We start from the raw sequence: 532077 nt of genomic DNA on the forward strand, positions 1-532077 counted from the left end.
AGTAAAAACTCTAGCTTTTTGAAACCTCATCTTAGAACCTCTTTTCTTTCTGAAAGCTTTTGTATTTATTTGATTTCTGATTATTCATACAGTTTTTATTTGTTTCATTTTTTGTTGTATTTATTTTAATGCTTTATCTCCTGTGTGGCCAATGTCCTTTCAGTCAACTCCTTAGTCTGGTTTGTAGTTTTGTTGGGATTACTTCTTCTTGTTAAGCCCTTTGTAATATTGTGAAGAAAAGTACTGAGATAAAGTTTATCATTGATGTTATTGCTGTTTTAAGTTTATATTGGATATTTGCTGCAAAGAGGGGAAACATTACTGTGATAAGGAGCAAGCATTTTTAAATCTGAGTCCAGAGGGTCAGCTCTGCCTCATATTGGCTTAATAAGAGGCTATTTAAGTTGTGTCCAATGCTAATTGTCCAGCTGAGATAATGGCCATGCTAGATGTCCTTTAGTGAAATAAGACACACTAAATAATACAGAACAATGAGAGGGAGACCCAAGCAAATCGTGTATCTTAGATGGTGGCCAGGATCTCCAACATTAGCACAACCACATGTTGCGTGACACATTGAAAAAGGCAGCAAATAAAAGTCATGTGACAGATGTTACAGGACTTGTATTTCAAGTGTGTGACAGATGATCTGACTGGATTTTACAGTTATTAACCCAGATATTTTCGAGTGCAGGTCAGAGGCCGGCCTCTTTCTATTTCACCTCGGTACAAGAGGAACAGACTGGTTTAATGAGCCCTGGTCAGTGCTCGAGCTCTGAAACATAATCACAGGCTTCCAACATAATATTTAAACTAATTTGATACAAAGCTACTGATTAAAACAGAACCTGGACAACCCATCGCCAGCATCTAAGAGTATATTCTGGGCTGGTTGGCTCGGTCAAGGCCTCCGGTGGAAGTCTTTGCAGCCAACACGCTGGAGGGAAGCTCCATCTAAAATTACCTTTGTGCTGGGGGCTGACATGGTAAAAAATACTATGATCATTCACATGGGAGCCTTCTGTGCTCTCTTGTCAGGGACGTGCACATGCTTGGCTGCTTGTTCTTGGGCAACACTGCCACCTGGTGTGGAAGCTCGGCGTGTCTTCCCACAAAACAAGATCATAATAATAGAAAACAACGAAACATAAACACATCGAGTACGGTTAGACAAACACGTGCTTCCCAAAACAGAACACCAGAGCGTCGTACAAAAGGGAAACCACAGGATATGTTTTATTCACTGGTATTGATTAGTTACGACTGGAGGTGAAATCTGCCAGGCCTGAGTAGTCGAGTCAGGGAAGAGGATTGACACTCTGCAGGGCAGCGGAAGTTGCCTCCATCCTCATCGGTAAACTTCTGGGTAAGTTGCAGCTAAAACAATGGAGATGTATATGTTTCTGTGTGCAAGTGTTTGTGGTTGTCAGTGAGGTGGGGTTGTGGGTGAGGGTTGCCTGAGCTGTCGAGTTGTTTGCTGTCGTTTTACCGTGTTTTTTCTTGAATATATAAACCGCTCTGTTTGCTAGCATGCCCGGCTAGCGGCTGCTGGGGGTGTGTTTTTACAGATAATACAACAACAATATGAAGGACAGTAAGTTTTATTTCAATGCTCCGGTGTTTTCTACTATGAGGCAGTGGAGTCAAACCCCTCGTGAAGCTGTGATGTTCACTGCTTTCAGATAAATCCAGTTTTTCGTTGTTACACAACAGCTGTTTGTGACTGTGTTGTGTTTGTGCGGTCAGATCATGTGTCTTTCAGGGCTGCTGTGGCCTGAGGCTCTCTAGAGAGGAGGGTGTTGGGATCCTGGTCTCCATGGTAACACAGTCTTGGCCCCAGCTGCTATGTCCTCCGTCTTTTTGTCAACATCCCCTGGTGGCGGTGGTGTTGGTGATGCTGCAGCTGCCATGGCAACCCAAGGACTTGAGCAGGCTCTTCTGGCCTCAGACCGCTACGCCAGACTCATCCTGGCCCAGATGAACAAAATGCGGCTCCGCACCGACTTCTGTGACGTGGGGCTGAAGGTCGGGAGCCGGGTCTTCAGGGTCCATCGGCTGGTGCTCGCCGCCAGCAGCCCATACTTCTCTGCCTTGTTCTCCGGGGGGATGAGAGAGGCGGATAAAGAGGAGGTGCAGATCCTCGGTGTGGAGACTGTAGTCTTTGAGGTTTTGCTGGACTTCATATACACAGGTCTGACATGTTACAACTGTCTTCAATACAATCTATATTCGTTTTGCACCATTTTCTCAGTGGACATGTTTACTCTTTTTTGTCAGGTGTGATCAGCGTGACGGTGGAGAACGTTCAGGAGCTCATGGTTGCAGCCGACATGTTGCAGCTGAATGAGGTGGTGTCTGTCTGTGGAGAGTTTCTCAAGGGCCACATGGACCCGTCCAACTGTGTGGGCATCTTCCAGTTCTTGGAGCAGATAGCCTGCATGGACATGCTGGAGTTTACTGAGAACTACATTCATGTTCACTTCCTGGAGGTATGAATGCGAGAAGAGAGTCACTTAATTCAACTTTCTAAATGGTTTACTAGTACATTCAATTTAGATTAACAGTTAATTACTTATCAGAAATGTATTTGTAAAAGCGCTTCAGCTCAAATTGTAATCTTTTAGTTTAATGCTTACAGATTGCTTTGTTCCCTTTAGGTCTGTGTTACTGATGAGTTCAGGGGCCTGTCAAAGGATCAGTTGGTCAGGCTGCTGCGAAGTGAGGAGCTGAGGATTGAAGATGAGTACCAAGTATTCACCGCAGCCATGGACTGGGTTCTGCAAGATGTGGCAAAGAGGAAAAAACATGTCGTGGAGGTGCTGGAGCCAGTCCGCTTCCCTCTGCTCTCCCCACAGAGACTGTTCAAGTACATAGAGGGTAGGAAAAGAGTGATTATTGACATTTCTTGTTTATATTTCACACTTTATGTTTGTACAATATAATATAAAGGATATATTTAAACCAAACCCTCACAGTGAACCATGTTTGCCCTTTTGTCTCTCCACACAGGTATTACTGACTTTAGCCTGAGGGTGGCACTGCAGACTCTGTTAAAGGAATACACTGAAGTCACGAAGTCTCCAAAAGAGAATAAGATGTACAGTCAGCTTCAACCAGCCAAGATGAGGCCCAGAAGAAAAGCCAGGAAATACCTCTATGCCATAGGTTCCGTATTAAATAAAAAATTCCTTTCACGTTTTACAATAATAAATGTCAGAAATTGAATCTGTAACCTTGTTTTCTCAGGAGGTTACACTCGGTTGCAAGGCGGCCGCTGGAGTGACAGCCGGGCGTTGAGCTGTGTCGAGCGCTTTGACACCTTCAACCAGTACTGGACCACTGTATCATCCCTGCATCAGGCTCGCAGTGGGCTGGGGGTTGCAGTCCTGGAGGGTATGATCTACGTGGTGGGAGGTGAGCGAGCTGAGACTGTGCACTGTTTGTGTAACAAAACATTTAAATGTCCTGCATGATGATCATTCTAACGCTGTTTTTTTTCACCAGGGGAGAAAGACTCAATGATTTTTGACTGCACGGAGAGGTATGACCCTGTGACCAAGCATTGGGCTGCTGTTGCGTCTCTCAACTTTCCTCGATGTGGAGTTGGTGTATGCCCCTGCCATGGAGCTCTGTATGCACTCGGTAATTATCCCAGTAATACTGCTGCCTTCTTCAACCAGAACACATACAGCAAATGATGGAAGTTAAGTTTTATTAGCGGGGCTCCATTGATTTCACATATGAAGATCAGTTTAAACTCCTATGTTAGAACTGCTTGGCCTTGGGTATCTTATGTTGCTCAGGAGGAGCTTTGTAAAGTCTGACTTGAGACTTGGAGACTTAACTTTTAGGACAGAAACCTGTTTTGGAAACTGGGGACATAAATCATCTGAAAGACAAGTCAGGGAAGGTCTAATGAAAGAAGCTATTGAGTTTGGGAAATGTAGGATCCAATGTTTTTGGAGTTTGACCCATACCAGGGAATAACTTTCAGGATAACTTGGGAACAACTTTCAGGATAAATTGGGGTCTGTTGCTTAAATTTTGAACATTTTCTTTTTTTTTAATCTGCTTCGTGTAAATCCTCCATTTGTAATGTCAGTGCAGTATTAGATTGCTGGAGTGAGCAAAGGAAATAACATAGCAGTTCTATTAAATATGCAATTCACTTATACACTTAAAAAGGTTTAATTAGCTAATTAAGCACAACAATGGATTGAATTGGAAATTGTGTTCAGACAGACAATACATTTTTGTAATTAATCCGTCTACTCATCTAATAATCAAAAACTTGAAGGTGCAGACATGTATTGCTTGTTGAAAAAAATGAATCAAAAACACAAATTAAATCAGGATTACAACCAATGACTTGAGTAGGATGGTTGACAGATGCTAAATAATATAGCAACAAGATGAAAATGACAACGTTAGGAGGTTCAACATAATCTTTTTGTGAATTTTAATCAAACAACTCATCATGTGACATTATGGAAACCACTTATTACACTGCCCTGACTGTGCTGTAGGTGGTTGGATTGGCTCTGAGATCGGTAAGACAATGGAACGATACGATCCCGAGGAGAACAAGTGGGAGGTCATCGGCAGCATGGCGGTTCCTCGTTACTACTTTGGATGCTGTGAGCTACAAGGTGTGTTTCACTTTTATTACTGTAATCAGATTCAACTTGTAGGAACCGCACAGATTCTTCACGTGGCAGAGAGAACGTCCTGTAGCAATGAATAGTGTTCGAAATATAATTGTATATCCCTCTGTTCCTTTATTTCTCTCCTAACATCAACATTTGGACTCTCCAGCTCTGAACTAAATGCTGCTGTTTCTTTCCAGGGTTCATTTACGTGATCGGAGGGATAAGCGATGAAGGGATGGAGCTGCGATCAGCCGAGGTGTATGACCCCATCTCCCATCGATGGAGTGCCCTGCCCGTCATGGTCACACGTCGAGCCTATGTGGGCGTCGCCTGCCTCAGAAACTGTATCTACGCGGTGGGTGGCTGGAATGAGGCGCTGGGCGCACTGGAGACGGTGGAGAAGTACTGCCCCGAGGAGGTTAAGTGTCACTTCATATCTCAAATGTGTGAGAAGAGAGTTGTACTTTGATTGTAACATCCTCCACATCTCTTTGCTTTCAGGAAAAATGGGTGGAGGTGGCCCCGATGTCTACTGCACGCGCAGGCGTTTCCGTGTCAGCCGTGAACGGGCTGCTGTACGCAGTTGGGGGCAGGGCGGCCAGCGGAGACTTCTCTGCTCCAGTGACGGTGGACTCTGTGGAAATCTACGACCCTCACCTGGACACCTGGACTGAAGTCGGTAACATGATCACGAGCCGATGTGACGGAGGGCTGGCCGTGCTCTGACATACGTGAATGTTCGGATTGTGACTATGAAACATTCATGTCAGCCCCTGAATCATCCTGAAACTGCATTAACTGAAGAGAAGCTGCACCTTGAAAACACCAAAGTGTGTTTTTGTCTTATGTTGGATTTCATTTCATCATTTCATCTTTAATGTCATGTTATTTATAAATGGATCATGGGTTTCCTTTTTTATTAAAATAATATCGCAGATCTTCAACTGGAAAACGAATGAATCTGCTTCTATTAACACTGGTACATGGCTCATCTGTTTCTGGATTTTAAGGAATTTTTAAGTAGGAACACATTTTCTTCTATTCTGTGTTGAAAGACAAAGCTGTCCTGATTATTATAAGGATAATTTTCCACTGCAGCAGAATCCTTTTCTGATAAACCGGACAGAGAGTTTTTCTTGATAGTTGAAGAGACCTATAGAGAGAGACGTGTTGTAGACCAAGATTTGTAAGCACTGTTCTTTAGTTTTATTGTTATGATGCCTCAAAGGAAAGTTTGAGGTCTGTGCATTGCTACTTTGAAAATGTATGAAACCACTTTAAGCCTGTTTGATAATGGAACCAAATGAAAGTTAGGGGTGTTTTAAATTTCACTGTACATAATCTTAAACTTGAATGGCGCACCACTGTTGTCACACCAGTGCAGTGCTCACACATTTTTCACTGAACTATTTTTGTACATATGACACTGTAAATACTATTCCATCCCTGAAGTGATGAGATACATGGCAATGCACATGTTCAGAAGGGTTTTTACCTTGTGTACACCAAGTACACATTAGTGTCCACATCAGCACATATCACAGGAAGTGTTACAAAAAGAAAGTATTGCCTACCATTATCCCTTTGAAAGAAACAACACACTAATGATACAGAATAGAAATAACATTTTATTGTTTGCTTTATTAAAAGTCACAAAAACTGTTTTAAATGAACCTGTATCACTATTTTTATTCAAGATTATTACAATTTTAGAACTTGTTGAAGATGGTTCAAACAACACATGGGATGAGATTACTGTTTTTTGTGTATCACAATATGTCTCTGCTGTACTTCGTGATGTATGGAGGTATTTTAGATCTGTTCAAATCAAGACTTTGATTTTGTATATTAGAGGCAAACACGTTCTGAGGTCACTGTTCTTTTTTGCTGGGGTGATTTTCTGCATTGTGACTTATTACACAGCAGTGAGACTTGTGTGGGAGGATTAAATTAGACATCTCGCTGCACATGGAAAAGTAAAACCCCTCAACACAGTCAGCTTGTTGCCATCAACACTGTAGTGCCCTTGTTATTAGGATCCACATGCATCTGTCAGAATTCCTTTGTTTAAATTGAATATTTACATTTAATGTCAGTCTCCAGTGAAACCATGTGGATTTGACTGGTATTTGTGAATATTTAAATTTAAATTTAGAAGATTCCAAATCTGATTTTGGCAACTTGATCCAGTCATAAATATGTAAAAACATACTTGATTATCTCATTTATTGATCCTAAATGTTGTCTCAGACTGGAGAGAAAATGTATGAATTAGCATTAATAACACAAGACAACATTATCAATATTTTTTACAAACCTAAGACAAGATCTCCTTAATGCAATGCACTTCAACAGCTGAGGTTTAACGTCTGTCTGCCTGGCGTTGGATAACAAAAGAGAAGTAGGCAAATAGTCCAAAAAGTTGATTCACCATCTCAGATTTGCACATATCTGAATAGTCAAGTGCATTTAGTTTTTTACTTTTTCCAAAGAAAAGCAGGTAATTCTGCATATGCATATGAAACATGACCATCAAAATTATACCTGTTGTAGAGCAAGAACAAACAAGATTTTTTTCTCACGTCATTTTACATGTTTATTCAGTATATATGGCTTGAAGTACAAATTTGTCTCTCAGATCAGTCCTTAATCTCTTTAAACTTCTTCTCCGTACAGAATTTTTTAATTGTCAGGGTAGCCACCAGCGAGAAGGTGGCAACCAGACTAAGGACAGTTCGCATGGCTTTGAACCAGGTGGGGTAGCCTGGAAGCAGGGTCAGGTCGTAATGCAGTGACAGACCCAGTCCCATGATGACTACCAGGGCCCCCTCCGTAATATTGTCCCGGCAAAGCAGCGCCAGCCAGGCCAGGAGCGAAGGCACCACGCTGTTACCCAAGTTCATCCAGTCTGGCTGAGCGGGACTACCAGCCGGGATGGCAAACCCCCAGCGGGCACCTCCGAGGAAGGAAACAATAGAGGCTCCATAGACGACTTGAGCGTATGCCACTTCGGGGTAGAAGCACTGAGAGGCAGCCATCACGAGAGGGGCGGACAGGAAGGGGATGAGCCCGGAGAAACCAAGGTACAGGGCTGGTTTGGGAGCCTGAGCAAGAGCCCCCAAACTGAGGCCATCCTTGGGGCTTCCTCTTTGGGAATCCCCTTGGCAGAGACGAGAGGGCTGCCAGCTCACAGGCCTGACGCTCAGCAGCCTGCTGGTGGAGGTTGTGGATGGGACAAACACTGAGGAGGTCTGACAGGGAAACAGCAGCCTAGCTCTGGTTGAGTAGTTTGCTTGTGTGTTTATCTGCTGGACACATCTCCACACTGAAACCTGAGGGGACAATGAGCAGGTGGTGCAACAAACATCTTGTTATTGTTTGCTACTGCTTGCACGTGGGCTGTAGTATCTCTGTATTTATCAATGAAGGTGCTCACATTAAGTCTTACCTCAGAAAATATGCGTCTTCCAGATGCTAACCTCAACATCTTTAATCTAAAAGAGACAAGAAATCACTTGTTGATAACCCTCCCCCTGTAGCACATGTAGTTTAGTATGTTTAGCTATGATATAACCCTCCAGGCTAATGTTATCAACAGCTAGCATACAGGCACTTGCTAAACCTGATGCAATACGAAGCTAGATACTGTAACAACACGTAAACACAAACAGATGTTACATTTCCCTAAACCTGATGTTCTATCTGTCACCCAGCAGCTCACCAGTGCCACCGCAGTGTAACGAGAGTTAGTTAAAAGTCGCTAAATTCATGTTAAGTCGCTAAACTAGAGGTCGTTTGCTGGCTGCCATTCTATCGGCGCTCGATTATCCGCCCGTCTCCAACTACTCTGAAAGCGCTTGAGATGCGATCTGACATCGATTGGTTTGGCTGACGGCGGCGGGGGAGGCGTTAAGTTACATTCAAGACGTCAAAACTCCGTTAAACCCGCTGCAAACTCCGCGCTGCGCCGATCTCTGCTGAGCGGCTGGTGTTCCAACTCAAAGTATCGACGTGTTGTTTCATTCGAATAGAAAGTTAATTCACCTCTGGTTCGCCCGGGACAACTCTTTGGAACGCCGAGGAGTTGCATAATCGCGGCGGGTGTTGAACACAGCACAGTCAGCCTGTTCGAAACCCCTCAGTGGCAGCGCCAGTGGTAAGCGCTTCGAAACCCAAACAAACGCCAACAGCCGAGGGTTTCTAGCTGAAGAGAAAAGTTTCCTCTCGTTAGTGTTCCGTAGCGCTCACGCGTATTTGCACCGCTGTCCACCGGAGGCCAGGAGGCTGTGCGCGGTACCGCCATGGAACACAGCAAGTTAGCCCGCTAGCACTTAGCAAACTGATGAATGTGTGCTGCCGCTGTTGAGGTAGCCATTTTGAAACCGTGTTGTTCCAGCGAAGCCAGGTCTGTTTACCTCTATCGTACGTTTGTGACAGTTGCTCAAATACGTCGCTTTACCCACCGCGTGTACATTATATACATTTTTACTCAACTAAGCCCCCTAACTGGACTAAGTGGTCTTAACTACCTAGCAGGCATCGCGTGCTACTTAGCAGGCTAGGTAACGTCAGCTTTAGCTAACAGTTGCTACGCGAGCGTTAACACCAGTCAACTAAGCAGAGTTAGCCAGCAGCACAGTCTGGGCAGAGCAGATAATGTTATTAGCTTGCTATCAACGTTAACAGGTTGGCGCATTTGTGTTTGGAACATTTTTTAAAGGCACTTAAACCCGCACCGTCGCTCAGCTAGCTAGCTCGGAGACGCGTGCATGTTACGTTGCTGTGTGTGGAATCGGTGTGCTGCGTTGTTTGTGGACGCGTGTGCGTGTTTGCCCACGATGTGTACTAGCGTAAAGCTGTGTACTTTTACTGGCTCAGCGTTGTTTGTGTTGCCGTCGCCCATGTGGGACCAGTGTGGCTGCCTGCGCCGCACAGTGTAAACCCGTGTCCGCGCTAAACTCATTGATGCTGGGTTGTTATGTAATAGTTCAGCGGGGGAATACGCTAGCGACTCCACGCGAGCCCAGTTTGTGCACACGGGCTTTTATTTTTGTTTTGTTGTCAGGCTGCATCATAACGCGTGTCTGGACTGGGTGTGTGTGATCGGGATGTTAAGCTTAGTTTCTTCCAGCATCACAAACACACAGACACAGGCCCGTGCAGATGCGCAGCAACCCGAGGAGAAGCACCGATGTTGAAAGTGTCCAAGTTATTTTTAAACTGGCATAAATATTTCATTTTCCAAAGCCGACACAATTTTATGAAGGGGGAGCTTTCAGTGTGATATTGTGTTGAGATCACTGAGTCATGGTTTTTCCCCTCTTTGAATGTATTGGAAGTGTCTAAAGGAGCAATGAAGACAGATTGTCACTAAAGTTGGAAGCTGCTTCTGTAATGCTGGAGCTTTCATAATGTCATGACACATGCAGCTATTTACAGTTACATAGGTGTGAAGGGAAATGTTGGTTCAAGTTTAGGTTTCATGGTTTACTTTTACTGTCAATCCCAAAATGCTTTAAAACGATCAGAGCTTCTCATAATTAACACACAAAAAACACAACTAATAATGATATTGAACAATATAGAGTATAGAGGAAGTTGTATTTCTAAAACCATAAGCAAAGGCAGATAACATACTACATGCACCAAAAATGATAAATTTCTTTATAAAACAATTTAAGAACAAGAGGAATAAAAGAGATGTCACGTCTTTTGGTTCTGCTCATGGGCACTATAGTCAGTAGTTGGGTGGTGAGGCTACAGACAAGAACCTGTGCAAAGGGAAGGATCTGTCCTTGAGTGAACTGTCCTTGAGTATGTATTTGCTATGCAGGGTGGCTTCCTCACACCATAATAAGGTTAATTTCTCTATGTGGAATCCCCATATTCAGTTGACAGTTGATTAGATATTTTTAGATGTTATTAACACTGTTGCCCTAGTGTAAATCACTTTTTATGTGGTACCGATTCACCTTTATCGTGGTTTTGGAAGCTTTAGCTTGCTGTTCCATTGTTTTTGCCTTATACTGATGCATCTCCTAATATTGTAGGTAGCATTTTGTCCAACCTGTTTATACCATTGAGGGTAGACGAAGAATTAGTCATTTGTAACTGTGCAAAATCCCCATAGACTATAAAGTTGAATCATCACCTTATCAAAAGTGCGGCTTTTATAAATGGTTTATAGCATTTAATACTTATCAGTCAAACTAGGTGTAATACAGAATGTGTGTCTATGTGTATATTTTTAACTGGCTGGTTTGAAATGTTTTTCTTTCTGAATTAAGACTAACACTATCATGTTTACTGCAGGTCCAGTCTGTTCCTGTGCAGATACCCATGATTGACAAACAGGGAAACTACAAACTGCACTGAAACATCCGGTGTGAGAAAAATCAACACATTCAAGAAGAAAAAGCAAAGACCCACTTGCACACATGCTATTTTCCATTTTTCCCCTAGAGAAAAACAATTAGATTGACTGGATTAGACTCTTGTTTTTTCTTTCTCCTTCTTTTTTTGGACAAGTTTGATTGTTGATTATGGACAGTTGTTCATCACATGACACAAAGACCTTTTGACTTGTGGATGCTTTTCATTTCGCTTGCATATGAGCTTGCATATCTATGAAATCAAAGCAACACCCTATATCTGCTTCAATCAACAAATTGTGGCAATTTAAAAGGGCATCTTACAAATGTGATATTAAACCATATAAAGATAAAATCGGCATTAGAATGCATCATTCAGCAGCACCTCTATTTCATTAACCCAAACTGAAAATGAAGGCAATGTAACATAGGGTTTTGCTTTCTTCATTGTCATGTGACTTTGAACCTTTTGAGCATTATTTTCATCACACTCAGACAGTCTTTTCACCAGTTTAATGAGGTGAGCAGTGGTTTACAGTGACGCCCATTGCTAATAAGACTGTCTCTGAACACCATTTTCTTTTCTGCATGAGTTTAAGTAGACCTTAAAATGATTAGGTAAAAGGTGAGGCGGCAACATACTGGCACACAGTGTGGCAGGACAACGGCCATCTCTTCCCCCCCATCTGGTGTCCAAGTGGAACTGCTACACAGACTGCTGTCCATGTTTCAGGGCGGGCAACTCTCACAGACTGCTTCCTTATATTGAGAACAAGACAGACTGACTTTTTCCTCACCATTGGGACAAATAGCCCATTTCAGGATTTGAGTTTTACTCCTGACAATGAATAAGTGAAAAATTCAGTCTGCCTGTGGAAGAGACATTACCTGGACTGGGAGAAGTAACGCTCGAAAATTCATCAGACACGCGACTGGCACAGGAGCTGCCTGAGAATCTTATTCAACAAGGAGAATCGTTCCCTCAGAGACCTCTGCACTTCCGCTCTAGCACCTACTGCTCGGCCAGTTCTCTGGATCACCATTCCAGATCATTCCTGCAACCGTTCACCCATTTACCCAGTGTTTCACCCTGGACGAAGGGATCTGCCTCTGGGTAAAGGGGCTGTGCTGTCCTGGCGAAGGTGGAGAGGGGGTTGTTGCTGTGCTGCTCCCCATCTGTCAGTGCACACACGCTGTGATCAGTGCCAACAGGCCTGAGGAACCGAGCCCAATCGGACTGAGAGAGGAGGCAGAGGACTTCAGAGCCACAGACTCTGGGGTAATGATAATGCTTCACCCCACTGATTTGGCTGGGACAAACATGTATGAGTGCACTCAATGGGAAGGGAATTAATGGCTGTATTATGATCCATCACAAGTCATTTGTCAACATTTTGTGGGTAGCAGGTGTTAATTTTAAAAAGTTACATCCATCACGAGTTATACTCATTTATCACAAACTGCACACATTGCAAAATAATACTTGAATTATGCACATGATATATTCTTACCAGGCTGTCAAGCAGTTATCATTTGCACAGCTGCAGTAAGTCAACCTTCTTTGTTTTCTGCTAAGAATAGTACTTTTGTTGGCTTGTCTTGTGGAGACCTTAACACACTGAATTTCTAAATAACTGACACTTTGACAGAAAGAACATTAACATCAGAGAAAGATGGGCATGTTACTGCGCTTTCAATTTTCAAAGCTGATTATTGAAAATGTTTTTTCCTGTTGTTCATGTCATTAGATCCTGGCCATGAGGTTTGATGCCTCGATCCACTGACCGGAAACACTGGACCTAAATGGCGCAGCATGACTTTGTCCCTGCCTGGCTTAACTTCTCCACGCCCCAGCCTGCCAAGGTGTGTGTGTTTTATAGATTTGAGAGTGTTCTAGGTTATCATAGGAGATGAGCAGATATACAAGGCTTTTTAATATAACTGTGACAGTCACACATGTCTGTCTGTCTGTCTGTCTGTCTGTCTGTCTGTGTGTGTGAGAGAGAGTCTGTTTGTGTCTGTGTCACCCTCAGGGACTGACAGTGCAGTCAGTACATGGTTCAGTGGAGGGTCACGTAAACATTGTGTTCGGTTATGAAAAAGACCAAAGACAGAAGAAAAGAAACAGTTTTAAATAACATCAGTTGACAGCTCAAGGTTCTGATGGAGGCTTTAAACAAACTTTTCTGAGATTTTCTTGAATCTCTGCATTACTAAATTTGGATGGGCTTTTTACAAGGCCCTGAAACCCTTGCTGGCAAACACTGGATTGGTTGAAGTTGCTGGCATTAAATGAAGACAGGGGAATCAAACTCTAACATGAAGCTGTGTTAGCTGTTGAACAGTTTAAAAAAAGTTCAGTAAGTTTATGTAAAATACAGATCAGTATTAAATATTGCATTACATAATGTATGATGAGGTGTCTCCCACTTTTTAAAAGTTTTTTTTATATAAGGAACCAAAAAGTAATGCCACATATCCACCATTATTTGCATTTGCATCTATGCAGTACAATATGGTTGCCTGGGCAACCTTTGATACGATGCAGTTTGTTAAAGAGTGACATAGGAAAATATCAGACAGACAGCAGTGAATAAGAGTTTCCCCTGCCCCTTCCATTGAGTTTGGTTGAACAGGTCAGAGTTGTGTTATTTCCTCAAAACATGGACACTAGCTCACAAAATAAAGCGGAGGTTGTGTTTGATTGAAGACAAATATTTTAGCCACTTATGATTTATTGAAGGCTCATTGTAGCTTTTGTGTCATTTGTTTGGTTCTGTAGTTATATGCAGTTTAAACATCATGAGCTTCGATTAAACTTTGGACTCTGGGCTGATAACCTGTGTGTTAGACTGTCTGACATCACAGCTCGGTGATGTCGTCACCCAGAGATATTTCAGTTGATGGGGATAATTTTGGATGTAGCTTAAATTCAGAGGCCTGGAACAAAGTGTATATCCAATATCTTATAAAACGGCAATGATCATTCAATGTATAGCCTCTTGTAGGAAATGTGGAGTGGAAGTTACACGATTGATTAGGTGGATTTTTGTACTTTTTTAGAAGTGTATTAAGCCTTCTGTCTGTCATAGATTTCTTTTCAATAAAAGTATTCCCAGATTAGTGGTTTGTCAAGAAAAAGAAACAATGACACAAGCCTGTCTTGCTGACACATGGCTCAACTGAATTTCTTTTGTCTTCAGGGATTATTCTGCACTTCTCAGTTGAAGCTTCAGTGTGTTATCTTACTGACCTTTTCTATTTTATCTTGCTGTGTATTGTCTGTGGATCGTTATAAACATTCTTTGAGATTAAACTGATGGGGAAAGGCTGAACAAGACAATTTAATGTGATCTTTGAACCTCTGTAGATGACAAGGAAATGACTCAGATAGAACTCAGCATTTTAAAGTAAACATTGTCAAGCACACAGCTGTGTCAGTGCCGTCACTTCAGGATTTAACATTTTCAGGATTATGTACACTGTGTATTATTATTATTATTCATTTTCTGTGGGAAAGAGTAGAGATGATTTAAGTTAATTTAATCAGGTAAATACAAATGTCGTGAAAAATGGTGTGAGGGTAACTTCCATTTCTTTTTTCATTTTCTCTGATACGATGCATGTTTAACATTTCTGTGTAGACCCCCATGTTACTCACATTGTCCCCTCTCTGTCTTCCTGCAGTCCCCTGCTGCCAACCTTGACAAACAAGGTGAGCCCCACCACCACAGAGACGGCAGAGCTGCTGTGAGCCGCCGCCGCCACAATTCTTCTGATGGTTTCTTCAACAACGGCTCCCTGCGTGCTCCAGCAGGTAACAGTGTACACCATATTAGATACCATATTAACACAGGTGTTTATTTGGAGAAGGTGACATGACAGCGAGCCTCTCAAATGCCAATCCACTGCCAATTTGTCTTCGATTCTGTGGCTTTTGTTGGCGAGTTGAAAATTGGGCTAAAAATCCTGTAGTGTGAAGAAGTCATTAGTGTTAACCTGGTAAATTAAGGAAAGCAACGGGGAGAACTTCAGAAGAAATAATAAGCACAAAAGTACTGATTTAGCACTGTATGTGTTGTTTTAGTACTAATGTCATTAAAACATTGGCTCCAATGTTCTTGACTTCTGAAGGGCCCTTTTTATTGGACTTTCAGGTATAGAAAAATGTTGGCTGTGTTTCAGACATTATGTTATCAGTATTACCCAGTAAAATGATTGTGCTCGACATACAGCGTACAGTGCTGAAAGAACGGAAAAGAAAACTACCCTGAGTGTTCTCTCCTGCTCTGCAGAATCAGGATCTTGTATTGGCCCTGATGTATTTTCTTCTAAATATTGAAAAGTGGGGACTGTCTTTTATTTCAGGACAATATAATGTTCATTCATTACAACAGCTACTCTCTTTGAATAGAGAGAGAGAGAGCGCAAGAGAAATTATTTTATAGTTAATCATTAGCAGTTTCCATTGTATTAGAATTTGACGGAGGTGGCTTTCAATTCTCTATGCAGGAAAAATCCTTGACAGTCCCGTAAGCGATCTGAATATCTTTAAATCAGTATCCAGGGCAGTAGGGCTCCATCTGATTGGCCAAATATATTGACATGCAGAGCGTGAATGCATTGCACATGGAATACTATTTAATGCAATTCAAGCAGTCTTTTGCAATGCGTATATCATCGAATTTTGATATAGAGATGAATTATCGATATATCGTGCAGCCCTAGTTCAAATCCATTCACTGTATGGTCGAGTGGCCAGTGTGATTGTGTATGGCGGACAGAGCAGTACTCTGAAGAACGTGAAGGACTTCAGTACATAGTGCTCACTTCCTCAGCGAGCATTTATTTGTTTCACATTTGTTTTTACTAACGTCTGAGTGTACTGTGGAAACCTTTGTTGTGCTTAGATAGGTATTGTAATGGTAATGGAAAAACCGTTTCGAGTTATTGGAGTCAACCTCATCATCCGTTTTACTATCAGTTCACTCCGTGCTAAAACATCACAAAATACCTGAGGCACAACTCTTTTGAATGACTCTGAAGCCACTGGACAGTGTGCCCATAGAGACATGTGGAACCATGATATTTAAGCTTAACATTACTTACATTTATTGCAAAGCTACATTCGAAAGTTGAGGTGGTAATAAACTTATAAGAGCCAGTTGTCATTCTTAATTTCTTGCCCTTGAGCGTCTTTAGTGCAGCAATTGTCTTTGCTTAATTATGTCCATCCTGTTACAGATTCAACAACCACTCGCACATCCTGGTGTAACAGGATCTGATTATGGGAATGTTGGTTCCATAGGTTTCTCATGTGACCAAATCAGAATTAAACATTTTTTTTATTAATGTCTGTGGTGATGTGATCATTTGGGACCGAATTAGCCTATTTTAAAAATCGTATGCGTTTTTTGTTCTCTTTGGAGGTGATGGATGGCAGCAGCCCTCTCTGCTTCTGAGGCATGACTCAGTGGACTCGGGGGTGGCCAAAGGAGGACATGGTGGGCTGGCCGGGGGATCGTGTTGGAAGGAAACACCCAGCTGGCATGGAGCCCCACGGGGTGCCCAGGACAGCCACCTCCACCAGGGACGCCACCCCAAACGGGGGGCAGGCGACAGGGACAGGCAGGGGGGGCACCGGCAGCGCAATGGCAACTTCCATCCCCGCAAGGGCACCTCATACCCGGACAAGTTTCCCAACGAGGAACGCAAAGACAGCAAGGATGACAAGCTGAAGTTTGTGGAAGAGGACTTTGTGAGTCTACAACTTTTCCAGATTCTTTTTTTTATTTGAAAGAAATCTTTTAAGCCTGTGTCTGTCCTTGACATAGTTCTTCAATGATGATGCTATTTTTAAAGATAAGATACCTTGAGTCAATGGCAAAGCTATTTTAGCTGTTAAATAAAGAGTGCAGTTATAAATATAACCTTTATTTTTAGAAAAATAGTCACTGATTACACTGCACCTGATCCAAGATGATCAAAACTTAGATCAGAAATATTATAAAACAATAATAAAAATAGTACATTTCGTGAGTGTTCTTCATCACGAGAGTTTCCCTGGACTGACCCAGAAGACTTTATCATGTTTTTAACAACATGTTTATATATTAGTATGTCAACAAAGCTTTAAATACACAATTTGAATGCCAAGGTTTTAATGTTGACACTCAATGTTTGTCTTTTAGCCTTCCCTCAACCCTGAAACAACTGGAAAGCCTGGGACTCAGATGCGAGCAGTGGCTCCCCGTGCTGGAGTGTGGGGTAAGAGCACCCAGTGCCAGTTTGGATTTAAATACATAGATAAACAAGAAACTCTTAAAAGTTGCAGATCTGTTTCTCATCCTCACGTGATTATGTTTCAGAAAACCCCCCTAGTGGCAAACAGATGGTTTCCAAAATGCTGGTTATCAAGAAAGTTTCCAAGGAGGACCCCAGCACAGCCTTCTCTGCGGGGTTTGCCGCTGCCCTGCCAACCAACGGCAACAAAGCTCCCATTGCAGGCTCCAGTGTCTACAAGAACCTGGTCCCAAAACCTGCTGTGGCCCCCACCAAAGTAAGACTCACTGCCTCAATGTGTTAAATAATATATATATATATATATATCTTTTTCATTTAGCAGAGATGCAGTTTAGCTAATCACATGTATTTATGATAAATGCAAATCATGCTATGCATACTGCAGTTGTCTGTGTGTTTGGCTGTTTTTAGACATGAACTCTGTAAAATGTCCGGACAAAGGGCTGGACATTTCCGGAGTTTGCCTTTCACATATGAAGAACATAGCAGGAGATTGTTCTGGTCAAACTTGATCACAACCGCAGCTTGATGTATATGACATGATGTATAAATTCATTGTCTTTCCATGTTGACATCTTCACGTGTCTCTGAGTCAACGGAGGTGCCCCCTTTAGGGAAAGAGAGTTTCCTCTCCTGTAGCCACCTCAGTATCCTTGTGTGGTGCCAACTCTCCACTCATCTCTTTAAGCTTAAGTGGCTACTTTTGATGCTACCTCACCACGTTTTAATTGATCAGTTTGTTCATTTTTACCACCAGCTTCCATGAAGGCACCGGCTGTTGCGTTTATGTCTTACTCTTTAATTTGTCACAGGATATACTGCATAAGGAAAAGTTTTAGACCAAAACTGAAAATTTGAAGTCACTAAAATGCTATATTTGGTATTCTCTATTATCTATATTGCACAATCCATGTCGTGGTGCACTAAAACACAGGTGATGACGAGACACCAGTGTACTGCCCACCCCGAGGGTCTGGCAGGAAAAGTTCTGGAAAATGTCTGGAGCAACTGACTCGGGCATTTGTGTTCTCACTTAGCCCCACTGGAAAGTTTCACGATATGTCTTCAGTGCATGTCTGAAAGCAGCTAAAGAGTCATTATGTGTCTACTCTTCCAGAGCACCCAGTGGAAATCCGGTGGTAGAGAGATCACCAAGTCTGGCCTCCACATGCCAGGCCGAGATTCAGTCTTCACCAGCCCTGTCTCTGCAGCCAAGCCCAGCACCCCAGTCAGTGCACCGCAGCACAACGCCCCAAAAGAGGTGAGGATCACTAAACATAAAGAGCAGTAGACATTAAAGGTTTGTCTTGTCACATCAAAAACTATTTTTGATTTTTCACACCATTTACACAGTTTTCTTACTAACAGGCTGAACTTCACTGTTAGTAAAGGTGGAACATTCCAGTGTAGCTCTTGTGTGTTGAAATCTTTGTTCTTGTTCTGTAACTATGTTTGTGATATGTGTAGCTGGCCCCCGTGTAAGCAAATGACGGGGTTTATTTAAACATAGTTATTATGTGTTAGTGTGGTTGCTGACTGAGATGTTTACTCTCTCGCCCTTTAAGTTTTCTGCAGCAGTGTATGTGCACTGTCTTCTCTCCAGTCCATTAAAATGCCATAAACTTTAATGTTCCAGAAAGTATCAGTTATCACATGTGCCACTGCATTTGACAATCTTAAAAGATTTTTTTAGAACAATATTCAGTCAGTTAAAATGACCGATGGTTGTTGACCTACTTTGAATTTTTACCGTCCAAATGGATTTGATAGCTGACTGATTTGTGTCGCGTGGCTTCTCCTGCCTCTTTCTCCCGTCACACCTGCAGCACCCTTCCAGCACGACTCCTCCCATAGACATCGCCCCATCGAGGCTGAAGCTGATGCGCCGCGGTCCAGACCGTAAGAGCGAGTTCCTGCGAGCTCTGAAGGACGAGGGCACTGGAGAGCTGACGACAAGCAGCAGCCCGGGAACATCAGGAGAGGTAGGCAGCGCAAGAGAGTGTGATGTATATCACTTCTCTGCATGTGCTGTCCATTCTGGAGAGATATGGACATTTTTTTGCTCTTCCATGAAAAAAAAGGCTGTCCACATTCTTACAGTCTTTTCTGTAGAAGTCAGTTTATTTACTTAAAAAAGTAGAGTCACGGTTTTTGTTTTTCTCTACACAAAGGACAGAAAATCAATGTCTGAACCCTCAACGTCCCCAAAAGTGATTGTTGTAAAGGACTAGTCTTTTAAAATCAGTTTTGCAAAATCTTTCTTTGCAAAAACAATGAATCCATAACACCCAGGTCTCTTTGGAAAATTTGTCATTATCTGACTTTGGATGTAACAGACCGTGTTTGCTATTTTTTTTTGACATTTTTGTTCAAATAAAACCATAAATAGGAAGAAAGAGATACTAAATGGTACAAAGGTCCCCGCCCTAGGCCTCCAGGAGGTACAATTTGTAAAACCTGTTCTCTTGCTGTGTGAATTTTTTCAGGGCGAAAGCAACACACCAGAGCCCAAAGCCTACAGCGAAGAAGTCTGTCATGAGAACGGTCTGTCCTACTCCCTCAGCGACTCAGACACTGAACACCTGTCCAGCTCCCTGGAGGCAGAGCACAGGTAGAGTACTGCCAACAGCCGTACACACACATGCACAGACACACACACAGTCAACTAAGCAGAAAATGATTATGCTCATATAGGTTGCTGAAGGCCATGGGCTGGCAGGAGTACCCAGAAAACGATGACAACTTCCTGCCTCTGACAGAGGACGAGCTGAGAGAGTTCCAGACTAAAACTGAACAGGTGAGACTTCAGAGGAAAACTCTGATCAAATATACTTCATTCAGTATCATCCAATAATTTGATCTCTTTTTGTATTTAAGTGTTATATTTTTCACTTTCTAAACTGAAGTGGCATCTCACACTCCGATTGTCTGTGTCCTTTGACCAGCTGAAGAGGAACGGCGTGCAGAGGAACGGGGTTCTCCCAAGGCCGCGGGGTGTGACCCTCCACTTCACCCCCTGGAGGAGTGTGGCGGAGGCGCACGTCGAGGAGGGCTCGGAGTCCGAAACCAGTAGCAGCAGCCAGACCTCTGACGATGACGACTGCATCAAATCCTAACGTGGCTTTATGGAACAAAAAAGAAAAACAACACAACAGCCAACACCACATCCCAGCAAGCAATTCCCCCTCTTCCTCTCTCATCTTTGTTTTTAGAGCACCATTTTTGAATTTCTTTCGTTTTGATTTTTTTTTGTTGTTGTTCTTGCACAAGGGAAAAACCAATCATATCCCAGTGAAGGAGGAGATTCCTGCTTCGCCAGACGTCGTTTTCCCTGCGTTTCCTCCTTCACTGCAGTCCCTGCCCTCTTTGACCCACCACCCTCCCTTCTTCCTTTTTCTTCCTCGCTTTGTGGAACTGAAGTGTTCATCAAGAAAAAGAAGGGCAATGAATGCACACTTGATTCTGCTTCAAACAGACTAACTCATTTCATTGATGATGCTGATGACACATTATTAATGATATTAATAAAAATTGGTTCCTGACAAGCTGATATGTTTCAATATGAATCTGGCTACTGTTTTGTTTTGGGTCCACCCGTAGTTGACTTTGACTCCAGCCTCACAGCGAATCCTCGATTCTTATCAGCCTGAGTGACGCAATAATGAATTCGCATTGAAACGCTGCAGTATTGTATTGATCCAGGTTGTTAGTGTGCAGCTCGCTGTAGAGCAGCTGCTGTGTGCCAGGACGACGGACAGACTCCTGTGCCAAGAGCAACTGGAGAAGCTGTTCCCACTGAAAACATTCTCCATTATTTCTGGATATAATTATTATTTAACCAGTTTGAATTTACACTTAGGAGAAGGGTTGTAGCTTAAAAAAGGTTGTGGGACATTGTTAAAATTTTAATTTTAGCAAAGAGCCCTACTTTGTCCAAATCAAGTCATTCTAACAATCGCTTGTATTCAGACATTTAAACACACAGACTTTTAGATTAAGCTGTGAGGAAATGCTACTATCATTAAGTACCATTAAAACTTGAATGGCATACCTCTGCCATGACCGAACAGTCCTCTTATCAAACCACACTTATATTGACTTGAAAGTGAGAAGGAATTCCTGGATCTGGATCCCTGATCCGTCAGGGCTTCTTCCTTTGGTTACGTTCCACACCTCCACAAAATCTCATGGAAATCACACAGTCAGTTTTTGTGTAATTCTATACCTCACAAACAAACACTAATGAAAACACAACCTCCTTTGCTGATTTAATTTTTTTTCCATATATATATATATATATATATATATATAATGTTAGGACTTTTGATTAAAAATCTGATTTTCAGGTATCTTATAAACTAAAACTGTCAGGTTACTTCTAAATAAGGTTTAACAAAATATGGACTTGTCCAAAAATGTAGCTACAAATAAAGTTCAACAAGACATTTCTTTAAAATCAACTTAAAAATAATTGTCAAAAAATATACTAAGAATGTGTCATCATAATGTAATAAGAAAAAAATTTGAATCCAACTCCCCCATAATAAAATAAACCTGTGACAATACAGCTGCATCTACGACAAGTCAGCTTTTTAATAGAACTAATATGAGGCATTTGATAAACAGCAGCATGAGGTTGGTGCAATATTTGGTTTTATTCCTGTTAAATTGTTTTTTCAGTCAGTAGCAGCTCCATGTACCGAAAGTAACTTTGTAAAGGGAAGTAGCAGAATGAAGCATGTGAAAGATTATAGCTGGAGGTCATGTTTTGATCTGCATTTGTTTGAGTGAATTGGAATACACACAAAGTACAGGATGGATCATCATGGAACGTAGTGAAGGATGTGGTCATGAAAGAAGTCATTACATTTTTAAACATTTTCAGTTTTCCCAGGGAAAAATGTATTGATCTCATATAATCAGGCATGTTTAGGGGACTGATAATTATGCATGTGCAATTTGAGGGTGAGTTTAAGGGGACTGTTTGGCTTTGGGTGAGATACACGCTCCCAGAGGGTTATTCTAGTTTTAACCATATTTAGTTACAACTATAGCACCTGCAGGTATAGATGTGTTATATAATGGGTACAAGGCCCCTCACCCTCCACATGGAGGCTCTGAGCAATGACCACATCTCTGTCAGCGTGAAGGTCTTCAATGTCTCAACACTCAACTAAACAAATGTGGTCTGCCACAATAATCAGTGTTTACGACTGTGAAACTGACTCTTTAAGAACCTTTAAAAAGAAAAGAATTGACCTAGCTACATTTTGTCGTATTCCTTCTAAACGAATCAAAACTACAAAGCCACGTCACCAGGCGTTGCTATGTTAATGTAATTGATGAAGTTTTAGACACCAACGTTTTATCAAATTAGATTCTTTATTCAACTTTACAGTAACATATGTGAACCAACACGACCATAACAGACATAGATAAAGATACACATATTTACAACAGCAAACAAGTGTAGCAAGAAGGAGCTTGGCAGGATGGTAAATCTCTTGGGCGAGAGAGAGAAAAGTCAGGAGGGAATCCAGCTTCACTTACTGAAAGAGAGAGAGAGAGAGAGAGAGAGACTTCTATTAGATCCACAGCAACATTGAAAATCCATCTCAGCAGATGTTTCTGAGATGAAACCTGTGACTGAAAGACCGGTCTGTTTGTTCCAAGTGAAACTGTTCAAGGTGCATTCATGTGTTCCAATTACACAGTGGGTATCAGGGAGCCCTTAACTACTTATCTATAGACCATTTCAAAATACCAAATAAAATCACTTTATTTTCTAATATAATGATTTATCATGGCTGCACCAACTCAGAGAACAGACACATCAATTCAGATATGATTTCTGCAGGAATAGTTGTGTTACTCCATTCTGTTAAATAGTGGAAACGTGTGTGAAAAAGACTTCAGTGTCTCTCTCATACACAAAAATGAAAACTTGGTCTGAGAACTTCCTTCTGAAATTCCTCTGGTTCATGTTTTTCTGAGCTCTACGTATGACATCTCCATAATGAGCTTGCACCAAGTGTTACCAGATGAACTGTGCCTGGTGGCTCGCTGAACTTGTTCTCCTTACAGCAGAGCCAGAAGAGGTGAAATGTCCTGACCGAGCAAAATCTGTTGAGGAGGATCACTTTCCCCCTCTGATACGGCCACTTATGACACTGACAGCCACAAGTGGGCAAAGCTACGAGGGGTTCAAGAATCTTGGGGGACGGGTAGTGTAACACTGGAGTCTCACCTCTTGACTTCCATATTTTTTTCCTGCCCATTAGTGGCGCTGCTGGCTTTGTCATCCTGCTTCACCTTCTTCACCACACCCTCCTTCACTGGACTCTCCTCTGGTTTCCTCTGAAACACACAAAACACGTTCATTTACAGGAAACGTGTGCCATTTATTTTAAGGTTGCAATTTCAAAAAACAAATCCGGCTCCCTGACTCACCTTCTTCCTGACCAGGTGGGAGATGTCAGAGACTGGAGCTGAGGACGAGTGTCCGTTGGTGGAACTGACTTTTTTGGTTGATGTGCCGTTGACCTGGACGGAAAAATAAAATGATAAATTGGTCCTCAAGAAATTTGCCCAGTTATTTTATGTGGGTAATATCTAGAAATAATACAGCTTAAAAAAAACAAAACAACCACACCTGTATATTTGGATTTCGTATGTATACTTACTTTTGAACTGGAGGCAGCGTCACCGTTCTGTAGAGCAGACTCTGGGAATGCAGAGGAAGTAGAGCCTCCCCCCTGACAACGACATTTACTCAGAGTTAAAACAATCTTTATATGTTGTCATAGTCAGATACAGGAACTTTTAAGAAGTAACATCACTGCCACCAGCAGGACAGACAAAGAAACTCCAGTATCTATCTACTCTTTTCAGAAATCTGTCTGTATGCAGCTCACACACGATAACATACAGAACCCTCTATCTTATCGGCTTCACACTTGGCCTGTGGATTGTTCAGGGTCCAAGTAAGAGTAGTGTCACCACAGGCCAAACAAACAGCCCGTTTCCAACTGGCAGGCTTCAAACGGCCACTACACTAGTACTGTTAAATGAAAGAAACGATTTTGAATAATATGAATGAATATTTAAGACTGTGTGTATGGGTGGTCTGGAGATATGAAGTCCAGAGAATGAATTTAAACCTAAATCTCAATTTTTTAATAATCACCACTTCTACTCCAGGACACAGTCTTTAGCCTGCATCATCAAACACAAAGCTGCTTTTCACATTTAAAAGATGTGACACCGACTGTATCTGTCTATCACTGCATCTAGACAGGTGATGATGCAAAATCACCACTCGCGGGTGCCTGAACTATAAATGCCCCGTCACTATGGAGACAATGATTCAGCGTCTATCATGTGAGGTGAAGAGTGTGAAGCGGACTCACCAGTGCATCCTTCATCGCCTCTGAGGCTGTTTTCAGTCCCTCTGTGGCGTCCTCCACCTTCTCCTTGATCTCTGGGAGCAGAGCCTTCAGCTCCTCCATCTCCTTCCTCTCGTCGGGCAGAGCCTCGGGGCCCTCGGCCTTGTCCAGCAGCTCCTGCAGTTTATCTGAAGGACGAGGTGGACGTGTTAGCTAAGACCATTTGAAAAATATTTTTAAAAAAAGGAGCTGCTCGCTGTAGCAGCCGACCCTGCTTACCCAGCCTGCTCTTTATGACGGAGATGGAGCTGTTGAGCTCGTCGACAGCCTGGCGGTACTGGAGGTTCAGGCTGTAGGTCAGGCCCAGCTGGTAGTGAGTCTCAGCGAGGAGGCGGCTGTCTGAGTCCAGGTGTTTCACCTGCAGCTTCAGACACTCCTTGAAATCCTCCAACGCCTGGGAGTAATTTCCTGAGGAGAGAATAAAGGAACTCAACACCCCCTGCTCAAGGAGAACATAAAACATAATTCCAGTGTTTAGGTGGAACTGATTCCACTGTTTTCTGTTACAGCTTCATCTCAGGGAGTTGACTGTAGTTGAATACGTGGTGCCTGTTTATCATTCCAGTGACAAAACTTCTCTTCCAGATAATTTAATTTCTCCATGACTCAACTATCAAAACAGCCCTTTAATGTATTGAGGAACAATTAGTTTTAATCTTCATTATTTTTACATTTAAAACTGCAGAAAATGCCCATCACCACTTATTAAGAGCTCAGGTAATGTTTTCCTACGGTCCAGAAAGAATCAAAATGTTTTCCAGTGATATACTAGAAAATGCTCATATCAGATGGCTGGGATCATTTTAAGTTCCCATTTTTAAATGGATGAGGATTCAAATTCAGCATTCAGTTTAAGTACAACTGCCTATTTGTCTGTGTTTATGTATGTTTATGGTTTTTTGTTTTAAAAAAATCTATATAAATCTGTTAAGAATCATACAACATTTATCATATTGATTTGATTGGTGGGTGGACTTGTTTGTACCTGATTCAGTAGAAACTTCACCGAGTCTCAGATGGGTCTGAGCTGCCATCAGCTGATCATCCTTCGACTCTTTCCTAATTGAAAGAAATAAAAGACGTCACCATGAAGACTGTAGCTCAGAGACTAGAAAGTTCATATCCTAACCATCATGTCTTCAACACTTCTGTTACCTCTGGTAAATGACTTTAGCCACTTCCAGCATCTCCCAGGCGAGCTGCAGGTTCCCCACCTCCTCCTCCTCCTCATCACTGTCCTGAGAAAACACACCGACGCAAGATTTAAAATCCCACTTACAATCACATGCTCATCCCACTCATTTTGATGGAGCTGATTGGTCAAGTACCTTCTCAGCAGTGCCTTCGCCTTCCTCTTGTGCGTCACCCTCCATTTCTGCCTCCTCCTCCTCCTCCTCCCCCTCTTCTTCACCGTCTGGAAACATAAAAAGCGAGCGTTTAGATAAACTGAGAAACATGTCATAACAACCATCGTAGAGCCATTTAAAATGTGAAGGACTGTATTTAATAAATACGACCTTCTGCTTCCTCTGTGGATTCCTCGCCTTGTTTCTCCTTTTTCTTCTCGTCTTTATTTTCAGTCGATTTCTCCTCATTATTCTTGCCCTTCTTTTCCTCCTCTCCCTTTTTTGCTGCTTTCTGTTCTTCATCGCCAGCCTCAGCCTTTTCCACAGCACCGTTCTTCTCTGCCTTCTCACTCTGCTTCCCTTCAGCCTTTTGTGCATCTTCGTTTTTCTTCTCTGCCATGGCGTCGTACACCTGAACCCTCAGCTCGTCTCTGGTCTTCTCTGTTGGGAAAAGAGAGCAGAGTTCGGATGAGGCGCAAAAACATTCATCTTTGAAAAGTGGAGGCCCAAAAATGACAATTTCATGATCCTCAACCAATTCCTTTCCTCACCGTCGACGTTTTCTGTGCTCTCGACGTTAGAGTCTTTGGGTTTCTCTTCCTCCTCTTCTTCTTCAGGAACTCCTTCCAGAGCATTACCCAGGACTGAGTTCTCCATCCTGCAACAATACAGTCATTTAGTCTACACACTATCACTAGTTTATAAAAGAGTCATCAACACTATGTGGGGATAGTCGACAATGAAGTCGTAGATCATTGATTTTGTGAAACAATGAATCAGGAGCAACTGGGATGAAAACTGACGCCATTTTCAGACTGAATGGAAAATGTCCATAAAATTGGATACAGACATTTTCTGGAGTTTGTCCTTCTCATATGAAGAATGTAGCCGGAGATTGTACGAGTCAAATGCATTCATAACAACAGGTGCTTGTGCAGAGCATACAAGAGAGAAGATTGCACATTGCAGAAATCTGTGTTCTAGTTTTCTATACGGCACACTTGTGGTGCAGTTACAGTGAAACTAAAATGCAAAAGCTTCAGGAAGAAATGTATGTGTCGATTAAAGACCTTAACTGAGCCTCGACAGAGTGAAACATGATACTGTTATTGTTTCTGGAAACACTGGAACAAATGCCTGTACGAGTCCTAACAATGATTTAAATATTTTGGATTTGTGTGGTGCTTGCGTTCTCATAAGCAGCTCCTCAGGAAAATTCTGGAACTTGGTGCATGTTTGAAAGCAGCTTTAAAATCTCTTATCTTACCGTGCCAGGTCCAGGAGCGCTTTACCACACCAGAAGAACGCCTCTCCACACTCATCCGCTGTGTCACCATACTTTTTAGCCCTAAAACAAAACAACTTGTTAAACATTTATGCAAGTGGCAACGATAAGTAAAATAATTGATTCATTGCACAAAAACATGAATACTACATTAATATTTCAATGAAAACTAAATATTTGATGGTTCAAACTCCTCAAATGTGAAATTGTTCTGCTTTACTTTGTCCTACGTGACAATGATCTGGATATTGTTGGATACTGATGTTGGTCAGATGAGATTTAAGGAAATTGTGATGGGATTTCTTCCGGTTTGATGTTTTATAAACCGGATGAACATTCAGTTGATCAGAATAGTTAAGATCTAAAATTAAAATGATTGTAATATTATCAATGTGAATGCATAAGTGCCTCCCTTAGTCATTGCAGCCTTTATTACATTATGAAACAGACAATCACATTTTCCACAAAGACAATAAAAACTTTCAAAGTAAAAGTACTTCCTTTAGGACACATTCTGGAGACACATTTCAGGCTTGTTGCATTGAATCCAGATGTGTGTGAGATGCACTGACTTTCTGTTGTGATGTGTTTGAAGCGGCCTCAGTGTGAAGTCACAGTCAGAGGATTTGAACTCACAGCATGCCACAGGCCTCCTGCAGGGCGCTCACCGCCTCCACCACCTTCCCCATCACCAGGTGCTTCTTCCCGGTGCCGATCAGCTTGTTGGCCTCCTCCATGTTAGCGACACTGCACAGAGAAACACACTTTTCAGAAAAAGTGTGTGTGGGTGGGGGGGGGGGGCATCTCAGTCTTCGTGGTAAAGCGGGTTTATGTGGTGCGCAGCCCACAGTTAATACATACCTTGTGCTGAGCGGGACAAACAGACGGTGAAACTTCAGGAGATGTTCGGAGGTTCGAGTCTCGCTTCGTCTCTCCCGCCGCTCACTCTGTCAACTCTTCTGTTTCAATTTGGCGCGAAATATCCCTGCCCTTTCCGGTCGACTTCCGTGTTCGTCAACTAGCGCGGGAGATTTCTTAAAGGCGCAGAGCAACACAACATGTCATTTTACTCGATTACTGCTCCTGTATTACTACTAGTGCTGCTATTACTACTATAGCAATACTACTACTTCTACTACTACTACTACTATAAATAGAACAACTACAGCAAGTGACTGAATGAATGAACAGTGTATTTGCCCATTTAAGACAACAATAAAAACTATAACAACAGGTTAAGTGCACATTTTATATCTGAAAAAAATAGGAATGAAGTATAAACCTTAGCCGATGATATTCTTTTCTGTTTATACTACTACTACTACTTTTACTGCTACTATTAATTCTGCTATTTGCCCTTGGGTCAGATCTGTTATTGTATTGAAATGACTGTGAACACAAATTTCCCTCAGGGGACAATAAATTCTAAAGTCTGAAGTCTAAAGTCTATCTGTGTTACTGGTCGTATCGCAAATAGTAAGAGTACTATCACTGGTGTTTGATATATGTATCATTCCTAAGGTGCTGCACAAAAAACAAATTTGTACAATAACAATATTGCTTTCTAATTCTAACACTATCACAACTACAACCACTACTACTATAATAATATTATACAAATAATAATTTTATTACCCTTATTACAATACTACTCTTTTTGTCAACCCAAATGGGACTCTACTACTTCTTCTAATAGTCCTACTATTACAACCACTATACTAATTCTATTGTTATGACTACTACTGCAAATTCTACTTCGACAACTGTTGCTACTACAGTACAATGAATACTACCACTACTGCTACTACAACTACTATCATGGCCACTCCTTTTTACACATACTATACTAACACAGTTTATTCAACTTTTTTCTTTACTCATCTTCAGTATATCAAAGCCATTAATGTGTTTGGTTGATGACTTGAGTTAAAAATGATCTGCAGTTATCTCTGTTACTTTGAAAAGAAGACAGATTAAATCACATTTCTTTGTTATACCATGTATTCTGTTCGTATTTATGAAAAGAAATATTGTGTTGTATTTATTATTTGATCTATTTCATATTGAGGATTTCGGATGTGCACTACTACCTGTGCATCCCAGTGTTTAAAGCTGTTCTCTATAAGATTAGATAATAAGATCATTGATCAGAGAAATTAGGCAGTGGTGGTATATGTGTGTGTGTCTTTTTGTGTGTGTGTGTGTGTGTCCCTCAGTATGTGTGTGTTGTGTAAGTGCAATTCTAGGCTGCTGTCACGTCCTGCTGTGAGACACAGGGATTGTCCAGCTCCCCTCTGAGCTCCTCCTGCTGACTTCACTGCGTCGCTGCCTCATCAAGACGAGTCTGGACCTGGCAGCCAATCAACCTCACACTGAAACGGTCCTCCTCAGCCCTCCTCACACTGCCATCACCGCAGAGACCACTTTAACAGCTATAATTTCTCTGTTCAACACACCAAACACCACAACACCGCTTATTCAATCACACACTCCACTGTTATTCAGAGTGGAAAGTGAGTGAGTGAGTTCATCATGGATAAAGTCAATAATGTGGTGGATTAAACAACAATAACCAAGTAAATACACATTGATCACTTTGTACTCACCCTGCCTTTTAACACAGCATCTTCTCACCTAACGTTTGGCAAGAAACCAAATGATCATATTTCTCAAGCTGTTATTTATTTTATGATTGTGAATATCATTTGAGATCAATTAGAGCATAAGACAAAGGAAATAAGTAAATTAGAATACTTTGTTCACCGATTCAATTTTCCTTTTGTATCGGCTGCTTACATTTGGTGGGGGTATTAGGGGCTTCCAAGCAATACACATAAAAACCCCATAGAACAGCGAAGGAATATACATAATAACTATTAATCCATCATTGAATGCAGTATGTGATGCATTGAGACATAGGCCCCTGTAGCCCTTCATGTCAATGCTCTTTACGGAGAGAATTTCACAGAACTGCATTTATTTACTGAAATAGGATCAAATGATCCACCATCTTTCAGTCCAGCCTCGCATCATTTTGATCATTTGCATGGCTGATTGAGACCATTATGACGGACACACGAGTGCCCTTCAAATGTCCATTTGTTTTGGAATCAGCAGTGGAGCAGATGCACTATATTATTGGTACATTGTGAGACAGGAAATGAATGCGAGGCCTTGTTTGATCACTCACCCACCGCAGTTTTTCTAACAGGAGGTTATTGTATGCGCCCCCTCTCATCTGGCCCTTGATGCTGCGCCCATGGCAACAGCGTGCAAAGACGTCTATCTGTGACAGTGGGGAAGAGAGGGGGCAGGCTGAGGGGCTGTTAGAGCAGAACACTCAGGTGAAATAGTATTCTATATGAAAAACACTGCAGGTTTTCTCTTCAAACTATGGATGAAAACACATGGAACTTAACAAATATTTATTATTATTATTATAGAATAAGATTGGGATGTAAAATTGTACTTCGTAGCAAGGAAATCTACGTGTTTTTGGACTGTCAGCTGCAAATTTTGAGATACACTGTGACCAACAATATATGACTGAGTGAAACCATCTTCACCTCCCCCCTTGTCACACACAGGGGTTATTGTCACACGTGCAGTATTCGGTTCCCTCTGGTCGATGAACTGATAGATGCCATTAATCAGGAAAAAATGCTGTGATTCAGCATGTGACTTGGGATTCAGTGAAATAATAATAATAAACCAAGCTCTCAAGAGACTAACTCTCCTGTGGAACACTTCTCTCTCGGGATGACAACTGCACTACGTATTCATTCATTAAGGAGCTGACATGACTTAATCAAGAGTTTACTTCTTCCCAGGCCCAGCAAACCATTGTGTGTAGTATGTCAACAGGAGTTATGTAATATTTTATTAATTACACACAATAACAATCTGCACTTATATTGTTTGGGCTGAAGAAGAAATTTTTTAAAATGTATTTCCTCCTCACCCTGGCTTTATTTACACAATGGCTGAGCTAAGGAACAGCTACCTTTCTCTAATCATTTTCACTGCAGGAAACAGTTTTTATAGGCTAAACATCATTTGACTTGCTATTTTTACTCCCTGGTAAGAGAGAGACAGTTATTCTAGTTTGTCAGTTACAACAAACTACTTGTGAACATGCAAAGAGAATAGTTGCTGTTGCTCAGCTGAGTCATTGTGTAAACAGTGGTGAGGAGGAAACGAGAATAAAAAAATGTCTTCTGCAGCCCACAGGATTATTCCAAGATGATGCAACAGACCGTCCCATCCATTTGGAAATGCTACCCAGAGTGACAATGCAGGAAACATGGAGGAAATGGCAAGTGCAACCATCTCATAGAGGTTGATAAAACTAAACATATAATGGTCTCAATGCAGCCATTCAAACTCACATCAAATCAACTTAGAGTCAACCAGGAAGCAGGAGAAATCCCACACTGACACAGGGAGAACATCTTAACTCCACAGAAACAGACCTGAGTCTCTATCTGTTCCAAGAAATGATAAATGTGTGCTGTTTTTATTTGTTTCAAGGACTATAAGCCCAAGTTGGACTGTTTTGTCTTCATCAAATCTATTTACCGTGTTGGTCCTGGGTTTAACGTGTTCATTCCACAAAGCAGACTGAGCGAAAGACCAATGAAAAAATGTAGGTTGAATGGGGCGCTGGCTGCCGGAGCGGGATGGTTAATAAGTAAATCACTGGCTGATAAGAGGCAAAGGCAGGAGCTATGTGAAGATTAATGTCTGTCCTGACAACAGATTTCCTCCAAACCTGCTCCACACATGCTGAAAGAAAGTCATATGATAAAACCTCATGATTGTGTGACCCTTGCTTGGATTAGGGAGGTGAGCCACACTCTGGCTCTTCAGGCTCACATGAGCAAATCAGCTGCTGAGTTTACCAAGGGATTGAATGCAGTTAATAAACTGTCCCGGCCACAGATTTCTCTGAAGGGTGATGAAATATCCCAGAAAGCTTCCTGGAGGACGTTTTATTTGCGTCTTCATCCTCATTCCTTGCATGTGGTATCAGCAGAGCAGGAGGATTCACAGAGGAGCCATGTGGAAATGTGCAGAGTCATGCTGTGTAGAGGTTTCTGCACCTCAAGTCTGCTCTGTGGTCACGTTCTCAACCGAGTTATCGCGAGAACCAAGCGGGCCTATAAAGTCCCCGGTGGACACGTGAAGTCCCGCACTCCTGTCTCTTCCTGCCGGTGTCTCTGTGGATCAACCTGAGGTATGTTCATCCTAACACACCTCAACACATCTCAACACGTAGAAATACTTGTTTTTGTTTTTACTTTTGAAGCTTTTACTTTTTTTCCCCAAGTTGTTCGGTTCATGGTGCGTTCTTCACTTCTGTCTGTCGCCGAAGCGGAATTCAACAAGTGGTTTTTCACGCACATCTGTAAAAACCGAACATGTCTTTGAGAGTAAAGGTGGATTTGTGGATAGTTAACAGACACATTTCCACCGAAAGGAAACACACACATACACAAAAAAGTGTTTGTCAAATCGATGTGATGTCGATATTTTGCAGCTTCTGCAGTGTTCATGTCAATAGTCCAACTACACCTCCTGATAATGTGAGGATCTCAGCTGGTTCCACGAGATGTTTGGAATCGAGCTGGATGTTATTGTGCGGAGACACCTGCGAGTTTGAACTGAGAAGTGAATGGTTCTTATGTTTCAGAGACCATGTTCGGTGCATCAGTAATGACTGTGTGCTGAGGTTTACAGAAGGATCTTAAAGTCAATATTTGATGTCATATAGCTTACATCACAGACCAGTCTCTGGTGTTCCATTTTAAATTGATTTATAATTACTGTTATCATACACTTATCTCCCACATTTTCATATAAATTACATAATACACTAATATGCCCCAAATAATTGTGCGATGCTGTAAGAATTATGCTCTGTCTTTTGCCATTTTTGCAACTTAGTTAATTATTAATGACCATTAACTGAGTAAATGTTTGTCTTTAAAATGTCACATAAGAGTGAAAATACCAGTTTTACGTTGAAAGTGATATTAGGGCTAAGTAATAAAACAATATAAATTATTATCGCAATATAATTTTAATCGATATCAAAGTCCGATATGATATCCTTGATGCTTATGCATTGTGCAAGCAGAGCAAATTGGTATAGTACCCAAGTTTTGAACCACATCACTCCGGAGCAAAAATCTTTCTTTATTATAAGTAATATATCGTGATGATTATCGATTTGGACTTGGACAGGGTTTTGTTTAGTCTGACAAACACTATACTTGAGGCTGGAGCAGTTACTTTATTAATTAATCTATGATCACCGTTGTCCCATTCATTTTCTGTCATTAATGTTTAATCATTTCCTGTCTAAGCAATGCATTGACCTGTGTAATACCTTAATTCATCACGATATATCATCAGATTACAGATGATGAAAATAATTACTAATTCGACAACAGTTCTTTCATTAGACATGGATCAATTGGGTTAATATTTAATATAATATCCTTGTCCTGTAAATGAGGCAATTAAATGGTTTAGCCATGATTTCACATACACTCAAAAATCTTTTGTGATTTTGAGAAAAGAGTTTAATACATAATCTTTTTTCCTTTCTTTGTAGTCTACTCAACCTGAAGATGGCAGCAGGCAGTGCACAGATCGGAAAGCCGGCCCCGGACTTCACAGCCAAAGCGGTGATGCCAGATGGACAATTCAAGGATCTGACACTATCAAACTACAGAGGTACGACTTAACGTGTGTCTCATCTCCTGTTGGTCAGAGGACATGCTTTGATGCCACTCTCCTCCCCCTGTTTGAAATCCCAGCAATGTTTTGAAAAGACATTCATTTACACTACTAAAGACAGGCATTCATTAGACTGTTACCATAGTAGCACCATCACATGACAAACTCAGTGGGTTTATTTATTCCTTCCTTTGTTGCAGGGAAGTACGTTGTCTTTTTCTTCTATCCACTGGACTTCACCTTCGTATGTCCGACTGAAATCATCGCTTTCAGTGACGCTGCTGAACAGTTTAGGAAAATCGGCTGTGAAGTCATCGCTGCCTCTGTGGACTCACACTTCTCCCATTTTGCATGGTAGTTATTAGGCTTTATTTCTTAAACTCTCACAGGATGGGAGCGGGCATGCACTTGTAAATACCTGACTTTTTTTGTTTATATTCACAAAGGACCAACACACCACGTAAGCAGGGCGGTCTGGGTACCATGAAGATTCCCTTGGTATCTGACACACGGCGCACCATCTCCACAGACTATGGCGTCCTGAAGGAAGATGAGGGCATCGCCTACAGGTAAGTTTAACAATGTGAGTCTTGGAAAGTTCGAACCAAAGAAACCAGTCTGCTGGTCCTTCTGCTTCCAGAGGAGGATTGTACATTTTTTTTAAACATACTATTAAAGATACCACCCGATATTTCAGGCAGTGAAGGGGGGAATACAGACTGTAGTGCCAGCACTTCTTTTTTTTTGTAACACATTTGTTACGTGTGTGCTTATTTCACTGAAACATCACATTACCACCAGTGTAGCCTCTTGCATGATTTTAATGCAGGGAAAATGTCTGAATGGGGGTGTAGGGCTGGTTTACACTTCCTTAAATGTAGTTTCTCTTCTCTTACCTCAGCACAGCTGGCAAATCTGAAGTGGATGTAAATATCTGACAGTTGGTTTTGAAAAGTTCCAGAAATTGTCAACACCTTCCTATCTGAGGGCTATTCAACCTTCTGAACAGAGTATAAATCCAGCTCCAGGTCATTATGAGCTGTTCTTTCTCTCTATTAAAGGGGTCTGTTCATCATTGACGACAAGGGCATCCTGAGACAGATCACCATCAACGACCTCCCGGTTGGACGGTCCGTAGAGGAGACCTTGCGTTTGGTCCAAGCCTTTCAGTTCACCGACAAGCATGGAGAAGGTAAGTTCCTGCTACACTTCTGTAGTGCTCTAATGTTGTCCATTTTACCTTCTTACTCCATACAATACTTATTAATTGAAAAATTCTAGCAGTCTGCTTCTAAAAGATTTTAAGTGTGCTTGAAATGTATTAACTGCAAGTGATGTGATTAAAACTTTCTCCATGACACAAAGGCGCTCTTGTTAATAATTTATCCACATTTACATAATTTGACCTGCTGCTGACTGCTTAGAGAGGAGTTGCATCACATAACGCAGAAAGGGCAAAGACAATAAGGCCTCAAAGGTTGGTTCTCCAATCAGTGCCCAGGTTCACATGAACTTTACAATGGGTTGTAAAATGATTGTGGACAATAGATTGTGTAAAGTTCCCTTCCTTAAAGCCAAAGCAGTGACAGTCATGTTCTGTTAATGTGTTAAAATGTCACATCTTTAGTTTGATCTGCTGGGCCAGGACTCATTACAGGCTTATCTTTTTCAGTCTGCCCAGCCGGCTGGAAACCAGGAAGTGACACCATCAAACCTGATGTCCAGAAGAGCAAAGACTTCTTCTCCAAGCAGTAATAAGCCCAAAGCCACAGTGTGCTGTCTGCTGTAGGAGATTTCATTTCGAGATTACATTTCCCAAGAACAATATTTAAGTCAACCGTTTGTGCCTGTGGAAAAGGTGGCAGGTTTTTTTTTTAGTCAACGTGATGATGTGTGGGTTCTATTGTGTGTAGAGCAAATACTAGTAGTGCACTTATGACCAAAGTATATCATTTTGTAATAATACTGTGCTAATGTGTGCTATTTTTCCTGCCTGACTGTGGTCAATGTTTGTTCTTTCATATCTGTCCTTACTGTTGTGTGATACAAAGAACCACACAAACCAGTTTTTAAGTTGAACGACAAATGTTCTTTAATTGAAATAAAGAAAACAATGCATAACACTTTCCTCAAGAAAAATATTTACTTGAAAACAGGTGGGATGGGTCGTTACACTAGATTTCACCCGTTTTCTTTCTCCATCGCTCTGCTGTCAGTCTTGTTGTACCTGTTTTTTATACCCACAAACCAGATGCCTCTTCATTTTAACAGTTCTTTGACTATAGTTCCTCCAGATAACAATAATCATGAATTAGCATTAAGTTCCCTGTGACAAAGGAAGGAATAAATAAATCCAATGATTAACAGAGCTACAATTATCTAATTCATCCCTGTCTTTTATTGTGTTATAAACCAAACTAACTGAAAACACCTGAATAAATAGACTGGGCCTTGAATTTAGCATTTTGTTAAACCTAATACCTCATGGCAGATATTTTAATTACTCCCTGTTTTCATTTAATATTTAAACATGGCTGCAATCTAAATCAATCAAATCAGTCATTAATGTGAATTATTTAAAACATCCCTCTTTGTTTATTTGACTTGAATCAATACTTCTACTTTGGAAAGTAGATTAATGAATTGATTAATACAGAAGAAACTATTCTTCATGTCAATTGTTGCATTTATTTAGTTATTTAATACATAATTTGTTGTCCTTCCTATATTTCACTTTAAATGCTATTAACATTTGGACGAATGCACTTCTCATAACTTCTAAGATCAGGATTAATTATTATTATTATTATTATTATTATTATTGAGTTCATATCTGGGGCGGGAAACATTCATCATAATCTCTTCTGTTTGCTTCTGGCTGTGATATTAGCTTTAGCCACGTTTGACTTACTTTATTTTAACTAATCGGAATATAAAAACGCTTCTTTGAAGGCTTCCCGAGGAGGGGGATAACAATGGTTTTCACGAGACAGTGACATGAATATTGTTTTCTGTTTTCTGGAATCAGCGGAGGTTAAATATTAAATATTAGCTAGCTCGTTCATTAGCATTAGCGACACCTAGCTAGATAGCTAACACTCGGCAACAGGAGAGGAAAATGGCAGCAGGGAAGATGTGCGTCAGGGAGAACAAGGAGGAAACTGCAGAGGTGTGATAAAGATAACATTGATAACATGGTTATTTACTCAAACTCTTTACTTGTGTACTGAATAACCTATTTGAGATAGTGAATTAAGCTATCTGTGAAGTTTAGAGCCAATCATACTGTAATGTTAGCTAAAGTGTTTCCTCCTGTTAAACAACATCATGGTTGTTGTTGTTTAGTGGACAGGGTTGTTCCTGAACGACCTGAGAACCAGGCAGGAGTCCCTGGTCTTTGTCAAGAGGATGATGGCTGTGGCCGTCTCCTCCATCACTTATCTCAGAGGGATCTTTCCAGAGGAAGCCTACAGATCCAGATATCTGGAAGGTGAACACACAATAGGATGTTTATTGTACCAACACAGGATTTTGTCACAACCAGGTTTTAATTGCATTTACTACTGTCTATATTCTGTACAGAGTGAGACTGTGGGCCTCCCCTCAGACAAAACCCCATTCCATTTTGCTGTTTGACATAACTCCATACTACACCGAGTAGATAATAAAGGCCTGTTCGAAAGCATTTATTAGTTTCTGTCTCTGGGAAAGTTGGAAAAATAGTAAAAATCCCTCAAACTACTCAATCTCTATCTCTTTAACCAAATCATACACATTAAGTTTACTATATGTGATCTTTTTTGTTATCTAACATAATGTATTTTTCATTTCCATTCGCTGAGCCTCTCCTGAAACAGTTTGGAGCCTCCCTGAAGATGCTTGCCTCACACTTTGAAAACCTCTGTTCTATACAGAACCCTGCTAGCTCCAGAAAACTAACTGAAAATACACAGTATTGTACCACAGGCTACGAATGAGTGCTGCTATATGATAAATGCTGTTTATTTTCTCTTTTGTTGTTTGCCATTTTACCAGATTTGTGTGTCAAAGTTCTACGTGAAGACTGCAACAGGCCTGGTGCCAGCAAAGTTGTGAAATGGTAATAATAATAATATTCCTGCCATAACACGTCCAAAATTATTACAGCCTGCTGGCCGCAGCAGCTGATTCAATACGAGAAACCAGACCAGACACATTTTTAAAAAGGAAAATCATATTCGTTTCCCTCCATAATGTTTTTGGATTTTTAATATTTTTGTTCCAGGATGATGGGCTGCTTTGATGCCATAGAAAAGCAGTATGTAAGTTAATGCGTCTATGAATACTTTGACTTTATGTTTTATCTGGTCCTTTATCACTTTATTCACTAATGTTCACTGTTCACCTCAAAACAGCTCCAGATTGTGTTCATCGGGGTACGTAAGTCAGCAGCACTTATTTGTAACACATTGTTTACATAGAGAAAAATGATAACTGTGCATTATTACCATCTAGGTGTACACCAATCCAGATGAACCCAATGTAAGTTCTCTCTAAAATATACTGAGCAGTCAACACAAAATGCAAGTTTGATCAACACTGAGATTTATTTGTCTTGTGATGCAGTGCATTATTGAGTCTTACCAGTTCAAATTCAAATACACTGAGAAGGGACCAGAGATGGACATACTCAGGTTTGTTTGGACATTCTATGCTTGCGTTTGTCACAAAGATGCTGCCTCAACATGCGGGCCAATGGTGATATAATCTTCATAAAACTGCAGGAACAATGACATGAAGATGCAGGTGACGTTGGAGGACACCAAGAGAGCATCGGTTCTGCTCATCAGGAAGCTCTTCCTGCTCATGCAGAACCTAGACGCCCTTCCCGATAACGTCTACCTCACCATGAAGCTCTACTACTATGATGACAGTAAGATGTAGTATTCAACTATTACCTCAGGGAATCAATTAAAAATATGTGGATTGGGCAGTGAAACTTTTTATTTCTGCTCTCCGTTGTAAGTCACTCCTGCTGAATACCAGCCACCGGGCTTCAAGGAGGGTGAATGTGACAGTCTGTGGTTTGAAGGCATGGCTGTGCACTTCAAGGTGGGGGAGGTGCAGACGGCCTTCCACAACTTGAGAGTCCGAGTGTCGGCCGAACAAGGTCGCATGGAGAGAATTCAGGAAGGCAATCAGCTGAGGGAGACCAAGCAGGTTTCTCAGAGAAATCCCTCAGCGAGGCGAATGATCAAGGTGGGTCCAGAGGGAAGATTAAGAACTGAATATTTGTGTGATCTCAACTCTGGTTTACATGGTTTCCTCATCATTTTTTTACATTTGTTAAAACCTCATTGCAGACTCCTCCAACGAAAACATACAATGAAGAAGATCTACCCTCTGAAGATGGCAAGTAAATTAATGGTGCTGATATATAAGTGTGAAAATGTCTGAGGTGATTCATTAATGACTTTCCTTTAAACAGAGTCTGCACAGTTCAAGAAACCCACCAGACCTGTGGCAAAGGTAAACATGTTTGATTTTGAGACAGATTGGAGCTTCTCTTGAATTGTATCAGGGGTTAGTGAAAAGCAGAGAGGTGATAATCTTTTTCTCTATCTCAGAGACAAGCAGCTGCCAAAAATCCGACAAGGAAGAAAAAAAGAACTTAGTCAAGAAGACAAGAGCACAAGTCCAACACACGTTTGAAAACGTTTTATTTTATTGTTATTTACAGACGGTGTTTTATATGATTACCAATTGAGTTAAACGGGTCCTTTCTGTCATTTGTCCTCAAAAGCAAAATGTTCCTTTCACAGTTCTAATCCAAACAACACTGTAGCGTAACAAGTTTACAAGAAAAGTACAATCTCTATGATTTAAATTAACACATTGTTCAAAAGTTCTTCATTCTTCTAGTACTGTGAGTGTATAAAGATATATTGATATGTTGAATGTTGTTGCTAGAAATAAAACTTGGTTGTAAACTTTTGTTTGTGTAAAAAACTGTAAAATGTATTTCAAATTTAAGTCTACATATCTAAGAAAATACTGAGCGAGGTGGAACTGCTGTAGTGCAATTTATATAACACAAAACACATCTTATATATGCTGAAGTAGCTATACGCCTCTCTAATTAAATTAATTTGGCACAGACAATAATGCTTGCTTTTAATTCTTACATTTTTCCAGATCAAGTCACATTCGTATTGTACTTAGTTAGCACAGTTTTACTGTCTCACTTAAGCTGTGTCACATTTTCCTCCAATTCACAAAAAACTGACACACATGGCTCAACATTCATGACTGGATTGATCAAAACTTGCTTCTCATCACTTTTGATCACTGATGTTTTATTTTCCCTGAGTGATGGATGAGATGTCCTGGTCCAGACCATCTGCTCCAGTTCTTCATCGTCCTCCGTGTGTGTGTAACTAGAAGAGACTGTCCACGTCGCCCATTTCCACAAACACTGTCTTCAGCTGGGAGTAGTGCTCTATGGTCACCTGGCCATTCTCCCGCCCTATGCCTGGTGAATGTAAAAACTTAAAATGTAAACTTCAAATTACTGTGACTGGGTAGTAGTAAACAGGGTTTTTGAATAAGGAAGCCTTTTCCACAGAGGTCAGATTAGCTACTGATGACGTGTTACACTTTACAAGAGAGCACAATGTTTTATTTTAAGGCATATTCCAATTATTTATATTATCTATTCTTTAAAATTAGCCAAGTCTGTTGCAAGAACTTAATGGTTGCAGTCTTCAATGCAGACTGACATAATGTAAACAACAGTTAGAATTTGGCTCAGGGTCTACGAGCAAACAACCAGACTGTACCTGACATTTTGAAGCCTCCGAAGGGCACTTCGACAGGAGTGATGTTGTAGTTGTTAATGAAACAGGAACCAGCCTTGAGGTGTTCAACCACACGATGGGCTCGCCTCACATCCCTAAAGAGGTCCAATGAAAGGTTTAAAGAAGAAGTTTACACAACACTACCCTGTTTGAAAAACTGTGGGAGACACAGCCCTTTAAAAAACATTGTATCCAAAGTGCAAGAGTTCAAAAGTAATTAACAACAAGGGAATGAAATGTTTCCTGGGCAGCTGTGGTTACACCTAAAGCTCATACTACATCGTACCCAGTGTTGACTTGAATGTTTAGAGTTGCAGAGTTTTATTTCATATGTTTTAGATCTGTCTATACGGCCCTGTTTAAACCTGGTATTAATGCCACACCTGACATTAAAACATGTCCTGAATGTGTTGCCTGTGACCATTGGTGATTGGATCTCACTTCCCAGCTCAATATGCAAATATTCATTATGTCATTTGTGTTCCCCAGGGCCACATGATGTTGTTTGTTGTTTTGAAAATAACCAACCTAAATCCAGATTCTTCAAAAAGACATTCTTGTCATTTGAATTTTTTTCATTTTTTTTTTATTAACCATTTGTTGAATTTGCCTTAGATGCCTCGTCATGAACCAACCTGGTGAAAACTCCTGCAGCCAGACCCAAAGTAGTGTTGTTGGCTCTCTGCAGCACTTCCTCTTCTGTTTCAAAAGACAACACAGACATGACAGGACCAAAAATCTCCTCCTTCACACAGGTCATCTCATCTGTGCAGTCACCTGTGTGTGGGAAAAAAAAGACAGAATAAGTATCTGGAAATCCTGACACTTGGGCTGAATCCCACCAACTCAGATCATTGTGCCACTGCAGCCAGAAACAGAGTGAACAGGTTTCTGAAAGAGTAAAGACAGCCCTTTATATTTTCTGTATGTGCTGTATCTACTGAGGAATGTTTTCAATTCTTACCCAACACACATGGAGTCATGTAGTATCCACCTTTGAGTTTGGGGTCTGATGGGACAAAAACTTCACCTCCACACAAAACGGTGGCTCCCTGGAAACAGTACAATTCACAACCAAGTCTAAGTTTAGGCAGCTCTACACTAATCTGTTGACAAAGAAAAAACTGGACATCTTGTACCTCTTTCTTCGCCTGATCCACAAAGGATAGGACTCTTTCTAGATGTGGCTGGTTGACCAGTGCTCCCATTCTGGTGGTCTCCAATAGTGGGTCTCCTATCTCAATCGCCTGGGTCCTCTTCACCACCTCCTCCACAAACTCAGGCAGAATATCCTTCTGAACAAACACCCTTGTCCCGTTGCTGCACACCTGTCAGACATTTGGCCAAAAATCTTAAGCTGCTTTCAGACATGAACTGAACTCCGGGAATTTTCATACGTAAACTGAAAACTTGGGTCAGTACCTGGCCTTGGGACAGGAAATTGGCCATGAGAGCTCCCCTCACAGCGTTCTCCACATCACTGTCCTGGAATATGAGAAGAGGAGATTTCCCCCCAAGCTCCAGAGTCACTGGTTTCACTCCCTTAGATGCCATCTCCATGATCTGTGTCACAAAGTCACATAGAAGAACATATCAATCAAATGCTCTGGTCTCACTTCAGCCTCAAAATCCCCAACACCACATCTATAAATCTCAAAACTTGCACAAACAAATTTTTCAATCCTGAGAAGTATTTCCTGAGTTATACGATTTATTATTTAACTTCTCACACCAATAAAACAAGGAAAAGTTGACAGGGTTTGCAGAGTGTTTAGTACTACTGTATGAATCACACTGACCTTCTTGCCTGTGGGCACACTCCCAGTAAAGGACACCTTCGCCACATCAGGGTGGAGGCATAGGAAGCTCCCGGTCTCCTGGCCGCCCTGCACCACGTTGAACAGTCCCTCTGGAGCTCCAGCCTGAGCATAGATCTCTGCCAGCATGACGGCTGTCACAGGTGTCACTGGTGATGGCTTGAACACCATGGAGTTACCTGTTTTACAGAACAGAAACAAAAAGATATAAAATAGATTATCTAACTAGAAAGCAACGAGGTCTGCATGACTCTCCAAATTAAATACAAATACAATTGTATTGTTACATCAAGAAATAGGGAAGATTTTTGGAAGTGTCAGACTCATGACCATTGAGATATGACTTTTTAAATTCATCATGCTGCTGTAGTGCCATCTACTGGTGAAGAGCCACTATGTTTTTAAGGATTGTTCAGGGTAGACGTGTATAGCTGTCATTTTAATTTGGCTACGAATTGTAGCAGTTTACGTTAAAGAGCCAACGCTAAAATAATTTAAGAAAAGTTCAAATCAGGTTTCAGGTTTCTCAACATATTGTATGTCAAATTGGAGAGAAGCAACTTTATTTTGACATTTCTATTACTGTTCAGGAGTTATGAGCCCATTCAATTGTTAATGCTTCATCAATTGTTGCATTGTGAGTAATCCAAATCCCAAACCGTTAAAACCTTTTCCTGGACTCATAGAACTTTTTGACATTTATTGAAATATTTATAGTAGTTTTTTAGATATTCTGCAAAACACAGGTAAGCAAAGCATTGCCATCTTGAAATATTTAAAGTATAACAACAGTAATAATTGATGTATTAATGGGTTTATGAATCCCATACCACAGGCCAGGGCTGGAGCTGATTTCCAGGCAGCTATTTGAAAAGGATAATTCCAAGCACCAATGCCAGCACAGACTCCTAAAGGCTCCCTGCGGGTGTAGGCAAAGGATCCTCCAGGTAACTGCACATGTTGACCTTGTCAAGAGAACATAGAAGCATGGGCATCAAAAAGAAAGCTTAAATTTGATTTTTAATAAAGTTTTGCTTCTTAAAGGTATTGACTAGAAATTTTAAAAAACAAAGATCACAAAAAACAACCACACAAACAAACAGATATGAAAGTAGTACCTGTACCAATACCTATAAAATTAATTATTTAAATCAATTTGATCTGAACAACACAGTCCATCAAATTGGATTCTCACACATTCAATATTTAAAATTGGCCAATAAGCTCATTATATAATGGGCTTTCCCACTCAATCCTGTAATTAATAAAAATGATGAATCCTACTGTTAAGCTAAATGCTGCCATAAACTTATTTGCCATGTGTCATTGAAGTGTTTGGGAACACACTTACCTACGAAGTGAGGGATGTACTAACCTGCCAGAGAGCTGGCCAGCCCTGCGTAGTACTCTATACACAATCTGGCAGAGTCCACATCCAGACGGGCCTCTGTGATGGACTTCCCATTGTTGACCACCTCCATTTCAGCCAGCTCCTCTCTCCTGCTCTGTACATGAAAGTCATGACAAATGTAATAAATTATGTTAGTATAAAACATCATGAACTTGGTAGAATCTATTACCTACTGAGTTCCATTATAGATTTTATAATAATCATATCAACAACCACATCCTTTTAACCAGTTTAGGTACTATGCAGGGATAAAAATACTAATAAGTACACAGAATACACACCTCAATTATATGGGCTGCTTCTATCATGATCCTCGCCCTCTCCATCCCAGACATTTTGCTCCAATGGCCAAAAGCCAACATGGCAGATTTCACAGCCTGATCGACATCCACAGCACCACATGGCTCCAAATGGCACAGGACTTGCCCTTCAGTGTGAAACATGTGATCATTACATTACAGTGCATGGGTTAGATATAGAAAAAACAACAGGTTCCAACGTTTCTATTTCACTTGATCATTTAATTTGTTCTGATTCAAAGTTATGTGAGTGGGAATTAAATCTAGGTCACATGCTGGGATACACTGAATGTAGGGGGACATTTACATTGCAGAGTTTGAAGTTTCATATGCAGACATAGCAGTAATAAGATAAGGATGGGTTGAATGCAGGCTGTGCGAGTTTAAATGGGGTTAATATGACTGAATTACAGTGAGGAACCTGGCCACAGAGATCCTACATGATGGGTGAGACTGCAAATCGAATAGACAGAGAGCTAAGCAGGCTGTAATAGCAAAAGGTGCTGCTATATGTGTTTGTTCTAATTCATTGCAGCTCAGGGGCCATACAACTGGTTATATATGGATGAAGTAAGGTGTAAATATATGGATAAACAGGATATAAAGTAATCAAGATTAAAATGTTCATATTAATCTCGATATCGATCATTATCACGATAAATGTGAAACCATTATTTCTAAAGAAGCAGTGTTTCCTCCTGAAATATTGTTCAGGAGTTATGAGCCAATATTCAAACTCCAAACCCAAAATCCAAGTTTCCCTCAGATCACCTGACGGCATTTTTTAAGCTATTCTGTCGCTAATTTAAACATTTGCATCATGTCATGAAATAATTTAAGTGTCGTGCTCTTTATTTATGTCAGAGAATAATGAAAGCTTCCTAAACAGCAAAACACTTTACAAATCTGAGGTAGAACATTGAAGCCAATGACGTAATAAAAGCTCCTCACCATGCTTGCACAAGGCATAAGAAATACGTTTATATAATATTGTACCTTTGTAATATTACTATTGATGAAAATTATTTTAACAGTATGTTTTGTCATTGTTGTATTGATGAAACGCAGCATGCATGAATCACAAAGTGTAAAATATCAATATATTTATGATGCAGGAAGACAACTTGAAAGTTTGCATTCATTTTGACCTGATACTCTCTCTGAGCCCTGTCATCACCAGACACACTTATTTGCACAGCGGCGTCCAAAGTCCAGTTAGGAAACGGTGTCAGTAATGTGAAAAGACGCAGCGTTTTGTCTCATTGGATGTGTTTACCTGTTGCAGGTTCGTAAACACTGTCCTTGTTGTATTTCCCCTGGATGGCCCTCCTCTCCCCGGCCCAGAAGTTCAGCGGGACTTTGACGTCCACTGAGCCCGAGGAGACGCACCGTGCCGCCGCGAGAGAAGCGGCAGCGGACCGCCGCAGAGACACAGTCACCCTCCGGAGCAACATCCTCACACCGGCCCTGGAGCTCGAAGTTTAGCCGATAGCTGCAAAATACACCGTGTGTGTTAATGTCGAGTAAAACCTCATTAAATAACAACAATACTACAACTCGTCAACAAGAGGAGCATGTGTACACAAGTGTGAACGCTACTCTTCCTCCAGTCGAATACGTGTGACACTTCCATGATGTATGTAAGTGTTTGTAGTGAAGGCATCAACAGGGATCTTCACATTAAATGAGGTTTAAATGATAAATAACAGAAAAGTAAAGGTTCATTAAATGTTTCGTCAACTCACTTTATGTTGCTGGGGCTCCAAACAGGGGGGCGGGGCAAAGTGCGACGCTAGCTGACTGAGATCCGGCAGCTGCAAGAGCGTGACCGATGATTGGGTGGCTCCCCCGTCAATCACACGCAAAACAAATTAAAATGAATTTATAATTCAGAAACTAAACCTCTGATCGGACGTGAACCCGCTGAGGATCAAAAGCAGCGCGCGTGGAAACAAACGTGAAAAGATATTTAAAACTGCTTCAACGTCAAAGTGACGCTGGCGTTGTGGGAGGAGCCTCGGCGCACTGATATTCCGACCGGGCGGCTCGGCGCGGCACTCAGCAAGTATGGCCGGAGACAGCGAGAACCAGCTGAAGGACCGTGGCGACAACCCCAGCGTTATTCGACAGCCTTTCCTCATCGGTGTCTCCGGAGGCACCGCCAGTGGCAAGGTCGGACCCGCACCCAGCCGCCACGTCTGTTCTCGCGACCTGTCATGTTTAGATTTCGAGCGAAATGACGAAGGGAGCTCGGCCGTTGTCCGCGCGCGAGTTGACCGCGTGGCTCCGAGCGGGTGATTGACAGCTCTATCATCTGTCCCAGCAGCCAGCCGCCCGCCAGCACCGCGTTCATTTGACCTGCTTTTAACACGGCTCGTTATTCTGACCCAGTTTCTTCACCCGGGTTAATCCCCACCTCTTTGTACAAGATGGCAGTCATTGTCTGCTCCGGCCACCTTTTCTACTACGTGGATATCTGCGGGCTCAGCTCAGCTAGCCGCCTAGCATGAGATTCCATCACATGTTAGCTTAGCACCGCCGGCTGCGCTAGACAATAGCTGGCGCTAACACCCCCCACCCCCCCCGAGGGTAGCTGCTCCCTGTTTGTAAACACTGCCGACCACACTTGCTTCCTGTGAACAGTTTCCTCTCGATGATGAGGTATAAGTCGTTAAACGCGCCTCGCTATGTATCGTTGAATGTGTTTCCTTCAGTCGGAGTGACCCGGTGTGACCGCTCATGTTGAGTAGCCTAGATGTTGCTGTAATGAATATAACGGACTCGGGGGCCAGGGGGAAAAAAAACCCAAGCTCCGATGGTTTCTTTGCTCGCTCCCACGTCCCATCGATCTGTTTATAAGCAAGTTAAATGAGTGCAGTGTGATATCAACCTAGATTATATGAAAAACAAACAGATGGTGTGTTTCATATGTTTATTTAAGCGGTTGCGTGGGCGGGCTGCATCCCACCGGCCCTCCATCCACAGACGTGGACACACGTGGAGGACGTCACTGTGTTTCTTTGTCTGTCCTCTGTGTCTACCTCACTCACTGTGGCTGGGGGGGGGGGGGGGTCGTGTGAAGACTCTTTAGCTATAGTTTCATCCCAACTACTGTCAGTGGATCAAATCCACACACTGACGCCCAGTCTGTCTTGCGTCCTGGAAACTCGTCACAGGAGGCTGGAGTTGGCTTGTCTGTTGCTTTGTAACGACTAACTAGTTTAACTGGGAGGTTGGCGACGTCTTTCCTGGGTGGGAGATCATTCTCTTGAATTGGACGACGTCATTTAGTTTCCATTGGGACTGGTGCTTCACGATGATGGGCCGTTTTTTGTAAGATATGACAGCGTTTTCTTAGATCTCATTAAAAAATATAATATTAATAATAGGAAGTTTGCTGTCAAATGTATTCTTCAGTTATTTGCAAATTACCCACTTTGTATTAATTAACATGCTCCCCAGAATCAAAGAAAAACTGCAACTATTTTCCCCCCCAAACTATCTTAATATATTCTTGGATTAGTTTGGTAAAACTAATTATTATTGTGATTTGTCACACTACTGAATGCCATCCTGGGTTTGATCGGTGGTGAGTTAAAACTCAGGCCCGCTTTGCTCAAATTTTTTTGCATTCCAATGTGTTGACACAACCACCCAGTTCCCGTATGGGGGCGTCCAAATCCATCTGTAGCACAATTTCACGAACACAAAGGTGGCACAGCCTCGTGGAGCTGAGGAATGCCCAGTCAGCACCGGCTATCACCTAGTGTGGGAGGTCATTGAGTTCAAATATGGTGGGACACAGGGCATTGGGTTGGTGACATTTGTTGACCTCCTGTGCCCACACACCATAATTCCTAGATGTACATGACTGGGTTTTATGTAGCTGTTAATTTAGTTTTTATTTGGACTGAATGTAAAGTCATTATCATAACCATGCTTCCTCTCACTCTGGTGCTGGTGTTCCTGCAATTTTCACTTGGGCCACCCTCTCCAACTCTCTTCTCTTTTTTTCTTTTCTATCAATGCAGTCGTCAGTATGTGAGAAGATCATGGAGCTGCTGGGGCAGAACAAGATCGACCACCACCAGAGGCAGGTGGTGATCCTCAGCCAGGACAGCTTCTACAAGGTGCTGACTCCAGAGCAGAAGGCCAAGGCTTTAAAGGGACAGTTCAACTTTGATCATCCAGGTATGAAGTCACTGGTTTGGTGCCACACTGCTGGGTAGAGCAGTAAACTACCGAGGGAACATTTGTGGGATTAATGGTATAAGTGACTGATTCTCCTTCCATTCTACACATATTAAAATTAGTACTCAGGTGGTCATTTAAATTGCAGTTACAAATAACCACATTGAAAATATGATTTAACACAATGCTTACAGTAGCTGACTTGTGTTCTGCCATGTGCTTTGGTGCCATGTGGAGATTTTTCCCCCAAATGTTCTTGGCAGGAGCATAGACGCCTTTTTTGGCGTCTGACTTTGCCCCCCCCCCGTTACTCTTGCTTCCTTTCTTGGCTCATTTTAAAAGCCCACCGTCAGCAGGCTTTTCTCAGAGGCAGCTGCTCTGTGACTCAGGCTGAGCCCAACACGTGCTACACGGATGGGATTCCTGCATTACCAAAGGTGCAGTGTGAGGGTCCCACGTGTCCCCGTCTGCACACTAAAGCAGAGCCAAAATCTTTTGAACCTTCAGTTGTTGCCATGGTAACTGATGTCCAAATCAGTATTGTAATGATTATGTTAACGACCACATTCGTTCCAAAGTGCTCATGAAATAAGTAACAGTAATCCAACATTATTCTTTATATAGAAAAGGACATTTAATCTAGTTGATATCTTTGAGTGCAACATGACATGTTCATGTTACCGGCAGTGACAGAAGGCAAGTTAAAACAACATTTGCAAGATGTCAACAGCCTGGAATAAATTTTCAAATGTGCAAAGATGACCTCCCAAAAGTCATGTTAAATCTGAAACCACCTGAAAACTAAACCAACAGAGCCGTCTGACCTGAAAACGTCTGATCTTCCTAGTATCACTGATCTTAATCTGACCTGCAGGCTAATGCATAATTCTTACTCCAGCTCTGAAACCACAAACTGGTATTCAGGGCAACCGCTGCACACTAACCTGATGTTTCTCTCTCTCTCTCTCTCTCTCTCTCTCTCTCTCTCTCTCTCTCTCTCTCTCTCTCTCTCTCTCTCTCTCTCTCTCTCTCTCTCTCTCTCTCTCTCTCTCTCAGTTAAAATGCATGTAAAAAAAAAATGAGTGTAAAAAGAATTTCCCCTTGAGGGATTAATAAAGTATCTCTTCTTTTGGTGATATGTCATCCGATTAACATCACAGCTTTCTCTTTTCTTGTCCCAGATGCCTTTGACAGTGAGCTAATCATGCAGACACTCATGCAGATCCTGCAGGGCGAGACTGTCCAGATCCCAGTATATGACTTTGTTTCTCATTCCAGGTGAGCACCCTGTTTTTATTTCCTGCTCAGTGAGCTTGACCAGTGTCCCAACGTTTTGTCCCTGCAGATTGACACACTTTCTCTAGCCACAGACAGACAAGATACTTTTCTCTGTGTTGTTCTAGGAAAGAGGAAGTTATCACAGTGTATCCAGCTGATGTGGTCCTGTTCGAGGGGATCCTCATGTTCTACTCGCAGGAGATCAGAGATCTGTTCCAGATGAAGCTGTTTGTTGACACAGATCCAGACACGCGCCTCTCCCGCCGAGGTGTGTACTGAGGGACTGTAGAGCAGGTCACCTCCCAACATTTGTACTATTAACTATTGATAACATAACTACTCTGTTTAAAGACGAAAGTAGATTTGTTTGCTGCAGCAATAGGCTCTCACAGTTCACCACTTAACTCTTGCATTGAATACTACTGTGGGGTTTTATGTATTTTAGTTTTTTTTCTATGATTTGATTTTATATAGTTTTTTCTGTCTTTCAGTTTTGAGAGACATCAGTGAGCGTGGACGAGAGCTGGAGCAAGTGCTAGCTCAGTACATTACTTTTGTGAAACCGGCCTTTGAGGAGTTCTGTTTACCAGTAAGTGATTTTCTAACTTGCATCATATCTGTAGTTGTACATTTGGCTATATTTTGCAATACACATTAGATTAAAATCTCTTGTCTTGGAACTTGAGCTTTGTTTGACCTTCTTTTCTTCTCTTAGACAAAGAAGTATGCAGATGTGATTATTCCACGAGGAGCAGATAACCTTGGTAAGGGCAAAGTGTAAGATAATAAACCATGTCCCCCATGGTTATTACCTCTACTACAGTCAGCCACCAGGGGGAGATCGATGTGCTTTGGCTTCACTATATCATTTTCAGTCCTTGACTTTGAGGCTTGAATGTGAGGAATAAAGAAAATTGGATGATGTAAACACGCCATCTGTTTTACTAGTTTTTCTACTTTTTAAATGCCCACCATGAGACTGACTGTGTTACAGATATGTAAAACTAATTCAGTGTCGTGGTCTTCCGTCCTCTGAATAACCATCTCTCTCTGTTCTCTTCCTGCAGTGGCCATCAACTTGATAGTGCAGCACATCCAGGACATTCTGAACGGCGGGCTGAACAAGCGTCACAGCGGCTGCCTGAACGGCCACAGTACCCCACGTCAGCGGAGGACCTCCGAGTCCAGCAGCCGGCCTCATTGACCTCGCCACACCTCTCTTCACAGTGCGGAGAGGGGTGTGGGGGTTGTGCTGTAAATAATGCCTGTTGAAATCACTGTATTTAAGAAAAGTGGAGAGGGAAAAAAAATGTAAAAAGAATTGAAATGCCTTTTATTATACGATGACTACTCTCGTTCTTAGTTCCTTTTACCGTAATTGTTGGACGTGGAGTGCAGATTTTTGTCAGGAGGGTAAAAGAGAAGCTCTTAAGAAGAGACCATGGGTTTAAATTGACACTTTCATTTTTCTCCCAAATTGCATTATGTTTTTTTATGTATCCCCGCTGCTCCATGGAAAATTATGCTGATAATGAATAAAAGAGGGGAAACCTTTTTTATTTTGTAATCTCTGATAAAACTTGAACCCCTAATGGATGGGGGAGTTGGCTGAGTTCCAAACTAGAAGTATATGGAATAGAAGATGAGTGTAACAAACCAGGATTGCACTCTGTATTTGTACTGACAATCTTGGTGATGTTTCCTACACTTTTTTCTGTTTGGTGTCTCATTGTGTTGTTCCATGTAATTTGTCACACTAGAAGTCTGTTTACTACACAAAGTGTCCACCATGTTGATGCTGTTTAACATCTGCAGCAGCAGAAACACGCCACATGAATTTTCTCTACTGATCGTCACATGCAGAATAAGGTCGTGAGGGGCTCGACAGTTCATGACTATTGAATCCAGTGGCGTGGGTATTACAGTTGGGGGGACGCTTAGCCTATTGATGTATTGGCTGTCCCTATAAATACTTATAACTCACCTGCTCCTGATACCTTATAGAAGTATTTAAGTATATCTTTTGGCCTTTAAAAGACAGAATCAGCCCTGTTGAATAAGATTCAATTATGATGTATACTCAGGTTGATTACACCATTTGGTTTGAAATGTCAGAATTAAAAGAAAAGGATGTGACGAGGGTGTTCAATGCCACAGCAATATCAGCTATTCCAGGTGTTTGGCCGTTAATATCCAGGACCCACCGCAATGCCTCTGCAAAGTTGCCTCAGGTTTCGTTAACATGTGCAGCCAGTAGCAACCGGTTTCCATTATAACACAAGGTTACAATAAAACTGTCGAAACCATTTGTATTCTACGTGCTGTAATTGTTGTGTATCGTGCAGATGAATGAATGATTTCTACGATGAGATTTGTACTGTACGGCTGGTGAGTATTTCGATGATTTACTTGAATTTTGTCAAATTGCCTGATGGTCAATAAAGTGATACAGCCCAGAGCATCTGTCAGGAGGTTTGATTTCAGGAGCGTGTGAGTGTTTGCAAAACAAAGCTTCTCACAAATGTAGGTCAGACTGTTCCTCAATGTGGCCGCTAGAGGGCGCACTTGACTGCTGCATCTGCTTTGTTCACTTGCAGACGGATTTTGAAGATTTGCTTAAATCGTGCGGCTTTAATACGAAAGAATGAACGAGAAAACAAACCTTTGTCATTCACAAAGCATGCAACAACACGCCTCTATCACACAGACTCTTTCAATATGTCGTCGACGCCTCCAACTAAAGCAAAACGAATCCATAGCAACCGAGGTGTTAGAATATACGAGGGGTGCGTGAAAGCAGCGGGGGGGAGCTTCAAGATGGTGGTGCGTACCGACATGCTAACGTGGCTCTGTAAACTCTGCACAGCTGGAGACTTTGGCTGAACACTAACATCTCATTTTAACACGACAGAAATTCGGGCTCCAGTTTAAAGCCACTCTGGAGAATGTGACCAATGTTCGGCCGCTGGGCGACGACTTCCGCTGGTTTCTGAAGGTGGGGTAGCTGCTGTCAAGCTAGCATGCTAAGGCGTCTCTCCTCAGTGGGCTCATCGTGTTGGTGTGTTTGGAGAAACTTAGTGACATCACCCGTGTTGGGATTAGCTCACGTACACTGGGCTAATGTTACTGTTGCTGATGCTAATGCTGCTAGTGCGGTCATTATGTTGACACCCTTCAGTCTACACTTTGCACTGACAGATGCTCGAACTATTTATCACAAGCAACTTTAAATATAGTTCATAAAGTAATAGTCTGGCACTGTTTTAACTAGATCATTAATAAATCTCTTCTTGTGTCTTTACTCCGATCGTGACATAACTTGATGTTTTGGTTTTATTAAGAGAGATCTTAGTATCTCTCCTCTTTTCTGTCTCGCTCACACTAACTCTGTGATTTCCTCTTTCTTCAGCTGAAGTGTGGGAACTGTGGCGAGATCCCAGACAAATGGCAGTATATAACCCTCGTGGTAAGAACACACATAACGTGTGTCCATACATTTTTGTAATAATCGCACTCATGCACAATGCAACAAAATGTGGGTGTTTTTTTCCCTTTATTTCTCCCATAGGAGAGTGTGCCGCTGAAAGGAGGAAGAGGCAGTGCCAGCATGGTGCAGAAGTGCAAACTTTGTTCGAGGGAAAATTCAATCGGTACGAGCCGACGTAGTCATTTGAGTTTCATACTCTTGTCTTGCATGAGGTCAACACTCTGCAAGTCTCATATGTCATCTGTTTCCTCACAGATATCCTTGGAGACACAATCACACCATATAATGTAAGCCAAAGTCCTGTACCTCTGCACAAATGAGCAGACTGGGGTCATGAGATTTTCAAAGGGGGGCTTAAACAGTTTTACTGGAGGCTTGGGAAATGGGAGGGGAAAATATCACATTAGTTTTCAAAAGGAGATCATGTCGAATGACCAAATGTGTTTGATTTGATTAAAGAGTAGTTTTGAGGTGTTTACTATTGTCCTCACTTAGTCAGATTAATAAATGATCTCACAGACATCCAGAAATTGTATGAAACTAAGTAAGTTATGTAAGGTGGTTATAGGAAATGCCTTTTCTAAGCTTTTACCAAAGGAGATACACACAGTCTCAGCCTTAGAAATGATTTGTTAATCTACAGTGCAGCTTTATTGCACCCAACTAATCTGAGCATACTGTCAGTATGCCTTTTAATATAACATGTATTTGTCACAAACTCACCTTTTATGCAAATCCTGGAGATTTCAATGCATAAAACAGAATCCATAATACAATGGTTAGATGCTGAGTTTGAGATGGTTTTAATAAAGAGCAGCAACATTAAGAATAAAAGGCCTCCAGAACCTTTTAGAAAACCCTTTAAAGCAAATCTGACAGATGAAGTTTCTGACTGATAATAATATCACACCTGACATAATACGTTGAGTGTAACGTCTTATTTTTCGAGCCAATAACTATGCGTGCGTCCAGTGTTTGTTTGTCTTATGACATTTGTTTGCTGGGTTGAAGGTTGGTGACAGTGAAACCTTCAAAACAATGGTGCAGTTTGAGTGTCGAGGTCTGGAGCCCGTCGACTTCCATCCAAAAGTGAGAAGCTTTGTTTGAACCAGAGTTTTACTGTTACATTTCATTTTTACTGTGTGTGTGTGTCTGTGCATGTTTAATAGTTGACAGTTACGACTGCTGATCTCAAGTGAACTTAAATAACTTTAAGGTTAGGATATGTGAGTCTATTCTTCAGTTGTCAATGAAGTTTGCCCAAAATATATTTTTCTTATTCTAGGCTGGATTTGCTGCACAAGGAGCAGAGTCTGGGGCTCAGTTTCCTGAAATTAACCTAGAAGAAAATGTAAGAGCAGTGAGAACAACTTGTCACCCAGCCTTTAACGGTTTCTGTGTAGTTTTTGTTTGTCACACAAGTGTTAACATTTCAGGGAATGTTTGACTTGAAGCTGAATGTCAATCATTGCTGCTGCACTGCTGGCTGAGGCTAATGTTGTTTCATTCATCTGTGCGCTTCGCTTCAGTCATCAATTCCCTGAATGCTTAGAAAGTGATTTTCAATAAACTTATGTTGCGAACATTTCAGGACTGGACAGACTACGATGAGAAAGTCAAGGAGTCGGTGGGAATATACGAAGTCACCCATAAATTCATCAAGTGCTGATTTCATCATGTGACGAGCCTCAAAGATTGACGACTGAACACTGCGGCCAATCATATGCAGGCCTGGTTTCCTGGCAACATGGATGCGTCTGTGGCTCGGGTTGGTTGATGATGAACGTTAAAAGAAGTGGAATAACAACACAGGTTGAAACATACACACATCTTGGATTGATGAACGTGCCCCAAAGACAAGTTTTTTTTTCAATACCTCAATAAAATTGAAGGTTGGAAATTGTGTAAGGTTTTTCTTTGATGTATATCCCTTATTATCATTAGTAACATTTGTAAGTAAGTACTTTAAGTGTATCGGGGGCTTAACTGTTGGAAAGTAGTCGAGACAACATGAGGCCACATGAACATTTGAAAACTCAGGCAGCAAGTCAGCTTAGGAATCCTGAAAAGGGATCTTAATGTTGGACTGAGTAAAGATCTTCCTAATACTACCTGATCAATATTAAATGAGGAGCTACATTTGTGCAACCTTAGGTGAAGAGTTAGAAAGCAAGTGTTCTAGATGCTGTGTGTAATAGCACATCAACAAGATCATATTCACAAAATTCATAAGAAACATAAATGGAGAGGTGTATGATTCAGATGAAGTTAATATACTTCAATTCTTTAAAGTTTACACACATCTACAACTTAGTGATTTGGATCAACAGGTTTTAAGAAGAATATGTTTTTACCCAAATATACTCACTGACTGTGAGACACTTTCCTCACCGAGTCAGGCATCGTGTGAGACAGAGACGATCTTTGCCGTGTGGTGCGTTTAAAGACTGTAGTTCCCCTCGCTGCCTGTGTGTGTGTGTGTCTGTCAGTGTGTGTAGACCTGCAGCTGAACAGAAGCGACCATGGCACCTGGAAAGAAGAACCGAGTGTTTGTCATCGGTGTGGGTCTGACAAAGGTGAAGTACAAACACACACCATTTTACAAATGTACACAATTCAAAACACAAGAAGAGCTTATACATATATATATTACTGGACTTGAAGCTAGCGTAGCATGCTAACTTCACATAGCCTTGTTGCCCAAAACTTGAACGTGACAGTTTCTGCACAGCCTGGGGTGTGTGTGTGTGTGTGCGTGCGAATCATGGTGCTGTGTTTAATCATGCTAATGTTTCGACTGCTTCACTGTGTCCGCCCCAGCCTTCATGTTGGTAGCACAGTTAGCATGTTTTTAGCTTTTGAATGGAGGGTTTTCGTGAGTTATGCAGCTCGTCACACTTCGCTCCTCAGTCAGTCAAAGGTTCATGGCCACAGCCACAACACTAACTGTGCTAAGGGTCATGTCATGCATGTTGATTTCAAACCTTTCTCTCGATTGCATTTATTTATTTTAGTTGTTGACACACTGGGGCTTTGTCAGTTCAGTGCATTTCGTCATTATTCAAGTGCAACAACTTGTTCTGTGCAATGTCTCCTCTGTACAGACGGTCCAGATTAGTCACTTTACTTAAAGGTCCAGTGTATAAGATTTAGGTGAAAGGGAACTATTGGCAGAAATTTAACGTAAAATAATTCTCATGATGTTTTCACTAGTTTGTTTTAGGGTGGGCGATATGGACCAGATCTCATATCCTGGTATTTTAAGTCCGAATGGCGATATACGATATATATCGGTATTTTAAACAGAACGGTTTAAGTGTTTTAACTCAATGCCACAAGTAATCATCATAAACTTGTTTTATTTAGACTATCAAAGTCAAAATCTTCCAGGTTTTCATTTTCTGCTCAACAAAAAAACGTGCAAGTAACAGATCCAAACAACAGGTGTTACCTGTTTGACACATGAACAGTAATATGTAAAAAAAAAAAAAAAAAAGAAAGAAAGTAAACTATAGTTCAAAATCAAATAGCCTACATCCTACGCAATAGGTATAATTCTGGTGTTACAGAGCTGTGCAAATAACAAACATGGAAACAGTATTACAGGCCTGACCTGTTTGGAACAGTATTAGGTAAAAAAAGCTCTTAAAAAGTTTTGAAAATAATACAAATATAAACAAAAAATGGCTGACCCTGGAACAGGCCTGCAGCGTCACAGTATTAACATACATAGAAAACAGAGAAATAGAATAAAACATACATTAGCCCATATTCCTTTTTGAAGGGGTCCTCTCTACGGAGGCCTCCATGTTTTTTACATTAGTCCAGACTGGACAAACTAAACCCTTTTTGAGTTTCGATGACAACTGAAGCTACCACAGGTTCTTTTTCATGTTAGGAAGGAGAGGGTGAGGTGAGGGCTGTTCAGCTGCAACATGCAACTTCAACACTAGATATCACAACATTTTACACACTGTACCTTTAAGTGCTGCTCATACGGTCTCTATTGCGATTCTTTATTTTCATTCTGTGTTCGTCCTTCTCTGCTATCTGTAATCTGTAAAGCATTTTAGGGAACATTGAAAGGTGTTATATAAATCCAAGTTATTATAAAATTAGTTGCAGATCTACAATACATTAAAACAACACCTGTCAACTATTGAAACAAATGAGCAGGATTTACTCTAAAATATATGGTGTATATAAACCTTGTCCATCAAAAGTTTATGAAAAGATATTTTCAAATAATATTTGTTCTTGGTATGAATTTTGTGTTTAAGTGTATTGATCTATCAAGTTAAACGCTCCAGCATCTTTTAACGAAGCTCACTTAGAACCACCTGAAGATTACTTTGCATATGATTTACAGAAGAGTTTAATGTTTTCACATGTAAAATATTTAATTTGAACTCATTCATTGTTACATACGAAAGTTTATAAATACTATGGCACTAATCGGTCTGACTTTTCCTTAATGTTGCTGCAGTTTGACAAGCCTGGGGCCCGAGAAAACTATGACTACCCTGACATGGCCAAGGAAGCAGGTGCTTATCTTCACTGAATGTGGACTCTGTTCAGTCCTTCAAAAGATACCATATCTGATCATCTGTAGTGCATCTTGTTCTCTAACATGTTTTATAACTGCATGTTTAGGTCAAATGGCCTTAGCGGATGCAGGAATCCCATATTCTGCCATTGAGCAAGCCTGTGTAGGATACGTCTATGGTAAGACCTTGTTGTCAAGTCTCCAATGAAATGTGATTGAAATGTTATCCACTGAGAGCATAAATACTTCCAACTTGATATTTCCATGTAGCTTCATACATACTACACAAAGTACTCTGTAAACACTACATTTTGCAAAGTAAGAAACCGAGCATTTTTGCTAATGAGGAGAAAATGCTGCGTCTGTAAAGCTGATTTTAGACATGCACTGAACTCCAGATAATCGCAGTTGTCTGTGTCAGTTGCTCCACACATTCTGGTAAAGTCTGGAGAATTCACTGAGTTGGTGGGCGCGTTGATGATGTGTCCAACGCGTGACGGGCACAAAACTCAACAAAAGAAAGAAAGGAAGTAAGATCTCATCCCTTTTCTTACTCTGTCAGGGGACTCCACTTGTGGGCAGAGGGCCATTTATCACAGCCTGGGCCTGACGGGGATCCCCATCCTCAATGTCAACAATAACTGCTCCACAGGCTCCACTGCTCTCTTCATGGCACGACAGGTGATCCAGGGAGGTGAGTGAAGAAAGAAGAATTTTTATGTTGATAATAAAAAGGAAGCTGTCAAAAGTCTATAATTGGCTCTAAAACAGATTTGTCAATGGATTCACAGTGGTTTCAACCGGTTTTCACAGTAGAGAGAAGAATTAGAATTTCCATCGAGACTTGTTTTGTAGCATAGTCTATCACCTGTGTAACAGAAACTGTAAAACCCACTCTTCTTCTTTTGCAGGTCTCGCTGACTGTGTGCTGGCTCTGGGGTTTGAGAAGATGGAAAGAGGCTCTTTGTCCTCAAAGGTAATCAGAGGATGTAGAGATAGAGACAAAATGACTTGAGTGCTTCATATTATCTTGCAATTTACCAAATAGATGTTGTGAGTGTTTCCACCGCCCGCTACACACACACACACACACACACACACACACACACACACACACACACACACACACGCATGCACGCACGCACGCACGCACGCACGCACGCACGCACGCACGCACACACACGCAAACACACACGCGCGCGCAAACACACACACACACACAGAGCGCGCACACACACAGAGAGCGAGCGCGAGCGAGTGAAACCACTCAAGCTTGGGAAGATGGAACACTGGCAGCTTGCAGAATCGTTGTCAGTTGCTCATCATTTAAACGTTATTCTCGAAAAGCAAAAAACCACCTTCCTCTGATTCACAGTAGTTCGAATGTATTCTCAGCTTTTCAAGAACTTCCTTCTCTCATCTTTTCCCTCACGATTGGCCTTTTGTATGATGCACCTCATTGATGAATATTTTATGAGAATTTATTGGTGTGGCTGCACCAGAAGAAATAAGGAGCCTCTGCTGCTGTTTATTAGTTTTCATTTTCTGCTTTTCGCTTAAGCTGGGGAGCAATGGAAGTAAACAGCTGGGCAGAGTAAAGACTTCTTTTAAAAAAGAAAACTCGAACACTCTGAGCCGTCTGGCAACGTGAATTTTCTTCTTTTTTTTGACTGTAAAAAAAAAAAAAAAAAAGATAAAAATATAGGAACATAAAAACTTATGTGAGAAATACCTGTTTCTAGTTTATGGACAGGACCAATCCCGTTGACAAGCACCTGGAGATTATGATCAACCGTTATGGGATTGTGGCAGCACCAGTAGCACCACAGATGTTTGGCAACGCTGGCAGGGAGCACATGGAGAAATATGGTAAAACCCATGTTTGTGTTAAACATCATAATTGCTTAAATGAGCTGAAATATGAAAGTTGCGGTTGTGTCTTGCATTGTTTCACAGTTGTATTGTGATTAATATGTCAATAATTGTGTCAATGTTTTAAAGGCACAAAACCAGAACACTTTGCCAAAATTGCCTGGAAGAACCACAAGCATTCGACCATGAACCCGTAAGAAACTTTAGAAATTTGGAAAAACATAATTCTGCCAATAAATTCATATTTCAGAATCAGAATCGTCATCATGTTCACAGATACAAGGAATTTCTTACATTGCACTTGCATAGAAATAGAAATACACTGAGGGACAAGCACAAAAGAAAATGAATAATATAAAATACTTAAATTTTATATTGAATTACTCTATATATGTACTAATTTAAATTATAGTTGTGGATGATCTTAACTGTACTGTACAATAGCATGTGAAAAGAAGAAGTAGAATATGCAGTACTGTACAGTGTACACCATCAGAGTATGTGTACAAATCATCTGGTTCGGTGTGTTGTTAACATTACAAATTGCACAAAGAAGCAGTTAGAGAAATAGAAAATACTTCATAAATGGGATGATATATACAATGTAGGCATACATTTATGTTTATTATAATTATTATATAATTTGCAGCATTTAGGATTTGTTTTAACAATTATGTACAGTGAGCAGGATATTTATTGACAGTGATGATGAATGTTAGAAACATGTTGTCTTTTTTTTTTTTTTTTTTTTACAAGTGTGTATGTGTGCATATTCATGCAGGTATTCCCAGTTCCAGGAGGAGTACAGTTTGGAGCAGGTGATAAACTCCAGGAAGGTGTTTGACTTCCTCACTCTGCTTCAGTGTTGGTAAGAGTCCCACACAGTTGAATCAAGTGTTTGTAACCTTGCTTGGTTTCATTTGATCAAAATTCTGCTTCTCATCTCAAAAGTAGAATGATATTTATCTCTTTTCCTACATCAACCTCGTGCTCTCGTCAGCCCGACATCAGATGGTGCCGGAGCAGCAGTTTTAGCCAGCGAGGCCTTCGTCAGGAAACATCATCTGGAGAAGCAGGCAGTGGAGATCTTGGCCCAAGAGATGATGACTGACCTCTCCTCCACATTTGAGGAAAACAGCTGCATCAAGATGGTATGAAACTAGAGATGTGTTCACTCAGAGTTCATAGCACACATTGCTTTATTTGTAATACTCCTCACAGTTTTTAGTTTTACAATAGAAAAATGTTATTCTCTTCAAATTAAAATAATATCCTGCTCAATCATGGGACATAGAGGGTAACGTAATTATGTTTCCTTACATGAGTTCCTAAACATACTAATTTGTTGTTGGTTTATTTCCGTGCAGGTGGGATATGACATGTCTCGGATAGCAGCTGAAAAATGTTACAAGGCCACAGGTCTGAAGCCCAGTGACGTTAATGTGGTCGAGCTTCACGACTGCTTCTCCGCCAATGAGCTCATCACATACGAGGCCCTGGGTCTGTGTGCAGAAGGTACGACTGCAGCTTCCTCTGGAGTGTCTCCAGACGACGTGTATGTGTCCTGTTGTGGAAAATCTGCTGATCAATGGTCTCCTCATCAATGAAGAAAGCGTTCAGGATGTCTTATGCTGAAATATTTATTGAAGCTTGGCCAAGGAGAAAATCAGAATTCATCCATACAGCATCTGTGCATGATGCTCACTCATATCCTGAAGTCTGCTTTCCTGCAGTCACACTTTAAACCCCAACAGATCATTTAATCTATGGGTGTGCTTGTTCCTAAACAATCAAATGTATTTCTAGTTATGGAGACAGTAGTGCCTGCTTACGCAGTCTCATATCTGTGATGTCTAGGGAGGGAAGACTTAGGCCTTCGCCAAGCTCTCGCACTTCCCAAACACAACAGCCTGTTGCGCTCTGCCCCAGAGAGGACAAGAGACAGTGTCTATGAAAATTCATCATGTCCGAGTGACAGCCTCCGGAGTTTCTGCAGACTTTCTCCATCTGCCCCCCTAATAAAAAGTCTGCAGAGAGTCCGCAGACTTCGATGTGAGAACACAGCAGGGGATCCTCTCCTGGATTCACTGCGAGCCAGTGGGGGGGTTGATGATGCTTCTAACATGCGACAGATGCAAAAATTAAAAATGCAAAAATAAAATAAATATCTCAGGGTGAGAAAGCGGAGGCAGTAGAAGACACTGACGGAGATCCTCTGCAGGACATGTTGAAGAGCTTTATTAAAATATGCGTACTCTGATATGTTCACACTCAAAACCTCAAATGTTAAAGACGAAAAGTAGTTTTTTTTTTAAACCATACAGACACAGGACAGTTGTACATGTGAGATCCATTAAAATATCTATTAAAACGTATTCACCAAGTATCTGCATCGAGCCTGATCCCTACTTCGGGCTGTAGAAGCCTTTATTCCCAACACTGACATCCTTAGATCAGACTTATGAACACTGCGCATTAGAGATGTCAGAGAGAGCTGGAGGCAACAGAGAGTCAGCTTCTACAAATCGATAACACACAAACGTCTCTGACACATCTGGGATAAGTACAGAGACACCAGTGTTTTTGAACTGCTCAGTTAATCCATCACTCTCAATCGTGTTCTGTGTTTTAAATTCTCTCCAGGTAAAGCCGGAGAGCTGGTTGACAGAGGGGACAACACTTATGGTGGCAAGTTTGTGGTCAACCCCAGTGGTGGACTCATCTCTAAAGGACATCCTCTGGGTGCCACAGGTATGAGCAGCCTCTGACTGTCTGACTCTTGTTGTATACTGTGGGACAGAGGACAGGTCTGGTTTTGCAGAAAATGCCAGATCAGGGTTAAAAAGCATTTGCAACCGATGCTAATCTGTAACTTGTTTGGAGCTACACACAAGGGTTACTGTACTGTGCATGAGATACAGGCTGAGATTCCTCACTCACTCCTCCCTTCTCACTGTATTGGGTGTTCAATGTCGACGACTACACGTGTTCTCACACTACTCGATGTTGGTCAGTACATATTGCACTCAGCCTAATTTCCCACATTAATACATAGAAAATATTTGTTGTCTGTTACAACTTAAGGTTCTTTTCAATCAAGGATTTCGTGTTTGCTGCTGCATTTCTTTTTATTCTATTTCTTTTTATTTATACATTTTTTGTCACATCATGCAGTTCTCCCTCTTCTAAACTCTTGGCCCCTTTTCTTTCATACAATGTTAGAAATTCTACAATGGTAGATATTACTTGGTCAGTTGTACACTACTTTCCATAATGCATTGTGGGATAAAAAGAGTCCACCATAGTCTATAAATATTTTCACTAAACATTCCGACAGCAAAATGGTGACTTTATAACGAGTGGTGAGTGATTTCAGGCTCAACCACAGTGTTTTTATCAGGGTTTCCACAAGGTCTGAAAAAATCTTAAATGTAATAATAACTTTAAGCCTTAAAATGTCCAAAATACTTCAAGTATGGAGAAGTGAAATTAGTTCTGGGACTCAGATTTTCCTTCACATCTGTTGCACTTGACATAGCTCTTAAATTTCATTCATTATGGTCGTAAATTTCATTTGTTGAAAGCTGCAAAAACCCTGTTCTATCGTCGTGTTTATCGTGAGAGGTGTTTTCCACAGCGACCACCAGGTGGCATGTGTCTCTTAGCGATGGCCGGCGGGTTTGTAACTGGCTGAGTGCGACCCTGAGCCTGCATGTAAGAAGGCAGCCGGCTGTGGCTTTGGCAGGCCTCCCCTGTAATCTCTCGACATATTAAACCATGGTATGGTGAGACTGAGCAAACGGGAGCCTGCTAACCCTGCCTCGCACACACCCCTTGTGAGGGATAACTTGATGAAACAGGGCATACACCTCCTTTTGCCTCATTTTGATACAGATTCAGTTTTATTAATCGTTTATTGTTTGTTTCTCTCTCCTCTTCTCTGCCGTTCTCCATTCACTCCCAACAATCTGGACCATCAATCCCTCTACCTCAATATTTTTGCAAAGATCTTCCCTGAGCGTGTCATCAATACTCCCTCTGTCTCCTGGGTCACACCATGAGTGTGCAAGTGCCCTAGTCAGATAGCTCCGTCTGATCCTTGGTGTTGCTCGTAAAGCTCCTGCCTCTTCCCTCAGGAAGGCTAAGAGCAGCGCTATCGACACCTATTTGACCGACCAGTGCAGGGATCTCCTTCACCGGGGGGGGGGTAGACTGAGCATCATCAGTTGGATGTGAATTTTATGTTTTGACATGATATGCAGGGACCATGAGGCACAGCTGATGGGCAGCCTGAGGTATTTGGTGAATTACAACACGACTTTATCCTTGTGATCGTCCTCTGTCACCATGAAAGAGCATGTGCTCTCTGCAGAGGAATATACTAGTGGCCTTTTACTGAAAAACACGTGTCCTTCTTAATTGTGTATGAATTATGTCTTAGGTGGTTTGAAGAGGTTCTTTTTTATTGTTTGATAAATTGCCCGGTGAACTTGACGGTAAACCTTTCAGTTGGCATTTAGACTAATGCTCGTACACAAACAAGTCCCGGTGGAGAAGATTAGGAAGAGGGCCGCACAATGTGAAAGACCCACCATGATGAGGTCTTTACTGCTAAGTCCTTTAGCTTATTGGGATAATGGAGAAATACAAAAGCTCATTAAGCAGATGGGAAGAAATGCTTGGCTATAACGCTAATGCAGCAGCTGACCCTGGTGAGATTAGGGAGTGAGTTGTCAGATTAGGAGTCAACTTGTCACCCTCAAGGGTATTGTTTATTTTACACTTGCTCAATGCTACAGCGTCTCCCCCTTTTACAGCCGGGCATATTAAGGGATCAAAGCCGTACTCAACATTGACATATTCTCTAAAGATCATTCCTAGTTTTATTATACAGAAGATGTTTTATACCTGCAACTCAACGTGCTACATTTACTTGGTTACATGTGGTTGAGTAGTTTTTTTTGAATAAATTGGACTTCTGAGAGTTGTTTTGCAGAATACTTTTTACTCCTACTCAGTTACATTTATGAATTAAAAATGTGTTCTACTCCGTTACATTGAGCCGCACACTTCTCGCTACTTTTCCATGTCTATAATTTATACATTTTTATACTCAGATGAGCAGACACAGCGATTTCCTGATGCCCGGGCCACACTGGCTTTGAATGAGCGCAACAGCTGCTCCGCGGATCTGCTGCTTGTCACGTTTGTCTGTTGTTCACACAGGCAGCTTGTCTGCTGCGTGCCTGCAGTGGAGCTGAATGGAAAGTCTCTGGTATATTCACCGTATTTCCTGAATCCTGCATCGTCAGGTCCTGTGATAACACTAAAAATCTTGTTAAAACAAAACCTTGCTAAAACTTGGACTGCTTTTACTTTGAAAGGAGTAAAGGAAGTGTTGCAAATATGTTATGTTTGTGACATATTCAACAGATACACAGTAAAAGGGCCCATCACTGATAGGCTAGTGAATATTTCATACCTTAATTTATGTAACATATTTTAAATTGTTAAAGATTAACTTTATTTAATGGAATACATTGTTTTTGAGTGACTGCATCTGAGCCACTCCTGCAGGGAGAAATATGTAGATTGACTTTTATCTTGTTCTGTATGTGACACTGAAACAACATCATGTGCCTATACTGCTCTTCACCTGTTCATCTTCACCTAATTTAAAAGATGAATTTTATATAGCATAGCATTTCTTTGTTAAATTTTTGGAATATTATTTAAATTTTTTTAAATGTCCATCTTCCTGTCTTGCGTTAATAAGGTGAACGTTTTTGAGTGGTTTTTTTTGGAAACTGAATGCATGTGCACACACAATGCGGCCAAGGTTTTTTCTTGATGTTTGAAAGCAAACAGACATGTTGACACATCTTCCTTTTTCAGGGTCAACAGTGTTTCGCTTACATGTACATGTTTTAATCACAGCCACTTTAATCGAAGATCTAACACGATGTCACCGGAGGCTGTGGCTCAGGAGGTAGAGTAGGTCATGTACTAATTAGCTGGTTGGTGGTTTGATCACTGCCTCCTCCAAGAATGGTATGGTCGGTATGTTAGAGTAGAGAAGTGCTATATATATAGAAGCACTTTATTAATGTATGCATCCCTTTATACCACATCAGTAACTTGTGGTATAAAGGGATCTGATTGCGAGAAATGTGCCACACAAAGGCAGTACATTTACAATAATAGTGATTGTAAAAACCCACGTATGTACATAAATACGACACATAAATCTAAATGAACCATAAAAAAAACCACAAATAAAAAAACAAGAGAATTTAAGATAAATTAAATGAAACAAACAAAAACTAGAGTGGTTCTCAGAAGTGCGCATACCTCTGCCAAGTCCCAACAGCCCCCTTGTAAAACTACATTTTGTGAAAGGCTGTGGCACAGGAGGTTGAGCAGGTCATCCACAGATCCCCCAAATGTGTGTGAATGTATTGTATAGCATATAGTAGCACTGTATGAATGTGGCTTGTAATGATAAGGGCAATGGTTGATGATAAGACAAGAAAAATGCTACATGGATGCAGTCAATTTTGCATTCTATTGTACATTTAAATCCTCTACATCAAGGTATTTTAGGGATCCGCACCAAACTGGGCAGTCTCATTAATATGCATTTTATCTGGTCCATGCACCATCCTTCCACCAAGTTTTTTTTTTGCGTAACCCATTTGAACAATAGAGGTAATAAATAATAAAAATACATTTATTCATCAGTAGTATCTGGTTTGTTGTAGTGATCACTGTTGGATCCTTTTTGTTTTGTTTTATAGAAATCAAACATGGTGCATAACCCAAACCTTTAAAATGCTGTGTTTAAATTCTTGAAAACTCTGCTCTGTGAAAATATTGCAAATTCTAGTGTCTCTTAAAAACTTTTTCTCGAGATTTTGACTTTATTGCACATGTCATGTCGCCTGTCCCGTCCAGAGTTAGAAACAAGCTGGTTTACATTGCGGAGCCTGTAGCTTCTAAAAAGACAAATAGTCTCCAGGGATCTCATAACACGATTTGAAGAATAGGGAGGATTGGACTTACATCTATTAGGCTGTCAGAACCACAACACCACACGAATGCTGAAGTTGCTTCGGATGTGCTGCGTGTGCAAATGAGTTTTGTGCTGAGAGGATCTCCAAAGGGTTTAGGTTTAGTGCAATGCTGTAGAGATTGTAGGAGCAGTGTAATGTACGCTGAATTGCATGTGACAGTGATGAGGCAGTTTGCAGCTTCACCAGCATTACATTATGCTGTGGTTCCAGCTCCTCACACCACGTCCATCACGATGACTCGAGACACTCTCACCCTTTGTCCTTCACTCCCTCCTCGTGCTCCCTCAGGTCTGGCCCAGTGTGCTGAGCTCTGCTGGCAGCTCCGAGGGCAGGCTGACAAGAGGCAGGTCCCCGGGGCCAAAGTGGCCCTGCAACACAACATTGGCTTAGGAGGAGCTGTAGTTGTTGCTCTCTACGGGATGGGATTCCCACAGGAGGCTGGGTGAGCACGACGCTTGTTTCTTTGTTCAGTTTGTGTAGCATTATTTACTTATTAAGCGCTCAACTGTTCGCTAATACACCAGAAATATAAAGTGTGTATTTATGCTGAAGATAATTGAGTTTTGATGTTATTTTTTTTGTTCTTTGTTCATTAGATAATTTTTTTTTTATCATCAATAATTTAATATTTTTCAAACCTCTATTTAATAAATTCAATTCATTCAGTGATATATTTTTGCTTAGCAATACCGCGCCTTTTATGTTTTTAAACCAAGCTCCATTTTTCCAAGGTTTCTCACTCCAACACATCTAACAAACAGGACCTTCCGCAAATAAAATAGTATAGAGAAAATTATTATCTCAGGCATTCAACGAGCCACTGCTCACAATCCAGGCCTTGAGAAAGATTTGTGTTCTTTACTACAACCTATTTTGTCGTGTGTCCTGTAACCAGCCAACAGTTGCACAGTTATCTTTAACTATTACAGTTTCCAGTTCTTCTCAATATTTGGCCTTGTGTTGTACATTGCTTCATTCCTTCTTTTTTCGTTTCAGTTTTTTCTGAAAAAGCCTTCACAGCCTCACATGTAATTGAATGTGGATGAAACCTCAGTGAGCTGGATGTTCTTTCTATTTTTTCCCATAAGGACCCACATTGGTGCGATCCCCACCAGCTCAGGCAGCGGTCTGGAGGGTTTTAAAGCCTACCCCATCTTCAAAGAGATCGAGAAACATTTACATGAGGTACAGTATAACTGCATTCTGTCACAATACACGTCACCCTCACACTAATGTGTGAGCTACTCTATTTGATCTCAAATAAACCGCATCTTATTATTAAATGCCTCCATTCCTTAGATTTGGTTTGGCGGCCCTTTCTTCCTTTCAACGTACTTGGCAAATGTGACCATTTCATCAAAGACAAGTAAAAGCTACAAATTATAAATGAACCAGTGCAGTGGGCAGTATATGGTTGTCAGTTGCTTTTATCCATGAAAACATCACACAGCATCACACCCAGTGAACGTTTCATCATAATCACAGCAGGTTCAGGACCATACAACACAATCTATACATGTATGTATAGTAAAATGAATAGCTAGAACCCACTTTTGTGAACATGTACAGTAACAAAACAATATTTTTAGATTTTATTTGTTAAGCCCTTCTTCACCAAATATAACACAATATAATTTATATTATAAATGAATACTTTGGCAGTAGAGAAAGGAGTGACAGCTCTAAAATTGAAACGCAAGACAAACACGTTAGGTGTAATTTGATGTTTTTAGAGCCAAGTTAGTCAGTTTTCTATTTTCATATTAGGATGTATTTATTTTGTAATGTAATTATTTATGATAATGTTTGTTTTTATGTAATTTAGACCAGACTTTAAACAAAAACCATATTATAAATATCTATTAATAAAAAGAAAAGACAAATACAACCAAGTAGATCTTGAAAATAAACGTATCTGTCAGGCTTTAGTTGTTTTTATACTGCGATCAGTGGAAATCTGTGGATCTGTTACATGGTTGTTGTGTTCTGTGTTCAATCGAATAATTGTGCTTCCAGGTAAAAAAACTACTAGTGGTAGGAACCACTAGTAGTTTTTGTGCATTATTGTGCATGTATGCACAATAATTAATTCATGTGCATTATTGAGGCTGTTTCCTCTTTTAAATGTATGAAACAGTATGTTGTACATGTCAACACAGTCATTTATGTTTGAACCTCAGTTGAAGGCACTGTTGGATGCTGATGCCTAAAGTGTTGATTCCTCATCTCGTTCCCGAACCCTCGGAGCAGAGATGAGCAGCTGATGACACCGTGATGGTGTGTTGGAATGATCAGTTGTGAACTCAGTTGCCATAGGGCGAATGATTTCACTGCTGCACATGAATCTTCACTCTCCTGCATTTGTCAACATGACAACAAACACGGAATGTGGCGCTTACTGATGGATTGTTAGATTGTGTTGCCCTGAAACGCTGCAGGAATTTGCTGTTTGCTAGGTGGTTTTAAGTGTTGTTCACATTTCTCCAGAACAGATAAAACTGTGTAGCTCTCCTTAAGACGTTCCTTCCTGTATTTTTCCTCTGAAATGAGCTATAAAAAAAAAGTAATTTTTATTTTTACTATTTTTATGCAACTTGTCATGTTAGGAGGGATATCAGTGGGTCAATCTGTCGTCTGCGTTGAAATGAGGAATGTGCAGTTGTGCCAAAAAATGAAGTATTTTCTTTTTTGTGATACATAAACTAAAGCACCTCATTATCATTAGTATCAGGACTTTTTTTCTTTATTCTCATAACATTGTGAGTTTCTTCTTGTTAAACTACTATAGTAATCTCATAATATTTTGACTTTTTTCCCTCATTAATTACAACTTAATTCTCATAGTTTAATGACTTCTCATAAAATTAAGACTTAATTCTCATAATATTATGACATTTCATTTTCTTTAATATGACCCTAATACTATGTCATAAAAATATATGTGGTGTGTGTTTCCCTACACGGCCTCTGCACAAACATACCACAATTAGAATATAGATGGTGTTGAGATGTCACAAGGTCAGCACTGTCGCCTTTCAGTGGGCCGACCAACCTTTCTGTATGACATTTGTATGCTCTCGCTGTGTCTGCTTGGGTTTTCTCAGTGTACTCAGGCTTCCACCCACAGTCCATAGACATGCAATTTAGCTTAATTGGAACTGAAAATTGCCTGTAGCTGTGACTGTGAATAATTTTCTCTGTGTGTTGACCCTGTGATGCTTTTTTTTCCACCTGTCCTGGGTGTCCCCCGCCTCTTACCCACTGTCAGCTGGTTAGCTCCAGCCCCCCACCATCCTCAAAGGATAAGCGGTGTAGATAATGGATAGATGCCATTGGGTCAGCACTGTCAAGGCTCAATTTACTTGCACGCAGTGGTGAAATGTGGGTGGAAAAAATGTAAAGCTGCATGGTTAGTCAGTCCATACATTTGAAAGTATAAACATTCCAACGCTGAAGCTTGCGGTATTCACAAGGATTGAAAATATACAATCAAAATGTCATTGAATGAGATGTCACACCTTCTGCCTGAACCATGTAGAGATTAATGTCATTGTGGGTCAGTCAGTGTGAACTGTGATGTTAACATGATGTTTACACTTTCCCTGTTTCATTCACAGCAGCTCTCTTTATTTTGTTGTAGTTTACCCTGTATAATAGCAGCACAGAACATTTTCACTGAGGTGATTATTTTCAGAGACTGAAGCAGGTAACGTCAGACTTCTGATGACAATGGATGTCTTAATTACATCCAGCAATAACATCACAATAATGATTTAATGGAACGTCTCGATTCCTGCAGGAAGGGGAGCAGCTTGTCAAGAAGATCGGTGGAGTGTTTGCATTTAAAGTGAGGGATGGACCTGATGGGAAGGAGGCGACTTGGGTCGTGGATGTGAAAAGTGGCAAAGGTTCTGTCACCAATGACACAGGTAGGTGTTTGATTTCTGATCTGTTATTTTTGTGACAGCAGTGGGATTCAAAAAAATACATTTGAAAATGGGTCCTCATCCTCACTGAAAGAGCAAACGGAATTCTCAGAAATTCCGCTCTTTATACATGCTGTAAAATCAATGTCAGTCCGACCGAGAAAGCTGATAAAAGATCATGTTCAAGCAGACAGCCCATTTCCTGTCAGCATGGAGGATGAACAATTGCAAGGATCAGATTGAATTATTATGGATTCAAAGATTTGGTTTGTGTGTCTGGTTTTATATAAGACTGTCACAGTTCCAGTGAACTATGGGTGTGTCTAACACTGTGAAGTCAGGAAGTTTTAAAATGGTTTATTTGATGGATGTAATGAGTGATATTGCTGCTTTGCACATCAAAATATAGAACTAACTCAACTCACAATTAGAGGAATAGAGCAACAAACAAAAACACAGTTCCTAAAAGCACATATTTACTTATTTTTTAAATTTTTTGATCTGTCTGTTAGTTAGCAAGATTATACAAAAACTACTGGACAGATTACCATGAAACTTGGTGGACAGATGTGGTATGTCAGGAAAGAACCCATTACATTTTGGTTAAGTGAGTGTTTCCCACATGCAACAGATTCAGAGTGATGGATACACAGACACAAGAGTGAAGGACAAGTTCTTGCATGAGAGAGAGAACTGCCACTGGACTGTACAACTCCAGCTATGAAGTCTCTCTTCATGGTCTGTAAAAACCTTATGGACGGTAGCATGAGCAAGTGGCAAATAGCCTCGCTCGGACCTATGCAATGGAGCTAAGAAGCAAAACGGCGAGTTAGAGATCTCTTATGATATCATAAGTAAAATGTTTTTTGGGCCATTGTGAAACCGTGGCAGGACAAATTAGAATGTACCGGGCTGCCACAGTCTCGATAATTATTGGTAAACGGTGAAATAGAGCAGTAGACTTGGCGGAGATATGTGCTCACAGAGGCCATTTCAGTTCCCTGTGATGCGACAAACAAGATGCAGGATACTCGGAGGCTATCGCAAAAATGAATTCACGATCATAAAATTTGCTTTTATTTATCAATTGTTATTTTGAGAAGACAGCATTATGTTTAAATGTATAAAAAGATCAACGTGAAATAATGGATTTTAAGTAGTGATTGAAAAGAAGAATGCATCTCAGACGTATCCGTAGCAGAGTTGCTATGTTTTCAAACAGTAGCATGCATGTCGCCTAAAATCACTCTGTTCAGGGGGCGGCCTCTCAGTTTGGGACCCCAGGCTACTGCCTGCTTTGCTGTCCTTGTTGCGACGCTCTTGGTTCCCTCACTATACCTTAAGCTTATTAATGTTCAAAATATTGTACATGTGGTTAATGGACTGAATTTACAACCACTCAAAGTGCTTTACACAACAAGTCATTCTCCCATTCATACACTCTTCGGACACACATCATTCAGAATGTGAAGCAACAGCCATTGAGGGCAATGTAGGGCTCAGTGTCTTGCCCAAGGACACTTTGGCTTGCGGATTGGAGGAGGCAGTGAACCCCTGTCCTTCTGCATTCACTGCAGCTGACCTTTAGTCAGAATACATGGAAACATTAGTCATTAAGCTTTCTAAATAGTTGCTTCAGTCAAAGAGTGCATTTGACTTACAACATGTTTTTGCACTAATGGAAAGCTTTATCAAAATGCCAAGTGTACTCTGAAGTACTTTCTACATGGTTTTGTCTCTTTTGAGCAAGTTTTTCAGTGACACTGAATATGAATTGTAAATTGTGGTAATTATCCATAACAAATAAGTTCATGCTTCTTTTTTGTCTTAGATAAAAAGGCAGACTGCTCCTTGTCCATGTGTGACAAGGATCTTCCGGATTTGATGACAGGAAAGCTGAACCCACAAAGTGTATGTATCAGTATAATTAAGAAACTATACCTTTGTTTTTCAATCTATGATTTCTATCTACCTCTATCTATGACTTCCAGAAATACCTGAATGCGGAACGTATCTCAGGAACTGTTTCTCTCATCAGCTTCACACAAGTGTATTGTTAAGGACCCAAGGAAGTACAGTGTTAGGTTCAGTATTAATTAACTTTGAATAAAAAGGCGAGCAGCGCTCTGTAGCAGTGGCAACAACAGTTTCAGAAAGATTCCTGCCACCAGGATAACCACAGGCCAAGCAAACAAACCAGCAGGTGGTCTTAGAACGGCCACTGCTGTAGCATTGTTAAATGTATAAATTGATTTTGTTATATTTACTGTGAAAAATAATATATTTTTTGAGTGTCATCAGATTAAATACCGTTTAGGTCACTTTCACACCTGTAATTTGGTTCGTTTGGCTGGGAACATGAGAAATAAATCAAGAAATGCTGTTATTTAAAACAGTGAGGGGTCACTGATTGGGCAACATTGGCAAATGTCACGGCACATTTTCAGTTCTTCATGGATTTACATGGGAATATCAAACTCTCATTATTGTAAGTCATGCCTCACATTACTGCATATTATGTCTTGTTTATCTACTGGTGTTGTCAAGCATATGTGCATTATAAGTAAAGACTGCAGCGGGACACTTTAAATAATGATGACCAGATTCCTCCCTGCACCTTAGCCTGATGAGGCACAAAATGTACATCTTACCATGGTTACAAAATGATCTTGTATGATTTAGCTACACTGTATACAAACTACAGTTTGTGAGGCTGCTTTTAAAACAGTTCACGTCAGCAGACGCATTTTTTAATTTCTGCATTTCACCTTGCATTTCTCGAACTAAGTCTTTTAGGACAAAATCCTGTGATTGGTTTGTTCTGCTTCTCTTTACAAGTACATTTACATTCCGCCTGTTATAAGTCTTGTATGAGACTGAACAAATAGGACATGATGTTTATCTATTTTTCAATCAAATCTGTGTTTTCAATAGTTCAGTGACAATGAAGTCAAAGTAAAAATCTTTTTCCTTCCTGTGTCCTCAGGCGTTCTTTGAAGGGAAGCTGAAGATCACTGGAAACATGGGGATGGCTCTGAAGCTGCAGAGCCTGCAGATTACACCAGGCCAGGCCAAACTGTGAGATCCTCTGAGTAAAAGCTCAAATGCAAATTAGTTCTTGATTTCTCCTGCTGAAGCTGTAATGTGCTCTCTCATAATGTGCCTTAATTGGTTCAATTTTTCTTTTTGCCATTTAAGTTCCAACTCCAGCTTCTACTTTGACATCTTTACATAATGCGTTGAGAATGAATGAATGAATGAATAGCTAATATACTCATTGTTGTATTTAAGCCCATCACCTTTAAATCTGATATGAATGACAACATATTGAGTCTATAGGAGCTGCTTCTGTATATGCAACATCATTGACAATTTAGAAAATGGTTTTAGCTTCACTATGGTCGAAATGTGCCTCTGACTTCAGTGTATAAAATCAGTCCTGTGGTTTTAAGGCATTTTTGGCTTCAAAAATGTTCATAGATTTTCTATAGAATATATAAATCAATTTAATCCTTGAAAATAACATCTTCTGGTGTGTTTGTCCCTTTAAGCTCGGCCTTGTCAATAATATAAATAATTAAATAGATTTTTACCATCTTCGTGTTTCTTCATCATTTGTTAATTAACATATTGCAGATCACTTGAGTAGATAACTAAAGAGTTTAAACTTTACAAATGTTTGTAATGGTATGAAATTTAGATTTTTTTATTTGAGTAAAATACTAAAATGGTTGAGCCAATAATCTTTTTTTACTGTGCCATACTTTTTGTTGGTGTATAAGGTTTCTTAACTTGTGTGTAAGCACTTGTGATGGGGAAAAAAGAATCACTTGACCAGCATTGGCTCCCTAATGTCAACATGCACCACTATCATTTTTTACAGTGACCAGAGCACTGCAACAAAACACAATCACACAGTGCGTCAGTTAACATCATCACTCCCTGCTGTCTGATTTAGTTATTTATTATTTCCTTGTAGAGAATGATGAGGTCAGAGACTTGATTCTGAATGTCATGAAAAAGAAATCCTTTCTATTTAGGTCTTTGGGACTTTTCTTTTACAATTTTATCTATCAAGGCCCAAATATCTGTGAGAGAGATGTTTTAAATGCAAAGTCAAACCACCGACCTGCTGGTCCACTGATTTATAACCGCCCACAATTAACCTGTAAGGATCAACATGGTTGACCTGCTGATTGAACATTTTAAAGACATATTATTATTAATATTATTAATATTTACAAATGTAAGTCATCCATATTCAGTATCCGGCCTGTAGCTACAGCACAGTTTCCCCTGGTGAGAATTCAGACAAAGGGATTTCAGTTTTCTCTCTTGCTGTTTTTTTCATCCACTGTGTTCCACTTCCTTCTCTATTTCCCCTCCATTTGTCCTTTTATTTTTTGACTTGATCCCCAGACCTCCCTCTCTGTAGCCGCGCCCCACTGTCCACCTTCTGCCAGAACCAGCCTGCGTCGCTAATTGCATCTCTCTCAACCCGCTCAACCCCCACCTCTCCCATGCTGTCCCTCTGCCAGGTGGCTGGCTCGGGCCAAATGGCAAAATATCCAGTGGCTGCACAGGCCGCCTCTTCTCACTGACCATTTGCAGTGGGTTAATGGGTCTTTAGGAGATCTACAGTAGCAGGCGCGGTGTGAAGGGGTGGGATGAGGTCGAGTGGAGCGGCGGTGTTAGCTGAGGATTTTCTGGCTTCATTCGCCTCAAGTCGACTTAAGAAGCTCAGCCAGCACTCGAATAAGAAAGTATATATTTATACACATTAGAAACTGTTTGAATAAGACCCATCAGTTCTGCACAGGCCCGTCTTTGACACTGACTCAGTGTTCGGTCCTCTTCATAAATCTAAATTTATCATCTGGTTAGAAGACACTGACACTCTGAAGTGTGGCATCTTTCATACAGACACATGTTCAGTAAACAAGTCAACGTACACAGCTGTACAATTTAAATTGTCACGTTCTGTTTTTGACCTTGAGACCATAGCATTGGGATAGAGATAGCATACTAATCATACAAAGTGGTGACCTGGGATGCTGTTTCTATTCACAACTGTACTATTCGTGCGTGCGTGCGTGCGTGCGTGCATGCCCCCGTCTCTGACTATGCCTCTGGTGTTTGGAGCTCAGTAAACATACAGGTTGTAGGATTTGTACCTCATAAATACAATAAAAAAAATGTGGTGAGTCCATACATTTGGTATAGCGATGGGAACCTTTAAACAGACGTGAAATCTTTGGTTTTGGAGTCGACGTGTGAGGGTGTCTGACCAGAGACTATTTTTAACTCTGCACTTCGTGAATAAAAGATAAAGATGAATATACTAGAATAGATCCAGAAGCCAGAATATTTTGTTTGTTTGTTTTGCTCTGTAGTGGTTGATGAACAATCCAAAGGGCAAAGTGGACAACATAACCTCCATGGTGAAGGTAATCACCTATTCGCCTGGAGGTTTCTTCCTTTTTCTCTGTCATAGAGAGCTTGTTTGTTGGTGGAGCTCTTGGGATCTGTCTGTAACAACGGAATGTCTCGATCTTCCTCTGCAGAGTGCCTTGAAGTAATTAAAGCTGTGATTTGACGGAATACAAATAAAACTGAATCGATAGGGATAAAAAATACTTTACAGGGATCCAAACACTGTCTATTTTTTTCATTATATTTCCCATCATGGACAGACTGTATCATATGTGTCCATTATTGAATAAACACAATATTAAGGAATAAGACTTATATGTAGAGTTGACCTTCAAGTTAAATCTGTCAACCTTTCACTGATCTTTCATGTTCCCATGGAGACTTTTTCTCTTTTCTCTCTTATATAACCCCCTTCTACACTGGGGATCCTTGTGATATTTTGCTCATGATGATGATGATATTTTGCTCTCTGGGATGGCAATTGTGCTCCTTGTGATTTGTTCTTGAAGGTTGTCTTGGTGATGCTTTTTCTGTGATGCAACCTAATCTGGATCCAAGGTGGCACCTGCCTCTCCTCAGGGCTTTTTCCTTTAATACAGCTTTAGTATTAAATACTGTAGGCCTGTGTTTCTTACTCTGTGTGTCTACCATGAAACCTGTTGGAAGGTTGTAGTTTGGGTCAGGAAAGAAGTCGGGGTGGATCATTGATAATTGTGAGATAGGATGTTTTGCCATAATTCATAATAATAATTAGTGGATCTTGATTAAAAAAAAATCACAGCAATCTGGATCTAGTGGATTTAGATGTGGTTTCATTAGGGGACTGTTCTAGTCATTTTAGTTTTAATTTTATTACTATTTCTAATTGCTTTTAAATGCCATTTGGTTTCTGAAAATCATCCTGTACCCTCCTTTCAGTGTCTCGCAACCACCAGGGGCCCCAAGTTTGGATACCACAGATTTAGAGCATTGGTTTTGATGAAGGAGAGGGCATTGACAAGAGACAGTTCAGTAAAAGTTGTACACGGAAGACCAAGATGTCCAAGGACAAACTCCCCTAGAGTTCCATTAGTGCAATTATGTTTTAAGTGAGAATGCATTCAACCTATTCTAAGAACTGCAAGATAAATACAGGAAAAGGGTGAAAAATGAAAACAAAATGTCATACTGTTTTTTGTAATTTGAAAAAATGACTAGACAGTATCAAGAGCTGGTTCTCATTTTCTTTGTACTTTACTGTCTTCCCTTAGTGCAGTTGAGCACTTCAATTCCTACCTGAGCTGAACTTTAATAAGCAATCCTTGCTCCTGTGCATTTCACTTTGATGGAACGAGTCCTCAACAATCATCTCGTTAATTCTATTCTCCATCTTCTTCAGGTTCATAGTTAAACACATGTTTGTCTGCGTGCCTTTAAGACAGACAACTCAATTAGTCACATTTCTTAACAAACTCTTCAATACTTTTATGCACTTTTGAATCCTTCAAATTTCCAATCCCCGAACTTGCATTGCACTCAAAAAAAAAATACACCAAACAGTATACTACTCGTATATTTTGTATATATTTTTCCATCTCTCAGTGATTTCTTTTTTACAGAGCTGGTACACTTTTATAAATGTTCGACTACAGTGAAACGTTTCTTTATACAAATACAGAATGGCAGCTTTTGAAACATACTGACATGGTAGTAAAATCTACAGTACATCTTTTTTTAAACTTTTGAAATACACATAGCATTATATCACATGGACAGAGTTCAGAGTGCGAGCTGTTATTGTTGTGTTGTGTTTGTCCCACCTGCCCCTTGCGTGTGTCGGGTTAATGCCCTGGTCCCACGTGCTTCTCCTTTGGTCGTTTAAGGCAAAGAGGGAATACAACGGGGTGCAAAGACAACTTGACAGGACTTCAACACAAGGACAAACACTCGTCTTCATTTTCATTGGGACCTCGATCGTCGTTTCCGCCTCGCTGTGTGGCGATTGTCCTACAGTACTGCAGGTATGAGGTGGAGCACCCACTCAGACAGGCAGTGAAGACAAGTGTAAGGAAAGGTGTTGCCGAGAAAATTCCCATTTTTTTTTCTTCCCGAAAAAGTCGGAGAAATTTGTTCCTTAAAAGTAAAACTGTTGCATAGGTGCGTTCGCATGAATGGGTTCTTGTTACAGTTCAATTATCTTGCTTGGTCCCATTTTGTCTTTCTGTTGTGCGCTTTATTGAATTAGTGAATCAAAAACACACCAAGCATTTAGATTGTAGAGAACACAACGATAAAAAAACCCATTGAAATTCTAAAGGAGGGATAGACTCCTTTAATTGTATCTTTCATGAGCTATTGTGTTTTCTCCTTTTCACTTCACTGCCAGAGAGACACAGTTCTGGGAGTGAAGCGGCTTGTCAGTCGCAGCACACACTCACTGCTGCTGTCAAGTAATTCATCTGATAAATATGTACACTCACAAACATACACAATCAAATGTGGGTCATCATTTAGGTTATGTAGAAAAAAATGTCTTTTCTTGGCCGCTCTCCTTTCTTCTCAGAAGAGAAGCGTGTGAACTTCAGTCACCTCAGTTCTTCGATTTGTTCTTCCTCTCCTGCTGGTCCTGCAGCTGCGGATGTGCCGGTGGCTGTTGGGAGGGCGGCTGCTTTTTATACATTAGTCTCCAGGCCGTTCATGTCAATTGAACAGTGGTCCTTGTCCCTGTGCTCTCTCTTGTGATGAGAGGAGTGGCCGTGCTTCTTCTTCTCTATCGGCCGAACGCCCTCCTCTAGCTGCATCAGGCGAGCCACGTCCGGGGAGAGGTGGTCGTGCTTGCTGCCCGGCGGGGGCGGCTGGTAGCAGCCGTTCTTCTGGTTCTGGTAGGTCATCATCTGCTGGATGCTGATCATGGGTTTGGTCTCGCAGATCAGAGGCACCTGGTGAATGAGAAGAGGAAGAAGATGCTCTTAATTACCTACATCAAGGAGGTTCTGTTTTTTGTTTGTTTGTTTGCAAGATTACATAAAAACGAAGATTATACTATATTTTCAACTTCCAATCTTCATCCACACACCACTTCTCTACCTCTCTTTCAAATGAAAGCAAATAGTACAGCTTATTCTATGCACAGGTCATTTTATAATTCACTATTTCAATGATGAAATAGTGAATTATAAAATGATGTGCAGAGTCCTGCAGAATCCATTAATTTTGACCATGATGCTCTCACCTGCTCCCCCTCCTTGACAAAATCTTTTCTGCAGATATGAGCCATGATGCCTGTGGCCAGGGCGTCACCCATCACGTTGACCATGGTCCTGAATCGATCCCTACATGATAAAACCAAAACCATGTTATCAGGTTTATGCAACACAGAAGCTTACAATAAAAATAACATTCCAGATGCATGAAGTAATTTGTTTTTTCAATAATTCAACTTTACTGGAAAAGTGTTGTCTTCCAGTTAGTAGCATAAACATTAGGACACGTAGCATTTCATTTCCCAAACATGGTGACATTGATTGTGTGTTATTCTCTGTGAAAAGACAAACCCTTACTCACAAGGCCCAATCAACAGCAATGATGAGAGTGATGTCATCAGTGGGCAGACCAACGGAGGTCAGCACGATCACCATGGTTACGAGTCCCGCCTGTGGGATTCCTGCTGCACCGATACTGGCTGCAGTGGCAGTGATGCTGGGAGAACAGACGGAACAGCAGAGTGTCTTTATTTTTATAATATACAGAAAGTTTATTGTTGGTTCTCATGGAAGTTTTGAAGGAAAGTACAGAATAGGTTGTGAGCGGTAGAATTACATGGTTAAAATAGATAAGCTTGGTTTACTGCCCTGGGATTTTATGCCTCTGCCAACCAGTGCAGTTTCTACATACATTCGTTTCCAGATTCATGTGTGGTCACATTGGCCACTGAAATTCAAACTTGAGATATTATGTTCATGAGGCCAAGTTTTGTGAGGCCACAGTGACGACCTTTGTCAACCAAGATCTATAAATTCATCTTTGAGTCTAATTGAACGCTTGTGCCGAATTTAAAATATTTTCTGGAAGTCTTCCTGACATATTCAAAAATATTTGAATTAATTCCCTTGACATTTTGAGATATGTTCACCAGACATAAGGACATAGGATATACGTACAGAAATGACAACCCAAAAAGATAAGACCTCCGGCCACTAGGCTTAAAAAATAAAGTGAGTACACAGACACCTATAGAAAGTAATTATCCCCACTGAAGAAACTTGTAATGTAGACATATTAAGGGACCTAATCTGTGAGTGTGTGCAATTTAGTGAGGCTTTATTGAATTTATTGGAACTATTTGGCCTTTGAGCAGCTTTAACTTCCATTCTAGTTATTAAAGTGATAAAACTCACTCAAGTCCAGTTTGAGCTATACTTGGAAACTTCAATGGTATGCTACTATAAACTACTGTAGTTTTTACCTCACAAAATTCACAATTACATTTCACAATACATTTCTTTACACTGAATTCATGTATTTAACTGGAAGAATGTGAAGACAAAGTGCCTTGATGCTGTGATGGTGGTGATCAACTTGAGTTCAAAATCAGAATCAACCTTTCTACAACAGCACATGTCACACAGATCTTTGAATCCACACAGAATGTAAAGAAAAACAGACTCCACATTTTCTCCTAGAGAAATAAAAACTACACACTGACTGAAAACTCTCTCTCTCGATGAATCATGTTAAATGTAGAACATTAAGAAAAGGTGGTATTTTTTGAAAGAGAACTGCTACCAATGCCTGCCCTTTGAAACATTGAGCAGTTTCAAGCATTTTGTCTGAGAGGGGGAACAGGGACAGAGAGGGTCTTCTCCCCTGACAGGGCAGGAGTGGCCCATTGGAGCAAGCCAGAGACTGTTAAAAGCTTAACATTATACTCCCATCACACATTGTCACCACCATCCTAAGACCAGACCTGGTACACCCTGCACGTCTTCTACTTTAAAAGAATAACAGTATCCTGAGAGAAAGAGGCTGCAGTAGATGGAATTTGAGGCAAAACAACGTGGCTGGAAAGCAGTAGCCCACCGAGTGAAGCTCATAGCTGCAGGGGTTTTATTGCAACATCCACCATCAGGTTGCTCAGAGATCTAGAAATCCATGTACAAGCCCTGCGCCAGACCATAAAAGAAACATCATGGACTGCTCAACGCTGCAGCCAATGGCTATGGATCGGGAGGAAAGATCCCAACTGAGCCCAAAGATGTTTGGGACATGCACCCAAGTCTGATCAGCCTGTGATGGACCTGCCTTAGCAGAGGGCGTCTTATTGTGATTTAAAAGGCTGAAACACCTGTTGACGCTAACAATTGTAGATTATGTACCTAACATCCACTGGTGGTTGATCACATCTGCTACTGGCGGTTGGCATCTTAACTAGTGCAGAAGACCTGGATACCATCTTGTTAAAATACTGAGGTAGGGGGCCATATTCACGTTAATCACAACATGCATGATTTGCAGGAAAGATGTCATGCGAGAAGAGATGCATACACTGTCACAAAATTATCAAATTATCGTACAGCATGCATTATTCATCATACATCGTACGAATACAATTATTATCGTGCATGTGGAAACATTGTCATGGGATCCCATGTGTATGTTTTCTTGGTTCATCTTTTATTTTGACAGTCACTTTCCTTCCTGTTTGATACTGTGTCTTTGTCACTTTGTTTCTTTTGTTTCCTGCCCTTGTGATTGTTTGCAGCTGTCCACATATGTTCAACTATCTCCGCCTCCCGTTATGTGATCTGGCTCTCTCCGAAATCCCTCACTACCGTCCACTATACAGTGAGTTCACCATTTTGTAGTATTGTGTTTCCCTTTTGTTAGTCTGTCTGTTCTGCTTCTTGTGAAGTCTCCAGTTCTTGCTCATGTTCATATCATTAGTTTCTAAAATTTTTTCACCTGGCTTCCTGCTTGTTTTTGTCTTTTTTTGAGCATCCTTCTCAGATGTTGCCTGCCTTGTTTATTTGGTTATTAACTCGAAGCCCCGCTTCCCACCTACGTCTGCATTTGAGTCCAGCTCCAGCCAATCACAAACATAACGCAAAGCTCCATAGACACTATTTCAGCATGTGGACAAATCCAAAGATTGCCAGGCCTTCTGTGACTAGTGACACTAGCTTTGACAATCTGTTCAGGGATGGGTTGTTTGCAGCAAAAATTGCAGAAAAAATAGCTTAATATAAACTATGTTGTTGTTCTCTGCTGCTCCCATGAGGGGATGCTACAGCAGATCACCATCTGCACATTAGCTTTTTTAACTCTGGATGCCATTTCTGAATGACCTAGCATCAGGGGAACAGAGGACTGAACTGCCAACCCCCAGGGAATATAGCCAACTTGCCCAACACTTTCCCCCCACTGATGACAGTCTACAAAGTTATATCATTATCATTCAGTTTCAGTTTTTTTTTGCTAAAGTACATCGTTATCTTGGGGCATGCAACAAATATTTTCGAGGCCTCATAAAAGTCCACAGTCCTAAGGGTGCTGAGGCTGAGAATCTCTAGCTTGTAGGAACAGTAGATGAGAAGGGAAGTTGGGTTTGGGTTGAGCATGCAGATGGAGCAGCTTCATGGTCAGCAGCCAAACAGCACAGGAACAGGATCCAGAGAGGGAAAAATTATTATAATTCTGGCGTGACAAGGGAGATGAGTAATGCAGGTCATATGGGTCTTACAGCCAAGGGATTACGAGGGAATGGGCACAGACTGCAGCCATGAGAAGAGGTCTGCTTAATGTTATCACAGAAAAACGTCACTGAATGTCATTAAATTAGAGGAGGAACAGGACTTTTTTTCTGGGTGGACTTGTTTACCTGGGGCTGAAAGTTGTAGGGTAGTGATATTGGCCGGAGGGGGTCTGTTGGGTGTTTGTGTTTGTCTGTCTGTCTCCCTGGGGCTTCCAGACTGATTTAGCAGAAATCAGATCAGACTAAGAAGCTCATATGAGGCGTAATCTGTGTGACATTTACATATATGTGTATCGAGTAAATCCCATAATATTTTTTTTATTAATCAGAATTAAACCAAATGTGTGACGTTAGATTAATTCATATGTTGCAGTGAAATCAGCACAAGCATGCATGCACCATTTCTTGATCTTGTGTCGTCACACTTTAGGCAGGGTTGAAATTGACCAACTTTTACTCTCATGTCTGTCTGTTAACATCTAGCCTGTTAGCTTATCTTATGGTAGCATATCATAAATACTAGAAACTGGAGGAAACAAAGGAAGGCCTTGCTCTAACAAAAGGCAAATCCACACCTGCATCTCTAAAACTTTTTCAGTAACAAAGTTAAGATTCTCATATATCTCTCAACAGGTTATGAAAAAATATGTTTTCCAACAAGCCAAAATGACTCCAACCCCTAAAAAATGAAAGGTGCTAGAGACCCCCATTATCCTCAAGGTTTGTTGAAGCATACAAAGGATAGTTATCTGAGTTAGTTTGCAAAAAGACTGTTTCAGTATTTCCTGCGGTGCTACAAATTGCCATACATTACTTCTGTCCATTATTACCTCTGCCAAAGAGGTTCTGTGTTAACCCCTGTCCATTTGTTTGTGGGTTTGTTTGTTTGTCTGTAAGCAAGATTACACAAAAACTACTGAATAGATTACCACAAACCTTGGTGGAAATATGTTGTATGGGTCAGGGAAGCACCGATTGAAATATAGAGCAGATCAAGGGATCCAGGATTTTTTGGGGTAATTTTCTTTAACATTGTGTGACAGCGTTTTTCAATGATTGTACAGTTTCCCTGTTGAATAATTCATGGATCTTGATGAAGAAAATCAGGCACATTTAGGGAAAATCCAGTGACTTTATTTTTCATGTAAGGGCAAAAAAAATCAGAGGGCTGATGACATTTTTATTTTCAGTTTATCTACCGATTTTTTTTTTTACTATGGCTATGGCATGTTATTTCTAATCGTTTTATATTTTAATATGGTTGAATTAATCTTGTTGCCCTCCTCTCGGTATCTCCCCTAGTTGAGGAACTTTTAAAATTCAGTTTCAATGAAGGATGCGGCAGTGACAAGAGACAGTTGAATAAAAGCTGCTCAAAATCTGTACATGGAAAACCAAGATGCCTTATATTCTGACATTTAGTCTCTAGTAAAGGTCAAAACAGTCCAGACACAGGCTTGGGCATTTCCCAAATGACAACCCAGATGCATCTTTCAATTGCATATTTCCCTGCATGGTAAATGTCTTTCAGTTTAGTTTCTCTTGTTTATAATGTAGGCTGCCAGGCTTTAAAAATTCCTGTGTAACATTAGCTACATGCCCCTTTAATCCCTTTGCTTTTATTTCACTTCGTTTAATTAAGACATCCAATAAAATCAATAAAGTGGTAGAAACTTAGGTAGAAGCTTTTCATTTGACTGAAGAGCTCAGAGAATATCCTTAATCTTTTTCAACCTCCCTCACCTGCTGACATTTAAAACAAGTTATTAGTCCTAATTGTTTTGTGCCTGCTCCTGCCCTTACCTGATTGTGATGATCTGCCCAAAGTCAAGCTCATAATTATTCACTTGGGCGATGAAGATGGCTGCCACGGCCTCGTAGAGCGCCGTGCCGTCCATGTTGATGGTAGCACCGACGGGTAGCACAAAGCGGATGATGCGTCTGTCGATGTGGTTGTTCTCGAGGAGGCACTTGAAGGTGATAGGCAGAGTAGCAGAGCTGCGAGGGGAAAAGATAATGATGAAAACTCCTCTCAGACATTCAGAGCAATCCATGAAAAACCTCTTGTAAGGAGCTGCTGTGCTGTCAATCATGCAACAAAGAGCCAAATAAAAATCTTTTGTCACAAATAGCTCTATCCAAGTGCTCTGTATCTGCTTCTACTTGGTATTAATGATTTTCTCAGTGTATTTGTTCAGTAGATTAATCTCATTTCTATCAAAACTGTTGATATTTGAACTAAAAACCAAAGATATATGTCGAAAAATGTGTAATTCTGGGAAGTTAACTGAAAGTAAACTTTGTGCTTTGATGAAGGACAATTTCCAGTATTTGAGAATGTGAAGAACTATGAGTAATGCTGCTCATCCCTTTGAATGGCTACAATGTGTCCTGTTGTTGGAAAAGCCCAATTCTATATATATCCAATCCAAGCATAGAATACAACCTTGAGGTGGAAAACAGAATTGCTCAATTTACACAAGAAATGCAGTAGCTCTGACCTTGCCCCTCCCAAATCGTAGCTTTGTATTATACTTTCCTCTATTGCTACCATTTCTGATGAATATCATGGTGGGAACATTTATGTTTCTAGAGAGATCCTATATTGCAGTAGTCTTAGCGTGAGATGACTAGAGCCTGGACCAGAACCTGTGCCGCCTTCTGAGTGAGAAGCGCACGTATTCTCCTGATGTTGTGCAGCATGTATCTACACGAGTGGGTTGTTGCAGTAATGTTGGCAGTAAGGGAGAGGGTGGGGGTTACCATGGAGTTGTCAATTATTACTATTACCTCAGCCAAGGAAGTTATATTTTTGTTTTGTTTATTTGTGTGCAAAACATGGTGGAAGGATGTGGTATGGGTCAGGAAAGAACCCAGTACATTGTGGTGCGGCTCTTAATAGATGGGTGGATCCGTCATCCAGGAGTTATGTTTCACTTTCTCTGCAGCGAAAATATAAAACTATAGTCGTAAGGTGGATGCACATGCATGAACGGCACTCTCCTGCGACATCCTACTCTGAGTGATGGGTACACAGGCTAGATTGAAAGGCAAGTTCCCTTGTGTGTGTGTGTGGGTACAGATTCAGCTGCAGCTAAAACTATGAGGTCTGACCTTTTGCTTGGTGAGCAAGCGAATAACACTGCACACTGTACAATGCAGCAAAGGAGCACAACATCTATTATGGAAAGTGTTAAAAAAGGTTTTGGTTCACTATGAAACACTGGTGGGATGAATTTTGAATATGGTGGGTGGCCACTGTCAAGATAATTAGTGGTAAATTATTCTTAATATTATTATCATCATTAGCTTATACTGGGAAATATGTAGGGAACTTAATTAAGTGGGTTTATTCTTCTTTACTTGTTTATTCATTAATAAATTGAGCAAAACAGATTCCTTCTCCCTGAATTTGTAAATGAATATAAAGTTGAATTAAGTGTAGTTCTTAGTTGAGAAAAGACTTTTATACCTGGATGAGGTGGCTAAGGAGATGAGCAGGGCCTGCAGGATGCCTCTGATGTAAACAATGGGGCTCTTTTTAGTGATGAAGAAGTACATGGCTGGGAGGATGAAGAGCCCGTGCAGCACCAAGCCCATTACCACGGTGATGGCATAAAAGCCCAGCTTCTTCCCCATGGCTGAAGGGTCGTCCATCTCCAAGATCTTTCCAGCAACCAGGAACACAATACCGAAGGGGAAATACCTGGGAAGGAAAGAGGAGAGGAGGGTGGAAAGGTAGAGCACATGTTATCAGCCACAAGATAAGCTTTTCTCAAAATGCTATTTCTTTCTACTTCTCGCTGCGTCTAGTATTGAAACCCCACTGACAGCTCTATGAATAGCAGGTATAACATCTTGAGTGTTCAAATGTAAAAAAAACAACACTAAGTATTAATGTGGTTCCAGCTAAATTGTGGATCATCACAAAAACAGTTGTTTCTACACTAAATGACAAGATTGAGGCTTTATAGCCATGCGCACAGCATCGTATTTTATCATAAACTAAGGACAAAAACATCCAATAGTTGTCATTCCACTAGAAAATCCCAAACTAGATTTGTATAGATGGCACGTGAGAAATTCGCAGGATCATCAGAGTCGTAAAGACAAAGAATGACTAATCTCTGAGTAATTCAAGCTACACTATATTGACAAAAGTATTGGGACATACTTCTTAATCATCAAATACAGGTGTTTAATTCAGTCCAATTCCCATTTGTTGGACAGGACCCCTTAGTACCAGTGAAAGTAAATCTATGTTTGGTGTGGAGGAACTTGACTGGCCTGCACAGAGTCCTGACCTCAACCCCATCAAACACCTTTGGGATGAACTAGAACGGAGATTACGAGCCAGATCCTCTCGCCCAACATCAGTGTCTGATCTCACACATGATCTTCTGGATTAATGGGAAGAAATTCTGACGGACACACTCCAGAATCTTGTAGAGAGCCTTCCAAATAAGAGTGGAAGCTGTTACAGCTGAAAAAGCAGGGGGCAGCTCCATATTAATGCCTATGGATTTAGAATGGGATGACATAAAAGGACCTGTAGGTGTAAAGTATAGGTGTCCCAATACCTTTGTCCATATAGTGTATTACAGTCTGGGGGCCCAAAGAGGTGGACACCACTGCAGTTCATACAGACAAGCAGACAGCTGGGCTAAAAATTTGAGCTTCCTAATGGTGTTTCAGCTAAAAGTAATTGATCATCACTACAGCTTATAGTTATAAACATTTTTTACTTTATTTTGGTGCTGTTTTCTCTCATGACACAACTCTTACCAGATGACTATGGCAACAATCTTCAGCACTGCCTCATTTAAACTCTGGCAGAAGTTGACCAATGCGCTTCCATTGGGCCCCATTCTCCCCAACATTATTCCTGGATTGAAAAAAACAACATCAACATATGCTGCATGTAGGTACTGAATACAATCTGTAGTAGACAATGTTATTATATGTTAATATTCATTTATTCATATATTCAATTATATATCAACGAGAATGCATTCAGCAAATGTTAACAAAGGAGAATTATGTAATGTCTTTGTTCTCTGCCTCCCTCAGAGGAATACAAAATATTTTTAAATTAATTATGCAAAGGTGTGGGTGTGCCGAGACAATCATACAATTATACATGTTATGTGTATGAAGGTGTGTGTGTGTTTATGAGCTCCATGCCAACTACTTACCCATGGTTGCAGAGAAAATAACAATCCCCAGCACATTCATGCCTTCGCTGGTACCGGGTGATGTTTTCATGATGACGTCAGGTGGCGGTGTGAGGTCCAGGGAGAAGTTCTGCACATCAGTGCCATTGTCATCCTGGATGCCGTAGATGTAGACCCTGCGCGTGGTGGTCTCATCCAGGAGCTGAGCCAATGTTGGTTTGGGAATAAGTTCTGGGACTCTCTGTGTTCGATACTTTAAAACCAAAAACAGTAAGAAACCCATCAGAACATGACACAGAAGGTAGATGTGCAAAGCAGCACATTTTCTCATGATAACGACACAATTAAGTTCATAACAGGAGTGTGACATTTGAAGGTCCAGTGTGTAAGATTTAGGTAAAAGGGAACTATTGGCAGATGTTTAATGTAGAATAATCCTCAAGTTGTATGAATTGTAGTTTTCTTGCAATGCAAGGCGGGAAGCATCAAGGACAAGAAGAAGAAATGAAAATGACGCAGATGACGCGTTCAAGGCAGAGCAAGATGTTTGACCCTGTGCTGGTGTGTACATATTTCTGCTTACACAGAGGACGTCACTTGAGTAGGCGGTGCTTTAATGTGGCCAGGACCACATTTGCGTTCACACTGCTAAAAGAATGTGGACACGTGGCCTAGACTCCCCCCAATGTGGTCTGGCGTGATTGGATTGCTATCCGATCTGAGTGTGATCACACCTGCACATAGTGATCGGATCACATAAACCCAAATGTTAATAACAGGTGTGTACGGGGTCATTGTGTAGGTTAGTGTGAGGACATGGGAGTGATATACAATCAATATCACAATTAACTCTAAAGATCAACAAGCTAATTTCATAAAAAATGCTAAAGTCTTTAACCGCAATTTCAAAATATTGTTGCTGTGTATTGTGGGTTAAACAGTGAGTGTCTTTGCCTTCATCACTTCAGCTTACCTGTTGAAAAGTAGCTTGAACCAGGTTGGCTGGAAACATGTTGCTGTGGAGGAGAATTGTAGGAAACATGTAAGTCATTCAGTGTACGGCACACATCTGGGTTTTCAAAGTAGAGTATAAATATCCTTCAGTCACAGAAAGAGATGTAGTGCAAATTATAATAATAAGAAGAACCACTTCAGTTTATTGAGGGCCTTTCAAGAGACCCAAGGATGCTTAACATACAACAGTAGGGACAAAAAGGAAAAATAAAATAAAGTAATTCACACAAACAGGACAGAAATAGTATAGTATAGGTTCACAATAATGAATAAGAGCACACAACACAAAAGGACAACATGTTTTGGATGTAAAGCATCATTCAGTGTCAATACAGATTCCTTCCTGTATGTCTTTTGGTTTTAAATTGGCATTGAAAGAAAACTATTGCCATCATTGTGAAACCATGCACCATATGCAATATGTTCATGTTGACAAAGTCTATCAAATCCACCTCCTCTGTCTACCCCTGAAAATGAAGGTTTTGATTCTGAATCTGAATCTCTTCTTTTTGTCACTGTCATTGATTTAATTTGTGTAAATCAACCTGGTTTCACTTTTCCTGTCCCTCATGAAAAGGATATTTTGCATGGTAGAAGAGAAGGTCAGTGATATGAAATACAAGTTCAAATTGATGATACAGGAATTATCATTTCATAGATGTTATTCATGGAATTACCCAAATTTTCTAATGCTACTGCTAAAGCTGATAGGACAATGTGGCTCACGTCCACATCCGTAGGTGTCCTTGAAGCCCGAGAGACATATTTTAAATTATTGTGCAAATACATTTTTTTTAATTGAATGTATACAGCATGTCATCACATTATGTTATGAAGTGTTTCCAAAACAGAGTGAGACCACTTACAAAGAAAACAGCTGTAGATTGACCGTAGATAAATCTAATCCAAAAGGTAATAAAAACAATAATTGTGGAACATGATTATTTTTCAAACCTTGACAGGAAAATTGAGTAATCTATTTATTGTAATTGTAATCTCTTAGATTGTAGATTATTATTATGTAGTGTTTTTTTTATTAAATATAGCCCCCTCCATTTGTGGTGCAGAATATGGCTGAAGCAGGGCAATTAAACTATATACATTCTTAATTAATATTAATAATTATTTCCAATATAATTTTCATCGAAAGCAATATAACAAATGTTTTGTTGTTTATCAAGTGTTTGTCATTCTCTGCTCATAAAAGAGAGCTTAAAACAACCTTCACTCAGGAACAAAAATCAGTATCTAACCCTATAATAAACAATGATGTGACCTTTATGGTTTTAATAATAATTATTATTATCATCTACTGATATGAACATTTTATCTTGACATTACTTTAAGCCATATCATCCAGCCCTAAAGCGCAAACTGCTGCAGGCTGCTGAATAGTCGTGTGTCATTCCTCCAGAGAAGTGTCAGCTCTGCCTCAAGACTCACATAATACAGATGCAGAAGGATTAAAGGACATATTGCTTTTTACAGCTTGTGCATTAAACAGAGCGACATTAAAGACACATATGTCAGAGATCGTGTTTGCTGACATTATGGTGCAACTCAGAGGACTGCAGTGAGTATACAGCACGGATTTGACCACTTAGCCATTCAGCAGCCTGTTCTGTGTCTAAGACGGAAAAGCAGGCTAATGAACCACTCGGACCCCTTTGCCCCTAATAAATCCAAGTATGCACATATTCATACATACTGGGCTCATTATACATACTTATCACACACTCGCACACGTAAACACATGGCCGCAGACAGCACGGCCCATTTGTGAGAGGACCAACATAGTATGCCTGCATGATAGACGAAGGCTGTAAAGAAGCTTTGTGAGATAAATCCAAAGCACAGCTGTGCTCTTTGACACACACACACACACACACACACACACACACACACACACATAAAAACACACTTCACCATTGCCACGTGATGAGCACATCAGCAAGTTTATTATCTTTCTTGGTACATTTAGATTTTTCCACCATGATTTGACTCTGTTATTGGAACCCTGAAATGTTCAAAATTAAACTGGAATCAATAAAATATAAAAAACATTGCTTTTAAATTCCAAAGTCTTTTTGAAATGAAAAACACACAGTTGTGAGTTTTCTGCAGTTCGCATTGATTTCGATGCCTCAGTAGCGCTCTGCTGCCTTTAGCCCACTGACCGACTGTCACACTGACACAGTGGCTCTCAGGGCCTCGTTGTCATGTTTCCCACTGTGGGTCTGACCTAGACTCACCTCTAACCTATGCCTCGAATGCAGCACCGGTCCCTCAGCAGCGCTAATTAGCTTAGCACGATAACCCACTGGTACACGAGGCTCCAGGCTTTACGCTCTGACCTCGAGCACCCCCCCCTTGTCACATGAGAGCGCACGCAGAGCTAGAAATGTCCAATCCCAGGTATTAATAGACTAGAAGGTGTCGTCGTGCACGCAGCAGCATCTGTTTTTCAATTGTAATCCTCACAAAGTTTGCACGTCTCTCACTTGTTGCCAAGGTGTGAAGCAGACAATTATATTAAGTCTCAGGGCTTTTCCCACTCAGCCTGCTGCCACGAGTACTGCAGTCAATATTTGAGATTTCATTTGCAGAGACACCTCAAACACAAAGGAAATATTATCTTGCATCTCTCGATGATCCTTTTGGTTTCATTTTGGTTTTGATCTTTTTTTTAAACAAACTCTATTTTAAGGATCATCCATCATCCAATATGTACAATAATAAAAACATGAGATGAGCTTGGTTTCTTTCAGTGCTGAAGAGGTTCAACTCTCTAATAACATTTTTTTCCCTCTTCTTCTCTTTAGAAAATAACACATAAAACACCAAGGTTTTCACTCAACCAGTGATGTCCGGTGCTTTTTAGTCAGTCTTAGACAAACACTCCAGTACAATAGGTTCTCATGAATCTTCTGTATATTCATTCATGTCATGCACATGTTTGTCTGTGGCTGTTTGTATCTTCTGTGTGTGAAGACACAGTCGTGACACTGATCACGCACATCAAATTTGGGTCACGTATCCTCTGCCATGAGAATGATGAGTTTCCTCTGAGCTAACTGACACTGAGTGAGTAATGGAGGAGAAACGTGACAGCCTCTTACCGAATGAGATCCAGCAGAGCATCAGCAGAGCTAGTCATCGGCTTCTTGCTCTCATCTGAGTCCTCCTTCTGGGCAGCTCCACCCGGGTGGATGATGTACACCATGACGATGCCCACTACGACGGCAACAAAGGTGGTCCAGAGGTAGTAGGAGATGGTCATAATGCCCAGGCGGCTGGAGCACTTGGCGTCCAGGGCAGCGAGACCGGACATCAAACTGACCAATAGAAAATAGAGACATAGACAGGCAGAGAGAAAAACTCATGTTAGAAATTGAGAAATGGACAGTGAGCTTCAGTTTCCCTCCTAGAGGGAGAATGAGTGAAAATGTTCATTACTGACATGCTGCTGCAGATAGGTAGTATGTAAAGAATCTGTAGTGCATAGAGACAAGTGACAGCTGCAGGTTAATGGGTTATAGCCTCCCAGCATTACAGGCATTATGTAATCCTTGCTTCAGTCTATGCAGGATGTATTTATTTTTCCCTGTAAATTTATGAAAATAATGTTAGTATATCTTTTGAAATGTGATCTCTCTGCTACACGCTCCTGTCCTCATCTCGTCTGAGGGGCCATTTAAAACTTTGTAACCCTCCCCTTTCTATGAGGAAAACCTGAGTGACAGGAATAAATGTGGGCAATCATAAACATTATCATCATGAGTGTAATTTGCATTTAAATGAGAAAAACCTTGATTTTTCCCTGCGCTGACATGAAGACGTTCGCTGCAACGTTTCACAAAAAGAAAAGCTTTACACTGTTGCAGCTTGTGTGAAAGAAATGGGAAAAAAAAACATGCAGGCAGATGTGGTTTGTGGGAAGATGTTGAAATGATGGCAATGAAGGAGAGTTAGGAGGAGGAGGAGGAGAGAGAGTGTCAGCCTGTCAGTTTTGAAAAATGGAAAAAAAGAGGGGTCACAAGATTATGAGTGTGTGAGAGATGTTTGTGGCAGTAGACCCTATAACCTGTATGCACTACACATATGACAGTGTCAGGAAGTATGAAAGTGTCAGGAGCAACAGGAATTTGAAGATACGTGTGGATAATGTCTATTCATCCATTATCTAACTGCTTATCCTTTGAGGGGCCCAAGGGGGAGCTGGAACAATCCCAGCTGACACACCCTGGACAGGTCTCCAGCGTATTACAGGGACAAACAATCATTCACACTTACATTCACGCCTACAATCAATTTAGAGTCTCAGTAAACATAACCCCAATGTCTTTGGAGTGTGGGAGGAAGCCAGAGTACCATCGTGCTGCCCGGGTATATAATGTGTTTTCACCAAAATGACTTGGTACCAAGTCACTTGCACAAGAGTTTAAGCCACACTTGGTTTGGACTGTAGCCTGAGATCACAACAAAAACGTGGGGGGAATGTGCAGATAACAAAAGTGTAGAACTGCAGCTGCTTGACTGGAGCTGGAGACATTACGACAGCAAGGGCAGACACGAAGTTAAAGCATATCCAAGCAAATATTTATAGATGTATGTGTAACTGATATGTTACATTAATGGGTTTTATATTTCACCTAAAGTCCATCTATGTTATGTGTATATTTGTTTGGGGAGCTTTTAATGTGTCAAATATATTCTTGTCACGTGACCCGGATCCGCACTTCTTCAGACTGGTTCATCTCTGGAGTTGTGGATCAACTTCAGCTTGGTCACCAGAGGTGTGTGCAGGTGTGACACCTGGTTTTGTGAAGTAGCTGTACTGATATTATTCTGTAGCGGCAGGCTCTGCCATGCAGAAAGAGCTCTGGGGAATGCAAATTAACTAACACAATGCAGAGTTTGAAGTGAGGTTTCAGCCAGACCTGCTACATAGGCAGCTGGCTGAAAGATCTTTTGAAAGATGTTTGCTTGCAGTGGGAACTGTTGGGTGTCTCAATGATTTTGCAACCTCAAAATGAAAAGTGAACATTTCATTGAATTGGCTTCTGAGATCTTACAAAATTTTGTTGAAATGTCTTTAAAGGTCCAGTGTGTAAGATTTAGGTGAAAGGGAACTATTGGCAGAAATTTAATGTAGAATAATAATGATGTTTTCACTAGTTCGTTTCATCTAAATTGTATGAATTGTAGTTTACCCCAGAAAAAGCCCTTTATATTTAAATACTTACCCTATATTTACATCGAGGGGGTCCTCTGTATAGTCCAGACTGGACAAACCAAACACTGTCTGAGTTTTTATGACAACTGAAGCTTCCACAGGTTCTTTTTCATGTTTGGAAGGAGAGGGTGAGGTGAGGGGTGTTCAGCTGCAACATGCAATTTCAACACTAGATATCACAAAATTCTACACACTGTACCTTTAAATTAAGTTGAATCAAAATCAAAGCTGTGTAGTTGTGGCAGTTTTAGGATGATGACAATGCTTAAAAACGTACCGTAACAGAAGCATGAGTAGAGATGAATCATATGATCGGTGAATTGTCTCAGTAATGACATGTACTGACATTACAGGCATTGCAGTTAAACACCAGCAGTAACTTCAGCGGACAAAGCTAGAAAATAACGCTGCAGCATCAAAACTCAAGTTTTATTTCTTTTTTCAAAAGCTTTACAGTTTCACTTTTAAGGACCATTAGAGATGCGGTGTAATATAACCCACTTATATTGCCTCACTCTCTTCGATGACAAGCTCAGCACTGACTTCGCTGTGTCACAGTTGTTACATGCAGTCACTTCTATGACCATCTCCCGCTCAGATTTGTAGCAGATGACTTGCAGCTCAATGCTTGCAAGTGACCAGCTAAATGATAATCTACAGTTGACCCTATACTAACAGGCCATTTAGAAACATAATAAATGTCATCACTCCATATTGCTTTATAGCTTAACAATCTCTCTGATCATAGATTCCTATCACTTCTTACTCCAGTGTTGGCTTTTTCACTGCCCTCAAGCACCGTCCTTGATCTTTGTTTTCTTTGAGTCATCCAGGAAGATGCTGTTCTTCAACAACCCCAGATATCATTGCAGCTGGATTGTGCGCTTGGCTTTACTGACATGTTGAACTCACAAATCTCTAATTAATTATGCTCAATTTTTATTATGATATTATTATGATAAGTGATTTAACAAATGAGGGAAGTGAAGTGTTTTGAGGTGAATTTCTTCAACTCAAAGACTTGAACACTACACTCTAGACTCCCATGAATGACATGGTAGGTTTTGTCATTTGAATGCAAATTTTAAATTGCTATCTCTGGCATGTGGAGATTTTAGATAATATTTATTAGTGTGCATGAATGGGATCATGATGGAGCCACCGTAAACAGACTAACGTGAAAGTTATAATTACATTATCAACAATGTGGTTTTTCAAATTGACTGCCAATGATGAAGAGATGTGACCGGAGCTGCAATAACATAGAGATATGCAGCTTGTGTGAATACCCTCAAACCCCCCGTTCTCCTCCACTGGCTTATCAGACAACAAGTGCAAGTGCAGCTGAAGCGGCTACAACTAAGGGGCTTGGCCTACGTCGGTCAGGGATTAGACGACCTCCGGCAGGAAAATCAGAACGTTATAAGTACAAAGTCAAGCGGAGGTGGATTCATGCCCCAACAACAAAACATCAATCTTCTGGGAAATGGCAGGCAAACTGTTTCAAGTGGATTGTGCTGCGCTGTGTGTCCAGATGTTTGATGCCAGCCAGGTTGACATTAATATTTATTTTCCCTATTGCAGCTCTTTGGGAAAGTACGAACTGCGGCCAAGAGATCAAAGAGGGGGAAAATTTATAATTGTTATTTCAAGGATTTACCTCATGACCTTCTCCTCCCCCTCCCAACTCTGTACATTTATGATAATGTAACATGTATTTTAAAAGGAAACTAACCACAATAATATCTTCAGAGTTAAATGAAAAAAAAAGAATGGAAGTAAATAGTAATTATTGTTCACTTATCTATTACATTTAATTGGCAGCTTTATTAAACTGACAAACATTTCCTTTATCATTTAAACCACCTGCTAATTTGCTATCAAGATTTTGTTTAGATGTTTTAATATATAGAAATTTCACATTTGATAAGCACTGTTGGTAGTTTTATATTCTGTATTTTATTCCCTTTCCTAGGATAAATAAGGATAAAGGTAAAGAAAGAGATTCATATTAATATGCATGTTTTATTTTGAATCACACCTACTGACTGCATATGTATATGTACAATATGAACATGCATCTTATCTTAGCTATTGATCCTCCACCATGAAGTTGAATGACTGGACACTGTACTGAACACTGGTGTCTAAACTGAGATCTTTTCTCTTTGCTCTCTGATGTCTGAGTCAAGGTGGGATTAGAGTGTCACCTGTCATGTGTAGCTGCTTTAATTGTGAGGATTCGAGAACATGCACAGCAGATCTGGCACAAGGTTTTGGGCCATATGGGGCTTACGGTCCTCAGTGCTTCCCTTTGCAAAGGAAGCAAGAGCATTACAGTAATCCCACGATGTAAAAGAGAAGACAGAGGCTCCTTGGAGGAAGGGTTGTCCATGAAATCCAAAGACATCCAAACATACAAAGTAGTGACACTGTGGCTTTTGCTTTATCAAATCAATATAGGCACCGGCGATGCTCTGATTGATGGCACTTTCACAATATGATGTTGCACGAGTATCTGTGGTCTCCAATGCCACACTTTAACAACAGCTGTGTGATTCAACCAACAATATGTGTGAGGAACAATCTCAACCCAGAAGCTCACAACAGCTCTGACAACAAATAGGAGCCAAAAATGCAGCTGCCACAACATGGAGTAAACAATAAATCAAATTATCTTATTGAATATCGTATTCTATATTCAACCCCTCTTCCAGTCCATGAATAACCTGAGCTCAATTCATGTGCTGGATTTGTGTGTATGGCAAATGTCAGTTTGTGTCAAATGGAGCGATGCTTGTGAGCTCATTCAGACAGCCAACTGGAGCTGCGCTGCTCCAATCGTGTGACATGCCTCTCTCTCCATAAGCTTCTATAATACATAAATGGAGGTCTATTTAAGATGCAAAAATTTCCCATGACCCCCTTTGCTTGTTTACTGCTACAGTGCTACTGAGTATTGCTGCTGGTTGATTCAGCCCCTCCACCACTCAAGCAGCCTCCTGTAGGCTTGGACAGGGGGGTTATAGATATTTGCTCGCCATTATATCTATGCTATCATATCAGGGGAAGTGATGAAGTCACAGCTCAGACTGCAATCACTATGTTCTGCTGCAATATAAATTTCAAACCTGAGCTGTCTGACTTATTATTATAATTCTGTCTGCTCCATGGACACCATTACACACAGGTCTCAATGACACACTTGTCAGTCTGCTAACGAGAACATTGGACCTGTCACTGCCAGAAAGTCAATATGTCTTTGAGTGCAACCAGTTCAAATGAAGGTCAGGGCTGGTTGATGTTGTGACAGACTTATGAACTGTTTCACCAGTTTTGTAGAGAAGCAGGGAAACATGACACAGCAAGAAATCAATTAAGGATTTGATTGAAGAAATCTGTGATTTCTGAGATGAGTTTCAGCTCTTTCTTAACGTCACTGTCATTCAGGAAGGAAAGTCCTCACTGCCCTGCTGCACACCGCTGTGCATTTATCAGTCTCTTTGTATGATGAGATTATAAAAGCAATCGTCTCTAAACCTTTTGTTCATCTTACTCCACTGCCTGACCTGCTGAGCAGCCCAATAACATTACATGGGTCTGGGTAAAAAAATGTAAAATGTGTAAAATGTACAGTCTACAGGGAAACTAAGCCAGCTGTCATTTAATGAAGTACAAACCACCAGCATGACACAACACCCTGCATGTGTTATATCTGTCTCTCTCTAATTATCTCAACTGCTAATAGAGGACTGCAGCATGTATTTCAATCCGCACTGCAGAGTGCTAAAGATTTAAACTTAAATTAATTGAATACAAAAAATAATTTCTGTCAGGGACCATGCAGCTTAAAGTTGAGGTTTTAGCTCCACTCCAGTGGTCCTTGATAATCTCTGGACGGAAAATGTAGATACTATATACTATACTATAGGCCTGGTCACACCAGGAAGTGTATTTAGGATTTGTAAAATAACAAAAGTGGTGTTCATCTTTGTAGAATGTCTTTCTGATATGTACATTTAATAAAATTAATAAAACGAAGGTACCACTTCAGTCAAGTGGAACTTCTCACACATGACAACACACACTTCAGCAATACTGAAACTAAGTTGGAGACACTTAAGGAGCATGTGGCATTTGCCCAAACCCATTTGGTCATCATGGAAAAGGGTAGAATGGTTTCAGCTTGAATCTAACTTTGTCGAAAATGTCAGCAATTGTTGCTAATTTCCAGGCGATGTCTCAGGGAAATGACCAGGAAACCAGGTGATCGGCGATGTTGCTGTTGTGTAAGCACCGGAATCAAGCAGGGACACGAAAAGCCTGCCTATAAAGAATAAATATTACACGTCCTCCTTGTGCTGCTCCAATGAGTACAAATTAAAATAAAATGTTCATGATGCACAAAACATTATTTTTAATTCAAAGAGATCCTCTGCACCATAGGAAATAACACTTCCACCTGTTTGTAAAAATGTGAACAGTAGCCCTAAGGAAGCCTAGGGACGCCTACAGTCGCTTCGCATTTAAATAAAACCTGCCTTCAGGCTAAAGGTGATTTCTCTAAACCTTCGCAAACAATTGCCAGAGCAAACTATGACTGACTGAGATGTGGATGCAACCATCAGGACTCTGAATATGTATTGGATCGACCATATGTTTGTGCAGATGCTGGATATCATTAAAACTGAGCTTCACCTTTGACCTTCAGATCTCAGCCAAAGCATTGGCGAAGAGCTTCGAAGGGCTTTATCAAAAATGTTAACCATGTCTTAAACTAGATACAGCAAATAAACTAAATGAATTTTTTTCCCCCCTATCTACTTACCCCCTTTTAATTTCAATCTCAAAAATAAAAGGTACATGGAACATAGGGAGGCAGTAAGCGGAGAGGCCATTGATTCTGCATGACGCGTTCATGAGATAATCTGGTTTCCGCTTTGGCTGGTGCGCAGATGGCCCTAGGATGGAAGAAAAATGGGAACAGGCAGGCTATAGGGCTGGGGCGGATATTCCCCCCTAGATAAGCCCTACTGTACCATGCGCCATGGACCAGCCGGTCTGTGCATCCTGATCCAGATACACTCTGCTGTCATCAGCGGCCATGACAGAGAAAGAAAAAAGCAGAACCATCAGCCAAGAATGTAGTTGTGTCGTTGGCTTGCTTGTCAACAGGTTGCACAGATATGCAGATATTCTGCAAAACACCTCTGACTGGGTGGGAGCAGTCCAATCCTGGTGATTTGGAAATACCATCTGTTCCTTTCGTTTTCCATTATTGACTTCATTAATTCACAGGCAAGCACCTGGAATATTGAGTGCGCTGACTCAACAGCACCTTTGCCCTGATTGCTTTAACATTGCCGTGATCTGAAGCAGTTTGTTGAACTGCATTTGGCCCGCGCATGCATGCACTGTTTCAGATTAGATGTAATTAAGGTCTGTTTTCCTCACGTGCCTCACATTTGGCAGGGAACCTGGATTGAAGTGATCCTCTGCTCTGAATCTGTGGAACTGGGGGAATGGAGCATGGACGTGACTAAATACACAGATGCATGCTGTCGTTTGAAGAAGACTGAAGGAGAAATCACGAGAGAAAGCCTCAGGAAACACCGACAGATAGAGAGGTGTAGACAGAGAGGGAGACAGACAGAGACAGAGAGAGGCAGGGAGGATTAACTTCTCATCCAGTCTTTGCTGTTGCATAGATTGTAAGTAGCTTATTGCACAAAGCAGCCTGCATGGAACCGGTGCGTTTGCATGATTTGTTTTGGGAGTTCTTTTGTGCGTTGGACATCGTTGACCTCGTGCGGGCAACTGAGAGCTTTGGGCTTAAAATAGTCAAACTGGAGGAGAATCTGGCATCATTTGCGCATCAGAGAGTAAACATCCAAAGCTATAAAAGGGAAATGAGTTTACTTCTTTATAAACATTACTCTTTAATCCTTGATGTTTTAACTTTTTTTAATTGGGTGCCGTCTCATCTAGGTTTGACTTTTGATATACGCTAATCACCATGCAGACACACAGCCAGAGGAACAGATCCTGAAGGTTATGCATGAGAAAGACGTGTGACGCCGAAACTAGATTTGATTTTCAAATTAAACTTTCCATTAAAAGAAAAGTCTTTAGTCAGATACCTCTTGCTGGAACAGACTCTTTATGTATTATTTATTAAATACGATGCAAACCATTTCTGATTTCCACTTCAAAAAGAAATGAATGACATTACATTTGTGACGGTTAATCCTATTTTCATGTTAATTTTTTTTTATTTAAATGAAGGACTTATTTTATGGGACTCATTTTTCATTTATTTCTTGTATTTTTCTTATTTCTCTCCTTTTTGTGTATTCTTCAGAGACTTTTGGATTGCCTTCTTATTGTTGAAAGGCACAGTACAAATAAACTGTAATTTCCAACATTTCTCAGAGGTCTGTTCCAGCAAGAAGGGCCTGAGCCTGAGATACATTTTATTGAACATTAAAAGCAAACTTATGTGTTTAGTGTATGGATATTATAATGTTTCTATGAACAATTTGACTTGAGGCTGATGTTTGCTACATTTTGTGTTATACAAGCTGATGGTTTGGTAGGTCAGGCAGGGTTTAACAAGAAATAGATAGAAGCCATGTCTAAGCAAAAGGTGCGTGATACAGATGCAGCCATAGTAAAAACAGCTGAGAGGTGCATTGCCATGTTTATTGATATATTGCAGTATAGATATTCTGTATGTGAGGACAGACAATTAATTCTCTCTAAAGGCTTTACAAAGCAAATTTAAATATTCTGATATAGTCCCTGTTTCCTCAGAGCAACATTCACAAATTTCAGATTTCATCTGCTCAGAGTAAAGACTCTTATTTCTCAGACAGCACATTTTCAGTAGTAATATTAACCACTGTGATGCAAAACTCAAATTTTTCTCAGTGCCTTTCAGCAAGAACAATGTGTGTGTGTTGTGTGTGATGCTGTGTTTCTTACCTGGATACCACAAGGGGCAAAATCAACATTTTCAACATCCTCATAAGCAGCTCTCCAGGAAACTGGAAGTACTTCACCTCCTGCGAAGAGAAAACACATATTAGAGCACAGACATAAACTATTACATGATGCAAAGGCAGTGTATGAAGGGTCTTCCTGATTGCAAAATGACGATATCTGTGATTGTCTTCTCAGAATACAAACTCGTAACAGGAAAAGAGAATAGAGAACATATTGTAAAACGGATTTCCGCATGCAATTGATTTTTAAATTATTTTCCTCCTACATAAAAACTGAATAAACATTAGAAAAGCTGTGGGTCCCCCCGAGCACCTCAGTCTGTCACTGACTGTCTGCTGTTCTAGTGGTTGTTTACGTTCTTTGTTTCTTTGATTCTCCCAGAGGATATGAGAGGAGGAGGTATCTCTCTTTTTTACAGAATGAAAAGAAATCTTTTCAAACTTTTACTGCCTTCAGGCTAGCTGGACTCGTTTGGTGTGTGTGTGTGCAAGGCTGTGGATTTGGAACAGTGGTGCAGTGTTTGAACTTAATCCTAACTTCCATGTGCTAACAAGTTCAGGTGGCCTATCACCACGGTCATCATATTATTTTATGCATTTGCATGCTAATATTTGCTCAGTAGAACTCAAAACATGTATGTCCAAACAAATTTCTCAGTGGCCTGATCAGATTTTGTCAAACCTGTTACCTTTTTTTATTCGCCTGCAGTATAGGTCATCAATCTGTGTTGTCTGTGTTGGTAGATGGGACATGGACTAAAATAAAAAGTTCAAAGTACATTAAATAACTTTTTCTTGAAGATGGTTTCTGAATTTTAGGTTGTTGTTATCCAAGTGACGTATGGTCAGTGCATGAAATTAAATGGCCATGCAACAATAATAATAGCAGTGTTTAATCCAGTTGAAATTTAAAGACGAGGATTTTTGATAGTAATTTGAACGATACACAGAAGTGGAATGGCTGCTTTAAAAAAACACATGTATACATTCTCCTGGCAGCACCATCCCCCACAATGCAATTTAACATGATCTGCACACACACACACACACACACACACACACACACACACACAGTTTAATTATAGCTTTTCTCAATTGTCCATTCATGAAGCAGTCAGGGTCCATTTTGGGTCCAGTGTCTTGACCAAGAACACTTCCTCATATGATTTAGAGGAGCCAGGGATTGAATCATTTACGCTGTGATTAGTAAATGACCTGCTCTCCTCTCTCCTGAGCCACGGCCACCCACAACCTGACAACTAACAGATAGGAGAACGGACTGCAGGGGACTGGTAACTTCACTTCTTTCTGATTTTCCCTCTGACAGGGGAAAGGCCAGTGGAAAAACAAAGCAAAAATGAAGAGTTGCAAATGAAAAAAAAAAAAACTTTAAGTACAGCACATCTGTGCAGTCAGATGATAGAGCAATAAAAGCTTTTTGCTCCTGCAGTGATGATGCTTTTAGGCTAAATGGCTGAGTGTGTCTGAATGAGGTGGAGGTACATTTCTATGTTTTGTTGTATTTCCTTCCTTGAACATAGCATTGAGAGTGTGTTTGTGCATGTTTGTGTGTGTGTGTGTCTGTGTCCATGAAGGACAAACAGATCTCTCTGTGCGTCATGGGCCCTGGTTTAATTTGTCTCAACTAAGAGATGTTGCAAACTTTGTCTTCATCCTCAGCTCAAGCTCATAATAAGATGTAAACACAGTTTTTGATTATAGGCTGCATTTTATCTTAACCACTCTGCAGCACCTCAGTTGGTTTTTAAATTTACTGCATGGTGAATTATAATACATTATTGTGATTGCTGTTGTCCAAGAATTGAAAATACAAAATACACATCTGAAAATTTAAGACAAAATTTTGTTGCTATTTCAGCTGCAACACACCAACGTCATTAGGCCGGCACTGGGCCAGACACATATTAATCTTTCCAGCTCCACTGGATTAAATGGAAGCTCTGCTCTTCATTTCCCCTTTGACCTGGTCAATCACAGTTTCTGAGCTCCATTGATGATGACTTTTTTTGATTCAGCAGAAAGAGCATATGCTAGCAGGATCTATCAGAGATGGATTTCGTCATGGTAACAGTGGGTGGAAGTGTGTGGTGGAGATCAAAATGAAAGCTCAGTTGGAAGATGAATGAAATGTAGCAATAATGTGCGTGGGAATGTGTTTTCTCAAGAAAAACACATTTCACGAATGCTACATATAAATGTAAACACGGAAAACACCATAACAGCTACACCTGCATTCACCACACTTGCTTTCGCCTTGTATTCAGTATTGTCTGAGCTCAACTCTCTGCACCGCTGTCTTCATCTTCACTTAAACAGCTGCCATTCACTTGCAGTCTAATCCACCACCATCACTACACTAAACATTTAAAACCCTTTTCCATTGTGTCAAGATCGAGCAACAGAGTGCTTCTACATGCAATTGAATTATTTTGCGGCTTCCGAGGGATTTAAATCATCTTTATTTGTGACCTTTTCCTAATAAAATACAAACAACTAAAGGAGCCGCTCAGCGTTGTGGGCTTATTTACTTCACCTCAGGGTCAAGTTGTTCTGGAGTGTTGATGTCTTGTTCTCCTCCAGTCACTAATGGACTTTTTTTTCCTACTGAGGTTGTAAAGTCCACCTGGTTGACTCAGCCGGACCTAATCTCACACAGAAAGCAAAGCCTTTTCCTTCTTTAAAAACCACATTCTCCCAAAGCTACATTATCCCAGTATTTGTTTTCACTTATTTCAGACCTCAGTCACCAGCAGACATAAAAACTAGCGTGACTTAGTGTTTCCCCACCTTAAATACTAATCATTTAGCTTTGTCAAGTTATGTTCCATTCGAGTAAAAATTGTTTTAGCTTAAACGTGTGATGTTTAAAATACGATAAAATCAAGTGAAAGTTGAAGATACTTCTTCTTGGCCTTGGAAAATGCAGAACTGAGTAAACTCGAGGGGACTTTACTGCTCTGCGACGATGCATTAAGCTTGACGTCGACTAGTTGCTGATCATGTGATGCACACAACATGGATGTCTCAGAGGAGAGAACATGTAAGGAGCCTACAAATGAGAGTGGAAATGTTTCAGAACAGATGAAGCCTGTCCTAAGTCAAATATGCAAGTTAATCCTGAAATACAAAAAAAGTAGTGTGCAGACTCATCTGAAAAGGCATCTGCTATTGCTACTTAAGGGTATGATCCGAAACCTCTCAAGAGGCAGTCAATTAGTAACTTCACCAAACACCCTGCTACAACAGACTCAACTGCAAATCACCAATTTGCTGGTGAATATTGGATCTTTAGCTGTTCTACATTCAGGAGGCTTTAGAGCCAACCCAACAGATGGGTCTACGGAATGAACCTAGTCCATCTTTATATACAGTCTATGGTCCTGAGAATAAAGTCACACTCCCTGTTAGTGAACTGTGATCTGAGCCTCTCTGTCTTATCTATATAAAGCGAGATGACTCCAGCTCCAATCTGCACACTTTGTGGAAAGGCAAGAATGAGCACAACCCTGACGTAGGTTTTAAAAACAAACATTTATCAACTGAAGCATCTCATCCAGAGGCTCCCAAACTGACACAACCCACAGAGGAGAAGCAATTGATCATTTATCAGGTCTGCATGAAACCCTGTGCACTGCACCTAGCAGCAGAATTTGTATATTTGTTCACTGACTACTCACAGAGAAACTTTCTTCAGTTGTGCTGCCTGTCTGTTGAGGGGCCACGTTCACTGGGGAACAGCCACAGACTGTTGGCAACACCTCCCCCATGATGCTCTCAGCAAGGTGTTGCCAGCAAAGTATTTGTTTTGCTGCAAGATACCGTCGCATCAAATTCAAACACTTGTTAAGGACTTTCCAAACTTGATTCCCTAAAATTCTAAATTCCAACATGCCATCGTTTGAGACCATAGACTGTATCTAAAGATGGACAACTAGACAGCTCCCCAAAAGTGAAGCTAAAGCATCTCAATCGTCCCCTGGTGGCTGGCTTCAGTATGGGACTAACTCCATGTTAGTGTATAGCACATGAAACAAACTAAAAAGTCCAGGTACATATCAAATTATTTTTTCTCTTTTGTCCAGGTGCAAATATTTCCAGTAAGTTTGGTTTTAATGAGTTATTGGATGCTATAAATGGGGTAAAACTTACAGCTGAGACTGACGTGCAATTGGTTGAACGTGTGTATCAGTGCCACCACAGCTCCACCCCCCGATCGCTACTGCACAGAGACATGTGCTGTCTGTGATGGCAGACTATATGGCCTCCTAGCTTCTCTTGATACAACACAGTAAAACTGTATTTCATGTAAAGTGGGCATCAGAGACAGACACTTGAGTTGAAGAGCTTAGAGACATATAACGGCAGTGGCTAATCAAGTAAAGTAAAAAAAATAGAAAAAAATAGAACTTCAATTTCTTTTTTGCACAAAATATAATCATGAGAACCATGACTGCAGTCACTTGTTCAGAATCAATTCAATTTGATAGCTTGCATTCTGCTTCTGGTGTGTGTCTATATCAAGGTGTGTCTGGACAAGAAAATATGAAGTCAGACATTTTGCTTGTTCACTTGGATGAACTCAGTCTCCAGTGTGATCTTAAACCGAGGACAATTACAGAAAATATAGGGAATGAACATCCATTTTCAAGCACTTATCCAAGCACTTATTTCCACAGAGAACAAGCTTCTGAACATCTATTACCCATATTAACTATCTTCACCAGACCATTTGGGAGAGTTAGCCTTTTTTCAGCGACCAGGACATGGACACCAACTCCTTTTAACAAATAGTTCTCTCACGTCTTTTTAGAAATTAATTTAACAACAAATGTACAAACATTACTTGGAGATGGCTACACACATGTTCCATCTTACATGCAAAAGCACACATGCACTCTCTTTCTCCAAATGGAAGAAATCTCATCATCAAATCTAAAATCCATGACATTTTTCCAGCTTTTAGGTCAAATGTAGTTTGACACTCGCTCTCTTATCAGTCAAAGCATTTTTTAAATTAGTGTAACAATCAATACTACATCTTTTCTAATAATTGAAGCCTTTACTAACCCAAATGGTTACAGTGATAATAATGTAGCTGCCTGTAGAAATGTGTCCCAATATTCATCAACGGACTCTCGGCGTTTTTTCCTGAATTCCAACAATTTAATTCTGCTTCCCACTCAGTCATGTGTGAATTATATAAGTGAGGACCAATGGTATGTTGTTGACTCTGTGAGTGATTGACAACTAATCTCCCCACTGGCTGCACATTTCCATGGATACTCTGAGTCCAGCTGAGAGGCTACATGCAATCTGAGTGAATGATGAGACTTTAACATTTTGAATAAGCAGAAAAGAAAAAAGAAAACCTATTTCCTTGATTTTTTCTTGTTCAATCTCAATGGCTGTAGCAGATGGACACTGGAGACTTATTTATGTCGTATTTTTGATACTCTTTTACAATTCGAGCATGAACGCTGAAGGGTAAGAGCCTCGCTTCAGTCACTTAGGTGAAACTGAACATCTCTCTTTTCCTTTTTGCATTCATCTGAAGCACAATCAACTGTTCATGATGCAACTTGCCCATTTATAAAAAATCTTTTTTATTAAAAGGGAATTTGTGCATACTCCATTGTGGGGACTTTTTTCCTCCATCTGGGGACGAACAGCCCAACATGGTTAATTATTAAATCAGGGTCAGGGGATTGTGTGAGGTATTGCTTTAAGGTTAAATTAGAATCATGACAAGGTTATGGAGGTGTAGCATTCACCAGTCTCTAGGGATTGAATGCAAGTCAATACTTCCACAGAGATTGTGGTTAATAATTGTGTGTGCGTTATTGTGTGCAGCACATGAAGTGGAGGTAAAGGGGCAGATGCAGTGAACAGGGAATCGGTTAATCTCTTGTATAAGGAGTTGTGGCATCTGAATCCAGCTTGGCATTTGAGGAGAAGACAGGGGTCACACTCAAATACTAGCAGGGGAGAAATAAGACAGGAAAGGTGGGTAATGTGTTTTGGGGAAAGGTCTTTTTCAACCAACTGACCTGCTCGGAGAGCTGTTTGCCTCTGAGGAAGAAGCCCAGCAGGCAGCCAATGACCACGGCCAGCACAGACAGGATGAGAAGCCCGTTCTGCTTGCAGACATTCTTCACCCGCCCCCACACTTCGTCCAGAGCCACCGCCATCCTCCTCCACTACCTCCTCCTCCTGCTGCTTGTCCTGGTCCTGACTGCAATGTCGCAAACCCCCCACAGAGAAGACCAACCCTTTTACCACCTATTCAGCCATATAGAGTCAGCCACAGAGCCAACAGCTGCCGCACAGGAGGAAATGGCAGGACTGTGGATGCAGCAGGTGAAGCAGGATAGATAGATGTAGAGAAGTGATGTGAGAGAAGTAACAACCAAGAAAGAAAAGGAGTGAAGATATAAAAAGTTGGGATTTGGTTAATGGAGGAGATGAAAAGTCAAATCAAAGAGGTAGTCGTCCGAATATAAAGCACTTCAGGAGTTTCTGGGTTCCTCCTCTGTCCTGCTTCTTTGGTTATTCCACGAGACTAGAAGCATCAATCAGTCACTCTGTCAATGTCTCTCTGTCAGTCACCTCCCTCTTTGCCTCCCCTGCCTCCCCCACACATTCCTCCTGGTGGCCAACAGGGGGCTCTGCGACAGCTGGTGGTATTGTCATCAGGGTTAATACTAAGATCCTATTAGGCCGCACTGCACAACTCAGATCTAAGGCTGGATTAGAGAGCTCTCTGAACAATTGGACAGTGGATTGTTCCAGACCCAGAAAAAACAAAAAAAGAGACAATTGTAACAAATGTGACATGAGGTAAAAGAAGAGCAGCAAACAAACAACATGGCCGACAGTCCTGGTGTGTTGTTGTGTTTCACAGAGAAAAACTGTGCACAGGAAAAAGACACAGCTGAAGGTTAAATTGCAGAATCTCAGAGTGACATAATATTACATCTATCTTTCCTGAATTGATTATATAGGAAAGAAAGAGATGTGAATGTGAATGCGTGGAAATAATACAATGACACTAGAACAGCATTCAGTAGAGTGCATGCTACCACCCAAGGCCCAATAGTTTCCTTAAATCCAACCAAACTGCACCACATTTCACACACTCATAGATATCAGTCCCCTAAATGTGCCTTCCTCTAGATCCATGAATTTTTCTCTGGGAAATCAATGAAAATGTCAAGAAAACCGCCCTGTCTTGCAGTCTCTCTAAATTAGGTGGATTGGTCCTTGGGTCCCAATCCCTCTACAAAATGGGTTCAGTCATTTTTGTGTAACCCTGCTTACTAACAAACAAACAAATACAACATTCATTAGATCTGGATTTTTATTTGGATCTGAATTACACACAAATATTAGTCCCCTGAACAGATGAATGAATTCTGAGGTCATCCATTCAGTTGTTTTGCATAATCCAGCTAACAAACAAACAAATGCAGATGAAAACAGAACTTCCTTAGCAGACGTAAATAAAGACCCTTCTCTTTCAGGTGGAGGTCTGTCTAGAATGTTGTGTAACTCAGTCCTGTCTCTGAGGGAAATGCCAGAATGCCGATGAATTTCTATTCTGTGGTTTTAATGATACACATACAGTGTGGGCAGTGTACTGAGGTGATACAGGCATAAAGTTTAAGCTAGAAACACCATAGACTAAAGTGGTAACCATGATTGTACATTTTGTAATTACGGTAATGCTAAGCTGAATTTCAAATCACAATATCGTGTCTTTTTTTACCCCCTGTGACTTAAGGACTTTTCGTTGTTTGCGTCATAAATTCAATATTTCCTGTTTGACTTTAAAGCTTTTTTCCTTGTGTGTCTCTCTCACTTTACTTCCTATCTTTATGTGGTTTACCTCCTCTGTTGATGACATGCCCCGCCCCTTGTTAGTTTCACCTGTATTTAATCACGTGTCCCCCTCGTTGCTCGCTCGTCTCGTCAGTTCCTCTCTCAGCGGGCCTGCGATTCCTGTTTTTCAGTAAGTGTAAGACCAAACTTTTCGCTATATTCTGACTGACCACCTGTGTACCAAAGCTGAAAAGTTTGGTTAAAGACTTTTCTTGTGGAGTCTGCATTTCCTCACCTTTGTCTTAACATAACAGCTGCTGTGGAACTTTGTCATAAAAGAACCAAAACTGTCAAGTGTGAGTGGTTATCAGCACCATATCCATATATTTCCACTAGACTTTATATTTTGGTCAAGTTTTTAAACTATCATTTGTTAAAGTCTGAATCATTTCTTAAAATGAGTGTGCACTGTAGATTCAAATACATTTTCCCTGCAGGTTGGACTGCAAGAAGGAATATTGAGATCGTGACTTATTTCTTCAGCACCACTCAGAGGTACGTGCATCTCAAAATACTGCATGCTGTCGTGCGCTTTCAATTTTCAAATGTCACAGCAAACCACTTGATGAGCCTACAGCACATTTTATCTCTTGTTCAGAGAATGCATTATAGGCTAAGTGAGTTTTGAATCAGTGCCCGATTCTGACAACAGCATACTTGTGGGAGAACGTAAATGACCAATATCAGTATGCTATATTTGGTTTACGCTTATAACTGAAGTATTTTCTTTTAACCTGGTATCCTGCCATGTGTTTCCTAAGAAATGGTTTATTTTCTTAATTCTCCTTCCTGGTACTAAGCACAAAGTGTGCACATTATCTGGTAAATCACATTATCTAGATACATTAAATGTCAGACATGAAAAAAGCCCTTAGTTTCCATCTTTAACACTGATGGGAAGTGTCATTGTGAAGTGCTGCATTATTTATGCATCACCAACTTTCACATTTCCTGAATAATAGATTCCACAGTACAAAACCTAGGAGAGATCAGAAAGGTATTTAAGGAGAGGTATACAGGCAAGACGGATGGTCTGCACAGGCGGTTAACAATGGCCTTGTGTTCTGAAGGTGGAGCAAGGGGCAGAGCAAAAAACATGATCTACAGGTAGCCATCAGCACTAAAGTTTACAAAATGTGAGTAGTTGGTTCAGAATGAGCAGCGGATTTAATCCGGAGTGTCTCTTTGAGAAAGTAGTTCTTACTTCCTTTGACACATACTTAAGTACTAATTGAAGGATCTGTTAACATATGTATCTCCCAGTATGTTAGTATCTTTCATTATCTAAAGTCTTCTATTGTGAGTTGTTTGTGAATAAACAACAAACCCTTCGCTCATTGCTGCTTCATACATACCTCACATGAGGTGTGAAGAGCTCCGATGTGTTAAAGTATAATTAACTCTGCTGAGAACATTATGTTTTCATCTCAGTCTGTTTGGTATTTAGCAGGATTATAAAAAACTACTGAATGGATTACCATGAAACTTTATGGACGGATGCGATATGGATCAGAAGAACCCAATAATTTAGTTGCAGATCCAGGATTTCTTTTCTCTTTTCTTGTGAAATAAAGCGTTTTTCAACATTATTGTCAATTTCACAGAATAATTAATGGATCTTGCAAAAAAAAAAAATCAGACATGTTCAGGGGACTGATAAATAAAAATCTTGTTTTTGTGAATTTAAATGTGCTTTCACCAGTTTGTTTGTTGGTGAGCAGGATTGCACAAAAGCTTCTTTATTGATTTCCATTCAGTTTTGTGGAGGCATGAGACCAGGATTTAAAAAATGGTGAGATAGGGTGTTAGCCTTGACACTCATTGATATCAGTCCCTTAAACATGCCTGATTTTTTTTTTTTGTGTATTACCTGATCAAGATCCATGAATGATCCCAAAAATTCCTGCATCTGCTTCCTGATCCAGATCTGCACCAACGTTTTTAATTCTTTACTAAACCATACCACATTCTTCCACAGAGGTTTGTGGTGATCCATTCAGTTATTTTTGTGTAATCTTGCTTACATACAAATGGACAGGGGTGAAAACATAACCTCCTTGGCAGAGGTGATGGAGAATCAAACAGTGAATTAAACCACGCATTGGTACGTGTACACAGATTGTAGAGTAGACAGAAGCACTCTGCAGTTCATCAAGGAAAACCAACGAGTCCTCAGGGTTTCACAAAATCACATGAGCACATTGCAGCTAATTGGGAAACATTATTTAGCGGCCTTCTTGTTGTACTTTGTCCTGACAGACTGAATAGAATCCAGGCTGCACCCCAGATTACATCCTTTAATTAGCTTCATTCCTCAGACACGCTTGCCATAATTCCTCTAGTTTCCACTCACATCCATAGAAATCATCCCTCACTTAGACACATGGTCTGTTCATCTTCTGAGGAAATTCCATTGATGCGTTTGAATATGCTGTGGTGTCCTTAATGCAGAGAGACCTTCTCTCAATGAATGCAACTGAATATGTACTCGAGAACCTCAATTACACAGAGCTACTGAATGCAGTTAGGTCTATTGTAGAATTCAATGTCACTGCTGTGCAGCCACCTGTGGATCTACTGCAGTGATCGACTTTTCAGTGTCTTCTTCATTTGATGAATATGTCAGGTTGTTTCTGACTTTTCTCTTCACCTTTTTTGAGTTTCTCCCTCAATATTTTTTTTTTTTTAAAGCTTGTTTTGAAAACTAAAGTTATAGTGTATATATATATATATATATATTTTTTTTACAGAGATTACAATCTTGGGGGTGTACTTCAGCATAATGCTTGAGCACTAGGTGGGGGGGGGGGGGGCGCCTGATTGCCACTGGTTATTTCGCACGCTGGGCTACATTAGTCCAGTGTGTCTTCAAGCTCTCAGCTGGAATAAATCTTTACAATTTAACAGCCATGTAACTTCTGCACCAGAGTCCAATAACTGAGGCAGTGAATGTACCCTGAGGTATGGACAGTGGAACAAGTACAAAAAAATGGTTTGACATCAAAGTTGATGCCAAAAATTGAATCACAGACCAGAAAAAAATAATGAAACAGGAGAAGGACAAGGAACAGCAGATCTGACGGGATGAGAGGCTGCAGTTATCATTGGATGGTCATCATTAAGTGGAAGTTCAGGAATGAGGGAGACTGTGATGATGTCCACTAAGAACAGTGTCCTAGAGGTAATTATATTTCATAATTGTTAAGATATTTGCAATTTCTTGTCTTTTGTTGTTAACAAATGGAATTCAATTAGAACAAATTTTTATTCAAATGAAAATAGCATTGCTGCTTGCAACAGGTAATTCATTGAGCTAAACAATATAATTTATTGGCTCAAATGATGCAGGAGTGGAGGATGACCAGCAGACGACCTGTCACTCCCAGTTTCCAGCACCAGCCAAATAGTCCACTTCGCAGTCCCCTTTCCCAGAGTCTGGAGGATCCACAAAATCAGCTGGCTCTCCTGGATACAGTGAAGGAAATTGCGCCAGGTATAGAAAACATTAATGAAACAGTTGATGGATTTCCTCACAAATAAATAAGTGCATGACTGAATATGTGTGCATGTGTGTTATTTGCTTCAGAAACATTAGGATAAACCCATGAGGAAAGCTGAATTAATTCAAAACTTTATTCAGTATACATTCTGAAATAAGGCATTTTAACTGACCATCATTAAAGATACTGCATTAAGGCGTGGTGAGCCAGCACTGCAGTCAGGAAGCCCCACATTAGGCTGTATGTCTTTGTGCTTGTCTTGTTGTGGTTCTGCTCTGGTTGGTAAGGGGATGCCATGAGTCGTAGGTTGTGCAGGACACAACATGCCTGGATAATTCTGCACCGTCTCAGGTGTATAAACGAGCTTGCTGCCAGCTATGACCAAGCACATCCAACGACCCTTGAGCTTCTTGATTTTTTGCTCCCAATCAGTTAAAATCAACTGCAAAAATGCAGAATTTCATGGCACTATAACTATCTCAACTGGTATATTTGAAGATTTTAGTTATGACAATAAATGATGAGGATGAAAAGGCGTAAATTCATGGTAATTTAATACATTTTGTCTATACGCACAACTGCAGCTGAAACAAGCTATACAATGCAGCAACACAGTAAATCACCAAAATTAGAGATCTCTCATGATGTTCTGAGAGGTGTGGAAAAAAAATGTATTAAGAAAAGAGGTTCATTTTGAAACTGAAAGGACAAATTAGAATCTGGTGGAATGCAAAACTCTAGATAATTAATTGGAAACACTGATTTCATGACCCAAGTCCCAGATCTCACCTGCAGGTGTGAGGCGTGTGAACCCTGACTTCACGGTCCTACACAGTGCACCACATCTAATTTCATTTCCATTAACAACAATACCCCATATGTGGCACTGGGGGGGGGGGGGGGGGGGGACCAAATGCGCTCCTGTTATGGTAACATAACAAGCTTTCACATGATGGATGATATTACTCTAATTGTAATCCCAGATGCCACATCTGCTGCTAGGCTGCTGTGTAATCCCTGACTGCCTGCAGCTAAGGACGTGGACTCGGATGCAGACGGGCCGTGCATGCAGAATAAACTGCAGCATGAATTGTTAATTGCTGATACTGTTTTTTGGAGCAATAGAAATATGACCTTAAAAATGCCACATTAATAACACATTCAGGCATAGACCAGTGAAAGGATATTCAATATGTGATCATGCCTCTAAAGTTGACGTGCTGTAAAAAGTAAAAAGCCAGGGGACACGGGGACATGACTCAAAATTTCAAAAGATGTATAGAAAGCTTGAAAGGCACAAATAGGCTCAGAGGATAGAGGAGTGGAGGTTAATGGATGGATGTTGAATTCATATCTGAGCTCAGCAAGTGTTACAGGATGATGAAATGGAAATGATGCAGTATCTCATGCTCTGTCACACACTGTCAATCGGGTTATGCTGAGGTGCAAAATGAAAAAAAGCAGAGCTATTTTAAGTTGTTTTTTCACTTTCTCTCTAAGGGTGTTTCCATGGAAGACTGAAATGTTCACTTTAAAATTGCAGCCGTCGTCAGGGGAACATCTAAAAGTGTGAACCTTGTTTGACAGCTGCATTTTTCGTAAAGGTTTAAAAATCTTTAAGAGTGAAAGTTAGTGTGATGCAGCTGTCTCTGTTTTGACACCTGGATCTGCAAAGCTGTGACAAATCTGTCAGCAAAGCGGTGCACAAAACATCCAGACGGTGGCTTCTCATTTGGATCAAGTACCTTTTGTCAGATACACATTTAATTAACACAGATCAGACTCGGATCTGATCGCACTCAGGCCCATGAAAGATTGATTTTGCATAAGCACTCTATACTTAAATGAAATGTGTATCTAATATTATGTCTTATATCGGTCCATTAATTCCATAACTGTGTCTGTACAAGGAAAGCATATCTTTAGAACAATTTGTCTTATTGGCTTCACACTTGCCATATGCATTGTTAATGACCAAAAGGAAGTGCATACATCTCATTTGATATGAGAATTTTCACAGATTGCTCGAATTACAGCTCGTCTTCAACACATATGAGCAGTTGTATCATTGTCAAATGCAGAAATCAACTGCACAACAGTTTTAAGCAAAGTTGCGTTCTACACTGGTAGCTGAGGCTAATGCCGGTTGATTTCATCCAGAAGGGGGTCATGTGATAGGACCCTAACGGATTAACAAAGGCTACATCAAGACCGAAAAGGCCCAATCAGCAGCTGTTGTGAACGTCTATGTCATCATTTCCAAACATCTCCGACTAAAATGCTGCCCCAAAATTTCTCAAACCAAAACAGGGGGCCAGCTGCGTTTTCAAACTTCTCCGTTTTAGTGGCTCTCAAACTCCAGAGCAGTGTGGATGCCAGATGTGTATCTGGGCTAGAGTTGTTGCATTTTCAAATGAAAACTTAGCAGTGTGGATGTAAGTAGCATCACCACAGGCCAAGAAAACAACCCATTTTAAATAGGCACATTTATAATGGCCACTGCACTAGTGATACAAAATCATTTTGAAATATATTGAGTGGTCTCGCCCTGTGATGCTGTGAGATTAGTAAACCTCTCACAATGCCATGTGATTATCCATCACCCTTTGAGGCACCAGAATAAAAATGGAGGTAACTGAGAAATGATAGCTTGGACTCATTTTGGTTTTTACAAGCGATGACATTGAGATGCATGAAATCATGCTGCTTGAGGCAGTATACAGAGAATATGATATAAACTGTACAGCAGAGGTGCACATATATACATCAGGCAGCGCAGGGTGTTGTGATTATTGACGTTGCGTGTCAGTGGGCAGTGATGGAAGATGTTTATCAATTGTTGCCGACGTGTTGATAGCGGAGGAGGGGAGGAGTGGCTGGTGAGGTAGGGGGAGGGTGAAGTGATGGGGGCGGGGTGTCGATTGGCTGGGCTTGCATCGCAGCTGTGATCACTCGCCTCTCCTGAAACGTCCATTAGAGAGCAAGTGATGAAAGTTTGGATCTAAACGTGAAACATGCACAGCACATTTGAAGTGGCAGATGTGGAGATCCCTTTCTGTTCGTGTGAGCGACGTTCACGAGCAAGTAGGTGTGCGCTCTAGCCTCTGCGTTGCTCCACATTCCCCCACCCCTCCAACACTGGCAAATAATCTCCTTTCTTGCCAATTTTTCCCCCCTGTTTTCTGGATTGGACAGGCAGAGATAATCTGGGATTAGAGCGAGCAGTCAGGCCCGGTGTACCACTCATGCATTTTGATGGAGCGGACATGTTTAATATCCACAGGTCATCTGCTGGGCCTCAACATATTCCATTATATAGATCAACCCGGGGCAAAGTTTCAGCATATTTGGCAGCTTTGCATGCTAAACTGAGAAGAGGAATGAAATGTGGCCGCTGCCTGTTGCATCTGTGGTGGAGCAGGTGGTTCCATCTTCATCCTCATCACACTAAATCAATGTAGTGTGGAAATATCTGATGCTCAGATATCCAGGTTATTCCAGCATCACTGTTCCATATTGTATGAAGGGAAACAGTCTCCACAATGTGGCAAGAACTATTATTCTTCTTGACCAAGGCTGCTCTTATCTTTGCTCAGAAATCCAGCAAAACTCAATCTTCTTTTTTTTCCTGACAGCACCATTACTTTGCAAGGCCGGTTGCTTCACCGACCAAAGCCCAAAATCTTCTGTTTCCAGAGAGTCAATCAGTGGGATTACGTCTTCCTTATTACATTATATACCTTGTCCTGTGACTCTTCATTTGAAAAGGATTACATAATTTACTCAATAAATTATGTAATTTATTGAGTGCCGGAGAAGTCCCGCGTCAGAGCGCAGTGCCATTAGGCACGGCCATTCACTGTGTTTCACCTTCATTAAATCACCTGAAAACTATATCAAGCTAACCATACAGTGTCTTGCGCCCTTCCTTGTGTACGGGTGGAGATTGTACACGGGGTGTTGTTGGCTCTCCTGTGAGGTTGAAGACATGCTGAGGTTGGCCTGATAAACAGCTGCCTGTTGTAGTAGGTCTGCCACGATTAAAAAGGGAGCGAACTTCCTTGTCAGTTGAACGATATTGGGTGGGCTATCAGGGGGATTTTGGGCCGTACACGCATTCGCCAGTGTGTTACTGTTGTCCTCATAGTTTAATAATGCTGCAACGAGATTGTGAGCGGACTAACTCATTGTCATTCACTTTTAGCTATAGCATCCACACGTTACACAAGATGGCCGCAGACACTGCGGTGAAGTCTGACGTCAGTCAAGTTTCAATCCATATATTCAAGATTTCATTCCATATATTCAAGATTTCATTCAATATATTCAGACTTCATTCCATATATTCAGACTTCATTCCATATATTCAAGGTTTCATTCAATATATTCAGACTTCATTCAATATATTCAAGGTTTCATTCCATATATTCAAGGTTTCATTCAATATATTCAGACTTCATTCCATATATTCAAGGTTTCATTCAATATATTCAGACTTCATTCCATATATTCAAGGTGTCATTCCATATATTCAGACTTCATTCCATATATTCAGACTTCATTCCATATATTCAGACTTCATTCCATATATTCAAGGTTTCATTCCATATATTCAGACTTCATTCAATATATTCAAGGTTTCATTCCATATATTCAAGGTTTCATTCCATATATTCAAAGGTTTAATTTCCTGAACGGCATGCCATAATATGTATATGTATATATCTTTGTATTTATCTATCCATATGGATATATATGGAGACAGAGGGAGAGAGAGAGAGCTCCAGGCAGACTGAAAGTTTTCCTCCGTCTCTCTGCTCTGCAGCTCATTCACGCAGCGGATGTTGAAACACGCGGCTGATAGCGCACGTCTCTCTGAGGATGTAGTGATGCTGTGATCTGTTCTTCGCCTCAGTCCTCGGACCACAGTGTTGTGGTTGTTTCCCTCACTGTGTTGGAACCATGAGCGCTGACTGCAGCAGCTACTACAGCACTGACGGTGCGTTCGTGGACAGCTTCTCTTGCCCCAAACCTGGAAGCTCCGCCGCCGCTGTCTTCTGCTGCGGCTTCAATGATGTTAAATACTGCTGCGATGATCCCAACAGTTTCTTCCCTTATGAGTACGGATACATGTGGTGGCTGAGGTAAGTGACAAAAAGTTTCTTGTTTCCTCTTTCATAAATCTGATTATTAATCTTTTTAGTTTGACTCATTTTGTCATTTAATTGAACACGTTGCAGTGATGTTTCATTCTCCTCTGATCAGCCGATGAGGTGACAGAGTGGAACTCATTTCTTGAAATTGCAGCTGTTTCTTTACTTTTTGCATCTAGAAATTAAAAACCTTCCTCAAACCCTGACTCACAGATATTCCCCTGAGAACCAGCACTGGCCTGAAATCATTCAGAAACCTAATTACTTCCACTACTCCAGTCATCCCCTGACTGTGTGTGTGTATCTACAATTCTGAGAGCCAATTTTGGTTCAGTACCATCGTTGTGAGGACATTGCTGGTCGACTTTGTTGCAGGGTTAGAATTAGGTCTAGGTTATGGTTAAGGTTAGGCATTTAGTAGTGATGGTAAAGGATAGGGTAAGGGGCTAGGGAATGCATTATGTCATAAGTGTCCTCACAACTATAGAGAGATGTGTGTGTGTGTGTGAAGGGGTAAACACTGAATCTTACCACGTTTGATCTTTGGTTTTCTTTCTTTTATTGATATCTCCTCTCCTCTCCTCTCCTCTCAGTATCGGAGCTCTGGTTGGTCTGTCCATTGCAGCGGTGGTCCTCCTTGCCTTTCTCATTACCGTGTGTGTCCTCTGCTACCTCTTCATCGCCTCTAAACCCAGTCGTCTTGACAACGGCCTACCCCTCAGAGTTCCAGGTTAGTTAGTTTGTCTGTAGATTCTCTTAAGGTCAGAATGATATTTGAAATTACTTTCATTCTGATGAGGACTTTCAGAAAGACCTCAATACAGATACATCTTTGCAACTAGCAGCATTTTCAGGATTTAAATACCATTTTTTTTTTCGTTAAGGTCTAAAGTGATTTCACAACTTGAAATGTGAATTTTGTGCAATTGTCCATGTGCTTTCCATAAGGAGATGCCAGTGAAGGATCCAGCCATGCGCAAGCGACCCGTGCCTCTGGTCCGCAGGGATTCAGGAAACACTTCAGCAGGAAGCTGGACTGTGACAACCAGCCGCCAGACCCTGAGCGCCTGTTTCAGAGATGCTTCACAGCCACCGTCACCAGTGTGAAGGTGGAAAGTCCATCGTAGGTTCAGCGAGAGTCACTTGTTTTAAAATAATGGGACCAACAGTCCCAAGCTCAAGAGAGACAGTTAATGTGGAGGCACATTGTTCAACCGACAGTGAATCTGGGGAGTTGTGGTGCTTGAGTGGTGAAAATATTCTGTCTATAAAAATAACCACTACTGAATCCTGAGAACAACATAATCACACACTATGAAGGCTCTGACCACTCATGCCTTGGGGTCATTACTTTCACGCACTGAATTTCTATCCTTCTCGTGGCCAAGGTGTTTTAGCACTGTGCAGCAGCAGCACTTGTTAGCTTATAAACAGAAGATAATCATCTTGCATCTTCTTGGAGGAGAATGAATATAATTGGCTACTTTAAAGCCAAATATGGACTTGTTCAATGATTAAAGCACATGCAAGTGCAACACATGTTAAAGGGTGAGAGTTGTGGTCTGGCTTTCATTCAGGATGACCAGCTCCATGTGCGCCTGGGGAAGATGCTGGGGATGAAGAAAGAACCGAGCTGAGTCTGGACAACAACACACTCTTTTGTCACATACATTCTGCTCAGGGACCCAGGGGTTTGTGAAGAGGATCAACAGTGTGATGAGAACATCATCCCCACAATCATTTCTTGATTCACATGATTGAAATCATTCATCTGACGAATGATGACTTGTAAACCTCCATTTAATGAGTGCAGAGGCTGGGGTGAATGGTCGGGCATGTCTGACTTTGGATGATGATTGTACTGGAGAACTATTTCCCCTTTAAGTAGCACACACCCAAATTGAGAAGACCTTAGCTTAAATGCTTTGTTTAACCTCCTCTGTGGGTAATCACATGAATTAAGGCTCAAATCTAAATAGAGCACAACCTTAAATAATTTGATTTCATGTCAAAATGGCTGCAGTGAAAATGTTTATTTATTGCTGACATAAGTTACTGAGCTAACACGACTGATGTCTGAACCATGGAGTGTCGTGACACACTGTATATCAAGATGAACGATGTGTCCCCACGTCCGCCCACTATCCAGAAATGAAGCTTGAATATCCCTGAATGTAAGCGCTGCCATCTTGCACATTTGAAGCCAGAATCTGAGTCATCAGCTGTCAATTGTGAAATTTCACCTCATTTTTATAGCATTAAATAACTATTTAAAACTAAACTAACTGGAATAAATAGCATTCAAACTATTCAGTGCGATAAAAATTACCTAAAATGACAGAAACCATCTTTGAGATAAATGTATGTGACGCAATTTTGATGTTTGTTTGGTCAATCTGCCACCTGCTTGGAGGAGACAGGGTTTATCGCCTAAAGGTGGCTGGTGGCACTCAAGATGCTTTGACTTCACTTTTGGGGAGCTGTCATGTTTTACATCTTTTACAGTCTATGTTGTGACCATTAGTACGCTTGTTTGCTTGGAGGGCTTTATTTTCCTTTTTACCAAAGTTTTTGATCATAATCCTGTGAAATGTTGAACAAAATGTCAGAACTATATATATGTATATCGACACTGTGTCTCATGAACTTCAGTTCATCAAGGTTACAGAACAAGAAACCAAACTATTGTTGTAATAGTTAAATTTACAGTTTTGGAAGACACGGTTTGGTTAAAAGTTGAACAGCTAAGACGTGTTACGTTGTGGTCCAGTGAAGTGAAAACAGAATCGAACAGTGTTGAGAACAATGTCCACATCCTCATGTGCCTGTACTCCGTCTAAAAAAAACACACAAACCAGATTCTACATGGCCGCTGCTCCGTGATAGCACACTGCATAGTAACAATGCATTATACACTCTGATGGTTATGTTTCATCTTCATATCAAAACACTAAGGTACTCTAAGTTACAGTAACATGAGATGTAGCACAAGCTTTGAAGCTTCTGACCAACAGTTCAGATTACTCAGAATAGAAAACAAGACAGCTGCGTTTCCGTGTACCCACAAACGCTCTATGCTCTGTATCCACTGAAGACCTTGCAATTAAATTCCACTTGTGCATTTATTAAAAGGAAATTTACTAATTTAAATGTTGTATCCTCATTTCAGCAGTGTTAAACATGTTTTAAAGATGAACACTTTAAAGTTAAACATAAATGGCCTCATCTAAGAATATGTTCATAACTGTGTTACCTATTATTACTATTATTACAAAATCCTAACTGGTAATATCTGTCAAATGTTTGGAGGGATAAAGTTTGTTTTCAATGTTGATGTTTTCAATTTCTCATCTATAAATGTAAGGACAAAGGTGTCCAGAGTATTCAGCTGTATCACATTTCATAGTGGAAACCAAGACTGAGCGCTCAGTTTATTTTCCACATGATGTATCTACATGTTTGTTGATGTGTTTTTTAAACTCATTCCAGGAATATACAGACTGATTTATTTACTATTCTTGAAAGAGCATCAATACATTTTAAATCAAAAGATAAAATCAAATTATTATGCAGCAATGCTGCGGTTTCAGTGATTGATAAACCCGTCCAGATGTCGTGGTGATGGAAAAGCAACAAACAAGTTGCAACTCACATTGCGAGCTGCATTAAGGGTTTGGATTTTGATGCACATACTGTTCAAACAAATAATATCTGCAACTGAAATTGTGTTTGCTGACAGAAGAAGCATTGGGAGACCAAGATGTCTCAAACAGACGCATTTGATTGCCCCATTGAAGAGAAGAGAAACGAACCATATGCCTCCTCTTATCTGAAGCTGTTCTCTGAAAAGGTTGTATTTAAACCCAGGTTTCCTCACATGACAGACTACACAGACTGTGACCACTTCCATTTGATGTTCTGGCAATCCTACAACATCTGTTGTATGGTCAGTACTACCTAGGTTGCTACAGTTACTGCTGATGGAACAGATGTGCCTGAGCATTGATACTAAAGATAACTACTAAGATTAACACAATTATGACAAATGAAGAATATATAACCCCATCAAATCATAAATTTGTCTCAATGGGCTTTACAATCTGTACTTAAACCCTCAATTGCAGAAGGAAATATAAAATATAAAATACAGGTATTGTGTGGTGCACATCATAGATTTAAAATTGCAAAATCAGGATGATTAAATTATAGATTGAAAGCATAGCAATTTTAGGTGCCACCAAATATGTCTGAGGGAACAAACAAACAGAGGGTCGGAGAGATGCAGAGGGTTTCAGGAAGTGTTGTTCTTGTCAGGAAAACAGATTCCACTGTGCATATCAATGCACTGATCAATGCATTGATTGAAATTTGGACAACCCAGTAGGAGAATGGTAATAGACACAGGCCTTTAGCAGCTGGAGTGAAAAAGCCACAAAGTGAAGGTAGGAAGATGAGAATTGAAGTTTAATATGAAGGCCTCAGAGTCAGACACACAAGGTCCTGCAGCCAGCAAATGCATTTTATATTCTGAGGACAGAGCTCATATGGTGGTCTGCGATGGTGTCCTCTTTTAAGTCTCTCCTAAAAACACAGGATATGCCTGAATTTACTTGGGGTGCCACTTAATTTTGGTCTTTTATCTCTATTATTATTATTGGCATTATTATTTATATTTTATTTATATTTGACTATTTGTTTTCCTGTTTTGCTGCACTTTGCACTTTCTGTTGAAAAGTGCCTTATAAATAAAGTGATTATTATTATTATAAATTATTTACATGAATTATGATGAACTTTGGCAGTTGAGTTCTCCCTATTCATAGCTGTGACAGGGCTTGGCCGCTCAATGGGGTTTAATGGCTTTACTTTCGTGAACTGTTCTTTGAACATCTCCACTGTTGCAGATATGTTTGTGTGATCCGGCTGAGCAGCTCAGATCATGCAGGCTTTCTCAGTTCCTCCATTGCTTTAACGCCATGATGCCGGTTGAAGAGTTAAGGAGAAAAGGATTAGATGGTTCAGTGAGACTTAGAGTCAGTCAGTTCAGAACTGCAGCCACTACTGTGAATTCTTAATCTTTTTCTGCAGAGAAACAGTCAGCAGCATCGCTGGAAGCCAACAGCAAAAAAATGACAACAGTCTCGACAAACCTGCTTTGATCCTTGCACAGTTTTAAATGTTCATATATTTGTTTCCTTGTGTGACTCTCAGCTCCAGCTCTGACAATGAGCACAATGAGAACAAGGTATTGAAATTAAATGAAAATGAAAATGGAGTCTAACAGCACTAACCTGCACAGTGAGTGAGAAATGTTTTCCTATAGTAGAGACACACTTGACTGTGGAACATCCATTAAAATCTATTGTGCTTGAATGTGAGAGTGTTGTTAGCCACTGTGCTACTGTGTTGGATGGGTGACGAGAACAGTTTAATGGTTGTGAGCAGAACATGCACATTTTGTCTATGTCTTTTGTAAAGCTAAACACTGTGCAGGGGAATCAATGAACATGTCCTGGTAGGAGCTTTTCAAACCTACCCATTATGCAACAAATTTTAATGAATATCTGAGCTGAATGGTGCATGAGGATGTTGCCTGTGTGCACAGGAGTTGTTCTATCCTTCACTTAATTTGCTGCATCTTACCAAAACATTGAATAGAAATCTATTTTGTAACACTGGCCTGTATCTTATTTTAAGGTGAGCCACTTGGACCCTTATATTAGCCTTAAATTTGGAAAGGTATGATTCCACTACTGATTTGCTCACTGGTGGCTGCATTTTTCCTAGAGATAGAAAATGCAGTGTGTCCATGAAGTGCTGAGAGATGACAATCCATCTCTGAGTGTCAGAATTATTTTTATTCTTTAAAGGCACATAACTTCCAGACGTTGAGAGCTGCATGAAAGTTGAGAGCTGCTTGAAATTGCATTTATAATAAATGACACTGGGGCCACTTGGATTTCAAGCCTTTCAGCACCATCGTTGACCTGATGATTAAATGGAAAGAGCTTTAAAAAAAGGAATTTAGAAGTATGGAAAGCCAGAAATTGGGTTGAGTCATCATAGATGGCATCCAGACCAACAGGCCTCACTTTTCTTTTCTTTTTTTTAAAGCAAATGAACATACAACTAAACATCACAATATATGATGTGTGAAGTGGGCTCCTCATAAATTATCACCAGAAGAAATAGTCTTCACAGTATGAAGGGAGCGCTCAAGCTTCATGTCTGATGTGATTACACTGCCACTATCTGGTCCCAGAGCACAGATGCAACATCTCATCCATTTAATCGTGCGGGTGGTCTTGAGGGCTAACCCTAACCCTAACCTTACTTAGCAACAAAGTAAGAATGATGACAAACTTAATAAAGTTACTCATTAACATCTCTGTCTTAAGGGCATGAACGAGGAGTGTGACATTATGGCTTGTCTTGCAACCTTTGCCCAGCAGGTCGTTTATTTTTTTCAGCAGGAGCTGAAGAAAAAGACAAAACACCAGTTACAAGTGGAGGAGAGAAACACTTGCTCTGTCAGACATTCTACAGGTGAGCTGTTTTACACATTTTTTACTTGTTGTTGTGGATTGTGTGTGTCCACAACTAAAAGTTGCTTTGCAATGTTTGTGACACAGCTTGAGAAGTCAAATGACCTCAAGCTCAGTGATTATCACATTATCACCTACTTCCTGTGCTACCTATGTGTGGTCTTTAGAGTTAAGACCCACAGTGTGGATATACTGCCTTTGATATTCAGATTGATGATAGTCAACATAACGTGTGAGTCGATGTTTCAAGTTAACCAGTAAGCAGTTGAGGACTGTATGATCAGTTCATGAAGGCAACTCCTCAACATCATGTGACAGCTTAGATGTGAAACAGACCTGATCACAAAGTATTTTTGTTCATGTCAAAAGGTTTGTTAACATGTGCTTTTCTGTGGCAAAAGAGAGGTGTCTATTGGCTAGTGAGTGGTATATATATCATAGTTGTATTACTTTACTTAAGTGACTCTAAATATAAATACTCTACTTAATGCTGTTTAATATTTTCATTAATTATATTAATCAAAACCAAAACAAACATCTTGTTTCTTTTCTTAAATTAATTCAAGTCAAATCGCGCCAGGTCATTTCAAATGAATTCAGTTTAATTTGTGTAAAAATGAAACATACATGTCCTCAAAGCACTTTACAGAGAAGAGTTTATAGTCATGGAGAGAAACCCAAAAGTTCGATAAAGAAACACATGGCAACAGTAGAGAGCAAAAATACTCTTGTCTAAAAGGGGGAAAGTTCTGCTGAAGCAGAATCAAGGTGGGAGCGGCCATCTGCTTCGACTAGTGAGTTTGAAAGGAGAGAAACGTGGGAGTGAGCAGCACAAGGCTCTCTCTGTCCTACTTCAGCAGACAGAGAGGAAAAGCACTTACAACAGGAGACATACTGCAACCACTAGGTTTGTAATGAGGAATGTTTTAAGTCCAAACTTACATGCAGAGATGGTGTCTGCCTCCTTGACACAGACCCGTTCCGCAAGAGAAGAAGCTGGTAGCTGCCACTCTACTTCTAATTTTATATAATAATAATAATAATAATAATAATAATAACAATAATAACATACTCAATTGGTTAAATCATTTCTTTAGGTTTTGCCACAAGAAGGAGAGATGGGTGTGTGGAGCTGCAACATCTTTGTGGTGTTGTTTCTCTGTGGAGCTTCTATCACTGAGGCCCATCCTGCTTTTTTATCTGATGTGGAGCACAGAGGCCTTCAGAGACGTCTTCTAACAGAAGATCCCACTGACAGTAACATTAATGGAACTGACAGTAAGTAACAAAGGAAATGCTGATGCAATTTTTACCATCGGCTCTACCGTTGCAGTCAGGTGTGTCTGAGGAACTTTGAGCTCAATAACTCATTTACAAGAAGCATTTTGGTGTCAACCTCTCGCTCTCCTGTCTTTGATGCAGTACATTCTTCTTCCTGCTGTTTTTCCAGGGGCAGTCGATCCAGATGAGAGCTCAAAGACAGTGGAGTGGTCCTATCTGGCTGCAGGACTGGGCACGGTCCTCACCATCTCCCTCCTCATCGTGATGGCAGTCAAGCTTCGCCTCTTCCACCGCTTCCTGGCCAGCTACAGACACTCCCTGCTCCATGAGGCCGACGGGGTCAGCCATTACGGTCAAGATGATGAGTCTTACCCAAGCAGTGTGTCGGGCAGAATGGGAGTGGTCCGAGGGACTGTGAGTGGGCAGGACGAAGATGATGACGGCTTCATCGAGGACAATTATATCCAGACTAGTGAGAGACACAGGGCAGAGAGAGAAAGAGTAGAGGAGGAGGAGGAGGGGACAGAGGACAGCGACGATGATCTTCAGTTCACAATCGGGTGATTAGATAAAGAGAGACTAACTTCAGTCTTGAACTACTTACTAATTATTATTAAACACATCATAGACCCACATATCAAAAACACTGTACATAGAGGAATCTTGATTGTAGATTTAGAGCGATGGCACCCATATATAGTTTTGGCAGTAATTGAATATAAAATATTCTTAGTGATGTCCTAATCATCTAAATTGTACAAATCGTTGTTTTCTTTACATATCACAACAAAAAGGGAAAGGTTAAAGAAAAATTAGATGGAAAAAGAAAGAAAACATATATGTGTCTCTGAACTCTTTTATTTTCAATTCACGGCCGCCTTGAAAAATGTTACTGCTTGTCACTGAGTTCATTTGAGTTAAAATGATTCGCACACAGGATTTGCTGCCATCCTTTCTGCCTATATACTGACTAGTTTGAAGTTTGTTCTGTTTGCTTTTTTCTCACAGAACTGATAAGTCAAAATGTTGTCTGCTCTAATTAAAGCTAAAATCTGTAATGAGTAAGTTTCATATCCTTTTGTTTGGTGACACATTTGCACCCTGCAGTTGATAGTTGTTGTTCCTGCTCTGCTGATGATTAAACTTGATTCCACTTATTGATTCCACTTTTCGCAAGTAAAGATTTGACATGTTGATATTTTAGTTGTGAATCAGCAACAGAGGAGAGAACATCATTTTCAACTCAGTTCTGATTGAAATTCCACAATCACTCATTTTAAAATGTAAGTTTCCAGCCTGAAACTAACAAAACACATCCAACACAGTGATGTTTTGATTTAATGTGAACACTTACTGAGTTTATTTTCAACCTCTCAGAATCTCAGACAGTAAAATGTTTTTCTGAGTCATTGCTGGACATATAATGTGTAAGTATATGAGTCGATGATGATCCTCAGTCGCCAGTTTGTTTTTGATAATGGAAACACAAAGACTAGAACAAAGAAGGTCTGATGTCTTGAGTGTGGTGCTGATGATCCTGCACATCCTAAATTCCTCCCTTGTAATTTCTACTTTCCTTTAACACACATTACATTTCATGTTTTCTTCCTTTCACAGAAAATCTTTTTCTGAATGTTTCTGCCCATTAAGCTCATTCAGATCAGGCTTGTCCTGCTGGAAGACATGTCTCCCCTGACTTGGCTCGCCTGTCCCCCTGAGACACTGAACACCAGGACAGCTCGACTCCCCACCCTCCTCACTCTGCTCATCCTCATCATCCTCCTCCTCCTCTGCTCCCTTTGCTTCTTAAGGTAGATCATCACACCGTAGCCCACAACAGCCACTGCCATGACGATCCCAGCAGCCATCAGCGCCAACCCAGACACCAACATCTCCCTGCTGTCGTGACCTCGTTGGCCGATTGTGGCCATGCAGAGCAGCACTGTCCCACAGAGCATCACGGCCAACCCCACAGCAAGAATCAGCACCGGGTCAGCCCTCCCGCCGCTCTTCAGCTGGTTGATGCGATGCTGGCTGCGCACGCAGTTCATGTCCTGGATGGCAGAGCTGAGGAGCTGCTTGAGCAGGACAGCGAGGGCTAAGAGGCAGAGGGTGGTGCCCACCCCGAGTCTCCACTCTCCAGACAGGCTCTTGGTCGTGGAGAGGAGGCCTACGCCGCCAAGGCCCAGCCCCATAATGAGGGCCACTGAGGCACAGTAGCAGAGCAAGGAGAGGCGTGGCTCTCTGAACCACCACAGCTCCACCTGGTCTTCCAGGACGCGTCTCTGCATCAAGGTAGGCTCCAGGTAGAGGCCCGCAGGCCGACGCACGTTGTGGTAGAACGTCTGCATCTCAGTCATGGCGGGTCAGCCGGCCCGAAAACACAGTGACCTGGTAAGATGGTGCAGAATTTGTGTTCCTGATGAGAACACAACACAAAAACAAAATTCAAACTTTGGTGCTAAACAGAATAATAATAAAACAATCATTCTTATGGTTGCTTTTCACTTAACTGTAACTATAATGACTGATGAGCAGAAACTTCCTGTGTTCAGCTTCTGTGACAACAATTACTCACATTATTGTTGGCAAACGTTCATGGAATGGTCTTGTAGTAATAGTTTGTAAGATCCCACAGCTGTCGGGTATTGTATCATTCTGTAGAAGAGAGAGATTAGGTCCACATCACGTAAAGAAAATATATATCCAGCTTCAAAAAAATGTTTCAGGGATCAAATTCCTCTCAGTGAAGATGACATCCTGATGTCAAGCAATAAGGCAGAAGAGTGGCAAGGACCCGGCAGCACACAGGCAGGGGCTCCCACTGTGTGAAACCCACTGACATTGTCCCATGGCATTTGTGTTTGTAGCTTGTCCACATGTCTTCTCATCAAACCTCCATCACCACAGTGACAGATCAATAATCAGTACCCTCCTCACATTCTCTAACTCAGTGCCAGGCAGAACGGAGGACACCAAACAACCCCCCTCTGCTCTCATCACACAGGAACACCATGATGTAGCGTTGGATCATGGTTTGGACAGAGATTGGCGACATTGTCTACCATGCCCCCGCGCAGACAATGGGCTGAACGAAGAACACAATGACTGTGCTGCAGGGGGAGGCCGGTGGTGTGCTGTGGGACGTGGAGGGGTGCCGCGCTGCTGTTGTGGAGGGCTGAGTGATGTCAGTGTCCACTGATAATGGTGGTTCTGTGATCCAAGGGATAGCGTCATTCACACACTCAGCTGAGCCTCTTAGATTGGCCATGATGAGCGCTGCATCTCCTCAATGAAACGTTCACTGACCCAGGCCTTCTCATCTGGTGTCTTCCAGTGACACACTTTCTAATGCTGGAAATAGTAGTAGATAGCAGAAGAGAAAAGATAACAGAAGAGAGTAGATAGCAGTAGATAATGTCTTTTGGATATGTTCAATTTCAGAAAGCTGCAAACCCTGATGAGAGAGACTTGTCTTGTTCAAAAAACACATCTTTAAAGAGTGGGCGTTTATGACTCAGATGTCATTCAGTTCTGATCACCTCTGCAGCATCTCACCAGACGCTCAACTATTCAAATCTGTGACAGACACACAACCCTGAACCAAACAGACACTGACAGCTACAATGACAGAAAGTATTTACAAAAGAAAAGGAGAACAGAGTGAACACAGAGTGTAAGGACGAGCTGGGTACACACAATAGCCTTCTGAGTTTCTACTAACACATTCTCAGTAAGACACTAAACAAAAGAGAAAAAAGAAAAACACGAAAAACACGGTGCTTCCCAATCCAGCAGCTTATTACACCTCCAATCTCTTCATTGTTTTTTTTGTTACATATTTTAAAGGTATCTAAAAAAATTCCCCTCATGGCCTTAAAACGGTTTGAATATATCTCTACACCTTCCTTTCTCATTTCGTGACTGGGCTCTATGAATATCTAAATGTGGCCCCGACCTCACAGCGCCACCTGCAGTTGAGGAGCCTTTTCTAGCTAGTGAGCCCCACCCACAAGTGTACAGGATTGGTTTCTTAGGTTTGTGACATCATGTCTAACTTAGCATTTGGTTACTGCAGTGACAAGATAGAAATATTCAGTCATGGGGTTGACTGATTTATTCACTCACAATATGTCTTTTATCATAAAAAAATGAATTTAACAATCACAAAGGGGGAAATGTTTGAAAACTTCACTTTTACCTGAGGGGGACTGTCAAAGCTTCAGCTGTGGAGGAGATTTTCTTCTCTTGCCTCCAGCTTAAAATCAAAGCCCATGAGAGAAGAATCAGGTCTTTAAAAACAGCAGACTGACATTTAGAGATAAGCTGGATCCATAACAATATGATAATGTTTTCCATTATCACAAGAGATTCTTAAAAATGACTAACACTTTGAAGTTCTACCTCTTCATTATATTGTCAGCTTTAAATGGCATTTAAACTATTGAACCTGTATTCAATTTGGCTTCATTTTTGGGAGCTGTCATGCTGTTCGTTCTGTGGGATGCAGTGAATTATCTTGTCATCACTAAAACATCTTTCTTGACAGACTGAGGCCCACAGACGCTGACACAGGTAACCAGAGGATTTCATTTCATTGTAGTTCAGTGATTGTGGTTGCACTGCACGTTACAGGTTGGTTAGTTGATGCTGGTTAGTTAGATTCACTTGAGTGAAATAACCAGCTAATAGAAGCTAAACAGCTCGATAGCCTCAGATTCAAGCAGCAGACATGTTCATGTTGACTGATAGTAAATAGTTGCATTTATATTACTTTTTTAAGGTAAATTATATTACTATCCATATTTTAACGCTTTAGTCTTAAGTTAAAAAAATTACAATGAAGAAACATGTTTATACTGATGTTCAGTGCTGGTCCCAGTGTCTTCTGCTTGTTTTATTTTAGATTATATTCGTTCACCTAACTACATGATGAGTTGATGATCCATGGAAGACTCTCTTGGACCAGTCACTTCACTGAAAAGTTGCACAGAGACAACTGTACTACCCCCCCCTAGTGGACAGTGTTACTCAGTGCACAATCCAATTTGGATTCACAGGGTATAAACATTTGAGTATCAACTACATCAAAATAAATTTCAACAAGTCTTGAATATCTAAATGTATTAAAGCAACTCTCCCAGAAGTAAAAAAAAGAATGTGCTAATGTATTTTATTCTGAATCTTTTCAAATAGTTGATAGATGTTTATGTTTGTCTGTTTGTTAGTCTTATAGTAGAAAGGCCTGCCACTTACCTGTTGCACTCTGGGAAAGTGTCCAGAATACAACATAATCAAAGCAGGACAAATAGATAAACAGATGATTGAATAATAACATGTTATAACTTATATTATGTATGTAATTAATTTAATCAAACCATTCAGCCATTGAAAATAAGTTTGAAATCACAGTACTGATGATTCACAATGAACTATTTTAAAACAGCCAACATGTTGATTGATGACATTCTTACAGCATTACTTTAAACTTCTTTATAAATTCACCTATAGTCACCAGGTCATTTATATAATATATTGAATATAGACTCGGAACCTCATGTACAAAAATGAATTCTTAAAAAAACTTTGTATGATATTGTTTTGTTTCAAACCAGTATTATCTATTCCCTCTCGGTCTCTACACATATATGTATATTTTGTAAAAAAAATAAAAATTTGACCAGCCTCAATAATGAACAAGATTTATTCATGTGCAAAATTTGGTGTTGCTGCCATAGGTTGACCTGTAGAGGGCAGCAGCCTCCAGAGTTGGACAGCAGTCTGCAGGATGCACTGTGGGATGCCTATACAGAAGTAAGTTGTGTGCAAGATTTTAAGGTGCAGTGGTTCAAGTACTCCTTTAGTGAAGTAACAGTAAAAGATTCTCAACTCAACGTATTTACAGGGGTATTTACATCAAAAATGTTTATGCAGAAAAATGCCACATATGGGCAGTATTATATGTAATACTCATGGATGCTGATGTCTAAATGTGTAATTCAACTTCACTTTTGACTTCATGTGATGTACTGGTGAGTTTTTAATCATAACAATATATTGTTTTAAGGTGCCTTAAAGAGAAGTTTATTTAAAATCTTTGAAAACAGGTGAAAAAGAGGCACAATAATCTGCCTTGAGCCTTAAAAGATCATCTCTAATTTTTAGATTCACAGACTGTATATGTATAAGTGCAAATTTTTGGGTAAGTTTGGTTTTAAATATGCTACTTATTTCATATTTTAAAGATGGATGTCAGCTGAGATTGATTCGTGTATCAGTGTATCGGTGGGACCTGCTACTATGGCTTTAAACCTTGATCAAAACAGTATTCTGGCTCGAAACATGGGATATTTTGGCATCATTTCTGGATAGTGGCAGGAAGTGGAGATGTGTCGTCCGTCATTAAATACAGTCTATGGTTAGATTAGAGTAAAGAACCTGATACACTCTACCAAACCAGTGCCCAAGCATTTGCAACTGAGAGATCTGTGTGAACAGTTTGTGATTCTGGCTTCAACACTCCAGCGGCTTCACTGACAGGTGCAACACCAATGGAAGGGGATGAACTAATCTCCGAGCTGCAGATCGCTGGGTTAGACAAACAGGGCTTGTGACCAGAGCGTCGCTGTTCCAGCTTCCCCTGCAGCAGCTGGTGAGAGGTGGGAGGAAACAGTGAGCAAACGTGGCTTTCTCGTGTCTCAACAGCAGCTGTTGTGGTGGTCTTGAGCAAGGTACTCAAGCCTAATTGCTTCAGTGCTCAGGAGCCATTGGGGGATAGATACACTGTAACTGAACCGTGATGCCTTGTCGATGCCGGCAACTGCACTGTGTGAATGTGGAGCAGAGAAGAAAAAAAAGTAGGTTTGCTCAGCAAGTTTCCCTAAAGATTAATTAAAGAGGGAAATGTGGCCTAAGTAGAAGTCACACTATTTCCTAAACTGCTTTTCACTTGCAACTCCAGATTTCCATGATTGTGGCCACTACATGGGAGGATGATGGACGCCTCTCCCGTACAATACTGAGAAAATGTGGGATCTGCAGCCAGTTTTCCATCTCCTGACAACATGTGACACAAACCTCAATAATCCAGACTTTTTAGCGCGCCCTGCTACCTTTACCCTGAAATCGTGAAACTCCTGCACAGAAACTCCTGTCAGTCTGGTGGAAAAAGACAACTAAAGATGTGTCCTGAAGTGACTTTATCCCAGTAATAGCGCTTATAATTCGGTAGACACTCTGTCAAAAAGTGTGGGTGATGAAGGATGTGGCGTAAGTGATCATAAAAGTGTTTTACAGGACACATCTGCAGTGTATCCATTTGTGTCGAAATTATTAGGCAGCTATTTCAATGCATGACAACCATACAAATCACTCCCACAGCAGTTGCTATGAGGAAAATATTGAGTATGAGCTATAGTGGATGTGAAAACTCATATTTTCTGTTATGCTGGCAGTGTGGCTTTAGATGTGACAATATCTGCAACAGCTCTGTGATCAATGTCCTGTAGCATCAAAATAAAGTTGACATTTGTAGTGTAAATTGATGCTTCAACAACTGCTGGAGAGTTTTCATAAGATTGGTACAGACCATAAACTCTATGTTGTCATGGACCAAGCAATCAAGGCACAAAACCCAAATTTAGAGTGCAAAATGTTTTGGTTTATGTCCCCCCCAAAAGTTCTTACAATATACAATTAAACTAACTCAAACTGAAACAACTCTTTTAAGGGCCCTAACAGAGTTATAGGGCCCTTAAATGAGATCAACAAAACACAACTGTAGTGAAAATAAGGCAAACAAAACAGGGTTTCAACTCTATTGGACCTTCCAAAAGAGCCATTAAGGCAACATGTACTAACTGACCAAACCAATAAACACACAGGGGAGAACTACATAAACAGAAACTGAATCCCAAAGCAAAAATACTCTAATCCCCCTGTGATGTCAGAGCTCTTGGTTTGGTCCTTTGCTTGGGCCTTTGTATAAAACAAGGCTCCGCCCTCAGCTCAGGTCTTTAGCTGGTCCAGGAAGGAGAACTCTAGACAGGTAACTTGAAATAGATAAATAAAAGTAATTAATACACTTTAAACCAACTATCAAAGCTGCAAAGAATATTACTGAGTGAAATTATTAGTTCAATGACCGCAAATGAAAATAAACAACTGTGATAGTGATGTGGGTGAATGTGTGGAATTAAACCTTCACGTGTGGCTCCGTCCATCACATATAAAGATGGACGACATGAGTGCTCCCCTAAAGTGAAGCCATGTTTGTTGATAGTTTGTCATAAATCCTGCCTTCTCTATGTTAGTGGATGGGACCTCACTAATGCAAAAAGTACACATCAAATGCATTTTTCTCAAAGCTGATTTTGGAAATTTTAGATCGTTATCACTTTGATATGTGTTAAAGTGCAGGGGCAAAACAAAGCTGGTTTTTGAGCTTCCCACTGATCATGGACACTGGTGTTTGAGCACCTAGTTAACTGGGCACTGAGACCTGAGCAAGCCTGACCTACGTAAGGAATACAAAACCTGCTATCTACTATTTCTGTATCTCAGTTGCTTGAGTCTCTCCCTCCTTCAGATGTGCCCTGCCTCTGGCTTAATCCTCAGTGCGCTAAAAGCATTTTCATTTAGTCATGACTCATTCCTCACAGCAAATTGACTGTAAACTCAATTTAGGTGGTGTTATCGCTGATGTGTGAGAATAGGATGAAACCAGAAACAATTCTTGTGCTAAATCAATGTTAGTCACTTCAATTTTTTACTTGAGTAAGCTAGGAGGGCCCAAGTAACATGTGATATTTGCCTATGTAGTATAAAACCCACTGCTTTGTAAGCTATTTATATGAACAGATTGCTGCACATACTGTAAGCTTAGAAGGTGCATGTGTGAACATAAATGTCCAAGTGAGAGCCTTAGGATTATCTGTGACTTTCTCCACCTGGCCCCACAGTGTAAAGTCTGCAGAATCTAATGTGAGTGCACAGCAGGAGTTCCCCCACTGGATTCCCCTGCTTCTAACATGCGACAGATGTAAAAGTGAAAAAAACAAACAGAAAACATATATCTCTCTGGGTGAAAAATCAGTGATACACGTAGAAGACACTGACAAATATGTTAAGAGAGTTTGTGGTGACAAAATCCTACAAAATATTTCCTGCCTCTGTCTGGTGCACCCGGCTGCTCCAGCTCTTGTCTAAATGATGCAGAGGATTTGCTGTTGTGAACGTGTTTGTGCAGAAAACAAACTTCCCGCTGCGTTGTGCATGTGTGAAAGGCAAACTGCAGATAAAGTCCAGACCCAATTCTCTGGACTTTATCCGCAGGTCATGTCTGAAAATGGCTTAAGATGATAGAATTTAAAGCTAAAAGCTTATTGCTCTGTGATTCTTTAAAGAGGCATGTAGCTTTTTTACAAAATTAGAACTCAAATTGTTTTGTGTTTTCCTGTGTGACGAAACATCCTGGTCACAGCTCAGAATCAGAATTTATTACTAGTACTGGTGTTGCCAACTCATCGACAGTAATTCCTGTAAAAGATTTGAGCACCTGTTCAACAACCATTGTTTGTTTCCTCAGTCTGATGCTGCTGCTGCTTCCTTGTTGAACGGTTGCTGTGCAACCATGACAACAGCTTCCTACTACAGTCAGTTCTCACCTCACTACCATGATTTTAATGGCTGTGAATATGATTGTTTGTGCTACATATGTGTGTCAGACTCTTTGTGTGTTTGCTATATGTTGAGGTTATGAGTGGGGATTAAGTTATCCCTCAGCTTATCACCATTAAAATGATAAGCAGTGGTCGTGACCTAGTTTTGAAAGACAGCCTTGTTCTCTGTAGCTTAGAGTGACTAGACCCTGTGGCCATTGATGCACTTTTATCTGTTACCTCTTTGTGTTTAGTAAGAGCAACAGTGCTGCAGTTTGGTTAATAAAAGAGGTGCAGGGGCCTTTTCCTGTAGCTGCTGCTTCTGAGAAAGTACAGCCTGCAGTTCACCTTAGCACTTGCATAATTTGCATATAGATGAGAATCATATCCCATTATTGCTCAGGGGGTACATTAATAATGGGGTTGTTGAACAGGATACTGTTCTGTATTAGATACTTGTGCAGATGCTGAAACAGGTGGGGCTCACAGTTCTTGTTTCTGCTTCACTGAAGCCACGGTGTCCCGCATCTTTCTTTTCATCAACAACACTTTATTTATTTCTTTCTCTCTGTTGTTTGTACTTCGAAGGATTTGGAAAGATCCTCTGCAGCATCCCTGAGCAAACCTCAGACTGGCTACTGTATTTCTAAATGACTCCCGCTAAAATCAACACCACAGAGACACAAAATTGCTTGACCTTTCTGAACCCTTCTGCTCCTGTTAGTTCCCACCACTGTTCCACCAAAACCTGCATGTCATGCCTTTAAAAAACATCAACCATTTAGTTTCATGGGCTTGATCTTCAGAAAGGACAAAGGGGCTCTGTAATGCTCATTGTAAATTTCATACAACTCATGTATTGGTTGGTTATATTTAAGTTGTAATATTGAATTTAACTTGTGCTGGTCCATTAGAACAGATTCTCCACCCAGCGTTGGACCTACACAGTAATTTCCTGCATATCAGAAATATGTGAGGTTTATTATGTTTTAGAATAAAGATTCAATCTCATATATATTTCTAATTTGTTACTTTCTACTCTATTTTCAATATAGTAATAATTCAAAACTGTATTTATGCAACACTTAACAAAGTGACAATAAGATTAATAGAAAGTTAAAGAAAAATTAGTTACAGAGATATTCTATTATCATAAAAAGATGTACTTTACATAATAAAACATGGGAACTGCAGTCAAAACAAGAGACAGCCTATTCCCTTCTACATTTATTTTACAATAGTTATATTGTAAATACTATATACATTTCTATATACTATTTTTATTCTTTTCCCCCTTGTGTCATTTCTGAATTTCCTCTAAGGGTGATCCATAAAGTTACATCTATCTTATCTTAATGCAATCCTAATTAACTTTATTTATATAGCAAGTTTAAAGAAAGGACAAAGGAACAGGTATTAAAACAAGACATATTCTATCCTATTATATGATCAACATAATGATAGTCATAGTAATGTACATCATTTATATAACACTTTAATTAAACTTACATAGTTCTTAACAGAAAGAAATGCATACAAATGAAAAGTACACCAATTAAAACAAGAGCTTCTATTCAATTTTCTCCTATACTCTGTATCTCCACCCTGCGTGGTGACGTCACGCTCCGACCAGCCAGTGAGGCGCAGGGATGGAGGGAGGGGGAGGGGAGAGGGAGTTTCTCACATACACACGCGCCCGCGCACACACACACGCGCGCGCACACAGTCAGGCGGCAGCAGCAGCACTGGCGTCGCAGCAGCGCGTCAAGCAGAGCGGCTCTCGGGCTTTGTTCAGTGGATGTGAATGAGGCTGAGCTCCATCACCTGCTCCAGACATGTGGACGGATATAAGGACGCTGCTACTTTTACATCTGTTCATCCTCAGGCTGCAGCTAACGACAGGTCAGTGTGACAGGAGTCAATAGAATATAACGGTGTGTGTGTGTGGTGGGATGTGGAGGTGAGAGACTGGTAGCGCTCCTACTCTGTCCTTTTCCCCCCTCTCTTGTGGCAAATATCACACGCGCACAAACACTTAATTTCATCATTAACACTTAAAACTGTGACTTAGTTGGTGTAACATCCATCATGTCTCGATGTTGGAAGAAATGCTTGTGTGTGAGGAGGGAGGTGAAAAAGCCTGTGAGAGTGTGTCATGTGTTCCTGAGCATCCATACTGCATCAGGAGAGCTGGAGTAGCTGGAGTGGCCCGTGCACACTGAATCTTTGTCCTCATGACTGCTGACAGACTCTGGGCCTCCTCCTCCTCCTCTGCTGCTGCTGCTCATTATATTCTGCAATAAAACTGGATCAAAAACTGAAAAAACAACAAAAAACAGAGCATGACGCTGGAAGAGGCTCAGCCAATTGACCTGAATGAATGCTGAATATCAATTAGGCATTCATTTGCAAATGACAGTTGAACTAGTTGCGGTTACTACAAATGGGGTTTGTCTCTCATCCATCTGGACTGTGTGTGTGTGTGTGTGTGTGTGTGTGTGTGTGTGTGTGTGTGTGTGTGTGTGTGTGTGTGTGTGTGTGTGTCTTTTCTTGTTGCAGCCTCGGATGAGTGTGAGGATGGACAGTTCCAGTGCAACAACAAAAGGTGTATACCGACCATCTGGAGGTGCGACGACGATGACGACTGCTCAGACAACAGTGATGAAGAAAACTGTCGTAAGTGCTGAAATCAGTGGAGGAATACATGCAAACAATGGCTGTGAACTGTGTGTGTGTGGGGGCGGGGGGTAATACTTGGAATGCAATATCTCAATAAGGAGGAATTATCTGTTGGACCACAACCCCCCTCATGCTCTGAACAATGCTATACCCACTCAGAACAATTAGCTGTGAATTATGTTCTGAAAAACGTATCCATAATCTGATATCTCCTGGACCTGCTCCTGCCACTTTAAAGACATAATACAAAACACTTCTTCATTGAAATGTCCAAAAAGCGACTATATCTGTGTTGTATATTTTGTTGACTTGTGTACCTACGTTATCCAAAATTTGACGTTTCACTTTGGTCGCCGTCATATCTGCTTTATCTGCGGCTTTGCCCGTCTCTGCTGCAAGTTTCGTTGCATTTGCTGACGAAGGGGAAAACACACGCTCTCCACTGGTTGTACTGGAGAAGGTTTGTGGTTTGAATCCTGGTTTGGCCGGGGTCTTCCTGTGTGGAGTTTGCATGTGCCCTTCATGTTTGCGTAGATTTTCTCCAGGTAAACCGGCCCCCTTGTCACAACCCAATGACATACAGAGTTGGGGTTAGGTTAGTTGGAGATTCTAAACTGACTGACTGTTGTCTGCATGTTGACCCAGTGATACGCTGGCGACCTATCCTGCCTAATGTCAGCTGGCTCCAGCTTTCCCCTAGACCCTCCAAAGGATAAACGATGGATGTTTGTAAAGCTCACCTGTAATGGATCATGATTATTCTTCGTCATTTGCTGGTTACTTAGGATAAAACCTGAATTTGTTGCATCATGTAGATTTTCATTTGCAATTGTGGTGGAGAGAACAACTCCCTCGCTGCTTCATGGCCATCATCCAACTGTTTATTTTTTGTTATTGTTTGGATTGAGAGACCCTTAGTGGATGAAGTTACATATTGTGTGTTTAATGGTCTGTTCCTGACTGCAATGTTTTTATTATAAATTCTTCATCTTAATGTATTTTCTTCAAACAGTTATATGAAGCAGAAAATCCACCAGTGTCTCTCTCAGCTCTTTGTTCTCTCATCATTTCATATTATTTTTAATGGTGGATTTTATTAGCACTTTATCTGTGTTTTCTCCTGTTAGCTCACTGTGCATGACATTACCTTATATTCAGGGAGACATAAAGCTCATAGTGTCCAAAGAGGCACAAATAAAACCATGTACCTAGAAGGGATTAGGTGTGAGTGTGTGTGTGCCTCAGGCCGCATGCTCAGGTGATTTCATTCCTGAGACAGAAAATGTAATTTTTTTGAAAGAGGGTTGATTGGGTTGAATAGTTTTCATATCATCTTCAAAGAGCTTTGCCAGTTGAGAGACAGATCGCTAAAAAAAGCAAATAATCTGAAATGAAAGAGTCACCCACTTTAAATCATAGACATGTGTGTTTAATATCTAGGAAAAAATATTCACAACTTATGCTTTGCAGACAGACCTTTTTTTTGTCTCGGAACAATTCTGACCATCCAATTCTTTGTTTTGTGTTTTTCTAGATTATTCACTTTAGCTCCTTATGGTTTAACTGGCACATGTACAACAGCAGATGTTTTACGCTGTGGAATCAAGCACTCAAAACTTTCTGAGCTGAATTTCTCTCTGACATCTGTAACGCAGCCTTTTCACTGTTACATGAAAATTTTTTGGGGTTTTCTTCTCATAATTATGCCTTGAAGAAGAAAATATCACAGATCCTTCATTTTCATTAAACTTATCTTCAAAGCCTAACTTACTCCAAAATTTACTCTGACATCACATCTTTTTGTTGAACGTTTCATCGCCGGACCTGACGACTGGATATTGACTACTGAACAATTTTTTTATTTGGTTATGCTCAAGAACATCACTTTGACATTTGATAGGGAGGGGAAATCATGATGCTGGGCTGAACGATGTGATGAGTGTCAGCCATAGGCGATGCCCAACCCGGTCTTGGATGTGTCTGTGCAGAAATAAAAGAATTTCAGTTTTCTTCTCTGACTACGTGCCAGTGGCCTATATTTTTCGGAAGAAACCAGTGATGCTGTGCCAAATCTGAAGCCAAGCTCTGCATGTTTACCGTGCAGCGATGTTCTCATGTGTCTGGGTTAATTGTGGCTCGGGAGGAATTCCTGCACCTCCCAGCACACATGTATACATTCTCTCTCTCTCTCTCTCTCTCTCTCTCCCTCCCTCTCTCTCTTTCTCCCTCCTTCTTCACTGTCTTTGTTTGTTTCTGCTGCTTCTGTCTCCCACAAACTCACAACCTGCTCTATGCAAGCACCTTGGGATTCTTATACTTGTTACTCTGGAGATGTTTCCATTGTTTCTCTGAAAGCAGCAGAATGTTTCCTGGGGCGCGCCAAAAAAAAACAGGTCATTTGGAGCATTTTTGCTCCTAAAACATTCATGTGTCACTGACACACACACACATATCTACAGACACACATATACTGTTTAGAGAAAACGACTCTGCCAGCCTCTCTTCAGAATTCCTTTTATGAATGAAGGAGGAAATTGTCAGCGACGTTTTATTAGCTGTCGTGTCTTTTTTCTCAGTCAGTGCTCCTGACACGTTTATTGTTTGAGTGAAAACACTTCGCTCCTGAATGCTGAGACCACTGCCCACGATTTGATGATTGCGACACTCCGCCATTACATACCCTGTTACATACTGTACATTATATCAGAGAGTGGCCTTCACTTTCTGCATCCATCTCCTCTCCTTGTGAGGCTCGCTGTATCTGCGTGGGCAGGCGGATGAGGCTGTGTGTGTGTCTACGCAGAGTCAGATCCGTCTCTGCAAGTGCATCCTCACAGCGCTGGACCGATGATTGGCTAAAGGAGCATTTATTCGGCCTTTATGTAAGAGAACAGATAAATGTTTCAAATTTTGAACTATCTCTTATACCTCGATGCGTCACTTGCGTTGGCATGGTTGAATGCAATACCTCCAGTAGAGGGCAGAACAGAGGTGAGAGTTTCTGAAAACAAACATGGCGACGTTGGATAAGGTCGTGATAATGATCGTCTTGAGGAAGTCCTTGTGTCTGTACCCGGGCGGAGAAACCTCGTTTAGATCCCTGTCGTCTCTCCTCAAAAAGTTCCACCATCGTTGAAAGTTTTTCCTTGTGTCTTTTGATCAACTCTTTTTATTTGTTGATGTTGACTGAGAATGACAGACATAATCAAGGCAGCGTGAGTTTTTGCTTTCCATCTCAGATGATTTACAGTGTGAGGCGGACTGGAAATGGACAGAAGGCTCCCTCCGTTTCCAAATATGCATTTGATGTTGAGCATAAATGGGCCTTAAAGGGATTTTAGTTCAACTTGAACCATGTCTGATTTGGAGAACTGGTTCTCAGGCACATCGCGTAGTTCTGGTGATATTTAATTAATGCGTTACTATTAAAGTCATTCTCAGGGGTTGAGTCTGTAAGCGCTGTCTTCTATTTCCACATTCTAACAGGCTAAAAGACAGTGTAGCGCAGTGGAGGGAAACTTGTGCTGCACAGAGTAGTTTGCTGATGGTTTAGCTTCTACTCACAGCAGAAATTACGCGGTTGGCTCCTGGTTGACTGTGAAGTGGTTGCTTTTTAAAATTACGTTTCTGAAATGCTGAAGGGAGGGCATCACTTTCTGTCACTTCTTCTCACTTTTTCAATATATTATGTTACAGTACAATGCCAGGACCAAGCATCCAGTAACTGAACGTGTGCAACAGACCATGGTTTTGAAATATGCTGACAGCAGAGAACCTGTGCTGCAGCTCCTGATTTATGTGTCCCCTTGTTTTTAGCCTGGGTGGTGCAACTTCACAGAACACGTGTAAAGGCCCTAAAAATGTCGTCGCTGCTCATATTGGAATCATACCCTCTATATGCACAATTATCCTCCTCCATCCTCCACACAGTTTTTCCGTTAAAACCACCATCCCCCACCAGCCCACCCCCAGACGGCTCTCCCATCTCTTCATCTACCCCACCATCCCCCCTCATCAAACTCTTATTCCCTGCTGACCAGTCTCTTGCTGTGTGCACCCACACATTCATAGATGCATAATTCTAAACCAGGACACAAGTATGGACCTGATGAATGCTGGCATAAATGCATATGTACAGAAAAGTATTAAACAGCTATCGATACCTCGATATAAAGAAAAAAGGTCTTGGGCAGATAAGATTATTCTTTTCTTTTTTTATCACAGGCTGACTGCTTGTTCTTCAGCCTCCAGTCATTCATAGGTTTGCTCCTGAGGGAATGATGTAACAGCCACAGGTTCAAGATCAGATAAAGGTTTCATAGTGAATGTTTTTCATAAAATGAAACTGAATTTTCTCTTACTGTTTAAATGTGTATTTTATAAGTTTGAAGGATTTATTTAACTGCTGTTATTTTTTTCCATGCATTCCATGTCTGCTGTTTTAGAGGTCTGTTAAGGATTCTGCACAATATTCAGATGCAAGTTCACAACTTTTCAATATAAAAGCTCGGTAATTCAACTCACTAGACTAGAAAGCATTATGGCAACAAAATGAACATTAGCAATTTGCTTGCAAATTAAAAGCACAAAGAGGAAGTGATTCAGTACCTGTGACACCTGAAGATCTGTGTCAGTCCACTATGGTGAAAGAAGAATAATCAAAATACAAAATTGATCTGGCAGGGCAGATATTATTGGCCGCAGGCTGCCAGCTGCCGACCACAGCTGTAGTTTATCTGAGGATGTAGAAGAAGACGTGTTGGACTGTTAGCACACTACTGTCCCCACTTACTGCTACAGAGTGCTCGTTACCTGTTCACATTTTTATTAATATTAAGATAACATTTTTGTGACCTAAGCTTTTTGTTTGTTGAATTAGCAGTTAGATTCATTTTAAACACATAGTATCAAGAAGGTATTGAGGTATTGATACTTTTAACAATTCTAATACAGAATATTTACAGAGATGAATACACACCAATGAACTCTTATCTCCTACTTTTCTGGCAGACACTTGCAAAGTTGAATCCACATGAACCACATTAGAAACTTTGTTCACTGATGGGATCATGTTTTTGAGGTGAGGATGAGATGCAAAGCCGGCGCGCCCCTCGCTGCGTCCCGTAGTGGGAGACTGCAGCTGAAGCAACAAAAGAATTCTTCCTCGAATTCTCAAAGTCAGATCTGTGCCAACTCTGACACGGAGCTGCGTTTAATCCTCATCCTGATTATAGCGGCGTATCAGCCACTCTCCATCGCATCTGCGCTACCTTCAAAGTCCAGCGGGTGTCCGCTCCACTTTGTTCTCGTGCTTGGATGTGATAACGATCTGTTTCTTCTACGTCTGTGTTCATGAATCTAACATCTGCACCTGAAGTAGAGCTCAATGTGTGCCTTTGTTTTCCTCTGATGCAGTCAGCAAACTGCGTGCTTCCCGCTTTGTGCTTCTTTTTTTACTTTATAAATCCTCCTTCAGATGAAATTCACTTTTAAAACTGTGAGCGCTCTCCCACAGCTACTAGAGTCATTGTTTATTTCTTTATTCTAAAGCCTTTCAGTGGATGCAGCTTCCTCTGCATGCCATCACACAATGAACAATGTAAAACTGCTCCTTTTTTCATGCATATTCTAATACTGACGTCTCCAGTGTTAAAAGCTCAGCTTACAAGTGTTACACCTGACTACATGTTCACAGGTACACCAATATTCTGACTATTGACCTTGTGTAGAATAAGACATTACTCGGATTATGACGAGCTGCTAAAATAATTATATTCATTTTCCCATTTGCATGTTACAGAGCATAGCCTGGTTATGTCCACTCAGCATGCATCCAACATTATTGCACGAGTTTCAAAACCCCAACCATAAATAGTTAATTTGCAATGCCACCATATACCTTTTATGGATAAAAGCTGCAACTCCACATTATTCTTTCATCTTTTTTACATCCAGGGCATGTGTCAGGCACTTATTAACCATCATATGCTGCAAAATAACTCCAATGGGACATTATAATGTGATAGAAAATAGTCTTCATGTAGTGGGCTCAGGAATATATGTTTGGATGTTCTCTACTTTTTTGCAGTGTATGGAAATAGATGACATAATCTTACAGCACGTCTGGCTTCAGACCATGTTATTTGGTGGTTTTGTGCTTGACTTCATGCCGGGCTCCTGACAGGAGCGTCTACCATTCTGTGCTCTGAAATGATTCAGGCATTGGTTGGTAACTGAGAGCAAGTTGTGTTTTTGTGCTCATCTGTTATTCATCCCCTGCATTTAATTACCAACCACTTAGTTCTTGTTCTTGAGGAGGAGAAGAGGGTTTGCTCTTAGATTTTCCCCTCCTCTCCTCTTCTCAGCAGTATTGCGACTCTTTTTGTTGATGGGCAGCAGGAGCACAAACATTTCCAGTCAGCTCTACATTGTGAGAACTGTTGGCTTTATTTTTCTTGCTCTGGCAGGTTGTTGTTCTCTGAGCTTGGCAGAGCTTAACCTAGCAGCAGTTTTTCCTACCTCTACCAAGAAGGTAATGTTTATTGTTGGTGATTGTTAGTTAGCAGAATTACACAAAAACTACTGGACAGATGATCATGAAACTCACAAATCACAATTTGTCTCATAGAGCTTAACAAGGTGCAAGATCCTCTGTTTTAACCCTTAACAAGAGTAAGGAAGAACTACCCCAAAAAAAACCTATTAACCTGGGAAAAAACCTTGAAACCTCAGAGAGAGCCACATGTGAGGGATCCCTCTCCCAGGACAGACAGAAGTGCAACAGTGTAACTGAGAACATAGACAAAGTTACAATATTTACAACATTGACTAGAAGAAGTCATGAAATTTTGCTGCAGATCTGGGTCAGGGGCGTATTTTCTCCATTTTCTGTAACCTTGAGAGATATTTACTTTTTTCAACACTTTTGTTGATTTCTCAGATAGTAATTTATTAATCTTGATTCATTTTCATATTCAGGGGGTTGGTATCAATGAGTGTATCAATTTCATACAAATCCAAATAAAAATCTGAATCTAGTGGATTAAAATCTTTTATAAGTGTTGTAGAGCTATAGTAACTACCACCACTGTGGATCTGAGACACATAATGGGGCCCCAGCTTCAAGGCTTGTTTTCATTTAACGGCACAGTTGGGCCTTGGTGGAGATATGTGCACTACTGAGTGCTATTCTAGTTTTATATAAGTAATGTCCCCTGAAGTAAGATGCAGAAGCAGTTTGGCCACCAGCTGAGATCTACGTGTTTAAAGTGCCACTCGCTATGTCATCAGCAGCCAACCAACGTTACTGCAGTGAAAAACAATAACGTTATTATATGAACAACCACTATCAACCAACATTATAATGGATATACATCTGACAACTGCAGGACAGACGGGACAGATTGATCTATTGAATAATATACAGGCAGTCAGCATGTTCGCATTGGTTATTTCAATGTCACACCAGTCCAGTCCAAAGTTTCATATATCTGACACGGGAGTAATGAACGTCACTCTCACTCAGACTGTTTACGTTTGTTGCAATGGCTAACAGATTAACTAATTAATTAATTCACAGCCACGCACAAAACGATGGGTAGGTCCAAGTGGTAAGGCTAATGGGTGGATTAGGACAAGGCCTGCATGTAGGAGAATCACACAGTGACATGTTCTGCTGATTGTTAGAGAGAGGCTTCAGGAAAAGATGGAATCCAATGTGCTTTTCTCTTATCAGTGTTGAAAACATATTTGGTGGCTGCATGTTTTTCCCCATTTGTCTGCATTGATGTGTTTGACAGCAACACAGTGAGCAGTTGTTGATGATTAAGAAAAACAAACAAGTCAAGTCGAAATGATAGAAAATGGGAAAAGAAGTCATTCTGGTTTGCAGATTGAATTAAGGATGTTTGTGTTTCCGTCTAGTTGTCTCTGTAATCTTTTTTTAGTTTTGACACAGTGCAGAAAGGATTTTATTTTGTATCTCTTAAACACAATGATGCACTTTATGTGTCAGGTCTGGCGTCAATTTTGTATATTTTAATTCCCTCACTTGCTGCTCACATAATCACAACAGAGCCTTAATTATTGTAACGAATTGTAATGCCTGCATTAAACAAACGTTTTATGGCAAAAGCTGAAAATGTTATTTGTGAATTGAGAATGTAGAGCCAGCTATTGAGTCAGTGTTGGATTGAATCAAAACTCACTTAAATATCAAGTTGGAAGTAAAAAATACACGTCCCTTTAAAACAGTAATGTAGCAGAAAACTTACATTTCTTCCTTTTCAAAATTTGTACAAAATAAGCAAAACTACTCCTGACTTACACTTGTCACTGCTTACATAGACCAACCAATTAATTGAGAAAGCAACAGGCAGAGTAATCAATAATAATAATCACTAGTTGCAGGCCTGATGTTTTAGCAAAGATTAATGGTAATTCAAACAAAATACTCATATGATAGTAAAATTGCACGTCAGTAACAAATGAATAAAATGCACATATTTCACCTTTAGTTATTAAGCAGGAAATGTGGTTGACAGTGTGTTTCTTTGAAAATAAGGCAATTAAGTATAAATCAGGTTTTACATCAGCTACTTCTTGAAACAGCCAGACACAGACCAGACATTTTCTCCCAGGATGCTTTGCTCTTTGCATTTTCTGTCATCAAGTGCGTGCTTGTGTTTCCTCAGTGGTGGTTAGCCCTATCTGCCCTATGTTTGCATGTCTCAAAGCCACCTTCCCCGAGGTGATCATTAAGAAGTCTGCGGTTCCAATTGAGCTATTACCTCAGATGAGTGTGTGTGTCGCTATACACAGAGCTGCTGAAAGAGAGAGGATGAGAGAGAGAGGGATTAATGTGTGGGTATAAAACTTCACTCAGCCTCTTGCCCTCATAGTCCACGTATTTATCCCCCATTCCACATAACCTTTTAGTGTCCAGCACCTAAAACAAACCATTGTTTGCATCATTTTTAACTTCATCTCCCCTAAAAATCTTTATTTCTTTTTAAGTATAAAAAGCAGATATTTTTCAGGAGACACTCTTAGCTGTGTGCTTTGCCTCACAAAATATTCAGTTTCAGTTCAGTTGAATCATAGAAAAACTGCCATGGTGTTAAAACAACAGTATAAAATGTAGTTTGAACAGACCACAATTGTAATTGTGTGAAAGTGGATTCAGACTATTTTGTGACTGAAACATGTTTAAACACTGTCAGGGAATCTCTTTCAGCGCCAGATTAGGTAATGTGACTAGACCACTAATGTTTCAGATGCTAGATGTTGTGTCACAACAATAACAATAAACTTTTAAGAAATAGGCCGGTCTGTGTATGCATTTGGGGAAATTTTGTTGGTCGTGTAGGCTACAGTTTTAGTTTAGTTTTAAAATGCATCATTGTTGCTATGATTACTGCTGTTGTCCACACTACTGTGGTGTTTCTGACGTTTGAAAATGATGATGCAGTCACCAATATTCGCTTCCTGATTACTATCAGTCAGGACTCGACTACCAGCGGTGAGTACAAAGCATTCAAACACCGTAGCCTCACGGGGTGTATGTGCAGCACGTGACGGCTTCGTCATTGATCTGCTGCCTCTTGCGCACGTCTGTCATCCACACAGGGAGCGTGTCTGCTGCAGAGCTTCTATGTCAGGTCTCTTCTATATCTACTTTATTTGCCTTTTATAAAGTAGCCTGTGTTCTCAAATAAATGCCAGGACTGTAAAATATGAAGCCTCCTCCAGTTCTGCAAATATTTACAATATAAACAAATGAAGGGATTCAGTCAACAGACGTGCTAGAGTGCCTTTACTTTGAAACATTAACAGGAAGTGTGGCCAGTATATATGCTTGCGACATTGCACGCGTATAAACATTGAAACTGGTGAAAGATCATTCTCACTGTCTGTTTTGCTGTTAACCGCATGCAGAGAAATGGCAGGGTGGCTGCTCTGATAACATGGACGCCGAAATGAAAAGCAAGACGTTCCACGAGGCACGAGCCGCTCACGCATCACTCACTGTCATTAACAGTTCCACCTCATTATCACCTCAAGAGGAGAAGTCCCTGCTATACTTTTCACCATCGCTGTTCCTCGTGTGTGGTGTTTTCTGTAACTAAGCAACCAACTGCAGCAGATGTGTTTTGTGTTTTCTGGTGTTAATGTGGACGGTGATTACTTCTGATACAGAGCTTGACGCTGGTCTGGATGGAGATCATTTTTCTTTTAAAACAAAAATACATTAGTGTGGATGTAGCATTAATTGTTGAGAGTATTGAAACCGCACCCTTCAGTTTCCATGTAGTTTCCATGAAGACGTTAGTGATGGAGTGATGCAGCTCCACACGGCTCCTGGTCTTTTGTTGCAGTCATTCAGTAGTAGCTGTGAAATGAACCCAGGTTAGATTGAGAATCAATAGGACACATGCTGGATGTTTGAGAGCGGCTGCCTGCTCTGTGAACCCAGACCTCAGGGCCACAGTCATCCAGGCAGACATCGCCTTTCATCCACAATCACTGTCAGGAAAAAAAACAGACCCATGAGGTTGGCACACATTGCAAGAACTGTGGCAACTTCTGAGTCATTTTTTGTGAAAAATGTGACTTCATGTGACTCAACAGCCGCGCTCGGGATTCTTTGCCGACAGCTTTGGGACTGGAGTGAGGTTCTGACTCTCACTCTATTTTGATTTATCTGTTTATGGATGAGTACACATGCTCATCGTGGACCTACAGAGGACATTATTCCACTGTGAAGTCAGACCAGTTTAACGGAGAGCGTCAGCAGCTCGTGCACGTGGTGGGCGAAGTTAAGTGATGAGCAAACAGCTGAGACACAACAGCCAAAGCCCTCAAGTCTCTTTCTTTTTACTGATGATTCAGTGAAGCTGGATGAATTGAGTGTCAGCTCCGCTCAGAGAAGCAGCAACAGTCGCCTCTGCTTCACAGTGACTCATTACATCACCACCACCCCAATGTTAAAGCTTTGCATGCAGGCCAACCCTGCCATTAAATCATTCCACCTGCCGGCATGTCTACAACATAGTCATCACACCCAATGTGCTCGGTTACTAGTGAACTGGGACATTGTCTTTCTTTCCACAGAGGTGAGACAAAGGGGTCTCAACTCAACTTGTGACAAAAAGAAACAATGGTCAATAAGGAGCAGGTACCTTTAGGCCTGACATATTCCATTATTTATATTTCTTCTCTATAAATGTAGTTTTTTGTGAGTTAACTGTTGGTGATTTTCATCAGCAAATTATTAATCAACTGCGTATTTCCTTGAAAAATTGTTGATTTAGAATTTAAAAGTGTTATAACCAAAATTAATGAACCAAAATCTTGTTTCGACTTTGGACCAATTGCTGCAAACTTGCAAGTTGAGACAGCATTAAGGAATAAGAGAAGAGAAAGAGGCAAAAAGCAAACAAAAAGACTACTTGGACACTTGCTTGTCTACATTAAACCAATTAGTGTAATGGGTAAGTAGGTAGACTCAGCCCACATAGGTAATGACAACAGGATGTATTTATATCATACAGAAGTCTTTAGTCTGTTCCCTGTAAACAATTTAAAAAGAAGCACATGAACCTTCGTGTGGACTTACAGGTGTGAAAATGCCCTAAAACACAAAGATGTGATTTTCAGTCATCAGGGTTCCATCGAAAAAAAACACAAATTAAATTAAACGTCAAAATAAAATGGAATTAAAAACACATTCCATCCACAGTGGTGCTAATTCTGTGCTTTAGTACCATCAAAGTCTAATGGTGAATAAACTGTCAAGCCTAGCGTTAAAACCTTTTTGTATTATTTTTTCCCTTTAAAGTTGATTTCACCTGATTTCTAACCACATATTTATAATGCTTGTAAAAGCAAGTGGAAGGAAATGTTAGTGATAAAAAAGGCAAATCCTGCTCATCTTAGCAGATGGAACCTCAAAGGTTTTTTACCAAACAATAATTTTGGCACATTATAGGATATCCTCATATGAAGTTGTTTTGGTTTACAGTTCTGACAGCTCCATGAAAACAAGTGGAATTTAACCACAACCTGCGATGTAATGGTCCGAAATTTATAAAGACAAAAAAGGAAAACACATGATTCAGTGGGAGTGATAAATATACAGTAGCAGTAATCATTTCTGCTGTATCACCCTGTACCCATAGTCATCATCTGTTGGAGCAGGACAGAAAAAGTCTTTGTTTAACGTGACCTCTGTACAATTTTCATGAAAACCCCAATTAAATTATATTACATTCCTATATCTATGTGATTGTGCAGACGTGTGTATAATCATTATGCTCAGCAGTCATGAGCTGAATGAAGTTCTCAATGCTCCTTGGGCTTTTATCCATTGTAGTGGTCAAATGAAACTGGTTCCTCTTTCCCCTGAATGGTAGATACATTAGGTTTTCAGCACAAATGCAGAATTTAGGAGCTAAACCCAAGATACATAGGGATTTAATAGCGTCAGACACTGTGGTACCTGAACAGTGATACAGCAAATAAGGATCAGGCTGGGACTCATTTACTCAGAGTTTTTAGTGTGCAGATACCTCGCAGCCAGACAGGAACTTATAAATGATCACCAGTCTGGTGATTAGTGGAAGACTGGTTTACATGTGCTGATCAACAGACTCGAGATGTCTCACACTCTGCTCCGTACTGATCCGTACATAGAAAAATGTGACACTTCTTGACTTAAGAGGAATGTAACATAACAGACTCTGAGACAACTCATTAGCTCCGTGCAGAGCTTTCTGCAGAGCCGCTCCTCTGCAACAGAATGGATTTTTTTTTAACTTTCACTGGGAATTGGTGATGCATGAAAGGGAATAAAAATTATATTATTGCAAAACGCTGAGTTTTGTCATGATTCAGAATACGAATGTTGAAAAATCCAGATTTCCCAATCTTTTTAAATGCCTCTGGATTTCAAATCAAAGAACCTCTTAATTTTTATCCTCACACAATGTAATATGGAGCCTCCTCACCCCAAGGAGAAAGTCTTGTTTCAGCCACACCTGTTTTAACTCGAGCTAATATTTAAATTATAGACTGCATAAGAATTTAATGTGCATTTAAGAGTCACCCTGAATGTGTGTGTAACAGCAGAGTCCTACCTCGGTACTTCAGGAGAACTTTTCCTGAAAGTGTTTGTAAAAGAAAGTAGAGGAGTGGGAAACTGTTCCTGACCTTGTGAGCTTTGGAAAACCAGATTGTGATCAAAGCTCAAGAGCTAAGCTCTTCACAGAGATGGATATGTTTTAAATGCATAGCCACCGGCCGCTTACACGCACAAACATGCACGAGCACAGACACACACTGTCACACACATACTGTTGGCTGCACACTAATGGAATGACTTGTTTTACACAAACACGCAACAAATTATGACGCTGTCCTGTCTTGCTTGTGCGCACAAGCTGTGCACTGGGAATCTTGTAATCTCATGTAACACCGATCACCAGAGAGGGATGAACAGGAGCAACACACAGAGAGAGAGAGAGAGAGAGAGAGAGAGAGTAAGGTGAAAATGAAAGAAGAGAAGAAAAACAGTGAAGAGTTGAGGCGAGCCCAGGAGAGTGTTGTTATGGAATGGGGGGATTGAGGCAGGGATGACGAGTGCTGCAGGATCATTGATTTTGGAATGGCTGTTTTGTTATTGTTGTGATGCAGATCAGATAGAAGTGTACTGGATAAGACGGGCAGCCCATTAAGAATCACCTGTTGTGTCTCCTTCACGAAGGTCATAGTTGAGGATATTGTTTTCAGCGGCACAGCCTGCACGACGTAATGTGTGCGCCGCTCAGACAAGAGAGCGTCCACAGAGATAACGACAATGGCAGCCGTTTTGTTTGAATAAAGACAAACAGCAGCCTTTCAGGAGGCTTCAGCTTACTGCAGAACATCTGCTCAGCTGTACTGCTGGGAACACCTGGCACACGTACAGCACGCCTGCTCTACTTACAATACTGTTTGAAGTACATTTTCTCCATTTAGCTATAAAAAACAGAGGCAAAGCAGACTTCCTATATTTCCATTTTGACACAACATAGTTCATTTTTCCGCTGTATCTTTCAATTTGTAATGATCCCCAAAGATGTATCACTTCTTTGCATCCACCCAGCAGAAACCTCACTTTAGCATGCAGCACTACAACCTACTTAATCTCAATGGCACATACTGTATATTAGTATTATTGCAGGGTAGAAATGGCAGTAGACTTGCCCCAGAAAAGCCTTTATTAAATTGCCTCATGCAACAGGAAGCTGCTATTGCATTTGAAGGCTTGCAGCTCAATTTACACAGTGCATTGTAAAAAATAAAAAATAGCTTTGTGAATTAAGTTTTGTTCTTGTATTAGCACTAATGTTGTGTCCTACAGCAAAAGCTCATGTATTTGAGGTGTAGACGTACGATGTGATTCCAAATAAGTTTTCAAAATCATTGGCATTGTAACGCTCCCAAAGCCAACTCAACTATAGACTCTAAACTATTTTGAGATGGACAACATGACTGCTGAAAGCCAAAACCTCTTGATCTCAAACTTGTGCCTGGTCGGAACAGGTCGTAAATCCTGCCTCCTCCATGTAACTCGATTGGACATGGCCCAAACTAAAAGGTCAAAGTACAGGTCGCATTTTAGGTTGTTCTTATCACACTGATGTATCTGAGATATTTTGGCTTCATTTTTGTATAGTGGGAGGAAGTGGAGAGAAGTCATCCATCTTTATATCTATTCTATGATCTCACGTCTAGAGACAATTATCAGTGTACCCAGTAAATAACTTTTGTGTTGTGACATTTTGGTCATTTTGGAGGAATGTAGACGAATGTGGATTTGATATTCCTTAATAAGTTAAATATTATGAAAATAGCTTGCTAACCCCTTCACTCATCAGTTTAAGTGGGGCCAACCAAATGTGCTGCATCTCCAGCAAATGTACTGTGCTTTAATGGAGCCATCTGAGTGCTACATGCATGAAAGAAACTGCAGTTAAGAGCTTATTTTTCCAGAGACACTCTCCTGGAGATGCAGCGCTTTTGTTCGTACTGATACGACTGTATATGCAGCAGATGTAGATATATAGTTGTGCTCCTCAAAAAGAGAAAACAAAATCAGGGACGGGGGGCTCTGCGTGTTGTGACAGTGAAGTCAGTCAAGTGTGGGGGTGGATTATTAATAATTTACATATATATTACATACAGTATTTACAACTCCAAGTTGTTTTCTCTGCTTTTTTATAAAACATCTCAGACCCTTCCCACCCTCATTGCATCAAGGTGCATTCAATCCATTGATATACAACATTAATACATAGCAATAAACAGCTTCTGTCATGTGCCTACTCTAAATTGTATTGTGTTGCTGTGCATATGTTCATCTGCTCTGGTTGTGAGAGGGAAGCTCTAAGTCTGCTTATATGTGGGTGGCTGCTGGACTCTTTGATTGACTCCTTTTCACAGTGGGCATTTGGTGGACCCACACTAAAGGATTTCAACCCTCACAGAGTCCATCAATGCCTGTCTGCCATTGTGTTCCCCCTGTCTGACTCCAGTGGGAAGAAGAAGAAGAAACAGTGGGAAAAAAACTGAGAAAAAATTGAGTTTTAAGCTTGAAGCACATAGAAAGGGGGTCTACCTGAGCATGTGCAGGGGTGAGAGAGTGTGCGTGTGAGTGCATTTTGTTCAAATGCAAACAGCAGCTGCTGCAGAAATCTGAGGGTATCTTAATTACACTGTCTTTGCTACAGGCAGATTTTCTAGAACAAGAAATTTAACCTCGGGCAGTGTTACACTTATGCTAATTTACGTCTGCAGTGGGATATGTAAAACCCCCCTCTCAAGGCCTTGTCAGAGCAATTTGCTGTGCCTTAGTTTTCAGGCCAGTTGGGGTCTCTCTGTAAATTTGGTCCGCTGCATAGCATTGTGTCTCGTGTTATCAGAACTGCAAGGAAAGAAGGAGAGATGGGGTAAAGAGAGAGATGTGGCTCTTTCTCCTTGCAGGGTAAAAGGCTAATCCGCCAATTCCCATTGTAGGCCCTTGGTTAGTAGACACACACTGTAATCCAGTATGGCACACATTTCCATATACAGGAGTAGCTGTGCTGTAGGCTTTAATGCATTTGGCTGCCTGTGACTTCGATGGGCAAGGCACTTCTAGCATTTATTCTTAAATCCGGACAGATTATAAGCTAAAAATGAATAATAGACTACTGAGAAGTAATGAGACTAGTCATAAACCTTTCTGAGGGCTTTAACAACTATCTTATTTCTGTCTTGTATTCAGAAACAGGGATGTAATTACATACTTAGGGCTGCCTGCAAGCACTTTCATAGATTCATTTACATAGTCTGAATGCAGAGACATCTCAGAGACCTAAATATCCATGACAAATAGCTCTTGTTATGGATAATAGGCTTCATTTTAACTTATTTATGATTTATCTAAGTTATTCTCTTTTAACCTTAGTGGTATATGTCTTCATTAGCAAGATTGTAATCTTGGACGCTTTTGTCTTCCCAGTACTTTGCCATTGATTAGTTTTTCTCCTTAACGTAACCTGATTTTAGCCTTCACTCTAGAGATTTTCCGATACAATCGTTCCCTTCCTGATACCTGGACTTGTGGTATTGGCCAATACCGAGTACCGATCTGATACCGGTGCACAACAGCACCTTACTCCTTCTGTATGATTTTTACAGTATATATGGACATTTCTGGAAGGACTTTCTTCCTCTTGCTATATATGTGACAGGAGAAGAACGGATAATTAAGCAGCTGTTATCACAAGGGACAGACTCCATTAGTGGCTTATTCCATGGATCGTTCACTGACCTAGTTACACTTGGGAGAAGTAAGATATGAAAAACCTGGAAAGTTATGTACATTTACACCCTTTCATCATTTCAACATCTGGCTCGAGTATGACTCATCTGTACCTTAGATTTTTAGTTTGTGGCTCAGTCCATGTTGGTCCACCCTTGTTGTTAGGTGCAGACATTTGACCATACTTTTGGATCCTGCTGATTTTGGATTATTCCAATTTGTCATGACAGCTGTCGGATTGATGTTATGATTGCTGTTTTTTTGTTCGTCTGTCTGTTAGCAGGATTATCCAAAAAGTACTTAACCGATTTTGTTAAAATTAAAAAAAAAAATAATTTCTTGATTTGAATTTCTCAAGAAATAATGTAGAGATCCTAATAACAAAAACAGACAAATATCTGGTCTATATGTATTTTAGTGTGGATGCAGATTTTGTGGATCAAAAATATGTTTGGGGTGACCTTTATTTAGTTACTGTACAGGAACAAATACTTCTTTCAACTGTTCTACCTCCATTTAATGAGAACAATTTGTTCAACATGTGTACTTAATATATATCTGATTTCAATACATGGAATATGGGGATAAAGTGGCCAATCAGCCTTGGCAGACGTATGTGCTCTTCAAATGCCTGTTTAGTTATAAAGTGGTTAACATTTAAATCAATTAAAGCGCTACTAGTGCTGTCACTGTTTCAGACTTTTTGGACTGTTGTCAGTCAGACCTTAGGAGTGAGTGATGGCTTTTGGTCCTGGAGTCATAACTACTTTTGACAGTTGAATAATGATCAATAAAAGGAGTGTCTCCTGTGTGCCACTAGATTGAAACTGGGACGAGATTGTTCAAGTGGAGGGGAAATCGCTTTGGGATTCTCCTCATTAATTTTTGTTCATCTGTTTCACTCAGCAGGACAGACTCTAAATTCTGAGTCATACTTCATTCCGAAATTGCTGTAAAAGAAGGCTAATGGGTGATTTAGTCTTTTTAACAATGTCCTATGGTTGGATAAAATTGGATATAATGATTAATGTACGGTCACATAAGTATAACAGTACAGTTGTAAGTGCGTGATTGGGCGTAGGCGCATGTAGTTTTGTAGTCAGCTGTATATGCTCATTGTGGATTTTACAATAAACTCACAGCGCTGATTTTTCCTCTAGTGTAGGCTTTCATGTAATGTCTTTGATAACTTCAAAACTAATACTGGAATATGAGGCAAAACAGTTGACATGTTAGAGATCTGGTCTTCAGATATCAGACGGTTGAGCTCTACTTTCAAAATCAATGCTTTCTTTTTTCCAAATATTGTTGAGCGTCAGCCTTTAAGCAAACCTCTGAACCTGCTTGAGCTTTGCCAGTGGAGCTGCCGATGGTAAAATACTGTAATCTGGCTGGAATGTTGCAGGTTTATCATGGTGGAGGAAACAATTTAAACGTGAAGCAAATCATTTCTGAGAAAAGATTTTTCTCGCGCAGTCCAACTTCCCTGAATCGTTAAAGGTGAAAAACAGGGACTCAATACGTCTCCGGGGTAAAGGTCTGGGTGGGCCACTGTGATGACAGATGCAAGACCTCCATCCTCAATAACACACAACACAAAACAGAAGGGTGCAGCCTCTGCAGGATGTCTTTAGTTATGTTCACCAGGATCTTGGTTTGAATCCCAGACTGTGGTGTTTCAGCCCAAGAGGAGGAAGGAGCGTCTATGCTGTTGCATTGATTCATAGTCATTTCCACTGAAACGTCAGGAGAGAATCTGGAGGGAATAGCGATGGTGAATGTGTCAGCACCTTCTCTAAAATCAAGTGTTTCTCTGGTTTCTAGACCAGTGAGACTTTGTCACCAAAAACTCTGGGTCAGGTAACACACTGCAACTGCACACACACATACAACATTCCCATTAGCTTAGATGTTGGAGGCTTCTCGCCTCTGGAGTTTCCCAATGGCTAAGACCAGGCTGGTGTCGAGACAGCTGGGGCTAAGCCATGTCTGAAGAGCACGGTGGTCCTGAGACATTTGAACGGTTGGCACATGCTGCTCTCCCAGCCAGCAGTTCAAATGTGTGTGTGAGACAGCCAAGGGTCTGGAGACGATGGGGGACATATCCGAATGTGAGGCGATGCGGTGGTTTACAGGTTTAGTTCCAGGATAGATTTGAAATGAACGTGGATTTTCAGATTAGCACTAACAAGCGGTTGCTGGTGGCTTGACAAATAAATGTCATGACATAGAGACATCCTTAACGGTTGACTCTATGTAAGCATTGGCCCTGCAAGATCCAAGATGTTATGAAACATGAGGTATTGTTTTGAGTTATGCATAAACTTGAATATGATATTAAAAACCAGTAGTCATGGGTTTCATTATATAATTTAGATAACAGTTCAAAAACACATTTAAGTTTGTAGTATCTCTTTAAAGTCACTGTTTTTAATGGAAAATCTTATCTGTATTTTGCATTTGATTAAAAATCATTTGTTCATTAAAATCTATCAAAAACTTTGAGCTTTTTATCTATACCATGAGAAGCTTGTCCATCTGTTTAGCAGGATTAGTTTTGATAGGAAGTTTCCTGTTTTGATAAAAGTAGGATTTAGCATTAATAGATTCCTTCACCAGCTCCAGCTGTGGAAAAGTACACACTGTCTGACCCTTGCCAAAGATTTGGAAACAGCAGCAGAGGCTGGTTCCTGCAGACACTCGCTATTAAAACCATGCCTTGTTTCTGTCACTGCCTGCCATAATTAGATTCCTCTGCCAAACTGCTTTATTTCTTTCCAAGCATGAGTTTCTCAATGAAATGCTCAGTAATTACTTGGCTCTTCATCACGGCTGCTCATAATTTTCAAGGCACGACAGTCCTCGCGGAACAATCACACACACATTGCCCTACACATTCTCAGCAACTCATACAAACAAGCGTCACTTTCAAGGCTTGGAGCGAGGCAGGTGTATCCCTGCCGTCGCTACCTGCTGCTCCTCCACAGACTGGTTGTGCAGTCCCTCCACCACTGCACCATCCTCCTGTGTGGCTCCTGCTGTCTTGTTTTAAAGCCATTTCTCTTGAAGTCTTACCTTCCATTTCTCAGAGATAAATGTCCGCTGTGCTGTTGTGACACCCCTGCGGATTGACTTGGCTCCCTGAGGAATCATTAGCTCGCAACGCTGGCATTTTTACCAAGAACTCACCAAACAGCAGAACCTTTCTCTTCTAAATAAAACTGTGTAACTCCTCATACAACAATGACTTTCACAATGAGAAGTGAAAGTCCTGGCTGAATCTAGGTTAGATTTCCCAGCAGAAGAGGTTATTAAATAGGATTGGATGAAATTACAGTTAGGTTGCATCACTGGTTTAGAAATACCGTATGTGAGCTGTGTAAAGAAGGAACGGTATATTCTGAAATCCATTCATTCATCTACTAGCAATACCTTCTATTCAATTAGGGTCATAAAGCAAATCTCAAGCCACCTTTTCCACTGATCAAAAACCTACAAACACCCACTAGCACCTGTCTTGTCTGCAATGCGAATGGATGCAATAGTCTTTCCTCCTGTGTCTACAGTAGAACCAGGTTTTGATCGACTCCTGTTCTGATCGTCAGTGATGGAAACATGATGCCAAGATGAACGCGTTAATTTCTTCTTCATATCATTCTAATGCTTTGACAGTCTAGATGTAGACGCTGCATCTTTTCCGACGCAATGTTATGAAGCACATTAATATCTGGGCGTTGGTGCAGGTATTGTTTGTGTTTAGAATTAGAATTAAGAATTAGAAAGCTTAATTGTCATTGCACAAAATAGTACAGTGTAGTGCTGTGTAGCTCCGAAAAATGATACACACTAACACACATTCCGACACAAACATCTGTCCACTTTCATAATTGATAAATAATAAAAAATAAACTTACAGTGGGGAGACTCATTAAAAACTCATTACTCAACTAATTAATTGATTCGGTAATTCAATAACTTTTTTAGGGAGTTTACCCATGTTTAAATAAGCCTGCTTATAGACTACTTGCTCATTTTTGTGTAAAAGAAGAAATATTAGACGAGAGAAGGGGGGTGTACACCCTTTCAAACACGCCTGGCTGTCACAAGGCCAACAGAGACAAACCATTCACACTCACTTTCACACCCACGAGCAAACCTTCATGTAGTATTGTGCTTTATATCTCCTGAATCGTCCTGTTCTCATCTATATTCTCATACTCTGTTGTGAAATATTCATAAATGAGTTATGAATTGTTTATTTCTGTGTGGTCTTATTCTTTGATTCTCTTTGATGTGCCTGATGTCTGCTTGTTGATATGCATCACATTCTACATCAGGACAAAAATGGAAATATTCCATGTACAGCACCTCCATGCATGTCACGTGGCATTTAACCCAGGTGGCTGCACTGTATATGGTGGAATACAACTTGTAAGCTAACATGTAGGTCACTTCATTATCTGACTTCTATCATTCAGCAGCTCGAGCATGAGCCACTGCTGTCCAGAACATTTCTGCATCAACCAAACACGTCAGGGATTTATATCTCCCCCAAATGAGTGTGTCTGCTGCTGCTATTATCTATTTTAGTCCCACACAGTAATTCATAATGTACTTATTATTCATGTCCATGCATTTAAACAAAGGCCTTGCTGCATGTGAAAAGAGCATAATACTGCACAATTCCATTATCACCATACTGCATGTGTAGGGTACACATGGCGCTACATTAAGTTTTCTGTCTTTGTGTTCAGAAGCTTGATGGTAAGTCATCACAACTTGGACCTGAAAGACACTATATGAGGAAAAATGTCCCCACATGTCCAGAAAAGTCATTTCTCCCTCTTTCCACACTTGACCAGACTTAATTTAAAGAGTGTTCAGCATGTTTGACTCCACAGTATGCAGAGGCCTGTGAAGCTTTGGCTCACCTCCTCTCTGTACTTTTTGTAAATGTACATTGTGTCGCTGTGTCGATGCCAGGCTGTTTGGACAAAAATGTTGACATATGGCTGCAGATCCACTGTATTTGTGCTTCTCTAAAGCAGCAAGAACAGGAAAAAAGTGAGCGTAGCAGAAGGCCAGACACATGGAGAAGGAGTCATGCTGTGAACGGCAGGGAAGGTGTGTGTGTGTGTACGTGTTTTTACTGTAACTTTCTTTCGTGTAAAGAGTGCTGCACGATACAATTTGTTTTATTCCAGCAGTATTTGTCAGTTTGAGTTCAATGCGCTGTGATATGTGCATTGTAAGTCTGTGTTTGGGTCCACCTACATGCATGCTCCATATGAGCACGCTATGCAGAAGAAGGTGGGCCTTTACTTGAAGCATGAATTAAAAAAAACAATTGAAGAAAAACGCTTGATAAATCAAGAGTTGTTCTGAATGTCTATCTGGCTCAGCTGCATCTTGCTGCCTTCTCATAGACTTGCTGTATAACCACCAGTACCTGTCTGATATTGCTCCAACATACGTCAGACATAAAATGAATATCTATGTGTTTGAGCAAAGCTGAAGCAAAGTAAAAATCACTCTGAGGCTGCTGCCTTACAGGGACAGCTACCTGAAGCTGCCCAGACTCCTCGTTGCTCTGGAGATGTTTGTGCCAACGTGACCTGACAGGGGGAGAGAAAATCTGTCTTTTAGCAGTGTGAGGGCTATAATTAGCACAGTATGTGTCTTTTGATGAGGACACAAGGTCGGAAGAAATGCAGCAGCACGAAGTAGCCTCCTTTAACTAAGGCATTGTGAATGCATTATGGTGCTGATCTGATAGACAGCATTCATGTTGTTTGTTTAATCTTTCTAATATTGAGCAAAGTCATGGCAGGTAAATTGTTGTGCAGACAGGGTGCAGCAATCCAAAACAACTGGAAAGTTAAAAACAGCAAACAAAAGACAACACAACATAAGTTAAGTTAGAAAGAGGACATCACACCTTATCAATTCATAAAACATCAAAACAAACCTCTCAAACAGACCTCAATAACGTGCAGCAGACAGCAATGGAACCTCATACAGCCACGGCAATATGAAGTGCTCAAAGTGCTGCCGATGAAGTGCATCTCTTATCAGTCCCACTCTTTAATTAAATGCCATTTAAAATACTTGACTCGTCAACCTCATGGTTACTTGAAGTGAAGTGGATTTGTAAACATTAAAAAACTTGTTTCACACACATTTAGCAATGGTCGACAACTTGTTACTTTATGTGCAGACCTCGACCCCAAAGTGTCAGGACAAAATATCAGCATTCGTTTCTATCAGCTATGTGGAGACAGTGGATGTTAGCATCTGCTAGTTATGGCCAGTTTTGACTAACAGTTTTCCTACTGTTACAACCCCTATCTGCCCGCTGCTCCTTCCGCCATTTATTTAGAAGAACTTCTCTACTGTCTGCAGGAGAGTGTGTGTGTTTGTATGTAGTCTGTGTGAAAACCGATAATCGTTTCATCCCTAATCCTTACGTTTCAAAACAAAACCCAGATCAGATGTGGGCCACTTCATGCAAGGATGCAGCACTTCTGGCCTTCTTGTGGCCTGAACAAAATGAATGTGAACATAAAGTAGCCCATGTGGTAAAGAAAAAGTTATTTGGGCCACCATTGACAGACATGCAGTAATGTCTTACTTGTGGCCCAGATCTGGCAAACACAAGCAGAGTGACAGTGTGGGCCAAGAACTACCTACAACTACAGAAACCATCCTTATTTGTTAAAAATCTTTAGTTTTCCAAATCTGCTAACATGTAGAAGGTCAAGGTTTATGTATTGCAGTCAGCATCCTGGTGGCGATTGAGACTCTTTGGCTTCACTTTTGAGGAGCAGTCATATTGTCCATCATTATTACAGTTAATGTGGAAAAACTCCAGCTAAGAACAAGAATTAGCTATGGTATAAAACAGAATTACATGTGATTAAGTTTGCAGCCCAGTTAGTTTTTTTCCCATAGGAGGAGAAGCAGGCTGATGTAATACCTTTAGCTTTAACTGTAACATTTGATTTTCTCAATTTGTTCAAAAGGGCAAACCGGTACGACAGGAGGGAGAGAGAGAGAGTGAGAGCTATTGAATCTGTAGATGCCACTACTGTGGATCTATGTATCTTGATCAATACTCCATCAACAAGAGCTGAGTTAGAGCTCAGTCCCATGTGACTTTTTGTCTTCATGTTGGCTACAGTGGTTCATTGCTGTCCACCCAGGTCTGACTGACAGGGCACGAGTGACAGATCAAGGTACAGATAAAGGAATCAACATCAGAAATGATTAACTCACTCTCAGGACACTTCTTCATTCAGCTACATGGACCTTCGAGGTATAGAATAATAATGGATTCATATTATAAATATTAAGTATAATATTAATAAGTAAAAATGTATCAAAGTAGAAAAATTCTGCCTTTTAGCAAACTTCAACACTAATAGTAGGCTAATTAAAATCTATAATCATTTGCAAAAACAATTTCAGGAGCAGCTTGTTGGGGCCTTACTGATGCCATGCTGTATTTTGTATGCCACCATGATATCCCATTAATTTTGGACACTTTAGTCATTTGCATGCCGGCTTAAGCCAACAGGATACATTATGTTTCCTGCTTTGACAACACTCCCCTACTTCACTCTGAGCTAATGAGGCCATTTGTCTTGTGATGCCCAGGAGACTGTGCTTATCACTGCATTACCTATTAAGCTTCTTGTGGCCTCCAAATGGAAAGAGCTGTCATTAATATCCTTCATGGTAAAAAATGAAATATACATTTAGGTGTTTGTGTGTTAGTGTGTGTGTGTGTATGTGCGTGCATGTGTGTGTGCATGTGTACCAGATGACTGAAGGCTGTCTGCTCCTCTTGAATGTCTCTGAATGACTGAGCTCAGTTGTTTACGAGGTGCATCAAGATGTTTATCCAGTAGTCTTGACACTTAAATTATTGATATTCACGTCAAGCTTCCCAGTTAATATTTTTAACCAATAACTTAAATTAAATGTTTTCACCAATTGCTTAAAAAATGCTCTGTTGATGTGGTGCTGAAAATCAACCAACCTGTATTTAGACCATAGACTGTACGTAAAGATGGATGCCACTGCTCCACTTCCTCTCTCCATCAAGAAATGAAGCAGCATATGCGGGTAGACAAAAACCAAAGTTACTGGACAAATTAGCACTTGGACAATGACATACATCAGTACAATAGGAGCTTCCTAAAAGACAGATACCATATCTGAGTAAAATTTATGTTATGTGCTACGCTTCCAATAACATGGTGGTTATAATAACCTATTGTTGTCATGTTTATCTGTATTTGCAGTTGATGGTTGATGCTGAAAATCAATTGAACCTGTGAGTTTGTAAGGCTGCAATTTTACCGGAGGGCTTTTCACTAAATGCTCACATCAGCCTGCCAACATGCTGCTGTGTAGTATGTATAATCTTCACCATCTTCTCCATCTCATTCTGGTGTATTAGCATGCTAACATTTGCTAATTAGCATTAATTGATCAATTAGCAGATAAAGCGTTGTGAGGGTTAGAGGAGCTATTTTGGTTGCTGCATGGTTCCAGATGATACTCCCATCCATGATTCCCATAGACAGTGTCATGTGACTCAAAGCTTGGGCATGAAACTCAACTCATCAGTATTAAAGATTAAAAATGTATGTGGTTCTTTGATAAAGAATCATGGGATAAATTAACTGTGACTCCTTGGCTACATTTCAGAAATAAATATCCTATCGACAAGCTTGAAACTTCAGATTTATTTTAATTTTGAAAAAAAAACCAAAACAAATAAAATGATTCCTATGTTGAAATACAAAATGCTGAAAAAAATTCCAGACCAGAGTGGTGGACTAACTAACCAACCAACAAACCCAACCAACAACCCATACCAAACCAATATTACCAACCTAACCAACCAATCAAGCAACCTACAAAAACTAACCAACCATTGATCCACCGAAAGTCTGACATTACTGTCCTATGAGCCATGATGCTAACTTGGCTAATAATGTAAAAAGGTACTAAGCTGGAAGGTTTAAGTCAAACTTTACACTCTGACACACCTGAAGCTGCAGAGGAAAACACATCAGCCACATCAGCAGTGAGCCACACTGACATCTGTCTTTCACGTGAAGCTCATCACCTCAATTTAACACCAAACTCATAATGCATGTACAATGCCATGCTCATCCACATGACTGGAGTTTAAGAAAGATGAAAAGGAGTAGAAGCAGTGAAACGCTTATGCATCGGCCCCACAGGAGAAGGCTCCAGGTGGGGTTGTCGGAGCGTGGAGCTCCTTCCCACTGAACCTCCTCCAGGAGACATAACATGGCTCGGTGAGCTCCCCTGTGCAGGGCCCTCTATCTATCTGTGTCACATCCCGTTTGTAATGTTCACCATAGGCGACACTCACACAAAAATCAGAATTGCTATTGCTTTCGTTTTTCTTACATTTTTCCCAGACGTAGGCTGCTTGAGCTGTGTCTCTCTAAAAGCCTGCAATATAAGAGACTGTGTACTATGCTGTATGTGTGTGTGAGAGGGTTTACATGTGAGCCGTGCATGTCCTCCAGATTAATGTTCAGTAAGTGATATCCGCCTACAGAACAGTAATATTGCCTGTTTTTATTCAGTGTCACACTCACACACTCATAAAGCATTATTACTGTGTGTGTCATTCTCCATCTCTGCTGCTATTACTCACTTGCGTTATGTCTCGTCTTTCTGTCTGAAGGCTTGCCTTCTTCTCCTCGTTCTCCCGCCACATTCTCCTTCAATGTACCCTCACACTCGCTGACCCAACATTTTAAAACCCCTCCTAATTAAAACTGAAACGTTATTCCAAGCAGATGGCGCGAGATGGCCTGGGTAATTATTGCCAAGCGAACCATGGCCCCTGTAGACCTTGACTGAAACGAGTTGCAAGTTCAGTTGGATTGGGTAAGGAGCTCAGACTCTCAGAGAGACACAGCACAACATTTCCTGCATGACCTGCAGAGGCCACGTACTGGATAAGAGATTTTCAAGGTCTTTGTCAAGCGATCAAAGAATGTCTTACGTCTTCGTCAGCACATTCTGCACCTTAGCCTCTCAGCACTGCCCTCACCTCTCCTTTTGTCCATCTCCTGGGAAGCATATTAACACAATATTAACACTCATGCAGGGATTAACTGTATAGGAATTAAATATTTGTTTTAGGGGTTAAAATGCTCAACTTGAAAAAGAATATTAATGCAAAGATGCATCTTCTTCCAGGATTTATAGGGAAGATCTCATGAATGTAATTAATCTGTTGAAGAAGGTGAGCCTTTATGCCTCGGGGCCTCTCGGTTTGCTGCCCCACCCACCGACATAAGTGATAAAGAGGCTCTGAAAATACTCATGCAAAATACAAATACATATGCCAGAGTTAAATGTGAGCACGCCACTAATGAGTTTATACACTTGAGGGAGGTGCTGGTTAAAAGGATGTCACAATCCTCATTTTATCACCATCCTGCTTCACCTTTAACAAAGGCCCACATTCCAACTCTCTAATGAGGACACGAGTGGCACTTAAGATCCAGAAAAACAACAATCAGAAATGTGTTTTTTGCAGAGGGAGACTTAGACAAGAGGCTGGGTATTACAGAGAAGTAGAGAAACACAGCAAAAAGAAAAGGGTGGGGGGAGGAAGAGACCAACGATTGAAGGAACAAAAGGAGCAGAGGGAATGTTTGTCTCTGGAGTTTAATGGGGTCAGTTCATTATGTTTGGCTGGAAAAGGAGAGAAAGAATGTTCATTTACATTTTTGAACTGAAATCTAACAAGGGTTGGCGATTGTGACTAAAGTCTGAAAACACATTGACTGAAACACATGTCCTATTAGAGCAGCACTCTGAGACATTTCATTTTCTTTGATAGCGCCACGGTGAGCCATTATTGGTTTGACTTTGTTCCTCTGACTCACGGGATAATTGAGAATAGGGCAATTAAACAGGATTTAGAATTAGAAACAAGCAGTTTCTAATCTCGGTGACAGGCTGTCTGCCACCACTGGACTGTTCTAACAAGACTTACAACCACATCCCAGGTGGCTCTTGAGTTACCCATGCTGTAAATATGACGTTTAGATTTCAGTGTGCTTTTATGCATTTTGAATGAGAGCCAAATATCAAGAGGAAGGTTGGAACTGTCAATAAAAAGGTTTGTAGCTGGACACTCATCATAATGCCACTTATGTCCTCTCTTAATTTGAAGGTTTACAATTTGATTAAGCATGTCTGAACAGTCCTGTTTTAAAAAAAAAAAATTAATGAGATGATGTTCAATGAAATATGATAATGTCCATATAGCTATTAAAGATAATAGAAGTGCATGAATCAATTAGAAGGCAGTAATGGACAGGGCCATTGATACAAGAGTAAATAGATTTGTAAAGTCAAATTAAACAGTTTCACACTTAACTTGCAACACATGGTCAGCTGCAACCACAGGACTCTTTTTTACTAATGGATAATTAATCCACTGTCTTGTTCTTAATTAAATTGATGACTTGTTCTAAAAGAAATTGAGGCATCTGTTGACTACATGACCAAATCAGTGATTTCAACCACACTTTATTTATTAGGGGTGCAACAGATCACGGTTCAGATTGGATGGTGGATTTAAGTCATGCATGTAGTGTTTTGCTTCATTGAATCCTAGTCAAGCTGCCTGCGGCGCTATGTGCCTCGTGCTAACTCTGTCTCTCCCTCTCTCACGCTATGTCCATAAAGAATTTACTGCCCACACAGACAGCCAGACATCATAGTTTCAGCTACAGCTGCGTGCGTAGCTGCGAGTGGCATTCAGTGCAGTTCTCACACACACAGGAACTTCCCTTTTACTCTCTATGTCTGTGTAGCTGTCACTTGGGCTCTATTCCATGTGAGAGCGAACGCCATGCAGAATATCTGTGGGAAACACCAGTTGTATACGCCTGTCATTGGTATAGTTAAAGCCCAAATCCTCTCATGTGAAGAAAATGATGCAGAAAATTCTTCCTCTCCTTCAGTAGCCATGTCGTTCACTGTCAACTGCTTTCAGTATGTGCAGTTCACATGGACACACAACTGATTCAACTGCTTCTTTGACTGAGTTAGAACTTTAAAAGATGGAGCAACAGTAAAACTGTCTTTTACTCTAATATGTACACTTTGGCTCTAAGGACATTCTTATGTGTTGAGGAATTTTTGACCATCCTCACACATTACTCTATATGCCTATATATTGATCATATTGTATATTACACTATATCTGTTTAGGAGAATAGTTCCTGTCTAATTCCACTCCCTTCTCTCTCTAAGCAGTACCTAAGGTCAGGTTAGAGATAAAAGACCAACCAACAGTGCATTGTAGTGTCTACACTAAGGGACTTTCTTATCTAACACGGATGCCCCAGACAGAGAAGCACCAACTTCTGCTCCTCTGTGTATTAGACTTATTATTTAGACTTAACTATCCAACAGGATGCGAACACAACTACATGTTACATAGAGAGTGACAGCAATTCTAGCCATTTATGGATGTGCTGTTAGAATGGGTGACGCAAGTAGAGGAAGATATCTGGGGATGCTGTGGGAGACATCTTCAGACTTGGGGGTGACAATTGCTCATGTATCTCTGTTAGTGTTTGCATATTGTTCCACCTTCTGGTCTCCTTGATGCATCAAGTCTACATTAAATTCTTCTGTCATCAGAAGACATCAGCTGCTGCCTGAGTTCTGCTTTCACCAGCTTCCAGAAAACTTCCATAACAATATGGATCACGGATCAACCATGGTCTTATACACTAAAGACTACTAAATCTTTTTAAAGACATAATAAAATGACAGGCCAGTTTTTATTTTCATAATTAAATTATAATTTCCCAGATGTTAAAGTGATACAAGCCTCTGGAAAATGCCTTCCTCTTGGCACAGAGCAAACTCTATGTACTGTCAGCTTGACAACATGAAACCAAGGGAAATACATTAGTCTCTTACAGGAAATGTCCTCCTGATGAAAATATTGAAGAAATTCATCATCTGACTCTTTTATTAGTCCCGGCCATGATTGTAACCATTACTATTACCCTAACCCTTACCATGCCAACAGGTAGGAAGGAATGACTTACACGTGTCAGTGAAATAAATGTAATTTCAATTTTTTCTTAGTTGAATTACTTTTGAATTCGTATCCAACATGCCTGTGAGATGGAAAGTAGGACATCAGAAAAAACTGTATGTTATCCAACGGATGATGCCCCTGATCTATATTGCTTTTTCGAAATTGGTGTGAGCCGAGCACAGCAAAGAAAGACTCATGCTCCTCTTCCCTTCCAGACGTTCAGCTCGGCTTAAGCTCCCCGGACATCTCTAAATGCTATATCTAATTTGAAGCATCAGAGCCAAGATGTGGCCAGCTTAGCAACAGTTGTGGCTGTGTAACAACACCGGGGGGGCTCAGAGGAGGGCTGGCTTGCCAGTGATTTATTAGACCATATTGCCGGTCCTCCTGGAGTAACAGGCTGAGGGAAATGAAAAGCTTTGACCTCTGCTTGCTTTGAGCTCTCTGGCTGGGTTGCTACAGGTGGCGTGTGTGTGTGTGTGTGTGTGTGAACTCAGCTGTTACTTGAACATTTTGATCACTGTCAGGTTTCCTCTCATTGCTTAAACAGTTCTTTTGCTGAGATATCTTTCTACAGTGGTAAACAGGTTTGCGAGGTAAAGGGTTTAACCTCTCTGAGCTTGAGGTGCTCGACAACCAGCATCCATTTTCTCTGCTCTGTGACCGAGAACCTGAAGGAGAGATTAGACTGTTTTTTGGAGACCAGCAGATGGAGGGAGGGAGGAATGGGGAGGCAGACAGGGTGAAGGGGGGGAGGGCATACAGCACAGTAAGTAAGAGTCAAGGAAATATGGAGAGTTTAAATGATTAGCGAGGGATATCAGTGGAGGGGTCTGCAGAGGAATAATGTGAGGGACAAGCCTGATCTTTTTTGATCGTGTTGATTGCTGGGATTCACACATTGTGACCAGTTCACGACATAGCTTCAAGGCTTCTGACGATGTTCATATGCCGTCTTTAACTTCCTTTTCTCACTTCGTTATTCTGTGTGCTTCTCTCTCCCTCTCTGAGCAGCCAGGAAAACCTGTGCCCCTGCAGAGTTCGCCTGTTTAAACGGCCAGTGCGTCCCCGGACGCTGGCGCTGCGACGGGGAACCAGAATGTCCCGACGGCTCTGATGAGGCAGAGGAGACCTGCAGTAAGTGAAAGCATTCAGCTGCACGATTTGATGTTTCTCAATACAGTTTGAGCTTAAGGACAAAGTCTGATGAAGTGAGAAATGAAAAACACTGTAAACAAGCCATTGGTTGGTTTTTTGTTTGTCAGCATTTTGGCGTAGATACTCACTTTCTTTAACATTGAGATTCATGAATCTTGATGGAAATATTCAGGCATATTTTTTTCATCTTCACATTTGGCTAGTTTTCCCCATTTTGTTTTACTGGTATGTGATTTCTAATAGTTTTGTTTAGACTATCACCTACTTTGTCGAATCAAATCAAATCTAAATAAAGAATGCCGGGACAGGACAAAAATTGTCTTATGTAAAATTAAGGTTATTTTTCAATCTTTGCTTTTTTAAAATCTCTTCAGGCTTCAAAAATAATTGGAGGAACATTCGGGTAAATAAATATCACTGCATATGTGATGAAATGCTACTGGATAAGTGGTTCCTAGCAAATGTTGCTTTGCATCAAGTGGTTACGAGCAAGACAAACAAATAAAAGGCGATTTATTTGGTGGTAAAACTGACAGTGAGTACACTCAAACTACAGTTATACTCTAGTTTTGCACAGGGAAAAGTACTGTAGGTCAAAGTTGATTTATCAAGATCTTGCTGGCAGATACTTGAATATAGATTTTCATCTTTCTTCAATCTTAAACCTATGATTTAATGGCTGCAATCAGCTCAGGTTCAGAGCTTTATAGTGGTGTCACTGCATTAACAGATCTCAGCAGTGAAACTGCTGAATACAATGTTGTTTCTAATAGAAACCAGGAACAATCAGGAACTACAACAATCTCAACTGTAGCTCCTTAGAGGCACATTAGAATCTGCTGTTGTAGTCCATCAGTAGAAGTTATGGCTGAATAATTACGTTGGCATTTTGCTTGTAGCATCTGGATATGCAGCTGCACCTTCATGTCAGTTGTTCTAGACCAGATTTAATTTGACTCTCCCAGAAGAGTCAGGTTCAGGTTGCTAATTTCCCTTGTTATCTCTTCTCTGGCGGCAGTTCAGCCACCTCGCCTGCCTCCGCTAGCCCACACTTCAATACTCAATGATGTCTGATGGTGAGTGCAAGAAATACCTTGATTGCTTCTCTGCCAAGCTGTTAAAGCCGAGCGTCTCTGGCTGGCTCTCTTATTGCCAGTGCCAGTCGAGCACACCCACACACAGGCCCTGGTGGGGCTTAGGCAAGTTGATGTTTCCTCAACATGCAGGGACCAATGAGTGGGAGGATTGAACTACTTATTAATTGTTTTCTTTCTTTCTTTCTTTCTAAAATGCTCATATCTCTTCCTCCCCTGGCTGCCGTCTTCTCCCATGGGGTTATTCGTATATCAGACAGAGCTCAAAGCATCGCACAGAAATACAGTTGCTGAAAACTGTTTAGCTGAACATGTGTTTCAACCTTCGGTTTTCATCTGACAAACGCTGATAACACAATATCTGGTATCATACACCACTCTGGGAGTTTAAGATTTTAAATGTAGCGAGATGTTCTGCTCAAATGAACAGAGAAATGCAACAGATGGTTAGATTTCGACTCTGAGACCTGAGTTTGACTTTCAAAGTGAATTATGTTTCATATTTAAATGCTGCAGAGATGTATCTGCACCATCGCTCTTGCTGAGACTGTTCCACTCCAGGGAGAAGAGTCGCAGATAACAGGTCCTCATATCTCATCCCTACAAATGTCAGAGCAAATTTTTAAAGTCAGAAATAGATTTGATTTGGAATGGAAAGAATCTGGAAATGTTTTTCTTTGATGATGGTATTGAGGTCCTGCCGTGCTCGACCAATCACAAGTCACTCTCAGCTGTCAATAATGACAGTTTCACCTTCTTACAGCTAAAAACAAGTAATTAAAACCAAACTTGAAAAAAATAACAATTGAACAAACATTCTCATGACAAGAACTACCTTAAATGACAGGAACTGTCTTTTACAACAGGGTTTACGACCCCAGCCAGCCACCAGGGGGAATCAAGAGGGATGTAGGCCAACTTTTTATACAGTCCATGGTCTTGATGAGGGAGATGCTAAACTATTAAATACTGAATTTAAATTTACCAGAAAATATTTCCCCAAATAACCTCTCCAGCACCAAACATGACTTGCAGAGGGACTCACAACTTAGTTCACTAGGAAGATTCAACAATGTTGTGACGCTTGTCAGAGTTTGTAGATATACAGTAATAGAACTTGTTGAATGATAAACCCTGTTTAAGAGCTGTATCTTAGTTCCAGCCACACTGTCCTTTTTTAAACTTTAAACTCCTTTCAAAGTTATGGTGGGAGGGAATTAAAATGTGTCCAGCGCAGCAGGAAATGAATCTTTCAGAGGATATTCATCCCACTTTTGTCACATTTTATTGGCCGTGGATGTGTGGGTCGGTTCGATGAATAATGTAGCATCCCCACCACTGGGCAAAGCTTCTAATGTCACCCCCAGAAAGTTAAGGCTAAGGAGGGAGACATGAAGGGACCTCTGAAGGATAACAAGTTCATATTGGAAATCCAATTAAAGATAAATGAAGGAGGGACTCATCTCTTGGCAACAGACGAAAGAGTGAGAGATCTGGGCTGAGGAGAGATTCATTTATATGGAAATCCCTTATGCATTCACATGATGTAGTGAAAAAATTACACCTTAAACACCAACTCTGAAAAGTGTGGCTGGGGTTTCTGTTCTGCTCTGCAAACAGAAATTCCGCTCACTTCGATGCAGGTTGGGAGAAATATGGTAGCTGGTGTTGTAATGAATTATCATTTTCAGGTTTGATCATTTATTTTCTGCGCTGTTGGCAGGAAACAAACATTGATGTCCTCTTCGTCCTTAGAGGGATAGTTCACCCAAAAAGGAAAATGAACTCATTATCTGCTCACCACTGTGCATATGGAGGGGTGGGTGTCTCAGGGGCAAACAGTGCTTCAGCCATTGAAATAAATGGTGACCACTTCTTCAAAGTAAAAAAACCAGCAGAAAATACACTGTTTACCCCTGAAACCCCACCCTTCCATCGGATGGCTGATGTTGCGTTCAGAAGAGAAGAGTCAGACCGATGCCCAATCCTGAACAGAGGGAGCGTTAATGAGATCCACTTCATCACAGCTGTCTTTCTCTTTGAGTGGATGCAACTGTGCCCTGATCACACTGAGGAGAAAAGAGAAGGAGAGAAAAGACTCAAGGTTGGACATTGTGTGAATATACAGGCAACGGCAACCAACCTACTCTTATCATGTGTCTCATTAACCTCTTTTCACTGGAAAATTCCTTGTCTGTGGCGGCCGCTCGCTAAGATTACACAACCCTAAAGGGAACTGTACATCTGTCAGCGAACACCTCTTCATGTGCTGCATTTTTCACATTAGACTGAAGATGAAAAACACCTCTGACATGAAAATTTAGCATTAACATTTCGCTCAAAACCCCCCAATCCCATGCAACACTTCACTTTGAAATCAAAAGCTATCGAGCTTCACATTTATCAGTTAAACTTTGCTAAAGTGGAGCTTGTTTTGCCACGTTAACGACGAAGCAGAGGGAGGAATTTCACGCAGCCCGCGTCCAATCTTTGACGTGACGCTTTGGCGATGAGCTTGCCTTTATGTAAACGGCAGCAACCGGTGAGTGCACGGCTGTTTTCCACGGGGATAATTACATATAGTGCGGCATATACACCTTAATGCATCATGCTCCAGTTATGCTAAAGCCTGATAAGCTGCGCTGTTGTCTCTCACATGGAGAAAATGCATCTTGTATTCAATTTAATTTGGCCCCCTCCCTACAGCTCTCCTGTACTGTCTGTTAATTCCAGTCTCACATGCACAAAAGTAACAACACACACACACACACATAGTTGAGACACTCAGCTAAGGCACTTTGGACCCGGGTGCTGCAGACATCTGTGCCACAATCATTCTGGCTCACTGCGTGGATTCTCAATTACACGCTGGAGTAGCGTTACACCATCGCATTAAGAATTCAGATTTGGGCCACACTGAGCGAGTTACTTGCGTGCACTGAAAAATGAATGACTCTTCGGAGGAACATGTGAAATGCCAGGGCTCATAGTTTTTGTATCAGATTAATGCGTAATCAAGGAGGAAGTGGGCCACCGCATTCAGCCGTGCAGCAGCTTCTCCGCTCCCCGGCCAGTGCTGTGACATTTCCACGTTGCTCCTGTAGTTGCCCAAATCACGTTTAGTAAGGATGATATAGAGAGAGGTTGAATGTTCGCTACCTGACTCCTCCTGACAAATTTTGCTGAGTGCGGCTCAGTTCTGCTCGTCAGTCTGAGTCCCTGTGAAGTCTTCTCTCAGAGTTGACAAGCGTGAGGTAACTTCACAGTTATTCCTCGTTCATTATATGAGGACATAACCCCCGAAAAAATATGAATTATTCAAAGAGATATTCTTTTTAAATCCACCATATTGTGCCTTTGGTTTGCCCTTCTAAGTGTTGTGTAATTTGCAGTGGGTTATAGATATATCTGTAAAAGGGGTTTGATGAAAATGTTTATAAAGCTATTTGTAGATATTGAGCTTCAAACCCCTTTGAGCTTCTTTCTGGGAGTTATTAAAAGAGCCTCACTTTTTTATGGGAACATTTCCATTGTAAAGATGTTTATGTCACACACACAACACGGTGTGCTACACTGATGTGATGTGGATTGTTAAGTGCACATTTTACATTTTATGCGTACATTTCCTTTAGACTGTTTATGTCAACACTGGTAATTATGTCATTTGTCTGTTGCCGGCCGTCTCTGTCTCCATTATGATATTTGTTTACATGGTAAATTGTTGATGTGTCACAGAAGTAGGTTAAAGATGTTGTAAACTAAAGCTGATGAGAATTCCATCAGTGGTAGAGCCTGAAAGAGCTGCTGCATTGAGGTTAGAACTGTTATTGTTACACTTCACACAGCGTTCATAAGAGGAAACAGGTGCAATTCTCATGCATTGAAATCCATTTGGTTACGCTGCCTGCAAAGAAGTTATCGTTTTGGGATTGTTCTCCCAAAACAAAGTCAGGATGCCGACCTAGCTCAGATTTCAAGTTCAGATTTACCTCAGTAGGGCTATCATTGTTGTAAAAATGACAATGAACTGATAACACTTAAAACTGTCTTTTACAGTAAGTAGTAGTTAAAGCAATAAATCCCAAGAGGCTATGGTTTACAGTGATTTTAGAACAGTTAAGGGGCTGTCAGACCAGAGCTGTCCCTTTTATATCAAAGTATTTACTGAGGTGGAATATAGTTATGCAACAAGGACCATGACTCTCACAAGACGGCAGGACGGCATCTAACAAAATGATCTCGACTACCGTGTCAGGACTTTCTCTCAGATTAAATGGACTACAAATGGACTGTAATTACACAGAACTTCTCCAGTCTTATCGACCACTTAGAGCACTTTACCGTACATTCACACACACATTCAAACATGGCTTGCATAGCGGCTTTTCTCAGTACATTCATATAGTGTCAGGAGCAATTTGGTAGTTTTGATTTTGTTCTAATGCAGATTGAAGGAACCGAGGATTGAACCACCAACCTTCTGGTTAGTGGACGACTCTCTCTACCTTCCTCAGCCACCGCTGTAGATTAATCATTGAGACTTCACCAAAAAATATATATATGACAGGCTCCTTAAGCCAAATAAACTGGCCTGATGTTTTAAATTAGTTTTTGTCAGTGATTTAAACATATTTCGATTATGAGCACATGAAGCAAATTATTATTATTATTATTATTATTTAGGCCTCAAATTTGAGATGCTTGAACCTTTTTTTAATTTTCCCAAATATTTGTTAGTTTATTTTGTTAATTGACAAATCACTTAATTGAAACATTTGAGACGTTAAAGTCTGAACAAAAATTAGACAAATAGTAATGAATTATAATGAGGGGCCTCGTCGTGCCTCAGTGCTGAGTACTCTAGTCTAATAGCTAGAAAGTCATGTACTTAAGTCTACATATTTAGCTTCCATTAACTGGCCCTCGGCAGTTGACTGTGAACGGTTGTCTGTATGTGTTATCCCTGTGATGACTGCACCCATCATCGATGTGTTGCTCAAAATTTTAAACCAAATTCAGGAGGGTCAGCAGCATCAGTTAGTAATAAAGAGATGTTCATGCCACAGTACATTACCTGCTAATGCACTTAGCTTATAAACAACAATTTCCCATCATGCATTTTGCAAACAGCAAGCGTGTTCTTGGCCGCAGCACATGTATAATTCAGAGAGGAGGACACAGCCACGCTAACACGGTTTAATGAAGCAATGAATCAGACTGTGACTCATGTTACTGTGAGTGTTTTGTCCTTTTTTAGATCTGAGGCGGTTGTTACCATTCGGCGCCTGACATGGGCAGGTATAGTTTTTTTACTCACGCATCTGCTTCTCAGACATAAAAGTCTTGCTGTTTGAAAAGAGGGGGAAGGAATTCTAAGAAATAGGTTTTGAAGACTTGAGAATGTTTGTTTTTATACGTGTTTTGTTTAGTGAAAGCAGCGGTAGTGAGTAGTCGGGGCTGGTGGGGAACAAGAGCTGTCACGACCTGATTGTAGGATGAATCACCACTGCACATTATCTATAAGCATTTGAAAGCAGTGAAATGGGCATCAATTAATTAATAGGTCCCTCATCATTACTCCCACGCCATGCTTTAGTTTGTTGTTACATTTTTAATGAAGCTTCACTTCATTATATCTGATCAATTTAACATGTTTTTTTAACACCAAAGTGCTTATTCTGTATCCGTTTATCATCACATGCCTTGCCAACAATTGACAAACGGAAGAGCCTCTCCACTCCGTCACTGAGTGCCTGGTTTTTAGGGTAAAACACGGACGGCTATAACAATGTCGCCCGAAAGTGATAAGCAAAGCTATTACACCCCTGCGCTGAGGAAATTAAGACTGCCTTGGGTCTGGTAAAAAGGTGATGAATTCTGAACGGATATCCTGCCAAAACACCACAGAGGAGATTAATCCTCATTTCTCACTCCGATAGTAAACAACAGCCAGACTGTCAGTTAGTCGGTGAATAATTGTTTTTTTATTAAGTCGCCTCATCCTCATCACTTTTGTCTTTGTGAAATCTGAGATTTTGCTAAACAATAGCTGTCATTAGAGTCATGGAGCTACCACTACTTGTTGTAGTCAAGTTTGGCATCTTCACGTAAATTTGGGAGGAACTGCTCGTTTAAGAATCGTCAGTCAGTCAGAGATCATCCTCTGCTTTGTGGATTAAGATTCCTGTAAAGTCTGCTCTCCACCTGTCTTCCGTCCTTCATCTCTTTCTTCTCGTTTTGAGTGGCTTTGATTTGGCTTTAGGTATGAATCTGAAAGGTCATACGGCACTTTGCCTGATCATCTTTTCCTCTTTTATAGAGTTTCTTGCTCCTGGTGCACCTCCCCTCTTGTGGATTCCTTTTATTCTTCCCCCCTCCTTCTGCTCTGCTCTGTGTGTCACCCACCTCATTTCATTTTCTCCCCGTGTCTTGTTTTCTGTCAGTTCCTCTTTGGCCCTGCATTAGACTGAATTCACTCAGACAGCATCTTATTTCCACTTTAAAAGATCCCACCTACTCGCCTCTTTCATCTCAAGACATTTCTGAGAAACTCTATTTCCTCTCTGACCAGTCACAGCTGTAATTATTCACATTTCAGCTCATCATTCCTTCTCCTTATCGTTTTGTTTCTTCAGTAAGTCCCTTTTATTGAGCTCGTTTGCTCTCTTGACAGTTGTGTCTAGAAAGAAGTAACTTCGTTACACATGAATAAGAAGAAATAAAATGTTATTTCTGTAATATGTTCTGTCAAGGTCTGTTGGTTTCTGTCGTTGTGTAACAAAATATTTGTCATATTAAACTATTTTATAATATTAGACTTTGTTTTTCTGATAAATTCAACACAGATTGCAGATCCTGTGTTTGTGGACTGTAACCAGGGGCTGATTCAGGAGGCACTGGCCCCAACTAAAATCTGAATGGCCCCTGTTCTGTCAGTATTCTTAAAAAAGATTGTGCTTAGTGCTAAACATCCCAATTAGTTTGAACCTTTATTTTTAAAGCTTTTTTGAAGAACAAAGTGCTTAAACAAGGAACAATTTTCCAAACATATTCAATGGTGCATTGCTTCGTTCAAACCTACAGAGCTAACAGCAAACAAGCACTGAAATAAAGGTGCACCTTAAATAATTGTGCATGGATGTCGGACATATAATGAGCCCCTCTGTGTAAATTGTGGCCCCTCTCTGGCCTCTGATCTAAAAAAAAATCACTGGCTATAACATGATTGTAGGTAATTGGCACTTCACAGCCAGAATACAGGTTTACAGAGTCCGAGATGTTGTTTGCTGTACACCTCTGAACACTGCAGTTGCAAGTGCTTGTTTTCTTTTTTTTTCCTGTGGGGTCAGGGCCTGGCTGCCTCAGCCATTCTCAGATTGTGATCTCCCCAGGCACCAGCTGCCCCTCCGTCCTCGCTCCCCCACATCCCTTCTGTCACCCCTCCTCGCTGCATGGTCAGTAGAATACCCAATGAAGGTGGATGAAAAATACATCCTCTTCGAAAGATGGTGTTTAACGGTGGTTGCCTGTTGGTGCTTGGTTACCTCACTTATCTACCAGGCAGACACATTGGTTTGTCAATAGTCAGACGTGGACTTATTTCACCCTGCCAGCACGTTACACCTTAAATGATAATGTATTCTCTGCTGTGGTATAAACTTTATTATTCTGTATTTATACAATTTTACATATTTTAACTTTTTATTTATTGTATGATAATGGACACATTTCTTTTACACATTCTTAACATCATACTCTTTACTTTGTATTTCAATGTTATTGCATTGGTTTCTGTTTATTTCAATTCTTGGGACTGTAACAAATCTCTTTCAGATTTTGATACTGATTAGCATATGACAGTATGGCTGATGAGTAACATGAAAAAGCAGCAGAGACTGTGCTGTCACGCCACTTCCTCTCACTACACTGGTCACGGTCAAACTCGACTCCTCTGCCCAACCACTGCGCTCCATTGCCTCTCTGTGCTGCCACTTCCTGAAGTCTCTGATCTTTGACTGAGATGAGTGACAGGACTCGTCTCTGTTTTGACTCTGCAGTGGTGGAAATAATTCTCCAGTAAAGTCACTGCCCATATTCTGCTACAGACTGAACATCCATATTTTTCATGTTGCACCTTGATGCCCCTGGCTAGAGCTAGAGATTTCATTTCTTTTAAACAAAGAACACAAAAAACAAATAAATAGTAGGTTTAGCTGTTTATTTAGGAGAGATGAGCCTCAAATTCGGATCACTTCTCACTTTTGATGCTTCTGAGTCCAATGCATTTATCACAAATCACTTTGGATAAAAGGCTCAGCCATGCCATCAGTGTATGGTAAGACATCCCGAGTGATGGTCTAGCAGTTAAACATTTACCCTTACCCAGTTGCAGCTGGGGACCTTTATTATTTGTAAAAGTAAAGGTTCTTTAACATATAACCACAAATAACTGAACCTCAGGGTATTTTATACTATATACCACAGATGATACATTTAAACTGTATAAATTAAGAACAGTTAAACATAAAGACGCACATTAACGTGAAAACCTTTCGACTCATTATAAAAGCATGACAAATTAAGGCTAAAATAATCCCTGCAATTTAAAATGACTCTGTAATTGTCATAGAAATGTACAGTAGCATATTTAATAATTGAAGTCTATTGCATATTGTATTTACATTAGCAATGAAGGAATTCAATTTCAGCCTAAGTGCAGCTTTTTAATTAATCTGTTTCAATGTGAACAGATGTACTATGGCTTGGTAGATGTCTGGTCTAATTATCCACAACACAGTTCAAACTTACATCAGATATTCGGTTCTAACCTCCTTAGTGGTTTTCATTATGGAGGGTTGCTCCCATTGTTTGTCAACTGAGACGAAGCTGTGCAGTGAGTTCATGTAGAAAAGAAAACTCGACTGTCAGAAGATTTAAAAGTTTATATTAATAAGCAGCTGGAAAGTGTGTCCCCATGAAAACTTCTGCAGATGGCAGGTCGTTTGTGGAAAGATAGTGGAGTCGCTCAATTAACAAATATATGGTATATAAATTAAAAACAATACAGTGAATAAATATATCCATGTGGAGTCAGCTGTAATTTAAACACAGCATGTTGTAGCTTGCAATTGTTGAAATAAATAGTTCAAGGTATCTTAATGGAAAAATATAAATATAAAAAGTGTAGCTACAGGGAATGTAATCAATGGCAAAATGGGGTTGCTTGTGTTAAATCATTCCCAAAACTTAAAATATGCAAGACTTTGGAACATGGGTCATCGATGAAGGGGTGTTTGAGTTTATCTGACAATATGAACTTGAAATAATCAAAGAAAGAAATGTTTTGCCTTGTAGTCTGACCCTTTGGTTTCATTCTGCAAGGTTTAAAGCTGCACTGTAAGCAGAGATGTATAATTAACAACATGCCTCACATGAAACAAATCTGGATCAAACCCACTCTGTGCCAACTACAGCAGATTGGCAGGAGAGGGAGACGTGTATGTGTGTGTCTTTGTGTGTGTGTTTGTGTTGTGTGTGTGTTGTGTGTGGGCGTCTTTTGCTCTTCAGCCAACTGTGCATTTACTGTAGTTTATGATCTTTCTGCATGTCTCTTTAGAGGCAGCCCAGACAGTAAAATCAATTGGCCAGACTGGTGGAGATTTGGATGAGTTTTAACAGCATCATGGGGGCGACAGAAATCCAGTCCAGTGGTGTCTTGTAGTTGTTTTTGTTGCAGCCTTTATGGGACCATAAAACCACTGCAGTAATCTCCCTATCTCTTTTATCTCTACCCACAGGCAAACAGACGTGCCCTCCAGAGAAATTTGACTGTGGAGGATCCACCAACAAGTGTGTCTCGTTGTCATGGAGATGTGATGGGGAGAAGGACTGCGAGAACGGGGCGGACGAGGAGGACTGCGCTTCTGGTGAGTTTATTGTCTCGGAAATAGAGGAAATACATGAACCATTGTTTATTCTAGCTGTATGTTTTATTTCAAATGGTGGCAGTGATTGATAGTGAATGACTTGATGAAGCTTGAAGTCGGCAAGAGAAATCACAATGCTTCTTTTTTGTATTATAGAGGGTTTCAGAACTCACTTATCATCCAGGGGCTTAAGACTTTAAAGCACAGTAGGGAACACTCCATATAATTAGACGGATTTGAAGTAAGTTTTGATTTAAACCAGCTGCACTCAAAAAAAAAAAGGTCCACTTTGATGTGGAAGGATTTTTTTTGTAGGAGAATATCAGATTTCTGCAGCTTTGTGGTGATGTTTGGATTCTTCTGCCGTCACATTTTGAACCTTGACTCGTTCGACTTCCCGCTGCAGGGTCCCTCAGAACCATCAAAAAATTACATCACCTCCCACACAGCCAATCAGACAACTCAACCGTACAGCTGCCCCCACCCCTCCAACCCCTGCAGGGACTATTCCTGCCCTACTTCTGAAGCACCGTGAAAAATCATCTCCTTCTTTTTCTCTCTCTCCCTTGCCTCTTCACATCAAGAAAAAATGATTGAGGCAACAGAGCGGTAGGAAGTGTGGTGTTTAGACTTTGAAGATTGTGCATAATGGCACGTGGAGAGGGGAAAAAAAGCCATCTCCTTATTATCCTGTATAAATGATGTTCTTTTTTTTTAGGCATCTGCTCCTTTTCAGTTGTTGGTGTGTGGGCGGGTGTTGAGACTGTGACTGAGTGGAATCCATGCAATTCATGTTATTTTTTTAAGAATCTAGTCTATTTAAAATTTTTATTTAGAGAAGAAACTAATGAATTAGTCATGAAATTAGAACATCAATCAGAGAAATAATCGTCTTGAATAGATATTTACCTTCCTCTCATTGACAGACTAAGAGCTTTGTATTCATTGTGATGTAAAGATATTTTTGTCACATCAGCCTGCAAGTGGCCTGTCAGTGACTCCATGTCTCAATGTGGCCCCACACACTCATGCCCGGGCAAGTGGTAATGATTCCATCGACTTTAGATCTAATGCCTTCTTAGCTCTGATGGCTCTTCACTGCGCTGCCCATTGAGACTTAGTCTAGTCTGTGCTAATCCTTTTTTCATTCTAATGTCTGTATTGATGCGGCAGTCTTAAGCTTCTCAGTGGCGACACGAGGGCGGGCAGCAGGCAGATAGCCACCCAGGCAAAGGCCAAAATCCCTCCAGAGGTAGATGCTGCTCAGCGTGACCAACAGGAGGAGGCTGGATCGCAAATTCTGTTAAGTGCTGCACAGGCCAGTTTATGTGAGAACTGATTGGGCCCAATTCCAGGATGAAAGATCATGTCTATATCAAGGGCAAGAAACTTTTTTACCACAGACCAGTCTGATTTGCTGTTTGTGGTTCAGCCCAATAACATAAGGAATGAAAATATAAGGGACAACAAATCTATATACTATATTTGTCTTGCCACAGTTTCATAATGATACAAACATTTTTACTCAACACAAATTATATCTTACTTAGTGTCCCATTGCTTCATGTAGAGCTGTCTCACACAAAGACGTCTGTCACTGGAGACATCCCACCTGCATCAGTGGCTCGTCCATAATCTTTTTACTGTCCAAGGCAACAAGAAATTCAACATATCTTGATAGATACAGCTTTTGCTTCTTGCGTTATCCTACAATCATAGTTCCCTTGAGGATTAGCTCCAAAAGTGAATCATCTGGAGATACTCTCTCTAGTATAATTCCCCTTAAATTTGGTGAAAACCGTCCGTGTGTTGTTACATTTTCTACACACATACATAAACAAAAACAATGATATAGTCTTTTTGCAAAATTTGGAAACAAGCAAATAAAATTGAACACTAAGTGTCATGATAATGCAAAAGTACTGTGATATTTGTGAAATGTGCCAAAAGAGCACAAGACATTTACAATGGTTTACAATGATTTGCCCTTCTCCTGCCTTATTAGATAATGTTTTATATGCCTAAACCTAAGCAGGCTTCACCGTGTCAGCCAGACCAGAACAGTACAAATATATTGAACATTTAAATCATTGTCCCTGAGCATAATCAATGTTGTGCAGTTGTGTCAAATCAGCATTCTCAGCAGTGAGCCTGTTGATAATTTGTAAATTGCCTGTTTTTATAGCTTTTCTTATCCTGACGACTCCTCAAAGCATTTTACACTACAAGTCGTATTCACCCATTCACACATATACAATGCTTCTATGTGCAATGCTTTTCTATCACACATCCAAACATCCATGTCCTTTGACATGCAGACTGGAGAAGCCAGGGATCAAACCATTGACCTTCTGGTTAGAGGACGACCCTCTTTACCTCTTGACCCTCAGCCTTGGTTAAACCTGTTTTAAATGAGACAGAACCTGTGTGAATGTAAGTTTAAAATAAGTTACAGGCCCCAGATTTAGAGCTGAGCTCTTAGATTACTCTTTACAGTGTAGACTGGAGGCTTTAGATCTTTACAGTCACGATGTGAGGGGGGGGGAGTGATGGAAACTACCAATTGGTTTGAGTACGTCTCAGTGTGTCGGTTCATTGCAGGCTTAGCTGCTGGCACAGGGGCAGCTGGAGAATTGACTTCAAAGCAGAATTTACTCTATGTTTGAGGTTAGAAAGTGAAGATGAATGAATAGAAATGTGTGAAATAATGCAGCGGTGGTTGCATGAGAGTGAGAATGAAACGTTTTCATGTACAGATGATGTTCCTTATACATATAGTGTCTCTGTCATCCTTTTTTGGAACCAACTTTGCAAGTGATCGTCTTATTGTGTACCTCACTGCCTCTGTGTTGTGGCATTGTGCTATGGATGCTAATTGCCAGACTTGATTTATGCTGATTTATTACAGACAATCCACAATTTTCATAGGAACCGACATATTTCATTCATTAGACAGTTTTACTGACCTGGCATCCTGCACCCTTGTGTGGACCCAAATCAAAACAAAGTTTATTCTACAAACTTTCACACCTACCTTGTTTGGTCCGGTCCCTCACACTTTCTTTTTGGTTCGACCCAAAGAAACATGTGAAAGGTCCTAACAGAAGAGGTGGTCTCAGTTTGGATCAAACTGAATCAGGTTTGGTTTGTTTGCAATGTGAAAACATTTAATTTTAAGTATTAGTTGAAGTCTTAGCCTCAAACAACATAACATTTAAACGGACGTTACATTTGTTCGATTCCGACTAATGCTGAGTCCTGCAGTTGGTGATGGTGGTTGTTATACTTTAATGATATTACAGTGGCAATGTAATGAACAAAAGGAAGCAGTTCATTCATGAGCTTCTTTCAAAACGAAACTTTGAAACCAGAACTAAAATGATCAAATATAAACAACGTAGCTAAGACATGAACCTTGGACTTTCAGGTGTGAAAATGCCCTTCACTGCACCCTGGGGCATTGTGTATACACACAATAATGGCTAAACAGAATATATTAACATTTTCTTTTCAGTATCACACACTTTTATATTCACTCCTCTTTGCGTTTGCAGTGTGCACTGACTTTAATGTAGAGACCAACAGAGGGAAAACATCCAGATTTTAGTTTCACTGCTCCACTGAGCCAGTAAGTAGTGAAAGCATCAACACAAGTCTTCTGTAGCTGTCGTTCACAGCGCTCATAGTCTGGCTTACATCGAGCACAACATTCAAACGCGCTGTACGCTTTCACATGTGTTTAGTGAGAGCGGAGAGGAACACTGACTGAGCCGGATCGCACTCAGCCTCGCCGCGCTCTGCTATTAGTCGAGTGAATAGCCCGCCGCAGTCTCGGAAAAGCAAACCTTGCAGAGGCATCCTCCTAATTGAGTCACCCACATGTTGAATTATGTATATAGTAGAATTTAGCCCTCACCACAGAAAGCTTCCCCTGATCAACATTACATTAAGCAGCAGCTCCAGAGAGGCTCCGCAAGAAAGTTCAACTGTGTCCTCCTCAACCCTCAGCGATGTGGGTTTTTAATGTGCACTCACTCGCTGGGCATCTCTCCCGAGGATGCAGTCCGCTGGGACGCACTGCGAGGCACAGGGAGCCGGTCCAGACTTGTGTGTTTGCTCATGAAATTCATGTGTGGTTGTACTTTTGCTTGTTCATATTTAACACTGCTTGGATAGTATGAGGCGACAAATGAATTCTTGTCTCTGTAGTGAAACTGAGCTGGCAGATACTGCACGTCCCCAGCGATGCAGCTACACCACTGACAACACCTCCTCCTAATTTCAGTCTGGTAACAGAAATCTAGACAGGTTTTCAATTTATCAAAGTGGTGGGTGTTTTGTCTTGTCTCAATTCTCTGTCTCCTCTTCTGTCGCCCACCGACCCTCTGGTGGCCTACCTTCTCAGTCTGTAATGATATCTGAGAGGAGGTTAAAAAAACTCTGTTCACTTTTACACCCATCCTGTTGGCAGTTATCTTCTCCTGGTTGTTATTGTAGATGAGAGGGTTATCTTTGCTCTGCTGCAGCTGTGTTTGCCTTGTAAACGTGTGTGTGACAGGAAAGGTCAGCCGCTGAGCTGTTTCCCTGGAGAGAGGCACTGTGACCTGTCCTGAAGTGGCAAGCAGTGTGACTGTGTGTGACTCTGCCTCTTTGTGGTTTGTCGTTTGTGGATGTTGTGTGTCTTTGTGTGTGAGTGTGTGTGAATGGCCCATTGACCCTGCTGCAGTGGCTGTATAAACTGTCCCTTCAGTATAAATCTATGAAAGTTGGAGCTGTTTTTGAGTGTGCAGATAAAAATAAAATGTGTTTTGCGCTTACACACAGATGTTAAGATATTTCCATCTGGACCAAAGTGATGGACTAAAGGCTCAGTAGTGCTGCCAACCTGGATTCACACGTGTGCGTTGGAGGCGTCACCAGAAATGCTGCTCATTCACTTTGTATGGAGTGACGGCATGCATTGCCAAACTGCATTGTGGCTCCTTTGCGTCACGTTGCTCATGCTTCATACTGCAGAAGTTAAGCAGAGTTCAACTTTTAATGCAGCAATTTATGCAGCTTTATTATTTTGTAGATTTCATTTGTTTGCCAATCTACTCTCAGAAAAATGTATATGTTTTTTGTATTTATTGCAAAAATCTAAAATTTTAATCTCTCATAATTGTCTTCAGACCCCTAATTCAGTATTTTGCAGAAGCCTCTATGGCACCATTCTCTCTTCTTGAAAAGGTCTCTATCAGCTTGGCACACCTGGATTTGTGAAGTTTATCCCATTCTTCCGGGCAGATACTCTGAAGCTCTGTCAGACTGGATGAGAAGTGTCTGTGAACAGCCATCTTCTGGTCTGTTCACGTGTTCTTTGGGATTTAAATCTGGACTTTGACTAGACTTTCCTGACAGTCAGAGTCTTGTCCTACATATAGTATTTTGGTGCTGAAAGTTGAACTGTAAAACTCAATTTCAGTCTCAGTACTGGACTCTAAATGAGGTTTTCTTCAATGACCCCTCTGTATTTGGCTGCATCCATTCTTCCGTCAATCCTGACTAGCCTCATGCTTCACTATGATAATAGTAATCAGTCTAGACATTTTCAACTAAAAGGCCTGATTGATTGAGAACTCCTAAGTCTCTGTGGCAGACTTCTTGAGGTCTGATCTGAATCTTTATGAAGCCACTGTGCATGATTAATTTAGTTGCTTACGTTGTGTACCAGTTAGCCAGTCGGCTGTTTATTCCGGCCACTGTTTTTATTGGGTGTAATGGGTCATAATTATTTATTGCCATTTTCCGTGGGACAGGAATACAACTTTAATACATGACTTCATTGCTGAACATGATTTCTGCCTGAGATTTTAGATTTTCAGTGTTGAAGACAAAAACTCCTGTGATCCCACGCTGATCCTAATGATACATTTCATTTCCTGTTTTGTTTTTTTTTCATCCTGCTATACCACGAAATAATCAACTGAGTGAAATGCTGGGTCCCAGCTGCCATTTATTTATCATTTAGAACCCACTGACTTGTAAAACATTGTGCACTGTGGGCTCAAGGTTGTTCAAAAAGTCTTGACATTCATTTACACGGTTCCCAAACTGGAAAACAGCCTCTCAAGTGTAACCAGGTCACTCATGCACAGTGCTAATGCTCCTCTTCTTGTATAATAATGTACATGACTCTTGAATCACATTAAATATTTAGTCCCAAATTAAAACGGAGTGAGGGGCATTACAGGGACAGTAGTTATGAAACACATCAGAATCAGATGGAGCCTGTTTCATATAAATGAATAAAAACCCTTTCACTGATCTGAATCCACAACATGGGCTTTTCGTTTCAGTTGCCTTCCCGTGCAAACAAGGCTGTTGGAGTAAATTACTGTGAGACTAATGTTTTGCAAAGAAACAGTGACATATAGTTTAATTATATAGGATAGTAATTGTGATGCTATGTTTTCACTATAGCTGAGGACATGTTAACCCAGTTTAACTCAGCATGTTTGAGTGCTCAAGATTTTTCAGTCTATTTCATTTAATTTCTCACATTACTTTACAAGATATTTTGTTTGATTTTAGGGTTTTTAAACACCTTCCAGTGGAAAACCACTCACTTTATTTCTTTTAACTGATGGTGCAAACATTTGTTTGATATTTAGAAGGATAATGCAACAACTACTGCGTTATGGGTCAGGGAAGAACCTATTTAAATTTGGTTTGGATGCGGATGGGAGGGCAGATCCAGGAATTTATTTTCACTTTCTTTAACATTGCATGATCGGGTGTTTATCGTTGATTTCTCAGAGAATAATTCATTTATCTTGATGGAAAATAATCCGGCACCGTGAGGGTATAGACTGATATTTGAGTGCAATTTGATGTGGATCCAACTGAAAATCCAGATCTGGTGAATTTTAAATGTGGTTTCACAAAGCGAATGTTGGTTGTGGAGGTATGTGCCCTCTGAGTGCCCTTCACTCCTTTTCTGTCGCCATTTAAATATTGATCCCTGTTTGGACCAATGTAGAAGTATCTGTTGCAAAATTGCTGCATAGGCACTTACATTTTTGTTTTAGATGCCCTGTATGAATGGGTGGATGGCAATAAACTGTGCTGTATAGCGCTTTGTGTGATCATTTAGACTAGAAAAGCACACACAAACACCAGCCTTCCTTTTTTCAGATGATTTTATTTACTGATTGCTTTCGGGATGTGTGGAGGATTTCATCAAATATGTTACAAATAAATTGATGAACAATGTGTCAGAAAAAATTATCCCTTCCCCCATTCAAAGTCCACAGTGTGGATGCTGAAAGTGGTTTGTGTAGATACCTAAATGTGCTTCTCCCTCTGCTGGCACTCCTGTGCTGCTGTGCTTCGCAGTGGGAACCCTGCCTCTCTTCACAGCCTCAGTGTCTTTGGCCAGACAAGACTAAAGAACCAGAGAAAGCTGCTTAAGGTAGAGAGAGAGTGAGAGAGAAGTAGATTTCGAAAAGCCTGGAAGTTAACTTTGAAAAGACGAGATGCACAGAATAAACATTTCACTCCCGATTAGGAACATTTTCATGCAGGAGGGAGTGAGGCCAGTGCTTCTTACTGCTGTCAGGTGTTTTGGGGTAGAATAGCAATTAGCGGTAACTGTAACTTACAGGATGTGGTTGACCTTTGTGCTGATGATCCAGGTTAAAGACCTGCTGATGGCAGAGGACTCTGTTATATGAAGCTCCTCAGGAGACAAAGTGTCTCATCATCTTCTTGTGAAACCACCATAGGCTCCTCTCCTTCCTCTTCAGCTCTTCTTGTCTATTCCTTGGTTATGATGCCAATGTTGCCTCTGCCATCCTCTCACCATGTCTCTCTATTTGAAGCTTAAATTAAGCCAATACGTTTCTTACCTCTGGTTTTACATTCTATTTTTTACAACCTTTTATGTACAGAGTCAAAAGCCATTTTCCCTGCAACATCATAACGTTGTGCAAAAACACTAATAATTATAAAAAGAATCATATTTCACTCTTTATTGCATACTGAATTGTAGACGCACAGACATACTCAAAGATGAACTGATTAGGTGGATAAATGTCACTGACTTCACAGAATGAATGCACTGATTATGTCAAATAGGGTAAAATGTTAAAACGATGACATTTTACATCCCAAAGGTCAAAAGTCAACTTTGTCGTAACACCATAAAACACTTTTCTGGTCATTATTTATTTCAAAAGGGGAACTTGTTGGTGTTTTTCTAGAAACATTGTTAATGTGAATATTCAGAATCTGTAGGCGAGGGACAGGACTTTTAGGCTGGAAGGCTTGAGCAGGCTTCGGCTCTTGGGTTTTTAAGTTATCTGAGTTCATATGCAAATAGCTGTTAATAAGGATAAGCCAAAATATTGCTGTTTGTTATTTTTGTAGAGAAATAGTCGACTCATGTTAAAGAAACTAGTCAGATGATAAACAGTGTGCAGTGAATGGATGGCACAGTCTTGGCTCAGTTATCCGCTGTGTGCACCAAGAGGCGTATTTCTCATCAGATGATTTTGATGTTTGTGAAATGGTTTGTTACATTTCAGTTTTTATTTTGATTTGTTACAGGTTCTAAAGGTTTTGCTGGGTTACTACTCATTTTTAAAGCACAGGCCTTTCATCATATTTATTTGGGTCCACTTTCAGCTTTTAAGCGAGATAAGTCAAAGGCATATTGACTTAACTGTAAATTAAAGGTAAAGGCTTCACTTCCCCTGGTTCCGTATTGATAAGCCAGTAGATGCAGACTCACAATTACTCCTCAAACCTCTTTCTAAGGTTTTTGTTTTTTCTGTTCTCATCCTCCAGATGCCAAGGCCTGCCCCAGCGGCGAGTTCATGTGTGCCAACCGCAAGTGCTTGGCCACTGTCTATGTATGTGACAGTGACGACGACTGCGGAGACGGCAGCGATGAGCTCAAGTGCGCCTCCCCTCTCACCTGCGGGCCCAACCACCTCCGGTGTAACACCTCGGAGTGCGTGCCGCTCATGTGGAGCTGTGATGGAGACCCCGACTGCTCCGACAGCTCAGACGAGGGGCCAGAGCGCTGTGGCGGGGATGGGGCACCGTACCTGACCAACCGCAGGGCAAACTGCACTTCCGGAGAGTTTCGCTGTGCCAACGGCGAGTGTGTGCGACTGACGTGGAAATGCGATGGAGATCCAGACTGCAAGGACAAATCTGACGAGTCTGATTGTCGTGAGTTTGTCTTTGTGTCTGTTCCTCACAAATCTGTCCTTGTACTCGCTTCTTCTACGTAGCCCTTTGTCTCTCTCCTTTTTATTCTACAAGAGCTTATTCATGTTATGAAGGTATGTCATTGTAACATAACTATTTTTATCCAAAAGGCTGTCCACTCAGCTCACATTGATAGATGAAATTGCTGCTCTGTCAGATGGAGGTTGTACACATGGAATATGTGACCAGGCTGAGGGAGAGTTTAGGTACAAAAGAAAATGAAGTGCACATGTAACCATGGTTACATGAGGATACAGCAGAATTCATCCCACATACCATCTACATACAAACTAGATATTAATCCAATGCAGGTTGGAGGTGGCTGTTGATGCAGCGAGAGACAAAATGGAGGAACTATTTAGATTTGCAAAACATCAAATTGCAGGTGTTAGTAAAACAGCTTGAGAAAGGTCCTGGAAAACAGCAAAATAACACAAGATACATGGGAACGGTAAAACATTGGTGTTTCAGGGCAGAGTACGGCTGAGTGGCTGAGCTGCTTGAGGCAGAGCAGTGGTGGTGAGTGTGGCTGACAAATGGAGAGCTGTCAGTGATCCTGAACTAGAAAGACAAAAGCTAAATCAGGCAGGCAGGAAGGTAATGAAAGACACATCCAGAAAACTAACAAGACTTGTTTCAAAGTTAAGTGTGACCACTACAAGGTTGAATGACGTTGTGGCAGAGATGTGGTGGTTGAGGTGATTGAATGATTCAGACTGGGCCTGTGTTCACCTCAAATAAAACATCGTAGAACGATTGTTTTAATCTAAAAAGTGGCGCTTTGAACTCAATTGTGATACGTGACTTTGGAGGAGAAGCCATTTTTGGTGTTGTGGAAGAAATCTTGGAGGTAGATGACATGTTACAATTGATGTTACAATGTCTGCCGGTGCCCGTAAAATAAGTTAAGATCAAACTAGAAGCTTATTCTGTCAAATAACAGCTTCAATCGATGCAAACACCAAGCAGCTGCTGCCGCATTTACAGAGAACTTAGTTTGCTCTGCATTATTAATATTGTTGGATTTATATACACAGCTCAGCTGATAAGGCTACACCTCTGACACACCCATCAAACAAGAGAAGATTTATCTTGAAGCCCGTTGCACAACCCTACAACCGCACAACAGTAGCCAAGCGGTGCAGAACATTTTGAACGTGCCCCACGCCCAGCCAAACTAACACACTGTCAGGATCAGCACATGCAGACGTAACAACCAAAACCAGTCTAACCAGAATTATCCATAATCCTAACAAGTATAAATGTTTTCTCCTTGCGGTGTTCAGTTTACATTGACAGCAACTTCCTGTTTGTATGGAAAGAAATTCATTTAAATCTTTTGTATTTAATTCTTGCATGTTATACATTTAAATATTGTTCAGCCTACTTACTGAAATAATAAACCACAGTATTTGATGGTAATTAGTATAAAGAACATTCTGTTTACAATTAGCATGTAGGATGAAACTGGTACACAGCACATCTCTGCAGCTCCAGGCTGCTCATAGAAATAAACCGTCTGTTCTTGTTTGTTGTGTTCTTCAAATGTCACTGGGTCTTCTTTAATATAATGTAAATTATGTTATGTTTGGGTAAGTGTTTAAGATGTTGCTTTTTACTTGATTCTATAATGCATTACCCGGCAATGCACATTTTTCAACCAGTAGAACAGCGTTATTAGACTTAGGCAGCAGACCAATCAAATCCCCTCACATTCAGAAATAACTACAATGGAGGTCAGTTTTATTTTACATTATCTTTTTTGTGGACAGTTGTTAAGATATCCCTTTGCTTTCAGATAAGTTATCTGTTTGCTCTCAGACTGGAATGTGGTTAAAAAAAATCTTAACACAGTCTTTCCTTGGACCTCAGAGGTGTTACTTTATCATTTAGCACATTTCCACTCTGCTGGGAGTTGGGACATTTTTTTGTTTATTTCTCCTTCTAAATGTGTCAGGTAAAGAATGTGCTGGTTGATAAACACTGTGCAGAGATGAGGCTTTGTGATAAAGCAGGTTTTTCCTATTAGCTGGTCATGGATGGAGGAGCCCTGCAGCTCTTGTCTCACTAAGCCAGAGTGTGAATCCCAGATAGTCCCACTATTCATTATCAAGATGTGTGGTGCGCACATCAAACCCACGGCTCACACTCTGCCGTGTCAAATAAGAAGCCCTTACAAGAGATTGATGTTTTGCTAAGCTGCTGGATCCTTGCTTTAAGGGACAGGCCTGGAGACGGTTAGAGGCACAACCCTGTATTTGTCCAGAGGTTATTATTGAAGCCACTTACTTCCTTTTCTATGTGCACACACTTCCATGTCTATGCGCAAATTATCTTGCCACAACAATTCAGTTCACTGCCACCTGCTATTGCTGTGATTCATCAATACACTTTAGAAATTGCTGCTTAGTGATTCCATTCATAACTAGAATGGCACCCAGTAGAGGTCATATCGGCCAAGGCCCAACTGTACCCTTTGCTTAAAATGTTTTGTGGACTTAAATAAACTAAACTGAACTGAAATGTCATCCATCCATCCATTATCTATACCGCTTATCGTTTGAGGGTCACAGGGGGAGCTGGAGCCAATCTCAGTTGACATTGGACTTATAGATATCAGTTCCCTAAATATGCCTCATTTTTTATTTATCAAGATCCATGAATGATTCCGTGGTAAATTGGTGAACATTTCCAAAAATCTCACAATTTTAAAGAAAGTCTTAACAGATTCCTGGATCCATCCCCTGATCCAGATCTGCACCAAAATTGAATGGGTTCCTCCCTGACCCATACCATATCCTTCCTAGATTTTTGTGTAATCTTCTAACAATCCAACCAATAAACAGACAGAGGTGAAAACATAACAGAGGTAAATATACTGGGTGTGCATCTGTTTCATTCTGCAGCAGTAGGTTGCTGGTCAGAGACCAGCTCTAGACTGATATCCCACAAACAGAGAAACATTTCATAGAGAAGATACTTTTGTGTGTATGCATGTGCATGCATGTGTGCACGTGTATCCTGACTCCATTACATTCCCTATCTCATCCTGTGATAACACTAAATCACACCCCCACCGACCCCTCAGTCATATATATTGCCTTTAAGTGTGCTTTAGAGAGGAGTTATATGAGCTTACTGTGGCCTGTTGATGAAAAGCTTGTCTCTGCTTGAGATATTAATGACTTTTGGTGTGGCTGCATTACTATATTGAAAATCATTTGTCACACACTCTCACTCACACTCTGTCTGAGGCAGCTCCTAACGCAGGCTGTGAATGGAAAGAATAACACTATTTCATTTTCTGATTTTCTCGCCAAAGAGTTGATAAATACTGATGGGCTGAAATCCAACAAAGGCTCTTGACTTGGTTTCGAACCTCTGGATGTTGTGTTCCTCATGCAGGGATTAAAGAGGATTTAGATCTTGTGTGTGTGTTTGTGCGTCTCTTGCAGCCCTGTTGACGTGTCGTCCGGATGAGTTCCAGTGCGGCGACGGCTCCTGCATCCACGGCACCAAGCAGTGTAACAAGGTCCATGACTGCCCTGACCAAAGTGATGAATCTGGCTGTGTCAACGGTGGGTACACCTGTCATCACTGTCTGGAAATAGGTTATTGAAAGTAACACTTTTTAATTCGCCTTTTTAACATAGCCTGTATATAAAAACGGACGTAGATGCCTGGTCAGGAAAGTGACGCCAACGTGGAGGTACCTGAGACCTAATTTCTCCTTTGACTGACCAGTAGAGGGCGACTACACTTGTTGCAAAAAGTCAGTTCCCTCGAAGTCTGTGAGAAAATGACTCTTACTTGTTTTTGGGGCGGCTGTGCTGAAGAGGTAGAGCGGTCGTCCTCTAACCAGAAGGCCGGCGGTTCGATCGCGGTTTTTCCCATCTGCAAGCATTTTTTCCTATCTGCAAGTGTCTTCATGGCAGGATACTAAACCCCAAATTGCCCCTGACGGCTGTGCCATTCTAACAGAAACACTGCTGCCCATAGATGCATTGTGTGAATATGTGTGTGAATGGGTGAATGTCAAAAAGCAGGACTGTAAAGTGCTTTGAGTGGTCATCAAGACTAAAAGGCGCTATATATTTATACAGACCATTTGTTTTATAACATCAGTGAACATTTTCCTGAGATGTTTATGGTCTCAGTTGCTAGTTTCAAGTCTTCAATACGAGATGTATTGCATCATCTACATTATGTGAATTATGGTTTAGTGTAAATAGGATGGTAAAGCACTATGCATTACGTATCGATACCGTGTGATGGACAGCTGGTACCATCCAATGGGTGAAGGTTGCAGGTGTAGGTGGGCGTACAGTTGCCCGTGCATCATCGACCACCCCTCCATATATGGTTATTTCTGGTTTCATAAAACCAAGATGGCGATCGAGAAGATGCCAAACTCCAGGCTTTAAAACGGCCGCTCACAAACTAATGGATGACATCACGGTGCGTTGAAAATCCCTTTTTGCCCATCCAGCAGATAATGGGCAACATTAGCATTGAGTCGGGGTCAAGTCTTCAGCTACAGGATGGATTTAATCCAGAATTCCCTCGTCTTGTACTTGTGTTTCTGATACTGAATAACTCCCAAGGGAAATATCTTTATCTTTATTTGCTAACTCTCCACATTAACTAGCTTTTGTTTGATGCCGGGCCAGTTATATAGAGTAGACCTTTAGAGCTTTGAGAGGCAGTGCGGTGTCAAGTGATGATTCAAAAGTAATCATCGGATGTAATATTGGCATAAAAACAGTTTCATTGCTTGTGCACAAATAAGGAGAAACTAAATTTACTTGCTTTAAAGTGATCTACAAGAGGCTTTCTGGACACATTTTAATCTGGTATCCTTTGCTGTAATGTGCATTGATGTTATGATGTGTGGAATCAGCGCAAGTCTTTTTCTAATCCAATTTTATTCCTTCTCCTTCCTCTGATTGTGTTGCATAATTTATCAGCGCTGTACAAAATTATTTTGCAGGAAATAAAGCTGTAGCACCATGAAACTGGACCAAATTCATCTTCTATTACACCAAGCTTTTAATGTGCCATGATATGAATATCTGAGAGCAAAATATTTCATGCTGTCACTTGTTTCATGCAAGACTTCAATAGTTTGATAAACTACTGCACATATTCAGTTTGACTATACGCACTTTTTGATTCATAATTTTGACTGAGGAGCACATGCAATGATTATGACGCTGATCTTGCTTTTTGCGTTTTTTGACACAGCCACCAGGTGTGAGGGACCGCTGAAGTTCCTGTGTAAGAACGGAGAGTGCATTGACAGCGCCAAGGTGTGTGATTCTGTCAAGGACTGCAAGGACCGATCAGACGAGCCCAAGAAAGAGTGCGGTAAGAGGACTTTTTCTGCACGCAGCTCCTCGATCGTAATCTCCTGTCGGCTCTCACCGAAAAGTCTTCTACCCTCGATATAAACACAGTTTATTGCTTTTCGTCTGGGCTGCTTACAGGACAAAGCTTATACCTCATTTCCCAGTTGGGTGAAATGCTCAGCTGTGAAATTACAGGAACTCGTGTGCGTTAGCGGAGCTTTTCTTTCAGTGGTGAGGGAGCATGTGCTGGATATATCTATTGTAAATGGATTCAAGCACGTAGCAGCATAATCGTGTTTGCGGTAACAAAATGTGACTAACTCCCTCCTATTACCTTGCATTTCAAAGACTTCAGAGGTGTGCTCAAATTAGGAGCAGCTCCTGTTGATCAGAACGAGAAGCTTCATGTATTAATTACCATCAAACGGTAGAAAAAAGCTCCTTCTGCTCTCAGACAGTTTCTTCTTCATCTCTCCCCGTCTCCATACACCTTCGAACTCTCACAATGATTCACTTTTGTCTTGGAGCTTTACTAACGTCAGGGAAACAAAACAAGTTAGAACATCAGACCCCCTTGCCTTGATGTCCCAGCCGGGGTCCACAGGCATGACCTCTTTATCCAGAGCCACCTATGGGCTCTCTGCTGCTTCCTCTGCTGCTTCCTCTGCTGCTTCCTCTGCTGCAACTCCGGTTAAAAAGTTCTTGCCAGAGCTTTACTGATTGAGCACTGAGCAAACCCCCGGCAGCCCACTTCAACTGGCTCACAGAGAGACCCCCTCACTTGGTCTTTGCGCTGCTCCACCAGCTCCTGGTATTTGGCCAACCTCTTTTCATGAGCCTCCACCATTTTCTTCCCATTGCACGGTCAGCTCCCAAATGATCACCTGCTTGGAGGAGTCTGGGAAGAAGACCAAGTCCAGGCGGAGTTTCATGTGTGATGGGATCAGAAAAATCTTAACAGACTACAGCAGGGATATTCAATTCAAATGCAAAGGGATCCAGATAGGGAAAGGTTTCTCCAGCAGCAGCTAATAACAGTGTTATGTCTGACTAGCGTTGATTCAGTGCAATTTTAGATCTATCAACATCGGTGTGTAGTCAACAACTGACTGTAATATACAATATATAACAGAAAGCTTAACACCATAATGAGTGTGTGGTCTGTTTATCAGTGACATCTGGAACACAGGAAACATCCCATCCAGTCTGTTTGTCTTTGTAGCTGAATCAAAAGTTCTCTCTCAATGCATCAGTGGCAGCCATCTTGGTTGATACGGAAAATGCTTCAGCAGTGCTTGCTTCGCCTATGTCCCTCACTACATCAAACCCGCCTCATCTCAGATAAAGGGTTGTGATTGGCCCACGTGTTTTGGGATGGAAATTCATTCTGAATGGAAGGGGGAGGGTCAGACCCATCTACAAAAGTAAATATATTGATTGGTCCGGTTCCAGGCCGATGACAGCTGGCTCCGCTACTCTTCCTCACTCTCTCCTTCAACTCAGGTCTTGTGCTCAGCTCATTAAAAGCGTGTCCACACACACCTAGCTCATCGCTCTGCTCACTCAACCGTTCACTCACAATATGTTCCCCGACTCCAACACACACACACAAAAAACACTGCGAGACAACAATACTGACACACACTCACGTAGATGTTCGGTGTGATTGTTTTAGTCGCATCAGCCTCGTCAGAGAAAATAAACACAACACATTACTCTGTGTTCAAGCCATTTTTTTCTTTTTCCCATCTCATTAGAAATAATGGCATATTACCACAGTACTGTCTCATTACTTGCCACTACATTTATTCCTTGAAACTGCTCCGTTGTTTTCTTCATTCACTCAGAAATGGCTCAAAATAGGTACATAATGGGTTATCACGGTGAGAGAGATGGAGGTGGAGCGGTAAAGGGGAGACGTCATGTTTCATTTCCCCACGGGAAAGGAGAAGTGACCTCTAAATCATGGCTGTCCTTGGAAGCAGTCTGGAAAAAGCTGCTCATGTGTTCACACAGGAGATTCTCCTGGGGCATCTTTGTTACCCGCCCAGCTCCCCTCAAAGAGACAGGGAGGAGTGAGTCCTCAAACACGGCCACATCTCAGTCTTTTCTTCGGTCTGCTTTTAATTTTGAACCGACAGAATGAAAGTAGTGGGAGCGAGGCAGGTTGCTGTCACGGATCCAGCGAAAGTAGAGATGAGGTATCAGTGCCAGTGGTATTGTGCAGAGTCGGCTGACGTCCAACACAAAAAAGAAGATGAGGATTTTTCTACAAACAAAGCTTCAGTCAACCTGGAGAGAGTTAACTTTATCTTTATCAATGTTATAATTTAGAATGTTGATACGTAGCTGAGCAGCAAATGTGTTATTTTGTCTTTGACTCAATGCTGCATGTGATGGTTTCTGTCAAATTTACATTTTCTCTAGTTCTTATCACACTGATATCACATTTTCCAGTTATTTCGTTTTTTTTACTTGATGCCATTACAACGGAGTGAAACGTTTTGATTGACAGCTGAGATTGGTCGAGCCTGTGTATGGGCGGGACTTAATTACTGTGGCTCCACTTCTGCAGTATGGCAGTGTTTGTGTCCAGGATATTGTGGCTTCATATCTGGAAAGTGGGAGGAAGAGGAGCCATGTCGTCCATCTTTATATACAGACTATGGTCCAAACACAATCAATCAAAGAGGTTTTGCATGAAAATATTTTTGTTTTCATTTATTCTACTGCTGAAAGACACATTTACTTTACTTACTGTATTTCAGTGAGTCTGTGCCCTTTCAAAATAAAAGTCTAAATCCACATAGGATATATGCCCTGTCAAAAATCACACAACACACACACACCCAACACATACACTACTAAACTAGCTCAGACAACCATCCACAAAAGAAAATATTAAACATGCTGGAGGTGTGAAAATGTGATGTGAAAGCTTTACTATTTGTATATTCAACAGTTGAATAACACTGTGCTTTGCTTTAGGCCGACTCTCACTCACACATGTTCAGCATAGCCTTGCTTCCAATGACTGATGAAAACGCTGAATGCCTATTGGCTAATGTGTTGCACTAGATTGCGTAGGATACCTTCGACAGAAATAAGCGCTCTGTCATACTGAGGAGCTCTCACAGTTTAATCCATTTTTCCCTTTATCGCCCTTTTCCAGTTGTCAGTAGCTCATTGTGCAGCTTAATTGTTTGTGAAGAAAAAAAAACAAAGCCTGCAGCTGTTGAATGAAATGTTGGCGAGATTTGTTTTTTTCTGGTGATCTTAGTTTTCACCCGTTTGGTGTACCTTTTCTTTTCCAACCAAAGTGTGTTAAAGAGTTTAATAAATCCTGTCATTGTCACAGTGACATGATACATAACTATATGTAGCAGCTTCAGATGACATCATTGAATAAACTTGAGGAGGAGATGGAAGAACTGGTCCTAACGTTTCTTCTTGCTGTCATGTAAACCCATTGTGTGCAGCACAATCACATATGACTGCCTCTCCTTCCTCCATTGTGTGCCAACCTTGTACAGTCTGCTTTGACCTACTTTCAAATGAGAGTGGTTGTGTTTTTATCTTTCTTTTTTTCTTAGCTGTCATTTTCAGTGTCAGCTTACATCACTCTGCCTCAAATCAGCGTGCCAGTTTAATTTAGACGTCCTCACTTGCTCTCATGATCGTTCCTTATGGGACATTTCAGAATCCCTACACACAGATGGACCTGATTCTCAGTGTAAGAGATCACTCACTCAGTGTATGTGTGTGTGCAATGTTGTGCCTCTTTAATTCCCTCTCCACTTTTGAAAACATTAGATAAGGATTCAAAAAGGATGGAGATGAGCCTGGCGCAGGAGTTGAAATAAAAATTATGAGATAATGGAGATAATGTCCATTTCCCCAACGCTTTTACCAACGATCACAAGCCTGTATCCCACCGCTCATCCCCTCACCTTGAAATATTTTATAGAAAATGAAGCTGCATGGGGCCTTTTCTAAATCGGATATAAACCTTTTTAAATAACCTTCCGAATGACCTTAACATCCCTACATCCTCTGATTGTTGCATTTGACCACAGGCTCCTTCTCTTTGTCTCCCAGGCCTGAATGAGTGTATGATCAACAACGGCGGCTGCTCGCATGTCTGCATGGACCGACCAATCGGCTTTGAGTGCCAGTGCCCCACGGGTTATCAGCTGCTGGACAAAAAGACCTGTGGAGGTAAAGAAACGTTCAGATTGATGGATGGGTGGATGGATGAATAGAAGGATAGATAGAACGATGTGTGTCTGTCTGTGTGCATTTGTGTCTGTCTTTGTGTGTGTGTTGCTTTTGGCAGCTCTTAGCTCTCTAGTTGTTTGTGTGGTGTGCCCAGCCTGTCACTCCCACAGGGAACCTGGCACACTCTTACTACTCTCTCACTCTCTCACTCACTCTCTCTCTCACACACACACACACACACACACACTAGGTTATATCCTTCACACCTTCCTCATGCTTTTAACACAACCATTTCTACACCCAAGGAAAAAGCCTGAGAAGTTGTGGAAGGAACCAGATCAGAGAAGTCGACAGGGTCACACCCTGTCTCTCTCTCTCTCTCTCTGACTTCTGTCTTATTAAAGACAACATGTCTGTGCTTCTCCATCACTCAGAGCCAGACATTGCTGCTTTACCAAAAAGTAAAGCAGCAATATAGATTGTGATCAGCTCATGGGGGTGAATTAGTCTCTGTCTCTCTCTGTCTCATTGTTTCTGTCTCTTTGAGTCTTTCACTCTCTCTCTTCTCTCTGCAGACATCGATGAGTGTGAGTTCCCTGATGCCTGTAGCCAGATCTGCATTAACTACAAGGGGGATTTCAAGTGTGAATGCTACGAAGGTTATGAGATGGATCCCGTCACTAAGACCTGCAAGGCAGAGGGTGAGTTTCATTGACTGATCATCAACAATTGAAAGAGTATGTTTTGGCTGAAGTCTCTTTCCCTTGAGATTCAAAAAATGCCTTTAGATCACACACACACACACACACACACACACACACACACACACACACATCATACCAAATAGCTTAGCCTGGTTATCTACGATGTCTAGCTAATAGCGACAACTCCAGTAGCAGCAAACACCAATCTTATATGGAGTAGAGGCTTCCTACCACTGGAGTTTCCTTAAAGATGGTTGTTAATGCGTTCCATCTAAGAACAGTCATATAATTTAGTTCACAACTCAAAACACATTTAGGTTTTCCAGTATCACTTTAATCAAGTGCAGGGTGAAAAAGATTCTGCAAGAATAAAGTTCTTGTTTAGTTCTGAGCTTTAGTTGCTTTTTTAAAAAGAAATTGGGGATTTGATAAGCGTCTGTTGCCGTTTTCTGAAGTTTATAAATTAATGTTACCCACAAAAATGCTCGGCTTGTTTGGAGAAAAACTTTCATCTGTGCTGAAAGTTTAAAAGCTTTGTTGTGTAGTTGATAACAAGACATTCTCTCAGATATTACTCGGCCTCATTAGTGCAACCCTTCCTCTTTCAGCTTTTGTGCCTCGGTGTCAAACCCTCCTCGTCTCATAATCACCGACATCTTTCTGCTGTTAGCTTCTTATCACTGCTCGGCACTCGCTTGTTCACTCGACATAATTGCAGACGAGAAAAAAAACAAGCATCACCAAGGCAACCACTCACTTTCTCCCAGGCCAAATCTGATCTCCAGTGTCCCGTCCCATTGGACAGTTTCATGAGTGACAAGACCAATGTGTTTAGCCGTGCTGAACACTTATAATTAGGTGCGGCATCTCTTCAGGGGTACCTGGCTGAGTCACGGTGGAAGCTAATTACATCAGTTTAATGTGGTCTCCTGTTGGGCTTGTTGTCTAGAGGCCAGCGTCAAACTAGTGGAGAACGAAGTGAACTGCTATGAGCCAAATTGATTTTCCTTGAACTCCAGCGATGGCAAAAAAATAAGCTATTAAGAGGAATTTAGAGCGAGGCCAGTTGATATATTTATACTTCATTTCCCCACAAAATGTTCATTATTTAATTGGCAGGAAACAGTAAGTGCGAATGAAATGTGGTGATTTGGTCCCTGTGGCTGTCAAACGCTCAGATTTTATTTCCCTCAATTAAACTGAGCTGATATCAAAGCTCAGCACTTGTGTGTGTGTGTTTGCATTTGTACAAACTGTACTTGTGTGTGGATTTTATCTACCCTCCCCTGCCTCTGTCTGCACTTGTGTATTTATCTGTGCATGACTGCCCAGTGTGTTTTCTATCAGTTTATCATGAACGGGAGACAACTGTATGTGTCAGAAGCAGCCAAAAGCAGAATCGCTCCCTAAAATACAGCAATTCCACTGCCCGGTTTTCATCAATGAAAACCTCGGCTGCTGCCCTGAAAGCCCCATAAATCCAACAATTTTCGGCATTACAGTGGTTGAAAGTGTTGTTATTGTAATGGCCAGTTTTTTGGTAGAACATTTAGTGAGCGATGAGCTGCACCGTCAAGAGGGAGAGGAAGGGGAGGGAACGTGCGATAACACAATGAGGCTACGACACAGACTGTCAAAAGGGGACATGCTGGCAAGCGAGCCATTAATGAGAGATTTTCATAGCTGCCTCTCGAGAATACTGGCTGCATCTGGCGTCCTATTACCACACAGTGTCAGAAAGATATGGGCTCAATATAGATGTTACAGGACAAAGGTGGGTGCTCTCGCTGGACTGATTAAACTTTCCCTGCAGACTTTCACTGTCTGTTACCCTCTTGGCTTTTCCCTGCCAGCATTGTAACAGAATAGGCATAGAGAAATAATGCTGATATAAATGTGCATGATTCTAATTGAAATGCATCCTGGATGACCTCATCACAAGTGGACAGCTCTAAAAATAGGTGTGGATGCACAGAAACAATGAAAGAAGGACACAGTGGGATGGAGGCGCTGAGGTGCAGGGACTTGTGTCCATGCAGGGAAAAGTAAAGTCAAGCATGATTATATAATTTAATATAGAGATCATTCAGCTGATAGATTCATTATTAAGTCTGCTCATGTCTCTATGACGACGCCACTCTGTTTTGTCAAATCACTACTTTTTTGACAAATTTTCATTTGTGTTTTTCCGTGTAGTTTAAGAGCTCTGTGTGTAAATGTATGTTTCTTGGTAATGTTCACAGTTTCCCTTCTGTGGAAAGGACCATGGATACCTATTGTCTTTGCATGTAGTGTACCAGATAATGTAGTGTATTGAGGCTTATTCCTCAGGCTACTTCACCTATCTTCAAATTCTCTATGGACATAGATCTTAAATTTTATTTATTAAGGTCTAAAGTAAATGAAATTGTTGAAACCTGCAGAAACCTGTTGCCAGTGTGAACGTTGCCAGTGTGCTATTTAAAGCAGTACATTCAAATACTAAGGTATTACTTTATGTACAAAAACATAATAAGCAGCATATAAATTAATGATGTATACAGACACACTGATCAATACTTCAACCACTACTTCAACAAATACTTGAATGATTTTTTAAATAAAAGATTGCTTTCCCGTTGCTCTTGTTAGGAGGATATTCAGCTGTCATCACATGAACTTCTGTTGTGATTCATCTGTGTTAAAAGATCACATTCAGTTTATCGACTGCAGTGCTACAAATGTGCAGGAGCACATTAAGCTGCAATGCTTTTTGACAGTGGTGAAGCCTCTGTGTTATTACTGCAGAGGAAGGTCTACATCATTCCCTGACACGCAGTGTTTCCCATCAGGGTTAACAGTCTTCAGTCCAGCACACAAACGTATTGAGGCTGTGCTGGATAATAAAATCCCTCAGACTTATTGTCTTTTCCTGTTTGTTATGTCTGTCCTTTACCTCCGGATGGGGCTGTATGTTCTTGGTTTAATTATTGACACAAGAACAGGTAGAGCCATTACTTCTTACTCAATCTAAATCCACACCATGGTATAGGTCAGAATGTGTTTGGAATTTGATTTCACAAGATAAAGAATAGAATTGTTTTAATACACTGCACTGGCTGTTGAATTTAAATGATATATCACGAGTTCCTGGACGAGAGTCATTTCTAGTAGAGGTACCTGCTTGCAGCTCATTACCAAACTGTCAGAAGTGATTTGACTGGTCATCGGAGAAGCAACATCCCAACCCTCAATGTATTCACCCTCCTTCAGCTCCTTTTTATAAATCAACTTGCTGGGTGCACCTATTCACACTTTGACCCTAAATTTGTGTTTCCTTTTTGCCCATTGTAGCCAAAATAGAGTCCTAAATATTGTTTGACTTGCGTGCAGGGAAAAGCCCATACCTCCTGTTCACCAATCGGCATGAGATCCGACGCATTGACCTGGTGAAGAGGGACTACAGCCAGGTGGTGTCCACGCAGAAGAATGCAGTGGCTCTGGACCTGGACGTGGCCAATAACCGGGTTTTCTGGTGCGATCGCTTTTACCGAAGAATCTACAGGTAAATGAAAGACAAGAATCAAGTCACTTTTGTGTTTTCATGTCAGAAACACAACTTGTTCTTGTTTTGATTTTTAGATCTTATGGTTTAGATTAGCTTTGAATTAAACATTAAAGGTACTGGAATCAAACTAAGTAATAATTCTATTCACTGTTTCTCATCAAAATCATTGTGAGACCTGTTAAATGTGTTATTTCTTTAATTTTTGGAAGAATTTGTAACCTACAATTTGTTTATGTCCATGTTCACTTATTAGCAGCCCTTATCTCTGTTATTAACACGTTACTGTGTGTAATGTTTTCAGACTGGACTAATTTCACTTCACTTCTATGACCATTACATTTTGCAATCAACATTTTCTTAACGCTGATAAGTAAAACCAAAAAACATTTTTTTCCCCACTTTAATTAACAGAGTCAATGGCACAGACTTGCTTATTAATTCAGATTCCATCCACTCCTCCTATTGTTATCCCAACAACGTTTTTTCCCGCAGAGTTCATTCTAATTAGAGCACTGTGTTCTCTTCATGAAATGGATATTAAGGGAAAGACCTCTGGGGGAAGGAAAATTCACATTCCTGCTCGGGAGCACAGCTGCTTGGCCCTCACCTAACAACTCTGCCAGGGCCACTTCATTAATGTGTGGGCCAACCCCTGAGTGAGGCCTTGTCTATTCTGATAAAGGCTCCACCTAAGAAGGACGCTAACCCTCGATTGAACCTGTTCAGTGCACGTAGCCCAAGGCTACAGCTCACACACACTAGTCCCTCTCTGCACGCTGTAGTCACTTTACAGCACAGTATCCACCTGATTGTCCTGTGTATGCTCATACATCCACTTTGTAGCCACTCATGATTTATCAAATAATATATGATACATTTCTTTTGAAACTTGCACCAAACAGATTTTTGCATGTTTTCGTCTAACATAAAAGCTTTTTAATTGAATTGCCAGCTAAACCTCTGTGTAAATGGGTTCATCTGGTTTCTGTTGATGAACTAGTCAACAACTTCACCCAACATAAAACAAGCAGAACAGCACAAGACATAGCAAACAAGCAAAAGATATGACTCAAGTTACTTATCCAATGACGACAACGTCAGTTTGGCATCTGTCTTCCATTTTTTTACCCCTTTTAGCTTTCGCCAATGAGTGAAATATTCTCTCTATTCCCCTTTTCAGTTTCTTACTCAGACCCTTCCTTTTTTCCTCTTCTTCGTTTCCTCTGACAATGTCCTCTTAGGCTCTGCCTAATAATGTCCACACTGAGAATTGTGAGCCAGTTGTCTCTTCTAGCTGCTAACTCTGCTAGCTCAGACTCTGGTTGTTGGTGTGTACAGCAGCGTTGCATAGCACAATTCCAGGCCTTCACTGTTGATCTGGAGATAACAGACATGCCATATTCCCTATTACAAGTTTGTGTGCCATCAAAAAGATTTTGAATGTTGTTTTAAGGTATAAAAACTACCTATAGTTGTTTCATGGATGTTTTTGTAAAATGTTTTAGCTTGTAATTAAATCACTTAAGCTAAATTATAACAATGATTTACGTTTTTTTAAAGGCTGCCATGTAATAAGGAAGACTGTGAATACAGACTCAATATCACAAAACAGTGCCCACAAGGCTCTCAGCATCCCTCAACATTGATTTTGCAATAATGGCGGACTTACTGTAAATTGTGCCTTACATATTCTAAGCACGTCACAATACTCCTTGTTCCCTCGCTGCCTCCACTGTCCACGTCTTCTATTTCTTCCCTGTCCTCATATTTTGCCCTCTCCTCCACCTGCAGTGCCTTCATCCACGAGGCCAACGACCCCTCCCAGCAGGTACCGCTGGTGGATTCATCCCTGCAGACCCCTGTGGGCCTGGCTCTGGACTGGCTCCAACACAACCTGTACTGGGCCGACTCTGGAGACAAATCCATCTCTGTGGCCTCGGTGGACGGCACCAAGAGACGCGTCCTCATCAACACCGACCTCAGTGAGCCCCGAGCCATAGCCCTGGATCCCCACCACGGGTAAGAAGGATATATTGGGGGGTCACAACAACAGATGCCTTGAAACCGGACTTATGAATCAATCACTCACCCCATTTTATAACAGCCAGTATTAATGATGTGCATTCTCTCCATTTGCACAAAAGATTTAATTTCCAAATATATGCTAATTATTTAACTGTATGCTAGAAAAAGCACACTACCGTTTATAATGGTGTCTCACTATTTGGGTGGTCCTCCTCTATATCTCTTTATGCCGGCTGTACTGATCTTTTTTATTTATGTTTAATATCTAATTAGATCAAGATTTGTGAAGTGATTTCATCTTGAAAAAGAAAATTGAATAACTAGAATCCTCCTCTTGGACCATGTGTAATGACAAACAGAAGAGGACTTTTGTTGCTACACATTGGAATCCAGAGTTACAAGCTTGTGGCCCATTTAGAATCCTGACTCAGTCTTTTTTTTTTTCTGGATGATCGCTCCTAATCTGTAGAGCTTTGTGAATTTGTGCCAACTTGTCTTTCTGCAGCTTTTGTGTTCTGGTGATCCGAAACCAAGATGAAAACAAATGCACTTAAAAAACAGAGCAGAGGCATACACACAGTGAGACGTTCTGCATGTTACAGACCCAATCACAGTTGCCCACCAGAAATCCAGCACAGGCTGAATCCTTATTCTGAGGCCAAATCTCATCTGAGAAAAATTCACTAGATCAGTATTAATTATTTATATGGACATGACTGTGTTAAACAATCAATGTTGTCTCTGACTTACTGCCTAATAACATTCAACTATGGCTGGATTATCTGAGTATTTACCATCACTGGTGAACGAACACAGCCACAGAGTTGAATTCAGCTCCAGACTACCATGACACAAGGGCCTTTTTGTCTTGTACGCATGTGGAAAGCAAAAAAGTGCACCACAACATATGAGTTGCCTGCTAATAAGATGAAAATATAATATATATTTATTTAAGGAAGGAAGTCATAAACCACAGACAGTATGGACGATGCATTTCCTTCTATTCAGAAATGAAGCCAAAATATCACAGATATGACCTGACCATTTGGAGCCGGAGTCTGCACAGTAGCAATACACTCACTTGACGTATTCCTTTTTTTTGGTCCATGTCCATGTCAAATCCACATGAAGGTGGCTGGGTTTATGACCTATATTGTAGCCAGCCACCAGGGGGCAATTAAGATGATTTGGCTTCATTTTGAGGAGCCATCATGTCATCCAGCTTTATAACCAGTATATGTAATAAACATAGAAATGGTTAAATATTACTCTCAGTGGTCATATGGAAAAATAAAAAATCAATCTGAGAGATAAAAGAACTTCTTAAAGTTCTTCTTAATCCTTATAACAATGCATGGGGAAACTGTTAGTTCTATTATGTGAGGAGAAATAAATAAGTCTAAGCAGGAAGTGTCAGGAGATAACCTGAGGTGTGTTGTGGTTTGGTGGTGCTGAACGGACAGCTCCCATAAAGGGATCTTTCAGTTCGTTGCAGGAATTGAATCTTTCTGACGTCTGCAATCTCAAGTGATTTATAATATATCAGTGGCTATTAAAGGACGCTCTCTGTGTCCTGTGCAAAACAATGGTTCCACAAATTTTACAAGTAGTAATCCCAGACAGCGCTACCACTGCGTTAGTGTTCAGTCTGCAGTAATAAAAAAAGCTGCCTTCTCTAAAAATGCTCATTTCCTGTTCTATATTTTGTCGTCTTGTATAGAAATGTCCAACAATAGGCTGTAGCTTCCTCTTTCATCCTGGTAGAGCAAACACTGTGGTGTAGACAGTCCCAATAATAAATATAGAGATGGAAGCAGATCTTTACCTAAAAAAAGACAGTGACATAAAGTGAGGAAAGCAACCCTGTAGGCATCTGCTAGAACTGAAACAAAGAGCTCTACCTGCTGTACAGACACTCAAAAGTTCATCAAATGTTAAAGTTTATAAAATTCAGTATAAATAGTTTAATACTCACACTACAGCATTATTTTTTCCACATTTCATACTGAGCACAGCAGTACTGCATGAGCACTGAATGATAACACAATTAATGTGCTTTCTTTTCTTCAATCCAGCTTTATGTACTGGTCAGACTGGGGCACTCGAGCCAAGATAGAGAAGGCCGGGATGAATGGTGTGGACCGACAGGTGCTGGTGGCTGATAACATAGAATGGCCCAATGGCATCACACTGGGTGAGGAGAAAAAAATATTTTTATTTTACATTAGGTTTTACAGTCTGCTATGTGTTCCGCTTTTCAAGTAATTGTTGTGTGTTGCTAAATGTGCCTGTAGCAGAGTCCTGCAGAGAGCTAATGGACTCAGTCAACTCATTACAGGTAAAGGTCAAAAGTGAATGAAATTGTTTTTGCAAGTGTACTTGCAAGAAGTAGATTTACGGAGGTATCATATTTGCTCAGGAATATTTGAAGTGTTTCAGAAGGTATGGATCGACACAGTAAAACTTGCCGTGATGTAATTGTGGGAAACTGACATTTTAAAATGTAATCAATATTACCTAAAGGGATTTGTTGGTCGGAGTGCACGAGTGTTTACTGTGAAGGGAATCAATTTCTGCTCAGCTTGAAAAAGTAATTTATAATGAAGGAATCACTTTTTGTTTTTTACATCACGTTCATGTGTGTTGCTACCAGGGGAGGAAGACAAAGAAAAAAACAAGCAGGAGGAGACACTGTGATGCTTTCTGCAATGTTCTGCTTATATCCTAAACCTTAGCTCTTGACATTCATGTGGATGTTACTTTAGCCCCTTTTCCATCCGTCAAGAAACCCACTAACATCTGACTCTCACTCCCGGGTCAAATGACTCTGCAGCAGACATGGGCTTTGATTGGCTCTGGGTTCTGATCGGCAGTGATGGAAACGTGACACCTTGGTAAATGTATTAATTTGGCAAGACAGCAAGGCGAAAAAGCTCCTCAGCTTTTGGTGTGTTTGTGACGTCAAACTCCTCTACTGGCAATGGGAAAGGAGTATATCGACCATATATCCACCAATTCATGGCAATGTTACTATCTCTGAAATCAGTGCTCTGTTTTCTAGCAGGAGAATGTGTCCTGCCACACTGCAAAAGGTGTTGACATGACCTCGCAATTTCCTATATTTCATTCTGTTCAAGAATCTGGGCTGGAAAAACACGACCTCCAACTCACAACATTGTAGGGTCTTGGTGCCGTATACCACTCTCGACACGTTCGAGCTGTTTTGGCGTCGTCACCCACAGAATATTAGACATGTGGTTTTAGTGTTGTGGGTGATCTAAATGTGTGTGTGTGTGTGTGTGTGTGTGTATGTATATGTATGTGTGTGTCTCTCAGACATGGCCAACAGGCGTTTGTACTGGGTGGACTCAAAGCTGCACCTCATAGCCAGTGTGGACCTGAATGGAGCTCACCGCAGAACACACATGTCGTCTGCAGAGAGACTGGGACATCCCTACGCTCTGGCTGTTTTTGAGGTATGTGTGTGTGTGAGAGAGAGAGAGAGATGTTCCATTGATGAATCACGGCCTCTAATGCTGTAACACTAAACAATATACTACAGGGATTTGGGGCCGCTGTCCATGATATCATTCAGCCTCCCACTACTCATCATATCTTCATCTCTCTCATTAGCCTCTCAGAGCCCGCAGTCTGATGGGGAGAATTGAATGTAATGACTGTTGAGTTCGTGTGTGTGTGTGTGTGTGTGTGTGTGTGTGTCCCTTTAGGCTGAGCCAACTAGCACAGACTGAGCATACAAAACATAGGACAGCTACTGTATATGGAAAAGAGAGCAGCCTAAAGCAACACACACAAACACACACACTGTGGTCATCAGCCAACTTGTTTGTGTGATATGTCAGGGCTGTCCGTGAGCAGACATCTGGTTTGGTGCCAAACAGTCCAGTAAATCTGCTGCCTCGTGGTTTCTGTGCTGTTTGTGTGAAAACAGAGTTGTGTTGCTGACAAACTCCTCTGGGTTGACCCCGATGGTGCGACCACAGCAATCTTCCAGCCAGTTTCACATGGGTGGTACTAACATCCCCCTGGTGGTCTGTTCTCCCCTGGCATTCCTCTCTAGAGGGAGCTGGTCTCAATGGGAACCCAGATACAGGATTCATTCAGCAGCAGTGCAAATTTACAATAATGAATTTTTTAAAAGGATCCACTTTGGAATAAGCTTTGTGAGCCCAAGGGTCAAGAAACTTGTCCAGGGTGGTTAAAAAAACCCACTTGATTCATACTGTTTGTCCCTCTGGTGACAGTAGGAACAGAGCAAAGAAGATGTTACAGGTCTTATCAGAATATCAGATATTTGTTATCGAATCAATCAACAAATTAATTCAACTTTATTTATATAGCACCTTTCATGCAGGTTAGTGCAACTCGAAGGGCTTCACTTATGATTGACAGTGATAATAAGACAGACATAAGATATGTTTGGTCTCTTGGACATGATATCTCAAATCTTCTTTTAGGAAATGTATAAATATTTTGAGCAGTCGTCACTTGGACTCAACGATTAACTATTAGATTTAGGTGGACAGAGATCAAAGGTCGCAGTGACCTCATAAGAGTGTGGGGAAATTTTTTTAGCAAAATGAAAATATCTTTCCAAAGCATAACCTTGAGATTCTTACTGTGCACTGTTCATCCAGCCTGCAGACAGCACTGTAGTCTCTGCTCTCTGCCCTGATGTGACCACAAGGTGACCTTCTCCTTCAGTCTTATTGAATGGAGCTCATTGTGGTGTTCATCAAATCACCATCTCTCTACACATATACACTGTCTCGCCGCTCACTGGAGATTAGCCCGTCGTTTCTAAGGCAATCGTGAAAATATCTGCTGCTGTCAAAAATTGTCTTTTCAAACTGTTGAGGGAAACAAAGCAAACAAAATAGTAAAGAAACAACGAGGGTGGTTAAAGTCTGCCTTTAAGCGTCTGTACTTTGATCAAAATAGGAAATGTTTTAATCATTTAGCACCAAACACTGTAAAAAACACAGAGGAAACGCCAGATACTCAAAAACAAAGTGATAGATTAAATCTTATAGGACAGTCCCATTTATCACCTGCCGGTCGCTCACTGCTGCTGAATACAAACCTCTTGTTGCCTCTACACCTTCATTTACATTTCCTTCATGCATTCATCCCATCACATTTGCAGTAAAAGCCAAATTAATTTCTCTCTCTTTCTCTCTCTCTCCAACTAAAGAAAATGAATTAGATTCTGTGTGGCAACAAATATGCATCAGTGCATGATTCACTCGCCCTAATTCTCCTCTCTATTATTTTTCCTCCAATAAATTAGACTTGTGAACACTGAGCCAGGCTCTGTGAAACCTCCCTCTGCTCGCCTCCTCTCTCTCTCTGTTTAGGTCATTTGGCCCTGAGCTTCTTATCAGTCATATGCGCTTGTTTTAGTCATTCATTTTCTCTCCATTACAGTCCATCTGTCATATTGAAGATTTCTTAACATGCATGACTTCTAGAAACTGAACGTCAGTCATCTTTCTTTAAACTGCATCTTGTAAAAGCCGTAAAATGGCCATGCCCTTAAATTATGGACTGTAAATATAGAGCAGTATTTCTATTTGCCGCAATGTCCTGCTCGTTAAGTCCAATCCAACCCTGATGAACTTGTGGTGTGCTTTAAACATATTAAAGTATAGTTTCCCCTGTTTCTCAGGACCGGATCTACTGGACAGACAGAGACAGAGCGGCAGTCTTCATGGCCAACAGGCTGACTGGGCAAGATGTCCACACGCTGGCTGAAAACCTCAACGACCCCCACGACATTGTGGTCTTCCACCAACTGCGGCAGCCACAAGGTGTGTGTATGTGCTGTGTGTGTGTGCGAGGGGCCGCTGCTGGTGTGCCTTCACACCTCGTCGCTCTGTGATCTCTGTGACCACGTTTCCTCTGTGGGTCCATGTCGACCCAGGCGACATGAATAAATAATACTGAGGCTTGTAACTGTGGCTCACTGATCAAAGCTGTGGGAGCAGCAGTACATTCACATGTCTGTCAAATCCCTGCCTCAGACCAGCTTCTCTCTAACAGGACAGTCTGGATTTTAGTTAAACTGAACGCAGCAGTTAACATTTCCAGTTCGATCTTGAGGGGACAGCAGTGGCTCTAGAAATATATGCAGTTTTCAGCCATAAAACGTCAGAGAAAGTCCGCACAATTGGGTTTGGATTTTTACCAGAGGTTGCCTTTTGCCTATGAAGAATGCAGCAGAAGGTTCTCCGTTAAATGGGTTCACAGTAACAAAGACATCTCTTCAGCCAAGGGGTGGTGCAGTAGGCAGAGGCAGGATGTATAAAGTATTAATTCTACTGCTGAGATCATGTTTTTGTTTAGAGCACTCGGCATCCGCACCAAAAACGCTCTTGACATTTTTGTCAATATCTTCTACATGTATGGCACCACTTTTTCCATCCTGAGTCCCTCGTGTTTTCGAAACATCATCAACAAGCCCACTTGAGGCAAATCCCCTGCTGTTGTTCTCACATAACTCACTAGGACATTATCCAGAGTTTGTACTAGGGGCCTGGCAGGAGAAACTCAGAAGAAAGTCCAGAGCCTCTCACTTGGACTCACTCTACAGCCTTTACCTTAGGAGAATGTCAGGAGATAATCTGGAGTTCAGTGCAGGTCTGAAAGCATCTATAGAAGGTCATCTACTAATCAGAAGGTTAGCGGTTCTATCCCTGACACCTCAAGTCTGCATTCTTTTCCATTCATGTGCAAGATACTGAACCCAAAGTTGCTTCTGACGGCTCGTCGGTCTATGGAGTGTGTAATAGAAAAGGTGCATCATTTCAGAGAGTTGTATGAATATGTGCGAATGCGGCATATACTGTAAAGTGCTTTGTGTGGTCGATAAGACTGGAAAAGCTCTATATTAATACAATCCATTCACCATTTACCATTCATACACTGTTTGTTTCCTAGTTTGTATTTACTCACGAGTTGAGCACTGAGGACGACCACAGTGGAGTTGTCTCAGTCAAAGCTGCTCAAAAACTGGTTATTATTTACAGCAACAGTGCAGTTGCCAGATTTTATTCTTCGTATTCCCTGAGATTTTGTTTACGCAAAGTGATGGGCTTTGTTGAAAGGGAATTCAACAGTGTTCACAGCGGGGAACAATATGAGGAGAGCAACTTCCTCTGTCTCTCTCTGACTCTCTGCTCTCTCTAAGCTGAATAAGTGATAATCTTATTTGCGTAACCATAACTGTGTAATTCTTCATGTCGCTCATCTGTCTCTGTCACTCTCTCCAGGTCCTGACAGCTGTAATCTGGGCAGTGTCGCCAATGGGGGCTGTGAGTACTTGTGTCTTAAGGCTCCGCAGATAACGGAGCACTCGCCCAAATACACCTGCGCCTGCCCCGATGGACAGGACCTGGGGCCAGATATGAGGGGCTGCGTGCCAGGTGAGTGTGTTAATTCTTTGGTAATTGATAATGTGGTCATCTTTGGTGTTTACTCTCTGGTAATTGAGGGTATTTAGTAATCAATAGCACTTAAAGGGATTTGTTGGGCAGAGCGCCGCTGTTCTCACTGTGCAGATAATGTGATTTTGCTTCACTTTACAGAGCTTTTGCTTTTTGTGTGTCATCAGAGGGGACAGTAGTGGGATTCTGGCCAGTAGCTGCAACTGGATTAAAGAGGGTGTTGTTGCTTATGCAATATCTTATGGTGCTGACAAAGGTTTACTAAGCACATAGTCTAGTGTAACACTAAGAATAAGAATAATACACTTTTTAATGAATACCTCACAGTTAAAGTAACAACATACCGAAACAGAAAATCTGCTAAAATATTAAGTTAACAATGAGGAAAAGGTTATTAATAAAACATAATAATGAATGATATTCATATTCGGAATGTTTTATTACCAACATAATCTTTAATCACCAGGAGAACTGAAACATTTTCAAAAGTAATTTACTATTTTAAATGTTATTTGAGTAAAATTGCCTAAAACTCAAAAGGATGGATAACTGCCTTTACATAATTTGTCACAGAGGTAACACAGTAGAGCATGTGTAATTAATCAATTCATATTTCATTTTTATAGCTAATAGTTGATAATAATCACTAGATATGCTGTACTTGAAGAAAAAAGGATGGTTGCTAAGCAACACATACAGGTGGAGGTACAGTGGACCACTATGCAAACTAACATTATATATCTGGAATAAAATACTATAGTATTAGAAAATAATATAATATTATGAAATTGTGTTACATTGAATTATCACATAGTGACTGGTGTTGATGTTGTCATACCAGGGAGATGATTCTTAACGTGGATCTTTTGACTAAAAGAAGCATTATAGATGTTTAAGCACAAAGTCATATCAGTGGCGATTGTTGTTTTCTACAAAGCCGTTGTGCCATAATGTTTTTTTTTCATAAAGCAATTCTATTGGCCCATGATTGTGATTTTACAAATATTTAGCCACGATTACACAAATGTTATGTTCTTTTCATCCATTTCCTGAAAAGGACATGGAAGATTTCATTTTATACAGAAATACCACTGAATAAATCCATATAGAGTATGTGTAACACGTGGAATAATTCATTTTCTTGCACTATGCTCCTTCTTTCCTTGTCACAGCACCAAAAAACAACATGACACTGACGTCCACACCTCCCTCCGGTCTTAGACCTGGCACCGGTGCAACTGTTGCTGAAGACTCTCCTCCAGCATCAGGGGGAGTATCGCAGGCCGACGCCACCCCTCACTTGACCACTGCTCCGTCTGGCGCCCCTGACCCCCTCACACTCCTGTCCACGCTCAAGCCTGTGCCATCACAGGAGTCCAAGGCGCTGGGCTCCCACTCCACGGCCACCGCCATGGTCATCTCCACCACGCCTGCAGGGGACAGCAGCGTGTCACAGCACTGTAAGTGGACTGTGAATTTAAAAAAAAGATTTAGGACTTTAAAAGTCCACGCGATATGTGATTTAACATTACTAATGAGGCCCCTCAGGGTCCTCTGTTCGATTTGGAAAGGGCAGAGTGACCCATTCAGGATTTAACAAGAGATGGACCCCAGTCTTCTGCAAGCACAACTTTCACCTGAGAGCCCACGTCTCCTGCCAAGTATCACATCCTCTAGTCCTACTCACAGTTGTAATGTAGCCAACAGCCTCATCCTCACTGTAATGATGACATTAAAGTGAGATATCTGCAAGGCTCTAAGACCATGCTCGGCTGACTTTAATAGGAGTGATGGATGGTACCTTCCGCCAAGGAAACGTCACCTCTCCCTTCATAAATTGTGCAGAGTGGAGTGTTGCATGTCTGCGAGGGCCCGTGCGCTCTTGTGTAATTGTACACAGTGTAAATGTACATGTTCGTAAGTATGTAAATGAGCTCAAGCCGTGAGGTGACATTGGAACCAGACAGAGCAGAGATGGATGAAGCGTAGAAGGTCAGGGTGTATCGTCAAGGTCGCAGTCTGGCAAATGCCAACAGACTAATCATACCCCCCCCCCCCTCTTTCATTTTTATTCCACCCTCTTTTTTACACTATCTGTCGCTCTTTGTAAAACACTCACGGCCGCACACGCATGATCACCCGCCCCATTTTTATCTCCCTCCTCTTCCACCGGCTTTTCCTTCCCGCTTATCTTTAAGTCTACTTCTCATACATTTTTTTTTTCATCCTTTCCCACTCTTATCCTCTCTGGCTCCGCTGTGTTTCCATCCTCTTCCTCTAACTCCTCTTTGTCGTCTCATCTCTCCCCCGCAGCTGGAGGTGATCATTTCCTCCTGGGCGAGAACCTGACAGTAGCTGTTCTGGGAGTGGTCATCCCCATTGGTAAGTCACCTGAAGCGTCCTTTTCTGCATCTGTCCGTCCACACTGAAGGCCAGCTGCTTTCTACCTGACGCCTATGGCCTCTCTGTTTGTACTCAATTCACTGACCCTGCTGTGGCAGGTCGAGAGAAGCCTGCCCCACAGGTCTTTTTCTCTGAGGTTTATCTCATTAGTCATTTTCTGCGTCTGACATCTCTGCCACGCTGCATCATTCACCTCATGCTATGTTGTTGTGTACGGTCCTGCTACAGCCACAGGCCTCCTTGTCAGTAGATACTTTGTCTCTGTAGTTTAATAGAGCAATAAAATATACTGAAACATTTTCTCACTTACCTCTAATGGTTAGGTAGGTGTGTAGCTACTGCAGCTATACCTGTCCATATGTTGGTTACCCTCAAATAGGAAACAAGCGATATTCAACGTGAAACCAAAACTAACCGGATCAACCTTTATTCAGACGTTCAGGTGTGAAAAGGCCCTGAGTCTTCACTTGAGAGCCTGAAGCCAAAACTCAGCATGGTAATAAACAGCATTGTTTATTCATTTCAATGCTGAGCTAGTAAATCCTAATTTAACCATGATAGCAAAAAATCTAACTCTCTGACTTACATGTTTTTTGTACGGTCAAAAAGTTTGTTTTCACCTTTAATGGTACAGGATAAAAGGATGGAGAGTGAATTATCTAAGGTAACATTGCTGAGACAGTCACTGATGTTGGCTGAAAATCTTACAGCTGATATAACCAGCTTCAGTTTATTCAAGAAATATAAATGTATGTAATTGTTTTAAACAGGTTTATTTACCTTGTAACCCCAGTGTATTTAGTTAATGATGTGCCAGTTAGCCTTCATTGTTGTTTATGACTCAGAGGCCAGTGCGCTTTTAATGATTGCAGAATAAATCACCATGTATAAAATCACAGTTTAATTCATTCCTCACACTTTTGCTCTGGTTTTGGAAAGACTAGACAAACACCAACCTTTTAAAGAAGAATGCAGCTACATTAAAACAATAAGTTCCTGTGGGAATATTATCCCTTGAGTAAACTGGTTATCCTTTGACACCACTTAAAATATATAGAGGATAATAAACAAACTGTGTATGTGGAAGATACAAAATCTTCTGTTGACGCACAACATGTACATGAACAACATGAGTAAGCCAATGAGTTCAGATAGAGAGTTTCCTTAATTCACCTCATCAGATGAACAGTACAAGAGAAAGCTTGACGCTTTATTTGTGAAATTATTATAACTTGACTTATTAAAGGACAGATTTGCTGAAGATGAGGTGCCAACAGATAGTGATGTAATGTGATGGTTATTAGATGATATAGTTTTTAGTTTAGCTTTGCACAGTGATTAAAAAATCTGGTAGTCTGTGTTTGACCTGACTTTGACCCGACGATTGGCTGAGCTAGATACACACACAACCTGTGTCGCTGCCCCTCTCTGTCGCCCGCATGCCTGTGCTGCTCCTTCCTGTGCCTCTCATTTCATGCCATGGACTCGTTCTGCCTTGTTAACGCTGCCCCCTTCCCATTTCCCCGCCGCTGTGTGTTAAACGCATGCAGTTCCTATCGTTGCCACAGTGGTGTTCGGCCTGGTCTGTGCCGGAGTCTACCTGGTGTGGCGGAACTGGCGGCGCAACTCCACCAAGAGCATGAACTTCGACAACCCCGTCTACCGCAAAACCACCGGCGAGGGCGAGGAGGACGAGATCCACATCGGTCGGACCGACGGCATGGGACACCACGCGCACCATCACCCGTACCCACAGGGCGTCAGCATGGGAGTTGTGGGAGCAGGAGGTGGGACCTGCCCGCAGTTCATCGCACTGCCGCTTGGGGGCAGCATGCCCGATCCGGGGACTCACTGGTACACGGAGCAGCCGATGCTCTCCACCGCTAAGTGATCTGAGAAGGAGACTTCCGGAGAAGATGGCCGCTCAGGCACACGCACACACAGTGAGGTCAGGGGGGACTTGGACTGAGTCTGCTGAAGGGACAAACAACATATCATCAAGTCTTACACGCAGCCATTCACAGCCATGTACTATGCCAATTTCCATTTGAAAAACAATAAGTCGTGTCAAACCTTTTCTGTGCTGGAGCTGGGTCTATTTTTCTTCTGGTAAATCCTGAGAATTGATCACAGAATTATAAAAAGCGTGCCAAAATTGACCTAAGCTGGGATATGGAGTCAAACTGGTTCCTGTCATGAGTCGTCTTTTACATTGATAACTTAGTGAGGTGTGTGCTGTGTGTCTTATATTTTGTGACAGGGCTAGTGAGAGGTTATGTTTTGTCCTTGATGTACTAATTCTGGCTCTGTGATTTTCCCATTGGGCTGTGGAGCTCTGGGAAAACAGTTTAGGAAGGAGAAGGAGCTGTGAAAATGGGACAGTACCTGCGTTGATGGGACAATCTGTACAGATTCATGTCAGAATCAATCATAAATGTCATTACTGAAGCCGTGTTGTGTAGTTAACATTGTCCTTGTTGTGTTTTCTGTAAGAGTTTTTATTCTCAGATTGATTTTAAAGAAAGGTTAACACCCACATCTTGTTATTTCATTCAGGTTCAGAGACAAACCTGTAAAAGTGGGTTGTCCAGCGTGTTTCATAGTGCAGTTTTTTATTTTTATTTTACCTCTAATGTCCCAGAGTTTTGGGAAAGTACAGCAAGTGAGTGGAAAAGAGAAAATGGACATATACAATCTTTAGAGTGTGGTTTTCTGTGAGCAGAGAGATTTTGAGGTTCGAGAGAAGTGGATTACATGACAGGTGTTCCTTCCTCTTTACTCTGACTTTTTTAGATGCCGAATGGTTCGGGAGAAGCAATAGACTGCAGCTCTTAGTCAGGCCACAGAGTGAAGTGGTTGACAATAATTACTTCAGTGTTTTTATTTTCTTTGATCACCTGAATTTGACTGTGACAAACGTGCACATGAACACACACATGGGGCGCAGTGATAGCCGGCTCACGCTAATCTCCTGAGGACGGAGACAATGTGCACTTGGCCTCTGAAAACACAAACAGCATGCATAATTGCTCACCAACTGACAGCGCAGCCATTCATTGTTCCGGGCAACACACACTCACACACATATACACACATGCATGCACACTTTCACAGCGAGTGAGATTCCGCGCCCGCTCGCCTCCTCCTGAGGTGGCCGATATCCGAGCAGACAGTTTTGGATAGCGCCATGTGGGAGAGCCCAGCTGGTGGCTGCATGATGAGAGCGACCTGTCACGTGATGTAACCACACAAAAACTAAAATCCGACTGATGTAATGGGTATGAGGCCGACTTGTCCTGTCAGTGAGTATGTTTCGTGCTGGTTTATTCCCGTCATTGATGCTGTTACTCCATTCATACAACTTTAAAGGTTGTGCGTGTGTGCGTGCGTGTTCATTATTATGCATGTGAGTGCTAATGTTCATCCCACAGCCATATTTGAAACTGTTTTGTATGCTCTTTGTTGCACAACCCTCTTAGAATGCCCTCTGTGCTGTGCATTGCATGGAAGAAAACAGTGTATGAAGGTGTGTGTGTGTGTGTGCTCGTGTGTGTGTGTGCGTGTATGTGAGAGACTGGAGAAGCTCTGAGGGTGCTTTTTGATTCATTGATTTGTAAATATGTTTTCATAAGGTTTTTGATAATGTATTATAGGATTATGTAAAAGAAAAGCTGTACATAAGATTTTAGATAAAGTGTCGACAGGTATATTAATTTATTTGTATAAAGCTCTGCATTCCCTGATTGTACCAACTTTGAATTACCCACCAAAGTGATTTGTGTTGTTTTCTTGCCGTGCATTGTTTGCCATCCATCTTTATGTTAACACATGGTGTTCCCTCTCACATTCGTGCAACGCCTCCCGACCTCAGTGTTAAAGACATGATTGGTTTTTGGTAATTTGTGCCTTTGTTTACTTTTTAAATTTTCCCTCGTTGTGTTTTTTTTTTTTCATTAAAAGGACAGGGATCACTGTACAGGCAAGATATACTGTAATAAGACCAAACTGCTTTCACTTTTTCATTTTCTGTAATGGATTGCTTTTAAATATCTCTATATATTGATATATAAAATCCAGCTGAAAATGTCCTCAACGTGTGCTGTGTTGTCTTCTTCTACACATGATCAAATATTTCGCCTGTCACAAATATACCAATCAAAGTAATATTTTAATGGCACTGAAGAACTTTAAACTTTAAAGCCTATTATGCTTCGCTAATATGTCCGTACGGTTCAAATGGTCAGGTTGGCCTTCAAATTAACAGTTTGTTGTTATTAGAAAAACAAATCTGTGAAATGTATTTACCTTGATGAGAATCAAACAGTAAACAGACTTACAGACTGACTAATGAACATTGCTGAGCCATGGACTGTGTATGGATGACAACTCAACAAAAAAGAAACCAAAGCTCTCTGGTCACCAACTCGTAGCTGGCAGCAGTGTAGGTTATAACTCAGCCTCCTCCATGTTAGTGGATGGAGCATGAACAACATGCTGTATTGAAGAAGGCTTGAAACTAGAGATCAAGACCTTAAAGTCAGTATGAAAACGTTCATGTGAGAAGTAGGGTCATTTTCTCATAGACTTCAATAGATAGGGACTTCTTTATCACCAGTAGTATCGCCCTCCGGTGGTCAGTTGATAGAAGACTGGTTTTTGGCAACAATTTTTATATACAGTCTATGGTTTTAAGTAGTTGCTGCTGTTGTTCATACCAGACTTAAGTAAGGCTACCAAAGCAAAACGCCGACATGTTTTGATTCAAGCAATGTGTGTTTTATGGCTCACGAATTCCCATTTTATTTGACAGAAGGAGAATGTTTTATTCATGCATTCAAAATCTATTATGAGCCCATGCTGTTTTACATCCATCCTGACTGTGTGTGATCCATCAGCAGAGAGGAAAACCGTGGCAGATAAATCCAGTCCATTATCATTATTAAAGGGAAACCAGGCAAATGCCTTCAGACTCATCAGCCTCCTTGTTGTCCTCCCACCCCATTAGGATATTATGTAATGAGTATTTTAGTTTTTTATTAATCTCATGGTGCCTGCAGCAGAAATTCAGTCATTGGTCCCAGTATAACACGTCAACCTTTATTCATTGTGGTGTGAAGGTCTGTCAGGGTGGGGGATGGTATATGTCTATATATCTCTGTGGCCTTTGTACTGACATCAATACATACTGTTATGGTCTTTTATTCTATTGTTCTTTTATTTCAGGACATTGTTTTAAATATAGGTAACAGTACGAGCCTCACTTTATAAGAGAATTTGCTCAGATTTAATCTGCGACCCTAGAGAAGGAGCTGATTTAAGGGTTCATCACAGCGGGGCAGTTGGTCAGCGAGGCTGGAGAAAAAAAAATCCCCAGGGGAAATGAGGTGGCTTTGCTCGTTCAAACGGAAATCCAGCCTCCTCCTCCGTCTCTACGCTCAATCCTCTGTGTCACACAAAAATAATCTCAAGTCTTTGCAGCAAAAATAAAGCTCTGACACTTACTGTTCCCCAATGGGCTGAAGGGACAAAGGGCCACTCACACACACAGCTGCTTTCACGCCTGACTGGGCCTGTCCAGCTGCTGTGCAGTGGGACTGCAGGTGAATGTTATTGTGTCGTCTCTCAGAGAGGAATTAGTGCAATTCAGTGGGTGTCGTGTTTATAATTGTCTGCCACACTTGAAGGGGATTAGATCTAATCCCCTGGGTTTGGTCATTTTAAGAATTGAGAATATTGTTGCTCTATGTATGTGTGTTTTAGTTGACTTGGCAGGTAGTAGTGACGCTGACATGGGGGAACTGCGCCCCCTGCTGGATTTACAGTGCAGCCTGACAATTCAGCAATTGTATTTAAGGGCATGTTTGCTTATTTGAAAATACACATCATCATTATCAGTTTTCTCAGATTTTATTAAAAACAATGTTAACATCATTATTGAAATTGCAGTTGAGAGAAATCAACAGGTTGGTTTTACATTTGTCTTCTATATAACATGCAGCATTCAACAAGTACTTGATATATTTTATTTAATTCAAAAAGTGCTGACCTGCTGCAATAATAGAAATTGCAGCCTCTGCCTTTCCTCTATAAACAGAAGCAACTGTGATAGGTAACATTTTATCATGACAATAACAATTTACTTATAATAAATATATATTTTCCTTGAATAGTTTGCAGAAGGAAGCTGCTACTTGATTGTGCAAAGATCAGCTATGAAACTATGAAAACACATTTTCCTTCACTAGCAATCACAACAAACACTTGTTCAAAGCCCCTCCCTTCTCATTGATGATGTCATCCCTTACAAAACTTGAGTTAATTGCAGCACAACTCCATGATTCCAAAACAATATCATGAAAGAAGGAGCTCAATCCAGGCACATAGCATCAACCTTAAACTGCATTTTTAGGTGCATCAGACAGAAAAGAGCATTTGTGAGTGGTTCATTGTATCTGCAGATTCTGTTCTGCTTTCCAGCTCTACAGAAGTCGAGCCTTAGCGTGGGCCTGCAGGAGGGCGGCTGTGTCCGTATGAGAACCTTGCATGGCAAAAGAGATGGCAGTTTGACCATGCTGGAGGATAGAAAGAAAAAGCCAAATTAAGTTTGACACACAAGATAAAGACTTGTCCACCTAATTTTAGCCATGCTAGCAGTATTCAAAATCAACATTTACTGGATGGATTTCTTTGAACTTTTATAAAGAATTCCACAGTTGCCTGAGGATGAATCCCACTGGCTCTGTTGATCCCCTGAGATTTCCTCATGCACCACCTAGAGATTTACTCTTGATTTTAGAGAAACTACTGCATTTTTAGACAAATTACTGCAGTGGCTGTTCTAAACCTGCCTGTTTGGAATGGTGGCCTGTGGTAATGCTGGTTGCATCTTTTTTCCTCTGAAATTAAAAGTGACCTGCAGTAATTGAGCCTTGACCAGTAAAGACCTACTGCTTGACTCAGGCCACAGAACCCTGAAGCTGCACCTCCGCTGCTGCACAAAGAGCTGTTCACCTGTTTCTGTTCACCAGGTTTTAGCAGATGCCGTTGCCATTGACATGAACGTGGTGTTGTCGTGACAACGTCACTTATGTTGATGAGTCACAGCCACTGCTGCTTCAGAGAGTTGCATTCACAGTTTATAAATACTGAAAGTGTCTCAACACCAGATTAGACACTGCACTTCCTTGGGCCTTTAATAACACAATTGTCAAGCGTGAAGCCAATGGTTCCTCAGATATTCATTCCACATACAGACACACAGAGAATTCTTAAATGATTAGACATATTATATTATGTAACATGTTGAATAATATAAATATATTTTACATTCTAATGCTGACAGAAGTGTGTGGCTCAGGTACACAGCTTCTCTGCATGGCAGGAGACTCTTAGCATTGTGTTCATTGGAAGAGTTTCTTGGTGCAGAATTGAGGCTGCACCTTGAAATCAAAGACTAATCAGCAAGGTTTCAGTTCAATAGATAAATGGGTCATTATCAGAGTTTAATTGGTTGATTTAATGAGGGTTTGTGTCAGGGTGAAATATGTGAGTCAAAACTGGACACCTGTGGTTGAGGGTCTTTTCTTTCTCTGAAACTAAGGTAGACTGCATCAAAAGTAATAGATGCATATGGATGCTCTCTTCCCTGCCTCCTCTCGCTCCAGACTGGCAGATAAATTACTGTTGGCGTATTAGCTCATCTCAGCCCAAGGAGATTTGTCTTACTGTAGCCCTGATTAATCCTGGGAAAGCTCTATTCTGCTGCATGCACACGCTCAGTCCACCCACATGCACACACTGTGAGTCTAAACATTCACACTTTCATACACCCAAGCTCCTTTTGAGTTCAGATATGTGCGTAGTAAAGTTGTGCCTTTTTGTTATAAAAACAGGGTTTCACAAGAGAAATCGAGTTGGAGTTGTTATTTGAATTTCTGAAATTGAATTACCTGAGGCTGCTGCCTGTAGAATTTGAAAGAAAATGTCTTTTTCTTCTTTTGGAATAAAATACTGCGACAACTGCAACTTTGTATCTCACACTAGGCAGTTAGGGGATAATAATTGAAATAAGTGCTCTATGGGACTTGTGTGCTTCAGTGTCACCTTGTCAGTGAGGGTGAGGTCACACTGGCTCCTCTCCAGCAGCAGTCGTGCGATGTGTGTGTGGCCCCTCTCTGACGCGAACATCAGGGCTGTGGTGCCCTGGCTGTCCTGGCTGTTGGTGTCAGCTCCACAGCTCAGCAGCAGGCGGACCATCACGACTCGGCCGTGTCTCACTGCCAAGTGCAGAGCTGTTTGGCCCGTCTGTGGGGAAAGAGCAAGAGAGGATGGGACACAGACGGAGATCTGTTATTGATAAAGGACTCTTTAGGGGGATGCAAATGAAGTTTGTAACAAGCTTCAAAAACATAACAGTCTATATTTCCCATAATGCAAGATAGTGTCATTCATTTGACCCTCCATGGCTTTTATACATCTGTGGGCCCTAAGCAGGATAAGGTTTGGCAGCCATGTCATGAAGTGGACAGACCAGTTATAGCCCTTATTCATTTGAAGTGAAAAGCTTTGTCCCTGTCATTATAATCAAATCAAACATGATAGTCAGTTTGTATTCAAACAATTTAATATTTTAGTGTTGGAATATAGATTTCACTTTTTAAAGGTACCTTATTATGAAACAAATATTTGCATATGTGTCACTTACTGACGGAGGGGACCTGCATTTGTTGGACACATCGATTATTGCCAGTATTGGATCAAACATATGCGATGACTCGCGCTGTTGCCTTATCATATTCATCATATTATATTAGCAACCCTAATTCAGCCAAGTACGATGTATGACTTTGGGGGCCCCCTGGTGGCTGCGTGGCCCTAAGCAACCAGTTAATTGGTTTATGGGGAGGGGCCGATCTTTTGAACTGCTCCCCCAAGTCCTTCATAGGCTTTCTGGTAAAAAAATGTGAAGCTTCAAGCCACAAATATTTTCTAAGAGTTCAAATAGCTCCCGTCAGAAGAAGAAATTATACAACTGATCTGTATTTATCATGAAATACAAACTGATGTGAAAAACAATGGAGTGACCCTTTATATTGTGAGGGAGTAGATGCAATCTTCCATTTAGATCAGAACAAGCTCCCTCATTATGGAAATTGCTCCTCGTTGAACTCAGACAGACTAATTCCCTTGCTCGTTTTAAATCCCCTCTTAAAACTTTCCCTTTTATGATGGCTTTTTTTAGATGATTGACTTTGGCTCTTATTTACATGTACTAATCCTATTTATTTATAATTCAATTCTGTCTATTTTAATGTTCTTTTTTCTCTGCTCATGTTCCTTTGTCTTATTTTCGTTGATCCTTCCTTGTAAAGCACTTTGCCATGTAAATTGAGATTTTTATTATCTCACTAAACTCCACAGGATGTTACCATCTTAAGGGAATTGCTCATTTTCTGTCATTTTAATCACAGTGTTACCTGACTGGAGTGAATGTTGATGTTGCCCAGCTCCATTATCTTCCGGACGACCTCCATGCCACCGGGGCCGTCAGGGGCCGTCAGTGAGGCCAGCATCACTGCTGTGTAGCCAGCGTTGTTCTGCAGGTTCACATTACTTACACCTGAGGTACAGAGATAAAAACAACATAAACATTTACATTGCACCTATCACTACGTACATAACTGCATGGTAACACGTGGTATTACCTGTGTCCAGTAGCTGGCTGACGATGCCATAGTTGCAGTGGGACACGCTGTAATGCAGCACCGTGTTGCCGTTGTCGTCGGCCAGGTTGACGAGGAAGGCCAGTAGTGCCGGTGTGGATTTCTTCACCTCCTTCAGGTACACAGCCACCCTGCTGCCCACTGAGCCCTCTTCTGCCGCCGCACTGAACCAATACTGAAACAATACCACCAGGGCCTTCCTCTGGGAAAACAGACAGTACATAGGAAGGATAAAAAGTGTGGATGATGCTTTCTGACATGGCTTTGACCAGCACAGTGTACATGTTGGGAAAAGCATCTTTGATTCAATAGACACACTTTAAAGCTGTTTTAATTGGCTTACACTTACAAATTGTCACAGTATAATAAGTTATTAATGTGAACATTAACAACTGACCTGTTTTCACATCCAGCAAACATGTGGCAACATCACAATTTATTTTTGGTGCAGTGTTTATGTTCACCTGCCCAAAGTCCAATATCCACTTTATTGTGGTCTCCACCAACAAATTGCTTAAGTTTTGTTCAAAAAGCTTATTGTTAACTATGTGTATTGTTTGATGAGGAGGTTCCTTATGCTTCATTTCCCACTGAAAACAGCTGGGAACAAGGTTCATTAGAGAAGCAAGAGTGAGACAGTATAGCTACAGGCTACAAAATGAAAGCAATGCATTGAAAAAAAAAATTAAAAATGCCTTGAGCTAAGTGATAATTCTCTGTGGGTTTGTAAATAACTCAAAAATATCCACAATACAACATACTGATTAGGCAGCTTTAAGATACATTTAGTAAGTTGAGTAATGTATCCCGTTAACCGAAGACATTTGAGTTTCATTACTTTAAGCAGCTTCAGTATTAATGAATGACTTTCTTTAGTTTTAATCAAAAATCTCTTTAAGACAATCCAAGTAACGTACCATATCATTGTTGGGGTTATCCATGTTTTCCATGTGATCATTGAGGAACTGACATGCGACCATAAAATCTGCACTCACAGTCTCCCTGAAAGAGAAAAACATGCATGCTTGGTGAAATATAGAAAGAGGGGGATTTATCTCACATCTTCAGGAATGCCCCCCTGAGTTGTTTCTGAGCCAGAGTACCTCTCCATCTGTTCTTCTGGGGGCTTTGGTTTCGACTTGGCCATTTTCTCCAGAGCTTCAGCTTCCACAGACGCTACGCCTCCATCTGTCCGCCCTGATCCTGTTCCTACTGATATCATCTGTGCGTCTGGGCTCATGTGCCGCTCTCCCTCCATCCGTCTCATCTCTGGGTCTGCATCCACCTGGGCAGCAGCCATGTCTCCGGGGCTGGTGCTGCTCTCCTTCTGCTCCCAAATGCCATGGACACTGTTGTTCACACCTTCTCTCCCAAGTGGATTTCCACTCGTGGTTGTTCTTTATCAAAATGAATGAAAAGAAAATTAGATGGGGAAAATGACTGTGTCGTATCATTGTCAGCACTGAATTTGTGGATCTCTCAAATGTAAAAAAAAAGTTTGAATTTCCTGAAAAACCGCATTAAATCTTTTGCTTTGTTGAAATTTGCTTCAGTAATCAACATTAAAGCCAATCCATCCATCATGTCTCATTTGGCTCATTTTGGAGTAAGGTATTTGGAAGAGATTATTCATGTTTAGAATAATTTCGGATAATACAACAATTTTTTTAGTCCAGTCCTGTAAAATCTGTGGCTGGACATTAAAAAACAAAGTTAAAAAAATCTAAAATTAATCTGATTATTACAAACAAGTGCATTTTATAGCCTCCTCAAGGTTTTTGTAATTCTGAACAGGAAAGAAAAAAACGTTTTTCTGTCCTTCTGTCCTTGAACGATTTAATACATTTTCATATGAGGTATTGAAAAATGAAGAATGTTCATTGTGATGCTGTCGTCCTCAGACGTGGGAGTCTGTGTTTTAGAGGGAGTGGTATTCATCTTTCAGATTTAGATTATTATAATTTTCTCAGTGAGAGACAGCAACAGTAGCTTGAAGAACCTCAAGTTCAGTCCAGTTCCAATAAACATTACTTTTAAGCTCAGTAGAGGCAGTTAGAGCTGTTTACTAACCCTTCATTAACACCTCCAGAATGTTGGCTTGTTGACGTCTGGACGTGATCTGTCTTCATGATGGATTTAAAGGCTGCAGGGAAGACGAGACACAGACGATATTATGGAATATCAACTGTTCACACTATAACTTGTTTACATTAGTCTGAACACACTTAATTAATCTGTGTGTTACCAATTGTAAACATTTTTAAGTGTACAGTAAAGTGGCGAAATAAAATAAATTCAAACATAGCCTCTGGTTTTACAACAACCAAAGACTACGTATCAACTCGCTCTTGTTGATGCAGATTTAACCTTTGACAGCTGTTGATTCAGAGGATGCCACAGAGCATAGAGTCAGAGAGTTCTTCACTGTACAACTATGGTTAAAATGGTCTGTTGGAGGATTAGGCCTGTGTAAGTGCAAATCTGACTTTTCAGTGAACATTAGTTACTGTGATGTAATGTATAATCTCTGGATTACAGTACCTTCATGCTGAATCCTGTCTCCATCACCGTGTCCATGTAGGATGTAGTAGGAGGTGAGGATGTCAACAAGTCCCATCATCTCCTGCTGCAGGGAGTTGACTTTAGGGTCTGGATGTTTAAGTGGTTTACCCTCCTCTCCTGACTCCCTGTCGGCACACAAACACTCCCACTGCTGATCCAGGAGCCTCTTGATCTTCTTTATGTGGCGGAAGACTACTGCTGTGTCTACACATTCAGTTCTTGCACCACTCAGGGAGCTGATATTATCATAATCTGCCTCAACAGGTCTCACCACCGTCTCATCTCCGTCCTGGTCCACAACCACCCTCTCTGCCCGGACCCACACCGCAGGATTTGTGATAAGGTGCTCCACCTTCTTGTCTTTCCTCCTGCTTTCCTCCTGCTGCTCCCTCAGCAGTCCTAAGGCCCTCTGGAGCTCCAGGCCAGTTTCATGGAGCTTCTGCTCAAGCATAGCCACCTTCGCTTGCAGAGACGTCACCGTCAGCAGCTCGTCCAGATCTGTACTAGTCCTCCACTCATGTGTTGGATTAGAATCGTCTTGACTGACAATATGATTTTTAGGAAACATAACGTGACTTTCATGCCGAGGCCTTTTGATTTCCCTGGTGCCATAGTGGGACAAAGCATGAGGGTCTGTGCTTCCATTCATCGAAGGGGCTTGGATCTGTGGTTTCAGGCCCAGACGGAGCATTTCTCGTTCCTCTTGGAGGATGCAGATCTGAGCCCTGAGCTCTGGAATGACCCTCACCTCCATTTCCAGCTCCCCAACACGTTCAAGAGCCTCGGTCAGACGCCTCAACAGCCCTGAGCAGTCCCGAGGACGAGGGCTATCTTGGGAGTAGAAAATGTCTTCACAGGAGGTGTTTCTTCCTCCTAGGTGATCCCTAGAACCCTGAAGGCTGCCGGGGTCATCTGTGGACTCTGAGCTCTGTCTTAGTAGTACTGTGAGAGGCAGACTAGAGGCACGGAGGAGATGAGGTCTGATGTGTTCACCTAAAGGTTGCTCATCAAACTCCTTGATTCTGGCCTCCATCTCTGCCAAAGACTTGAGCCCTGTGGGAGAAAGGGGTCTTCTGTGATCACATGCCCACGAAGTATAGCTATGATGATGGGCATCAGACAATCGGGACCTTGGGCCAAGAGCTCCGGTAGATCCCCAGAGGCTCGAGCAGTGGCCAGATCCAGAAGGGTTGAGGTGCCTGGGAAGAGTGCTTGCACGGGTACCTTTGCTCCGCCGCTGAATCTGGACTCTTTTGATGGTGTTGCCTTTCTCTATGTCATCTACGTATTTCAGGAAATCCAGGTCAATTCGGAAGCCATAAGGGGTCTCCACTGAGTAAGGGGGCTTCCCTTTAATTCCATTCTCTTTAGTTTTATGAGGTGAGATATTTCCTGCACATGTCAAAACACTGATTTAGTATCCATCACAAAGGGGTTATTAAAGGGCTCATTTAGTCAAACTCTAAAAACTTTTTATTGACTTTCTTACCATTTTGTCTTTCCATCTTTAGCTCTGTTCAGTTGTCCAAACAATTTGTTGTCACATTATCTGGTGTGACCTTTGGGTATCTGACAAAGCAAACAAAATAATAACAAAGTAGAGGAATTAATTGAGGCAGTTACTTATGACACACATGTTAGGGACTTTTTTACAAGTGGTAGAAGTGATTATTGTGTGGTTATCTCATAAAATAATGAACAGATGAACACAGGCAGGATTTGTGGTGTCACAACTGATGAATTTTTAGCAAAGGTTGTGGTGACTCAGCCTTAATTTTATGAACAGCATTAGTCCCGTTCTGCTCTACATTTACAATGTTATTCATTCTCCCACAGATCACAAAACGCAAACATCCAATTACACTCAAGCACCATCTCGCTCCTCTTCCCTGTCATTCTCTCCTTCTCTAAAATATTTTTTTGTTTTTCTCCCACTGTCACTGCCTCATTTCTTCCACGCACCAGGCAGTTATTATTCAATGCTGGCAGACCTGATCTTCATTTGATTACAGCCCTGCCATCCAGGACTAGAGCTGAAAATAACTTGAGACGTTCAGCCTAGCAGCATTGGCCAGCGAGGCAAAATATACTCCTACAGACGTAAATACAGACAACCATTGTTCTGACTCACTACGTTCCTCCCTTCCTTCTCTCACTTTCTCTCCTACTAGGTCTACAGTCTTCTTACAGACCTTTGGTTTACTTTTACTGAACTGTCTCTGACTGTTAGTTCCTTTTACTCTCTTGTGTTTCATTACAGTTGTATTAGTACTCTGCAGATGGTTCTACTCCCATTTCAATTCCCTGATCTTACTACTCTATATATGATTATTCTCTGTGTATTCCAGTATTCACTCAGTGTCTCTCCCATCCAGCCTCACCTCCTCCCTCCCCCCAACCCCCCACCCACAAACGGCCCTCCCCTCTCCTGACCACCAGCCTCTGTGGCAGCTCGCTGTCCTCTTGAGACACCGCAGCCACTGAGCCGCAGCCCCAAACAATGTCAGCTATGCAGTAAACAGACAAACACCACCAAATGGGCCTGCTGGGAATTTTATCTTCCATCTTTCACACCCTCTCTGATGGCCAAGAACAAACAGCAACAAATCAGCAAATTATGCACAGCGATGCATATGTGTTCTTGAACTCAGTGGTACCAGTTGTAGCTGTATTTGCATGCAGAACAATAGGCACACCTTGTCTGGTAGTTTCCAGATGGGTGGAGCATGTCACATATAGGGTTCAAATATTAAACAACAGATGTTATTCTTTGAAAATATCTTAAATTCCAGTAAGCAAACTTTTCTTTCAGTGAGTGTGAACTTGCAATAGGGCAGGATGTTATTACTAACAGCAAATATGGTTTTGCTACTGATTTTAAATCAATGCATTTTGAAGACACAGTACATTGAAATTGCAGTTACACATTTTTGGGGGTTACCAGAACTATAAGTACAAGTATGTCAGTTGAAACTCCTGATTAATAATGAATTTAAGACCAATATTCACTCTGCTTTTAGTTCAACTAACTTTTTCTCTAACTTTGACTTTGTACTGTTCAGTCTACAGAAGGTTCACGGGAGCTGTAATTGTCAAAAACAGCTGCCTCTCTCAGCTGAAAAACAAAGCTACAAAGATCTGTGATGGTGATCAAAAACAGTTCAAGCCAAAAGTCAAAGTGAGCTGGAAGTTTCCAACAGTGCTGTGCAGAACTGAGGGGAACTACAGAGTCAGGTGACAGACTCTGACAGATATGTGGATTTATCATGATAAGTTGCCCCTTTTTCATTATAGACACTAGAGCCGTTGTCCATAAGTATTGACTACAGTAGCTTTAATACAAATACAAATCACATTTTTTCATTTAACAAAATCAGCCACTTTCTCAAAAATCAGATGTCACGAGGCAAAAAACATGAGCAGACATTAAAGTGGAATATGATTAATCTGATCACAGAATAAGCAGAGAACAGTATGAGCATTTAAAGTCAGCGCTCATATGACAGCTCTTACTATTCTAAATTATAGATTTCAGTCAGACTGAATGAAATGCAGTACTTTGTAACTCAGTAAAAGTGTAGTATTTGGCACTCTCTGTGTTTCATCCAGTGACTCTTTCCCACCAGGTAGCCTACTTAGAGAAACATTTAATAAACTCTTTTTACTGTAACTAAACAATGTTTTCCTAAATCTGGTAAAATTATTAATCAGAGTAGAGTTCCTTCTCCTCACAGTATGTTTGGTTCTGTTGTCCACACAGAAACCTATAGTACACGGGTTACACTGAATACACAACCTGATACAGCATGCATGTTGTTACACCAGTGGACTTCTGTGACGTTCTTTCAGCACTCAATCTGAAAAGTCTAATTTTAGCCCGTGCACGTGGGTGTAAAGCTAAAGTGCATTACATGAGAAGAGATGTGATTTTATCTGAAATGCTAATAGAACATAATTCAGTCGAACGTCCTACACATAGTGGGACAAACCAGGTGGACATGATTTCTATATAGCCAGGGAAGCATTAATATAAAAGAAAAAAGCTTTGGACTGCAAGTGGAGGCTGTATTTAAGCCTACGTCAACCAATGTTGTGCAGCAGAGCACCTGTTACTGCTGACATCTCAATCAGTCATCCCAGTTAGAAAGACGACTGCTAGATGCACTTCAGGAGCATTGCTTTGTGGCAAAAATGAAGTTTCATCTCCACAATGGATGTCTACTATGTATGACATAAAAATATAATATAGTTCATACTAAATGTAATGTTGCAGTTATGTGAAAATATTTACTTTAAATTTCACACTATTATGTCCATGAAATATGAAATTGCAAGAGATGGCTAATTTACCTTCCAATACACTGAAGGTGAAGGCGATCCACCTAGCCTAGCTCTGGTTCCCGCTTTGACCAACCTCATTATCCAGCCAAAATATGACACAAGTTACAGAAAATTAATAAATCTAATATCCAGCCCTTTCTCTATGGAAAATGCTGTCTACTAACCAACTTGCTATCTTACATACTTTGATGGGAAGATCACTTATATTCTGTCCATTAAATTTCAAATCGAAGGAGATCCCACAACCTGGAAACCGTGACACACTATTAGAGTTCACATCTAAAATCAATATTCCCCAAATGTCAAAACAGTCTTTTAAACTATCCTTAGAATAGTGGCTATGTCACATGCTACATTTAATCCAAATTTGAATGTGTAGCATTAAGAAGAAGAGCAGTATGTTCTCTTTTAGACATAGCTTCAAACAAACAAAGTGAAAAACAAACTGCAGTAGCCCACATGTTTCTTACACACAAATATAGACTCACTCATACATTTTATCCTGACCATGTTGCCACAGAGGAAACAATATAGCAGAGTAACGATCAGGCCACTGCCGTGAGTCATTGCCTAAATCTGTCCACATTTCCGTGGCACATGTTTTCATTTCGTATGCTGGGCCCACCTCACAGGAAACCCAACAAATGAAATGTAAAAACAGGACCAAGCCAAACAAGACCAAGCCAAGCAGCCTTGCACAACACTAAAGTACTGCTAAGCTAGGCACTGAAATTAGTTGATTTTTTAAATAAAGTTTCCTTGGTATCCCTCTAAAACTCTTGTCGTAGCTGCTAATTTTTTGGGGTGTGCATTTTGCATGATTCAAGTTCTTTTCGACTCTCAGGGTCTCAGTAAATGTGTTCCTTCTCACACAGACCTTTCGTCTCTCCCTGCATCAGCATAAACCTCATAATCACAACATCTCTGTCCACAGCATTCTTTACTTGAGCCACAAACTAAATTCATGACACAGCAAGAGGCGACCTCCCACTAAAGCAACAATAAATGCTTGAGCCTCAAATAAGCATAAATGGATAATTTATTGATTGTTTATCATTTGGTCGATGTTGGAACAACAGGAAGTTTAGTGAGATGCAGAGTTTTAGCCATGCTAATGTGGTCTATTAGTCCATTAGTGTTTGATAGAAGGCCACACAATTTTGTGCACACTTTTGTTGTCCCAGAGGATGAATCCTTATCCTTTCGTGCCACCATGGTTGACATTTGTTGTTTTGAGTTATGTCTTCAGCTATTGAATGGGCTGTCATGCAATTTGATGCAAACATTATACTGCCCCTGACACGGTGGTGTTTGATAGTAAAAATGTGCATGTAGAAAAGCTATATGAATGTGTGGGTGAATGCTACTTGCACTGTAAAGTGCTTTGGGGAGTTAATGAGGCTACACGGATACAGTCCATTTAACATTCATGTTCCTATAATGATTAAATGCAATCCCTTCAGTGACATTTTCATTTGTTTGTGTTTGGATAAAAAACACTTTTTGACACAGCAGAGCGAACGCCTCACTTCTAAAATTTGAGACAACTGACGTAATCTTGAACTTGGAAACCTAACAGTGAGGTTTAAACACCATGACACTCTTTTCATCTTTCACCCTGTCCATCTGTTTTCACAGTACATTGTACTCTGCATGTATAAATGTTTCCCTGTCTATGTTCTGTTCCTGGAAAAATGATTTCTCTCCTCCAACTTTTGGCTGTACAGACTGTGGTTTTTCCAGCGCATAACTCTAAACCCTGTCTTCTGTTTGGAGTTGATTTAGAAACCAAAGCCAACTGTTTGGACTTAAGCTCCCTTTCCCCTCCTGCTTCTTTATTTTTCTGTAAAACTCTATTTTTCACTCACTCTCTCCAAAATTACTTCCCTAGAAATATCTCAACTTCTATGAGTTCTTCTTCAGTTTGTATTTCATCTTGGGGATTTTTTTTGACTGCTGGAGTTGTCCTGATCTTGTTCCAATACCACCAGGGTCAGAGCTGCATTGAGGCATCTAAGCTTTATTGAGTGGTATGTGAACCCAAAGCTCAGGATGAAACAGCTGCCAGTGACTTCACGCATTGAGGAAAGCTATGCTATGTTAACATGGCAAGGTTAAAATAGAAAGTGTGCCGCTTGGGTGTGTGTGTTCACGTGGACATGTTTGTGTTGCTTCAAGTGCATTTCTGTTCAGCATGTGTCAATAGAAATGTAATAAAAATGTAAATATTTTAATAATACGTTTTATCTTTAAAAGGCAAATGTACTCCCCCTGAAAGTCTGATCATTATTCAGCACAGGCCCAGAGGTCCACTCAACACAATTTGTTAAACCACTTTATAGTCAAAAGCTTTTCTGACCCTGAGTTTAGAGCAGATTTTTATCGAAGACTTTCAAGGTCAACATTCAGCATCCAGAGTCTGTGAGATAGAGACATGAGATAAATATTAAATCAGAGCTTACCTTGTGACATATGTTCAGCAGTTTCCTCCACTTTGTCCTGCTGATGTGAGGGCGTGTTTGCCAGACAGTTCACTACAGTCTGTTTTCAGCTCAGCCTGTCTGTCTGTCTCCTGAGAAGGCAGGGGGAGCTGTCGGGGAGAGTGGCATGCAGCAGCAGTTTGGGAGATGCCAATGTGCAGCCCCTGCCATAACAGAAGCTGGGGTTGCTTGTGTGCAGAAGAGTGCAGGGAGCAGGGAGGGGCTTGTGAACATGCCTTTCTACAGTACCCACTGTCCAACAAGACTGACAACTGGGGGGCTGACATGTGAAACCACACCCACTCCTCGAGACAGCAGCCAATAGGCGTTAAGAGGCTTGTCGGCTGTGAATGACAGCAACTTTTCTGGAACCCTGCTGACAGCCGGTCAAAGTATGGAGCATATGGTATGAAGCAAGAGAAAGTACCAGAGTCACCTTACGGTTTACCGTCCATAATCATCTCAGATAACACCAGTGACTACGCAGTGCCTGAGAGACCTCCCTGTTGCTGAGTGTAACCCTGCCCAGTGCTATGTGGTCTCTGGCCTCTATAATCAACTGAACAGGAGGGGAGAACAGAGGGCCTGGTCCCACTGATAGGGGTACATGTCTCTCATTCTTCATGGATCCTTTTTCAGCCCATTACCATCATCGTCCTCTGAGGCACCACCATCCTGCCAGGAAAGACATATCATCTGCTCTTTGAAAGGGCAGTCAAAGTCAACAGTTGTTTTTGATTGCATGTTTGATTCCTGTTATTACTAAATATGTTGGGAAACATTAAAAGTTGGTTGCAGAGATTGCAGAATTGTTGGTCTGTCCACCACTTTCATGCAAGCTAACATATCTTAACAACTATCAGATGGATGTAGACATTCATTGTCCCCTAAGGATAAAGTTTCCAAAAATCTATTGATTTTCCATCATTTCCTCTGGCACTGTTCCTTTTTCAGTTTATCCAGTGATATGTTCCAACATTCAACAGTTAACTTGGAAAAAAAAGTATACAGACTTTCATGGTGCCCAAAGGATGAATCAAAATGGCATTGGCGAACTTACTTTTATTTAATGTTTTGTGCAGTCCACTGGCATGTCATAACCTGAAGTATAACAAATAGGCCTACATAAACATGTACTTGACGGATTGATACAAAACCTGGTGCCACCGTTCATGTTCTCCTGAGGTTGAATTGTTATGGTGTTGAAGGATCCCTAAATCTTTCCTCTAATATCACCATTTGTTGTGATGAACAAAATATCCTAACAAATATGGAATTTGTTACAGATATTAATGTTCCTCTGAGGATGACTTTGCTGATCCCTTGTTTTTTGTGTTTAGTACTGATTAGCAAATGTTAGCATGCAAATACCTTAATAGGATAAACTTGATAAACATTGCACATAAACATGCTGGCACAGTATGTTAGCATGATAACTTTAGCGATGGTATGACATCGAGGAGATGCCACCTTGGCTGAAGACTCTACATCAATTTTCTAATGCTCTTTCTTCTCGTTCTTTAGTCTGTGTTCATCCCTGTCTTTCTGTATCTCTCTCTCTTTTTTTGTGTCTATATTTGTGTCAGGGTGCAAGTGACTCAGTTTGTCTCCTCAGGCCATGAGAAATTGCCTTTTCCGCTGTACTGTACACCGCTGTACTGGCAGCACCCAACTTGAGTCTAACTTGAAAGCAAAATAAACTGGGGAATGCTTATGAAAAGTCCATGACATGATGAGGAGAGAGCCGCTCATGGGGTTGCAACCACCGTGTTGTGCCCCGCCAGGGATGGAAAAGGAATTAGCAAGAATTAGCAAGAAATACTCCTTTTCCATTACCCAAGCAGACAACTGACTCCGAGAGAGATTGTGGTTTGACTCGAGGGAGAGAGAGAAAAAACCCAAGCCGTTATTGGACCAAATGACTGCTGACGGACTGACCACATTCGGCACAGCACAAAAATGTTCTCAAAGGCAATTTCAGAGAAAGATTTAGAGTTGCATCATATTTGAGGAGGATGTGGGCTACAAATTCATTTTGTAATGTATTTAAAATATTAGCTGAAAAAAATAGCTTAATTATTAACTTATACAAATAGACGTTTTTAGCCCAAACACTGAAATGCATGAAGGAAGAGGCTGACTGCAAGCTGCAGGGTATTGCAGTTATTACTTGTAGAAACTGCCTTCTAGTGAAAATTTTAGTTGGAGGAAAGTTAAATATTACTAAGCAGCAGGTCTTCTTTTTAGAAAAATCATGTTTGTGAAGTTGTGTTTATGGATGAAATAAGCCTTAATGATAATTTAATAATTTAATTCTAATTAGTCAATTTCCATTTTCTACAACATGTAAGAGAGAACCACAAAAAATGGAAAAGTTTAAAGTAGTTAAGTCCACTAAGGTTTGTCATGGCCTACGTCCTCTCCATTTGACGTCCGTTATGTAACTGTGGCTTGTGGTCAGGGGAGTTACAGGTTGTGCTGTGGCTGCATTGGCCGACTGAAACTGGGTAGTTATGTATCAATGACCTATGAATCAAAACCAAGGCCAAAGACCCATGACCACTGACGTTATTTAGAATTAAAGACACATAAGCCTTAAGTCAAGCTTGGGTTTCATTTGAGGTCATAAAGTAAGAATTGTGTAGTTCTTTGATCTGTGTCATGTTAATCAATGAGAGAAAGACACAAATAACCATTGAGAGTATTTCAGCATACATTTTTTAAACATGTATAACCATCTATGTTATGTAATAGTCGTTTACATGACTATCTCTATGGTAATAATAATGTAAGTACATGGAAGGAGCTGTTTAGGATAGAGTTTTATGGCTTCCTCATCTCTAGCATCATGCTGCAGTATTATGTGCCATGTATTTTTTTTATTTCATTTTATTGTTATAATTACAGAAAATCATTGTACATAGTTAAATACTGGAATATATCCTCCATTGTCAATATTGAACGTTTGGTAAAGTCTTGTACCACTACATCTACTTTAGTTGGACCCCTCATTATAAGAGTTTTTGTATGTCAGCCTCTCTGTCATGTTTAAAGGTACAGTGTGTAGAATTTTGTGATATCTAGTGTTGAAGTTGAATGATGCAGCTGAACACCCCTCACCTCACCCTCTCCTTCCAAACATGAAAAAGAAACTGTGATAGCCTTTAGTTGTCATAAAAACTCAAAAGGCGGCGTCCATAGAGAGGATTCCCTTGATGTTGAATATAAAGGGTCTTTTCTGGGGTAAAGAAAACTACAATTTATACAATTTAGATGAAACGAACTAGTGAAAACATCATGAGAATTAAGTGACTTCTGATGTGTAATTTGTTTTGGGGATCCACATATGCAAAATTCACCGATGGATTAGTTTTTCGCTTGGTTTGTCAGAATTAATAATGACCACCTATAAAGACATTTATAGCCCAGCCCGCTCTATCAAATAAATTCCAACGCAGACACCGCTAGACTCCAGAGGTTACATAAGGAACAAGAAAAAATGCAACAAGAACAAAACTAGTGCAGGGGGTGACGCAAGGTAACACAAGGCAACACGAGTTAGGAGAAACTCAATTATACACAAAGGGAGTTGGAAGCGAGAAACAACCTTAACTAATTGGGACAGGGCTGGAAATCACTACTAGGACAGGAAATGGAATCAACAATAGACCCCCAAGGAAAATTGTTTTCAAAATAAAACAGGAAGTAATATTCCAGTCCAGAAAGTCACTCAGAGCAGCAGATTCTGCTCGTGGCAGCGACCATAAAAACTTAGACAGTTCAGGCCTGCACCATCCTGCAGCACATGGGGCAAACACACTGCTCTTTGAAAGCAGACTAACTGTTGCTTCTTGATGAGATAAGCCATAAAACACAGGGCATTGACCAGACGAAGGACACTGACCTCCTCTCTGAACAGGAGAGACTGGATGGCATTGACAGAGCTAATGAAGAAAAAGGTCACAGCAGGTGACAGTGATCTCTATCCCCAGTGATTTGAGATGACTAGAACCAGAATCTCATCCAGTAGCTCTCATTTGCATTGTGTATATGTGTGTATTTACATACATCTAATGAAGCGAAATCCACAATGATTAATATGTTAATCAAATTCAATATTCCATCTCATACATGTCAACAGTCACTGGCCTGCTCCCCCTTCATTGTTTATCACGCTCACACACACTTGCACTCTCCATGACCCCTTAACACTATACATTAGAAGTGGCTGTTGCTCCATTAGTTGTACATGTGTACCAATACATTTTCCCCTCAGAAAAAAGGGCCTCCATGGCTGAAGTCAGGATGGTGGTCTGTGTTTACTGAGCACACACTGTTGGGCTCATACACTCCTGCTCTCATATGTGTAGTTAACAATTAACAGATGAGATCCAGGGTCACCACCCAACATGATGCTGATAGTAGGTTATATTCTCACTCCTACTGAAAACAGCAGGGAGTGTGCAACACAAATATAAGTTTTGTTTCTTTCATTGTGTGGGGTAAGAGTAAACCATCTTTGCAGATTACTAACTGGTTATTGTCAAATAAAGCAGTTGTTCCTGTTTTAAGTACGAATACATCCACACTAGTCAATTTTTGATTGAAAAAGCATCCACTCTGCTACAGATACGCCTTCTCTGAAGCTTTACAGATGCAGAAGTTTGGTAAAGCTCCTGGCCTGTTCGAGTTTTAAAACTCTGCCATTGCGTTTAAGTCTGGACGGGCAGGAACCCACGACAATTACTGTGTTCAGTAGCATTTTTCCACCCCACATGGCACACCCATGCCCATTGTATGTGGGTGGTCACTTGATATGCATTCTCAGGTGTTTTAGAATGGATGCAATCCACAGCTTGTGACATTATGGGCTTATACAATTGAATAACATCTCTACTCACTCACCAATTGATCAAAACAAAAGGATTAAAACATTGCAAAACCACACATTCTTTTAACCTATATGTAAACTGGGTCACTTTCCTGTTCAAAAATAAACAGTCACAGTGAGCAGCCATGGTCATAAGGTGAAAACACAGTCATACCGTCCAGGCTCAGAGAAAGAGAGGATGAAGCTAAATTCTTTGCATTATTAATTGCGTTTGAGCATATTAAATTCAGGAGAAGTCCACTGCAAACATTTACCTAATGAAAATGTCAAAACTAAGCACTGATATTTGAATAAAGATGAATATGAATTTAATTTAATTGACCAATCAGCAGGAAGAATCCACCTCCTGTGTCCAGATATTGATCAGTTGGGGTTAATCATTAGCCTGATAGCAGACAGTGTGCGTATAAAACCCAAGATGTGCAGTCACAGAGGAGGGAGAAGGCTGCCAGACGTTCCCCTGACATCATCGACACACTGCTGGTGAAGCATCAACAACAACAACATGAGAATAATGATAATTCCAGTAGTGCTTGTCCTGTCTGCAGCCTGTGTCCCTGCCCTCTGCAGCAAAGGGGAGCCTCCCGTTGTCCAGCCCCGGGCTCCGACTGAGACACGCTCCCACTTCGCTGCCCTGGATGATGTGCGTCTCCTAGCCAACGGCCTCCTCCAGCTGGGCCAGAGCCTACGGGAGTTTGTGCAGAGGACGAAGGGACAGATAAATGACATCTTCCAGAAGCTCAACATCTTCGACCACTCCTTTTACCAACTGTCGGTGCTCGCCAGCGAAATCAAGGAGGAGGGCGAAGAGCTGAAGAAGACCGCTGTGGTGCTGAAGGCCAACAACGAGGAGATCAAAGGCCTGTCCTTTCAGATCAACTCCAAAGTGGAGAACATCCTGCAGGAGAAGAGTCAACTGCAGAACAAAGTGGAGGGCCTGGAGAAGAAGCTGAGCAGTCTGTCCCACGGATTGGTGACCAACGAGCAAGTGGCAGAGATCAACGGCCTCAGGGTTAGTGACCTGTGTGGATACCTGCACTTGTTTTTTTGTCGATTTGGTAAATTTTTGCTGAGGTGGAATCATTGACAACAGCAACACTACCAAGATGGAGACAAGCTTTTTTTAAGGTTGAAAAAACATAGTTAATGGCTGAAGTGACTTAGACTTACACACACAAAAAGACATCATAAACACGAAATACCAGCACAAGTGGCCATCTCAGCCAATGGAGCGGCTGACTCTTAATATGCAAGGTGACATTTTAAGCCATGTTAAACCCATCAATACATATTTTTTAGACCAGCAATCATCTATTTCATATAATAATAAATAATTAAACTTTATTTATATAGCACTTTTCAAAAACAAGTTGACAAATTGCTTCAGAAACATGGAAACAGAAGAATATACAGAAAGACATAAGAAATCTAGGTTAAAGCCATATTATAAAAATTAGTCTTTATACGAGATTTAAAAGAAGGATTCCTAGTTAAAGGTTATTCCATAGTCATGGAGCCATTACAAAAAGAGATCCACTATCCTCAACAACCCTCAACATCATAGAACAGTCGAAATTTTAAAGTTACAGCTCAGCTCAGATATTGCAGTATCTCCTCAATAAGAATAGTTTTAACATTAATTGTACTTTATTTTGCATTGTTTTCCTCATTTACTTTATGTCTGTAAGACTGTGTCAATGTACAAAGTACTATTAACTATCAACATGTCAACATATCAACACCTTTGTTTGACAGATCCATTAATACCTTTTCCCCTGCGCAGGCTGTGATCCACAGTCAGGAAATGAGCATCACTGAGCTGCTGAAGGCTGTGAGGGACCAGAGCGACCAGATCAACTACCAGAGGGGCAAGATCAAGAATCTGGAGGAAAAGGTAGGTGTTAGGGACTGTATGAAAATTAGTAGAAGGGTGGAAAAGAGCAGAGAGGACAATCTTTTTAAGTGTTCTCATCCAGATTCAGTTTTCTCTTATGATATTTAAAAAAATAAAGAAGAAAATCAGATAGTTATACCACAGTGATGACTTCCGGTAAACAAAAAAAATCATGTAAATGCCTTTTTGCTCTAATAACTTTATTAATTAATTTAGTATGACCTTTGGTATTTTTAAAGAAATTGTAATGTTGATGTTTTTCTGGATGCAAGAAACTGTTTACAAGGAGAGTTGCGAAATAAAGTATAATTATAATAATACATTATAAAACAAAATATTTGAATCATACCATCATGCCATTGCACCTGTTGAAAAAACCTTTTTATTCATAAGTCTTAAGAGCTGAAAATTCTTATCAATAAAATGGAGTAAAATCTGGAATAACAACCTACAGTTTGTTTGGAAGTGCTATTTCATCCAGAGTTTTTCTCTGGTCTGTCATGGGGATTATATCTGCAGGCTAAAGTCGTTCTCCGACATTTCTATTTCCAGCTAACAGTTGACACATTAGCCCAAGAGACCATTGAGAGGATGCCTGAGACCTTCAACACGGAAGCTCCAACACTCACCCCTTTTCTGAACTCAAACTACACAGGCACAATAAGTAAGATGGATAATAAAAGATGACGAAATGTTGAAAGTGACGTTTGGACTTGGTTTCTTTTTACACTGCATTCAGTATCTGCAAGGACTTTAACTTAAGTATTAAATACTTCTGTGTCAATACCCATGATATAAGAATTTGTCCTGTCAATTTCAAGCAATTTTCTGCTTCACATTTATCCAGTTTCATAAAGTCACAGCAGGGAACTGCCTGCTGCATCCACAGCCTCAGTACTGACTGACCTATCAATTATCCTGCACACATTTACTGCAGATGCTGCTGCTGGCGAGGACTGTTAACTCTCTGTTCACATTATCTGCACCAGATCACCAGTTTGCAGTTAAATTATATATTATGTAGTATGATATATTATACATAATATCCAGGATAGTTTTAGGTTTGACATTACCTGTGTGCTCATTTTTATTTAGATCTGTCATCAGACTGCAGCCAGCTGTTCAACAGAGGGGAGCGAGTCAGTGGCGTCTACGCCATCAGACCCAAGGGATCGGAGCCCTTCATAGCCTTTTGTGACATGAGCAGAGGTATTCCAAGTCTCATTCAAAATTACACTTTTCCACAGCACTCTGCTTTTATATCATGCGGCATGTTTTACTTTCTCATTTAGATTATGGCTTAACAGTCATCCAGCGACGGAGGGATGGTTTTGTGAATTTTGACCAAACCTGGGAGAAGTATGAAAACGGGTTTGGGGATTTTCAAGGTGAGAGACACACAACTAAACATCACATGCTGATCTAATTTTGTTTCATGATTAAGAGATTTGTAACTTTATGACCCCTGTAAGTACCTCCACATTTTCATCTGTGTTTGCTAGTCTGCTAGTTTGCAGGATAACACAAAGATAACTGGACAGATTTTCATGAAACTTGGTGGAAAGATGCAGTGTGGGTCAGGGATGAACCCGTTGAATTTTGGTCTAGACCGGGATCAGGAGGCAGAATATTTTTTCTCTTTCTTTCTTTATGAGGGTGTTTATCGTTGATTTCCCAGAAAATAATTAATGGATCTTGATAAAAACCAGCAGAGGACTGATAATAATGAGTGTGTGAAATCTGGTGCAGATCCAAATATAAATCTTGATCTGGAGAATTTTAATGTGGTTTCATAAGGGGACTGTTGGTCCTTGGCGAAGGGATGCAAGCTACTGAGTGCCATTCAAGAAATGCGTGTGTCCCTGTGCATGTAAATTTGTGTGTATCACGTCTGTATTTTTTGAACCAGCTCTAAGCTGCCCCCCCTCTCTTTCTGTCTCTCTCACAGGAGAGGTTTGGCTGGGTCTCAAGAAGATTCATGCTCTTGCCTCTCAGGGCGCCTCCATCCTTCACATCCAGCTGGAAGACTGGAAACAGAGCAAATACTTCATCAAATACAAATTTAACCTCGATGGTCCAGAGAGCAACTACACCATTCACCTCACGCACCTGTCTGGAGATTTGCCAGACCCCATGGGCAACCAAACCGGCATGATGTTTTCCACCAAGGACAGGGACAATGACAACCACCAGGACTTCAACTGCGCCCACAACTACACAGGTACAGCAGAAGTTCAATTGTTATGCAAATCAGTGGATAAATGAATACTTGTCTGTACAACGTATCATTTCTTCCAGGTGGATGGTGGTTCAATGCCTGTGGAGACACCAACCTAAATGGCAGATATTTTCCTATGAGACCAAAGGGGCGTTCAGAGCGTAGGAGGGGAATTCAATGGAAGACTGGTCGAAAAGCTTCCTACTCATTCAAGCTCACGGAGCTCTCAGTGCACACAGTGGCTCCACCATCCTCCACCTCATCTGCCTCTGAGTCAAGCGTCTCTCTCTGATCCAGCACCAAAAAATAACACTCAAAACAAACCAGCATCAAACAGTGGCCTCTGCAGGACAGACTTGTCAGTGCTTCTCGTGGGGCAGCTGTGGTTTTTAAAGGCTAAGGGCAGGGAGGAAACTGACGAGTCCTAAAAGATAAAAATCCGTCACATATGACAAGTTCTACAATTCTGAGTGCTCCTCTGTCCTAAAAAGATAAAAGTATGGGTTACTGCCATTTGCCAGGACACTGGGCATGTAGTCTCTAATATCATATCGTGGAAAATCCAAATGTCATGGGCAATCTAAAATACAATTTATCACATTTAGCTTATTGGTAAGAATAAATACATCTTCATTCACACTCATATCTCAGACATCAAAGGGGATGGAGAAGGAACTAGAACACAAAGCCATATATGAGCAGGTTTATATTGGGTCACATTGACTCACAGTGTACTGCAGTGGTTCCAATAGGGGAGGTGGGGCCAATTGAGGGAGTCACAAGATACATACAAGGAGTCGGGAGGGAATTAACACTGATAGCTCAGATCTTTTCTTTCATTGTCTCATTTATGGGAAATACCTAACAGATTTATCCCCTTTGTCTTTTAGAAATTATTAAAAAGTAGATATCTAAGTTTTTATTGATGGACCTGCTTACAATATAACAAGTGCAAGTGACAGTTGGGGTCCCACACAGACATTGTTTGATTTTGAGGGTCGATAATGAAACTTGGGAACCACTGCTATAAATAACACTTATCTTTACATTACGTTACATACATAGCATTTACTCTATTTATGATAAATTTGCTATATTTTTATTTAACTTAAAAAAAAAACTAATATTAATATTAATCATATGCTATATGCTAATATTAATTTGGGTGCAGATATTTTTATTATATCATGACATTTTTCTCTTTGATCAGACAAACACTGTCCAAGACTGATACAAAGTCCAGTTTGTTACTGTGGGTTGTTAATTGTCTGCAGCTCTGCCACAGGATGGTTTTTCTCTGTCAGCAGGATTTGACCTATAGAAAGACTCTAGTAAATGAATGACCAGAGCATGTTCATGTTATTACACTAAAACTTTCTGTATGTTGCACTGAGAGGTCGCTCTCTTTTGTACTGTGTTGCAAGATTCCCTGAATAAACTCTAGAGAGCAGTGTTGTTCCATCTCTCACAGATACTTTCCACTCTTTTGGTGGTGCCGCTTGTATAGTTTTGATATTTGATATTTGATAAATTATGTTTCCTAAAACCACATATCAGTGTCAGTATGTGCTTCTAATGACTCTCTAATCAGTGGTCTCACTCTCTGTTTTCACACTCAGCTTAGAGAGAAGGGTCAATGGTGAAGACGAGACCAACACTGTTCATAAAATGTGTTGAGTGCATCTTTGATGAGAGATGTCAACCTTCTTTTTGCATATCATTTCTCCCTGCACAGCTGCAGCCCTTAACAGATGGACAAATTGCTCCCATAACAGTCCAGTAGCTTCCAGTCAGACATACCCAAACACACACACAGCTTTGTGCCTCGGCCTGCAGCCTTGACAGTGATCCTCCTGCACATGTGTGAAGGAGCTTCTTCAGTTACTGCCTCTGCACATGCATTAGTCTGAAAGGTTATTTTGGGCTGCAGAAAGCACCACAGTAACCCTGTGCTTCTAGTGAAATAATAGGAGGAGTCAGGCTTTTACCCTCCTATTTTGCCCCTGTGTGCTGGTCCCCCCATGTCAACTGGCAGGGGATTTCCCTCCAAGCAAGAGTTTCCCCTGCTCTTTACGCCACAGCATTAGGTTGGATCTTCATTTTAAAACAATGGACAACAGTCCTGTGCAAGTGTTGACTGTCCCTACGGCCCCCTACCCTGACCAGAGGCCTGGGACCAGTGGTCTGAGAAAAAGAACGTTTGTATTTCAGTCCAGGAGGAACTACTTGCACAACTTCATCCAGAGTATCTTCTCCTCAATTGACCTGCGTGACCGCCAGGGATCCACAGTCGTGGTCGGGGGAGATGGACGCTTCTTTAATCGAACAGCTATTGAGGTCATTGTGCAGATGGCAGCTGCCAATGGGGTCAGTGTCATCGTGTGTGGACTTACTTGCCTTGTTTGTTTGTTTGTGTTTGTGTGTGTGTGCATGCTGGTAGGTGTGTGCATGTGTGAGGGAGTGTGCACAGAGGTAGACATGTTACTGTGTGGAGATTATGTATGTCAGTGTCACCTGCCCTCATCATCTGGTTGCTTTTTATTTCACCAGCTTCATGTGTTATTCACATGCAGTTGAGTTCTATCAGTTCAAAGTTATGTATCTCAGATCAAGTTAAAGGCACAAATTCTCATCTAACTGTACTGCAAACAAAACAATAAAAAAAATCCAAACAACTAAACTTAATGTTAGTTCTTTTTGTTTATTATTCTTATTATTATTATACAAAAATCATAATAATTTACATTTGAATTAATAAATTAAAAGTAAAATATTGTTTTAAAAAATATATTTTTCAATGAATTCATTGGACTCACTAAGATGAATTAAAAATACCTCACTGTTGTTTTATATTTGCTTTTAGTGAATGGGATTGACAATACAATCCTAACTCAAGGTCCACCTACTCCACATCTTCTACTGGAGCTATCAACCATATTACACAGTCCTCCTAAAGTAAAAGTGAATTCAATTTAACCATTAAAGCTAGAGATTGGTCACTTTTATCGTTTACCCAGGTGCATGAGCATGGAAAATATTACCAAGCTCTGTCATTGTAGCGTATCAGCATGTCTGCATTTGCACATTGGCAATGGCAGACACTGAGAGAAGAAAATATTATGCAATCAAGACCTGAGCAATCAATGAATGTTGCCTTTCAGCCATAGAACTCACTGGCTGCTGCAGCTCCTGGCTTCTCTGCTGTCTTCAAATAGAAACATTTAAAACCTGTTTTGTTTTCAACTCTCCTGTCAGCACCAGATCTCTGTGCTCCTCAGGTTTAAACTACATAAGCCTCAAGCTTCTGGTGCTTTCGCATATGGACGGTATTCTTAGTGGGACTCAAAATACACTCACACAAGACTGGACTGGCTATTAACGTGCCGCAACTGTTCATTAAGTGAAATTTTGATACCACCTAGTAGCATGACACATTCACACCCCTCCCCCAACTCAGATATATTAAAGATACTCACTCACACCTGTGTGTTTTTCTCAGGTGGGCCATCTGATCATCGGACACCATGGGATAATGTCGACCCCGGCCATCTCCTGTGCGATCAGGAAATACAAAGCCATCGGCGGCATCATCCTCACTGCCAGCCATAACCCCGGTGGACCTGATGGAGACTTTGGCATTAAGTTCAACACCGCCAATGGAGGTATGGTAACAGGAGAGGAGGGTGAATGCAGGAGCATCAGCCAAGTGTTGAATAGTGTTACGAGCCCATAAAGTCAGTCGTTTAACACAACTGTAGGAGCTTTCGTCCTGACACGTCCTGCAGACACAGGACCCGGAAATAAAGTTGAGACTAGGTGAAGACACAGTTCAAGGACCTCACAACTGTCAGCACAGTTTTAGCATTACAAATCACAGTTCAGACTGAACATTACCATATAACTTACCATGTTGTATACATAGATGATCAATGCGTCTCCTCTATTCAGAAATGAAGCCATAATATAATGGATACAAACGCCGCCATCTTGCACACTTGCAGTCGGAGTCTGCTCAGTAGCAATCGGCCACAGGTTCTCTTCCATGTTTGGAAGGGTGGTGTGTGGGTGAGGGGTATTCAGCTGCAACATAGACAGAAACAATTTTTGAGAAAAATTTGTTTGATGTGAATTTTGACTTTTTAGTTTGGTCCACCTCCCATTCATTAACATAGGGGAGGCAGGATGAAATGAGCTATGCTGCAGCCAGCCACCAGTTGCCATTCAAAACGATTTGGCTTTACTTTTTGGGAGCTGTTACGTCATCCATCTTTATATATAGTCTGTGTTTAAGAGTATGTAGTTTTTACAGCAGACTACATGTGAATATCAATGTAAAACCAAGGTTTTCCTTCTTCATCTAGGTCCAGCTAAGGAGGACCTCACAAACAAGATCTTTCAACTCAGCAAAACCATCGAGGAGTTCGCCATCTGCCCCGGCCTCCGACTGGATCTGACCACCCTGGGGAAACAGATGTTTGATCTGGAGAACAAGTTCAAACCATTTACTGGTGAAATGCAGCATGTGTCTGTCACCCATCACCTGATATTGATGGAAGTTTTGTTTTACTGTCGCATGTAAAGAAAATACTTGAAAACAGTAAGGTCAAATGTAAAATCTGCCAAAATCAGTGACAGCTAAAACATTTTAGTTCCTCATCTGTGTTTGTGTTCAGTGGAAATTGTGGACTCGGTGGAATCCTACGCCAACTTGTTGAGGAATATCTTTGACTTTGCGGCCCTGAAGGAGCTTCTGTCTGGAGAGAACCGCATCAAGATAAGACTGGATGCCATGCACGGAGGTGAGAGAGCAGCATGTCATCAAAATAGGATATTCTCCTTTACACTGTAAACTAATGACAGAAAGATGTTATTAATGATAGCAGCACCAGTTAATAATAGTAGTATTAGAAGTTGTAATAATAATGATAAAAATAAGAAGATGAAGAAGAAGAATTGCTCGGTAAAATATAAAATAAAATATAAATATAAAATAAAATATAAATATATATATATATATATATATGAAATATACTCGGTAATGTAGAAAGAAAGGGAGAGATGATAGAAGATTCTAGATTCTGTTGGATTAAATTACTGTATTAATCAATATTTTATATCTGTTACAGTTTGAAAGCAGACTGAGCCCTTGGCTTCATGTCAGCTTCAAATCCTCTATTCCCCTCATCCTCTCCTCTTTTGAATAAAATAAAGACACAACTGACAATATTGTAAGTGCACCCAGGCCAGTGGATGCAGATTCTTCGTACAATTTTGACTCAGTGTTGTGTCTCTTTCTAACAGTCATAGGTTTTAGGACAAACAATATGTTTATGATGCTCATGTTCCTCACTTTGTTTGCATGAGGTCAAATGTGGAGGAGGAGTCAGTACACAAGAATCTGGTTGGTCGCTCAGTTACCAAAACATCGGACTATTACGTGATGTTTTGCAATAGTTGAATAGGCATAAGTAAATAATGGCAGTGAGCAAAGTGTGTCAGACTGGTGGAGAAACAAAGAAACACTTATGGATTTCAATCTAGTTCTCGACTTTGTTCTTGCAGTGGAGCCATGGCGTGGTGACATGGCGTTTTAGGAACTTCCCAACAATTACTGATGATTATGTTACTAAAGCTATTTCCAGAGTCCCCAAACACTGAAACTCAAACTAAAGTTGAACAGTCCCAACAACCCTCCAAACTGCTTATGCATACACAAACAAACTATAACAATAACAACAGACAGATTTTTCTCACTTCTTTAACATTGTGACCACAGGTAAGCACATTTAAGAGACATTCTAGTTCTTCCTCTATTAATCCTGTTTCTTCCACCTCTGCCTGCTCTCCAGTGGTAGGACCATATGTCAGGAGAATACTGTGTGAGGAGCTGGGCTGCCCAGCCAATTCTGCCATTAACTGCGTCCCACTGGAGGATTTTGGGGGTCAACACCCAGACCCTAACCTCACCTATGCTGTGGATCTGGTTGAGAGCATGAGAGATGGACAGTATGATTTTGGTGCAGCTTTTGATGGAGACGGGGTGTGTGCAAATATTATTTTGTTCCATTTATAAAATCAAGTCGATTAAAAAAAATGATATTTCAAATTCACATCTAGAACCTTGGCCCAAAGACCATTGACTTCTAACCTCTGACCATCTGCCTGCGTTATAGGACCGTAACATGATCCTTGGTAAACACAGCTTTTTCGTCACCCCATCTGACTCTGTGGCTGTGATCGCTGACAACATCTTCTGCATCCCATACTTCCAGCATACAGGGGTGAGAGGCTTCGCTCGCAGCATGCCCACAAGTGCAGCCTTAGACAGGTAAAACTTTAGCCTGGCTTTCACCTATCACTCTCAAAACCAAACAGCCTTTCATTTTCCCAGTTGTGGCCAAGTCAAACTTAGTATACTTAAGATTATGAAATTTAAATACAATTTAATTGGTAGATGTAAAACAAAGATATACCTGGGCATGTATAAATCATTCATTTTATGTTATTTCAGTGTTGCCTTCTAATGTTGTTCCAAAGGTCTTCTGTGCTTTCTTAGAATATTATTTGGCTGTATTTCCCTTCAGAGTAGCCAGGGCAACAAAAATAGAGCTATATGAAACTCCCACTGGGTGGAAGTTCTTTGGGAACCTAATGGATGCAGGCAGACTGTCTCTCTGTGGAGAGGAAAGCTTTGGTACAGGTAATGTATTTTCTTCAGTGCTCCAATTTATCTGAAATACCAAAGGAGTGGAAGAGAAGCTCTCAACATATCAACTTCTAGGTGGAGACCATATTAGGGAGAAGGATGGGCTCTGGGCCGTGCTGGCATGGCTTTCCATCTTGGCCACCAGGAGGCAGAGTGTGGAGGATATTGTCAAGGACCATTGGCAGAAATATGGAAGAAATTACTTCACCAGGTGAGATGGTGACGGGAGACACACTCCTTCCTGCTACTTTGACATTTTGGGCCATATTTCTAACGAAAAATCTGTTAATGCAAAATGTCATGAAATCACAAGGATGTAATTCAAGAGGACAGCAAAAAAGAACAAGTGAAAAACAGAGGATTAATTATTTCAGAAAGGAAACATTTGACAGTATCTCATGTATGTGGAAATATTAGAAAAGATGGGCTGAACTACCTACACAAAAGGTTATGACTGACATCTAGTGGAGAATATATGTAATTGTACTTTCTCTCAAACCTTGCACTGTGCAGTTGATACAAGTTTGAATTATGATATCAGGGATTCTGCGGCCTCTTACATAATCTTTTAATTGGCATCATAAACATATATTTATACTTAAACAAATATATGTGTTTTATATATATTCCACCTAAAGCTTATGATAGCCGTGGATTACATAAAAACAACCGTTTAAGTGTTTAGACTTACAGTGTATTTGATTACAAATAATCTTAAAACACATAGAATGAAATGCACATTCAGTGGATATTGCATTTATAGCAGCAAAAAAACTTTATTTTTAATATTTTGGGGTTAGTTACAATTTTTTTATGGTTTTGATAAACTATTTTAGGATAATAAAACAACCTATACACTCTTTTACAGAAGGAATAATTCAAATCAATACATCATCAAGGGAGATTGAAGAATAGCACTTCCTTCTTTGTTATTAAAATCAGCTATTGTTGTTCCAGATATGACTATGAGAACGTAGACATAGATGCGGCCTGTGAGATGATGGAGGATTTGGAGATCATGATTTCCGACAAGTCCTTCTTGAAGCAGAGATTTGCTGTGGAGGACAAAATCTACCAAGTGGAAAAAGCTGACAACTTCGAGTACACAGATCCTGTAGACAGCACCATCTCCAGGAACCAGGTACATGTCACACACTCAGCTACATTGATAAGCTTTTCATGTGGATGAATCCCGTGGTTGCTGGGTGTTTGGGCTCTTATCAGCAACGGAGTCAGTTTGCTGTCTTAACATGATCTGTGCTGGGCTGTTTTCACTGCAGGGTCTGCGGATAATCTTCTCTGATGGTTCTCGTATCATCTTCAGACTCAGTGGGACAGGTAGTGAAGGGGCAACAGTTCGAATCTACATTGACAGCTATGAGAAGGAGCACATTTTTGAAGACACTCAGGTAGAGTATCTAGTTATGGACAGTTCAAGACTTATTGAGCCAAAATAACAAATCACAAAAGGTTAATTTGAACATTCCCAATCTCTCTATGTTGCAGAAAGAACAAGAATGACACCCAATATAGCGCATACCATCGCCAAGGCTCAATAGTTCCCTTAAAAAATAATCAGTAATTGCAAACTCATTGATATTAGTCCCCCAAATATGACTGTTGTTTTTTTTTTTTACCAAGATCCATGAATTATTCCCTGAGAAATTGACAAAATGTCAAAAAACATATTGTCATCTAATATTAAAAGATCCTTTGGTCGGATCCACAACAAAATTTGATAGATTCCTCCATGGCCATGTCCCATCCCTCCATCAAGATTATTGGAAATCAGTTAATAGTTTTTGCATAATCCTGCTGACAAACAACCAACAACAAAATGGTCTATCTTGCAATGTTAAAGAAAGTGAAAAAATAAATTGGATCCACCTCCAATCTGGATCCGCACTAAACTTTAATGAATTATTTTTGACCCATACCACATCCTTCCACTGAATTTGATGATAGTGTGGTTACATTTATCTCATATTAACAGATGAAAAAGCCATAGTAATATAGGAAATTGTGGATGTGACAAATTGAAATACATCGAGAAGCAGTGTTGTGCATTCCAATTGTTGACTGCTGAATCGTAATCAAATCTTGTGAGCACACAGTCACATCAGAGAGGCAGCACCTCCCAGCTCCTGTTCCAGGTGTGGTGGGTTTTTTTGCTTGTGTGGAGCTTGAAAAAAGAACTAAACTACATAATAAACTGTAGGCGAAGAGTGTGAGATAAAATCCCAGGAGTTATGGCACTAAGTCATAGACACTAGTAGATAAAGGTAATGTTAAATCTGCCATGTGACAGATCACCAATGGTCTTCTTGTCAGGTCACACATGGTATGGTCATCTTGTCACACACGGTATACATAAGCAGAGACAATAGTGTGGTTACATTTATCATGCATAAGTAGAGATAATACATAGTACAGTATGATAATATCATTTCCATTACACTACTTTAATACTGCTCTGTGCAAAACACTCCCTCTTGGCCACTTCAGTCTCCCAACATGGAAAAAGTAGTTGTTGGATGTCTATCTTCAGAATTCCCCTGAAGATTTGCCAAGTAATTCAGCAGAGTATCAAAGCTTGGGCTTCTTCTCCTCATTTATTTGGTTTATTGCTGGGTGGCAACCAATTTCAAGGTGCAGTACCGCCATCTACTGCGTTTGGTTCACCATTTTTGGAGGTACTGCAATACCAGGGGCATTCCGAAGATAGACATCATGATCCAACAACAAAAGTACTTCTTCCATCTTTGGAGAATGAAAGAGCCAAGGGGGAATGAAAAATAACCAGAAATAAGAAACTATATCCCTACAGTATCATTGTCAGTAACACCACCCTGGCTGTTCCCCTCAGTATCTACTGTTCTCTATATTCTGGCTTTCATAGAATAATACAGTAAAGAGAGGCCTTTTCCTTCAAATCAACGTATTACTTTGATATCTTTGATCTCTGAAAATAAGAAGATAATTTTACACCTGAAGGTAATGCCCCTTGATGCTTGCCACCGGCTAATAAACCAAATAAAGAAGAAGAATTGAGCAGGATTGCCTAACCTCACACTGTGGATTTAGACAGAGGGTTTGATGGTAATCTGTCCTGTAGATTTTGTGCACTTCAATCAAATAAACCAACTTTTAAACGAAGAGGGGTGATAACATAACCTCCTTGACAGAGATATAAAACAATATTTGTTTTAGTTAACTTAAAGGAGGAAATGCTTTATGGCAGCTGCAGGTTGTTAAGTCTCTAATACGATTGTCCTTGTTTGGGACAGGTGATGCTGTCGCCCCTGGCAACAATTGCTCTGAAGATTTCCCAACTCCATCACAGGACAGGTCGAAGTGGCCCATCAGTCATCACATGATTTTCTCCCAAATGTTACTCCCTAGTGATGATAGAGTGATGCCCTCTTGTTTTTCTTTCCAGATTTTTTATATAAACTGAGCTTAAATTCCAAGTTTAGCTGCACATCATGCTTTGCATTTTAGTTTGACCTATACTCAGTGACTGTCTCTGTGAAACAGCTTTTTATTTTTGGTTTATGTGTGACAGCTGGCACATGCACACATAGACATCGGCTGTGGCTGAGGGGGTAGCGCGGATGCCCTTTCAGCAGAAGGTTGTGGGTTAAATCCCAGTCTTCCCCACCTGCATGCAAGGCGGGGCCACCTTGATAAAGTTGAGGCTATTATCACAGTTTGTCCTTTTAAGCCTTAGGTGCAGCACACAAATCTAAACTGAATGAATGTCAAATCAGTGTGGAGAGCACTGAGCACTGTCATAGACTTACTGTTGTCTGATTTTTGAATTGAAAACCTTATTTTGCAAATTACAGCACACTTGTAATAACAGTAAAAGTCTGTAATACTTTTTAAAGCACTTTCTAAATAAAAGAAAGTTAATATTTGACTGATTTTATTAACTAATATTAATTGATGAAAAAGCAGCCATGTGCAAAAAAATAGGAAATTGTGAATGTGTTACATTGAAATGCATCGTTGTGCATTCCAGTCGTTGATTGCTGAATCGTAATCAAATCGTGAGGCTAGTGGAGGTGCACACCTCTAATGAGAACAAAGTCAACACAATCACGTTGGACAGGCAACAGCTCCTGTTCCAGTTATGGTGGTTTTTCTTTGCTTGTGTGGAGCTGAACAAAGGACTAAGCTACCAGTGCCTCCAGTTTACAGCTAATTAGCCAGAAGACAAAAACAAATATAGTTAACTTGTGTCTTGGTAATGTATACGCATAAACTGCAAGCTATGTCATAAGTCAGGGCATACAGGCTAATGTACTATCCATAAAGGGAGACACTACAGGTGAATACATTAAAAATTTGTATCTGATACTGTAATCACAATTGACACCTTGATATGCAAAATAGGCATTATCTAATAAAATGTGCCAATTGGCACTGCAGGTGAATAGGATAAAAAAACATATCACCACATAATTTCCCCAGTTAATGAATTATAAATAATATAGAAATCTACAGATGCAAACAGACAGAGGGAAGTAAAACAAACACCATGTAAATGTGTGTGTGTTTTTTTTAAAGCTTTTAATATGTTCTTGCCTGTAGTGCTTTGCCTTAAACAGTAACTACATCATTTTGACTATAGGCTCCTCATTTAATAACTATTTATTCTACTAGTTGTTTGCTGATAGATCTTTATCAATACGCGATACAGATAGCCCTCCCTAAAATATCAAAGGAGGAAATTGTAAGTACACTAAAACTAAGTCCTTGGCACCAGTTATTTTGTGCGTGTGTGTGTCTGTGCATGTGCACGTGTGTCTGTGTGTGTGTGTGTGTGTGAACAGAGTGTGAGATAAAATTCCAGGAGTTATGGCACTAAGTCATAGACAAAGGCAATGTTAAAACTGCCATGAAGCAGATCACCAATGGTCTTCTTGTCAGGTCACAAACGGTATGCATAAGCAGAGATAATAGTGTGGTTATATTTATCATGCATAAGCAGAGATAATACATAGTACAGTATGATCAGTCTGATCCACTGCATTTGGTTCACCATTTTTGGAGGTACTGCAATACAAGTGGCATTCCGAAGGTAGACATCATGATCCAACAACAAAAGTACTTTTTCCAACTTGGGAGAGTGAAAGGGCCAAGGGTAAATGAAAAGTAACCAGAGATAAGAAGCTATATCCCTACAGTATCATTGTCAGTAACACCACCCTGGCTGTTCCCCTCAGTATCTACTGTTCTCTATATTCTGGCTTTTATATAAGAATATAGTAAAGACAGGCCTTTCACTTCAAAGCCACATATTACTTTGATGTCTTTGATCTCTGAAAATAGATACTTTTACATCTGTGGGTAATGCTCTTGGATGCGTACCACCTGCTAATAAACCAAATTGTGCAGGATTGCCTAACCTCACACTGTGGATTGGACAGAGGGTTTTACTCTTTTTTAGTTGTTTTCAAGATGGATCCAACACTTTCTGAGCAGACCTTTTCTGTGTTTTCAAATCCAAAGAAATCCAACTTTTGCCAAAACATGAAGAGCTTTGAGTTGCAAGGTGAGTTTAATTAATAATGTACAAAAGAATTATTATCACAATTAATAGGCGAACTGCAAAATGCTAATTTATTATAATAGTTATATTGAACTAAAGTTAAAGGCAGCAAACATAATGAACAAAAATGTAGTCTATATTAAGGCTATTTGGAAGCAAATAATTATGTAATGGCAGCAGAAAAAACGTTTTTTTTACTTGCAGAGAAAACAGATAAAAGTGAACATGTTTCTTTATTGGAATATTAATCCCACTTTCTCTGTCCTTGTAACTCTTTACACCTTCATGATGCTAAAATATGCTGTTTTATCTGATGTAGACTGGAACAATCATGGTTACATACCCGCAGCTAATGCTGAAACCAAGGCTTTGATGGAGGAGGTGAGTGTGACAACGTTAGCACATCGCTTACAGAACATTCATGACAACAGTAAAGAAACAGTTTATGCTGAATGTTAGCCAAACTTCCTTTTGAATGTTGGCCATTCAAACATCCATTCTCCAATCGATCCAAACAATGGTGCAAATGATATGTCACACTTATAATCTTATACCTTTCTTGACAATAGATTGGTAAAAAAGAGGCAAAGCTGGTCCAACTGGAAAACAAACTCGAGAGCCATAAGGATCAAATGGAGGTAATGGATGAGTTCATCAAAAATGCAGAAGAAGAGCAGCAGAACACTGAGGTTGGTTTATCAGAATACAATACAAATTATTTTGTGTCAGGTGTGCATCTCTTCTGGTAATTGGGTTATTGTCACAGTCTCACAGTGTGGGGCTAAATTCTTAATTAGTTTTTTCTGCACTCAGGCTCTGCGTAAGGCCAATGAAAGAGAAGTAGATTCTGCGAAACACCTCACAGCCCTCACGAAGAGGAATGCAGATGGCCAATCACTGAACATGACAAAGATGGAGAAGGCGCTCCGATCTTTTGCAGAGACGAGAAATATGCTGGAGGTGTGTACCATTCACAACATAAGAAACAACTGCATAGCTGATATTTATTTATTTAAATGTCGTAACCTTCGTCCATATCCTCAGAATCGAAAGCACAGAACCTACCAGAAGCTAGGGAAGTTTAGGAAGCTGATGAACAGGGACCAGCAGACCATGGATGGCTTTTTGGAGGAGTCAACGCGTAAACATGAGGACTTAATGGCGATCATGAAGTACTCCGAGCAAGATGAGAAGACGATCAAGGTAAAGAGAAAGAACCCAAAAGTATCAACAGCCTGTCTATTATGTTTACAGGACTAGATTCACAGATCAGCCACAACATTAATACCAGTTACCTGTTTTAATGTTGCGGCCGATTTGATGTTGGAGCTAACCTGCCCTTTACAACTCCTGAGCTTTATTTTCTCTCCTGTTACAGTCTCTCACTCTGGAGACAGAGAAGAAGACCATGGAAGCCAATGAAAAGCGCAAATTACGTGACAAGGAGTTGACTGAGACTTTATCTGCACAGGTACAAGAAAAAGAAGACTGATATATATATATACAAATATACATATGTTGAGCAGAACTAAACTTTTCATGCACCAGCCAAACAAATACTCAAACAGAAGAATTAGCCAATCAAATCATGTTAATGAGAAAGAGGAGGCAGAGGCAGCTGGTGAACCTGGTGTATGTTCATCTGGTTGTGGATTTTATTTCCCTTTTTCTCTTTAGCATTGAATTGAAAGCTAGCATGGTCACAGATGTGAAACTGTGATTGTTTTCGTTATGACAATCACGCCAGCAAAATGTGTTGGGCACGCCCATCGTCGACTGTTAACGCACCACATATGAAAGAGTCCTGCATGATTCTTCCCTTCCATCAGTTACTTGTCACACTGTTTGTTTTTACAGTACAGCAACATTCTTACAAAAATCTTTCCCATTTTTCCTAATGAATTTTTAATTATATTTTATTATTATTGTATATTAATTACTATTTTTGGAATGAAATAAAAATAATTTATCACAAAAAATGCTTTGCTTTTCTAACAGTTTGCCTTGGATAAGGCCACAAAGAATTTTCAGCAGAACCACCTGGAGACACAGCGGCTCATCCACCAGTGGGAAAAGACTATCAAACTGATGAATCAACGTGATTCTGAGAATCACCAGTGTGCACTGGTAAAGCATGTTACTTTTCACTCCTCCCAATAATAACAATGAACAGTACGCTTGAGTGTTTATTCTCCTGTTTTGTTCCCTTCATCCCTCCAGTATTGTGCCGAAGTCAATCAGAAGGAGAGGGACAGGAATGCTATCATCACAGAGAAGAAGTACTTGCATGATATTCAGCAAAACAACATGGAAATTGAGAAGAAAATATCTGCAAAACAGCGACAGGCTGTAAAGCTGCAGCAGAATCTGAAGGAGGTGGAGAATAACTGCAGTGCACTGAAGGATGAGGTCAGCTACTCAAACAAAAGAACTTTAGCCAAAGATGAATATGTGCTTAAAGAATGTTACAACCAATCTAATCTTTAATTTGGCTTCATATTGTTAAAATTGATTCTAATGCACTCTAATGATGCTAATTGCAGCTGGATGGTATCAAGGGTGAACAAGACAAATCTTACTCCTGCGTAAAGTCTGAGATGTCTAACAGGTCCCGAAAGAACAAAATGATACAGGATAAAGATGAGAAGTGAGTGAAATCTTACAAAATGTCTCTGTCAATAAATAGTCACTTTAGTTCTTCATAAACAAGCTCTGTCTTTTTATGTGTTTGGTAGACTCAAGGAGGCCAGGGCGTACAATGCAGAACTGGAGGAGAAGCTGGAACAAGTAACTCAGACTGCCCTGAGTGAGGAGGAGAGAGCTGCTCAGATGGATCAGGTTCGCAGGGATAAGGAAAAGGCAACCACGGTGAGCAGCCTGATAGAACCTTGAACTGATAAACTGCTGTGGTGTCAGGTTGGACAGAGTAGTTATATATGTTAGAATATCTTTTCAGTTTGTCATTTCAGGTCTTTAATATATTTAGGTGGGTCTAATTTAAGTTAACGTCCATTTGACACTACTTCTGTTGTGCTTCAAAATCAGTAGGACAAAATAGAACTGATAACGACAAACACTCAGATGAAAAGGCTCTTCTTTCTTCTTTTATATTGTACTCGAAATGTCAGAGTTTTGTACTGTATTACTACTTTGTAACCCTTTGCTGGTCTGTACTTTGCTGTAGGAGCTGGATTTCCAGCTGCATGACTGCCAAGAGAAACTGTTCCGTCGTAAAGCTCATTTGCAGGCTCTTAAGACAAAGGAGAAGGATTTTGTTGCCCATGTTGCGAGGAGCAAATCCGACAAAAGCCAGAAAAGCCAGCTAAAGGAACAAGAGGATGAGATTATAAGACAGCAAATTGTTTTAACTGAACAGGCAAGTTTACAAAAACGATGCAAGATGGTGCTAGACTGCAACACTGAGACTGTGCATATCTTTATATTTTCCTCTCACATTCCTGCATCATAGGATTCCAAGCTCATCAACCTGGAGACAAAACTGGCACGGCTGCAAGGAGACGTTAAGCTAGATGAAACACAAGTACTTCAAATGAAGATCGTTGAGCTGACCAAAGTCCTCGAGGAGAAGAAGTCAGCCAACATACTAACCAACATGCTCAAGGAGTCTGAGGTTAGTCTCACTGGCCATTCTCTCTCTGTTCCACTAAATAAAGCCATTACATCTCACTCACATATCTATCTCTGCCCCTCTCTCTGACAGTATGATATTCCCAAATTGAAGAAAGAAATTGAAAAGTACGAAGCTCAAAAGAGGAACGTGACCGAGAAGGTGGAGGAGCTCAGTCTTTTCTGTAATATCACTGAGAAGGAGATGAAGGCATGCCGGCTCAAGAGACAGGTAACGTGCAAAAGTCACAGCAGATGTCATGAACTCACCTGAGTTGCTGACGTTTGGAGACCAATTCAGGAATCCTGTGTTCATGTTGTGTTTAGGAAATATCAATATTTATTTGATTGACACTACTTAATTGGAAAATGATAAATAGCTTTCCATATTTTGACTGTTCGCCAGACAAAATAAGGTATTTTAAGATCATATAATAAACTTAGGCTATTCTAAAATACAAAGTTCTTCAACTATTGATTCTCTTCTTTATTAATTAATCTGTCTTTTTTGTTAAAAGTTGTAAAGTTGCAAAATGTCAGTCACTGTCTGGAAGAGCCCAAGTGATGTTTTAAAAAGATATTGAACACGTTTGCTTAAAACATGCTATGAACGATCTATTATTATTTAAATTTCTATATTAATTACAAGAGATTAAATTTGATAATTATGCAATTATAATGATACTATGTTGACCTCATGTGTTCCTCTGTAGGACAACATGGTGGAGCATAACATCTTGAAGGTAGAGGTCAAGCGCATTCGAGATCTGCTGTTCAGCAAGACGGACACTGTGCTGTCTTTGGAGAAGAGGAAGCTGGGGCTACAGAGAGCCTTAAAGGAGAGGGAGGGTGAGATCAAGGTCTACAGAGAGATGCTCGGCCAGAAGCTCAAGATCAGTGAGAAGGAGAGACAGAAACTGAGGTGAAAACAATCATCTGGTTTTGAAGTAACAGTATGTTACTGAGCCACTTCAGCAACATACTGTTAGTTCAACACTTGTACAAAGAAAATCACTCACTTTAGTGACTGTTTCTGTTTCAGTGCTGAACTCAGTGAGAAACTGGCCAAGATCAAGGGGCTGAGGGATCATTTTGAAATACAAAAATTTTTGCTGGCAGCTCCTGATGAGGATGTGGAGAAGTGGCAGATTCACTGTATCACAAAGGTCAGATGTCTTCACACAATAACACAACCATATACACACACACACACACCACTGTGTCGCATGCCGAGTCTTCTGAAGCTTACCGTATTTATCGTGCACACCAGCTCTCTAAATGACTCCCGTTGTGTGCTTTTCAACAGGCTGCACTAGAGAAAGAGGAGCTTAAACGAGAGGGAGACGCTCTTTATGATAAAATGGACAGGGTCAAGCTGGAGAACAAAGCTCTGGTGAACACCAACTATTTGTTCATCAACAGTGTCTCAGCGTTTCAGGAATCCCTCAAAAGAAAAATTGAATCAGGTAGGTAGGATGTAGACAGAAGTATTCTGAACCAACAAATCAGTAACAATACTCTCTGTTTGTGCCTTTTCGCAGCTTTCATCCATCACAAAGTAATTCCAATTTTTCTTTATGTTTCAGGTCCGGAATACCAGGAAAAACTGCAGTTAGATAAACAGTTAAAGGCAGCTGAAGATGCGTTACAGTTCAAGAAGAAATACATGGGGGAGCTTCAACAGGACTTACAGGTAAGTCTCGTTTATAGCCGGTGTTGAGCAGATGACGCAGAAAGATAGACTAACTCAACCTGAATCGTAACATGTCCCATCAAGTCTCAGATAAATTAACTATTGGTCTTACATGTAGACTATATTCTTAGAAGATTGGCTCACATTTTTGACAATTTTACATAACATTTGTTATAATGTATGTTCATAGTAGTCTTATCTTTATCGCTCATATTTGTTTTAGATTAGGATGCACCAGCTATTTGTAAATCAATTTCTTAATTTGCGTGTGTGCCCTTCCTATTTTTTTTTAGAAATTATTAGTATCTTAAAGGTACATTGTGTAGAATTTAGTGATATCTAGTGTTGAAATTGCATGATGCAGCTGAATAGCCCTCACCTCACCCTCTCCTTCCAAACATGAAAAAGAACCTGTGGTAGCTTTAGTTGTCATAAAAACTCAAAAGGTGTTTAGTTTGTCCAGTCTTTAAAGTTTACTAATGGAAAAAACATGGCGGCCTCAATAGAGAGGACCCCCCTCGATGTAAATATAAAGTATTTAAATATAAAGGGCCTTTTCTGGGGTAAGGAAAACTACAATTCATACAATTTAGATGAAACAAACTAGTGAAAACATAATGAGAATTATTATTATTATTATTACATTTTTATTACTACATTAAATTTCTGACAATAGTACCTTTGCACCTAAATCTTACACACTGGACCTTTAACTAAACTTTGTTTTGATATCGTAATGTATTGTATCATGATACATATCATGTCGCCAGATTCTTGCCAATACACAGTCCTACTATATAAACAGAAAGTCATTGTAGCATCACAAGCTGTAACCAGCATGTTCAGTGCAACTAAACTTTTTATTTCTAGCAAAAGTCCAAATATTGTTTCCTCTGGAGTATAATGGGTGTTTTTTCTGGCATCAGTTTACAACTCAACCAGTTAACAGTATGAATTATATAGTTTCTTAGGGGCTATTTTAGTCCTCCCCATTTGTTGGACATCCAGCGTACCTCCATGGTTGCTTTGGTGTGATTTGTGTGTTTTTGTGTACCACTCTCTGTTTCCAGGACATGAATGATACCTTTGAGAGTCTGCTGCAACAGGAGCGGGTTGAGAAAGATAAGATGAAGAACAAACAATCTCTCATCAACTTAAGGAAGAAAGAAATCACTTCCGAGCAAGAGAAAATTGACAGGGCAAAAAAACAGGTTTGATGAACCACACTTTTTATGTTTCGATATTGACAAATATGAATATAAGTAAGAAATTAGCTAATTGAGCTGAAGTTCACTGAAGAAACAAAATAGTGAAGTTAACAAGTTACACTAACTCAGTTGAACAAAAAACATAACCAATTATGTGTAACCAACTGAAGTAATATTTTAAATTTGGATTTTTTATTCTAGTTTGGCTTCACCAAGTATAAATTGTGAACATTATGCACTTCCATATTATCAGTTATTGTTAATTATTATTAAATTTTGTATCGTCTTTGTGTTTTTTAGTGCTCCAAGCTGATCAAACAGATCCGCTCAGCTAAAAACACCACAGTTGAGACTTTTGAAGAAACGGAAATTAAACTGAAGGAATTAAAGGATTTCATCAAGAGCTTTGATAAAATGCTGAGTGAGACTGTGGTGGACAAGCCTGATCTCAGATCAGTGCTGGAGCAATACTCCCTTCAGGTATAAAACAAATGACACTGCATTGTTTTAATATTCAGAGGATTAATTAAGCATTAAGTCATGTTTGGCTTTGCTTTAGTGTCAATAATTGGATTTAAGTCTCATTTTGTAAAAGTTGCAAAAACAAAGTTCCATTATCTTGTTTGTTTCTGCTTATTCTCTCAGGCCAATAAGTCTTTTCTAGCTCCTTCATTCACTCACACTAGCCAATGCAGCTCCAAGACAAACTCTGCCAACAGATCTTTCAGGTCAGACTCTTCTTAAGTGATGAGAGTTTTTTTGTTACACAGTCATCCAGCTGAATTACTTAACTGAAAATCTGTACAAGAGGAAAATGATTGATTACTGCTCTATTGTTAATGGAGTATAACCAGCCTGCTGAGGAGGACTGGCTGAAAAAAAGTGCTGTATAAGTTATAGATTTGTATGAATCAAATGTTAAAATATATCTTAGTATTATTAAAGGTCTTGTTTTATTTTTTTCATACAAAGGATTGGAAATCTTCGTGTGTTGCTCCTCCTCTGTGTCTTAATTGTGCTGCTCTCTCTCTGTATTACAGGTGTCCTGCATCCTCAGTCAGCAGCAGCCACAGGGCCTCAACACTTGGTCCCTGCAAGTTCCAAATTGTGGAACTGCAGCTGACATGAAAGTGACCTCCCCTCGTCCCAGCTACAAGTAGCAGCAAGAAGTCCTAGTGCACAGAATAACTGCCACGTTACCCGGTTGACACAGATTGTGAAATGTCTTGCCTTTGTTAGTAACAAGGAAAGATTTATTTTTAATATGATGAAAATCCTATTATTCTTAAATGTGGGATTTGCAGTCAGTTTCTAGTTATTACATTTATCTATGGAAATGTAATGATCACAAAAGTGGTTGGATGATCTCTAAAAAATCTTTTAATTTAAAAAAAGAAACTTGATCCTTTTTTTCCCTTCCTGCTCTAATTGAAATACATCTCAATAACAAGTAATAAAACACACTAAGGCTAACCCATAAAGCTATTGTTTGAACACATCAGGACTGTTTGTTTTAAGTTAAACTAAAACTATTATTTAGTAGCAGGGTACTAAGTTTGTAATGCTAAAAAGAGTATTTCATATGCAATAAACAGAAACAAGTGTCTTCAAACTACTTGACCTACTCTATGTTGCTTCAATGATTAAAATATCAGATAGTGGATTGGATGAGCTGACTTAGGATTCTTTGCATGCCACATGGGATTGCATAACAACAAAACAATTCTGGCGGCACACCACAGACTGAAGTGAGTTTTTCTCATACAGCAGCATTTACGCTCAATGATTGTATTGTCTTTGATTTAAATCTTTATTAGTCATTTGCAGCAGCAGGGCCTCAGACATTAAAAAAAACAATCTCATCATCATTTCCTTTTAAACCCGACATGTGGTTTATAAACAGCGATGTTCATTTCCTGTCTGAAACTCTTTTCTTAAACATGTATTCTCTCACTGTTTTGTGAAATCTGGTTTAGCACAGTCAAGGTGCCAGCATTATGTTTTTTTAGAAGGAGTATTTAAGACTCCTAGAGAGGTGGATTTTGAGGGAAATAAGAAGGCAACACACAGTTTGTCACATGAATAACATTCCCTCATGCAGCCAGTGCTCATTTTCAAATGAATTTTTTCTTTTTCTTTTTTCTTTTACAACTTATAGGTCAATTTTCTGTCTGTATATGTTGTTTCCATTGTTGTTGTTTGTTTGCACTATTTGTTGTATGTTATATGTTGTGTGTTATATATTACTTGCACATTTGGATTATGGGGAAATGCAATTTCAATCCTCTACCTGTTGCATTGTTTGGTTGACAATAAAGTTCACTAAGACTAAAGAAGAGAACTGGTGTTTCCTGCTACCAACCTCAAACTATTGTTCAGGGAAACTGAATCTCATCAGCAGAAATAACAACCGTGAAAGTCGAGCATGTGGGTGCTGGAGGATGAATGACAACATGCCAGCTCCTGTGAATGTAAACACAAAAACATCCTTCAATTTTGCCATTATCTCTCCTGAAAATTATAAAGAACAGCAACAAAGCAATTTTTAGACATATATTTGATATAATTTCTACAATTTAGTTCCCATGACTTCAGTTTTGTATTAAGACTGCACATCTTCCTTATACACCAAGGTGATGCAGGAGACATTCATGCTCTAACAGGCAGGAAAATATCCAGCTCCTGTGGCAGCGTGATTTCCATTTGGTCAGCAGCATCATCAAGCTGCTAACATCTGGTCCTGGTCTCTGATCACACATGCTGTTTGAAGTACGTTATATTTCCCCTAGTTTCATCTCCACATTATAAACTAAATGCCAAACAGACACACCAAATATAGGCCTGGTTCATCTGAAGTCATTTTTACTGTGGGCATTAGGCAATTAGGCATGTGTAAGGAAGTGCTTTTTGTGAGTGTTTGAAATTTGATACAGATTGATTTAATTTAAGGGCGCTGTTGGGCCTTGGCTATGTTCTGCACTGAGTGCCATTCTAGTTTTTTATTGAAACATACAAAATACTTTCAAAGAGCCAACATAGAACAAAGACAATATAAATGTCATATGAAAGGGGGATACTAAGACAAATATAAGAAACCAAACACACGCACAGTTTACATCCTTATGCATTCATCTTGTGCCGCTGCACTTTACTCAGGCACTTCTTTGGATAAACAATATTTCCGAGTAAAGGGTGTATTTACATATTCTGTATTATTATTGTTTTCTTTTTACTATGCCTTTTTATTCTCTTGTCTACCTCATTCTAATCTGCTGCCATAACAAGTAATCTCCTCAGTCTGGGATCAATCAAATCATATATGTAATATGTATAATATAAGATAATTTAAGATAAGAAGTCCTTTATTAGTCCCACAATGGGGAAATTTGCAGTATTACAGCAGCAAGAGTCAAAAAGACATCAGCAAGTAATAAGTGACATCCAATAATTAAAGGTACAGTGTGTAGAATTTTCAATCTAGTGTTGAAATTGCATGTTGCAGCTGAACATACCTCACCTCACCTTCTCCTTCTAAAAATGAAAAAGAACCCGTGGTAGCCTTTAATTGTCATAAAAACTCAAAAGGTGTTTAGTTTGTCCAGTCTGGACTACTGTAAAAAACATGGCAGTCTCCGTAAAGAGGACCCCCCCCCCCCCTTCCATATAAATATAAAGTATTTGAATATAAAGGGCCTTTTCTAGGGTAAAGAAAACTACAATTCATACAATTTAGATGATAGGAACTAGTGAAAACATCATGAGGATTATTCTACATTCAATTTCTGCCAATAGTTCCCTTTCACCTAAATCTTACACACTGGACCTTTAAGTCTAGGTATAGGAATATATAAAACAATATGAATTAAACAGTGTAAAGACAGGAGGAAATATATGTAGTGTGGGGATATTTACAGGGAATGGGCCGATTATACTGCACAGACAGATGAATATAGCACAGTGAATATTGCACAGTTGAGACTTAAGTGAGTATATTTAATATATGTAATGTAATGTAATTTTATGTTATGTTAGGTAAAGTTAAGTGATGCTAGGCCATTTTATTTTATGTTATCTTATCTCAATAAGTAAGGAAAAAATGCCCATCACACTGGAGCTGCAAAAGGAGGAATATGAATCAAGATAACAAGGATGTAGATAAATACTGCAAAGTTAGTGATTCCAGGCCTGCTGCTGTGCACTGTCGCTTTAAGACGGTCACATGACAACAGAGCCGAAGGAGGAAGCAGGAAGAAGGTTGATCAGGAGGAAGAGACAGAGCACATAAACAACGAAAGAACAGAAACTATAATCAGCCCACACATTCATCGCCATGGCCGGCATCAAAGGTATTTTACTAACTGCGTTAGTGAATTAGTTGAAGAGTGGGGCGTTACGTTTATTACCTAGACGTTGTTTTTGTGCGTCAGTGCTTCAACAAGTGTGAAACTACTTTGAATTGTTTGAGAAGCTGCGCTCAATCCTGTCGACAGGAACAACTCTGCCCCGAGGACATCAAGACCCGTTAGAAGATTTCTCATGTCTTCGTAAAGTTAACAACCAGTTTGTCAGTGACTGTCCACAATCAGTGAACTTCACTGATACACAATCACTTCACGTGTTAACAACCGGCTTTGTTCCTTATTTGAGGTTTGGACAGGAAACATCTATCTGTGTGTATGTGATGTGACTAATGCTTGTCTTCTCTCAGCACTGGTTGGTTTGTCCTTTAGTGGTGCTATTGGACTCACGTTTCTCCTGCTGGGCTGTGCACTGGAACAGTACGGGTATGTTCCTCTGAATAATAACCACACATGCACTATATATCATTATTATTATTATATAGGCTCTAACTAGACTTTACACATGTATTATTACTCTATAAGAGATAGTGCAGTTGTTAAACAAGGTTTATTGTGTCTTAATTGCATAGAACATTTATTAAACATGGTTTATTGGGTCTTTATCATACAGTTCTGATATTAAATATGTTGAATTGTGTCTTGGAGGGAACTTAACATATATTGTTGTATCTTGAAGGGATAGTACAGATATTTAATATGTACTATTGTGTCTTTAGGGGATATTACAGACATCTTACAAGTATTATTGTGTCTTAAAGGAGTAATACAGTTATTCATTGTGTATAATTGGGCCATAATTAGTTAGTTCTGATATCTAACATGTAAAGTTATGTCTTGAAGGAATTGTACAGATATTTAATATGTATCTTAATGGGTCTTGAAGGAATAAAAGATATATTTAATATACATTACTATGCCTTAAAGGGATGGTACGGGTATCATTGTTTCCTAGGGGATAGTACAGATATTTAACATGTATCTTAATGGGATATTACAGATATCTAACATGTAAAATTGTGTCTTAAAGGAATAATACATATATTTAACATCATTATGTCTTAAAGGGATAGTACCATTGTTTAACAGGTATTATTGTGTCCTAATGGGATCGTAAAGCTATTTAACATGTATAATGTTTTTCTCAAAAGGATTGTACAGATATCTAACATGTATTATTGTGTCCTAAAAGGATAGTAGAGGTATTGAACATCTATGAGTGTGTCTAAGGGGATAGTACAGACATTTCTGCAAGTCAACTGACTTTGTATTAGAAATTAACAAAAACAGTTAGCAAAAATAGCCCAGTCCAAGTTTATCATTTTAGGGACTTTTAGGTGGCAGATTAAAAAATAGTTGTCAGAAATATACTAAATCCTATAATCCAACTCAATAGCATCATTACAGCCCCCCTGCCCACTTCATTCAGAGGCCACGCTCCCGGTTGGTAATGTAGGCTATCAGAAAAAGATTTTTTAACTTCAAGCTGAGATAACTCAAAGTCACAAAAGACATGATATTTACTTCCTAGTGATAGATAAACAGAGTTTCACTTGTAGAATCTGTAGAGTGCCCATTTAAAAAAGTGGTATCTCTTCATTTTTATTTGACAATCTGCAAATTCATTCCATCGTGTCATCAAATACAAACCAGCACCTTTAACTGTTCCACACCTGTTTTGGCAGGGTATACTGGCCGCTGTTTGTACTGATTTTCTACGTGTTGAGCCCCATCCCAACCTTCATATCCAGACGCCTCAGTGACGACTCCGACTCCTCCAGCAATGCATGCAGAGAGCTGGCCTACTTCTTAACAACTGGCATCGTTGTTTCCTCTTTCGGGCTCCCTGTTGTCTTAGCCCGCAATAGCACAGTGAGTTCTCTCTACCCATGTTGAAAGGCTCATGTTTTTCTGTTTGTGTACATCCATGCTGTGTGCACCACATCAGATATTATTAATTTGTATATCTAAAGAAACATTTAAAACCAGTATAGCAAAATTGTATTGCTCAAGTTAATAGATTATTCCTGACATATTATGGATGCCAAAATTAAGATATTTCTCTCTCACAGATCCAGTGGGGTGCCTGCGGTCTGGTGATGACAGGAAACGCTGTCATCTTCCTCACCATCCTCGGCTTTTTTGTCGTGTTTGGAGGCGGTGATGACTTCAGCTGGGAGCAGTGGTAGAGTGCTGTTGGACAGTGGAAAGAAAGAAGGAAGGATAGATGGATAGATCATTTGGTGGTTTAGGTGGATAGCTGAATGGATTAACTGCAGGCTAAGGAGCATATGAGTCCTGCACTCAGTGGAGATGATGATGATCAGGCTGCAAAATGTCAAATGTCAATGTTATCAGGCTGACTTTTATATTGGGGGATGTTAGAGACAACGATATGAACCCTATTAATGTGCCTTATGTCTGGAACCAGGGAAAGACCGATGCCTATACCCTGCCTATGCTTTAACACCATCACTGTCCACCTTAACCCGTGTATTTTAGCTTGTCTTGCCTTTGTTTCAACCTGCAAACCCCCCTGTTCATTGCAGCTGCCTGCTATTTTATTACTCTTCAGTTAATATCATAAAGGGATCCTCTACACTAAAAGATAACCCTATTTTAAAGCACACCATAAAGCTCACTGCATTGCCTGCCCTCACTATTCAAGAGGGATGTGGCTGTACTTAACTATGGTTTGCTTAGCATAAGCACTGTTTGCTGTTTAAGTGTAAAGGCACGGCAAGTTATCTTAACCAATGCTATCTGACAACTAGTTGTAGGACTCATAATCAGGTAAAAAAAATATATATTTGTATTTTGGAAATGTGACTTTAAAGACTTGCATTTTGGTTCGGTGCAATCGTTTACGTTCTCACCAAAGATCATTTTAGACTGCACAAATAGAGCATGTTCACAACTGAACTGTAGGTGCAGTAACATGTTCCTCAAAAGTCATCAGATGTCTTTGAGGAAGCATTAATTAGTGCACATCATACATTTTATGTTCAGTGAGTGTGTTGAACTGATGTTCATGTGATATTGCTGCAGGTTACAAAGAAATTCAAACATACAGCAGATCATGTTTTCAGTTTATAAATGATTTTTTTCCATGTTGAATGGTAAATATTGTATATGAATATGTTTTGTTAGTCCAAGAGTATGTGTTTCATCCTTGGAGAGGAGAGGGCTTAACCTGCAAACTCTGTCCGAATTGCATGTGCAAATTGTTCATAGCAAAAGTCGCTGTTTGAGATTTGACGCTTGTTGTTTTGTGTTTCATCTTCAGGGGCCATTGAAATCTTCAATTGTAAATCGATATAACATCCTCATGTTCTGTTTCATTGTCGTCTGTAGCCATAATCAGGAGGTTCCGATTTTTTCTGATTATCTCAATATCTGATATGCAATATAATACTGTCCTCTCATAACTGACATGTTCAATTGGAAGTTTGTTTTCTCGTTCCCACAATTTTAAAACACTAACAATTCCTGAAAAGCTCTCAAAGGTAATTTTATTAGCTCCCGACTGCATTTTGTTTTCTAACATTGATTAAACTCTCTGTATAGTAAAACAAACGAATAGGCTCTGTCTGTTTTACTGCTGACCATGTGACCAAGAAATGAATGCGGCCATGAAAAGTGAAACTTCCAGTGGTCAGTGGAGTGGAAGGACAACTGGTTTTGACCTCTGTAAAGCTCATCTCTGACCTGTGCTGACGGATGATGCTTCAAATAGACATCTGCACATTATTTCTACAGTGCAGGAGCAAACCTGGGGCTAACCTCAGTAACTGCTTCCCATGAGACTCAGACTAGAGAGGAGGGAGGTTGTCTGTGTTTTGGTACATTTTCGTTTGGCCTGACTTTGCTGGTGAATCTGTGGCCTGACTGACTGAATTTTAGGTGTGAACAGCTGCTAAATAATTAAAATATTTTGCAATATTCAACAAGCAGCATGTAAAACAGCTCAATGTTTTGCCTAGTAGCTGATAATTGTCACTGAAAGACGTTTCTTTTTCATCCCTGTTTGTTTTGCTCTTTGCAAGAACATTAATAATACCAATCTACAATATTGCCCATTACCAGACAGCTGGAAAACAAAAGAATGATTGAATAGCCAAAAATATCTAGTCAGGCTTAAATAGACAGGGATAGAAATAAACCTCACAGCTGCAGCAAACTTGAGTGATTTAATTTTACTCTCTGTTCATGTGTGTCAGGAATGCAGTGAAGCAGCCTTACTAATATGTGTGTATGGAATGGAGCCCACACTCCGGAAATGAATGGATTCTATGAAAAACATCTGTGCTCTATGCCCCCAGTGATCACATCTCACAAGGGGAAAGATACAGTATGTATGGATCCCACAGAGAGGTTAGTGACTGTACCAATGCTGCTGATGTATATTATCAATATATAACAAGGAGGTGTTTGCCCTTGTCAAGTCTTTTATTTTTGGTTTGTTCTTTCATCAGGAGGCCTATTCGATTTTGGCACTATCACCAATTTCCCAGGGAATAATCCATGGATCTTGATTTTTTTTAAACATTAAGAGAACTGATATCTCTGTGTGTAATTTAATGCAGCCTTGATTGAATTTAAGGGGACTTTGGAGCTTTGGTGGATGTATTTGATTTACTGAGTGTCATTCGCTTGTTGGTTTGTTGGCAGAATAATGCAAAACCCACCAAATTAATTTCCATGAGTTTTGCTGGACTGATGGGATGTGGCCCAAGAAAGAAGCCATTACATTTTGGCATGGATCTGGACAAATGAGCAGATCCAGGAATTCCTTTAATAGTTAATAGTTAACATAGCGAAAATGGGTGTTAGCCAGTTGGTGGAGGTATACACTCTCCAAGGCTTATCAAGGTTTATCTTTCTGGGTCTGAATACCAAATATTACCAGATTATATTATTATTTTAGGCTAATAACAGTCCAGATATGCTTTGCAGACGGACTCAAACTCCCGGGAGGTTGTCGGCAGACGTTACTCCGATGCTGGGATGTCAGCGAGATGAAAAGGGCCAAGTACAACTAATATGGTCAAATGTGCCAGAGGAAGGATTGACACCTTTGCCCACTGAGGTTCTCTGCAGAGGATTTCCCCGCCAACTTTCCACTCCTGGGCCAGTAGGTGTGAGATGAGGTCAGTCCAAAACAGTGAGAGTCCTAAAGGTGGCTGTGGATCAAGAGAAGCCATCTGTTTACTACACATTTCACTGTGGAAAGCTAGGGATTGATTAACCCTGACTCTGTTATTAAGGTATGTCTGATGTTGACACAAACACTCACTCCCCCTTAGTTCAGATTAGAAACACTGATTTCACCTGAATATGAGTTTTACCATATCACACAACATATCATTTGACACAATGAGGGGCTGTATTGGCTCAGAGAGAGAAATTGATAGAATGCGATGTGTGAGTGAGAGACTGAGAGTAAAAAAAAAAGATGAAGGTGAAGATGGCAATGGAGATGAGGAAAGACCTCAGGGACGCTCATTCAACTCTGTTCTCGGACAGCTGTTGCCTGGCAACAGCTAAAGCGTCAAAATTATTCCAAGACAATACTGAGTCTGGCCTTGGACACCACACAGTGTAACACAGTGTAGAGCGACATAACGCAGTTTATAATGTTTCAGTGTGATAATGTAAGGTTGCAGCTGTTGAAGGTTGTGGTATCAAATGCAGCACAATAAAGTGCAGCCACACGGCTCAGTGCAGTACAACACACTGCACGAGATAAAAAAAACAATGTGGATTCACATAGGGGCATAACTTGGGGTTGAATAAGGGGGGACGGGGGGTTGAGGTCAAGGCATAGTCAAATACATCAATAAATATAATATAATCAATATCATTTTTTACTTTTTATATGTCATACCTTCCACATGATACCAACGAGTAGCCACAGTAACTACAATAAAGTTGGGGTGAAAAAAGTCTTCGAATTGAATCGTATCAAAGGATCCAACCACTTTATTTCGTTTTTATACACAGTTAGTGAGTGTTTTTCATTCAGTGATGGAGGCACATGCAGGTCAGTCAATTACATAAATGGGATATTTACAGAGACAAGTGGATTGAACACATGAGGGGGGGGGTGATGGACAGAGAGGGGAGAGGGCTGGATCAGCGATTGGCGGACGGCAGAACGTGCGTCGTCGCAGCCGAAGCCAATGGAGGCGCTCGCGGGGTCTGGAGGGGGAACGAGCGCGAACTGGACAAATGGAGCCTGATAAAAAGGAGGCGCGTGCACGTGATGGCACAGGAACAGCTGAAGGCACATCGTGAGGCGGCGACGGTGCGAGCGCGCTGAAGAGGACACGGCACCGGTAAGAAACCAGACTTAAACCATCATGTCCGCCTCGCTCTTCACTTCACACGGGTTTTTAAACATGTGCTTCAACCTTACTATCCGATCAGAGGGGCTTCTTCCAGCTCCTGTCTACAACCTGAAACCACGCGACGTTTTAAAGTTTTTAATCCAGCAAGTTGAATGTAGTGACAGAGAAGGTTTGGAGGTTTGCAAAAATCTGATCGTTCCAGTGTCTTTCCGTCATCTGAGATTTGAGATGCGCAGGATTTATTTTCGAGGAAACATGAGCTGCAGTGAAAACACTGAAAGCTCGTAAGGTTCAGTTTCTCCGCTCACACACACACACACACACACACACACACACACACACACACACACACACACACACACACACACACACACACACACAGCAAACAGTGCTTATGCTGTGTGTGTGTGTGCGTGTGTGTGTGTGTGTGTGTGTGTGTGTGTGTGTGTGTCTCCTCTGACAGCTCTTTGTGTCTATGTGGGACTAACGACGTGCTGCTCCAGGTTCAACCCACACAAATGTCTCCCTATCAAGTGTGATGCTGAATACACACCAGGCGGATAGTGTTACTTCATGGGTGAGACATCAATGAGTTTGGGACAATTAAGATGAGGTTGGGGAATATTTGTACAAATGTATTTGTGCAAAGTCAAATGAGGTCAACCCTCATTATCCAGGATGCCTGTGATTCCTTAAAATGTCTTTAATTCGATTTGAGAAAATAAAAGGACTTAAAGGGATTGGTTTTTCTTAAATATAGCTAAGATGAGTGTTAATATTTTTAAGGTATGTCACTGCCAAAGGTCACAGTGAAAATGTCTCCTCTGCTCACAGACAAAGACAAATACAGTGGTTTCTAACAGAGTTTGTTCTTAAATCTAATATCTAGTATTATGAAGTTCTTGAAAAGTCTTGAATTGAACTTGTTTATAGCTGTAGACCCCGTTAATATTCTAGTGATGGTTTAATCATTAAACCATCACTAGAATATTAACGGGGTAATGTGTCTTAAATGAGTCAACACAGAGACTCAATAGAGACCTTATGTATTGACTATAACAGACTATGACAGTTTCAAATTCATGCGAAGTGAAATAAAAGCCACCACTGTTCATCAGGGAGTTATTTGACTTCTACCACAGTGCTGTACACTATGTGAGGTATTGCATGAAGAGACCCAAAGTGTGCTGCTGTTTTAACACTGGTCCAATGTCACACAAGTACTAATTGTTTGCCTCTTAAGAGAACACTGATAAAGTGAACACAACAACTTGTGTGTGCTAATCAATATTAGGCAGACTTAACTGGATCGGTTGTACTGCCTCTCACCAATAAATGCAGTTAATTACTTAAAATCATATATTTTTTACAAATGTGCTATTGAACCTAAATGTGTCCTTTGCTTCATGTCCAACAGTTTAAACATAAAGTCAGATTTCTTTTCTTTTCTGGTTGCATTGTTTCAAATACTTGCACGTCTCCCCTATTTGTGCAATCTTCAAGCTCTATTGGGATTTATAACTCCATTCCTCTGCAACTTAAAAGCTAACTTTGCTGCTGACTCAAACATCTGCGTGGACATCTGTTAGAACGTGCAGGTCTTTGTAGTGTGGAGGCTGGAGGTTTTGGGCTTCATCCTATTAATGTTACTTTGGCATTTTCCATCTTTTATAAATCCCTTTGAGAAGTGTCCATCAGTTTGACATGTATCCGACTTTATGTTGTACCTAGATGTGTTATGACCAAGTACACCTCCGTGGTGGAGATCTAATCTCTATACTTAGCACATTTTATAATAACAGAAATAATTATTAACTGAAATGTAAACATCATGATCATCATTAACAGCATTGATTGAGTTTAAATTGATCATTCGTGACTGGTGCTGTTGATCTCCATACTTGTGAATGCCCGAAGTTTAGAAGTACATTGCTTTTGCATACCTTCGCCAAATAGTAAATCTGGAAAAGAAAGAGTCAAATCAAACTTTTATCGAGCGATAAATATATATTAAGACACTCATGATCAAAGTAATTATAGGGTATCATATCGTTTCAAACGTCAGGATATTTCAGTACTTATTGAAATATATTCTCCAGCCCAGTTCACAGCATTTCTGCTGTGCAGCCGGTCGTGTGGTGTGAACTCAAGTGACCACCGTCTGTCTATTGTTAGTTGATGGCGAAACAACAGGACACAGACAGAACATCCATGGCTTCTTGTTGAAAAAGGACCCAGACTTCCAGACTGATGACTCACTTACTGGCTGCGTACTGGTGATGTGGTTGCTATACTGTTCTTTTCTGTTGCCGTACATTGATGACGCTATAGGCGTGTAGTGAATCAGACTGGGTCAAAGTTTGTCACTGGGAGCACTGGTGAAAAAACAGCTAATTGTGAATACAGGAAGAATGACAATAATAAGTCATGCATCTAGAGCTGGTTTCAGACATGCACAGGACCCTGGATAACCTCCTGAAATTATCTGGAGGGGCTTTTTGTGAAAACACAAATGCCTGTGTCATTTGCTGTAGACGTTCAGTGGAGGTTCTCCTGCAAGCCCCCTAGTAAAAACTCTGGAGAATGTCTGAGCGAGCCCATGTGAGAATACAAGGTATACAGAAGATTTAGAACAAGCAAGTGGGTGTGTTGATGACGTTTTTAACGCAAAATGGATACGAACCCGAAACAAACTAATGGTATACAAATGCTGTATGTCAGGGTGAAAAAGATGTGTCATACATGTGGAAGACCCTGATAAAATGTCAACTTAGAAAGACAACAATGTTTGAGATCTAAGGACAGAGACTGGCGTTGGTGTGCTGTAAACAAAAATGTGATCTCCGGAGCAGAATTTATGTCTTGTCCTGACCCTGCAGACTCCACCCTGGCCCCTCCCCTCATCTGAATGCTCCTGAGATTTCTCCTGAGACCCAATTGTGTTCTGGGGAGTTTATGTCCAAAAAAGGGTTTAGGACATATGAACTGGGCTATTCCTAGAAAAATGCCTGCAATTTTGACTAATCAAAACATGTTTATACAGTCTATGAGAAAAAAGATCTATGATCCTTTACATGCTTGTCAGAGATAAACTATTAGGCCCCTAAGAGACTGTAATCTTGGGTCTTTGTTGCCGATCTAAGATCCACCACGTATACTGTCATCCTTTTTTGTTTTTCATTTCAAATATTTTGCTGTGCTGTGTGATCTGTGGAATTTTAATCCAGTGTCTTTCTCTCAGACTGACAGTCTGCTGACGTGAATTCCCGCTCCTCCTCTCACACCACTGGCTCAGGGAGAACGGCTTCATCTGTGAGTATGTCTCTTCAGTATCTCAGGGTGAATTTTGTGGTCGGAATCAGTTTCTCACAAGCCTTATTGCTGAGTAAGTAGTGTATAACATTTCTTCATTGGATTGTGAGCAGAAGGGATCAGTTTTCCATGAATCATGGAGCTATTAGATGGCCATTTTTTAGTCTACAGTATAAAACACAGATCTGTATGTTCTTATTATCTTGAAATTATCATAATCTTTGGATTTTGGAATCTATCATCTTTTTCACTTGACCATGGCACAGTGTATATGTATATGTGTGTGTGTGTGTGTCATGCCTATCATGTCTATCTCAGATTTAGGATTTCTGTTGTCATCTGAAGGACATAGGGACATGTTTACATGGGGGTTACCAGCTGGTGACACTCACCAAAGGTGCTGTACCTCATATCTCGCAGACTCTGCCAAGCCTTCTGCTGCCTCCTCACTCCCCATGTCCTTGAATAGCTCCAAAAGCATGAATTCCATGTATCTGGCAGTGGAACGCTTTGTTTAGTAAATGTATAACTGATGAGGTGCTGACACACACACAATGAATTGATGTTTAATAGGGCGACTTGTAAACAATGGTGTGTGTGTGTGTGTGTGTGTATTGTTAGCTCTGCTACTTCCTCTTAATATCTGGGACTTTTCATTGAGTCAAACAATGACTCATCCAGAGTCACAATTGCCATGTGTCCTGGATCACCAACTATTTATTTTCTTTGTTTTTCATTCTCGGGAGGCTGTGCCTCAGTAGGTAGAGTAGGAATGCTTAATTAACAGATGTTAATTTCCATCCATTTCCAATGCCAAAGCGTCTGTAAATTACCCCTGACAGCTGTGCCGACAGTGTGTGTGAGATGTGTGATAGAGAAGGAGCTGCATATAGATGCACTGAATGATTGTGTGTGTGAATGGCCCAACTGCACTGTGAAGAGCTTTGAGAAGTCATCAAGACTAGAAAATGGTTATGTAGTGTAAATACAGACCATTTACTATTTAAAATATAGCACACAGCACAGTGGAATCACACTAGAAGCTCACATTGAATTAACATTTATTCATCTCTTTCACCAAATTATTAGAAATGAATTCAGTTTGCTTACAAAAGTTGTTGTTTGGAGATAGATTGTCTTCTAACATGACTAGTGATGATACTGACAACACGATAATAACATGATGTGATGACAGAACAACCCCAGAAAAGGTCTCGTGACCTGTGGTCCAGAGGAAACAGGCTCACAGGGTCTGGCCTGTCCAATCTTTCTCTATGTCTGTACTGTAGGATAGAGAGCTCCCTTCATGTGACCTCCACAATGACGTCATTTTCCAGCTGCCACAAATGTGTCCCTCCTCAACAAACTCCTCTGTCTTCAATCATCTGAAAAGCTTGTTTTGGCTGGAATCTGCTTGACCGTGCTGAATGCATGCAGCAGTTTCCACTCTGACTTCTAAGTAATCTCATTTGTCAAGTGTTGATTGGCTTTTTCCTTTTTCAGTCATAGAGCTAACATGTTTTTGGGGTAGTGATAAAAAAAAACAATGTAAAACTGTATATTATCAAACTGTATATTATCATATTACATAAGAGAAGAAATGCTGAAGTTTGAATTCTGAGAGTTAAAGGAACACTGACAGTTTTGAGCAGGGTAACATTATAATAATAATTACAATAGCAATCCTAAGGTGTTGATATCAAACCCTTATGGAAATGAAATGTAATTGAGGCTTGATATTTTACAGTTTTGCCATAAAAGTTATTATAAATTATGCATTACATTATGCATACATTTGAAATGTAAACAAAAATGCATCTACATCTTTTCTGCAATGTTTTTTATTTGATCAAATAATAGTTTTCATATCAGCAAACATACACAGGGTTTTCAATATGTTTGTGAAAGGCTCATATTGGCTGATATTATTGACGAGCGGAAATATGGATCAGGCTCTATAATGGTGTTATAAACCATTCAGTAATGTCCACATAGTGGTTATGAATGTCAATTAGAGGGGATAGTGTGTTACTTACTGTCGGGCATTGTAACGTCCCAACCCAATAATACATTCTTCTTTAGACCTGATGGAACAATTTCATATCAGATGCAATGTACACAACCCATTATATTCTATGTTTTATGTCGAAATCTGGTTTAGTTAGAAAGTGTAGACACCTGCATGAAGTACAGTGACTGCTTTGTGTGTGGGACATGCCCACACAAACAGAGTGGGAAGAAGGGATAAGATTAGAAGAGATGACAGTGTGTGCCTGAAAAAACAATTGCAACCATCCATTATTGAAATACATTATTAACCTTATATTCATCCAGAGTTAACCAACCAACCTACATTATAACCCTATATGTTATCCAGAGTTGTGTCTGTGAGTGAAAAACAGTGGTGTTTTGTTGTTGTGTATAACAGTCATTAAAGTCTTTGCTCATAGTACCCTCATAGATGAGCTTGTAAATAATATTTGTTTAAACTTTCTTTAAAATTTCCATCCAATTATTTCAAACATTAGAAATATGCAGTATTAATGTAAACCAGATAAGTCTGTGTAGGTTACATAGTTTTCATTTAAATCATATTCAGGTGGTAACCTGTCGCTACAATGCTCAGAACTTTAAGCCATAGCCAAAAGCAAGTGGTTTCAGGTGTGATTTGCATCATGAGCAGTAATAGATAAGTGTTGTTCCCTCTGGCCATTCGTCTTATATTTGTCTTCTTTAGTCAGCAGCTGCTACGTTTTAAATAACTGCCTTCATGGAGCACATTAAACAACAAGAATGGTGCTCAGTAAAGCACATACCTCCTTCAGGGCCAATGGTTAACATCATTTACAAGCTCAGAATTTAAAGGGCTCTTCCCTGGCCCATGCTGCATCCTCTCTCCAAGTTTAATGCAAATTGGTTCTATAGTTTTTGAGTAATTATGCAGACGAAGACACGGATACAGGTAAAATCATATCCTCCTTGGTGGAAGAGACAAACTAGTAAAAAGGTGGCACATCACAGTGTAATTTATTCGGTTAATTACAAAACACACATTTTTCATGCAACTTGTGGTGATATTTAAGTAACCTTGTCATTATGTAATCAAAACAAGTCAATGTGTTTGAAGTCTTTGTGCTACAGACGGATGGCTAATTCTATTACCTGAGAAAAGCTCCTCTTTGTCTGCTTATTCCTCTAGCCGCCTCTATTTCAACCTCAATTTGCTTGTTTTTCTTTTTAACATCGAGCTACGCTTTGAAAAGATTTAACATCATAAACGATAATGTATTGACATGCTTTCAAAATGTACCCGTGCAATAGGATACTCAAAATTTGAAATGGCTGATTCCTGACTGAGCTGTATTTCAATTTGTTGCAGTCTTTCCGGTAACAGCCACAGCTATTAGCTTCAAGGTCAGAAAGAGAATCTGCTTTATAATCTGAGGTGATAAAAGAAGATGCCTTTTCATGTGGCCATTTAACCCCGAGGCGGTTTTTCTCTGGACACTGAAGATCAGAGTGGGAGGCAGTTTTTAAATCTGTATAGATGTGAGACACAGTTTAGTGAATAGATAGTTGTTCCTAAGGTGTGAATAAATTGGGTGTGGTGGTGTTCAGATTGAGTAAATGTGGGTGGGCCCAGCAAGTCAAACAAGACCTGCCACTGTTCCGTCAACAGCTTTTGTGCCTTGTGACCAGAGCCTCTTACTTCTGCATTTACGCACATAGTTTGACGAGTGATTTGAAGCTTGACATATAGAATACGCACTGACACAAAGCTGGGTAAGTTAAGTCTTAATAACATGTTTTCTGTTTTTTGCTTGAAATGGTTCCTCATTTAACAGTAAATCTGGCGTGTGTGTGTGTGTGTGTGTGTCTGTTTGTGTGTTTGTGTGTGTGACCACTTTAAATGCAATCCATCACGCTTGTGGCACACAGATAGCTTTGAAAGCTCTCACTGTTGCACTACGGGGTAATTGAGCGTACTATGAATGCAATCCAAAACATTATTTCTTGAGGTTCCTTTGTTTTCATGCTACAAAAGCTAGCTTTGTGTGGGTGTCTGCTGATGTTTAACATATGACAGCTGCTCACTCACCCTCTAAAGCTCCCTGTTGTTAATGGACACTGTGTGACATAGACTGAACGGTCAGATGGTCAGCAGTGCAGCTTCACTGGCCTCGTGTAAAATATTGGCAGTTGTGATGGCATTGTGAGTTACCCAATTACATGTGGTCAGAGCAGTAAGAGTATGTCGGATAATGCAAAATGAGCGTTTAACAGACGCCTTCAATATCTATTCTACCGTCAGTTCTCTATACCAGTATATTCCTGCTCAAGGCCACTGGGGATGGTGCTGGGGGGCTGATATTTCTTTCAATAGAGACAGGACAAAAAGCTGAATGAGGACGTGAACAGAACATGCACAGGGGAATGATGTTTCGAACACTTGACAGATGCAAAATTGAAAATAAAAAGAATACTGAGAATTCAATATCAGGATGAAACATTTGTGTCATACAATTCAAGAGCGTTGATAAGGCCAGACGTCAAAATTGGAAATTCCGCTGCAGAATGAATCCGTCATGTCCTCCCTCCTTCATTCTTTACTCAAGCACCACCCCTCACCTCAATGCTCCCGACATTTTCCTATCTGACCTGGAAAATCACCTGCTGCGTACTGTTAATGTCTGCAAACAGATTCAGATTCATACCAAGTCAGAGCTTTCAGTTCATGTACATGTCTCACCACTGTAGTGGGAAGCCATAGCACCTAAGGGAAACCACTGACCACACTAACCACTTATTATTATTTTATGTTATTTAAATTATTTATGAATCTTATGATAATCTTTTACCGATTTTTTTTTACCGATCGATGAACGGGTAGGAAAAAAAGTGTTATTACACCTTTAACAATTTCCCAGAGCCCAAAGTTGTGTCTTTAGATAGTTTATCTTGTCATCCCAACCGTAAAAGCTTAAAATAAACAATTCACAATGATATAAAATGTCAAAAGCTTTCAGAAGCTGGAATGAGTAGATCTTTAGTAGATCACAATTACATTAACTTATAATGAACTTCAACAAGTTGATTTTCTCTCAAACAACACAATGCTGGGTATAAGATGTTCATGTTTAATGGAAGAAATAATACCCTAAAAGCAAATGCATGAGTTGTAAATCAAGCAGAAAACCAGAGTCTACTTTGGTTTGTTTTGTTTTGCTTTGATGATACACAATCCACTTCGCACAAAATTCCCTGGTGTTCTCTTCAGATCTTTTACAATCAGCATGTTGAGTGCAGCCTCATGACTGTGCATTCTGTCGCCAGCTTCACATCAACAACCAATTATTTGTAGAGCTCCCGGCAGCCTCCATGGGGATGATCTATTGCCGGGGTTACGAGAATGAGAGGTCACTTGAAGCTTGCCTCTCTAGAATGTGAAGACAGTGAGAGAGCAGGGCCAATCCAAGTCAAGCTTTAACAGTGAATACTGCTGTGTCTGTTGCTCAACACATAATGTTGATAGCATATTCCAGAATTATCCCTTAAAGAATAAATAAATAATATAGAGAAACCCAATAGTACCCATGAAGAGGAAATAATACGAGCATCACTACTACATTCTACACAGAGAATGAAAAAAGTAACATTATTTGCTGACAATTTGTTAACTGATTAGCCAGTCGACTGCAAAGTGTTTGACTTCTGATAATCAATTTAAACAAACAAATTAAAAACCTTTCTCGTAACAACCAAGTTAAACACAAGGATGCCCATTATTTAAGTTATTTTACCTCATCAGCCTCAGATTACCACATATCTCAGTTTTTTTAAGCAAAACATGCAGTACTACAAAATACCACACAGAAAACACATACACGTACACACATTTAAAAGTATTTGAGCACAAGTGACATGAATGGATTAATGCAGTGGAATGGTTAACAAACATTTTGTATGTATCACTGTTAGTAACCATTTTTATTATGGCAACTTTGGCTGTAAAAGTCAATGAATGGAGATTATTATATCTGGATGATTTGGAGATACGAACTCATTCATAGAATACTTTGGAATTTAAGTTGTACAGTAGATCTGTTTCATAAAGACTAAATTATTTAGAGTTTCATTGAACAGCGTAGTTAGCTGGGAGCGTGATGTTTTCCTTACACTAGTCAAGTCCGCCGAGATACCACAACCTTAAAAAACCAACTGAAAACAAACAAATAATGTATTACACCTGAATCCACAATAAATTGTCTCTCAGAGGCAGAGAACTCCCCCAGCTGCTTGTTACTCAACATAACACAGCTGCAGTCTCACAGTTTATCGAGCCTGTTGGGTTTGGTGGGCACAGAGCAAATGCTTCATGGTGTCTCTGGTGGCATGAAGACAAACTGACCTTTCAGGACCTTTTCTTTGCTAATTAGTATTTTTAGTCCTAAAGCTGTAAGTTGTGGTATCACATCTGTCATTGATTGACTTACATGTCATAGTTTAAACATTAAATGGTCTGAACAAGCTGTGATATATATTATTTTGTAAAAAGTAAGTAAACTACTCCTGCAACATGGTACTAGAGATACCAATATTGCTGGTCTTCGGTACAGCAAGTTTGTCAAGATTGATATATCTTTAAGACTAATTGGTGAAATGCTGTCTAATGGAAAAATGAAGATTATATAAGATAAGATCAGATAATCTTATCCCACGAAGGGGACATTCATGGTCCCCTAGAGGATAAATCCTACTAACTGTGAAGATCCCCATAGTGCCACATTAAGCTGATATTTTTGTTTCCAAGTAAAAATGACTCAGCTACCATGAGATGGGTGACTATAAATAAACCCTGGGTTTTCCTTTCCTTCAGTGCCACTATTACATTCTTTTGGGTTTTGGGTGAAATATCTTGACAACTATCGTTTCAGTTTTGGTAAATTCTCTATAGATAGTCAAGATCTGCTGAGGGAAAAACTCTTATATTTATATCTATTTATTTAGTGCCTTCATCAGATCAAATTGAATATATTTATCCATTGCTAGTGTCAGTGTTATGTGTAGTTTGTATTTACTGCTAAACAACAAATTCTAACAAGCTAATATAGTATACTAAAGTAATGATGACCATGATAAACATTTTACATGCTAAACTTCAGCATGTTTGCATTAGTATCTACATCACAGCTCAACTTAAGACTCTTTAGCCTGATAGAGGATGAGATGATCCATTAAACACAAATGTTGAATAGTTTACTGCTGGTTTGACTGATAAGAACACATGTATTATAAACCAGTCTACAGTCCACTAGCCATGCATTCAAAATAATTAATATAAGTAAAGCTGACAGCTGTTTTATTATTAAAGAATCAGAACATGTACCAGTATCATGGGGTATAAAAAATTTGAGTAGTGTTCTTCTGAACCCTGTTGTTGACACATCCATGCAACCTCATACATTATTAAGAACCTTTCCCTCCTGCCGAGATTTGAACCAGCAGTTGAAGAGTTATTTTAGAGATGCTCAAAACACAGAATATCTTTGTGATCTGCTGCCATTTCACCTCTCATGTCATTTTTTTTCATAATAACTCAAAACATCAGGAATCTGCACGTTTAGATGTTTGTTTTCAAAAGCTTCAAACAAGATTGGGTGCTGCTCAGAAATTCTCTTTCCATGGCACTTGACTTGGCAGCAGCTGAGAGCACCAACAACAGCCCCCCCCCCACCAGAAGTCCTACACTGACCTCAACACAGGGACACATTGTGTCTGCCAACGATGGAGAGGGGGTGTCCTTATTGACATGGATGATATCGATTCATTTCTGTCACACCGATTACTCACTCGTGTGCAGTCAGAGAGGGGTGACGGACGAGACTGGAACTTGAGGCACAGACAGCACTGCAACACATTACTCTGAATCATTCTGATTGTATGTTAGTGCCGTAATACAAACCAAGGTTTAAGAAGCAATGTCATTTGCATTGTCACTTTTTTGTCATCGTATATATAAAGTTCTGAGATTTCTACTTGTTCTTTTAAATTGCTTGAATTAAATCAAAATAAAGCAAATAGCAACTTTTCATGCTGGTGTTTCAACATTAAATATTGCAGAATTTCGGCTTAATTGTTTGCAAATGTTCTGTACAAACAGGAAATAATCTACAGCCAAGCTAAGACTTTATTTATTATACATGTTAATTAGGGTTTCTGCTGGGTCTCAAAAACTCTAATATTTAATAATCACAATTTTAGTCTTTAAAATGTCTCAAATATGTAAAAATATGGTGTAGTGAATCATGTGAAAGTTCATTTAAACCTACACCAGTCACGCTTTAAAATACATTATAGCGATAATTATGTATTTCGAGGGATATTCTCTTCTCACCTTATCTTCAATCAAGTAAATCTGGGACTCTGATATTCCTTTATATATATATATGTGTATATATATATATATATATATATATATATGTATATATATGTATGTATGTATGTATATATATATCTTATATTTTTTGACATTGGTCTTGAATTTCATTCATTATGGTTTAAAAATGTAACTTGTTGAAACCTGAAGAAACTCTGTTTACCATGAACACCATCTTGATTTAGTGTGTTAGCTTAAACACATACAACAGCCGAGGCTGGAATGGTGTTTGGTCATAGACCTAAGTAATGAAAGAATACAAACTCTGATCTAATGGTGGCACGAGAGGAAAAGTAAAGAAATGAAACAATGAAATGTTTCACTCTGAACCATTTGCCTTGTACGGCTATAATATTTTCAAAAGTAAGGTATTGAAAATATGTTTTTTGGCTATTGTATTTTTTTGCCCTCAGTGTTTGTTTCACTTCATTCCATATATGCATGTCAACTTGTGCAAACTTGTAACAGTTGAGCCAGGTAATCCCTCACAGTCTATGTAATGTCTGCTTTTTTGTGCAAATTAGAGCGTAATGCATCACAGTGTAGACTTGTCCAATTACTGCAGACAGAAGTGCATCACTTAGAACAATAACGTAAGTGAGACGAGAACGTCAGACATGATGTTCACTGTGTGGGAGGCACAGTAACTTTCGGAACTGGTTACTCTATCATTGTCCCCCCCTGCTCACCTTCTCCCTCTCTGTTTCACATGTGCAGGCGACTGGTGAGTCTGAGCGGTGCAGGAGAAGCAGGAAGGAGCTGTGAGAGAGAGAGAGAAGGAAAGAGGGGAAGAGAGCGTCTAGCTGAGCATCCTTCAGGATGAAGAAAAGCAGGAGTACACAGTGGGTTACACTGGCTGATGTAAGTATTGATTTTTCCAACCATCCATCTGTGCCACCATGAATCCGTCTATGCATACATTACACATTCACTTGTGATTTATTTGTATCTGAAATGAAAGTTTAGAGCCTCATGCTGCAGTTTATATGCTTACTCTAAATCTGGTTATGTTGTCATTCCCTCTGAATCTCCCCCAAAGAAAGATACAATGGGAAAACACTGAGGCAGCAAGGTGCTGTCTTTGCTGTGTTGGGTGACTCATAAACAGATCACTGTACTGTACACAACAGAGTGCTCACTGGCAGGACACGCTGCAGAGAGGGAGATGACGTGTCTGTTGGAGTAGAGACAGGGGTGAGGGACAGCAAGTTCTGTGTTTGCGTGAGAGAGGTGGGATGATGGAGACAGAGAGTTGAAGGATGGTGCAGGGTTGAGAAGAAAGAGGCAGAACAGGAAGAGCGGGATGATGAGGATGAGGAGGAGCGGTGTCAAAAGGCAGCTCACACCAGGAGACATACAGGCCGTAGACTGAGTGCAAACATGGAGGACGGACAGAGATCTGACAGAGAGGCCCATCTGTTTCTCCTCCACGCCACAGCGTGTTTATGACTGTACAGGAAGGCCACATCTTTACTATGACTGTCCAACTGGAGCTCAGAGGCCAAGATACTGATAATTATCTGAAAAGTTTTTCTGCTGTCACGACTCTGATTCACTCAGATAAATATTACAAAAGTTGCTTCATGTTTCTCTCTTTTTATTCTGAGTAAAGTCACAATGTAATCTAGTGTGATGGTTAGTCGGATTAACGTCAAGAGAAAAGAGACCAAGGTGGATTTATTGAAAATTACCTGTATTGATATAAAAAAAATTAAACAAAAATAAAAAACATAAATGCAGATATCAATATGTTGATGAAAGGCTGATATCTAATGATTTTTATCTGCCAAACCATACATAACTTATTTATTGATTATTGGTGCAAAACAACTGAGAACCTGTGACAATGGAATGTATAGTTATAGAAAATAGTTACACATGTGTATCAGTAGATTAGAAGATTAGGTTTAGGTTTGTGAACTTGTAAAATTGTTTTTACAACACAACAGTTACACCTCCTCAAATTCTTAATTACAGTTGCACAAATCATATGCTACAATCACAGAAAAACTCCTGCTCTCACATGGTGTGAAACATGTTCACGTTTGTAACAAAGAATGCAAATATATATGCACGTCTGCAAGTTGCAAACCTGTAGGATATTCTCTCACAAATACATTTTCCAGTCATCAACTACATCTGCTTGAATCTTGAAGCTTGAATCAGAGTCAGAAATGCAGTGTTCCACTCACAAACATCAGGTTTCGTGCTTTCTTACTTTGGCCCCCTACATCTCCAAAGCATTTTTCTCTGACTCCAAATTAACTGATACAGTGCTTTACATTGTGTTTTCATAAACATTTTCTACAACTAAAATTCCATGGTCACGGTTGTTTTGCACCAATAGTGCTTAATGTAAGAATCAGGTCCTAGAATTATTTCCATCATAAACCTGGCGTTTATTTTGTCATCCAAAGATGTTACACAGTCATGAAATATCAAAAGCATGCAAAAGCATTAGAAACTGCATCGCGTACGCAAACATTTTCAAGCATTTTGAAAATATAGAAGATACAAAAAGGATCAGCTGTGTGACACATTTCAATGTATATTAAATACATGTGTATTGTGTAAGACAAGATAAATGTGTTGTGTTCAGACATCTGAGTGCTCATCTCCCATCATTCATTCATTCTTTAGCACCTTTAATAATTAGGACCCTTTTTTTCTTTTCTCTTGGTTCAAAGATTCAATAATTCAGGCCCCACCTCATGTCCTGCTGTTAGAGCATTCCTTCTTAAGCCCTCATTTATATCACCTTCTTCAAAAAGGCTTTTTGGAGCTTTTCCAGAGAACATGGGAGCTGTTTAGGCTCTGCAGCCAGGAAAGGCCTTTTCATCTTTCTGCATAACACCCACTCCACCTCTGCTTGACACTGGATCTACTCTACCTCCGTTTGAGAATGATTGTTCTACCTTTCATCTCACTTCCTGTCCTTTTATGACCAGCACATGTGATGAATCCCAGGTTTCTAAATTTACCGATGTTTTCAAAGAACAGCATCCTATTCCTGACACAGGCAGAGTAACTCAACACTATTTCCTCTGCAACAGCAGATCAATGAAGAACTAGGATTACATGTCAGAGATGCAATCAATACACAGAACACAATGATAATGATGATTAGTTTGGCAGTGACACAGCAGGGCCACTGTGACATGATGAGAGAGTAGTCGTGAGTCACTGGAACAGTGCGTTTAGCCAGATTTGGTTTTCAGCCCTTTCTTCGTGACGCAGTCGATGTGTCTCTTAAAAGACAGGCACGGTAAATCACATAAATTGTATTTCTTAGAAAGAGCAGGGGAGTCAGCAGAGCTTCATTTACTGACTTTAACAGTTCCTATCTGTGGTTTTACTACATTGTCTCTCATTCAGACACTTTCCAAGTTTTCTTCTTTTGGTAGTTTGCTCTCTCGTTCATGTTTCCTCTCTGCTTTCTATCTGGCTCATCTCTGCCTTTTGTGTCTGTTGCTCTCACTCGGACAAGGAGGTGCAATGTCGCTTATTGTCTTTAACATCTGTCTGTGTCTAATGAGTGTTTTTATTATATATTTTTTTCGATTTTGAGCTTTCATCTCTCTTAGAAGGTGGAACACAGTCAATTTTAAAGAGAGAGGAACTCTATAACTATGACAAAGAGCTAATGGGACTTGGATCAGTGGACTTCTCTTAACTTTAATGGGAACCTGTTCAGGGTATACCACACCACTCATTGGCTCCAGTCCTCCCCTGTGACCTTTAGAGGATAAGTGGATAATGAATTGCCTTTTGTGAGATGTAACTCACAGTCAGAGTATTTTTTTAGATGCTTCCCCTTGACAAGATGCATGAACATGTGTAACAGGTAAAAGCTACAAGTCACAATTTTCCAACTAAACAATAATTCAATGCACAGAAAATTAATCTACAACAATTATGATAATTATTTGAAAATTCAATATCTACTTATTGCTAAATGCATTTAAATGGATTCTGTCACTGGAGATGGAGTTAGTATTTGAACGTGTGCAGCCTTGACCTTCTCACATTGTGGCGAGCGTCACTCTTTCTCCTTCTCACTCTCTCACTCACTGTCAGCCTCCTTCTTTTCACACTCATCTTCTCCGTCTGGTTTCTTGTTTTTTTTCCATAGCTTCGTTCAAAGAGATTCCTCAATTTCCCCTTGTGCCTTTATAAACCTGCCCTGCTTGACTGAAATCTTTCGGTGTGTTTCATTTGCACTTGTGTGCAGTGAACATAAAGTGGAGGGTGATGTATGTAGAATGAGTTCTGGCAGTCCTCCTCTGTCTCCTCAGTGCCTTGTCTTGTTTACAACCAGTCATCACAGTGAAGTAGTCAGGGCTCTTGACTGGAAGCTTCACACTCAGCCAGACACACAATAAACACACGATTCATATTCAGCTTGGCTTCATAGAAATGTGAGCTGGCAGATCAGGTGTCGAGGGGCCCGAAATGAGTTTTGATCACATATTTAATTTTTCACAGTTTGATGAAGAGCATGAAAACGTCAGGGGACATCTACAGGACGGGCAACTTGTTTAAACATTTGTACTTCTTTATGACAGGCTCTCAAACGTTGCTGTTGTTTTTTACAATATTGTATAAAATGTACATTTATTCATGGAGGCAGATGTGTAGCGAGAAATAGGCCTAGGTGGCAACGCCTCGCCCACCAGGCAACTTTGATCAAAATACATTTTGTTACTAACAAACTTTTTAAGAAAAGAAATGAAAACCAAAAGAAAGCCTTCCTGTGGCCCATTCAAAATCCATAACATTTTTTATGTCTTGGCTATGCCTTAGTGCAGGGTAAAACTGATTAATCGACAATGCCCTACATTTTTCGGCTAATGTGCAGCTGGTTCTGCCGAGCTGAAAAGGGTATAATGTCTATTACACTGCCCATACAAAACATTATTTGTGCCTACACCACTACATGGAAGCCTGTGATGAACCAGTGTGACCCAATTACTCTTTTTCTCTTTTATTTTGCCCCTCAGGAGAATAAGGAACCTCCCGCAGGACAATTTTCCACAGCCAACACACTTGGCGTAGACATGTGCAAAGTCCACAGGCGTTTCTCTGGCACCCTGCTGCTGCCTCCGTTGTCATGGCGACAAGCAGAAAAGGAGAGGGACAGGGGCAGGCCGCTCACACCCGAAGAGGATCCAGTGACCCAGACCAGACCCACAAGTCTGCCCATCTCCACCGTGCCACGCATCAACATCACACAGGCTGATCCCGACAGGTGAGGTGACAACAAAACAAAGGAGGATCATCACTCTTGTTTTTGTAGGGTATGTTTAATGTCTTGTGATATTTTTTACCTCTGCCAAGAAGATTATGTTATCACTTGGTCTTTCTGTCTTTGAGTTAGCAGCATGATGCAAAAATTACTTGGGAGATTATCATGAAACTTGGTGGAAGGTGGCAGTATGGGTCGGGAAACAACCCATTGAATTATGGTGCAGATCCAAATAAATGAGCAGATGCAGGAAAATATTGTTTCACTTTCTTTGCAATGTTTCCCACAGAATTCATTCAGCATATGTTAGTAGAGACTGCACGTGCACAGATTTCAAATGACAGCTACACAGACTAAAAAGTGAAAGACAATTTCTCCCCAGAGAGAGAACTGCATCGTGTGTGTATGTGCACAACTGCAGCAGAAACCATGGTGTGACTATCCGCATGGACTGTAACAACTTTATGGATGACGGCGTTAGCGATCATGCTGCAATAGCACTGCAAAAAGAGATGCAATGCAGCAATGCATTAAAACAAAGTTGGAGATTTTATTATGAGAAGTGTTAACATGTATTTTGATTCATAATGGCAGGGAGATTTAGTTGTTTTCTTTTATTTCAGATCACAGCAAAGTTTTCAACCCCAAGATGGTAAAAGAAATATGAAATAACAGTTTCTTTACTGTTTGTCTCTATTTGTGAACTCAGTAGGTGCGTGCTGATGTAGGGTTTATGTCTTTACTCATACAGAACCTAATTTAGCGGTAGGTTATTACCTAGTCCAGGAAGTGTGTTTTGTCAGAGATTCCTTGGCATTAAATAACACTGGAAACACACTCATACAATCAAAATATTGAGTCTGACAGCAGGGATTGGCCACAGCTTTCCGCATTTTATTGAGTTCAGTCCAGTTGAGATTATTTACAGAGCCCAAACAGGAGGCTCTGGTTCTTCTCATCCAGTCATACAGTTTGTTTTGCTTTCTGCCTGTTGCGATAATTTAAATGTAAATGAACTCTACTGATTTGGACGTAGAGTATATAAACACTGACAAAGTGTTAAATGAACTCTGATTTTGATGATAATAATACGCACGTTTCTGCCAAAGCTAAAACGTTATTTCAGGTCAAGGACAGCACTCTGACAAAGAAGGAAAGCTCTGTGCGTCCAAAATAGAAACCAATGTATAACACTGAAATCTGAAATGTGCTTTTCTACCCGTAAACTGGATGTTTTTGGCGATATATACGTTTGGTGTAGATAACACTTTCTTCCACACACCTCTACCCTATGAACCAGTTCCCCCTCCTCTGACCAGCTCACTCTTACTCTCCTACCAATAATATTCACATTTTATAGCAGGGTTGACATGTAACCGTACTGTACTCTGTGTCCCTGATCGTGTAATTCAGAAATAACCCTTTGTGGAGTGTCTTTAATCAAATATAGACTCACATAGGTAAAATACAAATTGTCTCAAATCATCTACTGTTGCAGTGACTGTGGTCTTATGAAGATGTGATGTGAGCCATAATAGGATCTCACATTACCTCCACCAAGGTATGCTTTAGTCTGCATTGTATGTTTGTTAGTTAGTTTTTAGGATTACGAATGAACTATTCAACCATTTTCCGTGGGATTATGTGGTCAGGTGGGGTATGACCCAAGGAAGCGCATAAAATTCAGATGAGGATAATCCAGAATTTTTTTCTCTGTCATTAACATTTCGGGATACAGCGTTTTTTTCCAACATTTTAGTTTTTCCCAAAGAATGGCTCATGGATCTTAATGAACATAATGTTTAAGGATATCTATGAGTGCATGGATGAGGTGCAGATCAAAATAAACATAGTGAATTTAAATGTGGTTTCATTGGCAGAGGTATTTGCCATTCAAGAAGAGGTATGATTTATTTTTTACTTTGTGGTTACACAAATACAAATTTTTTTCTCTGTTATCCATCTCCCCTACGTCATTTGCACATTAGTGAGACCTTTTAAGTTGATGAATAAGTGAACAGCTGGATTTTCTCCTTTAACACCCTCCTTTTTACCATAAACTCAAGTGCATATGGTTTCATATGGCGTCATAGGTGGCCCAGTGAAGGGCAGGAAGGGAGGATGAACGCCCAGACTAATCTGCAGTGGTTTAACATAGAGGGAACAGGGATAGGCGGTCAGATAAACAGGGTGACTGCTGCCTGTTCTCCAGCCCAGATCTGCCTGTTAGCATCTGCCAAGCCTGCATCACTTCAGCACGTGTTCTCTTACTGGACAGAAAGGTCTTTCAGTGTGTGTGTGAGTGAGTGAGCAGCCAGAGCATCAGTGTATGTTGTTGCTCAATGAGAAGGAAGGAAGAGACGGCAGAGAAGAATGTTTCGGAGGTCCCCCCGGTGCAGAGCTGGGCACTTTGACTTCAGCGAGGAAGTGGTCAGTAGACAACGTCTGTCGGCTCCCAGGTGACTTTTTAGTGATCTTCTTTTTCATTTTAAACATACACTGTTGTGCAACTATTTAAAGCAGAGGCTCTATATGGTATTTCCTTTCTTCTTCAAAATGACTGTTTATTGTATCTTTACAAAATATTTTACTTTGCATCCTTCCCCTTCTGTGAGTCTAAATCTACAGAAATGATTTGTCATTAACATACCACAGTTTTTTTGCCTGCGTCAGATTAAGGGATTAGATTACTGCTGTAGGTAAAGCATGTTGTTATAGTTGTGTGAAATTGTAGATGTCAATGACGCAAAACGTAATGCTGATGACGTTTATTACATGTGTGTAGACCGAGTTTGCACAGTTCCCACTAATCCGAGTTTCTGTGGCAGAGGTGTGGGGCGGAGAGTGTCTCAGTGGGATGTGTGCCTGGTTAATCCTACATGCAGCAGAAATTACCAAGGCGGGGGTGAATGTGGGGCAAATAGTGAAGTGGCCCGTCAGTCCATTTGTGCCGAATTGGGTGTATGCGTTTGTTCTTGCTTGTGAATAGGTCTATAACAAGACTACCACTACAGTATCATTTGTAATAAAAAATGCTAATTCGTTTTGTGCCATCTGTTGTTTTTGCCATGTATTCGCTGACCCTTTACCTCAAAACTCCATCAGTCCATCTGACGAGATCATCTGGCTACACAATAGCTTGTCCTTTCCTCCTGCACCCACTGCATGGTGACAAACAGATTATGTCTGACCAAGCATCTGTGGTGATTTCACTATATTGTCAGAAAACACGCTGGAGGGAAGACCTGTGGAGGTTTTCATCACATTTACACATAAAATTTACACAAGATGCGTCAAATCTGAGGCTTGTTGGTTCGCTTTGCCTATGTTGCATCTACTGTTAATTAGCTGCCTTTTCAGTATTCTTTCTTTGAATTGCTACCTATATTATTATAGGGATAAATTAATGGAGCTATCACAGTGGGGGATCTAGGATTTTTTTCTAAATCAGGGGCCAAAAGGGCCGATTCAGTAGGTGCACATTTAGGTCATTCCTTGTTTACTGTTGGCTTATATTTTGAAAATCTTTCCTTGTTCAAGTACATTGTGTTGTTCAAAAAAGCTTAGACAATAAAAAAAAACCTAACAAATTGTGATATTTATTGTTAGTTTTGTTCGGAGGTTACTATTCTTTTTTAAAGACTACTACAGGGCACTTTAGGGGCCAATCAGCCCCTGTCACAAACTAGACATGCGGTTTCCAATAAAGTCAAACCCCTCTCACTGACCAGCAGAGCATATGTATTTTAATATTTCCATTTGTTTTGTCAGGGATGGATGGATAAGTAATAATCATTTTAGGGTTTATGCAGCCATCTCTTTGCTGAGTGGAATCTGTGGACAAGTTGCACAAGTCAGTATCCTCTTAGGATGATATTTGATTGACATGGTATTAAAAATTACTGTATTTTTAGACTTTGCCTCTGCAGAGCAAGATGTCAGATCCTTGACGTGGATGCACACACACATTCACTGATTTGCTGTGCTGATAGTAGTTACTTTAAAAGCTTTTGTTCAGCCTCCTCTTCTTTCCTTTCTGTTCATCCCTATGGTTTATCTCTGTCCTTCTAGCTACGAAGGGGAGAATGGCCCTTTGATGTGCTGCAGTCCGTCAGACCTGCAGGCGTCCCCGGGTTCTGGTATGGTTCTACACCCAAACTACGGCGCCCACGGTCAGCGTAGGGAGTCTTTCCTGTACCGCTCTGACAGCGACTACGATCTGTCACCCAAGTCCCTGTCCCGCAACTCATCCATTGTTGGAGAACTGTGAGTTGTCTACATCAGCTTCACTATAATCATCTGTGCATTTGTTTGTGTATAACTCAGTCTTTGCTTTCATTCATTATCTCAGGCACGGAGAGGACTTGATTGTGACTCCGTTTGCTCAGGTAAGAGCTGATTACAAGTCAGTAAATCTGCCTACATCAGGCATCTTTAACATGTTGTGCTAAGTAGCATCGGCTTGTAGCTGTCAGGCACCTCTCAGACCAATTAATGAACTCACTCACTCAGTCATAATTAGCTTCCGTGCCCTCTGGTGGCCTGTAGTAGATATGGCATGGGCTGCTTTTCAATGGCAAGGTCATTTTAGACTCATCAAACCAAACTTACCATGTTCAATCTAATATTTTGTTCCAAACAGTCATTAATGATAGTTATTTATATTTGTATTTATTTGTTTTGTTGATTTGTTCTTAGATTGCTCTCTAATGATCACAGCAGCTTAGGGTTCCTACCTTCTTACAATTTAATGTATTTTAGGCAAAATAAGGTTTATTAATGTTCTGGATTTAGGTTTCAGTTTTTCCCAAGGGCTAAGTACGGTGGCCGAGACATCTCACAAGCGCATTCATGGAAATACAAATGCAAAAGCCACAACACAACTACAAATTCACACAACAGAATCATAACCACAACAGAAGTGACTGTGATTCTGTTTTCGTTGTGGGGCTTTTGCATTGGAGTTTTCTTTTAATGGCCTTTTTTTATTATTATTCTTGTTTTTGCTAATTTTGATGCGGAGTGGGAGTAACAAGCACCATTCAGCATTGAGAGTCAAAGATCACATTGAATTCAGCACAAATGAATTATTATTCATGACTCAGCTGTAGTATAGCACTCAGTACAGCATATACGTCCGGCAAGGCTCAAAAGTTCCCTATATGTGCCTGATGTTTTTCCACCAAGATCTATAATTTTTCCCTGGGAAATTGTGCAAATCATGCATCATGATGTAATGTGTGAAATGTTCCTGGATCTCCCCCCTGATCTGGATCCGCACCTAAGTTTAATAGGTTCTTCTCTGACCCATTGCACATCTATCCACCAAGTTTTGTGGTAATCCCTTCAGTATGTTTTTGTTTTGCTTACACACAAAACAAACCAAGCAACCAATAAACAAATGGACAGGGCTTTAAGCTCATAGTCAGTCTCTCTGCAGAATAATTTGCCTTAACATCTGAACATAACCTCCTTAAGATCCAAAAATACAGAAACACTTGTGTATCTTCTGAGCACCTATTACATTATCACAGTACTATCAATATTATCTTAGTGGCATTGTCAGTGTGTAGGTTCTCCTACAATAGTCTTATAATGATCTTCCTGTTAATATAGTCAAATATTCCTCATATTTCTACTCCACCATTGTCATTATTTTTCCTCTTCTTCTCATTCTTTTTATCATTTTCTTTTTGTAGGTTCTGGCAAGCCTTCGGACTGTCAGGAACAACTTCACCACTTTGACAAATGTACAATGTGCACCCAATAAGTAAGTCATCTCATTGTATTATTGTGTGTGCTTTGTGACTACAGTTTGTTTTCAGCTATGGAAAAAGGCTTTTATACAAGGAGCCATAATTTCATTTGTGTGATTTTATAAATCCTCTGCAAAAAATACTGATTTAAAAAAGAAAAGGTTTCAGAATATTTAGATGCCACAGCTCAAGATACCTACATCCCACACTTGGGGGCGCCAATTCATTAAAACCTTCTCTAGCACTTTGGTGTCATGAAGAGCAGATCCAAGCATGCAGAGTCTGGTTTGCTGCACAGTCACTAGAATCCCTAACTGGACACACAGTGACATTTCCTGTTTGCCTGACGAGGTTACTTCATCTCATTTTAGTGTCATGAAAGCTCCCACTGATCACTGAACTGGGTCAGTGCTGTGGCTGCACATGCATCAGGTCTGTGCCACAGGGGGACACAGTCAAAACGACCTCGGAAAGATGGGTCACCGTGAGCTGAGCGTTAATTAGACAAAACAATGTTACACAGTTGAAAATCTGACGTGTCCAGTTCAGAGAGACAGTGCATCTATTCAGTGTTTCCTACAGGAACCAAATCACATTAGTAGAAAAAAAATTGAGGCAAACATCTGTTACACATCTGGTTTTAATACTTTGTGACTTGTTTCTCTTTGGTTTCAGGAGGTCTCCTGCTGCAAATCAGCCGCCTGTCACCAAAGTCTGTCTGTCAGGTGAGTGCAGTCTCAAGCCCTCCACTATATGACATGGGCAGTATAAATACACCCACAATAGAGCTTGTGATTCTGGGAAATGTGCAAAACTGTAATATGCATGCACACAGTACAGTTGTGCAATGTTTTTACCATTGTAGTTGTTTTTTTAATTTCCTAGAACTCAAATGTCAAGAGGAGGACAATGAGATGAGCTTAAGAGTTGAGAGATAATGATGCAAAAATAAATACGCCCCAATCTGTTTTCCTGTTGTGGTAATCATAGTACGTGCAGTATTATGCAGAAAAAAAAACAAGAGATAGAAATTTCACTTGCACGTGACTGGTATCTCCACAGTAATCAACAACATTCACAGCAGCATACAGTGAGTTCCTGTTCTCACACTTGATGAGTATGTTTTCGCAATCAACATCCTCATTCAAAGTATGCACATATGCAGTATTAATAATAATTATAATAATACCAATAATGAAAACAATAATAATCCTTTTTTATTATTGTGTTATAATAATACTAGTTAATACAAATATTATTTTTGTATTTTTGAAGCAAATAAACACAATATGCTTTCCAAGGACAAAATTAAAAAGAGCCATAGATGATTAAACAAGTGCATTAAGAACATTCCTAAATACATATACAAACATTCACAGGTATGCATTTACTGTGCATTCAAGCAGAAAAAACAACAGCACACACAACAGGAGTAGTCTATCAGTTTTCTGGAGAAGTAAGTTTTAGGATGAGAAGTAGCATCAGGGTCAGCTGGTCTTATAGATTGTGAATGGCTGTAACAGGATGAGAGCCACAGCAAAAAATGTTATGGTCTGGACTCAGATCAGGTAGATTTCAAGGAGGTAGTGAACAAGTGAAAGAAGAAGAAGAGGAGGGAGGGTGGTGGGGATATTAGTTCCTGCTGCTCTGGTTCTTCAAGCCCCATTTACGTCAGCACAGCCTGCATGCGGTCACTCTCCACTTCCTATCAGCACAAATGGGCTGCTGGGAGCGTCCCGTGGCAGGAAAAAATACAAGACGAGTCAGTGTGAGTCCCTCATTGTCCTTCCTCCTCCACACTTCTCACAAACCTTGACCTTCCTCAAGTCATCGCTGACGAGCAAAACTTTGCTGCTATTGGATTCCATGGTGACGCATGGGGAAGATAAAACGAGGAAAACAAAAGTGATTAATTCTGTTTTTAATTTGTTTTAAACATCTGCAAGACGTGACGCACCGTTTAACTCCTGTCTCCCCACGGAGCATCGCTTTCACCAACTTTTCTCGAGCATACAAATAACGAACAGTACACCTGCCACTATATAATGGTGATTGTTCCCAATGTTCAGGAGTACAACAATTAACAATATGACAAGAAGCCCTCATATCCTTCTGCTCTCTGTCTCGTGTCTGGGCGGAAAAGGAGAACAGATTTTTCCTGTTTTGCATCTGTGTTTTCAGTGAGCCAATATTATTCCCAATAGTGGAAAAGACAGTACCTGCGTCTTTCTGGGCTCCAGCTCAGCATAGATGTGAAAGATCCCTTTGAATCTTTGACAACCACTGTAAAGGGATTTGAGCAGGACACAGCGAGTGAAACACGTCAGTAATCAGGGTTCTGTGAATCCTGCAGGAAGATGGGGGTGAGGATAGAATGGCTTCAAGAAAGAGTGAGAGATTTAGCAAACTGCAGCAGTGAGTGAGATAGGAGAGATAGAAAACATACCAAAGGTCAGAGACAGACGTCATAGTTTTTCTTTTTAATCAGATGCAATCCGGGTGAATCAGGAAAAATAAGAAGGACGAAATAAACAAAAAGAGCAGGAACATGACTGCAGTCATTGGGTGAAAGTGCGTGAGAATCAGAGAAGTGTGTATTTGTGTTGGGGGGTTATAATAGAAACCAGCTCATCTGCAAGTGCATCAGTTCAGTCGTGAGGGGATTGTAGTTTTCCTTATGTGACTTTGCAGTTTTTCGCTTCGCACACCGTCTCGGCCCCATCACACAGGCAGTGGTCCCGTGAGCCAGGCAGTTTAACAAAGGACGCACTATTCCCAGACTGATTCAGATTACAGACTTTGCTCTATTTTATGCCTGATAAATGGCCCTTTTGAAAAAAAATGCTGATTATGAAGTCCTTCGCTGTCGAGAATAGTAAATAATCTGTAACATTATTCCATTAGCTGTAAGTTTGTCACGGATGGCTGGGACTCCGGGGTACATGGTTAGTCATTGACCAAGAAAGGGATGCAGTACCTGATCCTGTTCTTTGAGTGAATGTTCCCTTTCTGGGATTTGACTCAGCAAAGAAAAATAGAGAAAAACAATCTTCATTCTAGTTGATTGTGAGAGGAGTTACATTTAGATAGATCCAGTTTAGCTTCAACTTTATCGAAAAAGCACTTTAAACACATAAAATTGTAGATCCAAAGTGCATTTCGACCCAATAATAACAAGAGAAAAATGTCATTATTATTATCACTACCATCTCTAGAAATAATAACATTAATAAAAACAATAATACACCAATATATGTAGAATATAAGTAGAATATATGACGTTTCCTGGGACATATTGTTGCATTTTAATAGTCTTTTCATTGCAATGTATTTCTGCTGCAGTGTCCTTGCATTGTGTGTGTAAGATGTCCCTGACAGAGACACTATTTGTTTCTGTTAGTTTAAAGTCTTAGTGTCTTTGCCCTTATTTGGATATGTGTCACTTTAAACTGTGTGAAATCAATTCTCTAAAACCGCATTCCTACATACGTGTTCTCTGCCTCAAGACTAAATAGACATGTGACTTTGTGCGTAGACTGCTCAGGGTGTGGGGCACTGCACAATAAGCATTACTCACTCATCTATTGTCTCATTTTGTAAACATGTCCTGAGAGAGATGTAATAAAGAGTAGTGAAGAATAACCCTGTTCAAAACAGGTTCCGGCAGCATAAAAGAAAAAGAAAAGCATGTGTCAGTTACAGTAATCTGCTTTTTGATGGCATTCAATCAAGTGAGTGAGTGAGTGAGTGAGTGAGTGAGTGAGTGAGTGAGTGAGTGAGTGAGTGAGTGAGTGAGTGTGTGTGTGTGTGTGTGTGTGTGTGTGTGTGTGTGTGTGTGTGTGTGTGTGCGCGCAGACATTTTGAAGGACCCCTGGTCTAACATGACCCTCCCGCCCCACATTTGTGCAACGTCTTGCAAACGTGACAAAGTGAGCATTGTTGAGATTCTCATTTACAGAGAATCACAACGATCACACAAAAGCCTCGCCCTGAACATCTGACACAACTTAGCCTCATCAGACTCCAGTCCCAATGTAAACACAACCGTCGTCCTCTGACGTAAAACTAGTGCCACATGACAAGGGGCAATGGACATCGCATTGCACCTTTTTTTTCTTTTTAACCTCGATATTGCCACTTTCATCTGGTGTTACTTTGGGCAACTGTTTGGCTCCTCGGCCAGCAATAATTAGAAACATTTATTTATTTATTTAATTTTTTACTGCAGAGGGGCAGCTCAGTCAAAGATGGCAATCAGGGAGTTTCCCGGGCAACTTAAGCCCTGCACTGTGCACGTCCACACTTTATAGTTGGATCAGTCCTGCATCCACAGCATGATACAATGTTTATTATTAATTAAACAAGTAACTGCTCTATGGTAACATTGTGGTGTCAAGGTACATAAACTTAAACTTATTAGTGTTTGTGTGTGAGACAGTTTTTTTAAATGCAATTACCTGCTGTCTTGATTCCCACACTTAAAATGAAACGCATCGGAGAGGAGTTGCGTGCATTTCATCATGACATGATCATGACATTGTGCATTCAGTTGAATGGCAAATGATTAGTTATTTTAAAACGACATTATTGGTAGAAAAAGTTAATGGATAACTATACTAAAGAAATATGCCCTGTTGAAGTATGCATGACACATTTAGCAGTTTATGCTGATTGTAGCCATTTCCAATGAAGAAAAAAGTCAGATGTTGGTGATTTTTTTTGGACCAGTGAAAAAGGGGCTTTAGTGACTTCTTCATGATGTTGTTTAATATCATTAGATGGGAATCTTTCTCGGATCAATATAAGTAGTAGCTTGTCTTTTCAGTCTTATTATCTCAGCAGATATGTTGGAAAATGTATTTTTTAGACCATATCTTTGTAGACATTGACCATGACCTTCGACCCATCACCTCAAAAAGTTGGAGATTCCCTCCCTAACAATATTCCCACCAATTGGAGAAAATCTTTCCATGCATCATTGAGTTGTTTTTGTAGACACACCTTGACAGGGGTGGGAAAAAAAGTTCCCTATATGCACGGCTGCTAATTAATTAACAGACGGATGGATGGACACAGACAGACAGCTGGCCACACACTGGCAGCCAGAACTAATTTGACCAGACATTCAGTCTGAGCAGTCCGCTCCGCTCCAGTCTAAGATAGTTACTCAGCTCCACAGCAGGGATCCATGTCAGGTTTTCCAGTCTGGCGGCCCAAGGAGAGGATCTGCAGGGCTGGAAGCGTGCAGCCTGGTTAAGTATTTGAATTATGTCATTGACGTCAGCACAGTCATAAATCTCGCTGCGGCCCATCCCTCAAGCTGGCCCATGCCAGCACAGCTCCATGGTGCATTGTGAAAGAGCTGCCACACAGGCCGTAATGAGGTGTGTGTCAGTATGTGTGTGTTTGTATAACTGTGGAAGCCTTTTGTTTTGATAGGTGAGGAGATTATGCCCAAATTATAAATTATGAAGAGTCATAATCAGGACTGAGTGCTGTTTGTGACAGCAGACAAAGGGTGATAGTGTGGTTTCGGGGGTTGGACTGTACAATACAGGTTCACTGAGTTTACTTCTGGTAAAGTGACATCTTACACTCATAGGAAAACAGTGGGCTAGATAAAGAATTGTCATCTTATCATTTAGCATTGTATTGAATTCTGTCTCATAAAGTAGCACATTACTTTTTATTGAATCATTCTAAATGAATAAAACTACAATATAATGTCATCTACATATCTATACATACTGTTAACAATTAAGAAAATTAATGCAAATTAATCTGTATAATTGTTAGATCTACTTTTGACATATGTCACTAATGTTTTCAAGAAATATTGATTGAAAGTACTGATTGCATTTTTTTTCCGATCACAGCTGGATCTCAGCTGTTATTTACTTTATGTACTGTTACATATGTTACATCATATATTTGGTATATACAAATAGTACAGTATTCAGCACCTTTTGTTAACCGGTTATTAAGAGCACCCTGTTACATTTGCTGTAAGCCAGTTACTGATTAATATCAAAATATCTACAGTCTTGCCGTATCTTTCCACCACGTGTGACTGTGTTGACTGTTTTCCTGAGATAACTTCATTCTCGTTTGTAAAACCTTCAGTTGAGTTTTAAAAAGGTTTCTTTCCTTCCCTCTTTGTCTCTAATCTCAAATTACTTTTCTGCGTCTCTACTCTGAAGAGGTCTGAATAAAATGACGTATATTAGGGGTTGATACACAGGTGATTCATTTAACCAAACCCCCCCACCCTGTGTGTCTTAGCTTGTGCGGCGCAAAGTCAAACAAACGCAGCCCTGAGCACAGGCACGTATCAGTGTCAGAGTGTGCACTCTTCTTCTTCATGATGTGGTGAGGTCAAGACGAGGAATGCGTTGTGTTTGCGCACATGCAGATAGCTCAGAGGTGTTTACACTCGAACTGACGCTGGTGACTGCAGTCAGTTTTCATCGACCCTTTGTTGTAAGCGGTTGCTTTACTCCCTGACGAGTCCAATTAGTGGGAATAAACATGGCTTCAGACATATTCGTCACTGAGTTACAGTCAACCTTGCCTTGAAAACTCAAACACTGCAGGAAAACCTCAGCTGTATGTACAGTCTGTAAAGCTGCTTACAAGTAGAAACTTGCGGTGGGAAGTATCATAGCACAGTACATATACTCAAGTATGAAAATACATTGTTTAGTCACTAGAACTTGGCTTTAGCTTTTCTATTTCATGCTTATTTTTGCTTATGCTCCATTATATTTCAGGGAGTAACTATCCAATCACATTTATTCAAAGTTAAGTTACATGTTTATTTACAGATTTGCATTTTACAAGTTGCCCATTAACCATTGAACCATTAACTCGAATGACATATTGTTTCATTTACCAGCTAGTTGATAAAAGTAAACACAGTGACCTCCACCAAGGGTGATGCGCCACTTAGTACACAAGCCTGATTTCATAAAAATCTCTAAATAATTTCTAACTAAAGAAATCCTGAATCCTGGTAAATGAATGGTTCTTCTTTGGCCCACATCCCACCCTTCCAATGTGTTTCAAGAAAATTGGTTCAGCTGTTATTGCAGAATGCTCCTTAACCAGACAGACAACAATGAAAGCATAACCACCCTGGTGGAGATAATTACAGTCCTCTTGACCTATTCCAGTTTTGCTTTTTACATATTAATGCATTAGTTATAAAACCTAGAGCTCAACCGATTATTGTTTGGCCAATAATATCAACCAATATGAGCCTCAGTGTTTAAGTTTGCTGTTATGTAAACATTCTACCAAGCTTATAAAATGCAGAAAAGATGTGAATTAGATTTAACAATTTACATAAAATATGTTTTGTTAAGCTTCTTATTTCAGGTTCTAAATATGCAGTTGTTTTTTTTGTTTATAGTTATTTTTAATTGTAAGATATCAATCCTCACTTACATTTGTCATAAGGGTTTCATCTTAGGAATCATTGCTAGATTATATTTTTTTTAACGGCCAAATATTTAGTTATCGGAAACTAATGTTGGTTAGCAGCTCCCAAAAGTCCATAGCAGTCAGGCTCTAATAAAAAAAAAACATACTTTTTTACACAAATATAACATCCCCAAAAGGGACCATTCTGGATGAATACTATTAATGCTGAAGGACATTTTACTATACTACTATAACTAACATTTTGAATTTCTGAATTTTTCTTATAATCAAATATTTTTTTGTTGTGGCACTATTACTTTACTTGAGTAAATACTTCATCCGTCACTGGCTGTGATTATCAGTAGGTGGTATAATAGATGAGACAGAAGAGTTCTTCACACCAAGCTTCCCCCAGACAGCGAGAGAATCAGGGTTTTTGGGGGTGGGGGGTTGAGAGCACAGAGAGCTGCAGTGTGAGCTGAATGTGAGTGGAAGGTGTCTTGGGCAGGAATGGAGGTGGTGAGGGGGTTGCGGGTGTTTGAGCTCGGCCCTGGTCGTTAGTGCAGTTGATGTCTCTCACAGAGGTCGGTTTGTGGCCCTATAGTGGGAGAGAGATGGAGCGAGAGGGGGGAGAGAGGGGAGGCAGACGGGGTCTGTCTGCACACTGAGGTCTGTTGTCCTCTGGGCAGCCTCCAGCATATGGCCAAAGCATTAGGAGTGACTGAGGGGGGAAAAAAAGTAGACTTCCACTGAAAAACAGGCTGGAAAAGTACCTCGCACTCTGTCTGAGAGCAGGTTTCTCAGACTGAAAGTTAGTCACGCCACCTTTGACTGGTGACATGGAGAAATGTCTGCCAGCCCATGTAGCACTGTATTCATGATGGATCAGATTCAGGTTCAGCAGTCTCATCTACTCCTATTGTGTGCACATGTCTTTGTTTTAGTCACAACTTTAACTCTCAAATCATGGCCCCAGGTCCAACTGAATCACAAGAGATGAATGAGGGAAATTCTGCCTCAGTAATCTTGAAGAACAAAGCCAGTAAACTTTTGTTCTGCAGTCTACATCTGAGTGGTTTACAGCCATCAAGAACTGTGCGTATGAATTCGCCTCTAGTTTCAAAAGGACCTGATTCCAGTTCATACAAAGAGCCAACACTTTGATGTTCACCGCCTGCACTGGTAAAATGTCTAATGTCTCTATAAGCCCTCATCGGAGGGAAACGAGGGCAGGATGTGGTCCCACCTTCTTGGCAACACCTCCCGCTCCTATGGCTCAAGACGGCCGCACATGGGTATATACCCAGTTTCAACAGCTCACCACCTTGTGCGTGAGCTGCTTTGATGTTGTACTTTTTTGCTCTGCGTCACTGATTTTTACATGGCTCAGATGCCAGTGGTTCCTGTGAATAGTTAGGACCGCGGAACTTGGCGTCCAGTCGTATATTAGAGCCAAGAGTTCTTTGAATCCTCCAACCTGGATCTCAAATAAAGGAAAACTGGTCTGACCTGAGGAATGTGGCTTGTGCTTGCAGTCTTCCTCTTGTAATTTGAGGAGCTAGCGGCATGATTCCTAAAAACCACAGTCAAAGTCAAACAGCAGAACCTAGACTTTCCTGTGTGATTCAGTAGAGTCGTCATGTTGTACTGATACCTTTTCAATGGAGGGAGGTTTCCTGAAGTGCACATATACTGTTTCATTTGAGATCTCATTGAAGTTCGTCAAAACACTGATGTGCGCCATCACTGGCCTTTGAAGTGCTTTGAACCACTATATTGACGTAAATTGGGGAGCAGCACGCTGGCTGTCCTGTTGTGCTAAGCATATGGGGTAAATTTCTTCCATGTGTGAAGCCCTATGAAGTCGAGATCAGTATTTCCATAGAGAAAGGGCGACGGGTAGATCCAGATGCACGAGTGTTTGCTCCCTCCAGGCAGAAATGTGTTGAATCAACATTCTGCTTATTGGAATATGATGTTTCTTAATTAGTTTGCTCGTATTTTATCATCTCATTGCATTTATATTTTTTTTCTCCAGAAACTTTGTCAGCCCACCACGTGGGAGACACGTCCGTTAACGAGAGCCCTGGTTCACTGAATGACAGCTATGATTGTCCTCAGAAGTCACTCCTGCCATTCAGTCATTCCACTCCATGTTTTGTGCGAGTTTAGGGCCAAAGAGGAAGTGCTTTGGTTTCTTTGGCACACAGGAGACCCCAGCCTGTCCTCCCCCCCAAATTCAGGGAGTCAAAGTTTGCCTCTCGTGTTGCTTGTGCAAACACAGGGCTTGGTGTTTGATATAAATTTTTTTTCTGCCTCAGAGAGGTTGAGAGAGGAGAGAGCCAGTTTGTGGAGCGTGGTGGTGTTGTGTGAGCTGCTGCTGCAGTTCAGCATAGTACAGCCTTGAAGTGGTCTGCATGTTTCAGAAAGGAAGTCATCAGGAGTGGAGTGAGTTGACAAAGTGCGTCAAATAAGCTAAAACAGGTTTTTGTCTCTGCCTCCTCTTCCTGTCTAAACTCTTCTTCTTGTTCCTGTAGTTTCATTGTATGAGTTATCATAGACTTAACGCTATAAATCTGGCGTGCTCTCACAAGCATGCACAGTATAAAAAAGCGAAACCAGATGGATCTTTTTCAACATCTTCTGCATTGGGTTTGTGTTACTGTACCTCAATGTACACACAGCTTGTATATGTTTAGATGAGAGGGAGGGGGGGGTCCCAAACACATCAACAGCAGGAGGCAGCAGACCATCTAGTTCATAAGCCACTTGTTCATGGTACTGAGAGGGGGTATAAGCGGACAAGAGAGAAACTGAGAAGAGGTGGGGGAACCAGACAGAGTGGGAGGGGGTTTGCAGAGTGCATGAGAGCGAGGGAATAAGGGGGTACAGAGAGAAAGAGCCTACAGAGAGAGGGCGAGTCAGCAACAGTAACTCTAGCCTCAGTTTGTCTGCAGAGTACAACTTCTGTGAATTTTCTGATGTGGTGGAGCGCAACAAGATGAAGGAGCTTCGTGTGCACACTTCCCCCTCTTCCTCTGCGACTACCGGATGTCCTGCGGGCCAGTCCTCCGTACGATCGAGCCACTCCGGGACCCTCGGACCTACATGCATGGTGTCAGGGGGTTCTGCCATGGACATGGATCCTCTTGGGCCTGATTACGTGTCCATGTGTCTGTTGGCAGATGAATCCTACCAGAAGCTGGCTATGGAGACAATGGAGGAGCTGGACTGGTGTCTGGACCAGTTGGAGACCATCCAGACCTACCGCTCTGTCAGTGACATGGCCTCCAACAAGGTAGGGAAATGCAACTTATATATTTTTATATGTATAGATGCAAGCAATGCATTTGCTGCAAAGTTTATGCATACATGTATACAATCCTTAGATTTTTTATCATTAATAAATGTTTTATTCTCTGATGATGGGACTGATGTTGGTTCCACATTCAAGCTTTTTGCTGCACAAGGAAATGTTTTATATTTTTCATATTTTGAACAATTATCTGCAGGGAATCACATATATCGACAAAACTTCATCTTCAACTTCGGAAAATACTTAAACATTGTTTTCGGCCTAATCGTAAATAACTCCTTTCGTGGAGGAACGTGCAACCTTTAACTTTGAAGTTAAAAAGTTGACACATAATCAGAACCATGCTCTTACAGTGCAGCTCAAACTCTTTACACACATCACACTGTGTCACAGCCTGATCTACCCTCTGATGTTGCTGGGAGATTTTTGCAGATCAACTATTTCATTGTACTATGTGACAGACTGGTTCCTGTTTATATGACAATAAACTCTGCATTTGAATAATAATCATCCTGACACTGCATAGAACATTCACTTCTGTTACACAATCATAAACCATGATTTAGATCAGAGAAGAGAAGTTCACAGGTTCAATCACCTAAAAGTTGTTCCTTATTACATATTACAACTATTATTCACATTTTGTCATTAGTTGTCAGAAGGCAAGATATTGAGATTGGATTTGACTGGCCTGTGATGACTTGTTTATAGCTATACAATGTTTTTTGTTGAAGTGTGGATGTCCATTTGCACAGGGTATGCAAAATGTAAATAGCTTTCTGCCACAGTGACGCACTTGCAAAGTAACAGCTGTTCTGTGGTCGTGTAAGAGAGCTGGCATAATCAATTCACTCTTGTTAAAAATTAATAGCAGCGTTTGTTTTGCATACTTAGCTCCTGGTATCTTTGATTGCAGAGGGCACAATATTGCATTTATTCAATGGGTAATGCTCTGCATCACTTTCCTGACCTTGTTCAAACTACATGAGACACATGGACAGTTATAGGCTGTCAGGATGCGTGATTAAAAACACATGTCACCTTCCCAACTGACATCATCTTATAAGGTCACATCCAACTGACTGACTTCAGTTTCAGACTAAAGTTCAAGATAAACATATAAAACATGTTAGAGGAAAGTGTATCCCACTTTCTTATTCACACATTATGCTGTAGCCGTATTGCTATCTGTGTTGATGAGGCTCCCAACTGAAAACCCCCAATTTCCTCTGCTTTACTATGGTATTATTCCACTTACTAAGAAGCAAAGAAGATAACTTCTTCTCTACGTTGAAGCAGTGCTGCATCAAAAGTGGATATTTTTCAATTCAGTTTGCGTCAGACATTTCCACCTTCTTTAAATCTCTTGTGCTAAAGTTGTGTTAGTCATTGTTTCTAATGTCCAATGTGAAGTTGAATATTTAATGTGATGTTGACATCGGCCTATTGTTACTGACACTGTGGAATTGAGCTTTACTCCCAACCATGCTGTTCAGACAGCACATTTGGACCACTGGTTGTGTGGTCATTAAAAATATTCTAATTTAAATTATTCTAATTTGTTAGAAAACACACATTGTTGCTTGGAACAATACATTTTACAACAATTTAATAGTGGGCACTCAACCAGTTTGTTCAGTCAACACACATTGAATGTTCCCACATTAATTTCAGCTTCTAGCACATCAGGAAATTATAAAAAAAGCACCATCCCTCAGATGTAGCACGACTTCCTTGTTGACAAGTGGCCAAAGTTGAAAATGCTCCCATTCACTAGCCCAGATTTGTGCTGTAGTTGATTCACATCCACTGCATTGGTGAACACTGCATATTAACAGAATGAGATCAAAAAGTTTCTTCTGAAAGGTCATTTTTAGTAGCAGAAAAAAAGGAAAGCAGGTTACAACTTGATAACATTTACTTCAGGATTTTTCTAGCTATATGAGCCTTTTAACCTTTTTTAAGTTTAAATCATGCTTTACCCTCATTTCTGAAACTCTTTCTTACCCTTACTAATAACAGCTACGTGAGCCTATAGACCTGACCGAAATGCAGGGTTATAATGGTGTTGTAAGTCAAAGTGAAATTTATTGTCATTCAGACCATACAACAAGTGCACAGCAGAACATAATTTTAACATAATTCTTCCTCCTCAAACATAAAAAGGCAACTACACTTAACAAAACAAAAAAAGACATAATAGACACAAAGACAAAACATATACATATAGACCTAAAGACAAACTAGAAAAAAAAATTGCACTTCATTTCACAGTGGTTGGATTATTTCACAGAGCAAATGTAAACTTGACACTGGTGAATATAATAAAGTGCTTGAGCAGTGAATTATTAAAACATTGAATTAATCGGGAGCAGGAGTAGCCGCTGCCATACAGGGTGCCACCTTAGTACGCTAAGGTTTAGCCTTGATACCAGTTTACCTTGTTAACAGTTTAACAAGGTACGTGGTGATAATATTTACCTTTTGCTGATGAGTACTAAACGATGAAGAAATATGTCATCAGAAGGTGATTGTGTTTACTTTTCTGACGTTTGCTAACTAGCAGCTGAGGCTGATGGGAATGTGAGTACTTTTGCCGATATCATCAAGGGACGTGACTGTCTTCACCATCTTAATGGCCGTTCAACCAACACTTAATTATTTTACAAAAAAACTGAAATGTCAACATGATGCTGGCACTAGACAAAAACAAGATCAACCATGTCGCTGGATTCATCCTCCAGGCACCATGATCATCTTAACCAATAGACCTTACCATTGCCTAGATAACCCTGCTATTGTGACTAAAAAGATATTGGCATGGGAAAGTGGATAAATCCAACGTGTTATTCTAAATTTAAAAGAAGTCGGCTTTCTGATCTGATTAATGTTAAGCTAAATAAACACATTGTGGTACTGCAAGACTACACAAAGCCCCTATTTAGAACTAATTACTTCCCTTTGCTTTGATACACATAAAACGTTTCATTTGTGTAGAGCTCAGCCAAATTACTGCACACTCAACCCCCAGGCAGACAGTGGCGACTGTACGGCGGCGTCAGTTTCTAAACACCCAGGGTGGCGTTGTCCATTTCCGCCCTGTCTTCTACACTGTGGTCTGAGGGAGGATTGGATTAGGGAGGGGTGCTGTCATACTGTGACGGGTGACTGTGACCATGACACCAGTTTCCTGTCTTTTTATTTCCCGTGCGTCCCCCCATTGCCCCCTCTCCTCTGCTCCGTGGTTGCCAGACGACAATAGCAGCGCTTCGACCCAGGCAGCTGGGTTGAGTCTTTATAGATACCCACGTCACTGGGACTCTTAAGACAATGAGCAAGAGGTCTTGCAGTCTATACTGCAGCGCAGGCACCCGGTCAGGCTGGCCGGGCACATGACTCAGAGTACTCTCAATATGACCCAATACCAACACAGAGCACTGTTGACTAATGATGATTTTGAAAGAGTGGAGGTCAGCAGTACATGATGTTTCAGCTCAGAATTGTCAGTGGTCTCAATTGTTGTGCCATTGTATAGTGATGGGGAGAAATTAGTTTTTTAGTACAGTCACAAATTTGGTGTCAAATGTGTTTATATTGATGCACAAAGAATGTAGAATCAGCAGACATTTACTCCTCACCAGCGTTTACATGACATGATGCTTGACAAAGAGCCCAATTCTTTTCGGAACCAGAGAGGATGTAAGTGAACCCACGATCAAACCCAGGGCGTCTCTGCTTACGGTGTCCAAGGGCGCAGGTGTATCCGGGGCGATGGGACCACACACCCTGCTGACCGCCTGTCTGGTCGCTGTGACCTCAGAGCGGGGGAGCTGCCTCCCTGCCCCTTCACTATCATTAGCCCCGCCACACTTCCATGCTGATGCTGGTGATGGCCTTGGACAAACACTGCCATCTGAATCCAGTTAGAGGAGTTTAGGGCTTTTGCGGGCTAGCGTGCGAGCAAGCCCCCGAGCCGAGAGGGAGCGCATAGGAAACTTCAGCTCACGTGTGGTCACTTACAACTTCGAAGCGCCGCCGTCTTCAGTGGGGGAAAAAATGACAAAATTATTGAAACAGATGTAGCGGTGGGTCTGTAGCTGTGGCAGGGGTAATGGACATTAAATTATAGTGCTGTGATTCCTTTTGACTGAATGGGTGGTGAGCAGATCAGACAAGCTACAGTAGTGATTACGGTGCCTAATTGTAATTAAAAAGTTATACCTCTGTAATCTGCTGTTATCATGGAAAATAAGACAAAATGAGGGTTGTAAATATGAAACCTGCTCTTACTCTAACCCTGTCCTTATTTCTTGTAAACACCTTCTAGGAAAAGGGTCATTCTCGTATTACTAAAGTCTGAAAACTCACTGGGCATAGTCCGCTGTGTGTTGACACTGTCAACTGCACACAGGACAGAGGCAGCATTGGCTCATGCTGGGCTTTTGTCAGATTGCACAGCCACAATATTGCAACAAGATGTCAAGCTGTTCCTTTGCAATCGTATTTCTCTTTTTAGTCAAGGTCAAAGTGTGATCTATGAGCCAAGCCGACTTTTAAAAACTTCTCCTTAACAAATACATACTTGTCATTTGTGTTTTCCCTCCTCAACACGTCAGCCTGGCAGTCTGCTCACCTTGCTATCTGGGACTTTTCAGTAATGAACTCAGGTATGCTAGTTGTTTGGTGCCTGAGGCCATGTTAGGAAGCAGAGCGTCTACCAGTAAATGATCTCAGTGAATTACTCTATCATGTAGAAGGGAAGTAGGTGGGAACACAACTCTCGGGCCTGTGTTTGCTGGGGGAGGAGCCATCGATCTCTTGTTAGACTCTTGTAGGCCAGTCAGTCAAGTCGGCTTTATCACTATATGTTTCCTGCCTGATGCCACTTCAGTAAAGAGAATAGAGAGAGGAAGCAGACAGTCTTGCAGACGCCGAACAGAGTTATTGCTAGTGGAACTTTTACAAGATTTCTTTTGTGTCGCATTTGAGTTTTTATTTTCTAAGTAACAATGGGACTATGTTGTTCTGAAAAGCAGAAGAAAAACTTTGGGATGCATACGAGTTGGAAAAAGGTGAGTTAGTTATGGAGCTGCTTACAATGTGCTGTGAGAGTGTGGTTTGCCACATGGGGAGTGTGATTTATTAAAGAATATAGCCAGTGATTTAATTTCAGTTGATTAATCTCTTCAGAAAGTATGATTAAATATACAATGTTTACCACTTTGGTTTGTTATTTTAGGACTTAGTGACATTTGAAACACTTTTTGTGTTATTATTGTTAGTTAAAGGGTTTAAATTAATAATTCAATGTTTTATTTTTTATTCTACATTTTATGGCTTCTGTATGCACCTTTGTTGAAAATCCTAACTTTATGAGGCAACAGCTCCTCATCATCTGCAAACGAGCGCAATCGTTATTCTGGATGAAGTTTGCGCAACTTCACTCTGTGTCCTAAGTGCAGGGTTTTTTCTGAATGTGTGCTCACGTCAAAGGATGTATGAGTTAATGCCATGCCTTGAGTAATCTATTCTCCCGGGCACAGTCATCTACTTTGTCACTGTGCCGTGTGAGCTGAACTGCATGACATGTGGTTGTGTGCCTAATTCATTTTCTAGAGGTCACACAAATCCACACTGTTCCGCCGCCTTTAAGGAATCAGTTACAAGTTGCCCTTTGAATGGAATAAAAGCCGCCTGAGTCCGAGCTCAGATTTTTTGTCATTACGAGCTCTCTTTGATTTTTTTATGGACCGCCTCTGGCAGTCTGGGGTTTTGGGCGCAGCCAACGCTTTGAAAGTGGCGTTTAAGTTTCACAGTCAAGTAGATGTTAGCCGCCTGCTTGACATCTATTAGACAGCTGCTGAGAGCAGAGACAGTCTGGTCCAGTGTGAGGAGAAAAGAGCCCATTGTGAGAAATAATGAAAGCCCCTGCTTAAGGCAAACTCACGGTTGATTTATTTTCTTACAATGTTTGAACACATCAGAGAAGAGGCAGCACTCAATGACATATTCAAGACATTGCCTCCACAATTATCTCATTGTTTTAATTATAAAGAGTTTGTTTTTCTCTCAGTGTTTTTCTTTATTTGAGGTTGTGTTTCCTTGTGCAGCGTAGTTATTGTGTCTGTTTAGAGCATCTCTGCTGTAGATTGTGTACTGAATGTGTGTGTGCTTGTGCATGCATGTGCGCGTGTGAATGTATGTGATGCGATGCAATGTGCTTAGAGTAGGGACCACTGTGAGAACAACGGAGAGGGCCACGTGACTCTGTTGCCACGGCGTTCAGGTTGCTGTGCAATTGGTGGGGCACCGGTGGGCTGCAGCTCCCTCATGTGTGTGTCTCCCATCGTCTCTGTTTGGATAACAGATACTGGATAATGTGCATGTATACTGAGAACTACACAGTGATTCAGGGTCGAATAGAAGCTTCCACTCCAAAAAATGCACATTAAAAAAAGACGCAAAACCAAATCTGTCAAATGAACCCAGGGTCTCCTCGCCCTTGTGATAAACAGTCTGGCGCTTTGAAACCTCACATTGCGCAGTATGCGTTGGATCTGTTCTGCATTACTGAGCAGGGGGAGCAAATCAGGAAGGGGGGAGATGGGGGTGGGAGGGTTTTGCAGAGAGCACAGGAGTTGGGGAGATTAAGAGAAATAGATAGAAAGTGAGAGGAAGATGTGGGGGGATTCTCCTGTTTTCTGCAGTGCTGTGCATGGCTCAGTGTTCTGCAGGGGTGGGAGGCAAAAAGAGAGAGAGGGAGAGACTCCACCAGCCTGTCTGCCACCGGGGACCCTTACAGCTTGAGCGCAACACCCTCCTCCTCCTCCTGTCTGCTTCTCTCCGTCCCTCCTTTCCTTCCCTCCCTCAGTCTTACAGCCTCTCATTCCTTCCTTGCTCAATCTGGGCTGGCTTGGGAAGACTGGATTTCCCCCCCATGCGCATCACTGGATAACATTTGGATGGTGGCAAGAAGAGGTTTACAGAGAGACGGACGAAGGAGAGAGAAAAGGAAGGGAAATTGATTGGATTCGGGGATTCCATCGCTGTTGCAATCCTGGAAAACAGTGGACGGAGCTATGAGGAGATGCATTTGGCTAAGGATGTAGGGGTCCACCACAGCCCCTCTCCAGAGAGTTCAGCAGGGGCATATTTACCGTAGTCGACAGTGATTTTGGGGGAGCCTTGAGCTTCAGGCGGGAGAGCTGAGCTCAGCCTTGGGGGTCCACTCAGAGAGGAGCGTACAGGGCTTCTGCTGGGGAGCGCCAGGGGCTCAGCACAGCTCAGCACCATGCCTGAGGCCAACTACCTGTTCTCTGTGTCCTGGGGATACATTAAGGTGTGTCCCATAGATGGGACTCTCTGTGTGTGTGTGTGTGTGTGTGTGTGTGTGTGTGTGTGTGTGTGTGTGTGTGTGCGTTCATGTGCGTGCGTGCGTGTGTTTGCATGCATGCATGTGTGTGTGACCACATGTTGTATGTTCTTGTCTCTTCACTACAGCTGGTGATATCAGTGACCCTTGCTGATTTTATTGTGCATAGATGATTAGCATGTGTTTGATTAGATGTGACTGATTCTGTCATCGTGCCTTTTCTCAGTGGTTGCATACACTGAAAAAAAATGGCGCATTTTCTTTCCCTGGAAACATTGTGCATAAACAATAGCATTTATTATATTATACATTGGTGTTTTTTTTGTTTGTTTGTTAGTAAATGCTTAACAGTCACGTGTTTCAGTGGCTAACACAAACCAGGACCAAGCAGACATAAACACAGACCTTTTTATGGCAGATAAAAATACAGAGGCCATGTTCTCATGGGGCAAATGCCAGGGGGAAATTCCAGGAAATGCTTTGTCCCATTTCTTGGAATCGGACGTGAATGATTGAATAAATATGTATTTCCTTTTATAGATTATTAACCCTCATGAACTTTTCAATCTCTCTTTGCCTGCAGTTCAAGAGAATGCTGAACCGGGAGCTAAGTCACCTTTCTGAGATGAGTCGCTCTGGCAACCAAGTGTCCGAGTACATCTCAAACACCTTCCTAGGTGAGCACTGCAACACACTCACACATATGCCAATTAACACTGATGGTATGTCGCGAAATGTGACTCCAACGATCCAGCACATGGTCTGAATGTTCACGGAGGTTGCAAGTTCACCTAAAGCAGGGGATAAGTTGTTGTAAGTCTGCATCACTGCTCGCAAACCAGTCTAATCTGGTCTTGGGGAAGAGAGACAGAGTCCCCTCGCTCTGACTACTGCAGAGAGATGAGGAGGAGGAGAGGAGGGGGGGATTCAGGGAAGACTTCCCTCTGGAGAGATCAAGGCAGTGAGCAGGGGGAGAGGAGAAATGTGCGTGTGCGTGCATGTGTCATCAGGTCCAAATAGACACTGCATTATTCATCAGGAGGACAGAAGTGTTTCCTTGTCTCATAACAAGCCCAGCTGCAGTTCGTGACTCGTAGTCAGCTCAGTTAAGCTCGTCCTGCATACAGCCAGACATTCTGCCCCTCAGCTCCTCCACCTTCACATCCAACCAGATGATAGCGGAGACCTTTCCCTAACAATAGAATAGGTGCAGTGGAAGTGATGTCTGCCTGACAGCGCCGCTCGGGGGAGGCACACACGAGCAAACACAGAGCTCATCTTTGAAGCTTGGCGTTTTTTGTTGTCATCTGCATTGTAGCTCACACCTGTCAGGTGCACAGAGATCCTTTTGTCCCTGTGCTTTGTGGAGATGGCAGCTGAGATATTCTTTGTCTCTCTCCAGCGTATGTGGTGTGCACACAAACACACAGCGAGACCAAGGGGGTTGTGCACTCGCACACACAAGTCGTGCACTTGTGGATTGTTATTACAACATGGGTCAGTTTCTCAGAATGTACGCACCACTGGAGCTGATTGCACAGCATCCCATGAGGACTGTATGTTGTAATAACATTTATCATAATCGTATTGAAACATTTTTGTATCTAATTTAAGAAAAAAATAGGTCCATGCCTCAAAAAACAGTAATATATAACATAACTGAAAGTCTGTTCAGCTGTAGTGTGTTGTCATGTAGGTGTGAGAGGTCAACTATCCCCTTGTGTTAACTTTTTTTTTCAGCATGGTGGCAACACAAGCCAGGATGCTTATCTAACGAAGGTAACTGAAAAACATTGTCTCAATCCTTTTTTCCCTTTTTCTTTTTCATTTTCTCCAGACAAACAAAATGAGTTGGAGCTTCCATGTCCAGTACCAAAGTCCAGGGAGAGGAAGCGGAGGCAGGGTCAGCAGCAGCAGCAGCAGCAGCAGCAGCAGCAGGGTGGGATGATGACTCACATCAGCGGGGTGAGGAAGGTCAGCCACACGCCCAGCATCTCGGGGAGCAGCTGCAATCGCTTCGGGGTCAAGACGGACCAGGAGGAGCTGCTGTCGAAGGTAGATGACTGATACAGCAAAAATAAAAAGACATGAAAATCATCTGATTCAGACACTTACAGTCGTCCTATGTGTTCTCTCTAACAGGACCTGGAAGACATCAACAGATGGGGGCTGAACATCTTCAAAGTGGCCGAGCACTCCCACAACCGACCCCTCACATGCATCATGTACACCATCTTTCAGGTCAGAGTCCTGCCTCTTCACCATCCTCATTTTCTACCCTTATGACAAAGAGAAATATTTTAAGAAATAGCAAAATCATTTACATCAGTGTCAGTATCAATGTTTTTCTCATCGCATGCAGGAGCGAGACCTGATGAGGACGTTCAAGATTCCAACGGACACCTTTGTGACGTTTATGCTGACCCTGGAGGGCCACTATCACTCCGACGTGGCGTACCACAACAGCCTGCACGCCGCCGACGTGGCCCAGTCCACGCACATCCTCTTGTCCACCCCTGCACTGGATGTAAGTGACTTTAATGCATTATCTAAAAGTCTTAGACGACACTCATGTCCTTTTACAATAATGCCCGTGGTGAGTTTCCCTACGTTCAGAAACAAAGCACATTTCAAAATAGTTGCATCCTCCTAATAGTTTAAAGATGAGGCAACATTTAACCCCCGCACCTTCTTGGTTTGATTCATTGATGGGACTGGTATTACTGTCACCAATACTGGCATGGCTACTTCAGAGGATGACACATTGCATAACACCTCACCTTGATTAGCCGGATAAGTAACTGTTAAATCTAACCTCTTTTTTTATTATTCTTCCTTCTCCTCAAACACAGGCCGTCTTCACTGATCTGGAGATCCTTGCAGCCATTTTCGCCGCAGCCATTCACGACGTGGACCACCCTGGAGTGTCCAACCAGTTCCTCATCAACACCAGTAAGTCCTCTTCACCGCCACTCATCAGAACGCTGATTTATTTAGTCTACACAGGCATAATAGAAGGATGTGTCTCCCTTTTCTCAGTATGGGTTTTTATAGGTTTTGATTGGTTACCATAGCTACCTGACCTAAGTTTAAAAACTTTGTGCTCAATTTAATTTCTTCCTTCCTGCCATTCCCCCCCCCCTCTCTCCCTCCCTCGTCTCCCCTCAGACTCTGAGCTGGCTCTCATGTACAACGATGAGTCAGTGCTGGAGAACCACCACTTGGCTGTGGGCTTCAAGCTGCTGCAGGAAGACAACTGTGACATCTTCCAAAACCTCACCAAGAAGCAGAGGCAGACACTGCGGAGAATGGTCATAGACATGGTGAGGAAATATCTGCACGCCCAGAAAGCGATGTCTTCTTGGCTCCTTGTACTGCTCCTTTCCTGAATTGTTTCTCACACCGTTGTCTGTGTGTTCCTGTCTTCTAGGTATTGGCGACCGACATGTCTAAACACATGAGCCTGCTGGCTGATCTGAAGACAATGGTTGAGACCAAGAAGGTGACGAGCTCCGGAGTCCTGCTGCTGGACAACTACACAGACAGGATGCAGGTAAGAGCCACGCATGTAAACACACAACACACAGTAATAACACTGTCGTACATACCAAAGAAATACAAGATGATTAAATTGTTGATTTTTTTTTTCTGCAGGTTCTGCGGAACATGGTTCACTGTGCGGACCTGAGCAACCCGACCAAACCTCTGGATCTGTACCGTCAGTGGACGGACAGGATCATGGACGAGTTCTTCCACCAGGGAGACAGAGAGAGGGAGCGTGGGATGGAAATCAGCCCGATGTGTGACAAACACACAGCCTCAGTGGAGAGAACACAGGTAGAGACACATCCACACACTTCCAATAGGAATTAAACGTGTTTATTTTCCTTCTTACTGACGTCATCTTTGTTTCTATCTCCCAGGTTGGCTTCATCGACTACATCGTCCACCCTCTGTGGGAGACGTGGGCTGACCTGGTCCACCCGGATGCCCAGGACATCCTCGATATGCTTGAGGACAACAGGAACTGGTACCAAAGCATGATCCCCCAAAGCCCCTCCCCTCCCTTCTACACAGAAGGGAGCCCACACGGGGAGGTGGAGGGCGGACCTGTGACGAGTAAATTTCAGTTTGAACTGACACTGGACGATGAGGACGAGCAGGTGGGAGACGTGGAGAGTGGGATGATGGAGACAACCGACGGATGTGATAATCTGACACTCCAAAGCCATCCCTCCAATAAAGACGGGGCGGAAACATACGGGGTTCTTTGAGCGCAGCGTGATTTGCTGCTTTTGGCTGAATTCATTTTATTGCAGTGGAGCAATCCTGCAATCCTGGCTCTTCAGGAGCTGCCTGGCTACGAGCGCCTGACTAAAAGTAGGGCACTCCTGCAAACAAGGCCTGGAAACCCTGTGGCAGTTTGATTTCGAGCCCTTGAAGGGAGCTGGGCGAGCGCAGCCTCCGGTCTTTAGAAGAAAGGACTAACTGTGGGGCTGCAGAGGCTGAGTCTCGGTCCTCACAGACAAATAAGACGACTTAAATGATATGAATCCGTGTACTGGGACAAGTGAGATTTCCAAAAACTTGCACTTCAGGACACTTTTTATGTTCATTACGATTTTGTTCGCATTGTGTCGAGACTGGATGCCACCTGGTGAAGTGTCCAAAAACAAAAGTTGTGTGCCTTTTTTTTTTCTTTTTACAGCCGTGTCTTTTACGTACATGTTTTTATAATTTATTGAACACAATCACGTAGCTGTAAAATGTGTCAACATTTTTTACAATAAGGACATCTTTGTCTCACAATCAGTCTTCCTAATGTTTTGGCAATATTATAAGCTTCTCACAAAAGCGTAGAGTGGGGGTGTTTCTAAAAAAAAATCAGTTGACTTCCCAGCACAATTTGCACTTTGTGGCAAGAGGAACAGAGGGTGGAAAGCATCAGTCATTTACATAATCTGTTTCTATCCAATAATACATTACATAAATAATGACTCATCTTTCAGTTTCATTGAAAGTGTATTGTTGAGTCTTAAAACATGGAAAAACTAAATTGCAAAGATCCTGTAAACAAAGTTTAAACAAAGCCCTTTAATGAATTCACTTCCGCGTCTGAACAGTGTGAACACATTCTTTCAACACCCAAATCAGAAGTCAAATTCATCCTTTTTATTTCCTGTTTTTCAATGAAAACAATCTGGCAAATAAAAGTTAATTACCAAAGGAAATTGAACCAAAAATATCTCATAGAAAATTCCATCACCGTATATTATGTCGTGCTGGGTATATTCCAGTGTGTTTCCTCATTTTATCAGCTCACTTACTCACACAGCTGTTGAGGTTTACTGAATCGCATCCTCGTGAATACACTTTACACCGTATCTGGTTCTGGACATTGAATGACTGTAAGACTGTGTGCACATTTAAACAGACACCTGTCAGTGACATTATAACTGTATCTTGTAGTTATTATTATTATTAATATTGTTATTCCAGCACCTTGAATATGACGACAGTTCTGCAGCTGGTTGCTGATCTGTCCAACACTACCTTAAAGGTACCACATTGTCAGAATGGGGGGAGCGAGTGTGTGTGTGTGTGTGTGTGTGTGTGTGTGTGTGTGTGTGTGTGTGTGTGTGTGTGTGTGTGTGTGTGTGTGTGTGTGTGTGTGTGTGGTTACACAGTTGCACAATCTTGTCGCACCCAGCTGTGCTGTGCTGACCCTTCAGCTGTTTGTAACAGTGTATTTATTACCTTTTTTCCTTGTACCTGATGATATTGATCGATAATATTCACTGTATATTTGTTATTATTTATACCACGCGTGTCAAATCCACAGTTTGACTGATACTCGTCTGGTGTTTCTGATTCGTTGTATTAAGCAAAGCTACTTTGCTATAAAGACCAAAAACATGGAGTCATACAGTCCAGTTTTATTTGAGGAGTTTGAAATGTTTAGTTTGAGATTCCAGCCGGAGACGTTTTGAAGCAACAACACCTCACGAGAGGTGCAGCGGAAGCTCTTTGTCTTGTGTTCCTGGCGGATCATAAAGGCTGGATCTATTTACTGCAGTATGTTGTGTACGGTGACGGGTCATTGTACAGCTTTAGGAATATTTGCTGAAATATATGACATTGTTTAAAATGTATTTTTTCAGTGTTTTCCTCACGATATATGGTAAAACGGTGTATGTTGTGCTCAACAAATGTTTTCTATCAGATTATTAAAATGGGCATGTATTACAGAACACTGTGGTCTTGAGTTTTTACTGGAGAACAAACAGGTCATAAGTTTGTTTGAATTTTGAAGTTAAAATGAGTCATAAAATACTACTGTAAATGTCATGACCTCAGGGCAGCCAGGTGTTTTTCCACAGCTGCCGTTGACAACACACTCAAAAATGATTCCTCTGAGCCACATTCAAAACCTTGATCGTGAGATTATAATATACACACTGATGTGGTTTAGTTCACGTCATAGATCTAGAAAACCAGGTGAAGATGACAGGAGGAAAACCTGATTCGGTCTTAAGTCACTTCCCTCATGGTGACACCAGTGACTTCTCTTCCCTCTGAATCGAGCCAAACGCTGCTGGACACAGTTTCTAGCAGAGTAAACAGGAAGGGGAGAGATAGTGCTGCTATGTGCTGGGCCCTCAAGGCATTCACTCTCCCATAACCGCGAGCACCTTGACCCGCTGATAAGCATCTGGGATACGTGATCAGCAGGAGGGCACGCTGTGCAGAATTAGAATGAAGGCAGAGATGAGTGCTGCAGATTTCAGTGACTTACTAAGTGCAACAAAAAAGAGGAGGGAGGACTGAAGACATTTACTAATGTAATCTCATCTTGGGGTTTCTGTGTAAGCTCAGTTAGCTTTGTGTGGGTCTCTATAGGGCTGGTCAACCCTGATAAACTCTCAATGATGAATACTAATACAACCATTAGTTCCCCGCTCACTTCCTGAAACACAGAGCTGCTTGGCAGGTAGTTCATTACGTCATCTGGTGAGCAGGTTTTAAGAGACACTCATCGCTTAGCTATGAAAATAACACGGCATGAAAACATAGGCAGGACTCCTGGGTCAGGGCTGAGAAAGTTTCCTCTAGATGTCCCTTCTTCCTTAAACAATACAAAGTATGCAAATGGTGAAGGTACCACTTCTGTGATATATAATTAACGAATCACCGGATGTAGAGTTTGAGACATTAGACTGTTTACTCTGCGGTTTATGGATCACTGAACCATCCTCCTCTTCTGTTAGATCCAGCAGAAATGAGGGAAGTGTTTATGGTAAACACGGGCACAGACAGGGACCAGTGTTTTCCATGGTGATGGTCCACGGTGCCAGAGCAATGGGCAGTTTGTTTTTGAAAGTCTAACACAAGTCTTGTGGTGTGTTGGATGACGTCAGCGGGGTGAGGGCGGACTTCCCCCAGCTCCGGGCAGCACCGTCTGTGAACCGCCTGAGTTCAGGCTGAGCCCGAGGCTCTCACTGCTGCCGTCCAGCTGACAGCCACTCAGCCACCTCTCTCCACTTTACCCAGCCAGGCCCTGAGAGGCCCCCGGCCCGGGGCCAAGGCATGAGAGGAAGAGAACCACTTCCAGCAAAACAAACCTTCTCTCTCCATATCCACTTTATAAAAACAAATGTGTTCCTGGAGTTTCTCCTGGCCAGCTGCTGTTTGTTGTTAGTCAGGTTGACAGTAAGGACTGAAGAGGAATACAGGCTAACATGGGGCATTCCAGGATAATTCAATAGAGGTGCGCGTGTGTGTGTGAGTGTGTGAGTGTGTCAGTATGTGTGTGGATGGCAGAGCTGAGTTCTGGGTAACTGAGGAAGTAAACTGAAAAATGATTTATCTGGAAAGGATCCGATGAGGCAGTCAGTTCCTTTAAGATAGGTGTGTGTGACTTTGTGTGTGTGTGACCTCAGTGCATGTGTGTGTGTGTGTATTCCTTTGTGTTTCATGGGTTCATGAATGCAGGATTCGAACAATAACAGGATGCATCCTTCCCAGAAAATATCACAAATCATTGAGTTATCGAACACGACGGCAGCCATCATAGATACGGCAGAGCTTCTCCCAGTGTGGCTTTGCCTTTTGCATGCAACTGCCTTAAATATCTTTGCATACACACAATATGTACAGCAGGAGTTGCATAATATGCAGACAGAAAGAGCAAACACACGAGAAATGCCCCAAAAATGAGGAGGAAACAGGGTTTTTGTGACTTTTCCATGAGGTAAAGGAGGATTATGCATTCAGGTTAATACCAACTTGGAATATCATTAATCATCCTGAAGACTGAATAATATTACACAGATATGTGGAGTGCAAACATTTGATGGTAATTTTGAGGGATATTTGCCTTCTTCTTGTGATCTGGAATTCTTCATTTAAAAAGAATACGCTTGTGTTGGGTGATTAAAAACAAGTGGCTCCTTGACATCAGCCTGTGTGTGGAGGACTTGCCTGTGTCAAATCACATTTAATCGCAATGTGTTTAAGGACATGGCAACAGCCTGACATTTGTGCTGATTCCTGCAGGCTCTTTACCCAGCATGCAGTCTGCTCAGGAATTATTTGGACATGGAAGAGAACACCCCCATGGGGATGCAGTGGCACACAAGAGCACACTGTCATCTTTGTAAAAAAGAGGAAGGAAAAAAAACCACACTCCTGGTATCTTAAAGACGACATGCTACTTGCACACACACACAGAAAGACACAGTGGATATTGTGCTGCAAAGCGGGCGAACATCTGACACCTGAAGACTGAGGGAAGACCTGTCAGGGATGGAGTGGTGGGGCGGGGCTGTAGATACTGTTTGTTTCATGCACAGACACACAACCGAAGGCCAAACATCAGGTTGTGTCTTGTACCATTTCAACAACACAGATAACCAGCTTCTCTGTGGAATTTGGTTCCACACAAGATGAAGGTCTACTGTAAACCAAACCATGTTTAGTCCACATGTCCTTCTCTTGATTTTGCCAGGATCAATAGTTGTCCCTGTTTGACACAAAGGCAGAGACAGAGTGAGAGGGAGAGAGTGAGAAAGGGGGGAGAGCATGCAGCTCTGAAGCTCTCTGCCATGTCAAAGTGCGTGGGAGGACATTCTCAACGTGCACTGCACTGGCACAGTCTGCAGTAGAGGAGGAGAAACTGAGAGAGCGAGAGTAAGAAATGTGAGACCTACACGATGTGAAAATATCAAATATGTCACATCTATAGGGGTGTGATAAACAAAGAGATATCATTGCCAGGAAATGTAAACTCCTGACATGCTTTCAAAGGTCGTGTTGATCTCCATCCAAGTTTGTGATCCAAATCTGTTTTTAGATCCAAAAACCTTCATTGTTTAACGTTGTGTCTCTAACAAAACAGGATTTTGTAGCTTGTGTAGTAAAAATACGTTACTAAATGCCAACCAAAGTATTAATAAATAATAAACCAGTTAATTGAATTGTGGCCCATATTCAAAAATCACAGTTTGGCTCATAGGGCTTAACAGGTGAGTGAGGAAAAATAAAAAGCAGAAACCTCAGGGAGAGTCACAAGTGGGAGATCCTTCTTCCAGGAAGGACACAAGTAAAATAGATTTCACATTTAACAGAGCCCATCAACAAAATAACAATATTTACAACATTCATGGGAAAAGACAGAGTCTAACATAAATGTAGATGTGTATTAATGTTTAAATAATATAGTTTTTGACTGTATACCTGCCCCAATTAACAACATGTGGCACTGCTGATATAATTTATAGATAAGGTTGTTTTTCTTACAGTAAAACTAGCGTTATCCTTACAATAACAAGTGTGTCTTTGATAATATGAATAATAAAGCTGCCATGAAATATGCTGAGCCTGCGTCCGACACCTGCACTTTCACAAAGACAACTTTTTCAAGTCATGCTTAAACTGTTATTTTATATTGTCATCACACAAGAGAAGAGATTAGTCAGAGTTCTATTCTCGTTGTGTTAGTGGATTCCAGTAAGGATCTGGGAGCGTCACAGTCTAGCGAGCTCTGACCCAGCTTCCTCTGTGCCCACTGAGCTGCACTGCATCACGGGAGCGATAAGGCCGCAGCGTCTCTCTCCCCCCCTCCACCCTGACCGAGGCAGACAGCAGCTCTGCACCCCCGCCCCCCATCCTTCCCAGACGCTGCCCTCCATGTCAGCATCAGACTTCTCAGAACACACAGGGCCCGGCTGCCTGCTGCTCATGTGTGGAACCCGATGGAGGATGCAGATAAGAGAGGCTGTTTTGACTGGGGCTGTCTCAAAGCAAAATAAGATCACGGTCAGATATGTCTTTGTGAGTGAGGCTGGTGTTTGTGCACCTGTGTGTCCACATGTGTGGAATGTGCACACAGTAAGAGCTGTAAACAGGCCTATAGTGAATAATACATAGTGGTGGAAAACTACTTACATCCCCAAGTAAAAGTACAAAAACAACAAAATAAAAACACTCTGTACTTTAGTTAAGTAAAGGTAGAGCATAGTAGAGTTATCAGCTGATTGTAACAGTAAAACTCTGTGACTGATTTAACAATATGTTTGGACAATAAAACAATATCTATAATTATTGCAATATAATTTTAATCAATTTTGATATCAGGTTCAATATGTATGAATGGATTGTGTAAACACAGTGAGGAGGTATAACATGTAAATGTAAATATTACTCCTGCTACTCTCAAAAATATATATTGTGACATTTATCATGATAATTATCGGTATCAAATGATATGAAAAAAATGTCTTGATATAATATTTGTCCATATTTCCCATCCCTAAAATTAACTTACATGAGTACACTCTCAGTGACTGATGCATATGTTGGATATCAAGGTGGTACTACAGTTTAAACTACTTCATGTACACATATAGTGGTTTTCAACCCAGAGGTCAGATCGTGAGGTGATTAACTGGGTTGGTCATAGATGTAACAAAAGATATTTTTGCCATTTTACTCTTCTCCAGTGATGGTCAACAGTATTACCCTGAGAAATACACTTTGCTTTTACACTTTCATCCTCACACTCTTACATAGTAGTGTATTTGATCTTTTTAATTGATTTATATTGAGGTCTATTTTCTTTAGATTTAGTGGATTTCTTTTCTTATGACATTGCTCATATTACTGGAGTCATTCTCATTTAACCCATGTCATGTCGACCCAAGTCCTCTGCTTTGGAACAACTTACCTGAGAAGATAATGCTCACAGTGACTTCTTTTAAATCACTTCCATTTTTCTATACTTGCTTGCATGTGATGTTGAGTTTTTTCTGTATTTTTATCATTTTCTTTTTACCTTTTATTTTACTTGCTCATTTATTTTTATTGTCATATTGCTGCTTTTATGTGTTCAAGTTTTCCCGTGACACAGCTCTGTATTTATTCCTTTAATTTGAACATTACCTTGTTTCCCACCACCTAAACCTGGTTGTCTGGCCTCCTTGTCACATTGCATCCTGCAAATTGTTATTTCTCTTATCTTTACTTTTCTTGCTTTGCTGTCAAAGTACATTGTAAACTCTGTTTTTATAAATAAATAAATAAAATACATTTGCTATATAAATAAAGTTAATTATTATAATTATTATATGACTAATACAACTTTATACTTGTAACCTGAAGATGTAGAATTATAAAGTGATGTCCACTTGTGTCCAAGTTGTGAACTTGCACTTGACTAATCTGTTATGTCCTGTATGAGCTTCATCTGTATCAAAATCAGACTATCGAGCTCAGAAAGGAGAGCAGTGTCTGTGTGATACACTTGATGTCGGCTGACATGTGAATGTAGGTGGAGGGTCTCGCTGTGAGCCAAAGGGCAGTGTAGTAGACGGGGCCTACGTGCAGATCAGCGTGCCACCACAGATGCCATGCCTTGTCTCCACTCTACCATGTCCGTCAGTCTCATTAAGAGCCTAGAAGCAGCAGCAGTGGGGGGGCACTCTTCCTGTCACTCCCTTGTCCTCCTCCACAGTTTCAGTGGTTTTGGAAAACAAAACCCTCTCATGAGAGAGTTCAAAGAGTGAACTTTTGCTCTGCTGTGCTATTAGCGGGTGTGTGGAAAGAGTATCAGTGTGGGCAAATGTGAGATCTCTATTTACTTTGAAGTCACGTTCACACAGAGGCCCCGAGGCCAGCGTGTTATCATTACTCTCTCCCTGCATGACGCTCAGATATCGATGACGGCACACGTGATACACCTGTACCATGTAGGTCAGAGGTTGGTTTTAATAGTTCATTCAGGTGTATTAACAGGAGAATCCTTCTCTTCACACCTCTTAAAGGTCCAGTGTGTAAGATTTAGGTGCAAAGGAACTATTGGCAGAAATTGAATGTAGAATAATCCTCATGATGTTTTCACTAGTTAGTTTCATCTAAATTGTATGAATTGTAGTTTTCTTTACCCCAGAAAAGATCCTTTATATTTAAATACTTTATATTTACATGGAGGGGTCCTCTCTACGGAGGCTGCCATGTTTTTTACATTAGTCCAGACTGGACAAACTAAATACCTTTTGAGTTTTTATGACAACTGAAACTACCACAGTTTCTTTTTCATGTTTGGAAGGAGAGGGTGAGGTGAAGGGTGTTCAGCTGCAACATGCAACTTCAACACTAGAAATCACAAAATTCTACACACTGTACCTTTAAGTGACAAATATGTATGATATAAGGAAATTTACCTCATTACCTTCACACTAAAAAATGAAAGCCTTTATTAGTGTGGTTAGTGTTTTATCTTTGATCTCTTATCTTATTGTTCATAAGTATTGAAGGGATTCTAATTGCACCGTCAAGTTATAATAATAATGATGTTAATATTAATTTCTCCGATTATGAATGATGAAGACACAATAAACCACATGAAATCAGACATGTCATTGGCAAAGGACAAAAAAAGCTGGAAAATGTACAGATAAAGCCTGTGATGACAACGACACAATTATCTGTTAGACTGCTATACTAAGGCTCCCAGCTGTATAAGTTCAGAGCAGGAGAACAAAAGGCATTAAACATAATGACTGAATTGATGTGGGTGTGTCTACACGTGCAACATGTGCTCCAGCTTATTATCATTGTATTGGATGAGTGGAATGTTTTTTTTAGGGTAATGGAAATACACTTTCCATCACTTTGTTGGTTTTATTCAAATTAAATATTCCTGTGTTGACTAAACACTGGGATAGTTTAAGTAGAACCAAAGGTTAAAATCAAATAAGTTAGACAGAATAGGATGAGGTAATGCTGGGGAAACTGATCTAAACAGATGTGTTTGGGCTCTCACTGTTGGGCTTTCGTAGGTGACACAATATGGAAGGACTATTCAGCTGTGTTATAGCACCAAATATGGAGATATGTAGTGGGTTTTTTGGGCTCTGTGTGAACAAATGTATATTCCTTTTGTTTAGAACTAAGATTCTGAAACACGCAGTCAGATGCAACAAAGTACATTAACTTTGTGACTGTATTTAAACGTATGTGCTCCACTACATTTTCGTAGTTTGCGGTGATGCACCTTGATGTTGGGTGTCAAATGCCAATAAACAACGAGGAGAAAGAAGAGGAATCTGAGAAAGCAATACGATAAAAATGTGTTTTGAGCATAAATTGGGGGAGGCAGTAGCTCAGTCCATAGCAACTTGGCTTGGGAACCGGAGGGTGGCCAGTACAAGTCCAGCATGGACGGAAGTTGGAGAGGTGCCAGTTCACCTCCTGGGCACTGACTAGGTGCCCTTGGCTGCCCACTGTTCCGTGTGTGTTCCGTGTGTTCTCCGTTCACACAGATGGGTTAAATACAGAGGTCAAATTTCCCCATGTTTGCATGTTGCATGCTGTGTGTGGGACCATAAAGAGGAATCTTAATCTTAATCTAAAATGTAAAAGAGGCCACTGACTCCGCCTGTCGCCAGGTGTTCAAAAGCCTCTGTCCCCCCTAGTCTTCAGCCGAGAGTTGGGGACGGACAGTAGACTCCTGCCCGAGGACCTCAAGGTGCGAACAAGGTCACACGAGGTCTGAAATATATTGAGCAGTAAACCAATGTAGTGCTTTGTAGGTTATTAAAAGTACCTTCAAATAAAAATAAAAATGTACTGTAAGTGTATTGAGTATATTCATCTCAATGGTTGAAGAATAAAAACCCAGATGAAAACATTTGGAAGCAGTGAAGCTCCATCTTTTTTATTTTTATTTTTAACAGTGCAGCAGCGACACCCTGTGGCCACGCGCGGGGGGGGGAACCATCAGAGTGCGGCTTTAACCGCAGTGAGCGCGTGTGACCAGCGGGGGTCGCTGTTGCGCGCACAGACAGCAGAGAGCGGCCGAGCAGACGGTTCCTGCTCCAGCTGACTCCGTCGCCATCTTTGTCGCGAACATAAACAACAGCAGTGACGCGTCGGACGTGTCGCTGTTCACCCGGAGGAGAGCGACCACAGCTCGCACCGCCGCAGCGCCTCACCCCGGACATGGAGGCCGCCACGGTCCCCTGAGCCGCCGGGTGAGTGGCTGACAAAGCGTCGCTGTCGTCGGCCTGACGGTAACAGCGCTGGTTAAAGGGGGGGGGGGAGCAGGATGCCATGACAACGGTGCGGCTGTCCGCACCGCAGCGTGAGGCTGTTTTGCGGGTTAACGTTGATATTTGGAGGATTTGAATAAACAGTAGAGTTGCTCTTTAAGTATCGAGAACGGTTTAACACAGCCAGGCCGTTTGTGGCGGTGCGTCCTCGCCGCCTCCAGCCGCAGCAGCTGCTCCTACATCCGGCATTTCCTCCTCTGACCCTCGTCCCCCTGTGTCCCACAGAGATGGAGACCCTCTGCGGGTTTCCTCACCGAGAGGGAGCGGAGGTTTAAACCGGGGGGGGGGGGGGCGGGGACGGGCCAGCGGAGGGTGGCTCCCCGGCTCGTCCGCCCTGAGGACATGGACCAGGAGTACGAGAGGAGGCTGCTCCGGCAGATCAACCACCAGAACCTGCCCACAGAGGCCCGCCTGTCAAAGGTCAGACACCCAGCAGCACAGCGTGTGTTTGTGAATACCGGTGCACGTGTGTGCGTGTGTGTGCGTGTGTGACCGCTGCGTGATGGTGCCACAGGCTGAGTACAGAAGATGGTTCAGTCTGATCATGTGATCCTGGAGCAGTGTGACAGGTGTTCTACTGTGGCCCTGACAACAAACATAAGATACAACAACAAACACACACTAGCATTAAATAGATACTGTTCATTTAAATGTGTTGTTGACCTGTAAACTAAATTGGATCACTCCTCTGTGATGAAACACATGAATGCAGGTTTGAATATCACATTTATTTAACAGAAATGAGGCGAATATGCTCTTAACATGGCTTCTAACACCAGCTAATATTTCAGTCCATGTTCCACTGAACAGGTGAATACCCTCCAATCAAAGCAGCCGCTCGTTTTCAATGTCTGCTGAAGCTAAACCCCTTAACTTCCACATCCTCGACCATTCGGAGACACCCCCATCCCCCCTCCCCCATGTCTTCACTCACACACATGAATGTGCAACAGAAATGTCTCACAAAGTGGAGGGCCTCTCACCTCTAGGTGTGTCTTAGTCTGCCTGTGTTCTCAAAGCATTTTTTAAATTTCCATGGAGCGACACTTCAGCCAAAACGTTACACATTAACCCTCTAACAGAAAAAGTAGGTCGCTGATTCCGACAAGGCTCATCGCATTGTCCGTCTTTTTAACATGAAGGAAATGCAACGTGTTGAGATTTGTGTTTTCTTATTTGTCATTGTGTGATGTGATGTTTTGTTGTGACTTGCACATCAGGGCCACCACAGTGCCGCTGTAAATGTCTGGACCCCTGAAGTATCTTCCTTTAGCCACATCATAACCATGATGGTTATAACTCTGCTTGGTTTTATTTACTGTCCCTCCCAGTGTGTAAGTGCCACCTGCAGTCCTGTCAGTGTGAAGTCAGGGGACCGCTTCATTCCCACCCGAGCTGGAAGCAACTGGAGCATCAACTTCCACTATGCTAATGTGAGCAGCTCATCGGTTTGATTACGCTGTCAGGTATGTAATGGGAGGTGCAGCTCAGTAATCAGTGTCCTGCTCCTCTCCACAGGAGAACTGTCGTTCTCCGAGTCAGAACCATAAAGCAAAGGACGCCAGCACAGACTCAAGCAAAGGTCAGAAACCCTCAGTGGACACTTTGATGTGAAGTTGCAGTTTTCTCTTAACAGTTGTAATGTTTTGATTCTGGATCATATCTCTACCCTCTGTGTTCCCACTGCCCCCCCGCAGACACTGTGGCGTACGCCGCCCTGTTGAGGAATGAGTTGCTGGGGGCAGGAATAGAGATGGTGCCAGACCCTCACACAGACGACCGGAGGCACACAGTCCACTCTCAAGACTCTCACAGCCTTTTTAGGGTAAAAACTAAATCTGACATTATATGAAGTTTTACATCCAGCAGTAATGACGGTAACACTGCATCTGATCAGGCTGACAAAGATCTACGGTGAAAAATATGCAATATGTGTATCTGTCCCTCTCAGACAATTTGATGGATTTTTTTATAAGTGGTCAGTCATCAGATACAAAAACAGATATTAGAAATATATACAGATTTAATGTGATTCATTTATGCTGCAATTGAATTTGGATTCAGTTCAAATTTGAAGTATTTTCTTAATCACAAATGGTGAGTGAGTAATAAGGACACAAATATATCTTCAACTTTACTTTCAAAATATTTGTTTTGATACTTTAATGTTTTATGTACAACTGAACTCATAAAGCTTTTAATTAGTGAGTAATAAAGCTCCAAAATCTTTAACTGTGTTTAAATCATGATAATAAACAATAATAGGAATTAGTAATAAAAATGTTGAAGAAAGCAAGTGCTCGACATTATGATCAAATATCAAACCATCTTCTGCATTTTATTGTTAAGTTGTTTACTGAGGAAGTAAATTGTTAAAAACAAAACTGTGACATGTGATCATCTTGGCAGTCAGCAGCTTTATAACGCTGCTGTGTTCTTTCTCTGCAGTACACTGTCCACACTAAGAGAGTGCCTTTCGATAGCGATAATGAAGTCTCACCATACTCCCTTTCAGCCCTTAGTAACAAGAGGTACAGTATAAACCTAATTTATCTCACTCACTGCTGCCTGAACAGAACTGATGCTGAAGCGTTTGTCTCTTTTGTCTCAGATCCTGGTGAGTAACCTGTTTCCTCTCGATTTGTCTTTAGTCACAAGCTGCTCCGTTCTCCTCGCAAACCGGCGCGAAAGATCTCCAAGATCCCCTTCAAAGTGCTGGACGCTCCGGAGCTGCAAGACGACTTCTACCTCAACCTGGTAGACTGGTCGGCGGGCAACCTGCTCAGTGTCGGCCTGGGGGCCTGCGTCTACCTGTGGAGTGCCTGCACCAGCCAGGTCAGAGGAGGACTTTAGACTTTTATTGTGACATTTCTCCTGTGTTTGGCATTAGGGGAGGAATTAAGTTTGTGTGAACTTTTACTGTCCTAACAGGTGACAAGGTTATGTGACCTTTCAGTGGATGGAGACTCGGTCACTTCAGTATGTTGGAATGAGAGGGTGAGCTGCCACAACTGAATCTAATGTGTTATAAGTACAATAAGTAATATAATACAATAAATGTAGAACAGAGAGTAGAGAAAAATTAAAAAACTTGCTTGCTCTCCTATCAGGGAAGTCTGGTCGCTGTTGGAACCCATAAAGGTTACGTCCAGATCTGGGACGCAGCTGGAGGGAGGAAGCTGACCAGTCTGGAGGGTCACTCAGCCCGTGTAGGTCAGTCATTGTAAAATACAATTACACATTGCTGGTGACAGTGTGATTGAGTCATTGATATGAAAAGAGGAAAATGTCCTAAGCTTTAAGGCTTTAAGGGCTTTAAGAATATTTATATTCAACTGTTGTTTTTTATTATTAAAGTCCACCCTGCACTGCATACATTGTTCCGATGAGCTTGTTCTATGTGGTGTACAAGCAATGCCAGATTGGTAGCTGCAGTGAAATGTGAGACCCTCCTACCCTTTGTGTCCGAAGGTGCCCTGGCATGGAACGGGGAGCAGCTGTCGTCAGGAAGTCGGGACAGAGTGATCCTCCAGCGGGACGTTAGGACCCCCCCTTCTGCTGAGAGGAGGCTGCAAGGTCACAGGCAAGAAGTTTGTGGCCTCAAGTGGTCTCCTGACCACCAGCACCTCGCGTCCGGAGGCAACGACAACAAGGTTAGAGAATTTAGAGCTTAACTTTCACCAAGGATTTTCTGAGGCAGCACCCTGTGATTAGCTTAAATGATCCATATGAGTAAAGGTGAACGCACTCAAAGCCTCTGTCTGTCTCTGGCCAGTTACTGGTGTGGAACAGCTCCAGCCTGCTCCCCGTGCAGCAGTACAGTGACCACCTGGCAGCAGTGAAGGCCATCGCCTGGTCCCCCCACCAGCACGGGCTGCTGGCGTCGGGGGGTGGCACCGCTGACCGCTGCCTGCGCTTCTGGAACACACTGACGGGTCAGGCGCTGCAGAGCACAGACACTGGATCCCAGGTCTGCAACTTGGCCTGGTCCAAACATGCCAATGAACTGGTGAGGAGGTGCACACACACACACACACACACACACACCTGTAATCGTTTCATATTTTATATTTAGGAGTTATGTCTTTGTTTTCAGGTGAGCACTCATGGCTACTCTCAGAACCAGATCCTGGTGTGGAAGTACCCATCACTAACACAGGTGGCCAAGCTGACAGGACACTCGTACAGAGTGCTGTATCTGGTGAGACAACAGGGTTAAATGATGTCCAGTGTTTTCATACTGTTCATCTAACAGTGGTAGAAGTATGTACATACAATGCATCAGTAAAAGTCCTGCATTTAAAATCTTATTCAGGAGTTATTAGAATTATGAGCCTACACTTCACCCCTTGATTTAGTTCTGTTTCCTGTAGCGTCAAGCCTTTTCTCAGTATTTTGAGTATCAATGTCCTAGTACAGACGTACACACCTGTTCACCTCTGTGTCCTCTCTTCTCAGGCTGTGTCGCCTGACGGGGAGGCTATCGTAACAGGAGCTGGAGATGAAACACTACGCTTCTGGAACGTCTTCAGTAAGACACGCTGCACAAAGGTACAGTCTAACTGTTATTAACAGTATGCACGAGTGTGGTTCTCTGAGAAAATTTAAAATAATGCTTGACAGGAAAAAAAATCGTCTGAATCAACCCCAGAATTTAATCCTTCCACCAAATTTCATGAAAACCTATGAAGTATTTAAATAACAAACAAACAAACATAATTTTAAGTTAAAACTCCTTGAAAATTACTTTTGCTTGAAAGATAAATGTGGATTCTGCGACAATGTCACAGAGTTTCGTGTTTCTGACACTTTTATGTTTTCCTCAGGAATCAAAGTCAGTGCTGAACCTCTTCACAAGAATACGATAGTCCTGTGTCAGGACTGGTTCAGGAGGAAAACACTGAGCTGTGGATGAACTGCACAGTCACACAGAGACGCTCACAGACCGGCCGTCACTTTCCACTCATCTCAGCAACATCCTCAACAGCCACCAATAAGACAGTCCACTTTTTCTACAGCCACAACTTCAACCGACAACTGCCATCCCTCACAGCGACGCCACTGATCTATAAGAATCATGAGCAGCGTAATGTCAGGACATGTTGTCTGCTTACAAATGTGGGTCTTGTTTTCTTTTCTGTCGTGTAAGTGATGAAATTGTTTTACTATATATTAGCAGAAATATACATCTACAAGAGTTCTAAGCTATATAATGTAACGTCAAGTTTTTAAACATCTCTGCTTCGGATCAGAGAAGAAGCAGAAGAAGAAGAAGTAGTCTGACTCGGGTGGGGAGGGTTTCTATATTTTGATAATGTGTGAGTATGATCTACAGCAGCATACAGAGGAAGAAAAACAATAAATGCGTGAACACACACACACACACAGTTGCTCACGCAGCTGGAAAGAAAGATTTGAGCATTCATTGGTGTTTTTGTCAGTCGTCAGTGGTTTGAATCCGTGTCTGGAGATAAGAAACACAATATGACAACTTCTCATTTCATTTAATTCTCCATAATTGTTTTTTTATTATAAACACTTTGCCCAGAGGCTCATTCATCCTCATAATCGTCCACTCACTCTCCGTTCAGTCCAAGTGATCTGGTCTTTGGTCGTCCAGTGTCACCTGCCCAAATCCTTTGTGGCATCATTTGTCATGGAAACAGATTCAGATCGTTTCTTTTTTCTTTGGAGCGTTCTCAGCAGCTCTGGCAGCTGTGACTAGTAATCAGAGTATCCAGAGCCCTGCAGGCCTCGACAGAGCAGAGAGAACTCCTTCACTACCTCCTTCACACGACGCTTGTTGGTTTGCTCCCTGGAAGAAAGAAACAGACGTGAAAAAAAACATTACTGATCACAAAAATATAAAACATTGAACAGCATCTGAAAACTGTAATGGGACTTATGGTTTTATTTTTTAGAATAATAAATTAATACACAAGTTAAGGCTCACCTTAACACCACATGGGTGTAAATAAACTGAGAGGTGTGTACCTGGCTACTCTCTTACTCCACACTTCCTCTATCAGAATAAAAGCACAGAAATGCGCCCAAAATTCTACTTAAAAACATTTATGATGATAAATCTCTCATGTCGACAGGAACAGCACGAGCTGGTATTGTTGAGCGATCATGAATATCAATATAAGAATTGTACATTTTGATAGATAGATAGACTTGGTCACTCCAAATGGAGGAAAGCGTAAGTATGAAAACATGAGACTGACACGTCGGTTGTTTATCTGACAGCATACAGAAACATTACAAAGAAACATGAGCATTCATTTAGGGTGGTCCTTCGAGACAATTTATAAATATCATAAATTCTTTTTTTTTTTTTTTATAGCTGCTGAACACAATGGTTTCTGTGCAGCTTATAACATTGTCTGTCATCCATGTGGTGTTGGGCAGATGCACAGTGAGGTCATTAGAGAGTTTTCACTTAAAAACAGCAGATGCAGCTGGAATGAGATTTATGAGAATGATTGAACCACAGCAGGAAGGTTATGGACCAGAAAACCAAAACACTGAGCTCAAAGATTCTAAAACAGTGGACTGACTGTGAAGACAGTTCATTAACAGACTAGTTTTACCTGAGAAGCTGCTGAGTGAAGGTGTGTTTCTGTTCAGTGGACACTTGAGCCGAGGGGAATCCTGGGCTTTGCAGTGTTTCTTTCAGCCACTGGGACAACAGAGCAGGACAATGTCTGTTCAGGCTCAGCAGCACCTCAGAGAAATGCTCTGTCAGACTGCGAGGAGAGTCTCCTCCGACCGCCTGAGACAGGAATAAAACACATAAAGAAACCCAAGAAGGAATGCTTAGAATTTTCTACTTCTCCATCTAGTTTTCATGTTATGTCGTCGGTTTAAAACCTGCTTCACCTGGAGTATGGTCTCTGTCAGGAGCTTCCCATCCCTCTGCAGCACTTCACTGAGACATGGCATGTCTTTACAGCGAGGCAGCAGCTCTGTCTGCCAGGGACAAAACAGAAATAACAGGTACTCAAGACCCGACCAACTGGATTCAGACAATAAGAATACTGAAACCATAAACATTACAGGCTCAACTTACAAAGAATAGACTGGCAGCTTTGACTGTGGGTGTCTCTGGAAACTTGAGTGATAGAATCCCTGCAGGAAACAAGATGGGATCATTTTTTCTTAATTGTTAGCTTCAGGTGATGAGACTGAATTTCAAGATCATGTAAAACAACAACAACAAAAAGCACCTTGGAGTGGTGAGAAAAAGTAAATTAACCCTTTGTCATTACTTGGTTTTCTGCATTCAATGGTCATAAAATGTGGTGTGATCTTCATCTGAGGACATGTTGGACTAAAATTCCTCAAAGACTGATGTCATTCCACAGTTCCTCTGTCAGGCTAAAGTCTGGGCTTTGATTGACAGATTCTCCTTGAATATTTTCTATAGTAAGATTAACTTTACGCTCATTGTGCGGCTGCATCACTCAACTTGTTCTGAGCTTCACCTGGTGGACACATATTGTTTTTCATATATTATTTTAATGTAACTGATGTATTCAATATGGATTAGACCCAAACTATGATTTGTGCTTTATCAGTTAAAAGAGATTTAGTACATGCTTTATCAGATCATATTCAGAGACATAATATTATTATTATTATTACGCTTCTTGTGATACTACTACTACTATTACTACTACTACTACTACTACTAATAATAACAATAATAATGTTGATAATAATAATAATAATATTAATAATAATAATGATAATAAATTAAAGAAAAGAATGCAGAAACATTTTTTAAATGGGATTTAAAAGCAGTGAGAGATGAAGCATTTCTGGGAACGACCAGAAGAAGAATATAAACTGATCTAAGATGGCGTCCATGCACATAGGGAGTTAGAAAATCCTTGAATCCTTTTTCTTACAATAAGAAATGTACTTTATTTTCCCATGTGTGTTAGACTGACAGGTGAACATTAAAGCAGGTAATGATACTTACCACAGTAGAAAACAGCTTTTTTATCCAGCTGATCTGACAGGTACAAATCAGGTTTTCTTTTAAGGATCTAATGGTCAAGAACACAAACACACTGTAGTTAGGAAAACAAGATTTCATCTAATGCACGAGTGAATAAATGGACAAGTGTATTTGACCAACCTGAGCATGAAGGTGCATAAATGATTCTGCTATATCAGGATGATCCCGTGGACCTGGACAATGAATGTGTAAAGGTGAGCAAGACAAAGGGATTTCTAAAAACAAATTGAAATGTCGTTGCAGTACCTTGTTGAAATATCAAGAGCGTAGCTGTAGTCAAGACTTCACTGAGGCCTTTGATGTTAGAGATGTGATGTTCTTCTCCTGCAAATATGTGAACCATCTAAACGCAAAGAGAGAGGAAATGTAAACTGATCCCAGAAGCATTATCGGAGCTGTAATTCCAGGTTCTGTTCGGGGCCCTGCTCTGTCGGGGCGTACCTGCCGCGCCAGGTCCAGTGCAGAGGCTTGTGGGTAGGCGCTGTAGATCTGCCCCAGCATCTCGCTCAGCTGAGACACCATGGGCCCAAAATCATGTAGGAGGGTTCGAACGGATTTATCAAAGACGCCACACACCGCCTGCAGGGGTGCGGATGTGAGTGAGTGAGAGTCAGATCCATCACACATGCACAGACACACATGACACCATGCATATTAATATAAGCAGTAATAACAACCCTCCTATACCTCTACTACCTCCGGGTCATCAAGCCACTTGCTGAGGATGGTCTGGATCAGTGTGAAAACTTGTTGTAGCACAACCACAACCTGAGAAAGTTTAAAATAAAGACAAAATAGATTCAAGTGTATTTAAGATAATGTATAAACATGACGTATGATTTAATTCATTTAAGCAAATTGTCAGAAATACTGATGGTAAAGATCCAGGAAACAGAGATAACTGAATCCTTGTTTTATATACAGCAGCTGGTATGATCTATGACAGTGGTGCTCATGTCTGCAGGTTTCGTTCGTCTGCTGTTATTTAAAGCTGAACTTACTGGGTTCTGTGAGGGTGTGAGTCTGGGACTGGATGTTCCTTCTAAGTCGTCTGCTTGTCTGTTGATGTCCAGAGTGGTGAAGAGACTGGACATCATCCCCAGGATGTGCACAATGGACTGTTTATTAGTGGGATCAGGCTGCAGAGGGACACAGAGTGGCTGGGTTTGATATAAAGCCTCCAACTGACAGCAACCAGGAATTGAATTTGAGCTGGTGTTCCGCATTCTCAGGGTTATCATCTAACTTGAGCTAAATACACAAGCTAATAGACAGTAGTGACATTTTCATGTACATGTATATAAGATTGTGAACATTTTTATTGCGGTTCCAGAATTATTACACCCATTTAAGATGTGGTCGTTTTTAGAGTTAAGCCACAATCCATTCAGTTCAATACAAACTTTAAATCTACTAACACAAACTATCTCTATTGAATTGTATTGTTGGAGATTGAGTGCACTTAACTATCTGGGTCATGTTTTTAGGGGGACTATTTGGAAATGCTATTAGCTAATCCAATAAAAGCAATTATTAATCAAATATTCACTTAAATATGATGCATGAAAATACCGCAGCAAGAATGCATGTAATTAGAGTTGAAGTGGTATTTGTTATCAGAAAATATTTGCAGAACAGGTGCACTCAAACCCTGGTTCTGTAATATTATATTTTAAATATACTGCAAATATATTTGGGTCAATATACTCCTCGATTGAGTATACTTACTAATAGTTCACAAAACTCCTTTTTAATTGTTCTCTTAATTAAGCTACTCAAAGCATGATTTAAAATAATCTATACATTCTCATTCATCTTATGGAGCATTAGCTGACGCTGCACACTTATATTCCAGATTGTAGTAACATGTATGAACCAAACTACTTTATTTATTCAAAAAATAAATGTTTACTTTTGAGATAAATGCAGAAAAACTGAAAGCATGTTGTTATGAGTTGCGTTGGGTTTTCTCTCTGCGCTCTCTCCTGCAGTGTGAGTGTGCAAGGCTGGGCACAATCACCAATCAAGGCCTCGGTGGTTAAGAGGCAGAGAGAAGCAGACACCCGCGTGTGAGCTGTGTGTTTGTGTGTGTGAACGTTGGTGATCTCTTTCGTGTGTGCTGTTGTTGCTAGCAGGACCATTTAGTTTCTGTCAGGTTGTGATGAGTTTAATTGTTACTGCTGCTGTTCAGTGCTGCTTTCCTTTTTAGAAAGTTCTTTTCAGTTTGTTATTTATAAATTACTCTTGTTCCATGATTCTCTTTCTCTGGGTGTTACTCCCCTCATCCCCTGGACTTAACTCAGGGAGCATAACACATGCTATTAGGGGGAAGTGTAAGACAATTTCTGAATGTTCTCATTCAAATTGAACATTATAACTAGGGCTTACAAAATGAGCATTCATTTTTTTAACGCAATGAGATCAGAGCTCATTCATGTGAGGTCGGTCAGTGAATTTGTTGAAGAACAGTTGAAAGACAGAATTCATCTGGTCACATCTGCTCAGCGATCAGAGCTGAAGCTGCAGTATCGAGCTGGAGTTTCTGTTTCCTCCTCCACTCTGACCTGCTCTCACTTTAACTAATAAACTCTCATCACTAGTTATCAGGACCTGATCAGAACATGAAGTAACTTAGTGTCAGTTTGATTCCAGTTTGAGGCTGCATTTAAACATCATGAAAAATGACTCGTCAACATGTTGTTCTCAGTACAAGACGTGACGTGATCAGAAGGACTCAGTGATAAAATGACCAGAGTGACAGAGATTCATGATCCGACACCATCGATAAATAATTAAACACACGATCGTAAGTTTGTCATCTAGATCATCCCAATAAAAAATGAACCATGAACTAGTTAATTTTCATCTGTGTGAACTGGCTCAACAATGCTGCTCATTCAGGAGCCAATGACAAGGTTTGGTTGTTTGTTTGATTTAAAAGTTTTATTCAACCATCCTATATTTAATTAAAAAAAAGAGCAAAGGCTAACATGCCCCAAATGTTTAGAATAAAGGTTATCTTTTAGTTTGATTAGAAAAAAAGTTCTGAATAACATCTTATATTTGCTCAGAGGCATGGCAAAGAGCCAAAATGAATTATGGTGTGGTATGTTTCAGTTTAATTTTATTTTTCAATTTTAATAACGCCATCATTTGGACTTGTCATCAATAAATATACAGAGAAAATTGAGATTTTTCAGGCATATTTACAAATGGTGATTAATCGTAATTAATCCACAGCTACCCTGTGTTTAATGTGATTAAAAATTGGAATCGTTTGACAGCCCTAATTATAACACAATTTACATTATATACACAGTATAATATAGCATGCTTTATTTCTTCTTTGGCACAAGAGCCTGCAGTACAGTTTATTATTTCAGTATAAAACCTGACGTGAGTTTCTGCTAAAAGTACCTCGTGTTGGGCCAGTGTGTCCAGTCGCTGGATGTGAGGGGTGATGAGAGAGTGAAGTCTGGCCAGGATCTCGTCTGCTGGCAGGGCCGACAGCAGGAAACCCAGAGCCTGCATCAGCCACATGCACTGGCTGCTCTGCACACACACACACACACACACATACACATACAGTGCACATTATACACAATGTCCTCAGAGAGGTGGTGGGTGTTTGCATGTTTGTAGAAGAAAATGGTGAAGGTGAAGGCAGTTTACTCACCTTATGGATTTCTTTAATCAGTGCATCCTACAGACAGAAAATCATCATGAGTGTGGATATGTAAACAAAGGCAGTAATCACACTCTGGTTAAAATACATTCAGCACCTTTAAGATAAGTGTGATCATATTTATAATCACGTGAGGCGGAGTGTCTCACCTGTGACACAGACAGGATGTCCTCAGCGTAGGGGCTGAGGTCTTGTCTGCACTCTCTGCAGATCCTCTTCAGAGTAGATATACTGGACACAGACAGCTCTGCCTTCCCAAGACCCTGGAGCACCATGGGTAATATGCCGCCCAGCATCACCGGGTGGTCAGCCAGCCACTCAGCCAGGGATCCTAAACAACAAGGGGAAAAAGCAGCCAAACACTATGATTCATTAATTGTAAGAAAAAGGTGTAAAGGTAAAAAGAACTGATGTTGTGTCTGCGTGTACCAATGGTGTACATGACAGTGTCGGCCAGCATGACGTTGCTGATGTTGATTCTGGGAATCAGACCGATAAGACCTGGGATAACATCAGAGTAGTTCACATCTATGGTCTCAGCTATGGACTGGAAGCCAAACAACAGGGCCTCCGTGTCCTGGAGAAACAGAGGATGATGTAAGATCAGAGGAGAAGGAAGAGGAGGAGGAAACACTAGATCCGAACAAAGTCAGAAAGGAGTTTAAGTTATTAAATGCTTTACCTGCCATATTGTAGACTGTTGTGGGTCCATCAGCTGCCTGCCCAGCCTGTCGTAGAGGTTACTGAGCAGCTCGGCCCCCAACATTTCATAGACGTACATCAGAGTGTCAGAGATATCCACCCTATACAGGAAAACAGTCAAGGACACAAGTCAATCTGTAACTTTAATCTTTAGTCTCCAAATGCTGAAATGTATTTAAGGACATACAGTAGTTTGAAAAGAAAAAAAAGTTCTTGATGTGTATCTATAACAGAAAGAGATAGAAAGATGTACTTTTGTCTGCGTAAATCCCAAATCTTATCTGTGATGAAGGATAAAAGTCCAGTTTTAGGCGCCCATAAAAGTTTCCTCTGTCTTCCTCACAAACCTGTAGATTCTGAACTGCTCCTTGTCATCAGACGACCAGGAGGTGAATTCCTCTTGCGAGGGATAGTGGGATTTTTGTAGCAGCACATCCACGAGCTGGAAGTAAACTGGTCTGTAAACCTGGAGATAAACTGCCTGCTTCTCCTCCTCGAACGACAAGATGTCATCCTGGACATGCAGGAAATAATAAGAGGAACCTTTAGTGCTCTCAAGTGACATACAAAATAAACATTTAATTTAGAAACTAAAAGTGGCGCACTGCCGCTGTATGTCTCCATCAACCAGAGCAGTTTCAGTCTACATGATATATGGTCACCATGACCTTTGACCTTTGTCCACTGCAATCTAATCAATCAATCGTTGAGTCAAATTGACTACTAGTCGAAATTTGAAGAAATTCCCCGAAGGCATACTTGTTCAAGAGGCCGAAAATATGTTTTGAGAGGCCAGCGTACCTTGAACTGTGACGATGGATCTAAGTGAACATTTGTGCCCAATTTTAAAGAATGCTCCAGAGGATTTCCTAAGATATGAGGCAAAAAAAAAAAGCTTTTGTGAGGTCCCAGGGACCTTAACCTTTGACCTCTAGCAACCAAATTCTAATCAGTTCATCTTTGAGTCCAAGTGAATGTTTGCACCAAATTTCCACCAGAAATTCCCTCAAGGTGTTTTTGAGATATCATGCTCACAGGAATGGGACAACAGACATATACATTTACATAACATGAGACCACAATGCCTCTGACCACTGGCTGTCACCGGCGTGGATGAAAACAAACGACAAAATGTCTCTGTTCTTACAGTCGGCCTCCGTACCTGCAGAGAGTACCAGAAGGTGAGAGTGAGGGAGCTGGTGGTCTCAGTGACGGGGTAATGACCAGGGATACCAGTGCAGTACAGAATCATGTTGACCAAAGCCAGATACTCCTGCCAGTGATCCACCTGTTCCAATAAAACCCTGTCACACACAAAAAAATGATTCAAATTAAGAAATAAAAACCACACTGACGAGTGCTAAGGTCGTGTGTGTGCTTATCTGTGTGTACCTGGAGTGTGTTTCTCCCATGGCAACAGCGATACGACAGATACCATGTGAGGTCTCCATGTCTCCGTCCTGAGCCGCAGTCTTCAGCTGGTCATGAAGACCAAGCACCAGAGGCATCAGGTTCACCAGAGCATCAGTATACCTGCACACACATGTTCTCATTCACACACCTGATGAATGGACGTGACCATACGAACCTGCATGTTTCTCACCTCTGGCAGTCAGGCTGTGACAGGGCATTAACTATCGTCTCCACAGCCGTGTCAAACAGCTCGGGATTGGACAGTGCGGCGAAACAGTCCTGAACCAGCTCGTGACTCTCCCCCAACGGCACGTCCAGCGCCACCCAGCTGGACAGGCAGCGTAGCACCTTCTCCTTCACCTGGTTGGAGGAGTCCTGGCTCTGAAGGAGCTGACGCAGCATGGGACACACCACCGCCCACTCCGCAGCCAGGGCCCCTCTCAGCTGCGTGCGGCGAGCCTGAGCCAGCCGGCTGCTCTGGAACTCCTCAGGAAGCACAGTGAGGAGCTCCAGCAAGGCCAGGCAGTGGGCGTGGGGGTCCTGAGAGGCCTCTGCGCCAGAGCCACCTTCAAAAGTGGGTTTCTGCGGCTGGAATGCCCTCACCATGTCGGCCACCGGATGAGCCCAAGCCTGGGGGATTAAGTTAAGAGCCATGGAAGCCAGCGAGACACACAGGCGAGTCAGCACCATTTTTGGCCCCAAGGAGAAGTGCAAGATGTGGGAGAGGAGCTGCATCCTGAGGGTTTCATGCTGGTCAGGGGGGAGGTCGCTCCAGTGGCGGGAGATCTTGGTGTGGAGGGTACTGGCTCCAAAAAACTGAACCTCTGGGAGCTGCAAGAAGACAATTTGACACTATGAGGACATTGTACCAGAGACACAACTGTTTTGAAAGCAACACAGAAAAAAGATTTGTGTTTTTCTGCTTGGAATGACTTTACAGGGAGTTTAAACACAAAACATTTACTAATGTTCTTAAAGGTTCAGTGTGTAGAATTTTTGGTGAAATTGCTAGTGCAGCTGAACCCCCTCACCTTACCCTCCCCTTCCAAACATGACAAAACCTAGGGTTCAACTTTTAGATGGACAACTGTAAAAAACATGGCAGCCTCCTTAGAGAGGACCCCCTCCCGGTGTAAATATAAAGTATTTAAATATAAAGGGGCAATTCTAGGGTAAAGTAAACAACAATTTGTACAATTTAGATGCAATGAGAACATTGCTAGGATTAATTTATATTCAATTTTTGCCAATAGATCCATTTCACCGAAATCTTACACACTGGACCTTTAAGCGATTTACAGTACTTGGATTTTTTAATTGCCCATTGTGTGCACAGCACAACAAGACATCATCATTTATTCAGACAAAATCCTCAGGGATCTTTTTAAATCGACCAACTAGGAGACCCAGAGGAAGGGTTCCTGTTCTCCGCTGTGATAATAAACACCTTTGACTCCTTAATAAGTTCACTGTAACATATGACCCAGAGCCATAAATGTGCTTGATTTGAATATGTGTACATCATTTTTGGTACCTTCTAACTGTGTGCTGCGTGATAAATTATTGTAATCCAGCTTCCCCATAAAGCTGCTTGATGCTCTGAGGGCCATGGAGAATTCAGTCTTATCATCTTCCATTTTTGTCTCATCGATTCAGGAATCCAACCTCATGTCACCCTGAGCAGCTGCAGCATATGAAACTTATGAACGAGTCTGCTGCATTATCCCGGAAGCATAATTCAATATGGGAGAAACTGTGCAGTTGTAGATGCTGTAGATAAAGCAACAACAACAACACACCTTGTCCGGGCTGAGCAGGGCCCAGCAGAACTGCCAGGCCTGTGTGGAGCCCTGGGCCTGGGTCAGCCACTTCTGGGCCACGTTCTTACGCTCCATGTCCGGATCAAAGTACAGCTGGCAGAGAGCCTGTGCAGGGAGAGAGAGAAGAGAAGAAAAAGAAATGAAGTAAGGACACTGGTCAGTACTGATTAAGGGCATCACATTCTTTTTGATTCATCCCCTATATGTCCAGTCTGTATTGACTGAGGAGGTTTTACCTTGAGAAACTGATACACGAACAAGAGTCCACTTTAAAGTTAATTGCGGAGCTGTAATTTTTTCATGCATTGATAATCATACTTGATGACTAATTGTTTGAATAGAAATAAAAAAAATGTGTTGTCCTGGCAACTAATCCAAAGCACATGGTGTTTAGTTATTATTAGGACAGCATATGCTTATAGCTGGTATCATGTTACAAAAGGTCCAGTCTGACTAATCTGCTTATGTTCGACCACAATTAACAAAACTGCACTTTTCTGCTTAACTGCTTCTATTGGAGGAAATCAAACCTGAACATATCATCTGCATCTGCAGGTTTAAACTCACTAAACAGTCATTCAGACAACTGGCTGGTTGCTGACAACTAACTCACCGCTTCCACATTCTCCACCGTTAACTCCACCGGGCTCTCTCCCGGGTTGTCCGGAGGCTCCATCTGGCGCAGCTCGCAGGTTTCTCTGGGTGTCCCTCAGAAAACTACAGCCTGCTGATCGGTAGACAGTAAATAAGTGATTGGATCGGGCTCTCGCTGTCCTCTGAAGTGTGTCACAGCACGCTGACAGAGGACGCAGCGGGTCATTCAGCTGTCTATACAGTACACATGTGGGCTGTGCGCTCAGGCGTGACGACACACTGACCTCTGCGGGGGCTGAAAAGTTTGTCTCTCTCACACACACACACAGACACACACAGACACACACCGCGTCAGCTGTCACTGCTCTCAACCAGTTCATGCACCAAACCTGCAATAACACAGAGCACGGGAAAAACTTGGAAGCAGCTTTGGCACTGTGCGCGTGTGTGTGTATGTGTGTGTGTGTGTGTGTGTGTGTGTGAGTTTGTGTGTTTATGATTGTGTGTGCGCGTGCGTGCACAACAGGCGCTCGAGTCCTGACGCACACAACTGCGCCTCTGACGCACTGGCGCCTGATTGGAGCGGCGGAGCGGCAGCGCCTGCAAACTGCTGCCTTTCAGAGAGGGATGGAAGCAGATGGATGAGTGACTGTGAGAGGAAAAGGAAACACAAAGATGGAAGGTGAAGCATGAATTTGCAGCCTGACACCCTTTCGCTCTCTCTGGAGTAAGGACCGCGCGTGCGTCTGTGCACCCGCGTGCCATGCGGCCCCACCCCTGCTCCTCTTCTGCCCGACTCCCTCAGGATATTTTTAGCGCTGCTGCTGATGAGCTCTGTCAAATCACGTAACGGAAACAAGCTCAGAGCTGAGCGGCGGAGCTGCTGTGGACAGTCCGGTTTTTACGGAGATCTGCAGGGGGAGGTGAGATGAGATTAGAAATAAACTTGGTGTTCGTCGTGTTGGTGCTGCTGCTTACCGGCTCATCGCAGACAAGAGGTAAGGTGCCATCCCCAGTGTGTGTGTGTGTGAGTGTGTGTGTGTCTGTTTGATGTGGACATCCTGCTGACGTGAGCTGGGCTCCTTATTAATTCAGCACATGATGCTCTCCGCTGTTTACTCGTCTTGTAGAAAGTTGTTGTACAGCTGGAGGCTGAATTTGATCATTATTCACTAATATTATAAAGGTTTAGTTCATTCATCAGATTCTTGGTGTCAAAAGGATGTGCACTGTTTATTTAGATGAGATCACCAAACTCTAATTTATTCATTTCAATATCAAATATTAATCTGTTTAACTTCAAATATATAACTTGATTTAGACTTTTATCTCAGTGTATGTCTTTTTTTCACATTATATACAAAACAGCAACCAGGCCACATAGATTAAGATTTAAATTTCAAATCATGGTTTATCAGAAGACTGCTATTTATTGATTAAGTGATTATTGTCACTTTATTGATTAAGTGATTATTGATCTTGATCATTGATTTGTCGTTTTTGTTATTTCTGAAAGGAAAATGCGAAAAGCAATTCTCTGGCTCAATGATATGAGAGTATGCTGCTCTTGAATTGAAATAGCATACTCAATATGTTGTTAACAAGAGCAAAAAAACAAACTCCTCTCATTTTGACTGTAGAGCTGCATTAAGTACTCAATTATTAATGATTAAATTAGAATTGGCAACTGTTTAGATAATCAGCTAATCATTTTTTGTTGTTTTAAGAAAAAAAACGTATTTTATACTCCTGTGCCACTAAACAAAAAGACAAATCACCTTTATGCACTGGTGAATTGACCATTTTTATAAGAACACAAGTCTATGGAAAAAAAACTATTTATATAATATATTGATTATATGTTATTTATATTATATTAAATGTACAATTTATTTCATTTCTATATCCACTTTATCTAGGTGAGGGCAGTGCTTTGCCCCCTGTCTTCCCCCGGAGTCATACTGACACATCAGCATCTCCTGACCGTGTGACAGGGGATCCTGGGAATGAGGCCCTGCAGTGGACACGTGATCCTGCAGGAAAGAATGAAACCTCTCCTGAAACCATCACCAGGATGGAAGGAACAGTCAGTTCAAACAATGTCACTGATGCAGCAATTACAACCCACTTGTTGAGCACCAGCTCTGCAGCTGCAACATCTGCACACACGGATGCAGCAGTGGTCATGAAGGCTCACACGGGTGCTGCCTCTTCTCCAGGTGAGACAAACCTTCATGCACAAACCTTCATTTGAAAAGCTTTGGAGGGAAACAATTATCTATGGTCATCTTTTCATCCATAAGTCTCTAACTCTAATCTTCCAGTCCTTTCTGTTTACTGTGTCCAGATAGAACTCTTAAAATAAAAACTACCCACGCTGCCTGAGAGCTGTGTGTTTGCAAACACTGTCTCTTTTCTCAGACTCAGCTCCACTCCCAGCAGCGTTCCAGGATCAGGGCCCTCGTTCACAATGTCGTAACTTTATTTAAGAGATTCTTTTTTATAGATCAGTTAAATATAACCCCCCCCCCCACCCCATGTTGAGGCCATGTTGACTCTGTGAGGAGCACGGAAATAACAGACAATGTGACATCGCACTTTAGCTCCCTTTAGTCACTGTCACCTCTCTCACCTCCGTATGTGTATATTTTTGGCTTTTTGTCAAACAAAATGCAGTATCATGCAGGCGGGCCTTCTATCCATCCATCCATTCATTATTTTGCTACTTCTGTTGGGAATGTTATGTGTTTGTTGGTTGGTTTAAAAGCAAGATTACACAAAAATAAGAAAAATGACTTGGTTGAAGGATGCAGTATGGGTCAGGAAAGAACCCAATACATTTTGGTGCAGATCCACATCAGCAGGCACTTCAAGAATTATTTTGTCACTTTCTTTAACATTGTAAGCTTGTGTGTTTTTCAACATTTTCATTGATTTCATGAAAAATTCAGACGTGTTTAGGGGACTGATATTTATGAGTGTGTGAAATTTGGATCTAGTGTATTTGAAATGTGGTTTCAGAAGGGACCCGGTGGGCCTTGGCGATGCCATTCTACTATAGTGATTTTTATTTGACCATTTAACTGAACCAAAAACACTGTTCACTATGGTGGGAAAGTGAATCTATTTTTTGTCTGACAAAGCTTTAATTTACAGCAGTGAATGTGAACGTATTATATCCACCACTACCACTGTTTCATGCCGTGGAGTCCATGCATGAAATTTCTGTAAAGCAGGATGCTGGTAGACGCAGGTGGACACTGACAACAATAACATTACAGCAGGAGTGTGTGCTGTAATGTCAGTGGGAGTTACCCTGCTGTAACGGGCAGGGTGGTGTGTATGTGTGTGCTCCATTTGCTTTGAAGAATTCTCTGCACTGTTTTGAATTGATACAGCACTACCCTCACATCCACACTTTCAGCTGGCGCCCACGGCCTTTCATCCACACCTACGCCGCAGAACACCACCCTTCTGCATCACATCTCAACCACTGAGGGCAGGACGCTCCCGGCCACAGATCCCACAGCCACCTTTTCATCTCAGCCAGCCCACACAGTGCAGAGTATGAGCTCCAGAGCCCACGCCGCCCGCACCCAATCACAGTCCACCCCAGCTCCAGTCCCTGTGGGGCCAAAACACCAGGAGGCCCCATCTGAACTTAATGTTGGAGATGAAGGTAAGGTGACGGACAGGTGAAAGTGCAATGTAATTCTCATTTTATCTAAAAAAGTGTGTTTTATTATGTTTGTCCATTCCTGCCTCACACAGACCTGAAGGGGCCCCGGTACCACCCAAGCTCCCCTTTAGACCCCCTGCTGGCTGGTCTGCTGTCAGTGTTCATCGTCACCACTGCCATTGTCTTTGTCGTCCTCTTCCTGAAGCTCCGCCAGCGGACAAACCACCCCGAGTTTCATCGGCTGCAGGATCTCCCCATGGTAAGACTTCTGAGCAGACTTTACAGTAAGGATGATACCCTCCCTGATCAGCCATTCATTTTAGCTTTTTTTTTTTTTTTACTTCACAAGAAACATATATATGGTCCAGAATGTGTATATTTAAAAAAATATATTTTCATTGACTTTGAGGGCTTTAATCTCATTCTTATAAGAGCACTCCTCTTATGGTCCAATTTATCAAGTTTTTGTTTTAATGATCTTCCCCAGGATGATTTGATGGAGGACACACCGCTCTCCAGATACACTTACTGATGGACGCGTCCTGTCTGTCAGAGGTAACAGAAGCTAAGCGGACACCAAAGGAAGAAAGTGTGGACACGAGCAAAGCCTTTACCTGATGCAGCTGCATCACTGCTGATGAGTGTGATGAAAATGTTTATCTGATGCTACGTAAGAACGATTGTTTTACTCATTTAAAGTTTGTGTATAACTTCAACTCTTTTTCCACATTCCCTCTAAAGTAAAGGAGATCTTAAGTCAGTGGGAAACTTATGTTTTCTATGTATCCCTGACTTGACTTTCCCAATGTAAGCACAGCACTTTAATGTGGCACCAATGGTCACACTGCCCTCTAGGGGACATATGAGGTTATGTGGATCAAGGTTGCATATGGTCCCTCATTGTAAATGAACTGACAACCTCAGGTTATGAAGGGAGACATTAGAGAGTGATGGGTGAAGACAGATTGACGATATAAAGTGCCCCCAAATGATTAAGGAACATGAATTATGATCTTTTAGGTGACCAAATATTAGTGAAGTGCACTTTCACACCATATTGCCAAGTCACACGTGTTGTCTTAAAGCCACAGTGTTGCTGCACAATAAATGAAAAAAAGCAAGTGATATACAATTAAAAAGCCATATAGCTGGAAAAACAGATAAGTTATAGACAAGTAATAGATTATTTAACTTTTTTCATGTACTAACCAAATGATGTGGCAAATATGTCTGGTTCTTATTGCAGCCTTTCATGTCTAGTTATGTGTTATTGAACTTGAATTCAGTTATTCTGCTTTTATTGATGAATATTTAATCCACCAGTGCTAATCCACCAGTGCTAATCCACCAGTGCACACTCAGAACACCCTGCTACACTAGATAACCACTTAAATATCAAATGTAAAAGACAAACTACTTTAATTAAATGTGTTCATATTTACAGAGGATCTATTAGGTCAAGCACGCATTTTTGCTTCAGTCAAGCTGCGTCAGGGACGTTTTATTTTGTTACCTGTATCTGTATTAGTTGGAATATTGTGCAGATGTGCTTGACCTTAAATGATGTATTAGAGATGTAAAACTAGTGTTACTATTAAGTGCCATTAGTGATGTATAAATATGGAAATGAAAGTTAGACTGAAGAGTTTATTGATATTTGTCCTGTTTGATAATAAAATAGAAACCACTGTACAGTTGCACATCTACAGAGTGGGGTGTTGTTTTCTAAAAGCAATGAGCTTTAAGCCTTACAGTATGCTGTGTCATTGTTGATGTATGTTTCTTTTGTCAGTGAATCTGCCTCAACAAGTCATGTTGAATTTGAACAAATTCTCAGCTTAAGTAAATAAAGTGACTCCCTTAAACAGGATTTCAACCATTACCCCATTCCACTCGCAAAAAAAGAGGAAACACAAACATATTTATAACCAATGTGTAATGTTTAATATAATCACTTTTCAGTATGAAACTGTCACAAAAAAATAACAAAGACAGCGGTTGTGATTGGAATTATGTTTGAGGTTTCCTACACGACACCTGCACTATTTTAAATAACCTTTTTTTTTCAGCTGAACAAAGGCAAACATAAGGTTTTATTCTGTCCATCAAACATGTCTGACATGTCCCTTTTTATAAAATTATCTTAATTTGTTTATTGCAAAGATACAGTCTTTGGCCAATTCATTCAACTTGTCAAACCAGAAAGCAGGTAATAAACTTACTTATGATCTCACATGGAGCAGGAGTGCCAGTCTGTGAAAACACCACATTCATCATCTTAAGAAAGGCGTTTTCCCTCAGTAAGAACCGGTCAGGTCACTTGTCAACGCTTCCCTGATGAGAGGTTATGGCAGGCATGCTTCAAGGTACATTACTTTATATTATTTATGTAGGAGTATTTATTGTGAATCATTTTAGTAAAACCCAGGCTGAAGTCGCTGTCCTCATTAACAACAGGACGCGTGACGGAAAGGCCCAATCTGTGGTCCCATCCAACCCAACAGGTGGCGGCCAAAGTTGGCTGTGGTCAGGATCATTCCAAGCAAAGCCACATTACCAAATGCTCCCCGCATTCTCTTTGAAGGATCTGATTGGGATAAAAAATAACAATAACATCCATTAGCTATACTGCTTTAGCTTAGAGGAAAAAGGGTCAGACACGAGGCACACCCTAGACAGATCCAACAGTCACCAATTACACTTAGCTTCATGTCTTTGGATTGTGGGAGGAAGCTGAGGAAAGCCCAAAGGGAGAACATGCAAACTCCACAGACATGCCACAGTGGGTCATCAGGTGTAAACGCAGAACCTTCTTACTGTGAGGTGGCAGTGCTAACCACTGCAACACCTGAATAATGACAGAAATGAAATGGACAACAAGTTCTTACCTCCTGTAGAGTACCCATGTGCGTACACCTCTCTGCTGACGATCCATACAGCTCCAAGTCCACTGGCTAGACGCTGTCACACACACAAACACACAGTTAAAACACTTACACATTCCTGCAGTCTGCATACAATTGCCGTATTTCTTCAAATCCCGTCAACCAGACTTTCACTTAAACTTTGTTTTATAATTGCTTAACAAATATTTGTAACACCTTAGTCTGCAAATCTTATTTCAGGGTTGTGTTAGTATGACACTACAAAAATAAACTCACTGGACAATGCAAACCACCAACAGCCAGGCAGAAGAGGAAGGCAGGATACAGCTCCAGGCTAATGAGAGGCGATAACAGATTTTTATAATATTACTATATCAGCTTTAACCTCCTTTTCAAATGCAAAAACTTCTGAGTCACAGTGTGCAAATATTGTAGGCTTGTCTTCTGGTCTGACTCTGGTCTTTACTCACGTGTTTTGGTGTGCACGCTGGATACAGTTGAAAATGTTTCCGTTTTCAGGATCATCGCTGTACATCTGAGGATACTGCAAGGCGAGGCATGTTTATTTGTACAGGCTGGAATCTTTCAACACAACAAATTCACTGCTGCACCACATTCCATGGGGCACAAAGAGGCCCCACCCACGTTTAAAGCCATTTCATCAAAGTAGAGGCCGATGCTTAGGGTGGGTGGTGAATGATAGATAGGGACATTTACAGGAATACTTGTGCTCACCTGCACGTTGTACTTCTTGCGAGCTTGGCAAGTTTTGACGGCTAGATGTCCAACCATGACCATGCTGGCAACACCCGTCAACACCACAAACCCATACTCTTTGGAGAGCACAACCATCCTGACAGAGCAGAGAGAGGAAAAACAACACACACACAAAATAATTCCCAGTTATATATAAAATCAGTCAAAAATATTACACAATAACACAAAAAATAACAGACACACACAAATGACAGCCGATCAAAAAAACATTAGGCAATTAAAAAAACAAAAAACCTGTAGTCACACAAAAAAATACCAAGTCACAAAGAAAAATCACACAAATACAGTTTCCATAGGAGGAGGATTTCGTTTGGCTGAATGACAAAGTGAAAACCCCTTTTTCTTCTCCTGCATGTGGATGACCAACATTCACTCGTCGTCTGTGTGTGACATGAATCTGTCACAGGAGAGAAAAGAAGTGAGGAGCAGGGATGTCTTCAAACGAAAGGTCATCTGAGGATTCACGCAGCGCCATTATTATTATTACAACATGTCTGAAAGCGGCAGCGATCAAATCCGCAGCTCTCTCTCACAATAACGCAACATTTACCTGACAGATGTTGAGACAGCTCTTGCACACCGGAGAAGAAACGATCAGCGATCACAAGACCCGAAGTTTTCGGGTTTAATGCTACTTCCGTGTGCGCACGGGATGACGTAACAGCACAGGCGACGAGGGGCGTGGTCACACACTGAGAATAAACGTTTCAGTTCGTTTCGATGATTAAACTCGACAGCTTTTATAGCTGATGTGTGCTCAATGTGAGGGTAACACACACTTTCACTTTATAATGCAGCTACTTATCTTTCCTCTGTTAATCAGTCCCATATATGAGCTCTGCACATTCTCTGATTCATTCTCCTTTCTGATGTTTTCTAATCATTAGAAGTAAGAAGTTGACACTTGTTGGATTAATGCGCCTCAGTGCAGTGGTGCTCCCAAAGGGGGCCAAATGGGGCCACCTTGATACAGTAAAGGCTATAATCAGAGTTTGTCTTTTTAAGCCTGCAGGTGCAGCAGTCTAAAGTGAATCAATGTCAAATCAGTGTGGAAAGCACTGACCTTGAATTTCATTTCAGCACACTTTTAATAACAGTAACAGTCTGTAATACTTTTTAAAGCACTATCTGACTGATTTTATTAACAGCCATGTGCAGTAAAATAGGAAATTGTGGATGTGATACTTTGAAATGCATCAAGATGCGTTGTTGTGCATTTGAATCACTGACTGCTTTAATTGTGAGGCTAGTGAAGGTGCACACCTTTAATGAGCACACAGTCACTGGCAGTCATGTCAGACAGGCGACATCTCCCAGCTACTGTTCCAGTTGTGGTGATTTTTCTTTGCTTGAGAGGAGCTGAGTGGTGATGAAGGAAGGACTAAACTAGTGCCTCAGGTTTCTAGTTAATTTGTCTAAAGACAAAAATAAATACAGTTAACAAACACCATTTAAATGTGTTTTTTTGGACGTTTTCTTTAATTCTCTAATTGAGAAGTGCTCTTTTTGTCACTTGAGCCCCTGCCCCCTTGAGCCCCAGCTGTTATTGATTGAAAATATGTACCAAAGAATCTTTGTGTTCTAAGCTCCATTATTCGCACAACATAAGTGTGACAAAGTACAAAATGCAAGGTGGCTACCAAACAACAAGACCTGCTATCAAACCAAAATGAGGGAGCAAGAGTCATGGGGAATCAAGTGCCAGTGCAGGAGATCCATGAACAGACCAAAGTGTTTGTCCAGGGAGGAGAATCCAGGAAGTGGCTGATGGAGCTGGATGACACGTCACTGACACAGCAGGTGATCTTGGATACGGATTCATGGCAAGCTCAAGAACAGGTCAAAGTTTGTTTGTTTTTTATGTCATAAAAGGATTTACTTTGGAACGAATAAAGTGTAACCTTCCCAATCCACAGCACATCTGTTTTACTCTTTCACAGTAAGACACAAATCAAGAGCTACACAATAAATGAAAAACATACAAGCACTGCTTTTCACACTTTCCTTTCTGCCAAACACTTACAGCACACATTAACAACCCCTGAGAATAATCAGCGAGCACAATGCTCACTTATCACTTCCAGGGATGACTCATACTTTGCTGTGTTTGCCATGTCCACAGCAGTTGCAATCACTGGTTGATATATTGATACACTCCCAAAATATTTCAGTGGTTAGTTAGAGTGTAATCAACCTCAGATGAGTCTGCAGTGAGAGAAAGGCATGAAAGTCCCGCCTGTTATGATCAAAAACCTTTAATGCATTTATTTTTACAGTGTTTAAAGTGCCACAGAGCTGATAATAAAGCATTTTATTAGTCAATGAATTGTACAATATCCATAAAAGTGATTTAAAAAATTGGTTTGCAATTGAAGTCATTATTCCATAAATAAAGTACATTGCAAAGTCATTAATTATTTGACATTGTAATGGTTGATGAGAAGAGGACTTGTAGAAAGAATGTAGGAATTGAACTTGTCAACAAAAATACTGTTTATGCATTTGGGTCAGTCCTAAGCCAGGGACTCTGTATATTCACTGTTCAGAACAATACCAAGTATTCATCACTAGATGTCCTCATGAGGTCACGTAACATCCCTGGCTTCAAACAGCTGTGTGGAACCACTCAGCCCCAGCATGTGTAAAAAAAGCACTAGGTTTATATATGCCTACAGCCCTCCTGCTCTTTTTTACACCAGGGAATAGCAGGAAAAAACGTCTTTATGTGGACGTACGCGTGTGTGAGACTTGAGAGTGGGGTCAGTGTGCAGCTGGTTGTCGACTCTCAGCTGAGGACTGTCAGCGGCACATCTGTCCTCCTCCTCCTCCTCCTCCATCATGCCGAGTCTGATTCAGCACTTCAACACCTACACACAGAACCGAGAATAGACTCGGGACTCTCACTTAGACTGGAGAGGGAAGGAGAGAACAACTGCTGCCTGAGACCACCCTGTCCCATCTCATCTCGTCCCACCGTCTGCTGGCTGGATACTGGGCAGAGTTCGGCTGGTTGCCAGTGGCAGATATGTCAGTCATTGTCATGAAAGTCTCACTGCACATATACGGGCCTGATAGGTGATGGGCTGATAGGGATCCCCCACACTCAGCACATTGTTATAATTGGTCCACTATCTTATTACTAGAGCTTAAAACCCCATGTTATGTTATCTCACACAATCTCAGGTGTCAGGTGCACCTGCTTCTTGTTCCACCTCCACACACACACACACACACAATGAAGGCAAAGGCTGATTGTTTATGCAACAACACCACACACACGACATGACAGCAGGAGTGCATATTCCCCATAAAATGGCCCTATCATTCTTGATGAGAACACTCATTGCCCTATGCACTCCTGGTGGCCCCATACACTAACATCATGACTGAACGCCTAACCAAACCCTAGAACTAAACTTAACCCCAAACCTTACCCTAACCTCAACCCAAAACAAGTGTTACCCTCAAACACCGATTGAAGGTGACTCAGAAAGTGAGGACCTGTCAAAATGTCCTCACTTTCTATAAATATCCACACTCACGTTTGTAAATCTGTCTTAGTAAAGACATTCATTGGCATAATGCATTCCCTATAGCCCCTTACCCTAACAGTACCATCAACTAAATGCCTAACCCTAACCTTATTCTAACCCTAACCCGAAAATCAAGTCTTAACCCTCAAATAGGACTGGCCAAAATGTCCTCACTTTCCCAAAATGTCCTCACTTTCCCAAAATGTCCTCACTCTGTATGTTGTATAGGCTTAAATGTATCCTCACACATGCACATACACGCACACATGTCTCATATGGCTGCACTCACATGCTCCCACACCTGAGGCATGGTGGTGATGCCTGCAGATGAAGCATTATAGGTCACCTTTATTCCAGCTGCTCTAGATGGCCTCAATATTTAATGCTAGTCTTCCATTACCTCTGCTCTGCTGCCTGGAGCTCCAGCTCTGTCCAAGGCGTCAGATCACCCCACAGCACGTAACCCCCCCACCCCCATCCGCCGCTGTGCACTTGAGCCCCCCCCCCCCCCCATGTTTTGGATTCAGTTTCGGAAAAGCGAGACATGCTGGAGGAGCAACTGACTGTGATCATCAGGAGCAGCGCAGCGTGAGAGGACGACGTGAGCTTGTGCCCGAGTATGTTCCGATGTCAGAAACTCGTTCAATCCGATGACACATGAAGCAGCATGAAAACATGTGATGGTCAAGTTCCAGACAGTGGATGCGCGCTCTGGACCCACGCGGGAGAAGACAGGATGAACTGAGACATTACGCGCAAGAGGGTGCCGCCACGGGCAGGCTCAAAGGTTTGACCTCTGTGGAGAGCATTTCTGTGATTAATCATTTGGCGAGGATATATCAATGAAGAATGTGACTGCGCCTGACTCTCTCCAAACGGGGTGGATGAAGCCCTCGGCGGTGACATGCGTCTTGCCCCGCAGCCAAGCGCGCAACCCCTGCGGCTCATAGTTGTGCTTCTCCTCGCCACGGGGGTGATCGCGTCCCCGGTGATCTCTGCCGGCTGCCCGGACAGGTGCGTGTGTGACGACCAGCTGGTGGTTCAGTGCGCCGGGCAACATCTGACCACGTTCCCGGTCAACTTGCCGCTGGGCACGCGGCAGCTCATCATCTCCAACAACCGCATCGTGGAGCTGCCGCCGCTGACGCTCAACTACCTCTCGGATCTGGTGTACCTGGACTGCAGCAACAACTCGTTGACCGAGATATCAGAGTCCACGTTTGGGAATCTACGCAAGCTGGCCTACCTGGACCTCTCCTTCAACACCCTGACCCGAATCGAGGACCGGACGTTCGGCCCCTTGGCGAGTCTGGTGATGCTGAGGATGACGGACAACCCGGGGCTGTCGGAGATCCACCCGGACACCTTTGTGGAGAACGCAGCGCTCCAGGTTCTGGATGTGAGCAGGAACAATCTGACGGTGCTCAACATCACCTCCCTGATCTCTCTGACCTCCCTGCGCTCCGTGGGACTCAGCGGGAATCCTTGGAGCTGCGAGTGCGACAACGAGGACCTGTGCCTGTGGGTCCACCTGGAGGGCTTCAAGTTCCAAGGTCCTATAAATGATTTATTGTATTTCATTCCTATATGATATAAGGTGCACAATATCACGAACCTCACGAGCCAGGAGCGGATTTGTCCAACATGAGGACCCCTGAGCTCTAGTTATTAATTATTAGATAATCTTTTATATAAACTACTGGTCTTTTCCTGCTCAATGACTGGTCTGTGTCCACGAAGAGATGGAAATGTTTCTATTTATTTTATATTAACAGACAACTTAAATTTTTTATGAAAGAGAAAGCAGACAGCTTAGATTGTAGAAATACTGTTTATTTCACTATTATTTTAACTTTTATAAAGAGAGAAACTAATAGTGTAGATTTGTTGTCAAAATTATAGATTATAAAATGCTGTTGCTTTATGTATCAGTTAATACATTCATACATGTTCCAGTGCTACTGGGCCGCTGGACAAAAATTAACCATAGATTTGAATTTTGATTGTATTTACATAAAATGTTGTAAAACTAAATTTTGCCAAAGAGGCATCAGGATTACAGTAGACCTTCTCAAGCTTACCATGTCAACTGATGGTTGACAACAGTGCTCTATACTGCCAAACACATTTTCAATAACGTCATCTACACGATCATCCCTTAGGAGATCTTGCAGGATTTCCATTAAGAAGGCCTCTCTTTATGCCACTTTTGCTTGTTTACATGGAAAGAAACTTGCCAGCATTTTGTAACCTCGTGTGTGATGTCACATTACATGGTGGCTTCCCGCAGTCAGAGGCATGACATGCAAAACATCAGCGTGGGCATCTCTCACGCCATTCCAGCTGCACACAGCCACTGAGTCTCTGTGGCCTCATCTGCTGCCAGCATCCATGTTTGCATCTTTTATACAAGACAGTGATGCAGAATAAAAGCAGAATAATTCCACCTTGAATCGGCTGTATGCAAAAAGATCCATTCGAACTGGAGCTTAGGGTCCCTGTTGCCCACTTTGCAGCAGGGTGATTTTTCAAAATTCTAACCTGGTAACCCTAACACTGTCATATTAAGCTTTATAAAATATGTATTGACTATTTATAAAACAAGTAATTAATAAAGGATGGATTATTAAATCTGCAGGAAAACAAAAGGGAGGGATTAAAATTAGCTGATTTAGTTGAAGTGATTTCTATCAAAGCAGCACTAATATTCCTCAGAACCCTTCAATGAAGGAGTGACTCCATGCTTACTTGTGTTGAACCATGTCACTTAAACATGTCACATCAAAACGCTCTGTCACGTCTGCACCCCTGAGCACACGCAATCATCACAACCATCATTATACGTCGTCACCCACAACTGCATCATTGCTAATGGTAAGACAGGGTGTATATCATATGCTAAATATACCGGCCGGCTTTATCCAAGTCTACAAAGTTCAACCCTCTCTCAGCTTTCAGTGGGATGAGGCGCAGGTGTCGACAGTGGAGCGTGACAGCATTCAGACTATCAAATAACAAAGTGGGTGAAATAAGATCAGAGACTGGGAGCCATTTGATTTCTTTTTTAGCAACCGTGTTCATTAATTTAGCCCTGAATGCTCGCTGCAGGGAGGAAAACAGTGAGTCGTTTATCCCAGAAATGGCTTATCGACCTCTGTTCTATTTAGCCAGCAGGATAGTTTCCTGCAGGTGTGATAAATAGATCACAGTGGCACCATCAAATATCGATTGCTCTTTCTTTTGTTTTATTTCGGTGTAGCTGATAGATGTGTTTGATATTCCAGATACTTTTTAGTGTGGATGTGTCAATATGCAAAAGGGCAGCAGCTATTTATAGTGCGTCTTAGTGAGCAAGAAGCCAGGCATAATTCTAACACTATAGCTGTTGAATGCACACCACTCATAGTAAAAAGGCATCCCCTGCTCCTCTCTCTTATGCACAAGCACACACAGCAGTTCACCATGGTCCCTGTGAAGCTTAGTTCAAGTCCAAATTGAATCCTGCAAGAGCTGTCCTATTTTCTTGCTGCTCGTTGCCTTTTGTTTTTCTTAATTTGGAGTGGAGCCTCTTCCAGTGACAGCTGCCAGCATGGGAGAAGGCGGACACGCAGATACACACACTCTCACACACATTCTCACACACTCTCACACACATTCTCCATCTCTGCTATGTACACACATAGTCTGGTCATCGTTTTGTCAAGCAGCCAGCAACACAGACAACACCTCAATCTCGCCTAAATTGAGCACCTTGTGTCTTTAATCCATGTAGACATGTGGGGACACATGCATAGAAAAACCACAAATACACATTCATGCATGTCAACACACACAGAACCGACTTCTAGTGCTTTAGGGGGAGGAGACAGAAGGTTAACATTCTTCAGACAACTGTTTCGGCTCCAAACTCTGTCTCCGCAGCCTTGGTATCTGTCATCTCGGTCTCACCTGGTTCATTCAACACGAGTCGCCTGTCTACTTGTTTTAGGAAACGCATCATAGTGAGCGCTCGAGCGAGTGAGAGGGAGAGAAAGCTTCAGGAAGGAACCAACAGATTCTCCTCTGTCTCGCCTTCCTGGCTGGATTAGCACTCGTTCAGCTGTTATATAAGGAGAGTGTCTAGAAATAGAGCAGAGAGAGTGGTTGGGGGAAGGAAAGAGGGAAAGCCCTCTTCTTTGATGCCAGTCCCATGAGGGTGGAGGAGGATGAGTGGTGGGGGTGAAGCCAGAAGGGTTTCCTTCCTGGCTGTCAGGCACAAACACTTGCATGGGTATCTGTGTACACACACACACACACACACACACACACACACACACACACACACACACACACACACACATGCTGCAAGGGCACAAATAGTAGATGGGAAAGTTGGTTCTTGTGGAGGGCGTTTGTGCATATGAGATTAGAGAGTGTGTGCATATGTGTGTTTTCTCCATGGGTGGACACATGTGTTTTAAGACATCTGCATTTTGTGTGAGCAGCGCACAGGATCAGAGCAGGCATTGACTTCTCTGTGGTAGATGGAGCTTAGAGAAGCCGTCTGTCCTCGTGTTCTTCAGATCTCTGAGCCACAGAGGAGCTTCACAGAAAAAAAGAACTGAGGGAATATAGCATTAGGAATTTCTGCCATCCTATAAATTTCCTAGTAAATGAACTCTTCACGTCATTGAAGGGGCATCTTTGCACAGCCTGCACCTTGGGTCTTGTCTGCAGTGGTAGACCCTAGCCTCTTTGGATCTTGTGCTTAAGGCCTGTTCTTGTGCTGCCATGATTAGTGCCTCTGGGTTGTCTGTCAGACCAGCCTTTTCCAGCCACTGGTAGGATCTCTTGATATCAGCCACTTCCCCTATTTCTCCGTGGTACATGCCGTGTAGGGGCTGGTATACAGACATACATCGATGGAATGCACATTGGAATAACTAGTACAAAAAGACAAGCATCATGTCAGGTCCATTCTTCATTTAATGTATTAGGTGGAGTGTTTTAAGGTAAAACATATATCTACATTAACATTGGAGTACAATTTGATTTATATTAACCCTAAGATGGTTGGGTCACATCATGCCAATGGTACAGATAACCAAATCTGCTGTAGAATGAGTGCTGTCTGCAAAGCGTCTAGCAACAGCTTATTGAGGTTCAGCCCGGTGGATGATACTTTTATGTTCGTTAATCATACATCTAAGTTGTCTCTGTTTTTTCGACATATTTGATGGCACATTTGGTGCATGGTAGGCAGCATTGCTGGAGCTACATGTCAGAGCAGAAGATAAACGATGGACAGTTTTTCAAGGCACAGCTCAATCTGTGCATACCAACTTCAGTTGAAACAGATTGCAAAAGTAATCGAGAAATTGACTTTAACAATAACATAGTATTAAATATATTTCAGAAGTTTTATTAACCGTACACTTCAAAAGTCAATTCACATCAGCATTTGGAACATGATGATGGTGTTGATGAAGGGGTACTCAGTTCATCTGATAGAGACGTGTAGGTACATAAGACAAACAAGTTCAGTAACTCCTGATGTAGAGGACAACATGTTCAGAGTGTCAGCTAACTGCATTGTACAGGAAGTTAAATTACTGAGTGTCGATCCATATTTTCCACAAATATCAGGCTGCAGAGAGGCAAAGCAGCAACTGTTTACATGCAGACTCTACAATATATAGCAGCAAAATGAGAGCGTGTATTTTAAAGCTGTTTAGAGACAGGGTTATATGGAAAACTGTTCCCTGTGCAGAAACTTCCAAGTCTTTTCATCTCTCCCTGTGGGAAATCCCCTCAGCACAAATGCTCTGAAAACACAGATGCCAATTAAAAACAGCGGCCGTGTGGAGATGGCGACATTCTGTTGTGTTGTTGCTCTCAGTAACAAAAGGCTTTAGGATTATTTCCTGAAAAATGCATCTCTTGTCAGCGGCTGCAGAGCTCAACATCCACAACGTTAATATTGACTGAAAGGCCTTTGAAACTGGATCCATACTGTAGTTTTGTGAGAGCTAGGAGACAGGGTTTTTTTTTACATTTTTGTTAGGATTTGTGGATTTCAGCAAGGTCTTAGTCGTAGTTGTACCCGCGCCTGATGATATGAAACCTTATTATCAGTGGTGTCAGGCAGACACAAAGGCCCAAGTCACTCTCTAATCCTGTGGGGGAGAAAAGGGTTTGAATAATTCATCTATGATTTTTTAAACTCAATGCTGCATCAACTCAAGACTGTCGTACATGGGAAGCTCCCCAGTTTTCTGATAAGGAGGGCAACATTGTTATGCAAGCGCAGTTGAACCCGAATGTATTATGGATATCTTCTGCTCAGTTTGCGTCAGATTTGCCATTTGCAAATGTTATGTAAAATAATATGTCGTAATGTGTTCATGAATGATTTAACAGGCTGCTGTGATTAATGCCATATGTAGAATAATTTTCCTGCTGAATTATTTGTGCATTTTGTCGTGGCTCTCACAACATCAAAGAATTCTTAAAAACGTATGCTAATTACCAAGGCAGTGAATATTTATACTATGAGAAATGTCACTTGGTATTTGCAGAGAAGGTCAGCAGTTTAATTCACTTTAAAGAGCCAGGAAATATGATGCTCTTTAAAAATTGTTCTTTAACATTTTGTGTTGCATTTTTGAATATTTTTCTCAGAGAATAACTCATGGACCTTGATGAAAAAAATCAGCAATGATTAGGGGACTGATGTTTATGATATATATGTGCGTATTTTGGTTCAGATCCAAATAATGGACGTATGCACTCTACTGAGTAACATTTGTGTACACGTGTATCCGTCTCTGACCAACTGTAATGCAGATTTACTAACTGTTAGTAAAGGAATAACCATGTGTGTTGAAAATCTTATTTTGAAATCATCCAGTTACTATAGTGGGGGCTTATTTTGAAAATCCAGGCTCCTTACAGGTTTCCATTAAAATCTCAAGACTTTGTCGACTTTAAAGTTAAAGAACTTGATAAAAAAGATCAGTGACAGAGGGGAAGAGGGATTTTATGAATCTATGTATCCACAGATTCTTTTACAAGCAGGTGACATAACAACATCCTGAACATGTAATACTCACTGGTAAACACATGTTCAGGAGACAATATACTTTGTGCTCTCCAGTTTATTGTTGGTAATCTTTTTAACTTCTGTGATCTTAGAGAAGATATTGAGAATATTGTTCAGGGCGATTTCTGAGATCTGTGGAAAAAAAAAAATTTATTCTGAGTGCTATGAATTTCACTTTAAATGTTGTAATTCTTTGATTAATGCTCTTCATTCTCTCTTGGTGTGTTTCTGCGTGACAGATGAGGGCCAGACCGTGTGCGGCTCACCTGCTGACATGCAGGGCCGTCGACTGGGTGAGGTGGGCATCCAGCTGCGGACGTTATGTCACCAGTCTCTGGGCTCCTGGGACTACCTTTTCTTTATCGCCATCGGCTTCGTCATCTTTGCTGCTGGCACCGTGTCGGCCTGGGTGATGGGCGCCATAATGGTGCTCTATGAGCGCTACATCAAGAAAAAAGATGAACAGCTGGAAGTGGACGAGGAGGAGGAAGAAACCAGCGAGATGGGCCGCACCTCACGAGCCAGGAGTGACCATGGCAACGGGAATTTAAAAACCTCACACAATGTTTAAAGGATGATGCCATGGATTCCCACAGTGCCTCCAGTCAACTTCCAGGACAATCTGCGAAGTCCAATTAAAGTCCAGAGTCTGTTTAACAGGCTCCGCTCTGAGAGAGAAGAGAGGACTCGTCAGATACAGGGAATGTCATTCTACTCATCTGTAGTGGGCTTTCAGGTGATGTAACACACTCTGGCTGCCATAGTGGAGGTCTGTGAAACATTTGAGTGGGAAATGTTCATCCCTACAGAACAAATCAGGAAAGGTGGTTATTATTGCTCTGAAATAACAGGCTGGTGTAGATATATGGAAAACGTGCTCATTTTGGTTTATTTAGACATTTGCGAAGATGAGTTTTTTTGTCAAGATTAAAGTAAGATGATCAAAACCACAAAGTCTAAACAAAAATCAAAAATAATCAATATATCAAATTTTATTTTTATAGCCCATATTCACAAATCACTATAGGGCCGAAGGCGCTCTGATCTTAACCCTCAACAAGAGTGAGGAAAAACTACCAAAGCAGGGAACATATGTAGAAGCCTCAGAGCGAGTCACATGTGAGGATCCCTCTCCCAGGACAGACCAAGTGCAATAGATGCCATGTGTAACAGAGCACAGAGGAGGAAAGAGAAACATGTGACATGTCCCTCTGACGATCTAGGCCTATAGCAACATAATTAAGATCAAGATCAAGAAACAGAAAACATGAAGCAACAACTGTCCCTCAGCTTACGCTGGAAAATTAAATTGTTTACCAACTTAAAAACAAAAATTAATCATGTTATTTTATTATTTGTTAATTAAAAATTGTACTGAATTGATTTGTGTGTCACCAATTGACGTCATTTCTTTTACATTGGTCCAACAATGTTCTGTTTTTCAGAGTAACATAACGTGTGGAAACAGGCAGGAACAAACCAGCCTGGCTCTGTGCTGAGGTAACAAAATCCTCCTGCCAGCTGTTTCTTCATATTTCCTGCTGCTGTGTGACACCAAGTAAAGTTCATTCGCTGTTGCAACAGACAAATATGAGACAGGCATCAATCTCCTCATCTGAGGCTTTGAAGGGAGAAAGAAACAGGAAGATTTTCCAAAATGTCAAACTTTTTCTTTAACCACCATGTGGGTCCAGCCAAGAGCAGCAAAGGAACAGCAGTGCCCAGACCGTCAACCCACATAAACTGGTGTGAACTGTTAGTTTTTCCAAAAGATTTTGCCAAAAGGAAAAAATCTCTATGTTCACATTGCTCTTCTGCACAAGAAGTCATTGTTACTTTTTGCAACCAAAGGGTCTTTTCTTATATTTAAAGATAGCGAATAGATTGGAGACTTATACCCATATATTTTAGGCCTATGTGGAATAATCAATTAATAATATGATATTTTTTGATCTTGAAATATTACAAATTGGATACTAATTAATCAAAATCTACTGTATTTCTAGACCCCACTCATATAGTAGTGGAGACCTCCATGATGGCACCCAACATAGTAAGAGAATTGTGACACAGCTTCACAACATCTTTGTTAGACTGAAAGTGTTGTTGTCACTACTCATTCGTATGAAATGTGCGGATTAAATGCATTTATATAATCCATTTATGTCCATGTACATGAGTCGAAGTGTGCACATACATGTTCAACTCAGCGTGTGTGAAGTAGCCGTGTGTGTGTGGCCGAGCTTTTGCCAACACTAATGTGACAATCTGTGCTCCAACATGTGTGCATGTGGACTATCATGAAAAAGCAGTCAAGATGCGTGTGCTGAGGATCCACAGTATTTACCAAGTGGAGAGCCAACATGTGACATCTGCTGAAGTCTGTTCTGGCAGCGGACCCCTGCTGGATGGCAAGTAAACGAAAGAGTGTGATAATTGATTAAGGCCTCTCTGTCTCTGTGTTGGGTTGCTAGTTTGAGTGCAGTGTCCTGTCTGTTTGTTTCTGCATGCACTGTTGATGCACCGCAAAGCCTTATGAGATGTGTATAAACTGTGAGACCGACCAGTTCATGTAAGTAATAAAGAAAAGGCAGGATACAAAAGATCTATAAATGTATAATTTTTGTATTTTGGGGGAAAATAAGATAATATGTGAATTAAGTGTTTAGTAAATCCCAGTTTTATTCATTCATTCATTTGATTTACAGAGATTTACAGCAATAAGACAGTTCAGGAAGGAATTTGTTCCATGAATAACTCAAATAACTCATTGATGTCAGTCCACTAAATTTATCAAATTTCTGTATTATACCTTGAGAATTTAACAATTTGTCAAGAAATGTCCCATCTCGCAATCATAAAAAAGTGGATCTTGGATCCATCTCCTTGAATGAATCCACTCCAAAAGTTTTGGCCCATACCTCACCCTTCGACCAAAAATCAATAAAATCAGTTTAGTGTTTTTGTCTAATCGTCCTAAAAGAAAGACAAATAGTGATGAAAACATAACCCTCTTGGCGGAGGTAAATATCATTCAGTTGTCTCTGCTGTGTTTGAAGTTTTGCCTCCAGTTTGCCAAACTTCTGTATTATTGCTTATTTGTATCTGGATGTACCACTCCACTGACCGTGACTGACTGTTATGAACTGAAAACGTTTCAGGACAGATCAAAACTCTTGTTGGATAAGGGAGATCCAAAGGTGGCTACACTAAAATGCTATCGCGTGTGTGTGTCTGTGCGCATGTGTGCAATCGGTTGTGTATCAGACTAATTTACATGATTTGACACAGAAGAACCTTTAAGGGACCTTACAATGAGGGAATTCTCTCAAAATTGTTTGTACCAGCAGTTATTCCCTTCATTTTGTGCAGTGCATATTTTACTTGACACGTTATACTCTGAAAATGTTTGCATTGTAAAGCTTGGATGTATTCATGTCCAAGTTACTGTTGAAACTGTGCTCGCAAGAAAAACAGACCCTTTTCACTGGGTACATTTTGACATATCGCAGTTAGACAAGCACAGGTGTAGATAATGGAGATGACTGTGTCTGAGATCCATGTAAAGGCTTCACTTTCAGAGTCCTGGTGTTGTGCATGCATGGGACACAAAAAGATTGGATGCATTATTAATTTCTTTTTGTAAAATCTGTGCTTTTCCAACTGTGTCCAGTAACAAAAAGCTCTTATACTGGTATTATGCGACTTTTACCTATTAAACTTTTGGACTGTGCATAACAGGTTGTGAGGCTTTAATTGTATCATTTGCATTTGTGAGGAATTGGATTAGTAGCATGTATAGTTATTTATTTGTGTAATGAGAAGGTGGTGAAGAGTCCACACCATGTGTTGTTTTTTTGCAATGTCATCAGAATACTACTGATAAACCTTTTATTTCACATGTTCACTGGAACTCACAAAATGAATTAAATGCATAAAGTTACTGGTTCAACAAATAGTACAAAACACAACTTTATAGAATTTTTAAAGCAGATATTTTGACTTTAATAACTTAAAAGCATAGGTGTAATTAATGACACATAATTTATTACATCTCATAAATACTGGCTCAGGGACATACTCACTTAATTTAAAATGAAGTTATAATTCATGTTGCTTTTCCTGCCAGTGTGATTGGTCTATTTCTATTTATTTGCTTTGGTGTAAGTATAATATTTCTTTATCACTCCACTGATATAAGATGCTTGTTTATGTGATTATGCATAGTTGCTTGCATTCCATTATTATATAAGGCAGTGATCCCAATTCAAAGCAGAGCTATGCCGACCTAAGCATACTCACCGGCATAGCACACATAGCTAAGTGTCAATCAAAAATAATGACCCGTACTGTACTTGTCAGTCGCTAGTCTGCTGTGCGCCTCAGCCAGGGGCTACTGGTTTGCTCTCGTGTCTCCGGGTGTCTTTTTTTTCCTGCAGTATATACAAAAATGTAAAACCTAATATGCCTGTCTATTGATGTCCGTGTGCTTAACCCTCATCTATATCTACATACAATGCATTTCTATTTCTATCTCAGCTATGAGGGTGTACTACAGTACATTCTGTTGGCACACTGATTAGGCCACGCCATGCCAAGGGCAATGGTGCAGCGTGTGGCCTGCATGGAAATAGGATAGCTGTAACGGGTGTGGTTTTGGAACCCAAATGCAGCACAACAAGCATGGACAGTTGGTAACAGTCTTTATTGTCGGCTCTTAGCAGATCAGGTGGCAGGCAATACAGACAGCAACAGGCCGACGACTTGGTCGGACAGCAACAGGCAGAAGACTTGGTCAGATACGGAAGGCAGAGGTGATTACCAGGTTTCGGACGAGGCAGGATAGTCAGGAACAGGCAGGGTCGGCAACAAAGAATCAGTCCGGGGATAAACGCTGGAAAGTCTGGCATGAAGGCGTAGAACAATCTGGCACTGACTGAGAGTGGAGCTGGTGAATATATACTGGGCTTGATTGCAGGTGATGAGGAGCAGCAGTGTCGGATTGTGAGAGGGTGTGGCTTGGCTGGCAGATGAGGCAGAGGCGGAGTCCATGGAAAAGTACTGAGAGGTGGAAGGATGGGAGACTGACTGAGAAGTGGGAGGATGGGTGACTGACTGTGACAGAGCCCCCCCATCAAGGGACGGCTCCTGACGTCCCAAAAAGCCGGAATGCAGGGAGGAAGGGAGGGAGGGAGGGCCTGAAGGTGCACTTAGAATTCCTCCGAGCCGGACCAGTCCATACCCCCAGCAGGGCGGGTGGGGGAGGCCTGCGGGGGGAACCCCTCATCGTCGGATGAGGAATCCCCTGAAGAGGAGAGGGAGTCTTCCATGTCTGGAGCAGAGGGCGTGGATTCAGTGGGAGCACTGTGACGAGGCACCCTGGACGAGACAGCCGCCTTAGCGGGCTGGTCAGGGTGTTGCCGATGAAAGTCCGCAATGAGATTGGGTCCCAGGATGTGACGAGCAGGAACCCATTGCCTCTCTTCTGGCCCATACCCCTCCCAGTCGACCAGATACTGGATGCCCCTCCCACGTCGTCGGGAACGGATCAGACGTCGCACAGTGTAGACAGGACCTCCATCAACCAAGCGAGGAGGCGGAGGAGGAGGAGTAGCGGGAACCAGTGGACTCTCTAGAACAGGCTTGACTCTGGAGATGTGGAATGTGGGATGGACCCTCATGGAGCGCGGGAGCTGGAGCCGAACCGCAGCTGGGTTGATGATCTTTAGGATTTTGAAGGGACCAATAAACTTGGGCGCCAGTTTTTTAGAGTCGACCCGAAGTGGAAGATCCCTGGTTGATAACCAAACCTTTTGGCCGACCTGGTAGGTGGGAGCCTTGGTGCGTCGACAATTGGCGGTCCTCGTGTAGCGACCCACAGACCGTAGGAGGGTGGTTCTGGCTCTGGCCCAGGTGCGGCGACACTGGCGAATGAAGCTCTGGACGGAGGGGCAGGACGTGTCCTTCTCCAGGGCAGGAAACAGTGGAGGCTGGTACCCATAAGCACACTGGAAGGGTGAAAGGCCGGTAGAGGAACTGGTCAGGGTGTTGTGGGCATACTCCACCCATAGCAGCTGCTGTGACCAGGACGAGGGGCGACTGGAGACCATGCAGCGGAGTGCCACCTCCATCTCCTGGTTCTTCCTCTCGGTTTGCCCATTCGACTGAGGGTGGAATCCGGAGGACAGGCTAGCCGAGGCCCCAATGAGGGTGCAGAATTCTCTCCAGAACACAGATGAGAACTGGGGTCCTCGATCAGACACCACGTCGACAGGAAGGCCGTGGAGGCGAAAGACATGCTGGAGAATCAGTTCAGCCGTTTCCTTGGCCGAGGGGAGCTTGGGCAGGGGAATGAAGTGAGCCATCTTGCTGAACCGGTCCACCACAGTCAGGATGGTGGTATGGCCCTGAGAAGGTGGTAGACCTGTGACAAAGTCTAGAGAGATGTGCGACCAGGGGCGATGGGGCACAGGAAGAGGTTGCAGGAGACCAGCAGGGGCCTGATGGGAGGGTTTGTGTTGGCTGCAGACTGGGCAAGCCTTGACAAATTCCTGTGTGTCCTTGTCCAGAGAGGCCCACCAGAACCTCCGCTGCAGTACCTCCTTGGTCCGACGGATCCCAGGGTGGCAGGTTAGGTGAGTGCTGTGGGCCCACTGCAGAACCTCGGAACGTAGAGCAGTCGGGACGAAGAGCCGGTCGGGAGGGCAGGTGCTGGGCTCCGGTTGATTCTCCAAGGCTGTCTTGACTCTCTCCTCGACCCCCCAGGTGAGGGCAGCAACCAGGCGATTGGACGGAAGGATGGTGTTATCACTAGAAGCTGATTCCTCTTCTTCCTTGAGGAATTGGCGAGACAGGGCATCAGGCTTAACATTGCGGGATCCTGGGCGGTATGAGAGAGTAAAGTTGAATCGTGTGAAGAACAAGGACCACCTAGCCTGTCTGGAATTTAGCCTCCTGGCCGACCGAATGTACTCCAGGTTCTTGTGGTCGGTCCAGACCAGGAATGGCTGTTTGGCCCCCTCCAACCAATGGCGCCATTCCTCCAGCGCCAGCTTAACCGCTAGTAGCTCGCGGTTGCCAATATCATAATTCATTTCGGCTGGAGAGAGTCGCCGAGAGAAGAAGGCGCAGGGATGGAGCTTCTGGTCGTAGGCTGTCCGCTGTGAGAGGACCCCCCCTACCCCAATGTCAGAGGCATCCACCTCCACCACAAATTGTCTGTCAGGGTCTGGCATGCAAAGGATGGGGGCAGAGGTGAAGCGGGCTTTGAGGGCTTTGAAGGCTGCAGCGGCAGGAGGAGACCAACTGAAGGGGATCTTGGAGGAGGTAAGGGCCGTGAGCGGGGCGGCCATCGTGCTGTACCCACGGATGAAGCGGCGGTAAAAATTAGCAAAGCCCAGGAACCTCTGTAACTGCTTCCTGGACTCAGGGATGGGCCAGGCGGCGACAGCAGAGACCTTGCTGGGATCCATCTGGATGCTCCCCTGGCTGATTACGGACCCCAAGAAGGTGACCGAGGAGGCATGGAACTCGCACTTCTCAGCCTTTACGAAGAGGGAGTTCTGCAAAAGTCGTTGGAGGACTGCCTGGACATGGTGGACGTGATCCTCCTTGGTTCTTGAGAAGATGAGAATGTCATCCAGGTAGACGAAGACATGTTTGTTGAGCATGTCACGGAGCACGTCATTGACTAGGGCCTGGAAGACGGCAGGGGCGTTGGTTAGGCCAAAGGGCATGACCAGATATTCATAATGCCCGGTAGGAGTGTTGAAGGCCGTCTTCCACTCGTCCCCCTCACGGATGCGGACCAGGTAGTAGGCATTGCGGAGGTCTAGTTTGGTGAAGATGGAGGCCCCCTCCAGGAGCTCGAAGGCTGATGCCATGAGAGGGAGAGGGTATCGGTTCTTCACCGTGATGTCGTTCAGGCCCCGATAGTCGATGCAGGGCCTCAAGGTCTTGTCCTTTTTCTCGATGAAGAAAAACCCTGCACCAGCAGGGGACGAGGACGGGCGAATGATGCCTGCTGCCAGGGAGTCATTAATGTAAGCCTCCATGGCCTTTCTTTCAGGTGCAGACAGGGAGAACAGACGACCTCGAGGTGGACTGGTACCAGGCTGTAGGTCAATGGCACAGTCATAGGGACGATGAGGGGGCAGAGAGGTGGCCTTGGCCTTACTGAAAACCTCTCGGAAGTCATGGTACTCTGGTGGAACCCTGGAGAGGTCAGGAGATGGGAAGGTACTGGACCGGGGCTGCGGAGCAGAGGCTTGTTTCAGGCAGACTTGATGGCACCCGGGACTCCACCCTAGGATGGACCCCGTCGTCCAGTTGATGTGGGGGTTATGGCGGCGGAGCCAGGGGTACCCCAGAATGAGAGGGATGTGAGGCGACTTCAGGATGTGGAAACTGATAGTCTCATAATGGTTCCCGGACAGGAGCATCCGCACGGGTCTAGTCTGGTGGGTGACGGTCCCCAGAACATGACCGTCCAGGGCACTGGCAGGGGCTGGCTGGGGCAGTGGAACCCTGTCGATGTTGAGTTGTTGAGCCAGATCGTCATCAATGAGGGAGACGTCTGACCCAGAGTCAATGAATAAAGACAGGGTGTGTGTGCCCCCTGCCAGCAGTAAGCGGGCATGGCAGAGAGGACGCCTTTTGGGGAATAGTTCAGAGGTTGGACTCACCAGTATTTTCCCCGCTACTGGTGAGTCCGGGCTTTTACTGGACAACAGGAGATGAAGTGACCGCCTTGGCCACAGTACAGGCAGAGGTTCCCCTGGCGGCGGCGCTGGCGTTCCTCCGATGAGAGGCTGGTTCTGCCGACCTGCATGGCTTCAGGCTCCCCGCTCTGTGGCCCAGTCATGGGAGTTGGCCTCTTTCGAAAAGAACAAGGCTGGTCTGGAAAGCATTGGTTGACTCGTCCTCGTTGTCTCTCCCCACGTCGGACCTGGATACGTCGATCCAGCCGTGTCGTCAGTTCGATGAGCCCATCCAGAGAAGTGGGGAGATCATAGGAGACCAGCTCATCCTTGATGTAACTCTCCAGACCCAGAAGGTAAGCATCACACTGGGCTTCATTATTCCAACTGCTCAGACGGGCCTGAGTGCGAAAGTCTATGGAGTAATCGGCCACGGTCTTAACCCCCTGGTGTAGACTCAGCAGGCCCCCAGTGGAATCCGGACCCCGGGAGACCTTCCCAAATACCTTGCGTAGCTCGGCGGCGAAGGCTTGGAAGGATATGCAGGCTGGAGTCCGACGCTCCCACTCGGCGGTTCCCCACAGACGAGCCCTCCCAGTGAGGTGGTTGATGGTGAAAGCCACCCTGGCCTCCTCAGAAGCAAAGGTGTGCGGCTGCAGGGCAAACAGGATCGAACAGTTTGTGAGGAAAGGATTACAGTTCTCAGGATCCCCCGCATAGCGTTCCGGGGCCCCCACCCGTGGCTCAGAGAATGGCCCAGGGGACGCTGGCGGAGGTGTAGCAGAGGAGGACGCTGCAGTGGGGGCTGGAGTTGTCATCTGTGAGAGGATAGCGGTGAGTTGCTGTACTTGTGAGGCTAACAAAGCTAGCGCCTGCTCCTGGCTAGCAGCTGCTTGCTTCTGGGTGGCAACAGCTTGATGTATTCCTGCTGCAGTGGAGTTGAGCAGAGCCTCATGCTGCTGAAGAATGTTTTCCACACTCTCCAGGCGTGACTGTGGTGACGCTGTGTGCGCTGGGTCCATTTTGTGGCCAGATTGTACTGTAACGGGTGTGGTTTTGGAACCCAAATGCAGCACAACAAGCATGGACAGTTGGTAACAGTCTTTATTGTCGGCTCTTAGCAGATCAGGTGGCAGGCAATACAGACAGCAACAGGCCGACGACTTGGTCGGACAGCAACAGGCAGAAGACTTGGTCAGATACGGAAGGCAGAGGTGATTACCAGGTTTCGGACGAGGCAGGATAGTCAGGAACAGGCAGGGTCGGCAACAAAGAATCAGTCCGGGGATAAACGCTGGAAAGTCTGGCATGAAGGCGTAGAACAATCTGGCACTGACTGAGAGTGGAGCTGGTGAATATATACTGGGCTTGATTGCAGGTGATGAGGAGCAGCAGTGTCGGATTGTGAGAGGGTGTGGCTTGGCTGGCAGATGAGGCAGAGGCGGAGTCCATGGAAAAGTACTGAGAGGTGGAAGGATGGGAGACTGACTGAGAAGTGGGAGGATGGGTGACTGACTGTGACAATAGCAGGCGGTTCTAATTCATGCTAACACAGTGACACAGATGGGATGACAAGGGATACCCACAAGTCTCTGTTTCATGATAAAAATTGGCATAGTCTCTCACAAACCATGCAGGTTCTGTATAACAGCTGAATATGCTGTTAACAGTATATACTGAGTAATATACTGAACTAACTGGATGAATTTCAATGTTCTGCGCTTTTTACACCCACACAAGTCAAAATCACCCTGTATGGAGGCACATGTATGAAATGTGCTCGGGTGCACAGAGACAAAAGCATCAGTTCTGCCTCCAAAGGCAACTCCAACACAAATCACCTCTCAGTACAATGTACTGTGTGAAAGCTTGGGGAGAAGTGCTCTGTGTGCACTACAATACAGACACCAACTGGAACAGCAGCTTCCCACATCTTCAAAAGAACAAAATCTACAATTCAAATGATGGAGACTTTTCGGGACATTTGCTTATTAGCTTTCTTACCAAGAGATGAGAAGGTTAATATTGTCCTCTCTTCTGTGTGTACGGTAAATATGAGACCACAGTTAACAGCCAATCAGCTTAGCTTATCATGGAGAATGCAAACAGGGGGTGACAGCAAACCTGGTTTGTCCCAAAGGAAGGAGAAATGCCCCCACTAGCGTATCTGAGGCTCAGCATTTACAGATCTATATCTTATGTGTTTATTCCATATAAAAATTAAATCAACTGACTGTGAGTATCTGAGGAGATAAGAAGAATGTTAGTACCACGAAGTATTAGGATCAAATTGATGAAGTTTTGAGAGATAATATAAGAAATAAGTTGTTATTGAAGAGAGTTATGATATTGTAAAAATAGATGTAATTTAACAAGAAAAAAGTCAATATTATGAGAATTAAGTTGTAGTTGAGCAGAAAGCCATGAAATAATTAGAAAAAATTAGTAAATTAACAAGACAAAATATTACAAGAATAAAATCATAAGGGGGTTATTTCGAAGTTTTAGAGCTGCTTGCATAGAGCTTTCTCCTCCTGCCTCCAGTCTTTATGCTAAGCTAAGCTAAACAACCGCTTGCTGGAGCTTCATATTAAGCACTAACGTTTATGAGTGGGGTATCACTCTTCTAATCTAACTCACCATATTTCTTAAAATGTTACAAACAAATTAACTCATAACTATAAATAAATGCTTTAAGATGACATATTGTATTCATACTAATGGGTTTTCTATTGTGCTTGATAATGGATGTTTGTTTTTTTATCAAGTATCCCATCATTCATCAGCTGGGCTGAGGTAGTGGTCAGGATGTGCTTCAGGTTAGGGACGCACTCAGCCAGCAATGGTAACATCAATTGCACAGCTGCGTCTGTGAGCCACTTCAGTGAATAGACAAGCTATTGAATGCAGAAGCTCCTACAGCCCTGTGTCCTGCCTCTGGTTGTTTAACTCATATACTTTTGCACCATTGTGCACATCGACTGAGCTGAAGGCAAAGTGGCAACTATAAAAACACCCGCAGATGAGAGATGTGACATTAAGTAAGAGCGGCTCTAACCGACCGTGTTAGCCCTCTGACACATCTACTTAAAAACACACTCACTCACACTCACATACACATATACACACATGCAAACAAAATGAAAGTCCTTTAGTCACGGAGCAGTTGAATGACTTACACCAAAGTTAAAGATGAGGAATTTATTTCCAGTGCTTTGGATATTGAGAGTCTATTTCTGTTATTTCATGAAAAGGTCATTGTTAATCACTGCCACATACGGATGCAGCACCAAATTACTGTCAGTCCAATCCAAACCAGCCAGAGCCAGAACAGCAAGGAACTACTGCAACTTATATTAAGTTAATCACATTTAACCAGTGTTCACACAAACCTGCAAAATGCCTTGTTTTCATTACAGGCCAAGAATAACTTTTCAAGAGCTTTCTCCAATTTCAATCGTACAACTTTTCAATCATTATTTCCTTTTACTATTATTTGTCAGCTGATTAATTTCAAATCCATGAACCTATGTTACATATTATGTGTGATTCGTAGTGGACTTGATATTGAAAATCCCTCCTTTGGGAAAATGACTATTGATTGACAGTGAAGAGTGCCCCTGCCTCCACTTAGCAGACAGGGGGATGGTCTTAGTGTTGTTACATATCTGCACACAGGCTCAGGGCCCTGCCAACTCTGTATCCTTCCCTAGCAATAAAAGGTCATTTAAGAGGAGATGGTACGTCCTTTTATGTGTCACAGTTCTGCCTGGAGAAGTGTTTTTTATTTTTTAGCTTTATCTTGTTATTCAACCTTCCTGCTCTTTAAATGTACTTTTCCCCCTCTTTCTGTCTCTGGGTGTTTAGAAGGTTAGCGGGTGTCTAATTAGCATCCAAGTCAAAAACCCTTTAAGTTGACCTCAGGCTCTGCACTGGGGCCTGGTTAGTCTGCAGACTGAGCTGCAGAAAGACACATGCACTGCAGAAACTGCCTCACACGTGCACACACTTCACAGCTGGAGATGCATTGCATTGGTGTATTCTTGGGCCCATACTGGTTCACAATTGTGTTATAATCCATTAGAGATGGCTGCATGAGTGAGATAACGGGATGCTTACTTACACTAAGCTCTAAGTCAAACCCAGCACAATCAAATTTCAAGCCAAGACAGCGAATCTGCAAATTGGTCTGTGTTATTTTTGCTCAAACAATCGTGGAGCATGAAAGGGTCTTAAATACCCTTTGACTCGCTCTATTCCCACATGACTCCCTTGCTTTTTTTAAAATCTCGTCTGAAGTTATTTTTGGTCATAAGTTTTTTTTTTGGTACCTGTCAGTTTCCATATAGGCATCTCTATTTCTGTATTTTTCCAGTGCTGAGCTTCTGTTTAGAACTTAACAGTAAAGTTGCACATTTTGATAAGTATGCTGATTATGTTTATGTCTATTTGTTTATGTACAGACAGTGCTCCCTCTGCTAAGGATCGATCGGCTTTTTTCACCTGAATCTGTTTGTTCAGTTTCAGACAACCCTGGAGTTGTTCTGCTGTGGTGTTGTGCTTTCCTATGTGTTTCAGGTTCCTGTAGGCGGAGTCAGACCATGGTAATCAGCAGGGATGTGGCACACCTGTGCTGACCAGTATTTAAGAGTGCTGCAGACTGGGCTCCGATCTCTCGGCCTTCACCTGGTCCACCCACACATGGACATGGCCGCTGCACAATCTTGATAATTGTTTGATTCGTATTTTTATATGCACACAGACACCACTGACCAGAACACTTCAACTGCTGCACTTTGTGAATTTCCTCCTTACTTGTTACACAATAGAGCTGATTTATATTTTTTATACCAAAAACGATCTCCATCAAACTTAGTGGAAGGGTGAGGATGGATCGTGTCTTGATTTTAAAAATCTGTCATATTTAGCAGGCTTATATTTATTGGTGTGTACATTTTGGTGCAGATCCACTTTTTTCAGATTTTATAAAATTATTTGGCCTTCCCATGAGAAATCATATACGAACACTGCAAATCTTGAAAAGTTTATTTTACGTGTATACTATAATCTTTTATTTTGGTCCATGTCCAATCCACTTACATGGAGAAGGGTTTATGAACTATACTGCAGACAGTAGTGAAAGAGATTCATTGGCTTTACTTTTGGGGAGCTGTCATGTCTTAAATCTTTATATACAGACTTATATACAGAGAAAAAACACCAAGATGTTGTTTTAAGGTGTGCCAGTCTATTTCTGCTAGTACTTGCTAGCGACCAGCATACAGAAAGTTGCTGTTTCAGCTAAAACAGTCTATTACCTAACTGTGGTTTTCAACACTTCAATTACAGATTAGAGAGGTGATGGTATAGTTGGATTTTGTTACAGAGCCAGGACTACAGTATCCATTCACAACTAACTGAGCTTCTTGTGTATCACCTGTAGGCCTGACAGTGGTATCAGTCTTCTGCTCTTACACCTGACATGAAAGCTAAGAAGCACATTCATCAAAATGTCCGAACTAGTACTTTCCTTTATTTCCTCTCTTGTCTATTTGATGCAGTCTTTCTGTTTCGTATGTCACTTGAATATTGATGAGCTCTTTGAGCCACAGACAGAAACTTTAGACCTGATTAATGTGATGCACTTTTACACCTTTGGCTCCTCTGTTCACTTTACCTCCTCATTTGCTTTTATATTTTTCCACGTAAACAACTGAAACCAGGCTCAATCACCCTACATGCTGTGGCATCAGCTGCAGTCTGTTGGAAGCATTGCAGTTTTCCCACACCTCTCACGACAATACCTGCTCACTGCAACATTAAACCACGTCCACTATGAGGCACTTGACCTTTGACCCTACAGGACTGCCACAGTGAATTTAATGTTAAGGGGTTGAAGAAGTTGTTAAATGCTGACACTGGATCAGTTTACGCAGCATTTTCCTTTATCATAGCCCACCACACTGCAAAGGCAATGACCTGACCTGGCTGAATCACGGACTTGCCATATTCTGTTAAACATATCCCTTTGAATTCCCTCAGGGGATTTGACACTTAAAAGTTGGAACAAGGTGATGCAACTCAAATATTCATGTGAGTTTGTCATCCACTTTTCAAAGGGAATTATTAATAGGCCAACTTAGAATAGACGCTGTAGATACCTGGGAGCAGTTCTGTCTTCCAGCTGTGTTACATAAACTATAGTTAATTCATCATTTCACCGGGAGAGAGTGAGGAACAGAGGGATTGGAGATAAAAACATATTCCCAAAAATGAGGTTTTATAGGGGGCCCTCGGTACAGACAAAAGAACAGGATAATGTTGTTTCAGTATTTTATAAATCATCATGTATGATCTTTAATTTATACATCTAATTACTTTTTTCTTAAGAGCAAAACAACCCTGAAGCTATGATACTAAAGCACCCTCTAGTGACAGGTTTAGTATCCACAGCACAAGATGGTGTCAGAATTCAGTTTATTTGGAACAATTAACAAAACGCAGGCATTTTTACCTGACAACAAATTCAACTCAAAATAGTGCAACTAATTTGCATCTCTCTGTAAGGTTTTGTTTTTTCTATAGCAAATATATACAGTATATATACTATTGTTTATTCAATTAAATATCCCTCATACATCAGTATCATCTGCTGTATATGCAATCTTATGTGTAGAACTGCTCAACACCTAAAATCAAATCAAATATTTTCTTTTACACTGTTGTCAATCACTTCAAGGCCCCTTCTGGTTGCTGAAGGCCCCTGAGTGACTCTGGTGTTGCTCTACCATCCGTAAGATGCTCTCTGATAGTCCTTTAATGTCGCCGTGTATGTCAGGATTGGCAGCCAAAGCCTTCAGAAGTTCCGTCACGCCATCTTTCTCCAACATGCTTCTGTAATGTGACGCTAGAGGATGGTGGAGGTACAAGAAGATGAGAGATGGATAGGACCTTACCCCAAAACCACCTAACTGTTATTAAACCAGATAGCTCCATTTGAATCAATGTTACATTAAATAAGATGGTATATTCAATGGAAAGTAACTAAAGATAATACGATAATATGCTCTGTTTTATATCTGTATGGGTCATAAACAGATATCCCCCTTTGTGTTCGCCATCTTCAAACCTCTACTGGGGTCTCCACAGTAGTGTTTGTGCATCTTACTGTTTTGACTGCAGACCAGATGTATGGCCCAGACTGCCCACAGCTGCACTCCCGAGGGCTGACACGTCTGAAGCAGAGGACAGAATGGATGGAATGACCTGAAATCAGGACGTTTGCTGAGATTAAAAGGCAGAAAAGAGTAATTCTTCACATTACATCATTATCATTTATTTTGTGCTTGAAGTACCAGACGGTCGATTTTCCATTTTGGCCTCAGTGAAAAATGGGTTAGCTGTACTGTCACTTGAGGAAACACATTTTTAGTTGGTTTCTTGTGATTGTCTGAGCTTCCTGTAACACTAATGCTAGTGTTCCCTGGGAACTCAGCAGATATTCAAATAAAATGATTCATACAAGGGCAGCTGTCCAGGATGTACAGCGTCTCTCAGCCAATGTCAGCTGGGATAGGCTCCAACCACCCCCCACAACCCTCAAAGGATAATCGGTATAGATATTAGATAACTCAAACAAATAATAACAATCGTATTTAAAGTAGTCAGTGTTTCATTCAGTGTTTATATATAAAATCAGCAACGACTGATGATATGTTAGAGTGCTACAGAAAGAATATAGGATGTATAATTGCTGAGAAAGTGAGCATTATGCAACCTACATTTGACGCTGAAGTGCAAATGTATTTACAGGTAAGGTGACTGCTCCTGAAAAGCTTTACTTCTGTTCTGTGCAGTTTGCTTTTTTCTTACCTGTATGAGACCATTTCTCTCTCCAGCTGGGTCCATGTCATTATGGAAATGTGCTACAAGGAAAGAGTGACAACAGTGAAAAGAGGTGAATTTTATTGTCCATTAAAAGAAAAAAACGGCAAACCTAAAACTCATACCAAGTGCTTCAGTATGGTGGCACGGAGCTCAGTGTCCAAGGTCCAGGCCTCCAGTCTGGAGGTGAGCTGCGCAAGAATCCCTCCGGCAAAGTAACGGACCCCGACCTCCACCTGGGGGTCCCGCAGGATGGTGAGGATGTGTTCCAGCAGATCCTCCACCAGCAGCTCCGACTGCAGCTCCTCCACCTCTGCTATGTTGTTCTGAAACAGAGACAAACCATAACAGCAATGACAGCAACAATAATGTTAGGGGTATGGAAGCTATTCAAGAAGTGTTTTATGTTAGATTGTCTACAGATTAACAGACTGTTAATCCTACCAGCAAATTAATTAAAACTATTTGGGGGTACTATAGCAAAAAAATGCTGCCTGTTAGTATTACATCCTAAAAATAATTTTATTTTGTTTAGTCCAAAGTTAGTTAGTCCAAATAAGCAATAAAATTAAGACCATGGAGTTCTTTGGCACATACAGCAAATCCAAAATCCAAAGAACACTTTCACAACTATTAACAGAACATTCACACACACAGAGAGAACCCACCAGTAGGCCAAGCACTTTTTGCTGAATGGAGGGTTCAGTGTAGGTCTGTATAAAAAAAAAGGCACAGCATACAAATAAAAATGTTTGTGTGTCTCTGATGCTCCATGAAGGCGCATTTTCATTATGCATATATCAGTTTATTTTTTTAGGGCTCCTCTACCTCCAGAACCTCCTCGTACAGCTCCAGGCCCTGGCACTGAATGAAGTTGTGGGCTGCAGTGGCCATCTCGTCCGTCAAGTTCCACAGAGCACTCAGGGCAAACTTCAGAGTGGAGTCCACGACTCCCACCATGGCCTTCTGCTGCACGATAGCCAGCAGCTGCTGTGGGACGGAGACGAGCAGAAGAGAAAACATGAGGCATGAGGGGATTATAGAGATGTGATGATAAACAAGAAACATCCTCTGGTAAGGAGGTGGGCCGCACTGAATACAACTTGCATTAGTTGAATAAAATGAGTTAGATATGAACATGTGGCACCAGACACACATAAATGAAAATCAGAATTACTGCCTGTGGTTGTATGCCTCCACCAACCAGTGCAGTTTCAGTCTACATATTTATTTTTCCAGACCTCATATGAGGTCACCGTAACCTTTGACCAACAAACTCTGATTATTTAATATGTGAGTCTGAGCTGTGTCCAAATTCGGGGGATTCCTCCTTCGGGTGCGACAGCAATATTCCAGAAGTCCCAACCGAAATGAACAGAGGCTTTCCACGATCAGCATCACTGTCTAACCTTTATTGCTATTGCCTAGCAACAGAGCTGAAGTTGAAGATGATGAGAAAGTTTTAATGCCCTTTGATTTTTTAACATGTGTACTGTTAGCTGTTCAGGTTAGGTTGAAGCGTGAGACTTAATTACCACTTTGAAAAAACAGTTTGTCACTGAAGCAGAATGAATCCTGGGATAGGTTGTGCGTGAAGGATCCACCTGTTGGAGCCTTTCTTTCTCAGGGATGTAAGGACACATTTGTCCTCCATTTGAATGAGCCTTCGGAAGGGGACAGTCTAGTTGAGACACGTTGACACAATCGGTCCTCAAATGCAGCCACTGAAGGATGTAGCCTCTGAATTGAAACAGAGCTAATGTTTTTTTAACTTTTGTGCCAGATTTGAAAGGATTATTAGGTCAAAGGGACATTGAACTTTGACGCAAGACCATGTGTCATCCTTGAATTCAAGTGAATGTTTGTGCCGGATTGGTGCCTCATATATAAAGTTCACAAGAACATGCGGCCACCATGACCTTGACCTCAAAAATCGAATAAATTCTTCTTTGAGTCAGACTGAATATTTGTATGACATATGAAGAAATTAGCTAAAGCCGTTTTTGGGATATCATGTTCACAAGCTTGGGACGGACGACCTGAAAACATTTTGCCTCCAACCACTGGCTGTCGCCAACATAGAGGCATGAAAAGTGAATCACAGATCAGCTTGATTACAAACACATTGAAAGAAATTGAGGTGTTTGAATAATTCATGGAAATGGAGTTGGAGCTCAGGGAGCAATGGGGTGACTGTGACAGTGAGTGTATAAGTATAGTCTGTACAGTAGGTAATGGAAAATATAGCAGGGGAGAATGACAGAGCGTGAGTGAGAGAGGGATCTAGAAATACACTCATGCATATCTATTGCTAAGATGGGAACGCTGAGTACGTATGAAACTAAATACCCTGAAAATGGAAATGTACCTTCATAATGAAGACGTCCTTGCTGAGCTGTGCAGTCTGCCCTGTGGACAACTGCAAACAAAACAAACAGATGACAACGCCGCTGAGCTTCAACCACCTTTTTAAATGTCACACAAGAACAAGTAGTACTTTTATCTTACAGGGGAAATTGACCCCGATTAAATAAGAGTAAATGAAAGTATAAAGTTGGCTGTTGTAAGTGGTGTCACAGAGGCACGGGAGAGCTCAACAGAAGGGACAGGTGCCACACTATTTCCCTGCAGCAGACTAACACACGGTAAGTGAGCAGAGTCTTGACCTTGGCCACCAGGACGGAGATGACAGCCACAGCCATCCTCTGCAGGGTGGGATCCTCGTGGCTGCTCAGCCAGTTAATCACCAGCGTGGCTGCTAAATACCTGAACCATGATAACAGCATGGGGTATAAGGAACACAGTATTACAAAAATATAGCAAAAATCTTCACACAAGCTTCAAGAAAAGGGTCTGGACTTTACATCTGGAAGCACTATTTCTTTTGGCACTTTGACTTCAAGACAAAACATATTTTAACTGGATCAAAATCGGCTGGAAAAACAAGTGTCACGCTTTTACTGCAGTGATTATCTTGGCTACCGCGTGACCGCAGGCTCACACGTAGCACATATAGCGAGTGAAAGTAAACTAACTTGTCAAAAGGGACATCCTGCAGGATGTAGTCACTGCAGAGAGCCAGCAGACAGTTTTTCTGCACCTGGAGAGAAGAAGTAATTCATGAATATTGAAGAATCGCATGGGTGAAAGAAAATATATGAGTTCATGTGTGCATATGTTTTTATAGTGGCTATAAATACTGTGTGAAAGTGGCAGAATGGGAGCTGTATTCAAGTGCAACATTTAAATCAGAAAATAAATCAAATTCAGTTTTATGAAAAGCAAACTGGTAGCAATTTCCTTTGTCACAGCTTGTTAAATTTTCCTGCTGTTGTGTAACTTCATGGTGTCATTATGGATGTGAAGCCCCCGACCTGCTGGTGGCTGGGGAAGGTCTTCATGGCGTTTAGCAGCTGGGTGATGGCAGCGGTGAGCAGGCTGACGGGCATGGCCTCGGCCAGGTCCTGGGTGGTCAGGTTGAATGCACATGCAGTGGCCACCAAGTGGACGTGCAGAGAGGTGGGGTGGGTCTGCATCGCGCTCAGCACCAGCTATGGGAAACAGACGGCCTGTGTCAACTGTGTCACAGTTTGTTTGAATACATGGGAATTCTCTTTGAGAAGCTGAACCCAAATAATTTATGCTTGAAAAATGACTGAAAGTGATGAGCAAAATAGCTTTACATTTTTTAACCTCTAGTCGAAATGTTCTCTGGTCATGGAACAAACTAAACCACAATACCTTCAGCATATCCGGCCGTGGTTTGTCGATGTCTGTGGTTAGATTGTAGAGATGGACGAGGGCCTCTCGTATGAAACACTCCCTGTCTCTGTACCTTCTCAGGGCCTCACAAACCTGGTTCTCATTAGCCTCTCCGGTTACCTGAACACACACAGCACATAAGCAGCGTCACAGACATGGAAAACACACTGTGCATATTCAGCAAATATAAAAGAAAGAGTTTCAACTCAAATGGGAAACATATGCAAGCTTCTGCATCTATTCATGACATTCAGAGTGTCGTGGCATGTCACAAACAACAGTAGGACATCAGCTCTGTGCCCAATGCTCATACTACATCCTTACTTTTAGGTTTTCCTGTGAAGAAAGGACGTCACAGGAGCTAACCCCGGTGGCTAGCAGGCCCAAGAAGACCAGCCCACCTCTGGCCTCCACAAATGCTCGGACTGCTGCTTCCATGACTCTCTTTCGCCCAGAGATATCAAGAGAAATGAGGGAAGGAAGAACCTGGGGACTCCCCTCCAGAAGCTGCTGCACCGTCTCCTCCCCATCTCTCCCATCATTGCTATCCATCGCAAAGTGGTCATCTGAGAAGTCCAGATGCCTGAGAGCGTGAAGCTGGCCGAGGACAAAGAGCATCCTGGCAGGTGACATATCCAGCTGACGCAGACAGTGGGCGATTAAAGACCTCAGGGTGTTCTTGCACTGAAGAAGTGCTGTGAGCTTTGAGACAGCACTACACGAGATATCCAGTGTCTCCAACTGAGGGAGAGTGCAGATATCCTCCAGGGCAGGATCAATCAGGTCCGTGTTGGCCACGATTAGTGTCCTCAGGCCCTGCAGAGAGCTGAAGCCAACTCGGACCCTTCCATCTTCCTGCAGAGACCCCCAGTCCAGATGCAGCCCGTTGAGGGACAACCTCTGCAGGCTGGACCTGCACTCCAGGTTGGCAGCAAGGCCTGAGATAATGTCAGCCCCAGTGATGCCCCCAGAGACCCAGGAGGCATCTAGTTCCTGGAGGCGGTGAGGGCAGAGAGCTAGGTGGAAAGCCTCTGTGGAAACGGGGCAGCAGCGGACGGAGGCTCGGCGCAGGCGGAGCTCTTTAGAGTTTCGGAAAATCCCAACAGTTGTGTCATTCAGTATCCCTTGTTGGGAGAAGCAAACAGAGTGATGTTGTAGGAAAAGGTAGCATCAGTTTATCCACATTTATGTTTGTGGAGAGAATTTTCCCATCAACTCAGCCTGGCATACAGTACACTGTGAACCAATACATGACATGATGACGGAGTGACAAATGTCGCTATTCTTCCATTTTATAGTAGAAAAAATTAATTTTATTTTATTATTATTATTATTTATGTAGATTATCTGCACATTAGCCACTGCTCAATCTATTTAGCACTATTCCTGTTTGCACTGCAATCATATATTGCAGTTCATATCCTATCTACACTATGCCTTTTTGACTGTGTTGTGTACTAATATGTCACTTGAGTTTTTGTTGTGTACTTATTTGTTGTATACTTCAATGTTTACGCCTGGTTCAGAGAAAAACTGCATTTCAGTCTTCAATCCTGTCTATGTCCTGTATGGCAGAATGGACAATAAAGTTGACTTTGACTATGCATAACATTTCATACATATACACAAATACAGTATACATCCTCTCTACATTTTTACTTATATTTTCAACTGTAGGGACAGGTGTATGTTCTGTACATATTATCTGTATTTTTTATCCAATTAAATTCTACTACTGTCCTGTAGCAGCTGCTGTTTCCCTCCTTTGTTGAGCCCAATGTTCCTGGGGCCTTTTCCGTCCTCCTCACCCACCTGTGGTTGCCATCTTACGAAGCAGCTGGTCGGCCATCTCCTGTGGGAAGAGCGGGGCCCAGGTGAGGCACATGGAGCCGTCTGCTCTCCTGCTGCACAGGGAGTCCAGGCTGCGACACACCTGAGCCAGGCAGAGGTCGCACAAGGCCTGGGGGCTCTCAGCATCCTGGAACACAGGTTATAAGAAGGGTCATTCCACTAATCACATATTGTAGAGCAGCAAGTACAAGTGTATCGATCTTAAAGGGATAGTTCACCCAAAACACTTTTGGAGTTTCAGGGGAAAACAGTGTTGCAGCAGAATCCAAAACAATTTAAGTAACTGGTGGTCACTTCCTTAAATGTAAAAAAACAACATAAAAAAGATAAAATGCCTCCATAATGCTCCTGTGGTGTCATCTCTGTAAGCCCTGACATTCAAATTTGACTCCAGCAGTATGGTGGCGTTTTATGTTTCTGTCTGTTGTTTTTATATGTTTGAAGAATTGATCCCCAGTTACCTCAATTGTTTTGGATTTGGCTGCAATGCTGTTTTGTGGAATCAAACACTTCACCCACCCCTCCATTGGCATAGTGATGAGTAGATAATGAGTGAATCTTCATTATCCCTTTAACAGGTTAATTTGCTCAAAAATGATGAAATTAGATTGAATTTCTAATTTCTACAGGGTGTATTGCAGGAGAGGTTCTTGCTCTTTGTTTGTTCTCAACACATTTGTAAAGCAGTGCAGACTTTCTGCTCAGGCCTCTGCAGATCCACAGTGACACAGGATCTCCCGCTGCAGGTTTCTAATTTTATCCACAACAGACGAAGCCCCGCACACGAGTAAAGCCCGTTTAAATCACCTAATCCTGCAGCTCTGTGCAGGACGAAGTGGACAAAAGCAGTTGGTCCTTTAACGCAGTGTGCGGGTTAAACTTTGGTTACTAACACAAAGGGCACGAGGAAAAAAAAAAACTACAGTTTATTTCAAAGGGAAGAGTCAAACTCACCATGTTTAAAAAGTAAACAGTCGACTGAGAAGAAGAAGAAGAAGAAGAACAGACCCACGTCCTCACGCAGCGTTTAAATCAAAAGATGCCATGATTAAAGTCATTTATTCCCCTTTAAATAAAATAAAAATTATAATTGATTCTGGTGTTTTCATTAGAGTCGTTGCTGCTGCTCGTCCAGCGTCAACTGTCACATTATGACCGCCTCCTATTGGTCAGTTCACGTGACGTCACCGCAGGCTTGTCTGAAGGTATCATTTTTTTCATTGTGCACATTAACTCTTTCCAAAAATATAAAACTGAGAGCCAGTATTAAAGAAGTATTTTCTGTGAATTAAAGTTATTCACTTATTATTGTTCATTATATTGTGATTTTCCCTTTATTTATTCCTTTTTTGTGTTAAGAATTAATTTAACTGTTTTTTATGCTATTTCATATTTTATTTGATTGATCTTGATTTGTGAAATTGGACTGTATTGTCTATAAATGACTGATTCTCTACACATTGTGTGTATGTTTTGTACAGAGGCAAATAATGTGACTGAAGAAAAGTCGAGGTTGTTTTTAGTATATTATGAAAATAAAAATCAGGGACTTCACTCTATATTATTCATTTAAAATGGGAAATTCCAGAACCAACCCAACCCAACTCATATGACTAGTATGATATAAGACCCTTTTATAGAAATGCAATTTTTGTTAAATTACGACATTTGTCTTTATTGTTATTTATAAGGTTCTATTTTGAGCATTTATAAACATTATGTTATATTATATAATTCAGTTATACTGATTTATTTCTTCACATCATATTTTATTAATATCTTGTAAGCACTGTAAGCATGTCAGTGTTGAAAAGGCCAATAAAAAAGATTATGGGAATCAAACATGCACCCAATATTTAATTCTTCTTCTTCTTCTTCATCTTCTTCTCATTATTATTATTATTATTATTATTATTAATAATAACATTATATCAATGAGCTTTTTAAAGGCTATCTGTCTGTCTGTCTATCTATCTATCTATCTATCTATCTATCTATCTATCCATCCATCCATCTATCTATCCATATATCAACCGTGTATTCTCAGTTTTAATTTACCTGTACCATTGTACCTGTAAAGGTGGATGGGGTAGTGAACTCTTTTAGCCACAAGGAGGGGCTCACACAGAGAGCTATAGGGGTTTGGGCTATTTTATAAGAGACAATTTCTAACTTCTTAAAATTTTAAAGAACATTATTAGTGTTGGTTGAACTAAATTTTCCAGCTGCACAAATAAGAATGGGGCAGCTCTTCCATTCCAGTTCATATTGCAACATGCAACCGTGCTCATCCGGTGTGACACTATAGCCACAATCAGCACGAATGAAGCATGGAAGTGGCCAATGACAAGGCTCCACAAGAGTTGGACTTTCTAAATGTAGAGCAGATACAGAAAATAAATTTCCTGACATGGCTTGAATTAGCACAAACTCAGCTCAGCACTTTAGCTAAACCTTTACAGCTTCTTTCCATGACATTTACATATGTTTATATTTATTTAAATTGTAAGACCCTAATTACTTACAACTGACCACCTATAGAAGACATACAATCCCAGCTACACAAAGTCAAACATATGTCCTAAACATGTATGGGTCACTGACGAGCATCCACATTCTTACACACACATTTTACTCGACATTATTATGTCCTGCCTCAATTTCTCATAAGCACATCCATCCTCCCACGAGCTGAAATATGTCTCCCCATGCAGAGAATCCCCCACGCATCAAAGCCTGTGCTTCCTCTTCCATCCAAAACATTTAGCTGAGAGCTGTTGATTTTTTTTTCTCCACAGAGCCCTCTGCTTATTGTCCTCATAACCAAATAAACACAGCTGCCAATAGTGCTTGTACTCTGCCACAAGAGACACACTCATCTCATATACAGAGGGAAAGAAACACACACATCCAAAAAACAGGCCTCCTGCCATCATGTTGAAACTACTGAAGTTTCCAAAACCGCTCAGTCATTAGATTGGAGCTAATTGGAAGATGCTTTGTGAGCAAGAGGAGGAAATATAGATATATGAGTGAGGCTGAGAGATGAATGTGTCTCTTTGTGTGACAGAAACGAAGAAAAAAATGTGTGTGTGTGTGTGTGTGTGTGTGTGTGTGTGTGTGTGTGTGTGTGTGTGTGTGTGTGTGTGTGTGTGTGAGTCATCACCTTCTACAAGCCTGACAGACAAATTGTGTGTGTGTGGGAGAAGGTTAACCAGCCAATCTCAGTCAGCACCTAGGTTTTTTCAGCTATGGTGAAACTTTTCAATGTGACATCAGAGGGGGAAGGCAGGGCCGAGCCAGAGAAAATTACACCATCAGCCTCCCTCTTTCTGGGTATGGACCACCCTCCTCTGTTCTCTCCCTCGGTGGACGGTGTTTGCCTGTACCATAGCTGTGTGCAGACCTTCATTCTCAATGAGAGCGACACACAGAGGGAGCCTGGGAGTGAGAGGAGGAGAATGGAGAGCATGAACTTACGTAGGAACCACAACTGAGACGCCTAGGCTGGGTCTTACCCGCACATCCTGGACCACTGACTGAACTCACTCACTGACACAGGTAAGATTATTATTTTTGCTCCTTTGTGATCAGGTAATTCATCAAACCCATGTGGCCTTGGTAAATATTCTTTATCCTCTTAAATCCCCAAATTTACAAGCAAAGGTCAATGTAATTTTGAACACTGTTAGAATAAAGTTGGATCTGCTTCACATCCAGGATGCTTAATAAAATAGCAATGGAACAATTATGAAATTAAAATTAATTTGAATTAAACATTTGAGCTCTCTAAGTCATTCATATTTATTCTGAAAACCTGTATCACATTCAAAACCATTACCATATGTGAAGCTAATGCATCATGTCAGCAGATGGATCTCATCAGTCGCACCATTGAATAAGTTGTGGGTTAATTGGCAAAGTCTTAAAAATCTGTTGGACAAGAACAAATGCCACAACAAAGTTGGGAAGTTGGAAAGAAAGTTAGGGGTGCAAATGTGGTGTAAGCCTTTTCTGGGCTTGAATATTAAATAAAACGTTTAATTGAGGAGTTTACCAGTAAGACAGAGCTGAGTGGTAGCAATTAGAGTCAATGGGCCGATTGGCTCTGTCCTCCAAGTTATTCTGGGCTGGGAAAAGCAGCCACCGCAAAGTTTGACCTGTGAGGACAGCATTAATATAGATGAGGTGGCTGCATCTGGTCAAATCTGGCTCGGAGTGAGGGAAAGTAGAGGAGAAAATACCCTTCCAATAAGTCAACAAAATAAAAAAATGTCTGCTGCGGCCGCCATGATGAAGACCAGCAGGGTGTGAACGACAGAGAGAGACCGGGTGGTGGCAGCTCCAGATGAGATTCACAGGCCTGGCTGCGGAGCCCTCTGAGTAAACACTGTCACTCCTGTCAGGTCAGGGGCTTGTGAGATTCATATTGTGGGGTTGGAGACGTGAAGACGGGCCAATAGCTGAGACGGAGCTATTGAAAGGGTGATGACCCGTGATTACGGAAAAACAGAGAAAAGTTCTCTCTGGGTATTAATAACTGAGTGACGGTGCCAAGGTGTCTCTGAGTGCTGACACATGGCCCGTTTTCCTCAAAGTGCACTTTCCCTCTGCTCTCAGATGCTTTATAATTTGTGACAAAACAAACTGCAGCTTGTTCCATATGTAAACACTAAAATACAGGCTTCAGGGCAGTTTCAAAAAGCTTGCTGCAACAACATATAAAATAATTGTTGGCTTAGGTACTTTCTGTACTTTCTGTAAAGAGGCCATTGTGCTTAAGAAAAACACAAAACTTTGTATTATATTTTCCCCGTGAGACACGCTTGTTTTTGCCTATGACAATGATAAAGTGTACTATTCTGCTACGGCAGCAGTTTGAGCTTAGGTAATGCTCTGGGATCTGTCCCATTAATTGTGGTCAGAACTCCTCAGTGCAACTAAACATCAATAGGCGGCCAAAGAAAAGATTCAAAGCTCCTGCTGTCTCTGTCTTGGGCTCATTTAATCCTGTCTCTTTGCCATCTGTTAAAATCCTCACTGGATTGGTTTTTGATGTGCTCAGATATGAAGTGGGTCATAGTGTCTGCCCGTCAGAAGTGTTGACGCAGGTTACTTAACCTCCTTGGCACGGCCGCCAAAATCAGCCTGCAGTTGGCTCGCCGGTAGCCCTGGCTCCCAGAGCAAAACCTCCCTATTGGATATAGAAGGTGGGATCTTTTACTTAACGTGCATTTTTGAACATCACCCACTCCTGCTCAATTCGTTGTGCTGTCAAAACCACTAAGATCAACACACAAGCTTTTCCATCCAAAAATAGACTCCAGAAAACATTACTCACAGGGATTCCTCCTCCCCCTCTCAACATATCAATTTGTTTTGTTCCGCATCAAATTCACATTTTTCTGTATGTGCCCTTCAGGCAGAGAAGGCAGAATTGACAAAGAGTCAGAAAGTCCCAGTGATAAGTACCGGCTGTTTTCTATCATGGCGCTCCCTACTGATAGTTCTACAAATCAAGAATCCATTAAAGACTGACAGTCCACAATTCCACAATTTATTTTCATGTTCAATTTCAATTTTTTCAAACTCAAATGTTGTTTTTCACGAGCGAGTGCAGGTAAGCTGAAAGGATATGGTGGAGGTTAATGGCGTGTGTGGAGAAACATACACACCCAGACACCTGATACACATGTGGTGAGGGCCTTAATGAAAGACAACACATGAGGGAATCTATTGAAAATATGTGTTACAATAATAGATTTGGTGGGTGGGTGGGTGACACTGTTCTTACCCCACCACAAGCAAACCAGATGGCACATCCTGCCTGGAACAGAAGGGTCTGCAACAACACACTGCTACTTTTGACTTTACATTTAAAGTTCACTAACTTCAGAATCAAGCAAGTCTTGTGCTTTGAATCATGACCACAAGCTTTTTGTCAACAGATGCTCTTGGTCTGTTTTAACTTTGCCAGCACTATGGTTATATTGGAATATATTGGGTAAGACAAGAAAAGAATAATCTGCATAAAAATGTGTTATTCTTACAGAGTGCCTGGTGGGAAATTGAACAGAAAGTAAAAGATGAGTGCAACCAAAAAATAAAATAAAACCCTCAGACCAAATTAAAGAATAAGATATACTATATTTCTCTCATGTCTACAAATCAAAAGGTAATACTAAAACCAATCAACTTAAAAGTAGTTTACTATCGGTGAAGCCAAAGAATTACATAGCAGTGTTATAGATGTCATAGTGCCACTGTGTCATAGATCTCCGCTGGTTTCCAAAAACTACTCTACCTTAGTGAACCACTCATTTTTGCACTGGGCGACATTACGATGAACTTCAGTATATTATAGTTTAGTTTGAGGCAATTCCTTTCCAATGCTGTTAATAGGCTCCTCCTGTCCCACAAACTGTTTATTGGTCCACATAGGAAAATAGTCCCCAACTATGCCAGTGCTGTTCATAAAAAATGCTAATTAGCAGTAACTCCAAATAAAGCTGAAGAACATTATTAGTTTTTCAGGTATTTTGTAAAAAAGTCATTGGTGGAGACCATGCATGTCGGTTCAACCATCAAATCGTTTTTGAAACATTCACTCTGATGGATCACTGACCCATTGGCTATCATCAGCTGTTTTAAAGCACAAATATTGACCTATTCTGTAGGAACCAATGGAGTTGGAGTTAAATCCTAGAGGAAGCGTAGGGGAGCTGTTAAGTATTGAGAGATTGACACTTATAAACTTTTTTGATGGAATTTATTGAAAATGAACAGCCTACAAAATAGAATAACACCAACTGTCCTGTTTTCAGATCTGTAGTTTGGTGATAAAGAGAGGAAGAACCATGGGCCCCGGAACATGGAGTCTATTTGTGCTGCTTGGTTTGGCCCTCTGGAGCAACAGCCATGCCCTCACCAAAAACCCCATTCTCTCTCGCATACGGAGGGCACCAGAGGCCAACGGAGAAAACAAGAAATGCTCTTACACCTTCCTGGTCCCTGAGCAGAAGATCACAGGCCCCATCTGTGCTGCTCGCGGTTACTCCACTGACAAGGACAGAGTGACGCGCTTGGACGTGGCTGCAGTGCGCGACCTTCTGTCAAAGCAGCGTCGGGAGATGGAGACTCTGAAGTTGGTGGTCGACGTGGATGGCAACTTGGTGAATGAGATGAAGCTATTGAGGAAAGAGAGCAGGAACATGAACTCAAGGGTGACCCAACTCTACATGCAGCTGCTGCATGAGATCATCAGGAAGAGGGACAACTCACTGGAGCTGGCACAGCTGGAGACACGCATCCTTAATGCAACCAGTGAGTCACTACGTCTGGCCTCCAGGTACAGGGAACTGGAGGCCAAATACTCAGCCCTGTCAGCAGTGGTGAACAACCAGTCAGTACTGATTGGAGCACTGGAGGAGCAGTGTATGCAAGTGTACAGCCGCAGGCATGAGCACCCACCCATGGGACCTCCACTAGTACAGGTGGTGCCTGAAAACATTCCTGTCAATGTGCCACGTTTCACCAATGAAATCCAGAGGGACAACACCCAAGGGTTTGTGCGGGAAAGGGGCTCTCGCTCTGGGCCATCACCCACAAGTGGTACCCTGGAAGTCCTGAAACCTCCCGAGAGGAACTTCAGTGCAGAAGGTAAGTGAGAGAATGTATTTATCTATCCATACATTTATGCATCCATCCATCCATGTACCCCTTTGTTATTTTTCATTCATTCAATCCTTAATTCACTCACGAAAATCTAAAACAGTCAGCATAAAAGTTGGAGCTGCTCTGACTTTGCAGGCCAACCATAACAAAATAATAATCTCTGACTTTGAATACAGCGGCAGGTGGGCCAGTGGCCTCATTTTGAAAGGTTAAAGATTTGCGAGTTCAGCTGGAACTGTGCTCCCAGCTCAACAGAAAGAACACAAACCAGAGTGGAAATAAAGATGTTGTAACGTCTGAATTTAGGCAGGAGACTTAAAGCAAAGCAAAGAAAGACCTAACAGGTGTGATTTTGTTCTCATCAACAGAATTTCCTGACACATTTAGATTGGCCTTGCCCAAGAATAATAAAGTGTGTAGGAATTCAGCACAGCTGTTTATGAAAATTATCCATCCATGAGATTGTTATATTGCATGTGAGATGTAGACAAAACCCAGGCTGGCATAACATAAGCTCCTGTTAAGTTTCATGTAGTGAATGGACTTGTTTACATTATTATATTAATAGCAGGGGCCCAGGTAGAGGGTTATGTGCCCCTTTCAGTAAACTCTGTGCTACATGTGCTTTTAATTAAAATTCTTGTAATGAGAATTATCTTGAAAAGGGGCACACTCTCACCACTTAATCACAGGGGTGACCGTTTTTTAACCTAAAATGTAGGCAAGTAGTAAGTTTCTTATTAAAAAAAGTATTTAAGTAGCCGCATTCTTCTTTGCTGTTCTGAGAAGACATGGTAAACAAGGGTATCTTTGTGAACCCAGATAAATGTGTTTTCTATTATTTTGTCTTTGTGGTTTTGTTCTTGTTTACTGGTCTTCTCATTTAACTTCTGTCAGACAGAGTGTTTTCTTCATCACCCATAGCACTGATGTGTTTGTTTCAGTGTTCTAGAACAAAAAATGTCTAAAACTGGCCCACAAAGGCACAATAAAGCCACTTTATATTTGTTCAAGCTTGAGTTGAGATCTTTAATACCCAATATTGAAGAGCTGGGTGAGTGTTATTGCTTGGTTCAGGAGCTTCAACTCTCACACAATTACTTTAGGATCTATTTCATAATGTGCATTGGAGAGTTTGAAGAGCTGCTGCAACAGTTCTTAGAGTTTTTAATTTGACAAAGGTCCTGTTTGTTGTTTGTTGTACACATGTTGATTCATTTCTTTGACAGGAGTTGGGTCTTGTTGCTTGATCCTTGCTCCATCATATCCTGAAGACAAAAATAACAGCTAAAAATAATAAGCTTTATAGAGCAGTTGACAGAGGAGGAAGTGATTTTTCTTCTATTGCCACTGCTTCAAGATGTGACATTGTCAACAACTCCCATAACATATTATTTAAAAATCTGCATGAAAAAAATGTGTGCAAATGCCGTCAGAGCAAAACAGCAGTCACTCTACTATCCAGTTAGCTAAGGCGGATTTATCTACTTTATCCCACCTGTTTCCTGAAATTACATTTTCATGCTTTTAGAAATGTATATTTGTAATACTATATATACACACAATATATATATTTAATTTTTTTTTAACCCATAATAGTGTAAAGGTAACACCACATAAATGAGTCCTGCTGACTATCTTAGTTTGGCTCCTCTTAGGTTTTTCGAACATGGAGTACAGTATCTGATTTTGTGCAATTGTGACCACCATCTTTCTTATGCACATTTCCACAGTTCAAAAAACCCACTATCACCCACTAACATCTGATATTTGTCTAAAATGGGAATGGATACAATTGACTTTCACTTTCGAATTCCATGCGGTGGTGATGGGGTTTTATGGGAAAAGGAGCTATTTGCCTTTTTAGCAGGTTTTTACCCACGTTTAAAAAGTAATTTTGCTGTAAAGGAAATATTATTGATGTGTCTTGCTTTTCAGGCCCATTCAGAGACTGTCTGGAGGCGCAGGAAGCCGGCCACAGCACCAGCGGCATGTACCTGATCAGACCAGATGAAGCAGAGAGGCCGGTGCAGGTCTGGTGTGAACAAGACATAGACAACGGGGGCTGGACTGTGATCCAGACCAGGAGGGATGGATCTGTTAACTTCTTCAGGAACTGGGAGAACTACAAGGTGATAATAATGTCACGTCTCCTCACATGTTCTGTCTTCTTTTTATCTCTTCTCTCTTGGGCCAATATTTCTGAATACTTGGCTCATTCAGAGACAACAGTTGTGTCAATGATCTCGGGTGTTAGGGGCTATATCTAGGGCAGTATCCTTGTGTTTTCACTTACTGCAAAATCGAACATCAGCATCACTGTTAGTCTGCTCGTTTGGTTTGTGATCCCCATTATGAAACATTAGATGGCCCGCTGAGGAAGGTATGTTCCACAGCTCAATCTGCAGGCGTTTCTTTCCAAAACCGCTGCTACTATGGTGCCTTCCTGGATGGATGGCTGCTTGGCTTACTGCACCACACCGTATAGAGCCGTCTCATCAAAGCTCTGAGTGAGATGGAGGATATCGCCGCTGGCAGCCGCAGAAATCCAGTGTTCCATTCACCCTGGCCAGGCTTGTGCATGTGTAACTGGAAGCTAAATGGTCTCTTCAACATTGATTTGCCTCTGCACTCTCCCACAAAGCCACCACATGTACACACAGACACACACAGACACACACACACACACACACACACTGCCTCGGAGAGGAGGCCCCAGACTGAAACCATACATCATTCATCATCTCCTGGCTCACTCGACTAATCCACAATCACAAACCTCAGCCTCCTTTACCAAGTGAAGTGTTCTGGAGGCTCACGGCCAGATGTAGATTGCTCGAGGTTATTCAACACAAGCACCCATTCCAATTTCGATCTGAGAGATCTGTGGGGTTTGAGCAATGAACCAGCATTTTGAAGATTGATGCTTATTTTCCAGCACAAACTTTTCCAGCATGTTTTTCTTAGGAATGTCAAAGAGAGGGTGGCATTGTTTTCCTTAGTCTGTCTTATCTTTTGAAGTTTTTCTTAACTACAGATGCATGAGCAAAATGTTATCAAAGGGAAAATTTTCATTTGTTCTGTTAACAATCCTACGCCGTCTTCCAAAGTTCCTAAACAATTCTCGTGTTTCTAAACACCCCAGTGCTGCCGCATAACAAACACTGTGTATTATTTTCTGTTATTTTTTCTGTAACCTTCCTTTTAATCTTCCTTTGACTCAGAGCGGCTTTGGCAACATAGACGGGGAGTACTGGCTCGGTCTGGAAGGTATCTACAATCTAGGGAGGCAGGGGGACTACAAGCTGCTGGTGGAGCTGGAGGACTGGATGGGCAAAAAGATATACGCTCAGTACAGCAGCTTCCACCTGGAGCCACAGAGCGAGGACTACCGCCTGCGGCTGGGCACCTACCAGGGCAACGCCGGGGACTCACTCAGCAGCCACAACGGCAAACAGTTCACTACACTGGATCGAGACAAGGATGCTTTCTCAGGTAGATGAACACAAGTTCCCTTTGTCTCTTTTTTAGTTTCGTGACCTTGGAATTATATGGTTTTATATCTGTGAAATGAGAGTGAATCATTTTACATGTTCACATCCTACAAAGAAGTAGTGACATTCAAGGAAGTTCTTTTTTCTTTATTGTCAAAATCAAATAAATATGGTTTCATATGTCTGGTCACAGATAGCAGTGGTGAAGGAAGTATGTTTTACTTTAGTAAAAACTAATGCACATACAAAAATGTATTTAGGTAAAGTAAAAGTACCACAACCACAACTTTTTGCTTGAGTAAAAGTAAGTACTGTATTTTAAATATAATTTATATGAATTTAAGTATTGAAAGTAAAAGTACTTGCTGAGTGTAGCCTATTTCCTAATGCAACATTCTACATTGTTGTGGCTGAGTCTCTGCCTCTCCTGTCTAATGTTACCTGCCTGCTCTGATTGGATCATTAAACTAATTCCCCTCACGTTATTGATTACCTTTGAATAAAAATAAAAACCGATGTCAACATGTAAGTAAAGTACAGATATTTGCTGATTTATGTAGTGGATTAAATGTGAAAAGTACCCAAAAATGAATAAATAAGTAAGTTAAGCACAGTAATGAGTATTTTTACTGTGTTACATTCCACCACTGTGAATGGTTGCAAAATTTGCCTGGTGATGTAACAAAAACAAACTGATATCAAAAACGTGGATGCAGTGGTGGGTCAGTTAATCACAGTGAGTGTAATCATATATCCAGGTCTCTTACAGTGAACAGTGGTACAGCAGACGGTTAGAGGGTCCTCCAGTTCAGTGACTAACGCTGACTCCACAGTGTTCTGAGGTCATACGTCTTAACAGAGGAGATTCAAAGTGGCAGAGGCAGTGACTCATAATTCACCATTAAGTAAAAGCATTGAATTGCATAAAATGTTATTCATCATTATATTCTGCAGACAACAACAAATGTGTTTCTTGAATCCCCTCACTGATCTAATTATCCCTCTTCCCTTTCCTCCCACCACAGGTAACTGTGCCCATTTCCATAAAGGAGGCTGGTGGTACAACGCCTGCGGCCAAGCCAACCTTAACGGAGTTTGGTACAATGGAGGCGTCTACCGTAGCAAGTTCCAGGACGGGATCTTCTGGGCCGACTATGGGGGAGGCTTCTACTCCATGAAAACTGTCCGCATGATGATCAGGCCCATAGACTGAGGAGACCATGTAAGCCGGGCCGGTCCACGGGCAGCTGTGGAGGCCAAGGCACACTTCTGACTCAAGTCTTGACTCTGTGTCATCGGCAACTGGTTGATCCAAGATAAAACTGCATCAATGGAGTTTGACCATTGGTAGTGACTTGAAAAGCCTCCTGTTATAGAAAAAGACTGTTTGAACATTGTCCATATATATATATTATATAAAATAGAAGCACACATAGAGGGATTTATGGGACATTACTATTTATAATAAGCCATAAAACTAATTTTCCCACCAAATACACATGATAGTGGGGGGGTAATAAAACATAATGGTCTACATTTTGTAGTTTAATAATCCAAGCTGCCTTTATGATAAAGAAACCATATTTTTTTTCCTCATTACCAGGTCACCCCGTGGAGAGGAGGCGCCACATCCTCACACAACTTCATCGGTGTTGATTTCATTCATAAGCTTTAGTGTCACAGGATCTACATGCATCTCTTCCTACCTCGCCAAGATAAACGTCAGGGGGAATCTTTCCCTCATCGTATTGAACTTGTGCTACTCTTGCTGGGAGCTGGAAAATACATTGTGTTAATATCTATTTAGATTTATTTAGACTCTGTATCCAGTTCCAGATTTATAAAGACCAACATCTTCAGAAGCTGGAAAAAGGAAAGAGGTTTAAACCCATGTTTTATTTCATTTTTACTCCTTACACATGATATATCCTTTATAATGTATGTTAAAGTACTTTGCCCAAGTACACATGACCTGAAACTATAATTTATGTGTGCAATGAACTAATCATAACAGTGAAAAAAGGTACAGGTATCCTGAGGGGGCAGTGAATGTTCCTGCAGAAAATAGAACTAATTTCCTCCTCGGTATATGTGACAATTATTCTCAAAGTGTGCTCGCAAATTGTTCTTAATGTTTTTCTCATTAGGGCCATTGATTCAATTTCAGTATGACTCTTGGAAAAACAAGCAACGTTGAAAGAAAGAGAGCAAGAGAAAGGAGATGGAATTATTTTTTGTTTTGAGTGGTTTTGGAGCATGAAAAATATGCCGACCAAGCGTGCTGAGTTATAGGCATTAGGACAGACAACGAGAAACACATTGCCTAGAGCCAGACAGGATGGAGGGAGAGAAGGAGAGTGGAGGGAGGGAGGAGATGAACTGGGATGGAAAGGGTCCAAATTTCCAAGTTACTTTTCCCCCCCTCTTCCTTTTAAATACAGAGAAATGTACATTCTTTCCGCACGAAAAGTGCTCGATCTGTATGTTTTCATAAAGAATATCTTTCATTGACAAAGTCACAGGCTCCTGCGTTCAGCGATCGCCAGTGTATGGAAGGAAACCAGTATCCTTTGGTGGAAGCCTCTCCATCCAGAGAGGAGGGGGAGCTGGAGGCTGGTGTTTGAACTGGTGGGTCTTCTTTGAACAACAGGGTTGGTTCACACACACGAAAAGACGAACAGCCTTTGTGCTGAAAATAGACCCTCGTATTCTGCTGGTATTTCCTCATTGACCACAATGGCCCTCACACCCATGTCTTTTACAAACTTCTGCTGGACTTGGCTGGACATGGAAACATGTTTATGGACATGTAAAAGAAAAAGCAGCATCCAATAAAAATGACATTACAACGTTAAAATAAAACAGCAATAAAACCAATGAGTCACAGTCCTTGGCAGAACAACATTACACAACTAAGAGTCAATATTTAGTGGGACTCTCATGTTCACAGAGAGCTCGTTTCATGGTCTGATTTATAAAGTTGTAATTGATACATGACATTGTTAGTTTTAAGTCTTTGTTGAGATTACGTGCACATTTGAGTCTTATCTTGTGGGGGTGAGTCAGGCAGATAACTTGTTTTTTTAAACAGAACCTATAATTCTTCCTGACAGAGGGAGGTGCTGTACAAGTTCCCCTTCTTAAACTCTGCAGCATTCGAGTTTTGCAGAAATAACAGATCTCTTAAAAAATGTTCCTGGTTCTGTGTTTTCATTTGGTATGAAACAGGGAGACGGATGAACACGACGCAAAGACATCTCTTCTCAAGTGGCTGCACATTTCTGTGGTTGGCTGGGCAAGGACGAGTCGCACCACTAATAAATCCAGATTTCCATCTTTTCTGTCTGTCCTTAGATTGTCTCCAGTACTCATGTGATGAACTTCAAACTTGGTGGGTTTTTCTGAAGTGCAGTGTCGACTGTGAAGTGTTTTGGATAAATGGATCTGAAACCCAACCCCCAATTTATTTTAAATTGCACTTGCAGTGTTGTCATTTTGAATGTGCAAAAACAACATGACTAGACGTCAGTTCAAATCTGGCTGACAACCTGAATGTGAATCTTTTTCACTACATTTTTTCCCACTGTCTGAACTGTATTTATTATTCACTGTCTGAAGTGCGGTGAATGTTTTTACACCTTGAATTTGTCACAGCTTCAAACCTCTGTTTCCTGAGTGCTGAGCTTTCAGAGATTGAAAGTTTGCAGTGGTGGAGCAGGTCTCTAGCGTTTTTCCAGGCTTGATGACCACTCAGCACTTTACACTATAGTTTTTAAATTTGCCCATTCACACAGTGCATCTATGTGCAGCACTTTCCTGTCATGTGTCATTTATAAGGTGTGTATGCAGAATGGGGAGACAGGGATCAAAGTGCCAACGTTCTGGTCAGTGGATGACCCGCTCTGCATCCACAACCCACCTCAGGAATGTTGATCCACCACCCTTTGTAAGATGCAAATAAAGCTACACTGGCGGAGGAGAAAGACGCCTCACAGCAAGTAGGTTTCTTTCTGTGTGGAGTGTCTGCAGGGGTTTTCTCAGGCTTCCTCCCACAGTTCAGAGACAATTGGATACTCTGTGGGTTGAGTGAGAATGGTTCTCTGTCTCTGTATGTATGCCTTGTGATACACTGGTGACCTGATCAGGCTGGACCCTGTCTCTTGACCAATGCCAGCTGTGATTGGCTCCAGCTCCCCCACAACCCTTAAAAACATAAGCAGTATAGATGATGGATGGATGGATGACATTGCAGGAAACAATGACAGCATTATCTATGCCATGACACCTAAACTAGGATTGGTTTTGTACTTAAAGGAATAGTCTGACAACTTAATTTCTTTCTTGCTGAGAGTAAAATGAGATGATTGATACCAGAGGCAGCAGGTGGTTGGTTTATATTAACATAAAGACTGGAAACAAAGCCAGTAAGTCTTGGTCTTCCAGTTTCAGAGAGACTCAGACCACAGTGAGCTTCAGAGGTCATTTTTGGTGGATTTCTGACAGAGAGAGCTGTGTCCCCTTCCTTGCAGTCTTCATATTTAGCATACAGACATCATCATCATAGCGTACAGTATCGATCTTACCTCACTCTTGGCAGGAAGGCATTTCTCAAAATTTACTTGCTGGAAGATCTTCAGTAAATTAAGTAAAAATGCAAATGTAAGTGAACATATGAGAGCAGAAAATCAACTCACGCCGGCCATTTAATCTGGGTGTGTACGGATGAAAAGGTCAAGGGCACACACTCACTTTTATGATATTTATTGCTCAACCAGCCAGCTGAGCACATCGGTTCTTTAAAGGGCCAGTGTGTAGGATTTACATATAATCTTGGCAGAATTTAAATATAATAACTATCTTGTCATTAGTTTGCAATCACCTGAAACTGTAGTGTATTACCATACAGCAACCTGTTTATATCCACATGGGGAGCAGGTCCTTTTGCACGGTTTTTAAATATGTTTTTTGCATTTCTATGCTATCTGAAGGACACAATTGTTTCTTCTATATGCTTGAAAATAGCAGGTGCGTGAGGTGTATTCAGCTAGTTCCAATATGCAACTTTATCACTAGATGCTAAACACTGTTCCTTCTTTTGTGGATTCAGGAATACTGGATAATGTGTCCATCCTGTCTTGCTATGTTCAGCTCTACTGTAAATTCAGGAATAAAATACATTTTCTTTTTATCCAACCATTCCAACAACTTTTGATGACAGTGATGAGAGAGTTGGTTCAACTTCAGCCCACATTATTCCAGGTGGGTCCAGGAATCAGACTATAACAGGCCACCGTCTTGTCACAAACCTGCCTCTCTCTCTCAGACACATGGTGCTAAGCCGCCCCTCAGACTGCCAGTGTGGGATAAATGTTCAGCTATACCTCAAGTCTTCCAATAACTCTGCCCTGCACACACTGAACCCTTCACATTTTCAGCAGCTTAATGGCAGCATGGGAATGCATGATTAGCCCACAAAAACCAGACCGCTGAGCAGTCATACATTAGAACAGCGAAGGTGACATCCACTGCTGAGGGGACCACACTCAGGCCTGTATACCACCTCGAAAACCGCGCCTGTAGAGTGAAGATGGCCGAGCGCTGCTGCTGTGTGGTCCTCCAGAGGTTTCAGATGTGAAAGCTCTCTTTGTCGCCGAGTGAAGCGTCGCTGTCTACGAATCCCACCACCAAAATGGCACCGGGCTCGGAGGATTCTTGGAAGAAGCTGGCTCTGTGCACACTGAGTTGTTAGTTGCTAAAAGACATGTGCTGTTGGGGGAAATGTCCGTGAGAGTGATTCATTATCCTGCAAAAAACCTCAAGTCAGTGTCAACCAGCAAGTCAACAGACAGGACGTGCAGCTGTTTTCTTTGAAAATAAGCACCGTGACTAATTCTTGCCCTAACTGGGACTGTCAAAGAAGTCCATAGCTAAGTCCGCTTCTAAGTGGCCTTTTGACTTGAAGCTCAACAGACACTTGTTTGAGATGGATGATCATTTGCTGGGGTCTGGGAGAGCTCAGTGAGCAGACAGCTTTAGGTTTCCACTCTCCTTCTCAAACAAACTGTGGAAAGATAATTTATTCAGCTGTGAAGCACGCCAGCGAGTGTTGGGGTTGGGAAAACTAGATTTATTTTAATGAGGGTTTTTTTTCACAGAAACAAGCTCATCTAAGCAGCAATCGCAGCCCAGCGATAACAAACAAAAAGCCATTTGAGCCACGAGAAGTGTGCTCCTCGAATTTCAGCTGCTTATTAACAGACATTTAAGTCTGTTAAAGCCATTAGTGACCAACATATTCAGATGGTTTTCATTGTTCTTGTGGTTGGCATGAAGCACATGTTTATTCTCAACTCAAGCCTTGAGAGCCATCACACGATCTAATGAGTCTCCTCTGTTAAGACGTATGACCTCAGAACACTGTGGAGTCAGCGTTAGTCACTGAACTGGAGGACCCTCTAACCGTCTGCTGTACCACTGTTCACTGTAAGAGTCCTGGATATATGATTACACTCACTGTGATGAATGGCATGAGTCATGGAGGTCTGTTGAAAAGGCTTCACGACTGCCTGGGGAGAGAGAGCCGGAGGAGCGATCGACCCCACTGTTTTTACACCATAACAGTGAGAAACAAAAGAGCCTCCTAGACTAAATCTGCTCAAGAGAGACGTGAGCTCAAAGAGCCGCAGAGGACAACAGATGGAACCACAGAAATGTTTTCTATCCAGGCCAGTGGAGGAGAAAACTAAAGAGCTTACAGCACTTTAAAAGGCTCTATTTCTGCTTTTGTCTTTTAGCTACTAACAACAAAGTCAACATAAAAGTAGCGTTATCTGGTTTATCATTTAAAGATAACAAGATAACCCTAACCCTAAAAAAAAAAACAGTAGGAGCAAGAATTAAAATAACAGCACTATTAGTAATAAATGCTGATGTTTACATATATTTAAACAATAGCTTATTGTTGTTCTTGTGAAGATATCCAGGACTTGCATTAGGTTAAATTGAGTCTAGACAGAGGGATGCTCCAACCTGAATTCTTTAATGTGATTAGCAACATTTTTTCCACCAACTCTAGCAACTCTACCACTTCGTTTTGATGACAGAACAGGAAATACAGTGTCTGGTCTCCTCAGTTAGCAGAAGTTTGTTGTAGCTGCTGTATTCATAAGTGGCTGCAGATGTGAGAGAGTCTAGAATTGGGCAGAGGCTTTAGCGGTTTAAATAGGATACATGATGTGATACAGGTTTTTTTAATGACAGTCGACTCAGATTCGGACTGCTGCCTCTGTGTTGGTATGACTTTAATCTATAACATTTCTAGAGTTTGTGGACCAGAAACAAATCGCATTTGATTAAATTTATTTAGCAGTAAAAATCTGAAATTTTCTAAATTAGTCTAATAATACATTCCCAGAGTTGGGAAAGATGTTTAATTAAATAGAATCCAAATTGTTGCAACTCAGCTTTATTCCAGACATAATTATTTTAAAGGGCTTCTTGGGTCACATTCTTGGCATGGATCAGAATCGTATATCAAGCCAAAATCTAAACACATTAGCTCAGGCTCCAGTAAAGCCATGGTGCAATAACAGGACAAAACTTACGTAGAACTCACTGCACTGAGCGTGTGGGGGTGAAATTTACAACAACAATGTATTTTAACTCTTAAATGAAGCAAACTGCAAATGCATTGGTTTATTTACTGAGCTCTAACACACTAAGATGGTAAATTGAAGTGGCTTTACAGGATTCAAAAGATACTGTTACACCATCTAGTGGTTGAAATGAATTACTGACAGACTACATAGGCATCTTCATCGATAACAGCCTTCAAAAACAGTTTATTCTGCAAAACCTCCAATTCTGTGCTCCAATTAACATATATATATATATATATATATATATATATATATATATATATATATATACAAATGTGAGAAACTGGCTATGTGAAAGAAAACACTCATAGTAATATAAATGTCATACGGCCTCCAACAATAAACATAGAAACAAAGTATAGATAATACTACATACATAATTTATATAATAATCATGTAGATGCATATATACTTTAAAAAATGTCTTTCTAACAATCTAATAATTACAACTGTTTGATGGTGCTGATACTGTTTTGTGAAGACGAAACAATCTATATGTTATAAATCGTGAAATAATATTTTACCATATATCCTCAATTTTTATTAACTTCACACTGACGGTGCAATAAAGTTTTCAGATACAAAAAAACGGTGGGACTCGGAGTCGCTGGGCGATGACGTCAGAGCAGGAGCGAATGAACGCCATGGCGGCTCATGCTAGCGAGCTGGAGATCGCAAAGAAGAATTTAACCGATGCGATAGGCGATAACGTCAAACAGTGAGTGAAGTGATGTCTGCGTGATTTGTGTCTTTCTCACGGTGAATTTCTGAACGCGTTCGTGGGTTTGCTGCGGAAACCCAAAGTAATTCCGACATTAGCCTGCTCGCTAGCACTGGTAGCATCACCGAGTTTAGTGTTTACTATTTGTTTTCAGGGTGAAATGATACAAACACGTACATTTGCGTGTTGGACATTGTGGTTGTTACTTCAGTGATGTTGTAGGTTTGTATGAAAAGAGAGGTTTATAAATGTACCTTCAATTAGCATGAGGAGAAACAAGAGGATTAAATAAAGGATGGACAATGATGACGGTGCTGCTGGTTAATTGTACACAGATGAATCAAACACGAGATAATGATATGTGACGGCTACTTTGTGTTTGGCATAGTTATTTCTAAAATGAATATTATGTATAAATCTTATTGATGTTTTCTATGTGTGGCCTCTGTACAGTTACTGGGCAAATCTGAAACTATGGTTCAAACAGAAGATCAGTAAGGAGGAGTTTGACATTGAGGCCCGTCGTCTGTTGGCACAGGAGAATGGTTAGTACTGCATTAATATTGTTTGTGTTGGAAAAGAGATCGTGCCATGTATAAACATGTTGCTTATTTTGTATTACCCCTTTTCTTCTTCCTCTGCAGTCCATGTTCACAATGATTTCCTCCTGGCCATTCTCACACGCTGCCAGATCATCGTCTCCACACCAGGTAGGAACGTCTCTAAACCTGCATGTGAGCTTGAGTTTGTTTTTAAGCTGTATTGTTATTAATCACAATAGCTTAACATACTGTAACTTTACTAGCTGCTGTTAAAAGGAGTATAAATGTATCCACATCTTTGATAAACACAACTAAAAGAGGACAAAGTAAGAAGTGTCCTGTGAGTAAAGAATTTCTATATTACATGCATGAACCTTAAGTGTGTTGAAATCAGTAAATAGAGGAAAAAAACTTTTGTGGTGATTCACTGCTTCAGAGAAAGGAATAAACAATATACATTGAAAATTATAAATATTTTAATAACAGGAAACACTGTTTTAACTGGTGTATTTTCATTAAGGTGTCTTAAAGCATATGCTGTTATGTTTTATTTTGTCCTCTAGAGGGCACTGGGCCATCACAGTGGCAAGGTGGCTCTGCCTCAAAGCCTGGCAAACCAAAAGGGAAGAAGAAATGTTCCTCGAGACAGAAATTCGATGTAAGTGGTTTCAAATCAGGGCTCTCGAAACGACTTGTCTCCAAAATAATGTTTAGCTGTATGATTTTTAAATGTTACTGATATTCAATTAATCTTGAATTGTCTGAACAATTGACATTTGGATGTTTATATGTCCTGTTTGCATTTTCAGCATCGGTTCCAGCCTCAGAACCCTCTGAGCGCCGCCCAGCCCTTCAGCCCAAGAGAGGCGGGAGGGGAGGAGGAGGATCTGCGTCTCAGCGCCCACACGCTGCTGCTGCCCACGCGGGGCCAGCTCGAGGCCCGTATGATGGTGACAGCGTTTGAGCTGGGCCTGGACAACATCACAGATGATGCTGTCAGCACTATGATCTATGCTGTGGAGGTTTGTAGAAACTGTTCACCAGGAGCATGGTTGTGTACAAATGGTTGTTGGTGTGTTGGGCAGATTGGATGATCAGTACCAGGAATATGTAATATTAGTTAGTAGTGCTAACTTTCTTCAGTTTGTGCAAAATTATGTAAGTGGTGTTATGAATATACACATCCTGATAAAGGTTCAATACCATGTGACCACATTTCGTCCTGCTGTCTTAAGAATGACTAACCAAATATTTAACTAGAGTTCAGACCTCCACCAAGGCTAAACAACCCTACACATGATTGTCTGGTACTTGTAGTAGAAATATAAAAGAAAAAAGGACTATACGATTTATTTGTCATAAAACATAGTTAAAGAAACTGAAAAAACATCCTGGATATGTCTGTTAATCCGCATCTGCAACTGCAAAAATGTTTTGAGTTTTTCCTGCACTGGTCTAATATATATATATATATAGTGCACCACTTCTTATGTGATTGGCTAAAGCTCAACTTTCTGCTCTGATTTATTTCAGCATCACCTGAAAGACGTCCTGACAGCTGTAATCACCCGGAGGAAGGCGTATCGGCTAAGGGATGGTCATTTCCCTTACGCCTTTGGCAGTGACGTCACGCCGCAGCCTTATCTGAAAAACAGTCTTGCTGCTTACAACAGTGTTACTGAATGGTAAGAACTACTGTGCTGGCTCTTACAAGATTATACGCTTTGTGCATGTTTGATATTAGAAAAAGATTTAGTGCGAACATAAAAACCCTTGAAGCTCTGAAAGTGAAAAACTTTGTAAATGTTGTTTAGCATGATTTCCATCTAGTAATCTGCATAGTTAATACTTGTTTCTGTAGCTGTCACTAAAGAGTTCCAACAATACTGATCACACTCAGTTTACAGTGATTTTTTTTTTTCTTTCATGCAGTCCTCCTTCAAGTGCTTCTCTCCCTGCTGGCCCACCCCCTCAAGTGTCACCTGATGAGGCTGAACAACAAGCTGTCCACTTATTGGCTTGTTCTGCCGACATTCTTCCTGTGCCACTCTCTCCAATCAGCTTGTTCGATCTCCTGGAGGCGTTACAGGTAAGAGAAATGTGCTCATAGATGTTGCCAGTTCAAGCATTTTCAGCCGTACCTTGTATGATTGGAACAACTCAAAAGGAACCTAATGATATATCATTATACCTAATGATAAGTATTTGGACAAACTTGTTTTCTAAATGAAATGAATGCAGTTGTCAGATTTAGGTCACGAATCAACTGTAAACCTGTACATTTTCTTGTATCCATGTTCCAAACCTTGATGTTGTTGATACAAGATGAGGGAACAGCTGACATGTTTAGTCAACTTCTCATTCTTAAGGAATTTCTGCTGTTTTTTTAGTCTTTAGTGACATAAAATGTATTATTTGGGGGTAACAAGCAACTTTCAAGACTTTTTTAACAACTAAAGATAAATAGAGAACATTATCATTAATTGCAACCCTAGTCTATACAAATATCTAAATCAAGAGACCTGATGGTAATAACACAGGCTTCATATGTAGAAGTAAATATAGAGGAGGGTAAGTAGAAGTGTGTAGCAGTCAGTGAGCTCAGTAACATTGTTTATAAGTCATGAACTTGAACTTAATACCTGGTCACACAGAAAATTATTGTTTTAAAAATAAACACAACTGGGTGACACAGATTCTGAGAATTAAACACTGTGTTTCAACAAGGTAAAGTCTGTATCTTCTTGTTATTAGACATTTCCACATGTTTGTGTCTGTGAATTGTTCTATATAAATGCTGCTTGTCACTGAATGTATTCACAATATTTATTTCTGGTATGTCACCATTTAACCATCAGACATTTATATGGTCTAATATCCTCTGTAACATTTGTGGGTGTAGGTTCACCATGGCGTGATGCCCTCCCACACCATGTATGCCCTAAACATGGAGCGCATCCTGTCGCGGCTCTGGCACCCCAGCCACGAAGAACTAGAACAAGACCACGTACACCGGCAGCGGCTTGCTGGGAAAGAGGGCGTGCACGTCAGCTGAGGAGCACCGACGCAGGAATGTGTATAAACGGTGGAACTCATCAGGAACCAAACGTGAAACTTATCCTCAAACACAAATGGACCAGCTATAGTGGGTTCAGAAAAAATATATTACGAAAACTGAAAATGGACATTAATGTTGCACAGAGAAGGGATGAGTACAGCAGGATGAAAGAAAATATTTGGATAGTGGACACAGAGTGGGCCGCCATCTCCTGCCAACAGCCAGTCGCTGACAAATAAGCACTGTAGCTGCTTTATTCTTGTGTGTCTAGTCAGCCAATTTGACAGTCGAGCAGCCATAACTTTAAATTCTGTCATATAGTGAGATTCTAAATGGGAGGATGTGATATTTGTGTTTCATTTTACTGCAGCTATGAGAGCGCTGGACAAGAAAATCTTATTTCCGGCCCAACTTGCACAGAGTTTTGTTTGTGTGGATTTGAAGCAGGAATCAAGTGAAGTGTGGCTGCGTTGCCTGCAGTTCATCTTGTTCACATTGTCAGATATGCACCACAGCCATTGATAACAATAGCCTGTAAGAAAACATTACAGCCTATATCTAATCACATAGCACTGTGTACATGACCAGGTCACAACATACTGCACGGAGAAAGAAAAAATCCATGCTGGTGTTTTTATGACATCTGGCTGATTTGACCTCATGTTAGGCTGAAGTTGGGGTCAATGCTATGGTGATGTCTGCTTTAATGGGCCAATCAGATTGATGAAGATGGGTACAGTCTCTCCTTTACAGATGTCATTCAGGCAGTTTGTATCCCAAGAGGAGGTCTAATGGAGGAGTAAGTGAAAACATCTCTGTCATTTTACTGTGGGTGCGTTGGGTCTTTAAAATCGTCATGAGTGAAACGAACTCCTCCTGCCTTTCTTAAACCTACAGCGAGGAATATTCCTACAACTTTCAGTTTCCTCAGTGTCGGTGGTCCACATTGTGTGTGTGTGTGTGTGTTCACCACCTGTGTCTGGTACAGGTTTAATGTGTATACATTTGTATCTTTTTCTACACAAATGTTTGTATTTGGTTAATTTTACAGACAGCACTTGTCTAAATAAATAACATCCATCTTTTATTTTTACGACGTATTTTTATCTAAATATGTTTTTTTCTGTACATCAATACACTTCCAACGTGTATAAGAAAGTCAGATTTTTTCTTTCTTGCTGTATTGGTTTCTTCTTCTGGGAGACACCAGCTGCAGTGGGAGGATGGTGATTCACTCACTCTCTCACACACACACACGGCTTGGCGCAGGACCTCTTGCCATATTTGGCCGCTTGCAGCCAACTTCCGACACCTCGCTGTCCAATAGGAGGCAGCGCAGCTTCAGCCATTACGCACACGTCGCTCTCTACTCTGGTGACTCAACATCCCGTCCGCCCAGTTCCTTCAATAACAAACACTTCACATACAGACTTGAATTATCCCATGTTATACACTTCAATCCCATCCACTGATTGTGCAGTACACACAAGTACTAACGCGTGTCCAACGTTTTATTTAATCATATTTACAGTCGAAGTGCTCGAAAATACAGCGTAGAAATATTATTACAAAGTGTTAATTCAGGTCTAACATTAGTTACACTTATATCACAAAGCTGTTTGAACACAGGGGTTAAGAAAGTAAGGCAGTATTTGTCAGTAAACGCTACACACACCTACAAGAGTCCGTGCGTAAAGGTGTGAAACTTTTTGTTTTTAAGTGTTAAATCTGTACATGTCGACTGCTCGCTGGTGGGATACTCAGTGCTAGACTCATGTCTGTATACATGTACTGGACATAGTGGGAGATTTGCAGGACAATGTCTGACTCACATTGTGTGTCTCTCCATGTGCCATCTGATCCCACACAAGCTCTGATACAGTCCAGCCAGGATGGAAGTCTGTGTGGGCCACAGTCAATTTGACATTTAGCTGTTGTGGACACCTGCCATGTTTCCTTGTACAAATTACAAATTAGATTTTCTAGTTTTGGATGGAATTTTTTCTTAAAGAAACCAATAAAACACAGAAATATGTAACAAAATTACATGGTGTGATATATGAAATGTTTCCTCTGAGCTGTGATCGTGCATTATGTCTGCTGGCCTCTGTTCCGTTTAATTCATTACACGGACCAATTATAAGTCTCTTGTCAGTCACCATCACCAGCCTGAGTAGGAAATTAGAGGAAACATGGCTGAGGCTCCTCTGTGAGGCCGGAAAGACCCGTTTAAGCTGCATTTGGTCCCCAAAAAGTGCCACTCGGTTGTTTTCCCTTATAGCAGTCTAGAAAGCCTGGAGCTGCTGCGTCAAGATGAGCTGGCAGCCGCTGTTAACGTGGTCCATGACCTTTTGTTTGAGCAGGGCCAGCTCGTCCCGCAGGACGTTGGCGGAGGAAACCAGCTCCGTGTTTTGACTCTTCAGGTTTTTCACCCTGTCCTCCAACCGGGACACCCTCTCCAGCTTCCTTTTCCGGCATTTCGACGCGGCCACCCTGTTCCGCATGCGCTTCCTCTCGGCTTTGATGCGCTCCTGGTTCTCCATGTTGATGGGGGAAAGCGGCGGGGTGTCCCCGGACATCTCGGGCACCGTCTGCGGCTCCTCCTTGAGGGCGTGCGGCCGCGTGTGGTGCTGGTGCGCCGCCGCCAGCTGGTGATCCATGTGGTTGTGGGAGGGTTGCGGGTAAGCGGCGGGTGGGTGCCTCTCGCTGGCAGGTGCAGACGCGGTGCTCGCAGCTCGGCCGAAGCTGCCCAGATTGGTGTACTCCGGCGGCTCGCTGCGCACCGTGCAGCTGTAGGGGATCCCGCCGCCCTCAGACGCAGCAGCTCCGGATGCCGCGCTGCTGGTGGCGCCGGTAAGCGCGTCAGGGTGGACCACCGGGATCTGCTGCTGGTAGTGGAGCTCAGCCAGAGCTCTGACGAAGCCTTCGGCGAAACCCTCCTGCTCATCGGTGATGTTTTTGGGACACACGAACTGGGTCGGGGTGGGGGTCGTGAGCCCATTGCAGGACTGGATGATCAGCCGCTCCAGCTCCGGCGAGGCCAGCTTCAGTAGCCCGACATCGGGGGACGTCAGGATGTCCAAGGCCTTGGCGCTCAGCTGGGGCTTGAAGTTTTTCGGGTCGTTGAGGTTCAGAGTCATGGTCTGTCTGAGGGTTTTGGGGTTGAAGCCGTACACCGCTGTGCCTTCATGCTGAGGGTTTGACGCGTTCACGGCTTCGTCGTAGAAGGTCGCTTCCATTTTCCTGGACATAAAGTTTGAATCACCTTGAGGGAAGACTCGTTTCTCCTTTGATTAACGTCCTTTAATCGAACTGAAATCCACTGTTTACATGTGTCCTGTGACTCCAGGTCTCTCTTCTGTCTTCTTTCCGCCTATTGTTGAAGTTCAACTCACTTGACAACTTGGTGTCCTGAGGAAACTTTTCTCTTGTGACCCGAGCGATCATCGATCAAAAAAAACAATCGTTCCTCCACCGCAGAGCGTCAAAGTTTTCACACTTCAAATTCCCCTTTTAGATCGATCCTCCTCCACTCGGTCTTGAAACTACACGCTGAATAGGGATAATTCTTTCTATCACTTCCAACGTGGAGACGAACTTTATCCACCTCTAAGCTGCAGCGCCACTGAAAATAACAATGATGTCATTTCTACGCCCTCTGATTGGCTCGAGATGATTTGCTGGGCGGGGTAGGTCTAATGACATGCAGGTTGCTCTGACAACAAGCCGTATCCACGCCCCCTTCGCGGTGGTTTCTGGGATTAGGTAATGCAGACAGTGGAGCAATGTACTCTGGGATTACGTAGTGTTTTTGAATATTTAGTTACCCGCTCAATTATTAGTTACCCATCCTAAAAGGAGGGCCGATGCTCTGTGGGGTTAAGCCCTGGTTAACACATAAGAGCCAATTCATAATTAATATAAGATTAATTAATTAATAATTAATAAAAACAATTTCATCAGATATATATTGAATCTTTGACGAATTAAAAGAAAATACGTTCTTTTAATGTCAAAATGCACTGATCTAAAACCATTAGAAGTGAATGGGAGGTGTAAATAAACCATCACAAACCTGCACCCAAAACTTCATAGTGGTAAAGAACAGATTTATTTTCTATATGCACATGCTTGGTTGTGTGTATTTTTTTTTGTTTGCTGTTAATTTGAATTAAAGTTAATAATAAAAACAACTGACAACAAACATGCAGGTTCTGTAGCTTTATTTGAGACTGACACTGTGAACTGTATATCAAGGATTTTGGTATGGTTGGCACAAGCACTGAAGTAATACAGACTAATAAACCACATATATCTTATTCAATAACAAACAAATATGTTTTAATACAATTTTCAAATATCATACATTTAGATTAATCAGGATGGTAAAGGGTTTGTATTTATATTGTGCTTGTCTAGTCTTGATGACCACTCAAAGCACTTTACATTAATGTTTTGCCATTCACACACACATTCATACAGTGCCAAGGACACTTCGGCATGCAGATGGGGAAGACTGGGATCAAACTGCCGACCTTCTGGTTGACCCCCCTACCCCTCAGCCACAGCTCATTACTTTCCTTGAAGAGAAAGGTTATACAAAATAATGATCTATTTTCTGTTTTGTTATGTTTTCCATCCTGTCCACTTGTCTGTTTATATTTTGAGATGATCTTATGCAAGAAAAACTGGATTTCCACAAAACTTGGTCAAAGGATGTGACATGGGCAAAAAAACAAACATTTGGCACAAATCTCTACAAAGAGGCAGATCAATTTTCCATCTCTCTCTTTATTATTGTGAAATAACAATAATACATTAATCTCGATGAAAGAAATCAGTCACATTAATGAGACTGGTAATTATACAATTTTGTTTGTATCCAAATTAATTGGATCCAGATCAAGCGTTTTTCAATGTGATTTAATACGAGGTTTACGCTTATTTCAGCCCCTGTACAGTTATACATCTGGTGCTGACCTGGACAAAGGGGTGGAACCAGGATTTTTTAAATCCCTTTCTTTAGTAATAGTGTCTGTAGTGCCAATCTAAAGTGCCATTCTAGCGAAAGTTAAATCAACCAATAACCTCACAGTATATAGTCCCAAATAACAGCTTGTTTACCAGTTCATATCTGTGTTCAGAAATAGATACAAACAGAGATACATTACAACCAATGGGACATTGGCATCTGACATATACCAGGAAAAAAACTCAAGTGAGCTACTCCAGATGAGGAAATACACATGGCTGAAAAAAGTATATTCTGACGATTCATTCTGAATTTTACTTAGTCAATAATTAGTTACCCCAAAGTAAGGCCTGTTCTGATTGATCTCAAACAGACAGGAGCATATTCAATACATGAGATGATTGATTGCATCATCAAAATGCAGTGACATGAAGTCACCGGTGTTTACATATTTGTAGTTACAGGGCGTTCACAGCTTGTAGAGAATTTAAAGGGAAGGGGAAGAAGCTTAGAGAAATAGGAAAAGGGGAAATTGATCAATTGAGTCTATAACAAGAGCACTTTTGTTTAAGAGAACGACACATTTAAAAAATGAAGTTCTACAGGTATAAAGTGTCTTATTGATTTAGTTACTTTGAAATGAGGATGTGTCTCACTGGATTTATGATTTAATTGAACAAGTGCAGAGAACAGGTTTGTAGATGGATATGTAGATGTGAAATAACAAAGTTAAAAATGAGTGAACACGGAAAAACTAAAAGCAGGTTATACACTGGTTAACGTGCAGCATCTAACTGTAAACTGGTGTTAAGTGCCAATCACTGATGAAATACTGTGGGGTGACATTTAACCAAATCTAATCTTATATAAATATGGGTGCCATTTATTTCCTGCTGATCAAGATTTGGTCACAATGCAAATTCAATTGAATTGTTCAAAGTAGGAAAAAAAACAATATAAGATTAGTGGATTAGATTTGTTTTCTTTTTTGTCATTTGTAATGTTTGCCTTTTCAATGGATTACCTTTGCCAAGGAGGTTATGTTAACATTGCCTTTTGTTTTTTATGCAAGAATACTCAAAAACTACTGAACTGATTTCCCTGAAATTGTGTGGGTGGCTAGAGTAGAACCAAGGAAATAATACATTACATTTTAAAAAGGATTTGGATAAACAGGTGGATCTGGAACCTTTAGCATGGAGAGATAGGATTTTTTTTTTGTAAACTGAGAGAAAAATGTTTTTCTGGATGAATGATTTCCCTTTTAACTTAGTCAGTAAGATATCAATAAAAGTTCATATTCTGTAACTGACTGTGTGTTTGACATCATCAGGAATATAAGGAAACTTAATGCACTGATGCATTAAAAAGAGGTTTTGAATTATAAGTGTCATTAATAAGGCAATTGTGTCATGATTAAAAATGTAGCTCTAGCTTACAGGCCATTCATGATCTGAAGTTTTTCATAATTTAAATATGATTATTGCTTGTGCATTTTAATGGGCATAGCGCTCCTCACTACATAAAAGATGTTCATTATATTCCTCACACACAGGTTTAACGGGTGAATGTGAAGCTGGACTAATGACTGACACAGCTGCAGTTCAGCCACTGAGGCCTCCTCGCCCCCATTGCATTATTCAACATGTTCTCCTCAAGCCAACTATAAATAAGTTAACAGTCTCAGACCAGACAGCCTGAGAGAATCAGAGCTGCTGAGGTCAACGCTCTGCAGACGACATGTCGTCCTCACAGCAACACTACGCAGCCACGCTGCACTCATTCTGAAGAATGTGACACCCTGAGGAGGGAAACCAGCAGAACAACACTTTAAAAACTGTTTGTGTCTAATTCCTAATCCTTTCTTTCTTTCTTTCTTTCTTTCTTTCTTTCTTTTTTCTTTCTTTCTACCTTACTTACTTCCTAACCAAAATCCGTCCTTCCTTCCTCACATATTTTCCTTCCTGATTTACTTTCCTCCTTCCCTACTTCACTTCCTTCCTTACTTCACTTACTTCTATTCTTACGTACTTACTTGCCTTCTTCTTTACTTACTTCCTACATTTCCTTTCTAAATTTCTTCCATACATACATACATCCCCTTTACCCAGTGTCTCTCTCTCTGTACACCTGTGTTAAACTCATTGGTTAAACCCCATTATTTTTTCCTATCAAACCTCTGCTGTGCTCCGACCGTGCTTCCTGTTTCTCTGTCAGTGTTTTCCCTCTGCTGGTCCGACGAGGTCGCCTTTAGATAACAGCTCTTCCCTCCTCTCTGCCCAGGCCAGCTGTTTCCACTGCATACCGTTTTCTAATCAGGAGCTGCTCCTGCCAGCCTCCCAACAGGCCTGCTTTTGTTGTGCAGAGGTGGGACTGGCCATCCTCAATGGAAACACTCCCCCCTCTGCATGTGGGCAAAACACAGAGAGGGAGACTATATGTGCATGTGTTGATGTATCAGCAGAGCAAAGTTTTGATTACCTTCAGGACACACACACACATACACACACTCTGGGACACACCGAGAGGCAGACGAGATTTCAAACACTGTCCGTGCTGTGTTTGTTGAAGACCATCTGTTTCTTCCTGTCCTGCTGCTCAGTTGTTTCTCTGTACTCCATCTCTGCTGATCATTCCTGCTCCAAACAATCTGATCACAGCCAGCGCCGCTTCCTTTAGACAGCTGTTTATCTCCTCCAAGAAAAGAGTCACACACACACACACACACACACACACACACACACAATGGAGGAAAGTGACGTGGCAGGATGTGGAATAGAAAGTGTTTGACATGTCATTTCTACATCAGAATCAGTGCTATTATTGTCTGTTTTGCAACCAAGGCCACTTTGCAGCTTATCACGACGCCAACGTAACACACAATCCACTGCAGTAAACGATCATCTCAAGTTACCCAGTTCACATTCATATACAATCAGTGCTCTCATAGTTCATTTTGGTGTTCCAGCTTTTTCATAGCAAATATTTTGACATGAAGGTATAAGCACAGAGTGACAAACATAAGTGATGTCTGCATACTATTTAATTTTGCCATCCGTGTGACCCATGGAGTGTGGGACCTTACAATGGAACCCAGCCATTATTAATTTAAATAGTTTCTAAATGGAACAAGGTTTTCTCTGTGCTTATTTGTCACAAGTTGCTTGTAAATCAAACTGTATATGAGCAGTTTTAATTAAGACTAAAATTCTTAAAACTAGATTTTGGGACAGGGCCATTGTACAAAGCACATCCGTGACATGAGGCAACAATTCAGGGCTGGACGATATGGCAAAAAAAAAAAAAAAAAAATCTCAGTCGATAGTGATAATCAACACAATAGATGTCAGAAGGATTGTTTCTTTTCAGTTTAAAGACTGACTTTTGCTCCCGAATGAAGGTTGTGGTTCCAAAATCTTCTTTATGAGCAGAACATGACAAATATTTTAGAACATTTTACAAATATGAGATCAATCAATGATGTGTTTGCATCAGGCATAATCATTATTCAGAATCTCAGAATCTCATTTTAATTGCGATTGATGAAAAGCCCTACATATGATAACAGACTTCAGTTGACAAAATGAGTGTTTCTCAGTGGGAAGCAAGTTTATTCTGACCTAAAATTGGGCCCATAGAGTATTTCCATGTCCCACATTCGACTTGAACATGGGATAATATCAGGATAATATACCATGTCACCACCAGCAGCATCTGGATCTGTTTTGTTTTTGAGTTGCAGTGATTTTTATGTTAGAAGTCCCCTAACAACGTGGACTATACAAACATATAAAAAGATCACTGCTGACCTACTCTTATCAGGGAAACATATTTATATACTGTCTATGGTTTTATTCGGCTCACCAGGAAAAGCGACTTTTACCTATTTTGGCTGCTTTCGCGATCCGTAGCCAGCACCGTCTTCAGCTCAAAGTCCAATGACCAGAAACTGTTCCACAGACACACACACACACACGGTGCATGGGAGCATGTGAGAAACTGTGGGTAAGATTATAATCTGTACGTAAGAGGAGTTCAGATACTTTCACTCTAACTCACTTCGTTTGATTGTTTTCTTACGTTGACGCGTTCACGACACTCCGGAGTTTTCGAGGAATCTGAAACAGAGACTGTCGGAATCAAACGCTGCTGGTTAGTCTGACTGTTGTTTTTCTAATCGAGTTCTATCGTAAAAGTGGGTTTCTCCTTGTCAGAGACAGAAGGTCAGATGGCTCATTATCAGTCATCCTGCACATTCTCACGGCTCGTGGATTAGTCTCATGTTAAGAATATGAGGTGGGAGAGTGAGGCATCTTTCGTAAAACCACTCCTCTCTCTCCAGACTGAGACCACAAGACAAAAAAAACCACATGACCAATCTGATCAGAACTAGCATATACATCAATAATCTATAATCAATAGTGTGACGTCTGTGCACGACTGCACTCCTAAGCATGAGGTGTAAATCTCTGCAGCTCTAAAATAAGCTTGGCTGAATAAACAATCCCTCCCTTGTACTTCAATGCAGATATATGATGATCGAATGGTTTACATATTAAATTCTGATGTAACTTAAACAACAGTGTGAATTCATGCATGTAACATTAGGGAGTGCAAAGATAGGGCAGCCCCCAAATCAAGTCTACTAAAAAGCTAGAACACATACTTCTGCCAAGGCCCAGCAGTCCCCTCATGAAACCACAGTTAAATTCCTCAGATTAGGATTTTGAATTGGATCTGCATCAAACAGCACACATTCATAAATATCATTACTCTGAACAGGCCTGATTTTGTTCATCAAGATCCATGAATTTTTCAATGAGAAATCAACAAAAATCCTGAAAAATACCCTTTATCATTCTGTTGCAGAAAGTGAAAAGAAAAAGTCTTGAATCCGTCCCCTGATCTGTAATGGGTTCTTCCCTGACCCATACTGCAATCTTCCACTAAGCTTCATGGTAATCAATCATTGCATAATCTTGCTAAAAGACTGACAGATACACAAACAAACAAATGCAGATGAAAACATATCCACCTGTGGTCATTTTAATTCTGGGACTCTAGTCTGAGAATGTGAATTTCAAACATTTACAATTGGTCACGTTTAGGAAAATCACCTGCAACCACATTGCAACATTATGAATGAAGTTGTTTAATATCTTTGGGCCGTTTTGCCAATTTGGCCATTTTAATTTAAGACATTTAATTAAGACTTAATTGCTAAAATATAACTCAGCAGCTGTCCACCCTCACATGGACACAACTAATAAAACTCAGGGAGGACTCAAAAGACACTATCAGCACACTTAATCAACTTTTTGTGAATTTGAGACCTTATCTGCTATTGTCCTAAAAGCTATGCCTAAAAACACATAGTACCAAAGATATTGCTCACATGAATCATATCAAGAATGATATTTCTCAGCATATAACAACGTTTAAAAAATGTTGTATTTTTATAAGAAATATAGATTTCTTATAACTTATCAATGAAATGCTATTTAGTATTTTTATTTAGGGTTTGGTTTGTCTAAGGTTAAATTGTCTTTTTTCTTTTCTTTCAATGTTTCTGTGCATGTTTACAGTGATAAGTCCTGAGAACGTGCCTCATGCATGATGTGGTGTTGGGAAGTATTTGGGTCCAGGTCACACATTGAGGGAGGAGCACCTCCATCTTTCCAGAATATTGTAACCTGGTGTATAATCAACCTCTGCATCTCCCCTGCTCTTTCTTCTTTACATTCAGCTCGTCTCCCCATGGCAGAGGTCTACTACATTGGAGTGGATGTGGGCACTGCCAGTGTGAGGGCTGCACTGGTGACCAGAGATGGTGTCCTGAAGAGTACTGCAAAGGAGCCCATCAGCATCTGGGAGCCCCAGTCTGACCACTATGTCCAGTCCTCCACTGAGATCTGGGAGAAATGCTGTGCAGTTGTCAAGGTGGGACGACCTCAAAGCAGTGTTTGGTTCCTAACCTAAGTTTTAGATTCCCTAAATTACCCAAACACGGAACCAGTCATGTCCCTGACACATTGCACACTATGCAGTGTGCAGTGTGCAATGTGTCCCAAAAAAACTACCTAAAAGGACAGAAACCATCTATGAGAAAATTTAATTTAACATGTAGTTTGTTTTTTAGTTTGGCTCATGTCCCCTCAAGCAACATGGAGGAGGCAGGGTTTGTGACCCATACTACAGCCTGACACAAGGTGGAGATTATCTATCATCCATCTGAAACAGTCTGCTGTTTATCTTTTACTGTAGCTAACTATACCAACTGTTTATTCCATACTTAAAGCTATGCCTGTTGTTAAGTCATTACTTGAAGCCAGCATTGCAATGTTTTATCTGTTATTTGTAAGCTAATGTTCATGCTTGCTCAAAGGCAACTTGTGGCTTTGAGCTGTCAAAAACATCTCATGTGGTTTGGGGGGGTTGAGACTTTACAGTCAGTGAAGTTACTTACTGGTATTCGTGACACCAGCATCACATCAGTTTTTACTCTTCATTTCTGAACAAAACACAAATATGTGAATATATTGTTTGCTTGAGCATGAACTTTTTGTCCTCTATTTTGGGCTGCATTTGTAAAAAGAAACCAAAAAAAACCCCAGGTCTTATTCCAATCAGTTTTATTTGTAATCTGTACACCATACAACAGAACAGCGAGGGTGTGTTCTATTATAAATGCACCAAACAGATATCTGTTCTATGTGTTCCAGAGAGTTACCCAGGGTGTGGACAGGAACCAAGTTTGTGGTATTGGCTTTGATGCCACCTGCTCCCTTGTGGTTTTGGATCAAAGCTTCCAGCCTGTACCAGTCAGTCAGGACGGTGAGTGAGTCAAATGACCGGAATACTTTGTAAAGTATGACATATGAGCACATTATGTGTTTTTAAGGGTGGAAGTAATTATGTCTTTAAAATATGGATACTAAACCTTTGCGGTAAAACTTTGCTGGGATGGATTTTTTTTGCGGCATTTTGAGATGGGATCTTTCAATCAGTTAGTTTTGCTTGGATTTGTTTTAGTCTAATGCAATGTGATACTTCATTGATCCCTGAAGGTGAACTCCCCTCCTTCACAGCGAGGTCAGAGGTCAGGGTCAGCTACAGAACAGAATCCCTGGAGCTGGAAGGGAGTTGTGTTTTTTTTCTTAAAAAACCACGGTAGACATGGGTCAGGACCCAGATATGCAGGTTAAACTACTGTGTTATCACCACATAGTCAGTCTATGCAGTATTAACTTCATGGTATATTTTGTTTGATTTTTAGCTCTCACCTTCTCCCTTTCTATCCTGCTTCCTCCAGGTGACAGACAAAGGAATGTGGTGATGTGGATGGACCATCGTGCTGCAGAACAGGCTGCTCGTATAACCAAAGCCGGCCACAGGGCTCTGAGCAGGGTAGGGGGGGTCATGTCACCTGAGATGCAGCCCCCGAAGCTGCTCTGGCTCAAAGAGGTGAGAGGTGAGAGAGGTTTCCAGAGGACTCTGATCTCTGATTTCTCTAGTTTGTACTGGGTGGTCAGCATGTGGCGAGTGTTCAGCCTACCTTTTTCCTGGTGGGACAGATTCTTCAAAACACGTTCCCCAGAAGTGATTCACAGCTCAGCTCTGACCAACCAGTACGTATATGTGTCCTTATTACTCACAAATCAGAGGCTCATGTTTCTTTTATCAGAATCTTAAAGAAAGCTGCTGGAACAAAGGGGCTCATTTCTTCGACCTGCCAGACTTCCTGTCGTGGAAAGCAACGGGCTCTTTGACGAGGTGAACTTTGCTGAGTTATCATTTCAGCATTTCACCCTTTTACAATCATTTAATTTGCCTATGTAACAGAAAGGTGTATGTGTATAATAGAAAAATCTCAGTTTCAAATAAAGAGCTTGTCCTAACTGGGGTTATTCTAGGAAATGTGTCTTTTATCATGTTTTTGATAGAGTGGCCTTCACAGGATACTGTTAATGTGACTCTGTGTCATTGAATAGATAGTAAAAGCATGTTTATTTTAAAGAACTATCTTTGGAGACATGTTGAAGTATTATTCTGCAATGTTTTACAGATCTCTGTGCACTGTGGTGTGTAAATGGATGTACTGCCCTCCAGAAGGTTGGGATGACAGCTTTTGGACTAGCATTGGATTGGAGGACCTCCTTGAAAATAACTATTCCAAAATAGGTCAGAAAATCAAAAACAAAACAAAAATCTTAATATATGTAGAGAATGTGATGAAAGTTCTCAGAAAAAAAATAATCTCTCCTAACAGACTGTCTTTGCAAGAGTTATTTCAGTGTATAAGCTGTGGCATTTCTGTCATCCAGGCAGTGTGACATGTTCTCCAGGGAGGCCATTGGGAGGAGGCCTGACCCCGGAGGCAGCAGCAGATTTTGGTCTGAATGCGGGAACTGCAGTTGGCGCTTCTCTCATTGATGCTCATGCTGGAGGCCTAGGTATCACACACTGAAATAAAAAAATGTCAGGGACTTAAAAATCAGCGATGAGCATAAGGTCTTATGTTGGTGATTCATGTTTTTGCAAATTTTACATTGTGGTGTGAGATTAAGCTCCTGAAAAGGTCAAAAATATAAAAAAGTACAGCTTCTAAGGGGTATAACACACCAAGTAAAAGTAAAAACTATTTGCCCAGTACATTTTATATTACCTCTTCTTGTATTTGTTGTGTACAACTGTAAATGTAGCTTTATTATGGTGTTGTAAGTGTTCTCTCTCTGGGGAACATGAATATCCACCACACATGAGTTTTCAGCATCATATTTCCAAAATTAAAAGCTTGAGGATGACAATAAAAGAAAGCCTATGCAGTGTGCAATGTGTATTTTACATTGCTGATCAACCAGAACTTAAATATTCTGGGATTATTTCTTGGCCCATGTCCCATCCACCAAGATTAGTGGAAATTCATGAAGTATTTTTTGTGTAATCCTGCTGACAAACAAAACAACCAACACACAAATCAACAGATGAGGGGAAACATAATCTCCTTTGCTCTCTGGTTGATGTACTTAAATAACAAGTATCTCAAGTAAAAGTCACCCAAGGCTTCAGTTTACTGTATCTTAGGCTTTGTCCTTGGTTTAGAAATCCTAACCATCTGGTTTTGTTTTGAGAGGTAAACTGCTCATGAACTCTGCCCTCTGAGCTCTGGCTTTGACCTCTGCCGATCACACATTGTTGTAACAGCCAGAGGTTAAAACACACTGAACTTTTAGTTGTTGTACATGTCACAGTGATGTACAGCCCTGGCCCTTGCACATAGATCAGCCTTCCACCTTAAACTCAAACCAGCTTGACAAACATTATTCCAGCAGTTAGTGTGACTGCTGAGTCCCACATGTAGGTTAGACGGTCGCTTCAAAAGCATTTAAAGCTTTTGATCTTGTAAATCACTTGCAAAAAGTTATCACCCAAAACAACCTTAAGACAATGGATTCTGATATCGCCCTGAATATAGTTCAAATTTAACATTACAACTCATTCCAGGTGTGATAGGTGCAGATGTTAAAGGCTTTAATTTGCCATGTGAGGACCAGTCTATTACCTCACGCATGGCGATGATCTGCGGGACGTCCAGCTGTCACATGGCGGTGAGTGGGTCGCAGATACACTTTACCTGCTGTGTGACGTTTTTAACAGATTTTAGTAACAGTGGATCCCGCTGTGGATTTCAGTCAATGTTTCATTTACCACACAGTTTATTGGTTACTGAAAACACGGGCACGCTTTGAACTACATGATAAACTGTATGATACTTTATCACTGCATGACTAATGTAACACCTCCTTAGATTAATCATGCAACTATTTTTAATCAAAACTGGTCAACTCTGAAGTCATTCACACACTTATACTAATAGTAATACTAATACCAATACCGATACAATGGTAACATTCATGCTAATACTATTACTAGTACTAATACCATTACTAACACAGGTACTGTTAATAATGCTAAGGCTTATACTTGCACTGATACTTGTACTAATACAATACAAGTACTCATGCAAATATTAATTTTAATGCTAACACTAATACAGTACTAATGCTAATGTTCATATTGTGACGGCCTCTGGCTTACTTTTGTGTAATACTTACTCAAATACTAATACTTACACTGATTCTTAGACCGATACTACTTTGAAATAGTTTTTGTATTTCAAAGTACTTTGATAAATCATGTCTTACACATGTCATTATATACTGTGTATTTTTCTTGTATGTAGACTTCATTGATCTGCTTAGGCCAGTGTAACCAGCTGTGAGCTTGCAGTTACTAACACTGTTACGATCTGTTTACATTCACATTTCAAACATACAAAGTCCTTCTGCTGCTTTTTTTTAAAGGTTTTCATGTCTCTGTATTTTTCACTGTGACGTTTGTCAGATCAGCGAGCAGCCTCGGTTTGTGCCTGGAGTGTGGGGACCCTACCTGTCGTCCATGGTGCCTGAGATGTGGCTCAACGAGGGAGGACAGAGTGCTACAGGAAGGCTGGTCAGTTCACTGCCCGGCTTAGTGTGCGTCATTCTACACACACCTCATGCTGCACATTAACAGAAAACTGTCTGCAAGCTGAAAAGAATTATAATTTTACTCAAAACACATGTGCATGTGATCACACATCTGGACACATAAACAGTTCTTAAAACGGTTTGTCTCTGGCCAATAAATAAACGGCTTTTGTGTGCTGTCACTTAAATATGAGTAAAAATGCAAATACAACTTGGAAACACTTGTAAAGATGCACATTAATGTAGAACATGTAAGGCAAGTTGTTTTGTGTCTTTTTATGTTTTACCATCATAGTACTTTATATGAGGGACATTATGCAGTCATGCTTGTGTCTGTGACTCTTTAGACTGATCATGTGAATGCAAGAGACTGTATCTGTCCACCTCAGGTACCCCATACTATATAATAGGATTTGTTGTGTCTTACTGCATGCATTTGTATTTAAGTGATTGTTTTTAATTCTGGTAGCATTCTTGTTAATATAAAATAACAAACTACAAATGCTGTGAGCACACACAGTCATAAAAGTGGACCAAGAATCTGGTGTTGATAAAATTATCAAATGACATAAAGGCCTATTTGTGGCTCTCTCCTCCTTCAGATTGACCACATGGTGAAGGGCCACGCTGCCTACACTCAGCTCCAGGAGCAGGCACAGCAGAGGTCAGCTGACGTGTTGCACGCCACACATACGTGTCAGCACAGGTGTCATCCCTGTTCAGTTTAGGAAACTTTAGGAAGATTTGAAGCTTGTATGTTCTCTATTATGTGGTAGTTCAAAATGAATAAATATAATTCCTGCATTATTTAATGGTTTGATTTTCTTGACATTTAACTAGAATTAAACAAAGATGCCGTGGTACTCGCTCAGTCACACGTGCTCATCCTCCTATGACAAGTTGTATTGTCTTCTGTGAAAAAACCTATAGCATTATGATTTTTAACATTTTGGATCTTGTTTCATCAGTTTCCTTACTTTCCTTTTTGTCAGATTTCCCTTCACGGGTGAGAACATCTACAGCTACCTGAACAGCCACCTGAGTTTAATGGCTGCCTCCAGTTCCTCTGTTGACCTGCTGGGATCCAGTCTTCATTTGTGGCCAGACTTCCATGGGAACAGATCTCCCCTGGCTGATCCCACGTTAAAGGGCATGGTGAGGGGACATGACTCCAGGCTTGAAATTACTTTATGATACAAAATGTTATTTAAAGCATTAAGTCTATGACTGACCTACAGAGGTGGAATGATATGACGCTCTTATAACCTTTAAATATACTCAAAGGGATTAGAAGTATATAAGATTATAAATCAAACACGGCAGAGGTGTGGTCTGTCTGAAACACCTCCAGAAAAACTTAACACAAAAAAGAAAGAGAAAAAAGAAAATCAGAAATTTAAGAATACATGTTTAATTATATTAAATGAAAAAAATTAAAAAAGAATATATGTTGAACTATGTTATAAAACTGACCAAAAAGAAAAATACTAATGATTGATTACAATATTAACAAAACAAATAATAAATAAAAACACATTATAAAAAAACAAAAAAAGGAAAAGGGGGATAAATAATCAATAAAAACAAATAACATATATTTGTAATTATATGCACTACACTGCACTACTGTTTACTTATCAGGTTAGAAGAACTGTTGCATTGAACCTCATTTATATACCAAGAGCTGCCTCCAGTGGTTGAAACCCACATCAATGTTTGCTCAGTTAAGATAATGATCAGCTTCTAGTTCTATCACTCATTTTCCATAAATGAAGTTAGCATGCTAACCAGCTAGCCCCACCTCATCACTTTCATCACCTTCAGATCAGTCTGCTCTGAGGTAGAGCCGCTCAGCGGGGCGGCAGACCCTCTGTCTCTAGTCACCAAGTTAATGGCTCAAAGTCTATACTTGCAGTACAGACATGAGTGGCGTCAATCTTTTCATCTAGCTCCTGGAGATAGTGATTAACCACATATCGAGAAATGTTTAACCACGTTATAACAAAAGTCTGTTTGCATTAATCACTGTTTTGCAGGTTATTGGACTGTGTTTCTCGCAAACATTGGATGACTTGGCTCTGCTCTATTTAGCCACTATGCAAGCCCTCGCTGTAAGTTTGACTTCCTCTGAGCCTCTGTTTAACATCATCGCACCTTACAGAGGGACGTTGTATTTGTTTACCTGTAACCTAAATAGTCTTGTGTTTCCTTCTTTGGTTTCAGCTCGGTACACTACATATTCTGGAGGCCATGAAGGGAGCAGGACATGACATCACAACCCTCTTCCTGTGTGGGGGACTCAGCAAAAACTCCCTGTTTGTACAGATTCACGCCAATGCAACAGGTAGGAACTGTCAAAAAGGGATAATAATAGTATGTTTTATGCATATTACTTTGCTCCACTGATATTATAATAAATTTACCTCAATAATTAATATTAGATTAAAACATTTAGTGAACTAACACTGGTTAAACAGAATCTACAATGACGGCTCTTTTACTCATTGCACTTTTCTTTAACATGATCACTGTCAGGACTGCCTGTGGTGTTACCAGACCAGGTGGAGGCTGTGTTAATAGGAGCAGCCATTTTGGGAGCGTGTGCATCACAGGACTTCAGCACTGTACAGGTAGAGCGGCACACACACACACACACGCGCACGTGCACACACGCACGCACACACACGTGCCCGACCAATAGGTATTCTCTTTTTACATGTAAGATTCCTTACATGTTGTTATCCTACTATGACTATAATTGAGGCTTGATATTTTTACAGTTTAACCTTTATTGTGAATAAAAAGAAATAAAAAAAAATATTAAACTTGCAATAAGAAAATAAACATGTTATAGAAATAAACATAATTGCACATCTTTTCTGAATAGTTTATTCTGTAAAAATAGAATTTGTCATATTGGGAAAACATAAATTCTGATGCTGATATGTCTGTGAAAGGTTCAGTTGGGTTCTAGTATGTGTGTATGTATGTCCGCCACTGCTGGTGATTCAGGATAATGAAAATGGGTAACAAGTTTGGAGAACCATATGTTTAGCTTTACTTATCCATTATCTGTGCCGCTTTGAGGGCTGTGGGGGAGCTGGAGCCAGTCCCAGCGTATCGCAAGGCCAGCACACAGACAAACCACAACTCACAAAAACAACATGCACACATTTTTTAACAGACTCAATGCCTCCATCTGCTGGGTGCTGACTAAGTTCTGTCACAGAGAAGAGCCAGATTCTTAAGATATAAGGGAGGATCAGTTCTCTGCTGGGTCAGCTTATCGTTCCTTGCCTTCTCAGTACCGGAGCTCAGAGAATGACAAGCCTTTAAGCCCCATATACTAAAAATAAGACGTTATTGTTTGGACTAGGCTGCACCTGTCAAACCGTTTTCAGCCCTAACTGCAGCAGCCAGTTGTTGTGTCTGATCCTCTGAGCTGCACGGAGTCAACCGGCTGGATTTGGTGGCTTTAGACGACAGAGAGGCCCCGCGCTGCATTAGTCATAAACTCGGCCGTGCTGTAACCACTGCAGCTGGCTTTTGTTCACACTGTAACTGGGTCAGGGCCGGCCTGAAACTGAATGAGTGTAACATGATTTATTGAGTCACATTTTCCTTTGAAATCTATGTTTTTAGGAGGCAATGGAGAAAATGGCAAAAGTGGGGCGAGTTGTTAAACCTGACGATAAACTCCAGAGGTGAGAGAGAAAAAAGTCAATGTTAGTGTGATTTTTATGTTATTACATACATTTATATAGAATATAGAGTAGAACCTCAACAATTTTCGGCTAGAGTCCCTCTTTTCGTAAACAGCTTCTATAGGAACCACTTTTGACTGAATTTCTATCTGTTCTTTTTCTTTTATGTCTTATTTCTAATCTGAGTTACAAAAAAACGTACAAAATAACGCCTGTAGCTATAGAGACTGATTTACTTTTCTATGAAACGATTCCACTCAATAAGAGTGAAGCCAAAGATTATTATAGAGCCCCTTTTTATCTTGTGTACATAAGATAATTTACTGAAAACCCATTTGCATCTCTAACAACTTCAGAAGCACACTGGGATGGAGAGAGCTCAGCTAATCAAGTTTTTTTCCCACCGTGTCATATAATATACAGTAACTCTCATTGAAAGCCATAAAAGCAACTTTTGGTGTTTTCAAAGCATTTGCCAATTATTCCTTTACCATGCAGGTATATTAACTTTTTCCAACAAGGTAACTATCTTGTGCAAGCAAGTTATTTATTCACAAAATAAAAAACACAGTTAGAACTTAAAGGGCTCCTAAAATATATATATTATTGCCTTCTCGAAGACTACATTTTCCAGGTTGAAATTAAAATGAAAAATTGAATATACATTAATATGTGTTTATATTTTGAAAATATTTTCTGCATATTATATTTTTCCAGCTTCTATCAGAGAAAGTACAAGGTGTTCTTGAGGCTTTATGCCCACCAGAGGGAGTACCAGGCCCTCATGAACGATGGGTGACTGGCCCAGCTGATGACTCTGTGACGTAAAACAGAAGATGGCACCACACACCGCAAACAGGAACAGACGTCTGAGCCCTGCTTCAGTATTATTCCGATTCTTTGTTTTTAATGAACTGAAGGAAAACAGATCCACTGCTGCAGCATGATGCAATTGTTGAAGCAATTGTGGCAGCATCAACAGTGTTTTGGGACTCACCAGGAGCCTCTGCCCCACCCAAGGTGACAGTGCCATGAAATACTGTCAGCTTCAAATATATAAATAAATAATTGAAATTACAGAACAGTGCTCGTGTCTTTCACTGCCACCACAATCTTTAGTAACTTCAACATCAACAGACCCTCGTTCATTTTTAAACACCTTGTCCTTTGTTCTCCCCTCGCTGCATTTCATCTTGTCCTTCCATTTCCTGCTAGTAACACCTCCGCCGTCCTTACATTCTCCTGTCGGCCGCTCAGAGACGAGCTCGCTGCCAGCAGCTCCCAGGATCAGAGTTGATAAGCTCTCCACTGATGTTGTCGACCAAGCAAAGGGGAGAACGGCAAATCCCACACAGCTGAGTTAACAGTCAGCCGCCTTAAAACAACTAACTTGTGAAGGAGAGGGCTAACTGAATCAGAGAGGTGTCAGTGCTGTGACAGAACAGGTTCTCCGTCGCTACACTTCAGTCATATACTGTAGGTGGTTTACTGAGAGATTCATAAAGCAACCACAATGTTTTTATTTATTCACACAGGTGAAATGCATACATCACACACTCTACCATTAAAATGCAAGTGCCATATTATTTTCAGTCAATTCATCTGCTTTACCTTACACTACAAATGCTCAAGTTATTCCAATAAGTTATTTGATAATAAGACAATTCTGCATTCTTTTCAAACTGTATAATATACACATGAAAATTGAGAGGGAACTGTGTTCAATGCAGCCATTATCTCGTTCTGTGTGTAAACAACCACAGGTTCCACTTCCTCTTGCACCGGTCTATAAAAAACAAAGTGAACATAATGCATATGACAATTATTTCAAATATTGGTTCAGGAAACATTTTCCCAGGAAATAACTGAAGGATCTTGATGGAACATTTTGAGAACTGGTATCTACTGTATGAGTGTGAAAGTTGGTGCAGAATTGATTGAACTAAGGGGCCTGTTGGGCCTTGTGCTCTACTGAGTGTTATTTTAGTTTCTTTGTCAGCAGGATTTACGCTAAAACTGCAAAATGAATTTCCTCAGAACTTGATTGAAGGATGTGGTATTGGTCAGGCAAGAATCCATTACATTTTGATGTGGATCCACACAAAGGATTTCTTAACATTGCAAGATAGGGCATGTCTCTTGAGATTTTCATTATTAATGAGTAATTCATGGATGTTGATGAAATAGAAATCAGGCACATGAAGCGGTCTGATATCTATATGTGTGTGTGTGTGTGTAGTTTGGTGCAGCATGATTCAATTTAAGAGGACTGTTGGGCCTTGGGAGAGGTATGCGCTCTACTGAGTACCATTCTAAATATAACATATTTTATTCTTCAGTGATACACACATATGTTCCCATCTCAACCATTTCATGACTGAAGCTCCAACTGTATTTTTATTCCTTCTACTTTATCAGGGCCTGACTCACAGCTGAGCTACCTGCTGACTTTTTGGGAGGATACCAGCAGCAGTTACGGCCCCAGAGTGGGGGCACTGAGACCTGCAGTTTGAGGGTAGAGTGTGTGGGACAGATGTCAGTGTTCATGGCTGTGGTGTGTAGCGCAGGTAGTTCTTGCCAGAGGGCAGGTCTTTGGTGTAGACGCCTTCTGGGAACAAAGCAGCAGCCTCCTCTTCAGACATGTTCGGAGGAACCATCACACAGTCTCCAAGCTGTGCGAAGAAATAAGGCTATTACATGCAGCGGGAGGCCAGTTACCCTTTCTTTTTATCTTTGCTGCTGGCCGTTGAAATATGTCACACTGTACTGTACCTTCCAGTCGGCAGGTGTGGCCACTCTTTTCCCTGCTGTGAGCTGGAGTGAATCCACCACCCTCAGGATCTCATCAAAGTTGCGTCCTGTGGTGGCGGGGTAGAGCAGCGACAGTTTCAGCCTTTTGTCGGGGCCAATGATAAACACCTGACCAGAACCAAGGAAAGAGATGGAGACTGAGAGAGATGATGACTTATAGCCGTGAGGGGAGATCAGACACAAGTTATTTAGGCAGCCTATAAAAGAAACAAATGTAATTCTGTGTTTGGCAGAAGAGACGCTTACACAGCGGGCAGTTAGTGGCATGCCATCGTTGTCCTTCTCATCTGGGTCCAGCATGCCCAGGGCCACTGCCAGCTCCCGTTTACTGTCCGCTATGATGGGAAAGGGCAGCGAGCAGCAGGCCGACTCCTCACAGTTGTACACCAGAATGTCCTAATTAGTACAGAGATGCATGGCATGGTCAGGCAGAGTTTTTACAGCTTTTTCTTTTATAAACAGTTGTATGACGACATATAAGTGAAAAAAATTGAGTTTTATAGTGAGAAATCTCAAATGGCAAAGATTGTGACGAGGTGGCAATTTTGAGATGATGACTGTACATATCTCTGCTAAAACTAGCTTTGCTCTGCTTCACTTTAAATCTCTCAAAAGTTTATATAGATTCATATAGACCCTGTAGTTACAGAGATAAATGCAATTCATTTTGTTGACATGTCATTTTCAAGCAGGGGCCTAGGAAAACACCAGATTTTAGATTAATCCAGTTTATTTCCATGCTGATAAAGCTCCAACATGTATAAACAGATATTTTGAGTAATATTTACATTAAAGACAAATAATATTTGAAGGACCGTGTGTAGCTCAGTTAGTAAATGCTAAACTGGAAACAACAAAAAGATTTTTATCAATACTGCGCCTGCAAAAGAAAATCCTGATGGTGATGTTTGATATTGGATCACTTGATTTTCCAGTAAGCATCTCATATGTGCAAATCAAGACAAGCCAAGGTGTCTCTGTTAGCAGGTTGGAAGGTGACATGTAACTATACTTTCAACAGTGTTATAGGAGCAAGGGCAGATATTTTAGCTCTCATTGGTCAAGGTCACCCTGGCTCTGACCTGGATACCAAAACTATTGCCTTATAAGTCAAAGAAAGAAAGGGCTCTTATATAATAACACAATGAGACTGAAGCTCTGTACTTTATGGACTAGTGTATTAGAAATACATAAGAAATATGTGTTTCAATGTGTAGATATTACCATGTATTTATCTGATCTAATCCTGTTAGGACGAGGGTCTTGTGTGACATTTGTATTATTTTCTAAATGAGAATAGTCTCAGTATAAGTGGGGGAGCACGTGCTGGAACCTTCACACCTTGCTCCAGCCGTGGTGATCCTCCAGGCAGTCGACAGACAGCGCGATCATTTTGACGCCGCGCTTGCTGAACTCCCCATGCAGCCTGGCAGCTCTGCCCAGCTCTGTGGTGCACACAGGGGTGTAGTCCCTGGGGTGGGAGAACAAGATTCCCCACCTGGGTTGAAAAGAGATGACGGTGAAGCTGTGTCGGTGGTGTACCTCAGGGCCGGTGCTTCAGCCCTGTCTGAGATTTCATCTTACTCAGTTTCCTCCCAGTGGGTTTCATAATATACCTTAAAGCTGTGGTGCGTTACTGACACCAAACTGTCAGGTTGTGACCTCTATATTAAAAAATGACTAAAGGATTTTTTTCTTCATGAAGTCAGCAAGTTCATGGTGCATCATGCTTGTGTGTGTGAGTGGGTCATAGCAGCTATGCATCACTTGATCATTAACAGGGTATAATATTCACTTTCTATCCCACATCATGTTTTTTATTGGCCAGACACCATTGGGTGTACTTTAGATCTACCAGTGGAAAAGTCTAAAGCAGAAGTCAGTAACAGGAAATGTCCTGGACCAAGTTCTCTCTTTAGCAACTGCATCCACAAGCCTATGGATCAATATTCGAAAAATAAACGACAAGCATGATCAACAATCCTACTTACGAATCACCGAGAAATTCATGGAGTTTAATTTTGCCAGTGGTGGTCTCTGCCTCGAAGTCAGGAAACACATCCCCGAGCAGCAGTCCCGGCATATTCGATGTGAGCGTGGAGTTGTGAGTGCGTTCAACAGCTGCTCTGATTATTGCAAGATGAGGAAGAGGCGGAAACTTCCTTCATGTGATAAGCGTATTCATTTTTACAGAAGCACCAGTTTAGTGGGGCCTATTACAAAAGCGCCTTTTACGCACAGGCTCACGTTTACGCACAAGCCTAATTTCCAGCCAGGAACTTTGCCTCCACTTGCATATGTTGCTTAGTATAAACTAAAGCATTTCTGTTTTCGGACATAAGCATCATCAACTTTTCTTTCATGTTAATAGGTAGGATAATGCAGCCACGTGACGTGACCACAGCAGTCCAGTTCTGACCTGGTCACATTAAACCTCCTGACTGTCCAGTTTGCCGGATGTTTTACATCTGAGCTGCAGGATTAAAGTATTTACTGGCCACAGGTGCTCCCTAAAGAAGGGCGGATACATTTGCGAGGACGCGCCATCAAACCAAAATGTCCTCAGCGACGTCCAGACGGAACAGTAGCCGTGGGACCCGCGCATCATTCGAGTGCCATGTCCGCCGCCGAGGCTCCAGCTGTTCTTACGTCTCCTCTGGAGCCCCAACCGAGGACTTTGCCGTCAGTTTAAGTCAGCCGATGTTCGCCATAGCGCTGCGTTTTTTGCTGGCGATAGATCTGTGGCTGTCCAAGCGGCTCGGCGTGTGCGCCTGTGAGGAGTCTCCGTGGGGCAGCATACGGCCCCTGGTGCGCCTGGTGGAGTTCTCCGGACATGTCATCCCGTGGCTCATCGGCACCCTGTACACTCTTCTCCGTGGGGAGACGGCGGCGGAGCAGGAGGTCATGCTGAATTTAGCCCTGGGTAACAAAGGCTCTCCTGTTTTTAATTGAAGGAATTGAAGTCAGATGTGAGACCTCCAGTAGATGGAGACCTCTTAAAACTGTCTTCCAGATAAATAACCCTTTGACTTATTCTGCAACAAAATATACAGTATCTTTTACTAACCACATTTTTACTTGAAAAATCATCCTGTACACAGCCGTCTCTGATGTTTACGCATCTTTATATTTACCACCACATTTGCTTCTGGTAAAGTCAGTGCATTATTACCCACATTTGTGCCATTTCCAAAGTGAAACCTTTGGCACTCACCAGTGGCTTTGTTGAGCTGCGTGATGATAATGGATATTGAAATAGCACAGCATTACAGGCAGCAGCCTCATGTGTCCACCCAAGTGTCAAAGCTTTTTTAGCCACTTTAATCTATAGGATGAGAGTGTTTTGGAAATATTATGGGGAATCTTATAACTCTTCTTATAGACGAATCAGAGCAGAACTGTAAGGTCTGGGCCTTAATGGCACAAGTTAACTGATGTAAAAAAGAACATTGATGTGAAGTGAGCAGTAATAACATTCCTTAAAAAATGACATTATAGACAGTTGCTTTTTAAATAGGTTTGATATTTGGTTTGATTTGAGTCAATGCAAACTGTATCTCTGTCTTCCTCACAGCTCTGTTGTTGGACCTGCTGCTGGTCAGAGTTGTGAAGACTCTGGTGAGACGTCGGAGGCCTGCACAGAACCGCTCTGACATCCTCTCCACCTTCTTCGTGGAGCGTTACTCATTCCCTTCAGGCCATGCCACACGGGCCGCAATGTGTGCTCGGTTCTTCCTGGCCCAGCTGGTGGACACAGCCTCCATGCGGGTGCTGGTTGTGGGCTGGGCCGTCCTAGTGAGCCTGTCCCGGCTGCTGCTCGCCAGACACTATGTGACAGATGTGGGCTTTGGCTTGGCCATGGGTTACTGTCAGTACAGCTTGGTAGAAAGGCTGTGGGTGACCTGGGACTGCCTCCAGGACGTACTGCTCATGCGACTGCGAGAGAGACTCAACAGGGCTTATGGTGGTCTCTGGATGGCAGCTTGGAAACATTAGGTTTGGTGGAGCTGTGTGGTGTGTCAACATGAGTCTGTGTAACTGAAACATTGAATTGAATTGTATCAAAGTGACTCCAGTATTTCTATGTTCTATGCAAGAATTAGGTGGCAATATTCAAATTAATGGTGTGGGCTGTCACTGGCAAGTTGTTCATGCAAATTGTTTGCACCACAAACCTGGTGACTAAGTCACAGCCTGAAACCAAAGCTAACGCTAACTAAACCTTTTTTTAAATATTAAAATCAAATTAAAATACTTTGTAGGTGTAGTTGTGTATCTTACTGAGACAGTGTATGAGGATGAGTGGTCTAACTGCTGTGTGAAAAGTGGCTCAGTGCTTCCTAACAGGGGCTTGTGCTTCCTGACAATGCCACAGTGCTTCCTGACAGTCACCATCTCATTTCCAGACAGTCGTATCACACTGTGTGGTTTTGTACTCTATGACAACACACTGTGGGTTCTTTCTATTTGTGTGATCGCTGGTGGGGGGAGCTCAACTCACACTCACCCAAGTTTCCATCAGCTGCTCCCCTGTCTCCTGACTGTCATTAATACTGTTATACATATCACATCTCATCTTACACAGTTGATAAACAAACCAATCACAATTTTGAAATTAAACAAAAATCAAATGTGCTGAGTTTATATTAAAGAAGGTACAGAGAGCGGACAAGTCCTCTTGTTTTACCAGTGCATAACTGCATTAGAATAAACTGCTCATCAGTAGAGCTGGAAGATGTGTGTAAAATGCAGATGCAGCTGGTTGTCCACAGAGGGCAGTGCATAATCATAAGAAAAATATGCAGCTGCAAAGAGCAACATGGGGTTTGTGCAGTGCACGTAACCACAAGAGCTGGGTCTGAACTTTGTCACCACTAGTGTTTATATCTAAGGCTTCAAGTACACAGGCATTTAATATTTATCTTTCCATGCAGGTGAGGAGTGGGTGTGTATGTGTCATCTCAGGACAGGGGTTCTTATTAAAACAATAAGAAATAAGTCCAAATACAAACTGTATCAATAACTGTGCTGTTAACAGTCAGATTTAACATGGTGATGAATTGGCTCCATCTTTTCCACATAGCCACAAAACACAGGCGCCTTACTTGTACTTGACAACAACAGAAGTGTTTATAGATGACACAGCAACAAACAAAAATAGCCTCACCAAAAGTGTTACACTTTTTACAACTTCCTACTCAGTTAACCTTGGGGATATTTAGGTGATAAAGTTTAATAGTTTAAATAAATTAAAATATGTGAATAGATTAGCGCTATGAGAAGCTGTTCATGCATAAAGGAATATTTCATTTGCAGATATGCATGCTGTTACACACACACATACATGCAATGTAAATACCATATATATATATATATATATATATATATATATGCATGGATGAATAAAGGTATGAGTATGAAGTCATATGACTGTGAAGGTATATACCTTATAAATGTATATTTATCTATATAAAACATTTAAATTAACTATATATAGAGAGAGAGAGAAATTGTATGTTTTTGTAAATTATCTCTTATGCCAGAGACAGATAACTGTTTTATGTTCCCTTGTGGATTATCGTTACCCTTTATAAACACTTTTTCAGGGAGTAGCATAAAGTTTCTGTAGATTGTTTGTCAAATTGAAAACAAAAATTAGAACACAGGCAGAAGTTTTTCCCTAAGTTTTTATTGAGAACTTAAATAACATTTATGAGCAGACAACAAAAATATTTAACTTTTTAAACTATCAGTTCTGTCACTGCTGCATGAATATTTCTGCATTGTCGTTATACATCTTATTTACAGTACTAATAGACAAAATAGATTTTAATGATGTAAAAACACATAGATGACAAGTCTTACAATAACCTCAATAACATTTTAATGAGTATATGTTTTGTCACATTCAATTGCACCAGCACAGTCCAGTAAACAGCAGCAGTTTCTCTGTCTGTTTCCTCTAGCCGCTGCCATGATTGGCTCTGCCCACTCTGATGTCATAGGTGACCATGTGGAAGTTGTCCCATGCATACAGCTTCCTCTGGGCGTGGTTATAGTCCAGCATGCTGTTGTAACGGTACTTGTTCTTGAACGGCACGGCGACCGCCCGCCGCGTGCCAGTGGCTGTGTCAAACACGTAGTTGATGGTGGTGTTAGGTGCAGTGTAGCTGGCCACCGTGTACAGACGGCCACACACCATGAAAGCGTTGGCCACTGTGTTCTTCCTGATGTTGGTCTCCCAGCTCTTCTTCACGGCCAGGCTCTCTGGGTCCAGCTTGGCGATCACAATGGCACCTTTTGCCTTGCTCGTGCTGTAGATGGCCCACAAGCCTTGTTCGTCCACCGCAAGGTCGATGTCTGTGAAGCCTCCCCAGGAGTAAGGGTACTGGCCATGGAAACCAGCGTGAGGTAGCTCCAGACGTGACGCCAGGCTCTCAGAGGTCAGGTCGTAGCGGATCAGGGTACGGCTTCGTTTGCGCTGGTAGTAGAGAGACCCGCGGTAGATGGTCGCCCCTGTGCTCTCCACAGGCTCTGGCAGGACCAAGACCTTCATGGGGAAGCCTCGAGAGAATTGATCCATGTCTTCAAATGCAAAGAGCTGGCGGACATCTTTGCCCACTGCGTCAATGCGCCACACAGTCTTGTTGGTGTAATAAGGGCCCTGAGACTCGGGGTCCTGCAGCCACACCCCATATTTGCCTGTGATACTGTCAGCCTTCCTGTGCAGCACAGGATCTCCTACTGACAGCAGCTCTCCACAGTCTATGCAGGAAAAAAAGAGAGCTCAAGTTCATGGTATATTCACCCAAATATTTACAAAGAAATTAAATTGCATCAACACCCTTCCAAACTTTGGGGAAATTTGAGCATCTACTACCTGTGATGGTTTGATTGCCATTTGGAAGAAGGTGGGATGCTGGAACCTCTGTCACCTCAGCCTTCATCTCCTGGTACGCCCCATTCTTAACATCATTTGCAGGGTCTGAAGAAAAGAGAGATGTATAAAAAAACCATTGTATTACCCAAAAGTCCAAATTTGGGAGGGCCTTTGAGAAGAATATTGCTGGAAATAGTCAACTTGTGTATTGGTAAACTACAGATTAGCCCAAACACACAGATTACATCAACCTGTCAGTTACTAATATATTTGCCTCAGGGCAATAGCAGGTTCAACTTTTAACCCTACTATTGTTCTCCTGAAGATGATGATCATGCCAAGTAAACAAGACAAGCACGAGTGACAAAGCCATAAAAGAGACTGTGTTGTAAATTCCTATCCCCTTACTCAACCTGGGATGGCTAACTGCAACCTGACCTGTTGCAATGGGAAACTTTTCATAGCCAAGGTCAGCCACAGCCATGAGAAACAGAAGCAGTCATCAGCAAAATATACAGAAAAATACAAAGAGTAAAAGGAAATGCTTGGGGATGTACATACCACTGGCAGGTCTGCTATCATGCTTAGCACCCCCTGATGTGTGTGTCTGCTTGCAGGGCTTCTGCCTGAGGCTCTCAGCCTCCTGGCTCAGCTCGCCCACCCTCTTCTGCAGCTCCTGGAGCTGCCTGTTCAGACGCTCCTTGTCCTGCTGTAGCTGGTTTCTTTCCCTGGTGACCTGGGCATAAGCTTCCTGGAGACCCTCTTCCATGTTAGACTCGACCTTTGTCCTCGTGCCTCCGTCCGCTCCGGCCAGGAGCCGGCTGACCAAAGCCTCCAGCAAGATGACCCGTGACATGACTCCGTCCATCTCTGGTTTCACGCTGCCTCCAGGGCAGCTGGCCTCCTCTGGGCTGGCCACAGTGAAGGTGTAGTGGCAGCGTCCAGCAGGGTCATTGGAGCGGCGGAGGGAGGCTCGATCTGTGGCCTGGCTCTGGCTTGATGGGATCAAGCAGGACAGACACAGGAGAGAGACTTGGAGCCACATTTTGAAAGAGGCAGACACAGTCAATGATCTTCAGGTTTAGGTGTGCCTGCAGTTGTTAACTTTCCTTCAGAGAATATAGATACTTTTTTCTTTGAGCTAGTCTCTTTCTACCCGAGTGTCACTGGTCCGTGCAGGTCAGTGTCTGAATCCCAGCAATGCTCAGAGAAGGATATTTATACAGTTTACAGTCAGGGAGTGGGAGGGGACAAGGAGTGTGGCAGGGAATGAAATAGCCAAGGGGGTGTGCAAAGGTCCACGTGTTTCTTATTTTTGCTGCTGGTTGGGTGAGGTGGGCTGAAAGGGACAAACATTGAGAAAATCACAGCATCAGAGGAAAACTTGACATTTCAATGTTTGTTTGTTTTTCCTCTATAGTCTCAGCCGTCGGTGTGTGTCTGCAGGTTGTTTTGACTGGACAGCATCTCTTTATGGCTGTCGCCTGAGGCGCTGCTGTGGACTTCCTCTTTAATAGTTTTGCAATTAAACCACTGTGCAATTAAAAGGAAACAGTTTATGCCGAGGACAAATTTGGGCAATAGACGGCAAGTGTTTCAGAATTCTTGAATCTGAAGCCATTTTCTAGCTCCAGGGTACGTCTTTCACAGCAGGACAGGATGTCTGGCACAGGCTGGCTACCTGAGCAATAGGAGAAGATTCTGATGTAGTTGCTCAACCTTTCTAAAACAAAACACCATATTTGTTTAATTCTAACCTACATGCCTATAAATCAGCATGACTAGTGACTTAGCATGCTAATATTTGCCCAAAAAAGTTATTAGAATCATCCTGAAAAGGACATGAACGTCTGCCAGATTTCATGACTATGCATTTCACAAAAAAACCCAAAAAAAACACAACCTCATGCTGATGAGGAAATGTCAAGTGAAATTAAAATTGACTGATGGGCAGCTGTGGATTAGGAAAAAGAGCAGGTTATCCACTAACCAGACTCTTGGTGGTTTGATCCCAGTCTCCTCACTTCTGTCAAGACACTGAACCCCAAATTGCCTCTGACTGCTGTGCCGAGTGTGCGATGGATGTGTGATAGAGAAAATGCTGCACATAGATGCTCTGTATGAATGTGTGTGCGAATGGCAAAGTTGCTCTGTAAAGCTATTGGTGGAGCCACAAGAAATGTGAGGTGCTCAGCAAAGTCATTAGGATTGATTCTACAGGCACCATGAATATCAGTACCAAATTGCATGAGCATTGATGGGATCATTGTTTAGAAATATCAGTAAAAACTAAAATGTTAACATCATTGGGGTGTTATTGTCAGTATGATTCAGTAATCTTCATGATCTGGTATCTCTCTATGTGTTGACTTTTTATATTCCATGGATTTGTCTTTGACTGGGCATGAAAATGGCAAAAATAAATATTTTTATGATGATAAACATCCATTAGAGTCTGTCTGCTGTTGTCCAACTGTCTCCATGTGATACGAATGGTCTGTTTTATTTAACATAGAGCAAATACCCAATATTTCACTGCTGGTGTCCAACACAAGTGTGCACATTGTTGGTGTGCAAAAACATTATTGAGGACAAAACGATCATTACTCATTGTTATACACTGGTAGCACGTCACCACTTCTTCCACTGTCCTTTTTTACAATTTGTCCTTTTTTATAATCACCATGCTGAGGTGGTCTAGCGTGGCTGTTACAAAATATTTCATAAAAATACCATCGTCAGTGAACCCTAAAGCAACTTGCAGAGCACATCTGTGTTTGGTTCCTCAAGATCCGTCTGCTGCCTAGTTAACCTGTCTGTTTTACAGCGCTATGGAGAGTCACCCATATTCCACAATGTTTTTGCCACTGAGGTGTGTTTTTCCTTATGTAACACAACGACTCAGGCAACCTGTAAAAGTTAGTCCCGGCTCCTCTGTCAGCCCCTGAGAGAACAGAAGATCACAACGTGTGCACCAAGACTTTTCCATTGGCAATAGCTCTCACAGCAGTCGCTGTACTGGGAACCAGCACCTTGATGTTTGTCTGCTGAAATGCTCAACATGTTCATCTGAGAGCGAGTTTTTATTTGATGATGATTTTTACAGTAATGGACTGTGGTCTCACTCTGACCAGCAGTTCCTCTCATTTATTTAGCCTTTTCTAAAAAACCTAACCATACTCTGTTTCAGACTCTTCATTGAGGCAATATGATTTTTTTAATGAATAAATTAAAAGTTGCAGTTGCTTATTTAAGCCATGGACCCATATGAAGCAACACAATTATGTGTTCAGAGTTATATTTGACACCTGATGAATCTAAGTCCAATGTTATTGGACATATTAAAAATGAGTGGAAACCTGGAATAAAACACAGTAAGGCCCCAGTCAAAGTATTCACTGTTTTATTTGGAAAAAAAAGGAAAAAATCAAAGAGGAATTAGAAAAACAGCAGTTGAATATTATGACCCTTTGGATTCAGAGAACCTTTTCATAGTCCTAATCCCCAATGTGGAAACCACTTTGTCAAAGGAACATTTCGGGAATTTGCACAATAGTTCTCTGGTGGAGAATCAGGTGAGAGGATCGATACCGCTTTCATATTTGTCCATAAAAAATAAGTCTGCAGCCAGTTGGTTAGGTTAGCTGAGCACAGAATGTGGAAACAGCTCACGTGGCAATGTCAAAGGTAAAAAACAAACAAACTAGGCTACCGCTTCCTATAAAGGTCAGTAATGGCTATAAATGGAACTGTAATAGCAGTTATGCATTTAGTTGTACAGAAAAATTACAAATGAGCTATATGATTAAATGGGGAAAGGGTAGAAAAATAGAAGATGTTGTGGTTATTTTAAATCCCCTTATAGTCCCAGAATTCCTGGCAATAAATTAATTCCACAGTTGAATTCAGAGGGAACATTTTATGCTGCATTTGTTTGAATGTGATTTATATAATATTATGCAACGGGATACAGGGGGGGGGGGGGGGGGGGGGGGGGGGGGGGGGGGGGGAGGATTTGTCAACACAGAGTAAAAACAACACAGATGAGCGACACAGCGTGAGTGCTGAATCAGGGCAGACACGTGGGACACATAAATCGCCCAACATCAGTTGTTTACACAGCAGCCACCATGCAGTTTTGTTATTGAGAAGAAGAGGGTGGGGGGGATGGGCCTGGATGCAAACTAAATGGCATGCCAGTTCTCCCACACTGGTTCTTTCACGCAGCTAAAACATTATTTTCCACAGGTGATGGATAGCAACTCCGCAGAAAAAAATAATTGGCTCACCATACCTGTATTTACAAGTGTGGCCTGTTGTATAACATAGGTGCCAGTCTGGCTTTTTGATTTACAATGTAATGCAGACATAAAGCACAGTCACCACAGCAGCAACTAAGCATCAAGTGCTTTAACACCTCAGCACAGGGGTGACATTTTAACAGGAAGCCTCAGTGCTCAGACTGAAAGAGCAGATTATGACCCTGAACGGTTTTCTCTGAAGGTCTCTGTGTATTCGCTCAGTCAGTCTGAGTCAGTCTGGACTATTTGTCCTGGTTGTGATGTAAGATGATGATGCTCAGATGAGTCATTGCAATTCATTCACAGAGAGTAGCTGATGTAGTTCGGTGAAATTAAGCATTTATTAATACTAGCACAGTGCCCATTCTAAACTTGCCTGTTTTGCAATGGGCTTTATGTTTGTCCTGTGCTAATACTATATATTATTCCTTGTCATTAGTGAGTCCTCGTCAAACAGTTCTATAATATAAAGTAACTTTTTATTGTTTGTGTGCTGGACATTGTGTGTAGAGCTTTTTTTATAAACAGTCTGTTACAGAGTGAAGTTTGTGTTCATCCTACCTGGTTTATCTGCAATGAAGATTTTTAAGTCAATGTTTTTCATAAAATGAAACTGAATTTGCTTTAAAACTGTTCATGTATGGTTAATGTGTATGTCTGAATGATTTACTAAACCGCTGTTATTTTATCGTACATGCATGTCAAGCAACCGACACAATCTTTAGACCTAAGTTCACAACTTTTGAAAATAAAAGCTTTGCTTATTAAATACTTATTGAATATATCGTATTTCCAAATTGCACTAAACACTGCACCTTGAGCAGTTTACAGCAGACATATCAAGTGTAAAGCAAATTAGATTAATGGTTTGCAAGATATGCATTCCACATAAAGACAGACAGACGGACAGATGGACGGACGTTTATGGAATTAGGAGGAAGATAGTTCCATAGCTAAGTGATTACTGAATGGGCCCTGGGTGGATTAGCCCAGAGTGTTTCTGAGTAAAGCATTAAAAATGTCTGCTGAGACAGTGAGGCTATAATCATAGGATAACACGCCCACACAGACACACAAAACCTCAGCCTTGAAGCAGCACTGTAGGTGTTGTTGGTATTCAACAGGTCAGTACAGGTGTTAAACATCAGAGGTTCTCATTACTGGTACAGACAGACTGACACGGTTCCACAATGTTCCTTTGTGAAAAACACAATAATTTGCCAACATAGAGATCAGATCTGAAAGACACACTGACACAACATACTTAACAGTCAGTGTCTGGTGCTGTACGTCTTTTCTGCCTCACAGGAAGTGATGTAAAGGTCTCATAACATGGGATCATTACAGAGAGGGAAAAGGTGTTGATGAAAAAGTTTTGAAATTATTCAAAGCTGAGCATTTTGAACATGTCTAGCTCAATATGTTGGGAAATATGCTTTTTCACTTTCTTGCTGAAAGAAACCCGCCTAATTTGGTGGTCTACTTAAGCTACAAAAATGTCCCATCTATCCCTTTGCTCGCTGCCTTTTTCCACTGAGTCAGTATTGCTGCCGGTTGATTCTATACGTTCTTCGGATATCTTCAGAATCAGTTTCCAGAGATTAAGGTGTTTGCAACAATGGCGTCGTTGCTGTCTCCTGTAAATAGCTGATCATAGATTTAAGGGGATTCTTAAAAATGTGTCGTTGTCGCTGTGGACTAACGTAATCATCATTCTCAGGGGGGCCCCTCTCAGCTCGGGTGCCCCAGGTGATGGCTGATATCCTGTTGCAATGCCCCTGTCCATGTCTCAGTCTGTTCTGACATTACATCATCTAAACACAACGCGTCCTCTCGGAGCATCACCCTGCAGGCACATTGTTTTTATAAGTATGGGTTGTGCAATTCCAGAGCTTAATATGTACATTTAACAGTCTCAGTAAATTCCTCTTTTCATACCTGAGAAACTGCCATTTGTTGTTAATGGTGTGTGCGTGTGTATGTGAGTGTTGTTGAGGCCCTGCCTATTGTGATCCCAAAGCTCTTTACCTCTCCTGGTGACCATGGTCTAAAATTATTGAATCAATTTTCATTCATTTGTTCATTATAATTTTTCACACAACACACATAATAATCATCCATTATGTAAAGTGGTCATGTCATGAATATTAATGTTAATGAGAAAAAACATTTCAAAACTACAGGATGAAGAAGATAGATTCACTATTTTTGTATTTATCTTTTTATCCATTTTAAATATTCTATTTGTTATTATCTACATGAAACTTGATAGAATTCTCCCATAAAATTCAAACTTGCTCCATCTCTGGGATCCATCCCTAGGCAGCCTTATAAGAGAGCCTCTCTTAACCCCACTTGATGCTATATGTAATAAGTTGATATGAATGGCATGTTGTGTTTCTGCTGTCTGTGGTTTTGCTAAAGGTTTCATGTATTGATGTGTGATTAGGGAGTAGTATAGGGTCCTAGGTTGTTAAGCTCACCCATTATAAGTCCAGTAAGTGTCCCCACCACAGAGTGGACCTCCCTTATCTGAGGTATCTGCTTTCTTATAAACTCGGATTAAGGTGCTGCCAACTCTCAAACACCTAAACTGTACACACACACTTTCCATTAATATCAAGAGGTCAATAAACAGGCCCTGAAAGAAGTGATGCAACGGCGGCTTCAAGTCATTAGGTTTCAATAAGCAGACAACAGCGGTCAAACAGCCGTCCGCTTCTTCTTACAATAAATGTAGAATTATAAATAACGATAATGATACAGACCCATTATCTTATTTCCTGTTAATATTGTTTCACATCTAACCACATCAAGAGAGAGTATAGGTCGTAACACCTTAGAGCCTCTTACAGTGCATGTTGTGCAGTATGTAATGTATGCATGTCATGTAATGGGGCCTCTGTTTTCCTTCCATTTTTGACAATTTAACGACAGGGCCTGTTGCTGTGGTGCAAACCAGCCAAAGATTTAACAACTACGCCATTAAAGCATGGCCTCCTCACATTCTTTTGGAACTGTTAGACAATCCATGTGGACATTTGGGTTTAGAATTAAAGTATGAATATGAGACAGCTTATTTTCCTGGTATTTACCTGTAGATGTCTTAAAGAAGTGACCAGAGCCATTGGAATGTCCTAAAAGAGGAAAGAAACTGTGGGCTGCAGAAGAAACTGAGCAGGTCGAGGACAGCAGGCTCTGTTGACGACAGACAACTTGTGAGAGCTGTGAAGAAAATGCCAAAGAAACCCACAGTCAGTGACATCATCACTAACCTCCACAGAGCAGGAGTGAAGGTATCACAGTCCAGAGACAGACACAAATGAAAGGACTTCTACTGCAACAAAACAAAGGAATTGACCTTGCAGTACAATAAGATTTCTGGGAGACTGTTGCTCAAATGGAGAAATACGCATCAATTCATTTTCTTTTTCATCTCAAACACTGGAGCCCTGAATAGTGTGTGCAACCTTGAAAATGTAAAAACACTGATCTGTTTTCATCTTTAAATGGCAGGAGCTCGTATGTTTCTCCCCGGCTCATCTCAGTGGCCTTGTAATCTTGTTTAGAGAGAAAGGAAAGGACAATAAGGTCAACTGAGCTCCTTCCCTGGAGACAGATTAACATCTGAAGCTGTATCAAATTCAGCAGCTGCACCTGTAGTTCAGTGTCTGTGATTTCTTGTTGTGCTATGCAGGAAAGAAAACAGTGAGTTCTGGTATCCCACTCAACCTGGACACTGTAGTGTTGTTGTGTGAGCTCATGGTGAGCATGTGGCACCATCCTGTCCAATCACAGTGCTGCAAGGGAGCATGGGTAATGGATGATTCAGGGGGATGATGGAGGGGTGCATGGAGACAAGCATGTTGATGACGACTCTCCCTGGTCTCCCTTTGACCTGAAGCCAATAATCTGTTCTCCACCAGCACTGCACCATCTGCCTCTAAATCAAAATACACTTACAATGACAAAGAAATGCACACTCAAATTGACACACAACAGCACAGCATCCTGTATTTCTTTTAAACAGGTCTCACATGCTTATTCACTGTTTATTTTTAGCCTTTATAATTTATTTGCAGTCAAACATATTAAAGCATTTGAACTTGTGTGCATGCTGTGTTGTGTTAACTAAATGGCAACATTTTTCTAATTGAATTAACTCCAAAAAGCTGTGAAAATTGTTACTAAGGTATTTTAATTTGTGCCACCTCATTCATTTTTACAGTGTAATTTTGACATAGTTGTATTGATACATCTAAGTTCAGATTTGAATATATCTACCAATGATGTTTGTGTTTATTATCTGGATTTGACAACAGAGGACCATAGATTATGTATCATTATAGCACAGTATATTTGTCATTTACTAAACTAAACTCTCCCAGAGTTATTCTTTACATAGATCAGGTTGTATTTCTTCTCCAAATCTGCCTGCTTGAAATCCAGATATGCTCAGGTACGAGACCCCAAGATGAGTTGGCCCATGCACCTTGAAAATATCTCGCCAGCATCTCTGACACATTAGTAAATAAAATCCTGGAATGACGCAGGGGCCTTGTCAAGTTCAGGCCTCGTTTTCATGGTGTCTTTCCTGTAGGTGGACAGGTCAGTGGTGAAGTGACTCGTCGTTCCTGGTCTAAAAACAGGCCCACCCATGTGTTTTGCAAACTTAAAGACTGACCTGGAGACCGACTCTCGTCCTGCCCCAGATACCTCAGGACACAGGATCTTTTTGGATCTTTGGCAGAAGATGAGAAGGGGAGTAGTGTGTTGCATTGATGTTGATGTTATTGGATACCCCTCGCTCACACATCCTCTCCTTGTCAGGTAAGGTCAAAGAGGTCAAGCTGCATGCAGAGCCACAGTCACACAGTTTTTATGTCAGCATTACTCTCGATAGAATCATGACAACTGATTTAATTACAGAGGAAATGTCAAGGCCGCCATGCCAAAACAGGATTTACATTGCAATATGCAGTCTTCTTGAGTTATTCCCTTTATCCCTTTATTATTATTTTTTTAAATTATACTTTCCCCCAGATATAATTGTACTTCTATCGCCTAACACTTTTAATTATTTCACATAAAACAATGCAGGTGGAATATTTGTTCTAAAATCTGACCCTAACCAGGAAATATCAACTTGACTCAGTGTCCATGTCGCTACTGCCACCTAGTGACGTTTGAGCGCACTACAATATTAGCTGTATCCTTGAAGGCCTGACCATAATGAAAAGGGCAAATACCGACTAAATCAATAATATTTGACTGTCTTTGGTAAGAGGAGGAGGGTGCAAGGAGCCTTGACTGTTACGTCCTCCTGTATGGCATGTATCAGATTTATTTTCAGTCTCGCTGCAAAAAAACTGAGGAAAAGTAAATTAGATCTGTCCTCATATTATATCATGATAGCAAATATATATATTGTAATATATATGTATCCAGTGGAAGAGAGAAACGTGTTACTACGTGGTACAGATGTTGTCCTACAGAGAGATTAAGACAGAATGACAGTGTCCTTTCCGCATGAAAGCGTCTACCAGCCTCGGCCTGCAAGGACCACACAGGACCAATACTTTAGTGTCCACACAAAGCAAACCCTTCTGGGCTTAATGTGTAAGGCTTAATGTGGTCAGTGTCGTAAAGGATGCGGCTATTTCTTTATATGCACGAAGCAAAGGCGACACATACTGACTTGTTATGTGCCATGTATGAAATGGCAGTGAAGGGGAAATTTACGACAGCTGGTTTCTTCTCCTCTACTGCGGGGATCTGAAGGAGCGCATCCACCTCCTCTGTTGCAGCGACGCGCAGCCGTGCCGCATGACTCACAGCGGCGCAAATGGCACGGATGTAAACAGGGGGCGGGCTCAGGTAGGCCTAACCTGCACCTGTTCGTCCAATGGGAGGCCGCGTTCCTCCGCATCCTCTCCCTCCCTCTCTCCAACCCCCAGCATCTCATTGGTCCTCCGCCGCGTCAATACAGCGCGAGGGGAGCCAGTAGGCGCAGAAGACGTAAAGAAGAAGCTGAGGGGGGTGTACGGGGGAGAAAAAAAATGATTAATCTGTCAAAGGCGAATTTGTTTTGGAGATGAGAGCGCGACGTTAGAAGCGAGCGTAACGTTAGAAGCCCCCTCCCCACCACCAGGCACAGCGTCAATTAATGCGCAGGTTTTTTTTGGGAGACTGGGGTCGAGCCGATGCGCCGCCATAGCAGGTGGTTCTTGTGTAATCGTCCGGGGTCTCGTCGCTCGTCTCCGCTGCCTGGTCTGTCGTTTCAGCACTGGACAGCGACCGGGACCGAGGGCCGCTGAGAACACCGAGGGAATCCTGAGGCGGGGTAAGACTGACGGCCACAGCACAATGACACGACCTGCATGGGATTATGGGCATTTACACCGGGCCACTGTAGCTCTGTGTGCTGTATGCGTGCGTGCAACGGAAGGTGCTTTTGTGGATCGTTTATTCTGCGTAATTCGTCATTGGCGCAGCCTGGAACGCACGGGTTTGTCCGCTGCGTCCGCGGAGCCGATGGATGGAGCTGCACTCACCAAATGCCCTTGAAACTCTACAGGCTTCGTGCTGCTCGTTGTGTGCGTGTGTGCGCGCGTGTGTGTTTGTGTTCGAGACGGAGAGAGAGAGATGGGTCACGGTGCTGGTGGCAAGTGCGCAATTGTGTATTCATAGCTCTCTTTTCTGCACCTCTTTCTCTCCATCCCTCTCCCTCTGTTGCTCCCTATTTCTCTCGACCTCTCCCTCTCCTCTGCTTCCACAGTCGGTGCGACCCTCGCTTGGCTCGGGGCAATGCGCGGCTAGATGACTTCACTACATCAACAAGCACCGTGGTATCCCGGACTAATATAGCAGCGGCGCACACCCCCACCATCCTCTCTCTCCTCTGTCCTCTCCTCTCTCTCGCCATTCGCTGATTCCGAGTCCCTCCGTCCCGAGGCACCATGGGAAACCGTGGCATGGAGGATCTGATCCCACTGGTCAACCGGCTGCAGGATGCCTTCAGCTCCATCGGCCAGGCCTGCAACCTGGACCTGCCGCAGATCGCGGTGGTCGGAGGCCAGAGCGCAGGGAAGAGCTCCGTGCTGGAGAACTTTGTCGGCAGGTAAAATTGACCACCAGAAATAGGATAATCCCTTCTCCTGTTAACCCCGAGCATGACATAAGAGGCCTATGAGTTGCCAATCTGTGCAGGGTTCAGACCATCTCCCCTCACTGCTGCTGTGCCCTGATATGAGTGCAGACCTCCAGTTTTGTGTAGATTTTTAAAGGCACAACACATTTTCTTGCGGCTACTAACAGGGGAGAGAAGAGGTATTTGGGTTGCATGCAGCACCTCAGGGATTTCAGCCCAATCCGTGCCACCCAGGCTCCTTCACAGTCCTAGAAATATCCATGGCTTTACAGCTTTCAAGCATCCTTTCTGCTGTATGTGTTTTAAATGCAAACTGCAAAGACTCATCTCTGCATGGAGCCATTTTAAAACCACATCATGCATGCAGCAGTGTTACCTCCCACTCCTGAAAACACAAATGAATATTCATCTCGCCCTGGATTTTGGACACTTAAGACAAATAAATCATTAGCAGCTACATTTAAGGTGATTTTTTTTCTTCCAAGATGACTCTGAAACAGGATTTCTTTTGGCTGCATCAATTCCAGTGTTTATAGATTTATCTATACCCAAGGGCTACAGTATGTTGTGCATTTTTTTGTGCAAATTAGTTACTTTCTGCTCAATAATACGCTACCAGATTTTCTCAATGCTGTTTAATAGCGTTTCAAAGATGACCTTTTAAATGAAGTATAAATATAATTATGGCCTTCATTTTTCTTACAGTAAGAGAATCACTAATCTAAAGGTTTACTGAAAAGCATATTACTCTCTTGTAGCATTTTGTTTGTGCTGAACAGAAAAAGGGTTATAGTGTTAAAAGGTAAATGGACTACATTTATATAGCACTTAAAAAGTTTTAATGACCACTCAAAGCACTTGACACTGCATACATGTCCACCCATTCACACACACTCATCCAGTGCTTCTATTTATAGCGCATCTCTGTCAGTTGTCCATTCACACACTGATGGGGCAGTTTGGGGTTCAGTGTCTTGGCCAGGGACACATTAACATGCAGACTGAGCCAGGGTTCAAACCACCGACCTTCTGATATAATCAAAATTAAAATAACATCTTACAAATTAAAGCGCCACTACATATAAATATTAACTTTCTCCTCTTGCAGAGTACTGCTCACCAAACAGCTGGACATTATTTCTATGGCACAGGAGGGAGACATCTAACACCTGTGATGTCATCAGGGTTGTCTTGATTTAGGCTTAAATGATTGACAGAATTGTTGTTGTAGTTTAAAAGATGAAGACATTTAATAGAAGATTTTCAAAAGATGCTTGTAAGCTGCTTTGTGAGGAGTGTAGGATGCAGTGTTTGAGTTTTTTAGTGACCAAATAGTGCATTTGCTGTTCACTTCTGACAAACACATGCATGGTTCCAGATGGATGCATTGATTTTGGCCTGTTCAGCCGTCACTGAGAGTCGTAATGCTGAGTAATGGTCCATCTGTCCAACACTGACTCTGCATACATGTGTGCTGAATGGACAAATGGAAGAATTTCTCCTAAACTCATCCCACTTGAGGGAGCTACAAGGGTCGATATGTCTCAATAAGGTTTCTTTAAATGGACCTGTAGCATAGGAGGCAATGGTGACGGCACACACACACACACACACACAAACACACACACACTGAGTCTGTGTGTGTGCAAGCCCCAGCAAAAACCGTGAGGTCATCGTTTTTTAAATGAGAGAGCTCCCTGTCAATGATGCCACTCTTCATTTTGACCTGTTGTTTATCAGGTCACATTGGGCTGAGCTGGGATGCAGCAGCAGCAGCAGCAGCAGCTGAAAGCTACAGGAGATGCTGTGTTTTAAAATGGCCCCTATTCCTCTCAGAGTGGATTGAACAGGTTTACAGCATAATAGATGAATGACACTGAAGGCGTTGGACGCCATTGAATAGAGTATAATCTTAAGACATTTGCTCTTCAAGAGTATCAGGATGTCATTATGATATCATTGTGCCACCTGTATTACATGCCCTTTGATAAATGTTTATATTGACTGTGGTTTGACGTAAAGCATTATGACGGGCTGTCTTTCCTCAGGGACTTTCTACCCCGTGGATCTGGTATTGTCACCCGTAGGCCACTGGTTCTACAGCTTATCAGTGCCACTGCAGGTGGGTGCACGCATATTTACACACCCACACATGCAGCCTCCCCCTTCTTCCTTTTATTTTTGAAATGGCACTGTTTTATTTCTCAGGCTCATTTTCCTTCTTGCAGTGGCAATATATTCCTCTAAGATTCATGGAGAACAGCCACTAATCTCAGTTATTCATTCTATGTTTTTATCCTCTCAGAATGGGCTGAATTCCTCCACTGCAAAGGAAAGAAGTTCACAGACTTCGATGAGGTTCGCCAGGAGATCGAGGCGGAGACAGATCGAGTCACTGGGGCCAACAAAGGCATATCTCCTGTCCCCATCAATCTGCGGGTTTACTCCCCACACGGTGCGAAAGCAATAACTTTGCTGTGTATGAATTTTCTAAAAACAGGGATGTTAGAAAGTAAGAATGTTCTTTTGCTAGTGAGATAAATTAATTAGCTTTTTATGTTGGTGGGGAATTAAATGGAGGCAGCTTAAGAGATATTTTAAAGGCTCTGTGTTAATGTAACTGATTATAGCACATTCTAATACACATTTCGCCACTGACTGATGGCTTTAGATTTTTTTGCTGTTGAAAATGAGGCTGCATATAGACTTTCTGGTTTATAACAACATTTTTGTATAGGAAAGGTAATTAAAATCCAACTTTAAATGCTGAGATACATTGATGATATTGATTCTTTAGTTGACAGTTAATAACAAGGCCTAAAATGCTTAGAGGGACATTTTCATATTTATTTGGTCAAGTCATGCAGAGCTGTGGTGCTGAAGTGGTATTTCTGCACCAGGATTTAGGTTCTAGGATTGAGTTAATTTTACAGTTAATTCACACACACTGTCTAATTCCCTCTGTTTCCTAGTTCCAGTCCCTGGAGCCAGCTGCACCAGCTACAGCTTGATATAGTGAAAATAGATATTAAGCCAAGATGTATCATTAAATTAAAGATAGTTTCATTACATCAATATTTTTACATGGAGGCTAGTTAGTTTTTGAAAGCTAACTTTCAATGTACCTGCTAGCAATGGAACAAGGTGACTCACAAGCATGCTTAACACTTGATTGAAATGTGATTAGATTAAAATGGTTTATATAAGGAAAACTTGACATTTTCTAACTAACTCTTAAACATTAATTAAACACAAGTAAAGTCATATTTGCAGATGGTTATTAATTAGCTATGTTTATTATGTTGCCAGTTTGTTTTATTAACAATGCTTATTAGAAAATCTTGTCAGTGACTTCCCGTTGACATGATTGATAGCTTTTGATTTTTGCAACTATTTGCATTAACATGACTTAAGTGACACTAACTAAGCTATCGGCTAATTTGCTTTACTTTAATCATGCAACCTGATAGTAAATGACCAGCTTGAATCTTGCTAGTATGTGAGTTGCCGAGGAGGGACAATGAACAGATTCTGTAAAGGAAATGATGGAGATCCCCCCTTTGACCAACAATAGGTCACAGACACGTCACAGAGGTACACTCAGTTCTTACATTACATTTCTTTGATTGTGCAGTACTGAACCTGACTCTCATCGATCTACCGGGGATCACGAAGGTGCCAGTGGGAGACCAGCCTGCAGACATCGAGCAGCAGATCAGGGACATGATCATGCAGTTCATTACCAGAGAGAGCTGCTTGATCCTGGCTGTCACTCCAGCCAACACTGACCTGGCCAACTCTGATGCCCTGAAACTGTCGAAAGACGTTGACCCCCAGGGTAAGGAGTGGGTGTGGGTGTAAGGAAGGATATAGGGAGTAATCGGCCCTGTGGGAGGGATGTCTAACGAGGAATCAAAGAAAAAAAGGCTAAATGAAGGGTGGTCTTATCATTATTGTGCTGCCCTCATGAAGACACCAAATCTCTATAAGCTACAGGGATGGTGCAAAGTGTTTGACCTTGTGCGCTGACCTTTCTGAATGTGGAAACAGAATTTCCCCTCAGGGACTGATCAAGTGTCGCATTATTATTAGATATGAGGGGCTGAGAGAAGGGGAAAATGGAGGACGAGGGCAACATGCATCAAAAGATAAAATGGAAGATAAGAGGGACATTTGGAAGAGGTGAAAGAAAAGAGACAGAGAGAGTGAGGTTAAGGAACAAGATATCTGGTAGTGGAATGATGAAGAGAGTGAAGGAGGAGGAAGGAAAACACTTAATTTAACGGCTAAGAGATGAGGCTGAAGAGAAGGACACCAGAGAGGATGACTCGGACAAAGTCACCTTGAGGAGGGATGAATTACATCAAGGAGAGGTTGAGGAATAGAGGAGGGAGAGAGAGGATGCTGAAGGCCTGAGATTCTTGGCAAGGATGATGCGGCAGAAGCAGAACAATGTAGCTTAGGGTGAGAGGGAAAGAATTAAAAGATGAGCTGGACACAAAGTTGGATAAGGACACGGGGGGGGGGGGGCTTCAACATGAAACTTCACCTCTAGATGTCACTGAATTCTACACACTGAACCTTTAAGGCAATGAAAATGAGATAAAAATTAAAATATAAGAGAATAGATAGAGAAATGTAAGTGCTTCAGTGAGACTGTTGGTTTGGTCCATATACTCTAACAGAAAATAAATACTTCATGTTTAATTTATTATGATATACAGTGTGGCTGTAAGTATTTTTCCACATGCAATTTTCAGGTCGCTAATATCCAAAACCCAAACATATTTAATTATCAATGATATATAAGTAACTTTTTGACCACTTTTCTAGGAATGAGAACCATTGGAGTTATCACCAAACTGGATTTGATGGATGAGGGCACAGATGCCCGAGATGTGCTGGAGAACAAGCTGCTGCCGCTGCGAAGAGGTGTGCGTTACACTATAGTGAGCCATGCCAGACACAATCTTATATTTTTCTTTCTCTTTCACAACATTTAATTCTCAGTTACATCACGGTATCCAGTAAGCATGCCCCCTTTTTACCATTAATAATTCATTATTTCTCTCACCGCGTGTTGTGGTTGATTCATTCCCAGGTTACATTGGAGTGGTGAATCGTAGTCAGAAGGACATTGATGGGAAGAAAGACATAAAGGCAGCGATGGAAGCTGAGAGGAAGTTCTTCTTCTCCCACCCAAGTTACAGGCACATGGCTGAAAAAATGGGCACCCCCCGCCTGCAGAGAGTGCTCAACGAGGTGACCATAGATTATCCTTGTTGCTTTCCCATGCACAGTGCACTCTACATAATTAATAGGAGGGCGGCCTACTTTTCTTTTTTGCTTCCATTTCACCATACATCAGTGTGGGTGATACAAGACCTTCAGTAGGTGGAAAATGCACTCGCTCTTTCTAGTTCAGCTGCAAATAATTTATAATTTCACTCAGTCAGGCCGCTCTGCATTGTTATTGTATGAATGAGGCTTCTTCTCAGATTACAGTGAAATTGGATTCATTATTAAATACCAGTTACGTTATCTATATATCAGTGGCTCTATATGTGGTTTAAACTTGTTTTACCTTGTGTCATTTGTGTCGCCATAGCAACTGACCAACCACATCCGGGACACCCTGCCAGCTTTCCGCAGCAAGCTGCAGTCCCAGCTGTTAGCTCTGGACAAGGAGGCCGAGGAATACCGTGGATACCGACCTGATGACCCGTCTCGTAAAACCAAGCAGCTGTTGCAGTCAGTACCCCATTTTTCCCACAGCAAGATCATTTACATTAGATTCAGTTCTACAGTTCTATTGGTATTCATTTGCTTCCTATTCAGTTTATATTTTAGATGTTTGTATCTGATTGTTTTCATGTGTTGTGTTTCAGGATGGTGCAGCAGTTCTCTGTGGACTTTGATAAGAGGATTGAGGGTTCAGGAGACCAGGTGGACACAGTGGAGCTGTCGGGTGGAGCTAAAATCAACCGCATCTTCCATGAGCGTTTCCCCTTTGAACTGGTCAAGGTGAAATATTGACCTTTAAATAAGATGGCACTGTAAAAAAAATGAAAAACTCTAATTAGGAGCAATTATTGGATCAGTTTCAAGTACAAATGGCTTTTTTACCCCCTAACTGTGTTCATAGGCTGGGTATTGAAACAAGGTCATGAATCCAATGCTGTAATGTAAATATACCAGTGATTTACTGCAATCCTACCATGTCTAATTTTATTTTTAAGATTTAAGTGTCCTCAATGGCAGCTACACTTCTGTGTCATAAGTCAAGATTGAGACAAAATCCTGATTCAGACTCAGACTCGAAGGGTAATGACACCTCCATTTAGAAGGTTTTGGTCTAGTTTATGAAAAATGCATCTTGAAAGCTGAACACTAGACTAAATGAGCTTCCAAGACGTGTTTTGAAAACTGTTTCCTCGATTGCTTTCTTTATTGTTCTAATCCCTTTCAAACTCCTCGCACATAAAATTGGTCAATATTTTTCTCTTTATTGTGATTTTCTCTTGAAGGATCCTAAAATAGCTTCACAATTATCAAATACAGCTTTTCACACCATTTTCTTATCTTTCCTTATTTTATAATCATCATATATGCCTGACTCATGCTTTCTGTCATACTATTGGTCATGTTTTAAGTACTTTGCCACTTAATTTTTTTCTGTATTCACCAATGAAAATGTTTCTGTCTGTTCCCCTCAGATGGAGTGTGATGATAAGGAGATGCGACGCGAGATCAGTTACGCCATCAAGAACATCCATGGTATCAGGTAGGAATTTGTTATTTGCCATTCGGCCACATTATCTTCTTGCCAAAAGTAGTACCTGTCTATTTGTTAAACCTTTTTTTATATGTTTTTCTATAATAGACTCACGTTCCTCAAATTATTTGAATCATCAGTGATCACCCCACATACATTTCTGCCTCTAGTCTCTAAACAAGTTTAAATTTAATTATTTATAAAACCTGACCAGAATAGATTTCCATATCCACTGGTGTGGTAAACATCATAACAGAAAAACAAAATAAAAATACAGATCCGTAACTTTGGTTCCCCAACAGCCCAAGAATACACAGTTTGGTTTGGAAGGGGATTTATGAATAAGGGAGGAGCATATCGTCTTTCCTTCTTTCTTTTTTTACACTCAGTTCAACCTCTCCGTGTGTTGCTATATTGATTCTGCAGCGGTTAGCCAGGGCAACCAAAGAAATTGCCACCCAAGCGAGAGAGGAGTAGACTTTTAAAGATACAGTACATTTTAGCTTTAATTCACTCTTAAAGCAATAACAGGTCTTTAACGGCCATTTTATCACATGAATAAACGACTTTAAAGCCGGGATAGTTTTGGAGCTAAAACCAGTACTGCAGAAACAGCTAATAAAAAGTTGATGCTTTTCATCAATGTTTTTACTTTTTTCTCACCTCTTGGTGTGTTTCAGGACTGGACTCTTCACCCCCGACATGGCGTTCGAGGCCATTGTGAAGAAGCAAGTCATAAAGCTGAAGGAGCCCTGCATAAAGTGTGTGGACATGGTCATCCAGGAGCTGATTAACACAGTGCGCCAGTGCTCCAACAAGGTGAGTCATGGGATATATATGGGAATGTGTAAGTTTGATCTGGAAGGTGAAGGGAAGGATGATGAAAAGAAGGAGATAATGGGTGATAATAGATGGATTCATGAAAAAAAGCTGCAATTAAAAAGAATTAAAAAAGGGTGTTGAGTATGATGTGTGATGTGTTTTCAGCTGGAATGTTTCCCAAGGCTGCGCGAGGAAACTGAGAGAATTGTGACGTCTCATATCCGAGACAGAGAGAGTCGCGCCAAGGACCAGGTGATGCTGCTTAGTTTGTAATCACAAACATATACATTTGTTTATAAGACGATCTAAGACGGAGCGGTTAAGCGCCATCTAAAGGTCACCAAATAAAAATAAGATTATAAATGCACTATATAAATAAAATGTATTTCTTATTTATTTTCAAAAAAATAAACGTCTTGGCCTGAGTTAGATGAAAAGATAGATAATATAATACAGTTTACATTATCAGTGCATCTAAAGGTCATCAATTAACATTTTATACCTTGTTTCTCTAACACATTAAAAATGCAGCTTTTATAGACTTTTATATACTGGACTGGGATAAGCTGTTTAACCTGCTTCTTTATACTAATAAGCTAATTGGCTGCTGGCTGTAGCTACATATTTACTGTACAGAGATGACAGTGGTGTCCCTCTTATCATCCAAGTCTCGTCATGAAAACTAAAAAGTGCACTTCCCCTGAATGTCAGACTATTCCTCACGATACATTTTGCGTGTTGTTGCAGGTTCTGCTGTTAATCGACATCCAGCTCTCTTACATCAACACTAACCACGAGGACTTCATTGGCTTTGCTAAGTAAAGACTCCTCTTTTTAGTTGTGCCCCACGATGATGAATGATTTATTATTGAACTTATCAGGCTAAAGGAGAGAAATGTTTAGTAGTTTCCTTTGTACCCCTGTCATGTCTCTGTCCTCCCCTCCTCCGTCTGTGTTAACCGTGTTCTCCCTATCGTCCTCTCTTACGTCTCGGCTTCGCTGCTCCTGCAGTGCGCAGCAGAGGAGCAGTCAGACCAATAAGAGCCAGAGTTCAGCAGGAAATCAGGTGAGCTGTTATTTTTTCATGTCTTATATGTCACACAAATAGCAGAGCAGGAGGTCAAAGGAGTAGTGCACGCGCGCACACACACACACACACACACACACACACACACACACACACACACACACACACACACACACACACACACAGGACGGCTGATGCAGACAGAACGCAAAAACGGAGATGCTGAGATGAAAGAAAGCTTATATACTCTCTTTCTTCTCAGTTTATCTTTTGCATTGCACAAACTGTGTTTATATATATTTCAGCCCCATTTTTTAAATGTGATTTCATTAATTTCAGTTGTAGTCATGCATGCCATATTATGTCCAGTGGGGCACCAGTTGTGTGCAGTTCCTTCCTTGGTTTTTATGATTTGTATTTCAGTAAAAGAATCACTTTGGGTTCTGTTACTTTATGCCACCATCATCATTGGTGTTATTGTTGAGACATTTCCCTTTGTTTGAACCCCCCCCCCTCCCCTGTGTCATCAAGGTTCCACTTTGCATTTCATCCCCCCATCCCTTAGTGAGAATCTCAGCTGCCCTCTTATGGGTGTCTGTTGGTGAGTATCTCTCATTGTGTGGGTTATGGTTTGCAGTATGTCATTTTGTGCCTGCAGTAACACTTCTGCCCATTGTGTGGTGCTCTCCGGCATCGCCACGCTAAAAAAAAGAAAAAAGAACTTGTAATTTCCTCACATTTCCACTCTGACAGGTCAAGAATGGCAAATTGGCTGCGTAGGCTGCATTTGGTCAGAGGCGTCATTTTCTTTAAAAGAAGTTATACTAGAAACGAATCAATTTTTAGTGCTGCAGGGTGTCTAAAACCACCACATTCCTTCCCGTTGCAGGCCTCCTCTCCTCCTGCATCAGGCCTGATTGTAAGAGTTTACTCTCTAACCATTTACTCTCTAACACCCCCTCCACCCACCAAGGCCTGCTGACTACAAGGGGTTGCCAACTAGACAAATAAAAATGGAAAATGTCCTTGTATTGGCAGCTTAAAATCTATCAAATCAAATGAGTTAAAATACGCTGTCAGGGATCCAGCTACACAGTTCTCTCATTTGTGTCCATGACAGAGAGGCTTTGTAACTATGTGGGTAACCTCCTGAGTGAGTCTTAGGCAGTGCAAGACTGACAGTAATCTAACCTAATAATCACCTGGCACTTTGCCCACAGGCCTGTTTATGTTGGGCTTGTAGGGTTAATACACCTAACACAGAAGACACACTCACACACACAGGCTTTATTGTGTGCTCGAAGCACTTAACACAATGGTCACTTAACAAGCTAACACGGCTTTTTGCATGTGGCATAGTGAACACAGCTCCTTGAATGCACTGACTCACACGCTATAGGCTGTGAGCGAGTCACGAAGACACAACGACACGCCTAACCTGACCTCCACACACATTTTACTGCAATCCCTGCATTGATGATTTGCACAGATTATCTGAAATGTGTTTGAAAGATGGGTGAGTCATCAAGAGCTTCTGTCAAGTCTTTTGTTTTCTTTGAAATTGTATGTTTTTTCTGACTGTCCGACCCTCCTGCACCTTTAGGTCATCCGTAAAGGCTGGTTGACCATCAACAACATCAGCATCATGAAGGGAGGAGCCAAGGAGTACTGGTTTGTGCTGACTGCAGAGAGCCTCTCCTGGTTCAAGGATGATGAGGTGAGTCTGAAGTAGCTATGATCAATATTTTTGATATGAACAATGGCTCAAATGATCATGTGTAATGTGTAATAAGGGATTTCTTTATAATGACAAAAACCTTTAACAAGTAGTTTGATTAATATTTGAGATTTCAAACACACACATTAACATAACAGTGTTGAGTAAACTACACAGTTCTTCACTGATGTTTTTTTTAATTGATTATAATTGCATCATTTTATTCCCAATATCATTGATACTTTCAAATACAGAGCAACAACAGTGGTTTTGTAGAAGAAATCACATCATCTGCGCCCACGACTCTGCAGTGACAGGATGCAGCATTTGGTTCCATCCTGCTGGCTGTTTTGGTGGGCTGATGTCTATCTGCCTGTCTGTGCCTGCTGTACAGGTTGGAGGATATTCTGCACAGCAAGTGTAGATAGGCAGACACACTGCAGCTCCTTCAGCCACATGGCGCTGCTCTGCTGTTTGTGTAGAGGAGGAGAATATTTTTTGCAAACGATAAAGACCAAAGCTTTCTCTCTTGATTATCAAATATATTTTTATATGTGACTGGACTGGCTGACAGTCTGCTGACAAATGCATCATGTCCATGATGGTGCAATTTACTGTGATTGCTTAGTGCAGCAACATTTCTTCTTTCCATTCATCCATCCTTTTGTCTCGCAGTTCCCTGTCTTCTCCACATTTTCTTCTCTACCCACCTCCCTCCACTGGGAGTTTGAGCATTTGCTTCTTCTTAGCAAATTTGGAACAGTCCCAGTCGCGACCAAATGTTCATTCACAGACACCCAAAATATATGAAAGCACACTCAGCCCCAGACGGCACATGGGCCGCACAGCTCTCGCTCTACACGTTGTCATTTGATACGTTAGTGTGGTTATGTAGGAAATTATAGACTCCGCTGGCTTCGCCTTGTATATTTCTGTTTTACACTCCGTGAACTTTTCTAGTCACACATGCGCGGGGACGCACACACACACACATCTGCGCGCCCTCCTCCCGCTCTTGGTGTGGTTGGCAGTTACTTTGGAACTGCTCGCATTCTTGGCAGGAAAATCACAAGTTTTTAATCCAAACATCAGCCTCCAATGTTTCGGTGGAGAGAAACCCCTCTATTAAATATCAATATACCCCCCAACCCCACCCACTCTCTTTTCCGACCTTCAACTACATAACCAGATTACACTCCATGACATGAAGTCACTGTTAGACCTGGAATATTCCACATGCAACAGAGAAAAGGTTGCATCTCCATTTTGTGTCTTTTCATACTTTCTCTACAAACCAACAGCACAATAACTTAACTATTCTTTGTTTCCCGAGGCTTTTTCTGAAACATTTCTTGCACCATCTGCAAAACACGTTTTCTGCCAGCTTTACGCCGTTATCTGACACCACAGAAATCTAGCAAAGATCAGTGTCCTGTTCCCTCCAAGTCCTTCTGGCCACCCACTGAAATAACTTACTAGAGGTGTCTGACTGTATTTTCAAACGGCACTTGATTGATTGGCCCTTCGTTCTTTTGGCCTGTGTTTGATGCTTTGCAGCCACATTTGCTCCTCCCCCTTCCCGTGGACCACATCTTCATCAGAGCACCAGGCTAGCAGCCTGCACACTCACTCATTCATGCTATAAATTATGTGAGCTCGCTATTTTGGTGAGTTTTGGCTTCAAATCTTTTACCGCTCTGGTTTAAAAGTCAGATTTTTTACACCTTGTTTTTCTCATTATTTTGTCAAATCTGCAGTTATTGTTGGACATTTGTGACATAAGTTTATTACAAATAGGAGTGAAAAGAAAGTAGTGAGTGTTAGAATGCACAATACAGATGAATACAGATAAAATACAGATTATAAATAGATTAAATAAAGCAGAGGGTGAAGAGGAAGCAACAGATGCAAAAAAAACCCACATCTTTGAGACCTGAAATGTCAACAGAGAGACAGATAGAGTGACAGACTGACAGAAGAGGGTCCATGCCCAGTCTAACCAATGTGCAGACTACTGTACACCAGTATGACAATGAACAGGTAGTCTGAACACTGGGTGGACGGAGCCGGAGTTAAGGGTCAGGCCTTGTGTGCTGTGTTCTGCCATTCCAGATGCTCGCGTCTCTGTCGTCTGTGCCCTCCCTTCGCGCCTCTCCATTTTGGCAGCAAGGATCCCGTCTATCGAAAAACCCCTGGAAATTTGCAAATCGCCTCATCCTCATGTTTGCTGCTCTCCCCCATCTTTTTTGGTACACGTCTCTTGGCTTGTTTGTTTGTTTTGGTAGATGCTTGAGATCGGGGTCCCCTCGCGGTCCGTTTTGGTCACGCCGGCCATGAAGAGTATCCAGCCTTGACGTGGCATATTCGCTCAGACGACTGGGACAGACTGGCTGCACGTTCAGGGAGGGGATATTACAAAAAAGAGGGAAAGAGGGAGACGGAGGGGGGAGTGAGTGAGTGAGTAAGGGAGAGAAAGAGAGAGGAAGAGGGAGGGGACCTGTGTGACCATATATGGGCTGTAGTGACCCCTTGGGGAATACAACACTCAAGGGTGTGCAGAGTTTTCCTGTCTTGTCTTCTTCTTCTATCCTCATCTGCTTTATTTCTTACCTGCGACCATCCACCACCGCTTTCCACACCGTCAAACCAGATGTGGTCTTGCTCCTGCAAATCTTTTGCAAATCCACTTTCGCATTTCTCCTCCGTGGTCTCGCCTCCTCCTTCGCCTGCCGTCTCTTTAACTTCTCCCTCCTTCCCTGCTTCTCTCTGTGCTGCTAAGCACTACCAGATGTTGGGTTTTAACGCCAGGCTGTCATTTAATCTCTCTCTCTCACTCTCTCTCCCCCCGTCTTCAAAAAAAAAAAGAAGAAAATCAGGCAGGAAGTGGGCCCCTCTGGAATGGAAAGAAAAAATATTGAAAAAATATAGAGGGGGAGGGATAAAAGAAAAAAGAAAGAGAGTTAAGAAAGATGGAGGCTAGGATGGACTGTAAAAACGAGTAGCAGAGTTTCTTGGGCCTAAGCATCCATTGCAGGCCGCTGTCTGTCCGAGTCTGAACCCAAGACGATAAACGTTTTATTATAGCAGTGCATTATCTTGACCCTCAATGCTTTTCATTAATCTGCATTTCCCCTGTCTTTACAACAGCCAGAGAGTTTCCTAAGCCTTTAGCTTCCAGCGCCGCAAAAACGCACCATCAGGAACGAGTGTGTCTTGACCCACACTGTAATGACTTCCACATGTGTTCTCCTTCTCCCTTTTTCCTTCTCTGTTTCTGCTTAACCCCCCTCTCCCCCCACTCCCCCCACCTCCCACTCTCATTTCTCCCCCATTCCTCCTCCCTCATGTCACCCCCCCCACCCCCCCCACACACCGCTTACCCCCTTTCTCCCTCTTTACAAACCTGATTTCACCTTTGTCTCGTCGATATCCTACGCTGCAGTTGTTTCCACGTCAAAACGATAAATGGAGAGAATTGTATGAGTCATAAAAAAGGGCGCATGATCTATGTCTTCTGTTTCCCTCATTCACAGGAGAAGGAGAAGAAGTACATGCTCCCCCTGGACAACCTGAAGGTCCGCGATGTGGAGAAGAGTTTCATGTCCAGCAAGCACATATTCTGCATTTTCAATACGGAGTCGAGGTCAGCTGCGAGGCCCGAACTTTTTTTTTAACCTGTGCAATAGCTTAAGGTGCAACTAATGTGGCTGCAAATGAAACTAGAGTAGTCACACAGTAGAGTGCATACCTCCGCCAAGACCCAATAGTAATTCACTAGATCCAGATTTTTATTTGGATCTGCACCAAATTGCATAAATATCAGTTCCCTAAAAAGATTTTAATCAGTGTCCATGAATTATTCTCTGACAAATTAATGAAAATGCTGAAAATCTCACAGTGTTAAAAAATGTCAAAACAATTCATGGATCTATTCCTTAATCTGAATCTGCACCAAACATTTATGAGTTCTTCCCTGACACCTACAGCTTCACATATCGTAGAAATAAACCAAACACAGATGAAAACGTATCCTAATTCACGCAGGTAATAAAACTTCTGATAGCGATGGAGTTAGAGAGTTCAAGACCAGCGTGCAAGCAATGGCTGAAATATTTTGCCACGTTTAGTCTGTAAGCACACGTGAACAAACCGGAACACTACAGCACAGTTCGTGGAGTTAACTGTGAAATATAATTTTGAAATACTAGAAATTTTAAAGGGAGATACTGCACGGAGGAATGGTTACTTCCAGGTCTCGATGTTGCAATAATGGGTTAATGATAATGGAATAGTGAAATCAAACAGACGATTTTCTCAACTGTACTGTAAGCGAGTTGGCGCAGAACGTCTTGTAAAAAGTTTTATTGTAATTCAGTTTCTTCATCCCATTAAGTAACTCCTGGCTGGAATCCTAAAATAGGTTAAATAACAAAATGTCTCACATGGAGGGAGGCACGTAACTCTATAGACTGTTAATACTTACAGATGACAGAGCTGATCTCTTCTGGTGAACACAACCATGTTTATTTGAATAAATAAATGCTTCTTGTCACATTCTTGTACAGATCAGGTTTCATGGCTTCCACCTACATATTCTCTCCTGTGTCATGTGTTTAGGAATGTGTACAAGGACAATCGCACCTTGGAGTTGGCCTGTGACTCTCAGGATGATGTGGACAGCTGGAAATCTTCTCTGCTTCGTGCTGGAGTTTATCCTGAGAAGACGATTACGGTGAGCAGACTCATTCTGCATTCACATTGCTCCCTCCAGTGCCTTTACGACAGTGTCTTATGTTTGATTCTCTTATTCTGTGTGATCCTGACATCACCACTTTTTATATCAAACTCAGACCTGTAAAAAGCAACATTTTAATTTAATCTTTTATGAGCTTTCTGGGAAATTTCACAGTATTTAACGAGGCAAGCATGGAAACATTTTTTCCTTAGTTTTCTGAAATGTTAAGATCATACTGTATTCAAATGTCCATATAAGTAAAATAATCAAACTCTTTGGGTTCCTGCACATTTTCTTTCTTCCTTTTCTCCTCTCTCCCTCTACAGGTTGAGAGTGAGACCACCACCACCTCAGATAACTTCTCTATGGACCCTCAACTGGAGCGTAAAGTGGAAACTATTCGTAACCTGGTGGACTCCTACATGGCTATTGTCAACAAGTGCATCAGGGACCTAATGCCCAAGGCCATTATGCATCTCATGATTGGCAATGTATGAAAAAAATCCCTTAAATGCTTATTTAAGTGTATTCAAGTAAAAATACTGCAACCAAATTGATGAAATAGTTATAATTTATTATATATTATATTATAATTATTATTTTCACATTTATGATTTATCATTCTGCACTTCCCCTCGATACCACTAGGTGAAGGACTTCATCAATGCAGAGCTATTGGCCCAGCTGTACTCTGCAGGTGACCAAAATGCCCTGATGGACGAGTCTCAGGAGCAGGCCCAGAGGAGGGACGAGGTGCTGAGGACCCACCAGGCCCTGAAGGAGGCGCTGGCCATCATTGGAGATATCTCCACCTCCACCATCACTGTTCCCGTGCCTCCGCCTGTTGACACATCCTGGATGGGAGACACCGTTGGTGGGCGCAGGTAACGTGAAATTAGAATAATGCACATGTATGCTGTGACCAATTTAAATAAAAACAAATGGTGCTTTTAAAATACCTGAACATTTTTAGCCTCCTCCCTCAACATTATTCTGAATAACATCCTTTCTCCTCCCCAGGTCTCCTCCATCCAGTCCCACTGCCCCCAGGAGGATGTCTTCAGGCCAGCGCCCAGCTCCCCGAGGGGCCCCGCCACCGCCAAATCGCCCAGGACCCCTAGGACCTTTCAATAACACTGCTGACAGCCCGCAGGCTCCCAGCCGCCCAAACAGGGCTCCTCCTAGCATCCCTAGGTAAAAGCAGCCCAACACACAGCATGCTCTTTTGATATTTTTATGAAAGTAGGGGTATTTTACCTGAAGAAGATTTTACTATAACAATGATATGATGTGAAAAATGCTGATTCAAGCAAGAGGAAAAGAAATGCTTCAATATTTTATCACCATTTTGTTACCACTTCCAGCAATCCAATTCCACCTAAGACTCAATCACAGGAGTAAAGTAGCAATAAAGGGTCATATGAAACACAGAGAAAACAACTGTCCTGGCCTGAAAACAACACCTTGCATGCACAGTCAAAGAGATCCAATGTGGGGGCTGACCTTGAGTGTTAGGGTTAGCGAGGCGTGGCGTAGACAGGAACAAGGTGAGAAGTTAGGGCAACACATCATTTGGGGGAAGGCTAACCACAAAGTCAATCAGCGTCCGCCATTGGGAATAGTATCAGATTGTGAGCTTTATTTTTTCCAATTTCCAGAGAAATAGTGCCATGTAGCCTTCTTTCTGAATCTTATTCATAATATGAAAACAAAAACCTTAAAATTAAAAACATGTTAACACTGACGATTAACCTTTTCTCTCCTCGTTCTCTTTTACTTCCATAGCCGGCGGCCCCCTCCGTCTCCTACACGACAAGTTCCACCATAATCATCCAAAGAGGGTTCCTCTCCTCTCTTCTCCCTCCGTCATCCTCATCCCTCCTCTCTTAGCCATGGCTCGGCTGGCTGTTCTCTCCTTAGTGCAGACACTGTCTTTGACCCCCTTTGACCCTCGATTTCCTGCCAGGTGACGGTGTCCATATATCTATGTACAGTATGGTACTTGTCTTGTGGTGTATGTAAATGTGCGCTTGTTGCTCGCCTGTGGTCCAGGTTTGCTTAGCAGATCCACTACCCACCAGTCCCTGGGACCTCTACACCCCCCTCACGTACCCCTCACCAAGTCAGCCATCAACCCCACTTGCTGCTTCTACATGAAAATACGCTCAGCAGTCGTACTGCCCTACTCATTCCAAAATGCAGCATGGCACATAAGCTGCTTTTATTGCATGGGAGTGTGTGTGTGTGTGTATGTAAACAGGGGAGGGACTAATTTGCCTATATGTAGGCTGAGTTTGATTTAGTATTGTATTAATTTATTGTATATTACTACCCTCTCCCCACAGTAAGTGTTAATTATCAGCTTAATGTTCTCATAGGAACAGAAGTTGTATCTTAGTATGTGTGTGCGTGTATGTGCGTGTTTGTGTGTGTAAGAGTGCGTGAGGACATGTGTGCATGTGCTGTCTGTCTGCACGTTTGTTGGCGTTTCAGTTGTATTTGTTTTCATGGTCAAAGCTGTTAATGATGAATCATAAAACCCCTGCAGTTAAATTTAATGTTGGACTTTTGTGAGTTGTTCCTGTGTTGTAGTAGCAGCCATACACACTTAGCAAGGTTGAGGAGCACCTTCAGTATTCTCTTATATGGAAACAGCCTCAATAATGCATTTAACCTTGTCATAGGTATCCACCTGTGCTGTACCAATGGTCAACTTGTGACCCATGCAGCCTTACGCTCTGATCCAGACACTGACTGCTGTGATCTAACTTGCCACTTGAAAAAATAAAGAAATTAATAAAAACAGTTGTGACTTAATGTGGCAAAACACAAGTTGAAAAAAGAACATGCATTGCGTGTTTCCATTTAGCCTATTTCTCAGGTCTGACACATGCAACTCCATGCACATCACACACTACCAATCTCTTCTCTCAACTCTTCTCATTTCCTCTATTCAAAAACCATCAAAGCCACGTCAGTCAGTCAGCAAGTGCATCAGAGCTTAAGGTGCTGTTGTCAATGTTCAAGTGCTTCTCTGTCAGGTTGTTCTTGTGTATGTGGGCCCAAACTGTGTTCTGATGTATATAGGTAATGATAAGGAGATACTGTACCTGTGGACTATAAAGACCTCATCCAGGATCCTAGCGCTTTAATCGTTCTCTGTCTCTATTCACTTAAATGCTCTCTTCTCTCTTTAGACTGCCTTACCGGCATGAATAACAATTCTGTATTGCCAAAGCTAAATGTAGAAAGAGAAATGTGAAGTGGGGGGGGGGAAATGAAGATGAAAAAATGATGCTAAGAAAGACAATGAAATGGTTTCAGGTGTAGTTGAGCTGGTGTTTAGCAGAAGGCATAATGTTAAACTGGGGAATTGCATCAGTTGTTATTTTCTGTGTCTCTGTATCGCTCCTCAATAAACTTCTTCCTCATAATGTGATTTTTGTCTGCAGAGTCTTTATTGGTTCAATTATTGGGTTTTAATAAGAGCGTAAGAAGTTATGTTGACCTCTCATGGAGTGCAGCTAAAATAATACTCTGTTATAATAATAAACTATAAATGATTTGCTTATTTGTTTATTTACACAAAAAACTGAATCCATGCTTGCTGGGTACATTGTCTGACATTGTCTATTCCCAATGGACGCAGCCCAAACACTCATGCATTAGGGTTAGCAGAAGCCAATACCAGCTGACACTGACCAAGAAGTGGTATACACCCAGGAGAGATCGCCCCCGTATCACAGGGTCAGCACATACAGAGGCAAACAACCATTCACACTTACATTCACACCGGACTGTACACTATAGAACACAAAGACCATAACCCCTCCTCTCTTAAATCTTAGATCACTGGGATGAAGAATCAAACACGTTTTCACTTCCAGCCACAAAAGTAATCTTAAAACATATCTCTATAGCCTGGCTTTTGATTAAGTGTAGTTTATAGACATTATTTTACTGCATATCATTTAAATCTAATTTACTATTATCAGTCCGTTAATATCATTAGTATAGTATGTGTTTTTATCCTGTTCTATTGACTTAATATTGATACTTTTTGTAGTGTTATTATAGCTTTCAAAATGTATTTTGTGAGAAATTACTGTCATCGTTTATATTTGTTTTTTGTATAATTCTTGGGTGATGGTCTTATGAGGAGTGTACATATTAAAGGTGTTATACAAATATAGTTGGCTTGATTGAAATGTTCTAGAATTGAGTAAAGGGCGCCCTCTAGTGACATTAATATAAACGTGCACAAACGTGTTTTAAAAACTTCACCATGACTCATTTGTTTCCCACTTTGTGCAATAGAGGACACAAACGTGTGGAACACAGACTTTGAGCTGAACAATTCTGATAATTTACAGATGAGTGCATTTAAGTTATAATCATCCCTTCTTCCTATGTTGTGATATTGTTATGGTATGATATGATGGGATTTTCCGTTTTTATTGTTTTTAACGATCAAGTATTAAAAACTAAAGGGGACAGGCCCCACAACTCTGGAACGACCTGTCTGAGGAAAACAGCTGATCCAATGATCTCCTTTAAGTCCCTTGTTAAAACCTACTTTTATCTGAGAGCCTTTCCTGATTTTACCTGCATTTTTATTGTAATTTATTGAATTTTATTTCTAAAAATGAATCCAAAAGAATTGAATTTTGAAGTTTTGAAGAGTTCTGTCAAATGAAAGCTGTCTTTTAATACGTGTGATTCTCTCATTTCTGCTGTGCTCTGTTTTATTTTGCTGACCTTGTAAAGCACTTTATAACTTAGATTTTCTTAAAACCTACTTTTAGCCTCTCCTGATTCTACCTACATTTTTAGTATATTTTATTGAATTTAATTTCTAAATTTTAATTTAAAGGAATGTTATGTCATTTAGAGTTCCTTCAAATGAATCCTGTCTGTTAATATGTGTGATTCCTTAAGTTTTATACTAATTAATGAATAAACATCTGAGCCATTTAATTCAGTTTTTTTCATTCTTATTCCTTCAATGTTTTATTATTTCAAATTAGCTTTCACCGCGGTTGACTCAAGTAGCACTCGAAATATTCATCCTTCGTCGTAATTCCGCTTCAGTGACGTCACATGAAAGCTGGTCGGTTTATTTTCACCATCGCCAGGAAGAAGCTCCGCCAAACTCGGGGAGACCAGACGTTACGAATCAAGCGCTCCCAACGCACACACGCTCGGTTTGAACTGCGCAACCTCTTCTCTGGGCTCTGATTGGTCAGCGGGGCGGTGACAGCCGCTCGTGTATGTGCGTGTGTGACAGCGGCAGCAGCAGCAGCTAGCATCACACCGACACACAACGTTAGCGAAGTTCACGAGAAGCAGCGGGCGGATTTTATATCCGACACACCAGCAGCGGAGGGAACCTCAGAGAGAAAGGCAGACATTACTCCATCAGTGAGCAGGGGGAGGATGACTGTCCCGGCGGGAGAGGGATGAAGATGACACCTCTGTTATGGCGAGTGGTGTCAGTGTGGCTCTGTGTCGCTGTGCTCTCCTGGTGAGTAACTTCGGCTCAGTGCGTCTCGGTTCGACCCGGCGCTGCTGTTTTCACTTTTGACCTGGAAGCTGCTGAGCTCTCCGAGTGACGCTGCTCCTGGTTCTAACATGTAGCCCGTTGGCTAGCTCACGTGAACATGTGATGTGGCACCTGGCGGACTCCTCACTTGTTGTCACTGAGTTAGCTTCAGTCGCTGACCACGAGCAAGGGGTTAGCATAGCTGAGTTAGCTAGTGAACAAGTTGTTCCAAAATGTTAGCTTAGTCCTCTGCCTCGTTATGTTTTACGGCCTGGCTATTTAGCTGAATTTGAGTAGAATTACATAAACGATACGTGTTTCACCTGTTTGTGAATTTCATCTGAGCAGTACATGTGGAAGTGGAAGTTTGAACAACCATAAGATGTCACCTCCTCACAGATCCGCTGTGCATCACTGTCACACCGGCCATGCTGCCACAGGGCTCACGTTACATAGATCTGGTTCTTCAGCTGTTGACAGGATTAGAGGCCTTTCACGTCGAGGTTGTCTGTGCAAATCTGACAAACAAACACACACACACACACACACGGAGAGATTATGCAGGGCGATTATGTGCTGTAGCCATGATGTTAGAGGACAAGTCACAAAACACAACACGCACTGACCACTGCTCTTCACACAGAGAGGACAGGGAGGGAGAATGATGTAATACTGTATTAAGATCTGTGTGGCCTACTTCCACCAGCTTTGCTGTGACTGTCATATTACACTGAAGCTCTGAGCGATAACATGTCAGTGTCCGTTGTCTGTGCTGTTGGCACAGAACTGTTGAGTTAAATCTAACGATGCTGTAGGAAATGGAAGTCAGTCAGTTAATTGACATTTGCTGACTTTGTCTCGGCGCTCATGTCAGAGCAGCTCAAGTGACAGTAATAAGATAAAGTAGCAGCCCAGGTGTCACGCACTCTGAGATTTCACCTCACTGTGAAATATATATATATGCTTTGAATGTTTCTCTTTGTCTCAGACCATTGTACCAGAGCTGCTCATTTTCTGGACTGTTTGATTTATAGTGTATTTGTATGATTTACCCATCAATCTGATGAAGTACCTTTGTTTGACATATTAATATTGCTGGATTAGCAACTAGCAGACATTCTGGCTTCCAGGCTTTCTACAGGACCTTTAAAAGTCTATCAAAAGAGTCATTACTCTGAATTTCGGGCAGTAAAGTCTTCAATAAATCAAAATATTATGTACTAGCTCCAAGTGTTTCCCCAACATGCAGTATACTGGTGCCTCAATATCACTTTGTTGAAAGGGATGTACTAATGATACAGTATGTTACAATGTTAATTTAGCAGTTTTATTGGATGAATCATAATTACCATGTTGGTGGTGCCATGTCGACATTGTCATATTGTTTATCTGATCATTACTCAGGTTCAGTGCCTGAGTAATCAATGATACGTCATCTTACATGGTATTCATGTGACTGTCATTAAACTTGTATGGCAGGAATGGGAAGTCTTTTTCCTGTTAAGGGACATTTCAGTGTTTTTTTTAACTTTCTCCATGGGTCATGCTAAATTATTGAACAGTATTAACACACACATATCACATTAACCTCCATTGTCCACCACAAATTATTTTTGGGCTTTTTGGCTATTAGCTCACTCACCACAAAACTTGCCTCAGTAACATTGTCTCTGTCAGAATGTGGTCTTGTGAGATATTTGTGTTGAGCACATATACTCTGTGAAGTTTACTTTATCCAGTAGCATTTGTCCTTATTTCTCATCCAGTTTAGCTGCATGTTTCCAGCTGTGACTTGCAAACAGTCAGAAGAGTCTACTATTTTATGTTATTTTCTTTTATTGCAGAAAAAAAGAAGATTGCTGTCAGGATAATTGTTTGCATTTTTGAGTTGTTTTGTTGTATTGTCTTGTGGGCTGAATACAGCTTAGAACCATACAAGCTTTGCTATCCCTGTTACATCCTTGTCTTATAATTTGCCAGATGCTTCATGAAATAGATTATCCAACACACAAAGAGAATGATTATTTCATCATGAGGAAGTACACTTAAAATATCCTGTACTATAAGTTGTTGTACAAACATATAATGTACCATCATACCACTCTTTATCTATGACCACATAGTTAATTATTTAGAAACTTATTATTTAGCAATGGCTCTTGCTCCTTTCGTACTTCAATTACAGCTGCTGCCTTTCAATTAGAAAACAGATTGCCACTGTGTTCACTGAAGTGTTTGTGGCCGGTCTCGCCTCTCGAGGCAGATCAGCAAAGCAGCTGAGTCAGCCAGGACTTAAAGAACTTGACCTGGAATCTTGAATAATGTTCAGATAATAGCCTGGATTATTGACAGTGTACAGTCACTGTTGGAGTTTGGCCTTTGAGACTGTTTGACCTTTCCCCCACAGGAATCAGACATTATTGCATTATTTAAAGTCTAATTACTGTTGATTATTGTTGGTTGCATGCCAGGAGTGACCCAGACCTCCTTTTCTTGGCAAAGTCACAACCAACAGAAGTGTGGGGTTTAATACAAAGGAGACAAAGACAAAAGAGAAATTTATCACACAAAAATCTCAAAAGGATTAAGATTAAGTGTGTCTTTTCACTCTAGAGGAAACAGATGTTGCATGTTTCAGACAAGAGACAAAAATAGGTTGAGCAATATATAACTTGCTTTTGGTGTGTGTCTATTTCCATGACTCTGCATACAGATAAGATAAATTGTCTACACTCGGGTACAGGCCACCTGGATTTTCTTAGTTCATCACTGTGTTTACACTGGGATGCTGCTTTTTCTGTGTGTGATTCACTTCACTCTATAAAATGTTTAGCCCGACTGATTCTACAGTATATAAATATTTCTATAATCTGAGCTTCTTTCCCAAATGTATAATGAAGTGACCCATATTCAGACAAATTGACTCAATGATTATTATTCCCTTCATCACTTAGGTACCCTAGTTGCTATGTTGGTTGCACAGAGTCGCACCAAGAGGCCCAGAGGACCATGGCCCCACAGGACATCAGTCCGGAGGAAGAGTCAGGGGAAAAGACTCCTCCTGAAAAGGTAACGTCAGTTGAACAATACTATTCTACAACAAAACTTTTTAGCCAGAAGTTTCACAGGCTGCTATTTGAGATCACTCATGTGACCGTACACTTTATAGACACATTTAAGATTGTGTGTGTCTGTGTGTTTGTGCGTGTTTTTCTCCAGGTTGAGGAAAGCTGGGTCTTGCCTGCCCAGGCCTTGTCTGACAATGAGCCGCTGTTAGAAGATAATCAGCTAAACGTGGAACAGACAACACAGCACATGGACAAAAAAGAACAATATTCAGAGGTATAGTTATAGTTATTAAAATAAGTTGTGTGTCATTCAAATCTCAACTTAACACAACCAATGATTTCCATGTAAGGGCATTTGTCTAATTATTTTAAGAATTTTAAAGACCTGTTTAATGTTGGAACAGATTTTTTCTTAGATTTACTTCTACTACTTTGCTTCCTGAGCATCACAACAGATTCATTCCATCCAGTTCTTTTTATTGATCCTTCCTGGAACATTTCATGACTGAAGTGTTTGTTAGATCAGTCCAGCTCTGGCTAATGGGCTAATCATTAAAAACATTTCACTGGACAGGTCAAGTATCTCTCTGTTTTTCCATCAGGTCTTGGATCAGGCCTTAGAAGTAAAAGCGCCCAATGTTGAGGCAGAAGTGGAGGCAGACAAGGACATTTTACAAGCAGAGCCAGAACCTGAGCCAAGCTCAGAAAATCCAAATCATGAAACCTCTGTCGTTGAAGAGCATGATTCACCTGCTCTGCTCCCATCATCTGACCCTGTCTCTGGTTTTTCCACTGAGCTTAAAGACAATCCAAACATCATCACCCTTCAAGACAGTGTCACAAAAAAGTAAGGTTTCATCTGTTTTACAATAAATTCATTTAAATCTGTCAGCTCTCTGTAAAAATATTAGTTTTTCCCATATATGATTTGGTTTCTTGCACCCAGTGAGAAGAACAAGGTACTTTTTAAGTGTTTACTTTGTCAAGGATGGTTTCCCTGTCAGTGAAATGATTTAAAATGTTTTTTTCCTTTCAGTGTTTTAGATGATGCATCTGATGAAGCTGCACCTGATGTTGAATCTGAACTGCCTCCTGCTGACTGTGAAGAAGAAAACAATCCATACAACAATGAAAGGTGGGTACTGTCGTCTAGAAAATTTTGTCATAATGTTTCTTTTGCGTATTTGTCAAGTTTGTTTGAGCGTTATTCCCAAGCCTAACCACCTCATAATCTAGTTGAAGTTCTATTTAAAAGATCAGAATAACACTTTGTAACAAGGCCACAATGTTTGTCTGTTTCCACAGCCCTCCTCCGATTGTTCTAGAGAACACTTCCAATGTTCACACTGCTGGTACCAAATCCCACGCTGACCCTCCTCTGACTTCATCAGTCGGAGACAGCCCACAGCATCTGGAGGTCAACACATCACATGTGGTGAGAGAGCAGGTAAGAAACACAGACACAGTGTGAGCTATTTCCAGAGGAAGATGTCCCAGCTCTCATTTTCTCATTATCTCATTATCTTTGACAGGACCTGAGCTCCCCTGTCACCACAGACACAGATTCCAGTGTGAGCAGCAAAGACCCTGAGGACATCCCCACTTTTGATGAGTGGAAGAGAAAGATGATGGAGGTGGAGAAAGAGAAGAGTAAGTTTACACATTCAAAATTTAAAATGTATGTATTTCAAACCAAAAAACAAATCCTATTTTCAACTAATTTAATCAAACTAATTGTAAAGATTTAATTTTATTTAAACTTTTATTAAAACTCTTGTGTTTTTTCTCCTTAGCGCTCTCTACTCACCCCTCTAACAATGGTGGTTCTCAGACACTGAAGAAGGTCCAGAAGAACTTTAATAACTATGCCTCAGTGGAATGTGGGGCCAAGATCCTTGGTGCTAACCCAGAAGCTAAGGTACTTTGTATGTATAAAACTATATCCTGCTAAAGAATATGCTTGCTCTGTTGGATTTTGACCGAATGACACATACAACCTAATATTGCTTTGTTTCATACAGAGTACTTCAGCGATATTGAAGGAGAACATGGACTTGTACATGTTAAACCCCTGTAGTAACAAGATCTGGTACGTAGAATGTTTGCATTGCCTGCTTACTATTCACATTTATAACCTGATACTATTTCTTTTTCCATCTGATTTGTCATTGTTTGCTCCATGTTCTTTTTCGCTCAGGTTCATCATTGAGCTCTGTGAGCCCATCCAGGTGAAGCAGCTTGACATCGCAAACTTTGAACTCTTTTCCTCAACTCCCAAAGACTTCCTGGTCTCCATAAGTGATAGGTAGGCTTACTTAATGTGACACAGTGTGGAAATATTTCTGTTATTCATATAGTAGTTTTTAAAGCTATTTTTAGTTACTTACCTCTTCAACTGACACATGTCAAATTTAACAGAAAAAAAACTTGTTTTTTGCAATCCAGATCACTCAATTGTTTATACTTGCTCCTCCAGATACCCAACAAATAAGTGGTTAAAACTGGGAACCTTTCACGCCAGGGATGAACGCACAGTCCAGAGCTTCCCATTAGATGAGCATCTCTATGCTAAATATGTGAAGGTGAACACAAATATTTTTGTCTTTAATCAGAGCTGTCTTTCTTCTGTGTTAATGCAGTGTAAAGGATTTGCTGTTATCTCTTAATCAATTGAATAATTAAGCAAGACTTTCTCTCTAAATCTCTTTCAGTTGAAGTTTTGCCTCCTTCACTTTTATTTTGTTCCTTTGCTCTTAAATGGCATGGCCATTTTATGTTGGATAGAGAAACTATTATGAGCTAGTATTGCAGAAGTTCTTGACATGTTATTAGCAGTTGTTTGTTGAAGTCAGTTAAATTGGTTAACTGAGTTAATTTTGGGATAGTTCATATTATATATCCTTTGCGATTAAGGCCAATTTTGAGAGTGATATATGTTGTACATTTCAGTCAGTGACTTAATACTCATCTGAAGTGACTCAAGTAAAACCAACACACACTATTTGTTCCTGTTCTGAATGGATTTATAAATGTCTTTAATTACTTCTCTCCTTTTCCCATGTGTCTTGCTTCAGATGTTCACCAAGTACATAAAGGTTAGCATGCATTTCTTGTGTGAGCTGAATAGTAAACATGGAGAGAATTGTGTTTGGCTCTCTTTTGTCTTAATGGTGTGGTTATCATTAAAACACTCTGATCTTTTGCTGTGCTCCTTACTAATCCAAAATACTCTCAAAACATTCTACATGTTATTTGATAACCCACGAATTGAATCAACCTGATGTAAATCAAGAATCAACAATATTCCATCAGGTGATCTAACATGTCATATACTGAGATGTTTCTTTTATTTCCTCATGCAGTAACTTGTTGCCATCGTTCCACTGGAATTTCTCTTTAACCCTTTGTATTGAATTCACAACAAAACAAAACAGCTTTGCTTTGCTTTGCTGTTTGTTCGTAACATGCCCATCCACTGCTGAGTGCTGAATTGTGGGGTTGTAATACAGCACACATTTCACATGATAATAATACCTGAATCATTTTTGCATTTTGTTTTAGGTGGAGTTGGTCTCTCACTTTGGGGCTGAACATTTCTGTCCTCTGAGTCTCATAAGGTATGTAACAAATAAGGAAATGGAAATTGAATATGACCTATTTGCCACTTTTACCTTAGAAAGCTGGCAAAAAAGGAAATGGGATTTTGAAAACAAACATGACAAAACAAAATAAGTTAAGTACTGTATGTTTTATACTGTTGTTGTCCTACCTTCCTTTTATGTCTGTGTCCATGTCTGTTCTTGATTGAGTTGTCTTATATTTTTAATTTAATTACCCTTTAATTTTATTGTCTGCATACATGTTAACTTTAGTTCACTTCTGCATAGTGCATAATAGATGTGGTTGAAGTTTGCGCACAAGGAAGTGAGAGTTAACACATATAACAACTGTTCATTTTAAGTATATCGATATTTAAAAAGAAGGTTGCCTGCTCTGGGGACATTTCTCATCAACAGAAATCAAACAGTAGTTTGCTGCTTGACATTAATACTTTCTTGTATGTTGAAACAATGACCCTCTTCTATTTAATGACCTGTGTGTGTTGGGTGCTTTTAGTATAACCCCCTGTCCCTTTGAGACTGGTGAAGATTTGAAATTTGACTCTATTTAGGTTGCTGCATAAAACAGATTAGATTTCACTGCTGCATGTGAATGGTTGTAGAATGATTACATAATAATTCTTATTTACTTTTGATGCCAGGGTGTTTGGGACGAGCATGGTGGAAGAATACGAGGAGATAGCTGATCCCCCAGAAAGACCAGACGATCAGGATGATGACCAGGGTAAGCACTGGAAATGGCATGTCGCTAATGCAGTTGGGAATGTTTTACACATGTGATCGCATCAATCATGAGAACAAGACAGGTTGTACTGCTGAACAAGATACACACTACAACCTGTCTGGTACAGTTTGTTTCAGTAGTGTTTGCACAGTCTAGTTTAAGAGATCAATGGGTTTTAATAAGGGAACTGCCTCCCACAGAGTATCCATCTGGATATGGACCCGGTGAAGTCAAGTTATCAAAGAATCTGATTGGCTCAGCAAAAGGTAAATCTGGCTGAAAAGGATTTCTTGCATACAGACAACCTGTATCACTCTATTAACTTCTTGCTCTGCTGTTAATTTGATCTTTTCAGATGTCATTCTGAACATGGTCAATAATATTGCCGTCAATGTTCTCGGTGGAGGCCCAGAGATGCAAGGTAAGATCACCACAGTCAGCTGGAAATCTCTGCTTACTGGCAGCTCAAATGTTTTAAAAAGGACATTCAGTCACTATTTAATATTTCCAAAAAAGAAAAACCTTCAGCTCATAGGTTCTAAACTATTTGTGAATAGTAATAATTGGTGCAGCGAGAGTTAATGTTTTATTTCTTATTTTCATTTTGTAGTCAATATATCATCCCAGGAAGTGAACATGACTGAGCTATCAGCACAGATTGAACCCATAATTCAAACGACCTCCACAGATCCTACTTCAGTGTGAGTACCTGTCAAGAGTTTCATAACATCACCTGAAGCTTCCACTATAACAGTTTTTCATGAATTGAACATGCAGCTGCATATCTTTAAAATACAAATGTCAATCTAGAGGTTTGTAGTGAGTGATTGTGGTTAATATGGCCTAGATTTACAATTGTTTTATGGCCTATATACTGTATAGTCACAGAACACTACAGTAAAATGGAGGACACCACTGTTCCATATAACTACATTTTAAATGATTTAAAACTGTATGATCAAACTTTTTTTTTAATTGAAGGGTACTTGATCATATGCATGATTTAAAAACAAACTGCTTAGATAGACTACAACATCAGAGCAACAATATTTCCAGTTACGGCTAAATGCACAAACACAAATTCATAACATAATCTGTGAACACAGTTTTTTCTGTTTGTGGCTCGGGTTATATATAATGCAGTGCTGGTTACCATGCAGTTAGAAAATGCCTGAGCAAGTATGAAACCAGACTGTGACACTCCATAGAGATGGCAGAGGGTACAAGAGCATCAGAAGGCTACTGAACATAAGCTGAAACACAAATCCCAGCAGTGGTGGGGAGATATTTAAAGAGCCTCACTACCAGTAACAGAAGGTGCAGTGGCTGTGCACAGTTTGCTATTTACACAGCCTTACACAGAAAAACAGATGGGTAAGTGCCTCTGTCTTGGCACTAGAGTTATCTGTTGAAATTGGTGTTACAGTGACTAAACAGAAAGTGTGAATGACATTGCCCGAAGTTGCCCTCTGTGGATGGCATCCAAGAAGAAAATCATTACTCTAGAAACAGCATAAAACTGTGAGATTAAACTTTGAAAGAACAACAAAAGAGGCCTGATAAATCTTGGCAACACATTTTTTGGGTCAGATGAAACTGAAATAAAGAAGTTTGGATCATTTGGACTCAGAACTGACAAACCTTGATATCCCTGATATCTTTGAAGTATTTTAAGGCAAAAGGTGAAGCAAAAAAACTCAGCAAAGAGCAGCAGAAGAGAATCTTCTGTGAAGAACTGCAGAACATCTCTGCCTTTGGGTGCAAGACGAATATACAACAAATAACAAAGCAGAAATACAAAATATGTAAAATATGTAATTTCACTAATAACGAGTGAACTGACTTTTGTTGCTGTTTTTTTAATATTTGTTGCGTTTTTGTAATATGGACCTTCCATCTATCCATTTACTTATTCCAGAAATGTCTGTCTGAATATTGCTTGCATATCTCGAAAACCGTTCATCTTATCGCTTCTCAATTGGCATGTGTATAGTTAAAAGCCAAAAGAACTGCAGTATTCATATCTTGTGATTTGGACACGTGATACGTTCAGTATGAGTTAACTTTGAATGAGGAGGTGACCAGTGCTCTGCAGCTGGGGTTGAGCAGGTGTTTTATTTAATTAATAGGCTTCATTTCCAATGTTCTGGTAAAAAAAACAAAAAAAAACACAAATTGCATCAAATCAACATAATTTGTAAACGCTTGATTGTTTTGACATGTTGTCAAGGAGCGTACTCGGCTTTTCTAGGTTAAATGGTCTCAAATGTGAGTTGTTGAGTGTAATTCCACTTCCATTTTTTCCTCTGCAATCCCATATTCAGCATTTACAAGTGCATGCATTTGAGGTTTGGATTTATTCATCGTTGACTTGTGACATGCTTCACATGCTTAACATTCTGTATTTTGTAGTGGAGCCTTAAGTGCAACATGTGTATTTAAATGTGTTGGTATAATATTGCACCCAAACTTTGATGTATACTACTTACTTTAGAATTTATACTATATTTTTATTCTTTCTCCCTAGTCCAGACTCTGAAGAGGCACTTATTTTACCAGACCCCGGTATCCTTGAAACTGGAGCCCCATTGTCAGAGAACCCTGAGCCAGAGATACCTGATACTGAAACTAGCCATCAAGAGCTCCCCCTAGTGGAGGAAAATATTATTAAACCTTTAGAGAAAGATAAAGAAGAACATATCAGCTCTACAATCACCCTTCTGGAAAAGGAGGAGGAGGAAGTGGATGAAGAAAAAGCGAACATGGACAATCACAAGCGACAGGATAATCAGCATTACTGCGCACTACTTCCTTCATTTTCTTCTTCGTGCTCTTGTACAGCTTCCTTCCAGGAATATCTCCTTCGGCAGTGTTCAGCCCTGCTGTCCAAAAAAAGGAAATGCCAAACAACGGATAGAAAGCAGAGGATTCCTTCTACAACACCCACCTGGCACCTACCCCTGTCCCCCTCCGCCTGCCCTGAGCCTCAGCTGCACCACACAGAGGTACATCAGCTCCCTGAAAAGGAACATGCTTCAGTGCAGGAGCCAGAGAGTGGAGCCAGCCCATCAGAAGCCCCACAGCCTCAGGGGAACACAATAGAATCTCATAAAGAGCCTGTTTCTGAACCTCCTTTGCTGGAGCCCAGTCAAACATCGAGCCTCCCCAAATCCAGTGCCACCGATTCATCTGCCACCAAACCTACTCCTATTGTGGATAAGCCACAGCCGACTCCTGAGGAAACGGCGATGGAGCAAAGGCCAGAAAAGAGCCTGGATGTGTTAGCTACAGAGAAGTACACTGAGCCATCAGTCTCTCTCAGTAGCTCCATCAATGTGAAACCCAGTGTCACTGCACCAGTTGACAATGTCTCAGTTGAGCCAACTGAGGAACAGCCTGATGTTGATGTTTCTCAGTTAGAATTAAATACCCCTGTCCAAATCCCAGACAAAACAGATCATTCTCAGCGGCTCCCTCCTACCACCTCTGTTCATTTAGAGCATCACCCTGACCCACCAGCTGTATCTAAAAGTAGTACCACTTCCCCAGAGCCGTCCCACCCTGCTCCAGACCCTGTCACAGAACTAGAGCCCTCTGGTGGCCCTGCACTCATCACTGAGACTAAAATGGAGGATCTCACAGAAGACATCTCTACATCATCAGGTGGTAACCTGCTTCATCCCTTACCTGTCTCACCATCCCTCTCGGACATCTATGCGGAGACCCCCAATGGCACAGAGCAGAACAGCAACCTGGTGCACGGCTCCAGCCAGAAGGAGTCTGTGTTCATGAGACTGAACAACCGCATCAAGGCCCTGGAGATGAATATGTCCCTCAGTGGACGCTACCTGGAGCAGCTTAGTCAGAGGTAAGGGATGAGGACACACTCTGCTGCTCTTCATGTATGAACTGCGTTGAGGGTGATATTGAAGATGTCTTCTTTCATGTTTTGATTAAAGGTATCGTAAGCAGATGGAGGAGATGCAGAAAGCTTTCAACAAAACCATCATAAAACTCCAGAACACCTCAAGAATAGCAGAGGAGCAGGTGAGCAATGAAAGGGCATGAATGAATGGCAGGCACCACATAAAGATACTTGGTTTCAGTCTGAGATCCAAATAGTCCCAAAATGATTTTGCTTCCAAGTTACAGAAGTTTTCTTCGGCTTTGGGATTAAAGCTTCTTTAATCAGTATTTTTTTATGATGGCAATGGATTAAATGTTACATGTGAAAAGGAGAACGCATGTTAAAAACCCAGAATTAATTGTCACTTGATTAGTTCAGGTGCCTGCTTTTTCTGAAACATTTACCAGCTTAACAGACAGATAATTCCCTTGGGAGTTTGTGGAGGGCTTAAAATTAGCTGGTGTATAGACACACGACTGCGAATGAGAGCCAACAGCTGCACGATGTGCAAATATGCAACTTTTCGCCAACATCGTGTGTGTGTGTGTGTGTGTGTGTGTGTGTGTGTGTGTGTGTGTGTGTGTGTGTGTGTGTGTGTGTGTGTGTGTGTGTGTGTGTGTGTGTGTGTGTGTGTGTGTGTGTGTGTGTGTGTTTTCATCATTACATTGTCATTTTCTTCCCATAGGACCTGCGTCAGACTGAGTCCATTCAGTTGCTCCAGGGCCAGCTGGAGAATGTGACTCAGCTGGTTCTCAACCTGTCAGACAGAGTGAGCCAGCTGCAGAATGAGGTAGATGCAACACTCAAGGCATAAAACCTTAATCTGTGATCAGGAGTACTTCATCCGGGGATTAAACAGAGTCAATTTAGTACATTTTTATGGGACCACATCATTTGGATGTACTAGGGCTTTATTTCCTTTATTTAACCAGGAAGGGTCTATTATGATACAATATCTGTTCTGCTAGCGAGTTGTGTTCAAGATGGGCAGCAAAATTAGATCACATGGATTCGAATTAATGGCGACCGATTATAACATAAAAACATCAAGAATCACTAGAATGGTGCTCAGTAGATCACCTACCTCCACCGAGGATCCAAAGGTCCCCTTAAATTCAATCAAGCCTTATAGGTTAGGTACGATATCTCATCTACACAATGGTGGTAGTTACAGGTTTCTAATCTTATTTATTACCGTACAGCAGCTAAAGAAGCCCACAAGAAAACTAGTTAAATCCTTTAGATCCCAATTTTTTATTTGGATCCTCACCAAGTTGCATGTGCTCATAAATATCAGTCCCCTACATATGCCTGATTTGATTTTAAGGGGGAAAAATATCCTCTGTCCGTATCTGTGCCAAAATTTCATGGGTTGAAATCTGTTCAGTAGTTCTTTCGAAATCCTGCTGAAAAAATAATCTCCTTGGTGGGGGTAAACATGTCAAAAGGGGGAAGGGATTCGAGGTTGAGATTGACTTGCAGTTCATTCCAAGCTTGTGGAGCGTTAAAGGAGAGGGCAGATTTATCCAGCTCTAATCGGGTGGATAGCAACTTCAGGAGAATTTTATCTGATGATTTAGTGCTAGAGTTACTGGAGCAGACTAGATACTGTGATCATTTACACGGTGAAGCTTTTACATGGAAAATTAATATATGGAATCCTCTCCCCAGAGTGAATTCCATTGAGCCCTTTCATATAAGTACAGTGATATGTACAAAAACATGAACCAAATCCATTTTGTTTGTCGATTCAACTTCCAACTTAACTGTTTGAATTTTTACTTTATGATTCTTTCACCTTTTTTGTGACAGCTCATATTTCCTCTGTTTTGGTAATGGTATAATCTGTGTCCTAGGTGTCTGACAGGCAGAACTACCTGGTGCTGTCTCTGGTGTTGTGTGTGTGTCTCGGCCTGTTACTGTGTGCAAACCACTGCCGCATCTCCACGATTCCTCCAGCCACAGAACCAGAGCCCCCCATACCCAAGAGCTACACCTACTGCTGCCCTGAAAGGTGGGTGAACAACTGGACAATTTAGGGGGGGGTGTTTTTGAACACAACATGGCAAAGACAGCGGACGTGAATAAACAGAGTGGCATCTCCAAATGGACTATTAAAGCAAATGGGAAGAGGTTACAGCGCCTTGAATGGCTTCAACCCATTAATCCACTTAATTGATACAAGTATTCATCACATACGTCGCAGCTAGATCACACAGCTGTGACTCACATCTTTAGAAAGGAGCTACATGCAGTTCTTTCTCTTTTCATAACAGGCAGTTCTCTCCCTGTGATGAGACGGGCTTGAAGAGGAGTGCGTCCTATCCATTGATACACTCTGAGTCATTCCAGTTAGCCACCAACGAAGGTAGAGTTGTACTTAAGTTCTTTTAGGGTAATAATACTTTAGTTTTTATCATATATCTTAAATAATAGATAATATCCAGAATTGAACTATTGTTAAAATTAAAATTCATTCTTTGGCTCACAGGCCCTGAGATGCTGCACGCTGGGGAGACACTGAGTCTTTGTCCAGCTAACAGAAAGGTGTGTAAAAACTGAATGTATCGCAGTGCAGAATAATAGTGTAAAATATACATTTGAAATACTGGTTGTAAGATATTAACATCCTTAACCCCCCCCCCACACACAGAGGAGACGTCGTAAGATGAAGCCCATTGACAAAGTGGAGACTCTGAAACCCTCCTTCCACGCTGCTTCAGAACTGAGTAATGGAGCTGTTTTGTGTAATGGTGTGCCCATCACCACCATCCCCACACCCTTTACAAAAAGATTGCTCCAGCCTCTCTTTAGAGACTCACTGTCAGAGGGAAGCTCCGAGGGATCCTCACATTCAGATGACCCCTCCTTCTGTGGCATCACCACAGCCTGCTCCCGAATCTGCGACGGCCTCCCTCAGCCCAAGACCCGGGCGGAGAAACGGGCTTTGAGACGCCGGCGTCCCAAGCCCGGCTGCGCGGTGGTGGACTTGCTTCAAGTTCCACAGAGGGACAGGAGGGAACCGTTGCCCATCTCTACCATAGAGGACATCATGAACAGGAAAACAGAGCAAAGCTCAGGGACGTTTGGAGTGAACGTTGCCCTCTCAGGTCCTGTCTGACAGAAGAGAGGAGGCGAACTTCAATAGGCTCCACTTCTCCTCACTCACTGCAAAACTCTTTCTAAAAGAGGATGAATGTTAATTTCTGTAGCCACAGGCAGCTTTAAGCTCCATGATGAGACTGTCCCTTCACTCTCACTGTTCACTTTTGTTTTCTGTTCATGTTCTCTGTTCCGCTCCTATCTGACCTTTTTGTATTTGTTATACTTCAAGTCAAAGAAATGTCTTCCCGGCTTAAGATTAAAGCTTTTCTGTTGTGTTTGAAAATGTTGTAACCATTGACCTACAATTTAACACAATGGATTCAGCAGAGGCTTATTTTCTAACACACATTCACTCACTTTGGTGAAGACATTTCTGTCTTTAAAGTATCTATCTCATTTTTCTGTCTGTTCTTTTTTGTCTCTCTTAAATCTCCTGCCAGGAAATTGCTTCTGACCTTCAAGCAAAAGCAGAAGACTTACTTTTGTCAGTTTCACCTTCAGAGTAAAAGCAGGGAAACATTGGGTAAACTATAGGGTGTTAGAGCATCAACTTCGCTGACATTCTTTTAGCAGGTCAATGATTCCCTCCTCTTAGCTTCAGGGGTGTTGTTCTGTTACTGACCCTGAGTCATGGGGGGAATAATGTTCTCCTCTCCAGTCTGAGAACACAGCATTAAGAAACTGCTTTTTATTGTTGACTTGTATTCATCTGCTTGTATTGTTATACCAGTGCAGTGCCCGTTCAAAACATAGCTGTTTGCTTGGCCTGTGGTGATGTTGGTTGGAACTTTCTCACTGAAACTGTAACAGTGACCTGCAGTAATTGGGCCATGGTGACTTAAAATCTGCTACAGGACTCGGTCCATAGAACTGTGAAGCTGCACAGATAGCTCATCACCTGCTTATTCAAATTTCGCAGAATCCAGTTGCCATTGTTTTGGATGCACTGTTGTCATGATCAACAACGTCAGAGCACTGGTCGCCTGTTTGTGTGAATGCATCATGGGTCCAAGTCGTGCCAAATTCAAAACTGCTCTTCCTTTGGCCATGAACAATACACATGTCAAGTGTGAAGCCGATTGACTGAATGGTGTTTGAGATATTTCTTGGATTATTGATGTAGTTCAGCAGCAGAAACAAGATATTTATTATGTAAGAGTTTGACAGTTGTAGTTACAGAATGGTACTAGAACTAGAATGGCACACAGTAGAGTGCAACATGGGGCGAACAAGTTGTCTGAACCCAAATTATTTATTTGATTTAAAACATAGTTGAAGAAAGTAATCTGCCTCGTAGTCTGCATCCCAATATCTCTTCCCAGGCCCCATCACTCCAAGTTTGGTGGAAAATCAATTCTGTAGTTTTACTTAAAACATGACCTCCAAGGCAGAGAGGTAAAAGATCTACAGACAGACACTACAAGATCAGAAATGACGGAAAGAGATTGCAACATGGCTGAAATCATGTCAGAGTTGGATGGGTCACAGAATATATGGTCACGTCTTAAGAAGCAATGGCATTCATGTGATTTCTCCTGATTGGCTGAGTGACATTTTGCATTGATTCATTTGAAAAGGGTTCATTTTGCAATTTCTTTCAACCTTTAAAAAGGTCAAACATGTTCCAGTTGCAGCTGCGCACACAGAAGTGGACCACACACACACACACACACACACACACACACCCACACACACACACACACACACACACACACACACACACACACACACACACACACACACACACATGCATGTAGACTTTCATGTTCAAAATAACCAAAAACACAGCCTTTTCTCCAGGTCTGCAGGAAATAGTTGTAACCTTACTAATGTAAGTGTTGCTTTGTGCAGCAGGGGGCAGTGTAATCTTTATACAGCCCCACAGTGGTTTGTGATCTAACATCTCCATCAGTTTCCATGCGATGAGTCATTACTCAGGATGGAGGTAAATTACTTCAAGGGCTAACGCTGCCTTTCCACCCTCGCCAGCTCATTTGCTTTTGTCTCAGTCTGCCAGCGCTGAGGCTGCTCGTCCTTATTATCCTTGTTATCCTCTGTTATTAAATGCACTTGTTAGACTGAAACAAGGAGGAGAGACACAGTTGAACCTACTTGCTGTTGTGTAGTGCACATTTGAAGTGTTTTTAATCGTTAAAAAAAACAGAACACTCACTGAAACAGCGTTTGAACAGTGGGATCTTTTGATGTGCTGCCTCCACTGAAAGCATTTATCGAATGGCTCCAGCTGTTTCTCAAAGAGAAACACTGGATGCATTTCTATTTACTTTCTCACATGCTGTCTCTCGCTGCGGTCAGGCACGGTCAGAGTGCTGGTGGATGTGAGAAATTGGGTTAAAACCTCTTTATTCATCTGACCCGGTTGGGTAGCGGGAGCCTTTCAGAGATAAGCGTGCCTGATGCTCCCCCCCCTTCCTTTCATTTTGTTAACAGAATTCCTGGGTTTCTCTTTGCCATGCCTCGTCCCAAAGATTATCTGTAAATGCAGGGCTGCAATCCTCTTTTCTCAGGCACTCTGCTTTTATCTGAGCTCTGTCATGGACTGAATATTCTCAGTGTGCTGTTGTATGTGTTTTTATGTCTGTTTACAGGTGTCTGCTTTATACTTCGTGTTGGCTTGTTCACTCTTTCACCTGACTCCTGAAAAAGGATGAAATTAAGTCCAGTCTCTTTGCAGAATTTACTTTCTAATTTGTTTTCCACTTCACCAGTTTACCAAAGGTCGAGGTCGCCTCACTCTTCACTGACCTCAAGCACCAATCAACCTGTGGTATAGCAACCGACCTTGTGAGCTATGTGTTTGTTTAGTTCATCCTCTTATTGATCTCATGACTCTTCTGAAATCTTTCAGTTACTTCTCTCGCTCATTTTTTTTCTCGCCTGTGTTGATGATTTTATTCTCGATTCAGTCAAGAAAAGAAAAAAAAAAAGAAGCCTTTTCTGTCTTTTCTTCCAGGTTGAAACATTATTAACTGGCACAGAAACACCATCGCCTGTGTTAGCACCACCCAGGGGCGTAGTAACAGGGTAGGCAAAGTAGAACTGCCTGGGGCCACTGAAGTGAGAGCACACCCCCCCATAAAAGGCTGATTACATTCATCTGATGCAACAGTAATATTGTGAGAACCCCCCAGAATTCGATGATGGGGTTTATACAGGTGACTGCAGTGACACACGTTTGGAAACCCCCAATGAGGCCTGATGCCACTATTAAGCTTATTAGTTTGAGAGGTTATGTTGAAGACTAGAAGGTTTAAATGCAAATGTATGACAGGCCTGGGATGGTTGGGTTGGTTGATATCGTGCCATTAGGTGTTTAATGGCACGATATCAGGCAAAACCTACTTGAGCCAATTCTTCTAGTCTTCTCTTTCCGTTCTGTCTGAACTCACCTTGACACATTGGTTTGGAGACAGAAAAGACAAAACTCAATCGGAGAACCAAACATTCAGGATTCAAGACTAAGATCAACTCATTCGATTTTGGGGGTCAAAGGTTATGGTGACTTTGCAAAACATGTTTTTTGCCTTGTGAATGCAATATCTCAGGGTCAAAGGTCAAAGTCACAGTTGCCTCACAAATCATGTTTAAGGCTGTTAAACATGATTTTGTGTGTGTGTGTGTGTTTACATGTGGCAGTTGTCATTGGCTGAATGCTCACCTGTCCATTTAAAGGGTACACACTCTGACCTTCACTTTATTCCTTCCATCATTGCATTACCTCGTTTCTACTTTAATTCACTTTTTCTCCACACTTGGATATTGATTGACTCACACATCCAGCTATATATATTTTTTTTTCCCACCGCTCTTACCCTCCTCCCCCGTCCTCCCTCTTCTTTTCTCTCACCATGCGTACTCCTCTCTGTCGGTGTGGGAGGGTGGAGTCAGCGAGGAGTGGAGGATCCCGCCGGTGTGAGCAGATGCGATTGGAGGAGAATAATCCTCTGAGTGCTTTGCTTTCTTAGATTTTTGTGAGAGGGGAGCAGGGGGGTTTCTTTGATGTTCTGCGGATACCATTCGAGGCCGCAGCATTAAACGCGGATTTACAATTTCTGTCATAGATTTCCCCCATCCCCTCCCTCCGCCTTCATCTTCACGAGTGTTATTGCTCATTTCCTTCCTCTTTTCTTCAAATTGCACCACTCATTTTTCTGTGACCCAATTTGCCGCACTTGCTTCCAGTTGTCGGACATCACTACGAACACACTGGTAGTTGTGATTTAGGAGCAGTTAAATCTCCTTCATGGTCGGGCTACAGTGGCGTTCTGACAGGGGCGTTTAGCAGGGTGCTTAGTGAGAGGCTGATAAGACGTTGGCAGCCACTTGAAATCAATTCGTCCATGCCTTACCCTCAGTAAAGCCACCATTCCCTCGTGCTTGTGATTAAGCTGGGTGCATAGGGCTGGAGTAGCCATTCAAAAAGCTACTGCAGACATGCCATATTTGATAAGCCTCTGGTTGGGGATGTGCGTATATGAATAACAGTCACCTCCAGGGAAGCTTCTGCTTAATGTTTCATGGACTTATTTCCTCGGCGCTTCTCTGTCATCCGAGATTTGCTGCTGTCTGAATGCGGCACACAGAAACATGAGGTGTTCCCTGTGATCACGGCTCGGCCGACACACGAGCCTGAGGTGCGTGAGGTGTAATGATGGATATGCTTTCACATACAAACTCACGCATGCTGCATCATTCACAGGGACGAAGTGCAGACGTGGACATACAATATTGAGTCCACGTTCACTGGGTCGCGCTGTGTTCTCATGCGAAGCACACACGGGCGAGACACAGCTGAGACACACACGTACACACAGATGAAATGTGACATGTTGACTAAATACAGGATGGGATGCACACCATTCAGCCTGGAGTAAAGAATGATCATGCATGACGTGCACTTTCACAGAAGCATGTAGCCTAACCTTTCCCTCGCTGATGAATGAGTCACAACCCAGATGCCAAAGGTGACCTTACACGGTTTGTGCCTCCGACTGGAGCCAAACTCTTCCTCTGTGTCACGTTTCCAGATTGTTAAAACCAAATCTCACCGTGATCGCTATAGTTTATTAATCCCACATGTCATCCTGAATCTTTTTATATCTGTGATTTCAACTGAATTATTTGTTCACTTTTCATTAAAGATTGAGCAGCATTGTAGTAGACACACATGATCCTGACACATCTTGACTATTTGACACGTGTCACTGTGTGAATTTAAAATGTACAGTATTAATATTGTGAATTGATGGTTAAATGTAAGACACTGCTCTGCTTACATGAGAGAACCACACAATGTGAGGAAAACCTGAGTAATCAGCAAAGATAAACCCAGACTGAGCCGCTCTGTGCCAGCTACATCTGAACATCTAAACAGCTTAAAGCATGAGCAAACATTTCAGTGTGACACTGTTTAATGCTGCTGACTTCACAATTTAGTATTTTCATGCAAAGTCTAACAAACTGAGCAAATGCTGCTCAATGACAACAAATATCTAGTGATTGTGAATATTTGATGGGATATATTGACACTGACAAATGACTGATCATGACAGAAAGTTGTCTCCTCATTTATACTGCAACACAGCCCCCGTGCAGATAGTGCCAACCATCGACTCCAGCTAGTTTATGTGATGTGATAGTAGAAATAGTTTATAGTTTTTATATTGATAACTGCTTAATTATTGGGGTAACAGTGTTCACACAAGTTAACATCATATCATATACTTACAGGTGTCATTTTACCTGGGAAGGATGAGCATACATCCTAACCCATTTTTGAAATGGCAGATTTGATCCCCGTCTCTTTTTTAAAAAACATGAGAAATATTTTCCACGTTGAAACAAATAAGTAACTCCTTGTGTCTCCGCTTCCTCCCTCTGTCCAGAAACTCAGACATTGAGGTCTTGTCATCACAAATCAGTCTCAGCTGTCAATCATGACTTCTTTATAGCATCAAATAACTATTGAAAACAAACCTATTATCAGAAAGATGAACACTTGATCATACATCAATGTGATAACAACTCAAACGACAAAAAACATTTCAGAAAAATGTTTACTGTTGACTTTTTTTTTTTTTGTTTGGTCCATTTAAAGTACCATTTGAATTTCTATATCATCCTTCGTCGGGCACACTAAATGCTGAAATACACATCAATCACACGAACCTCTAAGATGATGGTTGCAGCTGCTTCTCTCTGGCATCAGATGATGATGAACTAAATCAACTTGCTCCTGCAGATCCTCACCTGAGCAGTGCATGGCTTCCAAAGACACAGGCTCCTCCATCATGTCAAACATGATCTCACAGACTAATGAGTATATTTGGAATGTCTCCTTTTTTTTATATATCTCTCATGTAAATAATAATCTCTCCAACAGTTCTTTGACACAAACTGACACTTTACATTAATTTACTTTGGTCTGGTTCCCGCAGCTCCAAGGTGCAATAGGGCTTCACAAATTGTCTTTCTAAATGAGGTTGCAGCTTCTTGGCTTTAAACTCACTTACCACCAAACCAGAATGTGGTCAAGTGAAAGCTGTTTGTTGTGAAGCTGAAGAGCACCCAATTATTTTTCCCTCCAACTCATCCACTTTAGTTTGTTTCCAGCTGTAATAATGAAACTATTTATGTTTGGTCCTTTGACAATATCAATACAATTTATTACAAGACAGTGCCCTAAATAACATTTACTCCAACTGTCTTTTCTGTAAGTTTAGTTTATGTCACAACACTGTCTCAACCAAGACTTTGAGCCCCCACGTATTTCTACAGTGACGTTGAAACAAGATCACTACAGTTAATGATGAATCCTCTGACAGCAGCCATGAGGGAAATCAGACTGTAGAACTCCTCATAATGCAGACGACCAAAAATTCTGACAGGCCACAAATCCATACAGTCAGATTGTTAATCGCTCAAGCAATTACCCAGGAGTTATGACCCCAGCCCCCACCCTTAACCTGTACATCCAATGACAACACATAACCATAACCCCCATTTCCAGACTACTTCTGAAATTAGTCAGGGGCCACCAATTAAAAAACAGTAGCGAACATGTAAATAATAAAGACGCATGAATACATTTTAATTCTGGCATTGAATAGAAAAGATTCAAAATATTAGTGAGTGGTGGGTAAATATCAGAGATTTATTCTTAACTTACTGGTTAATAAAGATATAGTATATAAGATAGTTATTTGTACAATGGAGGGTAACTTTGAAGAGAAAACAAATGACGCATAGCCTTAAATTTCCCTCTTTGTTCTCATATTTATATATATATATATTCATATATTTTGACTCTATTCTTGTAATATAATAACTCTATTCTCGTAATATTACAACTTTATTCTTGTAATAATATAATTGGATTTCTGTGATATTATGATTTTGTTCTTGTGATATCATGACTCAGTTATTGCAATATTTTGACCTCACCCTCATAATATTATGACTTTATTCCAGTAATTTCATCAGATTACAAGTACACTTGAAGGTCAAAAACACCTTATTAAACAAGAGCCCTGCTGAAAAATGTGCTTTTATTGAATCTCAGATCTGTTCTGTTGAAGCGGATCCGTTTCATGATCCAATGATCATTTCTGTGGCTGCACTGTTGATAACCTCAAACATGCTCATTCAGCAGCAGAACAGGCAGCGACTGCTCGATCTCATGTGCCTCTGTAATGTGCTAATTATATTTAAATGAATATGACTCTCTCATGTACCTGCCTTTGTAATTGTGAATTATGGTGCTTGGAAGAAACAGTGCAAAATTATATAATGTGACAGGAAAACGCATTAGGAAAAATGACAAGCAGGAAAACTGTACTAACGGAGAATGATCGTTTGTTGTTTCTGGTATTTTGTTCAGCTCCATAGATCTGGATGGATTCATCAGTTTGTTCAAGGTTCTGGATGAGATGACATTGTCTTATGAAACCCTTGTTGTAAAGAAGTTCTTTTTGTACATGTAGAGAGGCAGTTTGAAGGCCACTGCACTGATGCTGACATTCTGCGCCCACATCGAGGGTGACTGTCCCCCTCTCACTCTGCCTGTTGCCATGGTTACATACAATCGGTGAGGGGGGGTTTGTAGATGAAGAGGTGATGATGATGATAATGATGATGGTGATGATGAAGGTGGTGTTAGTTGTCATAGTGTGTGCCCGGGGGGCCTCTGCTTTCCCATCAGGCCCCCCCATCCTCCGCCCGTGCCCTCTGTCACCTACCCTGGGGAGACACTCGCCAGGTGAGAAAAGCACGCAACAGGAATTAGAAGGACCAGGTCGACTGCATGTGCGCTCCCCCGAGCAAGGTTGTGTTTGGCGGATACGTCTGACCTTTTTGCTCATTTTATAAATACAGAGCGGCGTATTTTCCTTCCAACCAAACCGGGGAACACAGATGCACCTGCTGATATGTTACAAGAGGAATGAAGTTGCTCCTAAAGGGGACCTATTAGGGCTCTCTTCATTTTCTGTCATATATAATGTTACACTGTCAGATGATCATAGTAACTTGGCCAAAGATTGAGATAATGAGGTCATCGTATGTTCCAGTAATCCCTCTGAGACAGAAGCTCAGGCGTCCGACTGCTCTGAACACTATTCCAACAGTTCTTTCTTCTGTGTAACAGTTTCTTTATACAAGCTACAGTCTAACTTATAGGATTAGAGACATTTAACATACTGTAGTATACAAATCACAAATGGTCCAGGTTTAAGATACAATCACTTAATGACAGCTGAATAATGTTTTACTTTTTTTTTTTTTCTTGTTTTACATTTAAGTGCATTTCCAGCACAAACAGCCATTGACAGGAACATGCATAACTTTTTCACCATTTGCGACTGAAAGACTAGATTTTACTGTCTATCTTTAACACGTATATATTGGCATTCACAAAGTCACCTTCAAATTCTAATGCTTCACATTCACCCTGGCATTCTCCCATGTGCCATCGGTGGAACAATTTAAACTCTTTCTTGTAATGACCAATCACCCATTTTGACTCCTTATGTGCAAATCTTCTTTTACTAGTGAAATGGGAAAAAAAGGTTGCTGGATCACAAACGTTGTAGTTTTTATTTTATTGTCTTTTATTGTTTTTATTGACTGTTGCTTTCTTCTGCCTTAAGATACAGATGTGTCCGACCAACACATCATTTTAAGCTCTGATGCCCCTGGGTGCTCAGATTGGTTCCATTGCATTTGATGTTTCAATCAAACATGACAGCAATCTGAGTAAAAAAGATATAATACATAAGAATTTTTTATTAAAATGTCTAAACATGACTGGATCCGTGGTATATATTTTGTTGAATCCTAAACTGCTTCTCGATGTCATCAAACTATATCTACTTATTGTATGTTGAATTGATGTATAGAGTGACGAGCACCTGCTCTCTCACAGCATCTTAATTAAACTTCTTTCTCCTTCAGTTTTGGGGTATGTAGGAGGATGTTGTTACTCATGTTCACTTCCACTTTACTTGTACTGGACCCTGTTGATACCATGTCAGCCCTCGGCTCATACATAGTGTACTGAAGGATGATTATTTGGTTTGAGGCTACAACAAGAAACAGGAGAATACGTCCCTGCTGGTTTTTCTCATGGTTGGATTTGCTCTGACGCAGCAACTTTAATTTTACTTTTCTGATAAAAGACAAATGAAGATCTTGTCCTCAAGTCAATTTATTTTATTGTTTCTAGTATGGAGGATAGTTTTAGTCACATTAGCAGCATGGCTGGTTGCCAGTCGGTCCATCCACCACTTTGGTCCTGATGGAAAACACTCAACAACTACACTCTAAGAAATAATTCAGGGCATCGCCATTATATAACAAGAATGGTATTCAGTAGAGCACATAGCTCCACCAAGACCTGACAGTTCCCTTAAATGAAACCACTCATACTCACACTCATAGATATCATAGATATCATTATCCTGAATATGCCTGATTCTTTTAATCAAGAGCATTATTCCAGGATTCCGGATCTGCCCCTTTCTCTGGACTCACACCCAAATTTAATAGGTTCTTTCTGGACTCATTTTCATAGAAATCCAATGAAACAAAAAGGGATCAAAAAATAACCTCCCTTGGCAGAGAGTAATAAAAAACATTGTTTCTGCAAAAAAATCCCAGTTTGGTTATTTAGTTAATTTGAATTGTAAACACCTTCAGTGGCTTGTGTTAATTACCTCAACTTAAATTAAATGAATTTAAACTCAAATGTATCTCTACATTGAAAATTAAATTCAGGTTGTGGTAACTGAAATTGTTTTGATGAATTTTCTCAGGTTTTATTCCAGAAATCCAGACTTCACACCCGTTAAACCCACCAGCGAAAATGAAACCAACAGTCTGCACAGTGAAGGTAAGTGTCATTTCGTTTTCAATAACCTCTTACAAACAAAGGAGACGTCTATGTGCATGGCCTGCAAACGTTATATGTTGCACCTAACTTTCCTCTAAATTTCTGAATTTATTCTGCCTGACTTCAAATAGTTTTTCTATCTATTAAGGCTTTAATTACTTTTACAGGTTAATGAAGAGTGTGCAGGAGCCCTTGATGGGAATGTGACGTCAAAGCATCAACTGACACCAAGAATACAATCACTGAGGTTGAGAGAAAGTCCTGGAGGTAATCGATGTTCAATATGTTTGGCTGAAGGTCAGAACAGTGCATATGTTCTGAAACCTACCATATTACAAAGGTTTGATGAAAGCAAGTGTACAAATCTCAGGATCAAGCTCCCTCATATTTGTATGTAGCTCAATAATGTTAAATATGAATTTGTAAATTGAAGAAGTTGCAGGGTTTTAAAAGTCGGGACTTATGGACACTTGGATGACACCACAGGAGCAGTATGGAGGCATTTAATGTTTATTTTCTGTTATTTTTTTTTACCCTTGAAGACCCATTTACTTCATTTGTATTGGATTTGGCTGCAACGCTGTTTACCCCTGAAACTCCAAAAGTGTTTTGTGGACTCAAACACTTCACCCACCCCTCCATCGGCATAGTGGTGAGTAGATAATGGGTGAATTTTCATTTTTCGGTGAACTAGAATCTTTCTTATTTCTACCATCCATCCCATATGATGTTGATGTGGCATAAGCCTCTAGCATGTCTCTGCACTGTCAGCTCTACAGCCAATAAAAGCTCTCAGCTGAAGTCCAAATCCAGGCCTTTTGATCAACCTTTTAATTTTTTTTTATTTCGAACATCCAAATAAAAAAAGAGAAATGATCATACACACAAGTGAAAAAATTAACAGAAAAAAACCAATATATAAACTTAATTCTGTCTCTGGAGTCCCTTTTTTTCTCAAAACACACGGTCTCATATCTGAGCATGTAATTCTCTGTATATGTACAGTCCAGTTTGTGTGTAAGTGTGTTTTTTTCCTACAGAGACCTTAAGTCTTTTGGCCCACGCAGTCGGCCACTATTTTGTCCAACCCTTTGGTCTTACATAACAGAGTCTTTATGCTAAAGTTGACATATTAACTGTGTTTGCAGACAGTAGCTCTCCAGCAAACTTTTTCCTGCCAAAAGGATTAATTCAGACTTTATTTCCAAGTTCATTAAAATACTGTGTTAATCTTCCCATGTCGGGGGGCCAATCAGAAATAGGCCTAAGATTTATTTTGCATTTCAGCTCTACGGCTATGACTAATCACTGCTGACTGATCAGCGATGTCGTGGGTGTGGGTGTCCTAACATGATACTGTGTCCCTGAGTGGGCTTTTAGACAACAATGTGCTATGTTGTATTTGAAGAAGAGCTGACTCATACAACCATTCACAAACCCTACATGGGAGGGGAAACAAGGCAAGAGGAAAGAAAGACATACAACAATAACTCTGATGCATCATGGGTAGTTTACACTGCACATCCACAAGTCGGCCGACACTTTGGGCTTCCTGTCTGACATTCCCCTGAAGCAATTTAATTCCTCCAGAGTTACTTTGTACTACAGTCCTATCCACTTGAGAGCTTTGACATCATTAATCCATTAAACTTTAAATTCCAGAGGATTCTTTGCCCTCCTTCTCCCAGATTAGCTGTTCAGTGCGTTTCTGTGTCAGTTCACTGGGTTGAAATTAATTTTGCGACTAATTTAGTAATTGCACGCCAAAGCTTTTTATCTGCGTGGAGGATAAGCTGTATCACTCAGCCGCTGTACTGCAGGCAGGTTAGATGTGGCTATACTCAGTTTTTGCAGCACAGGATTGTTCTTACAGTCTATTGGCATACAGTCTTCTGCTAAAAACAAATAATCAACTAACCCAGTCAGAGCCTGGAGAGAACAGGCATTTTCTATTGTATATGAGATATCCAGATCGTAGACTGGTGCACACTGTGATCCGTCAGTGGCAGATAGCCTGCATCAGGATGTAGACACTGAAACATGACAATTTGCATAAGCTTTTAACCACTTTCTCTGAATTTCTGCTCGAACTGTGAGTACTGTATTATAGAGGACGGCTGCTCTGGATAAGTGCTTGATTCACTGCTTTCGCCCATTACGGACAAGCTCCTCTGACACGGTGTAGGGGCTACTCCTTTCATGTGCTGTCACGTGTGTGTGTGTGTGTGTGTGTGTGTGTGTGTGTGTGTGTGTGTGTGTGTGTGTGTGTGTGTGTGTGTGTGTGTGTGTGTGTGTGTGTGTGTGTGTGTGTGTGTGTGTGTGTGTGTGTTACGAACGTGTTCTTAGTAGTGTGGGTGTTGTTGATTGTAATGGAGGAGGGGGATGATGTGGGCTCATGTGTGATGATGAGTGACTCTCAATCCTCTTCCCATCTACTGGGTCTCCCTCAGCGGCCCCACCCCCTAACACTGTCCAGACGCACACCGATGACAGTGTTGTGCTGCCGTGGGACCGCTGATCACCCTGCCGCCCGCAGACCACATCTTACGTCTCTGCCTCTCAGCGTGGTTCGGGCTCCCAGGGGTCCAGCATATCATCCGAAATGCCTGGCGTCTGCATGGGCTCATCCACTCGCTCGATGCCTGTAAAAAACATAACAGCTTTTCAAATGCACATTGCCATTGTTGTGACACTGACTAGAATTACACTAAATTACCAGTTTGTAGTGAGGTGTAATAACAGCGGTGCCAGACGTCGTTCCCATGACGCCGGCTGTGCTGCTTCACTCATACAAGGCCCATCTGCCTGAAGAGATGTGCAGCTCTGTTGTACAAGACTGATGTTAATGTGAGGTGCACCCTGTTATCATGGCTCCCTCTCTCTCTCTCTCTCACACACACACACACACACACACACACACACACACACACACACACACACACACACACGTACATGCTTGCCGGAGGTGTGAGAACCATCATAATGGTGTGTCTTGCAAAACCCAGTCATCACGTGTCACTTCTGACAGTCGCTGCTTATACCTCCTCTGCTGGCGCACACAGGCGTACATGCACTCGCATTGTGTGCGATTGTTGTCACAAAGGAGTGAGGAGAAGCCTGACAGGTTGTGATGCCAAAACATTATGTGTTCTCACTCAAGCTGCAAAACACAGGAGAACGTGTGACTCAGATATGTAGAATACCTGGAACATGATACAGCCACACTGAGAAATGATTTATTATAATCTCCCTCGCCTTGTATTAGAACATGTTCTATATCTTTCTTAGAAACACATAATATTTTCATATCTGTGGATAACACTCAGCGTATCTCAGGTGTTTGGAGCAGCTTTCCATGCTGGCATCTGCAGAGCCTGTGTCTGGCATTGTGCGTTTGGTTAGAATGGCGTTTTCTTTGCCATCATCCCCAGTCATCCCTAATCCTGTGACTGCAGCTGTACACACAATGGATAATCCCATCATGACTCAATTGTGTGAGGAAATAAAGACACACGTTGGCTAAGTAGGGGGAAAGTTATTTGTTGGAGCTCAAAGGGGATGGGGTTCGTTGTTGTGTTCCCACTGGGGAGGAGTGAATGGCATTAAACGTTCACCTGCCAGTGCGTCCTCTACTTGGACGGGCTCCAGCATGGCTCCCGCTGCTGCTACAGGCGTAGGAAAGGTTTTTTTTTCTCGCCATGAATAAAAGGTGTTACTCTTTTCAAAGAATTCCAGTTGCTGGATAATACGGACTAATGCGCGTGGTGTAATGCTAACAATACGCCTCACATTGCAAACATTGGCTTTCCTCTGGGTGAAAGAGCTTTTTCATCTGAGCCTTTTGCAAAATGCATCATTTCAGGCGACAGACAAAAGTGAAACAGAACATTGTCGCTAGCAGGTTATGTACTCTGGATAGAAAACTCCAAACTGTAGCCAGTAATTGCAGCACTGCAGCCGACAGTTTCACAGAGGGACTTCTTGTTTACAGAGGGAAATAACGCACAGCTTGGAAGTTCGGTACAACCACAGGCTGTCTGCACTGATGCCTGTTTGTGGTTTACAGAGCCACTGACCATGCTTGTATGTGTCAGCCTGCTATGGCCTCTATTTCTGCTCCTGCTTCACTGAGTCCTGTGCACTGGCTCAGATAATGAACAGTCCAACCCAAGGGGGACAATTAGCGTCTTAATGTGTCTGATCTGATAGACGTTTGCTCTGGTGAGTGGAAATCCTGCAGAGGAGTGAGCGCTGCCACGCTAAGACTGATGCAGCCGGAGTCATGAGACAGAGAGGATCAAACTTAAAACACTAGCCCCTTGTCGGACCCTGCTGCGCCTCTCAGCTCGACATGGATCATGAACATCACTTTGCCTTTTGGGATTTGCTGTCTGAAGTTTTTTTTTTTTGCTCACTTCACCCCCTAAAAGATTTCTGCTGCACTGAACACTACACTCCAAGCTGGCATTTGCCTCAAGGAGCTCAATCCAGTGCGCTACCTTTTGTCTAAAAACACCCTCAACACACCAGTCGGGTGAAGAGGCCGGGCAGACGCTCAGAATTTTAATCAAAAAGAGAATATTGAATTTGTAGAATTTAAAAATGTGCCTCTCAAACAAAATGCTCCCAATCCTCTTTGATATGGAAAGCTACCACTCCTCCCAACCCTCATGAATTAAATTATTTTTCCTGTCTGTGCAGTGGAGTAGCCCAGGGCACTAATACCCTCATTACATGAGTTGCACATGTAAGAGAAAAGACGGCATCTCTTTATTTGCCCTTCATTTTGATTCTATTTATTTTCTCCTGAGTCTCGACTGCACAATGAGTCCCCAGCGGAGCAGTGATAGGGTGGTGCTCACTGCTGACAGTGTGTTAAATAGGTTGGGAGAAGGTCCTGACATATTATAAAAATATACACCTAAATATATGTATTAGAGCTGGAGCTACTTGAAAATCATACCAGCCACATTTCTTTAGATATTATTATTACAATCATTTAACACTTTTCTTCAAGACTCATCCTTGTAGGTACATTGGTGATTTTAATCTATTATTTTAAACTTTTAAAGTGTTTCTTTAATTTTTAATCTTTATTAATTAAATTAAGATTTAGGTAAAGGGATCTATTGGCATAAATTTAATATAAAATAATCATAGTTATGTTTTCACTAGTGCGTAATCATCTATATTGTTGTTTTCCTTACCCTTGAATGGGTCCTTTACATTTAATTATTTTATATTTGCATCAGAAGTGGGTCCTCTCGACAGAGGCAGCCATGTTTTTCACAGTAGTAAAGACTGGACAGGCTAAACACCTTAACACCTTTTGTAATTTTAGAACAACCGAAAGCTATCACAGGTTCTCCCAGATGTTTGGGGGGGGTATTCAGCTGCAACATGCGACTTCACCACTAGATGTTTCTAAATTTTACACACTAAACCTTTAAATGTTGATTTTTTTTAATGACAATGACACCATGTGTCTTTTAGATGGGTTCCCTGAAGCTACTTTCATTTTGTATTTCTCTCTGCCAACAGGTGAAGGTCCCTGCAAAAATTAAGATTTGATATCAAGGGAAGAAAAACAGAAAGTGGATGACGCTTGTTATTTTGTTGCTTTCTCCAGGTAGTGAAAATTTGGGACGGGGCAACACCAGCAAAAATACAGAATCTCAACTCGCCAAAAGAAGAACCCAGTCAGATTAAGATGGTGAAGACAGAGAGAGATGGAAGCTGAGGTAAGACTAACACTAACTTAAACAGTACCTAACTAACCCTTAACCTAACCTGAAAACAAAGGTCTCCATAATGTGACTGTGTAGAGAGCTCCCCCCAACATGCACAAAGAATAGAACACAATACATTCTAATGTATCTTCACAGATTGCATTCAGACATGGATGAGAGCATGATGAACCTCGAGAACAAACATAGAAAACAAGGGAGCGAGATATTTCTCTTGTGCTGTTTATGTAAAAAATAGACTTTGTCAAAGTCATCCAAGGGACATGAGTGAGGGGTCCCCAGAATATTTTCCATCTTGTAGGAGGTCCCTGGCAAAGGATAAAATTGAAAAACTCTGTATTATGTCAATTTTAGCTTTAAAAAAGGAAAACGAGACTGTTGTAAGCTAGTAACACAGTAATTAGTGGATAGATAATAACTGTTTTAACATAATGTGTAGGTCAACACATTCATGCCTTTAAATCTGGATTTCAAACCAGTAAGAAATCAGAAAATCAGAAACAAGAAAGACAATTTCTTTTTCACAGCTAAAACATATCACAGCTTTTGAACGTTTCTCATTCTATGCACCTTGACACTATTGGCCACATTTGAAAGATTCTGTCTGTTACTTTGGGGCTTGGCGTGACCTGGTTTCTATTGCTCAGGCTTTTTTTGGTCTCTTATGAGCCTGTGAGCTCTCTCCAAGTCTAGGCTCTACGTTTCCTTGCTCTTCCTTAATCAGGACTAAAAATTAAAGGTGACCGGTGCTGTTGCCGTCAGGGCCCCTGTGGGCTGCTTTGCCTGAGGAGGACAGTCTGCCAGAGTCAGGATCATGTTCTAAATCCCTTCTTGTACTGCAGGACGGCTTTTTGTAATCTTTAATTTCCTATTTCTCATATTTGCTTCCTTGCCTGTAAGACATATTTATATATTTTTTTTTTACATTTTAAACTCAAATTCTCGACTCAATATATTTTTTTTTGGTGCTATTCCATGAAATACATGCACTCGTAATTATTTTTGTTTTAAGTGGGATGCAGAGTAGTACAGCTATTTTTGCACTTCATAAAATCCCAATATGATGAACATTAAATAGTTATCGTTAGAGGAGATTGAAGGGGTTTAATGACATTGGACGAGGTGAGCAGAAGGCAGTTATGTTTTTTTAGTTCAGTATGTCTCATCCTCCAGGTTGTGACACTGGAGTTTCTGTTGGCGGGAGCATATGGCCGCTTATACTCTGGTTTGTGGACCCTTTAATTAACCCAGTGGTCCAAATGAGGTTACTGCTGTGAAGGAGAGAAAAATAAAATGAAAAGAGCAGCAGAGAGCGATATAGTGTGTGTGTGTGTGTGTGTGTGTGTGTGTGTGTGTGTGTGTGTGTGTGTGTGTGTGTGTGTGTGTGTGTGTGTGTGTGTGTGTGTGTGTGTGTGTGTGTGTGAATTGGATAAATGGGGCAGCAGCGGGGGTGGGGTATCCTGCATGAACACAATGTTATGTAATTCAGCAGTTTATTATGTAAGGGATCAATAGTGTAACAGTAAGAGGACTGAGGTCCCCCCCCATATCCGTGCACACATGCTTATCATTGTTCTCCTCTGAAGTTCACGGCTAATTGTTTCTCAGGAGAGGTGCCCAGCATCCTCCGCTGCTCCTGCTGTGGAAACAGACATGGTGTTGCAGGCTGTGTTGTCAGACAGGCACAGGAAGGACTGCACGGCTCCATGAGACAGGTTTCCCCCCTGTGCTTTTTAACATTAAACAGATGGGTCACAGTGAATGCTCTAATGTGACTGAAATGAAACGGCAATATTTTTTCTTTACCTCTGCTCATTGAAACATGACCTGTGCTCTACGTTTTATCAGCTTAATGGTTGCAGCCCTTAAACAGCTGGCAAGACAAACTCACGTGAGTGTGAGCAGATTTTGCAGCTCACAGACAGAAGCCGACATGTCGCAACATCGGATTTCATCATATGGCCGACTTTACTGTTCAGCGTTGGCTCTAAGTTGGCAGGACGATAGATGTTTTGCAATTGTGGATCATCCCTTTATCGGCATGACTCTCAGGATGCATCAACTTCCATCTGTCAGCTCACGATGCTTGTAATGCTAATACAAATGAACAGGTAATGGTTGACGCTATCATTGAGGTCACTCCATCAAAATAGCAGGGGTACTGCTAGCACAGGGATCAGGCAAGCAATCGATTCTCCATCTACGCAGATGACACATTTGTTTTTATACAGCCAATCAAACTGATATTGAGTGATTCAGCCTCAGGAGGCTGGTTGGAAACAAACACGAAAGCAAGTGTAAATGAACGTATCCGTTATGTTTGCCCATTTCTAGTTCTGAGAATTCCATCTTTACAAAGGAGGACACATGTTTTCTTGTGCCAAACCAACATTCAGCTAAATGAATATCAGTTTGCAGGCCAGCTGTCTGATTATTACAAAGCAAAAAAACTTTCCCGGAAATGTGATTTTCAATTAGATGTGGCTTTGGTCAAAGTGACATTTTGAAGCCTCAAGTTTGGCATTTTTGTAGAAACCCTACGCTCTGTATGAAAATGTTTACTGAGGTTATGAATCAAGTGAGAAGTCCTTTTCTCATAGACCACGGTCATAGAGATACAGTTTTGAAGCAATTCCACTTTGGCGTCACTCTGTGGACCTGGACTCGATGGCGAGTTCCTTTTGTATCACAACTTACAATACATTGTTCCTGTGCTCATACTTAGCTGGTTAGCTTCCACCAATTTTCCTAAAAGATGCATTGTCTCTATTTCAATGATAAAAACTAATTACACTAAGCATAAAAATCATCTTGACATTATTTCTGTCTGCAGGATGGGATGACTAATCATCACCTTCAGCTCAGACAGGATAAAAATATGCAGTCTTTACTATACAATGCCTATAATTACCCCACATACTGGGTACAATGCAGCGAAGCATTTGCATTTGACTGCAGCTGAACGTCTATATAAGTGTGTCAGAAAGCCGACATCATGCACTGTGGAACTCAACATGACACCTGTCAAGACAGGGAAATGGCTGTTCTATGTTTTCCAATTCCCCTGCTCCATCAGAACGGCCTTGTTCCTTTTCTCACTGTGGAGACACGATCACAGGCTTTCCCTCTTCTTACGTTGCTCTTTCATTCTCACCCTCTCTTGTCTTATTTTCACTCCTTTGCTCTCCTTTTTGCACTTTTACTTCTCTCTATCTTTCCCCTTCTCTCTCTTTTGATTTCCTGTCTTGCACTGTCTTGTTGCACTATTCCCCCCCCTCTCTCTTTCTGTCTCTCTCCCTCTCCTCTCTCCCTCTCTCTCTCTCTCTCTTTCTATCTCTTTCGCTCTGTCTCCCTCCCTCTCTCCCTTAATCTGTCTCTCTCTCTCTCTCTGTCTCTCCCTCTCTCTTTCTCCTCTCTTTCTCCCTCTCTCTCTCTTTCACTCTCTCTCTCTCTCTCTCTCTCTCTCTCTCTCTCTCTCTCTCTCTCTCTCTCTCTCTCCTCTCTCCCTCTCTCCCTCTCTCCCTCTCTCACTTCAGCCCACCCGGCTTCACCTCCTTCCTCTCTGCTCGGCTGCTCCGGGATCGTCCCTGATCATTCAACATCAAAATATCTTCTCCTCACTGTTGGCCTGGGTTCCCTCATCTCGACCATTCAATATTAAAGTCAATGGGGGATGGCTCTGTTGTTTTCAATGAGCGCCCGTTCACGGGAGAGGAAAAGAGACCGGGAGCAGGAGAGGGGAAAGCGATGTCACCCACAGCAGAGCCAGTGAGATGAATGCACTTTGACTAAATCTTCCCTTTAGCCACTTATTATTATTCACAAAGTCCAAATCCGGCTCTACCACAGAGCTGCACATAAACTGCATATAAAATGTGAGCGACGCATTTAGATGGTCGACACACACACTTTTTAAAGGAGGGTGAGAACAGGTCCCTTTCTGATTGATTATGCACATGATTAATACTGAACATCTGCCTTACATGCAACAGCTAAAATGTGAATGACAATTGTATTTTTATTCTCCTGTTTCAAATTTGGATCTCTCATTGAATTTCATGCTCCTGCTTGACGGGTGACCAACTGTTTTTGGGACTAAATGAACCACGTACATTCACCCGTTGTTGAGAAAACCATAGGGGACTGCCTGCTGGGAGAATAAACACAGACTTTTATTATGGCTCCCTCTGTAGTGCAACCCAGCAAGGCCACATAGCAGCACATGTGCAATTAACGCAGGACAGATGGTCCAAGCTCACATCAAATCAATGCTGAGGACGAAGTGATGGGGAGGGGAGCCTGGATTGCCCCATGGCACCACCACGGCTCCACTGTTACTGATGCATGGTTCAATTTGACATGTTTGATCAGGTGCTTCTATGCAAGTGTATCCACTTTGAAATTGAAATGCATGCTGGAGAGTATTTAGAGTTCCCCCTCTGTTTTATCACACAGGTGGATCTGCATTACAAAATCTATAATTTTATGCATTATACATGTGACATGCCATTAGTGAAGACAGGTAGGGGTACAGCCAGGGGGGGTTTAATGAAATTTTCAGATGATGTTGATAGGAGGATTTGCATTCGTGGGCGGTGACATTGTGTTTGTTCTAGAAAATTGGTTGAGATTAAGGTTCATGGTCATGGTGCGCCTGAACCGGCTAATACTGTTATAAAGAAGAAAAACATCGAGTTATACTCTGTGTGTTGTGATCCTTGTATGTAGTGGAATTAATTTGTCTCTGAAGTAATCCTGAGCTTGTTAATTTCCATGCCAAAGAAAAACATAATACTGATTAAATACAAATATGACAAGGTGAGTCCCACAACACGGCTTCACAGCAGTGAGGTTGTACTGTTGTTTTACTGTGATATAAGACCATACGTAAGTGAACGATACCATCGTAGGGAATTGACATACAATAAGAATCATTTCCTGGTAAACAAATGAAATAATTCCCCAAATTAAATGTATTTACAAAAATGTGACATACCAATTAAATCATCATATTGTTCATGTACCATAATAAAATACACACATCAGAGGGGAGGTGCAGCTTCAGGTCTTGTCTGTAGTCCGATCAGATGTAGTGATACTTCGAAAAATGCTCCTTTTGAATCTGACAACTTTATGACCTCTTTATATGACTCCAGCACTTATCATATAAAGTCATAGGGAATCATTTTCTGATTAATATAAGATGTAGAATATTTCTCTAACTCTAATTTCTCTTATTTTCAGATATAAACATGTTTTATTGATCATATTTTTCTTGTCCGTGACCTTGACCCTTGGCTGATCTGCTCCAAAATTTAAACACACGATTACACAGATAAACAAACAATACATAGATATATGTATCTTATACGAATATTAGATACATGAAGAGCTTTTCTGTAATAACTCACCTCTGCAATATCAACCATTTATATGTATGATATATGGCCTCTTCATGTACTCTCACAGTAAACAAAATTATCGATCTAACTCTGACCAGAAACACATATTTAGCATCCAGTGCATGTGAGGTTTTACCAGCTTACTATTATTCTCAGTACAGCCCTTGTCGGACATGGGATACGTAACGTTGTTGGCTTCATACATTTATTTAAGTGATGGCTTCTTGTCACTCAGACAAAGGTGACTTTTACAATGTTTCATCTTTCATTCAGACATGACTGCACCTTTTACAAAACAGGTCACGAACGGCACGGTAACTTGCAACTGCTGCACAGGATGCAGCAGAGATCTAAATATGAGGTGCCGTCAGGGACATTATTCCGAGTTTTTGTGCACACGACCAAAGTGAAAAGCTTTTACATGCACAACTGCAACATACATACAAACAAGTTAAAAGCTGTAGCAGTGAAACCTTTCACATGCTCGACTGAAAAGGTTTTACACATTCCAGACAAATGTCAATTTCCTCTCACACATATATGAGACCAAAGTCATTCACTTACTATACTGATAACCTCACATTAACAAGTGGAACATTTGTGAAACCTTTTACCAATACTATTGAGAAACTTTCACATTCTTGGTAGATCTAAAAATGTAATAAGCTCTTCTAGTTTTAATCTGAAGACAGCTTTATGTTTGGGGCGACTGACATTCAAGAAGACATGGAAAGCTTGTAGCTCTGGACGCTGGAAAAATCCTCCAGCGTGCTTCAGAAAATGTTTTCTCACAGAAGAGGGTATATAACTTGTGGGAACTGTTGGGTTTCTATATACTTATGTTATGATTTGGCTCTTAAAATTGGATTGAACACAGTACCTTTTATCAAAATCCATTCTTTATTATGCCTTGGACTTTTGTGTGAAGCACTAACCTTGTTTACATAAGTGCTAAACAAATACAGTTATTATAACAACCCCCTTTTGTTGGTTTCAATATTTTGTCCTGTAAAATAACAAATATTATTTGTCAAAGCCTATTCAGTCAATAACAATACATGATCGCTAAGTGTCATTGAAAATCCATCGTGACTTGAAATGTGTCTTCTATGTGCTTATGTTTTTCAGTTGACCTTGCTGAGCACAGCAGTGGCGTCCTGAACATAAACAAAAGGTAAGTTATCAATGCCAACTTTTACTCGAATAATATATATTCTTGCATGTCATGTTCACACCATATGATGACGAGTTCTTGGTTAATCTATACAAGCTGTAAATCAGCCCTCTTATGTCATTGGTGGCAAGAGTTAATGCATATTGTCGCTACACTATATGACGTAAAATTCTGTGGTTTGTTTACAATGATTTAACAATAGTAACAGGAAAAGTGTCCGATGTGATCAGCTGGATCTTGCTGACCACAGCAGTACACACACAGCAGCACACACACAGCAGCACACACACACAGCAGCACACACACAGCAGCACACACACAGCAGCACACACACAGCAGCACACACACAGCAGCACACACACAGCAGCACACACACAGCAGCACACACACAGCAGTACACACACAGCAGTACAGTCCTGAACTTAAAGAGAATTTGAGGGATACAAAAATAAAGGCATTTTGACCTCCGGGTTTTCCTTGATTTCAATGTGTTTGGTGGACAATTATTTACTCTTTTGATTTATTAAATAATAATGCAAATGTGTTGCAAATGTAACTTTACTCTATTAATATTTTATACTGACCTGCCACTGACAGCTGAACCAAAAAGTAATTCAAGATTACGAGTCTGTTCCTTCCTCCGACGATGGGAAAGACATCGGAGGTCATAAACTGGTTTCTCCATTTGCCGCAGACTGTTAATATTCTCCCAGAGGCTGTAGTTTAAAATCAAACAGCCTTCACCGGGAAGAACAGAATATTTATATCTCACCCTCTGCCTGTGCTGCATCAATGCTGAGCAGCTGTGATTATAACTGAAGTGTTGCGATAATGACCTTGCTTGGGGTACTCAACAAAATATTAATTAGAGGTTGCCATGTTTATGAGTCAGCTGTGGTCGTTATGCAACTGCAGCGAGCAAACACAGCCGACTGCTTTGGACGTGAATTCACCAAAAACACAAACGTGTGAGGTTTTCTTTTGTCAGAATGAAGCTGCTGTTACAGAAGCCAGATCACTATCAGCCGGTACAATGTTCTCTCAGCACATATTCATCAACTGTGTAAAGGCTTTGTGATGAAAAATCAATACTGTAAAAATAGAAAATGTCTATTCACTGCTATAGGTTTAATAGCAAGCTCTCTGCCTGACTCCATCATCCATGATTTCCTTCAGAGGAAAGGGTTTGCAGGGGGAGGAGGGGATAACGAATAGGAACATCCTCGCTAATTAACTGTTTCTGTTTCCCTAACCGAAGCCTGCAATCTCTCTCTCTCTCTCTTTCTCTCTTTCTCCATCATCCCTGCCCCTCCTTGCCTGAACGGCAGCCCGGTCTGATTTGTATTCAGGTGGCCTCCTCTCCTCCCTGTTTGTGACTCTGCAGAGCAGGTGTCCGTGGCTCAGGCTCAGACAATGATAGCCCACTGATAAGCTGCCCTGCACGGACTGATAGATCGGCACAGACCTTGTGTTTTCCACTGGTGAGAGTGACGTGTTTTCAGCAGGCGATTTGCAGTTCAGGGTCATTTGAATGCAGGGAAATAAACATGCAAATCCCCATGGATGTGTAGTTTACTGTATACTACAAACAAACACACGGCCATTTGTAGCAGTACAGAACTTTCACAATTTTGACCTAAATTCATACATATAAAGAATAATTATGTCAGTTTGCTGCCCATTTAGAGAAATGTCCCAAATCCCTTTAATTAACTATTTCTCCCTGCTTTGAAAAAATAGTTTGACTTTATGGCAAATACATTCATATGCTCGGTTACCAAGATTTAGACAAAGTTGTTTTCATTCTTATGTCTTTATGACAAACATGAGGCAGCAACCAGTTACCTTAGCTTAGCTTAGCATCAGGAATGGAGACAGAAAGCCCATCAGCACCAGTGGCATGGAGGCGCTGCACTGAGGAGCTGTGTACCAATCAATTCCATCCCTTTTGTTTTTGATCAAGAGCTTGTGTTGTTTATCGCAGCCAAGGGAGTTGTGTTTTCATGCACGCTTGTTTTTCTGTTAGTTAGCAGCATTACACAAAAGCCTAGTTGATGGTTTAGGATGTGGTATCAGTCAGGAAAGAGCCCAGTAAATTTTGGTGCAGATGTGGACCAGGGGCGTATCCAAGAACATTGCGAGATGTTGCAGTATTTCCTTCACATTTTTTCACTGATTTCTCAGGGAATAATTAATTGATCTTGTTGAAACTGATACATTTAGGGAACTGATATCCACGTGTGTGTGCAATTTGGTGCAGCTTGATTGAATTTAAGGGGACTGTTGGGCCTTAGCGTGGTGTGCGCTCTATTGCTTTCTTTTCCTTTGGCTTGTCCCCTGTAGAACGGTCCTAGCTAGTCCCTTTGATCTTGTCACATGACCTTACAGCAGTTTCAGTTTCTTGACTGTGTTATAAAATGCAATTCTTTTACATACTGACATATTCCAGTTGTTTCCAGTTGTATATAATAGCTGGTCGAACCATTTGTGAGAAACAGCAGGAGGCTCCAATCCTGTGCTTTGAATGTTACATGATTACATTTGAATCACGGACTGTAACTTTGTCCCCTCCGACGCCTTAGCCAGCAGCAGCAGTGTTATCTTTTAACAGATGTTGGACTTATGGACAGATCCCACAGGTCGAAGCGAACCAGCGTTCCTCAGGTGAACTGTTCTGTATGTGATGATATTTTGCAGCCTGATCCTGGCATCCGGCATGATACCACGGCGATTATCTCCTGTAATCTTTAATAACATCCCAGGGAGGAAGACCGAGTGCAATAAGCTGCATCTGCTCCTACTGGCCCTGGCTGAGCAAGGTGAGGTAGTGAGAGAGAGATGTAATGTCAGAGCTAAAAGGAAGCGCGCTGTATGTTCTTCATTTTACAGTCAAATTGACTATAACAACACCACTTTTAATCTGTACGGCTTCACAGTTCAACAGGTCCAAGCAAGCTCAAGGTCTTTATTTCCCTCTAAATTTTAAATTGTCTTTTTGAGGGTGAACTAATACTCAGAAATGAATAAACTTTAGTTGCGGATGTTTATACCTAGATTTATTCAACAAATTAGAGATTTTCACTCCCAGCTGAGCTTTACTATTGATGTTATCCGAGTGTGAATATGAAACGGAATCTAGAAAAAAATCAATCAAATCATCAAAACACTAGAATACTAAAAACTACAGTGTAGTTACTGAACCTACAGAGAATTACAACAAGTCTGAGACCATTTATCATCTTTAGAGAAGTTTAAAGTTGATAATTAATTTCAGAGAGGTCCTGTTACCATTCCCAATACATGCATAAAAGTCACGGTCAAGATGTTTCTGTTTGAGTGTCTGTCTTCATTTTACCCTCTGACAATGTAAAATGAAACTATATCTATGTAGGTAGTTGGTCTTTGTTACAGAACCTTTCACTCTAAAAGTATTTTTAACTGAAATATTTATAGTATGACTATAGAATAATGGCGGCCATGGCTGCTCCATGTCTGCTGCATCCATAAGGATATTTATGTTGACAGAGCTCCTTCTCCCTAGCCCAGGAGGAGGATCACACAAGCTGTCACTCAGATTGATGTCTCCCCTGATGGCACAAGTTAGAAGGAAAAGGAAGAGAAGGTAATGACGATGGGATCGAGGATGGAGAATGCTCCCAGGGTTGGAGACTTGTGAAGATGATATCTCGCCGCCGTCCCATTGGTATTCGATTCATCACATTGATATTCACATACATACACAAAGCATTGCAATATGTGTTGGGAGTTGCACCCAGAGCACTGTTGTGTAGAGCAAAGCCACTGGATCTCAGAGGATTTGTTGGAATGGTCTTTGATGTGTAACATGCTCAAGAGAGGAACAACAGGGTGAAGGGAAAAGCTCAGTCAGACACTGTGGATCAAATGAAAGGGGAAATAAAACAATGCAGTATGCGTGACCTCAGTGTGTATGGTTGGAATATTTATATTTTAGATGTGGCTTTACAGAGTGGTGTTTTCTTGTCAATCTTCAAAATGGGACATTGTGTTTGTTTGCAGTTACATTATGAATGAAATTTCCATCTCTGAGTGCTTTGATTTCACAAATGATGTATTTGTTCACCGTTGCCTTGCATCGTGCAACAAGCAAGTGCCACCACATGATCACAAGAGGAAAACCTAATCTAATTTCTACGTTCGTTTACAGGGCAGATTGTTCAAATGGAGTAATAAGTATCTCCTCTGCCCCCTCGCTGCCTCTCCCCTGTCTCGTTCCCATCCTCGCCCTCCTCACTCTCCTCGCTCTCCGTCTGTTTCGGCCTTTTTTCATTACTTGAAGAATGCATTTGAAGCCATGCAAATGAGAACAAGTGAACAAATGAATGTTTCATGAATGCTTTTATGATGAGGAAATGCAAATGAGGATGAGTGAATGAATGAATGTTTAATGAACGCTTGTTTAATGAAAAGGACTTATTAACTAGAGCGCTGACTTAGCACTGCGCTACAGCCCGGGCCCACTACGCTTGAAAGGATCACATTATATTTTGGCAAGGAGGTGATGCAGTGCATTTAGACGAACAAGCAATCGCTAATCAGTCGGACCTGATTGACAGGACAGAGACATATTGAATTAGACTTTAACTGTCACCGCCTCTCCCTCCCCCCCTCCGCACGCCTCCATTTGTTTTGGATGTTATTGCACAAACACAGAATCTGATGGAGTAAATTTGAATGGGCTGTTCCAACCGAGACACATTCTTTTGGCTTCTGTGGCTGAGCTGAGGACAGAAACCCACGCGTGACGGAGATCTATCATTTGCCTCATTAGATATTGTTGTCATATTTCCCTTCATCTAACACAGAGAGGAAGAGAAAAATAATATTTAATTTCAAGCTCTGCAATAACATGATAGAGAGTTAGTGTTATTGTTAGTGTGTGTCATGCTTCTGTGCTGTATTTCCTTAATTTACCTCTAATGATGAATTTTAAAGTCATTTTGGTGCAGCACGTCTCTTGATGGGTTCCTCCTGCAGCCTCCATCACTCTCTCTAGACCAGTTGACTAAACTCAGCTGGAACTTGAACGACACTCACTAGAACACACACCCAGGGCCTAATGGTCCTACACAATTGTCTTGTTATTATAGTAGAACAATAATCGAGTGTATTTGTTATGAAACATAGTTAAAGAAAAAAGATTCATGGATCTGCCACTTGATCTAGAGATTGAAAAGGTTCTTCTCAGGGCCCAGCTCTTCACTAAGTTTAGCAGAAATCAGTTTAGTACATTTTTCATTATCCTGCTAACAAATAAACCAACAAACAGACACGGATGAAAACACAACATCCTGGCTAATAACTATTAGTTTGACTTTAATAGGATAGAGAGCAAATAGAGAAATAAAACAATCTGTGAATGCTTAGAATAATTTCACTGAATTGAATTACAAATTCAACTGGTTTTTCTTCTGATGTGTAAAGAAATTGTGTTAAATATATGAGACACAATGAAATGGCATTATCTCAAATACAATTCTTCCTGTTGGGAAGCAGGGTTTGTTGGTGGGTGTATTTGTTCAAAGGGTCTGAAGCCTGATCTCAAGGTTACAGGTGTGATATTTTTACTCCTGAAACATTTCACTGTCCACATGAAATTTTCAATAAAGTTGAAAGAATCCATTGCATCATGTCTTCAAGGGATGTTTCTGTGTGTAGAGACACACAAATAAATGTCTTTATGATGGCGGCCTTGTAACCCCATCTTGGAGCTTGGCCGTTCTGCTCTATAAACATTTATGCCTTCACGCATGGTTGAACAGCAAATCCTTTTGTTTCAAACAGCAGTGCAACAGTTTCTTATCAAACATTGAGGGTTTCAATTGGTGCATTTTCAATTTTTGCATAAATCTGTTGGAAGTTGGAAACAAAACTCAAAATGTTGCGGGACAAAAAGGTTGTGGTTAAGGTGGAAAAGTTGTTTTGTCAATAAACTCAAAAAAGCAACAAAGAGCAATAAGAAACGACTTGGTGATGAAACTGTGATGCACTGTACATGAATCATGTGACTGCTCTGAGTAAAGCTGCAGGTCTGGTAAGTGTGGAGAAATGAAGAGACTGTACTCTTCCTCAGATGAATGCATGAAACACGCAGACACTGGAACAATTGTGTGACTGTATCTTGATTTAGCAACTGATATTTGCTGAACATTAGAGGTGTAGATTTTCTTTTGCTGAGTTTCCTCAACCTTAATTTGTGATACACTTGGATGGAAACCTAAGTATCATCATTAACCTGCACTGTTGTCGTCCCCCCCCCCCCCCAGAGATCCCACGAATCAAAGGTCGGATCCCAACTTTCACAACACAAACGACACGTGTATGATTTTCAACTTGGGATCAATTCTGCGTTGACCCTGACGACTGCTCACATCAATCCCAAGGTACAGACTGTTTGTTGATGGAGTGATTATGACATGTCAGCATTTTGTAAAATTACCCCAAAACAGTTTGACGATTCAACATCCCGTCCTTTAGGTCATCCAGCGGACGTCTAGTAGCAGGGTGGCACTGTTTTATAATCCCTGAATGACTTTAAACCTTTTATCCATAAACACAACACCATTATTCCAATAACTGTCATTATCCCTTGTATTAGCTTATAGCGGAGAGAACAGCGAGGACCACTCTGTCTCCTATTTGACCTTCCACACCCACAGCAACACACCCCCTCCACCGCTCAAGCCCTCCCCATCCATCTCCCCATCGCCTCTCTCTCCCCCGTTGCTACAGTTGCATTAGGGGGAAATGGGGCTTAACAAAAATATTGTCAAACTGCCTGGAAAGCCTAGGGGAGGAAGCTGGGCGAGCATATCCAAATAGCCTCCATTTGAATTGCTAATTTGAGCTCCAAAATAAAAAAAAGAAATGTGTTGACAGAACTGAGAGCGAAGCAGTGGAGAGAGGGTCCTTAATAAAGCAACAGTGTTAACTCTTGGGTGAGTGGATTCAGAGCAAGATTAAAGCGTTTTTAGGCGGGCAGACATTGGCTTCTTCAGGGGACCACTCTCCATGAACACCTCTTTCTCCCCCTCTCTCCCTCCGTGTCTCTCAGTTTCCCACTAATTCTGTCCCTTCAGTCGCCCGCACAATCCCCTTTTCTCACAGCTTGGGCTTTTGGATGAGACTCGCTACTTCCTCAAAGAGCATACAAATGTGTGAATGTATGTGCCGCAGAGACGGAGCGAGGTGGGGAGGAGAGGGAGGAAAAGGGCGAGCTTTGTTAGAGATGTCTAAATTGGGTTGCCTTTGTGCAAATCCACTGATCTCTTTCAAATGAAAAGGAAAACATGTGCTTTTGTCCCATTAATAGGCTGTCCACATACCATGAAAAGGTCTGCATTGTGTCTGCATGTGTGTGCATGCACTTGTGTGATTGTGTGCGTTACGGTGTGTAGTACTGTAATGTGTGCTCACGTGTGCAGATCCTCCAGTGGATGCATGTTGGTCAGACAGGAGGGCCCCGCACATCAAAACACATAGTTACTCATGTGGAATAGGAGTCAGTCACCAGTGGAGACACACAAACAAAACACACAGATACACACCTGAAGTACAACACTGGCTTTACCTTCATATTTACTTTACAAGTCATTGGTGCTGTAGAGTAAAAACTGGCTCCATCAACACTAATATGTTTCCAAACTTTCGTCCATAGTGAAAACACCAAAAAACGCATATCACATGACCACTCACGTACACATATAGTCATGCCAGTGTAAACATGCAGCAGGTTAGGTTGGTTGCTTAGTTACAGAAAATACTACATACTACGATGAGGTGGAACTGATACTGATTGTAAGTGTTAGTAACAGATAAGTAACAACCAGGAAGTGAATGTACATGGCTGTGGCATCCTTTCCAAGGGTCTCCATTTTTGTCTGTCCATACAGCTGACCTTTCAGTCCAAAACTGGGCCGACAGCGTTTCCAAACATCTCCATTCTTGCTGCTCGGAAACTTGTAATTGTACATGGCAGGTGCGAACATAGCAGCAGCAGCGATGTGTTTTAAAACTAAAAACCATGAGGTGTCTTGATACACCAAAATAAGAATGACTCAGTGTATTAACGTTATCAACAAATCAGGAGCTGTGTTTTAATTCATCACAGTTTCATCTCAATTTCATTACTGCCAACACACTTTCATGAGTCATTTACGTTGTCATGGTTGTTAAGCAATACATCTAGAGGGCAGCATGTGCTCGTTGTAAACGGTGGTGATCCAACGTACAACTCACAAATTTTCCCCTGAAAAGGTTTAGACATTGTTGAAATGTTCTTCTCTTCTCCTATGACTGTCTCACTTGAACTATTGGCTGCCCCCCCCCCCCCCATCATTTCAAGTGGTACTGCTCGTTTTAGTCTGTTTTGTCCATTTCCATCAGCCTTGACAAGACTTGCAAATATATGGAGAATATAAATGCAGATTGCAGACAGAAGGCTCTGTCGTATCTAACGTTGAGCATAAATACCTGGTAACATAAGCACACTGTTTCCTGTAGAAATTTGTTTGAAAGATTCAGTGCAGTGTACTGATTTAACTTCGACCCACTGTACTTTCCATAGTCCTGTGCACTCATGGTATTTGCTGTGAGGGGTTACAAAACACATTGCGTTCAGTTGTAGCTCCAAATAAAGTGGTTCAGATGATTTAGCCCAACTGTTGACTTGTTTGCAGCCTGTCGTCTGAATATCGGCTTTTCTTACCCCACTGGACCCATTTTTAAAGACGCTGTCACAACATCTCACAATTTACTTTGCTGACTGCGGCGTTATCATAGTCAATAGAAAATAAGGGTCTGGAAAAAAATCAAAGCTATGTTGAGGACAGCTTTGGTTAAACTGTCGACTGGAAATATGTTTCAGGTGCCTTGATGTGTCTTGAATAGGAACCTGTCAGCATATCACACATGATTGATGGATGATTTTCACGGCCGGTCTATAATCACAGGTGTAATAGCTTGGCAGAAAAACTGTCCGCATCAAATGGACACGTATGCTCCCTGACACGGGCAGAGTGACATGTTACTAAGTGGCTTGCTGTCATGCCAGGGGTTTGATGGAGGGTTTGCATCAACCTGACTGGCTCAGGATGTGTAATCTTGGCCTCTTCTGAAAAAGAGGAGTAACTCTGAAGTTATACATGTTCTGTGTTCTCAGCTGGCTGGTGTGTCTTTATTCAGCGTCACCTTTCAACTCTGAGAGGTGTGCGAACCCTGCAGCTTCACTGGAACTTCTGGGGAGCTGTGTGCACTCGGGGGACCAGACGCAAAAAAAAAAGAAAAAAAGAAGTAAAATCTCTTTCATTGAAACTTTGTTTGTCCACAAAGACAGAAAAATCCAAACTCATTATTTTTTGTTGGAGTTACAAAGCTACCTTTATCTGCACATATAAATCTGAATGATTGTTGAACTGAGTGCACATCACTTGTTTCTATATCAATGTAAGTGCCTGCTCCAGCTACTCATTACACTGTCAGTAAAAGGAACGTCACTTCAGCATGGATTTCCAACAACACCAGTGCAGCTGCTGTCATTACATCATGACCATTACACACGGCTGCAGCTATTTATAGCTTCTGCACCAATACATCACATGTACCTATAAACCAACCATCATCAGCAGTCATCATTATTTAACACCAGAAAGATCATGATTTATTCACAGCACTCAAGTCGAACTTCACAGATGAACTCCATGGACTTCACACGCAGCACAATAGAAACATTCTGATCACCTGGATAGGATGAATGTAATATACATAAATAGTATGATAATTCAGACATAATAAGGGGACTGATTTTTATGGGTGTGTGAATTTAATGCTGATCCAAATAACAATCCTGAATTTAAATGTAGTTTCACAAGTATGGGGACTGTTGGGGCCTCGTGGTGGTATGCTCTCTACTGAGTGCTACTCTACTTTAGTCTGACATTTTACAGATCTCTAAATAGACTCTAACAATAGTGACGGTGAAACATTTATATGCCTCTCTTATCATATCGTGCAGTTTGTATTAAACCATGCTTACAACTGCAGTATGCAGAGGGCGCGCACATATACAAGTTATCCAGACGTTTATGTTCACATGCACACCGATATTCAGCAGTTAACCCAGACAAGAGTCTGAATAAGACAATATCATGTAAACACTGTTTTCTGAATAAGGTCATATTCCGAATGAATTATAATCTAATTAAGAAATGAGTCTGGTTTTAGTCACATCATTTATATAATTATAATTTAGCCTTTTTTTTTTTTTTTGCTGCCTTTTTTGAGACAGCAACCTCCAGGAGTTACCAACTGCTTGATGTCATAATCGTCAGACTATTATCTGTGACATGTGAATTGGAATATTTGGAATATTCCTTTAGCAACTCATGTAATAAAAATATATAAATATTTCTTATTTAGAATGCAGAAGGTCGACAGTCAGATTATTGTTGTACAGGTGAATATAGTCAGTGTTACTACTTTGATTCCTAATAAATATTACTTGTATCTGTAAGTATGTAGCTTGCAAGAAATGAAACATACCCACTTAGACCCCGACCACTTTATCTTCAGCTCCTCCCGTCTGGAGCCAAACAACAATTTTTCTCCACACTCACATATCCCATCTCTCACATTTCACTCCCAAAATAAATATTTCTGCCATGGCATCAATCTGAATATTGTGTCCGACCACAACATCATTTGAAACTACCTTCTATCTGATCTTGGAATCTGTCTATGAATAAATCAGACTGCTTACATATTATCCTGTATTGGTGCCAAATTGAGGAAGAGACGATCTGTGAATAAGTTACTGAGAGTTTGATATCATTTTTGGATCATGGCCTCGATGAAGATGATGATATTTAATTTAAAGATGTGGCAGAAGAGCAAGTCTATAAATGTGAAAAGGAATCTGACCATCTGTTCAAACCAGGAGACGAATATACGGAAGAATTAACAAACGATGCAGAGGAGCCGGCTGATGAAAACTCTGCAGTAAATTCAAGTAAATGTGACTTAGAAACTGAAAGATAGATGGGTAACATTTAGTATTAATGAATTTGGTTTAATCTGGAGTAAATTAATTTAGACAGCAACACAAAGACTGCAAACACGTGCAATCAATTCACTGTACATATTCTAACACAATATATTTCTTTACACTGTATATACAAGTTTGATTACATTTACATTTTCTATAGTTGTTATATTTCGATATACTTCTTTATATTCCTTCACTAAGTACTGCATGCTTTTTATTTGATGTCTTTTTTCTGCTGTAACATTGCATATTTCCCCATTGCGGATCTAATGAAGGACTTCTTATTCTCATTACAAAAAAAACAAAATTAATGCAAAAATACATGTACATTGCCTTTTAAACACTAAACCCTTCACTTTAATATCATAGTCAAACACACATCATCAGCTATGTATTACACACTCAGAACAGCTGTATTAAAGCTTATGTGGCATTTTTTATTTAACTCTACCCAGAGTGTACTGTGTGGTGGAGTGCAGCTCATCCAGGCTAAAGTGGAATGTTATGTAGGTCAGGTGTGTGAGCTGCAGTGTCGGTTCACAGCGCTGACCCAGTAACAAGCCCTCCGTCCCATTTGCTGTCAGTCCACTTTACCTGGCACACGAGGTTATGACTGTGTCACTCAGCGGCCAGAGGTTGAAACAGGGCAGAAGCGTCCAGATGTGTCTTGAGCTGCACGATCAGCCAGGGAAGGCAGCTGGTTCTCAATATAGGGTCCAGAAAAGTCAGTGGTCTTACATGGGATCAATGATTTTAACATTTCAGTTTTTGCAAGGTGAAGCTGGATATGTGGTTGGTTGGTAAGTAGATAGATGTTATTTCCATGTGGTCTCACCATAGACTATTCAAATATGGAGCACACGTATCCACCAAACCAAACTCACCAGAAAAAACATCAGTGTAATAAGAACTCCCTAAATTAAAATAAATCCTCTTTAAGAAGCATTTTTTCGGCTTATATTACATCCACTAACATGGAGGAGGCAGGGGTTATGATGATCTACACTTAAAATATTTCGGCTTCACTTTTGGGGAGCTGTCATTCTCGATCACACTTGTACAATATGATTGACACACAGACAAGTTCTTTAACTTAACTGAGCCAACTTAGCATTACTTTTATTTTCATAATGCTAAGATAATATATATTATTATCTATTTATCCCATAACATAACTGAACAATTTGCTTTTTGATTAGTTTTGGAACATTTACGGGAGCACATTGTACACAATTAACTAATAGAGAGCCACGTTACGTACAATGTAATTATACATAATTATTGTGACAGCAGTCTAATTGTTGCTATAGTAACCTAACTATGTTACTCAAGAAGAGTGCAAAGAGAAAAATAGCACATACAATTTGAATGTTACTTTTTGACCTCTGTCTTGCGTCACACAGCATCTTTGTCTAATGTCTCCCTCTGTGACCAGTCTTCAAATCTCCATGCCTTTGACACATTTCTCTTTTTCTTTTCTCACTTCCATCTTAACTTTGAAAGACATTCTTCGCTTTCTCTTTGTCTCCTTCACTTACTGCCCCTGAGGGGGGCAGGAGTAGCCGCATTGCGTGTTTCTGCTGATCAGAACTTCGCACTTTTACTCATTCCAAACTGCTACTCCTCCTCATGCAGCCGACCTGGCTGTGAAATGTTATCTGCAGATATGTGTTGAGAAAAGGTAAAAACAATTATATATGTTACATTTGTAATGTGTCATAAACTGACAGCAATTCAACATCTGAATATGTCACAAACATAAATATGTGCAACACTGAATTTACCTGTTACTCTTTCGGTGGCTGAATCTATTTATTTGTTTTAACAAGGTTTGTATTGTTATTGCAGGGCTGCAGATACACAGCCATGGTAGAGTCCTGGCCTTGAGGCCCACGAGACACAGCAGATCAGCAACAAAGCCATCACTGGCCACACATGCACCCAGTGTGGCCCAGGCATAATGTTAACCACTGCAACACTGTGCCACCCAGTACTAACTGTTATAAAGGTATTACGTCCAGTTATAAACTATCCACTCATCCATTGTCTTCTGCTTATTCAGGCTCAGGTCATAGAGGTAGCCGGCCAAGTATGGTGGTCCAGACGTCCCTCTGCCCAGCCACACTGTCCAGCTCTTCCTGGAGGAGGTAAGATGGGATACATAGTCCCTCTAGCGCGTTTTGGGTCCACACTTAATACGATCCACAACTCACATTTCTAGTATATGCTGCTTTTGGTTTATTCTTGTGCTTCTTAAAAGGTACTTGAAATAATGTCCTACATTTCCATCAAAGGCTGACTACTGAAATACATAAATATGTTATAACATAGTTACTATACTGTATATCCCACATAACTGTTGTGACGCGGACCATAAAATGTCATATTTCTGCAAACATGGTGAATATTTGTTGTACATGAAACAAAAGTAACATTTTCAGATGAGCAGCAATCAAACCCAATGTCTGGAAAAAGGTCAACCTCTCTGAGCAGCCCAACATCCACGTGAAAAAGTAAACATGTGGGGGTTGTGTGTCCTTTTCCCCATACCTGTTTTTTCTCCTGTGAAAAATTGAATTAGCGGGTGGTACATTAAGCAGCTTATGTTTAGTTTATGATCATCACCCCCCCTCCTCCTGTTTTTTTACCTCTGCTCCCACTCTTCTTGATGGATGTCGAGTCTTTTCCCCGAGCTGCTCCACCTTACTCCTGTACCTGCCATCACGGCTCTGTGTGTTTGTCGACTTAATGCCGGAGCAAGGCTCTAATCTGCCATTAAGACAGGGAGGGAGAGGCTTACTGGTGTTTCTCTTACAAATCCACTTCCAGAAAACCCCGGCAGAGATGCTGTACCGCATCCCGACGGATTAGTGATGGGGCTACCACTGACAGGAGGAGTGTGTGGGGAGGGGGGCTGATGTGATGGAGGAAAGGTGAGGATAAGAAGCGGTGGGTGGATAGAGGTCTAAAAGGACAGCCAGAGATGAATGTGTGTGTTCAAACAATGCATTTGTGAGTGCTTATGTGGGAATACACGAGAGAGAGAGAAAGATGCGTAAAGGAAAATGACACAGGGAGGACGGCAGAGCAAGAAAGGAAGGACAAAAGGGAGAACAGAGAGATGAGGTGCTGTGTGGGTGCAGGGGTTGTGTGCTGATACATTCAATAGTATCCACACAGCGTTTACTTAATGTTGTGTGCAAATATCAGTTTTTGACATCCCCGCTCTGGCTCAACCTCTTTCAACCTGTTCAAATATACAACAGTTCTATCCCTGCATTCTGCCTGAATCCACATTCTCCGCCTTCAGCCTTTGGTTTTAATGATAGCCAGACTGTGTGGCCCTCATAGTGTCACTGCGGTGAAGCCCAGGCATGACTAACACCTTTCTGAAGGCTGTCCATCTGTGCTGGGAACACCGTGGAGCCCGAGCAGGGGTCTGATATGGAGCAGTCCTGACAGGCAGATGGCTCAGCTCCTCCGTGCCAGGACTGCGCCCAGTCCCCTTCGCCCCCCCCACACCTCACCCTCCTCTGGCTTGGCCCATCTGTGGACTGGCCTTGAGGGGAATGAATGCTGCTCACCTGGGCTGACCAGGGGGCCTGGCTACAGTGTCAATTTTGTTCTGGTTCTTTGTAACAAGACAGAGGTCTGTCGGAGCCTAAAACAGACTGAGTGAAGGAGAAGCTGCCCACGCTCATCCAAGGAGTTGCCCCTCTAAAGGTAAGTGAAGGGCTTTTTTATTTTTTTCTTCTTCTCTGCCAACACTCTTGGATTTTCATGGGCAGTTGCCATGGCTACGGAAAAGTAAGCGACCACCTGTAGGCTCGCCTCTGATGTAGAAAGAGAAAAAAGGCAAAAAGAGACAAATCACCAGATTGCAAACTGATTGACTGAGAGCACCCTGGAATAAATCCAATATTTTCAGATGCTCTGATGTTTCGGGGCATTTGCAGGCAGATAAAAAGCTCCTGATTCAGCAGACAGCAGTCTCTCTGGATCAGGCAGATAGGAGCTCAATCACAGCGGGCATGGGCAGCAGATTTTAGCCCAGGTCAGAGCAGCCTGAACCCCTCAAAGCAGCTCGCTCTGCAGACTCCTCTCCTGCCGGACATCAATCTTCAGAGCTTCTGTCTCGGCAAAGAGCAGATTTGATTTCTCCACTGAACGGAGCTCAACCCTTGACCTCCCTCCCCTCAAAGCCCTGGTAGTCCCAAGTAGTTGCTATGGTTACTGTAAATGGGGTGGTGGTGGTGGTTGCCGCTCTGCAGGATGCAGAGCTGCGGTGAACATTATAGGAATGGATTTAAATTTGAACAAGCCCTTTGCACTGTGTAATTTATAGTTGTCGGGAGACCCGCCCCTGTCAATAAATTACCTATTTATTTCTGGCCTTGAACAAGGTGAGTGTGTGTTCTACGTACCAGCACAGTGTGCAGAGGTGGATCAAGTACATAGTCATGTCTGAGCACTCTCCAGTCATGTGCAGACACAGCAGTGTGTGTGCGCGCTGGCTAGCGTGTACTATATGTGTATGTACATGTGTCCGAGCATGTGAGTGTGTGTTGACTGGGTGCCAGTGGGTTCCTCGTGCCAGCGTCGCAGTCTGGTGAGGCAGAGGAGCATGACGGCTGCACAGCTGCGCGTGGGCAGCTCCCATTGGCTGAGGTTAACGAGGTAGAGAGCACATCTGCATTGGAGCAGGTCACGGATGAGTGAGGCCACAGCCGAGGCTAGCATGCTCCCTCTCTCTCTCTGACTCGCCTGCATGTGTTCTTATGTGAGTGAGACATGCACGACTTTGGCTCCTTCTTTTTATGTCAGGAACAGCGTCAGTGGAAGAGAAATATTAGTACAGATTGTTTGCATGAGCCAAATAAAAAGCCTGGTTAGACTCTGATTCTTGAAATATAATCATGAAAATGCCAATAACTCTTCAATCTTCTTCACAATTAGATAAATAAAGCAACAAAAAAAAACCTTTAACAACAAAAAAACTTGAAATGAAGCTGGACCTGCTCATCCATAGCACTATTAAGACTTTTAAACTGTTGGATAATTAAGCATGAAGCTATTTCTTGACCTTGGCAGTAACAAAATAATCTCAACTCAAGGTCCACTTACTTGCTTTTCATTCACATCACATGGTCTGCATCAGATGATTTCAGTGGCAGCGATGATTTAGCCTGGTTTCAAATGATTTGAATAGTGACCTCACCAAAACAATGCTTACTGGAACGTGTCTGAATGCTCATGTGGCCAAAATTAGCAAAACGCTTTGATTCTGATTCTAAAAAAAGGTCTGCGTTTTTGTCATATCAAAACTGCAATTATAATCTTGTCTATAGGCATGACAAAATAATTAGTCAGTGTTAAAGAGATAGTTCACTGAAAAATGAAAATTAATTCGATGGGGTTGGGGGGGTGAAGTGTGAGTCTACAAAACACTCCTGGAGTCTCAGAAGTAAACTTTGTTGGAGCAGAATCCAATACAGTTGAAGTCAATGGTGACTTCCACTTCAGATGCAATGAACCACACAGGCAGTATGGAGGCATGTTGTGCTTTTTCTGTTGTTTTATTACGTCTGAAGAAAGACCATTGACTTCAATTGTATTGAATTCTGCTACAACAAAGTTTACCCCTGAGTCTCCAGAAGAATTTTGTGGACTCACACTTCACCCACCCCTCCATCGCCAAAGTGGTGAGTAGATAATGAGTGAATTTTCCTTTTTCAGTAAACTATCCCTTTAAGATGCACTCCAGTGACCTAGTTGTGAAATGGGGTTTGTGTCGCTCAGTTGCTGTTTTGTACTTTTTTTCCATTATTAGCTTCAGTTACTTGGTATTTTGCAGGCTTATAATTCTAAATACAAAATGAGAGACAAAAGCTAATGATACTGAATGGCTGAATTGGTGGGATCAGTAGATTCTTTTGAATCTTAAAATGCTGGTATGAGCATGTACATTGACTAACTGACAAACAAAGTCTGCAAAGCCATAGGCGACAGTGGGTACATCTTCAGGTAAAATGAACATCAGTGATGTTTCACTACTACAGTAAGACCGTCTTAAGATTTGATGTTGCATGCCACTCCTCTTGATGGTGGAAGGATGGTCAGTGTATTTGTGTCGTTGGGAACTCTTCTGCATCTTCAGCAGGTATCTCTGATTCATTGCCCCTTAACCTGTACGTCTCACCTGAGTAGATCAACAGAGACCGTTCACATGCAGAAGGGTTTAAACTGCTGGCTCTTCGCAGCCACAACCATCTTGAGCTGTTCTCCGCTACTGTTCCCCCATGGCGTCCTTAAGTTGTTTGGGTTCCAAACACATCTTCTGCAGAAAATAGCTCACTGATGTAGCTGGGAAGCCCCGGCGGCCGACTTCAACAAAGGCTGCGTGCCATCTCTTGATATGCGCCTCATAGATTGAGGTACTTTGTTCTCTTCTGACATATAAATTTGTACTTGTACTTCATCCCTTGATGACTCAAAAACACACCTGAAACAACAAGGAGTCTGGGTAACATCTGAATCATCTTTACTGGAATATGAGTCATCATGTCTTTGTGTAGTGTAATTTCCCAAATGTGGCTTTAACAGTATGAGATTCAAAACCTAATCTTTGAAAGATATCTACAATCCTGGATTTCAATGCAGCAAACAAAATCAACAATCTCGTGGCAAGAGGTGTTGTCACGCAAAGGCAATAGATTCATATGCAAACTGCGTTGGCAGAGAGGAAGGAGTGATGATAGGAGTGGATTTATAAATACCTGGATTCAGTCACTCACCTTTTGTTGAGCTATTTTTCAAAGTTAAACATCAACCTATTTCTTTTATTGTGAAAATATTATCCAGCGGTGTGTGTTACAGCGTCAGATGCCTGAGCGACATACGGTGGCTGTGTTCCTGGTCGAGTATTGTTCTGCGTCTAAATGAGGGTTCATGCTTGTTTATGCATGTGTCGTCCCTGGCCTCACTACGCTCTACTGCTAAGTATGAATGTGAGTGAACTCAGTCATGCATAAATATGTCTTTGTGCTTAATGGTGTTGTGGTGCACAGTAGTGTCTATCTAGGACAGTAACGTGTATTGATTGTTGTTTACACAAGGTTATTTACATTAGAAAGCCCTATAACAAAGACGGTCTCCATGTAGATCCAGTAGCCAGGTTTTTTTTAAATTTTTTTATTGAATGGTCGTTATTGTCTGTCTCAGCCAGTGAATGTAGAAATAACAGATTAGCCAACCATAGGGGAGAGGGGAGGAAAACGCCTACATCTGCTCTTTGATTTAGAGAAGGAAAGACAGCAGCTTTTGTTTGAGCGAGCGTGTATGAATTCATATTCCTCTATTTGAGGATAATGACTGAAATCATATGCACATGACCTGATGAATGCAAGCCGGCCTTGGTGATGTGCGTCTCCATTTTTCTGTTGTTCCTCCTTTTATTATTATTTTTTTTTTACATATGTCTGCATATGTGTGCGTGCGGTGAGAAGTGAATGAACTGAGGCGTGTGTGGAGGACGAGACGGGGAGACAGGCAGACAGAGAGAGAGAGATAGCAGAAAGATGAGAGGAGAAAGAGAGAGAGAGGGCAAAGATATTCCTCTTTACCTTGGATTCACTGGCTGAGTCACTGCAGACGGAGGGCATTTTTCATGCTGCATTGCTACACAGTTCTCTTTACTGCATTATTTTTTATGACACTCCTCCCCAAGGATGCTGGAATCGTAAGGAGGCCCCTGACTGTGATTAATATAACAGGCTATACTGCTACTGACTTACATTTGACTTATCCTCTTACACCATTATGTTTCTTCCTCATCCTTCATTGGGGCGAGTTCTGGCGACAGCTGCATGTGATGCTACAGTACAGACGACTCAACCCTCTGTCTGGCTCTATTTCTCATTTTCCTCTCATTGTCTTCCCCCTCTGTCACTCACTGCTTCCCTCTGATCCTATTTCTCTCCTCCTCCAAACACACACACGGCATCTCCCTCAATCTGGCTGATTCCTCACTTACACAATCTTTGTGTCTCTGTTCCAAGTAGGTTGCGACTATCGTACTTGGCTGGCCGGCTTTAATGGAATTCACCTATCCGTCATCAAACCTCGCTTGTGAAAGTTTCTGGCTTAATTACACAGCAGCAGATTCCTTCTTCATTAGGATTTAGAGTTTCGCTCTGAAACGATGTATCACAACACCCCCGTTGTAAAAAAAATCCAAACTGGGTCAGAGCCTCAAAATATCAGAAGAGGAGCCTTATTATCATTCCTGTGTATTGTCAGGATTCATATATTGCCAGATAAAAACTCTCTAAACAATAGGTTGGCATGTTGAGGATGCAGATGAGGATGTGGTGGGAGGAGAGTGCAGCAGCCTCTCTGGTGCTGTGTGCTTGTCCAAAGCTGCCTCCATTGTCTAAATAGCCCATCATCAACGTCTTGAAGTGAATCCTCCATGACGATCAAAGCCTCCGATCTGGGCCCTGCACCACTTGAACTCCCCAAGTCTCCAGTAAATATCTCTGGGGCAGCCCTGCCAGCGTGTGTCAGTGTGCCTCTATTTGCATCTTGCGTACATGTGTGTCATGTAAAGTACATGTGTGTGGTTAAATATATATGTACGTTAGACACAGAGAGGTGTGCAGCAGCCGCACCCATCTGTTTGCAGGTGCACGGGAGTGTGATGATGCAAAGATGTGTATGTAGATGTTCCTGTCAGGCCTGTGTGAACGGTCTGAAGACATTTGGATGCTCTTGATGGAAAATCAAATGCTTCCCCGGCTCCCTTGCCTCAACTCCCAGTGCGGAGCTCCACTTTTCTGATGCGCCTCTAAAAGACAAGCTCCATCTGGGTGCCTTACCGCAAAATATACCCATCTCAGCTCATCACTTACAGGGATTGAGTCTTAACATCTTGTTTCCCCATGAAAAAAAAAAAGGGAATGCAAGGAACACGGAAATTTGACTTGTTTACGAAGATGGTTCACCCTGTTTAAAAAATATGATGTGAAATAATCTCCACTATACAGACAATGTTGTTTTTAATTTACCATGACAATATAATTCATATTTATATTTATTTAATAATTGTAAAAAACGTTTATAAATATGTAAAAGGAAGTTCAAATTTTTATTTCTGGCAATCAGTCAATGAGAAACATATTCATTAACTTAAATTATATTATTACAAGTTAAATGATAATCTATTTAAAGGATTGTGCTGCTGGATTTACCCAACAACCCTGGTACCTGCACACAGTGCTCACTAGTCTTTGCAGCTAGAACCAGCTTGGATTCTTATTCAACTGATGTCAAAGGATCTGAGCTTTTATGCCTTAATTAACGTAATGCGTTATTTATGAATATCTAGAATAATGTAGGCTGAAGTCGCTATTTTTAGCTTTACTGGACGTGATTGTAAGACCATAAACATTTTTAATTGTATTAGTAATTAATAACTGATTGAGTGAACTGAATTGGAATAATGTGAACCTTTCTTCCTTATCTACCAGTAACGCATGAACACAGCATCACTATATAAACTCTTGTAGCACCACTGGAGTTTACAAACACCATGTAAGTGTATTTATGCAGCTCTTTTTCAGGGCTCTAAAAAAACTAAAAGTCCTCTCAAGATGGACAGTTCTGCTGTGTAGCCCAGAAAGACACAACAAAATGTGGAAGGCTTGATTCTGAAAGTGAAGAGGCACAGCCGAAGCCATGCACTCCACCCCCCCACTTCCCGTCCCGAGCATATTGTCTTCAGTTTGGCCCTCTTTAGTGGATCCCTTTAAAGAGCATCAGGGAAACCCGTTTCCTCCTCTCTGGATTCATTTGACACTTGTGTATGTGTCTTGGGATTTTATGCATTGAAATGTGCAGCACACCCCCACACCAGCACACACATGCACACGCACAAAGGCGCATTGGGGTGAGGCCAACACACATCTGCACACACACATACACAAACACACCCCCTCTATGCGGTGCAGTAAATACAGTGACTGTCTTTTTGGCTCCATTTTCTCCAGGGTGGTGACAAGTCTTTTTTCCCTCTCACATGGTTGAAATGAAATCCAATTATATCTGTAATGGCTCTCCAACTCCTCTTCTGCTTTGAAGGAGTCAGCCTGCTTGAGTCACCACTGTTGAACCCAAATGTGCTCAGTAAATCAGTGATGCGCAATGGTGCAAATGTGCAATGGAGACAGATGCAGTGTGTGTGTGTGTGTGTGTGTGTGTGTGTGTGTGTGTGTGTGTGTGTGTGTGTGTGTGTGTGTGTGTGTGTGTGTGTGTGTGTGTGTGGCCTGATGCCACTTTTTTAGGGAGCTAACATCCAGAAGTGACTGAACCCCAGTCAAACTTTGTTCCTCCACTGAGTGTGATGCATGTTACGGCAATGCCTGTCTATTTGCATATTTTAATTAAATAGCTGGAATTTGGAATTAATCACTTCCTAAATTTATGGGGTAATTATATGGTGTTTGTCCTTGACTTGGCAGCATCACCCACCCATGAATAAATTCATCACAGTCCTGTGATGGCAGACAAAGTTACTGACACTTGCAAACTTTGTTTCCTCTACTTACCCCTCAATTACCCTTTTTTTCCACTTTCTCTTCTGACATTGTAAATCATATACTGTCACAATGTCATGTGTGGGTGGAAAGATCACGTACAATACTGTGTGTGTGTGTGTATATATATGTGTGTGTGTGTGTGTGTGTGTGTGTGTGTGTGTATATATATGTGTGTGTGTGTGTGTGTGTGTGTGTGTGTGTGTGTGCTGGGATTTCTAACTACCTACTGCACTTGCTAAAATAAAGGGCCCCTTTGACATCCTGGCCGTGAGCGGCGTGTCGTTTGTTTCCATAGCACCCCGAAGAAGCCGTGATGTGCACAGAGATGCTGATCGGACTAAGAGCGTGCCATCTCACTGTTTTTACTTCTTCACATAAGAGACTTGCATCAATCTACGATTGACACCTTGGTCAATTTTCCATAATCAAATATGACATCTGATTCGAGCCATCAGAATATAACATGAACGCAGGACCAAACAAAAGATGGAAATGGCCCATGGAGCTATGACAACAGACAATATTCAAGATGTTCAGACTGGCATAAGATATGTGTAAACTACTCTGTATCCAAACCATGTGCAGATGTAACCACACTGTATCAGTGCTGTGTTCTAATTAAGAGTGAAAGTTCAGCAGATGGGTATAAATCCATTGCTTTTACCCTCCCAGAATACAAACTGGCACCTGTCATTGTCCATCTGCTTTCTTTCCCCTCTCTTGTGATTTAATATCAGCAGCTAATAAAGCTTCGTATCTTAGATTTAAGCTTGAATCTGTTAAGCATGCAAACTTCAACCTGTAGTTGCCCTTGGTGCACTACATGCAGATAGTTGAGATGACAGGTCTGAGATGCTTTGCAGATTCTGTTGTAAAAGCTCACAACCTTCCTCTCAGTTCACTGCGGATGTGTACTGCATCATATCCTAGGTTAGTTAGAGGACACAGAAGCTATAATACACTCAACAATAGTAAATCTAGTGTATGTATTGTACTTGTTTATCCCCAAACTGAAAACCTATAGTACAATTTTCACGGCTTCACAAATCCAGTCTTGTGGTAGCTTCAATATTTCTGTGGTTTGATTGAATTGAATTTTATGACTCAGATTTTATCCAGACCTCTGTGGCCTGGACGAGAGATCTGGTCCGACTGCATGAGATGAATAAACTGGTGTTGTGCCTTTCAACCTGAGAGGAGTCACAGCAAAAGCAGAAAACAGAATAAAGCACAGCAAAGCTAAATGTGTGACACAATTTCCAAATACATTTTAAAACACAGGTCACCATCTGCTCTGTATATGTTTTATGGAAATATGACTGCATTATTCTTCTGCTCATTCCATTTTGGGGCTCATCTTAAGGCCGATGTTTCAACTTTCAGCAGAATGACAACCGAGTAGTTAAAAGAAGGGGCAAACTTGTTGTGACTCTAAAGAATGACAAGAGCAGTGAGAACAATAAGATGAAAACACTCAGACAGTGGTGAAATAATTGCTTTAAAATCAATTTGATGGTACACAAGTGCACAAGTGGAGAAAATGGGATCCCTCTCATTGTAGAGGCCAATTCATACTTTTTCGTTAAGCTACACCGTAGCCTGCACGTAGAGGTATAACCTATGCAGAGCCCCATGCCGTACCCTGACGTGTACCTCCCCAAAAACGTAACTATGCGTAGAGGCGACGCCGACTGCAAGAGCTGTGATCAGTTCGCTTGGTAGCGTCACATTTCCTGCAGACACACAGACATTTTTGAATTGAGTTGAAGGAACGAACACGGACAACGTCTTTCTTTTCTTCTATGCTGTTCTTTAAAAAAAATTGCTCTTCAACATCTATCAGCTCTAACTCCAACATGATCCACTTAGTAAATATATCATGTGTTTATAGGCCTACAGTAGTTGATATATAACATATATGCATACATTGCCCCTTATTCTTTTTTGTAAGTTTTCAAATAAACAAAACTAAGCATCATATTAGAGTATGATGAGTAGAATCCAGTAACATGACTCTACTCTATGTGTGTTTGGCTATAGAGAAGCTCATGAATTACTCCTCCCATCTGTGGGGGGACCCCGAGTGAACACAGGAGCTATTCTTTGATTGTGATAAAGTTAGAAAAAACAAGAACCGTTCAAGAAACTATTCTAAAGTCTTTGGTCTTATGTGTCAACTGGATAACTGTTTACTGGGGAAGATTGTGTGATATGATCTACAGCTTCAGAAAAACGAATGAATGGACCTATGGGTGAATTTTTTCCAGTTTCTCTTGTTTCTACTGTCAAGAACAGGCCTCCAATCCCAGCCTTAAGGTTCTGGATCATGAGCTATTTTGCTGTAGCACCTCAAAATCATTTCATTTTTGTATGAATACTCATCACTGGATGAATGTATTCTAAAGTGCACATCTGAGTGGATGAGCTACTCATGACAGTCAGAACAATGTGTTTATTTCCTTTGATTATAATTATAAAGGGTGAATTATTTGATGACAGATGCTTTGTCCCCTCAGGAGTTTGGTCTGTTGTCCATCATGATTAACTGTGCTACAGGAAATGAAGAGGTCTGGGATGAGACTGATAAAAAGGAGGGGAACTTTTCAGCAGTTAGGGTCAAGGATCACGTGGTATTTATTGATGTCAGGCTTCTCCTTGCCAAGCCTCTCTGAACACTAATCACTCACACACTGCTATGACAATATGATCCAACTTGATTAAACAGGCCATTAGCATAAAACCCTGAGCAGGCTAAGCAAACAGTCCCCTCTCCGTGCTCATTCTGTTTCTGTTTCCTTGTGTCAAGAAAACAGCTGAATGGCCTCATCAGTCTTTGGCAGGCTGCAGAGCGTTCTGAGGAGCAGGAAACACACACATACCAGCGTAGTGTGTGTAATAAACTTGTTTTCTGCCAGTTAAATCCATGTTGTGCATACTCTGTCACTGGAGCAGGAACTAGTTATTGATCCGGCTTCAGTCTGAGGTTTCGCAGAGCGCCCACTAGTTAACCATCTCTCCTCTGGGAGATGACTAATCATTCGCCCGGCTGCAGCGATGTGAATTTTGACTTTGCTAATCTCTGGATTGAATGGAGATTAAACGCCATGTGGGGTGATGACTCTCCTCTTTGTCTTTTTTGTGTGGATGGGGATCTGTTCGCTTTATCTTATCGCTCTGCCTCATTTCTCCGGGGCAGGTTCCCCTTCGTTATCAACGCGACTCTATCTACATGGAAATCAAAGCCTTTGCAGAAGAGGAATACGATTAAGGGAGGGAGGGGCGAAAAGTCAAATCTTTCCCCTCTTGATTTATTCTAATAATACACCACGGCAGCAACCTACACAGAGCTGACAGACTGAACCACAACAAGCAGCGCTCCCGGTTATCGTGAAGGTGGATGGATTGGCGAACAAGGTGGCAAAAGAGAGATGTGGTCATGTGTAACTCATGAAACATTTCATCTGCAAGACTTCTGTTTGTCTGTGGGCCTTGAAAATGAGGATTAACTCTCGCCTCACAGAACCCAGCTGCCTGATTCCTCTGCTGACACTGACCTCCTTTGTTTTTTTAATGACCAAAGAGTAGGTGCGTGTGTGCGTGTGTGTGTGTGTGTGTGTGTGTGTGTGTGTGTGCGTGTGTGCGCGCGTGTGTGCGTGCGTGTGTGTGTGTGTGTGTGCATGCGCCCGTGTGTGTGTGTGTGCACGCCCGTGTGTGTGTTTAAGTTTAAGGTAGCAGGGCGGGTTACATGCAGGGGATTAGAGCCCACACAGCAGCCACCCTCCCCAGTAAACAAATGTACATGGTACTGCACTGTGTGTGTGTGTGTGTGTGTGTGTGTGTGTGTGTGTGTAAATGTAAAACACGCCAGACAAAAAGAGAAAGACTGAGTCCATCTGTGAATGCAGAGGGATTAAGCTGTGCTCAAGCCAAGAGCTACACGTCAATCAGCCACTAAGTGTATGTGCGTGTGTGTGTGTGTGTGTGACATACACAACCTTACACCCACGTGCACACACATTTCTTGTCCAGCAGTGGGGGAGGGAGGACCCCAACACTGTTGTTTTCACTTGTAATCTGTGGGATGGAGCGAAGCCAGCGATACATCAATCACACTCAGAGGCTGCAACAAACACACACACACACACAGTCACACACACACAGTCACATGCACACAGGCATACACACAGTCACATACACACACACAAAATTGGAAAACAACTTTTTATGGCATGTGAACTCCTTCTGTACCCAAGTATGAATCACACATGTCCGACATCTTTTTTTTTTACAAATCTGATACTGAAACATTCTCGACCGATAAGATTAAACTAAAAAGAAAGAAAAACCACAATCTCACCAT

The 532077-nt window shown here is 41.2% G+C and overlaps 36 protein-coding genes and 2 long non-coding RNA genes across 64 annotated transcripts; 26 read left to right on the forward strand and 12 right to left on the reverse strand.

Annotated features, from left to right (window-relative positions):
- The first annotated feature begins 1233 nt into the window (after window positions 1-1233).
- Window positions 1234-6528, forward strand: ipp (intracisternal A particle-promoted polypeptide). The gene is made up of 10 exons (XM_020107811.2): window positions 1234-1366; window positions 1747-2191; window positions 2278-2489; window positions 2658-2877; window positions 3010-3165; window positions 3247-3414; window positions 3505-3642; window positions 4527-4649; window positions 4847-5067; window positions 5151-6528. The coding sequence occupies exons 2-10, from the start codon at window positions 1846-1848 to the stop codon at window positions 5373-5375; spliced, it is 1809 nt and encodes a 602-aa protein (XP_019963370.1). The 5' UTR covers window positions 1234-1366; window positions 1747-1845; the 3' UTR covers window positions 5376-6528.
- A 691-nt stretch (window positions 6529-7219) lies between these two features.
- On the reverse strand, window positions 7220-9577 carry LOC109642897 (transmembrane protein 69-like). Of its 4 annotated transcripts, none has more exons than XM_020107866.2 (3): window positions 9514-9577; window positions 8098-8143; window positions 7220-7981 (listed from the first exon to the last, which is right to left on the reverse strand). In XM_020107866.2, exons 2-3 carry the CDS (start codon window positions 8134-8136, stop codon window positions 7289-7291), a joined length of 732 nt encoding a protein of 243 aa, XP_019963425.2. In that variant the 5' UTR covers window positions 8137-8143; window positions 9514-9577; the 3' UTR covers window positions 7220-7288. The 4 variants fall into 4 exon arrangements, with proteins under 4 accessions (XP_019963425.2, XP_019963434.2, XP_019963416.2 ...); XM_020107875.2 differs by lacking the exon at window positions 9514-9577 and adding an exon at window positions 9386-9404; XM_020107857.2 differs by lacking the exon at window positions 9514-9577 and adding an exon at window positions 8694-8825.
- Window positions 8666-20889, forward strand: gpbp1l1 (GC-rich promoter binding protein 1-like 1). 4 transcript variants are annotated; one of them, XM_020107825.2, is made up of 12 exons: window positions 8666-8805; window positions 10962-12299; window positions 12769-12883; window positions 14708-14837; window positions 16450-16778; window positions 17212-17287; window positions 17389-17579; window positions 18441-18584; window positions 19150-19305; window positions 19810-19934; window positions 20018-20120; window positions 20230-20889. In XM_020107825.2, the coding sequence occupies exons 3-12, from the start codon at window positions 12824-12826 to the stop codon at window positions 20437-20439; spliced, it is 1524 nt and encodes a 507-aa protein (XP_019963384.1). In that variant the 5' UTR covers window positions 8666-8805; window positions 10962-12299; window positions 12769-12823; the 3' UTR covers window positions 20440-20889. The 4 variants fall into 4 exon arrangements, with proteins under 4 accessions (XP_019963384.1, XP_069366734.1, XP_019963378.1 ...); XM_069510633.1 differs by having other exon boundaries at window positions 20269-20889; XM_020107819.2 differs by lacking the exon at window positions 8666-8805 and adding an exon at window positions 8917-9054.
- A 1797-nt stretch (window positions 20890-22686) lies between these two features.
- LOC109640964 (histone-binding protein N1/N2-like) lies at window positions 22687-28412 on the reverse strand. The gene is made up of 14 exons (XM_020105235.2): window positions 28261-28412; window positions 28036-28146; window positions 27382-27462; window positions 26666-26772; window positions 26286-26555; window positions 26097-26182; window positions 25924-26006; window positions 25754-25827; window positions 24988-25176; window positions 24733-24896; window positions 24007-24078; window positions 23774-23866; window positions 23571-23680; window positions 22687-22872 (listed from the first exon to the last, which is right to left on the reverse strand). Exons 2-14 carry the CDS (start codon window positions 28134-28136, stop codon window positions 22866-22868), a joined length of 1437 nt encoding a protein of 478 aa, XP_019960794.2. The 5' UTR covers window positions 28137-28146; window positions 28261-28412; the 3' UTR covers window positions 22687-22865.
- A 4010-nt stretch (window positions 28413-32422) lies between these two features.
- prdx1 (peroxiredoxin 1) lies at window positions 32423-36266 on the forward strand. Its single transcript, XM_020113419.2, has 6 exons — window positions 32423-32635; window positions 34019-34140; window positions 34344-34497; window positions 34590-34712; window positions 35205-35335; window positions 35816-36266. The coding sequence occupies exons 2-6, from the start codon at window positions 34035-34037 to the stop codon at window positions 35896-35898; spliced, it is 597 nt and encodes a 198-aa protein (XP_019968978.1). The 5' UTR covers window positions 32423-32635; window positions 34019-34034; the 3' UTR covers window positions 35899-36266.
- Window positions 36267-36991: 725 nt separating this feature from the next.
- zte38 (zebrafish testis-expressed 38) lies at window positions 36992-40117 on the forward strand. Its single transcript, XM_020109191.2, has 12 exons — window positions 36992-37312; window positions 37489-37633; window positions 38179-38242; window positions 38408-38444; window positions 38538-38558; window positions 38638-38664; window positions 38749-38816; window positions 38907-39055; window positions 39149-39381; window positions 39486-39534; window positions 39611-39651; window positions 39750-40117. Exons 1-12 carry the CDS (start codon window positions 37262-37264, stop codon window positions 39795-39797), a joined length of 933 nt encoding a protein of 310 aa, XP_019964750.1. The 5' UTR covers window positions 36992-37261; the 3' UTR covers window positions 39798-40117.
- aldh9a1b (aldehyde dehydrogenase 9 family, member A1b) lies at window positions 39826-46394 on the reverse strand. Its single transcript, XM_020109179.2, has 12 exons — window positions 46252-46394; window positions 45783-45998; window positions 44489-44634; window positions 44172-44301; window positions 43627-43761; window positions 42779-42975; window positions 42402-42542; window positions 42119-42307; window positions 41944-42031; window positions 41615-41756; window positions 40962-41074; window positions 39826-40654 (listed from the first exon to the last, which is right to left on the reverse strand). Exons 2-12 carry the CDS (start codon window positions 45958-45960, stop codon window positions 40560-40562), a joined length of 1554 nt encoding a protein of 517 aa, XP_019964738.2. The 5' UTR covers window positions 45961-45998; window positions 46252-46394; the 3' UTR covers window positions 39826-40559.
- Window position 46395: 1 nt separating this feature from the next.
- Window positions 46396-52433, forward strand: uck2b (uridine-cytidine kinase 2b). The gene is made up of 7 exons (XM_020109199.2): window positions 46396-46678; window positions 48538-48697; window positions 49879-49975; window positions 50101-50243; window positions 50467-50564; window positions 50691-50739; window positions 51043-52433. Exons 1-7 carry the CDS (start codon window positions 46574-46576, stop codon window positions 51177-51179), a joined length of 789 nt encoding a protein of 262 aa, XP_019964758.1. The 5' UTR covers window positions 46396-46573; the 3' UTR covers window positions 51180-52433.
- A 286-nt stretch (window positions 52434-52719) lies between these two features.
- On the forward strand, window positions 52720-55362 carry czib (CXXC motif containing zinc binding protein). Its single transcript, XM_020112380.2, has 8 exons — window positions 52720-52798; window positions 52887-52970; window positions 53385-53441; window positions 53544-53625; window positions 53718-53749; window positions 54474-54551; window positions 54748-54813; window positions 55054-55362. Exons 1-8 carry the CDS (start codon window positions 52793-52795, stop codon window positions 55129-55131), a joined length of 483 nt encoding a protein of 160 aa, XP_019967939.2. The 5' UTR covers window positions 52720-52792; the 3' UTR covers window positions 55132-55362.
- Window positions 55363-55514: 152 nt separating this feature from the next.
- On the forward strand, window positions 55515-74476 carry scp2a (sterol carrier protein 2a). Its single transcript, XM_020112368.2, has 16 exons — window positions 55515-56038; window positions 57949-58006; window positions 58116-58187; window positions 58571-58702; window positions 58920-58984; window positions 59751-59877; window positions 60010-60073; window positions 60662-60748; window positions 60881-61031; window positions 61248-61395; window positions 62524-62631; window positions 67242-67395; window positions 68042-68138; window positions 70753-70882; window positions 72711-72790; window positions 73866-74476. The coding sequence occupies exons 1-16, from the start codon at window positions 55985-55987 to the stop codon at window positions 73959-73961; spliced, it is 1623 nt and encodes a 540-aa protein (XP_019967927.1). The 5' UTR covers window positions 55515-55984; the 3' UTR covers window positions 73962-74476.
- A 3380-nt stretch (window positions 74477-77856) lies between these two features.
- Window positions 77857-108087, reverse strand: slc1a7a (solute carrier family 1 member 7a). The gene is made up of 11 exons (XM_069511008.1): window positions 107539-108087; window positions 101451-101530; window positions 92350-92565; window positions 89190-89232; window positions 88238-88469; window positions 87828-87927; window positions 86515-86748; window positions 84846-85040; window positions 79856-79990; window positions 79524-79623; window positions 77857-79230 (listed from the first exon to the last, which is right to left on the reverse strand). Exons 1-11 carry the CDS (start codon window positions 107677-107679, stop codon window positions 78964-78966), a joined length of 1743 nt encoding a protein of 580 aa, XP_069367109.1. The 5' UTR covers window positions 107680-108087; the 3' UTR covers window positions 77857-78963.
- A 1371-nt stretch (window positions 108088-109458) lies between these two features.
- Window positions 109459-112912, forward strand: LOC138405090 (uncharacterized). The gene is made up of 3 exons (XR_011238774.1): window positions 109459-109499; window positions 109807-112550; window positions 112718-112912. It is a non-coding gene; the product is annotated as an uncharacterized lncRNA (long non-coding RNA).
- A 4765-nt stretch (window positions 112913-117677) lies between these two features.
- On the forward strand, window positions 117678-122663 carry LOC109638507 (protein shisa-like-2A). Of its 2 annotated transcripts, XR_011238864.1 has the most exons (4): window positions 117678-118013; window positions 118616-118752; window positions 118971-120643; window positions 120684-122663. XR_011238864.1 is itself a non-coding variant. In XM_020101519.2 (3 exons), exons 1-3 carry the CDS (start codon window positions 117832-117834, stop codon window positions 119147-119149), a joined length of 498 nt encoding a protein of 165 aa, XP_019957078.2. In that variant the 5' UTR covers window positions 117678-117831; the 3' UTR covers window positions 119150-122661. The 2 variants fall into 2 exon arrangements, 1 of the variants encoding a protein (XP_019957078.2); XM_020101519.2 differs by having other exon boundaries at window positions 118971-122661.
- Window positions 122664-123976: 1313 nt separating this feature from the next.
- LOC109641670 (leucine-rich repeat-containing protein 19-like) lies at window positions 123977-126909 on the forward strand. Its single transcript, XM_020106196.2, has 3 exons — window positions 123977-124568; window positions 125665-125845; window positions 126018-126909. Exons 2-3 carry the CDS (start codon window positions 125686-125688, stop codon window positions 126410-126412), a joined length of 555 nt encoding a protein of 184 aa, XP_019961755.2. The 5' UTR covers window positions 123977-124568; window positions 125665-125685; the 3' UTR covers window positions 126413-126909.
- On the reverse strand, window positions 125607-130311 carry tmem125b (transmembrane protein 125b). 4 transcript variants are annotated; one of them, XR_011238712.1, is made up of 3 exons: window positions 128427-130308; window positions 127203-128267; window positions 125607-126317 (listed from the first exon to the last, which is right to left on the reverse strand). XR_011238712.1 is itself a non-coding variant. In XM_069510910.1 (3 exons), exons 2-3 carry the CDS (start codon window positions 128206-128208, stop codon window positions 126294-126296), a joined length of 624 nt encoding a protein of 207 aa, XP_069367011.1. In that variant the 5' UTR covers window positions 128209-128267; window positions 128427-128858; the 3' UTR covers window positions 125607-126293. The 4 variants fall into 4 exon arrangements, 3 of the variants coding, with proteins under 3 accessions (XP_069367011.1, XP_069367010.1, XP_019961745.1); XM_069510910.1 differs by having other exon boundaries at window positions 127609-128267; window positions 128427-128858; XM_069510909.1 differs by having other exon boundaries at window positions 125607-128239; window positions 128427-130311.
- A 6188-nt stretch (window positions 130312-136499) lies between these two features.
- LOC109643645 (low-density lipoprotein receptor-related protein 8-like) lies at window positions 136500-219396 on the forward strand. 3 transcript variants are annotated; one of them, XM_069510903.1, is made up of 18 exons: window positions 136500-137409; window positions 138067-138183; window positions 169176-169298; window positions 180211-180339; window positions 189169-189558; window positions 193053-193175; window positions 194842-194964; window positions 199044-199163; window positions 199739-199864; window positions 203240-203411; window positions 205206-205433; window positions 207515-207633; window positions 208776-208915; window positions 211129-211270; window positions 212732-212884; window positions 214078-214365; window positions 215219-215287; window positions 216877-219396. In XM_069510903.1, the coding sequence occupies exons 1-18, from the start codon at window positions 137343-137345 to the stop codon at window positions 217197-217199; spliced, it is 2952 nt and encodes a 983-aa protein (XP_069367004.1). In that variant the 5' UTR covers window positions 136500-137342; the 3' UTR covers window positions 217200-219396. The 3 variants fall into 3 exon arrangements, with proteins under 3 accessions (XP_069367004.1, XP_069367005.1, XP_069367003.1); XM_069510904.1 differs by lacking the exon at window positions 216877-219396 and adding an exon at window positions 215537-216848 and having other exon boundaries at window positions 136501-137409; XM_069510902.1 differs by having other exon boundaries at window positions 136504-137409; window positions 216859-219396.
- A 1800-nt stretch (window positions 219397-221196) lies between these two features.
- Window positions 221197-234662, reverse strand: LOC109643660 (KN motif and ankyrin repeat domain-containing protein 4-like). Its single transcript, XM_020108840.2, has 10 exons — window positions 234396-234662; window positions 229082-229161; window positions 227572-228984; window positions 227101-227173; window positions 226134-226427; window positions 225948-226032; window positions 225013-225232; window positions 224785-224927; window positions 223412-223612; window positions 221197-221880 (listed from the first exon to the last, which is right to left on the reverse strand). The coding sequence occupies exons 2-10, from the start codon at window positions 229095-229097 to the stop codon at window positions 221788-221790; spliced, it is 2538 nt and encodes an 845-aa protein (XP_019964399.2). The 5' UTR covers window positions 229098-229161; window positions 234396-234662; the 3' UTR covers window positions 221197-221787.
- Window positions 234663-239537: 4875 nt separating this feature from the next.
- LOC109638156 (angiopoietin-related protein 3-like) lies at window positions 239538-244866 on the forward strand. Its single transcript, XM_020101006.2, has 7 exons — window positions 239538-240316; window positions 241088-241198; window positions 241751-241862; window positions 242294-242407; window positions 242491-242586; window positions 243147-243419; window positions 243497-244866. Exons 1-7 carry the CDS (start codon window positions 239810-239812, stop codon window positions 243706-243708), a joined length of 1425 nt encoding a protein of 474 aa, XP_019956565.2. The 5' UTR covers window positions 239538-239809; the 3' UTR covers window positions 243709-244866.
- A 155-nt stretch (window positions 244867-245021) lies between these two features.
- On the forward strand, window positions 245022-254042 carry LOC109637714 (phosphoglucomutase-1-like). Its single transcript, XM_069510907.1, has 11 exons — window positions 245022-245783; window positions 246916-247078; window positions 247778-247924; window positions 248090-248215; window positions 249266-249456; window positions 249590-249744; window positions 250001-250116; window positions 250198-250333; window positions 251080-251263; window positions 251403-251531; window positions 253410-254042. The coding sequence occupies exons 1-11, from the start codon at window positions 245526-245528 to the stop codon at window positions 253497-253499; spliced, it is 1695 nt and encodes a 564-aa protein (XP_069367008.1). The 5' UTR covers window positions 245022-245525; the 3' UTR covers window positions 253500-254042.
- A 1438-nt stretch (window positions 254043-255480) lies between these two features.
- LOC109637698 (coiled-coil domain-containing protein 39-like) lies at window positions 255481-263822 on the forward strand. Of its 2 annotated transcripts, XM_020100261.2 has the most exons (21): window positions 255484-255682; window positions 255999-256060; window positions 256249-256368; window positions 256493-256639; window positions 256724-256882; window positions 257058-257150; window positions 257678-257806; window positions 257900-258088; window positions 258223-258326; window positions 258415-258547; window positions 258864-259055; window positions 259149-259310; window positions 259401-259538; window positions 260020-260228; window positions 260349-260472; window positions 260613-260772; window positions 260893-260999; window positions 262070-262210; window positions 262508-262687; window positions 262853-262935; window positions 263248-263822. In XM_020100261.2, the coding sequence occupies exons 1-21, from the start codon at window positions 255589-255591 to the stop codon at window positions 263333-263335; spliced, it is 2814 nt and encodes a 937-aa protein (XP_019955820.2). In that variant the 5' UTR covers window positions 255484-255588; the 3' UTR covers window positions 263336-263822. The 2 variants fall into 2 exon arrangements, with proteins under 2 accessions (XP_069367007.1, XP_019955820.2); XM_069510906.1 differs by lacking the exon at window positions 262853-262935 and having other exon boundaries at window positions 255481-255682.
- A 2572-nt stretch (window positions 263823-266394) lies between these two features.
- Window positions 266395-270141, forward strand: LOC109647656 (leptin receptor gene-related protein). The gene is made up of 4 exons (XM_020113467.2): window positions 266395-266553; window positions 266916-266991; window positions 268251-268437; window positions 268638-270141. The coding sequence occupies exons 1-4, from the start codon at window positions 266538-266540 to the stop codon at window positions 268752-268754; spliced, it is 396 nt and encodes a 131-aa protein (XP_019969026.1). The 5' UTR covers window positions 266395-266537; the 3' UTR covers window positions 268755-270141.
- Window positions 270142-272840: 2699 nt separating this feature from the next.
- Window positions 272841-320026, forward strand: LOC109646308 (3',5'-cyclic-AMP phosphodiesterase 4B-like). Of its 3 annotated transcripts, XM_020112042.2 has the most exons (18): window positions 272841-272903; window positions 276157-276227; window positions 285382-285525; window positions 289665-289912; window positions 293981-294175; window positions 294261-294297; window positions 295609-295679; window positions 296341-296390; window positions 306273-306385; window positions 314359-314452; window positions 315613-315830; window positions 315918-316016; window positions 316138-316302; window positions 316628-316727; window positions 316944-317098; window positions 317206-317328; window positions 317430-317612; window positions 317699-320026. In XM_020112042.2, exons 3-18 carry the CDS (start codon window positions 285484-285486, stop codon window positions 318047-318049), a joined length of 2244 nt encoding a protein of 747 aa, XP_019967601.2. In that variant the 5' UTR covers window positions 272841-272903; window positions 276157-276227; window positions 285382-285483; the 3' UTR covers window positions 318050-320026. The 3 variants fall into 3 exon arrangements, with proteins under 3 accessions (XP_019967601.2, XP_069367014.1, XP_069367013.1); XM_069510913.1 differs by lacking the exons at window positions 272841-272903; window positions 276157-276227 and adding an exon at window positions 279912-280010 and having other exon boundaries at window positions 289665-292368; XM_069510912.1 differs by lacking the exons at window positions 272841-272903; window positions 276157-276227 and adding an exon at window positions 279917-280010.
- Window positions 320027-328124: 8098 nt separating this feature from the next.
- Window positions 328125-333795, forward strand: fzr1b (fizzy/cell division cycle 20 related 1b). 2 transcript variants are annotated; one of them, XM_069510754.1, is made up of 14 exons: window positions 328125-328306; window positions 328610-328804; window positions 329716-329817; window positions 329903-329966; window positions 330082-330209; window positions 330833-330915; window positions 331036-331219; window positions 331316-331381; window positions 331495-331597; window positions 331856-332037; window positions 332160-332393; window positions 332481-332585; window positions 332843-332935; window positions 333211-333795. In XM_069510754.1, exons 2-14 carry the CDS (start codon window positions 328727-328729, stop codon window positions 333250-333252), a joined length of 1464 nt encoding a protein of 487 aa, XP_069366855.1. In that variant the 5' UTR covers window positions 328125-328306; window positions 328610-328726; the 3' UTR covers window positions 333253-333795. The 2 variants fall into 2 exon arrangements, with proteins under 2 accessions (XP_069366855.1, XP_019966819.1); XM_020111260.2 differs by having other exon boundaries at window positions 328163-328345.
- Window positions 333796-333882: 87 nt separating this feature from the next.
- Window positions 333883-344927, reverse strand: LOC109645627 (importin-13-like). The gene is made up of 22 exons (XM_069510753.1): window positions 344909-344927; window positions 344644-344754; window positions 344010-344135; window positions 342401-343041; window positions 342190-342330; window positions 341960-342101; window positions 341145-341311; window positions 340778-340898; window positions 340525-340672; window positions 340245-340426; window positions 340087-340113; window positions 339828-339962; window positions 337412-337549; window positions 337098-337178; window positions 336852-336989; window positions 336657-336753; window positions 336531-336583; window positions 336372-336438; window positions 335457-335515; window positions 335267-335356; window positions 334978-335159; window positions 333883-334199 (listed from the first exon to the last, which is right to left on the reverse strand). The coding sequence occupies exons 2-22, from the start codon at window positions 344704-344706 to the stop codon at window positions 334106-334108; spliced, it is 2892 nt and encodes a 963-aa protein (XP_069366854.1). The 5' UTR covers window positions 344707-344754; window positions 344909-344927; the 3' UTR covers window positions 333883-334105.
- A 176-nt stretch (window positions 344928-345103) lies between these two features.
- Window positions 345104-350009, forward strand: LOC109636926 (uncharacterized). Its single transcript, XM_020098967.2, has 5 exons — window positions 345104-345622; window positions 346544-346843; window positions 348049-348303; window positions 348396-348562; window positions 348791-350009. Exons 1-5 carry the CDS (start codon window positions 345553-345555, stop codon window positions 348833-348835), a joined length of 837 nt encoding a protein of 278 aa, XP_019954526.2. The 5' UTR covers window positions 345104-345552; the 3' UTR covers window positions 348836-350009.
- A 215-nt stretch (window positions 350010-350224) lies between these two features.
- Window positions 350225-352659, reverse strand: mgst3a (microsomal glutathione S-transferase 3a). Of its 2 annotated transcripts, XM_069510755.1 has the most exons (7): window positions 352516-352594; window positions 352251-352362; window positions 351924-352041; window positions 351659-351732; window positions 351465-351522; window positions 351192-351264; window positions 350225-350890 (listed from the first exon to the last, which is right to left on the reverse strand). In XM_069510755.1, exons 3-7 carry the CDS (start codon window positions 352038-352040, stop codon window positions 350751-350753), a joined length of 462 nt encoding a protein of 153 aa, XP_069366856.1. In that variant the 5' UTR covers window position 352041; window positions 352251-352362; window positions 352516-352594; the 3' UTR covers window positions 350225-350750. The 2 variants fall into 2 exon arrangements, with proteins under 2 accessions (XP_069366856.1, XP_019954537.1); XM_020098978.2 differs by lacking the exon at window positions 352251-352362 and having other exon boundaries at window positions 352516-352659.
- A 3372-nt stretch (window positions 352660-356031) lies between these two features.
- LOC109642206 (leucine-rich repeat-containing protein 52-like) lies at window positions 356032-366317 on the forward strand. The gene is made up of 2 exons (XM_020106896.2): window positions 356032-357051; window positions 362819-366317. Exons 1-2 carry the CDS (start codon window positions 356403-356405, stop codon window positions 363148-363150), a joined length of 981 nt encoding a protein of 326 aa, XP_019962455.1. The 5' UTR covers window positions 356032-356402; the 3' UTR covers window positions 363151-366317.
- A 10070-nt stretch (window positions 366318-376387) lies between these two features.
- LOC109641501 (protein zyg-11 homolog) lies at window positions 376388-385929 on the reverse strand. Of its 3 annotated transcripts, none has more exons than XM_020105994.2 (14): window positions 385730-385929; window positions 384737-384902; window positions 383249-384048; window positions 382904-383044; window positions 382537-382713; window positions 382198-382262; window positions 381829-381928; window positions 381531-381581; window positions 379991-380152; window positions 379831-379875; window positions 379288-379488; window positions 379151-379203; window positions 378447-378513; window positions 376388-378185 (listed from the first exon to the last, which is right to left on the reverse strand). In XM_020105994.2, exons 1-14 carry the CDS (start codon window positions 385730-385732, stop codon window positions 378147-378149), a joined length of 2070 nt encoding a protein of 689 aa, XP_019961553.2. In that variant the 5' UTR covers window positions 385733-385929; the 3' UTR covers window positions 376388-378146. The 3 variants fall into 3 exon arrangements, with proteins under 3 accessions (XP_019961553.2, XP_019961544.2, XP_069367692.1); XM_020105985.2 differs by having other exon boundaries at window positions 378447-378544; XM_069511591.1 differs by having other exon boundaries at window positions 378170-378513.
- A 2256-nt stretch (window positions 385930-388185) lies between these two features.
- Window positions 388186-398458, forward strand: LOC109637887 (angiopoietin-related protein 1-like). The gene is made up of 5 exons (XM_020100547.2): window positions 388186-388336; window positions 391600-392434; window positions 394388-394581; window positions 395674-395944; window positions 396969-398458. Exons 2-5 carry the CDS (start codon window positions 391633-391635, stop codon window positions 397154-397156), a joined length of 1455 nt encoding a protein of 484 aa, XP_019956106.2. The 5' UTR covers window positions 388186-388336; window positions 391600-391632; the 3' UTR covers window positions 397157-398458.
- A 5732-nt stretch (window positions 398459-404190) lies between these two features.
- Window positions 404191-409019, forward strand: tada1 (transcriptional adaptor 1). Its single transcript, XM_020109210.2, has 8 exons — window positions 404191-404319; window positions 404776-404867; window positions 404967-405032; window positions 405428-405522; window positions 405674-405886; window positions 406398-406549; window positions 406797-406953; window positions 407767-409019. The coding sequence occupies exons 1-8, from the start codon at window positions 404216-404218 to the stop codon at window positions 407917-407919; spliced, it is 1032 nt and encodes a 343-aa protein (XP_019964769.2). The 5' UTR covers window positions 404191-404215; the 3' UTR covers window positions 407920-409019.
- A 396-nt stretch (window positions 409020-409415) lies between these two features.
- On the reverse strand, window positions 409416-412120 carry LOC109643961 (transcription factor Jun). The gene has a single exon (XM_020109221.2). The coding sequence runs from the start codon at window positions 411171-411173 to the stop codon at window positions 410208-410210; it is 966 nt and encodes a 321-aa protein (XP_019964780.1). The 5' UTR covers window positions 411174-412120; the 3' UTR covers window positions 409416-410207.
- Window positions 412121-416771: 4651 nt separating this feature from the next.
- Window positions 416772-428211, forward strand: fggy (FGGY carbohydrate kinase domain containing). Of its 6 annotated transcripts, XM_020112244.2 has the most exons (17): window positions 416843-417046; window positions 417764-417852; window positions 418641-418834; window positions 419617-419728; window positions 420207-420358; window positions 420579-420667; window positions 420960-421075; window positions 421219-421347; window positions 422399-422502; window positions 423299-423406; window positions 424026-424087; window positions 424416-424578; window positions 425460-425534; window positions 425647-425767; window positions 425959-426053; window positions 427066-427127; window positions 427845-428211. In XM_020112244.2, exons 3-17 carry the CDS (start codon window positions 418652-418654, stop codon window positions 427924-427926), a joined length of 1653 nt encoding a protein of 550 aa, XP_019967803.1. In that variant the 5' UTR covers window positions 416843-417046; window positions 417764-417852; window positions 418641-418651; the 3' UTR covers window positions 427927-428211. The 6 variants fall into 6 exon arrangements, with proteins under 6 accessions (XP_019967812.1, XP_019967828.1, XP_019967796.1 ...); XM_020112253.2 differs by lacking the exon at window positions 417764-417852 and having other exon boundaries at window positions 416772-416899; XM_020112269.2 differs by lacking the exon at window positions 417764-417852 and having other exon boundaries at window positions 416819-416895.
- A 412-nt stretch (window positions 428212-428623) lies between these two features.
- On the reverse strand, window positions 428624-432063 carry LOC109646563 (peroxiredoxin-6-like). Its single transcript, XM_020112323.2, has 5 exons — window positions 431930-432063; window positions 431280-431436; window positions 430185-430334; window positions 429900-430046; window positions 428624-429799 (listed from the first exon to the last, which is right to left on the reverse strand). The coding sequence occupies exons 1-5, from the start codon at window positions 432019-432021 to the stop codon at window positions 429671-429673; spliced, it is 675 nt and encodes a 224-aa protein (XP_019967882.2). The 5' UTR covers window positions 432022-432063; the 3' UTR covers window positions 428624-429670.
- A 101-nt stretch (window positions 432064-432164) lies between these two features.
- LOC109646553 (polyisoprenoid diphosphate/phosphate phosphohydrolase PLPP6-like) lies at window positions 432165-434663 on the forward strand. The gene is made up of 2 exons (XM_020112312.2): window positions 432165-432861; window positions 433513-434663. Exons 1-2 carry the CDS (start codon window positions 432495-432497, stop codon window positions 433932-433934), a joined length of 789 nt encoding a protein of 262 aa, XP_019967871.1. The 5' UTR covers window positions 432165-432494; the 3' UTR covers window positions 433935-434663.
- Window positions 434664-435768: 1105 nt separating this feature from the next.
- LOC109646537 (myocilin-like) lies at window positions 435769-438002 on the reverse strand. The gene is made up of 3 exons (XM_020112302.2): window positions 437380-438002; window positions 436819-436923; window positions 435769-436703 (listed from the first exon to the last, which is right to left on the reverse strand). Exons 1-3 carry the CDS (start codon window positions 437861-437863, stop codon window positions 435901-435903), a joined length of 1392 nt encoding a protein of 463 aa, XP_019967861.2. The 5' UTR covers window positions 437864-438002; the 3' UTR covers window positions 435769-435900.
- A 9933-nt stretch (window positions 438003-447935) lies between these two features.
- LOC109638496 (dynamin-3-like) lies at window positions 447936-465480 on the forward strand. Of its 2 annotated transcripts, XM_069510890.1 has the most exons (21): window positions 447936-448239; window positions 450318-450391; window positions 450575-450724; window positions 451904-452107; window positions 453103-453201; window positions 453371-453531; window positions 453878-454020; window positions 454158-454293; window positions 454986-455053; window positions 455725-455863; window positions 456032-456118; window positions 456614-456684; window positions 456878-456932; window positions 457783-457812; window positions 458497-458610; window positions 462144-462253; window positions 463228-463342; window positions 463672-463836; window positions 463994-464229; window positions 464366-464539; window positions 465131-465480. In XM_069510890.1, the coding sequence occupies exons 1-21, from the start codon at window positions 448079-448081 to the stop codon at window positions 465171-465173; spliced, it is 2535 nt and encodes an 844-aa protein (XP_069366991.1). In that variant the 5' UTR covers window positions 447936-448078; the 3' UTR covers window positions 465174-465480. The 2 variants fall into 2 exon arrangements, with proteins under 2 accessions (XP_069366991.1, XP_069366992.1); XM_069510891.1 differs by lacking the exon at window positions 457783-457812.
- Window positions 465481-468577: 3097 nt separating this feature from the next.
- On the forward strand, window positions 468578-483707 carry LOC109645815 (SUN domain-containing ossification factor-like). 2 transcript variants are annotated; one of them, XM_020111479.2, is made up of 24 exons: window positions 468578-468869; window positions 471842-471956; window positions 472107-472229; window positions 472558-472802; window positions 472992-473090; window positions 473261-473402; window positions 473488-473605; window positions 473749-473873; window positions 473977-474044; window positions 474153-474260; window positions 474432-474537; window positions 475030-475050; window positions 475517-475572; window positions 476217-476299; window positions 476500-476565; window positions 476655-476720; window positions 476910-477000; window positions 478827-480167; window positions 480259-480346; window positions 480892-480996; window positions 482063-482220; window positions 482483-482574; window positions 482698-482753; window positions 482860-483707. In XM_020111479.2, exons 1-24 carry the CDS (start codon window positions 468805-468807, stop codon window positions 483325-483327), a joined length of 4005 nt encoding a protein of 1334 aa, XP_019967038.2. In that variant the 5' UTR covers window positions 468578-468804; the 3' UTR covers window positions 483328-483707. The 2 variants fall into 2 exon arrangements, with proteins under 2 accessions (XP_019967038.2, XP_019967028.2); XM_020111469.2 differs by lacking the exon at window positions 475030-475050.
- A 10514-nt stretch (window positions 483708-494221) lies between these two features.
- On the forward strand, window positions 494222-506115 carry LOC138405052 (uncharacterized). The gene is made up of 3 exons (XR_011238710.1): window positions 494222-494371; window positions 499349-499460; window positions 505997-506115. It is a non-coding gene; the product is annotated as an uncharacterized lncRNA (long non-coding RNA).
- The last annotated feature ends 25962 nt before the right edge of the window (window positions 506116-532077 follow it).

The sequence above is a fragment of the Paralichthys olivaceus genome, chromosome 16 (genome assembly GCF_024713975.1).
Source record: "Paralichthys olivaceus isolate ysfri-2021 chromosome 16, ASM2471397v2, whole genome shotgun sequence".
Classification (NCBI taxonomy): Eukaryota; Metazoa; Chordata; class Actinopteri; order Pleuronectiformes; family Paralichthyidae; genus Paralichthys; species Paralichthys olivaceus.

Bases quoted from the DNA above. Each gene is read 5' to 3' on its own strand.
- LOC109641501 (XM_020105985.2), bottom strand. The intron at 380,153-381,530 runs GTACATTTCCAT...TCCGTCCCACAG, and splicing joins AGGACGTCTTCATTATGAAG to CAGCTGCTGGCTATCGTGCA. The intron at 379,876-379,990 runs GTAGAGGAGCCC...TTTTTTATACAG, and splicing joins TGTACGAGGAGGTTCTGGAG to ACCTACACTGAACCCTCCAT.
- fggy (XM_020112253.2), top strand. From the start codon at position 418,652: ATGGCAGAGGTCTACTACATTGGAGTGGATGTGGGCACTGCCAGTGTG. The intron at 424,579-425,459 runs GTGAGGGGACAT...ACTGTTTTGCAG, and splicing joins ATCCCACGTTAAAGGGCATG to GTTATTGGACTGTGTTTCTC. The intron at 426,054-427,065 runs GTAGAGCGGCAC...CTATGTTTTTAG, and splicing joins AGGACTTCAGCACTGTACAG to GAGGCAATGGAGAAAATGGC.
- LOC109641670 (XM_020106196.2), top strand. From the start codon at position 125,686: ATGGGTGTGTGGAGCTGCAACATCTTTGTGGTGTTGTTTCTCTGTGGA. The intron at 125,846-126,017 runs GTAAGTAACAAA...CTGTTTTTCCAG, and splicing joins TAACATTAATGGAACTGACA to GGGCAGTCGATCCAGATGAG.
- LOC109643660 (XM_020108840.2), bottom strand. The intron at 227,174-227,571 runs GTACTGTAATCC...TCTTCCCTGCAG, and splicing joins AGACAGGATTCAGCATGAAG to CCTTTAAATCCATCATGAAG. The intron at 221,881-223,411 runs GTGACACTGAAG...TCTATCCTCCAG, and splicing joins ACCTCACCCTCACTGACAAG to CATGGTCAAACTGCCATCTC.
- czib (XM_020112380.2), top strand. The intron at 52,971-53,384 runs GTGGGGTAGCTG...CTCTTTCTTCAG, and splicing joins ACTTCCGCTGGTTTCTGAAG to CTGAAGTGTGGGAACTGTGG. The intron at 54,814-55,053 runs GTAAGAGCAGTG...CGAACATTTCAG, and splicing joins AAATTAACCTAGAAGAAAAT to GACTGGACAGACTACGATGA.
- gpbp1l1 (XM_020107825.2), top strand. From the start codon at position 12,824: ATGGCGCAGCATGACTTTGTCCCTGCCTGGCTTAACTTCTCCACGCCC. The intron at 14,838-16,449 runs GTAACAGTGTAC...TTCTCTTTGGAG, and splicing joins CTCCCTGCGTGCTCCAGCAG to GTGATGGATGGCAGCAGCCC. The intron at 20,121-20,229 runs GTGAGACTTCAG...TCTAAACTGAAG, and splicing joins TCCAGACTAAAACTGAACAG to TGGCATCTCACACTCCGATT.
- tada1 (XM_020109210.2), top strand. From the start codon at position 404,216: ATGACGTCAGAGCAGGAGCGAATGAACGCCATGGCGGCTCATGCTAGC. The intron at 404,868-404,966 runs GTTAGTACTGCA...CTTCCTCTGCAG, and splicing joins TCTGTTGGCACAGGAGAATG to TCCATGTTCACAATGATTTC. The intron at 405,523-405,673 runs GTAAGTGGTTTC...TTGCATTTTCAG, and splicing joins CCTCGAGACAGAAATTCGAT to CATCGGTTCCAGCCTCAGAA.
- LOC109642897 (XM_020107866.2), bottom strand. From the start codon at position 8,136: ATGTTGAGGTTAGCATCTGGAAGACGCATATTTTCTGAG. The intron at 7,982-8,097 runs GTAAGACTTAAT...TTGTCCCCTCAG, and splicing joins GAAGACGCATATTTTCTGAG to GTTTCAGTGTGGAGATGTGT.
- LOC109646537 (XM_020112302.2), bottom strand. From the start codon at position 437,863: ATGTGGCTCCAAGTCTCTCTCCTGTGTCTGTCCTGCTTGATCCCATCA. The intron at 436,924-437,379 runs GTATGTACATCC...TCTTTTCTTCAG, and splicing joins TGATAGCAGACCTGCCAGTG to ACCCTGCAAATGATGTTAAG. The intron at 436,704-436,818 runs GTAGTAGATGCT...TTTCCTGCATAG, and splicing joins TGGCAATCAAACCATCACAG to ACTGTGGAGAGCTGCTGTCA.
- ipp (XM_020107811.2), top strand. From the start codon at position 1,846: ATGTCCTCCGTCTTTTTGTCAACATCCCCTGGTGGCGGTGGTGTTGGT. The intron at 3,166-3,246 runs GTTCCGTATTAA...TTGTTTTCTCAG, and splicing joins GAAATACCTCTATGCCATAG to GAGGTTACACTCGGTTGCAA. The intron at 4,650-4,846 runs GTGTGTTTCACT...GTTTCTTTCCAG, and splicing joins TGGATGCTGTGAGCTACAAG to GGTTCATTTACGTGATCGGA.
- LOC109638507 (XM_020101519.2), top strand. From the start codon at position 117,832: ATGAGCGCTGACTGCAGCAGCTACTACAGCACTGACGGTGCGTTCGTG. The intron at 118,014-118,615 runs GTAAGTGACAAA...CTCTCCTCTCAG, and splicing joins GGATACATGTGGTGGCTGAG to TATCGGAGCTCTGGTTGGTC. The intron at 118,753-118,970 runs GTTAGTTAGTTT...GCTTTCCATAAG, and splicing joins CCTACCCCTCAGAGTTCCAG to GAGATGCCAGTGAAGGATCC.
- scp2a (XM_020112368.2), top strand. From the start codon at position 55,985: ATGGCACCTGGAAAGAAGAACCGAGTGTTTGTCATCGGTGTGGGTCTG. The intron at 58,985-59,750 runs GTAATCAGAGGA...ACCTGTTTCTAG, and splicing joins GAGGCTCTTTGTCCTCAAAG to TTTATGGACAGGACCAATCC. The intron at 67,396-68,041 runs GTGAGCACGACG...TTTTCCCATAAG, and splicing joins GGATTCCCACAGGAGGCTGG to GACCCACATTGGTGCGATCC.
- slc1a7a (XM_069511008.1), bottom strand. From the start codon at position 107,679: ATGGCGGTGGCTCTGGACGAAGTGTGGGGGCGGGTGAAGAATGTCTGC. The intron at 88,470-89,189 runs GTAAGCTGAAGT...TTGGTTTTAAAG, and splicing joins TTCAAGCTACTTTTCAACAG to TATCGAACACAGAGAGTCCC. The intron at 79,231-79,523 runs GTGAGAGCATCA...CTCATTCACCAG, and splicing joins TTGTCAAGGAGGGGGAGCAG to GTGCCTCTGATCTGCGAGAC.
- tmem125b (XM_069510909.1), bottom strand. From the start codon at position 128,208: ATGACTGAGATGCAGACGTTCTACCACAACGTGCGTCGGCCTGCGGGC.
- aldh9a1b (XM_020109179.2), bottom strand. From the start codon at position 45,960: ATGTTGCTCCGGAGGGTGACTGTGTCTCTGCGGCGGTCCGCTGCCGCT. The intron at 42,976-43,626 runs GTATGGGATTCA...TCTGTAAAACAG, and splicing joins AGCTCCAGCCCTGGCCTGTG to GTAACTCCATGGTGTTCAAG. The intron at 42,032-42,118 runs GTACAAGATGTC...TACTGTTTCCAG, and splicing joins TGGATCAGGCGAAGAAAGAG to GGAGCCACCGTTTTGTGTGG.
- LOC109636926 (XM_020098967.2), top strand. From the start codon at position 345,553: ATGAGATTAGAAATAAACTTGGTGTTCGTCGTGTTGGTGCTGCTGCTT. The intron at 348,304-348,395 runs GTAAGGTGACGG...TGCCTCACACAG, and splicing joins ACTTAATGTTGGAGATGAAG to ACCTGAAGGGGCCCCGGTAC. The intron at 348,563-348,790 runs GTAAGACTTCTG...GATCTTCCCCAG, and splicing joins GGCTGCAGGATCTCCCCATG to GATGATTTGATGGAGGACAC.
- LOC109643961 (XM_020109221.2), bottom strand. From the start codon at position 411,173: ATGTCCAGGAAAATGGAAGCGACCTTCTACGACGAAGCCGTGAACGCG.
- prdx1 (XM_020113419.2), top strand. From the start codon at position 34,035: ATGGCAGCAGGCAGTGCACAGATCGGAAAGCCGGCCCCGGACTTCACA. The intron at 34,141-34,343 runs GTACGACTTAAC...CCTTTGTTGCAG, and splicing joins GACACTATCAAACTACAGAG to GGAAGTACGTTGTCTTTTTC. The intron at 34,713-35,204 runs GTAAGTTTAACA...TCTCTATTAAAG, and splicing joins GATGAGGGCATCGCCTACAG to GGGTCTGTTCATCATTGACG.
- LOC109646563 (XM_020112323.2), bottom strand. From the start codon at position 432,021: ATGCCGGGACTGCTGCTCGGGGATGTGTTTCCTGACTTCGAGGCAGAG. The intron at 431,437-431,929 runs GTAAGTAGGATT...TTTTCAACCCAG, and splicing joins CATGAATTTCTCGGTGATTC to GTGGGGAATCTTGTTCTCCC. The intron at 430,047-430,184 runs GTAAGCGTCTCT...GGTTCTGGTCAG, and splicing joins TGCCACTAACTGCCCGCTGT to GTGTTTATCATTGGCCCCGA.
- mgst3a (XM_020098978.2), bottom strand. From the start codon at position 352,040: ATGGTTGTGCTCTCCAAAGAGTATGGGTTTGTGGTGTTGACGGGTGTT. The intron at 351,523-351,658 runs GTGAGTAAAGAC...GCCTCTCATTAG, and splicing joins CAGCGTGCACACCAAAACAC to CCTGGAGCTGTATCCTGCCT. The intron at 351,265-351,464 runs GTGAGTTTATTT...TGTGTGTGACAG, and splicing joins TTGGTGGTTTGCATTGTCCA to CGTCTAGCCAGTGGACTTGG.
- fzr1b (XM_069510754.1), top strand. From the start codon at position 328,727: ATGGACCAGGAGTACGAGAGGAGGCTGCTCCGGCAGATCAACCACCAG. The intron at 328,805-329,715 runs GTCAGACACCCA...TGTCCCTCCCAG, and splicing joins CAGAGGCCCGCCTGTCAAAG to TGTGTAAGTGCCACCTGCAG. The intron at 332,586-332,842 runs GTGAGACAACAG...CTCTCTTCTCAG, and splicing joins CGTACAGAGTGCTGTATCTG to GCTGTGTCGCCTGACGGGGA.
- LOC109642206 (XM_020106896.2), top strand. From the start codon at position 356,403: ATGCGTCTTGCCCCGCAGCCAAGCGCGCAACCCCTGCGGCTCATAGTT. The intron at 357,052-362,818 runs GTCCTATAAATG...TCTGCGTGACAG, and splicing joins GGAGGGCTTCAAGTTCCAAG to ATGAGGGCCAGACCGTGTGC.
- uck2b (XM_020109199.2), top strand. From the start codon at position 46,574: ATGGCCGGAGACAGCGAGAACCAGCTGAAGGACCGTGGCGACAACCCC. The intron at 49,976-50,100 runs GTGAGCACCCTG...GTGTTGTTCTAG, and splicing joins GACTTTGTTTCTCATTCCAG to GAAAGAGGAAGTTATCACAG. The intron at 50,565-50,690 runs GTAAGTGATTTT...TTCTTCTCTTAG, and splicing joins TTGAGGAGTTCTGTTTACCA to ACAAAGAAGTATGCAGATGT.
- LOC109643645 (XM_069510902.1), top strand. From the start codon at position 137,343: ATGTGGACGGATATAAGGACGCTGCTACTTTTACATCTGTTCATCCTC. The intron at 180,340-189,168 runs GTGAGTTTATTG...CTCATCCTCCAG, and splicing joins CGAGGAGGACTGCGCTTCTG to ATGCCAAGGCCTGCCCCAGC. The intron at 208,916-211,128 runs GTATGTGTGTGT...CCTGTTTCTCAG, and splicing joins ACGCTCTGGCTGTTTTTGAG to GACCGGATCTACTGGACAGA.
- LOC109637887 (XM_020100547.2), top strand. From the start codon at position 391,633: ATGGGCCCCGGAACATGGAGTCTATTTGTGCTGCTTGGTTTGGCCCTC. The intron at 394,582-395,673 runs GTGATAATAATG...CCTTTGACTCAG, and splicing joins GGAACTGGGAGAACTACAAG to AGCGGCTTTGGCAACATAGA. The intron at 395,945-396,968 runs GTAGATGAACAC...CTCCCACCACAG, and splicing joins AGACAAGGATGCTTTCTCAG to GTAACTGTGCCCATTTCCAT.
- LOC109638156 (XM_020101006.2), top strand. From the start codon at position 239,810: ATGAGAATAATGATAATTCCAGTAGTGCTTGTCCTGTCTGCAGCCTGT. The intron at 240,317-241,087 runs GTTAGTGACCTG...TCCCCTGCGCAG, and splicing joins CAGAGATCAACGGCCTCAGG to GCTGTGATCCACAGTCAGGA. The intron at 242,587-243,146 runs GTGAGAGACACA...TCTCTCTCACAG, and splicing joins CGGGTTTGGGGATTTTCAAG to GAGAGGTTTGGCTGGGTCTC.
- LOC109637714 (XM_069510907.1), top strand. From the start codon at position 245,526: ATGGACAACAGTCCTGTGCAAGTGTTGACTGTCCCTACGGCCCCCTAC. The intron at 248,216-249,265 runs GTGAGAGAGCAG...CCTGCTCTCCAG, and splicing joins ACTGGATGCCATGCACGGAG to TGGTAGGACCATATGTCAGG. The intron at 251,264-251,402 runs GTACATGTCACA...TTTTCACTGCAG, and splicing joins GCACCATCTCCAGGAACCAG to GGTCTGCGGATAATCTTCTC.
- LOC109640964 (XM_020105235.2), bottom strand. From the start codon at position 28,136: ATGGAGGAGGCCAACAAGCTGATCGGCACCGGGAAGAAGCACCTGGTG. The intron at 27,463-28,035 runs GTGAGTTCAAAT...GTTTTGTTTTAG, and splicing joins CAGGAGGCCTGTGGCATGCT to GGCTAAAAAGTATGGTGACA. The intron at 26,183-26,285 runs GTCGTATTTATT...TTATGTTTCCAG, and splicing joins ATCCACAGAGGAAGCAGAAG to ACGGTGAAGAAGAGGGGGAG.
- LOC109645627 (XM_069510753.1), bottom strand. From the start codon at position 344,706: ATGGAGCCTCCGGACAACCCGGGAGAGAGCCCGGTGGAGTTAACGGTG. The intron at 340,427-340,524 runs GTACACGCAGAC...CTTGTTGTTTAG, and splicing joins CACTGTCATGTACACCATTG to GATCCCTGGCTGAGTGGCTG. The intron at 340,114-340,244 runs GTGAGACACTCC...TTCTGTCTGTAG, and splicing joins ACATCCTGTCTGTGTCACAG to GATGCACTGATTAAAGAAAT.
- zte38 (XM_020109191.2), top strand. From the start codon at position 37,262: ATGGCAGCAGGGAAGATGTGCGTCAGGGAGAACAAGGAGGAAACTGCA. The intron at 38,817-38,906 runs GTTTGTTTGGAC...ATAAAACTGCAG, and splicing joins CCAGAGATGGACATACTCAG to GAACAATGACATGAAGATGC. The intron at 39,652-39,749 runs GTAAACATGTTT...TCTCTATCTCAG, and splicing joins CCACCAGACCTGTGGCAAAG to AGACAAGCAGCTGCCAAAAA.
- LOC109637698 (XM_069510906.1), top strand. From the start codon at position 255,481: ATGCTCTTGGATGCGTACCACCTGCTAATAAACCAAATTGTGCAGGAT. The intron at 260,473-260,612 runs GTCAGATGTCTT...GCTTTTCAACAG, and splicing joins AGATTCACTGTATCACAAAG to GCTGCACTAGAGAAAGAGGA. The intron at 261,000-262,069 runs GTAAGTCTCGTT...CTCTGTTTCCAG, and splicing joins AGCTTCAACAGGACTTACAG to GACATGAATGATACCTTTGA.
- LOC109638496 (XM_069510890.1), top strand. From the start codon at position 448,079: ATGGGAAACCGTGGCATGGAGGATCTGATCCCACTGGTCAACCGGCTG. The intron at 453,532-453,877 runs GTGACCATAGAT...GTGTCGCCATAG, and splicing joins TGCAGAGAGTGCTCAACGAG to CAACTGACCAACCACATCCG. The intron at 456,685-456,877 runs GTAAAGACTCCT...CTGCTCCTGCAG, and splicing joins GACTTCATTGGCTTTGCTAA to TGCGCAGCAGAGGAGCAGTC.
- LOC109647656 (XM_020113467.2), top strand. The intron at 266,992-268,250 runs GTATGTTCCTCT...CTGTTTTGGCAG, and splicing joins TGTGCACTGGAACAGTACGG to GGTATACTGGCCGCTGTTTG. The intron at 268,438-268,637 runs GTGAGTTCTCTC...TCTCTCTCACAG, and splicing joins TCTTAGCCCGCAATAGCACA to ATCCAGTGGGGTGCCTGCGG.
- LOC109646553 (XM_020112312.2), top strand. From the start codon at position 432,495: ATGTCCTCAGCGACGTCCAGACGGAACAGTAGCCGTGGGACCCGCGCA. The intron at 432,862-433,512 runs GTAACAAAGGCT...TCTTCCTCACAG, and splicing joins CATGCTGAATTTAGCCCTGG to CTCTGTTGTTGGACCTGCTG.
- LOC109646308 (XM_020112042.2), top strand. From the start codon at position 285,484: ATGAAGAAAAGCAGGAGTACACAGTGGGTTACACTGGCTGAT. The intron at 314,453-315,612 runs GTGAGCACTGCA...CATTTTCTCCAG, and splicing joins CATCTCAAACACCTTCCTAG to ACAAACAAAATGAGTTGGAG. The intron at 317,099-317,205 runs GTGAGGAAATAT...CCTGTCTTCTAG, and splicing joins GGAGAATGGTCATAGACATG to GTATTGGCGACCGACATGTC.
- LOC109645815 (XM_020111479.2), top strand. From the start codon at position 468,805: ATGAAGATGACACCTCTGTTATGGCGAGTGGTGTCAGTGTGGCTCTGT. The intron at 472,803-472,991 runs GTAAGGTTTCAT...TTTTCCTTTCAG, and splicing joins CAAGACAGTGTCACAAAAAA to TGTTTTAGATGATGCATCTG. The intron at 482,221-482,482 runs GTGGGTGAACAA...TTTTCATAACAG, and splicing joins ACCTACTGCTGCCCTGAAAG to GCAGTTCTCTCCCTGTGATG.